This window comes from Sciurus carolinensis, chromosome 13 (assembly GCF_902686445.1).
Source record: "Sciurus carolinensis chromosome 13, mSciCar1.2, whole genome shotgun sequence".
Taxonomy (NCBI): Eukaryota; Metazoa; Chordata; class Mammalia; order Rodentia; family Sciuridae; genus Sciurus; species Sciurus carolinensis.
Genome location: NC_062225.1, coordinates 75,046,794 through 75,507,871, shown reverse-complemented (window position 1 = coordinate 75,507,871; position 461,078 = coordinate 75,046,794). Strand labels below are relative to the sequence as shown.

The window sequence follows — 461,078 nt, the reverse complement described above, 5'->3', positions numbered from 1 at the left end:
TACTTTTGGAAGTAGCACTTCCATTATAGAATAAGAAGAGAAGATAGAAAAGAAGAAAGGTGTGGGCCCCCTCGAGGGAAAAGATCTGTGAATGACAGGTATTTTGGGTAATTCATGCAATTGCAGATCCAGACGTGTCAGTCAGATCTTTTCATCTGTAAAATGAAGGGGGTAGATGATCTTTCTTTTCCCTTGTCTAATAGTCTGTGAAATCATCTAGACAACCACCTCCCAATTTTGCAGAATAAAAAACGAGGCCCGCGGGATGTGTCTCACTCAAACTAATACAACACATTAGTGGAGAGACAGGCACAGAGCCTACTCCTCCCTTGTCCACAGGGCCTCTGGCCGCTCTACAGGCTTCTCTGAAAGATAAAAGAGCAGCGGGAAGGTGCAGGCCGGGCGGCCCGGGCTGGGGCACCCTGGGGTTGGAGGCCGCTTCCCGGCAGCGGGCAGAGGACCGCCCCGAGGGGAGGGCCCGGCAGGGAAGAGTTCGGGCCTCCTTTCCCACACTTCGTTAGGACCCGGGCCGGGGCGGACCTGCAGCCGGCAGAGGGCGCGGGGCGGCTTCTCGCTCCGCAGGTCGGGCGGGTAGGTGAGGGCGCGCTGCCCCGGGCGCACCGTCGGAGCTCGCGGGCACCGTGGCGCCCTGGCCCGGCGGGCGGGAGCCGGCAGGGGCTGGCGGCGGGCGGGAGGGCGGGGCGGGGCGGGGCGGCCCGGAGCGGGCGGGGCGGGGCGGGGCGGGGCGCGGAGGGGGCGGGGCCGCGAGCGGGGGGCGGTGGCGGCGGCGGCGGCCGAGGAGGAGGAGAACATGGCGGCCGCGGAGAGCGGCTGAAATGCCTGTTCTTCAGGCCAGGCGAGCAGGAGACTGACGCTATTTGCCGAGCCCTGTCCTCCGACGGCTGGACCGCGGCCTCGAGCGCCTCGGTCGCCTGCTCACCGCTGCTCCTTCGGGCAGAGCCTGCGCTGGGGTCGTTCTGCATCCCCCTGCGAGGGGATCCGTGCTCCCGAGGAGGGGGCCGGAGAGCCGCGGCGGCAGCCGCCTGGGCCCCGGGGGCCGGGCGCCGGGCGGAGGAGCGGCGGAGGCCGCGGCGGCGCTGCTACGGTCGCGGACGAGCGCGGCGCCCGTGAGCGCGGCCCAGAGGCGGCAGCGACGGCGGCAGGTGAGTGGCGGCGGGCGCGGAGCCTCGCGGTGGGTGCAGCTGTCACGAGCCGCGCGGCCGCCGAGGCCCTAGGGGGCGGGGAGCAGCTGGCGCCCTCCGCCCCTGCTCGCCTTTCTCTCGGTTCCATCTCCCCCTCCCACTTTCCCCGAGTTCCCCTCCTGGCCTGGCGCTGCTGGAGGGGCCGAGGTCGCAGCTGTCACCGGCACCAGCTGGGGGCTGCTCCCGGCGAGGGAGCTCGCTGCAGAGCGCCTTCCCTGCGCCTCTCTCCCAGTTGCCCTAGTTAGCCGAGGGCGAGCATCCGCGGAGGACGCGCGAGGCTGCGCCGCGCGGGCCGGGTGGGGAGCGGGCGCCCCGAGCCGCCGCGGAGAGGGGGAGCCGGAAGTCAGCGCGGGCGCCCCTCGGCCCCGACGAGCACCGTGACCTTGGCCAGCCCGCCAACCTCTCCCAGTCTCGTTCGCCTGCACCGCGAAATGGGGGCGACCGTGGCATGCCTCTGCGTGGGCCCAGCCTTCGACGGCACTTCTGCTTAGCCCCAGCGCTCTCGCCTTTCTCTGCCCGGGACCAGGGACTTCGGAGGTAGAAAAGGGTGGATAAGCCAATTTTCCTGGGGTTGGAAATCCCTTTCTTGGGATTCTGCCCGAAAGGACCTAGGAAGGGAAGCAAACGTGTTGACTAGATGATTGGGAGGTGGGGTTGGTTAGTGGTCAGCGACAGAACTCGAGCTCTCTGGTCTCTTGGAAGAGACATGGAGAAATTGGACACCAGGGTCTTACTACCTGGCTATGGTGGCTTTTTTTCTTTCTTTCTTTCTTTCCTTTTTTTTTTTTTTTTTTTTTTTTAAGATAAACCAGTCACTCCCATGGGCCAGACACTGCCTAGTCTAACGATGTTGGAGGAGAACGGAGGGGTTGACAGTACAGCCTGTGTGACAAGGACAGGCCGCGGTGCTGTGGTCGTAGAGTTTGGTGGGGAGGAAAACTTTAAACAGGAGAGACTGTCAGCCTTTCTTGCCCTGTTCTCTTCTCGTTCGTTGTAGAGGCGTTGAAGAGGCAGGTGTCCTTGCGGAGAAGGTGACACTTTTTCTTTTGAGATAGTGAATTTTTAATGTCGAATACGATGTTGGACCTCGAGTGAATTGCGGCCCCAGCACCCTCAGTGGATGCCAAGAGGAATCTCTTTGGCCGTGATTTGTGAGGCATGATGCTTAGACATAAATGATGAAGAAAATTCAAGTGTTCGTGTAAGGCATTACTGCCTTGAAGCTTAGGTATTGGACAGTTGCAGGGGGGATTTTAAGGGTTAAATTTGAGGTTCGTCTCCACTTTGCTTCGGGAATTGGTTGGAGGTTAGTCTTTAAAAAAAAAGTTGGCCAAAGGGGCCTCTCTGCTAGTTTCACAGAAGCTGTGATGTAGGAAGGGGGTCGAATTTCTTCACGTTGGGAATAATGTGAAAAAAAAAAAAAAAAAAGGATTTGCGTATTTGCTCGGTTTTTTTGGCTCTTGAACTTGAAGTAGTTTTGGGTTAAAGGTAGCAGTGGGGTTTGATTCAGCTTACTAGATAGGCATTCTTTGAGCAATTTGTCGTAAACTGTAAAATGGAAGTGTTTCTACTTTATCTCCTGTACTTTGTGGAAAGGTTTAAGTTGGTTTTGTGAACAAATATCTGCTGTTTTCTTTCCATTTCTTATTCAGGCTTTATACTTAGGGAGTAGTGGGTCAAAAAAGGGGCCTGAATAGGGAATGTTTGGAGAGAAAATAGAGGGCTACTGCTTATAAGAACAGGTATTTGGTTTGATTTTTGTAGACATTTTGCACTACTTATTTATCCCCCAATGAACTTTGGTTTATAAGGTGCAAATTTGAATTTTATATATTATAGTTGATCGTTTCCTTATTTCTGAGAAAATTTTTAAGATTGTGTATACTAAATTGCTTTTTGGTGTGTTTTAAGTCAAAGGAGTGTTTTAGATCTGCATTTTTGGGTAAGTGGTTTTATTGAAAAACAGTGCTTGATGGAACTAATGGTGATTGTTCCACTTAAACTGGGATTATATAGACAATGCACTTTCCTCCCTCTTTCTGCCAGCATTTGTTTTTCTTTCTCCCTCAATTCCAGGGTTTCATTTCTAGAAATCTGGAATGGAAACAGAAGCAGCAGTTTGTATAATCCCAAGAACTTGCTTATGCCAGGAAGCTGTAAGGGTAACATGAAGTGGGTGTGATATGAAGATACTGCTACTACTTCAGACATTTAACTGTTAGGGAGTCTTGGGTCACACTGTATATTTTGCTGAATTTTCTGTTTTCTGTATATGTATTAATCTTTTGGTGGGCAGAGGATTTGGTTGCTATGGTGCTGACTGATTATATTGTGAAAGTGTTGGCAAATTTCATGCATTTACTCTATAAAGAAAGGTGGTCAACAAGTCTAAATTATTTAAAGATGTTCCTAGGATGAAGTATTTTCTGCTTGTCCTCTTGACCCTGCTAATTTAGTGAGTGGTCTTCACTAGAACTAAATGTCTAGTAAGTGATAAGGGTGGTATGGAAGTGCTGAAAGGTAGAGTAGGAGAGAGTATTTTAGACATCCCTTGAAAATCTTTTTTTTTTCTATTTATCAGACTGTGATATATATATATATTTTTTTTTAATTTTTTTATTTTTTAGGACATTATAGCTCTCCTTGCTCAGTTGTCATCAATTTTATATTCCTTCTCTTAGATACTGTCTCTGTTTCTTATTTTAGTTTGTGTTTTTTTGGCCCCATCTCTCAAGGACTTAACATTATTTGAATGTAATGTTGCATATCTTATGGAGTTTTTGGCCTTAAGCCACATGGCCTAATTTAACTTTCATTTTAGGGCAGGGATGGGAGGTCAATACAAGTACACAACACTGAGTAGAATCCCCTAAGTCATGGAGTGTAGGAGATCCCCAGGATGCTCATTATTGTCTTGGCAATGATTTTGCCTTCTAAATATGATAATCACAGGAATTCTCAGAGGGCCATCCTTTACTTTACTGGCAGATGTCCAAAAATGTCATGGTGGGCACTTTTCTGTATTACCTGCAAATATTGGATGCCGAGGTGGGTGTGGGTTTGGATAAAAGACTTGTGTTTCAGGAGTTTGATGGCACAGCCCTGTATCTAGTCTGGGTTGCAGAACCATAAAGAATTCTCCCCACCTTATATAATGTTCCTGTCTATTTGGACAGATTAGATTATAGGAAAGAACTTGATTGTTTCTCCCTCATGTTAACCAGTAGCTTATACTTTGGTCATTGGCCATGGAGAATAGACTTCATGGTCTTAGGCCTTTTTCTTACCTCTTGAAGGTGATATCTAGGTATTTCAAATCTTCCTTCTCTCTCCTTTATGTTTTAGTTAGACTGTACCTTTCCCTCAACATATGGTGTCAGAAGTCATACAGTGGCCTAGTGGCAACTGGGTACTATTATTATTAATTTAAGGATGTACGGATTATTTTTTATAGCCTAATTCTGGAAAATAGTTTGTAAGTATATAGTACTTGGATTAGCATACAGCGTAGAAATGATATTTTGTATTTCTGCTGGCTAGATGTATAGCTGAATAAGGGAAGTTATCATAAAACACTGACACTAACATGCAAGACCAGTTCCATAAGTGCAAGCACAGGGTTGTATCCTTGTTCCCTCCCTGATAACCCATCCACAATGTGGTATTTTTGAGATTCTTTGAAGTAATAGGCTTTTAGAAAAGCTTAGTAAAGTCATCATATTTAAAAGATAAGTAGCTTACACCAAAATAGAAGCTGTAGTCCCTTCAGGAGTTATTGAAGACTTGAAATTAACCAGTCTAGTCACCTCATTTTAGGTAATATTTTATTCTCATCTCTACCCTGCCCTGGGTATGTTTCAGTGTGGAGGGTGGGGACTTTTGGTTTTATTGAGTGGCCCTGAACCAGACCATTAGGAAGAGAGAGGACAAACTGATAAAAAATAGGTGCAAGCACAGACTGAAATCTCATCATTAGGATAAGCATTCTAATAACACTGGATTATCCAATTTTCCCAGAGTGACACTTCATTTTTACCCTTTTGGCTTATAATTTCGAGGCAATTTTTAATCTGCTTTTAGAAATGGAGCTTTGACTTCTTGGCTCTTCCAGATACTTAATTGATAAATCTTGGGTATTTAAACCTGAGGTTTTCATTTATAAAATTGGAATAATGTATTTCATATTATTGGATTTAAAAAAATTAGCTTACATGAAATAATAAGATGTTTATCATACAACTAGCACATAGTGAGGCATTAATAAATTACTAACAAGTGGGCATTTCACTAGTGAATCAATCACCACATCCTCTGATTCTTTTCTTTCTAATTATTCAGATTTCTCCCCTTATTTCTGGTTCTGTAATCTGGTCCTCTTGTCACTTTAAATGTGGAGTAATAAGAGTCACATTAACTCTGGGGGCCCGAGTTTCTTTATCATTAAACGAGTATGTTGATCTGATGTCACGTTTCTTTTTGTGCTAAAATTATGTGATTTGTAAGTATAGCTGTTTGTCTGCATACATTACCCTCTCTAATTCATCTAAATATAAATGCTGAAAAAAATCCCTTTCTAAAATGTTATTTGATGTTATTGTTTTTAGTGAAGAACTCTGCAAATTTATCCAGTTGTAAATCATTTAAACAGCTTCTATTTCCCATTTCAGAAAATTTGCTGTAGATGGCATATGCTTTGTAAACAGTAAAGTGTTCCAAGTGAAGACAGTAGTATAATCATCAATAGTTATCTTGTGTCTTTGTGTTTGCATGTTTCGTTTTCTTAAATTGTATTTTCTTTTCCTTTTGTTTTTTGACCTTCAAAAACAGAGGCAAAGCAGGTATATTCTCCAGGAAGTTTGATTTTTATCACTCCTTTAGCATTACTTACTCAGGTTTGTTTTACATAATAAACCTACCTATCTCCCTCTGTCCCCTTCTTCTTAACTTTCTCATTTTTTTCTGATACCCAGGGTGCTCTATCACTGAGATACATCATCAACACTTTTTATTTTTTTATTTTGAGACGGGTCTTGCTGAGTTGCCCAGGTTGACCTCAGGCTTCCTATTCTTCTACCTCAGCCTCTAGAGTCACTGGAATTATAGGCATGAGACACCAACCTCTTTTTTCATTCTCCTTTTCTTTCTCCCTCCTTCCTTTCCTTTTTCCCTCCCTTCCTTCCCTTCTTCCCTCTTTTTTTCTCTTTTTTTCATGTTGACTTTTCTAATTAGACTGGAAAATCCTTTAGATTGTATGAGCCATAACATTTAGAATAAAGGAGACTTAGGGGTCATTTAGAACAACAATCTTAATATTATAGATGAGAAAACTAAATCTAGCAAATTATATTTGATTTTAAATATTCAGAATTCTACTAAATGTTTGAGTAATCTTTGAGCTAGGAGGAAAGTAGCCAGTCTAATGTCCTCAGGTTAAAACAACTGCTTCTTAAAAACATTTGGAAAAAAATTCGGTGAGTACTGAACATGGACTGGCTTTTTTCCTTGTCATTATTCCCTAAACAATATATTGCAACAGCCGTTTACATAGCATTTCCATTGTAGTAGGTACTGTAAGTAGTCTAGAGATGATTTAAAGTATACAGGAGGATGCATATATGTTATGTGCAAATACTGTGCCATTTTATATAAGGAGCTTGAGCATTCACAGATTTTGGTATACACAGGGGTTTCTGGAACCAATTCCCCACAGATACTGAAAGGCAACTGTATTTTTAATTTTTGATCAAAGATTGATTTTTAAATATTATAAAAGTATTAACTAGGAATTAATTAAGAACATTCTCTCAAAAACTACAAAAATGTCTAGAGAGAAATGTCTGCTTTTCTTGTGTGGCTCCTATTCAGAATCAGCGAATATTTATTGAGTCTTGCTCTGAGCCAGTTACTAAGCTAGCTCTACATACTGTATTTTATAAATGAGGAAACAAGACTCAGGGAAGTTAAGTGACTTGTGTAAGATTGCACAGCTTGTAGGTGATAGGAATATTGTTTGAATCCAAGTCTTATAACAAGAAATCACATTCACACCTTTAAGTTGGCTTCTCTCCAAGTGTGTCTGCCATACCTGGCCACGTTAGGACACTCTTTTTTTGTTTCTGGACTTGCTTTCTGTTCCATACATGTTTTATGGAAACGCCTGCCATCTTGTTCCATTCTGATGAACTGGGAGTCATATATACTAGTTACTTAATGAAAATGTCACTTTAAGATTCTTGTGCTGTTTCTGGGCTCACCTTTGTACTTTAGTAATGTTGATTCTTTAGTGCTTCAGTCCAGGTAAGCTTATCTTTGAATGGTTGGTTTTGGATTCTTAGCCATAAAATTCAGCCTCTCAAGTTTTGTTAGTATTTAAAACCTAAGGCTTAGTGTGTTTCCTTCCTTTTGGAACAAATAGGTCATTCTCTGTACTTCCACTTGTATGTTGAATGGTTTATCATATTTTGATAGTACTAATATATCTTAAATTTTGTTCTGCCTATATGGTTAAAATCCTTACGTACTTTTATTATCAAACCTAGATTTGACTGTTTAATAGTAGAAGATGTTCTGTTGTGGGTGTATGTCTGTATATAAAGATGTCACACTATATTTTACCAGATAGCTAAAGGGTGAAATGTCCTTGATTTTTGAAAGCATCTGTATGTGTAATACTGGCTTTACTTTGATGAGTCTGCTTGTAGAAAACCAGGGAAAAGTTATTTGTTCCACAGAGTCTTAAGTCATACCTCCCTCTCTGTTCTAGGTGGTACAGGAAGTTTGTAATTGAATTTCTAAGTAACCACTCAATCATTCATTGACGTTGTGGTTATAGGAGTACATACTTTGTTCAAGGTGCTATGCTATTAAAAGATAAGGAAGTAAAACAATAAGATATAGATTCTATTCTTAAAGAGATTATGACCTGAGAGAGGTGATAAGACAAACACACAAATACCTGTAGTAGTAATTAAATGTGATGAGTGCTGTGAGAGACATACTACAATAGTAGTGTACTTTGAGGATTCAGGGACAGAGAGCTAATATTTTCACTTGAGAGAGATGAGGGCACCTTTCACAAGGTCTTGGTGGTGGACAAGAGCATTGAAGGACAGAAACCTTTCTATAAGGGTCAGTGAGGAGAACGGTATATTCAGGAAGATTAAACAGCAAAGAAGAAAGGACAGGAATGCTTGGGGTTACTCAGGAAGAAGTGAAGGGGAAAGTGCAAGGAGGAGTGTGGCATTAGATGAAGGGAGAGAGAAGCAGATGTTCTGGGTGCGGTCACAAGACACTGAAGGATTTTTATGTGGGGAGGTGGTGGGAGCAGTATGTAGTAAGTATGTAGATCTGGACGAAAATGAGAAATGTCAGTTTCCAAATTTATGTGGATCTTTTCTTGGCAGGTTTTACTCCCCAAATTTTATATTTTCATACTTTTTGAAATGATTCCATGTGTAAAGCTTATCACACTGGGAACTTATTCACTCATTTTTATGTATATATAAAAACAGATTATGTGTTTTTTTTTTAATAGAAGTTAGTATAAAATCTTTTTCACTGCCTTATACTTTTTTCTTTTAATTTAAAGCAGTAGCTGTTCTTTTAAATAGTGTATTATCATTTGACATTCTTAAGATGAGGCATTGGGCTTGTTATTTCAGTGTACAAATGTCATCTCCTTTGTATAAATATAAGTGTAACTGACTGTATAAGTGAGATTGGTCATACAAGTTGGAAGCCCTGGCTCTCAATATAGTTCATGATTTATTTTCTGATGTATTTATGCCCTGTCATGTTCCAAAAAAGGATTTAAGGCAGGATATGTCATGAAGAGTCTTGGACCTTGTTCCAGCCCTATTATTTGACTGATGCCCATAGCCAACAATACACTGAGGGAACGCTGGGGAAAACAACTGGTGTCACAGAATGTGCTGCAGTTTGTCTTTTGTCAAACTGGTGGTAATTCAGAGACGGTTACAATATAATTGGAATACCTTTAAAGATAAGCCCTTTAAACTCTGATAGCATACAAGGGAAATTGATTGGAAGGCAAAGAGAGAGAGTCTTGACTTTGGGAGCCCAGGTACAGTTAGAGCAGTGGTGCCTAAAGTAGGGTTTACATTACATTATCTGGTAAGTGGCAGAAATATGAGAGGTGTGTGAGGAAGTTTCTTCACTATCAGTCTCTGGTGATGTTTTCCAGTTTACTGAAGTTTGGGTAATTGGATTTTTAAATTTATTATTTTATGTTTTAAAGAGAGAGAGAGAGAGGGAGAGAGGGAGAGAGGGAGAGAGAATGTGTGTTTATGCCTTTATTTTATTTACTTATTTTTACTTGGTGCTGAGGATTGAACCCAGTGCCTTACACATGCTAGGCAAGTGCTCTGCCAGTGAGCCACAGCCCCAGCCCCAAAATTTACTATTTTAAGTGGTTGATTTAAAAAAAAAAAAACAAACTTTTTTTGTTGTAGATGGACAGCATACTTTTATTTATTTATTTTTATGTGGTGCTGAGGATTGAACCCAGTGCCTCACACATGCCAGGCTAGCGCTCTGCCACTGAGCTACAGCCCCAGCCCCTAAATGGTTGATTCTTAACACTAATTTGTATTGCAGTAGGGAGCCACCATGCAGCTTTTTTTTGATATAATATTTCATTGAGGTTAACTGGTCATTGTGAGGCAAAGGACTTAAGAATTCTTTAACTTAAAGATGACTTACTCATTCTTTCACAAAAGACAGATGTCCCCAATTTGCTAACATTTGCTGGGAGACATGGATGTGAGTTGTATGCTACTTAGCAAATAAATACTTTTAATCTGCCCCTTTAAGATAATGGTACATTCCTAACAGTGACTCAGAAAGTAATTACCTTTCACAACAAAACAAATTTCAGTGTTGTGGGGAGAAGATATATGAAATCCAAATGTGTTATTTGGATTTAGTTGCTGACAAGGATGCTTGTTAACTATAGGAATTTTTAGATATGTACACTTAAATTTGGAAACAAAGTATTTTTTGTTTGTTCAAACCTTGTTAAAAGGTTTAACACCTTGTTAAAAGAGGTGTTTTGTTGTTTTGAGCCCATCTGCTGAAAATATAAAAAGGCAACGCAATGCCATCTGATCATTTTGTACAATGACTGATTGCCATCAGGAAATATAGAAATGAAGTAGCTGCATTTTAGCCAAAATTGTTACATAAATAGTGAATGGGATTGCCATTGAATATCATGTTTTATTCAGTGCAGCCTGTAATGCAGTTCTATTGATCTTACTCATCTTTGTAAAGTATGTTTTTCAGCTGTGCTAACCATTAAAAGTAAAATAGTTATTATAAAAATGAGCTAAATTTAGAACCAGACCCACAAGTTGCAGTATTACAAAGTATGAAAGTGACAAACCATGTTCAATCATAAGCTAGGGAGGCTGAGGCAGGAGGATCGAGAGTTCAAAGCCAACCTCTGCAAAAGCGAGGGGCTAAGCAACTCAGTGAGACCCTGTCTCTAAATAAAATACAAAATAGGGCTGGGGATGTAGCTCAGTGGTTGAGTAACCCTGGGTTCAGTTCCCCCAGTACCAAAAATGCAAAACAACTAAAAAACAAACAAGCAAACAAACAAAAAAACAGTACTATTGCCAAAAGTAGTAGAATTAATAACAGTGTTAGAAAGGATACAAGACCTTTATATCATCAATAAGTAAAATAAGTGTTTAAAAATTGGTTTATTTTGTCATATATCATTTTTTTAGTTTTCATTTTTGTGTATGCTTTACACAGTACATAATTTATTGGTTTGGTGTGCAATGTATATAAATTATAAATAAATACATATGACCTCCTATGTAAGACCTTTTGAGCTGTTGGGTATGTGGTAAAAATAGTTATCACTATTCCACAGCAAGAAATCTTGACCTGGAGTTCATGGACTAAGACTCTAGTTTGACTTTAGGGGAGGTCTATAAACACTTTGAAATTACGCGTAAAATTTAGTGAATCTCTGCGTTTCTCAGAGAGGTTCTGTAGATTTCACCAAATTCCAAAAGGGATCCATGACCTCCCCCAGAGGTTAAGAATCTCTGTTGTTGAGGTTTTGGACCTCAGTAACTTCATTGATGCAGTCTTGCCCTCTTGCCAAATTTAATGGATGTATCTGATGTCATAACTGAAGCCCGCAGTATGACTGGATTTGCAGTCTGTTTTTCCATTTTGCAATAGATGTGATTGCAGTGTGTTTGGCCTGTATAGGTGTTTGAGCTCTTTTTGTTGCACAATTACCTGGCCCTTTATACTTGGTTACTTTTATATATCATTTCCTCCCTCAAGCTCCCTAGCCCCAATAAAAAGGAGTGGATGGACGTACTGTATGAGTGTAATGTCTGTATGTGTAGAAGAGCCCAGTGTCATATGTGGGGTGGGATTCACAGATGCCGTGCTTTTAACACTTCTTTAGCATCTGAATCTCTGCTTTCTAGATTCCTTGGGGTCTGACTTGACATATGCTAAATATATTTTGCAACTTCTATAGCTCCTTAGATTGGTTTCCTTTTCTCTTGACTGACATCTTTCTAATTCAGGCCTGTTTATTAAGGTAGTATCTAAAGTTGTCCCATAGTCCCCAGTGCATTTCTTCTTCAGTCTGTGCGAAATTTTATTTTAGAATGATCTTCCTAATTTTTACTTTTGTTTTGTTACTTTGCTAAAAACCTTCAATATTTCCTCATTTCTGTCAAGATAAAGTTGTTCCTTAATCTGCCATTTAAAGCTTTCCAGTATTTGGCATCAGTTTGCTTTTCTGGCCTCATTGTCCATTAGTGTCCCCCAGTAGACTGTTTAAAATCGTCAGTTTATTGTCCCCTGAATATCACTAGGGTTTATATACCCTGTTACATATTCTTTTCCCTGGAATGTTCTCCCTTATTCTAGTTTCTACCTCTAGATATTCTGCCTATTCTTGAAGGCTCAAGTTAGATATCACCTTGCTTGTTAAGTGTTCAGAATATAAGATTTAAAAGTATTCTGTTCCTTCTGTGAATGCTCAGTATTTATTTTCCTTATTATTCATTTGCTATTAAATAATATAGCCTTGTACTGTGTATAACTTTTTGTTTTTCTGTGTCCCATACCCACATTAGGGTATAAGCATGGCAGAAAGAGATCTTGATTTACATTGTGTCCTCTGCAGTGTCTCACACACATATTTGGCAAGTCATGTTGATTAAAATAATGCTACTTATGAATATACTTAGAGAAATAGTGTGTGTGTGTGCATGTGTGTGTGTGTGTGTGTGTGTGTGTGTGTGTGTCTGTGTCTGGAATACTCACTGATAATCTAGGGATTCTCTTTAGTGGTTGCAGGATATTTGGGGAATTGAATAGGAAATCAGATTTTGCTTGGAGAATGTTTTGTTCTACAACATAAAGAGTTGGTTTTGAAGGGCTGTGTTCAGGTGTCTGGGATAGCCTAGTGAGTCATTGTTCTGTGGTGTAGAACTCTACCTGTCATGGGTAAAAGAGCTTGTGTTCCTTCCTTTCTCTTCTTATTTGTGCAGGAGAGATGAATTTCTAATATTATAAGTATTACTACATTTCTGTTTTAATTTATCAGCATATTCTTCATACTAGAAGATATGTTTTTATGAAATACTTGGTGTTTGGTAATATGGTTCACCATGAAGTTGTATTTTATGGTTCCTGCCCTTCAAGAAGATTATAATTGGCTGGACCCTGGAGGCAAAGGCAGGAGGATAACATGTTCAAAGTCAGCCTCAGCAAAAAGCAAGATGCTAAGCAATTCAGTGAGACCCTGCCTCTAAACAAAATACAAAATAGGGCTGGGAATGTGTCTCAGTGGTTAAGTGCCCCTGAGTTCAATCCCCAGTACCCACCCCCCAAAAATTATAATCCCTGTAGGGAATCTTATTTACTTTAAATCATATATGCATTTAAAAAATATGAAACAGTACAAAAGATGTCACATGGGATGTATGACTTAATTGCTGAGATATATGGAAACTCCTATAGCACTATTTTTAGCACTTGTTTGAAATTTATTGTTATGAATACTTGTTTCTGTTTTTACCTGTTTCCCTGCACTCCAGTCAGAATGTAGATTATAGAGGGTAGAGATTATTTCATACTAGTTTGTACTGCATTGCTTTCATAGTGCTCCACTCACATTGTATGTCCATAAGTTACTGATGATGCTAGGAGCCTATCGTGGTCGGGTTGTCTTCCTGAAAGAAGTGGATTTGGATTAGATTTGTAGAATTTAGAATGATGCTTATGACATAGTCCCATAGTACATGAAGAAAGGATTCTGTAGTTAATAAAGTAGGCTTGGTGTATGTTCTACAATAGAAAGTACATTTCTATTCACAGAAGTGAATAGAAAGTGACCCACATCATTTCTTCTTACAGCCCATTGGCCAGAAGTAGTCATAGAGCACTATTTAAAGGCTAGGAAATGTGGATATGAACATGAATTTTGGTGAGCAGTAAAGTTTTTACCTCACCATAGAAGAATTGATTTTCTGTAGAGAGACGAATAGCAAAATTGGTAGGCCCCAAAGTCACTGAAAAGCAGAGGAATTGCTTTTTATGTTGGTATAAGTGGAATTATTATTATTAAATTTGTGAAAAGAACTTATAAGTGCTGAGGGTAACCCTTGGACAAGTAGAGGAGGAATTTTACTTTAAACACCAACCCCTCTACTTTAGAAGTAGGTATTAATATTTGTTTTAGTTTGACACTCATTAGAATTGATATTTGAAACACATAGTAGGTACTTGGCTTCAGGGTAACAGAGCCAGAACTTTCCTATGTATACTGTTTGGTGAAATTATAGGGTGAGAAAAGAGAGTGAGTGAGTAAAGGGCTCTCGGATACAAGTATAGAGTTTTTGCTGTCAGAGACTTTCAAGTAAAATTCTCCATATTGCCTCTGGAGGTCTTTTCCCCATCACTTTCAACATTGCTAATTAATTAAAATCTGTGTTCTCCTTTAAACAAATTTTATTCATTTATTTTGTGGTACTGGGGATTGAACACTGATGTTCATTCCATTAAGCTACATCCCCAGCCCTTTTTATTTTTTTATTTTAAGGCACTCTCACTAAGTTGTCTGGGCTGACCTTGAACTTGAAATCCTCCTGCTTCAGCCTCCTAGATTGCTGGAATTTCAGGTGCGAATTACTTTACCTGACTCTATTCTCCATTTTTTTGTTTGCTTTTCTGATGCTTGGCTTGGTAAGGACTGTTGGGTAGTTGTTAACATATTGGCCAAGTATGCAGAACTAGGAAACCTAGATCCTTATTTATCCATGAGGCTCCCTTCCACCCCAGTTTCATTTGTAAATTCATCAACTCTGAACTTTTTAGACTTTGGTATTTCTTTTTTAATGCATTCCAGTATTTTTTCCTTTTTTCAAATTCAAAAGTAAACCATGTGTATATATATATACATACATACATATATATATATATGTATATATTCTAATAAGGAATGCAAGTATATATAGTTGGAAGGTGAAAGTCAAAAGTGAACAATATAGTACTTATTAATTTAGGCTGTTTAGTAATCCTTTTCACCCATTTAAAAAAATTTTAGTTTACAGTGTCCTTCCCTTTGACCAAGGGACAGGCATGCATTTAGGCTTGGTCTGTCATGATACCCCATTTCCTTAGACATTGTGATTGTTACAGGATGACCATGTGACCAAAGCAGGTTCAGACCCCTTCCCAGACAGTGAAAAACATTTAGGATGAGGGACAGGCTCATCTCATTGGAGTTGCTAAACTGAATGGAGAAGGTAACCCATCTGCTATGGGAAAGAACGAGGCCAACATGCACAGCCTGACTGAGACAGACTCATTTTCTCTCTCACACTCACACTCTTACATGCTTGCATACATGAGCATGGGGAGCCATCCACTCCTTTGGGTCCAGTTGTACCTGAAATTAGATCTGTCCTATACTTTTCAGTTAAATGAACAGATCAGTTGCCTAACTTGCTTGTGCTAGTTTGAATTGGTTTTGGAACAGAGTCTTGACTAATCCAGATCCCTGTTGGCACATCTCTATCCCTCTCACATATACACATACATACGTGCACACATCAAGGATTCTTACCTTAACTGTTATTGACTTTTTAAACTTAAGGGGCCATTTTATTTTTTTAATGGCTGCTTAGCATTACATTAGATGTGTATTCTATAATTTATTTGACCATCTGTCTTTTGATGGACATTTTGATATCTAGTTTTTTGTTGTTGGAAAATATGTTTCATAAACATCCTATTTTTATTTGTTGCACATATATGGGTATATACCTATGGAATTATTGAGTATACACTTATAAAAATTGATGTCCTTTTAAATTGTCACCCCCTAAAGCGATAGCAATTTACATTTTCACCAATAGTATATAACAGTTCTGCTTTCCCCCCCATCTCTGTCAGCTCTTTATATTCTCAGTCATTTCTGGTTTAATCTATCTGATAAGTAGAAATAATACAACTTTGTAATTTCCAGGTCCCTATCAGTGGAGTTATCAAATACCAAATATTTGCTATATATTGAATTCCCCCTGCTAAGTTTCTCCTGTTCATATTTGTTGATTTTCCTATTGGGGTTGCTTGTTTTTTTCCTTGTTCTGATTACTTCCTGTCTGTTATATGATTATGCTGTGGTTGTATTTATGCTAATTAGAAATGATTTTGGTAGACAGCTGACTCCATTACTTATTTCAGAAAGATATGAAATCTACTACTTCAAAACTCATATTCTACATATATTTTTTTACATATATCCCTGGACATTTAATTGCCTTATATTAAAGCTCTGTAGAGCTGCCCTAGTCATTAGTGAGCTGGGTGGTCATGGCTCAGTTGAATTCTCTTTGGGTGCTTAATTGAGGTAATTTTATAACTGAACTTAATTTTGGGAAACCCTTGCTTTGAAAATTTTTCTGGATCAAAATTTTGTGACCACATTGCATGGTATAGAATATTGGGTCTTAGTTGACTGCTTGTTAGTTGGTTAACTACTCAGAAATATTTTCAGAGGAAAATTTTGGACTTTTACTTTCTTGACTTACCTCCATAGAGAAGAGGGTTGGCTGCCTATTGAGACCTTTTTATTGGTTAAGTTTTTAAATTTTCACAAGAGAATTTTGACCTGATTCTGCACTTGACTGACTGAAAAAGAATATATGGATAGTGCTAGTAATTGGCAGGATGTAATAACTTCACTTTAGCAAGTATGTATTCCTTTACTCTGATGTTCAATTTTTTGAGTGTTGCTTAATATACACTCAATGCCTTGCTTTAAAAACAATCAGTTTTTACTTGGATCAAGCCAGAACACCAGAGAGCTATGTATGTCGATTGCTCTTTTAGAGTAGGTAGAATTGCTTTTATAGAATTGTTCTTTGGTATAATGCAATTGATGTTTATTGAGGGCCATTAAAACAAACAGTGTTATGAAATTTACTGCTCTTATGTAGAATTTTTGTGAGGGCATTATCTCCTTTATCTCAGTGCCCTTGTTGATGTTACTACTATTACCACTGATACTGTTAGCAACTAATCTGGAGGACCAAGACTGAATACAAGATGAGCTAATATTTGATGAACAAATACTGCTTTTAGCTATTGGCAAATGCTTATGTTCAAAGGGAGATGCCCTTATGGATGAGGGCTTTTGTAATGGTTGGGTCATGGGATCTGGAGTTAGATTTCCTGAACTTGACTTTTGACTTTGCTACTTTCTAGTTGTGTGTTACTTGACCTCTCAATGCCTCAGCATTTTCATTTATAAAATGGGGATGATAATGTTACCTACTTCCACAAGGTTGTGAGAATTTTGTGAGTTTACACAGGTTAAATGCTTAGAACATGTGTGGGCAAGACACATGTAATGATGATGAGCTATTATTTTATTTTATTTATTTTTAAATCAGCGTCATTATTATTAGAACCCATGTAGTAATTGTCTCCTCTGCCCCTCATCTCAGTACCAGGAAAGCTGTTTTTCCTTTGACCAACTGGTTTACTTATGTTACAGAGTTGTCATGACCCTTGCAACTGATGGTATTTCTCTTCTTTGGAAGGGAATTCAGTCAAATGAGTGGGCTTTCCCTTGCACCTGTATAGGACCTTGTGACTTACAGTGTGTGTGGTATACTTGTCTCTGACTAGTTTCCTCCCTCATTTTCTCTTTGCCCAGCTTTTTTGCTTTTTCCATTTAAATTGTAATATGCCCTGTGAGCTGTCTCAGTCCTTTTTTGGAATAATCAGAAATAAGTAATATTCATTATAGCATGTGCCCATATTGAAATTTCAGATTAGTTTATCTTAAGCTAGCTACTTCTTGAAGACAGGGAGGTCTGTAATATTCATTAAAATATTTTAAATCATATCATAGATGGGTTACTACTGGAAGGTTCCAGTTACAGCTAATCCTGTTGATGGTGTGGGTATTCTTTTAGGCTTCAATTATATTATTGTTCCTTCCTGGCTTTTCTTCTTCTTTTCTTTTCTTTTCTCTTTTCTTTTCCTTCCTCCCTCCCTCCCTTCCTTCCTTCCTTCCTTCCTTTCCTTCCTTTTTTTCAGTTTCTGTTGAAATGTCTTTAAAAAAAATACACACACACACACGCACACACACACACACACACATATATATATATACATTTAATTTGTAGATTTCTTTTTTCCTTGTAATTTGTTTTTTGATGAAGCCGAGTGGTTTGTTTTTGTAAAATATCCTACAGTCTGGATTTCAGTTTAGTTTAACCTGTTACTTGTCCTCTGTGTGCCCTGTAATTTGATAGTTTGATGTAGAAGTTGATTAAGGTTTAATTTGGGGGGAAAGAAGCACAAGACAACTTTATACATGGTATTTGAGACATCTATAATGTCTTGTCGCCCTTTTGTGATGTTAGCAGTTGTTAGTATTGCTACTGGCTTTTTATACTTAAAATTCTAAAGTGATCCCATAGTGTTTAGATGAGAAAGGGGAGGCATTGTCTGGAAATGGCAGAGAATACTCTGTATAGATAAGATTTCTGGGGACTGATTGAGAAGGAAGCAATATTGTGTGGAATCAAAGAATACCTAGGTTTCAGTCTTGGCTTCTGCACAGGAGCTGTTTGATCTTGCATAATTAACAACAAAAACAAGGACAACAGCAGCTGCTATTCACTTGGTGCTTATTTTACACCAGTTTCTGTGCAGAGTGCTTTATATACATTGTGTAATCTAATCCTCATAAATGCCTCCTAAGTCAGATATTATCATCTTTATTTTGCAGTTCAGAAAGGTTAGTGTTCAAGGCCACTTTTGCTGAGAAGTAATGTTAACAATGATTAAAGTCCTCCTTGACACCAATTTTGTGCTCTTAATCACTTTGTTCTTTTATATCCATATAAATAGATGTAAATATAGCTGGTGGATCTACTTTGTGGGCTAATGAGATGTTATTTGTAAAAATGCCTTGAAAAATAGGGTGGATATTACAATAACAAGTATGCTGGGTGGAAAGTGGAGGTTTGCGCCTCTAAGAGGCAGTGAAAAATTTGGATGTAAGGAACCTGCTAGTCATTTTCAAACCTCTTTTTCGATTGGTTTTACTGTTGAAACGTGGGAAAGTTTCCTTCTCTTGTTAAAATTGAGAGCAACAGAGATTTTATAGGTGGTAAATATCACATGTCAGAGGTCACTTAAGAGGCCTGGGGTGAACAGTGATGTCACTTTTGCTTCGTGGACTAATTGTGTAGGCTTAGTGCAGATATATTTAACTGAAGAAGCAGGACTATAGTCAATTTTTTTTTCCTAAAAGGACAAAAATTTATTAAGAGTAGAGGAAGTTAACTGAATCTGTAATATTTTACCTCTTAAGCTGGATAGTAGGTGTATCATATTTCTGAAAGTTATTTTCAATACTTTTGTATGTCTGAAATATAATCAATAAAACTATTAAAGTATTGACCACTGATATTTACATGTGTAATAGATTAAGGCAGAAAGAAATAACAGTGAATTATCAATTATGATAAAAAGGCAGTAAGTTCATGGAGAACTATCCAGGCTTAGTGGCAGAGGAATATTTGCTTGGGACAGTTACGCAGAGTGTAGGAATACGTGCTTTTTTGGGGGACAGGTATTGGAGATTGAACCTATGAATGTTTTACCACTGAGCTGCATACCCAGCCTGTCCTCTTTTTAAAATCTTTTATTTTATTTTTACACTAGGTTTTACTAAGTTGCCCAGGCTGACCTCAAACTTGGGATCCTCCTGACTCAGCCTCCTGAGTCACTGGGTTACAGGCACTGAGTTACTGTCTTCTGCTTTGTTTTTGATAAACTTTGGTAATGTTTGACCTGGATGCATTTTCTTGGTACTTTGCTTCTTACAATTCTTCTGTTACTCTGAGAATCGTATTGCCATAATCTGCTTCCTCTGGTGAGATATCTAATATTTCATTCTGATAGTCCCAAGAAAGGTTTCCTATTTATTTTTATTGAGATATAATTCTTATATCATTAATAACATTAAAAAAATTTTTTTTAGTTGTAGATGGGAACAATATATTTATTTATTTATTTTTATGTGGTGCTGAGGATCGAATCAAGTGCTCACACATGCCAGGCAAGTGCTGTATATTGAGCTCCAGCTCCAGCCCATAAATAACTCTTTTAAGGCCTATAATTTGGTGGTATTTAGTATATTCACTGAGCTCTGCAACCATCATCGCTATCTAGTAGTACCAGACTGTTTCATTACCCCCACAAGCAATTCCATGCCCAGGAGCCGTCATTTCCTATTTCTTCCTTCCTCAGTCCCTGGCAACTACAAATATATACTTACTGTTTCTATGGATTTACCTGTTTTGGACATGTCATATAATTGGTAGCATACAATATGTGACCTTTTGGATCTGGTTACTTTACTTAGCCTGTTTTCAAGGTTGGTCTATGTTACAACCTATGTAGTAGTTTCTTTTAATGGTTTGCATAATATTCTATTTTATTCCATTTCAGCTATTATGAATAATGCTGCTATGAACTTTCATGTACAAGTTTTCACATAAACATATGTTTTCACTTCTCTTGGATATATATATATAGGAGTGGAATTGTAGGGTCATACGGTTGTGCTATGTTTAACATTTTGAGGAACCGCAAAACTTTTCGAAAATGGCTGTACAGTTTTACATTCCCATCACCAGTGTATGAAGGTTATGATTTTTTCAGCACCCTCAAAGTACAAATTATCTTTCTTTCGTTCTTTTTTTTTTTTTTCTTGACACAGGATCTTGCTAAGTTGCCTAGATTGGCCTCAAACTTGGAATTTTTCTGCCTTAGTCCCTTGAGTAGCAGGCTTGTACCACAACACCTGGCTTTTATTTTTTTGATTCTAGCTATTTTATTGAGTGTGAAGTGGCATCTTGTTATAATTTTGATTCACATTTCTCTAATGACTATGCTGAATAGCTTTTCGTGTGCTTATTGTCCACTTGTACATCATTCCTAAAGACATATTCATTCAAATCTTCTGCCCATTTTTAAATTGGATTTTTAATTATTGAACCATAAGAAGTCTTTATATATTCTGGATGCAACTCCCTTATCAGAGATATGATTTGCAAATATATTTTCCCATCTTATGATTTGTTTTTTATTTTCTTGGTGGTATCCTTTGAGGAATAAAAGTTGCAAATTTTGAAGTCCAATTTATTGATTTTTACTTCTTGTGCTTTTGGTGTCATATCTAAGAAACCATTGCCTAATCCAAGATCACAAAATTTATACCTATGTTTTCTTCTAAGAATTTTACAGTCTTAGTGTTTCTACATAGATCTTTGATCCATTTTGAGTTAATTTTTCTATTATTATTTTCCATATGGTATGAGGTTAGTCTCAATTCTATTTGTGGTAAAGATAAAGTGTCTTTCAAATATATAGTTCAGTAGCACTTTGTGATTCACCTCACTTGGAGATATTTTAATTACTTTATGATTCTGCCACTTCATTAGTTTCACTTCTGACTTTCTGCTGAGTATTTTGTTAATCTTAAATGGAGTTTCTTTTCCATGACCATATTAACCTTTGAACTTATAGAATGTAAGAATTAGGAGGAAGTTTATTGTTCTTGTAATCCAACCTTTTATCGGAGTAGAACCGTCTACATTTGTGACAGAGGGCTTTCAACTCCTTGGACACTTCAGGGGTGGTTTGTTCACTCAAGTTATACTATAATATAGTAGGTACATTAAGAGAGATATTACCTATTCACACATAATTTCACAAATAAGATGTTTCAGAGGGAACAGGTTAGGAGCTCAAGTGTGTCCAGTTCTAATGTTATTTTTCTTGTAGCAATTTAAATTAAGAGGAGTTGATGAGTGCATCATAACCCACAATATTTTATAATTAAATGAGAGCATTTTATCTACCAGTATAGTAGGAGAAAATACTTGTATTACTGAAGCAATTCAGTTCAGTTTTTTAAAACACAAATGCTTAGCCAGGCATTAGTGGTACACACCTGTAATCCCTGGGCTGGCAAGGAGGAGGCAAGAGGATCATGAGTTCAAAGCCAGCTTCAGCAACTTAGCAAGACCCTGTCTCAAGATAAAAATAAAAAAGGTACTGAGGTTGTGGCTCAGTGGTAGAGTGCTTGCCTAGCATGTGTAAGGCCCTGGGTTTGATCCTCAGCACCACATAATAAATAAATAAATGAGTGAATTGAATGAATGAATGAATGCAACAAAAACTTAAAAAATAATAACTAAAAATATTAAAAATAAAATAAAAAAGGGCTGGGGATGTGGCTCAGTGGTTGTGCCCCTGGGTTCAATCCCTGGTAGCAAAACAAATAGACAAGCAAACAAAAAACCTCAAATGGTTAGAAAGTTTATTCTTTTATCCAGTGGAATTGGCCCTTGTAATGACTACACATTTTATCAATGTTCTCTTAAATCTAAGTCCAAAATTAAACTTGGTACTTCTCTGCAGAGTAGTACAAAGTATGGTCAGCTGATAGTTTTTTTTCCTTTTTATATAACAAAATCTGTTATTTTCTTTTGAACCATTTACAGAGAACTTATGTTGACTTTGTAATTGAAACCCCTTTTGAATAAGCATTTGTATCTCCCCATTTCTTTGAAACACCAGAGTTGCACCTATAGGTTTTTTGGACTCTGGTTTATTGACCATGTGACCTGAACCAAAACACCCAATTAAAAAAAGAAATCTCAGTTTTTTTTTAACTGAATGGGGATTATGCCTCCATTTTTGCACCATTGTTGGATGATTGAGATATGTGCCTATGCATGCATATGATTCAAGCACACAGAAATGTGGTCAGATAGTACCTATTTGTTAGGTAGAGTCCACCTAGTTCATAACTATATGCTGGATTAATAGGAAGTATTTCAAACTTGCAAAAAAGCATAAAGAATAGTATAAAAATCATTCCATGTACCTTCCTCCAGGTTGGTTGGATTTTGACATTTTGTCCTATTTGCTTCAGATTTTTTTTTTTAAAGGAGTGAAACATTGTAGTCTGAACCGACTGTATATCCCATACCCCCCTTTTCCCAGAGGAAACACTATCCTGAATATATTTGTTTCCATAAATAACATCATTGTTTTGCATGTTTAAAGCTTTAGATACAGACTGTACAGCAATGTGCTCTTGCAATACACTATTTTTCTCTCATTTTTTCCTATAATTTCTATTTCATGGCTATAACCTACTTTACTTCTCCATATTCCTTAGGTAGTTTTTAGTGTTTTACTTGACAGTGCTGCAGTGACAACATTCCTGAGCATGCTGGTTGTAAACATGGGTATCTTTCTGTAAAGAGCATACAAGGAGTGTGTTTGAAAAGGTTGAAAAGTAACTGCTTCTACTTTGAAAAATAATTTAGCATTATTTAATAAAACATATCAATTTAGATGTTACTTTCAGAGTGTAAGAGTTTTGCTTTCCTTACATTTCCACTATCAATTTTTAGCATTCTTTAAAATGAGATTCACAAGGTTCTAGATGATGAAAAGTTTTTAGGTTTGGCAGTTTCTTTGGCCAACTGTAGAAGCACTTGGTGCGTGGTAAGAAAACATACTATCAGATAAACAGGTTTCTGGAACTCTGTGGTCCTGGATCTGTGACTGATATGTTCTGCCACAGGGGCAACCAGAATTCATTTGACCAGTTTAGTTGAAGTTAGCAAATTTTTGTTTCTTGGCCATCATACAGTCTCATCAATTGGCAATAGTTTCCATTGCCTTTATCTTACTTGATTAAGCTCAATGTGGGGCAAATAATGGAGAAAGATTCTAGTTCCTGGTAATTAGGACTTCAAGTGAATATTAACAAAATAAAATACTAAATAATATAAAAATGGAAACAGAAAGTTATATTTATATGACTTAATATTTTGACTTTGAAAGACATCTAAGGTAATTTAATACAAAATAAACATAGTTAAGTATCACATAATGAGAGTCACGAGAATCAGAACTAATTCCATCCACAGCTTAAAAGCAGAGATGGTACCTGTTGTTTAGATTAAAAAACAAATGTGTGAACCAGAAGTAAGGGTGCTTATCACATCTTGACCTTTGCTTGGACTCTGGGCATCAGACAAAGAGTTATCATAGCTGTGTAGTTTAGCATTGAGAAAGAGCTTATTATTAACTTTGGAAAATTTACTGTTGAGGACTGGGATGTAGCTCAGTGGTAGAGTATTTGCCTAGTATGTGTGAGGTCCTGGATTGGATCCCCAGTACAGTGAGAAAAAGAAAAGAAAAGAAAAAAATTTACTATTGAAAACACACTTCCTGTGAAGTTCCTGAATTATTAGGGTGCATTTAGGAACAGCTTATTTTGGGGGCATTTTTTTTGGGTGCTGGGGATCGAACCCAGGGCCTTGTGCTTACAAAGCAAGCACTCTATCAACTGAGCTATCTCCCCAGCCCCAGGGGCATTTGTTTTGACACCTTGTTTAAAATTCATCCCTACATTGGTAGTTTGAGAGATTGAAGTGATTTATGCTATATTGCTTGGAGAAAGGTTGTCTTTCCTGCTTTTGCCCAAATTTTGAAAAGAATATAGAAACATTGTAGAGATTAAGGGAAAAAAATCCAGAGCAAGTAAAGTTAACAAGTAACTAACCATTTGTGGTACCATCCATTGACAAAACTATTTTGGTGGCTTTCCAGGAGTTGTGGTCAAGATTTATAATTTTATTCAACTTTTTAAATTTTATTTTTCAAAGCAAATATTCCTCTGTAGTACATTGGACCAGTTATTAAAAACAGACAAAACCCGGAAACTCAGTGAAACACCTTCATGAAAGAAACTGATCCTTAGAGTTCTGCCTTATAATCCATAGCAGCTCAGCTAGCTAGTGTGTACTCTCAATCCCAGTTAGATACAAGCCCCAGTTTTCCTTTTGACTTTAATGTGCTTATTTTCACTGTGTGTGTGTGTGTGTTGTTAACTTTGGCTCTTGTAGGGATTTAAATCCATACTTTTTATACTGTGCTGTCTGGGATAGCTTTTCATATTCTTTGGCATCTCTTCTGCTTTTTACTATGCCTTTCTCAACTACCTACCCTCTTCCAGGCCAATTGGGTACCAAACTTCTGAGTGTGTGGAGTCTTTGTGCATGGGGCTACACTTTACATCTCGTCTCAGGCTGGTCTTTCTTTGACTTTCTTCATCAGAGCTCAGGTCTCTCTCATTGGGTTTATATCTGTGAGTTTTTTTTTTTTCTCCCCACTAAGAAGGTGTTGCTACTCTGAGAAATGAAAGATGACCTAAGTAAATGGAGAGAGATGTTAAACATCAGAATATTGATAAGATGTCCAAAGATGTCTTCAACAGAATGAATTGGGCATAATGTTCCTATGTTCATGTATGAATACATGACCAGTGTAACTCTGCATCCTGTGCAACCACAAAAATGGGAATTTTACTCCACATGTGTATGATGTCAAAATACATTCTACTGTCAAGTATAATAACTAAAAAAACAAATAAAAATATTAGTAAAAGAACACCTACTTCTTCATGGACTGAGTCCTTTCATCATCTCCTCAGTAGCCTTCTTTTTTTTTTTTTTAATATTTTTTAGTTGTCAGTGGATCTTTTACTTTATTTATGTATGTATGTTTGTATGTATGTATGTATGTATGTATGTATGTATGTATGTATGTGTGTGTGGCGCTGAAGATCAAGCCCAGGCCTCACACATGCCAGGCAAGCGCTTTACCACTGAGCCACAACTCTAGCCCATCCTCAGCCTTCTCTCAGTTTTTACCAAACTTGACAGCTTTATTAAAATCATGATTTATGCCTATTTATAAAACTACAGTTAGTCCCTTGTATCCAAAAAGAAAAAAAAAAAAAAAAGCCAATCTGTTACAATACCATTAGAATCTATTTTTCCTAGTCCCATTTATTTTCAGAGATTCCCATTCCCTCATATCCCAGATTTACAATGTTAGGAATGAGGTTTTTCAAAGGATTTGGAAGCTCAGAATTAGAGAAAGGAGAAAAGTTATGAAATAGTTGACTTATGGGAGCTGATTTTGGAGAAGGCCTAAGATGGACTTTACACAAAAATATCTTCACCTACATTGATGATTTTTGTACTGGGGATGGAACCCAGGGCTTCTTGCATGCGTGGTGAATACTCTACCACTGAACCACCCCCAGCCCTGATGATTTTTTAAAATTTCACTTTATGTGCCTGAAATTTAGTTTATTAAGCATTAATTTGAAGAGACAGATTCCTGCTTTTTCGATGCCTTTGGTTAGGCTAAGTAGTTATATTCATTTTTATTATTTGTGTTTGGCTCAATTGCCTTTTCACCCATACTGGACGATTTTTAAGTCTTCAGTGTGGGAGCTGCAATTAGAAGGGTGAAGTGTAATTTTGGAAATCAGAATACTGGGGTAAATTGGGGCAGCCAGAGTATAGCTAGAGTTGGCACTGTGCTACGAGCACCCTTAGAAAATGTGAGGGCACTGAAATTAGGGGAGTAGAGCCTGGGAATGCTGGGTACAGAGGTGGAATATTGCAAAAGACATTGTATTAAAAATGACTAGGAATGGTACTTTACAAAGCAGCCATTTTAGAGGATATAAAAACCATTTTTTCCCCCTTTTATTCTGATGACTCCTGTTCACTTGGCCCAGAGCGTAAGTTGATTCTTCAGTGAAATCTCTTTTTCCACATTTGGGAGACTTCTTATAGGGGTGAAGATTAGGTTGAATTTGAGAAAGATAAAAGCAAATAAAGTATGACTCAACTAGTAATGTTGTAGTAGAGCTTTATAAAATAGGTTTTTGTGGAGTAGCCTGCCAATTGAACCATAATTTTTGGCATTTGTTTTATGGGAAGATGCATATAAAATGCTAATAAAATGGGCTGGGTTGTGGCTCAGTGGTAGAGCATTTGCCTAGCATGTGTGAGGCACTGAGTTCGATTCTCAGCACCACATAAAAATAAATAAATAAAATAAATGTTCATCAGCAACTTAAAAATATTTAAAATTGCTAATAAACGACTAACATACAGTTAAAATCAAACATATAATTTGTTCTAGAGAACAAATAAGGATAAAGATTAAGGAGGTATGGGATTGTAGCTCAGTGGTAGAGTGCTTGCCTAGCATGTGTGAGGCACTGGGTTTGATCCTCAGCACCACACATAAATAAATAAAGGTGTTGTGTCCATCTACTAAAAATATTTTTAAAAATTAAGGAAACAATCAGATTTGTATGGGAATTTTGGTTATTTAGTCTGTCTCACTTTGCTTAATTATCTCTAATAAAATGGAAATTGGCTGCTTCAAATTATAGTCTTCCTGATGTACAAAAATTCCAGTAATGATTCTGATGTCTACTTCTTTATGGTGTCTACTTATTGGCCTTAGATCTACTCTCTGAAATTGTATAGGACAAATTTGTGTCCATTCCAGTATATATCAAGCTTTCAGATATTTGATGATGACTTTGATGTCCCTATTTGAAGATAGCTATTCTCTGCTCCCATATACTTCCTTTTCCAGGCTAAATTTCCCTAGCATAATTGTTTCTTGTGTATCATCGTTTTGGAAATCTTTCTGGATATTCTCTAATTTGTAACTCCTCTAAATTGTAGAATTTAAAATCTCACACAATGGTTCAGATATGAGTCTGATTGTTCAGATTAGAATGAGTCTGTTTAATCAGTGACTAAGGTAGTCTGTTTGTAATTAGTTTATTTATTATATTTTTAAAAAATATTTTTTAGTTGTAGATGAACACAATGCTTTTATGTCGTTTTTTATATTTATGTGGTGCTGAGGATTGAACCCAGCGCCTCATACGTGCTAGGCAAGCTCTCTACCACTGGGCCACAACCCCAGGCCATTAGTCTATTTTTTAATGGCCATATCCCATATTTTGTTTCCATTAACTGATACTTTTGTCATATAAACCTGTAAATAAATCAGTCAATCAACAGACCAATCTGTCTACTTATTTTCATAAATGACTGCTAAGCTTGACTTCATTTTAAACTATGAATAGGGAAGAGGATGTTGTAGTAAAATTAGCCATGGACTTCAAGAAAAAAAAGATTGGTTTCCACCATTTATTGGTTATACTTATTAATCTTACATATATTGCTATTTTGTATTCTTTGACCTACATCTCCCCTCATAACCACTTTTTATTTTCTATTTATGTTTGACTTTAAAAAATTATATAAATGAGTTCATTTAATATTTTTCTTTCTACTTTTGGCTTATTTCACTTAATATAATGTCCTCCAGGATTATCCATGTATGGCAAATGGCAGGATTGCCTTTTTGAAGACTAAATCATATTCCATTTAATACCTGTGCCACAGTTTCTTTATCCATTTGCCTGTTGTTTTCATATCTTGGTTATTGTCAATATGAGAGTGCAGATATCTTTATGATATGGTGATTTCATTTCCTTTCAGTATATACCCAGAGGAAGAGGAATTGCTGGGTCTTGTGGTACAGTAGTGCCCACTTATCAGCAGGGGTGCTTTCCATGACCCCCAGTGGAGACCTGAAATTACATATAGTATTGAATGCTATATATACTATATTTTTTCCTAAACATACACATCTAATGATAAAATATAATTTATAATTTATAAGTTAGGCATAGTAAGAGAGTAACAGTCATAACTAATAATATAGTAGAAAATTTATAATAAATATAATAGAAGTTATGTGAATGTGGTCTGTCTTGAAAAAGGACAAATATTGGTGTTTTTCAATTGCAGTTCCTATAGGTAAGTGAAACCATGGAAAGGGAAACAGGGAGGACTTCTGTAATTCTCTGCTAAATCTTTTTCTTTAGGAACCTCCATCCTATTTTCCATAATGACTTTCTCCATCCTACATTCCCAGCAACAGTGTACAGGGTTCCCTTTTATCTCCACCCCCACCAATATTTATTTCTGGTCTTTTGATGATATCTAATGGGTGTGAGGTGATAAGTGGTTTTGATTTACATTTTCCTGATGATTAATGATGTTGAACATATTTTCATGTATTTTATGGCCTTTTTAATGTCTTCTTTGGAGAAATGTCTGTTGAGCTCCTTTGCCTGTTTTTAAATTCAAGTTCTGTGTTTTCTTGCTTTTGAGTTTTATAAGTTTTTATGTAAATGTAAATGGTAAACATTAACCCCTTATCAGGTACATGGTTTGCAAATATTCTTTACCAGTCAGTCTGTTGCCTTTTCATTTTGTTGATTGTCTCCTTTGCTGTGCAGAAGCTTCTTAAATTAATGTAGTATTATTTATTTTTGCTTTTATAGCCTCAACTTTGGGTGTGATATTCAAGAAGTCATTGCCAAGCCTAATGTGAAGGAGCTTTTCCCCTGCATTTTATTCTAAGTTTTATGGGTTTAGGGTCTTATGTTAATGCCTTTTATCCATTTTTGAGTTGATTTTTTTTGTGTGTCAGATAAGAGTCCAGTTCCATACTTTTGCATGTAAAAATCATAAAAAAAAATTGCTTTATCCAAGTGTGGTTGCACACATTTATAATCCTAGTGACTAAAACGACTGAGATAGGAGGATTGCAAGTTTGAGGCAAGACTCAGCAACCTAATGATTCCCTAAGCAACTTAATGAGACCCTGTCTCAAAATCAAAAATAAAATGTGCTGGGGATTTAGCTGTGTGTAAAGCACCCCTGGGTTCAATTCCTAGTACATAAACAAATGAATTTCTACATAAATATTGGATAGATGTAAAATAATATGTAAATATATTAATATAATGACAGATCCATTATATTAACATATATTGACACAGCACTCATTTATTATCTTGAATAAATGCTTGGTTTGTTTTTAACCCAGTGTTCTACCCTTAGATCATTTACTGTTTAAAGCTTTAATTTGTTATTTTGTCTGGCCTACTCAGCTGTATATTGTTAACAGATATAGTTAACAAGTTTTAAAAAAATATTTAGCAGGGTAGACTGGGACTAAGCACTAAGACAGACCACACAGTCCTGCTCACTCCTTGGTACTGTGTTGTTAATCAGCCCTTTCCAGGGCAGAGGTTTTATAGTCACCTTCAGCTTTACATAAAGGTACCTTTAACCACTTACTTTTCTGCCTCTTTTTTTCTCTTTTTTGAGAGGTGGCAGTCAGATATACATTAATTATCATTAGTATTGTCCTAATTTACTCACCTAATTTTTTCTTGATTGTTATGTGATAGAAACTCATATTTGCTAATTTTATATTTAGCATAACTATAACAAACGTGTTTTAGCTCTCATCATTTCAGAGACAAAATGATTAGGTTATGATATATATACTTCAGTTAGCATATTTCAGATTTTTTGGTTTTGAATAGACACATAATAAATTTTAGTTCTCAGTGCAACACACCACAAACTATTAAATTCTCTGCTGCTTCTCAGATATAGTGTTTTATTAGTTTCAGACTAAAACACATTTGAGTTGCAACAGATTTTTCAGTTTTAAAGTTAATAATGGTTTATTTTCCTGGTACTACATTTGAAATTCTTTTAGCTATCAGTGAGCAGAGTACCTGTAGGCATTTCAGAAAATGATATTCATTACTGTTTTGATTTAAGCAAAAAAAAAAAAAACCAAAAAAACAAAAAATCAATTTGTTCACCCTTCAGAGCTGGAGAAGGATCACTGGTTTAATAATTACATTCACCATCTTATTTGTTTATATTGGAATGTTCCATTCATCAGATGTGAGGAAAAACCTGATTTCATACCTTGGCTATTGTGAATAGTGCTGCAATAAACATGGGAGTGCAGATGTCTCTTTGATATACTAATTTAATTTCATTTGTGTATCTACTCAATGATGAGATAGTTGGATAATATGGTATTTCCATTTTTAGTTTTTTGAGGAACCTCCATCCTGTTTTCCATAATGGCTGTGCTAATTTACAGTGTGCAAAGGATCCCTTTTCTCTACATCCTTACGAGTACATGTTATTTTATGTCCTTTTGATTATAGCCATTCTTACATGGGAGAGATGATATGTGTGTAGTTTTTATTTGCATTTTCCTGATGATTAGTGATATTGAACAATTTTTCTGTACTTGTTGGTCATTTGTATATTTTCTTTTGAGAAATGTCTTCAGATCATGTGCCCGTTTTAAATTGGATTATTTGATTTTTTTTGCTGTTGGTTGTTTTGAGTTCTTTATGTAGTCTAGATATTAATCCCTTGTTGGGTGATTATTTTTCAAATATTTTCTCCCATTTTGGGACTTGTCTTTTCATTCGGTTAGATTGTTTCCTTTGCTGTGCAGGCGTTTCTTAGTTTGATATTGTTATGGTTTGGATATAAGGTGTTCCCAAAAGCTCCTATGTTAATGTAGTAATATTCAGAGGTGAAATGATTAGATTATGTTAGCTGTAACCTAATCAGTCCATCATAGTTTGAATGGACTAACTAGGTGGTAACTAGGCAGGTGGGCGTGGCTGGAGGGGGTGGCTCACTGGGGGCATACCCTGAAAGTGTTCATCTTCCCTGAGGGACCCCTTCCCCTCCCTGTCTTTACTTCCTGGCTGCCATGAAGGGAACAGCTTTCCCTTGCTTGGCCCTTTTGCCATGATGTTCTGCCTCACCTTGGGTGCAGAGCAATGGAGTTGGCCAACCATTGGCTGGCCCTCTGAAACCAAGAGCCAAAATAAACTTTTCCTCCTATAAGTTGTCTTTGTCATGTATTTTTGTCACAACAATGAAAAGATGACTAACAGTTATATTACAGTTTGTTTATTTTTGCTTTTGGGGTCTTAACCAACATATTATTGCCTATACCAATATCTTGAAGTGTTTCTCCTATATTTTCTTCTTGTAGTTTTATTGTTATAGATCTTATTTTTAGGACTGGGGGATACTGCTGTGCAGCAGAGCACTTGCTTAACATGCACAAGGCCCTGGGTTTAGTCCCCAGCATGACAAATAGAGAAAACAAAAAAACCCCACAGATCTTATGTTTAGGTCTTTGGTTCATTTTGACTTGATTTTTAAATTTGGTGAGAAATAGCAGTCTAGTGTCAAATGTATATGGATATCCAGTTTTCCCAGCACCATTTATCAAAGAGATTGTCACTTCTCCAATGTATATGTGATTATATTGTTGAAGATCATTTGAGCATAGGTTTGTGAATATATTTCTGTGTTCTTAGTTTGTTGCATTGTCTACATGTCGGTTTTTATGCCAGTGTCATGCAGTTTTTGTTACTGCAACTATGTAGTATATTTTGTGATCAGATATTGTGATGCCTCTAGCTTTACAATTGCTTTGGTTATTTAGAGTCTCTTGTGGTTCTATATGACTTTTTAAAAAAAATATTTTTAGTTGCAGAAATCTGTAAATTTCTTTGGGCAGTATGGACATTTTAGCATTATTAATTCTTCCAGTCCATGAACATTGTATGTCTTCCCAATTTTCCATCTTCACTTTCTTTTCATGAGTATTTTTATAATTTTCATTGTACAGATCATTCATTTCTTGATTAAAATTATTCCTAGGTATGTCATTTTCTTGTTTTGTGACTAGAATGAATGGGATCACTTTCTTATTTATCAGAAATTTTGTTACTGGTTCATAAAAAGCTACTGATTTTTATGTGTTGATTTTGTTTCCCATAACTTTTGTGTGTATGTGTATGGGGTGGTGGTGGTGGTGGTGGTACTGGAGCTCTTTACCACTGACCTACATCCCCAGCCCTTTTTATTTTGAAACAAGGTCTCACTAAGTTTCCAGGGCTGGCCTTGAACTTGTAATCCTCCTGTGTCAACTTTGAGTCACTGAGGTTACAGGTATGTGCCACCACACCCAAATGTATCCTGTAACTTCACTAACTTTGTTTATCAGTTCTAAGTTTGTTTGGTGAAGTCTTTTGGTTTTTCTATGTAAAATCATGTCTTCTGCAAATGAATAATTTGACTTTCTCTTTTCCTGTTTGGATGCCCTTTATTTCTTTCCTATCTGTTGCTCTGGCTAAGACTTCCAATTCTATATTAAATAGGAGTCATAAAAGTGGACATTGTTATCTTGTTCCAGATCTTAGAGGAAACACTTTCAGCTTTTCCCAAAGTGATATTGACTATAGGTTTATTATTATATAGCCTTTATTGTGTTGAGGTATGTTCCTTCTGCAGCTAATTTTTGAGTGTTTTTATTGTGAAGGGATACTAAATTTTATTGAATGCTTTTTTATATCTGTTGAGATGATCACATGATTTTTGTCCTTTTCTGTTGATATGATGTATTATTTATTGATTTGCATATATTGAACCATCTTTGTATCCCTGACATAAATCCCACTTGATCTTGATGTATAATGTTTTTTATGTTATTGGATTCAGTTTGCTAGTATTTTGTTGAAAATTTTTGCATCTGTATTCATCAGAGATATTAGTCTGTAGTTACTATCTTTGTGCGACTTTGATATCAGGTGCTGGGGTCATGGAATGAATTTGAAAGAGATTTCTCCCTTTCAAAAAAATTTTTTTTGTAACAGTTTGAGAAGAATTGGTATTAGTTCTTTAAAACTTGGTAAAATTCAGCAGTGAAGCCATCTAGGTTTTCCTCTGGAGATTTAAAAAAATTATATTATTACTGATTTGATTGCATTATTCATTATTGGTCTATTTAAGTTTTTATTTCTTCTTTGTTCAGTTTTGATAGGTTTGTCCATAAGTTCATCAACGACTTTTAGGTTTTCTGATTTGTTGGCATATAGTTCTTTATAATAGTTCCTAATGATTCTTTGTATTTCCATGATATTTGTCATAATTTCTTCTTTTAACTTCTGATTTTTTTTTTTTTTTTTTGGGTCATCTCTTTTCTTGGTTAGTCTAGCTAAAGATTCATTAATTTTATCTTTTAAATAAACCAACTCTTGATTTTGTTGATGTTTTATAAATTTTTTGTTTCCGTTTACCACCCCCCACCCCCCGCTTTTTGCAGTACTAGGGATTGAACCCAGGGCCTTGTGCTTATGAGGCAAGCACTCTACCAACTGAGCCATCTCCCCAGCCCCTTCCATTTTATTTCTACTCTACTCTTTGTTATCTTTGACCAGTTTTGGGTTTGATTTGTTCTTGCTTTTCTGGTTCCTTGAGTTGCATCATTAGGAGATTTATTTGAGATATCTTTTTTGATGTATGCACTTATTGTTATAAATTTTCCTCTTAAGACTATTTTTGTTGTGTCTTATTTGTTTTGGTATGTTGTATTTCCATTTTTATTTGTTTCAAGAGTATCTTTAATTTCTTTTTTCACTGACCCATTGGTTGTTCAAGCGCTCGTTGTTTAATTTCCATGTATTTGTACAATTTCTTAAGTTTCTCTGGTTGATTTTTAGTTTTATTCCAATGTGGTCTGAGAAGATACATGGTATAATTTCAATATTTTTGAAATTTTTGAACCTTATTTTATGGCCTAATATATGGTCTTGTCCTGGAGAGTGCTCCATGTGCTGTTGAGAAAAATGTATATTCTGCAGCTGTTGGATGAGACGTTTTGTAAATGTGTGTCACATCCATTTGCCCTGTAGTATGGTTTAGCTTCAGTGTTTCTTGGTTGATTTTTTTTTTTTCTTTTTTTTGGTTTGGATGATCTGCCCATTGGTGAAAGTATGTGTTAAAGTCCTCAACTGTTACTGTGTCATAGTCTGTCTCTCCGTTTAGAGATAAAAATATTTGTGGTACACAATTGGATACTCGGCACTGGGTGCCTAAGTATTTACAACTGTTATTTCCTCTTGTTGAAGTCACGTCTGTATCATCATATAGGGAACTTCTTTGTCCTTTATGTAACTTTGAACTTAATGTCTATTTTATCTAATATAAATATAGCTTCTGGGGCTTGCTTTTGATATGTTTGCATAGAATATCTCGTCTAACCCTTCACTATGTGTGCTTGACTGGTGAAGTGAGTTTCTTGTAAATAGCATATTAGGTCTTGGTATTTTTAGCCCATTTGGTCAGTCTAAATATTTTGATTGGAGAGTTTAAGCTATTTATGCTGAAGGTTATTATTGATAGTTAATGGACTTTTCTTTTGTCATTTTATTTTTATTTTTCCTTGTTTTGTATCTTTTGGTCTTTCTGTCATGTTCATCTTTGTGATTTGGTGGTTTTCTATATTGAGATGGTTTGATTATTTTTCTTTGCTGTATTGGTAAGTTGTGTACTTGTTTTCATGATAGTAGTTGTCCTTCTGCTTCTAAATATAGAACTCTCAGTCATGTCTTTAAGGTCACTGTGGTAGTGCTGAATTCCCTTTGTTTTTATTTGTATTGTAAAATCTTTTTTCCTACTTTATTTCTGAAGGATAGCTTTCCGGGAATAGTATTCTTGGTTGACTGGGTTTTTTTCTTTAAAACTTTGAACCAATCTCTTCTGGCCTATAAGGTTTCTGTTGAGAAATCTGTTGTTAGTCTAATGGGGATTTCCTTATGTTTGACTTGATGGTTTTCTCTTGTTTTCAGAGTTCTTTTTTTCCCATTTTAAATTAGTGCATTATAATTATACAAAATACTAGGATTTATTGTTACATACTCATATAATATAATTTGGTTTGTATCATTCCCCCAGGATCTCCCCTTTCCCACCCCTTTTTCCTCTCCCTGATACCTTTTCTGGTCTTCCATTTTCATAAAATCTTCCTCCCATATTTTGGTCCTCTTTCCTCTCTAGTTTCCACATATTAGAGAAAACACAGGATCCTTGACTTCCTCTAAGTTTCACTTAGTTTGCTTAACATAATGCTGTCAAATTCCACCCATTTTCCTGCAAATGACATAATTTCATTTTTCTTAATGACTAAATAAAGCTCCATTGTGTATATATACCATATTCTCTTTATCCATTCATCTCTTGAGAGACGCTGAGGTTGTTCCATAATTTGGCTATTGTGAATTGCGATATTATAAACATAGGTATCCATGTATTACTCTATAGTATATTGACTTTAATTCTTTAGACTAAATACCGAGGCATAGTATAACTGGGTCATTTAATGCTTTCTTTCCTAGCCTTTTTTTTTTTTTTTTTTAATTTAAATTAAAAAAATTTTTTTCAGACTGCATTTTGATTCATTGTACACAAATGGGGTACAACTTTTTTTGTTTCTGTGGTTGTACATGATGTAGATTTATACCATTCATGTAATCATACATGTACATAGAGTAATAATGTCTGTCTCTCCACCATGTTTCATACCTCCACCCCCTCTCATTTCCTTCTAGGTAATCTAAAGTTCCTCCATTCGTCTCTTACTTCCCACTCCCCACCCCCATTCTGTATTGTCATCCACTTATCAGAAAACATTTGGCCTTTGGTTTTTTGGACTTGACTTATTTCATTTACATAATGTTCTCCAATTCCACCTATTACCTGCAAATGCCATAATTTTTTTATTCTTTAATAATATTAAATATTAAATATTAAATTCCATTGTGTACATATACCACAGTTTCTTTATCCATTCATCTGTTGAAGGACATCTTGGTTGGTTCCACATTCCAGCTATTGTGAACTGAGCAGCTATGAACATTGATGTGGCTGCATCACTGTAGTATGCTGATTTTAAGTCCTTTGGGTATATGCCAAGGAGTGGGATAACTAGGTCAAAAGGTGGTTCCATTCCAAGTTTTCTGAGGAATCTCCACACTACTTTCCAAAGTATCTGCACCAATCTGCAACTTCACCAGCGATGTATGAGTGTGCCTTTTTCTCCACATCCATGCCAACACCTGTTACTGCTTGTGTTCTTGATAATATATGCTGGAGTGTTGAATCAACATTTTCTTCTAGCTGTTGCATGGTTTCTCATCCAGTTCCCTAGGTGTTTGATTGATTTTGAGTTGATTTATGTACAGGGTGACGAGTAGGGATCTGTGTCACCTGTGGTCTGTGTGGGAAGGGAATAAGTAACCCTCAGAGGTATGGGCCTGCTGGAAAAGTAGTGTCAAGAAATAAAACAAAGGATGCAGAAATATATATATATATATTTATATAGAAAGAAATATATTTATATAGAAAGCAGGGACTTGATGGGTGGAAAAGATCTGATGGGTCTGATCCTAACAAAAAAGCCCACAAATGCTTTATTTATTTATTTAAACAATTGGTTTTATTTATTTTTTTTCAGATGTCGACCTTTATTTTATTCATTTATTTACATGTGGTGCTGAGAATTGAACCCAGTGCCTCACATAGGCTAGGCAAGTGCTCTACCACTGAGCCACAACCCCAGACTCAGGGATGCTTTATTAATGGTGAAACATACCAAAGGAATTTATGGTGAGGAAGGGTTCTTCAAGGTAAACCAGAAACTAGAGGCTGTGGGGAAGTTGGCCTGATTGGGGACTTGCCACCTGAGCAGTATTTCTTCCTCCTCCAGGCAGCTGGCGCCTCAAGGCTGTTTAGGTGCACTGGTATCTTTTTTACCCAAGGCTGGAGTGCATCTAAATTAAAAGCTATCGAACTCATAAATTCCACACCAGGCGTGAAATCTGCCTCATTAACAGTGGTCACCCTGGCAAGTGTGCATGTCTTTCAGCACTGCTGTTCAGAGAGAAAACCAAAAGGGTAGCCTAGCTGTCCAAGGCTATGGAGTTCAAAGCAATGATTTATTTGCCAATTCAGACAGATCTAGTCCTGTTTTTTTTTTTTGTCCTTTCCTATGTACAACTAGTTTCCCCACCACCATTTGTTAAAAAGGCTGTCTTTTCTCCAAAGTATGTTTTTGGCACCTTTGTCAAGGATTAGATGACTGTATCTGTGTGGTTTTGTCTCTGTCTTCTGTTCCATTGGTCTGTGGGTCTGTTTTTATGCCAGTACCATGCAGTTTTTGTTACTATGGCTCTGTAGTATAATTTGAAGTCAGGTATTATAATGCCCTCAGCACTGCTATTTATTTTTGCTTTGTCTATTCTGGGTCTTTTATTTGAAATGAATTTTAGGACTATTTTCTCCCCCATTGTTCTGTGAAGAATGCTACTGGTATTTTGATGGGAATTGCATTGAATCGGTATTTCACTTTTGGTAATATGGCCATTTTAACAATATTAATTCTGCTTATCCATGAACATGGGAGATGTTTCTATCTTCTACAGTTTTGTTCCACATTCTCTAATTTTCTTTTCTTTTTTTTAATGTATCAGTTATTTAATTAGGTTCTTGGTAAGAAATTCAGAACACTATTTTGTGAGGATAAATTCCATTTATTAGAGCAAAAACAGGTTGCATGTAGCCCTGAGCTGGGGAATATCTTTGATTTTGGATAAAATGTGTGAATCCACAGCTTTCTGATCAATCTTGTGCTGCTCTGTAATCTTTTTTTTTGGTCCCTCTGAGGGGCCGGGGATTGAACCATGGCCCTTGCCCATGCTAGGCGAGCGCTGTCCAAAACGAGCTGTTTCTTCATTTCCTGCTCTGTAATCTTGTATTTCTCTTTCTCTGTGTTGAAGTTTTCACCTTTCTGGTGTCTGGGCTTCTGCAACTTCTTGAAGTAAGCATCAGTGGTGTTTTGGAATTTTCACGTTGCTGTTATCAATCTTTGTGGAGGTGGTAATACATTTCTGGTATGTTCTATGCAGAGGAACTCAATGGAGGGAAAAAGGTCCCATCACAAGTAGCAAGCTGCTGCTCAGCTGCTTCAGGAAAACCACTCTTTTGCCTCTCTGGCGCCCAGTGAGGATGATCAAGTTGGACTCAGGAGTGAGGCTGGCTCTCAGTTTTCTCACATGCTGACTAAAGGTTTTTTTTGCTATGGCTCAACAGCTTTCATGGCATATCGTCAGTTGGATAGTATCTAGGCATTTTGCGAAGCTTAACCACCCCTAGTACCACCGTTCTTGTCACCACCCACTGGTTTTATGACAACAGCAAGAACCTTCTCCTCCTCCTCCTCCTCCTCCTCCTTTTCAGCCTTGGATTTAGCAGCTGAGTACTTCCTCTTGCATGTGGCCTTTTGGGAATACATAGCAGATGAGGAGGATCTGCTAATTCCTCTAACCAGGACAGGGTTTCCACTGCCCTGGGGCTTCCCTTTCTTGGGTTTCTTATCCTTAGGGTCTTTCTTTTTAACCTTCCCAAAAGCATCAGCTTTCTTGGCTCCAGGTTTCTTCTCTTTAGTGTCAGGCTTCTCAGCCTGTTCATCTGCCATCTTGCAAGATGGGAAAGAGCCACATTCTATAATTTTCATTGTAGAGGTCTTTCACCTCCTTAGTTAGACTTATTTGTAGATATGTTATTTTATTTTTTTGAAGCTATTGTTGAGTGGGATGGTTTTCTTGATTTCTGAGTGAAGAATTCTCTTTGTATTGGACTCATGACAGTTTGCCTATAGTATGCCTTGGAGAGGACCTTTCTTGGTCAAATCTAATTGGAGTTCTTTGAGCTTCCTGATCTCTGATGCCTGTATCTTAAGATTTTAGAATGTTTACAGCATTGTTTCATTGAATAGATTTTGAAAATGCCTATTTCTTTTCTCCTTCTAGAACATTGACAGTGTGAATATTTGGTTGGTTAATGATATCTCATGAGTCTCATAGGCTTTTTTCATTTTTTTTTCCTTTTTCCTTTTTCTTTTTCTTTTTTTTTTTTTAAGTCTGATTGGGTTATTTAAAAAGACCTGAATTCAAGTTCAGAAATTCTTTCTTCTGCTTAATTTGGTCTGTTGTTGAGGCAAGGCATTTGTGAGTGTGTGTATAATTTTTTGGGGGTGGTGGAGATTGAACCCATGCCCTTATGCATGCTAAACATGTGCTCTGTCACTGAACTGCATCCCCAGCCCCAAGCTCCAGAATTTTTTTTTTTGGTGGTGGTGGCAGGGTATTTTTTTTTTTTTTTTATCTGTATTTCTACTGAATTTCTTATTTAGACCATGAATAGTTTTTCAAATTTCATTGAATAGTCTTTCTGTAATTTCTTATATTTTGTTGAGTTTTGTTAAAATCACTAGTTTGAATTTTTTTTTCAGGAATTTCATCTGTTAACTTTTCTTTTGGGTCTTTTACTAGAGTTATTATTTTCCTTTGGAGGCGTTCTTTCCTGGCCTTTTCATACTTCCTGGGTTCCAACAGTGATACTTGCACATCAGGTGAATCAATTGCCTCTCACAATTTTACAGGGTGACTTTTGTTGTAAAAGACTTTCTCCTGACTGAGTCCTAGGCTGTTGATTTAGTAGGCTGTGCTGTTTTTAGTTCCAGGTGAATGCAGTGGTGTACTCTCTGTGTAGGTTTTTCAATTGCTATCAACAGTGATGTTTCCTGTGGGTGTGTCGGTGGCCAAGGCTTCAGAGATTTATTTATAGGATTGCTCTGTCAGTTGTGGTGTAGCTCTTTTAGATGGGGAGAGTTCATCAGGTTCTTGCATGATGTGGCTTATGCTGTTGGTGGGTCCCTTTGTCTGTGTCTGAGTGGTTCATGGGAGTTGGACCACTCTGGTAGGCCTGGGTGGGTTTGGTGTGGCTCTCCATGGAGTGGAGATGGGGTGGGGTGGTTGTCAATGTCTGAAGGCTGCATTGGGGCCATGTTGCATCAGTGGCCTTGGATGGGTTCCAGGGTGGGTTGGATGCCTTTGCAGGGCATCAAGCTAGTTGGGTAATTCTGAATGGGCCACTTGACTGCTTCTCTGTGCTGTGAGTGGGTGTGTGGGACCACGTGGCTGCTTTGCTGGGTTTCAGAAGTCAGATTTCTTTATAGACTCATTAGCAGTGTTATAACCTCATAATAAAAAATGATCTTATTCAGCAGTGTTATAGCCTCATAATAAAAAAATGATCATATAGCATCCTGTTACAGTGTAAGACTACTTTGAGTGACTAGGCTGTACTTCTCAATTGAAAATTACCATAGTGCACATTCTATTTTAATTATAACTCTGTACCTTTGCTTTTTATTTCCAAGATGAGGGAAGGGGATAATACATTACCAAAAACAAACTGAAAAAAAATCAATCAATTTCTTTATCAGCTCACAAATATTCAGATTTACATTACTTTTGTGTTAAGGGATACCTTTTAAATGTTTATTGTTTTTTGGACATCTTATGAAACTAGATTATATTCATGAAAAGAGCAAGTCTCTTTTTCTCATTTTTATTTATTTTTTCTTTTTTTAAAACAATGTTCTGATTAGTTATACATGACAGTAGATTGCATTTTGACACATTGTACACAAATAGATCATAACTTCTCATGTCTGGTTGTGCATGTTGTAGAGTTTTACAGGTCATGCACATAGGGTAATAATGACTGATTCATTCTACTATTATTCCTACCCCCATGCTCCCTCCCCTCCCTTTACTTCTGAACCCTGTTTAGTCCAAAATACCACTATTCCCCTCCCATTGTGAATTAGCATCTGCATAGCAGAGAAAACATTTGGCTTTTGGTTTTTTGGGATTGACTTATTTCACTTAGTGTGATATTCTCCATCTCCATCTGTTTACCAGCAAATGCCATAATTTCATTCTTCTCTAATGCTGAGTAATATTCCATTGTGTATGTGTACCACATTTTCTTTAACCTTTCATCTGTTGAAGGGCATCTAGGTTGGTTTCATAGTTTAGCTATTGTGAGTTGAGCTGCTATAAATATTAATATGGTTGCATCACTATAGTATGCTGATTTAAAATCCTTTGGGTATAAACCTAGGAGTGGGATAGCTGGGTCAAATGGTGGTTCCATTCCAGGTTTTCTTAGGAATCTCTTTACTGCTTTCCATAATAGTTCCACCAATTTGGAGTCCTACCGGCAATGTATGAGTGTACCTTTTCCCCCACATCCTCACCAACATTATTGTTACTTATATTGATGGTTGCCATTCTGACTGGAGTGAGATGGAATCTCAATATAGTTTTGATTTGCATTTCTCTAATTGCTAGAGATATTGAACATTTTTTCATATATTTGTTGATCTATTATATGTCTTCTGTGAAGTGTCTGTTCAGTTCCTTTGCCCATTTATTGATTGGGCTATTTGTGTGTGTGTGTGTGTGTGTGTGTGTGTGTGTGTGTGTGTGTGTGTTAATGTTTTTTGAGTTCTTTATATATCCTGGAGATTAATACTGTGTCCGAGGTGCGTATGGTAAAGATTTTTTTCCCATTCTGTAGGCTCTCTCTTCATGTTATTGTTTCCTTTGCTGTGAAGAAGCTTTTTAGTTCGATTCCTTCCCATTTATTGAGTATTGATTTTACTTCTTGCACTTTAGGAGTCTTGTTAAGGAAGTCAGTTCCTAAGCCCACTTGGTGGAGATTTGGATCTATGAAAAAAGCAAGTCTTACATCTGTGTTTATTATTTGATCATTTGACAAAATCCCTAGTTTAAGAACTAGTATCTGTCTTCAAGAGACATCTTATCCAAAGGCAAGCTCTGGCAGAATGCTCATAGACTTTAAAACCAGGTGATAGTGCATGTTGGGAGAACTTTTGTTTTCAGGCAACAGTGTTTCAAAAGATGTGAACAGTAGTAGAGGTAAGTTAATGAAGTTTCAAGCTTTGAAATGGGAATCAGAAGACCTCAATTGCAATCCATATGCTGTTGGATATTTTGATGCCCGAGCAGGTCAGATTCTTTCCTTGGTATGCAGTTCTTTAATCTGTAACATAGGACTTGAATGTGATGGTCTCTTAAATTTTTTTTTCAGCTTAAACATCTACAACTGCATACTTATTGTATCTTTCTCATACCTCTAAATATCTGTGTATAGTTACTTCTGTCAAAGAAAAATTAAATGACTTTCCAGGAGCAGTTCATGTAAACTTGAACCTGTCTCTTCTTAACTCCTACAGTTGATCTCCACCCCCATCCCCATTTATCTAGCATTCATTTGGCATGTACAAGATTTCAGATTCTTTTAGGACCTAGGAAGAGAAAAATGAAGATGACATAGACTGTTCTCAAGATTATGGTCTAGTAGTGTTAGAAAAAATTCAAAGTAGTATAATAAAAAAGGGGTGTAACATGGCAACATAGCGGCACAAGGAGGAAATAGATCTTTTTTGACTAGTCAAGTAAGTTTACAGAGGAAGGGACACTAAACAGTTTTAAAATTTAAAAAAGAATTTTTTTCTCCCTAATAAAAGAAGTGTTATTAATTTATAAAAATTAGTAGATATAGGTAAGCAAAAATCAGGAAAACAACCATTGTTTTTACTTTGATTTGCATCCCTTCCCACCCTTTTGAACCTGAGTTTTAAAGGATGCTTAGAGAACTAGAAAGAGTAGGGCTGGGGAAGGAAACATTAGAGACCAAAAGAGTGATGAATGCAGAGGCACAGAGGTCTGAAAAAGCGTGTTGTGTGTGGTCAGCCATAGTTCTGGCTGGACCATGAGGAACAGCATGTGGATAATGGGCAGGCGTGGGAAGCCATCAGAATATGGAGGACTTTGAATGTGCTACTCAGGAAGGCAAAAGTTAAGGGTCTGTACAAATCAGGAGCTCTGAGAAAGGGACAGATTCATGATATGATTTGCATTTTATGAAAGTTATTCTGGCCAATATCAAGAAGGCCTACTGAATGAATATTCACTACCTTTTTTGCTTTTCTTCACGACCCTACAGAAATAATAGGGGGGAAATGTAGCCATGTGTAAATACAAGAAGGGGAACTCTTGGTAAATCAGAAACTGAAGAATTTCTGAAAACAGGAGCTTCTGTGGATAATATTCATGTCTAGAGGCAGAATATAAGTGGAAGCAGAAAGGGTTCCAGAGTGTTGAATAGGGTGATTTGTTAACATTGCTGGTTCATTAGCAACTAGTCAGCTCTGACTGTACCTTCTAACACCAATTAGGTCCAAGCAGAAGGTCTGTTTCCATGTGAGAAATGCATGTAGAAGCCTGGGTCTACTGTCCTGGGAAGCACTCAGGGTAACTGGCTATACTTATGCCTAGAAAATCAGGTAGTGAGAACCTTGTCTGGTGGCATGTTCTATTCCTTCTCCACTCCTACTGAATGCAATGTGAGATGACTGTTACTTTCTGAGAGAGTTGTCTCAAAAGCCAGCAGAGTGTAACAGAATCCCAGTGTAAAGGTAAGACTCTCCAAATGTTTCAGGAAAGCCAATACCATAAAAGAAAATCAACAAACAGAAGAATTCAGGTTCTAGTAAAAAGTTACTAGAACAGAGTTTTGGAGTAAGTATAGCTAATAATTTTAGACAGGGAATTTATTATTTCCTTAACAGATAAGTAGTTATAAAATAAGAATAGGCATTTATTAAAAAAAAGTCAGAAATGGGGGAATGAAAACATAGTTGATGAAGTGGAACAATCTTTTGGTGTCAAGATGCGTGGATTTTAACTGTATTATTGGTGTCAGGAAGGGTCTAACTCTTTTTGGTGATCCAGTGATGTAATGAGATCCTGAACTGAAATAGTAGCAGTATGGATAGAGCTGAGGAACCAAATGCTAGAAATGTTAAACATGTGCAATTAAGAAGACAGATTTGATGTGAGAAAGAGAAGAGGGGAGGAAGATCTTAAAATATTCCTAGTTTTCTTGATTGATTGGATAGATTATATTGCCTAAAATCATAGAGGCAAATTCAAGAGTAAAAGCACTATTACAGTAAGAAAGGATACTGTTATCTCATTGGGCATGTTGAGATCCATGTGCCTATGAGATAATCACATAGAAAAGTGTTGTCTGTTAGACTTGTGGATCTATGGATTTGGAATGCAAATGTTTGAGCTTGAGCAAGATTTGAGCATCATATGAGTGATAATGGAGTTGATTTTATGTTCATAGGTGAGGTAGCTTAGAAAATATGTATAGACTGAAATAAAATGACTGTTACCATTGGAGAGGTATGTGGAAGAAGAGGAGCCAGTATGGGTTAGAGAGGGAAGAGTACTTGCAAGACTGGAAGGTTAACCAAGAGTAATGCCATATAAACCACAGAAGTAGGGAAATGGTCAACAATGCAAGATTACCAAAGAGTAAATAAAGGCTGAGTAGTGATTTAGCAATTAAGAGATGACCAAGGACTGGGAATGTGGCTCAGGGGTAGAGCACTTGCCTAGCACACGTGAGTCACTGGGTTCAATCCTCTGCACTACTGTCCATTAGTCCTATTTTCTTTAGCCTTTGTCCTTCTCTAACAGTTTCTTATACTTTTCATACAAACATTGTCAGGTTTTTTTTTTTTTTTCTTCTCTTAACTTTTTGTCTCCGTCTGTTTTCACACTTAATCAAATATGTGGTATGAACAAATGCTTCATTTTTTTAGTTCTTATTTTCTGTTTTCTTTATCTGGAAAGTTTCATGTAATACATTTATAAATGCTTATTTATTTATTTATTTATTTAAGTACTGGGAATTGAACTTAGGAGCACTAGACCACTGCACTGAGCCGCATCCCCAGCCCTATTTTGTATTTTATTTAGAGAAATGGTCTCAGTGAGTTGCTTAGATTTTGCTGAGATTGGCTTGAACTCTCGATCCTCCTGCCTTAGCCTCCTGAGATGCTGAGATTACAGGCGTGTGCCACTGTGCTCTTCTCCGCCATCTATTTATAAATGCTCTCTCTATTTAGCTACTTGATACCACAAGTCTTTCAAAGTCTAGGACTGTATCTTTTTGTATCTCTGACTTGACAAAAATGTCATACTAAAAATGCTTGATTAAGAGTCCTTGAAAATCAATTTTATAAACATAGGATGGATAAATCCTCTTTTGGAACAATTCTTTTTTTTTTATTAGAAGTTTTATTTTTTTTTAACTTCATTTTTTAAAATTTATTTTTTATGTAGTGCTGAGGATCCAACCCAGTGCCTTACATTTCCTAGGCAAGCACTTTACCACTGAGCCACAACCCCAGCCCATAAAATAATTCTCGAACCAGAAAAGTGTGATGACTGAGCAAGGGGAAGGCTAGAATAACCCATGTGGTATTGGATTAGAATTAGAGATGTCAGTCTGAACTCACGTTTAGTTTAGTAGTTACATATACAGAAATAATTATTGATAAACATGTGTACATACCTATACTTAATTCCCAGTTCTGCACTTAGAGGGCATTGGAAGCAGAGGAACCCAGTAGTTTAAGTATATCAGGCACTCAGATTTTGGTTGCTAATACTTTCTCCAGTAAAAAGAATTAAAGCTCCTTGTAAAATGACTGATTCTGGGAGAGGGAATACCAAGATGGTCCTGGAATCTTTAATAGTGTGAGAAAGTAAGAAAATAATCAAAATCCAAGGGGACAGGAACTTGAAAGGATAAAGGAGCCAATGCAAAAAAGTACCAATAATCAAAGGTGGAACAATTTGAGCAACAAAACAAATAACATAGTATTAGATTATAACCCAAGCAAAAAGTAAACATTCCTGAGTCTGTGCTGATTAAAATAAATTATTATAGAAATAGATAATGTCACTTATTTATCTTGTACAGAAGAATTCCAAATAATTCACATAGGTACTTTTTTTTCCACATGGAGGTAGAACTTAAGTCCCACCGCTTGAATGTGTGCTATATTCATTGACTGAAAGGGAATGGCTAATTGAATAGATGCTATTTAAGATCAAATAAGTCAATGACCAAGATATTTTCATGGAATATAGCACTAGAGAATATTGGTGATCTAAGTGGGAACAGTTTTAGGAGATAGGTAGACTTTTGGGCGCTTAATGTATATGCCTTTAACTTTAACCAACTTGATAGAATATTTATTCTGTGTTCTTGTTAGATATATTCAGAAATTGATAGCTACTTAGTGTCTATCAAAAACTCACTTAAAACGTCAGATATGAGGAAGACAGTCTAATGAATATTAATTATGCATTCATCTAGTTTTTTATTCTAAGTCTTTAGAGAACAAAAATATCAAGATCATGTCATTTTAGTCTCCCCAACATGAAAATGCCTGAGCTCAGTTCTGATTTAATGATATGTCATCTGTCTGTATAGAATCAGTCTGTAAGAAACATCATTTGAATGATGTACTTTTTCTAAAATTATATTTGAAACTATGTTTCACCAAGTTCATTGTTCTCTCATGCAGTTCAGATGCAAAATTTACATTTTTTAAATCAAGAAATGAAAACTTAAAACCTGAAAAATAGACTCAAATTTGACTCAGTGTTTGTAATTTACTGGTATCATGAGCTTGATAATATCTATTTCAGTTACCTATTGACACCTAAAACTTAGTAGCTTAAAACAGTGATTTAGTTTATAATTCTGTGAATCAGGTGGTTGGGCAAGGTTTGGCTAGGGGATTCTGCTCATTGTGGCATCAGTTGGTAGCTGGTCTTAACTGGTCAGTCTATGGCTTCCCTCTTAAGTCTCATACTTCAGTATGCCTGTGTATGACCTGTCCACAGCAGGTACCAGGATATTTGAATTTCTTACATGATTTCTGGTTTACAAGAGGGAGAAAGGGGAACTGCCAGTTTTGCTAGTCTCTGCGGTTAAAGAATGTCACTTCCACACATCCTGCTGGTCAGAGCTCACAAGGCCAGCCAGGATTCAAGGGGCTGGGAAATAAAGTTTTATCTCTTGGTAGGTGGCCTGGTGTGTACACACAGAGAAGGAAGGAATCAGTGGAAATCATCTTTGGAAGATAATATGTGACCATACCATTTGACCACAGTACCTGATCTTTTCATTTTACTTACATGGTTTTGTTAAATCCTCTTTGCTTATATTTTAACATGTAACCAAATCAAGTACTCTTAGAAATTAGATTATAATTATTAAATAAAAAGTGTTACTTTATTTATAAGAAAAGATTTTAGGATAATGGGAGACCCTCTGAAAACTTTTTTTGTTGACACTCACTATACATTTATCTTGGATTAATAAGTATCTTGGACTGCTTAGTTGAAAGTCTTCCAAAACATCCTTACTAGTAATTGTGACTATAGCATGAGAATTTTCTGCTTCATCTTAGTTTTCCCTGATCTGGAATGTTTACGGATTCATTTTGTTTTTACACACACACACACACACACACACACACACACACAGTTTATATGTGGAACACAGCCTAGCAAAGGCTATCATATCTTAAAACTCAGATATTCCTTGACCTAGTAATTCTATTTCATGAGTACACAGGTGCGGCATTGATAAATACCAAAATATTGGAAACAGCATTATCAGTGAAAAACTGATTACATGGCAGTATATTCATATAATATCACGAATTGTTTAAAATATGAGGGAATTCTATAAGGAATGATAAGAAATGAGATCTGAGATACATTAAGTAAAAAGACAATGCAAAACTGTCTACAGTATACTGTCCTTTTCATTGAAAAATATACCTGTATGCTTTTATATGCATAAAATACCTAGAAATACAAAGTAAATGAGGAAAAGGAGCTGGATCATTGGCATAAATTTCTATTTATTGTACCTCTTTTGTACAGCTTGTTTTTGTATCAAGTACTTACATTACCTACTTTAAAAATTATCTTTTAAAAAAATGCTTTGATAGTTTTATAATAATCATGCCTTATCCACAGGGAATATGTTCCAAAGAGCTACCAGTGGATGCCTGAAACCACAGATAGTACTGCACCCTACATTGCTATGTTTTTCATATATATATATATATATATATTATATGAACTTTATCATATATATGATACATATATATGTGAACTATCATATATATTATATATATTATATATATATATATATATATATGAGTGATAAAGTTCAATTTAGGGGCTGGGGTTGTGGCTCAGTGGTAGAGTTCTTGCCTGGCACGTGCAAGGCACTGAATCCTCAGCACCACATAAAAATAAATAAATAAAGATAGTGTGTCTGCCTACAACTAAAAAATATTTTTAAAAAAGTTTAATTTATAGATTAGTACACTATAAAATAATAATAAAATAGAACAATTATAATAATATAGTGTAGTAAAAGTTATGTGAATATTGTCTGTGATCTCTCAAAACATACTGTAGTCATTGTTCTTGTGATGGTATGAAATGATACAGTTTACTTATGTAATGAGGTGAAGTGGAATGAATTACTTAGGTATTATAACATAGGGTTAGGCCACTGTTGACTTTCTGAGGATACCTGAGGAGGATCATGTGTTTCATTTTTGGAATGGAATGGCACAAGATTTTATTGCACTACTCAGAATGGTGTGAAATTTAAAGCTTATGAATTTTTTAGTTTTGGAATTTTTCATTTAATATTTTTGAACTGTGGTTGACTGCAGGTAACTAAAACCATAGAAAGTGAAACTGTAGCTATCGGGAGACTATTGTATTTCTTTTCTGGATGCCTTTTTGTATAAGGCAGACATTGAATGCTCCATTTACATAGGAGTGGGCCAGCTTCAGGAAGCCAGAAGACCAATCAGTAGGGAAGATTAAACACATGTATACTATATGACTAAACTGCTTATTAGGATTGTCATTTTTGTAGGGTCCAAATATTTTGCACATTATTTTTATTGAATTGCTTGATTTCTTTTGTGTTGAATAATTCTTTATATTCTGGAAACAAGTTCTTTATCAGGTATTTGTTTTGCAAATATTTTCTCCTAAATTTGTGGTTCACCTTTATATTTTCATAACACTATCTTTTGAAGAGTAGAAGTTTAAATTTTTGATAAAGTGTTAGTTATAATTTCTTTTATGATTTGTGGGTTTTGTACCTTATCGAAAAACTCTTTGCTTAACCCAGAGATTGGCAAAGTAGGACCTGAACCAGTCCACTACTTGTTTTTGTAAATAAAGTATTATGTGAACATAGCTGAAGTTTTTACATATTGTCTGTGACTGCTCTCATGCTGCAATGGCAGAGTTGAGTACTTGCCACATCTCGAGACCATATGTCCCACAAAACCTGAAGTATTTACTTTGTGGCACATCTTAGAGTAAGTTTTCCAATACCTGGGCTAAGGGTTCCAAAGTTTTTCTCCCCTGTGTTTTCCTCTAGAAGTTTTATACTTTTGCATTTGCTATAATTAAGTCTAGAGTTGAGGATTAAGAGGTTGGTTGGTTTGTTTTCTAAGCAAATGGATTGCCAGTTGTTCTAACACCATTTGTTGTAAAGACAGTTCTTTTTCTGTGAATTAACCTGGTAGTTTTGTTGAAAATCAATTGACCATAAATATGTAGATTTATTTCTGGACTATCCCTTCTGTTCCATTGATCTTTGTTTATCTATTGCCAGGATCCCAATGTCTTTGTTATTATTACTTTATACAAAGTCTTGCCATCAGGTCCAACTTTGTTCTTCTTTTTCAAAATTGTTCAGACCATTCTAGGTTCTTAGCATTTCAGTGTAAATTAGAATCAGATTGTTAGTTGTTATTAAAGAGCCTGCTGGGATTTTAATTGGAATTTACATTAACTCAGTAAATTAATTTAATATTGATTGATCTTATCTTTGAAAACAGTGTATTTCCATATATTGAGGTCTCTGATTTCCCACTGGATGTTTTGTATTTTTGAGCACATAAATATTTTATTTTTTGTTATTTTTATCCTATATTTCTTTATTAGTGCTAACATAATTGCTACTTTTTGTTAACTTGTTTCTAATTATTAATTGCTTCCATATAGAAATATAATTGAATTTTGGGTGTTGGCTTTGTATCTGTATTTTTTCTAAGTTATTTACTGTTAGTAGTAAATTTGGGGGATTTTCTATTAGACAATACTATCATTTGTGAATAAGAAAAGTTTTGTTTTGCCTTTTATTCTGTCCGTAGCCTCTTTTTCTTTCATCATGGTTCGGGCAATACAGTACAAACACAGAATAGTGTTGAAGAGGAGTGGTGAGAGTTGATGTCCTGCCTTATTCCTCATCATCTTAATGCTTAGAAAAGCATTCACTCTTTCATGGTTACGTATGATGTTAGCTGTAGATTTCTTGTAGATTCATGTGCTAGGTTGAGGATGTTCCCTTTTGTTCCTTGTTTCCTGAGTTTTGAATCATGAATGACTATGGGATTTTTTTCAGATGCGTTTATTTTGCATCAGTTAAAATTATCATTTGTTTTTCAGTCTGTTAATATGTTGAAATATGTTTTTTCATATATTGGATCAACATTGTATTCCTAGAATAAATGCTATGTGATTATGATACACTTTTTAAGATATTGCTAGATTTATTTAGTTATGGTATTTTTTAATCTGTTCATGAAAGAATAATGATCTATAGTTTATTTTTCTTGTGTTTTTTTTTTTTTTTAATCTGATTTTTGTTTCAGGGTAATTCATTTCAAAATGAATTGGAAAGTGTTTTCTTGTTATTTTTAACAAGAGTTTATGTAATATTAGTATGATATCTTCCTTAAATGTTTTGGTTGAATTCATCAAGGAATGTTCTTTATGGAATATTCTTTATGGGAAAGTTTTACATTATGAACTAAATTTCCTTAACAAATCAAGAGCTAGTCTTTTTTTAAAAAAATTGTTTTTAGGTGTTGATAGACCTTTATTTTATTCATTTATTTATATGTGGTGCTGAAAATTGAACCCAGTGCCTCACACATGTTAGGCAAGCTTTCTACCACTGAGCCACAACCCCAGCCCCTCAAGAGCTTTTCTTGTTATCTAATTTCTTCTTGAGAGAACTTGGTAGTTTGTCTTCAGAGTTTCATGGAATTTGGTATATTTTGTCTAAGTTCTAGAACTTATAAAGTTGTTCATGATATTCTCTTGTCTTTTAAATATATAAGTCCCCTATTAACTACGGCTTTGTTTTCTGTGATTTTGGTTACTCAGAGTGAATCACAGTTTGGAAATATCAAATGGAAAATTCCAGAAAATAAATGTCATAAGTTTACTGTTTTCAGTACAGAGTTCTGAGTAGCATAGTGAAATCTCATGTCACCCTGCTCCATTCCCCCAGGGACATGCATCATCTCTTTGTCTAGCCTATCTGTACTATATCTGTTACTCTCCTGTAGTTACATAGTAAGTATCTTGGTTATCAGATTGGTTGTCACTGTATTGCCGTGTTTGTGTCCATAAAACCGTTATTTTACCAGTAATCCCCCAAAACACAGGAGTAATGATTCTGGCAATTTCGATGTATCTGAGAAGCCATAAAGTATTTGCAGAACTGATTACCACCATGTGTGATAAGTTCTTAGTTAAGATGGAAAAGGCTTTAAATTTGTGTATGTATGTATTGAAAAAATAGTACATACAGAGTTTGGTACTATCTATAGTTTCAGATGTCTGTCTACTGGGGAGTCTTGAAACATCCTCCATGGATACCAGGGGGACTGCTTTATCTATAAGATTTCTATCAGTAGCCCCTTTCTGGTATAGGTTATTTGTGGCTTCTTTTTTTTTAATTGATAACTTTAGCAAGAAGTTTATTATTCAATTTCATTGAACTTTTTAAAGAATTCAATTTTGGTCTCAGATTTTGTCTATTTTGAAAAAAATTCAATTTTATTCCTTTCTTCTAATGGCCTTTGGACATTTTACTGTTCTTTTTATTCTTCAAGATGGAAGCTTAGATTATTGATTTAAGCTCTTACTTGTTTTCTTATTTAATGCTATATGTTTCTTTGTAAGAATTACTTTATCTCAGAAACTTTGATATGTTCTGTTTCAATTCCATTCTGTTTTTTAATTTTTCTTATTGTTTGATTCATGGGGTATTCGGAAGTATAGTATTTCATTTCCAACTGTTTGGTAATTCTTGATCTATCTTTCAGTTTTTGATGCTAATTTAATTGTTTTAGTCAGAGAAAATACATTGTTTTTAATATCTTCAGGTTTGTTTTATGGTCTAGAATATAGACTGACTTGGTAAATGTTCTATGTGCCTTTGAAAATAATGTGTTTTCCAGAGAAACAACATGTATCCCATTTGTTTATAATAAAAAAAAAGAAGAAAAAAATAAAACTTCAGAATATTAAAAAAAAAATAAAAGAATGTGTTTTCTATTCTTCTTGTGTAGTATGTTTTACAAATGTGAAATTTGGTCAAGTCAGTTGATAGTGTTTTCAAGTCTTCTATATCTTAGTGATTTTCTTTCCTTTTTTTCTATTGATTAATTCTCATCCTTTTACTTTTTTTTTATGGAAAAGTAGCTCTTTTTAATATGTTTTTTGGTTGGAAGTGGACAAAATGCCTTTATTTTATTTTTTATGTGGTGGTGAGGATCGAACCCAGGGCCTCACTTATGCTAGGCAAGTGCTCTACCACTGAGCCACAACCCCAGCTCCCTCATCCTTTCACTTTTAACTTTTCTAGGCCTGTGTATCTAAGGTAGGTTTTATGTGGGCAGGATGTAGTTGGATCTGGTTTTCTAAATTTGCTCTGATAATCTAGCCTTTTTTATTTTTAGTTGTAGATGGACCCAATACCTTTATTTTATTTATTTATATTTTTATGTGGTGCTAAGGATTGAACCCAGTGCCTCACATGTACTAGGCAAGAGCTCTACTACTGAGCCACAGATGTGGTCCTAATCTAGTCTTTTAATTAGGCTGTTTAAATAGTTTCTATGCCATCATCGTTAAGTGTGGATTTAAATATATCATCTTGCTAGTCCTTCTTAATCTTCATTTTTTTTCCCTTGACTTCTATTGAATTAATCATTTTCCATGGTTCTGTTTTATATCTCCTCTTGACTTATTAGATGCTTGTATTTTTAGTGTTTGCTCTGGTTAGATCATGGCTTTTCAGACTAGGCACTGTTGATATTTTGTACAAGTTACTTTGTTGTTGGGAAGGTGGCTCTCCTGTATGCATTGTAGGATCCATCCTGACCTCAATCAGGTGGGAGAGAGTGGTAGCCATTTCCCACTCTCAATTGTGACAACCAAAAAATGTCTCCAGACTGATAAAAGTTCACGTTTTTTCTTTTTCTTCTTCTTCTTCTTCTTTGTGTGTGTGTGTGTGTGTGTGTGTGTGTGTGTGTGTGTGGAGGAGGAGGAGAAGGAGGAGGATTCTCCTTGGTTGAGAACCAGTACTCTGGGGTTTAAAAGATGTATCTTTAATTTAACCACATACCTCCTTTAATAATATTATGTCACATAATAACCTTATGACAGCATAATTTAATTTTATATCCCATTTTTATGGTGTATCACACATTTTATTTATATATTTTAACTCTATAGTTTGTTACCATTTTTTGCTCAGTTTGCAAATGACCTAAAGTGAACAAAATAAAGTAATTCTTTATATTTACCTTCTCTTTCCAGTACTCCTCGTTTTTTTGTTTTGTTTTTTTTAATAGGTTTTTAAATTCTGGGTGGACACAATACCTTTAATTTTTATGTGGTGCCGAGAATCGAACCCAGGGTCCTCACCGGTGGTAGGGAGCATTCTACCACTGAGCCCCAGCCTCAGCCCCAGTCCCTCCTCATTTATTTTTTGCAGATCCAGATTTTCCCTTGGCATTAATGTACCTGCCTGAAGAACATCCTTTAACATTTCTAGTGTGTACAAATTGCTTAACGTATTTGAAAGCACATGGTGCACAAATGACGGAGGATGGGAGCAGACCTCGATCAGCAAGCTCTTATGTATTCAGCAGTGGGGTCGATCAGTCAAACACCTGATGTGGCTCATTTTCAGGGGTAAAAAGGCTACTTGCCATCCCGAAGTTCTGGGCTTCATAGGCAGCCTTAGCAGAGCCAGACCTTAGGAGGAATTAGTTCCTTTTGACGGGCAGGGGGCAGGGCCAGGTCATGGGAGGAGTTTTGGTGGGCGATCATTTAGGGCGGAGTGGGAGGACAGGTAGGTAACCATATCCTTCAGTATTATTTTTAGTTGTTTTAAAATCATTTCAACAACTGAATCATCTCTGATTTTATTGATGGCTTTTTCTTTTGGCAGCGGGTTTTTTGTTTTTGTGCATGCCTCCTGATTTTTGATTTACTGCTTGTAGTCCTATGCAGAGGAATAGGAGGGGACTAAGGTGATCCTCTTCTGCTGCTTCCCTCAGGCTATGTATATTGGAGGTTGAGTCGAGTCTCAGGGGCCGAGTTCTGTCATCATTACATTAAGTGCACCATAGGCCTCAAATTTCTCCAGCAGTTGGTCATTGTTCCTTTGTGTCTAGTGTGGCATGTGGTTTCCTATGTTCCTGTACCACTTTCGTCTTTCAACAGTCTTCACACCTTTGTCCCACAAGGAGTTTTTCTTTGTGCTGTTGTTCTTTTCCCAGAGATAGACTGTGCTCTGGGGCAGGGTGGGCTTCCTTTTTGTTCTGGTCCATACCAAATGATAGTCATTTTGTTCCTGGACATTGGTGTTGGGGCTTTCTCAGCATTCATGCCCTCTCTTCCTGTGGCAAACTGTGCTCTGTATTAGCGGTTGGTCCTGGACAGGAATACCCCCCGCCACCCAGAGGGTAGGTATTTCCTTGGGATTGGTACAGGATCCTTCCCCCAGTACCTTTTCCTGTTCCTCTCCCCCTTGCTTGTGTCCCATTGCTGAGTGTTTTTCTGCACTCCTTTCCTCCCTTCCCCATAGGCAGAGAGGCATTTTGCTTCTATTATCTGCTGAAGCAGTGGATTTTTGTCTGGAGCTTGAGGTGAGAGTTTTCTGTTTTTTTCCCCCTAGTTATGTGAAGGGGCCTATTTCTGTTGGCAGGGCTTTAGTCCTATCCTGGGCTCCTCCTGCACACTTGTCCTAAAGATGCAGGACTCTCTGCTTCATGTCCTACTTCTACTCTGTCTTGTGAGCACTCAGTTGAGGCATTTCCTTGTACCTGAGGTTCTTAGCTATTCCACACTGACACACTAGTTTATCCTTGATCTTTAAGAATTTGTTAAAATTGTAACCAATTTCTTCTTATACTCATATATGTCAACCACTACTTTTTCTGTGACTTGCTTAAAGTGAAAGTTTGTATGTACTGTCTTTTCCTTGGAGGAGTTTATCCTTCCAAGGAGAGGAATTTTATTAGAGTTCCTTGGTAAGAATTAAATTTACTTGGTTGCCTTGTAACCTCAATTTTTTGTTATACCAGAAGAAGTTTTGATTATTTATACACATGCATGTGTGCGTGTGTGCACACACACACTTTTTTTTCTCCTTAGGGTGGGAATGACATTCTTTTATGACTTTTTTGCATTCTAAGTTTAAAAAAGGAACTATTTAGAGTTCTTGACGAACTATGCTCTTTGAAACATGTGCTGATACTTTTTAAAAATGTTTTCCCATCTCCTTCATCTGCCTCTTGAGCTCATCTTCATTTAAGATTGAACCCAAGGGGCTACTTCCTCCACGAAGCCTTTTTTGATTCTACTAAGTAAAATGCAGTGTTTCTGTACTGGGTCTCATGTTCAACGTGTTACATTTTTTGTGGGCCTGTTGAAATTGACTGTCAGTGAAGCTGGGCAGCTTTTAGATTTTGAGACCTGTCACCCTGAGAACTATTCTTCTGTTTTCAGAGTTCACAACTGTAGAGTTGATAAGTTTTAAATAGGATCATAGAGTAAACTTGAAATAGTAGATACAGTATCGTTATCAGTAGCCATCCTACCATGCAGTAGAACACTGGAACTTCTTTCTTCTATCTAATTATCACTTAGTACCCATTGATTAGTCTCTCCATATCCCTCCCTCTCCTGTATTCTCCTCAGCCTCTGGAAACCACCATTTTACTCCCAAATTCTATGAGATCATGCTATTCTTATCTTTTTGTAGGTGGCTTATTGTAATTAACATAATGATCTCCAGTTCCATATATGTTGTTGCAAATGACAGAACTTCATTCATTTTTATGACTGAATAATATTCCATTGTGTATTTATATTTACCACATTATCTATTCATTGATCAGTTGATGGGTACTTCAGTTGTTTCCATTGGTTATTGTGCACAGTGCTGCAGTAAACATGGGAGTGCAGATGTTTCTTTGATACACTGATTTTATTTCCTTTGGATATATACTCAGAAGTAGGATTGTTGAATCACATGATAGTTCTGTTTTTAATTTTTTTGAGGGTCCTCTTTACTCTTTCCTATAATGGTTATACTAATTTATACCTCTGTCCCCCCACAGTGTGTAAATGTTCTCAGCTTCTCTGCTTCATTGCCAGCACTTTTGTCTTTTTTTAAATATTTTTTTTTTAGTTGTTGATGGATCTTTATTTTATTCATTTATTTATATGTGGTGCTGAGAATCGAACCCAGTGCCTCACACATGCTAGGTAAGCGCTCTACCACCGAGCTACAACCCCAGCCCTCTCTTGTCATTTTTTTTTGTTTTTGTTTTTTCTCTTTTGTCTTTTTGATAATAGCTATTCTTATCAAAGTGAGATGATATCTCATTATGGCTTTGCATTTTCCTCTTATTAGTTATGTTAAACATTTTTCCATATAGTTGGATGTTTGCATCTCTTCTTTTGAGGAATGTCTATTTAGGTCTGTTGCCCATTTTTAAATTAGGTTGTTTTACTTTGTTTTGTTATTGAGCTTTTTGAATTCTGAATATTAACCCTTTGTCTGAATATTAACCTCTTATATGTTAGACTGGCCAATATTTTCTCCCATTATTTGGGTTTTCTCTTCACTCTTTTTGTTTACTTTGCTAGAAAAAGCTTTAATTTGATGTAATCTATTAATGATAAAATAAAAATTGGTGAAATTACACCATAAGTTCTGTGCTGTTTGGTTTATACTTTTGTTACTCCTGAACTCAATTATTTTCAGAAACAAGATTTAAATTCATAGAATATAATTTTAGAAAGACAAGATTGTTTATACTAACTGGCATATATTTACAGCGAAGTATAGAACTATAAAAACAATGAAGAAACATACCCTGTCGTGGAAAAATATCTAGGATGTACTGGGTTAAAAAAAAAAAGTAATGTGAAAAACTGTAAAAACGCTATGTTCTCACTTAAGTTTATTTGCATAAAAAATTGCTAGAAGGATATACAAGAAACTAAAGTGGTGACCTATAGTAAGCAGGGACAAAGCGGGCTACTTGTGGATGATGTTGCAATGAGACTCCTCAAATATATGTTTCTTTTTATATCATTTTGATTTTTGAATCAGGAATTTAAGTATGTATTCAAAAAATTAAAAAGAATAAGCATTACTATATGGACACTGAAAGATAACAGGAAAATCTGCAAAAATATTTCAGAATTGATTAAAAAATGATGGCCTTTGAAATAAAAGCTGTGTGTGAGACACCTTTATTTTACATTAGCCAGAATTAACCAACAAGAAAGCATGGAAAATTGCAAAGGACAAGGTTTTATGACTCTGGCTCCAGATAAAGAAATAAATAAAAAGGGCAGCTTTTAAACATAATTAGAAACTGGGTACTGAGGTCTCTTCTGCTGGGTGACTTCAACAGCTCTGATGAGTAAGACTCAGTTATAGGCTCCTTGACATACTCCAGTTTGCTGAATACCTCCTTGGGGATCTGAATTTTTTCTTTTCTTTCCCTTTCTTTCTTTCTTTCTTTTTTTTTTTTTTTTAAAGAAAAAGCCAGTTTCTACCTCTTGTCAAGTATGTATTTGTCTATTAATACTTTTTAGTTTTTGATTCAAAAATTTTTCACCTGTAGTAGTGATAATACTAGAAATTGGCATTTCCTTTTTTTACAATTATATATGTATATGTATATACATATTATATATATAAAAGATGTTGATAGACCTTTTATTTTATTCATTTATTTATATGTGGTACTGGGTATCAAGTCCAGTACCTCATACATGCCAGGCAAGTACTCTACCACTGAGCCACAACCCCATCCCAGAAATTGGCATTTCTTAATCAACTAAAACATTTATGTGATACTCTTCATGTGTTTGCCGGGAACAGTGATGGGTTGTAGTATCTAAGATCTGTAATGATTTCAGTGGCCTAAATGTGTCTTCTTTCTCTTAATGTAGGTCTATCCTTGCTAATGGAAATGTAACTGCAACTGACTGATGATAAAATCAAGGACCATCAGACAAGATCATGCAGTAGGAAACTTTGCTTCCAAATGAAGGCACCAACATTTAGAATTTCTGCTTATTCTAAGGTATCTGAGGTACAATTTTACTTTTATTTGACTCCTTGGCAGTCATTTTATAATGTTGGTTTCTATGTATTGTTTTTGCAAGTTTAAGAGTTCTTAGAGTGGCTAGCTTTTAGAGAAGAGTTCATCTCTTCCCATGCCCCGCCACCCCCACAAAAGAGAAAAATCCATATTTTAAAGAGTGATATTCTTTATTATTAGAAAAGTATATCAATTATACACAAAAATACATTGAGTGAAGATTAAGACTCAGTAAATTATGCTAGAAAACTTGGAATAAACAACTATCAATTTAATACTTATTTTATTTATGTTATGATCTCTGAGATTAGCAGCAAAATTCAGCATTCTGACATTCTGCCTACATGTTATCAGGGACCTTAGTGTTTGACCTTTAGTTTTAGGGTTTTTTTTTTTTTTTTTTTGTGGATGGACAAAATAACTTCATTCATTCATTCATTCATTCATTTATTATGTGGTGCTGAGAATTGAACCCACTGCCTCACACGTGCTAGGCAGACACTCTACCACTGAGCCACAATCCCAGCCCTATCCTTTAGTTTTGTTTGAAACATTTCTCTCCTTTTTTCCTAAAGGTTTATTGTTAGGGTTTTTTATTCACCAAGAAGTGTCCCTGTTACTCCCCATTGGCTATCCCTGTAGAACCTTTGAGATCTGATGGAGTAATTTCACTTGGACCAGAAAAGCAAGATACATAAATGGCAAGTGATTTTTCCAAAACATGGGGTGGATCTCTACTTTAAAGACTACATAAGACAACTGAAAACAAAAAGAAAATGTAGTATCAACAGAAAGCAAAAATAATTCTCTTTATTTTTCTAACACACATAAATTCTAAACAGGGTGGAATGAGTTATTTTATTTAAAAGTAAGATCATTTTTGTTTTCACTATATTTTTCCACATGGGTAGAAATCATGGAAAGTAGATTGGGGGCAGGTCAAAGTTGTTTGGTTTCTCTGTGTTTGTAAATCAGTTGCTTGCTAGACATTTGATTCTCTTTAGAAAGGAAAATATATAAAGCAATAAATTTCAGAATAATAAGAATTCATGACATGTAAATCCTAAGGACCGCCTCAGTTAAAATAAATGAATTGCTTCCTAATAGGGGATGGTACAATTAAAAAAAATTTTTTTTTTTAGTTGTCAGATCTTTATTTTAATTTATATGTTTATTTGTATGTGGTGCTGAGAATTGAACCCAGGACCTCACACATGCCAGGCAAGTGCTCCACCACTGAGCCCACAGCCCCAGAACCACACCCCCCACTTTGTTTTTGTACTGAGGATTGAACTCAGGGGCATTTAACCACTGAGGCACATCCCTAGCTCTTTTTCGTATTTTTATTTATTTATTTATTTAAATTTAGAGACAGGGTCTCACTGAGTTGCTAAGTGCCTTGCTAAGTTGCTGAGGTTGGCTTTGAACTTGTGATACTCATGCCTCAGGCTCCCAAGCTGCTGGTTGCAGGCTTGCGCTGCCCTGATTTGTGTAGAAGAAAGTTATCTTGTATCAAGTAACAAATGAAAAGAGTAGTTTGCTTTGATGGCAAGTTTGAAGTCATCTCTGGCAGCCAGTAGATGCATTGCACTTTTCTAGGTGTTTTTTTTTTTTGGGGGGGGGGTTTGGGGTGTAATTTTGAATAGTATATTACTATTTTATAAATAGTAATATAATTTGAATCAATAGTAATATAATGTCTTATTACCAGAACCATTTTACTTATTTTTTCAGATATGTCATTCCTTCTTTCATTTAAGAACATTAATTGAATGCCCAAGCTTTGCAAACAATGATTCTAGATTTGTGGAAGGATATAAATTATTTTACATCTTCATTATGAATGAAGTTGAAAACATCTTTTACTCAGAATGTTTACTCTGGAGCTAGAGAGACTAAATACACCCATCTGAAATCAGTTATGTGCAATCATAAAATGAGCACATAAAATCATAATTTAGATTCCCTTTTTATTTTTTATTTATTTATTTATTTATTTGCGGTACTGGGGATTGAACTCAGGGCCTTGTGCTTGCAAGGCAAGCACTCTATCAGCTGAGCTATCTCCCCAGCCCAGATTCCTTTTTTAAATAATATAGTTAAACACTATATTCAGACCTTAAGGAAGGTAAAGATTAGGGAATAGGAAATTCGGATCAATTGAATTTGCTGACTAATTGGTGGTTCTTGTTAACTATTTGTGGTTCTACTTATAAAAAGTGTAATGTAGCCTAAATTAGGTTATTTAAATCTTAAGATAGGTATTTTTAATTGATAATTTTTCATCCTCTTTATTCTTTTGCCAACTTTTACAGAGTGATATTTCCATACATGTGTTATTTTCCTTTTGAAAATTAAGAAAATAGAAAATGTCACAACTTGTTATTGAAAGCTTTACGTAATACATTTCAGCAATATTTTCTTGTAATTTTTTGAGAGAATTTTAGATTTTGAGATTATGGAATTGTGTTGTTTTGGGAAGATTCTAATAAAACAAGCCCTAGAACACTTGCAGGTTTCTACATCCTGCATTATAGGATGTAATTATGTTAAATTGTCAGTTTTTAAAATATTTTGTCTGGAGTTGATAAAACATTTGAACACAAATTTCAGCAAGGTATGTTAAGGAAATGAGTATCCCTTTGCTACAGTTTTCTTTGTGATATGATGGAAAGAGCACAAGCTTTAACTTTTACTTATTGCTACCTTGAGGGAATTGAATTAGTATTTCTTAGTTTCTTCTTTTATAACAAATGATGTCTAGTTTTGTGATGAAAAATGAAACAGCGTATAAAACTATAAAATAATGCTTTCGGTGTGAAATTAATGACTGTTATGGCTAAAAACAGAATAGACTGTAGTAATGAAGTATCATTCAGAGGTTTCCTTCTCATAGCAAAAAACAGGTCAGCTCACACTGCTACTGAGAACCTTGTAAAACCAGTTTCAAAGTTAATGACAAATATTATGCTTGGAGAGAAAGTAAAAATGAGCTTTTGGCAGAAATCCCTTATCAAAGGCATACCATCTGGAAAAGCAATTGCTGTCATGGGTATGCTAGTGGTTATTTTGTTTTTCAGCTGGAGGAAAGCACTGATGTATTGAGAACATACCAGCACTTCATATAGGTGTGTTACTGTTTATCACTGAAAAATCACTACAGCATAAGAGTTTTTTGTTTTTATATTGTTTCGTTGGTGGTGGTTGTTTTTTTTTTTTTTTTTAACCATTATGGCTTGGCAAAGTTGCATTGGTTCCTTCTGATCAAAGCACCAACAACTTGAGCTACAGAAAAGGGTATACAGACTCTTTTGAGTAAGGGATTACACCAGGCTATCCATTCATCTCCTGCTTTTTTTCAGAGAGAACAAATGCCATTTAGTAATCTGACTTCTTTTTGTGGCAGGGGATGGGGGAGTACAGGGGATTGAACTGAGGGCCACTTAACCACTGAACCACATCCCCAGCCCTTTTCTTGTATTTTATTTAGAGGCAGAGTTTCACTGAGTTGTTTAGGGCCTTGTTAAATTGCTGAGACTGACTTTGAACTGAAATCTTCCTGCCTCAGCCTCCTGAGCTGCTGGGATTATAGGCAGGGGATTATCACCACACTTACTTTGCCCCCCCTTTTTTTCGCGGTGCTGGGGATTGAACCCAGGGCCTTGTGCATGCAAGGCAAGCAGTCTACCAATTGAGCTATCTCCCCAGTTCCCTGTCCTGACTTTTGATCATGATTTAGTATTGACAAAAAGAGTAAAATTGTGAATATAAGCAATTTTGGGTCACAAACTCCATGCCTTTTCAGCATGTAGTCAACAAATGGTCAGCAATGATATGTTCTGCTTTTGTCCAATAATGTGTGCTATGTAGATGAAAAGTGTTTGCATGTTGGTTGTTTTTTTAGTAAAAAAAAAAAAAAATATTTATTACTAATAATATCATTTCTATTATTTCAAGGGCATAACAATATTTTAAGTAGTCTGAACTTCTCACTTCAAGTCACAGTATCATGAGTTTTAGTTTAGGATGAGATGAGGATTTTGCAAAAGTCTGATTTATGTGATAAAATAATTCAATCTAAGAATTTAATCATTGCCCACACTTAATGATTTTATTATTGCAGAAAAAAATAGCAAATTTTTATGCATGTTTAAAAATTATATACATATTTTGAAATATAATACAAAAAAAAATTACTTTCCAGAACCAAAAAGCAAAGAGGAGAAGCAAAGTAGATTAGGATTTTTCTTTTCATTTCTTTCAAGTTAAAGAATTTAACTTCCTAGCTTTCAATGGGATACTGAAAGTAGACTTCAGAGAGAAATCTTGTTATAATTTCTGTATTAATTTTCCTACATAATATCCAGACTGTAAAATTTTAATTTATATTTAAGAGTTTTAAATTCAGTAGAAATGAGGAATAAGAAAGAAATCAGCTGAATATGAAAATTGGTTTATGGTTCAATCTGATTCCAAACCTGGGGACCTAAACATCTTTCAGTAAAGTTATCAAACAGTAATAGGGTTGTGAGATGCATGATTGGATGGCTGTGACTGGCCAAAGATGAGACAGTTTGAGTATTAGAAAGCATTGCTGTAGTATAATGAATGGCATCAAATATGTTTAAATATGAGCTCATAACAATGCTTTTTTTTAACTTATTAATTTTTTGGTGCTGCAGATTGAACCCAGGGCACTTTACCACTGTGCTACATCTCCAGTCCTGTTTATTTTTTGAGACAGATGTCACTAAGTTGCTGAGGGTGTTGTTAAATTACTGTGGCTGGTGTCAAACTTGTAGTCCTCCTGCCTTATCCTCCTGAGTTGCTGTATTATAGCACTACACCCAGCTCATAATGATACTTTTTTTTGGTACCCGGGATTGAACCCAGGGCCACATTACCACTGAGTTATATCCCCAACCCTTTTATTTATTTATTTATTTTTATTTTTATTTGTTTTAGACAGGGGCTTGCTAAGTTACTTAAAGCCTTACTAAATTGCTGAGGCTGGCCTTGATCTTGCAATCCTCCTGCCTCAGCCTCCTGCATTGCTGGGATTACAGGCTTGCACCACTGCACCTGGCTTTGTAATGACATTTTTTAAAAAACTCATTGACTTTCTTTGGAGTATATTTAGGAACCAACTACTTCAGGTAGCCAAATAATGGATGAGAGAAAGTTTTTTTTTTTTTTTCTTAGAAACATTCTAGTTAATAAATGAAGAAGTAATGATACATTAGACCATCATTTGTAATGAATTCCTGGACCTACGCAAAGGTTATTTGGGGCTACCAGCATTACAGGATGACAAATATCCAGACATTAGATTTCTTTTGGTGAAAGTTCACAACACTGCCTATGAAATAGTCTTGACAAAAAATTGAACTTTGAACCTGAATCTGATCAAATGTCCAATGCTTACTACTGGTTTATGAAAAACACAGAAGATACATGAAATATATGAAATGATACCATGGGAGTATTATTGGTGAAATAGAGGTTATGGGGAACTCTTTAACTTGGTGTTTTAGTAAATAAATTGTAGGGAGAAAAAAGAGGCAACTAGGTTGATACCAGTGTTTGGACTTTATATGGTCCAGATTTTGGGGGAGGGGGATAGGGTACTGAGGATTGAACTCAGGGGCACTTGATCACTGAGCCACATCCCCAGCCCTATTTTGTATTTTATTTAGAGGCAGGGTCTCATTGAGTTGCTTAACACCTCTCTTTTGCTGAGCCTGGATTTGAACTCACAACTCTCCTGCCTGAGACTCGTGAGCCACTGGAATTACAGGCGTGTGCCACCAGACCCAGCCAGGGTCCAGATTTTAATAAACATTTCTGACATAATCAGGAATATTTTAACCCTGACTGGATATTTGATATTAAAGAATTATTATGTTAGGTATAATGAAATATTAATGGATGTAAGGAAATGCCTCAAATCTGCTTCACTATTATCTGGAGTCCAAGGGAGGATTAAATAAGATTGACTCTGAGGTTGTTGATTATTGTTTAAGTTACATATTTGTGATTTTGCTGTAGTGGGTAGGAGGTGGGAAGAGGGATAGTTCTTTATCGTTTTCTCTAAGCTTCCTGGGTTAATTCCATAAGAAAAAGTTCCAAAATTGTACATTCTCTTTGTTGGCTTATAAGAATACAATTGAATTACATCTATTTAGTAATCTGCTGAATTTTTATTTCTAATAATTCCTTGAGTCTGTTGAGTGTCATATATAGAAAAACTCTGCCCACAAAGGGCAATTTTACTCAATAGTGCTTACTATTTACCAGGCTCTATTCTAAGTACTTTACATTTTAACTCATTAGATCCTTATAAGAACTCTGATGAAGTAGATGTTAACTTGCCAAAAGTTACTTAACTGGCATGTGATAGAGCTGGGATTCATATCCAGGCTCTCTAACCCTACAGTCTATGCTTTGCTAGTTTTTAGTATCTCTTTTTATGACTTTTTATTTATTTTTAATATTTTTTTGGTGCTGTGGATTGAATTTATGGGTGCTCTATCACTGAACTATATCCCCAGTCCCTTTTTAGTTTGGGTCATGGTCTCAGTAAGTTGCCTAGGATGGCCTTGAACTTGCAGTCCTCCTGCCTCAACCTCCAAATTGCTGGAATTATAGGCATGCACCACTGTGCTTGACAATAAACTTATTTATGATCCCTCTATTCTAATCCTTATACCTTTTGTTTCTTTTGTCTGTCTTGATGTGCTGGCCAAGAAGTTAAAATTTTTTATATGTAAAATCTTTATTTTTAGGTGTTAATGACATTGATACCTTGCAGAACTTGTCTATCTGTGTATACATATAAATGAATACTTTAAGGCACATCAAACGTAAAGAAAAATCAGCATTGCAAAAATTGTATTATACACAGTAGAACCTTACTGTGCCATTTTCAGTTTGTGTTTTATTTAAATATTGACACATGCATTTTTATTTTCATTAGGCTAGAGCTATTTGCCTCTTTTACATATTTGAAACTCAGAAAGACTGATTAACTAGACCATGGCCACACAGCTAAAAGTATTGTTACAGAGACTCAATCAATCTTAGCTGACTTTACAACTTATGCTGTTCTCTCTTTATTGCACTCTAAGGTTATAGACTCTTAATTATTACATGTCTACAAAATATGTGAAGAGTGCTAGTAGAAGCACAGTAGGAAGTGCAGTTTGTGACCTGGTTCACTTAAACCAGAGGCTGTTTTCTCTCATGTTGTATGTTGGGGCTAAAACAAATGATCCTACTTTGAGATAGTATCATTTTTCTCAACAACTGTTAGAGTTTTAGCTTTCTACCTCTGTATGCTCCAGTATAATAAATGAGTTAGATGAGAAAGATGAGTCCATTTGGAGGCAACCATACAAACCTATTTCTGACTTTATCTCCAAATAACAAATGTTTTCACTTTGCTTTAGACTGTTGAAATGAACACATACACAAATAATGTGTATCATCTTAAATACCTGTCTTCATGGTTAGATCTCAGAAATGAATGAGTGGTAAAATGGTACAAAAGCAGAAACTCTGAAAAACTGCCAGGGACTGCCTAGCATGTTGAAGGGATGGAGAAGAACCCACACGATTGGTATGTGTTGGCTCCAGGGAGGCATTAAAAATGCTTTCAGATCTCCAAATGACTGTCATGTGGATAAGAAAATAGCATGTGTCATGTCATCCCATAAATCAAGGAATCCAATTTTAAAAAAAAAATTTATTTTAATGTTTTAGTTCTCAGTGGACCTTTATTTTATTTATATGTGGTGCTGAGAATCAAACCCAGTGCCTCACACATGCTAGGCAAGTGCTCTACCACTGAGCTACAACCCCAGCCTAGAATCCAATTTTTAAAGACCATTTTCACTTGTAATTTTGGAAATTGTGTTAATACTTAGGGAACCAGAGTCCAGTTGAGTTTACTTCCTTTACAAATACAAGGTATTCAAGAGACCAAAGAATAAAGTATATTATATAATAGCAGCTGTTTTTTTAAAAAAAATTATTATTATATTTCCCTGCTGATATGTAAGCGGCCTTTTCATGGCTCATTTTACTTTCAATTACTTGTTGATTTTATTGGTCCTATTTGGTGAATTTCTTTGTGAGTCTTAGATAAAATTACTCCTTCCTTCCCTTACCCCCCCACATCTATTATATAATTACCTCCTACTTGACTTTATATAGGCCACTTGAGATAAAATTAGGCAATGCCTTTAGTACCCTGTTTAGCACATAATACTTATCTAGTAAATATACCTTTTTTTTTTTATTAAATGACTTCATTCTTTTGTTTAAAAATTGTTCTTTATTCTTCAACTTTTAAATGAGGAGAGAATATGGCCTAGTTACTTTAGCAAGTCCTAGGCCTGGGACAGGTGGGAAAAATTATTGATAATGTGTTATGATAGTTTAATGAGTAACCTCTATGTTCTCTGTAGAGAAGTTTTTAATACTGGTCTCTGAGTTTGAGACTAATTGGTTTCTAAGAGTACTTGGTTATGGGGAATTGGGGTGGAAATAATGTAGAGAAAAATGTGGCTTATCCAACTCCATGGGTTTTTGTTTTTCTTTAAACAACTGCAAAGGGCATTTTGATGTAGTAAGATAGCTAAACTTCCTGACAGGTGGCCCATAGGCTCTAGTAAGAAAGAAAACTGATGAGTTACAGCTACAGACAACCTGTGGAAGGTTTTAACAGCTAGTTAAAAGTTGTGGTATTTTTGTTTCACCATCCTCATCCCTCCCTAGCAGCTGCACCTGTTCTTTTGTATAGCAGTACACTGAAGCAATCTTTTAATGTATCCTTTAGTGGCATTTTTGAAAATGATATGAAAGTGTTTTGAAAACTGAAGACTGTAGAGGCACAAAAGATTCTTTCAGTTTCCAAAGGACAGTTATAATTATTGAGTGATGGCATAGCTATTGAAATTGTAAAATCAAGGGGGAAGGAGAAATGGAGGGAAATGGGAAATACTCTGGTCAAAATTATATTGTTATATCATGTGAATACATGAATACGTAACAATGAATCCCAACATTGTGTATAATTATAATGCACCAATAAAAATAAGGAAAAATAATAGAGAAAAATACTGATTATATTAAATTCTGTTTAAGAATCAAAAGAAGACAAGTCAGCAAATTATTAAAATAATCTTTAAAGTGACAGAAAAAAATTGTATAACCAGTTACTTGATAGTGTTAAAGAGGAGGATTTGCTTTTAGAGGACAATAGGCTATTGGTAAGAGATTTTTTTGAAGAACAAAATAAATGTGTGTGGACAGAAAGTCACTCTCCTATCTGAGCATGACAACTTTGAGAGGAGAAATGAAATGCTCTTCAGACTTAATCTGGATGCTGTGGAAGTCAGAAGGTAATATGCAAGAATAAGCATAATTAAGAGGTTCTCAGTTTGACTTCTGTCATCAGTTAGTTGGTGAAGGCGTTGACATGGTTATTGTTCTGAAGATGATCATAACTGTGGAGGCATAACTAATGTGGTCTGTAGAAAGTGTGGAATCAAGTGAATTGAAGAAAAAGAAAGCTGATAGGAGGAAGACAAAATATGATAAGGGTAAATAATAGCTAACATTTAATGGTTCCTGTGTCAGACACTGTGATAAGACAGTATGTTGTATGTGTGTATATATGTATATATGTGTATATATGTATATGTACACGTACACACACACACACACACACACACGAATGAAATGGTGTCTCCACATATTTCCTAGACTGGCCCAGAACTCCTATGCTCAAGTGATCTTTCTGCCTCAGCCTCAAAAGTAACATGGAATACAGGCATGTGCTACAACTTTGGATGACACTTTACATGTGTGTTCATACTGTCCCAGTTACCATGTGAGGTGTAAGTTATTATTGCATCTATTTTATATGTAAGGAAACAGTTATAATAAGATTTACCCATAGGTTAAATAATTCACAGTAAAGTCAGCATTCATCCATCTCTTTCTCTTGGGTTAAAACCAGGTTTGCAGTTGGGATCAATGATATTTGATTTGGAGTGAATGTTCAAGTATTTTATTACTTTATTTTTATTTTTAATTAATTTATTATTTGGTAGTACTGGGGATTTAACCCAGGTTTTGTGCTTACTAGGTAAGCACTGTCCTACTGAGCCATATCTCCATTCCCTTATTATTTTAAATTCAATTAAAAATGAACATGGAGGCCTGGGGTGTAGGTCAGTGGTTGAACATTTGCCTAGCATGTGCGAGGCCCTAGGTTCAATCCCCATCACCACATAAATCACATACATACACACACACACACAAAAATAAAATAAATGAACATGGAGATGTTTAATGTGGGAATGAATTTAATTAGCTATTAAATTTTTGAGATTTTTTTGAACATTTTTGAAATTAGAACTTATATTTTTAAGAAATAATCTTTGCCGATTACACGTCTAGCATAGTAAACATAAAGTTAAATTAGGTCCAAAATTGAGAATCTCTGTCCTATTCTTAATATAATATAGATGGATTTAATCCTAGTGAAGACTGCAAACCCAAAGAACAGTTTAACACCTGCATTGCTGATAATGGGGTTTATTTAGTTACCTAGGAAACTTTCATTTAAATTTGAGGTTAAATATACTTTTCCAGTTGAGCATGGAGCATTTAAAAATTCAATTTTAGATTAAGCCACAAGAAAAACCTCCGTAAAGTCCAGAAAAAACTGAAGTTACACACACACACACACACACACACACACACATGCACACACACGCACACTCATTCCTTGTCTACAGTAGAACTTGAAAATGTACAACTCCAACCACTTGGAAAAATCAAACAGAAATCTTTCTTAAATAAATATTGAACAGTAGATAAAATACACACTAGTTATTTAGCAAGCTGGAATGAGACTCAGGCTAAGAATAACAGTACATTTTGAAGTAAATTCATAATCTTAATTAACTTTATTTTTGATAAAAAATGTACAGATTACTCAACTTCACAATACAGTAAAAAGAGCAAACAAAACCCAACAAAATGAATGCCAAGGAGAAAGGGAGGACATTAAGAAAGATAAAAGAAGGAATAGATGGATGAAAACACAGAAACCACAGAAATAATCTAAAAGCTATTTCTTAGGGTTAAAAAACAAAGGGTCAAAAACTAAAATTGAAAGAATAAAATGGATAAAAAATAGTAAGGAGATTTTTTTAAAAAGTTGTAAGAGAGCACATCTGTGCCAATTTATTTGAAATCTCTCTGAAATGAATTAGGCAATACCCAAACTGAATTAAGAAAAAGAAAATCTGAGTAAACTGAAAATCATGAAAGGAAGTTCAAAGGAATTTTCTCCAAAAACTGACTCTGGGGCCAGATTGTTTGCCAGTGAATTCTTTTTAGCTTTCAAGGAATACATAATCCCTATGATGAGAAATATTCTACAGTTTATACATATTTCAATGTTTGCAAGTTAACTATCCAATCTGTTTTCAATCTTATCCATTTCAGAGATTGTATTTTTAATTTCCAGAAGTTTCATTTGGGCCTTAAGAAGTCTTGCTCTTCTCTTCAACATTTCCCTGCATACTGAGTATATTTATAGTAGTTTCTTTAATATGTCTATCAAATTCTCTCTCAGTTCTGTCAATTCTGTGTCTGTTGTTTCTATCACTTGTTATTCTCTTGATTGTAGGTGATGCTTTCCTTCTTTTGTACCTGTTAAATTTTGATCTGATGTCAGAAATTATAATTATCTATTTGGTGCTAGATATTCTTGTATTTTTAAAAATAATTTTTGTCCAAGTTTTGGTGTGCAGTTGAATATTTTGAGATTAGTTTGATGATTTTGAGACCTGCCTTATTTTTTGATTTGTTCTAATTAGTTATACATGACAGTAGAATGCATTTTGACACAGTGTGCACAAATGGAATATAACTTCTCATTCCTCTGTACATGGTGCAGTCACTCAGGTAGTGTAATCGTACATGTGTATAGAATAATAATGTCTGTCTCATTCCACTGTCCTTTTCCACCCCCACATCTCCTTCCCTTATTCCTTTCTGCCCAAAACAAGGTTCCTTCCTTCTTCCCTACCCACCCCCCGATTATGGATCAGCATGCACATATCAGAAAACATTTGGCCTGTGGGTTTTTGGGTTTGGCCTATTTCACTTAGTGTGATAGTCTCCATCTCCATCTATTTACCAGCAAATGCCATAATTTCATTCTTCTTAAAGGCTGAGAAATATTTCATTGTGTATATATACCACAGTTTCTTTATCCATTCATCTGTTGAAGGGTATCTAGGTTGGTTCTATACCTTAGCTATTGTGAATTGAGCTGCTATAAGCATTGATGTGGCTGTGTCACTGTAGTATGCTGATTTTAAATCCTTTGGGTATAAACTAGGGAGTGGGATAGCTGGGTCAAATGGTGGTTCCATTCTAAGTTTTCTGAGGAATCTCCACACTGCTTTCCATAATGGTTGCACCAATTTGCATTCCTACCAGCAACGTTTGAGTGTACCTTTTCCCCCTCATCCTTGCCAACACTTGTTATTGCTTGTATTCTTGATAATTGTCATTCTGACTAGAGTGAGATGAAATCTGAGTAGTGTATATATATATATATATATATATATATATATACACTATATATATATATATATATATAGTTTTTAGTTGTAGGTGGACACAGTACCTTTATTTTATTGTTTTTTTATGTGGTGCTGAGGATCAAATCCAGGGCCTCATGTGTTCTAGGCCAACATGCTACCACTGAGCCACAACCCCAACCCTAGAGTAGTTTTGACTTGCATTTCTCTAATTGCTAGAGATGAGGAACATTTTGTCATGTTTTTTGATCAGTTGCATTTCTTCTGTGAAGTGTCTGTTCAGCTCCTTAGTCCATTTATTGATTTTCTTTTCTTGAGAACTTTATATATTCTGGAGATTAGAGATCTATCTGGGGTGCATGTAGTAAAGATTTTCTCCCACTCTGTAGTCTCTCTCTCTGTGCTATTGATTTGTTTCCTTTGCTGAGAAGAAACTTTTTGATTTGAATCCATCCCATTTATTGAGTCTTGATTTTACTTCTTGGCTTTAGGAGTCTTGTTGAGGAAGTCAGATCCAAAGCCATCATGATGAAGATTTGAACCTACTTTTTCTTCTATTAGGTGCAGGATCTCTGTTCTAGTGCCTAAGTCTTTGACCTACTTTGAGTTGATTTTTGTGCCATATCAGAGATAGGCATTTAATTTCATTTTGTTGCATATGAATTTCTAGTTTTCCCAGTACCATTTGTTGAATAGGCTATCTTTTCTCCATTGTATGTTTTCAGTGCTTTTATCCAGTGTGAGATTTCATGTGGGTTTGAGATCTGCTTTATTTTGAGGAAGATTTGTTAGTGTGGGTTCAGAGCAGAGAGCATCTTTTGCCCCTAGACCCAATTTAGAAGTTGATTTTCTACTGAATACCTTTACATAATATCTCACATATGGTGAGGTCCTTTCATTCTGTCCTTTTTCTTGCGGGGGAAGTTGCTGAAGACTGAACCTAGAGCCTTGTGCATGGTAGGCAAATGTTCTACCACTGAGCGATCTCTCTACCCCCCTGTCACTCTTACCAAGTGAGAATATAAACTCCTTTTAGCTTTTTATGAGTTTCAGAAATTCTTTTGCCAATGTTTTTTAAGTGTGCCTTTCCCCAAACTCAGGTGTTTACTTGACAAATCAGTACTCTGCTTTACCTTTCTTCCTCTTCTCAGGAATTTCACTGCTTCTCTGACTGTTGTCCAATGTCTGAAAACTGTTTTTTCATCTGTTTTAATCCAGTTTTCTATTGTGTAACCTGGGAGGATGAATCTAATTCCTGTTACTACATCATGCCTGTTTGTGGAAATTCTTATCTTTTTCATCTTCTTTTTCTGTGAGTTAAGTTATGGGCCCAAGTAAAAGAAGCCATGACACTAGTTGGCAAGTTCTCAGTGTTTCAAGTATGTGTATTTGGCTTACCTATAACTGAGGTAGAGGAGTCCCTACTTGCCTGTGGTCCAAACCCTTTGATAATAAGAAGTGTTTTTTGACTGACATACCCCTTTCCTTTTTACTCTCTTGAACCTATTAAAGTGGTAGGGTGGTTGGCCAAGAACTATGATATTTTGGAGGAAGGGTTGTAACTCAGTGGTAGAGTGAATGAATAGCGTATGCAAGGCTCTGTATGACCAAAATAAATAAATAAATAAGAAAAGAAAGAATGAATGAATGAATGAATGAATTATGGTTTTTTGAGTCTTGGTTAAGTACTGCATAGCCTTGATAAGTTCTTAGTACTCTTACTTTTAATTGAATTAAGACCTTTATTTATTTGCTTTCCCCTAGCTATTTCTATTTGTTATTCACCTCTAATTTTATGAGGGGTTTTAAGTTATATTATTAGCTAGTTATCTCACCAGTTGTCCTTTTTCAACTGAGTTGGTTTTCTTTACATGCATTGTATGTTTCTCTTCACAATAACCTAGAATCTTGCAAAGATTTTTTAAAAATAAATATCTTTTAGATGTTGATAGACTGTTATATTTTATTCATTTATTTATATGTGATGCTGAGATGTCTCACACATACTAGGCAAGTGCTCTATCACTGAGCCACAACTCCAGCCCCTCTTGCAAAGATTCAATCTGATGTATTATATCTTTAATTTTGTTACTTACTTCTCTGACTTAGTAGTCTGTACTTAGAAATCAATGAGTGAATAAATGAGTAACTGAATAGATACAAATATATTCATGTGTGTATAGAATGAATGTTCTTGAATCTAAGACTATTAATGATCTATGCCATACAATTACTATTTTCTTGGGATAAAAGGATATATACTGTTTATTTTTATAAAGTGTCTTAAAGTACATATTTATCCATATAACCATCTTCCTTGGTATCATGAGATTGAATTGAATCCTTTTCCACATTCTGGCATACTGCTTTTCCTCACCTGTGTTTTCTTTCTTAATCTTTATATGTTATAATTGTCAGTATAATTTTGACTGCTTTTCTATTTTGTCTAAACTTATAGTTTCAGTTTTTCTATAGATAAACCATGAATTAAATAACTTCCTCTTTGAGTCAGCTGGAAACTTTTGACAGATTGATATCCAGCACTTGGGTGACAGTACTTCGTAAAATGCAAATTGGTCACACCAATATCTTCCAGCTCTGATAATTCCGTGATCTATTTTGAGAGACTGCAATTTCTGCTGCCTTCAATTGCCCTTGCTTGGTTTGAAACGGACAACTTTTGCATCATAATAGCTTTTTATTTCAGTGCTTTATCATAGTTCAGTCTTTCTGGAAACATTTTCAAGCAAGTTAGGCTTTCAAATTTAAGTTAAAATTCAACTGCATGTGAGTTTACCTGTGCCGTTAAGTCAGCTATTATCATAGATAACAGATAACATATAAGGGAAGGTGTTTCCCATAGGTTAACACACAGGCAAGCAGTGTCAGACATTACAACTTAGTCTTGCTTAGCTGCTGGTCAATTTCAATTATGATACCTGTCTGAGTTTCAGAAACTTAAATATATTATTTTAAGAAAAACAAGTGTCTTTAGAATCGAGAAGACACAACTTAGGAATTTAATATATAATAAGCAAACAAAATCTATTAGTGGTAGAATTGTTTAGTAAATTTTGGGATGATTAAATAGTGGTTAGAAAAGCTTGTGTTGAACCTACCCATATGCAAATGTTATGGTTAATTTTTTTAAAAAAAGAAAAACTAGCGAAACTATGCAAAGAATAGTAATCTTCTAAAGTAAAAGGCTAAAAAAGTTGATTGTAAAAAAATTAAGCACATTTATGGAAGAAAGTCAACTTGATTAAAACTAAAAGGAGAATCAAGTTCAAGGTCAGCCTGGGCAACCAAGCCAGACCCTGTCTCCAAAAAAAGAGAGAGAAAGAGACGGATTGGGATATAGCTCAGTAGCAGAGTGCCCTGGGTGCCCAGTACTATGAAACATTTATAAATATGATCTTAATGATTACTGTATTATAAAAATATTTATAGCACTAGGAGTCCAGTAAGTACATTGATAAAGGGCATGCTAATAATTCATAGGGCAGCATAAAGTAAACACACATAAGGAAAAAAGTTCAACCTAATTGGTAATGGAAACAGTAGTGAATAACTTTTTCTTGCTTATTGATAATAAAGAAGTCCATAAGGAATCAAGTACTCATGCATTTCTTTTGGAATTGGGACAGCTCATTTGGAATTAGTGTATATCTTAAAAGCTGTAAAAAAATTCAAGGCCATTGATTTAATGATCTTACTCTTTACCCTAAGTAAAATATTCCAAGTAATAAAGAAGCTGTGTTTGAGCTGTGTTCACAATAGTATTACTCTTAATAGTAAAAGCTGAAAATAATCTAATTGGTCAGCACTGGGAAATGTGATGCATTATGCTAAATTAATACCCAAATAATTCGTATCCATTACCTGTAAGTGTAAGCACTGTGACAGCAGGGACTATATCTTTTTTGTTCTCTACTGTGAAACCCAATGCCTAGAAGAGCTTGTTATATAGTGAGTACTCAAGAAGTATTAATCATATTTTTAATGATATTATTTGAAATAGATACATTGATAACATTAAAAAAATTTTAAAAACACAAGTACAAAACCTGTTCTTAAGAGCATTAATAAGTAAAGGAGATGGAGAGCAACTCGATTGGTGGAATTTGGTTTGAAAGTTTAGTAGATCTATATTCTCTTGGGGGCCAGGAGTTGTGAACGTGTGAACGGTACTCCAGGAGGGATCAATTTGAGGAAAGACCTGGCAGTAGGAATTACCTGGAGGAGGGTTAGGTAGGAAATGAGTTTTTGATAAGGGCAAGATTCTGAGTAGACTTCTAATTCAGGTTAATTGGTGGGACTTCATTATTCTGCAATATGGGAAGTCAGGATGGTTTTTCAACAGAGATTAACATTGAAAGAGGTACTGGAGTTAATCTGGCTTTGGCATATAAGACAGACATAGGGGAGATCACTGCAGACCGGAACTTCATATGACAAGTTGTTTCAGTAGTTGTTATAAATCTATCATGTTTTTCATTGTAAACTTTAGATAGAAATCTAATAATTTGCTTGTTTGCACAAGTTCACTATGTAAAAGGATAATGTTTTTAGAAGAGTGAATAAAAATTTAAGTATAATACAGAAAAATATTGTGGATATCTTATTTAAAGTTATTTACAAAAATGTTTAAATTTAAAATAGAACTGTTTTAAGAAGCATCTGTTGGGGCTAGGGATATATTGCTGAGTGGAAGAATGCTTGTGTGGTATGCACAAAGAGCTGGGTTTGATCTCAGGTACTGCAAAAAGAGAGGTACATCTGTTGAATTTGCCCCACAAATATGTAATTCTTTTAGCCTTCTGTTTTTTAAAATCTCTCCTTTCTTCACAGAACACAGAAGAAAAGTATGTCAATTATCATTGTTCTGTCAGAAATTTTGCTAGAATATGTTTTCAAAATCATAATCTAATGATTATGATTAAAAGAATCAGACTTTTAAAAATTGTAAGACTATTTTTTTTTCCCTAGCTTTTAACATGTTAGCAACATTTGGGTACTCTCTGTTGACATTTATGAAGCAGGCTTTTATGCTAAATTAAGATCCTGAAATTTATTTGGGATAATCTGAGAGATTTTCAAAGAAAGACCAATTTGTTGTTAATTTTTTGTACAAAACGAATTGTGCGTGGTTTATTTGATAGAAAAACATAAGTTCTCCTTAGATAAATGTGTACAGATTCTTTTATAAATGTTTTATCAAGCAGTGTTTTTGAGCATTAATGTTTAAAATTCAGAATTAAAAATTTAAATGACAGTTTTGGACCACCAAATGATTAATTTTTAATTCAACTGACAATTCACTTGGATTATTTGAATAGTAGTTTAAAAGGATATACCCAAGTGACTAATTAAATTATTTTATTTTCAGGGTTAGAGTTTCAGTTGGAAAGAGTTTTGCAAAGTAGGAGATGCTCTACCCAAATCCTGAGATTTAATAATTATTTGTCAAGTATGATTGTTTGCCCTGCATGCCAGATACTGAGTCTGTACACAAGCATAGGACATGGCCCTTTATGGACTAATAATTATTTATAAACTGTGTAACAAATATTGAGATAAAGATTAATATGCTATGGGAATATACAGGTTAACTTGAAGGAAGTATAGGAAGAGAGTGTTATTAACTTGCAGAGACGGTATCAAAAGCCACCCGAGTGATGGATAGCACACACCCCCCAGGAAAGGGGAGAAAGGGATGTTCAGAACACAGCATGAGGAGGTGCAGAAAGATTTTCTTTCTTTTCACTTAGTTTAAATACATAAGCATCTTGATCCTTCCAGTTGCTGGGTATAGAAAAAAGCTGTGTTATAGGTCAGACCATTTCTCATAGGATTCATTTAGCTGACCTTTTTAGATTAAAGCAAAAATCATGTGGATAGCAATTATGAAGAAACCTTTGGTGGTACAATGGAAATGTTTGTATGACTACATAGGTGCTTTCATTTGTCAAAACTCATTTCCCTATACATTTAAATTGGGTGCATTTCATTGTATGTAAACTTTATCTCAGTAATATTGATTTAAAAATGATCCATGAAATCACACTTCTTCCAAATTTTTATCTAGTATTTTAAAAACTGAATTTTTAAGGAAGAGATTTTCAGCTACCCATTCTCAAATGACATGTTCTTCATAAGAATAAATATAAATTGTATATCAGAGAGCAGACTATATAAGGCATGTCTTTTCATAGAACTGACTCTTTAGTGGAGAAAGAAGATAAAGAAGAAATATAATATATAAGATAATTAAGTGTGATAAAAAAAATAAAACAGTGTGCTGGGACATACAGCTGTTGAGGAGTTGTCATTTTTCTAAAGTCTGTTAAAACTCAAATGAGTCAGCTGTATTGCCATCTTCTTAATTGTATTCTTCAAATCTGATGAACACTGAACTCAATTATAGAACTAAGACTGAATACCTGTGGGAATTATAATTATGATTATAACATAGAATATAAATATTAGAAATTAGCACAAAATAAAACAAATTTGGATGAGTACAGTTAATTTTTAATCATTTTAAAAATGTTTTTATTACTGCATTATAGTTATACATAATAGTGGGGTTCATTTTGACATATTCATAAATGCATATAGCATAGTTTGCTCCACTTCAGTCCCTAGTACTTCCCTTTCCCTCTTCACTACTCCTATCCCATCCCCTTCCTTTACTCTGTTGGTTTTTCTTCTACTTATTAATTTATTTTTAATTGGTGCATTATTGATATGTAAAAGTGTAGTGCCTTGTGATGTAGTCATACATGCACATAGTTTTGTTTTGTTTTATTTTTGCAGTACTGGGGATTGAACCTGGGGTCGTTTACCACTGAGTTACATTCTAAACTCTTAATTCTTTACTTTGAGATATGGTCTCATTAAGTTGCTGAGATTGACCTCAAACTTGTGAACCTCCTGTCTCAGCCTTCTAAGTAGCTGGGATTACAGGCATGCACCACCACACCTGGCTATAATTAGGTTAATATTTGGTCTGAGTACACTTAATTTTTGTAGAAGAGTCAGTAAATGCAGTCCTTACTCTTTCTCCTGTTCTTGTAGAATTTTGATAACAGAAATGTTCGATCTTCTGTAATTGTTCCACAGTTCCCTGAGGCTTCATTTATTATTATTATTATTATTGTTTTCCATATATTATTTTCAGTTATTCAGATTGGATCATTTCCTGTGATCTGTTTTCAAGTTCATGTATTCTGTTCATTCTACTAATGAGTCCATCTAGTGAGTTTAATTTTGGCTATTGTAGTTTTCAGTTCTAAAATTTCCATTTGGTTCTTTATATCTTCTGTTTCTTTGCTGAAACTTTTTTTTTCCATTTGTTTCAGTAGTTTTCATAATTACTTGTTGGAACATTTTACTGATAGTTGCTTTGAAATCTTTGCCAGATAATTCAATTATCTGTGTCTTCTTGGTATTGGTATTTGTGAATTTTCTCAGTTGAGATTTTCCATATATTGCTCTATTTTTTCATAATGAGAATAATTATTATTAAAGCAAATTAGGAAAATAGGAATAGAGAAGAAAATAGTACCAGTGTAACTATGGAAGCTCAGTGTTCTCCATAAAGTAGAAATAATAATATCTACTTCATAGACTTTTCATAAAGACTATATAAGAACCCACATGTAAAGTATCCAGCCCTGTCCCAGGTTCATGACACACACCAAGAAAATACTAGTTCACTTTCTTTTTCTGATCATAGCATTTTGAAATCATTACTGTCAACAACATAGTATTTTAAGGAAGTGTTCTTTAAAAGAACACTTAATCCTCCCACCCCCACACCAGTTTTTTAAATCGTGATTACCTAATACAAAGATCAGCCTGTTTAATAATGGCTTAGCTTTTTTGTTGGGGGATGAACCTTCTTGTTGTTAAACCTAGGTGTTTCCTTCTTGTCATTCATTCGCCTAAGAAATTTCTCCGTTTTATTCTGTTCCTATAAAGAATCTTCTCTTTCAACACCTATCTAGGGCAGAAGTGGAAGAGGTATTGTTAGTAGCCGACCTTACATGCCACTGAGGATGACAAGTACACTTTTCCTTTTTTGCTTTTAGGATTTTGTAGCTAAGCATCAGATAAGATAGGAGGAAGAGGTAGGGAAGGTGTGGTGGTGATGGTGAATAAACACAGGGGAGTGAAAAAGCTTGGGAGTGTCTAACAGTGTCTTAAATCCATAGTTGTCCCCTGACTCACTGAGTTGGTAATTGAAAGGCTTTTGACTTTGGTGATGGAAAGATTTTCCTGAGGAAGTGACATAAGCTGAACGATGAGTTAGAAGTTACTAGATGAAGGAGGAAGACTGTACTAGCTAGACAGAACCAGCATATCTAAAGTTATATTTAAGGTAGTAAAGGACTGTCAGAGAAATTAAGATAGTGCAGCACCAGCAAAGGCATAGACAATAGATCTTTGGAATAGAATAGAAAGTCTAAAAGTAAGACTCACCTAAATACAGACAATTGGTTTATTGACAGAGGTACAAAAACAATTCAGTGGAGAAAGTATAGCCTTTTTAGTAAATAGAGTTGACTTTGCATTCATATGTGAAGAAAATAAACTATGATTTATATTTCACATCTTATATAATGATTAATTGAAAATGAATCACAGATTAAAATGTGAAATGTGAAATTATAAAGCAGAGGAAAGTAGAGGAGAAAAATTTCTGTGACCTAATGTTAGGAAAAGCATTCTTAGATGTGACACCCAAAGCATAATCCATTAAAGGAAAAAATGGTAAACCAGGCTTCATTGAAAGTAAAAACTTTTACTCTGTGAAATCAATTAAGAGAATGAAAATGCAAGCTACAAGCTGAGAGTATTTGCAAATGACACATCCAATAAAGGATTTGTTTTAGGTATATATGAAGAACTCTCAAAATTCAACAGTAAGGGAACAATTAAAAACAAACTAAAGACAAACAGACTTTTTATTAAAGAAGGTGTAAAATTGGTAAATAAGCACATGAAAAGATGTTTAAAGTCCTTGGTCTTAGGGAAGTATGAATTAAAATCATGATGAATAAATAAAATAAAGTAAAATAAAATCATGATGAGATACCACCATATACCTGTTTGAATAATTAAAATAGGAAGTCATGACCATAACATGTGTGGGCAGAATGCAGAATGCTGTAGCTCTCACTCATTACTTGGAACAATGAAAAATGGTACATACATTTTTTTTTTCTTTTTTGTTTTGTTTTGTGGTGTTGGGGACTGAACACTGGGTCTCTCATGTGCTAGCAAGCAGCTCTACCGCTGAGCTACACCTGCAGCCCCATACATTTCTTTTTAAAAAAGATGATGGAATGAATTTATATTTGAAGAAAGTTACAAAGATAGATTTCACATACTTCAGTTTCTTGTAATATCTTATAAAACATGGTATCTATTCAAAACTAAGAAACCAATACTGGAACATGATTTTTAACTAAATTCTATCCTTTATTTGGATTTTTCATTTTTTCCACTAATGTCCTTTTTTCTATTCCATAATTCATCAAAATCCTACCTGTGTGTGCATACATAAATTTTTTAAAAAATGAAAAAAGAAAGCATTTCTTGCATCTTTATCACAAATTTTTGATAACACTCTATTCCCCAAATCTAATTTTTAATATTAAGATCATTGTGATAACAGGAATAATCTTTCATTGTTTTGGTGTTACTGTCTACCACTAAGCTACATCCCTAGGCCATTTTTATTTTTTGCTTTGAGACAGGGTCTTGCTAAGTTGCCCAGGCTGGCCTCTAATTTGCAGTCCTCCCTCCTTAACCTCCCAAGTAGCAGGGATTACAGACATGTGCCACTGTACCCAACTGACAAGAATGATTATAATTACAGTAATTCTTTGTTTCCGTATTTTTTAACTTAAAATGATACAATGTGGGTTGGGTTTTATTTTATTTTATTTTTTGTTCTTTATACTCCTGCTTTTTAAAAAAAATTTATTTGTAGATGGATATAGTGTCTTTATTTTATTTATGTAGTGCTGAGGATTGAACCCAGTGCCCCATGCATGCAAGGCAAGTGTTCCACCACTGAGCCATGACCCCAGCCCTATACTTTTGCTTTTTTAAATGAAAAAAAAAAAAAAAAAAAAGAGATTCAGTAACCAAATAACATGTCATCTAGATGTGTCTAGTCATTATTTTATTTTCACAAGTGTCATCTTTTAAGATAGTGTGTACATAGTTCTTAGAATATTATTACACTTGTTCTTATTTTGTAAAAGTGAGTGGAAGTTAAAAAAGCTGATACTGATAAGTATAAAGCTTTATCAATTGAATATCTGTTAAGACTGAGATGAAAATGATGAGTTTTTGTTTCAGTCAGGTAATTATTAAAGCATATTACCTATGTTCAGGAGATATTTTATTATTGTTGTTATTTGCAGTGCTGGGATTGAACCCAGGACCTCAGACATCTAGACAAGTGCTCTACAACTGAGCTACACCCAGCCCTTATCTTTGTTCAATGTGTGAAGGAAGGGGACACAATTTGAAGAAAATGTAGAAAAGATGGAATTATATTGTTGACAACTGGTCAGGTGAAATTAGGACATACAGTATATAGTCTAATCTTCTAATACTATCTGTGATAAATTTTCATGTTTTTTATGTTTTTGTTTATTTCTTAATTTTTTCTCATTAGTTATACATGGCAGTAGAATGCATTTTGACACAGTGTGCACAAATGGAATACAACTTCTCATTCCTCTGTTCATGGTGCAGAGTCACACAGGTAGTGCAAGTAGTGTAATCATACATGTGTATAGTTAATGATGTCTGTCTCATTCCACTGTCCTTTTCCACCCCCACATCTCCTCCCCTCCCCCCTCCCCTCACTCCCCTCTGCCCAAACCAAAGGTTCCTTCCTTCTTCCCTACCCACCCCTTATGGATCAGCATGTGCATATCAGAAAACATTCACCTTTGGTTCTTTGGGTTTGGCTTATTTCACTTAGTGTGATAGTTTCCATCTCCATCCATTTACCAGCAAATGCCATAATTTCATTCTTCTTAAAGTCTGAGTAATATTCCATTGTGTATATATACCACAGTTTCTTTATCCATTCATCTGTTGAAGGGCATCTAGGTTGGTTCCTTAGTTTAACTATTTTGAATTGAGCTGCTATAAACATTGATGTGGCTGTGTCACTGTAGTATGCTGATTTTAAGTCCTTTGGGTATAAACTGAAGAATTCTAAAGTAAAGAATTTTCAGCAGTAATAGTATGACTATCAGAAAATCTTTTAGTCAAACTTCATGAAGTTACCATTTTTCTGAAAGCAAAAATGATGGAATATTGGCAATTTCATGTGGTTCGACTTAGTAACTGACCCCCACCCCCTTGGTTACATTTATGACTACAAGTTCTTGATTTTTAATACAGAGAAGTGGATGTTGTATGCTTAATTTTATAGGAGATGGTTCTTGGTTCTATTTCCATACACAATTTAAAACAAAAACAAGAGAGGTATATTAATTTTCAGAGAAAGCAAAAATGTGAATTAATTTTGTGTGAAAATAGTTTGTCCTATAGAAGTAATTCTCCTTTTTGAAATAAGAAAAAGATAAGCTAAAGTCCATTTTGGGCTTTCCCACAGTCCTGCTCCTTTACCATTCTCTGCATTGGTAACCAATCCTGAATATTTGGTGTCTACCTTTTCAGGTATTTTCCATCTATTTATAGATGGGTATATAGATATGTATATGTACATGTATTCATACATACACACATAATACGAATATACATATATACTTGTAGGAAACATATAGTATTGGGTGGGTTATTATTTATAAATGTTATATAGTTTGGTAATGTTTTTTCTCTATAACATTTGGAGTTAGTATGTGCAGATCAGTTTTTTGTTGTTGCTTTCAGTTTCTGCATTGTATTTACTACTGAACCTGTACTATAGTTATTGTTGATAATTTATAATTTTTAAAAATTGCAGTGAAGAAAGTAGTACTTTGCTTGCTTCTTCTCATGCAAGAGTTTCTTTAGGGTAGATAAAGATAAGTGAAAGATAAGTGAATTGAGTCATATGGTGTATGCATTTTAAATAGATTTTATTGTGGAAAATTTCAAACATATGCCAAAGTAGACAAAATAATGAACTACTTTAGCTTCAACAATTATCAATCCGTTACCAATCTTGTTTTTATCTGTATTCCTACCCACTTTCTACCCTCTCATATTTTGAAACAAACCAAGTCATCAAGCCATTTGATCTGTAAATATTTCACTCTAGGTTTAGAAAGATAGATTCTTCTCCTTTTTTTAGATAGAGCAGAATTGCAATATTGTTTTCACACTTAGAATTAACAGTAATTATTTCATATCACTAAATATTCATTGTTCAAGTTTTCAATTGTTTTAATGTCAGGACACTTTTGGTCTATGTTTTTATCATTTTATTTGTTTGAACTGAGGTCCAAATAAAGTTCACATTGTGATTAGTTGATGTGTTTTTTCTGTTTTTTAATTCTTGCAGTGCATCATTGAAGAGACAGGCTTATGTGCACCCTGTAGCCCTGTTTACTGTATCCCCATAGAATTGTTTGGCATGTTTTCTGTTCTTTGTAATTTTCTGTATGTGTGCAGTTTGCATATAGAGCTTGATGAGATTTAGGTTTGATTTTTTTTTTTTCTTCTTGTCAAAAGTGTTTTATTGGAAGTGTTGTCATCATCTGTATGGAGGCACATAGTTATGTGTGCCTTTTTAATCTGGAAGTATTGACATTCTTTCTTCCAGAACTGTTGTATCAATTTACATTGTAAACTTTTGTCATCCAGCTTTCACAAATTGTTTTTAAAATCTGACTAGTAGAAAATATCTTTTATCTTTAATCTTAATTCCCATAATTATTAGTTAATTATTTTGCCTATTTATTTATTTTTTAGGATCATTTGCATTTTTCTCTAATGGGAATTGCCTGTTCACACATATCCTTTGTCCTATTTCCTGTTGGATATTGAACATTTTTCTTATAATTTGTGTGATTTATTTAGATCTTTTGATTATTCATCCTTTTTTGTATATATCAAATATTTTCTCTTAGGTTATGGCCTTTCATTTTGATTATATTATTTTGATATATGTATAGAAATTTTTAAAAAGTCAAATTCATCCATCTTTTATATCATATGTGTAACTTTTTAGTTTGAGAAAGACTTCTTTACTCAGACACATGAACATATTCACTTACAGATATTCATTTTATTATGCAACAAAATCTCCAGCACTTTATCTTGCAAAACTGATACTTTGTCCTTATTGAAACAATTTCCATCCCCTCACTTCTGGAAACTTTTTTCCTAATTACAAGATTTAATTTTCATGTTGAAGTATCTTGGCTTTTTTTTCCTTTTTGATAGTGTGGATTATAATCTCCTTCACTTTTATTCAGATAGCTTGCTAGTTGTCCCAGCATCATTTATTGACTAGTCTCTCTTCCCTCTAGTATCATTAAGTTCCCATACTTATGGTTGTCTGTTTCTACAATTTCTTTTCCATTAATCTGCTTTTATATTAGTATGCTATTACTACCTACTTTCATTTACTGTAGCATTCAATAATTTTGATAGTACCAATAACTCTACTTTGTTCTTTTAAATTATTAAAATGTTTTTTTAGTTGTAGATGAACACAATATCTTTATTTATTTATTTTTATGTGGTGCTGAGTATCAAACCCAGTGCCTCACCTGTACTAGGCAAGTGCTCTACCACTGAGCTACACCCCCAGTCCCAAAATGTTCTTTTATATTATTTACATTTATATGTATATGCATATATGTGTCTTTTCTCTATATTTCTAACCTTCTTAAGTTTTATAAGAAATGAATTCTATTAAGATATTATTTAGTTGTATATATTAATTTGGGGCGACTTAATTTTCTTATTATGTATATTGACTTTTTCTCCATTAATTTTGGAGAATTTTATTCTGGAGACTTTTTTTTAAAGTACTAAAAATTGAACCCAGGGCCTCACATAATACTAAGCAAGTTATCTACCACTGCACTACACTCCCAGTCCTGTTTACTTATTATTTGTTTATTTATTTATTTTTTGAGATAGAGTCTTGCTAACATTGTCCACACTGGCCTCCATCTTGAGATCCTCCTACCTTGGACTCCCATGTGGCTGACAGTATTGGTGTGCACTACTATGTTCAGCTCTTCTGTAAATTTTTGTGCTTGAAAGCTGCAAAAAGTTTATTATTCCTAGATGATTTTTATTTTTGTGTATTCTGGGAAGGGGTGATTCTCATGTAAACAGAGCATTGTAGTGTATACCTTTTTAGTACTGATTTCTCCTTATTCTGCTTTTTTTGATATTTTCATGGCATTTATGATATATATGAGACCAAATAATGTATTTATTATGCTCATTATTACCTTTCTCACCCCTTCCCCTAACCTAGAAGTACTGAGATCTTTTATTTCTTGACATCATATTGAATACTCATATTAATTTTACTAGTGTTTTACCTGATTTTCTCTATTTGTAGGGATAGATGTTTATATTAAAAATTTTGGAAATCTTTCCCTTTTCAGGATTAGTATTTTTTATTTTGTTTTTCTTGATTTATTGCATTGGTTAGGGCTTCTAATGCTATGTCAAATAGTACAAATGATTTTCTTCATTATCGTTCTTAATATACACAAGAATACATCTGTATTATTACTGAGTATAGTGTTTACCATGGGTTTCTGATCATTTTAACAAAATAGTAGGGAAGATCTTTTTTGTATATAACTGCTATTTTTATCAATGGGAAAGTCGTATCAATTGTCTCTGGGGGAGTTTTCACTTTTAGATGATATCACCAAGAGGTGGGGAAGTTGAACAGGGAAACTGGTTGTGGATGAGGACTCTTGGAGTCTAGGGCTTACCAAGGCATCTAGAACTGGAGTGACCAAGGTCCCAAAGGGAAAACAGAGATTTGAACCCCAGATGCTGAGCCATGTTTCCCCTACAAGCTTTCAGAGTTTTTTTTTTTTTTTTTTTTTTTTTTTTTTTTTTTTTTTGGTGCTGGGGATCGAACCCAGGGCCTTAGTGCTTACAAGGCAAGCACTCTACCAACTGAGCTATCTCCCCAGCCCCGCTTTCAGAGTTTAATAAGCAGTACGAGTCAGTAGGTTGAAAGTTGAGCAGAGAGTGACTGCCTGGAGGCTGATAACTAAGCAGAGCTTTTAGCCATCTCATTGAGCTAGAGGCAGAGGAGTCCTGGTAAATACTTTAGGCTCTCAGGGAGAAATCTCTTAACAACTAAAGCCTACTAATAAGGAAGTGGACCAGGTTTTAAGAAGTAGAACAGGATTTAAGAAGATTGAAATGAGCTTCACATTAACCTCTGGATTAGCTCTTACTGCTAACAGAAACTAAAACTCTTCTCTGGAAGATAATATTCACATCCTCTATCTCTTTTGAGAATATCTTACATTCAATCCCCAAATTCCAGGCATGCCAAAAGTCAGGAAAAAAGGAAGGGAAAAAACCACATAACGAAACAGAGAGAGATACTCAGCTGTGAACTTCATTAGAAAACGGTGTGCCACTTCCTGCATTCCCCACCTGGTTTCTGATGAGAATTGTGCTGTCATGTGAATTGTTTTTCTCCTGTAGGTATAGCAGTGTTTCTCCTTATTACATTTTTCTGTCTTCAGTTTTTAGAAATGTAACTGAGTTAATTGCTTTGGGTGTATCCTGTTTACAGTTCACTTGACTTTTTGAACCTGTAAATTTATGTATTTTACCCAATTTGGAAACTATCAGCATTTATTTCTTAGAGTACTTAGACTACTTTCTTTCAGCCCTGGCTTATTTCTTCTGGAAGACAGATCTTTTGTTGTAGTCATACAGGTGCTGAAGCTCTGTTTGTTTTCAGTCTATTTTCTCTATGTTGTTCAAATTTGGTACTTTTTATTGTTATATTCCAGTTCAGATATTCACATTTTTGTTCCCTCCATTCTACTATTACATTTATCCAAGGAGTCTTTATTTTAGCTATTGTATTTTTCAGTTCTGAAATATCTATTTGATGGTTCTTTATATCTTTTCTTTCTTTGCTCTATCTTTCATTTTGAGACTTTTTAAAATTTTTATTCTTTTTGTTTCAAGTATGTATGTAATTACTCTTTGAGCCATTTTTGTTGTGACTGCTTAAAAAATCTTTTTAAGTTTTCCCATCATCTTGGTATTGGTATCTGCAGATTGTTTTTTTTTTTTTTTTTTTTTTTCCATTCAGTTTGAGATATTCTTGGTTCTTGGTATGAGTGATTTTCATTTGATACCTGGACATTTTGGGTGTTACATTCTGAGAGTCTGTAATTTATTTAAATGTCCTGATAGAGCTGGCTTCCTCTGGCACTACTCCAGCATGGGAAGGTGGGAAGTGTTGGGCCTCATGGATAGAAGTCTAGATTCTCTGCTTTGTCTTTCTTGACACTTCAAGTTGAGGGTTGATTCCTCCTTACTGCTAATCAGAGGTGGGAGTTCTGGCCTTCAGTGACTCCTCCCTGGCTGAAAGGGCAGCAGTACCTCATTTTACACCCCACATGGCTTCCATGGGGGCATGGTCTATTTATTGTCAGATAGTGAATGGCCTAACTTGGAGCCGAGCCACCTCTGAATCCAAACCCTGGCAGAACGAGGAAGGGGCACCTTGGTACTTCCAGGTGGAAGTCCAAGTCTGCTCATGATCTTTATTGAAAGCATGGGGAAGGTGGTCTCATTATCAGCTGTCAGGAACTGTTTCCTGCTGGTCTTCTCTGACCCCTGCACTAGGGAGATTTGGATGCCTCTTGCAGCTTGCTAAAGGGTGCTTCAAGCTAGGTTTGCCCTTTACCTTTGTTTTTAGGAGAGGGCCATGGTTCTGTTTTGTTCTTTTGTGGTGTTTGGTTGAGTATTACAACTTTTGTCTAGATCATCTCTTTCCTGATCCTCCCACAAGAGAGAGAAGGGTTTGTTTTTCTATGTTTGTTGTTGTTTTTTGGTTGGGGAAGGGGGCTTTTGGTGTTTCCAGACTATCAGCTTCTTCAACTCCAAGTCTAATGTATATAAGGTACAAAAGAAAACTCAGAACTTACTTACTACCTTGCTGTTTTCTTGAATCCTGAGGTCCATACTTCTCTCTCCTTTACTTTTCGTATGTATGTTATATATAATGTCCAGGTTTTTTAGTTTTACTTAGGGAAAAGTACATCTATTTACCTTTTCAGAAGTAGAGGTTATCAAGTACGTTTAATTTTTAATTGCTTTGTTTTCATTATAATTAAAGTTAAAATTCCCTGTTAGTCTGTTTGCATATGCTTAATTGGGTAGCATTTTTGTCACTGTGGCTCATTTTTAGGACTTAAAATTTTTTTAATGAAAATGTGACTCATCATCTAGAAATGGAAGTTTTGAAATTAATGTTAAAACTTTTTATAGAAAGAATGATAATTTTCTATTTTCCATTTTATTAAAAGTATATGTAAAATCTTTAATTTTTGTTTGCTTCAAGAGAAATGTCCCAAGGTGTTTATATATATATTACATATTTTTTGTTTGTTTGTTTTGTGGTGATGGGGATTGAACTAGTTATATACATTGTAATGAATTAAGAATAGCACTTTAAATATATTAAACTTGTTTACTTCCTCTTTTCATTTTCTAAATTATATTATATTAGTTTCATATGACTGATCCACGTATGTCCAACTGACCGTCATATTGTTTTTCTAATTCAGATTCTCTTTACAACTATGTCAGAGAATGAATTAATCCCCCAAGAAATCACTAGGTATTCTGAGGGGTATAGAAATAAACAGGGTAAGTTTAATCATCTTAAATGCTACCTGGATTTTATAGTAAACACCTAATTTGGGCCTGTACTGTGCGAGGCAACAAGATAGACACTGGAAAGAACAGCTTCACTTTTAATTTGCTCTATGCCTGTGGTAGCTTTCAATTTTCTTTTGAATCTAGTACCTCTTTAGGGTGTACTAAAAACTGTTGATCTTTTTACAGTCATTCACACATGTCCAGTTACAGACCTAAAACATTTGAAATCCTTCCTCTAGAGTTCACAGGTTTTGGGTCAAACCTCTACACTGCAGTTTTTAAGATATTTTTACATGCTTTGTTACTTCTTAAAATATCACAGCAACTCTGAATTAGTAGCTGGTGCCTATACTTTGTGCAGTGAAGAAACTGCTGTTCAAAATGAATCTTGTTAGTAACACAGCAGTCAAATGTAAGGCTAGAATTGAAGTATTTTCCAAATTGTAATAATTTCCTCAGAGGGCATTGACTTTTTTTAAGGTTCTTACTCCTTAACGTCAAATTGCTCTGTAATGTCGTGGTTTCAGCTTTTCTTCACTGTCACCAAGTGAACCTGCTTGTCCCCACATTATCACATTTTGGTTTCTTTATTGTATTTAGGGTCCTCTCTCTGCTTAACAATGAGACCCTTACCAATTTTTATATCATTTATGAATTTTAAATATATTTGGGTTAATTTTCTCATGTTTTTAAAAATGTATTTACCCTTCCTATGTGCCTTTTTTATGTATAGACATTTTGAATTTTTTTTCCCCCCGATGGGGCTGGGGATTAAACCCAGGACCTGTGCATTCGAGGCAAACACTTTACCAACTGAGCTCTATCCTCAGCCCTGAAATGTTTAATATTCAGATTTATTATTTCCTCTTATATTTCCCCTCTTTTTTAGTGTAAAAATAGTCAAACAATGAATGCAGACAGACACATACATTTTTTAACATAATGGGAATCTAAAAGATTTTAAAAGGAAAGTCATTTAAGTTGTAGTCATTTTTTTTTTGTCATATGTTAAATTAGTCATTTGACTTTTTTGTCAGTCAGTAACTGTTTCATCCTTTTGAATCTTTTTAAATGAATAGTTTATAATTTTTTAAAATTATTTATTTTGATTCATTGTAAACAAATGGGGTACAACTTGTTTCTCTGGTTGTACATGAAGTAGAGTCATATTTGTGTAATCATACATATATATAGGGTAATGATGTTTGTCTCATTCTGTTATTTTTCCTTCCCTATAATTTTTATAATTGATGTTATGTAGAAATCTTATTTCTTCTAAAATAAATAATTATTTCTGATAGCATTTATTGAATGTTCCTTTTACTCCCTAATTTCAAAGTCTACTTTTATCATAGATAAGATTACACTAAAAACCTTTATTTATTTGTCTATACTAATGTTCCTTTGATCTAAGTCTCTATCACTGCATGATTATCATACTGCTTTAATGTTGTTATAACTTGAAAGGCTTATTGGTCTTTCAAAAGTGTTTTCTTATTCTTTGGTATTAATTCTTGCAACTTAACTTGAGAATGTATTCATCAAGTTAAAAATTAAACGTCTGAACACCAGGCACAGTGGTGCATGCGTGTAAATTCAGCCATTCAGGAGGGTGAAGTAGGCAGATTGCAAGTTCAAGGCCAGACTGGGCAACTTCATGAGATCCTGTCTCCTAAATTAAAATGACTGGGAATGTAACTTAGTGGTAAAGTGCTGGCCTAGCATGAAAGAGACCCTGGGTTCAATCCTCAGTACCAACTACCAAAGTAAATAAATAGACATATGAAGAATTTTAAGTATTGAGTTACAGATTTGTTTGGGGCAGGATTAACATTTGTACAGTTACATCTCACTTGATGTTTTACACTGTTGTTCATGTCCTCCAGCCTTTGCTGTACTTCCTTGTGTTTCTGCGGCTCACGTGCAACTTGGAATTAGATTTATGGTTCTCTGGATTGATGTATCTGCTCTTCCCTGTCATGCTTTGCTTGTTTACCACATAATTATCTTTCAGTTCTCTTCTTATTTTCTTTATTTTTAAACTTATTTTGAGAATTTCTAAACATACAGAAAAGACTATGATGAATCCTATGTATCCTTTACATCAACGGCTGTCAGCATTAGTCTTCATTTATCAAAGAAGCTTGCCTTTTCTTCCCTGTCGCCCATCCTCCTTCCTCCCTCCCTCCCTCCCTTTCTTCCTTGGTACTGGTGATTGAACCCTAGGGTTCTCATACTGAACTGCATCCCCAGCTCATTTTTTATTTTATTTTGAGAAAGGTTCCAAGTTGCCCTGACTGGCCTGGAACTTGTGATCCTCCTGTCTTGGCCTCCAAGTAGCTGATAATTATAGTCATGCACTACTGTACCTGGTTCAAAGAAGCTTTTCTTGATATACTAGTAAACACTTTTTACTTTTTCTTTGTAGCCCATTAACACAATTTTTAATTGTGTATTTAATGTCTCCCTTCTGTATTAGATTGTATGTTCTGTATGAGGATGAGTTTTGTCTGTTTTCTTTGTTGTGGTATATCCAGTGTCTTATACGGTACCTAAAATGTGATAGGCTCTCAGATATCAAATGGATGAATTATTAATAACTCAAAGATTGCAGTATGTTTGAAAAGAGGAACATTTGATGAAAACCTTTTGAAAAATAGAGTTTTTAGAATAACTTGGACAGCTTTCTATTAAAATTATAGGTACCACTCAAATTTGTACAGTACTTACTAAGCAACATGGTGCTCTGAATTTCTCTTTTCCAAGTATGCTTCTTTGTTAGGAAGCAAATTCAGTGATCTCCTAACAAGAATATTATTGAGTTCATAAAATATTGTCCATTATAAGTGACTAAATTGGGTCTTGAGGATCACTCCTGGGTGAAGAAAAGTCATTAAGGCACTAGACCTGTGAGGCTGAGATCAAGCACTCTGATGACTGTAGAAAATCATAATCTTGAAATCGCTGCCCAGCCATCACACTATCTTGTTCCTATAGCTTCATTTGATAAAATTCAAGAAAATTTTTTTTCTCAAATTGTTATTCACTTTTTTTGGGTATTGTTTTGAAGTAGTAACCATGGTTACTGGAAGAAGCTCCTTGGGAATTTCAAAAACATCAGTCACTTGCACAGGTGGAAACAGAGTGATCAGATAAAAGCATCAGAATAAAGCTTGCTGAAGTTTTTTTCCTGAGTACTTTCATTAGGGAGCACTTTGCATAAAATGACATGTTCTTTTCTTTGTTCCCACTAAAGTAGACAACATTTTAATTTAAATTAATAGTAAGTCAGCACCTGTCTCCTTTTTAGAGTCTGGAAAAAAGAAGTAATACTACCTGTCTTCCCCCTGAACCTTCTCTGTCTCTAGTCTCTTCTTTCTTGTCTATATTCCTTACCATCTTTTCCTGGGCACAGGATAGTAGTGCTGACATTTGGAGTTCAGGTTGGTTGGATAAAGTTGTGAAATTCTAGCTTCAGGTTAATGCAGGAAAAATGAAATGAAATAGCACTAAAAGCTTGATACAGTGGTACCAGGAGATATTTGCCAAGATCAAGAACAGTCAAGGACTAGCTTTTGTCAGAGGACCAGAGTAAGTGATGTCTGGCAGCAAGGATTGACTTAATGGATGGCATTGTTGGCAAGGGAAAGGAAACCTGTATTTTATTAAGCACCTTGTATGTATTGAAAACCTATGTAGGTACTTTCTGTTATATCATACTCTTTCTTATACTCAGCTATTTTTTCTCATTATTCTGAGAAATTTAAGAAGATGGATAATTTTTTTTTCTTTTTAATACTTTTCTCTTCTGAAACTATGCCTCCTTATATTTTATCTGGTTTATACTATCTTGTTTCTTCATGTGATCTAGACTTGGAGTCGGCACACTACAGCCTATGTGCCAAACCTGTCCTGCAGTCTGTTTTTTGTAGTTTTTATTAGAACAGAGCCACAATGCCCATTAGCATGTGCATAGTCTACAACACTTTCATACTTAGACAGCAAAGCTGATTTATTGTGTCAGAGACTGTATAGCGTTGTAAAATCTAAAATATTTACTGACTGACTCTTTAATAAAAAATATGCCATATGATCTAGATTGACTGGATCAATCTTGGATTGGATCAGTGACTGATGTGATTTGTAGGAGCACGTGCTTAGGTTATACTGCTTGTGGATATTATAATAGTGGCAGCATAAAAGGAGGGTGCTAAGGAATTGAATGAGACTAGTGGGTCTTCTGACCTTTCTTTATTCTAAGTTTAAACCTAGTCTATGGAAGGAGACTTTTTATTTTTATTTTTTAAATTTTTTTTAGTTGTTGATGGACATTTGTTTATTTATATATGGTGCTGAGAATCGAACCCAGTGCTTCACATGTGCTAGGCGAGTACTCTACCACTGAACTACAATCCCAGCCTGAAAGCAAACTCTTAGTTGTAAGCATTACCTTTTTTCCCCCCATTTTCTTCTTTTGTTTTGTGTTTTTGTAGTGCTGGAAATCGAACTCAGGGCCTCTCACATGCCAAGAAAGCACTGTACCACTGAGCTGTGACCCCAAGCTGCCTCCCCATTTTCTATTTCTATATGCATACCTATATCTGTACTCTTGGATGGACTTCTCTGTTACTCATTCATCTGCTTACATAAATGTCAATTTACACGTAAGTATTTAATTGGAAGTGACCTTGGTGCTCCTGTGCTCTGGCATCCTTATTTTACACATGACAAAAACTGAGTCTTTTAGAAATTGTCATATCTGGTGTAACAAAAACAGGTTAGTGGCAAGTCCTGGAAATAAAACCCTGTTTTAAAAAAATTCCTGTTGTCATGCATACAGTCGTTCACATATGAAGTCTGCCCTGTAGGCCTTGACCAATGTATTTCTAGCTGTAAGGAGTACTTCTTAGAAAACTAAAGAAATAACTGAAGAAGAGAGAAGCATTGAATCTAGATTCTAAGTGCACCACTCTTTGATAAACAGTAGTAAGAATCTAGAAGATACAGTAGAATTATCAGGATTATGTGGATTAAGATCCAGGTATTTGCTGCATTCCGTGGTCCCTTTTCGCAGTATAATTCATGTGAGGGGAATGTGCAATTATTCAAGTAAACAAAGAGCTGTATTCACAATCCCTAAGTAATTTGTAAGTGGAACATTATAGAATCCAGAGTTCATGTTGCTATTACTAGGTTTACATAAGGTTATTTAATTTTTTTTCCTTATGAACTGAACAAACTGTAATTTGTAGTTTACAATAAAATGCTTAGTTTATGATTTCATGACATTGGAAAAAAAACTTCATTTGGAAAATTAGATGTAGAGTAACTAAAAAGACAAAAGAATTACATCAGAAATTGTAAACAATTTACTTTTATGTTCCTGAAAGGGATATTGCTATCAAAATTGGGGCAAAACCTTTTTTTCCTCAAATTCAGTATTTGATAGGCCTCTCCCCTTATTGCTTCAGAACATAATCACAGAATTTCTTCTTGTTTCCCTATGGACCCATTGTAAACAAGAGAAGTCCTAAGAGGAGTTCGCATGTAGTATATACATTGAAACTTGTCTGTAAGAGCAGTTACTGGCATCTTTTCACTTTTTCTGCAGATAATTGAGAAGACTATAATGCTGTTATTATTTGCCTTTTTAAAATTAACCTCTAAAGAATTCTGTAATTGTTCCTTTCCCTTTCTGGATGACTCGGGCCCTTCTACTTTCTTTCCTTTCACATTTGAACTGTGTTTTGAATTATTTTCTTAGCAATATAAACAATAAAAGAATTTATGTTGTAGCTCAACGTACTTAACTAATCTTTTTATTTGTAGATGAACATAATAACTTTATTTTATTTATTTATGTGGTGCCGACTATTAAACCCAGTACCTCTCATGTGCTAGGCAGGTACTCTACCAATGAGCCACAACCCCAGCCCTTAACTAATCTTAATTGTACATTAGGATGTGATGAAAACATATTCTATTTTTAACATACATGACTGGTGAAAATCGATGGGACAACAGTAGAGTAGAAGAAAGGGAGCAGGGAGGAAGGAAGGGAAAGGGAAATTGGGGAATGATACTGTTTAAAATATATTGTTCTCCAGGAGTTAAGAAGGGGAGGCATTGAGAGACTCAGACTGAAATAGAGCCACAGGTGAGTCTGCCCACTGGGTAAAGCTCGGCCCGGGTGGCAGGCCCAGATAGAGGTGGCTTATCGGAGCCGGGCAGGGCAGCTAGAGACTTCCCAAGATAGCCTTCCACACTCCGGCAGTGGGCTCCTCCCACAGGGCCAGCTGCACGGTGCAGGCCCACAGTGAGAGCCTTTCCGCACAGAGCCAGCTCCAAACCGTGGAACCAGTAGGGGGCTAGGGGCAGTTTTCTTCAGATGGGCTGCATTATCAGATTCCTCCAAGACATCAGGCTACTGAAGGCTGGGAGGTGATACACTGGAAATCTACCGGGACACTATAAGCCAATAGCGGAAAACTGCAATATCTCAGGGTCCCACTGACAGCTGACCAATATGAGAAAACAAGGGAAGAAAATGCCCCAAACAAACCTAGATACTACATCAGTAAAACCCAATGACAGCACAGCAGAAGAAATGTCAGAAAGGGAGTTCAGAATGTACGTAATTAAAACGATCAGGGAAGCTAATGAAGAGATGAAAGAGCAAATGCAGGCATTGAAGGAGGAGATGAAAGAGCAAATGCAGGCATTAAATGATCGCACCAATCAACAGTTAAAAGACCAAATACGGGAAGCAAGAGATCATTTCAATAAAGAGTTAGAGATACTGAAAAAAAAAAAAAAAAAAAAAAAAAAGAAATCCTTGAAATGAAGGAAACAATAAACCAAGTTAAAAACTCCATAGAAAGCATAACCAATAGAAGACATAACCTGGAAGACAGAACCTCAGACATTGAAGACAAATTATTTAATCTTGAAAACAAAGTTGGCCAAACAGAAAAGATGGTAAGAAATCATGAACAGAATCTACAAGAATTATGGGATATCATGAAAAGACCAAATTTAAGAATTATTGGGATTGAGGAAGGCTTAGAGAAACAAACCAAAGGAATGAACAATCTATTCAATGAAATAATATCAGAAAATTTCCCAAATCTGAAGAATGAAATGGAAAACCAAGTACAAGAGGCTTATAGAACTCCAAACATACAAAATTACAACAGACCCACACCAAGGCACATTATTATGAAAATAACTAACATACAAAATAAAGACAGAATTTTAAAGGCCGTGAGAGAAAAGAATCAAATTACATTCAGGGGGAAACCAATAAGAATATCAGCAGATTTTTCAATCCAGACCCTAAAAGCTAGAAGGGCCTGGAACAACATATACCAAGCCCTGAAAGAAAATGGATGCCAACCAAGAATCTTATACCCAGCAAAACTTGCCTTCAAATTTGACGATGAAATAAGATCCTTCCATGATAAACAAAAGCTAAAGGAATTTACAAAAAGAAAGCCAGCATTACAGAACATTCTCAGCAAAATATTCCATGAGGAAGAGATGAAAAACAACGATGCAAATCAGCAACAGGAGGCGCTAGCCTAAAGGAATAGCCAAATAAAGGAGAAACCAAATCATGTCAAAAACAAATATGAGTCAATTGACTGGGAATACAAATCATATCTCAATAATAACCCTGAATGTTAATGGCCTGAATTCATCAATCAAAAGACACAGACTGGCAGATTGGATTAAAAAGAAAAATCCAACAATATGCAGCCTGCAAGAGACTCATCTCATAGAAAGAGACACCCATAGACTAAAGGTGAAAGGATGGGGAAAAACATACCATGCACACGGACACAGCAAAAAAGCTGGAGTATCCATCCTCATCTCAGATAATGTGGACTTCAAACCAAAACTAGTCAGAAGGGATAAAGAAGGACATTACATGCTGCTTAAGGGAAGCATAAATCAGCAAGACATAACAATCATAAATATCTATGCCCCGAACATTGGCTCATCCACGTACGTCAAACAAATCCTTCTCAATTCCAGAAATCAAATAGACCACAACACAGTAATACTAGGTGATTTTAACACACCTCTCTCACCACTGGATAGATCGTCCAAACAAAAATTGAATAAAGAAACTATAGATCTCAATAACACAATCAGCAATTTAGACTTAACGGACATATATAGAATATACCATCCAACAAAGAACGAATACACTTTCTTCTCAGCAGCACATGGATCCTTCTCTAAAATAGACCATATTTTATGCCACAAAGCTACTGTTAGCAAATACAAGAAGATAGAGATACTACCTTGTATTCTATCAGATCATAATGGATTGAAATTAGAAATAAATGTCAGAATAAAAAACAGAAACTTCTCCAATACCTGGAGATTAAATAATACACTATTATATGATGAATGGATAACAGAAGACATCAGGAGGGAAATAAAAAAATTCTTAGAAGTAAACGAGAACAAAGACACATCATATCAAAATCTCTGGGACACTATGAAAGCAGTACTTAGAGGAAGATTTATTTCATGGGGCGCATTCAAAAAAAGAAGTAGAAATCAACAAATAAACGACTTAACACTACAGATCAAAGCGCTAGAAAAAGAAGAGCAGACCAATACCAAAAGTAGTAGAAGACAGGAAATAGTTAAAATCAGAGCCGAAATCAACGAAATCGAAACAAAAGAAACAATTGGAAAAATTAACAAAATAAATAGTTGGTTCTTTGAAAAAATAAATAAAATTGATAAACCCTTAGCCACACTAACAAAGAGAAAGAGGGAGAAAACTCAAATTACTAAAATTCGGAATGAACAAGGAAACATCACAACAGACACGAGTGAAATACAAAACATAATTAGAAGCTATTTTGAAAATCTATACTCCAACAAAACAGAAAACCTCGAAGACATCAACAAATTTCTAGAGACATATGAATTACCTAAACTGAACGAGGAGGACATACACAACTTAAATAAACCAATTTCAAGCAATGAAATAGAAGAGGTCATCAAAAGCCTACCAACAAAGAAAAGTCCAGGACCAGATGGGTTCTCAGCCGAGTTCTACAAAACCTTTAAAGAAGAGCTCATTCCAATACTCCTCAAACTATTCCATGAAATAGAAGAGGAGGGAACCCTCCCAAACTCATTCTATGAAGCCAATATTACCCTGATACCTAAACCAGACAGAGACACATCGAGGAAAGAAAATTTCAGACCAATATCCTTAATGAACATCGACGCAAAAATTCTCAACAAAATTTTAGCAAATCGCATACAAATATATATTAAAAAGATAGTGCACCACGATCAAGTGGGTTTTATCCCAGGGATGCAAGGTTGGTTCAACATTCGGAAATCAATAAATGTAATTCACCATATCAACAGACTTAAAGTTAAGAATCACATGATTATTTCGATAGATGCAGAAAAAGCATTTGATAAAATACAGCATCCCTTCATGCTCAAAACACTAGAAAAAATTGGGGTAGTGGGAACATTCCTTAACATTATAAAGGCAATCTACGCTAAGCCCATGGCTAATATCATTCTAAATGGTGAAAAACTGAAAGCGTTCCCCCTAAAAACTGGAACAAGGCAGGGATGCCCTCTTTCACCACTTCTATTCAACATCATCCTTGAGACTCTAGCCAGAGCAATCAGACAAACCAAAGAAATTAAAGGGATACAAATAGGAAAAGAAGAACTCAAACTATCCCTGTTCGCTGATGACATGATTATATATTTAGAGGAACCAGGAAATTCCACCAGAAAACTTTTAGAACTCATAAGTGAATTCAGTAAAGTAGCAGGTTACAAGATCAATGCTCATAAATCCAATGCATTTTTATACATAAGTGATGAATCTTCAGAAAGAGAAATTAGGAAAACTACCCCATTCACAATAGCTTCGAAAAAAATAAAATACTTGGGAATCAATCTCACAAAAGAGGTGAAAGACCTCTACAATGAGAACTACAGAACACTAAAGAAAGAAATTAAAGAAAACCTTAGAAGATGGAAAGATCTCCCATGTTCCTGGATAGGCAGAATTAATATTGTCAAAATGGCTATACTACCTAAAGTGCTATACAGATTCAATGCAATTCCAATTAAAATCCCAATGATGTACCTTACAGAAATAGAGCAAGAAATTATGAAATTCATCTGGAAGAATAAAAAACCTAGAATAGCTAAAGCAATCCTCAGTAGCAAGAGCGAAGCAGGGGGTATTGCAATACCAGATCTTCAACTCTACTACAAAGCAATAGTAACAAAGACGGCATGGTATTGGTACCAAAATAGACAGGTAGATCAATGGTACAGAATAGAGGACATGGACACAAACCCAAATAAATACAATTTTCTCATACTAGACAAAGGTTCCAAAAATATGCAATGGAGAAAAGATAGCCTCTTCAACAAATGGTGCTGGGAGAATTGGAAATCCATATGCAATACAATGAAATTAAACCCCTTCTCTCACCCTACACAAAACTCAACTCAAAATGGATCAAGGACCTCGGAATCAGACCAGAGACCCTGCATCTTATAGAAGAAAAAGTAGGTCCAAATCTTCAACTTGTTGGCTTAGGATCAGACTTCCTTAACAGGACTCCCATAGCACAAGAAATAAAAGCAAGAATCAACAACTGGGATAGATTCAAACTAAAAAGCTTTCTCTCAGCAAAGGAAACTATCAGAAATGTGAAGAGAGAGCCTACAGAGTGGGAGAATATCTTTGCCAACCATACCTCAGATAGAGCGCTAATTTCCAGATTCTATAAAGAACTCAAAAAACTCTACACGAAGAATACAAATAATCCAATCAACAAATGGACTAAGGAAATGAACAGACACTTCACAGAAGAAGATGTACAAGTAATCAACAGATATATGAAAAAATGTTCAACATCCCTAGTAATAAGGGAAATGCAAATCAAAACTACCCTAAGATTTCATCTCACCCCAATTAGAATGGCGATTATCAAGAATACAAGCAACAATAGGTGTTGGCGAGGATGTGGTGAAAAAGGAACACTCATACATTGCTGGTGGGGTTGCAAATTAGTGCAGCCACTCTGGAAAGCAGTGTGGAGATTCCTCAGAAAGCTTGGAATGGAACCACCATTTGACCCAGCTATCCCACTCCTTGGCCTATACCCAAAGGATTTAAAATCAGCATATTACAGACATACAGCCACATCAATGTTCATTGCTGCTCAATTCACCATAGCCAGATTGTGGAACCAACCTAGATGTCCTTCAATTGATGAATGGATAAAGAAACTGTGGCATATATATACAATGGAATATTACTCCACAATGAAGAATGATAAAATTATGGCATTTGTAGGCAAATGGACGAAATTGGAGAATATCATGCTAAGTGAGATAAGCCAATCTCAAAAAACTAAAGGACGAATGATCTCGCTGATAAGCGGATGAGGACATATAATGGGGGGTGGGAGGAGTTAGCATTAGGTTTAGGGTTAGGTTTAGGGTTAGGGATAAGGAGGGTGGTAAGAATGAAGGAAAGAAGGACTGTATAGAGGGAAAAGAGGGGTGGGAGGGGTGGGGGGGAAGGAAAAAAATAAACATCATTTCCCTATGTAAACGTTAAAAAAAAAAGAATAATTAGAGGAGTAAAAGTTTATTTTGGAAAAAAAACAATAATAATTTGCTACTGGTTATATTTAAAAAAAATAAAAAAATAAAATATATTGTTCTGTTGTGAGTGTGTATGAATATGTAACAGTGAATCCCACCATTACATATCACTATAATGCAATAATAAAAATAAGGGTAAAGCAATAAAATACGTGATTTATATCTTTCAGAAATTGAAGCCATTGTAATTAAAAAAATTTTTTATCAATACTAGGATTTAACCCAGAGATCTTCTATCTCTAAGCCACATCCTCAGCTCTTTTTATTTTTTGAAACAGTCTCACTTAGTTGCTGAAGGTTTCATAAAACTGCTGAGGCTGGCTTTGAACCTGGCTATCCTCCTGCCTCAGCCTCCCAAGTTGCTGGGATTGTAGGTGTGCAACACCACACCTGGCTAAGACATTGTAATTTAATCACACATATTTAGTTTTGTATTTTTATTGACAGCTTATTGTCAAATAAATTGTCCATATGAAGAAAATTGAGTGGTTCAAATGTTTGCTTAGTTTGGAATTCTAAGTAAATACTTTTATTGTAATTAATCATTAGAACTGAAATTGAAATTGACATTATACAATCATAATGGTTTTGTTATCAGCTCTCTGGAACTCTGATTTACTAGCATAGTTTTTCAGTTATCTAAGCTACAAGTTATGTGTCCTTATCCACAATACATAAGACAGAAATGTGCTGGATTTCCCCCCCCCCCCCAAATTTTAGAATATTTGAATATACATAATGAAATATCTTGGAAATGGGGCCCCAGTCCCCATTCACCAAATTCATTTGTGATATATATTTATATATTTCTTACATTCATAGCCTGAAGATCATTTAATTTATTTTTTAAGATTCTTTTTAGATTTACATGACAGTAGAATATATTTTGGCAAATTTTACATACAAAGAGTATGACTTATTCTATTAGGATTCCACTTTTGTGGTTATACATGATGTGGACTTACTCTGTTCATGTATTCAAATACAAGGCTAGGAAAGTTCCTATTCCTCTCCTCACTCCCTTCCCTTTATCTAATCCAATGGATTTCTATTATGCCCCTCCCCAACCTCTCTTGTTTTGGGTTAGCATCCATAAATCAGAACATTTGGCCTTTGGTTTTTTGGAATTGGCTTATTTCACTTAGCATGATAATCTCCAGTTATATCCATTTACTGGCAAATGCCCTTATTTCATTCTTCTTTCTCGGTGAATAATTTTCCATTGTGTATGTATACCACATTTTCTTTATCCATTCATCCATTGAAGGACACCGTTTCTATAGCTTGGATATTGTGAGCTGAACTGCTGTAAACATCAATGTGGCTGTGTCACTGTACTATGCTGATTTTAAGTCCTTTGGGTATTGACCAAGGAGTGAGATAACTGGGTCATATGGTGGTTCCATTTCAGGTTTTCTGGGGAATCTCCATACCGCTTTCCAAAGTGGTTGCACCAATCTGTAACCCCACCAGCAATGTATGAGAGTTCTTTTCTCCCCCCACACTTGTCAACATTTATTGTTACTTATATTCTTTATAATTGCCTTTCTAACTGGAGTGAGATGGAATCTCAGTGTAGTTTTAATTTGCATTTCTCTAATTGCTAGAGATATTGAACATTTTTTCATATTTTTTGACTATTCATATTTCTTCTTTATTGATAAGATTATTTGTTTTTCTGGTGTTACTTTTTTTGAGTTCTTTTATATCCTGGAAATTAATGTCTTAATCTGAGGTACCGGTGATAAAGACTTTCTCCCCTTGTATAGGATCTCTGTTCACATTCTTGATTATTTCCTTTGCTGTGAAGAAGCCTTTTCAGTTTGATACTGCCCCATTTATTGAATCTTAATTTTACTTCTTGCACTTTAGGAGTCTTATTGAGGAAGTTGGGTTCTTTTTTTCTTTTCTTTTCTTTTTTTTGGCGGTACTGGGGATTGAACACAGGGCCTTGTGCTTGGGAGGCAAGCACTCTACCTACTGAGCTATATCCCCAACCTGAGGAAGTTGGTTCTTAAGCCAACATGATGGAGAGTTGGACCTGCTTTTTCTCCTGAAGATCATTTTGTATACTATCTTAATATGTCTGCATTTTGACTGAGACCTGTCACATGTGGAGTCAGGTGTGAAATTGTCTGCTTGTGGTGTTACATTGGTAGTCACAAAGTTTCAGGTTTTATACATTTAAGAATTCAGATTTGCACCTTACAGATGCTCCAATTTATGATACTTTTCAGTTCTTCAAAATTATGTTTCTGTTTGATAGTGATAATAATTTCTTCCTCTTTACTGTAGTTTGAAATATAAATAAGTTTAATTTATTTTTAAAAAGAAATTGGGTACAAAGTACAGCTTTATTTTGAAACTTATTAATGTACCTCCAATTTATTGCATTCTACTTAAATTTACTGAGGTTTCTAATTTGGTTCTATGTACTACTTCAGAGAGTTATTAAACTTTCCTAATATTTTATATAAAATTTTCTCCATGTGGGAATTGTTCTGAAATGAAATTGGCATCACAAAGCTGTCCTTCACTACACAAGGTTAAAAAGCCTTTTTTTTTTTTAAGATTTCTTTTTTTTTATTATTTTTTTTTTATTATTGTACACAAATGTGATACATGTTGTTTCTCTGTTTGTACATGGTGTAAAGGCATACCATTTGTGTAATCATAAATTTACATAGGGTAATGTTGTTTGATTCATTCTGTTATTTTTTCCCTTCCCCCCACCCTCCCACCCCTCTTTTCCCTCTATACAGTCCTTCCTTCCTCCATTCTTGCCCCCCTCCCCAAACCTAACTCTAACCCTAACACTAACTCTTCCCACCCCCCATTATGTGTCCTCATCCACTTATTAGCGATATCATTCTTCCTTTGGTTTTTTGAGATTGGCTTATCTCACTTAGCATGATATTCTCCAGTTTCATCCATTTGCCTGCAAATGCCATAATTTTATCATTCTTTATGGCAGAGTAATATTCCATTGTATATATATACCACAGTTTCTTTATCCATTCATCAATTGAAGGACATCTAGGTTGGTTCCACAATCTGGCTATTGTGAACTGAGCAGCTATGAACATTGATGTGGCTGTATGTCTGTAATATGCTGATTTTAAATCCTTTGGGTATAGGCCAAGGAGTGGGATAGCTGGGTCAAATGGTGGTTCCATTCCAAGTTTTCTAAGGAGTCTCCATACTGCTTTCCAGAGTGGCTGCACTAATTTGCAGCCCCACCAGCAATGTATGAGTGTACCTTTCTCCCCACATCCTCGCCAACACCTGTTGTTGCTTGTATTCTTGATAATCGCCATTCTAATTGGGGTGAGATGGAATCTTAGGGTGGTTTTGATTTGCATTTCTCTTATTACTAGAGATGTTGAACATTTTTCCATATGTTTGTTGATTGCTTGTAGATCTTCTTCTGTGAAGTGTCTATTCATTTCCTTAGCCCATTTGTCGATTGGATTATTTGCATTCTTGTTGTAGAGTTTTTTGAGTTCTTTATAGATTCTGGAGATTAGTGCTCTATCTGAAGTATGATTGGCAAAGATTTTCTCCCACTCTGTAGGCTCTTTCTTCGCATTGCTGATAGTTTCCTTTGCTGAGAGAAAGCTTTTTAGTTTGAATCTATCCCAGTTATTAATTCTTCCTTTTATTTCTTATGCTATTGGAGTCCTGTTGAGGACGTCTGGTCCTAGGCCGACATGTTGAAGCTCTGGACCTACTTTTTCTTCTATAAGATGCAAGGTCTCTGGTCTGATTCCGAGATCCTTAATCCATTTTGAGTTTAGTTTCATGCATGGTGAGAGATATGGGTTTAGTTTCATTCTGTTGCATATGGATTTCCAATTCTCCCAGCACCATTTGTTGAAGAGGCTATCTTTTCTCCATTGCACATTTTTGGAACCTTTGTCTAGTATGAGAAAATTGTATTTATTTGGGTTTGTGTCCATGTCCTCTATTCTGTACCATTGATCCACTTTTCTATTTTGGTACCAATACCATGCCGTTTTTGTTACTATTGCTTTGTAGTAGAGTTGAAGATCTGGTATTGCAATACCCCCTGCTTCACTCTTTCTGCCAAGGATTGCTTTAGCTATTCTAGGTTTTTTATTCTTCCAGATGAATTTCATAATTGCTTGCTCTATTTCTGTAAGGTACATCATTGGGATTTTAATTGGAATTGCATTGAATCTGTATAGCACTTTTGGTAGTATGGCCATTTTGACAATATTAATTCTTCCTATCCAAGAACCTGGGAGATCTTTCCATCTTCTAAGGTTTTCTTTAATTTCTTTCTTTAGTGTTCTATAGTTCTCATTGTAGAGGTCTTTCACCTCTTTTGTGAGATTGATTCCCAAGTATTTTATTTTTTTCGAAGCTATTGTGAATGGGGTAGTTTTCCTAATTTCTCTTTCTGAAGATTCATCACTTATGTATAGAAATGCCTTAGATTTATGTGCATTGATCTTATATCCTGCTACTTTATTGAATTCACTTATGAGATCTAAAAGTTTTCTGGTGGAATTTCCTGGTTCCTCTAAGTATACAATCATATCATCAGCAAATAGGGATAGTTTGAGTTCTTCTTTTCCTATTCGTATCCCTTTAATTTCTTTGGTCTGTCTAATTGATCTGGCTAGAGTTTCAAGGACGATATTGAATAGAAGTGGTGAAAGAGGGCATCCCTGTCTTGTTCCAGTTTTTAGAGGGAATGCTTTCAGTTTTTCACCATTTAGAATAATATTAGCCATGGGCTTAGCGTAGATGGCCTTTACAATGTTAAGGAATGTTCCCACTATTCCTATTTTTTCTAGTGTTTTGAGCATGAAGGGATGCTGTATTTTATCAAATGCTTTTTCTGCATCTATCGAAATAATCATGTGATTCTTGACTTTAAGTCTATTGATATGGTGAATTACATTTATTGATTTCCTGATGTTGAACCAACCTTGCATCCCTGGGATGAAACCCACTTGATCATGGTGCACTATCTTTTTAATATGTTTTTGTATGCGATTTGCTAGAATTTTGTTGAGAATTTTTGCGTCGATGTTCATTAAGGATATTGGTCTGAAATTTTCTTTCCTCGATGTGTCTCTGTCTGGTTTAGGTATCAGGGTAATATTGGCTTCATAGAACGAGTTTGGGAGGGTTCCCTCCTCTTCTATTTTATGGAATACTTTGAGAAGTATTGGAATGAGCTCTTCTTTAAAAGTTTTGTAGAACTCGGCTGAGAACCCATCTGGTCCTGGACTTTTCTTTGTTGGTAGGCTTTTGATGACTTCTTCTATTTCATTACTTGAAATTGGTTTATTTAAATTGTGTATGTCTTCCTCGTTCAGTTTAGGCAATTCATATGTCTCTAGAAATTTGTTGATGTCTTCGAGGTTTTCTGTTTTGTTGGAGTATAGATTTTCAAAATAGCTTCTAATTATGTTTTGTATTTCACTCGTGTCTGTTGTGATATTTCCTTGTTCATTCCGAATTTTAGTGATTTGGTTTTTCTCTCGTCTTCTCTTTGTTAGTGTGGCTAAAAGTTTATCAATTTTGTTTATTTTTTCGAAGAACCAACTATTTATTTTGTCAATTTTTTGTATTGTTTCTTTTGTTTCAGTTTCATTGATTTCAGCTCTGAGTTTGACTATTTCCTGTCTTCTACTACTTTTGGTGTTGGTCTGTTCTTCTTTTTCTACGGCTTTGAGCTGTAGTGTTAGGTCGTTTATTTTTTGAGTTTTACTTCTTTTATTAAATGCGCTCCATGAAATAAATCTTCCTCTAAGTACTGCTTTCATAGTGTCCCAGAGATTTTGATATGATGTGTCTTTGTTCTCGTTTACCTCTAAGAATTTTTTCATTTCCTTCCTAATATCTTTTGTTATCCGTTCATCATATAATAGCATATTGTTTAATCTCCAGGTGTTGGAGTAGTTTCTGTTTTTTACTCTTTCATTTATTTCTAACTTCAATCCATTATGATCTGATAGAATACAAGGTAGTGTCTCTATCTTCTTGTATTTGCTGACATTAGGTTTGTGGCATAAGATATGGTCTATTTTAGAGAAGGATCCATGTGCTGCTGAAAAGAAAGTGTATTCGCTCTTGGTTGGATGGTATATTCTATAAATGTCTGTTAAGTCTAAATTATTGATTGTGTTATTGAGATCTATGGTCTCTTTGTTCAATTTTTGTTTGGAAGATCTGTCCAGTGGTGAGAGAGGCGTGTTAAAATCACCTAGTATTATTGTGTTATGGTCTATTTGGTTTCTAAAATTGAGAAGGATTTGTTTAACATACATGGATGAGCCACTGTTTGGGGCATAGATGTTTATGATTGTTATATCTTGCTGATTTATGCTTCCCTTAAGCAGTATGAAATGTCCTTCCTTATCCCTTCTGACTGACATTGGCTTGAAGTCCACATTATCTGAAATGAGGATGGATACTCCAGCTTTTTTGCTGAGTCCATGTGCATGGTATGTTTTTCCCCATCCTTTCACCTTTGGTCTGTGGGTATCTCTTTCTGTGAGGTGAGTCTCTTGCAGGCAACATATTGTTGGATCTTTCTTTTTAATCCAATCCACCAGTCTATGTCTTTTGATTGATGAATTCAGGCCATTAATATTCAGGGTTATTATTGAGATATGATTTGTATTCCTGGTCATTTGGTTCATATTTAAAATTTTATTTATTTATTTATTTATTTTTTGACACATCTTGGTTCCTCCTTTATTTGACAGTTCCTTTAGGATAATTCCTCCCTTTTCTGATTTGCTTCTTTGTTTTTTATTTCTTCCTCATGAAATATTTTGCTGAGAATATTCTGTAATGCTGGCTTTGTTTTTGTAAATTCTTTTAGCTTTTGTTTATCATGGAAAGATTTTATTTCATTGTCAAATTTGAAGGTAAGCTTTGCTTGGTATAAGATTCTTGGTTGGCATCCATTTTCTTTCAGAGCTTGAAAAATGTTGTTCCAGGCCCTTCTAGCTTTTAGGGTCTGGATTGAAAAATCTGCTGATATCCGTATTGGTTTCCCCCTGAATGTAATTTGGTTCTTTTCTCTCACGGCCTTTAAAGTTCTGTCTTTATTTTGTATGTTAGTTATTTTCATTATAATGTGCCTTGGTGTGGGTCTGTTGTAATTTTGTGTATTTGGAGTCCTATAAGCCTCTTGAACTTGATTTTCCATTTCATTCTTCAGATTTGGGAAATTTTCTGATATTATTTCATTGAATAGATTGTTCATTCCTTTGGTTTGTTTCCCTAAGCCTTCCTCAATCCCAATAATTCTCAAATTTGGCCTTTTCATGATATCCCATAGTTCTTGCAGATTCTGTTCATGATTTCTTACCATCTTCTCTGTTTGTTCAACTTTGTTTTTGAGGTTAAATATTTTGTCTTCAATATCTGAAGTTCTGTCTTCCAGGTGTTCTATCCTATTGGTTATGCTTTCTATGGAGTTCTTAATTTGGTTTATTGTTTCCTTCATTTCAAGGATTTCTGTTTGGTTTTTTTTCCAATATCTCTAACTCTTTATTGAAATGATCTTTTGCTTCCTGAATTTGCTCTGTTAACTGTCTATTGGTGCGATCATTCAATGCCTGCATTTGCTCTTTCATCTCATCATTCAATGCCTGCATTTGCTCTTTTCATCTCATCGTTTGCTTCCCTAATCATTTTAATTATGTACATTCTGAACTCCCTTTCTGTCATTTCTTCCGCCATGCTGTCGTTGGATTCTATTGATGTAACATCTAGATTTGTTTGGGGCATTTTCTTCCCTTGTTTTCTCATATTGTTCAGGAATCAGTGCGTCATTAAGATAATGCAGATTTCCTCTATCGACTTATAATGTCCCTGAAGATTGCTAGTATATCCCCTCTTATCCTTCAGTAGCCTGAAGTCTTGGAGGAAGTTGATAATGCGGAGCTCCACGAAGAAGCTGCCTCTCTAGGGTGGTGACCCTCAGGTGGGTATATTCCCTGCTAGTGATCAGAGGTGTCTCCACTTGTTGACCAATGGTCATCCAACAGGGAGCTAGGCTGCGGGCTGAGGCAAGGCCTATTTGTGCCTGTGTCTCTGGTTTAACAGTCCCTGTGGGAAAACCTCTTCCAGTAGGGAAGACTCACTCAGTGGGAACATCTCGCTTGTCAGTTCCCCTCCTAGAGGTTCTCCTCAATCTCCAACTACCGCCTGGGCTGGGCTGTCTTCCTCTGCAACATTCCCAGGGGCCCGGACCTACCTCCTGGGCCTGGGAGCCTCACCCTCGCAGGCGAGTCTCCTTAGGCTGCCTCTCCCAGATAACCTGCCCGCAGTCCTGGAAACTTCGCTCCGCCCCTAGGCGTGTCTCTGTGCGGCTCTTCCAGCAAGAAGCCACCTAGCTCCTGGGACCCTACTCTGCACCTAATTGCCTGGCTATGCGGCCCCTCCTCTGAGCCGCCACCTGGAGCCCTGTACAATAGCTCTGATACCCAGAGACCCGCCACACACCTCCTCCACCGGACAACAGCCTGGTTTCCAACGCAGTCACTAGGAGTCCAAGCAACTCACTTTGCGTCTCCTCCTCCCGCCAACCTCCCGTAGCCCTAGGCAGTCACTCCAAGCCCAAGTGACCCGCCCTCTTCCTCCTCCTCCTCCTCCTCGGGGTAGCCCCCCGGGTGTTCAGGGGCGGTAGCTCCGAGACCAAGTGACCCACCGTGCTCCTCCTCCAGGCAGGCCACCGGTGTTCAGGAGCGGTCGCTTTGAGTGCAATCAACTCACCACTCGCCTCCTCCTCTGGCAACCGCCTGTGGCTCTGATGCAGTCACTCCTAGACCAAGCGACCCGCCGTGCTTCTCCTCTCCTCCGGACAACCCCCCGGTGTTCTGAAGCGGTCGTTCTGAGTCCAAACAGCTCGCCACGCAGCTCCTCCTCTCAAAAAGCCTTTTTTATAGGGCCTCTCAAGCATCATATCTTCCAAAATATGTATAAGGTTGATTTGTTTTGCTTTCCAAAAGAATATATATAAAGTGGGCTGGGGTTGTGGCTTAGTGGTAGAGTGCTTGCCTGGAACATGTGAGGCACTGGGTTCGATTCTCAGCACCACATAAAAAATAAATAAAATAAAGGTATTGTGTTCCCCCCCAAAAATGTAGATTTGTTTTGCTTTCTAGAATGACTTAATCAGAATCTTGGAGTGGCCAGCCTCCTTTTTTACAGATGAGGAAATGGAAACTCCTAGATACTGCTTTACCAAATAATATTGTGGTTCAATTTTTGTTAAATTATCAGGGTGCACAGTAGGGCTCCTGTGGTATCTTGATTGATTTCTTAGGACATCTTTGGTCTTCTCGCCTCTGCAGAGATTGCTGAGCTTTTAACTTGGCAATAGAGTTTGTTTGAATATAAAACTTCTGTGGACACAAGAGATATCTAATAATTTGCTTCAATTATTTCATGAAGCATTAGTGTAATGCTGTGTAGTCTTTTAGAGTGAGTGTATGTGGAGGCTCCTGTGGTCCCAGAAGAAAAATCTCTTAGTCTTCATAATTTTTTTTTTTTTTAAATTTTTGATAGTGTCCATTTTGAAGTAGACTTTTAGGAACAGGGTCATGAGATTTCAAACTATAGGAATTCAGGCCTGTGAACTTTTAATTTATTTATTTAATAAATATTTATTGCATGCCTACATATTGAAAGTGTATGGAGGTGTAGAATTTACTGGTTGTTAAAGAATACTTGTGAAAAACTATGAGTCTGTGTTCGTGTAATATCACCAGTTTAATTAATGTTGGAAAACTATTTTTCTTTCTAATCACTAACCCATAGAAGAAAATGTTGTACAGTAATATTGACAGCAATTCTTATAAAATAGTTCTTAGAGTGCTAGTCTCATAGTTATAAAATATTATAAATATTCAGATTACTGGAAATTAAGGAAATCTCCTTAATTAAATATCTGACCAAAGCTCCACCCAATGTTTTTTAAGTACCATTTTTTATTTTTAATGATTTTTTTTTTAACATTTCAGTTTAGAGGTTATATTTCACATTGCAAACATAAATCCTAAATTTTTATGTTTGGTAATATATTCTATCATAGTTATGTGTATAAAAGGTACAGAAAAATTGAGAGTATTCTTAAATGAAATTAAATTTGATCACTTTTCATATATACTTAAGATGATTTCCAAGTAAGATTTTGTGATTTAATGTCCTATTACATTTCAAAGAACTAAAGACGGATTGGGGATATAGCTCAGTTGGTAGTGTGCTTGCCTTACATGCATAAAGCCCTGGGTTCAATCCCCAGCACCACAAAGAAAAAAAAAAAAAAAGAACTGAAGACTATTGCCATTTTACAATAGTCATTTTATATGGTATGCTTGCAATTGATGAACTGAAAGATTTGTGTGTATCTTTCCAATCCATGTTAATCCCTTTAGCTTCTCAAACTGGAACAAGATTCTTCCATTTAAGTCATGTCTTAAGATTCCTTAGTCACTTCAGCTCATGAAAAGAAATATTAATAATGTAACATTTATATTGCGTTTGTCTTTACATACAATGCTTTTCTTTGTGTTTTTGCTTTATATGTTTAGGGTATGTAATTGGTTTTCAAGACTCAATATAGGATGAACAGTGTTTGGCTATAAAAGGTAGGGTTTAACTGCTGCAGGGACTTCAGCTACACGTCCCTTGTCTCTGCTTCTTTGAATGGAAGCCTGAGCTCATAACCTTAGTGTTACTTATCACATAATATTGTCTCTTATCTCAGTTAAACCTCTTGTAAGTCCTGAGGACAGCAACATTAGCTAGATCAATTTGAATCTTTGGAATGTAGCACACAGCAGACTTTCAGATATTTTTTAAATGACTGTATTGAGGGACATGAGAACCTATATTTGGATCCTCAGTAGTCACTATAAAAAAGATTTTTATACTGTGAAATACTGTGTCATGGTACTCCAGAAAAGCAGAGTCTCGTGTGTGTGTGTGTGTGTGTGTGTGTGTGTGTGTGTGTGTAAAGAGGAGAGACTTGAAATTGACTCATGTGATTGTGGGAGCTAGCAAATATGAGATCTTTAGAGCAACCATCAGGCTGAAGACCTGGAGATGAGTTGATGTGACACCGTAAGCCTGGTTATGAACTTGAGGCATATTCCCCCTTCCTTGGGAGACCTCAGTCTTTCTCAAAGCCTTCAAATAAGTGGATAAGTCCCACCTACATTATGGAGAATAATATGCTTTACTGATGAAAATGTGATTCTCATGTAAAAAAAAAATAAAACAATAAACCTTCACAGTGACTTTTTGACTGGTGTTTGATCAAGTATCTGGGTATAGTGGCATAGTTAGGTTGACATGTAAAATTAGGCTCCAAATAAGTGATTAAGGAGGAAAAAAAAAAAGATTTCTCAGCATTCTCATAAATGAAATAAGCTTTAAAAATTGATATTAAGACTGGAGTTGTTGCTCAGTGTTAAAGCACTTGCCTGGCATGTGTGAGTCCCTGGGTTCAATACTCAGCACCACATATAGATAAATAAAATTAAAAAAGATCCATTGACAACAAAAAATATATATATAAAATTGAAATTAAAATTAATATGAAAAGAAACATGCATGGCTATCACCAGAATATATTGGTATGCTAGAACCTTGTATTTAAGTACAGAATGGGAAAAAAATAAGCAAACGAACAAGTTGTCCATAATATATTATTTGGGAAATTTTCAAGGAACAGTGATTAGAATGAAATGAACTTAAATAATTCTTAAAGGAAATGAATTTTGATCAAAGTGTGAAGAAAGTGTACGTGCTGTTCTATGCATGTATATCTGCTGGATAACCCTGATAAGTAAAATACCAAAGGTCTTATGAGAGACTTAGGGAAGGAAGGACAGGGAAAAGACTGAAGAAAGGATTTGAATATTTGTTTTAAATTTGTTTCGCTAGGCAGTTTTAAAATGATAGTTAATTAGAAGGGAAGTGATTAAATGAAAATATTTCTTTATTTTTATTTTAAGTACTTCTGAAAATAACAATTTTGCATATTGATGGATTAGAGTAGTGGCTAAGCCTAAGCACAGGAGATGCAGACTTGGGACAAAGATTTATAACTAGAAAACGGAGGCCCCACATCTCTCAGACATTTGGAGGGAATTGACTGAACTTTGTGATTTATGATGAAAACAAGTATGAGAGAAGATACACAAATTTGCCTAAATTGGCCATCTGATTTTATAAGAATGATGTTGTTCATTTTGAGAGTAATGTGGAAATTGGCAGTGTAGGTAAATGGAATATGATGAATGATGTACCCATATGACTCATTAGATATTCCATAGAGTAAAAGTCATTATATCATTAGATTCCAATTTACTGGGCACTATGTGGCATGAAATATGGTACCTTATTATGAAGAAATTTTATTCTACTTGTGAAACTAGCATACTTTTATTATAAACTTTATAGTATAAATTTAGTAAGTGAAGATACCAGATGTATCAAGTAAGATATATCTGGTATTACCTTTTTATTTGTATGATTAGTCATTCTTATATGCCTTGGCTTTAGTTCTGTTATTTAAATTAGAGCCTTGATGACCTGAAATGGTGGTTTCAGTTTTAAACCACCTCTTATTCCTCATTCCTTTCACTTATCTATTAATTTTTTCTCTTTTTTTTCTCTTATTCCTCATTCCTTTCACTTATCTATTAATCTCAAAAATTCATGAAAGTACTGGGCAGTTCTTGAGGATGGCATTGAGCTTATCTGTATTTTTCCTTTTGGTCATTACATTGTACAGGCCTTTGTTGTCATTACTTTGCCTTGCCATTGTCCTAACAGTGACATTAACTGGAATGTTCTTTGGTTCAGAGCCACATATCCCTCTCTACTGCTGTCCCTGTGCCTCAACCTGCTTCCTCTTTCTTTTCAGACAGGAGCTTCTTTCAGTGATAGTATTTCTCAAACCCCATTCACATTTTCGCTGTCCAAACCTCATTACCTCTTACAGTTATTACTTCCATGGTAAATCTCTTCTTTGGATTGCATTTGTAGCCATTTTAATGATAGGAATAGAACTTGAATCACTGAAGTAAAACTGCATTTATTTTGTGTGTCTCAGGTAATATTCTATACCTTAGTTTCTTTCAAATCAAACAAATTTTATCTCCAAGTATTCTGTGTTTTCAAGGTTTCAGTACCTAATATTCTCTTGTAGTATGGAAGTAATATGTGGCATTGTTAGGGTTTATCACTTATAAAATGACTACAGAATGGAATGTTTAAAGTATTCATGCAATTTACATGAATGACTTCATAATTCCATGGTGTCAGTGTTTTAAAAAATGCCGTTCACTTATAGTAGTTTACCAGTCAATGAAGCTACATTTTTTAAAAATATATTTTTTAGTTGTGGGTGGACACAATACCTTTATTTTTATTTTTATGTGGTGCTCAACATCGAACCCAGTGCCTCACCTGTGCTAAGCGAGTGCTCTACACTGAGCCATAACCCCAGCCCCCTGAAGCTACATCTTTAATGCTGCTGGGAGAAAAGGATTTGATATATCCTAGAGATCATAATTCCATTCTTTTCCTGAAAGTTTATTAATTGGGCTTCCTCTAGAGATTATCCTTGGGAAGCAACTCCTCCTCCTGCCCTCCTTTACCCAATAGGTCAATATACAAGTATTCCTTACTTACCATGTATTTTTATCTTGGTTAGAATTATTATGCCTTCATCCTTTAATTGTTCCTTGTTATACTTCTGTAGTTTCAAACAATGTCCATTAAATTTCAGGAAAGAAAACTGAAATTTAAGTGTATCTTTCAGTTGTATTAATTACAATTTACTGAATGATTATATGATTGAGGAAGAATAGCAACAAGTAATTGGATTGTTAGATAGTAAAGGCTTTTTCTAAATAAATTCTAAATTTACGTAATTGCTAGCAGTTTCTTGAATGGGTAATCAAGACAATAAATGCATTTTGGTTAAAAAATTAAAAATAAGTAAGTTTAATTAAAAATTTAAGTTATTCATAAAATATTGTTCTCTAATATCCTTAATCATTTTATAAAAATATATTGTCTTTCATTAAAAAGCAGATAAGAGCTGGGGATTTGGCTCAGTGGTAGAAAGCTTGCCTAGCATGCAAAAAAGTCCTGGATTCAGTCCCTAGCACCTCATGAACACACACACACTCTCGCGCGTGCACACACACACACACACACACACACACATTAATTAATTAAATGAAAAGTGCATATAAAAACAGGACAGCATGGAGTTTAGTGTGGGAACCAGTTGGTTCCTAAGTTTTGAAGAAGGAATACTTACAATAAGGGTACTGCATAGTTTTATTTTAACAAGGTTGATACAGAACCACTGATACAGAAAAAGCTAACCGCTTCTTTATGTAAACTTATATAATCAAATAATAATACCTATTGTTTATTGAAGATAAGGTAGCATGCACATAATAAACATGTGGTGATCATAGTTGTTGTTATTTGCTAGGCTTGATTCTAAGACCTTCACATATTTTGCCATTTATTCCTCAAAACAACCCCACCTGCCTTTTATAGATTAGCACACACATAAAATAAAATAAATAAATTTTCTAAGTTTACATAGCTAATGGATGGCAGCATTGATATTTGATGGCTGGGTGTGGAGGCACATGCCTGTAATTCCAGCGACTGGGGAGGCTGAGGCAGGATGATTGCAAGTTCAAAGCCAACCTCAGCAACTTAGTGAAACTCTAAGCAATTTTGTGAGACTCTGTTTAAAAAAAAAAAAAAAAAAAAAAAAAAGGGAGATCTGGGGATGTTGCTCAGTGTTTAAACAGTCCTGGGTTCAGTCCCTGATATCAAGAAGGGGGAAAAAAAATTCATATCTGAATCTAAGTGGTCAGTCTGATTCCAGAGTAATAATCCTAACACATAATTTTTAGTCATCCAGGTAATTAGCAAATTGATTTTATTGGTTCACAGAGGACATTGCAGAATGTAGCAAGAAAAATAATTTTTGTAAGCAAGAAAGAAACTTTATTCAGTGTAACTATACCAAAAGGACAAGGAGACCCATGTCCTTAGCCCTTTCTTTGAGGGACTGACTGTGACTTTAAGGTTTTATAGAAAAGGAGAATTAGAGCAAGGGTTAGGGGTTTGCATAGGTGTAGGCTTTTCAAAGTTGCCAAAGCAGGTGATCTTGATCAGGTGTAGTCTGGTCCATCATTGTCTTAGGATTGGTCAGGTAGGACCTTATCATGGATAAGAAAATTATTGCTGCCTAGAGAGTAGCTTTGACTCATCACGAGATGTTTATCCTTCAAATCTATTGTTCCTGGTCCAAGGAAACTCACGGCAAAGGAAATGGATACAAAGTGGAAGCAGAGATGCCCAAGATGCCAAGCCTTTAATCCTACTTTTAGTCACCCGTTGGACATTTGCAGGCAAAAGTGAAGAGTCTAAGTCCTTGTTATAATTGCCACTGTTCTTTTTGTTCATTCCTCAATATTGAGGGGATTAAGGTGTCAGCCAATCTGGCTTTCAGGTTTCTTGGCCAGATACTTCAGTTTAAAAGTAGAAGTAACATTACAAATTATGAAGTAGAATACAAAAGGGAATCAAAGTCTGAAGATATCCAACTAAATAAATCCTGTAGGGAGTTCGCTCTTTCTTTTTAAATAGCTCCATAAGTATGGACTATTAACACACACACACACACACACACACATATTTGGGGTCAAAAATTAAAAGTCATTTTTGTTTCTATCCAAATAAAGGGTCCTTGTGTAAGGTATGAGTTCTGCCTTCTTTGAGGAGGTGCCTGGTGAAAGGTTTTAGTGTCAGGCAATCATGCATAAGAACCCCTTCTCCATAACTTCTCAGATTTACTTACTTTTGGTAGGGCTGACACCATATCTCAAGTTACATTTAAAAGAGCTATTGTCTTTCCCTTTTAAATGTTCATGCACGACTGTTCTTTGACTTTTATTCTACCCTCATATTAGGACATTTGTCTTTGGTTATATTTCTCTGCTGGTGTTCAAAACCAAGTGGGTGACCCCTATGTTAACCCAAAATTAACCTCTTTCCTTCATACCGATAAGGTCAGCTGAGATTCCTCTGGCATTATGGTTAGGAGTCTCTTTGTTCCTTCATTCTTTTACCTATACTAGTTGTGTCATCTGTAAGGATGGATCAGAATCTTGCTGACTAAATATGACTTTCTTTGGAAGCACTGGCGACAATTCCTTCTCCAAATAACTTCCTCTTTCCAAAATACACACTGGTTGGCTTCCTATACACTAGGATCCTCCAGATCCCCCTGATAGGGAGGTCCAGTGACTCACTAAAGTTGCAGGCTCCTAGAAGGGTCCTTTTGTTCCCTGAGTCCTCCCTGATCTTAGAGGGCAAGGGCCAAAATATTTGCTTTTTCTTTTTGTCCTTTGCCCTTTTGTTTTCTGATTTTGACCTTGAGTCTCAGTTGTTGAGAAAAATAAATTTGAATCATTACATATTCATGTTGATTCAGTATAAATACTAGGAAAGAAGAATAACAAAAGGGAAATGGCTCCAATTTAAAGTTGTATAGATTTAACCCTGAATCTCTTTTCACATGCTACTGTGTAACCATGGGAAAGTAATCTATTTTTTCTGAGCTTGGATTCTGTCTTTGATAAAGGAGGATAATTACTTTGGCTTCATAGAATTTTTGAAGAAATGAAATTAAGTAGGACCTGTAATTATTGCTTTGGCCCTCATGGTATCCTCTAAGGAGGTTATCTTGGCTTCCACACAGGAGAGCATTGTGAGCCTAAGGATGGTCATTAGTGAAGCAGTGATGGGTGCTGGTTGGTGTGCTGGTGGAAGGTAAGAGTGACTGTCTCTGTTGAGAGTCTGCTTGATGTCAAGCAGTATCCTAAACTTTGGAGATAAAACAATGAGTAAGACTGAGTTTTCTTGCTTGCCAAGAAACTTACAGTCTACTAGTGTATGTATCCAGAGAAATACGGGGGTGGGGCTTTGCTAGAAACTGTGCTGGGGTAAACCTTGGCTGCTATGAGAACTCAGAGGACCTCCATGGACCAACCAAACCACCATGGACCAGGATTGGTTTTCAGGGGAGGAGGATAAGAACAAGAATGGAAAGGATTAGAGTAGTAAGCCCAGAAAGGAGGCAGAGCAAAAGCTGGGAGAAGTTTGTCCTTACTACAGAGGTGTTCCATTCACCCAACATTAATGAAAACACCAGGGTCACTGGGAAAGTGTGCTTTATCAGGTCAGTGTTGTAATATTATGAGCCTACTTTCAGGTTTAGGCTTTACTGAAGCAGACAGTTTCTAGAGGGAAATAAAAATGACACTATTTATATGTAATACTGAATTTCCTGTTAACACTTTTGGAGGTCTAATTGTTATTTGGTACTTTTGTGTCATTAGGTTATGTGTATCTGGGGGGAGGGGAGAGAGACAGACAGAGACAGAGAGAGAGAGAGAGAGAGGGAGAGACAGAGAAAAAGAGAGAGAGAGGAGAAAAAGAAACAAGAAACAGTGATCTTCAGAGAATGGAAGTGGTGATTTAGCCTTGGGGGTGTTTCACTTATGCTGTCTGCAGCTTATACATGTCTCATCTCTCATCGTCCTTCATAGGTTGTTGAGTGGCTCCTTCATAGTACGTGGCAGTAATTTGGTATGGTGTGTTACTCTTGTATGTGTTTCATTCATACAAGGTTGTAGGTGTAGGAGTTGAGGTTTTTTTCCCATCTTTCTCTAGTGCCCTTTCCCAAGAAAATAACATATTAAAAATGCAAGAAAAGGCCACTTCTTTTGGAAAAATTGGAATAGGAAAAGGAGAAAATGAACAAAGAATTTCTTAGAAGGGAAGTAACATAGGTCTGGGGAAAGAAGAGGATGTTGAAATAGGTGGTTGTAATGGTTAAAATGATAATCAGGGATTATAGAAATAATGAATGAAGTTGGTCTTTAAAAATACCCCCAAAGCAAGCAGTAGCTCTGCATGTTCCACTGCAGCTAGATGCATGTGACTTGATGTAAGAGTATACTTATGATCTTCTGTAACCAATTTGCATATCCATATGAAACTCACCCATAAGTACTGTGGTTTTTTGCATGACTAGTCCTTAATTAGACAGGGACACTGGAAAAAGCAGAAGAGTTTCTGTGAGCATTTGAAGAGATTAGAAAACAGTTTTGGGGGGATGAAAGCTCTTAATCCCTGAGGGGTTAGAGAAGGGAAAAGCAAAATCAAGTTCAAAAATAATTTGGAAAAGGTACTTAAGAAAGTTTGAAAAAAAGAGGTTGAAATTGTCAACATACACATGATAACAAATCTTATTGTACCAGAACTACCCAAATTCTTGAGAGGAATGAAATAGTTTTAGATGCCCCTCCCCCCCCCCCCAAAAAAAAGATACTTTGATCTTTAGAGGTTGAAGTTGGAGAGGGTGGGAGAAATATTAAGCAGAAATAAACATGTTACTTCAGTAATTGTGGTGGTGTTGGGATGTTGACTTCCAGGTGCCTTGGGGATAAATACTCACGCCTCATTGGGGTTTATATTAGCAAGAACTTTTGACTGCCTTTGTATACTTTCCTAAGAATTTGTTGATTGCTTTGGCATACCCAAAAATAAGTTTTGAAAGTGGACAGTGTGATCTCTCTACCTGTAACTTCTGCTGGCTGGTCTTTTACCTTTTTCCATTTTTGTCTTTTTTGTTTTCCTGGTTTTACCTGCTCCCCACCTAAATATTGCAGTATTTCCATAGTACAGGAAATCTGCTCTCTCTTTCTTCACACTTTCTCTTGGTCATCTCATATACTACAGTACCATTCATATGTTAGTAATTATAAAAATTTCTGTATATCACCTCTTTGAAAATAAGCTGGACATAACCACTTCAATATTCTGATGCCACCTCATAGTAGAGTTATCTACCATAAGACCAGGCGTGGCTAAATAACACTAATGGTTCCCCGCATGCCAGGAACTTAGGTGTTCTAGTCAGATGTTTCATCACAGTATTGTTTTAGTAGCAGAAAAAGAAAGAAAAGGAAAAAAACTAATCTAAAGTCTTGTGCCACTGCATTGCCTAAAAACTGATACACACACACATAGATTCATTTTACAGACAATAAAAACTATGTAGAATAACATTGAATATAAGAAGTTACATATATAAATTTGTTGAAAAGATGTTTTTAGTCAATGTGTGCATTATGATTCCATAATCATTAAAAGTATATATGGACTTATATTTGTAGAAGAATGCCTATGCAGGTATTTACCTTAATTAATTCTAGATAGTGCATTTATGGGCAATTTTAATTTTATTATTTTTATTTATCTGTATTCTCTAATGTATAATAAACAATTTTTTTTTTTTTTTTTGTAATTGACACATGCAGACAGTTAATGTGGCCTCTCTTTGTCACTCCTAGTTCTTGTTCATTTAGTTCAGCATCTCATTCACTCCAACTATTGCTAGTTAGTGCAACTGCTCATTGTATCTGGGTAATTCTATCATAGCAGCACTTTTGCCTCCTTTGCTCAGCTGCCAGAGTCATCTTCTCAATCTTAGCCGAAGAAGTTCTTCCCTTTCTTAACCTTTCCAATTAAGGGTCTATATATTAAATCTCCAAAACCATCAAGAGGAAGTTTTGGATGTTTTTCCTTGTTACAAGTTTACAGTCTGGTCTGAAGACCTTCAGCCAACTGGAATTTAGCCAACTCAAGCTTTAGTTTAATATAGTTTTTCTAACCTGACCAAATAACGTTTTAACAGAGCACAGACAGTTGTGCCTTGGGTGGAGTAGGGAATGTGTGAAGGAAGGAATGAAGAGTGGGGAGAAATTATGACTTGAATTCAGGCCTTTGCAAAGTTTTTTTTTTTTAATTTTTAGTATACCTCAATTGCATTTGGGAACAGGAAAAATGTGACCATTTCAGAAGAATCTTAGTAAAGTAATATGTGGTATTGAAAATGTTTTCGTTATCTTTTTTTTTGACAGTTGTGAATATATTTTTTAAATTTATTTTTCATACATGTATATAAGGTAATAATGTCTATCTCATTATATTATCATTTTCATCTCCAACACTCCACCCCTCCTCTCACTCCCCTCTACACAATCCAAAGTTCCTTCATTCTTCCCTACTTACTCCCCACTATGGATCACTTATCAGAGAAAATATTCAGCCTTTGGTTTTTGGAATAGGCTTATTTCACTTAGCATGATATTCTCCATCTCATTATTGACCTGCAAATGCCATAATTTCATTTTTTAAAGACAGTAATATTCCATTGTGTATATATACCACAGTTTCTTTATCCATTCATCTGTTGAAGGGCATCTAGGTTGGTTCCATACCTTAGCTATTGTGAATTGAGCTGCTATAAACATTGATGTGACTATGTCACTGTGGTATGCTGATTTTAAGTCCTTTGGGTATAAACCAAGGAAATGGAATAACTGGGTCAAATGGCAGTTCCATTCCAGGTTTTCTGAGGAATCTCCATACTGCTTTCCAAAGTGGTCGCACCAATCTGTAACCCCACCAGCAATGTATGAATGTACCTTTTCCCCCACATCCTCATCAGCACTTATTATTACTTATATTCTTGATAATTGCCATTCTGACTGAAGAGAGATGAAATCTTAGAGTAGTTGTTTTTGTGGTGCTGAGGATGGAACCCAGGACCTTGTCCTTGCACACCAAACACTCCACCAACTGAGCTATCTCCCCAACCCAAGAGTAGTTTTGATTGCCTTTGCAAAATTTTGTTCATGCCTTCCATTCTGCCTGTACAACCTGCCATACTTTGCTCTCACTGGGTGTTTGTGTTTTTTTCTTTTGCTTCCTCTGTGTTATAGACAACTTATTGAGGTTTTCTTTTTCTTTTTCTTTTTTTACTGTTTAGTAAGTACAACTAGTCAAATAATGAAAATCTATCAGTTTTAATGCTAGTTATTATAACAGCAGATTCTATTAGGAGTATTTATTGAAGCATATCTTGCTAATAGTCCCAGAGTGTAATTATACTTGCTGATTTTTCTTGCTTTCCGGGAGTTCATAATATGTTCCAGATGGTTAAATAGAAAGAGTAGACATTTTGTACTGTCTGTTCATTTATGATTAAGAATTTGATGTTACCTGCAATCTATGTTAAAATTATTATGTTTGTTAGATTTGAACCTGAGAAGAATTTAAATAAAACATGTCGTTCTTAAAACTGTTCTACTGTAGTCAGCAATTTACAGGATCTTTCATAGATTCTTTCCCCTATTAATTGCTTAATTGTTTCAATTTAAGCAGCATTCCAATAAGCTAATTACATCTTAAGTAGTAATTCTTTGTGAATGTAGTTCTTAATTTATTTTTGGAAAGTGTTCACTTGTGTTTGTTTTAGGCTTAAAACTAAATGATAAACATTCTTGAAAAAAATGACATGAGGGGGTAGGGTGCTTGCCTAGCATAGTTGAAGTACTGGGTTCGCTTCTCAGCGCCACCCAAAAAAAAAAAAAGTATATATATATATATATATATATATATATATATATATATATAAAGATTAAATTCTTTAAAAATATGACATGAAGGGTTCTTGGATTTTTTTATCCACAGACTAATATGGCCTTAAACTCTAAATTAGTGAAACATAAACATCAGTTTTGCCAGTGGTGGTGATGATGACCTTTCATTGATCCATTCAATTAGAAGCTGGCAGTGGGGGATGAATACTATTTATGGTTGAAGGCTTAAGGATGACTGTCATGTTGCTTTCAGACAAGGTTGAAGGAAAAGTAAAACTGTGATAATGGACATTCCAACTGAGGAGTTATAAATTTTGTTGATATTTTCAAGGAATTATCTTTTGATTTGTCAGTTTTCTGTATTGTTTTACTCTTTATTGATTTGAGCTTTTAGGTTGTTTTCTTCCTTTACTTCCATTTGGTTTACTGTACTTTTGTCTCTATCTTCTTAAAATGGAAATTTGGAAAATCTGTTTTCTTTTAAAATAAGCATTTACTGTTTTATTTTTTTCTGCCCTGTGTACACTACTTTGTGTGTACACAAAGTTTGTATGCTTCTTTATTTATGTTTTTCCTTATTGTTTTATTGAAACTTTTTCAGATTCTTTTTTCTTCATGAATTATCACGAAGTGAGTTAATTTTAAACATTTTGAATGGGGATTTTTTTTTCCTAAATGTCTTATTGTTACTGCTGTTTAACTTCAGTTGTATTTAGCACATTCTGGGATGAGTTTAATCCTTTTAAATTTGACTCATCAGCATATAGTCTTCCTTGGTGAAAGTACCATTACATGCACTTGTAAAAACTGTTCTGTAGTCATTGGGCATAGTGTTCTGAATATGTCAATTGAGTCAAGGTGATTGATAATATTATTAAGTTCTTTTAAGTCATTAGCGATTTTTGTTTCTGAGGGGTCTAATTCTTCTATCAATTGCTAAAACAAACTTTACAGTCTCCAACTATAATGGTATATTTATTTTTCTCCACTTAATTTGGTTATTTTTATCTCATGTGTATTTAAGGTCTGTGATGAGAGGATGTGTTAGTAGGAGACCTTGAATGTTAGGTAGCAGGAGTATGGATTTTATGTAAAGCTATGGGAAAGCATGCTTGAGTGATGACTAGGGATATGACATTATGAAGGCAGACCAGGAACAGGGGTAAGACACACAGCTGAATTGCTTCAAACTTGCAGTTCAAGATTGGTGAAAGAGTATTAGAGTTTCTGCTGCATTTTTATTACACATGCATTATGAAGTAATTTCTGAAATAATTTTGGAATTAAGATTTTATTTTAGAGTTGGGGGTAAGACTCAACCATAGAACACTTGTGTAAAATGTGCAAGGCCCAGGGTTCAATCCCCAGCACAACGAAGAAAAAAAAAAATTGTATATGGTGTCAGTTCAAATATTACTCTTACCTATCAACTGCTGTTACACACACAGGAGTTATGTTATTATATGTGGTACTGAGGATTGAACCCTGTGCCTCACCCATGCTAGGCAAGCACTCTACCACTGAGCCACAACCTCAGCTCCCTGTCAACTCCTCTTAATAATGTAATCAAATTTAGCTCTCTTACTCATTCTCTACCTAAAATTACCCAATTTTGTTTTCCTTAGGGGGAAGAAAAAGTTTAAGGAGGGTAGGGACTTCATCTCTCATTTTTTGCTATATCCCCAGTATTTGATAAAGTGCTTACCACATATTGGGTTCTTAAATATTTGAGGATTGAATGACTCTGTCTGTTATAAAAAATGATAAATATCAAACAAAATAAATAAAAAGCATAATTTTATATATAGTTTTATAATTTGATTTTAAAATACCTCCCTAGTGTTTGCCACCTGTTTTTTGAAGTCATGGGGCCAGGCCTTTGTTTATCATTCCTCTTACCACCACTGGGAGATTGTGAGTGTCACCGTATAGAAAGTAATAACTGAGACCATGAATTGGCACATCTTATTACATGATCATAATTTTGCATTTCAAAAAAATAGAATTACTCATTAAAATCTCTAAGCACTTATACTGGTCACTACTCTATTTTAAAAGATAATTTGTGATTTAGAAATATAAAGTGAAATAGAATTACCCAAATAAGCCAGTGTTGGTGGTACACCCCTATAATTCCAGCAGCTTGAGAGCCTGAGACAGGATACAAGTTTGAGGTCAGCATGGGCAATTTAGTGAGACTGTCTGAAAATAAAAAATAAAAAGGGCTGGGGATGTACCTCAGTTATGGAGTGCCCCCAAACCTAGTTCAATCCCCAGTCCCCCTCCCCCCAAAAAAGATGCAGATAATTTAAAATTACCTTTAGTGAGTATTCTTTGCTTCTCTTAAGAGTACAGAAAGATCCTTCTTTGTAAGTCAGATAAGGTAGGTGAGACTGCCCATCAATTGGGGGGAATAGATAGAACCTACATGTAGAAAAAAAATGGTAGGACACTCATCTGATACAGTACATGTCAGTACCTAAAGTCATGTGATCTTTGCTTTGTTTTAGCTTTTAATGGAGTCCTGTCTTCTAACAAAAATAAACTGAATTGGGAAGTAAGATACTATTGAACATTCTGCTGTAGTGTTTCGAAGACTTAGCATGGTTTTGATAGTCCTCAACAGCTGCTGTCTGATTTAGTAGAATTGTTCTTCGGGAAAAAATGAAATACTTAAGGTTTAGATAGTAGGTTTAATTCTTAGCTCTTGCATATGGACTGTTTAGCACCCCATGTTTTCTTTTACCTTATAGGGAAAACTGAAAGATTATATTGCAGAATGATGCTTCAGAAATGATCTTTCTTCAAGTTTTGACTAACTTGTTTCAGTGTTCCTTCCTCTTTTGTTCTCATCTCAAAATTTTTGTCTACTTCCTTTTATTAATAATCTAATATATCCTCCTCCGCCCCATGCCATTGATATTATTCTTTAATTTGCACTGTCCTTTGACCTCTTTAGTGATCCTTATTCTCTTTAAACTTTCAACTACAGCATTGTTGAATTAGAGTAAATTCATTAATTCCACAAATAAATTTTTTAAAATGTGTACCTGCTCTGTGCCGAATTAAAAATGTCCATATGGGATCTTACAGTTGAGTAAGGAAAATAGGCAGTAAACACATGATCACATAACAAACATGCACATAGTAAACAATGAAGAAAAGGTAGAAAGTCCTATGAAAGTATAATAGAGAACTAATTTAGATTACTGTGATAAGAGAGGCACAGTTTGTAGGAACTGAACTGAATGAAAGGTAAGTAATGAATAGTTGAAGATATGAGGGAATATTCACAACAGAGAATATAACATAATTGAAGGCCTTGGAATGAGGGAAAAAAGATTGGGCAATAGGAGGAACTGAAGAAAGACCAGTGTGGCTAAATCATAATACACTTTAGGGATAGTGTCTTTGTAGTAAATTTTGAATTTTATAGAAAGTGAGATAAAACCCCATAGAAGGGGGGGCGGTAAGCAGGAGTTGGATATCAGATTTATGTTCCTGTGTATTATTTATTTTTTAGGAAATAGATGTGTTTGGTGTTTGAAGATATAAGGTGTGAGAGTGGAAAGGATTTTAAGGTGGCAGCAGTTAAGTGGGTATGAAGGTGCTTTTTGGATGTGGAAAAGCAGAGGAAAAGGGGAATGGAAAATGGGAGAGTTTCATTTGAAATGTAATAAAAAGTCATATACATGCAGGTATGGAGCTTAAATAGTATAAAAATAGTAGGAATAGTCTTGAGAATAATTTGTCTTCAAAATATATGTATGTACAGTACTGGGGATGTAGCTCATTAGTGGCGTGCTTGTCTAGCATGCATGATGCCCTGGGTTCTGTCTCCAGCACTGCAAAAAATAAAAGTAAACTCAAATAAACTAAAATAAAATAAATGTGCTTTTACTCCATCCAGAATTAGTAATATTGAAATTCATTAGACTTTTCAGGGTTTATCTCTTTTAACATAAATGTCATGGTGAGTGCAAGAATCATTAGTATTTTACTTTTAGTAGTTGATACACAGTAAATACACAGTATTAAATATAAGCTCACAACCTGTTTTTACAAAATATTTGTTTATTTATTTATTATGGTCCTGGCAATTGAACCCAGGCACACTTTGCCACTGATATACAACCCCAGCCCCCCACTCCCCTTTTTTACATTTTGAGGCAGAGTTTTGCTAAGTTGCAGTGAGACTGGCCTTGAACTTGCAGTCCTCCTTTCTCAATGTCTTCAGTCATTGGGATTTACAAGGTGGTACCACCACATCTGACCCCCACATCCTAGTACTGGGGATCAAACCCAGAACCTCGTGCATGCTAGGTAAGAACTCTACCACTGAGCTCCATCCCCAGCCTCCTTGCAACCTGTTTTCTCTAAACATTAAGATACATCAAAGTATTCTGGATAGGTTTCTTACTGTACATTTTTTTTTCTTTAAAACTTAGAATTTAAGCATCAGTATCTTTCTAGAAGCAGGATGAGAATTAAAAGAAAAAAACCATATGTGAAGGTACATAAAGTCTCCTAAATATGTGCTACCTAAACCAGGAGGATATAATAGGTAATATAAGTGATACTCAAGTCATGCAAAAATTAAGGGGAAAATGTGATGACTTCCATCATTTATTAGAATGGTGGCTGCCAAGTACAAGAAAAATTAAACTTAGTTGATTGAAGTTTATTAATCAAATACTTCCACAGTGTTCACCATGTGTCAGACACTGTTTTAAGTTGCTTGAAAATATTGTTTGTTTTCCTAACAATTCGTGACTGGATACAAATAAGGTCAAAAAGTTACTAGTGGAGTTGAACTCTAGAATCCATACCTGCCTATTTCATGATACTAGGGATTGAACCCAGTACCTTGCACATGCTAGGCAAGCACTCCACCACTGAGTTACATCTCCAGCCCTTTTTATTTTGTTTAGAAACAAGGTCTCACTAAGTTGCTGAAGCTGTCCTGGAATTTGGGATCCTCCTACTTCAGTTTTTAGCTAGGACTAAAAACTGTGGGTACCATGCCCAACCAGAATGTATCCTTTTAGCCATAATATTGTACTCTCTCAGTTCTAAGAAGGGAATTTGGTTACCTATAGGCATATGTTCATAGCTGAAACTAATGTATTTCACTGGTGTGAGGTTTTTATGGTATTAATATATCGAAATTTACTAATCCATTTTACTGTCCATGTATATTTGGGGTTTTTCTTCTATAAATATTACTCGTATGAGTAATATCATCATATATATTATTGCACGTATGTCAGAGTTTGTCCGGGGTAGAGATTCTGTTTGTTACTGGTTCACCGGTAGAATTCTTACTGCCTTCTAAAGGGTACCCAGATTTATTTCTGAGCCAGATTTCCCTTGGAGCTCATTCTTTGGCCATGGAACAACAATTTTCATATTTTCACAGTTATGTTCTTCTAAAATCACACATGAATTTACCCATATTTTTTTAAAGCACCCAAAAAATTTGTATGAAGACTGAGCTGGGGATGTAACTCAGTGTAGAGCACTCGCCTAGCATGGGTGAGGCCCTCAGTTCAATCCTTAGTGCTGGAGGGCAGACTATGGAGAACTGAGGTTTGGTGGTTTTTTTTGGGGGGGGAGGGGAGGAGATTCTGTGAACTTTTCATAAAAGCATTTCATAATCGTAAAATCAATGAAATCGGCCACTTAAAAATAAGAGCTTAACAAGGAAAAGTAAGTAAATATAACCTTTCTGATATAAAGAGTAAATAACTATTTTTAAAGTTTTTTTTTTTTTTCAGGTCTCTTCACAGATGTGTTAATAAGGCAAGTAACTATATACTATGGAGAGGTCAAATAAATAAGCTTTACACATATTTCTAAATTACATTTTTTAACATTAATATGAATGATGATCCTAAATTTTATTTAAATTGTTTTAATTTTGATTTGGAGAAAACAACTCTTGTGTTGTCATTTAATAAGAAAATCAGTACCATCATTCTTTCCTGAAAATTTTGAAAATTCTCCAAAACTACCTTATTTCTTCACACAATTTTTCAGGTGCCTTCTTTCTTAAATTTTATTTGGAAAAAAATTAACAAGAACACAGAAAGCACTATGGAACCATATTTTGTTATTAAAGTAATTTATGATTTCCACTACTAATAATGGCTTATTTATAATGATTACTCATGGGATAATAGCCTAGCTAGTCTAAGCTATTAGTCCTGATACTCTGGGGATTCTGATTTACTTTAAAATTTCATTGCTCTGCACCCGAGAGGAGTTAGAACATCATGGCAGAAGGACATAGAGGAGGGCTTGGAATTTAACTCAGTGGTAGAGCACTGAGTTCAGTCCTCAGCACTGCATAAAAATAAGTAAAATAAAGGTATTGTATCCTTCTACACCTAAAAAAAAAAAAAAAAACTAAAAAAATTTTAAAAGGTTGGTACATAGAGGAATAAGACTGATCACCTCCTGGTAGCCAGGAAGTAGAGAGAGTAGGAGCAGCCAGGGGCAAAATATGTAATCCCCAAGCATGACTCCAGTGACCCACTTTGTCCAACCACACCCCAGGTGGCTACAGTTACCATCCAGCAGTCCTTTCAAATTATTATTCCATCAAACGGACCAATTTACTGATTAACTTGTAGTTCTAATAATTTGATCATTTTACCTCCTGCTTTAACACTGGAGCTCTTGGGGGACACCTTATATTCGAACCCTAACAATTGGAGTTTTAAGTATTAATAGTAACAAGTTACTTTCATCACACTTCACAATTAATAGAGATGCGTAAGAGTATCTACTGTCCTTAAAGACTTGGGACTTTTTTAAACTTCCTTACAGAGAAAACATCAGACTGGTTTCTTTTGACAGGTATCTCAATAAGACAAGAGTTACTAATGGAAGAATTACTTTTTTGTCCTTACAAAAGTCAAAATCCATGCTGTCAGCATGTGTTCAGAGAAGCATTGCCTTGAGTCAAGGCTGATCCTTTTTCTCAGCTTTCCCTATGAACTATTCCACAGGCCTTGCTGTCTCTTATTAATGTTAAATATTTTATATTGAGTAATTTCACTTTCTGATGAGTGTTTAAGAATGTTAGAATGAGGAATTTAAAATATTTTTCAAAAGATTAAGGTTGCAAAAACAGATGTGAAACAGAAGTTTTAAATGATTATAAAATAACAAAGACTTAAATAAAATTAGAAGTAATAGCATATAATATTTTGATACTGGTAAATATGATAAATTGAGCACATAGCTAATACCATTCTGTCCCAAAATCATAGTTTAGTATAAAATCAGTAAGGATTTTTAATAATTTAATGAGGATTTTAAAATATTTTTAATATTTTAATAATTCAATGAGAATTTTTAAAGCTCATATATCCAGAGAAAAGAGAATGGAAGCAACTGTAACAAACTTTTTGAGTTGCAAAACAGCTAGAAAATTAGTGACAATCTTACAAACATGAGAAAACCCAATTTTAAGGAAAGTTAAGAACGAGTTGAATTGTACTGGTGAAAATTCAGAGGACTCAGACTGTAGTAGAATTGTGTAAACCGTGAAAGTAGAAGTGAAGAGAGGAAGGGGGACTAAGTAAGAAGGGGCATCTGAAAGCTATTTGTAAAGCAATTGATGCCCACATCTCCCTTTTCATCTTTGCCACTGTGCTAATGCACACTTCTCTCACCTGATAGTTGGGAGACTTGAGGTTCGTTCTGTGGGTCAAAGCAAAGGGTCACCAGCCTAGTGGACATGAGGAACAGTGTAGGTGGAGGGGCATTAAATGAGCATTGTTATTTTTAATATTGAGAACCCCCACCCCCTTCTCCATTATTGGCATCAAAACTGTTAACTAGGCCTTGGCCATCTAGGCAGGAAATAGGAGGAATCTTCTGTGGGACCCTCATCAAACCAAGGAGAAAACCTCAAAGACAAAAAGTACTGTCCTAAATATTGTACTCTAGTTGGTAAACTTGTTTCTTTTAAGGATGTAGGTTAACAATTCTGAAACTACTCTTCTTTTATACAAGTGTTAAATAAATGTTAGAAAATAAGAGCCTTGTTTCTTACCTTGATAGTTATGTCCTGACTAAGGTCCCGAACAGGTTGTCCTATAGTGAAGGTTAGAGTTAGTAAACCCCATGTTCAGGATTAGCACTTTCAATCACCTTTTATACCCAAACAACTAAATACCATCTGAGGAAAGTAATATGAATAACCAAAATGAGCAAATAGAAAAGATCAAAAAATCATATTAGGTAGCTGAGAAAACTCGTGTGTGTGTGTGTGTGTATACTATATCTACATATAGAGCTATATTAAAGTATGTGTGTGCATAAAATATTCCAGAAGGATGAGATGCTGTATCCATAAAGTAGGAAACTGAGTATTTTTGAAAAAATTCAGAGAACAAAAAAGAATTTCTTACAAATCAAAAACAGCAGAAAAGAAAAAGTCGATATAAAAGTGTAAGTTGAAGAAAATATTCTAGGAAGTAGAGCAAAGACAAAGAAATGATAAGCATAATATAAAAGGATATATGTAAAAACTAGTCCAAGAGGGCCAACTTCCTAGTGTTTAGGCTTTCCAAAAAGAAAACAGAGTAAATAAAATGAAAGAAAAGAATGAATAATATAATTAAGAAAAGTTCCTATAATTAAAGGCTCAGTACCTGTTGAATGCCCAGAAAAATGAATGAAAGAGGGCATTACCAGTTCAGAGAATAAAATATCCCAATAGCCAAGTAAGATGCCCAGTCTCCATAATATTCAGGGAAGTGCAAATTGAAATGATACACAACTTTTCATGTGTTAGACTGGTTAAAAATAAAAAGTGGAATATTCTTTCCTAATGATGGGAAAAAAAGAGAGGAAAATGTTTTCCGACATACTCCAGTGAAAGTGTGAAACAATTATTTTGGTGAGTAATGTGACAAATGGCAAGTAGAGTTGAAGATGTGTAAATACTACAACCCAGAAGTTCCACTTATGTATATTACCATGAGAAATTCTCTACTTGTAAATATAAAGATATGAACAAGAACATTCATTGAGGCATTACTTATGTTTGCAATAATGAAAAATTTACAACCTGAATACAAGAATGGCTAAGATAAGCTATATTCACATACGCATATGAACAAAACACAACACATACACACACGCCTCAGCGTGGATAGATCTCTAAAATGTGTGAAATCAGCAAAATTTTTAAAACAAACTATTAACGTGTATTATTTACAAATTAGATATGTCTAAAAATGATATAAAACGTTGACCAGAAAGACTTACATCAAAGTATGATTACCTCTCTCAGGGGGAGTGGGAAGAACAAGGTGGGGCTTTGTGTTTGTAGGGACTTTAACTTTCCCAGTGATACTTCATTTCTTAAAAACAGGAAGTAAATGTATCGAAATGTTTAGGATAATTCTGGATAGTTGATCCATAGGTATTTGTTTATTCAATTTTTCTTTATATTTAAAAATTCTGGTCCTCACCTTTGTCTGACTTCAAAGCCAGAGTGTTCATAATTTCCTTTTTACTTGTATTTGGTGATTTGTAGGTGCTCTATCACCTTGCCTCCTCATCTGATTTTTAAGCAAGAAACCAGGTGCTGCATTAGCCAGCAAATATGCCAGAGTCCAGCATCGGAAGCAGATAATGAAGATAGAAAGGCTTTACCCTTAAAATAAATAATTAGAACTAGGAATGGGAAGCCTCCAGGCAGCCTAGTAACTATGGAGGTCTATTAGAGGTTTATTCCATCTTGATCAGGTCTCATACTCTGAATTTACTGAAGAAAAGAGTGAGAAAAAACTTAAAACATTGTACTCTGCATAGTGCAGGTACTTAAATAATAATTGCTACAGAGATATATATTTGGAATAATCAGCTTACTGATTTAATTTTTAAAACATCAGATGGTCAGCATTATTCTTTCTTTCCTTTCATATTCTTCTGTCTTCTTTGATTCTGTGTGTCACTATCTTGATTTCCTGTTTTTCATATCTCATTGTCTACGGATCATTTTTTTTTTTTTTTTTTGCGGTGCTGGGGATCGAACCCAGGGCCTTGTGCATGCAAAGCATGCACTCTACCGACTGAGCTATCTCCCAGCCCCTACGGGATCATTTTTGAATATGAATTTGTCTTATACTTTTCTGCTCTCGTGTAATCCCTAAATGAATGTGCTTAGCCTTCTCGTCAGCATGGTTTCCTTGTTCCCTTGCATGTTTGTCCATTAGTCCATTAGCATGAGCAAGCTGTTCTGGAGATGCTGAATCATTAGGAAGAATCCATCTGGCTTCAGTTTTTGCTTGGTTTTGAAAAACTATCCATAAAAACGCTCAGGTTTTATACAAAAGACATTATTTGTCAAGGGAGAATACATGCAGGATAAACATGTAATTTTGGGGGTGCTCTTCCTTGGAAATCAAACAATGTTAGAACCTGGGTTTGCGAACAACTAGATGAACAATGCTATCTTTGCCATAGTTAATTACTCATTATCAATTTTTATATAGATATACCTAGGGATAATTCAAAAATAAAATTCTTCACAGATGAAAGAAAATACATAGTAGCAATCAGAGGGAATATTAGCCCCCAAGAAATACCTTAGGGCACTAAGTTTATTGCAAATGCAAATAAATTAAACATAAATGGTAAGAACATTGCAGTTAAATACAGTGTAGGTTGAGCTAACTTGTCAATTCCTTTCTGGGCCAATAGGAAGAGCAACAAATCCAAGCTTGAGTTTTGGAAGTGTAAAAGTCAAGGCAAGAAAAAACTTGTGTTTGTGTGTGGAAATTATACATACAATTTACATAAAAATAAACTCAGTTTAAGGCTTACATGGTGGTAGACCCTTTTAATCCCAGTGCTTGGGAGGCTGGGGTAGGAGGATCTCAGGTTTGAAGCCAGCCTGGGAAATTTAGCAAAACCCTGTCTCAAAATAAAAAGTAAAATATAAAAGGACTGGGGTTGTATCTTAGTGCTTACCCAGCACACTTGGTTTAATTTAGAGGGACAATAAGAGGTAAGTACTTTGGGGTCCAGGTGACAGAATCCTTCAGTTTTCCAACATTAACTAATTCACTTTAATATGGAATTCTTCACTGGGGAAAGTCATTATGATTTAGAAAAAACAGTCTATATCAAAAGCAAGAACCACATTTAAAAACCCATTACAAATATATTGTGAAACAAAATAATTTTGTACTTAGTGATAGGTAAATACATTATAGTTATAGAATAAGTCTTTAATTTTGTTTTTGAGTATGTGAATTAATTTGGGGAAAAATTGACATCTTAACACTATTCAGTCCTTTTTTTTTTTTTTTTTTTTCAGTGCTAGGGATTAAACCTAGAACCTTGTACATGCTAGACAAGCACTGTACCACTGAGCTAAATCCCTGCCCACTATTCAGTCTTCTTTTTAATACCCTGGATAGATTAAAAACCACTCTTCTTTTTTTTTGTCTTTTAGTTTCTTTCAGCAAAGTTTTATCATGTAAAGTGTATTGGCCTATTATGTCTCTTGTTAAATTCTTTGGTATTTATATTTTTGATACTATTATAAATTAAATTAATTTATTTTCCAGTTGTTTGCTGCAATTGTCTATTAACAATAGGTTTTTTTCATATTCATGTTGTGAATTCACCTTGCCAAATTTACTTGTTGTGTTCACCTTACCAAATTCACTTCTTAATTCTGATTGTTTTTCATATTCCTTAAAATTATGTATAAAAATCATTTTTTTTGAATTAATAAAGACAATTTTAGTTCTTACTTTCTGAAGTTTGTTTTCTTGCCTTAGTACTGATTAGGACCTCCAGTACATCTAATATAGTGATGAGTAGATGTAGTGAGAGTGAATATTCTAGCCAAGTCCTCAATCTTAGGAGAACTTGCAATATTTCATTATATATAACATTAGCCATAGGTTTTTCTTTAATCATCCTTATCAAATTGAAAAAAATACTTTAAATTCTTAGCTTACTGTAAGTTTTATCATGAGTGGGTGCTGAATTTTGTCAGGTGTTTCTTCTGTATCTATTGATACATATAACAAAATGATGGATCTCAAGGATATTGAGTGAAAAGAGCCAATCTGAAAATGTTCCATACTGTATGACTCAATTTATGTAACATTCTTAAAGTGACAAAATTATAAACATAAAGTACAGATAAGTGGTTGCTAGGGGTTAAAGAAATTTGGAGGAAAGATGTGATTATAAACATTGAGAGGAAATTTCTATGGTGACTGAACAGTTCTGATTGTGGTGTAGTTACAGCCATGTGTTGCTTAACAGTAAGGATAAATTCCAAGAATTGCATCATTAGGCAATCCTGTCCTTTTGTGAACGCCTTCAGGTGATATTATGGTCCCACCATCATATATGCAGCCCATCATGGACCAAAATGTTGTCATGTGGCACATGACTGTATATGAATCTGTACATGTGTTAAAATGTCATAGAATGTAAACAAAGACAAAAAGTGAATGCATGCAAAAATTGGCAAAATTCAGGTAAGGTCTGCAATCTGGATAATCCTGCCAATCAATTTCCAGCTTCTGTTAGCCCTGATCTATGTTTGCTAATGCCTAAAGCCAATTAGACCATGATTTTCTTCTTTAGGTCAAGCCTCCCAGCACTTAAGAGAAGTACTGGAAAGAGTTCCCTTGGGAAAAGTCTTATATATGTGTATCTCATCCAGTATGATTTCTTTCAGTCATCAGATCCCCTACATTTTGTGCCTATTTTGATCACTTTCTCTTGTTTCCAGTTTTATATTTGTACAGCATTTATAGTTGTTATCTGTGGAAAGTTGACCCAATACAAGGGAGTGTGTCATTAATAGAACCAATGCTCAACTAACTTTAAGTACCATGAATATAAAAGTATGTAAGCTTTTTTCAATACATTTCTCTCCCTCCCTTTCTCCCTCCCCTCCCCTCTCCTTCCCTCCCCTCCCCTCTCCTTCCCTCCCCTCCCCTCCTCTCCCTTTACCTCCTCTTCTCTCCACGCCCCCCCACACCTTTCAATTTGAAATTGAGCTTAGGGCCTTGTACATGCTAGGTAAGCACTCCACCCCAGAGCTACATTTTTAAAAATTTTGAGATAGGGTCTAAGTTGCTCAGACTGACCTCAAACTTGCAATCCCACATATGCCACCATGCCTGGCCTCAATAAAAAATGTGAAGGTAAAATATTATGGTAACTCTAATACATAAGAATAGTATTATATAAATGAATTAAATAACTGAAAACTTGAAAAAATCAAAATTTATATGTAATAAGGGCTAGGGATGTGGCTCAGTTTTACAGTGTCTGCCTAACATGTAACAAGGCCCTGGGTTCCATCCCCCTTTCTGCAAAAAGGAAAAAAATACATATAATAAGAAGGATAAACATATAAATAAATGCAGCCAGAAACAATTTTTAAAAGACATATAAATAGACCTTTCAGAAGTTGAAGGGCAGAATGTAATTATGCATTACTTAAGCAGCAAGCAGTCTCAAATAGGAATCATAAAAAAGGATATAAAGTAAGATCTTCATTCATTGGGATTTATTTTTGGGTTTGTTTTTTTTGGGGGGGGTGGGGGTACCTGGAATTGAACCCAGGGACCCTTAACCACTGAGCCACATCCCCAGCCCAATCTTTAATTTTATTTAGTGTAGAGACATGTTTACGGCTGTTTAAGGAAGTAGCTCTAAGATGGTGGTTGGCGTTGGGCCAAGAGGTGGTGCATAATTAGTGTTAACATGGCGTGATCTCTCATGACCTTTTGCCTGATTGGTTGATGTCTCTTCAGTGCTGGTGGTCAAGAGATGTTCCTCATTCTTGCTTGATTGGTTCCGTGGCGCGTGCTTCAGTCGTGCTACTTAATCCTAAGCTGATTGGCTGCCTTAGTGTATATAAGACATTCTCTTCACCTGGGAGGAGGACGCACCTTTAAGAAGGACATACCTCAAGGACACACCTCTAAGAAGTAGCCTCTCTGAAAGCGTAGCCTCTCTGAAAGCGTAGCCTCTCTAAAAGCAAGCAAGCCTCTCTTCCTCTATAAACTAGTGAGCAAGCAAGCAAGCATAAAAAGCAAGCAAGGAAGCAGCACAAAACAGATAAAGAAGTAGTTCATTCCAGTCCACCTCCGATAAATTCCTGCAGTCTCAGGCGGCAACAATTTAGAGACAGGGTCTTACTGAGTTGCTTAGTTCCCTGCTTTTGCTGAGGTTGACTTTGAACTCTTGATCCTCCTGAGTCGCCGGGATTACAGGCATGCATCAAACTCAGCCATTGGGTTTTAGAAATTTTTTCAATTTGACCTTAAAAGTTGCATCTTCTTTCATTTCCTAGTGTTTCTATTATCATTTCTTGGAGAATAAAATGTCAATCTAACCTCTCATTACTTTGTTTTATTCTCATTTGTTTTAGTTGTTTATGTAAATGTTTTTAAGTGAGGTGTGAGTGAGGAGAGCCATCCCTGAAAACATGGTTTATCCCATTTCCCTGGAAGCTACCCTCTGGAGCTTGAGTTGACTTTACCTGTTTTGGGTGCTCATTATGAACAAAGAAGTCTCCTGGTAGGAATTGTAGCTCTGTTTTTAAAGAACATTGTCTCTACAAACAGGGAAAATTATTTACCTATTGTCTATTTTTTTTAGTGGAATTATGTGTTTGATTTGGGAAGCTTCAAGTTTATTGTAAAACAAGTGTAGACATTCCTAAATGCGTTTTAGAAAAGTTCCAGGTTATACTGTATGAACTCTTTTATTGAAACCACTAGAGACTTCAGATTTTAGATCTTATGATATCTTCAAGTCCTTACTGCTTTGAAAATGGCACGAAAACTTTTTTAAGCCATCCCCACATTTGATTTATATTCTAACATAGTCTAGTTATTAATTCTTCATATATCCTAGTGTGTATTTGGGCATTTTTATGTTGTTGCTATTTTCTTAGAATTTGTGAACCACTTAGGAATAGAACCAGTGTACCCATGAACATGATAGAGCAATAGTAGCCTGTCGTCACCAACACAACTGTTAATTCAGAAACCTACAAGGGGTGATGGGGAATTAAGAAAAGACAAAGACAGAGAAAAAGCTGGGGCTGAGTGGGACATTACCCTCTGATGGAGGAATACTGACCCAGAGCTAGCTCAGCACATTTATTATATAGGTTTTATCATCAAAAGGATTTTTTGTGAGAAAGCTGCTTCAAGGTGTGCAGGAAGAAGGTAAAGGTAGGGCACCACCAATGATAATTATCTTCTTTTGCTCATAATTCTGTACCCCTGGCAGCTGGTGTCTGAACTCAGGGTCAAGAGTGATAGTCTGGTGCCATGTACAGAACCTCCTGTAAGCAGGGTGTCACCATAGCAACTGGGCAGTCTTGACCTGCACCTTTGCACAGGAAATTCCCAGTGCAGGCTCGCAGCTCCTACTGTAGGACAATCAGAGACCGCGATTCAAATCATGCTCCATAGCAGCATATAAGTAGAAAAATGAATATGCTCCAAGCCAAGACAGTAGGTGAAGAGTTGAATGAGTAATCAGAAACCATAAATCAGTAAGGGGAAGAATTCCAGGGAGAAAATTTAAAATTAATAGACTTTTAATTGAATCATACCATTCAGATAAAAATTATAAATTTTAAGTTAAAATTATAAATTTTGAGATAAAAATTATAACTTTTGAGTTATCATGTACTAAACATATTCGGTGAATACTACTGAGATTAAGAAGTAGAACAAAAACAGCACTCAGAAACTTCCTTCATCCTGTTACCTTTTCTGCATACTCTTTTAAAGGAATAGAGATGGCTGTTGCCATGGAGAGTGATACCTGTCAACTTGGAGAATGGGGTTTAACAGTTGTGAAAGTTAAAGGCAGTTTGCCTGGTGGGCAAAGCCTGTGTTTGCAGTGAACAATGAGTTTGGGAGATGGAAGCAAAATTATCACTTGGCAGAGAGTTTTAAAATAAAGATTGGAAGTAAAAAATTACTTGAGAAGATCTTCATTTAATCCTTTACCTCTTTCTTTAAAATTTCATCTTTCTAGAACAAACACATCTAGGTTTTTGGTTTTTATTGACTATTGATAAAATTTTATTTATTAACTCGTGTTTCCTTTGAAATCAGAGTGTTGGGTCTTGTAAAGAGAGAGAGAAAGGAGTTAAACATTCTGATTATAAAAAGATGGTTTTGCAGAGAAGGATGTATTTTAATAGAAGTTTTAATCAAGTTAGGAGAGTCCTTCCTATAAGAGTTTTCAGGAAGAGAAAGTTAGTACCCTGACTGTGAAAGATAAAGGGGGAGAGAATAGAATAATCTAGTGACTACACACTAGCTTGGGTATCTTTTTCTTTACTAATTGTTCACTGAGTGGCTCAGAGAACATCACTATTTTCTTCACTATAATGAATTGTTTTTTGTTTCCCCTTGACATTTATCAAAAAGGATATCAAACCTGCCTAATAGTTGCAAGGTTGGTGCACTGAATACACCTGTACACCCATTGTCCTGTTTTACCTATTGTAAACATTGTTTTATCTCTCCCTATTTATTATACCCTTCCTCTTCCACTAATATGATAATGATGATGAACCTTTTGAAATTTATAGACAATTATGATCCTTAGGATATTCAATATGTATCTCTAACTTAACCACAATATGATAATTTAATTCAGGAAACTTAACATTTTTATTACTAATATCTAATGTGTAATCCATTACACATTAAAATTTTACCAGGATCATCGCTGCATAGCTGTCACATCCATTTTTGTCTTTTTTAACCTGGAATAGTTTACCAGCTTTTCTTTGTCTTTCATAATAAATAGTGCCTTCCATGACAGTGGCATTATGGAAGAGACTGACTGTTTGACTGTTTTATACAGTTTTATACAAGACCCTCACTTGGGTCTTGTTGGTTTCTACCTGATTTTCTTCCTAAAGAGATTATATGATGGGACCTTGGAGATCCATGAATTTGTTACCTCGAACTTTATTTGGTGATAGAAAACCTATAAAAATGGTTTTCAGGACAAAGTCTATTGGAACATGGCAAGAGCCTAAAATTCTGGGAAAGTAGATTCATAAAGATAATTTGGATATTAAAGGAAACACATGCACACACCCATGTACACATACTACACACACAAATGTAAAACTTTAGAACTCAGGAATTACAAGTTTATAAACTTTGGAGCAAAAATTAGCATTTATAAAGGCAGAATTTTTGCTTTCAATGAAACACTGCATTTATATTTTAAAGTAATTCACATAGGGAATAACTGGTTTTATATTATAATGTACCTTAAAAGATAGGTCAGGATTAAGTATATGCTTAACTTTATTTCTATGTTATTTTGGACTAAACATTGAAAAAATTCTATATTTATGTTTGAGAACCTTGTACATCTCACCCACTGTTTTAAGATACGGAATGTCCAGTTTTTTAAAAGACTCCTGGATCTGTTGACAAAGTATATGGATAAAGAGCCAAAAGCAAAAAAAAAAAAAAAAAAAAAAAAAAAGAATATATTACTATTTTTTTTTTAATCTTTTAGATATGTGACTTTGGTTTAGTTACGTAACTTAAAGCACATTCAAATTCTGAAACCAGATTACCTAAGGCTGACTTCCGCCTTTGCCACATAAGATGTGGGCAGATTTAGCAACCTTTCTGTGGCTCATATTCCTTATCTCTAAAATGGATTTTAATGCCAACTCTGTCATATTTTGTGAGTGAATAAGTTAGTAAAGTTTATGATTAAATGAATTAATGTATGTTAAGTGTTTAGAATAACAGTTGTTACATGATAAATCCTGTGTGGTGGAATTGTCATCATCATCAGATTAGAGTTTATTAGTAACATGAAACTGTTGAAATGGAATGAAATACTTCATAGGGCAGTTGTGAATAATAGGTTAATTAATATATATAAAAAACAAAGTAAATGCTCAGTATATATTATATTATCATATCCTTTAGTTAAATGAATATTAACAGTTCTGCATATACACTTGTGACCTTTTCTTATTTTGTTCCTCTCATATTCTTTATTACTACTGCCTTTATACTGCAGAAATAAGATATGGTAGGATAGACATGTTTGTACAACCTAAGTGGCCTACAGTCAGAAATGTTTGAGGAATTTGTCACTATACGAGGTGACAATTACTGGGGTCCTTATTCTGAAACTTTATAGTCTAAGTCTGCAGTTGTAAATTTATAAGCAGCCAGATGTTATGCATGCCTGTAATCGTAGTACTCAGGAGACTGAGGCAGAAGATTCAAAGTTTGAGGCCAGTCTGGGCAACTTAGGGAGACCCTGTCTCAAAATAAAGGGCTGGGAACGTAGCTCAGCGGTGGAGCTCATCCTGAGTATACATACATACATACATACATACATTTTATAAGCATTATTTTTATAGTTTTCCTGTTTAGTTTTATAGTTCTGTTGAGAACACTGAGTTTTACTAGTTCAGAGTTAGACTTTAGTTGGTCATTGCATTGGAAGGAGTGTAGCTAGCTAGATTGGTATTGGCATTAAGGAGATGATTATGGTGTTTAACTAGTGATTACATGAAGTTCTTGGGGAATTTTTTCTTTTCACTTTCCAATGGCTATGTAATAAAGTTTTACCAAATAATTGAAGCAGATGAGGTTATCTGTGCCTTATGGTGTCTATTAAAAATATATATCCTTTCTATAAATGGTGAGCAAGGAAGAATTCTGAGTAGATTTCTACTGTGATTTTTATTCATTCTCTTTTGATTTCAGGTTTGGAAGAATGACCCTGAAATTAATTGGAGGTTTATGTGATTTGACCATTTTCTAGTGCCTTCAAAATATAATTGCATTGTTTTGGCAAGGTTTTTTGGACCCATTTAGCCCTATTACTTTGATACTTCTGCTACCTTATAACATTGAAATTCAAATTTCCATATATTTGTGGGGTTTTTTAAAATTGGTATAACTATATGTATTTAACCATACTGTTTTGCAATAGGTTTCTAAAATATTTGAGGGAAATTGGACAAATTTTGATCTGGGCTTACTGTAATTTTTTATCTTAGATACTGGAGTAATTTTATGTAAAAAATACGGTTATTTCATTTTGGGTAATCATCTGTGGGTTATCTCTGTCTAATGATGATCTTAATTTTCTTCTGGCCTACCTTATAGCTGTTTTTCTGCTTGTTTTCTGAGTCTGTGAAAGAGATTGGTGAAAAGTGACAGACATTGGAATTTTTATCAGTCAGTTTTGTCTCTGCAAATTATGAAGCAAATTGATCATTTGCATTTTAAAAATATGTCGCTTCTTTGCTGAATGATTATAAACTGCTCTGTACACATACAAATGAATATCAAATATTTATTTTGTTGTTTATACCAACTGAAGATAGCTATGGTCAGGAAGGCTGATTTCTCATCTTTTATATATTTTTTTAAAGAAATGCCAAACCAAGTTAGAGTGATTTTTGGAAAACAGGTATATGTGCAATAACCCTATGTCATTTTAAGATAACTAGAATCTCATAGTTTTATAGTTTTGTAAGGAAACGTTGAGGTTATTTAGCTGACAGTAATATTTACTGCATATGCTGACTTTTTCTCAGCCAAAAATTTATACACTAGAAACATTTCAACAAATCAAATGCATGTACATTTTTTTTAATCTTAAAAAGTAAATTTTAAATGAAGCCAGTATAAGAACCTTAAAATATTGGGACTTAAAACAAATTTAACTTTATAATAAAAAACAAAATAGTAAACTTTTACATTATTCTTTACATTTAGAAAAAATTAAGGACTGTGGGAATAACTCAGTAATAGAGCCCTTGCCTAGCATGCAGGAAACCCTGAGTTTGATGCCCAGCACCACCAAGAAAAAAAGAAAAGAAAAAACAGTTAATGCAAAGAAAAAATACATTGTCTTTTAATCTGTGGAATAAGCTTTAAGTGGTGAATGCTAAGCATATGTCTACCAGTAAGCTCAACCCTGCCTGTGTGCTTTTTATCTTTATGGCCTTGTCGGCAGCCATTTGTGGCAGAGGCTTATGGGACAGCGCTCTTCTCTGGGTCAGGGTTAACCACCATCTGAATTTTGGTTCCTGTCTTTGTGGATTTAGAGAGAATTTTTGTTTCTAGGTATTTAAGGAAATTCCTTTCTAGTCATTAGCTTAAAAATATCCAGCTTTCAACAAAAATTAGGACACACGTGAAGAAACAGAATCTGACCTATATACAGAAAAAAAATAGCAATCAGTAGAAACTGTCCTTGAGGAAGGTGAAGCATGTAAGTAAGAAAAAATGAATTAAGTTGAATTTCATCAAAATCGAAAACCTTTGTTCATCAAAGGGCACTATAAAAAAAGTAAAAAGACAGTCTACAGAAAGGGAGAAAATATTTTTAAGGCATATATCTGATAGTGGCCTATTACCCAAATATAAAGAGCTTTTATGACTAAACAGTAAAAACACATAACCTAATTCAGAAACATAGAACTCAGTAACAAGAAAACATGTAACCCAACTTAACAGATGGGCAAACGAGCTGAACAGACATTTTCCCCCAAACATTAAAAAGGCCAACAGGTATATGAAAAGGTGCTTAACATCACTCTAATCATCAAGGAAATGTAAATAAAAACCACTATGAAATATAACCTCATGCCTGTTAGGATAGCTAGTATCAAAAAGACGAGATAAATAGCTGTTGGTGAAGGTATGGGGAAAAGGGAACCCTGGTACACTGTTAATAGTAATACATATTGGTGCTGCTGTTATGGAAAACAGCCATTGGGGGGTTTGTAAATAATTTAAAATCAAAATTACTTTGTGACACAGCAATCCTCCTTCTGGCTATATACCCAAAGGAAACAAAATCACCCTCATAAAGATACCTGCACTCCTTTGTTCATTGCAGTAATTATTCTCAGTAATCAAGATTTGCAAACAACCTAGTGTCTGTCAGTAGATACTTAGATTAAAAAAAGAAAAAAAAAAAACTGGTATTTAGATGATGAAATAGTATTCAGCCCTAAAAAGGAGGAGATGCTGCCATTTGCCACAACCTGGATGGTCCTGGAGTTCTTGTTAAGTGAAATAAGTCAAACACAGGAAAATATGGCTTGATCTATATGTAAAATCTGAAAAAAATATAAAAGGTCTAATACACAAAGGTTGAAAATAAAATAGGAGTTACTAAGAGAAGTGGCAGGAAAGGGGGAGAGGTAGGCCCAGTGATCCAAAGATGCTAGATCTTTGGATAAGAAGTCTAAAGATCTAATATGCAACATGAGGAATATAGTTAATAATAGGGTATTGTATTTGGGACTAAATGACTACATGATAATTGCTATTGTGGGGGGCGGGGGGAATGGGTAACTATGTAAGATGATGGATATGTTAATTTGCTTCACTGTAGTCACCTTTTTTTTTTTAACTATTTGTGCCTTCTAACATGTTGAATGCCTTAAATATATGGAATAAACTTTATTTAAAAAAATTCTAAATACCTGAATTGACATTTCTCCAAATATGTTATACAGGTGGCCAATAAGTCTAAGATACTCAGTTTCATTCAGCTATTAAGGAAATATAAATCAACATTATGAGATACCATTTCATATCCACTAGGATGGCTATAATTTTTTTTAACAAGAGGGAAATAACTATTTTGGCAAAGATGTAGAAAATTAAAACCCCCATGTATTGTTGGTGAGAATTTAGGTGGTGTAGCCACTATGGAAAACAGTTTGACAGTTTCTCAAAAAATTAGAGTTAGGCCAGACATTTGCCTATAATCCCAGTGGCTCAGGAAGCTGAGGCAGAAGGATTGTGAGTTCAAAGCCAGCCTCAGCAAAAGTGAGGTGCTAAGCAACTCAGTGAGACCTTGTCTGTAAATAAAATACAAAATAGGGCTGGGGATGTGGCTCAGTGGTTGAGTGCCCCTGAGTTCAATCCCTAGTACCAAAAAGAGAAAAAATAAAATTAGGGTTAGATATGACCTAACAGTTCCTCTCCTAGTTATATACCCAAGAGAATTAAAAACTATTCACACAAAAATGTATGTATAAATGTCCATAGTAACATTATTGATAATACCCCCAAAGAAACAACTTAAATGTCCCATTAGTTGGATAAACAAAATATGGTCTCTGTAAACAGTGAAATGTTATTCAACCCCAAAAAGAATGATGAATATCCTAAAGTCCCTTTCTTGTCTTACCACATGAGAAAGATTTTAGTCATCATTGAAAATTTCTTGTAGAGAATCCTGCATGTCTTATCTGGGCGTGGTAGCACACACACTAGTATTTCCAGTGGCTCTGGAGACTGAGGCAGGGAGATTGAGAGTTCAAAGCCAGCCTCAGCAAAAGCGAGGTGCTAAGCTGCTCAGTGAGACCCTGTCTCTAAATAAAATACAAAATAGGGCTGGGCATGTGGCTCAGTGGTCGAGTACCCTGGATTTCAATCGCTGGTGCCCCCCACCCCCAAAGAAAGAATCCTAGGTGTCTTTATAGAAATGACCTAGTGCAGGAGCTTTTTATTTATTATGACTTTTTCACACAACCCATCAATATTGAGCTCTTAATGCTCTCTCTCATCATAAGATGATATATAGCCAGCTAAACATTTTAAAGTATATTATTAGAGTTATTTATTAACTAAATGGTACTGATTTTTTCAAATTCAGCCGTTCTCAGTTAAATCTAAGAGATGAATGACAAATTTCTTATGTAGATTCCCCCTCCCCCCAGTACTGAGAATTGAATCCAGGGCCTTGTGCATCTAGGAAAGTGCTCTGCCAATAAGCTACATCCCAGCCCTTTTTCATTTTTTATTTTGAAACAGGGTCTTGCTAAATTTCCCAGACTGCCCACAAATTTGTGATCCTTAGGTCTCACCTTCCAGAGTAGCTGGAATTGCAGGTGTGTGCTACTGTGCCCAGCTAGAATTTTTTAACTCAACCTAATTAAAAAGCACTGTTCTATTTCTTCACCCCTTTCAGTTTGGTTTAGCCTGGTACATTTGAACAGAGGTATATGTGATTTCTAGTTCCTAAAACTACTCTCTAGAGATTATATGAGATTGGGTATAATTTTTAAATCAGTAGGTTCTTTTACTTAGAAACCTTACCTCTTTTTAAAAGATGATATACACATTGATTTCCTGTAATCAGTATTTACTTTAATTATCCTTATTTAAGTATCCTATTTGCCAAATATAAAGCTATTCCACATTAAGTATAACAGCTCTAATAGTTTTTCTTCATCAGAGGTTTTGCATTGCCCTATTTATTGTGTTTTGTAAATAGAAAGCAGTTAATACTGGAATCATACTGTCAGCTTATTGTTGGTTACTCTCCCGTGGCCCTTGACTATTGACTCTTATTTTGGTAACCCAGCCCATCTGGCTGCTGTTAAATTATTGGTCTATTCTCTCCTTAGCCTCAGAATCTCAGGTAAATTTAGCAGATGTGAAACTCCAGCAAGTAACCCTTGGGTAGCGAATATGGGAATCTTGTTTTAGATCAAGATTTATGCTACTCAGAATTATACAGTCTGTGAGATTGGATTATTTTGATTATATAACTGCAACATGGTTTTGTATTTCTGTAATATTGTAAAATATTGCAGATTTTTTCTCCAAAACAGTAGATACCTAGGTTTTCAAAATTAGAAGAGATTTTTTCCAATTTCTAGATCAAGAAGGTAGTTTTGTTTTGCTTTTTGTTTTTCTTTATTCTGTTGAAAGTAGGGGATAACTGCTTCTCAATTACAGGAAAGAATTTCAAAGCCTTTGTTAAAGAGTCTAGGAAATATTTAACCATAAAATCCTTAAATATTCTTTAAAAACTTTAAAAAGTAGCTGGGCATAGTAGCATGAGCCTGTAATCCCAGTGACTCCAGAAGCTGAGGCAGGAGGATCAAGGCCAGCCTCTGCAAGTTAGTGAGACCTGGTCTCTAAAAGAAGGGAAGAGAGGCGCTAGAGATGTAGCCTAGTGGTAGAGCACCCCTGGGTTCAGTACCCACTACTAGGGGGAAGAAAGCAAGGGACTGGAGAAAGTTCAGTGGTAGAGTACCCTGGGTTCAATCCTCAGTACTGAAAAAAAATTTTTTTTAAATATTAGTAAAATGCCTTAATCACTTTTAATTTATCCCTTATTTATTTAACTTCTATACATTTTAGGAATTATGTTATTAGATATATAGTGAGAAGACCTAGTAATTGCCTTTGAGTTCACAATCTAGAAGAGGGATCAAAGGATTTATAGCTTATAAGCACATTGTAATGTGAAATATATGTCCAGGTGTTCTGTTTCATTGGTACTGGGGATTGAACACAGGGGTGTTTTACTGCAGAGCTACATTTCCCATGCATTTTTCAGTTTTTGATTTGAGACCGGGTCTCATTAGGCGGCCTAGGCTGGTTTCGGATTTGGGGTCCTCCTGCCTCAGTCTCCCAGATCACCAGGATTATAGGCACGTACCATTTTTCCTGGTCCAGGAAGTTTTTGAGAATAAGTAGAATTCTAGATGGGGTATGGCAATTTCCTTGGAGACAGAAAAGATGGGTAGTTATGGAAACAGGTTATGGCACCTGAGCATGAAAACAGGAGTTAGCAAACTCTTTTCTTTGGGATTTATGCAAGCTGTGAAGTTATATCTTTCATCTTTCTTATTTATCATTTTCTTCTCTCTTATTTCTACCTTTGTTGAACATTTTGGCATTGATACTTCCTTATGAAAATGCAGCATAATTTCATTTTTTATTAATAAGTTTTAAAATATTTACATTTTATTCATATGTGAAAATGAAGTTAATTGTCATCTTCTGTGATATTTAGTTCATCTTGCTTATATATACTTCTGTGAATCTTCACAGGAAAAATGGTGTCTACTTTAGTAGTTCCAGTAACACATTGCTTAGCTGATCATTTTTATTTTGTGTTTGTGTTTCAGAATGGAGGCTAACATGATCGTTGTCAGGTCTTTTCACATCTTTTCTGTAGCATTACCCTGCTGACCCCATCTCCTACTCTCCCCTTCCCCAGTCCTAGGCACTCTCTCCTCTCCGAAGTTTCTCAAAGGCAGTTGTTCTTCCTTAAGGCTCTTTTTCTTTCCCTGCCAGGAGCGCCCTTTATAATTTTCATTCTTATGGTGCTGTGCTTTATCTCCTTCAAATCTTTCTTACATCTCACCTTTTCAGTGAGATCTTTTCTAATTACCTTATTAGCTACCCTTCACTTCCACTCAAGCCTCTATTTTTGCCTTGTTTTTCTGCATAGAATTATCACCTTCTAATATTTTAAATGTTATTTATTGTTTATCCCTTTCATGATAGAATGAAACTCTGTAAGACAGTGATTTTGTAATTTTACTCACAGATGTGTCTGTAGGACCTAGAGTAGAAATTGGCATACAGTATGAAATCAACAATGGTAGGACACTTACCTAGCATGTGTGAGGCACTGGGTTCAATCCTCAGCACCACACTTAAATAAATTAGTAAAATAAAGATCTGTCAACATCTAAATATATATTTTAAAAAAATCAACAAATATTTGTTGCTAACTTAAATTGTTGTTCTTTACACTGAGGTCAAGTTAAAGATTTTGTCTATCTGGGCACAGTGGCGCATGCTTATAATCCCAGTGACTCTGCAGGCTGAGGCAGGAGTATTGCAAGTTCAAGGCCACTTAGTGAGACCTTGTCTCAAAATAAAAGGTGAAAAGGACTAGGGTTCAATTCCCAGTAGCGCCCCACCCCACAAAAAGACGTAAGAATGACTATAATTGAAAACAAGATAAAAGGATCTTACATTGATCTTAGAAAGAAATAATTTGGTCCCAAAGTAGGGTCAAAACTATGTCTGAGACTTAAGAAGGAGATTATCTTAAAAATCTCTTGTTAAGGAAGAATTGACAGGACTTGGGTACTGATTAGAAATGAGGAGTAAAAGAGAAAGAAGAACAAAAAATTATAAGATTATAATCCTCAGAGTTGTACATTTTTACAAACTGTACTTTTAATGTGGAGAAATTGGAAATGTACCTTTGGGTTGCACAAAATAATGATTTCATGTTTAAAATTTCAGGAATCATTTGTATACCAAGAAATATATGACAGTCTGTGATCTCTAAAAAAGAGTTAGAAGTAGAGTGCATTTTAGGACTACAGAAAGGATTCCCTCAGATAAATTAATTAAAGCCATGTGAGAGATCCTCATAGGTTTCAACATTCTTCATAATAAACATTCCCAGCATTACTGCCAACATACAGTGCTGTCGTTATTTCATAACTTATAATTTAAGGAAAAGCTTAGAGGTTTTTCCATTTAACAAGAATTTTCTGCTTTTATGAAGGTGGATGGAGTTAAAAAGAATAGTAGGGTGTGTTGTTTGGCACTCATGAAATACAAAATATGATGATTGTAAGGCCAGAGATAGGGTGAGTTTCATTAGGAATACTATAGAGAGCAGTGGTTGATGAGGGACAGGTCAGAGGGGATGTTTAAGCAGTCACTAACTGGCACAATATGTAAGAGACCTGGGTGGCATGCTGGGGGAATGACTTTGTGTTCTCTGGCATCTATACCAAGATCCTAACATAGACTAAACATTTGATCTTCGTCACCTAACTACGTAAACACAAGGTTTGGAGTATGGAATTCAAAGTGGAAAGTACAATCAAAATCCAGACCTCACTTATCACTTTAACTTTAATTATATATATATTATTTATTTTTCTATCAATATAAAATCTTAAACAAATAAAGTTGTTTTCAATTCTTTTGCAAGGTAGGGGAGTCTGATTAAGAAAACATAATTTCTCTAACTCTGAACATTACTATTTGGTTTTTACATTGACACATGAAAGTGATTTTTTTTGCTTTGTAAGAAAATGCTCAGTTCTACTTATTCTAACAATATTTTAATTCTATTTAACCACAGTAATTTCATAAGGGATTATTAATTTTATTTTATAGATTTAGAAAAGAAGTACAGGCATGATGAGTAGCTGATGGCCCTTGTGGTTATGTATAGGTGTGATGTACTCATCTATTCATTGAGAGACTACACATTTAGCCATGCCAGAATGTTCAGAAACACAGGGACTTCCCCTCCCATTATGTGCCTGGAAGGTCGTAAGGTGGATTTATTACCTTTTCCTTCCTTTTTAGGTGTGAAGTTTTTCAACATGAGTGGCCTTGGGGACAGTTCATCCGACCCTGCTAACCCAGACTCACATAAGAGAAAAGGATCGCCATGTGACACGCTGGCGTCAAGGTAGGAGCACTCTTTTTTTTTTTTTTTTTCTATTTTTGGCAGAGTGTCTTTACTACTTTCACTGCCTCTTTGGAGCTTTTGTTTTGTCCACTCTAAGTACAGTGGCCTTCTTCAAGTCCTACGTACTCATCACATTTTCTTCCTTCCACCAGGGTTTTTGCACATGCAATCCACTTTCCTTCCTCTTTATTTCCTAGAATTAATACTTAGGCATCATTCAAATGCCAGGTCAGTTATTACTTCCCTTAGAGATAGCCTTCTATTCTCTTTCTTTTCATTCAAATGCTGCTTTTAATTTCCATTTTATAGAAAAATGTGGTTTATTTATAAAAGGTAAGCAAATTACCAAAGGCCATATACTTTTTTTTTCCCTTATAGTGGTAGTTTTCTTTTTTTTTTTTTCTTTTTTCTTTTTACAGACTGCATTTTGATTCATTGTACATAGGGTAATCATGTCTGTTTCAGTCTACTATCTTCCTTTCCCTACCTGTTCCCACCCCATTTTCCTCTACACCATCCAAAGTTCCTCCTATTCTTCTCTTGCCCCTGCCCTGCCACCGCACACTTTATTATGATGTATCATCATCGACTTATCTAAGAAAACATTTGGCCTTTGGTTTTGGGGGCTTGGCTTATTTTACTCAACATGATATTCTCCAGCTCCATCCATTTACCAGCAAATGTCATAATTTTATTCTTCTTTATGACTAATATTCCATTTTGCATATATAACAACGGTTTCTTCATCCATTCATCAATTGAAGGGCATATAAGTTGGTTCCATAATCTAGCTATTGTGAATTGAGCAGCTGTGAACTTTGATGTGACTGTGTCACCATAGTATGCTGATTTTAGGTCCTTTGGTTATGAAGTGAGGAGTGGGATAGCTGGGTCAAATGGTGGTTCCATTCCAAGTTTTCTGAGGAATCTCCATACTACTTTCCAGAGTGGCTGCACCAATTTGCAACTCCATCAGCAATGTGTGAGTGTGCCTTTCCCCCCACATCCAGGCCAACATTTATTATTGCTTGTGTTCTTGATTCTAAGTGGAGTTAGATGAAATCTTAGGGTGGTTTTGATTTGCATTTCTCTAATTACTAGAGATAATGAGCACTTTTTTTATATATTTGTTGATCACCTATATATCTTCTGTGAAGTGTCTGCGCAGTTCCTTAGCCCATTTATTGATTGGGTTCTTTATGTTTTTGGTATAAAGTTTTTTAAGTTCTTTATAAATTTTGGCGATTATTGCTCTGTCTGAAGTGTGTGTGGAAGATTTTTCTCCCACTCTGTAGGCTTTCTTTTCACATTATTGATTGTTTCCTTTGCTGAGAAAAAACTTTTCAGTTTGAATCTATGCTATTGATTCTTGCTTTTATTTCTTGCACTGTGGGTCTTGTTAAGAAAGTCTAGTCCTAAGCCAACGTGATGAAGATTTGGGCCTACTTTTTCTTCTATTGGATGAAGGGTCTCAGGTCTCATTCTTAGATCCTTGATCCATTTTGAGTTGAGTTTTGTTCAAGGTGAGAGGGGTTTAATTTCATTTTACTGCATATGAATTTCAAGTTTTGCCAATACCATTTGTTGAAAAGACTATCTTTTCTCCATTGTATGTTTTTCGCACCTTTGTCTAGTATGAGATAACTGTACTTATGTGGGTTTGTCTCTGTGTCTTCTGTTCTGTACTGTTGATCTACCTGTCTATTTTGGTGCCCAAAACCATGCCATTTTTGTTACTATTGCTTTATAGTAGAGCTTAAGTTCTGATATTGTGATACCTCCTGCATCACTCTTCCTGCCCAGGTTTGCTTTGGCTATTCTGGGTCTTTTGTTCTTCCATATGAATTTCATGATTGCTTTCTCTATTTCTATGAGGAATGTCATTGGGATTTTAATTTGAATTGTGTTAAATCTATATGTCGCCTTTAGATGTATGGCCCTATTACTTTTGCCTATCCAAGAACACAGTAGATCTTTCCATCTTCTGAGGTTTTCTTTAATTTCTTTATTTAGTGTTCTGTAGTTTTCATTGTAGAGGTCTTTTACCTCTTTTGTTATATTGATTCCCAATTATTTTTTTTTTTTTTTGAGAATATTGTGAACAGAGTTGTTTTCCTAATTTCACTTTGAGGGATCATCACTTATGAATAGAAATGCATTAGATTTTTCTGTGTTGATTTTATATCCTGCTATTTTGCTAAATTCATTTAATAGGTCTAGAAGTTTTCTGGTGGAGTTTTTTGAATCCTCTAAATACAGAATCATGTCATCGGCAAATAGCGATAACTTGGGTTCTTCTTTTCCTATTCGTATTCCTTTAATTTCTTTGATCTAATTGCTCTGGCTAGAATTTCAAGGACGATGTTGAATAGAAGTGGTGAAAGACAGCCTCCCTACCTTGTTCCAGTTTTTAGAGGGAATACTTTCAGTTTTTCTACATTAAGAATGATGTTGGCTGTGGGCTTAGCATAAATAGCCTTTATAGTGTTGAGATATGTTCCTACTATCCCTATTTTTTCTCGTATTTGAGCACGAAGGAGTGTTGTATTTTGTCAAATGCTTTCTCTGCATCTATTGAAATAGTCATATGATTCTTAATCTTAAGTCTATTGGTGTGATGAATTAAATTTATTGATTTCCAGATGTTGAAACAACGTTGCATCCCTGGGATGAACCCCACTTGATCTTGGTTCACTATCTTCTTAATAAGTTTTTGTAAGTGATTTGCCAGAATTTTGTTTGGCATGTATGTTCATCAGAGATATTGGTCTAAAGTTTTCTTTCCTTGATGCATCTTTGTCTGGTTTTGGTATCAGAGTGATACTAGCTTCATAGAATGAATTTGAAGGATTCCCTCTTTTTCTATTTCATGGAGTACTTTGAGGAGTATTGGTTTTGTATAAGTTCTTCTTTGAAGGTCTTGTAAAACTCAACTGAGAATCTGTCTAGTCCCAGGCTTTTCTTAGTTGATAGATTTTTGATGGTTTCTTCTATTTCATTGCTTGAAATTGATCTGTTTAAATTGTGTACGTCCTCCTGGTTCAGTTTGGGAGGATCATATGTCTCTAGAAATTTGTCGATGTCTTTGAGAATTTCTATTTTGTTGGAGTATAGATTTTCAAAGTAGCTTCTAATTATGTTATGTATTTCAACAGTGTCTGTCTTGATATTTCCTTTTTCATCATGAATTTTAACAATTTGAGTTTTATCTCTTTTCTTTTTTAGTGTGACTAAGGGTTTATCTATTTTGTTTACTTTTTCAAAGAACCAGCTTTTTGTTTTGTCAATTTTTTGAATTGTTTCAATTTCATTGATTTCAGCTCTGATTTTTAAATTATTTCCCGTCTCCTATTACTTTTGGTGATGTTCTGTTCTTCTTTTTCTAGGATTTTGAGATGTAATGTTAGGTCATTTAGTTGTTGACTTTTATTCTTTTCTTGAATGCGCTCCATGCAATGAATTTTCCTTTTAATACTGCTTTCATAGTATCCCAGATATTTTGATGTTGTGCCATTCTCATTTACCTCTAAGAATTTTTTTTTCTCTCCTCCCTGATGTTTTCTATTACCCATGCTTCATTCAATAGCATATTATTTAGTCTCCAGGTGTTAGAGTAGTTTCTGTTTTTTATTTTATCATTGATTTCTAATTTCATTCTATTATGATCTGAGAGAATACAGGGTAGTACCTATATTTTTGCGTTTAATCAGGGCTGCTTTGTGGCATAACATATGGTCTATTTTAGAGAAGGATCCTTGTGCTACTGAGAAGAAAGTATATTTGCTTGTTGATGTATGGAATATTCTATATATGTCTGTTAAATCTAAATTATTGACTGTGTTAATGAATTCTATGGTTTCTTTGTTTAGTTTTTGTTTGGAAGACCTATCCAGTAGTGACAGCAGTGTGTTAAAGTCACCCAGAATTATAGTGTTGTGGTCTGTTTGATTCCTGGAATTGAGAAGGTTTTGTTTGACGTACATTGATGCACCGTTGTTTGGGGCATAAATATTTACAATTGTTATGTTGTCCTGATTTATGGTTCCCTTAAGCAGTATGAAATGTCCTTCTTTATCTCTTCTGACTAACTTTGGCTTGAAGTCCACTTTATCTGAAATAAGGATGGAAACCCCCACTTTTTTACTGAGTACATGTGCGTAGTATGTTTTTTTCCCCATCCTTTCACCTTTAGTGTGTGGATGTCTTTTTCTATGAGATGAGTCTCTTGAAGGCAGTGTATTGTTGGGTCTTTCTTTTTAATCCATTCTGCCAGCCTGTGTCTTTTGATTGATGAGTTTAGGCCATTAACGTTCAGGGTTATTATTGAGATATGATTTGTATTCCCAGTCATTTGGACTTATTTTTGGTTTTTAACTTGGCTTGGTTTCTCCTTTGATTGACTTTTCCTTTAGGGTAGTTCCTCCCTTTGCTGACGTACGTTGTTGTTTTTCATTTCCTGCTCGTGGAATATTTTACTGAGCATATTCTGTAGCACAGGCTTTCTATTTGTAAATTCTTTTAACTTCTGTTTATCATGGAAGGATTTTATTTCATCTTCAAATCTAAAGGGTAGTTTTGCTGGGTTATAGGATTCTTGGTTGGCAACCTTGTTCTTCCAGAGTTTGAAATATGTTGTTCCAGGCCCAGTCTCCAGCAAGCACCTCAGGATGGGATTCACCCCACCTATAAGGTGGCAACTTCCACTTCCATGGATAATCCAAGATGGCTGTACTGGCTTCCAAACGTGTTGGCAAATGGGTAGCTGCAGCATGTGGCATGGGTGCCAAGTTAGTGTTGGGTGCGGTCAGTCGGGCTGAGGGGTCCTGGAGGCAGGATGCAGTCAGTCAGGTTGGGGATCCTGCAGTTCCTGGCTGTTGTCCCAAAATGGCAGCAGCCATATGTAACCAAACCTGCAGGTACTGTGACAGTTAACTTCCAGGCAACTGCAGCCAGCTGGCAATTCGCGGTGGTCCGCAGATGGTCTGCAGACAGACTACCAGCGGATCAGCAGGTGGACCTCAGGTGGTGGTGATGGCTAGCTGAAAGGCAGGCAACAGGCAGGCAAGAGACCTCTTCCCTCTTTCATGTGTCTGTCTCACACATTTTTTTTATGACTGTGGTTTGTTGTATTTACAGGTTTTTTACTAGTGATGTGATTACTTCATGAATTGTCTTCTCCATTAGACTTTTAACTACTATTTAGTTAAGTATCTTACTTCTTGTTTCCCCCACCCCAGTACTGGTGACCAAACCCAAGGGCTCTCTGCAACTGAGACAGCTCCCTGCCCTTTTTATTTTTATTTTGAAACAGTATCTCACAATGTTGCCAAGGCTGTCCTTGAACTCAAGATCCTTCTGCTTCAGTCTTCCAAGTTGCTGCAAATACAGGTGTGCGCCACCATGCCCAACTAGTACTTACCTGTTCTTGCTCACCATTGAATGCTCAATTCCTAGAATAATGTGTGGCTTATATATGTAGTAAGGACCAGTAAATATTTGTCAAGTGAATAAATAAATGATATCTTGGGAACCAACAAATATATTATGATGATATCAGGAATTTAGAAATGATTATTTATGGAGTTATTTGTGAGTTAAGTATTTGGTATATGACCACCTTAAAATGACTAATAGAAACTTACTGCTAAGGAGCTCCTAACATATACCAGATAAAGAAGAAATCTCAGATTAAAAGAGCCATTTCCCACCTGAGAAGAGTGAGGATTTTATTGCATTCATCTTCTAGAACCTAGAGTAAATGTTTTCAACCTCACCCTATTGACATTTTGAGCCAGAAAATTCTTTTTTTGAGGCGTAGGGATGTTACCCTATATACTGTAGGACACTTAACAGTATCTCTACATATATACACTAAATGCCAGTAGCAGCTTATTTGTGATAAAATGTCTGGACACATTGCCAGATATCCCCTGGATGCACAGTCTCCCTTAGTTGAAAGCCATTTGATCTGGAGGCTACATTTCCAGAGACATCATTGGTTACTACTTTTTTCTTGTGGGTGGAAAAAGAAAGTGTTTTGTAAGAGAATGCCAAGGCTGAAGGATAGTAAAAGAAAAGTAACCATTTCTCTTAATCTCTTGAGAGAGCTCTTACAGAAAGACAATAACCTAAGTACTCTTTTTTTTTTTTTTGCGGTGCTGGGGATTGAACCCAGGGCCTTGTGCATGGGAGGCAGGCACTCTACCAACTGAGCCATATCCCCAGCCCCCTAAGTACTCTTAACACAAATAAATCTCCAGGTACTATGAAGAAGATTAACAACAAGTTACCGTCCAGATATGTGTTGTCTAATTAATGCTGTTCTTTATGTTTATGTATAAAGTCAGTTCTTCATAAAGAGAAACCTAAGAATAATGCATTTCTATTATCTTTTAATTTGTTATTTGAAGAAATATTTTAAAAAAATAAAAGAATAGAGTAAGAAACTGTGTAGCTACATAGTTTATACTGTTATGTCATTAATATTTTGTTAATATGTCATCACATTTGTATAATTTTGTTTAAATAAAATAGTAAAATATTTACAATGAAATTGATTTGTCTATAATTAATTCCTCCATTCTGTTTAATCATTATATATACAGTTATCTGTAAACATAATAGGATGTTTTTAAATTTTATATAAGTTGTATAATACTGTACATAATTTTCCATAATATGATTTTTTCAATATGGATCTTGAGATTTAAATATACATAGATTTATTGAACCCTAGTTTTTTTTAATTGGTTTGTATTGCATGAATACATCACATTTGAAAAAATCCATTTCTCTACAGATAGACATTCCTGAGACATAAGTAAATTGTTTGTTACCAATTTTTGCTATTACAGCCAACACTGAGGCAAATAGCCTCATACAGGCATCCAGTTTTATACATAAGTGTTTCTTTTTTTTTTTTTAATTAGTCATTCTAGTAATACTTAGTATTAGGGTTCATTTTAGCATAATTATACAAACATGGAATATAATTTGCTGTAATTCAGTCCTAAGTACTTCCCCCTTTCCCTTCCCTTGACACTTTGCCTATTCACTTTTCTCTACTGATCTTTCTTTTGTTTAAAGTTTTTTAAAATTAGTACCTTGCAAGTATACATAAAGGTGAGATTCACTGTGGTATATTCATATATGTACCTAGGAAAATTTGATTGGATTCATTCCACTGATTTTCCCTTTTCCCATCCCTCCTCCTTCTCCCTCATCCCACTACCTCTGTCTCTACTTATCTGTCTTCTGTTTGTGTGGAATTTCCTCTATGGTAAAATTCACATGTCCTCAAAACTTTATCAGATTGCAGAACTAAAACCTTGTACATATCACAATGTATGGTTCTTATTTTATTTATGCTTTGCTTTCAAGGCCGTGGTGTGAAATTTTTCAAAATATCTTGTGTGCCAATGGTTATTTATTAGTTTGATTGAGTTATAAAATTAATTGATAGAGTATTAGTAAACAAACTGGGAATAATTCCTCAATAGTGAAAGATTCAAAAGACACAGAATACATGATTTGGTATAGTTTTAAAATTTGAATTTGTTTTGGGATATGTACCATTTTTTAATATGTAGGCAAATACAGTAGATAGTGGATTTGGTTCTTTTTAACTCACTATGTTATATAAGTACTGTTGCTTTTAAAATCCCTTAAATTATGTTAAGTAAATGATAATTTACTTAATTATTATTACTTAATTATTAATATTACTTAATTTATTACTTATTGCCAATTATGAGGTTGTTAGCAACTGATCTTTCCCTTTTCTTTTTTCTACCACTTTTATATGCAACCAAATGATTTTGATTATTGCAGGTTGTCTGATGACTTTGCTAAATAAACCAGTAAAGTCTGGAAAACACAGAAGAACAACAACCCTTCAGTAGATTCAGTATACTTTTTCGCAAAGTGTTGACTGTATACACATTATCTCTTTTACTTATTATTTTGCTTTAAGATGAGTTTGAGTCTGCTTGTTACATTGATGAGAACATATAAGTTGATGATATTTTTCAATTTTCTTAGGACAAAACTGTATACCAAAGACATTATTCTGTATACTTTTATCTGTATTTTTAAAAATTTTACTTGGGAATAGATGCCTTTTTCTTTTGGATGAGGACCAACTAATGGTCTAATCAGAATGAAAATCAATAATTTTTCAGATTTCTAATTATAGCTCTTTTGAGTTCTAGCATAGTCTAGAAGTTATCTAGAATATGAAATAGTTCCAAGTGCAACTAGTAAATTTACTGTCTGGTTCCTCCTAATATCTAGTAATCATTTGTTATGTATAGATATTCATTGAAGAATTACATCTGTTATAGTTTTCATTCACTTTATGTATTTTATTGATTCATTTTCTGCCTTATAGTGTTTTGTGTTGTCTTTTTAAGAGGTGAATTTAAATTGCCTTCTAAAGCTGGTTTTATATTTTCAATGAAAAGGATTTCTTAAATATGTAAACATTAAATACTTGATCAGAGAAGGAAATAACATGATATAAACAAGTGCTAAGTGGCTTACTTTGTGTTACAGCACTGAAAAGAGGCGCAGGGAGCAAGAAAATAAGTATCTAGAAGAACTAGCTGAGTTACTGTCTGCCAATATCAGTGACATTGACAGCTTGAGTGTGAAACCAGACAAATGCAAGATTTTGAAGAAGACAGTCGATCAGATACAGCTAATGAAGAGAATGGAACAAGGTAAAAACTAAAATGGCTAAGTCCTTAGTTTTTAAGACATTTATAATAAGTGATTCTACTCTCTAATTACTAAGAAACTGACTTTTGTGATTTTATTAAAGAAATGTTTCTGTTTAGAAGCTATTTATTTTATTGAATCTGAGTGCTTTCTTGTTATAACATAATGGTTTACTGAGTTAACTTGAAATCTAGTTGCCTGGGGAGGTTATAGGACCCGTTCCACAGCAGATTGAGATAGAAGATGCAAGTCAAGTATGTGATCTGAGGCCACAGCGACTTCATAAAGGGAAACCAGCCTGCCTGAGGAAGTTTGCCTCTGCCTGAACCCTGAGAGTGGGGCACAGAGGTGGGGGACAGTCTCTGAAAAACTCCAACTTACTATTGAGGTTCATATTCATACCACCGGTACTTTCTGGAAACCTCACATCACTAAACCCCTGGGTTGCCTACCAGCCACAAAGGCAAAGCACTTTGAAGGAGCACTCCCACACCTAGCCCCATGAAAGTGCCACAGACAAGTGCTTCTGAGGGTGATTTTACACTGAAAGTTTATACAACATACAAGCAAATAATCTATGGTGAGTACAAGCACAAATAACAAATAGGAATAGTGAACCCCAGATTAGTAGCAACAGAATGATTAGACTATAGACAGAAAACTTAAGGTGATTAGTTCTGTGATATAAAGATTTAAAGATTTTAGAAGCTAAAAGCGGTCTACTGACAACTGCTTTAGCAAACAGAGAAACTACCCTGGAAGCCTGCAGACCTCCAGCCTGGCTCACACACTCCTCAACTGACGATGGTGGGATTCTTCTGGGTACACTGAGCAGTCCAAGGGAAAAGAAATAGGGGTTGGTTCTCAAATGAAAAAATTAGCTCCTTAACTTGGCCCCACCCCTCACCCATTTTCCAGTCAGTATTTTAGAATTTCACCCTTTAACATGAACAAAACCTCATATATTTTAGGAAAACCTATAATGTAAAAGAACAAACCACGCAAACAAACAGAAGAAAAAGGGAACTCAGAGGAAACAGAGAATGCAGGAAGCAGAAGAAATCTTAACAGCCCCTCAGAGGCACAGTGAAGACGTTTTACCCATGAAAAAGAATAACATTTGGAACTTAAAAACAGGGTATCTGGAAAAATCCTTTCCTCTCTACCATGTTTCTCCTCTTTGCCTCCTTATACCATCTGCCCAACCACCCAGACACACTCACCCCAAGGTATTTAAACTCGTTGTTCTGTCTGAAATCTTCTTTCCTAGACATCCACATGGCTTACTCCCTCACTTCTTTCATGTCTTGGCTCAAATACATCTTAGTGAAATTGCTCCCAACTACCCTATTTAAAATTAAGGAAAAGCTGTACATCTTTGTACCTTTAGTCCTCTAAATTTTTCTTGATTTATTTTCCCCACAGTTCTTTTTATGTCTGACATATAATTTGATGAAATCCCTCAGAAAGTAAAATAAACAGATAAGGAATGGAAAGCAAGAGAAAAGACAAGAAATTTATAGGATTGGTTCAAAAGGTGTAACATAATGATTAATCTCAGAGGAAAAGAACAGACTAGATAGAGGTGAAGAAATGATGAGGATTGTTTTCCTTAGCAAGAAAAGTGAAGCAGGAGGCATCACAATATGAGGCCTTAAACTACACTACGGAGCTGTAGTAACAAAAATGGCATGGTATTGGCACCAAAATAGACAGGTAGACCAATGATACAGAATAGAAGACACAGAGACAAACCCACATAAATACAGTTATCACATACTAGACAAAGGTGCCAAAAACATACATTGTAGAAAAGATAGCCTATTCAACAAGTGATGTTGAAAACTGGAAATCTGTATGCAGCAAAATGAAATTAAATCCCTTTCTCTCACCCTACACAAAAATCAATTCAAACTGGATCAAGGACCTAGGAATTAGGCCAGAGACCCTGTGCCTAATAGAAGAAAAAGTAGACCTAAATCTTCTTCAGGTCCTAAGTCGACATCATGTTGACTTAGGACCTGACTTCCTTCACGGAAACTCCTAAAGCGCAAGAAATAAAATCTAGAATCAATAAATGGAATGGATTCAAACTAAAAAGCTTCTTCTCAGCAAAGGAAACGATCAGCAATGTGAACAGAGAACCTACAGAGTGGGAGAACATCTTTACCACATGAACATCAGATTGAACTCTAATCTCCACGATATATAAAGAATTCAAAAAACCAAAAAAAACCAAATAACCCAATCAAAATTGGGCTAAGAAAATGAATAGACATTTCAGAGAAGAAGAAATAATCGATCAGCAAATATATGAAAAAATGTTCAACATCTCTAGTAATTAAGAGAAATGCAAATCAAAACTAAGATTTCATCTCATTCCAGTCAGAATGGCAATTATCAAAAATACAAGCAGCAATAAGTGTTGGCAAGGATGTGGGGTAAAAGGTACACTCATACATTGCTGATGAGACTACATTTGTGCAACCACTATGGAAAGCAGTATGGAGATTCCTTTGGAAACTTGGAATGAAACCACCATTTGATCCAACTCTCCTACTCCTTGGTCTATACCCAAAGAACTTAAAATCAGCGACTATAGTGATGCAACCACATCAATGTTTGTAGCAGCTCAGTTCAAAAGTAGCTAAACTGTGGAACGAACCTAGATGCCCTTCAGTAGATGAATGGGTAAAGAAACTATGGGATATATACACAAGGAAATATTACTCAGCCTTAAAGGAGAATGAAATTATGGCATTTACAGGTAAATGGATGGAACTGGAGAATATCATGTTAAGTGAAATAAGCCAATCCTCAAAACACTAAAGGCCAAATGTTTTCTCTGATATGCGGATGCTGATTCATGATGGTGGGGCGGGGGTGGGGGTGGGGGCAAGGGAAGAATGGAGAAACTTTAGATTGGGCAGAGGGGAATGGGGGAGGGGATATGGGAATGGAAAGATGGTGGAATGAGATGGACATTATTACCCTATATACATGTAAGATTACCTGAATGGTGTGACTGCATCATGTAGAACCAGAGAAATGAAAAGTTGTGCTCCATTCATGTACAATGAATCGAAATGCTTTCTGCTCTCATGTCTAACTAATTAGAACTAAATGAAAAATAATAAGATTTTTTAAAAATTTTCTATAACTCAAAGGATATGTTTCTAGATTGAAACCACTTGTGTAATACCCAGCACAATTAATGAAAAAACTCACTTGATATACAATTTAGTGATATTTTAGAGCACCAGGAAGAGAAAAAAATAGAGAAGAAAAAACAGGTCTTAAACACACTAGATTCTTTGGAAGGGATTCTAAATAACTTTGAAAACTAGGCTTATTTGACCTAGAATTCTGTATTCATCCAAATTTTTATAAGTGGAAAATAGATATTTTCAGACATCTAGCCTCAAAAATGTTATCTCCTAATGTACCTTTTTCAGAAATTTCTATCAAAACAGGTAGTAAAGAAACAAAGCTTAGGATCTTAACCCAGAGAAGCTGTGAAATCTTATTGCTGAAGAAAACTAAAAGGAGGTCCAAGATTACAGTTGTGCCACACCCGAAAAAATATCCAGCTGCAGTGGAGCAGGTGGATAGAAGACTCCATAAAAAAAAAAAAAAAAAAAAAAAAAAAGGAAGACATAGGAATTCCTGATAACTGACAAATTAAGATAGATTTTTAAACTTGGGAGGATGATTTAAACTATACTGAAAATTTGGAAATTTGAAACTACATACAACATAAAAGAAATGTAAATGCTAACACATACCTTGGCTTACTTATATTTATTTAGCCACAGTAACACAGATACTAAGTATTGATTGCTATAGGAATTGTTTTAACTACACACATTGAGAGGAGGGGAAATGTGTTATAGCAGGTTGATGTAAGTTAAATTCTTACCTTTCATGATTGTTGTCAATAAAGTATGTCTATCAAGGGCACAAACATGAGCTGAGTACAGCAAATAAGCTTGTTATTGAGAAGTACAGAGTACATTAAATAGAATATCATCCAGGCTACTGTAGGAAGATACCCAAAATGCAGTGGCTTTAACAAGACAGTCTGAGTAGGTATCAAGGATTCACACTCCTTCTGTTGTTTTTGCTCTGCCATTCCTAGGGCATTGCCAGTATCCATGTGGTGAACAAGGCTCACCTGCCCATGTCCCAGCTGATAAGAATTCCAAGGTCTGCCTCTTTTGTGTTACACACAAGACTGAGAAATTGTACATTGCTTCTGTTCATGTACCTTAGGTCAGAAACTAGTCATAATGTTTCCTGTCTTAGGTTTTCTCTAAAATTTTAAATGTTTTGCCTTTCATATACTCTGATTTATTCAACATTAATTTGATGGGTTTTGAATTTTAGAACTTACCTTTACGGAAATGAACTCTTTTTGGATGTGTGATTTTTAAAGTTTCTTTATTGCAGAAAAATCAACAACTGATGATGATGTACAGAAATCAGATATCTCATCGAGTAGTCAAGGAGTAATAGAAAAGGAATCCTTGGGACCTCTTCTTTTGGAGGTAAATGTCCTCATTGACCCAGAAATTAAAATATTCATTCTTGTCAGTTTGGTTTTTTCTTCATCTTCTTTTATATCTCACATCCAATTAATAAATTGTGAAACACAGTCACATTTTTAATAAATTTTTATAATGACTTTATTATGAACCATATGATAGTTGCTACTATTTCAGAGTTAAATGTAAATAATGATCATGAGAAATTTTCATAGTTGTTTCAGGTTGTCAGACGAAACCTACTACACAACTCTGCCTTTTATTTCTGGGATGGTTAGAACTAGCTGGGAAAATAAAACATTAGCATTGTTTAGCTAGCTAGTGCTATCTTAATATACTATAGAATTTCACTTTTAAGTGAAGGTTGCCTCACTTTATTGGAGTTGATATTGTCATGGAAGGTTTTCTGAATAAAATTTTTAAAATGCTTGTGTAAACATTCTAAGAGAATTAATATCAAACTCTGTAAAGTGAAAATTTTTAAACTTGAATGACCTTGTAATTATTATGTAATTTTCACCACTGTCTCTCCTGATTTACACCTTCTGTATTTTCAGCAATTAAATTTTGTTTCCAGGCAGGCTCATCACTTTAAATGCTTTCTCTCATACATGAATGTTTAGAAACACATATAAAAAAAATTCTCAAAATTCAGTTCTTGCTTTTTCAGCCCCAGAATATATTGTATTCACGTTGCTTCTCTCTTCATTCTACAGAGCTAGCATCCAAATATGTCCTCCTTGCCTTTACTTCTCCCTGTACTCCATTCCTGTACTTCAAACAGGTGGCTTTCCTCTTAGCAACTTCCTCCTCAAACGTCTAAATTCTCAATTTCTCATCCACATTATAAATGCGTTTTGTTACTTTAGACTTGATTTTAATTATTTTTATTAGGGAACAGCACCCAATTTTGTAAAATGTAAAAGACATTTGCCATTGAAACTGGTATGGAAACTACTGTGAGCAATTCATACCCGTGAATCAGAGGGGCAGGGAAAGATACTACATGTAATTGAGGCTGATTTGTAAAATTATGTTTTTTCTACAACATGTCAGACTGATTGCATGACACATGACTGCACCTTAGAAAACAGTGTTTTAATAGTGTAGTACAAATGTTAATGGTAGACTCTAGGTGGTGGATATACACATATTCACTACAAATTCTTTCAACTTTGCTATATTTTGAAATTTTTAATTTAAGGTGGAGGAGATTAGATGAAAAAAAAATCCCACTTCCACCCTCATCTCTGCTCCTGTTCACCACTTGCCACATCCTACTACTCAGTTGCAACTGGGCCTCTTCTAGAAATCTGACCTGACCTTTCCTAGCACGTCTTGCTACTACTCTGCAGAAGTTATAAACTTGTCTTTTCACCCCTTCTCGTTTTTCTGAAGGAATTATGTATCTTAGCCTAAGTTATTAAACTGGTCCAGAACTTTATATCTCCTTTCAACTAATTAAATCATATATATCTTCATATATTGTCATTTGAGACATTGAAGAAGTATTAGGTATGCAGGTCCTCGAGAGTTCCTGTCGGGAAACAATGATCATTTGGATCTGAGTCTTTCCACACAGTCCTCAGTAAACAGATTAACAAGGAGTGCAAATAGAATATTCATAACTGAATAAAGCACAACTGGAAACAGAATGGTACTACTTTTACTTTAATTTATTAAAATTTTTTTGTTATTTCTGTATCAGGAAAGTTCAAATACTTTCAAGTCAGCAGACAATGATAGGAAAACATTCACTTAAAACTAACTATAAGAAGACAAAACAAGTATAGTAGACTCAAAGAAGAAAAAGCGGGTGGGGGAGTGTGGGAGGAAAAAGGGAAATCATGAACTGAAATTGATTTCTGTGCATGAGTATGTAGAGATGAACCCAACTACTATGTATAACCTTAAAGCTCTAATTAGAAAAATAAAAGACAGAATTTTTTTCAGCTATTGCAGTGATTACCCTAAAAATCACTATGAATCAAAGGAAAACTAACACACATGAATTAAATGTTGTTAGATGAACATTTTCAAACATAAAAAAGCACATCAAATTAGAAATTTGAAAATAGTATAGAAATTTATGTTGTTGACCTCAAGAAGTTAGTGATATTTTTATTGATGAGCTATAGATATGTGAAATAGAAACTTTAGAATTACTGAATTTTTTAGACTTCAAAGTTGCTTTCATTGACAACTAATCTTTTCTATCCCATCTTTATATCCCCCAACTTTGTTCCTATTGACTTAAACTTTATGGAGTCTAATTCAGAGCAGCTAGCACAGGAAGTGGTAGAATAATTGCCAAGAGATTTTCTATTACATTATTCAGGCTGCAGTCTAGAGCTGCACTGTTTAACATGATAGCCACTAGCCACACATGGATATTTAAATTTAAGTTAAAAGAATTAAAAATGCAATGCCCAAGTCTCACCATCCACATTTGAAGTGTTCTGTTATCTACTTGTATGTAGTGACTCCTCTATTGGGAAACCGAAATACAGAGATTTCCATTACTGTAGAAAGTTCATTTGCACAGCTTGTGCAGATGGAATGTCTCCACTCCTGAAAAGTGACCTGGTGTCCACCATAGTTTATTCCTCTTTTTACTTTAAACTTAAAATAAATGCAGCATGAATTAAGAAGGAAAGAATTAGAGGAAATTTCACAACGAAGAGAGAGTTGTGTTAGAATTTATTTATTCAACAGATCTTTGGTGAACACCTACTGCATGTAAATCTACTAAATGGTTTCATGATCCCATCGTGGACTCTTTATTAAAATTAACTTGTTATTAAAATTAAAATTGAAAATTTATTAGCAGTTTTTTTTAAGCTCCTCATTTCTACTGTTGTTTCCTGCTAAATTCTTCTGCCTCCTTCCTACTCAAAATTTACCATTATTTACCCCAACCCTTCTTATTTTTCATTCCAAGGAAAATTCTGTTTCAGTTAATGAGGTCTCCCTGTACTTTGCATGTACATTCAAGCTTCTTAGACTTTTGTAACACCATTCTTTACATTTCTGTGTGGCTTTGGACACCTGGCCACTTACTCCCTCTTCCTTGAAATATTCCATGACCTCTTGAATGGTACACTTGTCTTTGACTTTCTGGCTATTCTTTACCCTCTTTTTCAGATTTTTCCTTCTTCAACTTCCTCATAAATGTTCTTATCCCTCAGGATTCTAACCTTGGCTCTTTTCCTTTTGTTGTTCTGTGCTTATTTCCTAGGAAGTTTTATCTAAGTCTGTATCTATGTCTGTGAAGCATATTTGTGTGTGTGTGTGTGTGTACATGTGCATATATGAATGTGTGTAATATCAGTTCTCTGATTTCAGAGAGACACCAGTTTTGACTAGATTACCCAAATGTGAGTTTATGGGAGTGGTTGGAAACAGGATGAAACAAAAGCATCCTGAGGAAGCTAGAAAGAACCATCCAGGTGGTGTCCTGCTGCTAGAATGAACCCAGGTCAATAGTTCAGTCTTTTTATAATTCTCTTCAAGGTTCACACTTGGGGAGGAATTCTCTCAATAGTCTGATTCAAAGAATCACACGAGACTTTATTTAATAGGGAAGAAGTAATTCCCTGTGGAAATCAGAGTATTCTTTGAAAGGGTAAAAGATTGTATTTTGAAATGAACAAAGAAAAAACCCAAATGATGATTTTGTGTATCTTTGAATGGAAGAGTCTGTCTCTAACCCAGATCTCTCTTTTTTGTGGGGGTGGAGGGGGCATGTAACAGGGATTGGACTCAGGGGCACTTGACCACTGAACCACATCCCCAGCCCTGTTTTGTATTTTATTTAGAGGCAAGGTCTCACTGAATTGCTTAGCACCTCTTTTTTGCCGAGGCTGTCTTTGAACTCGTGATCCTCCTGCCTCAGCCTCTTGAGCTGCTGGGATTATAGGCGTGCACCATCACTCCCAGCCTATATCTCTTTTCTGTCTCATTATTGTATCCTGCTGCCATTTGTACATCTCCAGTTGTCTGTTCTGCAGTCATTCCAAATATAACATTTCTAAACATAAATTTATAATCCTCCTTTATTTCCTATCTTAAGAAGGGCAAGGATAGAAGATTATATTTTTCCCCTTTCTAAGGAATAGGCACTTTTCAACAGAGCCCTGAAGTCATTAATGAAAGAGTTGCTCCAAATAATGAAGTCTTTTATGAAGGATTGCTCCCACAGCTGCCAGAGGCCATCGGATGCTATTTGTTCTGCCCCCTGTCAGGTTCTCTTCTGTCACTTCCACTGTCATTGCCTCAGTGGAGGCACTTATTTGAACAAATGACATGATAGCATTGTACCTGGTCTTCCTTGGATCTGCACACCACAGCTACTGCTTGTGGATCTTTGTAAAAGCAGATCGTGTCACTCATTGTCTTAGGGATAATTCCCATTGCCTTCAGTATAAATTCCTTACTTTTTGCTTTGTCTTGAAACTTAAAACAAAACTCTTTTCTCTTAAATGTAACATAAAAGAACACTTTTTAAAAATTCTCTGAACTGTTTGCTCTGTCTTCAGTGTCCTTTCCTTCCCTGGTCCACCTGCATTGCTCCTCTGTCCTTCAGGCCTCAGATCAGGTGTAATGTCACTTCCTTCAAGAAACCTCATCCAAGGGATGTTTATTTCTTCCCTGGTGTGGGAGCCTGACTCTGTTTTTTAACTTTTGTGAATTCCTTTCTTGTACTTATAACTGTGTGTAGTTATCTTTTTCCTCTCAGAGACTACCAAGATATTGACAATTAGGTGTTTTATCCCCAGAATTTTGTCCAGTAACTAACTCTTAAGTGATAGTCTTATTTAAAGTCAGGCCTCTGTGAAAATCCTTGGCCATTGTGAGCCCTGCTATGAGATACAAGCTGTTTCTCTTTAAAGGGCAACATCCTAAGCAGAGGGAAAAGCTCTCAGATTGATTTTGTTGTACTGAGTGGACAGGCATTTGTTACCTTCTCTGTGTGCAGCACAACGTAAGACTAGCTATCAGGAGATGGAGGAACGGGAAGATTCCTCCCCAAGAGCACAAATGGAAATTCATTATATGTACAACATGAGGGAAACTTTTAAAACAGGAACAAGTAATAGCTGATTACATTAATCAGACATACTTTTAGAAAGTTCAGATCTTTGTATACTCATAGGAATAGTTTCAAACAGTATTCCCTAAAATGTTACCAATCTCTTTGGGGTGAGATTTTGGCAGATCTACTATTTGCTTCATTTTCATATTTAAAAATTTTGTTTAAGTATATATTACATTTAAAATTTAAAAAATTGAGGAAGTTGTTATATTTACATGGATTCAATTATTATCCAAGAATATATATATATATATATATATATATTTTTTTTTTTTTTTTTTTTTTTTTGGGTGCTGGGGATCAACCCAGGGCCTTGTGCTTACAAGGCAAGCACTCTACCGACTGAGCTATCTCACCAGCACCCCCAAGAATATTTTAAAAGAATTTTTAGATATACTTAAAAAATGTGTATTTTAATTATTTCTATTTTCATATAAATTGCAATGCAAACAAGTATCTATTGATCACCAACTATGAAACTTATAGCCAAAAACATTAGTTGGATATGATGGTGCTTTCCTAACTAGTTTATAGAAGATGTGTCTAGTATTGAGGTTTACAGATTACTGATCATCATATTCCTTTCCCCTTTGTATTATGAATTAAATGAGAAATAGTCATAGCAGTCAGGTGGAATAAAGATTAACTTTTTTTTTTCTTGCTGAAGAAAATATTGATGCTTTTAATAAGAAGATGGAATTGTGCTTTATTGCTTTTTAACATCTTGATCATATGCCTTACAATGAGTAATTTGGAGATGTAGTTCCAAATTCAGCTTATTTAATATTTGGTTTGAATGATTTAAACAATAATCTCAGGCATTCATCCATTGATGAACTCTTAGGTTGATGCTGTCTTGGCTCTTGTGAATACTGTTACAATAAGCATGAGTGTACTGGTATCTCTTCAAGATGCTGATTTTATTTCTCACGGATGTCGACCCAGGGATGGAAGTGCTGGTTATCTGATAGTTCTATTTTTAATTTTTGAGAATCCTTCAGACTGTTTTCCATAATAGTTGTACCAATTTACATCCCAAAGGGTACAAGGGTTCCCTTTTCTCCACATCCTCATCTATATTTGTTATCGTTTGTCATTAATAATTGCCATTTTAGGAAGTGTGAGGTGGTTTCTCATAGTGATTGTAATTCACATTTCAACCTTAGCTTTCTGTCAGCAGATGAATGGATAAGGTATATATTGACAATCAAATGCTATTAAGGTTTTAAGGGGGGAAAAAAGAAAGTCTAGTTGGGACAACACAGATGAACCTGGAAAACATTATACTAAGTGAAATAAGCCAGTCACAGAAGGACAGGTACCACATGATCAAAGAAGGCAAACTCATAGAAGTAGAGAGTAGAACAGTGGTCACTAGAGGTTGGGAGATAGGGACTGGGTGGAGACTGGGTATGTTGTTCAAAGGATAAAAAATTTCATTTAGGGCTGGGGTATAGTATAGTGCCTCAGTGGTAGAACATGTGCTTAGTATTCTCAAGGCACTGGGTTCAACCCCGGTCCCAGCCAGTACCAAAAAAAAAAAAAAAAAAAATCAGGTAGACAGGAGGAATAAGACCTATTGCACACCATTGTGTTGACAGTCATTACAATAATTATATCCTTAAAATTGCTGAGAGAGTAGATTTTAAGTGTTTTCATCACCAAGAAGATAAGTATGTGAAGTAATGCACATGCTAATGAGTTTGATTTAGCCATTCCATAATGTATACATATTTCAAAACATTGTACCATAAATATATCATTGTCAATAAAAAATTAATAATCTTAGCTGAAAAAAATACCTCAGAAAAATAAGGTAGTTTCAAATGGAAAAGTATTACATTGAAGCATATACTAAATCACAATATTCATTTTAAAATCCTATCCACTCATTATAGAGAGATTTTTATTGACATTCCGTCTTCCTTGATCTCAGAGAGTGATTCTTCTAAATTAATGAGACCAAGTTATGTTTTCAGATTTTAAAAAATGAGTTCAAGCCCATTGAAACTCTGATTGGAAGGTTTTTCAGCATGTCAAAGGTTCAAAGATTTTACACTGAGGAGATACATTCTATGTGCCTTTTAAATTGTTTTCAGCAACAAAATCATAACTTAGGTAACATTTCTAAACTTCCATTTTCACATGCTGTCTTTGTAGCATAATTTTTTTTGAAAAGCAGTTTACTTTTCATTTATGGTTAGAGTATCATCTTAATCATTTTGGGGGTTTGGGTACTAGGGATTGAATTCAGGGTCACTCAACCACTGAGCTATGATCCCCAGCCCTATTTTATATTTTATTTAGAGACAGGGTCTCACTGAGTTGCTTAGCACCTTGCCATTGCTGAGGCTGGCTTTGAAATCAAGATCCTCCTGTCTCAGCCTCCTGAGCTGCTGGGATTACAGGCGTGGGTCACTGACCCAGCTGAAACTTATCTTTTTTAAAAAGAAAAATGAGTATACCTCAGTATTGTTAGGCAACTATTTTAAGTATTTTGCCACAAATAACAATAGACTCCTGTGTAATACAAAGGATTTTAATGGTCATTTTCCATCCAAAATTTGGTAAATGTTTCTGTTCTTTAAAGATTATTATTGTTTGTACATTCCGTAGCAAGTAAGCTGCAACATGTTGCAAATAAATGGGAAGATTCCACATAAGTAAAGTACCCTTGTCAACCTCAGGATTCCAGGGTTGTGGCCATCTGGACTGAGTGAGGCACCAGTGTTTTTGTATGTTTAGTAAGCTTGATTTCTTCTGTGTGTATTAGATTACAATACAAGTAGAGGTTCTAGCTTTTCCCCTGTACCCCCTGGTCATAATATGCCTGTTGGGGCACTTATGTCTCTTTTGGAGACCCCTGGCTCCATCTCAGTGCTTAGAAGGCCCTTGGGATTTGGCTCCTGTCCATTCTGCTGACTCTTCCTGTCACAGGCTTGCGATGTGCCATCTACTGCCACAGCTCCACACTACTTATGTCTTCCTTTTCTGTGCCACGCTCTCCCCTGTCTATAGTGTCCTTCCCTCAGTCCTCTTCCCCTCCCCACTGCCTTTTGTAAGTTGGGTAGTGCTCTGTAAGGAACCTTTCATTGCAAATTAGGTATCCTTCTATGTGCTCATAGAATATTTTGTGTGTATCGCGGCTACTTCATTTTTCACTGATGTAATGTTTAATGCTTCTGTCTCTCTCTGTACCATGACCCCTGAGGGCAGAGAACAGGTATTCACTAACACAGTTTAGAAATTTTTATGACTGAATGAATGGGATAATCACTTCACATCTACCATCTTAAAATTTCTTTCTTTTGGGGGAGGGTTTCTGTTTTTGAGGTAAGGTCTAAGTTGCCCAGGCTGATCTCAAACTCATGATCTTCCTGCTTAGCCTCCCAAGTAGCTGGGATTATAGACTTGTGCCACCCAACTTGTCTCATAAAATTTATTTCTAGGGAAGAAAGTTGACTTATTCTACTTGTAACATTCATGTCTACTTGAAACATTAGCATACAGTCTGTTTAAAAATCCTGGCCCCTTGATAGAGGGGAAACCCTATAGGAAAGAAAAAATATGTTTATTTTTAGGGAAATATCTGCTAGGTAGCATACTATCATCAATAACTTACTGTAGAAAAGGCTACACTTGGGAAACTTGCCTTTTCTATAAAGAAAAATGAGTAGACCTCAATATTGTTAGGCAGCTGTTTTAAGTATTTTGCCACAAACAATAACAGACTCCTGTGTAATACAAGGGATATCTTCAGCAGTTCCCCTTTTTAACTTGACACATATAGAGAGAAAAATATATGTTTACTTCTCTGTTATCTTTTAACCTCCTTGTCTCTTAATTCTTTTTTTTTTCCCCCCTTTTTTGGCTTTGCAGGCTTTGGATGGATTTTTCTTTGTTGTGAACTGTGAAGGGAGAATTGTATTTGTGTCAGAGAATGTGACCAGCTACTTGGGTTACAATCAGGAGGAATTAATGAATACCAGCGTCTACAGCATACTGCACGTGGGAGATCATGCAGAATTTGTCAAGAATCTGCTACCAAAATCACTAGGTAGAAAGAAATTCATTTTTAAAGAATACTAACTCTTCATGGCTTCTTCCTTCATAATATATATGATAATATGTGATTATTAAATCTATAACAATATTACATATACACTTATAGTATAAAATAGTATGTATTCAAAATATTGTAATATAGCTTCAGCTTTGGATATGTTGGATAGCTGATAAGAGAGCATGCATTGTCTTCTATTATTATTGTCTGTGTTCTTGTGATCTTGGACAGTAGTGGGAGGCAGAGCAGTTAGTTGCCTTCCCACAAGAAAATTCACTTTGTTTTTAGTTTTGATTATGTCCAAGAAGGGACATATGGCCCTTTCTCACTATCCTGCTTAAAGAAAAAGAAGAGGGGGGAGGGATATATTGCCATATTAATATCTGTTAAAATTAACATTTTCAGATGTAAGTGCTTTCAATTTAGCAGTACCAGGAGTGATTGAATGGCTTGTCCACTGCCAAGACTCCAGCTGAGAGGATGGATGGGATTGGTTTCCAGTTGGTGTTCCATTCATTAAACTGTGAATTTGGGGCAGGGCTGTATCCTTAGGAGTTAAGTGACTCTTACTGAATCTCAGAAGGCATGGATGGACGAACAACAGCCATTTGTTTACTTAACATTTCAGGTTCCTACTAAAGCTTTCCAGTGCTCAAGTTGCATTTACTTCTAGTGATTGGATTCCTGTGTTTCTATATGAGTGTTTCCAGTAGTCAGTATACATTTTGTTGACAAATGGGAAGTGTATGATATTTCCCATCGTTTATTTGTTTAATGAGCTCTGAAATAAGACCAATTTGTTACACAGATAAATTAATCACCCATCACATCTTCACACTGACACTACATGATGAAGCACCTGAGTAGCAGAGTTAGGGTTGTAGCCAACATTTAGAATGGAAACTGACGCAGTCAATCAGGGAGTCAGACCATTTAATGTTCCCCTGACATCACTGTGGGTAATACTTAGATTTCTTTCCCTGGCCCTGGACTCTAGATTTCTTTTGTTCTGTATTTTCACAGATTTGAAGGACTACTTACATGTGGATTTAACTTAGATACAGCATTTTATTTTTACTTTAAAAAAAATTCATTTTTTATCTATGGTAACAAGGTATTGGTTGGGATTAAGAACTTGCCTGGTTAGGAGAACTGAGATCATGGAAAACAAAGCTGAACTATCTTCTGCCTCCTGAGGAAGGGGCATATTGTTTGTGAAAGGGCCAAACATTGCTTTTCCCACCATGGTTACTGCAGATCTGTGACTATTCAGGTTGCTCCCAACCACTGACAGGGGACAAATATGGAGGGCACATTATCTAAAAGCTGACATGTTGGTAATACTGCTCCTGACCACTTACAGGACTGTGATTCTAAGCTGACGTTGGTAATGCTGCTCCTGACCACTTACAGGACTGTGATTCTAAGCTGACCTAATGGTCCTTGCCTTCTCGGAGCAGCCTCCTTCCACAATAGGGTGGGATGTGAGACTTTGCTGCCCAGGTGCTTTTTTCTTATTCCCCCAGAGAATGAAAGAATGGGAATGTGATAAATAATACAGTTTGACTGCCTCTGCTGCCTAGCAGAGTAGAATAGACAAGCATCGTAGGGCAAACTCAGTGTAGAGAGTAAATCACCATTTGTTATCAAGGGAAAATTTTGAAGAAAAAAGTTAAAAACAAAATCGTTTTAAAAGTGTTCCTGAATTTGCTATCTAAAAGATTTCAGTATCTAAAATCTACACCTTTTGAGCCAAGTGTGGTGGTGCGTACCTGTAATCCCAGTGACTCAGGAAGCTAATGGAAGAGGATTGCAAGTTTGAGGCTAGCCTCAGCAACTTAGCAAGACTCTGTCTCAAACAACACAACAAAAACAAAAAAGATGTGGGGATGTAGTTTAATGGTAGAGTGCCCCTGGGTTCAGTCCCCAGTGCTGGGAAGGAAAATAATGAAATAAAATCCCTGCTTTTTAAGCATAATTTTTTTTAAAGGAAGAAATAAAATCTGAGTTCTGTGAGGCGAGCTTAGTGAGATTTTGTCCTAAAGCACAAATATGCACAGATGTACTTGCACAGATGAGTATAAAAAGATTACATTGTGAAAGGCTAAGATGTTAGTGAACATAGACATACCTGCAAAATTCTAATAAAGTGAAAATTGAAGTTTGGAAAAAAATTTAAATAGTTCTACTCATAAATACATGGCATTTGTGTCTCAAGTGATGCCACATCATAGTGGCTAAGAAAACAGGCTTTTTGGTGTTAACAGGCATGTATAATGCATTCCTCCTCTACCACCTACTAGCTATGTGACCTTGGAGCAAATACCTGACCCCACTCCCTTATTCCCAGATCTCATCTTTCATAGAAAGGTTGAGGAATAAATGATGCTTAACATATTCCCTGGCTGAATTTCCTTTAAAGTGTCACCTGTTATTACTATTATGGCTTCATCTAAATGTTTGGCACTTTTAATTTTATGAATGATAGATATAGTAGATCTATAATGATACATTATTCAAAACAACCTGGTGTTTTAGATTAAGTTTTTAGCTTAGAAATTGATGTCACAGAAGGAAAGTCTTGTCCTTTCATAATACTTCCCTTAGTCTGTTCCATAAAAATTGAGGGCTTTTTTTTTTTTTTTTTAAACAGATCATATTTAGTAGGAGAGTTTAGTGCTCAGCTCTTCTTAAAAATTGTAGCTGCTACTTCTGCCTTTTTAAAAGGTGTTTGTTATTTATTTTGTAACACTTTGGTTTTATTTACATTTCCAGTTTTCAGTGCTTTTTAACTTTAGCCTTGGCATGTATCCTTTTTAACAAAGAATCATGATAAGAAAAAGAAAGCAGCAATTCTATAAAGATTAGGTAAAATGCTTTCCAGCTGGATAATTTAAACTGAGTTTTGTCAGAGTCTAGATCTGTTCTTTTGATTCCATTCCACAGAGAACACAGAGCCTTGTGTTGTGATGCTAATTTTCTTTTTCAAAAAAAGTGTAGCCCAATACTTACTGTTTAAGAGATTTAGGTTCAAAAAAATTATAAGCTATGTCAGGGTAAATTAATTTGGACAACTTAAAAGAAATGTAATTTATATTATAAAATACAGGGGATCTATTTTTTATTTTATTTTATTTATGGTTTTTGTTTGTTTTTTGGTACTGAGGAATTAACCCAAGGGCACTTTACAACTGAGCTCATCTCTAGCGGTTTTTATTTTTTATTTTGAGACAGGGTCTTGCTAAGGCTGACTTTGAATTTGCAGTCCTTGTACCTCCACCTCCCAAATTGCTGGGATTGTTGATGTGTGCCACTGTACCTGGCTTTTAAAATACAGGGGATCTAGAAAAGTCACCTAAAATATTTACCACCATATATTGGAGGGGGTCTATATGTTTGGAAGTGTTTGCTATTTATTATTATAATTATTATTGCTTTAGGAAGATATGAGACAGGCTTAGTGGTACACCCTGTAATCCCAGTGACTTGAGGTAGGAGGATCACAAGTTTGAGACCAGCCTCAGTAACTTAGTGAGGGCCTAAGTAACTTAGTGAGACCCTGTCTCAAAAATAAATAAATACTGGTATGTAGCTCAGAAGTGAAGTGTCCCGGGGTTAAATTCTCAGTACCAAAAATTAGAAATTAAAAAAAAGAAAAAGATATGATAGTTGATGTTTTAGTCAGCTTTTTTGATGCTGTGACTAACAGACCCAACCAGAACAATTGTAGAAGAGGAATTTTTTATTTAGGGGCTCACAGTTTCAGAGGTCTTAGTCCAGAGAAGGCTGGCTTCATTCCTCAGAGCTCGAGATGAGGCAGAACATCATGGAGGAAGAGTGTGGCAGAGGGAAGCAGCTCACATGATTATCAGGAAGCAGAGAGAGGTCTCCACTTGCCAGATACAAATATATACCCCAAAGCCATGCGCCCAGTTCCCACCTCCTCCAACCACACCCTACAACTTCAGTTACCACTCAGTTAATCCTTATCAGGAGATTAATTCACTGATTGAGTTAAGACTTTCACAACCCAATCATTTCTCCTCTGAACCTTCTTGCATTGTCTCACATGTGAGCTTTTGGGGGGACACCTCACATCCAAACCATACAGTTGACATATAAATTGTTACCAACATTACTTTAGTTGTGATCATTTCTCTCAAAAAGTCTTACACTTTTGTTATAATAGGTTATGAGAGTAAACATCAAGGAAGTGCATTCTCCTCCTCGATACTATCCGTTCTTCTCTTGGCTCCTTATGTTCCCCTTACTGTGAGCTTCCCCTCCACTCTTTGTTTTTTTTTCTCTACCTTCTTTCTTTTTACCGGAACTAAGTGGAATTTGATGTTTAACTTAATTTCTTCTAGCAACATTTAGCAAGTAGCTTTCTTTGCAAATACCATTATTAAATTGAAACATTCCCTGTGACTAAATAGATATGGGCAAATATCATTCAAAGCAAGTGACAAAAACTTAAAATTGTTTTTTATCACTGGGTCTTATTTACTTGAGTTGGAGAATTTTCCTAAGAATTAGAGTGCTTAGTCAGTTTATTCCATTGCATGAGGGCTCTAACAAATAAATGAGTATGTTGATTTTTACATTAATTTTTAACCCCCGTCCCTTTAGCCTATTTGTTCTTCAGAAGTGGAAGTAAAAAGGACCTTACCATAAATCCTATACAAGTAAATCAGACATGCATGTGAAATGGCATCCATAGTGCTTTATTTTTCACCATTGTTCCCTCAATAGAATAGAAACCTTTCTTTTTTACATGAGGTAGTATATGTTTATGGTAAATGGGAACCTGAAATGATTATTTCTATAAAAATAACTAGTTTGATATTTGACTTATAGTATCAAATGGTCTCAGGTGTTTTATTATAGAGTTTTAGTGTGTAAATGAGAGAGAATGTGATGGATCCTTTATTTTCAAAGATGAAGCAACTGGAAATCAAAGATTAATTAACCCAAACCTCACTGCTAGCAGAACTCAAGTTCCTTACTCCAATACGGGTTTCTTTCCATGCTTTCCTCTAATAGTTGTAAAGTGATGAGACAGAAGAAAGAGAGTGGGTCAATGGAGAGTGTAGGGTAAGAAAACAGGCAGGGATGGTGAGAGAGCAGCCTTACAGACCCTCCCACCTCCTCATGACCTCCATGACTGTGACGCTATGACTGCAAATCATGGCAATTCACACGGTGATTCCTACTTGAAATGCACAGGCACTTTTTCTATAACTGAATTCAATTTTCTTATTTTGAGTCAGGTACCATGTCTTTTTTTTTTTTTTTTTTTTTTTTAGTTTTTTTGTATACTTTATTGTCTACTGTAGGCAAACCATTGTAGCCTATGAACTGTGCTAGTTAAAAAAATAAAATACAAGAAAAAGGGTTTTAAGAAACCAACATGCTTTCTACCTATTCTGGTTCTTTGTTGCTGTTGTTGTTGTTGTTGTTGTTTCCTTGAGCAACAGACTCTTTGAAGAAACTTTGAATCATCTCCCCAAAAAGGTACACATAAAACCTGTCCTTAAGGATCCATGATAGCCTGGTGAAGACTCCCTCCTTAACAGTGGAGTTCTAGTTTTGAATCATTCACTCATCTGGAAACAAACAGAAAGTCCATTAATTAGGTGCTATAAAAGTCTGAGCAAAATATCAATTTTGAATTTTCATCTTAATATTTTAGAATATTTGCAAGAGGGAGAACCTACACATTTTCTTGGGAAATGTTATGATTTCTAACTGGTAGGTATTTAGGTTTGCTGAGAAAGATAAGTACCCTGTTGCCTTAGGATATCGTTAGATCTGAAGTGGTCTTTTAATCTAAGTTATCTAATTGACCAAATGGCTTGAAGTATATCTTTTGTATCTTTCAAGTTTGTACATTTTCATATTATTCACAAGCACATATATCAATTTTCCTTCCCCAGTAAATGGAGTTCCTTGGCCTCAGGAGGCAACACGCCGAAATAGCCATACTTTTAACTGCAGAATGCTAATTCACCCTCCAGATGAGCCAGGTACTGAGAACCAAGAAGCCTGCCAGCGGTATGAAGTAATGCAGTGTTTCACTGTGTCTCAGCCAAAATCAATTCAAGAAGATGGAGAAGGTAAAGAACAGAGTAATTTTAAAGTGTTTCCTTTTTCTGTGACTTGAAGGAACAGGGAGGGAATTAATTATAAATTGCCTTCTTCAGATATCATTTTTGTTTACTGTATTATATATTGCAGCAATTCACTTTGCTCCCTCCCTCCCTCCCTCCCTTCCTCCCTTCCTCCCTTCCTTCCTTCCTTATTTCTCTCATTCTTTTTTTTTTAAATTGGTACCAGGGAGTGCCTAACGACTAAGCCACATCCCCAGCCCTTTTTCAAATATTTTATTTAGAGAGAGGGTCTTAAGTTGCTTCGGGCATCACTAAGTTGTTGAGTCTGGCTTTGACCTTGAGATCCTCCTGAGCTACTGGGTTTATAGGCATGCACCATCATGCTCAGCTGCTGTGTACTTGTTAATGCTTAAAAAAATTACTAACATCTAGAATCACCTCTTTAACATCTAGAATCACCCCTTTAACATGCCCCCAAATTCTCAACTTTAAGCTGATCCACTAAAATGTCAAATAAATTCAAACCAACTTGCTCTCTAGAAATAAGAGATGTAACTACTGTCAGTTTGAAATGTACCAGATCCAGCAGGCTGTTGAACAGCTCAGATTTTTAGAAAGTTTCAAGTTTAGAATGTGGGGGACCTCAAAGGATAGAATAGATATTTTTCAGGCCTTGCAAGGTAATTTATAAGGAGAAGGCTTATGATTAGATGAAAATATTGCTGAAGCTGTAACATGAACGTGGTATTGGCATGTACTTAAATATGTGAAAGTGGATAAGTCTTCCAGTACACTTAGAGTGAGCTAAGTTTAAGATCCACAAATTGGAACTGGAGTAAGGACCAAGGATGGGAGCAAAATTTAAGAATGGGACTTTAAAAAAAATTTTATGTCCTAAAAAGATAAAGTCATCTGTCAGGGAAAACAGTACTTCTTCAGAAGTAAAATTTGCTTTTCACATGTGATAATTATCTGCATAGTGGTTATCAGAATACTTTTGTGTAACCTTGAAGTACTAATAGGTATAGGTATAGGAAATTGACGAAAAAACTATACTTTAAAAAACAGTGTGAGAAAAACAATGTGGATGTAGCTCAGTGGTAGAGCAACTGCTTAGCATGTGCAAGGTCCTGGGTTTAATCCTTATCACCAAAAACAGGACAACCGTATAACATGGTGCTGCTTAAATCTAACCAAAACTAGCACTTCCAGTTGTTATCATCTGAGTACATCAGATAGATGTATTTGTCTCTACTTTTTGTAAGAGTATTCCGTGGAAAAGAATATTTTATTTTAAGTTTCCGTCTACCTAGAGCTGCCGGTTTCTGGTGGGTAGGAACTTTAATATTCTATTAGACCAAAGTGATTTCAAACATTATGTCAAATCCTATAATATGTATTGTTTTTATAAAAATCTTTAACAGCAAGTGATAATTACAAACCATTTTCTGTACCTTCTTTCCTCAATTTTTCCCCTTTTTGGACAGATTTCCAGTCATGTTTGATTTGTATTGCACGGCGATTACCTCGGCCTCCAACTGTTACGGGTGTAGAATCGTTTATGACCAAGCAAGATACTACAGGTACTTACTATAAAATTCAGAATATTCCATAGATACTCATCATGTGACTGTGCCCTTAAAACTAATTATATTCAAAATGTTATATCCTCCTGTTCTGTGATATTCAGCCTTTGCTTTCTATGTCTTATACAGAAAATATTTTAAATAGTTGATATTGTGCATTTTAGATGTTATCATTGTCATGGGAAGGGTGCTGGGGAGAACAATATTTATTTAATGACTCACATGCCTATAAATTATTTGATTATAAATTTTTTATAATTATGGAAAAATGTTTAAAGAAATTTTGAAACTCTAGATACGTAAATATATATAGATATTGATAAATATATTTACAAAGGAACTAGAGTAAGGAGTTGTAGCTCAGTGTAGAGCACTTGCCTAGCATGCGTGAGGCACTGGGTTCGATCCTCAGCACCACATAAAAATAAAGGCAATGTGTTCAAATACAACTAAAATTATACATTTTTTTTAAATAGAGGTAGATAGTGGGAGATATGTATTTTAATAAATGTGATCTTTTTAAATGAATGAAAACTCACTGGAAGGGGTGCAGAATAAATGCCAGAAATGAAGCAGCCTAAAATTTAGGAGGATAATTTAGGAGCAGTCCACTTTAGCTTTACCTCATATTACATTTCCAATAAATTGGATCCTAAATTGGATCATTTTAAAGAAGAATGTATTTTCCCTTGAGAACAATGTTAATAATACTTACAGTTTTGTTTCTGATTAAAGACCCAACAGTAAGGTTTCAGCTGTATCTAACAGTCTGCATAAATATATAAAAATAACAATGATCATTTAAGGTAAAAATATTAACCTCTAGGCCATAAATAATTTTGATCTAGAGGGAACCTCAAAGACTACAGAATCTAGCTTACTCATTTTTTGAATGAAGAAATGATAACTGATTACTGGAATTAGAAATCTATACCCCAAATATAGAATTCTTCTTTTATATTATATTGCCTTCTACTACAGCATGGTTGTACTGCACACACTTGTACAAATACATCAGAGAAATTTAAAATAAAGTGTAAAACTAATATTTTATCATATAATTGACTTAGCCAAAAATAATAACAAGTCATAATAAATATTCAACATTTACTTTTTTAAGTTTTAGTAATACTTTTTTAACTCTGCATGGGGTGGTCCATGTCCCTTAAAAAAAAAGAAAAAGAGAAAATGTTGGAAGAGTTTGTTTTTTTTTTTTTTTTTTTTTTTTTTTTTGGTTGGTTGTTGATTGGTTAAACTTTGCTCTGACAAGTAGAAGTATTGTAAACCAAGCTATGCATGATTCTCCTCTAAGGTAGTCATTGCATTACCTCATCATTTAGTACCATTGTTGACAACTTAATCACTTCCTCCCCTGTAGTCACACAATTCCAGACTCTCTTCCTGTCTTGTGGCCCAACACTGACATGGAAACATAGACACAAGGCTGGGGTTGTGGCTCAGTGGTGGAGTGCTTGCCTAGCATGTATGAGGCATTGGCTTTGATCCTTAGCATCACATAAATAAAGAAAGAATGAAAGAAAGTATTATGTCCATCTACAACTAAAAATTTTTAAAAAGACACACACACATCTCCCGTAATCACTGCCTATGAGCAGCATTGTTGTATTTGAAGGTTATATAGCAGTAGAATCCTTGCTATCACCAACTCTTCATACCTCACATAACAAGAGATAAAGTTTGAATAATTAAAAATCCAAAGTTATACTTACAGTCACAGTGTTCAACTAGGCTTTCTCCAAACTGTTCTCAAGCAACAAAAATCTCTTACCTGAATTTCAGTTGATTTTCTTTCTATCATCAACATTTATGCCAACATTTGAGTGATAAACCTGATCAAGTAGGATTGAGTAAATCAGATTCAAGACCCTAAGACAAACAGGTCTGATGCTTTATTCCTAAGAAAACAAAATGGAATATATAAAAAAGAAAATAGGGACTGGAGTTGTAACTCAGTGGTAGAGGGCTTGCCTAGTACATGTGAGGCACTGGGTTCAGTCCTCAGCACCACATATAGATATACAAAATAAAGGTATTGTGTACACCTACAACTAAAATAGCGTTTTAAAAAAGGAATTAGTTAAATGGGAAGGCACACACAGTATGATAAATCTGAGTTGATTATATGGGGAAAAGGAAGATGGGTAAAACACAATCAGGCATTCACAGAGAAAGTATTAATGATGAATAAACATGAAAAAATACTTAACCTCATTAGTAATTAATGAAATTCAAACTTAGATCACAATGAGATACCATTTTGAAAAATACTAAGTTGAGATACTAATTTGAAAAATAAAAATGCCTGACAATTTAGCTGTAAATTTTTTGGTGATGAGGATTAAACCCAGAAATCATACATGCTAATAAGCACATGCTCTGCCAATGAGCTACATCCCAGCCCAACAATAACTCATGGCTGGTAGGTGCATAGGGTGGTACAGATTTCTGAAAAGCAGTTTTAAGTTAGTGTTATAAAGTTGAACATTCGCATAACCTGCAATCCAGTTCTAGTCCTACATATATACCCTAGAGAAATTCTCACACATATGTACCGGGTACATGTGAAAGATGTTCACAGCAACATTGATTGAAATGGGAAAAAAAAAAAAAAAAAAAAAAAAACTGGGAGCAGTCTAGATGTCCATTCTTAGGAGAACATAAAAGACAGGGGAATATGACAAGGGAAGAGTGTGCATATAATGGAATGATATTGGTAACATCAAGTTCTGAAGTTGGGTAGTAGGTTTACATATTAGACGATGCAATACAGTTCCTAATTTACATTTATCTAACCTATATATTTTGTTTGCATAAAATATATAATAAAACCGGTCTGAAGAATCAGAAATGAGATTAATTGGCCCCTGATGAGGAACAACTAAGAAATTTTCTTACTTGGGAAATTCGATCACGTATGGTAACAAGAGCAGATTACCACTGGCTTTTATAAAGCAGTATGCCCTGTGTGTATAATGCCTAGCACATCTTAATGTTTTCATTTATTTTCTTTTTCTGATTAAACTTCTGTTGCCTCAGTCTTTGTTTAGATCAGTGTTGCCTGTAGCTCAAAAAAAAAAAAAAAGGTAGAAAAGGGAAGACTTGCTTACTCTCTCATATTCTTTTCATTTACTTATTGGAAAATAATCTAAGTGAAAACATTGTAACTCATCACTGCCTCTCTGTCCCATATTAGTGTATAAAAAGCAGAATCAAAGAGCAAGCCAGAGAAGTTTGAACTGCATTAGTCTCAGCAGCTTCACGTCATTATAGTATAACTGTAATATTCGGCTGGAACTGAATTTTAGAATATGATGTACTAGTGCATAACATGCTCCAAGACCAAAATAATTCTTTATCATTCTCTAATATATTCCATTACCATATATAATAAAAATTAATAGTGGTTTTAAAGTTTTTGTCTATCAAGCATTGGAGAGTATTCCTTAGATATAGTTTTTAGTTTTGAAATATGGATGATTTGTATCAAGAGGCTATCATAAATGTAAAATTTTATTCTTTGTACAGGTAAAATCATCTCTATCGATACTAGTTCTCTGAGAGCTGCTGGCAGAACTGGCTGGGAAGATTTAGTAAGAAAATGCATTTATGCTTTTTTCCAACCTCAGGGCAGAGAGCCATCTTATGCCAGACAACTGTTTCAAGAAGGTAAAGTTTTCTCTCAATTATTTTCAGTAACCTTGCTCTTTATTAATATTGAATAGTTTGTGTAGAACTTATGGCTTGATAAGTATTTTCTCCAAATTACAGTTTTTGTAACAGTCAGTTGTAGGAAAGGAAGAAATGGGTAAGCAAAGTAATTCATGAGTGGATCCTGAAATTCAGGATGCACATTCTAAGAACAGGATGTCATGTGGTGGTCACTCACTCATTCATTTGTTCATTCATTCAGCAGACATTTATCAAGTTCCTAACATGCATAGAACATGAAGTAATAAGGCACCAGGGATATAGTGGTGACTTAGAAGCAGGGTTTTGCCTTTAAAGAACTCATAATGTATTAGGAAAATATGTGACAGCTCTAAAAATTGATGTGACATATAATAGAGGTATAACCAAAACAGAAAAAATTATACTGACTTAGAGAATCAAGGATGAATTCAGAGAGGAAGTGATGTTTTTATCTGGCTCTTAAAGATTATTCCCAGTAGAGAAGCATATCAGAGAACTGGGTACAGAGATCAGTATCAACTTCATGACTGTTGAAGCACCTGTATCTCCTGTCTCAGGGTGAAGTTCCAAGTGAAAAACTATGTCATGTAAAATTACTAACTGTTGAATAGCTACTATGTCTTAGTGAATTCTTGAGAGTATAAAACAAGTATATTCCCTACCCTTAAGAAATTAAATAGTACTATAAGATAGGTAGGGAAATTATTTGAGGATTAAGGTCAGAAAGTTCACAGAGATTCAGAATTAAGGAATTCTGATGTGCTTCTAAAATATTGCCATGTAATTATGGCAGCCTAATTAATATTCCTTTTCTAATATAATTTATTCTGTAACCTTGAATTAGCCTCTTTCTATGGCTATCTAATTCAAGATTACAGAATAAATTAGTCTGTAGCTTTCCTGAAGAAAAATTAATTTTTTTCATTATTGTTATCCTTTTTAATTTTAACATTTCCCTCATAACATTAGATTTGTTCAGTTTACAGATAATTTTTCTATTCATTACATTTTAGATCAGTTGCTTCCTAGTAAAATATGGAAGTAACTTGATTTTTTTCCTGGAGCCATCTGTATAAATCTCACAGTCCTGGTTACTTCTTCCTCCTGATTCGTGGTCTCTTGTGGACATTACTAAAGTCATGCAACCCCACAAGGTTGTATTTCACCAGGTAAATCGAAGAATCTACACTTTGTAAAAGTTCCCTAGGCAATCTCAAAGTGCAGCCAGGCTTGGAAACCATTATAATAAGTAAGTGAAACTATCCACTAGTTGCAAACTTTGTGATTTTCTCTACCTAGAGTGGCATTTGACTTTTACGTAGATTTGGCACTCAGAGCATGTCTCCACTCACTGTGTAAAGTACTGGTGTAGTATGTATGACTTTTGCTTTAAATTAGGCCATCCAAGGCTTTTCTTAAAGGACTGCAATTTTTTTTGCCTATAATTTATATACATTTCTTATGAGGAAAAGCAGTTCAGATTATTATTTTATTGTCCAAATGACTAGACTTCCCACAGATAAAATTAAGCCATAGTTTAAGATGTATATTTCTAAACCATTAGAATTCTCTATAAAATAGATTGATTAAAGTATTGTAAGGAACTAATCTGTCATTAACATATGAAATGAAACAATTTAGAGGAAAGTGTAAAGAATATAAACATAATCCAATACCACTTCCCCTGTAGTTAGTTGTTTGAGTCTTCTCCTTTGACTTTTTTAAAAAATGAATTTTTTGATAGAAATGACTTGTATTTTTCTTAGAGTTAAGATATCCAGAGTACACATGATTCTGATTGTAGTGTTTTGGAGATTTTGACAGTTTGCCAAACAACCTTTGTGGATGGAGCACGTCCTTTTCTGTTATTTTATGTTCAGCAGTATACAGACTGGTTAAGAGAATTGTGGCCCATGAAACACTTATGTGAGAACCACCTATTAAGTATATTTACCTGTTGAATTAAAATCTCAGATGAGGGCTCAGTTATCTTAGCCAGACTCAAATACAATGCTTAAGTTTAAGAACCATTGATCTGTTAAGAATGAAGAGAGGTGTTATTTGCTTTTGCAAGTTCTTTTCTGCCTCCTTGGCTTAGGACAGTGTGAAATGAGTGAGAGTACTCCTCTTAGAATGTCTGTTACCAAAAAGACAAAAGAAGCTGGGCATGATGGCACATAAGCCTATAATCTCAGTGGCTTGGGAGGTTGAGGCAGGAGGATTACAAGTTCAAAAGCCAGCTTCAACAATTTAGTGAGACTCTGAGCAACTTAGCAAAACTCTGTCTCAAAATAAGAGGAGGATAGGGGATGTGGCTCAGGTTTAACACCCCTGGGTTTATTCCCTCATACCAAAAAAAAAAGCGGGGAGAGGAATGAAAGATAACAAGTGCTAGTGAGAATGTAGAAAAAAGAGAATGCTTGCTTGCTCTTGGTCAGAATGTAAATTAGTTAGAGCTGTTATAGAAAGACAATATGGCAGTTTCTTAAAGAATTAAAAATACAACTACCAGATGACTACCAGCAATCCCACCCCTGTGTATACAAAGGAGATTTTGAATCAGATGTCAAGAGACATCTGCACTCCCATGTTTATTATAGTACTGTTCAGTATAATAGCCAAGATATGGAAATAGCCTCAGTGTTCCGCAGATGAATGAATGGAAATGAAGAAAATGTGATATATATTCACAATGGAATACTGTTCAGCCATTAAAAAAGGAGAAAATACTGTCATTTGTGACATGAATGAACCTGGAGATCATTATGTTAAGTGCTATAATTGAGGCTCAGAAGTTATCTCACTCATATGTGAAATCTAAAATACTTTATCCCCCCAAAATAGAGAGTAGAATGGTAGTTACCAGAGGTTGGGTGTTTGACAGAGGCAAGAGGAGTTGTTAAGGTGATGTTGATCAAAGGGTATAGTTAGATAGGAGGAATAAGTTTAAAAAATATATTGTGCAGCATGGTGACTATAATTAATGACAGTGTATTCTCTGTCTTTTTTTTTTATTTTAACTTTTACCTGTATTCTATTTTAGTTGTCAGTGGACAGTTATTTATACGTGGTGCTGAGAATCAAACCCAGTGCCTCACACATGCTAGGCAAGCGTTCTACCACTGAGCCACAACCCCAGCCTTGACAGTGTGTTCTGAGGACTACTGGGAGAGTAGATGTTAGACCTTCCTATCACGAAAATGATAGTTGTGTCAGGTATTGCACCTGTGAATTAGCTAGATTTAACCATCCATGATGTATATGTACTCAAGGTATCATATTGTACAGAGTAGATAAACAATATCATCTGTCAATTTAAATAAATAAATAGGGAAAAGAGTGAAACAAATCATGACACTATATCCTTGATTTCATGTAAAACTTTATAGTGATTGATAATTCAGGCAAGAAATACTTGTCCTCCACCTGTCATCTTTTTTCTTGCCTCATTAACTTACTCTTTGAAAGCAACAACTGGTATAAAATCCTAATATGCATTAAAAATTTTAGTTCTTAGCTTAGTTTTTCAGCTGCTTTTGGCAGAGACAACTCATGAAGTATTTTTAAATGCCATTCACTATTTTCCTGAGTCAAATTTGAAAATGCATTGTAGTTGAAGAATATTTGGGAGCACTTACATAAACTAGATTATAGCGGTGGTTCTCCATCGAGACTGGGGGAAGTGGATATTAGGAGCACTTGAGGAACTGTGTAAACAAGGCAAATTTTCATGCAAGTGAAGTTAATGCAGAAAAGGTTCCTAGGTTCTGTTCGGTTCAGAACCATTACTTTAATAGAAGGTCTAGGTTAGAATGCTTCTTACGGTACCTGGCCCCCCTCCCATGCTACTAAATAAACTTCGTTACTTAGACTTATTTTCCACAGAATACTTTTTCCTGTAGCCCATCTGTCTGCAGTTTTTATAGAGGACTGGTCATGGGAAATAATGGGCAAGATAACCTACAAATTAGTTTTATGAAAGTTTTGTTTACCTACTTATAGTGATGTAATGGAACATCATTTCTTATCTTCAAAGTGTTCATGACATATGAAAAAGTACACTAAGAAAGTACAGCTTATATAGTATAATCTCTTTCTTGTATATTTTTCTATTTATCCAATCCTAGAAGATTAATAAAATGTTAACAATGGTTATCTCCGAGTGATGGAGTTACAAATGACTTTATTTGTTCTTTGATCATCTATTACCTTAACTTTATAATTGCAAAATAAAAAAGGTATCTTCATTTTTTAAAAGATATCACACCTAGACTTGGAAAGGGTTGATAGCATCAAGAAGTTTGAAAATATTTCTATAAAGCATAAGTACCCATATAATGATTAATCAGAATGTTCTTTTAATTTAGTTAATTCCATGGTATACATGATAGAATGAACTGAAAATCTTTTTTTTTTTTTTTTTTTTTTTTTTTTTGCAGTGCTGGGGATTAAACCCAGGGCCTTGTTCATGCAAGGCAAGCACTCTACCAACTGAGCTATATCCCCAGCCCTGAAAATCTTTTTATGTCAAACTTTGTTGAAAATATTTGTTTACTTTCCTGAATAGAGTGTATTCATGGCACTTGAAAATCTTAGAACTGCCAGGAGTAATCCTTTTTTCATTAATGAGTAATATCTTTTAGAAATGGCATTCTTTTCTGGATATGTCTAGGGAAATACCAAAAAGAAAAAAAATTGATACCAATATTGACCTGTAGTATCCTGCCACACATTTTGTACCCCATCATAAATTTTGTACCCTGCCACACATTTTATACCTGCCCATTTATTTAACATCAGTAAGGAATGATTGTTTGAGGTTATATCATCACCAAATTAAGAGGAATCAAAATTCCAAATAACTCTACTTCTATAGCTGGCGTTACCAGGGAAAATTTAATGTTTCTTTGGCTGGTAGCTCAGTTGAGGCCTTTTCTGGGAAAGAAAAAACAAAACAAGAAGTTTTCCCGATAAAGATTTTTGGAAGACTTTTAGTATATCATTACAACCCATTCAATTATATCCCTCCATGGTAAATGTTCCCAAAACATTAAAAGTCAGAGATCAAAATGCAGCTAGCTGTATAGCTAGAAATCCTAGATAAGAAGTGAGGCCAACGCCTATTATCAAAATAAACATTAAAGCTCACTTAAAAAGGAAATTTGGTGTGCAGAGTAAATGCTTGTCCAACCAAGCCTGTAAATAGTTGTGGGTAACCTTACTCATGTCTCAATTCAAAATGTTTTTGATGATTATACATAATTGAAGCTCTTTGTGTAAATGGGGTTTAGGGATTGACTAAATGTGTATGGCTGAGGACATTTGTACTTTGTAAGCTGCTTATTTGTTATTTGATCTTTGGTGATTATTCAGGAAAATTCAAAACCTGCTATGTCCAAGACTCCATGCTTAGATGTTATCTCACAATCCTACTGGTTCCATTTTAGTAATGATAAATTGAGATGGACTAATGTTAATTTGCACTAAATCCTAAAGTTATAAATGACACAGTGAGAAATCGGGCCTAAATCTGAACTCTTGGCTTCTTTTTCATCTCTCTATGCTGCCTTGCTGTTTACTATCTCTTCATCTGAACAATTAAGCACCAGAATTTTAGTTAACTGTAAAAACTTATTGGGTTCTAATTAATTGGCATTTTAAGAGCTGTGTATCTGGCTTAGTGGGTAGGTTACTTGCCTAGCATGCACCAGACCTTGGGTTCATTCGCTAGCAGTGCAGAAAAAGAAAAGAAAAAAAAGTTTTAACATATTAAATGTTGTCTTTTTCTTTTTTTAAGTATAACTTTGTGAATTTTAATATGCTGAGTCTTATTCCTTACAATATAATCCAAAATGAATAACCTAACTTCACCCATGTGAGGCCTTGGGTTCAATTCCCAAAACTGATTTAAAAACCTAACTAAAAAACTCAAAGTATGATAATTTCATTGCATTAAATTGAGTTCCCAAATTTCAAAAATTTTACAAGTCTGGATATAGTCCTACAAGTTTTTAATGTATGCTGAAAGACTATTGATTTTCTGTAATCCATATTAAATATCTTAAGATTCTCAGAGAATCCTTTTATAGGGCTTGTCAGTAGAGAAATTTCTTGTCATTAATTTTTATTACAAAATCTAGATTCTTACAAGAATAAAAACATAAATTGAAATATACACATATTTGAGAACTAAGATTGAAAATAACATCCTTTAAAGAAAAGTTAATGCTACTCAGGAAGCCAAGGCAGGAGGATTGCAAGTTCAAGGCCACTGATCCTTGAACTGAGCCTTGAGATCCTGTCTCTAAAATAAATGAAAAAAAGAAGAAAAAGAAAAAAAAAGGAGAGTTGGGAAGATAGCTTAGTGATAAGAGCACTTGCCTTGCATTTATGAGGCCCTGGGTTCAAATCCCAGTACTTAAAAAAAAAAAAATTATGGCTGTTGATCATACGTCAGCATTAGCCTAATTAGATGAGATTCAAATCAAAGATCAATTAGCATTTACTGGGTGATTTTTATAGCAAAGCATAGTACAAGATTCCATGGAGAGTAGAAAACAAGGATGGGATGTAGTACCAGACCTTATGCTTATTGTAGCTAATGAAGAAAAATACATAAAAGGGATATGGGAGAAATGTTTAAGGAGTAATAAGAGGTAAGGTTGAAAATGCATTTGAAGGTCAGATTGTTTAGAGCCGTGCTATCCAGTATACTATCCAATAGTCACCTGTGACTCTAACCACTTAAAATGTGACTGGCGTGACTAAGAAACTGGATTTCAGTTTTACTTCATTTTAAGAAACCACATGTGGCTATTGGCTACTGTAATAAACAGTGCAACTCTGTAGACGAGCCAGTGAGTATTTTCCAACAGATGGACATCCTGAAGAGAAATAAAGATCAGAAAATGAATAAAATGGTATAAGTAAAATAACATAAAACACATTGTCTGTCCTTTCTGTCCCTTTATTTATCTTTAGCTTTTTCATCTTATGCTAATAATTTATTTTAAAATGTCACTTTTTTGTTATAGTTGGATTTTTTTGCAAAATAGATTGTTAAAAAGACAATAGTTGGAATTGTTGATGTGATTTTAAGATTTTCTACAACAAACATTTACTTATATCCTTCCACAGAAATTATCAGTGTCCATTAAAAACTTTTTTATCATTTATTATTTTATCAGATAGTAAATTTCTTCATTATTATATTTGGTAAATGTACCAGTGCTTTAGCTGAAATTGCCAGATGGGTAAGGAATGTGGTTGATTAGCCATAAGTCTTAATCATTTCAATTAAGTTCATAACCTAGTTTTGGTACTTGGGAGATATATTATAGTATAGATTTTCTATAGACTCTACCTTCTTCAGTTAATTTGGATACCCAAGACAATAAAATAAAGTGTATTTTCTCTTAAAGTAATAGGTAGCTTCAAACACTATTTGCTAATTGATCATTTTAAGTCTCTTTCACATGTCATTTAATTTGTAATTGAAGCCCCTCACAAAATATCTTTGAAAAATAGCACTAATATTTATTACTGGATAAACTGTAATAACCATTTGTGGTAGTAATTTTTGTGTTCCAGTAGATATGATTTTTCACCTCGGTATGGCTGAATCTAGCCAATCACTCTTAAAATAAAATTCTATTGTATTACTAAAACATCAGTGACATTTTATTAGTTTGGAATAGTCTTTATGTATAGCCTTTATCTGTGTGGTTAGAATTTTGTCTACTGTTAGTAAAGTTTTAAGACAGAAATAAATGATGTTATTTATAAAGTAATTTTTTAAAATAAAGTGACTTGACTGCCTTCCTTAATCTAGTTTTTTTCCTTGTGTTAGCAATCATTGACTTTATCTTAATTTGCTTATTACTAAACTTCAAAAATTCAAACATTAAAAATAGTACATATATGCATCTAATAATTTGTTAATGAGACCTTAATAATTCAAATTTTCAAGTGAAAAATTAAATTTGAACAGTAGTTAATAAATGCTGCAAACCAATCAAAACATAGGGTGAATTTTATAGTATTTGAATTATATTTGAATAGACCTGTTATTTAAAAATCAGTTAGCGAAAAACAAAACATAACTTGTTAAAGATGACACAGAAAGTGAAGGGGGGAGAAAAGCACTTCCTGGTATTTTTAGTAGAGAGAGTAAATTTGAAGAGCTGACCCCTTATCGGGAACAATTAAGGTTAATATTTTCATGATTGGGGTTTCTTCATAATCCTAACTTATGTGAGGAGGCACCCATTCGAGTAGGACTAAATTAGTGGTATATTTCAAATGGAATCATTTCCCCACTCTGATTTCTGCTTTGTCCGAACTTTCTTTTGATTCTGAGCAGGCAGCAATTGGGAAGACATTTAAAATGAAGTCTGAGGTAGAAATAAGGCCTGGTAATTTTCCATTGCCCAAAGTTCAAGTATCAGAATTTTAACTAGGTTTCTCTTTTGTTTGAAACAGTGATGACTCGTGGCACTGCCTCCAGCCCATCCTATAGATTCATATTGAATGATGGGACAATGCTTAGCGCCCACACCAAGTGTAAACTTTGCTACCCTCAAAGTCCAGACATGCAGCCTTTCATCATGGGAATTCATATCATCGACAGGTACTACTTATTTGGAGAGCTACATATGAAATAAATCAGTTCACATATCTCTTCTTAAAGAAAATTTTTATATTCTTGGTAGCTAGAAAACAGAAATTCTACGTTAGGCATAAAGCTAGTATGATGAGTATATAATCAATTTATCTGTGTTGGGTTTTAGAGTTTTGTTGCCAGATAGCTTTCTTGTTCATAAAGGCACACAGGAAAAGTGAGGCTGAAAGTATGTGTTTTAGGGGGTACAAACAAAAAGGTGCCTAAAAATGTTCAACTTTCCATATATGAACTTATTATAGTCTTATAAGAGATTTTAGAGTTTGTTAACATTGCTATTTTAACTTTATGGTCCTTGAGTCCAGGTTAATAGTTTCTCACAGAAACTACAAATTATTACTCTCAACTTGAGATTTTTGAATGTTATTGCCACTACTTTATTCCCTCTCTAAATATCTTTTTTTATTATGGCAAAACTTTTCTTTTGTCCCTTGATTTATTCAAAATCCTACATTTACAACTATTTAAAATGTAGCATTAAAAAAAAAAGACATTTCCCCTCACTTCATCTTTTCCTCATCTGATGTTTTTGCTTATTGAAACATGGTAATGCCAGTCACAAATCTGTTGTTGTCATAATTATGAAGTTAAGTAAAGAACTCAGTAAAAACCTGAATTCAGCATTCTGTTTTATTCTAGTTTTATTTGAAATTATTCTTATGAGTAGAATTAGCACAGTTCTTTTTTCATATTGTGATTTCTCTTTCAAAACATCTGCTATGTCTACATGTCACCCTTTTTAATTTTCACATCAGTGACACAGTATTTTCCTTACCCAGTCTTCCTCTTTGGAGTTGAAATACTTAAAAGCTGTAATAGGGAAATCATGAATAAGTGCTTTATAAACAAAGGTGTGGGAAGTTTCATTTCAACCAGAAGTGTTATCATAGTGTTAATTATTTGTACTAAAGTTAGAAAATTTTTATATGTACATCTGTTGGATTTTTTCCAATGCCAAGAATAATTTCTTTTTCATATAACTGAGACCATTTTCAAATTTAAGGGTCATAAACACTCTTTTCTAGGAAGTGGTGCTGATTATTTCACAGTAGTGCTGACAGTCTATTGTTTTTCATTAATTTAAGGTGATACAGAAGCTCTTTATTTATAGTATTAACTTGTAACATTAATGTTTAATGGTATTGTCTTAATTAACATTAATGTTTAATGGTATTGTTTAATGGTATCATAAAAATATTTTAATAGAAATAAATGAAGATGTTTGAATAATAATGTCTTTTTCCCCCTAGGGAACACAGTGGGCTTTCTCCTCAAGATGACACTAATTCTGGAATGTCAATTCCCCGAGTAAACCCCTCAGTCAATCCTAGTATCTCTCCAGCTCATGCTGTGGCCCGTTCATCCACATTGCCACCATCCAACAGCAGCATGGTATCCACCAGAGTAAACCGCCATCAGAGCTCAGACCTTCATAGCAGCAGCAGTCATAGTAATTCTAGCAACAGCCAAGGGAGTTTTGGATGCTCACCTGGAAATCAGATTGTAGCCAATGTTGCCTTAAATCAGGGACAGGCCAGTTCCCAGAGCAGTAATCCCTCTTTAAACCTCAATAATTCTCCTATGGAAGGTACAGGAATTTCCTTAGCACAGTTCATGTCTCCAAGGAGACAGGTTGCTTCTGGCTTGGCAACAAGGGCCAGGATGCCAAACAATTCATTTCCTCCAAATATTCCAACATTAAACTCCCCAGTTGGCATGACAAGTAGTGCCTGTAATAATAGTAATCGATCTTATTCAAATATCCCCGTAACATCTTTACAGGGCATGAATGAAGGACCCAATAACTCTGTTGGCTTCTCTGCCAGTTCTCCAGTCCTCAGGCAGATGAGCTCACAGAATTCACCTAGCAGATTAAATATACAACCAGCAAAAGCTGAGTCCAAAGATAACAAAGAGATTGCATCCATTTTAAATGAAATGATACAGTCTGACAACAGTGCTAGTGATGGCAAGCCCCTGGATTCAGGGCTTCTGCATAACAATGACAGACTCTCAGATGGAGATAGTAAATACTCTCAGACCAGTCACAAACTAGTGCAGCTTTTGACAACAACTGCAGAACAGCAGTTACGGCATGCTGATATAGACACAAGCTGCAAAGAAGTACTGTCTTGCTCGGGCACTTCAAGCTCTGCCTCTGCTAACTCTTCAGGAGGTACTTGCCCTTCCTCTCATAGCTCACTGACCGAGCGGCACAAAATTCTGCACCGGCTCTTACAAGAGGGCAGCCCCTCAGATATTACCACTTTATCCGTGGAGCCCGATAAAAAGGACAGTGCATCTACTTCTGTGTCAGTGACTGGACAGGCCCAAGGAAACTCCACTATAAAACTAGAACTGGATACTTCAAAGAAAAAAGAATCAAAAGACCATCAGCTCCTGCGCTACCTTTTAGACAAAGACGAGAAAGATTTAAGATCAACTCCAAATCTGAGCCTGGATGATGTAAAGGTGAAAGTGGAAAAGAAAGAACAGATGGATCCTTGTAACACAAACCCGACCCCAATGACCAAACCCACTTCTGAGGAGATTAAATTGGAGTCCCAGAACCAGGTGGGTGATTCCTTACTGCACAGAAAGGCCATTTATAGTTATTTTTTTCTTTTTCATTTGTTCTACTATAGCCATAGACCAGGCTTGGATTCTGCTGTGTTTTGTCCTATCCATTGGGCATATATTAAGAGATTAGTATCAAAGGTTGAAAAATACTGTGATGCCCTCAGAAATTCTTTAGAACTTAGGGAGCTACAGTATTAACATGGCATTCTTTGAAAAGTAGATTTTTCGTTCATTCTATAAAATTAGAGTTTACATCTCTGCTCGACATTTTTCAAAAATACCTTACCTACTCCCTCCTCTCGGCCCCACATATTGAATCCAATTCTGGGCTAGATGCTAGGGATCTGAATTTTAAAGACATGCTTCAGATAACTCCAATATGTAGCCAAATTTGGAAACCTCCAATACAAACAAGGTGGGAGAGAAATGTGAGGAGTTAGATAGGGAGTTCCATAGGTTTCAGACATTTTCTCAGGCTGCTTTTATTCTCATCTAATTCTAACCACCTTCAACCCTGTCAGAGATAGGGACTTGAATATCCTGGGTAGCAGAATATTGCCCTTCTATCACATACCCTGAAATAGAAGTAAATTAAAAAAAAAAAGCAACTTTCTATGAATTGTTATAGATTAGGAGCCCCTCTGTTTAGAATGGGGTGGGGCTAACATGAAAATAAAAAGGTAGCTTCATGTATGGAATAATTACTTGTGAACTTTATAAGAGCTCTTACATTATTTTGAGACAGAATAGAGACCCTCATAAAATAGCTGAACGGGTATTTATAAAACAATTTACCAACAAGACTCTCCTTTGTGAAACAAGATTCACACTTACCTGGGTCCTTCAGTTTACTGAACCAGCTTGATTTTCTGCCCTCATCTCATAAAAGTCTGTCTCTTCCCTAGGCATACTAGAAGTCCTTACCATTCTCAGGCTCAGCCTTATCCCACTAAGCCTTGCCCTTCTCTCTGTGTTGCTGAACTTCTCCTGATCCTTCACACACCAGCTTGTATCTGATAGCATCTCTCTAAAGCTTTCCCCAAATAACCTTTCTCTATTCTCATAGGGTTTTGTATTGTCTCTGTTTACCATTTGTAGTAACACTATTTTGACTACTTCCTTATATGTGTGCTCTTTGAGGATAAGATTGTGTCTCATGTTTCTTGGTATAATGAAACTAATATTGTTTTTCTTTTAAAGCAGAAAAACAGCTTTAAATAATAAGTATATTAAAACACCTACTCTTTAAAATTAACTTTAAAAGTAACATTTTAATAATACAGTGCCATTGTATAAATCCCATGTGCTGGTACATCTGTTTTGGTTCCCCTGTGCATGCTTTGCTGCCGAGTTCATACCTAGGAGTAGAATTGCATAATCATAAGATATGCAGACACTCACCTCTATTAGGTAATTGTGCATTTTCTAGTATGTGAGAATTCATTCTAGTTGTTCTTTGTCATCGTCAGTGTTTGGTATTGTCAATCTTTTTTTAAATTGAATTGCATTTCCCTGATAAATATTTATTGGTTATTTGGATATCTTTTTTTTCCCCCATAAATTGCCCATGGTTTCTAGTCTGTTATCTTTCTTTATTGACTCTTATATGTGTTCCTTATGTATTTTGGATATGAGTCATTTTGGTTATATGTTTTCAGATAACCTCCATTCTGTGGCTTGTCTTTTCATTTTCCTCATGGTGCTTTTTGATAAAGTTCTTCATTTTAATACAGTTGAATATGTCATTCTTTTTCTTTATAGGTAGGACTTTTTGCACATGTATAACGAAGACATATTCAAAAATGTTCATAGCAGGGCTGGGGAGATAGCTCAGTTGGTAGAGTGCTCGCCTTGCAAGCACAAGGCCCTGAGTTCAATCCCCAGCACCACAAAAAAAAAAAAAAAAAAAATGTTCATAGCAGTTTTACTTGTATTAGCCAAAAGCTGGAAACAACTCAAAAATTCATCACAGAAGAGTGGTTAATTATATTGTGACATAGTCAGACAATGGGATATTATTTAGCAATGACAATGAGTGAACTGCCACATATGACAATATGTCTGAATTTTAGAAATGTAATTTAGAAAGAAGACATTAAAAAATACAGACAATTCTAGAATCTAGAAAGAAAATTTTTAATTGAATTAAATAATGAAACGCAAACAGAAAGACATTTTATTTTAATTAATTATCTCAGAGTAACCATGGTATAATTATTTTATAAAATAAAGGTCAGTGTTCTTCTATATATTATCTCAGGTTGATATAGGGACTCCCTATTTATTCTAAAAGGTGTTTGTTAAGCTATTAAATCCTTAAGTGGGAAGTAACTTTTCTGAGATCTTTAAAATTGATACACCATTTATTTTAAAAAGTTTCCTCAAACTTCTTAAATTATAAAAAGTTATAATAGTCTAAAAGTAAGTTACGTCATTTTGCAAAATTTTGAGAACTATGACAGAAAAAAACAACCCACAATTCCATTACAACATAGTACTCTTGACATTTCTTTTCAGTTCTATTCTTTTCTTACAAATTCTATGCTAAAATATATTAAATGAACACTACATGTATATTATCTTATATACTGCAGTATATTAATATTATAAGCACCCAGTGTTTTTTTCCTCCCAGTGGAATATATAGAGCATATGTAATTTCAAGGAAGCCCCACTCATTCTAATTATCCCTTCATTCTTACATAGTCACATTTTATAGAGTTTAAAAGAGCAACTTTATTTCTACATTGTTTCAGATGAAAGTGTGAAGTATATTTTCTCTAACTTCAGTTAACTTTTGGTTCCCTTCTTAGTTTACAGCTGATCTTGAGCAGTTTGATCAGTTACTGCCCACTCTGGAGAAGGCAGCCCAGTTGCCAGGCCTGTGTGAGACAGACAGGATGGATGGTACAGTCCCCAGTGTAACTGTCAAATCGGAGATCCTGCCAGCTTCACTTCAGTCCACCACTGCCAGACCCACTTCCAGGCTGAATAGTATGTGTTGGGGACAACTATTCACTTTAAATATTTAGCCATAATGTGGATTAGTACTTTGTCTCTTACCATTGTTGCGGAAACTTTTTTTGGGGGGGTTGGGGATCAAGAATGAAGTATCTATAAACAATAAACAGTTATCTTTCAACATGTGAACTTAATTCATGTATATTTTAAATAACAGCATAATCTCTACCCTCTTGTAATTGATGTTAGGGTGAGCAGTTGTTAAGGAGAGCAATTTTGTGTTCTTATCCAAAGCATTCCATAACAGAACATTCAGAAACATAATCGTGGGTCAGATCGTGTTTTCCAGAATATCCTCCTTGAACACTAGTCTTATGAGTTGCAAGGGGGAAAAAGAAAGGATCTGTGCTAAAATACCCCAGGCAAAAACTGATGTCCTATATATTCCCCTATTGAAGTTTTACTTACCTATTAAAAGTTTTGAGAGGGTCCTGGATTAAACCAGTTTATATTTCTTTAACCTAGGATTGCCTAAGCTTTCTTGGTTATGGCATTTCTTTTCTCAAGTAGTACATGTTACCCAACAGAAGTTTACTACGGAATATTATCTAGGAGACATCTGTGTAAAAGTATGTCACTGTTGTTCTAACCCAGGTTAGCATTCTCCTAATTAAGAGATATTTTGATAGTATACCTGTCGATTTTTTTTCACTCATCAAATTTCAAAGTTGAAGAAAACTACTGTGCAAGCTTGAAACTGAAGGAAACTAATCAGCTAACTTTCAAAATGTGTTAGGTTTCCTAACTTTAGTCTTGCACTCTGATGGGATCAGATGTGGATCTTCCTTTATTTAAATCTTACTGGAGCTTTTAGTTATCATGATCCAATTTCTGAAAATTTATCAAGATTTCCAGGCAGCTGCGAAGAATTTCAAGTCATCTATGACATTTTTGAAAGCGTGCTTTAGCTGACCAGAACAGCCTAGATTCAAGTCTCACATTCTCCATTTATTAACAATGTCACATCAATAAAATGAATTTCTGGTTCTTATTCTCTTTATCCACAAAATAAAAATTAGATGAAATGATCAAAAATTTCTTCTAATTGAAACAGAAGCTACAGACTCTGGGATACCAGGTACAATTGGGGAACCAGAGGAAGTACTGAAAGTAGATAAAATGGAAGACTGCATATTGATTGACTTGGAGTCCTTGCTCCCATTCAATGTAAGAGACTTGTTTTAGTCAGCTTTTTCACTGCTGTAAATTAAAGACCTGACCACAACAGTTATAGAGGAGAAAAAGTTCATTTAAGGGCTCACAGTTTCAGAGGTCTGTCTGTATACAGCCAGCTCCATCATGGTGGAAGAGTATGGCAGAGGAAAGCAGCTCACGTGTTGATCAGAAAGCAGAGAGATTCCACTCACCAGATTCAAATCCCCAAAGTCACATCCCAATTCCCACCTCAAGTCACACCCTACCACTTCAGTTACCACTCAATTAATCCCTATCAAGGGATTAATTCACTGATTGGATTAAGGCTCTCACAACCCAATCATTTCTCCTCTGAACCTTCTTGCATTGTCTCACACATGAGCTTTTGGGGGATACCTCACTTCCAAACCATAACAAGACTGAAGGAGTTTTCTCAGGAGATACTACATAGCCACTAAATGTCTGAATATGAATATGTAAGGGGAGATCCCTTTTGCACTATATGCAAAAACCATCTTGCCATCTAATTATCTAAAAGTGAAGGCTACCAGAAGAGACCAGCCGGCACCAATCCCTCCCAGGCAGTTATAGAGCACTGTAGGAACAACACAGCCAAGGATCATTAGGACTTTGAGGAAAGTCCACAACTTAAAAGAGAACAAAAGAAACAAAGTATGCTGTGGAAGTGTACAATGAGTGCATGAACTAAAAAACAACAACAAAACTCTACTAAAATTTTTGAAAAGATTAAGATATATTATCCATGAGTAACATGGGAAGGGGAAAAAAAGAACAAAGGAATTAGATGTCCATAATAAAAACTTATGAGGAAAATGTGAGACAGTAAAACTGAGAAAAACTCTGTAGAGAAAGAGTTGCAGAAATCTGTATCAGGGTCCCTTTGAATCTTTGGCTAAATTGTACACTATGCATGTTTTGGGTGTATACTCCATCAGATGAGGCAGAAAACAGTTTCTGACGAAAGAACAACTGTTAGAACTTACACAGGATTGGAGGAAGTTACACTTCTGAGTAGGAGGACCCTTCTGAACATCTGGGGCATTTGGAAGAAAAATTTAAAAGGTCTCATCTTAAGAATAAGTTTTCTCTAGACCTACCCTTACAAATCTTAAAGACAATCCTCAAAAGAATCAAGCCAATGTACCAATGACATACCTGACAGTGATATTCAGTGACCTTTAAAGAGGACACCAAATTTCACTCTCAATAATGTAATGTTCCTAATCTCCAGAATCAAATAAAAAATTAATAGAACCATGAAGTAGCGAGAACCTGACCCAAAACCAGGAGGAAAAATAAGTTAATAGAAACAGACCCAGAGAAGACAGATGTTAGAATTAACAGAAATATTAAAATGATATTTTAACATTAGAATAATATTTTATGAACATAATGAGGAAAGGTAAACTACAAAGAAAGCACAATAGAAGTGGTAGAGCTGAAAATTACTGTATGTGAAATGAAATATTATTGGGTGGGCTTAATAACAATTGGATTAGACATTGCAGGGGAAAAATGGCAGTTTTTGAAGACACAGTAATAAAAACTTTTCAAATTGATGGATAGAAAATACCAAAAAAAATAGAGAGAACCTCAGTTGTCTGTTGAACAATAAACAAGCACTCTGACACTTATCATATAATACACATAATCAAAGAAGAGAAGGAGAAAAGAACTTAAAAAAAATCATGGTCAAAATGCTTATTACAAATGTGTTAAAAACTATAAACCAGAAGATCCAAGAAGTTCAAGGAACCCATGTAGAATAAATAGAACTATCATAAGGTATAACCTAATCAGACCACCTAACCAGAAATTTTAGACCAATGATAAAACAAAAAATTATAAAAATAACCAAAGAAAACTGACACATCATGATACATAAACAACAATAGAAAACTACTGACTTCTATACCTATTATCATTTTAAATAAAACAAAGATGAAAAAAGAGATAAAAATGAAAGTCAGGCAGTGCATACTTATAATCTCAGAGACATGGTAGGCTGAAGCAGGAAGATCACAAATTCAAGACCAACCTAGGCAACTGAATGAGACCCAGTCTCAAATAAAAGCCCAATGGCAGAGTGCCCTAGGATCAATACTTGGTACTGCAAAATTTTATTTTGAAACTTTAAAAAGATGTAAAAATAATATAAGATGAATAAAGATAAGGAAACAACTGACTTCCTATATCCAGTATCATTCAGAAATACAGGTAAATTAAGATGTGTTCAAACTAAACTGAGGAAATTTGTCACCAGCAGACCATACTAGTCTTCAGGCTGAAAGGAAATAAACCTTGTGGAAACTCACCTACATAAAGTTGTGAAAAGATTCAGATGTAGTAAAGTAAAAGTGTAATTAAGTGAAAAATTCTTTTTTAAAAAATTTGTTAGTCTCCTTAAATGAAAAAGATAAATATTTAAAGCAAAAATAAGTAAAATCTGACAGTAATCGCAGAACGTATGGTATAGAAGAAATGAGAATGTTCTGTTTTATATAGCACAGTATAATATTTGAAGCTAGGCTGCTAAAAGTTAAAGATGCATGTTGTCAATAGAAAAGTGTTCTGTGAGAGTCATGATTCTAAATGGAGAAAAATCTTTTAAAAAGAGCTACTTGAACTACTTGGGGAAGTTAACAGTGTCAAAAGTTATACATTCAACTTAAAAAAAAATCATCTACTATGTACCAGCTGCATACAGTTGGATAATGATAAAGAAAAAAACAATTTACAAAAAAAATTAAGGCATAAATTTTAGAAAGAATAGTATGTGCAATCCTCTCCACTGACAGTGGATAAGTAAATGGAGAGAGATATCATATTCATGGAATTAAGACAATATTGCTAAGATGTCAATTATTCCAAAATTGACCCATATAATCTTAATGTAATACCAATAAAAATAGGCATTTTAGTAGAAATCAATAGGCTTTTTCCAAATTTTATATGGGAATGCAGAGGTCTTGGAATAACTAAGACAACTTAAGAAACAAACAAAAAACTTTGAGTATTTATACTACTTATAAGTATAGTCTGTAAGACAGAATGATTGTAGACTAAGAATAGGCTTCAAGGAGGTAAGTGTGGGAGATCTAAGGCCTTGTCTATCGTGATGGGAAGTCAGTCCATCTAAATGGAGCTATCTAAAAGTAATATCATATACATATTTAGAAATAAGTAAGCAAATGCCAAAGAAAACAGGCACAAGCTGTGAGTGGTTGCCTCAGTTGAGAGGTAGGTAACTGAAGGATTGGAAGGTGGAAGGCAGAAAACTGGTTTTATTTTTTATGGGCCTTTTTGTTCTGACTTATAACATCATATATGTGTGTTAATTTGCTTTTTAAAAAGTTAATAAAAATAGAAAATGTCTACTAGCCCTGAGGGGTATTTTTTCTTCATACTCTATATTGAGGCAAGTGGTCCTTTTCTCTCTTGAGATTTACCTCTTGAACACAGCTCCATACATAAAAGATGCGAGTAGTCTAGAATCTCTTATACTTTAACTGATAAGTGTGCAAAGGCTAAAAGCAGAGGGGAAGATACTGAGGTAGGTGAAGGGGAAGACAACAGATGCAGACAGCAAATCAACAATGTTTAGCTAGAGATTGGAAAGAAAAAAGTAATTCAAGAGGCATAAGGCTAAGGAAGGAAGTTTAGGTGCAAGAAAGGATAAATGAATTAAGTACTGGAGAAGAAAAAAAAAAAAGGGAGACAAGGACAAAAAAATGTGCTAGCATATAAAGGAGAGAAAAAGAGTCACTTCTAACTCTGTTCGCCTCTAACCCCCAAACTGTGTGCATCACTACCTGTTACTGGAACCAGGGTCTGTTATCAGTTGGCCCACATCTTGACCTTGTGTCCACTCAAGAAAATCAAACATCTTTCCTTGCTTTAGTCTTCACTTCAGAAGTTGGACTGTGCCAAGTGCAAATGTCCTGCAAGATGAACCACCATTGTACCTCAAAACCTGATATACACCAGTTAAAACTCCTGGCTGTCTCTGTAGTACCTTTCTTATACATTTCTTTTCCTTCCCATTTTGTGCTATATTTTGAGAGAAACTGTGGGCCAGAGTTTCCCAGATCAAAACTGAATCTTTAACCCTATCAGTTCTGCTCTTCCATCTATCTGTTGAGTTCTTTTAACCATGACTCTCATGCTTTTGCTTTCTAGAAATTCTTTTTCTTAGAAGTTAGTACTTTTAATGAATATAATAGACATTTTAATGTGTGTAATGATATTTATTATATTTACTAAGGTTCATTCATCTTCTCTATCGTTCCTTTTTTCTTCAGTTTCTTTGTTAAATTTACTGTTTCCTGCTGTTTCCTTCTTGAAAGTTTATTGAATTTTGACATCTCTCCATATATACTGAAAAACATTTAGAATGAAAAAATACTGGTAGCTAGCACATTTCTTTAGCTAAAGTGAGAAGCCCTTTTCCCTTGGCAGGAAATGGAAGTTCTGATCATAGAAGCCCATTTCTCAGTCTTTGAAAGTGAATAGGGCTTAGTGGTAGGGAATCCCTCAGGGCAACCCTAGTGGGAGACTCCCTGGGCAGAACTTCCACCAAAAGTCACAAACTCACCAGTTTTGATAGAAAAAAAAAACAGTATTACTCTTTTTGGATCAATAAAACTGGTTCTAAATAACCAAAAATTTTCAAAAATCAAATCTGCCCTCGAAGAACAAGGACTTGGAGACAGTCAAAAGAACACTGCAGAGATTTTGAAGGTACTGCCAAAGAGGCATACTGTACACATTTTGATCAACAATATTCTCATAAGATGTCGATGCTAAAGAAGCAATATTGATTGGGCTAGACACCAGAGTCAGCTGCACTCTGAGCAGAGTCTTGATGGCAGCTCTTTTGTTGCCCTTTAATTACCCCAGCTATCACCCATGACCTTTTCCTTCACTCACTTGAGTTTGGAATTGTTATGGTACTTCTCGGGAAAACCATCTTGAAAAATCCTCTCTTTTTACTGTTTTATAGTTCAGCTGAAATTTTCCCCTTAGTTTGTTTCTACCTAATTCTTCACTATTCTAGTCTACTGCCATGATATTTCTTAAGCCTTTCTTTTAGCTGTGGATTTTTTTCCCTTTCTTTTTTCTTTTGTTTATTGCTGTGATATTTTTGGAGGAAAAATATAGGTGATAAATCTGTAACATTGAACTAGAAAATTTCCTTAGGTCTCTTTACATATGAGAAAACTGATTCAGAGAATGAAAAGGAACACACACACACACACACACACACACACACACACACGGTCACACTGCATGAGTATGTATATGCACATATTAATCCTAGGCAGACTGAGATCAGCCAAATCAATATTGCTTCTTCAAAACTAAAATTAAACTTGTGAGGAGATTTATTTTTTTGAAGGACTTGTAGACTAGTTAAGATAGTTCCTGAAGAGTCTAAAAATATTTGAGGATTAACATTACTGGAGCAAGTGAAAAACCTCCTGAGTTGGTATTTTTTGTTCTTTGAACACACACATTCTGGGATGATTTTTTAAAAAATCCTATTAGTTTGTAGTGTGTTAAAAATGTTGTGTAGCTATAATAATAATGAGTTTCATGTGTAATATTTACAGTACTTGAAAAAATATCCATTTTAATTCCTGGGTTTTGAGGTTACATTGTGTGTGTGTGTTAAGTAATTAAGATACAGACTTCTGCATTCAAAGCAACACCAAAGAAATGTGTAATGAAAAGTCTCTTTATTCTAAGAGAAATATTATTTGTTTCTTCTGTACCTCCAAAAAATATGTAACATGCACAGAATTCCCTTTTCTATACTGATAGTATCAAGCAATATACATTTGCTGTTCTGTATCTTAAACCCTTTCACTTGGATGCCATTCTATATCCGCCCAAAAAGAACTTCTGTATTCTTTTTATAGCTTGTCTTTATTACCTATACCAGAAGGTAACTTAACCTTACTCAACTAGTTGCCTAATGATAAACATCTTTTGATATTACAAAAACATAATGAGGGGCTGGGGTTGTGGCTCAGTCATAGTGGGCTTACCTAGCATATGTGAGGCACTGGGTTTTATCTTCAGCACCACATAAAAATAAATAAATAAAATGAAGGTATTGTGTCCATCTACAACTAAAAAAATTTTTTTAAAGACATAATGATTTATTTTATAATAATTTACCACTCCTTAGTGTATATCTCAAAATGAAATTCTTAATAGAATATGTGGGTCAAAGATAGATACATACATACATACATTCATACATATATACATACATACTGCACAGTGGCCCTTCTCAGAGATCATACTAGTTAATGTTCCTATTTCCATATAATCTTCTCAGTACTTCTAATTGTGTATTTTCTCAACTTTATCAGTTGATGTTTTTTCAGGTATCTCGGTATATTTAAATGATGTTTCTTTTATTATGAATTAGGTTGTTTTATGTGACTTCTTCACCATTTATCAATTATGTTATTGGGTTTTTATCTTGCTGACTTATAGAATTTTTATTAGAAAAATTAGTTCTTTGTCTACATGAAATCTTTAAAAAATAAAACACTGTAAATACTGTGCACAGAGAGCCAGAAACTGAGCCAGAAACTTCCTTTCCAACAGCTGAAGAAAATTAACTGAACATAAGAATCAGTAGATGCTACATCAACAGTTGGAAGTGTAGAATGTGCAAAAGCCACCCTCCTAGTTAAGATAATGCCCTCTACTTCGTGAACAGAAAATTTTAAACTATTAACAAGATAATTTTTCTGGGTTCAGTATGGCTAATGGGGATATAAAATTTTCCTTTTAACCAGATTTTAAATGGAGAAAATATAATGTTGAACCTTTTACAACTATAACAGATAATACCAGGTGTAATAGCATGCTTCTATAGTCCCAGCTACTTGGGAGGCTAAGGCAAGAAGATTGCTTGAGCCCAGGAGTTTGAGGCCAGCCTGGGAACATAAGTGAGACCTCAACTCAAAAAATAATAATAGCAACAATAAATATTAATGACTCCATCAGAGATCCCTAAGGGCTTATTTTCTCTCTCTCAGCAGCCACTCTCACAAAAATGACTGTACTTTTCTTACATGTATATGTACTTACTCATTCATGTTTGTGGTAGGAACACAACCATGACCAAAACTAGGAGGTATATTCCGTGGAGAAGAGAGAACTTGTGTATTTCCTCAGCAATGCCATCAAACCCTCAAATTTTTTTTTATAGAAGGCATTTTCTTAAAGGCAATCCAGAAGGTTGAAATTAATGCAAGAATAAAAACCAATTTCTTTTAAGCAGTCTATGCAAAAACAAAAACAAAACTTTTAATTAAAGCTTAATGAGTTTGGTTTATTTATTTGGTTTGTTGGTTGGTTTTAGTTTTTGTTTTTTATTATTTGTTTGCCTAGACATCAAATTTAGCACATGGATCTTATTTTGGGAACATTTTATCTAACATTTTCTTAACATTTTCCCATCAAGACTAGTAAAATGCCCTCTGATTAAGTCAAACTATCTGTACTACTTAGTATTATTTGTTTGTTTGCTTTGCAATACTGATTCGTGAACCTGCAACTTCATGCATCCTAGGCAAGTGCTCTACCAGTGACCTACTTCCCCAGCCCTATAAAATTTATATTTGATAGTACACAGACATGTAAATTTTCTTAGACTCTTATATATAATTAATTTTGTGTAGGTTAGGCTTCTTTTTATTTTTTTCTTTTTCCTTAATTTTTTTGAGAGTTGGCCAATTTATTTTTGAAATTTTTATTGGTGCATTATAATTATTCATAATAGTCAGTTGTTACATATGTGTACGTGCAATCAATATAAGTTAGATTTCTTAAGGAGATTAGGAAGCTTGAGGAGTTAATGTGTAGAACAGAGCAAAGGGACAACTTTAGATAATTTTTGACCAACTGCCGAATTAAAATAATGATAGGAATTAAGTGATTTAATTTCCATCACCATTGTCATTGTTTTAGTTTATTTTTGTTTGTTGTATAGTTCAGAATCCTTACAGAATTTGATTTCTCTATTATTTATCATCATAGAGAGCAGTTTAATTGAAAGCTATAATTATGTTCACTTAAAAGTGAATGTAGGGTTTTTTAAATTTATACTAAATATTAATTGTATTTTACATAAAAGTGAACCTAACATGTTTTGTATAATTTTTTCAGCTGTCCTTAAATCTACTTATCTTTTAATTCACTAGAATGAGAAATTCTACCCAACTGTTGTCTTAAAACTCCAAGCTAGACTGGGGATGTAACTCAGCAATAGAGCACTTGCCAGTCTTGGTTTAGCCCTGCGTTGGATCCTTTGCACCTCAACAACAGCAAAATCAAAACGCTTTTAACTTTAAAAAAAAAAAAAAAAAAAAAAAGTATTATTTACCTTGGACTGCTATAAAGAAATACACAGATTGGGGAACTTAAACAACAGAAGTTTATTTTACATTTCTGGAGACTGGGAGTCTAAGATTGTTTTTAACATGTTTGGTTTCTTCTGAAGCCTCTCCTTGGCCTGGAGATGACTGCTTTTTCTCTGTGCTGTGTCCTGATCTTCTTATAAAGAGACTAGTCATGGATTGGGGCTGTAATGATCCGTTTTAAATGAATTATTTCCTTAAATGCCCTGTCTCCAAATGGTCACATTTTGAAGAGGTACAAGATATTAGGACTTCCACATATGAATTTAGGGGGAACACAGTTTAGCCCATAACAATGATCAATTAACATAGATTCATTTTAGAAATTATAAATAACTGCTATAAAAAGAAAAATAATCCTCACTCTTATTACCTGAAATGAACCAAGGAGAAATATAGAAAGAGCCTCCTAGAATTTTTTGTTAATATATATGAAGTAATTTCTATAAAAACAGAATCATCCTGAACATAATATCTTAGAACTTTAGAATTTGCTTTTTTCTTTTAACATATATTATCATCAGGTATACCATAATTCTCTAATCAGTTTCTGAATTTCTAAATTCAGGTTATGATTTTTGCCAGTATTAATAGTTAAAAGGTAATCATAAATCATTACAAAAATTTCTTAAGAAAAACTTCCCAAAATATATATACTGTTTTCTTCAGTTACAAAACATAATCCAACCTTTCTTCATGTGAGTATCATTATAAGCCTGAGTTATTATACCATAATTATACGACTATCTTCTCAAGGTAACAATTAGAGCATTGTTCATTTGCTGAAAAGCCTCAGACTGCAATGCTCTTAAGTTTCTATTTCTACCTTTTGTTGAATGCATTTTATCTTTTACTCATAGCTCTCATTTCATAGTGATGACACTTTCTCTACATACAGTTCAGTCTAATGTGCAATAGACTGAAAAAGTAGTTAACCGAAGTTATTAAATTTACTTTTAAAATGCATGATTTCTGACAAAGTCTTTGAGTCTCCTATGGTAATGTCAACCTATGTACAAACTTAATACTATATTTTCTTTTACTAAGAAACCTTTTCTTACTTTCTCATTTGCCTTTTAAGATATGTATAGCTACATTCTGGATAGTTTACATTTCTGAGTAAGTAAGCTGTCCTTGAAGTAATATTTTATAGGAAAAGAAATCTCACTATTACACAATGTATTCTGAAAATATTATCATTTTTATCTTCTATTGTGACAATGACTTTTTCTTTTTCAATCAGGATTGCCTGAACTGGAATTGGAAGCAATTGATAACCAGTTTGGACAAACAGGAACAGGTGATCAGATTCCGTGGGGAAATAATGCTGTGACAGCTATAAATCAGAATAAAGCTGAAGAGTAAGTAATATATTTTATAAGGTATCAGATACCAACTACTACACCAAGAACTACTATTCCCAAATTGGATTCCAGTCTACGGTGGGATTTTGTGAGATATATATTGATACAAATATTTAAGGGAGAAAAAACAGGGTGAGGAAATAGAGTCAAACAGATTAGTTTACTACATGACCAGAAGGCTGGTGTACATTGTAATCACCAAGAGTTTGATATGGTATGCATCTGTTGTTTTGTATTTCATCTGTACTACTTTGCTTTGATTATCATAATTTTCTTGGGACCTGTGGATGAATTGGCATCAGCACAAGTATATTGCCCTTAAGCTTTTAGTCATGTAATTGTTTTGTCAGAATGTCTCTTTGTTTGAAAGCATTAGGAAGGAAAGGACTTTCTAAATCTATTTAGTGCTCTGATTAGAATTTAATTTCTTAATTCACATAGGCAGCTGTATTCCATAGCACAGAGTATATCTCATACATGGCAACCAAAGGGAGACTCAATAGTATTGAGTGTGGTTTAGAATTTTAACTTGGACTGTATTCCTATTTACCTCCCAGGGAAAGAGTTCCTATATTATTGTATAAGTGTATTTAGAACTAGTATTATTTTCTATATTTTTCTAAGTTTTATCTTTTCTATAGTTCTATGTATTTTATATTTTCTATATATTTCTAAGTTGATATCTCTTTGGATTAAACTACATATTTTCTACAAATCAATAATTTATTTTGCTGCTTCATGCCTACCATGTTTGATTTTTCCAGTTTGACTTCTTTTATTTGTTAATTGTGCCATGCTGCCAATATGATTTGATTATCTTTGAAAGTAAAATAATGTTTTGATTATACTTCAGTTATCAATAATTGATAATATCCATAGACTAGAATAAGTTGAATAAATCTGAATAGAGACCAAATGAGTTTTCTGAGTTTTTATCTGATTTTTATTTTTTCACTTTTATTGAAAATTCCTTTCCCTTAATTATATTTGTTCACTTTTTCAGAATATTTCTGTAAACTAAAATGAAGAATATAGAAACAAAATTTGATAATTGACAAAAGAATGAAATGTATTCAAGCTATATATACTGAATATTCTTTTAATATTCTGTACATTAACCTATACATGTGTATTTGCATTCTTAAGATTGAATTATTTTTGCTGTTTCATTCTGAAACTTTCTTAAATTTTTTTTTTTTTTTTTCGGCAGCCAGTGTATCAGTTCACAATTAGATGAGCTTCTCTGTCCACCAACAACAGTAGAAGGAAGAAATGATGAGAAGGCGCTTCTGGAACAACTGGTATCCTTCCTCAGTGGCAAAGATGAAACTGAGCTTGCTGAACTAGACAGAGCACTGGGAATTGACAAACTTGTTCAGGTATTTATTACAGTTGGCATCATTTAAACAGTGCAGCCCTGAGAAACCAGAAAGTGATTTTCAATATTGTTCCCACTCTGCTTTAGCTGTTTTGTAATTTACCCTGTGTTGAATTTATCAAAATACACAGTAAAGGGGTTGAGGATTTAGCTCAGTGGCAGAGCACTTGTTTAGCATCAAGGCCCTGAGTTCTATCCTCCACCCTGGGAGGGGCGGGGAACACAATTTTAAGTAATGGGCTTTTAAACAAAAAAGTTTCATGATCATTACAGTTAGAATGCCTTAGCTTTTCACTGTGGATCAGAATCTTATAAGCTCTAGCTAGAATAGAATCCAGATTTATATCATCACTTCTTGTTTTAGAACTATATTTATCCTTCATTCATGCTTTTTTTTTAACAAGATGACTTTTATTGGTGCATTATAATTGTACCTACTGGTGGGCTTAATTGTTATATATTCTATTCGTACATGCACATAACATAGTTTGGTCCAGTACTTGTACTTTCCCTCGCCCCACTCCACCCCTTTCCTGTATCCTTGACCCTCTTCAGCCCTGTTTTTTCTTTTCTTCTCTCTTCTTTCTTTCTTTCTTACTTTTTTTTTTTCTTCCTTTTTTACTCTCTAGCTTCCACAGAGGAGAGAAAAACATATAACCCTTGATTTTCTGAGTCTGACTTCTTTCATTTAACATAATGCTTTTAAGACCCAATCATTTTCCTGCAAATGACACAGTTTTGTTCTTTTTTATGGATCAGTAAAATTCCATTGTATATATATATATCACATTTTCTTTATCCATTCACCTGTTGACCAACACATAGGCTGATTCCATGATTGGCTATTGGGAATTGTGGTCTTTAACCTATATATTCCATGATATTCCAACATCCTGTTTAACATTTTTCAGGTTGTAAGGTGATAAAATGAATTTAGTGCATTTTTTCTTTATTGGTACTAGGAATTGAACTGAGGGCCTTGTTCATGTGAGGCAAGCACTGACCTATATCCCCATCCATTTTTAAAATTTTATTTGACATAAGGTCTTTCTGAGTTTCCCAACTGCCCTTGAATTTGTGATCCAACTGCCTCAGACTCTCAAGAAGCTGGGACTAAAATTTGGTGGTATGTGGCCATACCTAGCTCATGACCAGCATTTTTAGTGGAGATGGGTGTAGAATACAAAGTGTCAGAATGCATAGCCCATAAAAAGGGGAAATTATGTTTCATGAAACTCTCCTTTCAGTTACACACACACACACATACACACATACACACTCTCACATTCATACTCTTACTCTCACTCCCTCACTCCATCTCTGTCTTTTTGTCTCTCTCTCTCCCACACTCACACACTAGACCACAATTTAAATTACATTTCTTAGGCTGGGGATAGAGCTCAGTTGGTAGAGTGCTTGCTTTGCAAGCACAAGGTCCTGGGTTCGATCCCCAGCATCGCAAAAAATAAATAAATAACATTTCTTGCAATGGGTAATAGTTAAAACATTTGAAAACCATAACTCTGTGATCTTATGTTACTTCAGCTATGGATTTTTGTCAAATAAGGTGAAAGCATGGATTCTATTTGAGGTAGAAAAATACCTGATTGCTCCTTTTTTTTTTCTTTTTTTTTTTTTTTTAGGTCTCTACTTTTTATGGTAACCTATTAAATGTAAAGTTTGTTTCTTCTTAGACTTTCATTGAAGTTCTTTTCAAATTCAGCTTCATTTCATTGGTTTAGGTCCTTTATTTTAGTCATATTTCATCTCTGCTGATATTTAAAACATCTCAGTTGATCTGTTATTCCATTTCAAAAACCACTTTCGTAAATGATTTCTTTAGGTGACAGACTTCTAGAGAGCATGACTTCAGAATGAACACATTGTGATGACACTTTCTAGAGATAACCTGCTCACAGATCCAAAATGACATAGCAGTACATGTATTTATTGGCAGAAATGTATTTGCAAAGTGTTCTGGCTTCTTTTTTAACAGGGTGGTGGATTGGATGTATTATCAGAGAGATTTCCACCACAGCAAGCAACACCACCTCTGATGATGGAAGAGAGACCCAACCTCTATTCACAGCCTTACTCTTCTCCTTCTCCTACTGCCAATCTCCCTAGCCCATTTCAAGGCATGGTCAGGCAGAAACCTTCACTGGGGACTATGCCTGTTCAAGTAACACCTCCCAGAGGTGCTTTTTCACCTGGCATGGGTATGCAGCCCAGGCAAACTCTAAACAGACCTCCAGCTGCACCTAACCAACTTAGACTTCAATTACAGCAGCGGTTACAGGGACAGCAGCAGGTGAGTGCTCTCCTATAACACTTTATACTTTTCAAAGGTTTGTGCCAAATATTCTTATAATAAGACATACTCATTGCTACAACAAAAGTGTCAGCTCTACTCTTAGACCTGAATGAAAGACTCAAAGAACCAAACTTGGTCTGCTAAGATGAAGATGAAAGACCCTTTTATTCAGTTAAAAATGGCTTACTCATAGCAAAGTACTTTGAGTCCTACAACTTAAAAGCAATCTGATTTTTGTTTTTTTGAGATACAAATTGTTTAGATTGGGCATCATGCAATTACTAAATGAATAAAGAGAAACATCTTAGTATACAAAATAGAACAACGAGATTCTACTTAGACGATTGTTGTAACTGAAAATAAAGTCTGTTTATGTTGTTTTGAAGTTGGTGAGATTGATGTCTAATGATATCATTACATTAGGAGAATGAAGAAAGGATACAAGTTTGGGGGCCTGGAAGTTGCAGTGGGTTTAAATCTCCTCATAACATAAAACAAATAGATATAGTGGTATAAATATTTAAGATTGTATAAGCAGCATACACGTAGATAATCATTAGAGACTACAGAAGCAAGTAGTTAAAAATGCATTTGTGGGAAGTGGGATTAAGGCTGTGAATTTTTGCTCTTGTATTCAGTCCTTCTATATTCTTTTTAACCATATGTGTGTATTGCTTTGGGTTTGCAGAAAAGTGTTTAAAGAAATTCTCTGGAGCCTTACTAATTTAGGAAGCAAGAGAAATAAGGAATAAGTTATATTAGAGAGGCATTATGGTATAATGGTTATGAGAGTTAGCTGTGGGCATCCTACAAGGTGCTGCAAAGCTCACAGGTATTAATGACTTCCAGCAGAGTCACTGCAAGCACTGCCAGCTCAGCAAACGAAGTCCCCCAAATTCTTGGCAAAGTAGGAGACTGGCTCTGGGGACTCTACCAGTTTGCCACTGGTAGGAATGATTTCTAAAGGAACTTGATCCTCAGTTTGGGGCTCTTTGCTGTGGGAGTTTGGCTGACCAGGAACTTGAGCAACATTGACCTAATGGCACCTCAGCCAGGGGTCTAGCCCAGTAGACAAATGTGCTATCCCCACACCTTCTAAAAACATCCTACAAAAATCCTAAAAAACCTTCTGAAGACATCCTGCAGAAATCTGTGACCACCATAAGATGTGCCCTGATGGCAACCGAAGTCCGAGTGCCGGACCACATTCCATTTTCTGCTCAGCTGTCAGCTTTTGCCAAAGTGTTGCCTCTGTTCTGTGAAGTTCTGTACATAGTCAAGTGTAGTGGCATACACCTGTAATCCCAGCAACTCGGGAGGCTGAGACAGAAGGATCACAAGTTCAAGGCTAGCCTCAGCAAATTAGCAAGACCCTAAGCAACTTAGTGAGACCCTGTCTCAAAATAAAAAGGACTGGGGATATGGATCAGTGGTTAAGTTCCCCTGGATTCAATCCTTGGTACCCACCCCTACCCCCCAAAAATATAAACTTCTGTACATAGTTCCTAAATTTCTGTAAGGGTGATCTTTGCTCTTGTTCCAAGGAATAATAATAGTATTTTAACAAATATTTGAAATAAAGACCACACCCACAAAAGTTTTATTTCTGATTTCAAGCCCCAGTTCTAAACTTAGGTGGTTAACTTTAATCAAATTATTTGTCCTTTTAAAGGCTCTGATTCCTTATCTAATAGCGTCTTTCTCATAGTAGTTACATGGATTAAATGGAATAAACAGTGTGAAGCTCTTGGTATAATGCCTGGCATATCAGAGTACTTCATAAACACTATTATAAAAATATATTCAACAAATACAATAGATGATGTAAATGTGCTTCTACTTCATCTAAAAAGAAGGAAGATGATGGAAGAGATAGGAGAAAAGGAGAACTGAGATAGGGGAAAAATTCTTAAATGATCGAATAGCAAAGAATTTTCAAAATGCTGGGCTGGGATAAAGCACTCAAAGAAAAATTAAGGGAAGAAAAGAAATAAAGAGGTGGAATCATAATATTTGAGGAATTAGTTGAAGATATACCACTTCTTGTTACAGTTTGCAATTCATTTTTTGATAGAGAACATAAGAATAAGAAATGCTTAATAGCTTCTCCATATTTAATTTTTTACTAGATATATTTAGGAGGTCTATACTAGATACATTGAGGAATACAAAGAGTAAAAGATACAGGCAACTTTGGGTACTCAAAACATACCTATCTAAAAAGTCAGATCACACTGCAATTTGTGATTAAGTGCTAAATTTACAAAGGAGAGGAAAGTGTAGATATGCTGATTTCCTCATTTTACAAGCTGAAGTTCAGTATATACTGATTAAAGTTAATGGTTCAGCAAACAAGCCAGGCCAAAGATTGAGGTCAGATTCATGAATGAATAAAATGATGATTTATACCCTGTTAAGGGGGGGAAAAGTTATTTTTGCTTCCATTCATTTGTAAAGGAGCTGATCAGCAGAGTGACCTCCAAAGGATATACCTGAGATAAGGACACAAAGAGGAGATTACTCCTGCTCTTTGCTTTATTTAAATCTCCTGGAGGTTTGTTCAAAGTTTGGTGGCCGTGGTAGTCCAAGAGAGTGAAGTATCCACTAAGTTGAAGAAACAGAATTTTGGCTCATTATGTTTAGTTCCCTAGAAATGTCAGTATAACAAAAACAACTTAATTGTGCTAAATAATACAATAACTCTGCTGCCTAACAAACCACATCATTCAGGCCTCCTCTTTGGGTTCTAGGCCTTAATTTCTTGCTCTCTCAGCTCCACTTGTACTACACATGTTAGGGGTTTGCATATGTGTCTCTTATGTGCTGACCGTGAGCAGGTCTGACCAAGGCTTATCTCAGTCATTGTCTCAGTTAAGATGCTTTCAGCAACAACTAAAGGTAAAAGATCAATTCAAAGTAGTGAAACAATAAAAAATATTCTGACTCAAATATTAGATAATTCACAATAGAGGCAGGTTCAGGTATCATTAGTGTAGAGGTTAAGGGATGTTATCAGGGACCCAAGTTCTTTTTGTCCTTTGCTCTAGAACCCTTGACATCTCATGGTTACAGACATCACATGTAATCAAAATTATATCTAACAGGAGAAAACAGATTGTTTCTTTCCTATCTATAACTTTTCAAAAGCCTCTCTGTTTTCAAAAGACTCTTTTCCCAACCCATCTCATACCTCTCCCCCACTAAAAAAGGAAAGGGGATAAATAAAAGACTTCACATTCCTGGTAAACCAGAACTGAATCACACATACATCCTTAATCAACTGCTGGGAAGAACTAACGTAAGAGTATTCATGGATTGCCCCTTGAGTCATGTGATATAGATGATCAGATAATAAAAAGAATCCTATTCTGTCATCAAGGAAGAAAGGGAGAGTAACAGCTATGGGTCAGTAATTATAGTACCTGACAAAAATCAGTAAAACGAGGTTTAAATATATTATTTAAAGTTATTTAGTTATTCCTAGTTAGAATTAAGTAATGAACTTAGGTGGTCCATCTGCCCTTTCTCCTGCCATATTTTCAGTGAATAAAAGACTTCACACCAGGGTAGACAAAAAAGAGAGAGAGAATATACCATTAGCACACTAAAAGTAGTGTATCCCATTTGTATACAATAAAAAAAAAAAAAAAGAAAGACCATGAGTTTCTAATTAAATTCTTTCCAATCCCTTTCAAAATACACATTAATTCATAAAAGCAAAATGTGGAAGCTGGGTAATCTTTGTGTTGTATTTTAAATAATAAAATGACAGAGTATTTCTTGGTAACCATAAAGTCACAGTGTAACAATCATGAGTTTTTCTGGTACTTATGGAGAACAAATTTAATGGGTTGAATGGAGTGCCTGTCAAGCTGTACTGGGAAAAGTAGCTTCATGAGTCAGGTGTGTGAGTTTCTGAAAAAATATTTTATCAAAATCTTCCCTAATTTCCACACATTCTCCATCCTTCTCCTCATAATCATCATGGCAAACTTTTATTGAATTATTCCAATGTTCCAGACACTGTTATAGGAGTTTTTTACACTAAATCTCACTCAGGCATCTCAACAACCCTATAAGGTGAGCGCTAGTATTAGTCCCATTTCACAACTGTGGCACAAGGAGGTTTAGTAATTTGCCAGAGTAAGGATTTGAAAGGGGCAGGGAGATTGCCTCCAAAGCCTGCGCTTCTCATAAATGTACAAGCCTTCCCACACTCAGCACCAAATTCGTATTTCTCACTTGGACCTTGGGATCTCCCAGCAATTTACCTTAGTCCCAATTGCTCCAATTATCCGCCTCCAAGAGAAGAATCCAGGCCCCCCTCTCTGACGCTCTTAACCTAACATCCACTTCTTGGCACAAGCTTTTCTGTCTTGCCCACCTCAGTTGGAAATAATCTCATTCTTTGCTTCCTACCCTAATTAAGGGAAGAGAGCAGAATGATCTGCATTTTAATCCCACGTATAATACTTGCTCTTGATATGAAATTTTAAACTTGGTGTTCTCATCTGACACATGAATAGCATAACATATAATTCATAAGGTTCTGTGAAGATTTGAACAATGTGTTAATTATTATAGTACACAACAGACCTTAGAAATAAAAAAAAATAAAATAAAAAAATAAAAAAAAATAAAAGTAGTCATCTGGAAATATAAATAGCAAAACTGAGAAATAAAATTATGTGCAAATAATGACTGCTGATGTAGAAAATCTAAGAGAATCTTCAGGGAACTTAGAATAAATAGAGAAATTCAGCAAAGTGTTTAGATAAAAGAACAAGAAACAAAAATTAATGGCAATGCTCTTTACTAGCTGCAACCAATTAGAAAATATAATTTTAAAATATTCACAATGTGCAAAACTTAGAAAATTATAAGTCACAATTTAAAATTAAGATACAAATAAAAGTCATGAATTGGAAAACTGTCATGAAGATGGCAGTCATTCCAATATTAATTAGTAAATTCAGTGGCTGTACAAAAATCTCAGCATGGAATTTGACAAATAAATGCTAAATTTATTTTAGAAACATCAATACAATCTTGAAGAAAAATGAAGGTAAACTTTTCCCACCAGATATCAAGGTGTAAAACAACACTTTACAAGTAAAACAATGTGGAACTGGCATAAGGATAGAAAATTCTATAAATCGAAACATATAGAGAGCCCAGAAGCATACCCAGACTTATATAGAGAGAGACTCACTAAGAGGCAGGGGAGATGGAAGTCAGTGGGAAGAGAGTAGCATGTGTAATATATGCAATAAATGTAGTAAATTAGATTTTTATCACATAAGATACACAAAAATAAACTCTAGGTGTTTTAATGACCTAAATGGGAATATTAGGGTATCTCTGTGGCCTCTTTAAAAAAAAAAAAAAAAGACATAAGAAAAAGTTAATGGTTGCAATAAAATTTATAAGACAAAACACCATAAACAAAGTTAAAAGACAAACCACAGACTTAAGATATTTGAAACCCCACATAACTGACCAAGGATTAGCATACAGAATGTATCAGGTTCATAATATACTTACTTTGTTGGATTGATGTCATTTCTTTACTTGCTGGTCATAACTTCTCCTCCTTTTCCTAGACACAAGAGACTATAAGCATCTCTTAGGCAAGAACTTAGCATTAGCTTTAGTACCTAAAAGAAAAGAAAAGGGGAATACTCACATCTATCATAGTTTGTTTCTTTTTAGTGGATTTTAAGAAGATCAGTTTTAAAATAGATATGGAAGATTTTTTAGTAGAGGCTGGGGTTGTGGCTCATAGGTAGAGCACTTGCCTAGCATGTGTGAGGCAGTGGGTTTGATTCTCAGCACCACATTAAAATAAAATAAAGATATTGTGTTTGCCTACAACTAAAGATATTAAGGAAAAAAAAAATATATATATGGGGCTGGTTGTAGCTCAGTGGTAGAATACTTGCCTCACATACATGAGGCACTGGGTTCATTCTCCAGCACCACATAATAAATAAACAAACAAATAAATAAATAAATAAAATAAAGGTTATGTGTGTGTGTGTGCCAGGCACAGTGGTACATACCTATAATCACAGCTACTCAGGAGATTAAGGCAAGAGGATCACAAGATCACAAGATTCCAAGTTCAAGGTCAGCCTCGACAACTTGGGACAACCTTGTCTCAAAAAGTAAAAGAGTTTAGCTCAGTGCTAGCATGTCCTGGATTCAATCCCCAGGACTGCAAAACAATAAATGAATAAATAATATATAAATAACTGATTTCTTGGTCCTAAGTGTATCTCATTGACTAGAACCTGGTACACAGGGGTTAAAAAAAATGTTCTGATATTTTAAATGTGATTATACAATTATGAATAATCCCTAGTTGAGGGGAGAGGAATGAAAAACATCCTAGGAAACCAGTTGAGCTGTGTTTGTTGAGACTTAGAAAACATCAAAAAATGAAGAAAGGAACTAGTGATTAAGAAGTAATACACATTTGTAAACCTTAGGTGTAGGTACTGCTTCTACCTCCAATGCGCAAAGACCCAAGAAATAGGTCCCTAATACCAATTAAAGGACAGCAGCAAAGGTGGGTAGACTTTCTACTTGCAGAAAACAGCATGATACTGGCCTACACACACATACAAAAAGTATTTTTCTGCTCCAGTTTTGTTTTATCATTCTCTGTCAAAGGCCGTGGTCTTTATACTACCAAGAGAAGAAAAATATAAAGAGGGAGTAACAGTTAAAACACATTTTTAAAAATATGGTATTTTTAACCATCTTAAAACAAGTCTGGTCCTAATGAGTTGGGTGTTAGGGTACTGAAGAAAGGCATGGATCTGATAAGAGAACCATCACTGATAATCCTTTACATATTGTAAAGAATAGAAGAAAATAAAGTGACCAGAAAATAGAAATAGGACCAAAGGCAGAAAATGTAGGGAAGCAGATTTCGCTTCCAGACTTCTGATAATAAAAACTGCCTAGGAGAATAGGCTACTTACTGACACATGCCTATAACCCAGCAGTTGGGGAGGCTGAGGTGAGGATCACAAGTTTGAGGTGACTTACCAACTTTGCAAGACCTTGTCTCAAAAAGGGAAGGATGTAGCTCAGTGATAAAGTGCCCCTGGTCTAATCTCCAGTACCAAAAAGAAAATAGGTTACTTCTCTCCCTTCTTCCTCCCCTCCCCCCCCCCCCCCCCCCCCCCGCCGCTTTTTTTTTTCCCCTCTTTTTTCTTAAGATGAGGTCTTGCTATGTTGCCCAGGCCGGTCCCGAACTCCTGAACTCAAGGTGCTCTTCTTGCTTCAGCTTCTCCTGTAGCTGGGACTATAGGCATGTGTCACTGTGTCCAGGTAGAAAATATGCTTCATTAAGGAACACTTTGTCTTGGCAAGAATTTGTGCCATGGCTGGATCGGGGTTTTTAACATCTTGCGCTGGATAATTCTTATTTGTTTGTTTGTTTGTTTTGGGGGGTTGTCCTGTGCGTTGATGGTTGTTTAGCAGCATCCCAGGCCTTTACCACTAGAAATCAACCACAAATGTCTTCAGACATGGCCAAATGGCTGAATGGGGCAGAATCATCCCTGGTTGAAAACCTCTGGACTAGAGAGTTGTCCTTCATTGTTGCTGCAGAAGGATGACTTGGGGTGCTCCTTCTGTGCTGCTGTAGATAACTTCACATGTACAGGTATCACACCCGTGCATCACAGTGTTGTGTGCTGGCCTCTGCCACTCAGCAGGGAGTCCCCAGAAGACAGGGAATTCGCTTACTTTGGTAGCCTCCAAGCTTTATACAGTATCCAGAATACAATGAATGTTTCATTAAATCTTTATAAACTTAATTGGTTTGTTTAAACTTAAATCGATGATCTTTTGAGTTTAGGAAATGTAAGTTTTAGTACATAAAAGTCCCTTTGACCTTTTTTGTTAACATCTTAACTTTTGAAGTGATTATGAATGTTTTATACTATTCTACAATACCTGAAAATGGTAATTTTAATATTTACATTATGTGAGCTTTCTTCCCAAAGTGGGTTTGGTTTCTGATTTAATGAGAGTCAGAAAATAAATGAAAACAGAATTAAGAGTTGATCTATTTGGCAATGAGAAATTTAATCACTGTTCATAGCTCTTTGGATTCTTTAATAAAACTTTCATAGGCTTTTAAGTTTATTTATAGTGTAACAAAATACATCTTGTATAATCAATCTATAAGTTGTAAAGTACCTATAAACATAAAAACAGTATTGAGCCAGATACAGTGGTATATGCCTATTGTACCAGCTATTTGGCAGGCTGAAGCAGGAAGATCACTTGAGCCCAGTACTAATAATGTTGTTACTATTATCTTTCTAGATTATTCTCTTTTTCTTCTTTTTTGGGGGAATGGGTGGGTATTAGGGGTTTAACCTAGGGGTACTCTATCACTGAACTACATCCCAGCCCTTTATATATTTTTTTTTTAATTTAAGACAGGGTCTCACTAAGTTGCTTGGGGCCTTGCTAATTTGCTGAGGCTGGTCTTGAACTTGTTTCCTCCTGCCTCAGCCTCCCAAATCAGTGGGATTGCAGGCTTGCACCACCATGCCTGTATTCTTGTCAAATTATTGAGGAAGAAATTTTTTAATTTATAGGTGGCTTACAGTGAAATCTCACTTCAAAGGACACTTCTTTTGTTATCAAATAAAGACATAACTACAACCTGAAACCCTAGCCTGATCTAGACTGAACTTCCAAACCAGTGTTCCATAGAAGATTGTTCTGGGATATAGATGTTGATAATTATAAGTCAAAAAAAAAAAGGTTTATGATAAATAAGTTGCATTGTATATCCCCTTCTTGGAAATGCACAATGTGCTTTAGCCAATTAAAGGCTTGTAAAATTGCTGCAGTAAATAAATCTGTTTCACCTTGTGTAACTCACCATTTCCAATACTCATACAGCACAGCATGCTATTTTCCTGGCACATCTATTAATATCCTGCAGAACAATGTTCTTTAGAACACCAATTTGGGAAATGTTAGTAATTACTTCTTCTAGTTAAATAAATAATCTTTTTTCTCAGACCATTTGTTTCTTACATAATTCTCTCTAACTAATAATATCATACTGGATTTTCCCCAAATATGTGCCCAGCAGGCATGGTTCCTCTAAGGGAGAATACCCCTCAAGTACATCAACTTTCAGTGTATTTTCCAGACCTTTGCAGAACTTGCCCTTATTGCATACTTGCTTTTTTAGTCACAATATTTTAACATCTAAGGCTGATTTTTCTTTTTCTCCATTGCACTTATCTGAAACAACTATTAATATGCTTCAAAAAGTACAATAAATGTGTTTATTCGTGTGTGTGTGTGTTCTACTTCTAAATGCTTTGCCATATTTAGAGTTCCGAGATAAATATTTATTAGCCTTTTGGCAAAGAAACGGAAATAATGTTACTAAACCTGTAACACTAAAACTTTTTAGTTATCAATAAAAAGTTTTTGTTATTCTATAAAGATATACAGTATTGTGTATAGAAATATGATTTCTCTTTATTTCATTTTTCTTAGTTGATACACCAAAACCGACAAGCTATCTTGAACCAGTTTGCAGCCACTGCTCCTGTTGGCATTAACATGAGATCAGGCATGCAGCAACAAATCACACCTCAGGTAATGCCATGAAGCCAGACCTTAGTAATACTTCTCTGGCCCAGGCAGTATTGAAGCGTCAACTTGAGTGTTTTCAAAATGGCTCATCTTTTAATGACATTTGTAGTAGTTTTCTTCTAGAATGAATTAGTAAACCACTGGTGGTACTTACTGATATTTGATCCAAAGCCAAAGATTATGTGTTTTGTTGTGTTGTTATTATCATTGTTAGGGGATACCAGATGACCAGGGAGAAAATTTATTGCTGCACCAAGTGGCACTAATAGTAAGAAGCCTCTAATATGAGACTGTGTAAATGGGACCTGAAACCTGATAAAAACCCACTCACATTTCTTAGCTGTATTAACTGCCTTGTATGCTGTGTTCAGTCAGAACACCAGCATTTCTAGATTTTATTTTAAAGATCCTCATATATAAACTCAGAGCCATTAGAATTTTAAACTTAACTGGGCCGGGCACGATGGTGCATACCAGTAATCTCAGTGACTTGGGAGGCTGAGGCAGGAGGCTCTGAAGTTCAAAACCAGCTCCAGCAAAAGCAGCACTAAGCAACTCAGTGAGACTGTTTCTAAATAAAATACAAAATAGGACTGGGGATGTGACTCAGTGGTCAAATACCCCTAAGTTCAATTCCTGATACCCACCCCCAAAAAAACCTGAATGGCCTTCTGAATGGTATCTAGTGTTCACTCCTATTGATTTCCATATGTATTTTAATATTTTTGCTCCAAATACTAACTAACGTTTTTAAATGATGTTTTTGTTCCTTTATAGCCACCTCTGAATGCACAAATGTTGGCTCAACGCCAGCGGGAGTTGTACAGTCAGCAGCACCGACAGAGGCAGCTCATACAGCAGCAGAGGGCCATGCTCATGAGGCAACAAAGCTTTGGGAACAACCTCCCTCCCTCATCTGGACTGCCAGTTCAAATGGGGAACCCCCGTCTTCCTCAGGGTGCTCCACAGCAATTCCCCTACCCACCCAACTATGGTACAAATCCAGGAACCCCACCTGCTTCTACCAGCCCGTTTTCTCAACTGGCAGCAAATCCTGATGCAGCCTTGGCCACCCGCAACAGCATGGTGAACAGAGGCATGGCAGGAAACATGGGAGGACAGTTTGGCACTGGAATCAATCCTCAGATGCAGCAGAATGTCTTCCAGTATCCAGGATCAGGTATGAGGAGCACAGCTGTATGTTGCTTTTCTAAGTAAGACACCTCTGTTAGTACTCCGCAGGTCTGCTTCATGTGCATTTCCACTCATAGACCCTGAGGCAGTGTGCTGCAGAGAAAAGATGCTGGCAGTGGAGTCAGGAGGTTCAGACTCTCACCACTAAATGGTTGAATGGTTTGAGCCTTCTCTCCCTTTGATCATCCTGAGATGATTAAATTAGAGGATTTGTAAGGGATTAGCTGACTGTAAAGTATTTGATATTTTGTGTACAAAGCACTTTCTCTTACTTTTTTACTTTTTCTCATGGATTCCAGTGAAAGCTAATTGACAGTCCTCCCTAGACAATGGGTTTTAGTACATTAACTCAAAATTTGCATAGTTTCTTATTGTGTGATTTTGTCTTTGATAGTTTAGGTAAGGATAATGGATCTCTACAGAGTATCTTAGACTTCTTATTGGTGTCATTGCCATTAGTTTCTTAAGTTTTAGCTTCCTCTCAGTGAACATTCTTGTTGCCAAAGTTTTGGGTTTTTTTATTCTCTTATTTGTGCTACCTTCTATTCTCTTTGTCCCAGGTGATGATGTATGTTTTTCAATTTCTTTTCTATCACTTTGAGATCCTAATAGGTAGTGGCAATGATGCATATTTGATTGATCCACCATGTTTAGTCAAACTTGTATGCAAAATTAATGGCCAGTTCCTGAAAAAAATGAAAATAAACCCCCTGATTATATAAATGAAAAGGGAAGTGAAATTTTTAAAGCAACTTACAAACAAATTTCAATGAGAAAGCTGCTATTTGATTTGCCTATGCAGCATGTTACCACCCATCATCAGTACTATCTGGTACCTAGATTTTTCTTCCAGACCAACTTTTTTGATTGACAAAAAATACTTTTCACAAAATATGAATTTTTCTTAGACAAAGTCAGCATTCATGCTACAAACAAAACCCAGATGTTGGTACAGTAAAGAAAGTAGTAGTTTTATCCATTTACAGGAAATGAAATGGCAGAGCTGTCAATTCTTCCATAAACTCCTTCAAAATAATACTAGAAAAAAAGCTGTTAGTTTTTCTGGAGAGAACAGTAACATTTAAAGATGTAGTGTTTTTAACTTCCACTTTAAATTATAAATTTGTTCCAACATGATCAGTGGTCTGGTTAGAGGGCTTTAAGACCAGATTTTGAATTGGTACAAATTCAAGTTCTAGAAAATTTCTAACATTTTCACAAAAACTCTTTCTCCAAAAAAGTATTTTTGAATACCAGCTTAAGGTAATCTAGCTGTAAGGGCTCTTTGGCCTTTGTAATTTTATACTTTTATTGCCAATGAATTTGCCACACTGGAGTACTAAAATATATGTCCCAATGTGTTTCAGTGTTTGGTAAACTCAGATCCATGGGCCTAATCCAGCCCATGCATTTTTGTAAAGTTTCATTGGAACATAGCCATGGTCACATTCATACTAGTTTATCTACAGCTGGTTTCACACAGCAGACTTGAGTAGTTGTTACAGAAACCTTATGGCCTACAAAAACAAAAGTATTCACTATCCAGCCCTTAGTAGTAAAAGTTTGCTGATCCCTGTGTTAATTGATGACTGGCATCTTTCAACTTTCTATAGACCCAAATTAAATGAAGGGACATATAGATAAGACTAATGGCAAAGTAAGTTTTCTTATATTTCTGAAAATAAAACTTTTCTAGCTATCTTTCCATGATGATGAATGTACAAGGACAGAATTATACACTTACAAATTGTTTTATATAAGGGTAATATTGGAAATAAGCATGAGAGAATTTTTTTTTAATGTTGTAATACTTCATGGCTTCCTTGCAGCCCATCCAGAGACCTCTCTTCTGTGGACTGCAGTGAACATGCTGCTGTATCTACTCCTCATCATTAATCCTGGGACTCTAGGGCCCTCTACATGCTAATGACTCCATTCTCTATGTCTAAATCAGATCTCAGCTCATGTGAGCAGGTGTCCACTGGACAGATATTCCTGTATTTTCCACCAGCACCCAAAACTTGTCCAAAGCCAAAATCATCAGTCCCATTTCTCCTTTACTCTATATCTCAATGTTCCAGCTATAATAAATTTCTCAGATTCTAAAAAAAGAGCACGTACCTTATTCTCTTTTACTTCGAGGCCTGTGTACTTCCTGTACCTTGCCTGAAATACCTTTCCCTTACCTGTCTCATTCCTTTTCTTCCCTCCTTTCATATACATCTCTTAGAAGTCTTTCCCTGATACTTTCAATCATAAAACGCTCACCATCCTGTATAATCACGTTATCCTAACTGTCTTTTCTTTTAAATAGCAAGTTCCTTCCATGAGCAAAGTGTGACTTTTATATCGTTGCTTCTCTAGTGCTTAGCACAGTGCTCTGGCAGTGAATATAGATGCTTGATGCAACTTTAAAGAAATGAGTGAATGGAAGTATGACTTCTAATTCTAGTTGCTGCTATCAAATGGTTGCAGTGCCATTTGATGGCATAGTCTAGACAAAAATAGAATTGTAGAATTTTTTAAGTAGTAGTAACTAGATTATCTGGTCCAATGACACCAAAGTTCAATGTAGTGGCAGAACTGGGACCAGAACTCTTAACTGTCTTCTAATTTATTATCCACAGGCTATTTCTTTCTATTAAAACCATATCATCTCACAAAGGATTTTTAGGACAATGAAACTATTCTGTATGTTACTGCAATGGTGTGTAAGTCATTACACATTTATTCAAACCCATAGAATGTCTAAAACCAGGAGTGAACCTTAATATAAACTATGGGCTCTGGATGATAATCGGTGCATTAATTGTACATCACTTTTCATAAATTTTGACAAATGTCCCAATGGGAGAAGCTATACATGTGATGGAGAAGGGGATACATGGGAAATCTCTGTATCTTCCACTCAATATTGCTTTGAACTTAAAATTTCTCTTAAAAGGTCTTTTAAGAAATAAAATTGGGAGTGGGCAAGTGCTGGGTAATGATATTGGCCAATTTATGTTGTTATATTGTGTGTATGTATGAATTCATGTAACAACAAATCCCATCAATATGTACAACTATAATGTACCAATGAAAAATGTGGAAAAATAATAAAATTAAATTAAAAGACCAACACTAAAAACAAAAACAATGAAAATACAGGTCATGTAATAAGGAAGACTATCCATTCTAACATGGACATTTAGATGAAATAGGCCAGAAAGAAATATCAAAAAGCATCCTGGTATACTTGGAATCTCTCATTTATTGGTTAACTTTGATTCCACAGAATAATATCCAAAATATGATAAGTATTTTCTCCTCCCCACATCCATTTTTTGCCAAAGAAATTATTTCATCATAAATAAGATTAAAAGCACATTAACTACAAAACAAGTAATTCTTAAAGGACCAGAACCACAATAGAAAATTTAAAACAGAATTAATGCAAGGGTAATCTCCATAGAAGTGAAGATGATTAAAAAAACCAAAACCCCACCCTTGAGAGTCATTAGATGAAAGAAAATTTTCTTATATTCTAAGTCAAAATCATTTACCAGAGATTACATTATATATGGAGAGAGCAGCAGGAAGAAAATACAAACACATAGCAGTATTTATACCATCTTTACCAAAAAAAAAAGGAGTTAAGCATTTAGTGAAGGGAAAAAGCTATAGAAAATCTATGTGAATCACAACATTCACAGAATTTTTTAAAACTATAGCCTGTAAAACAATAAAAAATGAGTAAGTTAATACATCTCTGGCTAGATTAACCAAACAAAAAGAGAGAAAAGTCATCATATTAACAATGACAGAATGTAGCAAAATATGTACAGGCATATATGCTTATTCTTACAAAGACATTAAGGACATAGAATCATGCTTGTGGTATAATGACAAGAGAAAGAATCAGGTCAAAATTATGCACAGTTTTCAGGAGATTCGAAGAAATTATGCTAAATTATCAGCAATCAAATTATGGCATTCTTTTTTCTGTGCCTTTATAGCTTTCTCTGACTTAAAAGTATTTAACTGAGTTTCATTTTGTTGGACAAAAAAGAGAAAGAGAATACAGAGTGCTAGCATAACAAAGCATGAAAAGAAACCCCTATTATATAAGAACTTCTGCTTTTGACCAGAATGTACTAACAGAGACTAGATTTATTCTCCTATTCAAAACTAACAAAACATGAGACAGAATAAATTAAACAAACAGTTCTGGACATTGTCCGGATCAGGTAGCAGAGAGGAAGAATCCAACAGGAGCCAGGTGGTGTCCCTGGGTTGAGGCAGTAGGGCTGGGAGACTGAGAAAGCCAAGGCAGCTGGAGGTCATAGGACACAATACCAGGGAGAACAGAGTCACACACAGAAGAAGGGTGACAAGCAGAGGGTCCCACTCAAGGTTTTAGCTGAGAAATGTCAACATGTATGCATGCATGCATATATGTATGCCAAGCAAACCAGAGAAAAACACCTGAAAAGATTAAAGGAAATGGTCTTCAAAATTTGCACAGGGCCAGCTCCTCTTCCTACCAGCCCACATTTTAAAAACTCAAAATTCATGGGGTATCAGAGGTGTTTGCCTTGGTAGTGGGGCAAAATGAGCCCTAACCTAAACCCTGCTCTTGTCTCACTAAGCACAAGATCCAAAAGAGTTATCCTGTTTCCATGTAGCCTAACCACAGCCCAGATAAAGGTCAGAAATATATATATATTTATATTATATATATTTAAATATAAATATATATATATATTATATATTTAAATCCAGCTCCTAACAAGGTATAAAATTCAGTCTGAAATTTAGCTTTAAAAACTTACCAGCTATGCAAAGAAGCAGACAAATGCAACATGTAATGATGAGAAAAATTAGTCAATCGAAAACCAACCCAGAAATTACACAGATAGTAGAATTAGTAGACTTTAAGGTAATTATAAACTATAAATTTATTCTGTATATTCAAGAACTAGAAGTATGCTTTACCAGGTTAAGTAGAAGTATGGAAGATATTTATTTAAAAAAAAAATTCAACTTGTAGGAAAGAATACTGGAGAATACCATAGTGAAAAACATACTAGATGAGATGGACAGCAGATTAAAAATTACAGAAGAAAAAAAATTAGGGTACTTGAAAACATATAATAATGAAAATTGTTGAAGATATATAAAATGAAGATATATAAAAATGAAATCCTAAAAAAGACTGAAAAACTGGCAATTCACTTCAGATTGACCCTGTAATGCAACAGAATTTCTGTCAAAATTTTAGCGTGCTTTTTAGAGAAATTGATAAGCTTATAATACGATATAAATGAGAATACAAAGGACCTAGATTAGCCAAAATAATTTTGTAAATGAAAAAAGTTATATAGTAATTATCTAATTTCAAAAATCACCCTAAAGTTACAGCAATGAAGAAAATATGGTACTGGTACAAATGTAGACATATAGATCACTAGAAAAGAATTAAGAAGTCCAGATGTAAACTCTTTTAATTTATTTTCAACAGTTATGTCAATGGCTGCTAATAAGCATTTTCCTAAATAAAAAAGGAATGAACTACTGATAAAAGCTACAGAATGATTGAATCTCAAAAATACTTTGCTAAGTGAAAGAAGCCAGATGCAAAAGACCACATATGATAATATTCATATGAGTTTTCAGAATAAGGCAAATCTGTATGGAGAGACAAAAGCAGATCAGGTTGCCTGGGTCAAAAGGAGGAACTGGATTGCCTGCAAATAGGCACAAGGGAATTTGGGGTATAATGAAAATGCCGAAACTGGATTGTGTTGATAGTTGCACAGCTCTATACAGTTACTAAAAATCATTAAATTGTGTAGTTGCAATGGGTGAATTTCATGTTTTATAAATTATCTCTCAATCAAAAGGGCTGGGGGGGGAGATAAGAGTCCACAAAGAAATGAAGGATTGTCCAATGAAACTTTCTATTTCATTTTTACACATGGAGTTTTCTTACCTAATTTTTTTCAAGTTCCTCTTTTTTTTTTTTTTTTTTTTTTTTTTGCGGTACTAGGGATTTGAACCCAGGGCCTTGTGCTTGCAAGGCAAGCACTCAATCAACTGAGCTATATCCCCAGCCCTCAAGTTCCTTTTGTTATATAAGTAATCCACCATCTGTGTTCATGTTTTTTTTTTTGCACTTAAAAATTCATGTTAGCAAAAAAGTAACAGAAAACAATATCAGATATAGTTGTGCTATGCAGTCTCAATGAATGGAAAGCATTCTTCCAAACATGTTTACTTATCTTTTTATTAAGATTTCCTGCCTTATTTTAAGAGAATAATTTTCCCTACTCTGTGAAGAAAATATATCTGAATGTATTGTGACAGATTCTTTTAGGTTTTTTCTTTTATGGTTTTAATTAATTTATAATGTGTTCACATAAATTAATTTTTATTTTCAGGAATGGTTCCCCAAGGTGAGGCCAACTTTGCTCCATCTCTAAGTCCTGGGAGCTCCATGGTGCCAATGCCAATCCCTCCTCCTCAGAGCTCTCTGCTCCAGCAAACTCCACCTGCTTCTGGGTACCAGTCACCAGACATGAAGGCTTGGCAGCAAGGAGCCATAGGAAACAACAAGTAAGGGGTTATTTTTGTATACAAACATCCGTGATACTCTGTAGCACATCAGAGCAATCATGGGCTGATTCTGTTTTTCACAGTCTAAGTAGAAGGTTATTGGTTACTGCTATTCATATATAATGGAAGAAACTGAATTTTATGTTATCAGCAAAGAAAATTAAGAATTTTTAAAGTTTAAAGTGTCAAATCATTGTTAAGCCAAATTTGTGTATTTTTAATACAGAAAAGTGGTCTAGTGGTCTCCAACCTTGTCCTCCTGCTCCCAGCACACCTGAAGAATGTGGTCACCTCCCATCAGTAACAGTTTCCCTGGCGCAGATATAGAAATGGATAATTTTTTAAAAGTCTCTCTTATTAAGAACATTCTTAAATCTTACAAATATAAACCAAGACTATCATAATGTTTGAATTCAGAGAGCTGAGTAGTGGGCACAGATCTTACTCTTCCCAGTGTGTTTAAAAGATCGCGTGACAACCACAAAAGGTCCGAAGGCTTCCAGATTCACTCTGCCTTACCCCTTCCTTAAAATCTGTATTTTCAGTGGCCTTATCTTACCCATTTTGTTCAGAATTATCTCACTAATGTAATGTCTTTTTTTCTAAATCCTGGCTGCTGAACTTTTCACACATCGCTTGAGTTTTATAAGGATTTTAATTTGGTTGTGTCTTGGTTCTAATGACAGGGAAGCCGTTTAATCTGACAACATAATAAGTAAGACAGTTAAAGTTGAAAATATAAGACCATATTCTCTTAAAGTTCATTGAAAGGTGAGTGAGGAAATCTTTTTGTCAGAGAACTGCAGAACTCTCAGTGAGGACTATGTATAAGTTAGGTATGGAAGGAACCATCTCTGTAACATGCAAGAGGAATGTATTCTAATCCCAACTTCCTAAACTCCCTGTTGATTCCATGTCCATCACTCTACTCCCTTTACAGGCACACTCAGCTCCCTTACCCTGCTCTCCTTCTAATGCTCCTGTACCTGGCAACTCTCCTTAATTGAGATCCACCTAAGCATTTAAATTCAGCTTGAAGAGTGAGGGCAAGGGTGCAGCTCAGTGGTAGAGTGCTTGTGTAACATGCATGAGGCCCTGAATTCCATCTCCAGCACCAAAAAAAGAGAAAAGAATGGTTTGGGAAAAAGAACAGTTGTGCTGATGGCTCTCACCCACCTTTTTTACTGCTCCCATTTATAGTTAAGTTCCTTAAAAGACTATACTCTATCCACCTCCTCTCCTCCCACTCCTTGTCAGGAGTCAGGCTTTCATCCATACCATTCTACCTAAAGTGTTCTTGTCAAGGTGGGTTAATGTCCTCTACGATGCCAAGTGCAATGCTTGTCAATAGCATTTGACATATTTGAGCATTTAGCATCTTGAAGTTCTTTTCATTTCGTTCATTTAGTTTCTGGAACAACTTTCACTCTTAAGAAAGGCAGCTGTCCTCCTCACCTTAAGTCTCTTCTGTTGGAGACCATCTTTTGCTGAGAGGTCATCTCCAGTGTTCATTCTAAGACCTCTTCCCCATATCTACTCATTTACTTGATTACTTCATCAGTTTTGTCACTGTGTCTATCTATATGCTTATTACTACCTCTATTTCAGAGGCAAAGCACTTGACTAGCACATACTAGACCTTGGTTAAATCCCAATACCAAAACCAAAAACACTAAGGTGATATTCTCCCTAAAACCTACTCCTCTTCTACTTTTCCCCACCTCAGTAAATGACAACCGAATTCTTCTAATCATTCAAAAGAAAACCTTCTCTCTTTCTCTTATATCCCACATCAAACAAATAAGCAAGTCATAAGCACTTCTTAGCAGCTCTCCCTTCTTAAACTATTCTACTTAACACACTATAATGCAAGACACCAACACCTTTTTTCTGGACCAATTCAGTAGTCTCCTGTCCCTCCCTCTACCCTTGCTCTACCATGGCTTAATCTCTACATGGTAGCCAGAGCAGTGCTTTTAAATTATGAGGCAGTATGTCATACCTTCACTCAGGACTCTCCAGTGGCCCCCAGCTTACTCAAAATACAAAATAGGGCCTGTGAAGCCCTGCATTATCTTGCTCCTGGATACTTCTCTGACTTCATCTTATATTCTCATCACTCACTCAGTTACTCAAATTTCTGTGTATTCTTTTGTGGCTTAGATGTGCCAAGTCCGTGCAAACTCAATAACTTTGCATTTTTTTAATCCCTCTGCTAGAATTTTTTTCCCTTTAGTAGATACATGGTTTGCTGGCTCTAACTGCAAGTCTTTCCTTAAATATCATCTTATTAGACACAGACATTACATGTCACTTTATCACACTTTCTTGGCCATCATTTCTAGTTTGGTGTTTGTTTGTTTGGGGTGGGTTTTTTTTTTTTTTTTCCATTTTGGATTTGGTTTTTGAGACAGGGTTTTGCATGCTACCATACCTAGCTCATCATATCTTAAACAATACCATTTGCCACAATTGGTCCCTCCTTTCTATTCTGTACTTATTCATCATAATTAACACCTATATATGATAGTTGATTTTTTTATGATCAGTCTCCAACTAAAATATAAGGATCCTAAGAGCAAGGTCTTTGTTTTCATTTACTTCAGTATCTCCATCCTGTCGAACAGGTGGCACTTCACATGTGTTGTAGAAATGAGTGCCAAAACTCCTGCTCCCAAGTTATTACTTAAATTCAGATTAAAATGCGTATGAGAGTTTTTATTGTATTTCAGTAGTTTCTATGAACTCTGATTTTCCCAAATAATTTGGGAAAGAAAATAATCCCATTCGTACTTGCTTATTTGGTTCATGTGTAGATTATTAGTCAATATAGGCAGTAAATCTTAGCATATTTACTAATAGAAATAGTGGCTACTCGTTATCTCTACCACATGGGACAGAGTATCTCAAGGAAGATGACAAACAGCTCTTGCTGCCACATGACCTCAAGTGTCTAGTTGGTAACAGAGTAGGTCAGAGATAATTAAAACATGAAAGAATCAGATAACCGTTAAGTAGAATGATGTAATGTTAAGAGACAGTATAATGTGATTCTTTTCCATTATCTGGTGGCAAGAGTTAAAAAGGGTTAATCTAGCCTGTGTGTCCTGGAACTGGACTGTTTGTATGCGACACTCATCTGAAGGGAGATTCCTAATGCTTATTAGCATTTTAAAGGCCAAAAAGTCCTATTGTTGATCCTTTTGTTCCTCAGGCTTTTTCGACCAGACACTCCTTCTTGCTTGTTGATATGTGTAATATCTGTGGAACCCATTCTGGGTCAGGGTCTTCATCTTTCTCTATCTCCCCCATATATCTGGCACTACCCTGAAAAAACTGTGATCACTTCCACCAGGCAGATAGGAACACAGAGTGAGGGAGAGATCCTGTGAGCATTGGGCTTGTGAGCCCAGCTGTTCTTTCCAGGACCTGGGACAGCAACTCAGGCTGCCCACAGACTTCTTGTTCTTCCCTTGGTGGGATAAACTAAAATGGAACTATTGGCAGTACTTTGAATGAAGTTAAGCTAACCTATAGTCCCAAATATAAAAATAGATAAATAAATGTGTGTGTGTGTATGTGTGTGTTTTGTACCAGGGATTAAACCCAGAGGTGCTAAACCCCTGAACCACACAACCCCAGTCCTTTTTTTTTTTTTTTTTTTTTTAATTTGAGACAGTCTTGCTAGTTGCTTACGGCCACACTAAGTTGTTGAGACTGGCTTTGAATTTGCAGTCCTCCTGCCTCAGCCTCCAGAGTCACTGGGATTACAGGCATGTGCCATCACACCTGGGCCAAATATAAATTTGAAAGGAAATTAAGCCCTAAATATTTTTTCAATAAATATAATATCACTGTTCTTGAAGTTTCTGCATGCATTGACTTAGATAGCCTTGCGCCTTCATAGTGATGATTTGTGTATCAATTGACAAATGAGCATTGTCTAAGGCAGAAGTGTTCTCATTAGAAAATAAGCATAGATTAATAGAATTTTTTCTTACTTCTAGTTGTAGGAACTCTGCTCCACAAGCATAGTTGTTCAGCCATTAATGGTCCACACATGAATTATTGAGCATTTCCTAAGAATATCATTTTCTGTGGGCATTTGTATTTTATGATTGCTTGGGGGGAGAATTTGCTACTTTTCTTCAGACAATAATATACTGCTTCTTGGTCTGTTAATTTCAGTATGATTACCTAATGTACTGGAAGCTGTAAATGTCAGTACCTCCTGCTTACCACTTGAGAGCTAACAAGGAAAAAAGAAGCCATTATGGGGGAAAGTCACTTTTGGAATCATTCTCCAGAATTAACAATTCATTTATAATCATAAAATATTTGATATTTTATAGATCTTATGAATGACAAAATTCATATTATTTTCTATTAGATGTATGTATTTGTATCTCTGAGAATTTTCAGGGTTCAGTTGTAAAGTTTCAAGTTGGATTTACATGGGGTTTATTCCACACTATTCTGCTTACTAATAAAACTGACTTCACTTTTGAGATCTTTGGTATAACAACAATCCAGAACTTGACCATGAAGAAGAAGTCAGTAAAACAAGCCATCTGAAAAAATAATTGCCATTGTATTTTGCTTACTAGAAAAGACATGAAGTTGTCTATGTTCAGTCCTGAAGAAATAATTGCAACTTAAAATGAGCTCTTTTCAGTTATTAAACCCATTGAGCAGAGTTCAAAATGTATCTGAATTAGATTCAAACTTGATATATTTTAACAAGATACAGCTTTACTTGTAATTTAAGAATATAAAATATTTTCTTTGGAATTATTTTGTCTAATAAAAACAGAATCTAGTTACATTATTCCCATGTTTATGATCAGTGGATGTAATCTGGATTGTTTTTGAGTTAACAGTGTGTTCAATCAAGCTGTCCAGAACCAGCCCACACCTGCACAGCCAGGAGTGTACAACAATATGAGCATCACCGTGTCCATGGCAGGTGGAAACACAAATGTTCAGAACATGAACCCAATGATGGGCCAGATGCAGATGAGCTCGTTGCAGATGCCAGGAATGAATGCTGTGTGCCCTGAGCAGGTAAGTGGCACAGCTGGCACACTTGCCACACACATACCACACTATACCACAGCTCACTGTCCATCAGATATGCTGACAATTACCAGAAATAATCGTGCTTCTTTATTCTTTCTTGTCATCTTTTGATCATTACTGGCCCTTAAGATACACAATGGAAATTTTGAGAGACTTTATAAATAAGACATTAGTTTCATGAAATTTTAGTGTTATAAAATGGTGTACACATTAACTTGGAATATCCTATTATATTCTAACACATTTTCTTCATTTTAATTACCCTTTTAATTCAAAAAGCATTTATTCAGCTTACTATGTATAAAGAAACCTCTGTGAAACATACATATTAACATATAGGAGACACGTTGAATAATAGGACCAAACAGTTGTGGAGGAGGTGAACCCCCAGAGGACCATACATATTTGTATCTGATGAGAGCCACAGTTGACTACTGAGTGGTTAAAAAGAAAAAGACCTGGTCAGGAAAAGCAGTGGGGAAAAGTTGCCTACAAAGAGACAACTCAGGGCTGGAGGTGGTAGGGTGCTTGCCTACCATGCATGAGGCCCAGGGTTTAATCCCCAGCACCACGAAAGAGAGAAAAAGAGAGGGGATTGAAAAAGAAACATCAGTGTTGGTTATTACAGCATAGTCTAGGCAGAAAGAGAGGTTGAAAAGCCCAATGAATGTGAAAGAGATATTTATATTATATTTAGAATAGAATTTATGTGGTAAGGTTCTTGTGGATATTGTATAACTTTTGTGTTTGGAGTTTGTCCTGGAACCTCCTGCAGGTTTTTAGAATGATTAAATTCAAAATGATATTTAAGAAGATTGTTAGAGTAACTCCCAGTTAGAGTTCTCATTATTCATATAAGCAACCAGAAAGTAAACTGTGGTAACTAGGCTACTACCCTGTAGCTATCATGTATGTAAACACTGATTATTTTTTGTATAAAATTTCTTTTTGAGGGCTGGGGTTGTGGCTCAGTGGTAGAGTGCTTGCCTAGCATGTGTGAGGCACATGTGAGGTTCGATTTTCAGCACCACATATAAATAAATGAATAAAATAAAGGTCTATCAACATCTAAAAAATTTTTTTTAAATTTCTTTTTGATTGATTATTTTAAATTCCCTATTTTCCAGGAATTATATAGTAAGCCTAAGGAGGTTAGTAGGGACAAAACCAGTAAATTAGTGATCCATATCTTACGGCAAATTAAAGGAACTAAATAAGATTGTTTCTTGTCCTTGTTATCTTGTTGTTTTCAGTTATTATAATTATTCCTGATCTCCACTAGATTAAAAAATAATAATGAAAACACAAATTGGGTAAAACTATTATATTTAAAGTGAGTTTCTTATATAGTTGGTCTTGCTTTTTTATTCAACTCAACCATTTCTGCTTTTTAATTGGAGTGGTTGATCTGTTTACATTTAATTGCTTATTGGTATAGTGTATCACAGCTTGTTTTCTTTGTCCTTTCTTTTGATTTTTGTGTGTGTGATTAAATATTTTTATTCATCTTATCTCTTTTTTGGCTTATTAAGTGTATTTAACTGTTTTATTATTGTAGTAGTTGCTTTTGAATCTCTATTCCTTTTTTTTAATGTACCAGTCTGCCTTCAAGTGACACTAATTGACCTCATATATAATATTAAGAACCTCACAATAGTATATTTCCATTTCTCCTCTCCTGTGCTATGTTGCATTCTTATGATATATACCCCATAATACATGTAATTATTTCTTCTTTAAATGATCAGCTATATTTTTTCAAATTTAAATAAGAAGTTTTTGTGTGTTTACCCTTGTAGTCATTACCTCCAGTTTTCTTCATTCCTTTGTGTAGTTTTAGACTTCCATATGGTCTCATTTTTCTTTTGTTTGACGGTCTTCCTTGCATGTTTATAGTACACATTTGCTGCTGCTGATTCTTTAAGCTTTTGTGTATCTAAAACAAAGTCTTTGTTTTACCTTATTTTTGAAAGTTCTTTCCCCTGAATCCTAAGTTGGCAGTTTTTGCTTTCAGTACTTTAAAGATTAAAGATGTTACTCTACTACGACCTTCTGATGAGATATCTGCTGTCATTTTTCTTTGTCCCTCTCTATATTATTTTTTTCCCTCTCTGATTTAAAATTTTATCTTCTTATAAGGCATTTAAGCAATTTCATTATGATATGTTTTCATAGGATTTTCTTTGTTTCTCATTTTTGGAGTTCGTTGATTCATGGTGTATAATTTTCATCAAATTTGGGACAGTATTGGTCATTCCTTCTTCATTGTTTTGTCAGCTCCCCTCTTCTTCTTCAAAACCTCATTTCACATGTAGATCTCTTGAAGTTGCCCATAGTCCCCTGGGTTTTGTGGGGGAGGGTGTTCAAATGAAGTTTAGTCATTCTTTCCTCTGCATGTTTCATATTAGATAGTTCTATTGCTATAGCTTTAGGTTCACTCTTTTTTTTTTCCTTTGGCAATGTCTGTTCTGTTAATTTAGTCCAATGTATTGTATCTCTCACACACTGCAGGTATTATTTTTTGTTGTTATTTTGTTGTTTTGTTTTGTTGTTGGGGGTTGAATGCAGGGGTACTCTATATCCTCAGCCCTTTTATTTTTTTATTTTGAGACAGGGTCTCACTAAATTGCCCAGGTTGGCCTCAAACTTGCAATCCTCCAGCCCCAGCCTCCCAAGTAGCTAGAATTATAGGTGTTTTGTCAAGTTTTTTCATGGATTCAGATAGGAAGAATAAATATGATCCCTGTTACTGAATCTTGACTGAAGTGGAAGTCTGTTGCCAATAGACGTGTGTGCATTGAAAAAGAATTAACTTTTTTTGAAGTATAATCTATAAAAACATACAGAAGAGTATATACAACTCAGTGAATTTTTACAAACTGAACACACCTGAGTGACTACCACCAGATCAAGAAACAGAACGTCACCAACACCCAGGAGGTTCTTCTCGTGTTCCCTTGCACACATTCTACCCGCACAAGGAAAACTATCTGGATTTAAAACAATGCTGTTGGGGCTGGGGTTGTGGCTCAGTGCTAGAGCACTTGCCTAGCATGCATGAGGCACTGGGTTCGATTCTCAGCACCAAATATAAATAAATGAAATAATGGTCCATTGACAACTGAAGAGAAAAAAATTTTTTAAAACGCAGTAAAAATAAAATTGCTAAACTTTTATTTTTCCTGGCTTCCTATTAGGTTTTTTGTCAGGAGATTTTTTTTCATTGTTTTGTTTTGTTTGCTTTAATTTTTTCTTATTGTACATAACAGTAGACTATATTTTGATACATTATACATATGTGGAGTTCAATGTCCCATCCTTTTAGTTGTTCGTGATGTGGAATTACACTGGTTGTGTATTCTTATAAGCACATAGGAAAGTAATGTCCCATTCATTCTACTGTCTTTCCTTTTCCCATTTCCTCCTTTCCCTTCATTCCTTTTGTCTAATCCAAAGTATTTCTGTTCTTCCCTACCCACACCACTGTGAGTTGGCATTTGCATATCAGAGAGAACATTTGACCTTTGGTTTTTTGGGGATTGGCTTATTTTACTTAGCATGATAGTCTCCAGTTCCATCCATTTACCAGCAAATGCCATAATTTCATTCTTCTTTATGGCTGAGTAATATTCCATTGTGTATATATACCGTATCTTCTTTATCCATTCATCTGTTGAAGGGCACTTAGGTTGGTTCCATAGTTTAACTATTGTGAATTGAGCTGCTATAAATATTGATGTGACTGAGTCACTGTAGTATGCTGATTTTAAGTCCTTTGGGTATAAACCAAGGAGCAGGATAGCTGGGTCAAATGGTGGTTCCATTCCAAATTTTCTAAGGAATTTCCATATTGCTTTCCATAGTGTTTGCACCAATTTGCAGTCCCACCACCAATGTATGAGTGCACCTTTTTCCCCACATCCTTGCCAACATTTATTGTTGTTTGAATTCTTGATAATTGCTCTTCTGACTGGAGTGAGATGAAATCTCAGAGTAGTTTAAATTTGCAATTCTCCAGTTGCCACAGATGTTGAACATTTCTTCATGTACTTGTTGATCAATTATTTCTTCTTCTCTGAAGTGTCTGTTCATTTCCTTAGCCCATTTATTGATTGGGTTGTTTGTTTTTTTTGTTTGTTTGTTTGTTTGTTTTGGTGCTAAGTTTTTTGAGCTCTTTATATATCCTGGAGATTAATGCTCTATCTGAGGTGCATGTGGTAAAGATATTCTGTCATTTGTAGGCTGATGACATGATTCTTTATTTAGAAGAGCCAAAAAACTCCACCAGAAAACTTCTAGAAGTAATAAATAAATTCAGCAAAGTAGCAGGATATAAAATCAACACCCATAATTTGAATGCATTCCTATACATCAGTGATGAATCCACTGAAAAAAATTAGGAAAACTACCCCATTCACAATAGCCTCACAAAAGTAAAATATTTGGGAATGAATCTAAAAAAGAGGTGAAAGATTTCTACAAGGAAAACTACAGAACACAAAAGAAAGAAATTGAAGAAGACCTTAGAAGATGGAAAGATCTCTCATTAACAGAATAGGCAGAATTAACATTATCAAAATGGCCATACTACCAAAAGTCCTATACAGATTCAATGCAATACCTATTAAAATGCCAGTGACAGTCTTCATAGAAATAGAAAAAGCAGTCATGAAATTCTTTTGGAAAAATAAGAGACCCAGAATAACCTTAGCAATCCTTTGCAAGAAAAGCAAAGGAGGCATCACAATAACCAGACCTTAAATTATACTACAGAGCTATAGTCACAAAAACAGCATGATATTGGCACTAAAACAGACATGTAGACCAATGGTACATAATAGAAGTCACAGAGACAAACCCACATAAATACAGTTATTTTAGATCTCGCTGATAAGTGGATGAGGACATATAATGGGGGGTGGGAGGGGTTAGCGTTAGGGTTAGGGTTAGGGTTAGGGTTAAGGAGGGTGGTAAGAATGGAGGAAGGAAGGACTATATAGAGGAAAAAGAGGGGTGGGGGGAGGGGAAAAATAACAGAATGAATCGAACAACATTACCCTATGTAAATTTATGATTACACAAATGGTATGCCTTGACTTCATATACAAACAGAGAAACAACATGTATCCCATTTGTTTACAATAAAAAACAAAACAAAACAAAAAGGTAATAAATGATCAAAATTAAATAAGCTATATAAAATTAAAAGGTAAAAAAGTCATATTACACATTAAAGGACTAAATTAATTTGGAACAGAATTCTTTAAAATTCTCCAGTGTCACACTAATTCAGATATAATATTCTGTCCATGATACCTAAGAACAGATGCAGCAGAACAAAATGTGGGAAAATAAAGTATTTCCAAAGGGGGAAAAAAAAATACAGTTATCTTATACTAGAAAAGGTGCCAAAAATATACATTGGAGAAAAGATAGCCAAATTCAACAAATGGTTCTGGGACAATTGGAAATCCATGTGTACCGAAATGAAATTAAACCCCTATCTCTCACCCTGCACAAAAATCAACTCAAAGTGGATCAAGGACATAGGCAATAGACCAGAGACCCTGCACCTAATAGAAGAAAAAATAGGCCCAAATCTACATCATGTCAGTCTAGGAACCAACTTCCTTCACAAGACTCCTAAAACACAAGAAGTAAAATCAAGAATCAACAAATGGAATGGAATCAAACTAAAAAGCTTCTTCACAACAAAGGAGATTATTTTTCATTGAAGAATTTGTTCTTCAACTTAAACAACTAGCTTGTAATTTGTTCTTATATTTGTCTTTAATAGATCAACGATCCAGCACTGAGACACACAGGCCTCTACTGCAACCAGCTTTCATCCACTGACCTTCTCAAAACAGAAGCAGATGGAACCCAGGTCAGTAAGAAAATACTAAGCCCAGAGCTGTCATATGTACTCTAGGTACACAGAGGACACTGCGTAGCATCGTGGTTTAAGAGCCTGACCTTGGAAGTCAGACCTGGGTGTGAGTCCTGGCCATACTTTTCTTACCTGTGTCATTGTGGGCATGTTAGAGAACTTTCCTAAGCTGCTGTATGATCACTAACAAGATGCTGTATGAGAACTAACAAGATACCTGCTTATAGGATTGTTGAGAGGGTTAAATGAGATAAACTTTCATGGGATTTAACTAAGTGCTTAGAAAGGGTAGGGGAATCACACAGGTGGCCAATCATTGTTATTTTTTCAATAACAATGCTAAAACTCATCTGTAATCAGAATACTCAAAAGACTTCAGTAAGTTCAGACAAAACAGTGCCTGTCGTGTGCTCTGCCTCTTTAGAAGTGTTTCTGAACAACACAAACAAGGTGGTCAAACTTCCTATATTAACCAAAACTTTGAAATTTTGGAGGTTTTAATTTACTTTGGTAATTTTGGTTTAGTCTTTAGTTTCTTTTAACATAGGTATTATGCTACAGATGGAGGTAGGAAACACATATCTTCCTTGCCCTTTGAAATGTGGGAAGAAGAGAAGAAAAAGTTCCATTATAAAATTTATGATTTTCCAGGCACTGTAGTGGGCACTGTATGCTGTATCTCATTTAAGCCTCACTGTAACCCTACAAAGGATATAGTATTCCTTTTCTTCACAGATGAAGAAACTGAACCTAAGAAGGTTTAACTACATGCACTGCTTACAAAACTACAGTGAGGAGGAGCTGAGGTTCAGACCTAGGTCTTTCTAACACCAAAGTCCATGCTGCATCTGTCATATCAAGCAGAGCCTGTTGAAAGATAAAACATATAGGTACATGCACATAACTTGTCACACAATCAAAAAAGGCAAACTATCAAATTCATGTCACAAGTTAACAAGAGCATAAGCATTCAAAGAGAGAAGAAATAGGACTGAGGAAGAGCTCTTGCCTAGCATACACAAGGCCCTGGTTCAATCCCCATCAGTGCAAAAAGTAAAGAATATACAAAGAAAAGAGAAATGACTGAGATGGTCAGAGAGAATTTACACAGGAGTAGGCTGAACTGCACTTGAAGGACAGTTCTCAGGCCAGAAGAAAGAGAAAGGTCTATGTAGTGGTTGTTGGAGGCCAGAATAGGGGGTAGATTTAGGTAGAGGACATGAAGACAGGGAAACAAATATCTTAGCATAGTCCTGGAAAACAGAATCCACTGAAGGTAAAGTATTTGTTATATAAATTTGTAGGAAACAAAATTAGTTCAGTAGATGGGGACAAATTTCCAGATTCCTTGAATACTAAACTGAGTGATCTAGACTTACTCCTGAATAGAGTCATCCCTGAAGGCGAACACTGATAAAGCATGCTGATCTAGGCTTTATCTTGGGGTGGAAGAGATAAAGGAAGGCATGCTGGGCAGCTGGCTTAGCAGGAGAAAGCCCAGGTAGGAGGCTACATCCGGAGTCCGAGCTTTATGAAACAGGACTTCAGTCCTTGGATGGTATAGAGAGGGTATTTTGTAATTCAGAAATGAAGACAGTCTTCATTTACTAGAAGTGTTTGAAAGTCTCATGCTCACAGAGACATGTACTGTGCAGCATGACAAATTAGTTAAAGCAAAACAACCAAGTTTTAAGTTCCAGAAACTTGGGATAGTATTTGAATTGAAGGAAAAACTATGCTGGAAAATCTTCAGAGACTGACATTCAGCTCTCACCCGATTCTTCTCCCCTAGCAGATCTTCAGCTTCTGTGTCAGGCTTTGCCTATCTGTGAAAGCATGACAACCTAAGTAGTCCTTGAGTCTGGTCTGAGGCATCCTTTTTTTTTTAAGTAAATGTTTGAAATGGATGAAATGTGCTTTAGAATCTGGTTTTGTTATTTTAGGTTTTTTATTTCAAAAATAGACTATCTAAAAATATTCTTTTACCTCTTTCTAAAGAAGCAGAATTCCTCTCTAGTCTATTTTATCATGCCTTTCAAGAGTATTTTTCAATATTTGGGGACAAAAACACATTAGACTTTGCCCTATTATTTCCTATTTAGAAATATATGAACATGAAAGTTATATTGATTTAAAAATAATTGCCTATGCCAAGTACAGTGGTGCATGTCTGTAATCCCAGTGACTCAAGGCTGAGGCAGGAGGATTGCAAAATTCAAGGCCAGCCTTAGCAACTTAGCAAGGCCCTGAGCAACTTAGTGAGACCTTGTCTCAAAATAAGAATAAAAAAGGACTAGGGGTATGGCTTAGTGGTAAAGTGTCCCTGGATTCAATCCTCAGTATCCCCACCCCCATTTTTTTTAATTGCCTAAACACTATAGTTCGTACTCACATGAAGTTTCAGTGGCAGAATCTTCTTTGTTATAGCCTATCATGACACCTCTATTTGTTCCTGTGTTTTTGTTGTATTTGCCAAACAGAAGGTAGGAGTGAGTTAGGTAGAAATATAGAGACAGACGTACAGGAAAAGAGAAGAAAAACACAAGGAGAGGAGGACTGGGGGACCAGGGGCCAGCTGTGTTGGGGAGGGGGCTAAACAGAGGAAAGAAGAAGAAAAGAACGTAGTGAACAGAGAAGCAGGAAGAGGCTAGTCAGAGGATTGTTCATGGGGGAGAGAGGAATGCCCAGGTCAAGCCCCAGGAGAATAGGAATGGGCAGTTAAGACAGCAGTTTATTGAGGGCACAGAGGCAGCTAGAGATTAGACTTAGCAGTTGGTGTTTTTTAGATACACGAGAAAAAACTCTAAGAAGAAAACTAATGGGAGCAAATAGGGGCAAGAAACAAAATCTGGCAAACTAGGGAAAGAGGAAGATGAGGAGAGAAACAGTGCTAATCTAATCTAACTAGGGATTTAATTCATTTGGCTCTACAAAAACTGTAATCAGGGACTGTCTGCCTTGTCTGAGAGCAAATGGAGTGGGGATATATATGGATTAGACATTACGGGCTACACTGATACAGAAAGTTGGTAGGACATGAAGGTTGATGGAAAACAACTTTTATTCTATTTAAGATAGAAGGATTTTCAGAGGAATTGAATGTAATTGGCATATATTAGTGTTAAATGACAAAAAAAAAAAAACCCACACCATTAATCTAATACCTTATGAACCTATTAAACATAAAGCACCAAGTTGCCAAAAGTTGGAGAAACTTAGATGTACTTAGATGCCTTAGAAGGCATTTCCTTTCCTGCTCTGGAGCATTCAGAAGTGTGACATTGGCCTTAATCGGTTCTATAAACAACTTTTTAATAAGGCTGGTTGGTAAGTCTAACTTCTGGCTTTATTTTCCCAAAAGAAAATACTAGAACTATGAAAATTTAGACATTTTTAAGGAATATATGTATTACTACTGAAAGTAATTAAAGGGAAAATTCACACTATCCTCAGCTAGTAGATTTACTGTTATTTTTAGCTCATGTGTTTAAGGGATTATCTATCAGGAAAAAAGTAAAATATAAAATTGTTCAACTGATAATTTCATTGTAATTCTAAAGCTGATATGTGAGAAGCTATGTAATTATATATTTAGATATCATACAAATCTTCTGGACATTAACTTTAGTAGTGCTGATGTCCTGTTAGTTGTGGTGGTTTATTTTGCTGATACTGGGTTAAAGCCCTTAATTTCTCAGTGACATCATAAAGATTTTTTTTATCCTACTAAAGTCATCTGTACAATGCTTTTGAACTAGTTTTCCAAATAGCATGCCATTTTTCAAAAAATCCACCACAGGGTACCATACTCTGAAAGTAGGTTCTTCCCAACCTTGGCAAGATTAACAATGACACTCACTTTCAGTATTGATGGCAACCCTGTAGGGGTTGACATGACCCTTCCAATTTTTATTTTATTTTTAAAGTGTGAACTTTCCAGAACCCTGAGCAAAATGAGTGCAGCGATTTTCTTTTTGTAGGACAAGAAGACAGAAGAGTTCTTCTCTGTGGTGACTACAGACTAGAGGAATGCTCTAGTGAGTTTCCACTTCAAGTAGTACCCACTCATAAGCCGGGGGGGCAGACCCTTCTGTCTAAACACATCTTTTATTTGTGTTCCAGCAGGTGCAACAGGTTCAGGTGTTTGCTGACGTCCAGTGTACAGTGAATCTGGTAGGCGGGGACCCTTACCTGAACCAGCCTGGTCCACTGGGAACTCAAAAACCCACGTCAGGACCACAGACCCCCCAGGCCCAGCAGAAGAGCCTCCTTCAGCAGCTACTGACTGAATAACCACTTTTAAAGGAATGTGAAATTTAAATAATAGACATACAGAGATATACAAATATATTATATATTTTTCTGAGATTTTTGATATCTCAATCTGCAGCCATTCTTCAGGTCGTAGCATTTGGAGCAAAAAAAAAAAAAAAAAAAAAAAAAAAAGAGAGAGAGAGAGAGAAAAGTTCACTTTTGTTGGGAGATTGAGAGATGCTTTCGTTTCTTTCTTTGTAAAGGCCTTGGATATTAAAAACAAGGCAGAACAGTTGGACAATCTATTTCTTGAGCCAAATTTAATTATTCTTATTTTTGTAATCAGTCATTGGCTTCTTATCTGGATGAAGGCTTTTGAAGGAGAACCAAAACAACAAGTTCCAAGGGGAAGATGAAGCTCCACCTCGCTGGCTCAGTCCTGACCCTGCCCAGGAAGATGGGCCCGTGGGGCTTTGCCTGTGTCCGTCCACCAAAGGCTGTCACGTTCCTCAAATCCAACAGCCCTCCCCTACCCCAGCCCCAGGCAGCTTGTATGTACAATCAGCTTCTTCAAGCAACTCTTTATCTGTTGGCTTCAAGAGAATATTTTGCCTCCACATATGTACCCTTTCTCCTTTTTTAAAAGATGGATTTAAACCAAGATGCCTCCAGGAAAGAGGATGATGAAAAGAGTATATTCACAGAGGAATCCAAAAAATACAGTTTGGGAGAAAATGCAATAATTTTTGATGAGATGGGTGAAGGACAAGAAGTGAGTTCTGTCAATTATTGTAGATACAATTTTCTGATTAAATCTGGGGGGAAAAGGCAGCCTGTTCTTTCTGCTTTTATTGTATTAACAGCTGAGGTAGCTAAAGTTATTTAAAATAAAATTAAATTTATGATCCAAGTAGCTTATTTTTCCCTTAAATCTCACTGTAAATATATTTGATTTCTTGTAGAAATTGATTTCCTTCTGTTTAATTTTATGCTTTTATTATCATATTTTTGATTTTTCTAAATTTGTGTGAAATATAACATTGATTGAATTGCAGTTACATTTGGCTAGTAATATTTCATTATTTTAGCAATCGTGATGCTATGTGGATTTACTTTGGGGCTTATATCAAAGTGGCACTGCCAGAAAGAGCCATTCCAGCTGAGCTAGCACAGACTACCCCAGAGTGTCCAGGATCACCCAGCCAGAAATGCACATGCTGCTTGTACAGAGGGAAATTAGTACTCAAAGAAAATCTGCTTTTTTTCTTAGATTGACTTTGGGAATTTGAATTTCCATCCGTGCAAATATAAATTTCTCTATCCTGCTCTGAGGCTAATTGGTACCATGTTTTCCCTTTGTGTCCCGTCATTCTGCCACGTTCCATCTCATCCTGGTCTCTGAGAAAGGAGCCAGTGAACTGACTTTCTAGTTCCACCACAGGCCAGGAAAGCTTGAGAAAGGCATTGTGGAAGAAGCAAAGTAGACCCCCATCACTCACCGTCACCTGCACCCCTGGGCCTGTGAACGACGACAACACTGACCTTCTGCACCAGCTACCTCTGCTTGTGTGGCAGAGAAAAGGCCATAAGAAACAACATGGACGAGGAGCATGGACTCAGACTTCAAGGAAGAAGCCATTTCCCCAGGTCCTTCTTTCTGCATCTCACCACCCCTAGTTACAGATAACTCCATTGAACAGCATCTATTCAGAAACTATACCGAATAGAAAAATTGACGGAAGGGCTCACATGGGTAGCAACTATGAAACAAATAGGACACTCAGTAAAAACATTATCTCTTTTAGTTTTTCAGAAAATGCATCCTTGATTTCATTAATTTCCAGCTTGAAAGCCCAGCCATATTACTCTAGTCCCTACCAAACTGCTCTAGGAGCCATTTCCATTGTTTGTGATATTTAGATGTGCAGATTTCAGGAAGTTCACCCTTAACTTCAGCATTCCAGATGAAGTTTCCTGACTCAGTGCTTTTGCATAAGGAACTAGAAAAGAAAAGCAGTAAGGAAAATTGGAGATGCTAGCATCCTTCCCCATCCCAACTGCACCTTAAAGTATGCATGTCACCTTCAAGGTTTTATAATTGCACTGTTTGTTTTATGTATGTACAGATTAAAATTATTGCTACATTTGAGGAAAATAAAATTGCTTGCTTCTATGTAATTCCTGTCATTCCACAGGAAATTTACTTTTCCAGCTACTGAATAGAATTTGTTTAACAACCTCATGGGTTGCCTCTTCATTTACAGGAAAGAAGTGAAACCTACAGTCTGCAGTAAAATGCCAAAACCCAGAATGACTATCGATTAATTAAAGGATAAGAAAAGAAATGATCTCTGAAACCTCAGATCCCTAAAGCCTAAGATCCTCGAAGTAACCCTAATTGGTTTTACCAGCCCAGTGAAATCTGAGAAGGTCAAGGTGAAGTTGTGATAGGGGTCCTTGAGGAAAGACTAACTTGGTCATTTATCTGATGAGTAAACACTCTGGCACCGCGTCTTGGCCAGGTCTGCTCCAGGCAACAATGCTTCAGGGTCACAAAGTACCTTGTCTCTGTATTCTTGGTCTTTTATATACCAACATTTATTGATTGACAGAGATATTGGATTTTACTTGAGTGATAACACATTTTATAAAAGCTAGGCCCTGTTTCTTTCTTGTGTGTTTTTAAGGCAGCTGAAATCAACCAATACTTAACGAAGCGGGGCCAGAGAAAGGGAGGTAAGCACGTGTGATTCCCGAGGGCAGGGGCAGTCGTACTTCTCATGCACATTCCCACACAAAATCCGCACAGACTTAGTAGCTGTTGTCTGACATTGTATTAATGGAGGAGCACACCTTTTTTCCTACAGTTGGAATAAGATTAAAATGCTATTTCTCTTAGATGAGGCTGAAAACTCATCGAAAGTTATCCTGAGGCAGGAATGAAGAACAAAAGAAATCAATTGAGGAAAAATTGAGGTGAGGGTAGAACAAGGAAACTTCACCTTCTTGGTGATTTTTGCCTAAATAGTTTCCATTCCTTAAAAAAAGATCTTAGAAACTATTAGGCTCTGCAAAGAAAAAGAAAGGACATTTGTCTGCTTATACAGGCAGTTGTGCTGACTTACATGTTGACCCTAACTGCGCCTCTGAGAAGAGTGTCTCCCCTCGAATGCTGTGAAAAATGCAGAGCATGCTTGATCCTTGACATTCCTGTGCCTCTGAAGATCGTGATGATTTAATTAAACCCATTAATTCTTTTTATTGATAAAACTGCCAAAGGAAGCGTTTCTCCATCCATAACCCTTTCTGCCAGCATTAGTTTTTTGTTTTTTATTTTTTTAATTTGGTATCAGGGATTGAATTCAGGGGCATTTGACCACTGAGCCACATCCTCAGCCCTGTTTTGTATTTTATTTAGAGACACGGTCTCCCTGAGTTGCTTAGCACCTCACTGTTGCTAAGGCTGATTTTGAACTCGAGATCCTCCTGCCTCAGCCTTCCAAGCCACTGGGATTACATGTGTGTGACACCACACCTGGCTACTAAATTAGTTTTCTTTGTATATTTTATCTTTATTGCCACCAGAACTCATTTAACAAGACTGAGAGAAACAATGATTTATTCTTGTGCACTCATTCAACACATTTTATTCTTTATTCAGGGCTCCATGGATATGAAAGGATCCAGACACAAATGAACCCTGTCATCATGAAATTTATATTCACATTTGCAGGGGTGTGAAGATAATTGTAATCATGATTGAGTTAAGTGGTGCAGAGGAGAGTTGTAAGTCACATTGTGAGGGAGATCATGTCCCAGGACAAAGCAGGTTTCCCTGTGGAAGAGATGGTATTTGAGGTGACATCTGCAGGGTAGTGAAGAGCAGAGTGAGGATAATTCTGAAAAAGCATTATGAAGGCCCAGAGGCAGAAAGGAGCCCCAGAGAGCCGACTTTTAAGTTGTTAACTAGTGTTCTGAGCTCTCTCTAATGTCTACGATTATGTCAGCTGAAAGGCTAGAAAGGAATTGAAATCAGCCTTTGGCTGCAGGAGGAACACACTAGGCTTTGGGATCCTCATTTGGAAATTGTACTAGCTGATAGCTACGGCCTCTTCCGAAACTGGTCCTATCCAACCAGAAGTAGAGGCTTCTGTTTCTTCACAATTAACTGTAGCTGATAACTTAAAAAATTCAGAGAAAATTAATTTTTTACTGTAACAATTTCTGAAATACTTTTAGGAACATCGTTCTCAATCCTCCAGACTTTGAGAGTTGTAAAGACAACAATTTCCACAAGGTTATGATAACAGCAGCACTGCTGATCAGTGGAATTGGGACTTTACGCCACATCTTCTAATTCCAAATTCTGGATTCACTATCCTAGATTATGTGATTTAGGAATAATTTGGAGTCTGCAGAGTTTAATCTTATCGTGTGACCTTAGGCAGTGCTTTCTTAGGTGAGGTAACTTTTTTTAAAAAATATTTTTTTAGTTGTTGATGAACCTTTATTTATTTGTATGTGGTGTTGAGAATTGAACTCAGTGCCTCACATGTGCTAGGCAAGCGCTCTACAACAAAGCCACAATCCCAGCCCCATGAGGTGACTTTTAAATACATCTTTGAAAAGAGGGGATCCAATCCTTCTCTGGAAGTAGTCAGAGCCTGCCCTTCGGGGGCCTCAATATGTGGTCATCAGGATATCCCAATATAATTTGGGAGAGGAATTCTATCTTTCTATACCTAAACAGAATGAAAAGGGGCCTCCAATGAGATCAGTGTCAACCCTTTAGTTTAAAATAATTTTAGAAGATAAGGGTTCTCTGTGGGGCAGGTGTAAGAACAGCTAACAGGTATGGGGATGTAGCTCAGTGCTAGAGAGCTTGCCTTGCATGTGCCATGCACAAGACCCTGGGTTCAAGCCTCAGCAACACACACACATACATACAGGATGCTTTTCATGAGACAGAGTAATTGTAGCATCTGCAGTTCTTCCCAGGATAATAGATTTCTTGGATCACACTTAGAGGTATTCACTTTTCTCTGGTTCTTGATCTGCAAAGAACCTTTCTCCTGTGCCGTGAGTCTGACTCTGGTATAACCATATGTGCTTGTCTCCAAGCTCTAGTCGTTTGTACAACGAGCAGAAGCAAGCAGTGCCTACAGGTATCCATAGCAACCTGGAAGCATTGATTTGAGAATAGAAAAAATAAAATGTTAAAAGGAATAACTCCTTTTCCATGAGGTTTACCTCATTCTACCTAAGGTGCAGAATAAAGAAAAAAAAAATACTCCAGGCCAGAATTATCCATTTTTTTGTCAGTTGATACAATACAGATGGTGACAGACAGTGTAAGCAGCGTAGAGACAATGGCCTGTGCTTCTCTCCTACAATGGAGATTCCACATCAAATGAAACATTTTCTCATTTCTATTCTACCAGGCAGTGTACTAGGCAAATACCTACTCATATGCTAAAAGTTTCTTGTATTTGTCCAGCACTTTCACAAACATTTGATCTACAAAGTCTTATAAATCAATAAGAGTAAGTCACTTTACAGATGATGAAATGGAAGCTCAGGTTTGTGGTGAGGTGGCTGGGAAATGCTGGCCGCAAGAGTCAATTCTTGGGCTTTGGGATGAAACCTACCACTGTTTCTACTGCACAATACAACTACTGGAGATGAAAGCACCATTAGTAACCCATAAAACTAGAAATCCAAGTCCAGTGCAGCACATACTTTTAACCCCAGCAACTCACAAGGCTGAGGCAGGAGGATTGCAGGTTTGAGACCAGCCTGGACAACTTAGGGAGACCCTATCTCAGAAAAAAAGAGATGGGGGTGTAGATAGAGATGTAGCTCAGGAGAGTACCTGGTTTCAATCCTGGGGTGGGGTTGGGGGAGTGAAAGACCAGGAATCCTGTTGAGTTAAAAATTAGTCCCTGGGATTGAACTCAGAGGCACTTAACCACCAAGCCACATCCCCAGCCCCTTTTTCCATGTTTTATTTTAAAGACAGGATCTTGCTGAATTGCTTAGGGCCTCGCTAAGTTGCTGAGGCTGACTTTGAACTTGCCATCCTCCTACCTCTGCCTCCAGAACTACCAGGATTATAGGTATGTGCCACCACACCTGGTCAGGATTTCCATTTTGAAAATAAAAGTGGGCACAAAATTTTGAGTTTGTTTAGGTTTGAATGTTGTATATGTGTGTGTATATGCATTGTAAGTCCACTCTTCTAGCCAAGACATCTTCCAAGATCTGGTCCTAAATTTCCAACTGGTGAACACTACTATGTGGATTCCATCCTTTCAACTCCAGCACCTCAAAATTAAAGCCCAAACCAATTATGTACTTGTGTCCCTACCTGTTAGCAGTCATTTTCAACGACTTCCTTTCACTCATTTCACTCACCAAGCTGCAAGAAGTTGTCCTTTGTAATGCCTCATGGGCACCTTCTTTCCAGCCCTATTAATCACAGACCAAATCCAAGACTTAATTATTTCTATGTATGACTGCAATGACCACCAGATCTAAAGTATTAATAGGAAGACCTTTCACTTACAGGAATAAATATCATACCTGGGATTTCTATCCTTAAATCTGGAAAGCAGTCCAGCCCTGCTCAATTGTACTTTGTTTTCAAATCTAAAGTAATTACCATATACCTGCCTGAACTCAATTTTAAGCTGCATACTGCATATTCATTTTCTTTTTTAATTTGCAAACTTACACAAAAATAAGCATTTTAATTAGTTTTCATTTTAACATTCTTTGATGTTAGCAATTATATTTTAAATGATAATTAGTAAGCTATAATTTAAAGTTCAACCAAATCAAACTGGAAAAAAGTCTCCCTACAGAACATGTGCTTAAGACTCATCACCTCAAAGCTTAGGCTTTCCATTATCACCCTTCCCTGGAGAATTTTCATTAAAGAAATGTTCAAGTAGACATGAAAATAGAATAGTGTAAATAACCAGTTCTAGACTGTTAAATTAGTCTTTTGGGGGGCGGTGGGAGGCGTTCTAGAAATTGAACTCAGGGCACTTTGTCACTGAGCCACATTCCCAGCTTTTTATTTTTGATTTTGAGACAGAGTCTCAATAAGTTTCCTGGACTGGACTCAAACTTGGAACTCTCCTGCCTTAGCCTCTTGAGACGCTGGGATTACAGGTGTGTACCACTGTTAAATCAGTGTTTAATATTTTATTTTTATAACCTCAAAGAGATGATCAGTCATTTTGTCAATTTCTAGCTCAAAAATAAGTGGTTAGCCTTCTTGGGAATCTTCAGATTTAAGAATGTCCCTTGTAAAAGTAGTATGATACTTATTTTAAATAATTTTTAGGTACGCCTTTATTCCACATGCAAACAGAGAAATAACATGTATCCCATTTGTTTACAATAAAAAAAAACCCTGCAAAAAAAAATTAATTTTTAAAGTAATTTAATAGCAGCGACAGAACATATATTTTCAGTCAACATATATTAACTGAACACCTGCTATTTGCCAGGTATTGTTCTAAGCACTGGGGCTACATCAACAAAGAAAAGAAAAATCCCTGTCCTGTGGTACTTGCATTCTAATGAAGGTTGGTTGACAGGCATATAATGTGTATCAGATGGCAAGTGTTGTGGAGAAAAATTAAGTAGGGAAGGAGGAACAGGAGGACTCGAGAGGAGTTGTCACAGTTTAAAACAGGAAAGTCAAGAAAGGCCTTCTGAGAAGTGACAGCCTATAGGAGGCCAAACGGTAAGGCATGGCAATATGGAGAAGAGCTTTCTGGGCAGAGGTGCAAAGGTCTTGAGGCTGCAGCAGAGTAAAGAAGGAGAATAATAGGTGATGAAGTCACAGGTCAATGAGGGCCAAGGATCAGAAAGGACCTTGTAGACAATATAAGTTTTGACTTTTACTCTGGGATAGAGAGCTAATAGGAGATTTTTAAGGGGGATGACGACTTTTACCTGGGTTCTGACAAGATCACTCTGGCTTTTGTGTTGAGCGCAGCTGCAGAGAAGGCAATGCAGAAGCACCGAAACCTGCTAGGAAGCAGGTGAGAGATAATGGCTTGGGGCAAGGTGGTAGCAGTGAGATCAGATTCTGGATATGTTCTGAAGGTACAAACAACAGTATTTGCTGACATACTAGTATTTTCCTCATTGCTGTGAGGAAAGAATAAAGAATGACTCCTAGGTTTTGGACCTGAGGAACTGAGGATGGAATTGCCATTCACAGAAAAGGGAAAGAAAAGCAGGTTTTATTCATTTTCGGTCCTAAGTTTGCAATTCCTATGGCATCCAAGTGATGTCAGATCTGAAAGTTCAAAAAATTATTGTGGCTGAAGATATACATTTGGGAAGTCATCCACATGCAGTTGGTCCCAGACGAAAGAGAACGAGAGCCAGAGTCTCAACTAGGCCATCTCTCTCCACATTAAATAATGACCTCAAGTAGGGCTTATTCCTGAACAAAGATGACCCAATATTTGAGGTCTAGCAGTGCCACTCACCACAATCATAACAGAGCAAAAACCACATGATTATTTCAGTAGATGCAGAAAAGCTATTTGATTTTTTTAAAATACCCATTTATGAATTTTCTTTTAAATTTGGGGAAATTTTGGTAGAAAGGAGCCTTCTTAATCTGATGAAGAGTATTTGCTGACACTCTGAATAAATAATACACCTAACACTGAAGGTCCCTAAGCATTCTGAATGAAGTCAACAGCTAGGCAAGGGTTTCGCAGGACTTCTGTTACTGTACCCGAGGTCCTAGTCAACGAAGTGAGAAGAATGAGGAGTGCACTGAAAGAAGACGCCAAGTTGTCTGTAGCACTTCCACAGGGTATTTGAATTATTCCCATGATAATCCTGTTAGGAATTAGTCACAGGTAAGGAATCTGAGGCAAACTTGCACAGTCATTAAGTAACAGAGTTGAGCCTTGCCTCAGGTCTTCTGGGGTTGTCATCTGCTTTGCTCTTTCTTTGTACCTAAAGTAACACATTTCTTATGGTTCGCTTTCCATTCCTGCAGCCACTTCATCAGTCTTGTGCCTTGATTCCTTCAAGTAGCCTCCCTACTGCAGTCCCAGCTTTCCTCCCATTCCCAGCAAACGCACCTTGCACATGTTGCCAGACCAGTCCTCCTGTCCTGTGCACTTCTTCAGAGTTCCTGGCAGAGTGTTGCAGAGGAGGTACAATGCTTCATCCCCACTGTTGATGGTGTGTTCTTTTGCAGAGGGAGCTTAATTAACATAATGCTTCCGTTTGTTGCTCCACCTAACTCTTCCTCATGGAGGGTAAAAGGATAACCTGGTTAGTGGATGATTACTTTTGATTCATATTTCTCAACTGAGTGGAACCAGTCTACCAAAGCTTAATGGGTTGAATGTAGGGAATCTCTTCTTTTTATCCATACTTCTTCCACATGACCAGTAGGAAGCAACAACTCTAGTGAGAGTACCTGCTCTGTGTACTAACGCTTCCCCTAGGACAGGGAATTAGCAAGCCCCTTCAGGCCATCACATAAAACTGTATCTTCTAGTTGATGATAAAAGTGATGTTTTGTGTCTGCTTTTTGTCTCATTTCTCAAAAACCCGGGTTCAGCCAGGCACGGTGGCACATGCATGTAATCCCAGTGACTCGGAAGGCTGAGGTAGGAGGATGGCAAGTTCAAAGCCAGCCTCAGCAATTTAGCGAGACCCTGTCTCAAAAGGAGGGATGTAGCACCTAAAGTTCAATCCCTGGTACCAAAATATCAAAGAAAAACAACCCTTGGTTCAAAACTTGGGTGCCACTTATCTGGCCCTTGCAAAACCCCCACAGCTACAATCCAGCCTTAGGCCAGAATTTAAAACCTACCACATCTGGATCCTAGAGGAGAATCTGGGGCTGTGCTGAGCTTGACCTCAGAGGACAGCTTAAACTTGTGACATGATTGTAGCCATGGGTGGTGATTCTCAGCCATTTTTAATCACCAGCACCTTCCCATCAGTAACAATAGCTCCATATTGCTAAAACTCTCACCCAGGAAGCAGAAAGGAGTGCACACCCCAGGACACCATCTCAGAGTTGGTGGGAAAGTTGTCAATTAAACATTTACAGAGGCAGCTTTTCACATGTTCCTCTAGAGGAGATCTCTGCATTCCATCAGCACTGTGAGCAGTGACCTAAGTTTGGATCCTGACTTTGGAAGTTCAGAACCTGAATTCTGTCAGCTCATCCAGTGATAATGGGGCTCTAGTCACACAACTCACAGTCATAGGAGGCTGATTTATAATCCAGAATGTCAATTAACCAATTTCAAATGACAGCTACAGCTTTCCTGTGCTTGAACTACCTGTGACCCCTTCCCAAACCACCCTCTAACTAGTATCTGTGTGGGGGAAAGACCAAATTAGTAACCAGCTATGAGAAGCTAAGAAAACTGAACTGATAGAAGACCTAGTTTTCAATCCCAGTTTTGCCACTGACTTTGATCTTGGGCAACTCAAAGTTTTTCCAAATCTGTAAACTCTGAGACAAGACTGCCTGCATCATACAATTCTCAGAATTGAGTAGTATGGAAGCACTTTATTAATTATAAACTGTTTTTCCAATATAAGAAACTTACCAGAGCGTTGGAGATTCTTTTCAAGGATATATCATCTACCCTGTGGCTTGCAGCATCATCTTTGCTCTGTTAGAGAATATATCACTTTTTGTGACCTTAGCCTATGTGGCAGATGTATAGTATACTTAGATCCAGATTTCTGATCTTGACTCCTAATGAGCAAGGTATACACACTTATTGTTTACCTTTTAGGTTGGTTATTTTGGGGGGCCCAGCTGCTTCTAGGTAGTAGCAGAGTTTCTGATTCAGTGGGTCTTCTGTAGGACCTGAGAGGTGGCATTTCTAAGATTAATGATGCTAATCTACAGGACCACACCACCATTTGAGAACCAATGGTCTAGTTTACAGTCTAAGCAGATACTAGTAAGAAAACCTGTCACTCCCTACTTCTTCCTCTCATTCACCTGCCTACCTGTCCTTTCCCCACTTAGGAAGAAGTTCATGCCATGTGTGGATACTCGCCTCTCTCTCTCTTTATCACTGTTTTACTGTAGAATTCAGAATTAACAAATTTAAAACAAAAAAATTTTAAATGCAGTGTCATTTGGAAATTTTCCTAATTGGCTTGAATGGAAATATCAGGGACTGCTTGATGATCTGTGGATGGCATCACTCCCAGATGGCAGAAGGGGAATTGGACAACTGGCTTAGTTGACCGAGAGCTCTTTGAGGGCAGCTCTTTGAGGGTGGTGTCTCCTGTAACTTCCTATGCTTAGGTTGCAGCACCAAGAACCCTGACACTGTCACAGGATTTGCATAAACAAATATGCATTTAATCCACGCAGTTCTATAAATTCCTATTTTGCAGATGAGGAAATGGGGCTCAGGGAAGTTGAGTGGCTTGCCCACACTCACAGAGCTTGAAAGCGTGAGAGCCAGATCTGGACTTAGGCAGTTTGATAAGCCATTTAATACGGTGCGCAGTAAGTACATTCAGTGTCATCAAGGATTACATGCCTCCTTTTTCATAGGAAAAAAATCAGTAGGTGAGGTCAATGTCAACTTTATTCCTCCTCCATTCTATGAATTTGTGGACAGCTATACCTTCCGCCACTGTCTTCCTTGCAGACTCAAAAAAGTTTTCCCCATCTCTCAATTCAAGTCCAGTTCTTCCCTATGTCCTTGACCCCACCTCTTGCCATTTTCTCTGGATTTTATTTATTTATTTTGGTACCAAGGATTGAAGCCAGAAATGCTTAATCACTGAGCCACATTTTGAGATAGGGTCTTGCCAGGTTGCTTAAAGCCTAACTAAGTTGCCATGGATAGCCTGGAACTTGCAAGCCTCAGCCTCTCAAGTTGCTGGGAGTATAGGAGTGTGCCACTAAGCCCAGCATCTCTGAACTTCTTTTATCAGTTATTCTATTTAGTAACATTAATCTCTCCTCTTGTTTTAGTCAACTTTTCCATCATTGTGACCAAAATATCTGACAAGAACAACTTAGAGGAGGAAGTTTATTTGGGACTCGCAATTTCAGATGGCTGACACCAATTCACTGAGCCCAAAGTGAGGCACCACATCATAGGGGAAAAGACCCAGCAGAGGAAAATAGCTCAACTCATGGCAGGGTCAGGAGAGGGTAGGGGGAAGGGGTTATAAGGAAGATATACCCTCTGGGGCATGCCTCAGTGACCAGCCATGCCCCACCTGCCTACAGTTACCAGTCAGCTCATTCAAACTAAAGATGAACTGATTAGGTCATAGCTATCTTAATCTAATAGTTGTACCTCTGAATGTTCCTACACTAACAGGAGCTTTTAGGAGACACCTCATAACCAAACCATAACACCTTTGTTTAACCCCCTTCTCTTTACCTACCAACTGGCTCAAGCATCTAAAAAAATTTCCCAATGGGACCTAGCATTCACCTTTCCAGTCCCCAATCAATATCCTCTTTTCTGTATCAAACTTCTTAAAAGGACAGTTCGCAGCTCATACCTCCCCACCCATTCTTGTCTCAGTAGACTACAATCAGATTTCCATCCTCATTATGCTATTTAAACTGCCTTCACTGAATTTCTCATTCAGTGCCTTCATTCCTAATTGTTAAATGTTTTCAGTTCCTATTTACTGAAATCTTATTCCAGTTTTAGTACTCTCTCCTGGAAATGGTTCTACCTTCAGCACAGTTCTCCCTGGGAGGCCTTATTTACTCAAGTGACTACCTCTTTTAAAGGAAAATCTTAGTATCTAATATCTTTCTACAATGTTATCTAAGAGATATATAATTCTATAATAATTATGTCTTCTTATTAGATGCTCAGCTATCTGATGGCAAAAACTCTTTTATTCATGCTATGGTTTGGATAAGTCCCTAGGGTGGCCCTACTGGGAGGTGGGGCAACCTTTCAGAGATGGGACCTAGTGGGAGGTCTTTACAGCATTGGGGGTGTGCCCTCAAAGGGGCATTGTGGGACCCCAGCCTCTTCCTCATTCTCTTGCTTCCTGACCCTGAGGCAACCAGTTTGCTTTACCACTTGTTCCCCACCTTTGCATCCAGTACCCCCACCAGAATTCCAAAGCAATGAGTTCAACCAATCTTGGACTGGAACTTCCAAAACTGTAAGCCAAAATAAGCCTTTTCTCTTTATAAGTTAACTATCTCAGGTATTTCATTACAGTGAGGGGGAGCAGTTCAAACACTCATTTTAATATTTTTAGCTCTTAGTATAGCTGCCACAGCAGACATGCAACAGGTGTCTGTTTAACAAATTATCCTCTGAACTTTGCTTCACAGGTGTTCAAGCAATTTCTATAGATGTGTCCAAATGTTTATATCAGTATTTTCAACACTGTACAGTTATAGGTATTCAGAGAGAAGAACAACCATTTTTGGCTGGATAAGACTTTAAGAAGGTGATAGCATTTGAGGTGCAAATAATTTAAGTGGAATCCAGAGGCAGAAAAGGGAGGGAAAGAACAGTAACTCCCAGGCCACAGATGAGAAGAGCAACTGGAATGACTGTTGAAACACCGAGTATAAATAGGGGAAAAGAATATTCAACTAAAAAGATAGGTATGGAATATAAATGGGGAGAGCCTGGAGGCTAAGCTAAGGCATTCCAGCATTATTACATGGACAAGTAGTAGCTCTACTGAGCAGGGAGTTCAGTGCTCCCATCTACATACACCAGGCAGCAGAACATCTGCTGCATTGGTACTGCATACACCAGAGGTAGATCAGTGGGCCACTCTGAGAAGCAAAACAGAGGGTAGCAGCACACGGATTATAAGAAAACAGCTATAGAACAGGACAAATTTCATCAAATGTAATACATATGTGTGTATAAATATTTAAATTTTTTTTATATTAAAATACATCTTAGAATCAGTTTCTTGTCTTGCTTTATTGGAGTTGGGGCAGTACTGGGGATTGAAACCAAGAGTGCTCTACCACTGAGCTACATCTCCAGCCTTTTTAAAAATATTTTTTAAATTTTGAGAAAAGGTCTTGCTAAGTTCCTGAGGTTGGCCTAGAACTTCAATCCTCCTGCCTCAACCTCCCAAGTTGCTGGGATTACAAGTTATGTGCCAAGTAGTATTTCTTAACAATACATAAAACAACACTTCATCTTAAAGTTGATGTTGTCTTAGACTCAATGAAATATGATAACTAGATATGAGTAAGAAATAAGGAATTCATTCGCCTGTGGGATTACCTTTCTCACTCTAGCATCACGCTCCAGACAACACCACTTTAAACAGTTTCTCAGAAAAGAAACTGAGAATCTTTTGATCTCCAATGGATTCTTTAACTTTTCATCAAGATTTTTTTTTTAAGATTCTTTTTCTCTGTTTAATTGTGACCTTAATAGTACAAGGACACTTATACATATTCACATTTTTTTCTCATTTCTAGCATTTTGAAGCCAGTTATTTTTCATGGATTAGTATTTTGTGAATTATGATGTTTGATTAGTATATTTTAGTTTTGATTTTTTTAATTTTTATATTATATATTTTCTCCTGTCTTCTTTGATTCTCTTTTCTTTAGCTAACAGCCAGTCTCTATTGTTCTCTTTCACTCTTCCATTTAATTTTTTACTTCTTCTTCTCTCTTCCTCCCTCATAATCTTCACATTCTATATCACTTGTATTCTCTCTCTGTCCACCATTTGAAATTATATAAACCCTTTTGCAAACTTGCTGTTTTTATTGTAGGTAATAACTGATCATATCATTTCTGTTTATTGTGATAATTAACATTGCAGACATCATAGTAGGAACTATTTGGTTTAATGCTGTATATTGTTTGCATTGTGTGTTGTTATTATTTTTTTCCCCTTAAAGAAGGAGGTACTGAAAACCTTCAGGAACACTGTAAGTCCACAGGGTAGAAACTCTACTGCTTCAGATCCATACTATTAGATGGGTAGACACAAAAACTATGAAAAAGAAAGGGAACAAATTGCCCCCAAAAAACCAAGATACTCCAATAACAGAATCTATCCACAGTGGAAGAAATATTAGAGAAGGAGTTTAGAAAGTACATAGTTAAACTGATTTGCAAAGTAAAGGATGATGTAAGACAGCAAATAAAGGTAGCAAAAGATCACTTCAATAAAGAGATAGAGATCCTGAAAAGAAAAAAAAAAAAAAAAACTAAACACAAATCCTTGAAATGAAGGAAACAATAAACCAAATTAAAAATTCAATAGAAAGCATCACCAACAGACTAGTCCACTTGGATAACAGAACCTCAGGCAATGAAGACAAAATATATAATCTTGAAAATAGAGTTGACCATGGAGAGAAGATGTTAAGAAACCATAAACAGAACTATGGGATAACATGAAAACACCAAATTTAAGATTTACTGGGATAAATGAAGGTGTGAAGATACAACCAAAGGAATGCACAATCTTTTCAATGTAATACTATCAGAAAATTTCCCAAACTTAAAGAATGAAATGGAAAATCAAACACAAGAGGCTTACAGTACCTCCAAATGTACAAAATTACAATAGACCCACGCCAAGGCACATTATAATAAAAATGCCTAACATAAAGAATAAGGATAGAATTTTAAAGGCTGCAAGAGAAATATCAGATTACATACAGGGGGAAACCAATTCGGATCTAAGATGATTTCTCAAACCAGGCCCTCGAAGCTAGGAGGTCCTGGAATAACATATACCAAGCTCTCAAAGAAAATGGACAGAAACCAAGAATCCTATATCTGGCAAAATTAAGCTTCAGATTTGAAGGTGAAATAAAAGCCTTCCATGATAAACAAAAGTTAAAAGAATTTGCAACTAGAAAGCCTGCACTACAGAATATTCTCAGCAAAATATTCCATGAGGAGTAAACAGAAAAAAAAAAAAAAAAAGTGAAAACCAGAAAAGGGAGGAACTACACTACAGGAATAGTCAATCAAAGGAGAAACTATTTCAAATTAAAAACTAGAAATAAACCCGAATGACTGGAAACACAAATCATATCTCAATAATAACCCTGAACATTAATGGCCTAAACTCATCAATCAAAAGACACAGACTGTGTAGCTCAGTGTTAGAGTGCCACTGGATTCAATCCCCTGCTGTGAGGGGGAAAAAAACTCCATTATTCATAACAAAATGTGAGTTTCCTCAATTCCTCATACCAGAGTTAAAGTAAATCTTCTATTTGGGTTAATGGCCCATAGATAATATTGCTGTTCACCTACTTTCCTCATTTGAACTAATTAATAATAGGAGGAAGTATTTATTTATGACAACTTTAATTTGAACATGTGTGGGATTCTCAGGAAACCACAACTGAAAGAGTAAACTGACACTGAAAGGAGTACATCATGCTTAGGGATGGATGGAATTCTACTTCTGGACCCAGCTGATATTCAACTATACCAAAGCAGTAGTCATTTGAACAATCGGAATTTTTTCAAATACTGGTTCACTTCTTCTTTAGGGTATGGCCGGAGTGCGATGCAAGTGGCGATATTCTCTGGCTGCTCAAGCCATAGCATGTGGTCAATGTTCTTCTGCTGCAGGGTCTCAGCCAGCTCCTTTAGGGTAGTCTCATCTGGGGCCTATAACAAACAGAACACATAGCACAGACTGAGTAGCCCATTTAGAAAATGTCAAAAGCCCACAAATACAAGGGTATGTGTGTATTTCTCTTAACTGAAACTGAAGAAACCATTTAACCAAAGGAACTGCAGAGCAACAGTTTCATTCTCTGGGCTGCCATCCACTCTCTGCAGGATCTCACATAAGTGACTGGGGAGGTGAGGAGCAGGAGAAGCCTAATAGTCCCGTTATAAAATCCTAGGATGCTGTAATTATGCCCCTTACATTTTCTAGTTCTCCTACAGCTGGTGTTCATAACAGCTATCCCTATTTCTTCGGCCAGCGAGAACTTTAAGAGCTGATTACTGAAAGGATTTCTAAAATGACATGCACCTTCCTCCTCCCCTCCAATCCCCCCAGGCCCCAAACCTAGAAGTTTTCCTTCTGCTGGGATAGCTCCTGCTTTTTATTATGAAAGGGAGAACAAACTATTCTCTGACATCTTTCTGAAATTATTTCTGGGTCATCCTTATCACCCACTTCAGAAAGCGCAGGCTGAATCCCATTGCAGGAAGTATTAAAACTATAACTCAGAAAATGAAGAAAATGAGTGTGTGATTTTACTTAAGATACATTTTTTTGCCTATGAAGGCAGAGGCCACTAAGATAACTGGAGGCTTCCCTTATCAAGTTGGTGAATGCTAGGACTGTCACTCATCAGGCTAAGTCCCTCAGGTAAAGTCATGCTAGAGGCATCAATGCCACATCCCCCTCCCCACCTTGCTGCTCTGGGCAGCAGCACAGTACAATGGGGTAAGTCTCTGGAGACAGACAGCTGAACTTCAAACTCTTGCTTAATCACCTATTGGTTGTGTGACCTTGAATAAGTTATGTGATTTAGCAGGGCCTCCATTTCTACTTTGTGAAAAAGGATGATAATGCCTCCTAGCAGTAATGAGAATTCAATGAAATAAGGCTTAGACCTGTGACTGGCACATAATAAACACTAATAGATGTACTTAATCTTGACACTGGCTTATATTTTATTCAACCTTATAGCTATGGAGCACAATAATTTAATCAGCAATGACTCCTAAGTCCGAATCTTACTCATGGCCAACAACTATCAGATAGATGTCCATTAGTTTCCTGTGGGCTTCAGATGTCTTGCCCGAGGAATGAGTCTTGAGCCAGATTTTTGGAAGTCCTGTTTGTATAAAAAAGAATCTAAATGCAAAGCTATCTGACTCCTGCTTTTCTGCTTACTCAGATTCCCAAGACATTTTCTTAAAGACTACTGCTTACTGTTTCACTACCCAAGGCTATTTCTCTCTCTCTCTCTCCCTTTTTTTTTTTCCTTGAAAGATCCTCTGTCAGTCATCCATGAAGGAACTGTCCCACTCCTCCACTCCAGGGTTCTGTTGTTTTCTATTTTTAAGCCTTTTTTTTTTTTTTCTCATTACAAAACATGTGACTGATGTGGAAATTTTAAAAATATAGAGAAACATAAGGAAATAACAAAAATACCACCATCTAGTAAATATTTAGATGTATTTCTGTAACACTGGTCCACTTCACCTTTTGAATATAGCTCAGGTTTATTTTTAAAAGGGACATGTCTTCCTTTTCCTCTTCTCCCTCTTCTCCTCCCTAACCAGGGCGGGGGTGAGTGGAGGTGGGGTGGGGTAGGGGGGTGAAGATTATCTTGAGTTATTTGTGCACCACAGGAAGGAGATATCTGCCAGAAGATCAAGGAAGTGAATAACTTCCAAATTAACAAGTGAATGTTAACACACCACCAGGGTACCCTGGGCGCCCCCAGTCAGGGCATACCTGGAACGCAGCCTTTGAAGAGTTCCTTTAAAAGGACAGAATCACAGCCTCTGGGACATGATTCCCTGTGTTTCTCCTTAGCTAGCAAAGCAATAAAACTTTTTCCTTTTTCTCAAAATTGTGTCCTTGATCAAGGACCGAGCTTTCGGTTACATGTCCTTTCAAAATTTAAATCATTCTGTATATATAATACAGCTCACCTAGTTTCATGTCATGAGCACTCATATGCCACTAAATATGCTTCAAAACATGATTTCAGCTAATTACATAATAATACTTTATAAGGGCACAAATTAACCAATTCTCGGACTGGAAATTTAATATTTCTACATTATTTTTACAGTACAAATCACTGCACAAAGGTCTTTGGTTGCATCTGATTTTTAGGAGGTACAGGACTTCCAGCTGCAGAACTGCAAGTCAAAGAGTAAGAAAGATCTGTTTGGTCCTCTACCAAAGGAACCTTATCGCTATTTTAAAAGGTGTACACCCTTGGTGTCTGGTATTTCCGATAGTAGGTTCGATTTATATTTAAATACCTATTTACAAATAATGTGGCGTCATACCTAGGTAAATGCATATTTCACTTTACTTCTCACTGCCTCAAAGGCGAAAAGGAAATTTTGTATCCACATCCCTTCTGAGTTGGTTTCCCCAGGCGGCAGGACATCTGAGCACAGCTATACAGGGCCGGTCAGTGCGGAGGCAGAAAGGCTAGAGGAAAAGTAGGAGGGGAAGGACACGCTCCCCCATTCTCCTCCCTTAGAAAGGTACGTAGGCGCCACCAGTTTCCGGTGAGCCCAAAAGGGTGCCGACCCGTTCTTACTAACGAGCCCGAAGTCCATTCTTCACAAACCAGAGTGTGTGAAGGTCCAAGAAAGGGATCCTCGGTTAAACAACCCAAGACCCAGAACCCTTCCCAAAGTCTAAAAGTTAGTAATTCCTGCCCACTCAGACCACACCCACCCCACCAAGTTAGGTCACACCCACTTCCGGTCTCGGCGTCCTCAAAGTCCCTCCCCTTAGCATGGGGGCCTCACCTCGAGAACCACCTTACGCATGCGCCCCAGGTCCCCGAGGTAAGCCGAGGTGTGCGGGTGGTCGCGGTGAAGGTGCAAGGCTGCAGTGGCTGCATGACAAGCCTGGGCTACCAATGCGCCCGCCGGCCAGGAGAACGGAGCCTGCGATAGATCTTTTCGTAACACCAAGTATTGTACCAGGATCTGCGGCTCCGCCCCAGAAGACGCCATCTTTCTGACAACCTGAAAGGCCAGGCCTGCTCCCCGGTGCATCCTGGGATTAGGGAGGGGCCCTGAGCGCTGCCATGTTTTTGTACGGCAGGAGCGCAAAGCACGCTGGGACTGACGCTGGTGTTTGAAGGTAGGGACGGCGGGAATTCTTACCCCAGACTTGTGTGAGAAGAGAGGAAAGGGAAAGGAAGACCCGCCGACCTGCCAGCCGGTGACTGGGGTGCGAGCTACTTCTTTGTGTAGGGAAACCCGGTTGGACCTGGCCGCGTAGTGGGGAGCGGGAGGTAGATAGACCGCCGGCTGGTCGGGAAGGCGAGTCCCGCGGGGACTCCTGGGTTATCTCGGAGTCCAGGGGCGTGTCGGAACGGGAATAGGTCTGACAGTGCTGTTTTTCTTTTATCGTTCAGGACATGTAGGTCTCTAGTAGACTTGACAACTTCATAGGAAGACGGGACCTTGAGGAGGAGATGGAGCGCGCACACACCATATGTCAAGACGGCGTGTCCTCAGGAGGTATTAAAAAGCCTCCTTTGTTCCCTTAGCGCTGCTGCCCCAGGCGACCCGCACGCCGAAAGCCCTTTCTTCCTGTAACTGATGCGTGACCAGTACTGTGTAGGGTCAGAATGGTGAAAGCCGCTGACGGTCAAGGCGCGAAGGAACAGCGGCCGAGAACATGAAACCCGGAGAAACAAGGACTGGCTGTTCCTAGGCTCCTTGTTTTGAAACGGATAGGTTGCGTTAATATATACCCAGTGTTCACGTACAGAGTCGCAGTTCTAGCCAGGGAGATCTCTTTCCGGATTTGTTTTGTTTTGTTTTTAGTATGTTACTTCCGAGGGGGAATCAACATGGGGCCGTGAGTTGATATTGCTTAGACTTGTGTTTGATTCCTGGCTCTTCTCTTGTAGAGATTGTGGCCTTGGGTGAGTTACTTTATAGTTTTCTACCTCAAATTTCTTCATCTGGAACACGGAGAAGAATAATAGCATTGTTATGTTGGTTGTGGATGTTTTTGTGCATACTTTATTACATGCTTTATAAGTAAAGCATTTAGCACAAGTGTCTTAATATGTAAATGTTCAACAAGGTTGATTGCCATTATGAAACAATGAACATGGGTGCTTAGTCCTTAGGATACTGAAACTTGCTTCTGTTTCTGTGCAGAACTGAGGATGCTTAAACTTTCCTCTTTAATACCCAGCAGTATTTGTTAGCAGTTCTTGTTAGTTTGTGTGAGTTTTGAAGTACTTATTCAATTCTGGTGTCTTAACTCTTAAGGAGTTTGTGATTTCTGAGAAAGGCAATGAATTTAGTGTTCTTGTTTTCCTCTCAGTCCTTATGATCATGGATTACTGACAATTAGTGAGAAAACTTAAGCTGAGACAATCTCTGGGTTAAGATTTATTGTTATTTCAAAACTAAAACTAAGTTTGCTGACACATGCTACAGTGAAGTGTCTAGTCTAGGCCTAGTTTTGTTTCTTTTAAAATAAATGATGATATGGAAGTTCTGGATCATCACCTAGACCAGTCAAAGGGTAATTCTACAACTTCTTTATTGTCTGCCCCAAATAATATTTAAACATTTAGCTATTACCCATACTGGTTTGGGCCCTCTGCTTGGTAATTTCACCTGTCTGCTTATGGTGTGTGCATCTGTGGAAGGATTCAATTAAGAGGAAATGGATATAGCAGAGAAAAGGGATAATATATCTAAGGCTCATGAGAAAACAAGAGGAGATAGGAGTCAACGAGTAATGGTAAGAAAAACAAATGAAATAGGGTTATTCTGTGTATTGTATGTCTACTTCTCTCTCATGCTAGCTTTTCTCTTCAATGGGATATACACCAACCATAAGAGAGTTCAGATGTCTAGTCTTTGGGGGAGATGGAGGGGGGTTCTGGGGACCAAATTCAGGGCCTTGCAGATACCAGGCAAGTGTGCTACCACTGACTACATTCCAAGCCCTTTTTATTTTTTTATTTTGAAACAGACTCTTGATAAGTTGCTGAGGTTGACCTTGAACTTGTGGTCCTCCTGCCTCAGCTTCTCAAGTAGCTGGGATTATAGGCATGTGCCACCAAGCCTAGGCAGATGTCTGTTATTGGATAGATGAGTAAGTTTTTGGACTCTCTCCCGCAGTGATTTTCATGTATGTATATGTTTATGAACCCTATAGCATAGATGTTGAATCTACTTAAGAAACCTAATTAACTGAAGGGTGGTGGTTAAAAAGTATAGAATTTGTGTAAGGGAGATTTCATCTAATCAGGTAAAGCTATTGAAGCATCCTTTTCAACAGAGATGTGCTTTTGTGACGTTATGTAAGCATAGATAAAATACTGCTGGCTCAAAAACATGAAATAGATAAATCAGATTCTCTCTCTTGTTCTCTTTGAATAGTAACCTGGTCAGGAACTATTTTTATATCAGTGTCCAACCTAAAAGGTTGATAATCTTTGATTTTAGTTGTCAGATCCTCTAGTTTTATAAATCGTAGCAAATATCTAACAATTCAGCTGGCCACAAAGTTCTGGGAAAAAGAGACACTCTGTTCCTTCTTGAAGTGCTTGCTGTTGCCAGAATTAGAAGCCCTTGTCTTTTCTTGTGAAATTTCCTTTTTATTTTCCTTAGGTGTTTTAGCTCACTTGGAAAGATTAGAGGCTCAAGTGAACAAATCTCATAAAAAATCTGAAGAACTGCAGAGTGCTCAGGCAGAGGAAAGTGCTCTTGAAACGAAGATTCACCAACTGAGGCACATTCGGGATAAACTGAGGGCTGAAGTGAAGCAACGGCAAGCTAGAGTGAGTAGGAGGGTGATGTTGGCAGACTTTTCTAGGGTGTAGAGGACAATAATACTCCAGTTATTGACAAATCTGTATAATATGTTTTACTTGTGATCTTACTATATTGTTTTCAGTCTTTAATGCTTCAAATGATCAAACCTGTAGAGTTGCAGCTGATTATCAACTAACATTCGTCAGGCACTTGTGATGGGTCAGGCAAATTCTTTATAACGTTCCCCCAGCCTGCCCTTACTAACATCTAAGCCTCTTAACTCAATCTCAGCAGACTTGAGTCATTTGTATTTTTGTCAATAGTGCCATCTTTCCATCACCCAGACTCAAAAACCTCACAGTAAACATCAACCCTTCCCTTCCTTCTTGTCAGTTTCTTTTGTAGCCAAGGTCCAGTCAGCAAGGCCTGTCATATTTTCCTTTATTGTCTTTGCCTTTATTCCCTCCATTGCCATAGCTCAAGTATTTTCCATATATGTAGTAAATATTTATCAGGAATTGGATACTAGGATTACTATGGTAGCCTGGTAGTTGGAGGTCTCTTCGAGTATTTCTACTTTTCTAATCCTACAGGTGTCATAAAACACCAAATTGTTCCTTGCCCAAATCCACCAATAACCATTTATTGCCCACAGGACGACATCAGCTTTCCATCCTTTTCTCTCCATTTCTCTTTCCCTCCTTTCCCTCTCTTTTCCTTAACTCCCTTCTCATTTTCCTTCTTAACTCCTTTCTCTCCTTTCTTTGCTTTATTGAAATAAACTATATAAAGTGCACAAATAGGGTGAATACTTTTTACAGAGTGAACACACCCAGTTATCTACCATACAGATCAAAAGTATAGAATGTTATCAGTACCCCAGAATTCTCCCTTTTGCCTCCTAGTCATTTCTTCAAAGTAACCACTATTCTGATTTGGGTCACCAAGATTGGTTTTACCTGTTTTTGAACTGTATATAAACATAAAAAGTATCAACTCTTTTATGTCTGATTTTTTTTGCTAAATGTTATATCTGTGAGATTCATCCATTCTGTTTGCATGTAGTGATGATTCTTTTTATTGCCATATAATTCTGTTTTATGAATGTATGACAGTTCACCCATTCTGTCGATACCGTGTGGGTCATTTGGGTTGCTTCATTTTGGGATGATTATGAATATTGCTGCCACAAACATTCTCACTCCTTTCTTTTAGTATATAAATATGCACTTTTCTATTAGGTTCACACCTAATAGAACTGCTGAGACATAGGGCATGTATACTGCCAGTATTTGAAAGCACTTGTGGCATTTTACATTCCCAAGTGTGTTATAAGATTTCTATTATTTTGTGTCTTTACCTTTACCATACTTTGTTATATCAGTTTTAAAAGTTTGTCATTTTGGTAGGGGTGTAATAGTATCTCACTGTGGATTTAATTTGTATTTGCTTCATCACTAATGATGTTAAATACAGACAGCCCTTTGTATCCATGTATTCCATGTTTGTGGATTCAGCCAACCATGATGGATCAGAAATATTCAAGAAAAAGAAATGCATCTGTACTGAACATGTCCACATTTTTTGGTGGGGGTGTGTGTGCTGGGTATTGAACCCAGGGACATTTTACCACTGAGCTATGTCCCCAACCCTATTTGTTTTTTTTATTTTGAGACAGGGTCTTACTAAGCTACTGAGGTCCTCACTGAGTTGCTGAGGCTGGCCTCAAACTTGTGAACCTCCTGCCTCAGCCTTCTAAGTCACTGGGACTATAGGCATGTGCTACTGTGACCAGTCAGACTTTTCTTGCTATGGTGGTATTCTCTAAATGATACAATATAACAACTGTTTATATAATACTGCATGTTTGTCATATTAAGTATTATAAGTAATCTAGAGGTGAGTTAAAGTATGGGAGGTTGTTTGTACATTATATGCAAATACTATGACATTTTATGTAAGGGACCAGTCCCCCTTGGATACTAAAATCTCTGTTGTGAAGTATGCTTTTTCAGGCTTTTGCACAATTTTTATTTGTTGTCTTTTGAATGTGGGATTCTTTACATATTTTGGATATGAGTTCTTTGAGTATTTGTGTTAGAATCTTCCCTTACTCTGTCATGGTGTTTCATGATGAAAAGACATTCTCTGTTTAATGAAATTCCGTTTAGGAATTTAGCTGTATGTTTTGTGCTCTTTGTTTACCGTTTAATGAATCTTTTTCTAACTTGTGATCATGATGTATTCTTTGTTGTTTTCTTTATTTTAAGCTTTGCTGTTTCAAACTTTAGAATTTCAGTCCATTTAATTTGTGTGTCATGTGATAGAAGTCATGCTGCTTTTCTTTTGTTTGTTTGTTTTCCATATGGATATCCAGTTCATCCAGCACTTCTTGAAAAGACCACTCTTTGCCTGTTATATTCTAGGGGATCTGCTTCTGGATTCTTTTCTGCTCCATTGTTCTATTTATCCATCTTTGCCTCAGCCAGAAGTTTATTTACTATAAGTCTTGGTACCCATAGTACATGTCCTCTTGAGAATTATCTTGACTCTTCTTGACCTCTTGAATTCCCCATAAATTTTTTTTCTTTTTTTCCCCCCACCCCTCTTTTCCCTCTATACAGTCCCTCATTCCTCCATTCTTGCCCCCCTCCCACCCCCCATTATGTGTCATCATCCGCTTATCAGCGAGATCATTTGTCCTTTTGTTTTTTGAAATTGGCTTATCTCACTTAGCATGATATTCTCCAATTTCATCCGTTTGCCTGCAAATGCCATAATTTTATTATTCTTTATAGCTGAGTAATATTCATATATATATATATATATATATATATATATATATCACAGTTTCTTTATCCATTCATCAATTGAAGGACATCTAGGTTGGTTCCACAGTCTGGCTATTGTGAATTGAGCAGCTATGAACATTGATGTGGCAGTATTACTGTAGTATGCTGATTTTAAGTCCTTTGGGTATAGGCAGAGGAGTGGGATAGCTGGGTCAAATGGTGGGTCCATCCCAAGTTTTCTAAGGAATCTCCACACTGCTTTCCAGAGTGGCTGCACTAATTTGCAGCCCCACCAGCAATGTATGAGTGTACCTTTTTCCCCACATCCTCTCCAACACCTATTGTTGATTGTATTCTTGATAGTTGCCATTCTAATTGGGGTGAGATGGAATCTTAGTGTAGTTTTGATTTGCATTTCTCTTATTACTAAAGATGGTGAACATTTTTTCATATGTTTGTTGATTGCTTGTAGATCTTCTGTGAAGCGTCTGTCCATATTCCTAGCCCATTTGTTGATTGGGTTATTTGATTCTTGGTGTAGAGTTTTTTGAGTTCTTTATATATTCTGGAAATGAGTGCTCTACTGAAGTATGAGTGGCAAAGATATTCTCCCAGTCTGTAGGCTCTCTCTTTGCATTGCTGATAGTTTCCTTTGCTGAGAGAAAGCTATTTAGTTTGAATCTATCCCAGTTATTGATTCTTGCTTTTATTTCTTGTGCTATGGGAGTCCTGTTTAGGAAGTCTGATCCTAAACCAACAAGTTGAAGATTTGGACCTACTTTTTTTTCCATAAGATGCAGGGTTTCTGGTCTGATTTCAAGGTCCTTGATCCATTGTGAGTTGATTTTTGTGCAGGGTGAGAGATAGGGGTCTAGTTTCATTCTGTTGCATGTGGATTTCCAGTTTTCCCAGCACCATTTGTTAAGAGGCTATCTTTTCTCCATTGCATATTTTTGGCACCTTTGTCTAGTATGAGAAAATTGTATTTATTTGGGTTTGTGTCCGTGTCCTCTATTCTGTACCATTGATCTTCCTGTCTATTTTGGTGCTAATACCATGCCGTTGTTGTTACTATTGTTTTGTAGTATAGTTGAAGGTCTGGTATTGGGATATCCCCTGTTTCATTCTTCCTGCTAAGGAAGCTATTCTGGGTTTCTTATTCTTCCAGATGGAATTCCCCATAAATTTAGGAATTGGCTGCCACTTTCAAAAATGAACCTCTTCATTTTTATTGGAATGATACTGAATTTATAGATCAATTTGGGGAGAGCTTGCCTCTTTACAGTACTTCATCTTCCAGTCAGTGTACATGGTATATCTTTCGATTTAATTTTGGTTGACTTCTCAGTAATGTATATGGTTTTATATGTAGAGGTTTTAAACCTTATGTATTTAATCTGGATGTTACTGTACATGGCAGGGATCAGCAGATTTCTATAGAGGGCCATGTATTTTAGGATTTGTGAACCATATGATCTCCATGGCAGTTGCTCAGTTCTGCTGTTACAGCATGAAAGACAGTATGTAAAACAGGTGTGGTGTTAGCCAGTGAACCCTTCTTTACAAAACGAGCAACTAGCTGGGTTTGACCCATAAAATGCGATTTGATGACCCCTGATATATGGCATTATCATTTGGAAGTTTTATTCCTAATGTATTATATAGAAATACATCTGATCTTGTATATGACAACTTCACTAAATCCACATAGCCTAATAGTTTATCTATTTTAGAGAATTTTTACTTTTGGAATTATGTCACATGCAAACAGTAAGTCTTATTTCTTCCTTTCCAATCCTTGAAACTTTTGTTTTTCGTACTTAATTCACTGACTAAGATCTCTTCTATGTTGAATAGAGTCATAGGGTCAGTCTTTTTGCTTTAAATTTGTACCCTTTATCAAATTAAAGAAATATTCTTGTATTTCTAATTTTCTATGAGTTTTAATCTTGATCAAGTCTTGAATTTTATTACTATTTTACTGTACATAATAAGGTGATCCTATGAGTTTGCCCTTTATTAATGTGTAAAATACATTAACTGATATTTGAGAAATCACCTGTACTTTCTTGGAATAAACCTAACTGGTTTGATGTATTATCCTTTTATATAGTACTGAATCTGATATTTGCTAATAGAACTTTTACATCTAAATTCATGACAGAGATTGCCCTCGTTTTTTTCATCAGTTTTTCTGTGATTGTTATCACAGAGCAGGTGGAGACATTTTTCTTCTTTTTCTATTCTCTAGAAGAGTTTATATAAAATTGGTGTTATTTTCCCTTAAAATTTTGTAAAGAATTCCCTGGTGAAGCCCGTTGGGCCTTCTCTGTGGGAAGGCTTTGAATTTCTGATTCAGTTTCACTGATCAGCATACTACTATTGAGATTTCTATTTCTTCTTAGGTCACTTTTGGTAAGTTGTATTTTTCAAAGAATTTGTCCGTTTCATGTAAACTCTCAGATTTGCACAAAACTTTTTTTTTTTTTTTTAACAATTTACTGTCTTGTGAATAAGAAGATCTAATTTTTTACTCTGATATTAGTAATTTGGGCTCATTCTTACTCTCTTTTTCCTTACCCCTGTTATGTTTAATCACTTGTGTGCCTTTTCAGAGAACCAACTTTGTGCTTTGTTAATGTTCTGTGTTTGTTTTTTGTTTTTTGTTTTGTTTTGTTTTTTGTTTTTGCAGTGCTGGGGATCAAACCCAGGGCCTTGTGCTTGCAAGGCAAGCACTCTACCAACTGAGCTATCTCCCCAGCCCTCTGTGTTTTTTTTAGTTTCGTTGACTTATGTGCTCTGCTTCCTCTGGATTTAAATTACTTTATTTTAGCTTCTTAGGATGCATACTTATTGCCTTCTTTTATGTGTATTTAAGATTATAAAGTTTCCTGTTAAACACGACCTTCACTATATACCACAAGTTCTCCTATTTTCATTGTCATTTCAATTCAAGACATTTTTAGTTTTCTATTGTGATATTTTCTTTGGCCTATAAGTTTTAGAAGCATATTGCTTAATTTCCAAAACTTTGGGTATTTGTTAGTTATTTGTTTTAGTTACTGATTTACAGCTTAATTCCACTATGGTGAGAGAATATGACCCATCATATGATCAGTTTTGGTAAATATTTCATGAGCATTAAATATGGATTTTACATTTGTTGGGTACTGTATTTGATATATATCAAATAGATCAAATGTGTTCATCATGTTTAGTTTTTCATTTTTTAAATTATTTTTGTTTTTTTAGATATGATAGTATAGTTTGACATATAATATGTACATGGAGTATAACTTATTCTAATTAGGATCCTGTTTTTGTGTTGAACATGATATGTGGAGTTTCACTTGTGGTATAGTCATATGTGAGCATAGGAAAGGTATATCTAATTCATCCTACTGTCTTTCCTATTCCCACCCCCTCTCCCTTCCCTTCATTCTCCTTTGTCTAATTCAATGAATTTCTATTATTCCCTTCCCCTCTTATTGTGTGTTAGCATCTGCATATCAGAGAGAACTTTCAGTCTTTGTATTTTTGGGATTGACTTATTTCACTTAGCATTATAGTCTCCAGTTCCATCCATTTACAGGCAAATGCCATAATTTCATCCTTCTTTATGACTGAGTAATATTACATTGTGTATATATACCACATTTTCTTTATCCATTCATATCTTGAAGGGTATCTAGTTTGGTTCTATAGTTTGGCTCTTATGAATTGAGCTGCTATACACATTGATGTGGCTGTGTCACTGTAGTATGCTGATTTTAAGCCCTTTGGGTATGTACCAAAGAGTGGGTCAAATGGTGGTTCCATTCCAAGTTTTGTGAGGAATCTCCACATTGCTTTCCAGAATAGTTGCACCAATTTGCATTCCCACCAGCAGTGTATGAATGTGCCTTTTCCCCCACATCCTCACCAACATTTAATGTTACTTATATTTTTTCTTTAATATTTTTAGCTGTAGATGGACACAATATCTTTATTTATTTTTTTATGTGGTGCTGAGAATCAAACCCAGTGCCTCACACATGCTAGGCGAGTGCTCTACCACTGAGCCCAAACCAGCCCATTACTTGTATTCTTGATAATTGCCATTCTGACTGGAGTGATATGAAATCTCAGTGGTTTCAATTTGCATTTCCATAGAGCTAGAGAAGTTGAACATTTTTTCATACATTTGTTGACCATTCGTATTTCTTCTGTCATCATGTTTAAATATTTTACATCCTTACTGATTTACCTATTTTATCAGTTACTGAGATTAGATTTGTTAAAATCTCCCCCTGTGGTTATGGATCTTTTAAATCTTTTTCTTTCTTTTTCTGTATGTTTTAGGTACAAATTTAGGATTGTTATATCTTCCTGATTGAGTTAATCTTTTATTATGAAATGTTCTTATTGTTTTGTTAAATTTTTTGTCTTTAGGTCTTTATAAAATGTTAGTACAACTTTTTTCTTTTTTCACAGGGCTGGGGCTAGAACTCAGGGCCTTATGCAAGCTAGGCGAGCCCTTTACCACCACACCACACCCCCATACAAATAACTTTTTTGGTTAGAGTTTCATCATAAACATGTCTTTCTACTCTCAGTCTTTCAGTGCTCTTATATTTGAAGTATTCCTTTTGGTGGGGGGCAGATAAGAGAAGAATGGAGGAACTTTGTTTTGTGTAGAGGGAAATGAGGGGAGGGGTTGAGGTGGGGGAAGGAAAGAGTGGAATGAGACAGACATTATTACCCTGTGTACATGTATGATTACATGAGTGGTGTGAATCTACATCATGTACAACCATAGAAATGAAATGATGTACCCCATTTGTGTACAATGAATCAAAATGCAGTTTGTAACAATAAAAATAAATAAATTTAGAAAATTGGTTAATTGCAAAAAAAGTATTCCTTATATAATAGTAGCATATAAATATTTTTAATTTAGCCTGTCTTTGTCCTTTTTTTTTTTTTTTTTTTTTTGGTCCAGTATTGGGGATTGAACCCCAGTGCATTCTACCTCTGAGCTACATCCTCAGTCCTTTTTATTTATATTTTATGACAGTATCGCACTGAATTACCCAGGTCAGCCTTCCAAGTAGTTGAGATTACAGACATGCACTACCACACCTGGCCCAGTCTTGTGTCTTTTAATTGGAGTATTTAGTTCATGAACTTTTAATGTAATTACCTACATCTCAGTGTATCAGGTTATTATAATTTTTTGTGCTATTTGTTTTATATAGTCAGTATTCCTTTAGAGTTATACACATAGTTAACCTTTTCAGTACTCTATTACTTCCTGCATTTTCATGTGGGATTATTTTCTTTCACACAAATAGCTCATTTTGGTGCTTTTAGTATAAAATCTGCTGGTATTACATTTTCTATTTTTGTCTGAAATCATCTTTCATTGTATTTTAAAACTTCAAGCATTTTTTTGCTGTGTATAGAGTTAAAGATTGGAAGTTATTTTTGTTAATACTTCAAATATATCACTGTTTCTAGGTCTGATTAGTCTTATTGTTTGAATATATGTCTTTTTATTTCCCTCAGACTTCAAGATTTTCGTTGGTTTTCAGCAGTTTTATATTATAATGTGATGTTAGACATTGTTTTCTTTCTTTATTCTGCTTGATGTTTGTAGAACTTAAATCATTAGTGGACATTTTTCATCTGTTTTGGAAAATTTGGCTATTACCTCATTCTTTTTCTTCTTGGACTTCCATGGTATGGTTGGTTGGTTTTGTTGTTTTCTATGACCTATATGTTTACTGATTTTCCAATCCATTTTTTCTTCATATTTGTTTTAATCAGGTTATGAACATACATCTGTTTCACTTCCCTTATCACTTTTTCTTACTATTTAGTTGGCTTTTACCTCTATTAAATCGCTAATTTTTGTTACTAAACTTTTTGATTCTAGGATTGCCATCTGATTTATATGTAAAATTTTAAAAATTTTGTACACACACACAGATTCTAACTCTTTGGTATGAGTTCTCCATCTTTTAACCTATTTTAATCGCATACCTGATAACTCAGATAGCAGAATTCCTTGAATCTGTTTCTGTTGTCTTTTTCTTATGATTTTCAGTCATCTCTTTCTCTTTTTGGGTATGCCTGGTAATTTTCTTGATTGAGTAAGGAGTATTATATATGGAAAAAATATAGCAGTCTAAGAAGTATTATATTCCTTCAGAGAAAATTTAAGTTTTTTTTTCTTGGCAGGCAGATAACATGTGAATAGATCACCTTGATTTTGTTGAGGTGGTCTAGTTCCCATTTGCCCTCACTCCCAAGATATAGACTTTTTCTAGGGCCCTCAGTTGAAAGTTTGAGAGTGTTTTGGGGACAGGTGTATCAAAACCTCTTTTCCTTGGCAGGGCCTGAACTCCAAACTTTATTCTGTCAAAATCTCTGCTTAACAACTTTTTTTGTGTGTGTAGTTTCTTAGTTCCGAGTCACACATGCACTGATTAGGAATTAGCAAATGCCAGGAGGGCAAATTACACGCAGAATATTGGGTTCCCTTCTCTGTGAAATTTTGACCCGTAGAAAGACCACTTTGGTGACAGTGGTTTCCAATCTTTGCTCTCCCTATACTGAAACTGCTACTCTAGCTTCCTGTCAGGCCATGCACCTTGAGATACAAATAAGCCAGTTGTCTGAAGGGAAAAGCTGCAAGGGAGAGCCAGCTAACTTCAGAGCATTTATCTTTACTCTTCAATCTTGGTTGTTTGGCTTGTTCTCTAATGCCTTCAGTTCATCTTTCAGTTTGCTTGCTTGCTTATTTATATTTGCTATTTTATTCAGCTTGCATAGTTCTCAGAGGGAATTTTAGCCTTATTCCATCTGCTGGGCTATAGCTAGAAGTGCAAGTGTTGGAATCCTGGCATTTGAAATCCTGCAGCCTCACTCAGAACAGCTTTCCTGGCTTTGCCTCTTCATAGCTATCTGTTGTGCCCACCCAGTGCTCATCCTAGATGTTCCTCACACCCTCCCCTGCCCCCCACAGTCTTCTTCATTTCCACCCAAACTCGAATTGTTCTTTGGCTTGTAGTTTCTACTCTTCTAGGACACCATGACCCACAGATTCTACTTCTGTGAATTCACAGCACCAACTGAATGGCCACAAGCAGTATTTAGGTCTTGATGCTTTACATAATAGAAACTACTCTGCATTTTGCTTTTATCCAGTCAGGTCAGGGCAGGGACTTTGTGATAATACCCCTTAGTATCCAGTTTGATTTGCTGCATATCTTGCAGGCTAAAGCATCTTCTGCCAACGTAGAACCTGACCAAACAGTGGAGATCAGTGAGCAAGATGTTTTGGAAAGAAAACAGGAAAACATGAAAGCCATTCTGCAAGCTTATCATTTTACAGGTATAATTTGTCCTGGCCTGATTCATCCTGGGCCCCTGTCGCTCGTGAGTTAGTATGCTACCTGTGTTTTTTGTCCTGGACTACTTCCTGAGAATTTATTTTGTAGTCCCTTCCTGCCATCATAAACACACATACAAAGTTGGCATATTGTTCATAGGCATGTTTACCTGTAAGATAGGTTTCTTTGTGCAGACTGAGCCCGTTCATTTTAGCAGGCATCATGTGCCAGACCCTACATTTGAACTTTTTTTTTTTTCACTTTTGGCCTGCTTTGTGCTATTGGTCATACAATAATTTGAATTCCTCATCTCTCTATTTTAGCATAGATGGGGATTTATTCTTCCAACTATGCTACAAGAGGATTGTGGGAAGTACGGGATTAACATGAATTATTTGACACTGGGGGAAAAGAAAGGTAAAGGGTAGGGATATAGCTCAGTGGCAGAGCTCTTGCCTAGCATGTTCAGGGTCCTGGGTTCTTTTCCTAGTATCATTAAAAAAAAAATTTTTTTTTTTTTAAATTTAAAAAAATTTTCCTGAATAGTTTGGTATTTAGTGTGTCTTTTTCTTTCTTTCTTTCTTTCTTTTTTTTTTTTTTTTGTGGTACAGGAGATTTAACTTGGGGCACTGAGTGCCCAGGCTGGCCTTGAACTTACAATTCTCCTGCCTGAGTCTTCCCAGTTGCTGGGATTATAGGCATGAACCCTCACACCTGGCTCAGGTGTCTTTTCCTTCCCACTCTCTTTTTTTTTTTTAAATATTTTTTTAGATGATGAATATTTTATTCATTTATTTATATGTAGTGCTGAGAATTAAACCCAGTGCCTTGCACATGCTAGGCAAGTTCTTTACTACTGAGCCACAACTCCAGCCCCTCCTTCCCAGTCTTCTGTGGTTTTAACAGTTCAGTCTTAATAATGATCTAGAATCAAGGGGAGGAGCCGTTGATACTCAAGAAGCATTCAGGCACATATGCCAGGCTATGCAAGCTACCAGTGTGCTTATATGAATAAGGTACTACCTTTGCCAGCATTTGTTGATTGGTATCATCTTACTGTTTGTTTCAGGGCTCAGTGGAAAAGTAACCAGCCGCGGAGTCTGTGTCTGTATCAGCACTGCTTTTGAGGGGAACCTACTGGATTCCTATTTTGTGGACCTTGTCATACAGAAGCCGCTCCAAATCCATCACCATTCCATTCCAGGCTTCATTCCTCTTGAAAAAATTGCTGCAAAATACTTACAGACTGATATTCAGCACTTCCTGTTCAGTCTCTGTGAATACCTAAATGCTTATTCTGGGAGGAAGTACCAGGCAGATCAACTTCAGGTATTTTCTAGGATCTTATATACTTTATTTTGTGGACCTGAGATAAAATTAAAAGGAAAACAAAAGGACAACTTCTCTTTTGTATTTTAAATATTTCTTAACTCTGAGCCAGAAGTTTATTCATTATCTTTCTGATACTTCTTAAAAATTTACAATCTATTTTCCACTCCTTTTTTCTTACTCTTTGAAAACTTGGATGATGAAGTGTGAGTCCTGGTTAAGGCACTCTCCTGGTGGTCCTCAAACTTTTATCACAAGGTAGTGAAGCATGCTTGCTGTACTTTTAATTCAACCAGAATTTTCAGAGTACATGACTGAGCCTTGAATATAGATGCCTAATACCATAGAGGACTGCAATCCATCTTCCCCTTGCAAGCTTTCAAGGCTGTCACAGTCTCAGTGAGTTTTTTTGTTTGTTTGTTTTTTAATGACAGGCAACTTACTATTTCTTAGGCTGGTCTCAAACTGTGGGTCTTAAGTGATATTCCTGCCACAGCCTCCTGAGTAGCTGGGACTAACTGTACTTGGCTTCTTTATCTTATATATGTTTTTCATTAGTCTTTTATTTTTTAGGCATTTTTCTGTTCATTTCTTTCTCCGAAATTTAATGAATGGGCTCTCTTTTGGTAGGCATGCTTAAAGCATCACAACCATTGCCTGTGAAGCAGCAATCCTCATACACTTGCTTTGTTCCTCACCTTCATAGAGTGACTTCGCAGCCCTTCTCACTGGGCCCTTGCAGAGAAACCCCCTGTGCAACTTGCTGTCATTTACTTACAAAGTGGATCTGGGGGATCGGTCATTCCCATTTTGTGCCAGATTGCTATATAAAGACCTCACAAGAACTCTTCCAACTGATGTCACCGTTACATATCAAGGTATGAGGAAAGACACCTCATTGAAGAAATATAATATGCTCTGGTTTATTCACATTGAAGCAGGTAAATCAGGTAGACTACATTAAGTGAACCCCTTGAGAATTTTCTTCTGTTTTCATACTATAAATTTACTCAGTAAGACACAAAGAATATTGTTTTTATCATTTTTTCCTTTCTTCTTTGAAAATGGCATATATAATTATCCTAGTTTTCCCCCTCCTTGCCACACCCAACTCAGCCCATGTTCTTATCTTTTCGTTGGAGACCCTCTTGAAGAAAGACTGAATCATAGGGTCATCTATGGTGAATGGAGCCAAAAGACTCCATTCAGTTAAATGTACCATAACAAGTGCATGTGTGCACGAGCGAGCTTCTCTCAGTTAAGTGTGCCATAACAATGTGACATTGACAATGATGAAAAGTTGAGTAAAACGTATTTAGGAGGCAGAAATTGTGAAGGTGCCACAAGTTTCACACCATAGGTGTTATTTCCCTGGGCAGAGTCTGTTTCAAATCCTGGTCTCAATTACATTGGCTTAATAAGGGGCAGACTCTCAGCTCCAAACCAAAAAAAGGTGTCCAGAATAGTGGTAATCCAGGTTGTGATTCCCCTAGTTGCACTCAAATGAGACTGAGAAAATCTCTGTTTTTTAGGAATGGAAACATTGTCCACTGCATGGGAAAAGCAGAGAGCATCTCATGAAACATTGTTCTGTACAGTGCCACTGCATCGAGTGTTTGCTTCATTTTCAAGAGAAGGAGAAAAGCTGGATTTGAGTCTGGCCTCCTAAAATAATGTTTCCATTGGGAGCACATCTGAAGTGAGTGCACTAGTACTGTCCCCAGTCCTGGGTGTGGTCCTAGAACTGAAAACTGAAAGGCTCTGACTCCTTGCTTGGGGACCATCCTTGCCCTAAGAATAGATACCTGCTTCTTCATCAGAATGACAAGAAGCAAATTTGACTCCCATAGGCACTGGAATTTTTAGACAATTCTCCATGGTTGATCACTTGTTATCAGTGCTCAGGATCATCTCTTCTTCTGAGGCATTAATTGATTTAATCTTGTTTTAGTTCCAAATCAGAACTTTTTGTGGGGTAGTAGGACTTATTTTATGAAAGACTAAGGAACATTTCTACCTTTTATGAAACCTTTGAGTAATTTTGCCTCATTTTCCTAAGACTTTGAAAAGAAAAGTATTTTTTTAAACAAGTATCTTTTTTTTACATTTTGGCGGACCTACATGTAAATGTACATTATATGTGGTGCTGAGAATCGAACCCAGTGCCTCACAAATGTTAGGCAAGCACTCTACCACTGAGCCACAACCCCAGGCCCACTAAAAGAAAGTTCTTAGGACACTCCAGATATGGGATAGATCATAGGAAGGGAAGTGTGTTTACTTTGATTTGGAACAGTGGCCACTGTTTTATAATATGATGTGCCAGAGAACTAAAGATAAAATAATTAGGGTTTTGTGCCTAATATCTTGTTTCCTAAAGCATTTTAGTAGAGAGCTTAGTGCATATAGTCATTTTGAGGAAAAATTGTTGGAATCTTACAAATGGAAATGGACCCTCTTTTTTTCATGTCTTCCTTTCCCCTCCTAGAACCTCCAGGCCATGGCTGCACAATCTCACACTCCATCTTCAGGGCCTTTCAGTGTGTTGTTTCTCCCTGTAACCATGTGCTGGTACTTACTTTTCCCTGGCTTAGGGTAGGTGGACAGCTGTGAAAACCCAAGTCTAGCTGATCAGCTTCCTCCTTTCAATTCCTGTCCCTCCTTTGCCCATTTACAGATAATAGGGGTTACTTCCTGAGGCCCACAGTTATATTCATGCTTCGCTCTGAAATGGCCACTTCCTGGATCTCACGAACGTGAGGCACATCCATGTGTGGGAGCTCCAGTGAACACTTGGAAGAGCGCAGCCTGGGCCGACCTTAAAGCAGTTTAAGAATAAAAGGGGCTCAGGTTGTGGCTTGGTGGGAGAGCACTTGCCTAGCCCATGTGAGGCACTGGGCTTAATCCTCAGCACCACATAATAAATAAATAAAGGTATTATGTCCATCTACACTAAAAATTTAAAAAAGAAGAATAAAAGATGTCTCAGTTCAAGTTCTTCTAAGCATTTGGTTGGGCTGCTGAAGCACTTAGTAGGGTGCATTAACAGAATCTCCTCAATGATTCCATTCAAGTTGAGTAAAGCTTTTAATAAAACAGTCTTGTTCTTTATCAATACCTGTAAATTCTCTTAAAGCAGTAGCAAAGGCGACCGTAGCAAGAGCTCAAAAGGCAAGGCAATATTGGAAAGTTTTTAACAGGTTAAAAATATAAATGTAGAAGATCTGTTTATATATTTTTCTTTCAGAAATAACCCCCCTCCCCCTACCAGGTGAAAGGAAATATTGCACTTTCTGCTCTCATGACTAAGGTGATTGGGGGTTCCAGAAGAACCTTTCAAGATTACCAGGCACATCAGGACAAGGACCATTTAACCTAACTGGGACCCTGCGGAGACAATCAGGTCCCACTGGAGCTCTCTTCACAACGAAAGCACTGCCGTCAGGTTCCAACCAGGAGTGGAGCATTCTCCAGCAGTGTCTAGCTCTGCCACGCTCTACTCTTTTTAGCAAAGCTCCTGTACCTGTGCTCCCAGCCCGGGGCAAAGGCAGCTTCGTTCCACCTCTGCTGAATTCTTACTCACAGTGGCCATGGCCTCTCTGGGGGAAGAAGGGCTGAGTTGTAACTGGGGCTCTGGAAGGACTGTTCAGTACTACGCCTAAGACCCCCTACACTGGGGAAGCTACAGGCACACTGAAGAATAGTATGGCCACCCTCAGAGCTGACATATCCACAAACAAATGAAGGCTTAAGATTTTTAAACCTAAAGTCTACGGGAGTGTGCACTTCAACAATTCAGGAACATCAAGATGTGGTCATTGCCCTTTCTGAAGGCCTTTCTTCAGTTCCAAAAAGAAAAAAACCTCTCCCTTCCCATGTGGGCCGTTGTGGGATCAGAGGCCATTCAGGAGTTGTCCACCACCTGATGGGGCAGTGTAACAGAGGAGCCATTGGGGAAGGCAGCTGGCTTATCCTTCCCCTTTAAGAAAAAGGTCAGAAGCTCGCCCTTCCCTTTCACAAAGATGGGACCTCGTCTCACAAAGCGAAAGCCGTACTCTCGGAGGATGACCTGCGTTTCTTCTACGACCTGCATGTGAAGGAGAGAGTAAGAGAGCTTAGGGTTAGGGAGGGAGCCTAGACTGTGCTGGGCTGAGGGACTTGGGTGTTTGGGCTGAAAATGGATCCACACAGTACTATATTTATGTGACCATCAGGTCCCCGTCAGTGCCGAACTTCAATGCTCTACCCCAGACACCCAAGAGGGCCTGAGGTGAGAACCATGGAACTCAGGGTGACTGGTCCAAAGCCCTTCTCCCTCTCAAAGACAGCCTTAGTCCTCTCTCCCAGTAGGACAGCCTCAGGTCACCCATGCAGAAGACTGCAGTCTGGGAACTTTAACTCCCTACTCTACTCCCTGGGCTCCCATTTCATGGGGCTTTTCTGGCAGACTCAGATGACATACCACGAGTGTTGCAGGGGGAGCTGCTTTCAGCACCAGACATCAGTTCACACCGAAGGGTAAGCGCTTCTCAACTTAAACTCAAACCTAAGTGGGGTGAGCACTTTCCTCCCTCTCTTCCCATGCATGATCTTCACCTCACAGCTCTGCCAGCTTCGTGTTCTGGGCCAGTGACTGGAGGCAGTGGTGCAAAGCAGAGCACTCACTGTCCTGCTTTTGTCCTGTTCCCTGCATCTGAGCATGCTGAACATACCTGAATGTTGCCCATGACCCCTGTGGACTCCATCCTGCTGGCCACATTGACTGTGTTGCCCCATATATCGTAGTGTGGTTTCCGGGCTCCAATGACCCCAGCCAGAACCCCTCCTTTGTTCATGCCTGGAGCAGGAGACATAAAGTTCAGCACAGCCACATGCCAAGCTTGGCATTATCCTCCCTCAGAAGCTACCAACTCCTCTTTTATAAAAATTTTCACCTGACCCCCACCACAAAGCTCCTGATTTTGTAATACTTTGTATTTATTGAAGTCATCCCTGAGCTACTTGAAGGCAGAAACTATGTCTCCTATTCATCCTGTCCTCACTAAGTCTATGCAGATATTGGCTACCCCAGTACACTGATTTAATCAGTGCAATACTGTCCAGCTTTTAACATACCTAGTACTTCAGGCTTTGCAACTTCATCCAGGAGACCCCCTCTAGGGAATTGGCAAGTGACATTAACCCCTTTCAAAAGGCAATCTGCTCTGAGGAGGAAAGTCCTTAGCAGGCCCAGAAATACCTTCAAAGTTCAGACAACAGACCCACTTCCTGGCTAGGTCATAAGGAATGCTAGATTATGAGAGTGTGCCATGAGGCCAGGTCTAGCTCAGCCATTTCATCATTCGGTTTTCAGTTTGGAGACTGGACTAAAGATGCTCCAAATCCTCTCCAGGTCTGTGAGTGTGTGACCTCCCCACCCTAACTGCCTTTCATTTTCCTGAGCCTCTGATCTTTTCCTGCTGATGTCCCTAGCACCAGACGGCCAAGGCAGGTGGCCCAGACCCCTTACCTATGCGCAGCATGAAGTTGTTGAAGGACTGGTTGTTGATGTTTGTAAGTGTATCCTTCATGGCTAGTGCAAAGTCAGCCAGGTCAGCCAGGTGCTGCCAGCGCTCCTTGTCTGACTTTTCCTCCTGTGTCAAGCAGTGGTGAAAGAATTAGGAGCCACCCAGGCACTCACCAGAGCAGCCTGCTCTCCTGCTTCCTTCCTGTAGCGGCATTTGCAGGGGAAGGGGTCTCTACATCTACTTGGTGGTCTTTCCTTCCTCCTGGAGTCTGCTGCAGCATATTGCTGTAATAAGAGTTCACATAGGTCCCTCTAGCAGGTTTAGGACAAAGACTGGCCATGGTGATGGGGAAGACAGGCTCTACCCAACTCAGCTACTTCCTGTCTGTCAGGTACTTGATCACGATGCAGGTCTCCATGCCCTAAGCCTGGTCTTCAGGTTTTTGTGTAGTTACTTTTGTTTGGATTCCTCAACTAGATTTTAAGCACTTGAGGGTGATGACCCACCTTCAACCTGCTTCATCAGACTTATCCAGAAATTGAGTACTGACATAGTTGTAAAGGTAGAACAGGACCATGTTTTAAGAACAGTGTTTGACACCTGGGTTCCACAAGTCTGTATTAACTTAGCAGAGAGCAGATAGCAGCCAATGAGTTCTCAGGTCTTCCTCTTTAAGTTTTCATTGTTACAGAATTGCATAGAAGGCTCCTGCTCCCCACTTATAAAAGTATGAATCCTGAAGGGGGCATGGTCACAGTGTGCACAAACCACCTCAGGCCTACACTGGAACAGTAGGGAAGATTGTGTATGTTGTTTCTTGGCTTTCTCAATAAATTTTCTTTTATATCTGCACTGCACGTGCAATGTGTGTCTGGGAGCCCTTTGTACAACACTACTCAGTAACTTCTTATTTCCCACATGCTGGGTCTCCTTTCCCCAGGTAGAAGCCTTTGTCTCCTCTCTACATAGTTACCTACCTAACAAGTTTAGTTACCTTATTGGAGCTGGAAAAGCCATTAGTGTTGACATCTGGGGTGACTCCTGAAGCTGCCATATACGTGCTGCCAATGGTTTTGATCTTGGTGATGACCCGGAATTTGGGATTGTCGAGGAGCTGAGGCCAGGGTTAAGGAAAAAGAATTATCAGTAAAGTCAAGGGAGATGAATGAGCCAACTAACAGACTTTCCCATTTACAAGGAACCACAAAGCATCCAGGAGATGCCAACCTGCTCCATGGTCCTTAGCAAACTACCTAACTTTCTGAGCCCCAGTTTCCACAACCTTAACACTGAGAGAAAATTACCAGTCTCCTGGGGTATTTGAACATGTATATAAAAGCAACTTCCCTGGTATACAAGTTACTCAATAAATGTTTACCGAATCTGAGTGTGAGGGTAGGGGGGATTGGGGCCTCAGGATCTTTGGGTAGTCCTTATTTTTTGAACTTGCAGGTGATTTCTCAGGCTCCCACCTTACCCCTCAGACCCAGCAATTCCAGACAGCTGCAGAAGTTCTTATGGGGCTTGTCTGGGAAAATGTAGCCAGGCTAGGGTAAATCACTTCTCATTGATTTCTGTCCTGGGATGGGTTAGCTCTGACTGAAGGGGGCAGGAAGGAACTCACTGAGTCGAAATCGGAGATGATCTCGTTGAGGAAGCGCAGACACTCAATGCCACCATTATTGATGCTCTCTTCAGTGTAGAAGTCAGCAAAGTTGGGTAGGGAGGCGAACATGACTCCAATCTCATCATAAGACTGGCTGTATAACTCCTAAAAGGAGGCAGGGCCCATGAGCTCAAAGGATGGCTGCTCAATGGGGTGATGTGCTGGGGAACTGAATCTGTCTTCCCACACAGTGCACACTCAACTTTTGAACTCAGATATCTCTCTTGATTATCCCAGCTTGGTTGGAAAATAGCTCATCACAACTTTGAATAAATGAAAAATAACTTTCCTGGCTCCTGTAACAGCCCAGCTTTGAGAAAGAGGGTTTCGTGGAAATGGGAACCACTCTGTTTTCAGATCACATCAACAGAAAGCAGGACTCTGGCCAGGCCTCGTCTTCTCAAATGGGGCCTCAGAGATGTGATCTAAAGGAGCGGTGTCTATAGCAGTGCCCTTTAAAAGAGACCTAGGGAATTCTTTTCTGCTAATATTGTTGCTGAGCCCCAAACCATCATGAGAAGACCTGGACCCAGAGGAGCTCCCTGGAAGGAAGAGCAGATGAAGGTAAATGCCTCATGGGTCCAGCCTCCAGACCATGCCCTCACCTCATCTCTCTTCTTGGAACCCAGGAAATGGCGTGCAACATGCTCAGGCAACATGTTGGTGACCAAGGCTTCGTTCCAGCGTCGCATCTCATAGACACGTTCCTTTTGGTCATGGACTTCAATCTTCCACAGGAACAGCGTCCTCGCCAGCTTTTCCACCTACAGACACAGACACAGGCAAGGTATGTGCTCTGAAAGCTACCTAGGTGATGGAAAGATAAAGAATGGGGACCTTGGTGGAGGGGATCCTCTTAGAAAAATGAAGGAAGATGGCTAAGTGGCAAAGGAAGTAGATCCTGAGAGGATTCACATAATCAAAAAGACTGTCCCACAGCTGAAGCATGGATCCTGGCCTCTGATTACAGCTGAGAGCCAAGAAGCCTTCTGTATGTGCGGGGCCTCCTGGGACCTAATTTTAGCTGCTGGTCTATATTGGGTAGGTAGAGTGGGGCATTGCAGGGAATCTTCCAGCTCAGGGTGGAGTCCCCACTTCCAATAGGTTCATTTGGCTGAGATGTAACTTGGAAAGTAGTTCTTTTCCTGGCAAACTACTGGCAGCACCTGAGCTAACGTGCATTCCTTGTATGGATATTTCCCTGCCCTCTCTGTCTCCCTTCTTTTTTTTTTTTTCTTCCTATTAACCTAAAACTTCATCAGATCCCTTCTCTTCTGGCTGTGGACAAGTACATTAGTGACACCCTCCTCCCCCACCACATGCCAGGTGAATAGAGAGACTGAGTCCAGGCCTAGGGAATAGACATTATCCAGGCCTTTGTGTCAGCACCTCCCCCCTCCCCCAACCCTCATGCTTCCTTTAACCTCCTGGAGGAGGTCAGAAGGGGAGGTGAAGAACAGATCTCCTTTATTACTGAGGAAGAAACCAGAACATGGAGAATGCAGTGGCCTGCAAGGGCCACAGGTAATGTTGGATCTAGGAATCTGGGTTCTAGGATCCTGGAACTGCTTTTTGGGAGGCTCTGGTGGGCTTGGGCCAAGAGGACAGGAGGGTGTGTAGGCACTCACGTGGCGGGAGAAGTAGTAAAAGCTCAGCATCATGATGAACATCATCACTGTCATTGAGTACTTAGAAGGCACCAGCGGCAGCCTGCCAGGCATACAGAATACAACTGAAAGAGCGCCCATGCTGCCCTCCTGGAAGGAACTTTTAATTCCCTCCAACTGGGTTTTGTTGTTTCTTGTCACCCTGGGCCTTGGAAGTTTTCCCCACGCCTATGTTCCTTCACATGAAGTCCTTACCTCCTGAAAGCAGAACTTTCCTAGGCCATTGGGCTTCTATCTAACAGCCAGCCAGGGCCTGGCCACACAGGGTATTTACATCAGCGCTGCTTCCAAGATGCTTAACTGCTACAACACCTTACTGATCACAGAAGGCCTTACAACATGTAGTAGTCCACAGAAGGAACTCCTATAGGACTTCACAGCAATGGGACCAGGGCACAATCTTACCATGGCTTTTTCTAACTTTCACCCATGTTTTTGTGTGGAGCTATGTAGTTAATTTCTATTACTGTATGATATTTTACTGTATGAAGATACACCACAATTTATGTGCCTTTGAAAGGGTGAAATTCAGGGTACTAGCTTCGTGTATTCCCTGTCTCTAGAAGGGCCATAGATGCAGAGACCAAGTGGGGAAACACAGTAGCACTTACCTGTCAGTGCCATTAAGCCCAGGTGTAGAAAATACCTGCATTTTCTCTAAGGCCACCATAGGAAAGCTGTGGGACAGATAATAGCACATTCAGGCTGCATCTGGGTACAAGAGACTGATGTCCAACTAAACACTGAGGTATCCCAGTCTTCACTCAAGATGGAAAGGACCTGTCCCCAGATCATAGCCAGCCAGTGACATGTCTGAGAAACCACAAACCCTGGTTCCCATAAGTCTCTGATGGGCCCCAGAGGCAGAATGCCACCTCCATGCAGGCCCATGACCTTGGAATGTAGACAGGGTAGAAGGAGACCATGCAGATCCCTAATCAGGCTTCATCTTACTCATGTTCCTGAAAGCGTTTGTGGTCGTATTCATCAAAGATGGGGCACCAGGCATAGAGGTTGATGGCGGCCACCGCACCCGTGACGAGCAGCATGAGTGTGAGCTTCACCATATGGCTGACCTGCACCAGCATGATGGTGGCGATGAGGGATAGCACGGCGATGTAGTTGTAATACTTGGGGTTCTCCAGGCAGCCTCCCTCCAGCTCCGTCCCTGCAGTTCCATTGTAGGGTCCGGTGTAGTACTGGAGACAGCTGAGCTAGAGGCCAGGACGGAAGGGAACAGCAGACACTGTTAGAGAGGCTGTGCCATGGCAATGACCACTCAGCTGCCTCCTGCACTTCCCTCAGAAACACTGAGAAGGATGGGGGAGCCATACAGGGACTAATACAAAAGCAGTGTTTGCTGAGAGCCTTACCATTATCTCATTTGATGTTCAGAAAAATTCATTTGTGTTTTTAGTACTGTCCCTATTGAGCAGAAGGCTTAAGGGCTGGACTGGGCCAGAGCTGCATAATTAGCAAGCAATAAAGTGAACCAGGAGCCAGGTCCTTAGGTTTCCAATCCAGCATGTTCTTCAGATCACACTGCCACTGCAGGAAGGACTATGGGCCAGTCAGCCTCCACTACTGCTTCCTACGGTGGCAGCAAATCTGCCCAAACTGCCCTCTGGGAGCTCACTACCTTCACTGGATCCATTGCTGTGCAGATGTGATCAATAGAAAGTATATCAATCAACTGGAGTGAAAAAAAAAAAAAAAAAAAAGATTGTGTGTATAACTTCCAGCTCGTCTGGCTTTGGCAAGGTCTTGGCATATAATTCTAGCACATGCAGAATTATCACCACTAACCCATTTTTTTACCCCTCCAAGGGGTGAACTCCAGATGTTCTGCAGGGCATTCATAACCCTGTTAAAACCAGCCTCAGGTGTGTTCTGACATGTAAGAGGTCAAGTCAAGGGCTTTTCCCTGTGTGGTAGGCACTGCAGCTCATGGGCATGGTCAGCTCTGCATGTAACTAACCAGACTTCTGATTGACGGTTTCAGCCCTAGAGCTGTTTCACTTACACTACTGCCAGAATAAGTCTCCATGCTGATTTCATTCCTATACTTAAAGTTGTTAAAATCCAGCAAATAATATGACAGCATGATACTTGAAGAAAGGACTTTTTTAAGAGAGTGCATATGGTACTACCACAAATGGAGGAAACTGTGACGACTGACGAGAGAACATCATGATAGCTCTAAGCACTCAATGCTCAATAAATGCCTAGTGGCTCTAAATCAATAGATCTGAGTTTCCAACTCTGTCCCTTCTTCCTAGGAAAGCATCTGGCTGCCTGCTCACAGAACCTCCAGCTTCTCTATGAACTGAGGAGAACAGAAGATGTTTTGTCTTCTAGCCATCTGGGCCCTGTGAAGCTTGCTGTTCCTACTGTCCCACCTTTCTAGGAAGTTCTGGCCATGTTCAGAAAGTAAACAGGAGCTCCTTTGGTGAAACAGGTTTACCTCCCTGGCCCAGATGGATACTTGACACTAGCCACAATGTAAGGAATGCTTCAGGTGTACAGAAGGCATGTGTGTCTGCACTCCCTAAACAAAGAGACATGAAGGAAGGAAACTTGGAAGTGGGATTTAAAACTGCTTTAATTCTTGGACTCTTGACTATGTCACTGACTGGCTGTGGATGAAAGTCAGTGAATCTTTCTGAGCCTTAGTACTTTCATATGAAACTGTAGATACTGATGTTCTTAACTCAGGACTAGATTCATGGAACTGGGCTCAGACTCTGAGAGAGAAGATCTGCAAGGAAACACGTTAGTCTCAGGTTCCCTGGGCAACAGCAGAGGACCCATTCATCTGGCTGGAGTAATCAGTTTAGGAACTTAAATGCCACTCTGAATCTATGTCTGCTTGCAGAGGAATGGACCAACAGACTGCTTGTGCAGCTAGTACAGAAGCCCTTCTCCACTGGGAACTGATTTCCCCTTCAACAAGGACAGAGGAGCTCACCATGTCTACAACGTTTGCCATAACCAGAATGAAGATGGCTAACATGGCCCAGGTGTTCCTGGCCCAGCGGGTCCGGTCGATCCAAGTTGAGAAGGCCACAAGCTTCTTAGGAAAGGCCTAGAAGGAATGGAATTTCAAGGGTCATGAGCCTTTGACAGCCCTTTGTCCAGCAGACATGACTGCTGATGACTCTGATTGCTCCCATACTTTGCCCCTAGGAACCTAAAAAGTGCCTTGCCACTGTGTCACCCAAAAACTGACAGAGTAAGGCCACGCTGAGGAGACAGTGCAGGAGTCTAGCCGATCTGTCAGTCCTCCAGGTGTGTGTGCAACTCTATGGCCTCCAGTTGCAGCCCTTGGCAGAACAGAAATGCTGACCATCAAGGAGGCTTGGACAACACTGACAGCACTGTTCATTCTCCGTCTCCAAGAGGACAAAACAGGGCAGGGGACAACTTTCAGGACCAGCCTTCTGCCTAACCATCTACCCAGCCTTTCCTAGGTCAATACACCTAAATCCCTCAGGTTACCTGTCAAGCCATCTGTCAGATTTCTATAAAACACTACTTTTCTCTTGTCATTCTGATCAAACACTGCCTAGCACCCCTGTACCTGTAGGAGAAAGTCTTAATCCCTTTAGTCTGGCTCCTAAAGTTCTTCATAGTCAAAGCCAACCCACCTTCGAGCTGGGCCTGCATTGCTTTTCTACCCAGGTTCCCCTTTATCCAGACTGCCTTACTGGGGTGCTGTCACATATAGCACCATGGCCCATCGGAGTCCAGCCCAGAGGGTATGTTCAGCCAACAGTGACGGATGAATGAGTAAGGGAGTGAGTGGATAAATGCCAGAACCATCCCAACAAAAGACAATTAAAATTTGACAGGAAACATAGATCCTTAATATGCAGTTTCATAGGGAGTGCACTCACTTCCAGAAGCTTCCAAGTCCAACAGACAATGCCTCTTACCCGGGGGAAGATGGCAGCCATTGAGCAGATGGTCAAGATCAGGAGCAGAATCTCCCCAACCACAAAGGTCACATAGTTTGTCATCAGCCTACAGCAGAGAAATGATGATTAGAATAGGGTGAGATTGGGTGAGGAGCTCAAGAGTACAGAGAAAAGCATGGTACAAGTTAAATGTGACACCAGAGAATTGCTGCTGCTGCTGCTGCTGCTACTACTCTACTGAACAAAACGAGAGGCCCTGGGTAGTGCAGTACCAACTGAGTACAGGGCCTGGGAACATGCCACCTCCCCAGTTGTCCCCTGGACATTTCCCAGAGAGAGGGGAGAGTCACAGATACCCTGGACATAGCCCAATAAAAACTTGGGAAGGGATTCTTAGGAATGAGCGTCTGCCATGTAACTATGATACACAGTTCAGAACTGCTGAGGGTGGCAACGTCTGGCAGATCCCTTGACTCCTCAGAGCCTCAGTGGACAAGTTCCTTCCACATCCACTTCATCCCATTCACTCTGAGAAATCTGCTGTCTCTCAATCCTTCACACCCATTCCCATTTCACCCCTTCACAGAGAGTGGAGAGCCTCAGAAACTTCATGTAGCTAAATCCAGTGGCCAGTTTGAGGTCATCTCATAACTCCTCCTCGAAACATTCTCACTTGGTTTGCAGGATCTTTTCACTTTCTGCTGGTTCTTTATGTCTTCCTACCTCTACACGCAGTTACGCCACCTGACTCGGACTTTGACCCACTTCTCTTTCCACCTACACTCTCCCTTGGTGATTTCGTCAAGTCTCATGCTCTCAATGCGCCCTGTGTGGAGTTGACTCCCAAGTTGGCATCTCCACCAGTATCTCCCAGTTCCCAGATTACAACTCCGCTGCCTATGGATACCTATGTTTGAGATATCTGTATGCATCTCAAACTTAACATGGCCAAAACCAAATTCCTGATCTTTGCCTGTCCAGTGTTCCTTTTCCTATGTTGTCCATCTTGGTTAATGGCAACTCCATTCTGCCAGGTGCTGGTCAGCAACCTTGGAGGCATCATTCACTGTTTCATACCTCACAACCAGTGTCAGCAAATGCTGCCAGCATTGTCTCCAAAATATACCTAGTAGCCATCTCTCCATCAGTAAAAGTCATCCTCTAACTTCAGCCTGGCCTAAGGTGTCATCACATGGCTGAGAGGCTTGCTTGGCCACCACTGCCCTCCCGTACCAGGGGTCGATGAGTATCTCGACCAGGGCAGTGCAGAGGAGGACCACGCAGGAGCAGCTGAAGGCAGCCCCACTCTGCTTTTCCTTCTCCACAGAGTAGCGGATTTCCATCTCCGGGTCCATGAACCGCATGGATAGAAGAAAGGTGTTTCTCTTCTTTACCCTGCAGTGGAAACAAGCCCCGTGAGCCACAATTGCCACATGTGCCACAGCCTACTGGAGTGGGGCTGTATTTCAGATGCCTGGGCTCCTGTACCCACTGAGGGCCTCTTCAGTGGCCACTTACACCTGGGCAGACTCTCGCTCCAGCAGGGCCTCGTTGAGTAGCTGGTTGAGCTCATGCTCATCCTCAGAGGCATCCACCACGCGGTCAGCCAGGTCCTGGAGGCGCAGCCTCCGGCGGGGGTTGGGAAATGAGGGGTTGTCTGCCTGTAAGCCAGAGAGGCAGCATCAGCACAGTGGGAAGATTTGGGAAGGATGAAGGTGGAGGGGGAAGGGAACCAAAGAGGTGGCACTCCTGAGGACCAGTCCCATTAGCTCTAAGCACCATTTTCACAGGAAGTCCCAATGCTGCCATGTTGCTTCATCCTGTTGAACCAAACCCTGTCTGGTCTCTCTAGGCCCCTAGTCTGCTGATGGCAGTGTCGGGGAGCAGCCCCTTGGCACCTATGCAGAGGCCTGGAATTCAAGACAGCACTGTGGGGTGTAGTTCTGGCACATCCTACTGCTGGAAAAGGGGTCACATGAAGCCCTATATGTTGACATCTTTGGGGGCACAAGTGACCTCCAACCCCAGGGCTTAAGAGAGTAGCTAAAGCTCACTTCTGGCTCGTTTGGGAGAGGAGGATGAAAAGGGAACGATGGAAGGGTAAAGAATGTGCTTGTCGCCTGGGGCATCTGCTGCCACCTCATTCCCAGTCACAGAGGAAAGCTATCAACTCCAAAAATACTACTCCAGCTGTGATACACAGCTCAGTCCAAATGACAAGAGTTGGGACAGGTCCGAGAGTGCACCAGGGAGCCAGGGCAAGGACTGTGCTGAGTTTGAACCCACCCTGGGTAATTCCTGGTTCCCCAGTCCCATTTTTCTCCTCTGTAAAAATGACGTGGATGGGTTCTTCAGGTACCATATGCTGGAGCTGAGTGACAATGGCTAATAGTTAGGACATGAAGAGTCACAGGCTGCTAAAGCCATCTCTGTGTGCGCGTCATTGAGTTATATCAATTCTATAAGTCCACTTTTCATCAAGAAAATCACCAATCAGGAAAAGCTGCTGAATATTGGTGCTCAAGGGAAAGCTAGTTATGTGAAGCTTCTCTGATGTTGGACCCAAAGGCCTTGGGAACAACTCTCCTATCTCCTTGCACAGGGAGATCAGCAAACCCACTCAAGAGTCACCTGGGCAAGGCAGATAACCCACCTCCAGTTCACCTTTGTCAGTAGATCTACTCAAGAGACTCTTAGTGCTAAGTATGTTTTTTGGTGCTTTGCAGTACTAGAGATGGACCCCAGGACCCCAGGTGTGCTCAGCAGATGCTGTACCACTGAGCCACATCACCAACCCCTGAGAAGCACCTTGGCAGTGGGCAGTTCTGGATCATCTCCCAAGACATGCCCATCCTCTGGGTTAACACACTAGTCCTTACTTGTGTGGCTTTGGAAATGTCCATCTATGCACGGCATTTGTGGGTCTGACCTAGTCAGAGGGGTAAGTCAGGCCTACAAGTCTCATTCCAAAACAGTCTCAGATCCTGTAGAACCTTCCATGGATGTCTTTGCTGATCTCAAACCTATAGGATTCTGGGCTTTCTGACTACACAAGGTCTCACAGGCACATGCCTCTTTGGAACTTACCACCTCTGCCTCATGTAACTGATGAGGAGACAGTTACATTGTCTGAATGGTGACTGCTAAAAAGGAGCTGCATCCAGGCTGGTGACAAAGCCTCCCACTTCAGCATGTGCCTCCCTCCGGCTGCAGCAACCTACTGCTCCCCAGTTCCCACCCACAAGTTGGCCCTCAGTGAGCCCTCCCTGCCCTGAGCCTACCTGGGCCTCCTGCTCCTCAGCTTCCTCCGACGTGGAGCCACCGGCCTGGGCACTCCCATTGGGTTCCTTCGTCTCAATAAGGGTTGGAGAGCTGGGCATTGAGACCGGAGCTCCATTTGGCAGGGCCTGCAATGGAGAGACGCAGCCATCTAGGATCCCAGCTACTGCCTACTGCACATTCCAGTCTGTAGGCGGTCTCCTGTTACTCTAGAATCTTCCCATTAGAGCTGTCAAAGCCTCGCTGACCTAGAAATTCAACTACTCAGTTTTACCTCTAGAACATTAATTTCAAAATGCTGTCATTTTCTAATATCGATTTTTATCAAAAGTTTTCTAAACAGAACAAGACCCAATTGGTCCGACTCCCTTTTCAAAACAGTAACTCAGTGACAGTGATCAACTGGGATCTGTTTTGGTAGAGGACTCTGCAGCTGCTGCTTAGTCTTAATAACCTCCAGAAACCACTGAATTTTTCAGAGTGAGTAAAACTCACTGAATTTACTCACTGAATTTTTACAGAGTGAGTAAAACTCGGTAATGCAGGGAAAGAGTTCCTTCATTCAATTGGTAAGTGTCTGCTGAGTACAGACAAACGGCCTGAAGGAAGACGGACAGTGGCACAATAGATAAGGAAAAGGTGCGGTCCATGGAAAGACGGGAGGGAGAGCAGGAGGGCAGGCGTAGGGGCTGCTGGGGAGTCCTGCAGTGAAGGCAGTGTCGCTGTCAAGATGACAGCTCAGTAATAAATGAAGGATTAAGTCAAAAAGGGAGGGGAATTCCAGGAAAAAAAGAGGAGCCAGTGCAAAAGCCCTGGAGCAGGCTCTGTCCTGAGGACAGTTGGTGGCCAGGAGGCCACGGCTGCTGGAGGAGGTGAGCAGAAAGGGACTGTGGGAAGTTCCATGCAGAGACCAGGCAGAGGGCAGGACCACAGAGGGCCCTGTTGTTTCAGTCCCTCTCCTTTTGTTCCCTCCCCTTCCCAGTACTGGGGCTTGAACCCAGGAACATTTTACCTCTGGGCTACATTCCCAGGCCTTTTTATGTTTGGAGAAGGGTCTAAGTTGCAGAGGCTCAAACTTTTGATCCCCCGCCTCAGCCTTCCCTGTCACTGGGTGTGCAGATGTGTGCCACTGCAGAGCAGGACCCATTCCTTCTTCCTTTCCCACCCAGGAAACCCGCCCTGGCTTTAGTTTCCTCCTCCTCTATGGCTGCCCACCTGGCTCTGCATATTTCCCGCTGGCGCTCAAGACACTGATGTGACTTCAACTACTTACACAACTTCAGTGGCCTCCCTCTGGATTTGTGTCAGGAATTCCAACTTACCATGAAAGATACCCACGGCCTCCCCCATACTCTTTCCCTCTGAAGGACTCTCCCACTGGACTCCTGCGCCACTGGACTCGGAATAATTCTTCACCTCAGCCTGCCTCACCTCTCATGGTCAGCCATCTTCAAGTCCCACCAACATCTCTTCTACAACTGTCTTCAGAAAAATTGTTTTAACCCCTTCCTTTACAAATCTCTACTCCACAGGTGGGGTGAGGAACTTACCGAGCCATTGAGGCCATTTTGGGTGGCTGTTTTCTTCACCTCGGGCTTGGAGGCAATGATGAGGTAGGTTTCGATGCCCTTCTCCTCTAGGTAATCACAGCGGCTGCCCCCTTCACCTGGCTCCACGTCGAACTCTCCTTTCAGGCAGTCCATGGTGCTCTGGGAGATGTGCACACGCCTGGATTGCAGCAGGGGACCTTGAGCATGTGCCAGAGGCAGCCTTTGCCCATACTGGGAATGGTCAGTGCATTGCAGGCACCGGGTGCTGCTCTGGTCTGTGTCCCAGGAATGTGGGGCAGAGGCCAAGGAGGGAGAGTCTTGTGGCTAACTAGCTACGTGGGCAGAGTGGCATCCACTTCCCTGAGCCCCAATATTGGGTCCTTAAAACAGGAACACAATTTTTCCTCATGGACTACTGAGAGCGCCAGATGAGATAAGCTCTGAACTCTAATGTCATGAGCTGATCTTGCCTCACCCTGCATGATTCTCAGTTGCAAGTCTGATGCCAACAGGTGGTAAAACCCACTCTGAGTCACCAGAGGACAGAAATGGAACTGCCTCTGAGGAAGCTCCCTGGCTTGGTGGGAAGGCTGAGCTTGGACGGTCCACTCTAAGGGCAGGGCCTGCCAGGATGGCTGGTTCTGCTTCCGTAGAAGAGCTCAAGGGGGATGTGCAAGTGAGCTGTAAGCCATCAAGTATGGCCTCCGGGCTGCTACCTGATTACCAGTCATGAGACCTCTCAGGAGACCTGGAGCGTAACATCAGTGAGCACAACGACAGACAACTGTAGAGGCCCGAGCAGGAGGCCCAAAAGAGACAGGCCCCAGAGGAACGTCTCAGAACGGCCTTAGTAGGAGGGGAAGAACACTGCTACTGGGTGGGAAGGGACCCTCAAGACCTCTTATCCCTAGGGCTATGGCCTTGAGGGTAGATGGGATGTCCCTCCACAGGTCCTCACACCTGCCCACATCGAAGGAACACTCACCCGGGAATGCCACCAGCCTCCATCTTGTTGGCCACAGTGACATCGGTGGACCACACATCGTACTGCCAGCGCTTCTGGCCCAGGACGCCACCCAGCACAGTGCCTGTGTGTACCCCCACACGCATGTCCACCCCGGTCTTGGTCTTCTCCCGCACATACCTGCCAGGCACAGAGATGTCAGGGTGCAGCTCTGTGTGAGACAGTCTCCCTCTCCTTGCAAGAGGAATTCTGCACGAGCTGCCCTCCCCTCCAGGCTGAGGGGCCTAGCACATGCCCTGAGGCTTCCTGCTGCAGCCGAGTAGCTGCAACTGGGGTCAAGGTAGGCCAGGGCCTAGCACAGATCCAACAGTCACAGGTCAGTGGGACTTGGGGCAAGGTGTATGGGGGACACAGTACTCTCTTCCCCTGAGGGACCTCTAATTTCTCTCTTCTGATTGTTTGCTTATTTTTCATCATGCAATTACTGTTCCATTGAGAATCTAGAATATGCCCAGCATCCTGTATGCTGCAGACACAGAGGTGAACAAACCTCTGTGAATAGCAACTTGCTGAACAACTCCAGAAAGATACTAATACAAAAATTCAAAAATTGGCCTGCTAGGGAGGGAGTGGGGGTTAAAGTTTCTAATCCTGAATTAATGTCCCCCGAACCCCGGGATGAGTAGGTTGTGATTCTTTCTTTCCAGGTCAGTGGGAGAGGGGTTTAACCTGGGAGACTAAGAATGCAAAGCTGCTCCCAGAGGCCATGGGGAAGAGCAAACCAGATTTTTGGCTCCATTAGAGGGAAGAAGCCTCCTAAGAGCTTCCTTTGCCACCTCTTCCCTGGGCCACCAGAAAAACCAGGTCCATGTGGAGCACCGCAAGGGGAAGGCACAAGGAGAAGAGGGTCCACCTCCCTCAGCCCTTGCGGGTGCTAGAGCAAAAGGCAGGTTCCAGTCCTACCCTACCGCCTCCGCGAGTGACCTCAGCAGTCACTTCATATTGACATGGGGAGGGCAATCCCTGAACTGATTTGTCTCGGAGGGTCATGGTGAGAAAACAGAAAAAGGGGAGAATCCCCGGGGAGGGGGACCTTGGTAAAACATGAAGCAGTGTGACGGATTTCACAAAGGTGACTCTGGTAGAATGTTGTGGCCAAAGGCTGGGAGGCATGGCCAGAGTCTGTGAAGAAGCCACCTCCTGACTTCCCAAGGCTGAGGACTGTGCCTTATCCCACGCCTCAAGCAGATCCCTGGCATCTGGTCAGACCAGTGAGGGGCCTGCTTCTCCACAGCCAAGGTCAAGAGTCATGACCCAGGAGCCCCTCCCTGCCAGAGGCGCCCACTCACGAGATGGCCTCCACCATGGCGAGCCCCATGAGGATGGAGCAGACCGCGTGGTCCTCCCGGTAGTCAGGCAGCCCACAGATGCAGTAGTAACAGTCACCCAGGATCTTGATCCGCAGCTGGTGGTATTTCTGAAAGGGCAGGCATGTGTGTGCTCCCAGTCCCTCCTGGGCACGGAGGAGTGAAGGACCAATGGGAAAGTCACTGAGCCAGGGAATGACCCAGGGTAGTGGGTGGGGTGGTACTTACAGCTGCCAGCTTGTCAAAGCGGGCAAAGAGCTCATTGAGCAGCTTCACAAGCTCCTGGGCACTACATGCAGACGACAGCTGGGTGAAGCCCACGATGTCTGCAAAGAGGATGCTGCAGGAGAGGGGACCCCAGGCAGTGAGCCCCAGATGCCCAGCCAACTCCACTGCCAGCTCCTGCCAACTCGCAGGCCAGCCAGGCTGACAGTGGAAGAAGGTGTTGCTCACCCCCAGCACAGTGAGACTTTGGTGCTTCCAGGCAAATTCAGGACTCCAACACCGCAACTGATCCTTGCTGAAGTCCACTCTGCACGCCTCCCCCTCCAGCTGTACCTGGGGACCACCCCCCTCTGGTCAAACCCTACCCCTGGCTGAACACATCCTTCTTTTTAGAATCAGGGGTCATGTTTCTATACCCTCAGAGCTGCCCCTAAATGGTGAGTGACCTCATAGGAACCCTTCCCTTCTCTTGAGTGACATTCATGTAATAATGGAGAATAGGCTGCATGAGGCCCATGGTAACTGATGTCCTCCACAGGACTGAGAAGTTCAGTGGAGCTGAGGTCCATGCAGTGGATGACCTTGAGGTTTGGTCCCCAGGAAACCAAACCCGCAGTACTCAGCAAACCCCAGGAGGGCACATTCTTTTGGCCATTCCGGGGATGGGCCTCAGCCAGCGCACCTGACGTTCTCGTGTCGGTACATGTACATGGTGTTAAACTGCTGCTGGTCCTTCTGGCTCTCGTCTTTCTTCATGTCCTTCAGCATCTCATCAGCTACGTGCTTGGGCAGGATGGAGAGCATAAGGTTTTCCTGGGAGGAGGACGGGGTTGGAGAGGAAATTCAGTCTCTCTGGAAAGAAACCCCAACTCTGGTGAGAGGTGTTAGCCAGGAACAAAGACCTCCCTCCCACAGAGGCCCACACGCCGGCACTGGGGAGGTGGGGAGGACAGGCAGCTTGCCCAAGAGGGCCCAGTGTCACAACAGCCCCTTCCCAGCACTGATGCAGGTCAGAAACCCAGCTTAGCGTCACCCTCTGTCCACAAGTGCAGTCATTCCCATGTCAGCCACTGCACCGAGTCCTAAGTCCCCCTCCTGTCACTCACCAGGTTTCACAGAGCAATCACTCACAAAGTTCAGATTCAATTGGATCTAAGATTGACAACATTCCCAGTGCCAGCAATACCACAGGCAGCAAGAGCTCTACCTCAGAGAACATAGGGTCTCACAGGGACACAGACCAGGACACCAGTGCGGTGTGGTATGATACTGTCAGAGGGGACAGCTGTGTAACACAGGAGGAGGTTGGGGCACCTTGAAGTTCTTCCTAGAAGTGAGCGCGGTCAAGTCTTGAGAATAAAGAGGGCGCTATATACTCAAAGGTACAGACACATAAGTGGCACCAGGTTCAGGGACCTGCAAGCATTTCCGTGGAAACAGAAACCCCTCAAGAGCTAGGTGTGGACCAAGGGTCAGCAAACTGTGGTCTGTGGGCCAAATCTGGCTGCTGCCTGTTTTCATAATATCGAATGGGCGCCCAGTCACACCCATTTATTTACATATTGCTGCTGGCTGTTTTCACGCTCCAACAACAGAGCTGGTAGTTGTGATGGAGACCATATGGCCCACAAAGCCAAAAATATTTACTATCTTTCTCTTTCCAGAAGTCTGTGGCTTGGCATCCAGGTGGATGGTGCCAGTCTCTGTAATACAGAACCAGGGAGGAGAAACATGTGAGGGGTAAGTCAGGAGTGTGGCTGAGGACGTGCTATCTGAGGAGTCACTAGGTCTCGGGAGCTCAGGCCAAGCCAGCAAGCCTGGAAGCTATGGCTGGGTGCGTGGTCCTAGGGAATCATGGGTTAGACTGAGAAGGGAAAGAGAAGACACTGTTGTCAGGAGTCAGAGGTAGGAGAGGAGTCAGAACAGCCAGCCCCCTGCACCCTGGGAGGACAGTGATGATGGCTGTTGGTGAAGGACAATGGAGTTAAGAGACAGCCTCAAGCTGAGGTTTTGCAGGATAAAGACTATTAACGTTCAAAGGGCAAGAGAACTGTGGCTAATGGCGAGGAAGTGACTAAACCAAGATGTGTAGGCCAGGCAGCAAAGAAAGGGGGGCCAGTCTGGGAGAAGCTGAGGCTGCCACCAAGGGTCAGAGACCATGAAGTAGCAGGGCAGGGAGGCAGTGCCCCTGTAGTGAAGTAGCTCCTAGTGACAGATCAGAGTGCAGGCATGTGGTCCGTTGCTTAAAGGTGAGAAGGGAGCGGGCTCAGGGCTGGTGAAGTGCTGGGGTGCGGCTGGAGGAGGTGGGGATCGACGCGTGGCTTTGGGGTATACATCTGCATCTGGCAAGTGGAGTCTCTCTCTGCTTCCTGATGACCTGAGCTGCTTCCCTCCACACGCTCTTCCACCATGATGTTCAGCCTCATCTGGAGCCCCTGGGGAATGGAGCTGGCCTTCTGTGGACTAGAACCTCTGAAACTGTGAGCCCTCAAATAAACCCTTCCTCCTCTACAATTGTTCTGGTCGGGTCTTTTAGTCACAGCAGCATAAGAGCTGACTAGAACAGATGGCTAGAGGCTCTGGGTCCACGGTGTAGCTCCCTGGGTCCAGAAAAACAAGAGCTAAAGGGCTTAGTTTTCCTCTTCTTCCATTTCCTCTACCATCGTTTAAAACCTCGTGAATGGCATCGTACAAGTCAGGAAGGAGCAGCCAAAACAGCCCCATTGTGCCCTGCCTGGCACCATTTGAGCCTGGGAAGCAGTAGCAGAGCCTCCTGGGACCACACTGCCCAAGAAGAGCAAGCCTGGCCCTCAGCACCCGAGTCCTCTGCCAGTGGGGTGGGGACAGAGAAGAGCCAGTGCGCAGGGCTGGGTGGGACCCTCTTGGGAGACCTGAGGTCCTCTCCTGGGACCTAACAAAGCAGGCACCAGGGAGAAGGCTCTTGGCTTGAGGAAAAGCTGAACCTCTGGGAAGGTTCTCAGACAAAGCCAGAGCCCAGGCCCAGCCAGCTTGTGAGAGCAGCCAAGGGTGAGCGCTCAGCAGCAAGCGCTGGGGCTGGGTTTCTGAAGTCGGTTGTCCGGGCTCCCGGCCCACAGGAAGCGTGCTGCCGGCACACATGGGCTCAGAAGGGCAGGAGGAGGCAGGCTTAGGAGTACATCCCTGGGCTCCATGGCCAGGCCAGACCCCAGCCTGCCAACACTCCCTGTGTGACACTGGGAAGTCACTAAACTCTCCTGTGCCTTGTTTCCTCAATGGTAAAACAGGACTAGGTAACTCATTACTGTAAAGTGTGACACGCCGGAAGTGCTCAGTGTACCTCAGCCTTTCTCATGTCACTTGAGCAAAGTGTGACTGAGGATGTCAAGATGGCAGGTGTCTCACAAAGAAGAGGCCTAGTCTTCCTGGGCATCCAGGTGGGCCACAGGTGTTCAAGTTATGAGTCCCAGAGGGTGTCCCAAGGTCAGCAGAAACCCCCTGATCACTCAGCTAGGCCTTGTGAGCTGACTAGTGCTGGTGGGATGGTTAAGGGGACACAAAAGAAGGATCCCACCTTCCACTCAAGTCTCAGCCCCCCACTCCTCCCCGCCTCTCCCCATCTCCCCCACATGTTCACACAGGGAGCTGCTGAGGTAAGAAAGGCCCAGAGGCGCCAGGAGTGTGGTGGCCCACCCAGGCTGAGCAAGGAGGGATGTGGAACACAGGTCTTAGAAGGGCTCTGCCATCCTCCAGCCACCTGTGTGCTGCAACCCAGAAGCCAGGGCCCACGTGGTCAGGCCTTTCCTGCCCCCTCTCAGAGTCCTGTCCCTCCAGTAAAGCCCCTCTGGCTCCCTGTAGAACCTCAGGGATACCAGAGCCCAATCTGGTCCCCTGACCACAATCCCAATTCCCCTCTAAACACTGCCAAGCTCCTCAGGGGTAGCCCACACCTGCCTCTTCCTAAAGGAGTCTGGGCTCCAGGACTATCAACCAATCGAGAATAAAAGGCAGGAGCACAAAATCAGGGCAGTCCTGGAGCCCAAATACAGTGACAGGCTGTGAGCTTCTCTCTGGGGTGGGATGATAGGAACTTTCACTTTTGCATGATAGATTTCCATAACAATTTTCAAGAGCAATATATGAAGGTTAAGAGGTTATATCAACCTTAAAGATATAAGAAAGAAGCTGAGGTTGTAACGTAAGGTCATCAATTTACTTCTTCTTTTTATTTTTTTGGCGGTGCAGGGGATTGAACCCAGGGCCTTGTGCATGCGAGGCAAGCACTCTACCAACTGAGCTGTATCCCCAGCCCACCAATTTACTTCTATGGTTATGGAAACCTCACAGTCAACCTCAGAAGGTTAAGTACAAACAATCCACCGTAAGTCATACTGATAACAAGATGGGTTTTAATAAGAAGTAGGTGCACCCAGGGGACAGGACAAACGGAAATAGGTGAGAAATGGGAGAAGCAGGTGGCTGCGGGTGTAGGGGCAGGAAAAGACAACAGGCAAGTGGAGATGAGAGGGCAGGACAAGGCCAAGTGGCAGCAAGGAGCTGGGATTCTTCTTCATTTTCCGAGGCGCTGGGGATGGAACCCGGGCCTCATGCCTACTAGGCCAGTGCTCCACATCCGTGCTATGCTCCCTCCCCGGCCACGGGGACTCCTGTGACGGCCCATAACCAGGCCTCCCTGGCACCAGGCCTGTGGTTCCTCTCCTGTAATCCACCTGCAACCTGGCATCTGAACTTCCTCTGTGCCTTTGACCCCCATGCACGGCTCCCTCCCTGGCCCCGCTGCTGCTTCTCCAGGGGCCCTGGGCCTGGCTCCTTGCCCGCCAGGGTCCACTGCTTTCCCCAGCAGCTCTTGGTGTTGATAAACCACTCGGCTTTCCTCTGTACCTCCCCGTCTAGCTCTGCTTCTGCATCGTTTTGTTTGCTTGTTTGTTTGTTTTGTATTTTTTTTAGGGCTGGGGATTGAACCCAGGGCCACTTTACCACTGAGTTACATCCCTAGTCCTTTTTATGTTTTATTCTGAGACAGGGTCTCACTAAGTTGCCCAGGCCGGCCTCAAACTTGTGATCCCCTGCCTCGGCCTCTCTGGGATTACGGGTGTGTGCCGCCACAGCCCGCTCTGATGTTACTCTCTGGAACACCCTTCCCTACTCACGCCTTTCAACACCCCCTCACATTCCACCTCTCTAGAAAGCCCCTAACCCCTACCCATATGCGCCTGTTCCTTCCTCCTCTTTTATACTGACTTTGTTGGTGTCTTTCTGCTGGTGCCAGACATTGTCTGCCTGTATGTTTCAGAGTCTGAACTCGTCCCTAATCTTAGCCATTCTGAAGGGTGTGTAATACTAGCTGTAGATCTTCTAGAAAAACACTCTTACACAGGTAGAGGATTCCTGATAACCATTCTTGGGGCCTATGTTAAAGACTCCCAAACCCTATCACCTGTGTTCCTGGGGAAGGAAGGAGGCTGGGGTCCAAGTACGCTTGCTGGTGGGTCCCACAGAGGGGTGTAGAGCGGAGGGGAGAGGGGTCACCCAGAGTGACCTAGGATTGCTCTGGGGCCCAGAGCTAATGAATGGGACTTGGGTCTCCCCAGAATAGAGGTTAAATAGACCCTAAAATAGAAGTTAAATGCTATATGTTTCAGGAATCACAAGAATGTTCTAAGCCTTTGACCCATTAATGGCTCTCCTGGGAATTTATCCAGAGGAAATAATCAAAAAGAAGTAAAAAGATATATGCGCAAGAAGGTCTGCACTGCAGCATGACAACACTCGTGGGAAAATCTAAGTAGCCCAGTGCTCAGTAAACAGCCGGTCCGACAGTGACACACTTCCAGACATAAGATTATACAGCCTTAAAAATAATCATCATGGTCCTTTTCATCAAGATGGTGCCAAAAGCAAAGAAGGAAGCTCCTGCCCTTCCCGAAACTGAAGCCAAAGCACAGGCTTTGAAAGCTGAGAAGACAATGCTGAAGGTGATCACAGCCACAAGATGACCTGCCTGGACCTATCCTCCAGTGCCCCAAGACACTGGAGGCAACCTGAACCTCTTTGGAAGAGTACCCTCAAGGGAAGCAAACTTGACCACCACGCTCTCATCAAGTCCCCCTGACCACCGAGTCTGCCACGAGGAAGACAGAAGGCAACACGCTCGTGTTTACTGTGGAAGTCAAGGCCAAGAACACCAGAGCAGACAGGCCGCAGAGAAGCTCCATGGCAGGGCGTGGCCCAGGTCTGGTGGCGAGAAGTTGTGTTCAGCTAACTCCTGATGATGATGTTTTGGATATTGCCAACAAAATTGGTATCATCTAAACTGAACCCAGATGACTAATTCTAAATATTAAAAAAAATAATAATCATGACGAAAACCATTATAATAAGAAAATCATAAGAGAGAAGAACAGGACACAAGACTGTATTCTGTGAAGATGGGCTGGAATGGTGGTGGTTGTTCTTTTCAAAATCATTTTTAAACTAGAAATAAACACAAAACTTCCTCTTGCCTCTAGCTGTGATCCTAACCTAACCTCAGCTTCTCTGTAACTGCCACAGACTTCTAGGGAAATCTTCAGGGTCCTTGTGTCAGCTCCAGTCTTCCAAGTCGGCTTGGACATAATCTGAGAAAGGAGATCTATCCAGTTAGGAAGCAAGGGGACCCACAGCCCACAGCCAAGATGGGGAAGGGGAAGCAATGGCCTTGTAAGGAGCCAAATGACAGAACAATCACCCTGGTCTGGCTTCTTTCTGTAGTTCTCATGAAACAGCAACTCCATGCAAATGGACACTACTGACCAATAATCAAAACTGTCCCTCTTCTTTGCTAAAACCTTTGCCTCTGCCTTATGCTTTCATATATGTGCAATACTGCCTCTATTTTGCAGGTGACCAACCAGGCAGAGGAGATGTTTGTTCCAGGTTCCAAAGCTAGTGGCAGACTCATGACTCAAATCCAGGACTCTCTGAATCCTGGAATAGGTGAGTTTGTGTGTGGATGCACTTTTCACATCACTGGATAATATTTTGTCATGGATGTGCAGGTCCGGGAAGTGCCCAAACCTTACCTAGTAAGGATCTGACAATGCTACTGGAGAAAACCTCACAGGCCTTTTTTCTGGGGCTGAAGCCACTGGAAAATTCTATGGGCCCACAGTCCTTGATAGATCTGGCCAGCTGTTTAGAGGAGGGTCCGCCCTGCTGAAGAGGACCGCTACAGCAGATCACTCTGCACTAGGGCTGCCATAGTCCTCTGGGTGGCCACCCCTGAGCAGAGGTGAGGGAGACACAGGTGCTGCTCCAGTGTATTCTACATCCTAAGAAGAATGGCAGTCACCCATCCTTCATCACCCATCCTCCCTGAACCCCTGCTCTCATCCCTCCTCACAGACTGAGAAAAGGACAGGCCACTCACAGCAAATACCTGTGGCTGACCGTGACCTCTGCAAGTAACCAATACCACCAAACAAGCACAGCCTGGGGCACTGACCCCTGCCCCACCTCCAAAGCACCAAGAGACCAAGAGTCCTGGGCAGTAGCTACACTCCCAACTCAGGAGGTGCGGGCAGGAAGATAGGAAGTTCCAGGCTAGTCTGGGCAATTTAGCAAGTTCTTGTCTCAAACTCTAAAAATGTGGTGTAGCTTGAGTGTGTCCCCAGTACTGGGGGTAAAAAACAAAACTGAATTTAAAACTTTAATCTCAATTCTTTAAAATTCTTAGTAATTTAAATTCTAATGCTGAGAATTCATTGAATATCATTATTCCTATGTGTTTTTGCATATTAATATATATTAAATATACATTCAATGAATATATCAATTGAACATTTATATATAACTGAATAATGATATTTGTCATTAGGTGAATTTTTTTGACCAATTTCAGATATTTTCATCTTGTCTCTCCTTTATCAAAATTACTCATATATACCGAGAAGTTACCTTTCCCAGCTGCTGCTTTTTAAGGTTTGCAGTGCCCTTTTAAAATTTTGGCATGTGGGAGCTTCACTCTTAGCCCATGACTTTTGGAGGGCAGTAGAAATTTTCCAGAGAACTGGACTGTGGAAAAATGGTATTTCCTTAAGGTGAAGCTAATTTTATCTAATGGTCTAGACCAAGAGAGGGCATATCTGCTGGAGGTTGAGGAGGCTGATGTGGAGACAGTAATGGCTAACTCCAAAGGCAGCGCTGCTGAAGAGACAAAGCATTTTAGAAATTAAAAAATCTTGTCAGAGAAGAGCGATGGCCTCATGATCCAAGGCAGAGCCAAGTTCACTGAGGCTGGGGTTAGGCTGCTAAGACCCCCTCAAGTGTGGGGAAAGCGCTTCACCCCTCTGGACTTCATTGCTCATCTATATAATGCATGACCTCTTAGGCCTCTTTCGTTGTTCAAAATGTAAAATGTTCTAGAAGGAAAACTTCAGAAGACACAGAGGATGAATTTATAAAATGTGAGGATGGCATGTCACTAGGACAGCTGGTTGATACAGATTTTACTCCAAAGTGATCTGGTGAGTCGTACAGGATGGCATTCAAAAGGGATAAATTAATCTCCACGTGAGTCCCCAAAGCCAACTGCAGGAGAACAGAATGAGGGAGGCAAGGTGTATCAATGTTGGAGGGGGAAAGTCTACCATACAGATGTCATTACATTTAAAATGAATTCACAGCATAAAATGGCGACCTAAACTAGCCCCTTGGTCCTGAGCTGGGTAGACAGAAAGTAAAGGCCCAGAAAGTAAGACTTACTCCAGTAGGCTGTCTTCAGGCCCAGGTACCTGCTATTCCATTAAGAAAATGAGCACCTCGGCCTTCACCACGGAGTGCCATGAGGTAAGGGAGCTGAGGCTGGGATTCAGGGGGTGCTGAGGGGCAGGGGTGCACCTGGAAAAGAACGGGCTCTATAAAATAAGGATCACGCAGCCGGCCTTGGTCCCAAGGCTGAGGAAAGCTGTGTGTGGAAAAGGGAAGAGGTTAGCTTCAGGGCCTCACAAGAGAAGGCCAACGAGGAAAGGCTGCCGGGAACAGACTCTTGCTTTCAGAAGGGGAAGGATTTTTAGTCACACAGTCAAAGAACACGCTGGCCTGAGACATGTGAATGCTTGTCCCTGGACACCGGGTGAGAGGCCGACAGGAGGGAATCAGGCCAGCATGGAAGGCTGGCCAGTGGAGGGGGATCCAGTCACATTCCAGGAGCTGAGGCCTGAGGTACTGAGAGGGGCTCTGCACGGAGGGAGGCCTTCTCGGTTCCTCCTGAGCCCGGCAGTGCCTGAGGTGACCCTAAAAATATAGTATGGTAACAAAATCAAGGCTCTGCCCCTTTCTGGGCGGGGGGGAGATAAAAGCCTGGAGAGAGAACAAACCCTCAACATCCCTGGTAGGAGTTCTGGGTAAAGCAAAAGCACCACCAGATCTGGTGGAAGACGAGCACCCGTCAGTGATGTGCAGCCCTGGGTAGAGGGTTGGTAGGGTGATCCTGGTTCCTGGGAGAAGAGGCCAGAGGTCCAGGGCAGGATGCCTGGCCTCCTGACCTCCTAGACCTGGATCCCCTCATCTGAAGTCAGGTTTAGAGAGCTGCTCAGGTGGGCTGTGAGCCCTGCCAGAGTCTATCAGCATGGCCTCTGCCAGGCTGTGAGAAGCAACCAGTCAAGTGCCTTCATCCCAGCAGTGACTCGTGCCAGGCTTCACCTTGTGCTAGCTCAGGACTGAGGTGGAGGAAGGAGGCCAGCATTGCTCCCAGGGGCCCAGAGCTGTTCCCGCTGATGCTCTGATGAGGCACTCAGGAGTTAATTACAGCAAGGCAGCCAGGAGGGATTTGGGTAAATGAACTTGGCTGGTGAGAAGCCAGGTATCTACAACATCCTTGTAAGAGAGCAGGAGAGATTCAAGTGGAGAAAGAGACCATCAGAGTCCAGTGGCTGGGTGGCTGTGCATGTCTGCACAGGGCCTGCATGAGGTGTGTGTGAAGTCTTCCTGTCTGAAGGGTGAGTGACCAAGCACACACCCATGGACATCCTGTGTATGTGTGGTGTGCTTCTGAACAAACACGTGTCACTGTGAACCATTTCAGCTGTGAGCAAAACCACAACTGTTCAGTAAATAGAGGGTTGTTCTGTTTCCAATTTATCCAGATTCTTGGAGCTTTCAGGCCATTTGGAAGGTAAAAGGTCACTGGGCCCTCCAGGTGCTCATCCTGATCTGACTACCTAAGCAGAGGGGGCTGTGGGAAACAGGAAATGAAGAGCAGGAGGAACAGGCCTGTAACTGGAAGAGCTCAGAGCCGAGAGCTCACCCCATACTGTGGAAAGAACGAAGGACCACAATGGGTGAACTCGAAACTCCAATGTCACCACCAAAAGATGCCTCTCTCCAAAAGATGTTATGACAACCTCAGTCACTCAAAGAACATCTATGCAATCCCTGAGCTAAGGGCAGGGAAGGTCAAAGATAAATAGTACTCCAAAGAACATCATGGATGGGCAAGGTGGTCCAGTCACATGTGGATATGACTGGCCTCCCAGGGCAGGGGTGGTTCCCCATCTTCAGTGCTGAGCATGTGCCTGGACATGCTCAGGCATGGAGTCCCGTTGGCCTGGACTCCTAAGCAGTCTTCAGTGACAGGGTCACTGTGCAGGCCAAGATGACTACAGTCTCAGGTGACAGCCCATTGGGCCCAAAGATAGCCACATGTGTGGTACCAGCAGCCTTTGCCAAAAGTATCTGCACAGAGCAGGTGCTCCTTAGAGGTTTGGTAAGTTAATGAGCTGTCAACTAGGAGACATGGCCCAAGGGGCAAGCCATCACCCTCTAGAGTGGCACTAAGAGAACTTTCTGTAATCATGGAAATGCGGTTTCTGTGCTTCCAAGATGGCAGCTCCTAGCCACATGCGGTTATTGAGTGCATGGAATGTGGAATGTGGCTAGTAAGACTGAGGGACTGGCTGGGTGCGGTGGTGCATGCCTGTAATCCCAGTGGCTCTGCAGGCTGAAGTAGGAGGATTCCAAGTTCAAAGTCAGCCTCAGCAAAAAGTGAGGTGCTGAGCAACTCAGTGAGACCCTGTCTCTAAATAAAATACAAAATAGGGCTGGAGATGTGGCTCAGTGGTCGAGTGCCCCTGGTTCATCCCTGGTACCCACCCCCCCAAAAAAAACCCCAAAGAACTGAGGGTCTAACTTTTAAATTTAATTAATTTAAACAACTACATATGGCTAGTGGCTACCATATTGGACAGTGCAGCTCTAAAACACTGTAGCAACCAAGGAAACCATGTACCAACTCTGAGAGGAGGAGAGCAGCTGCCTGGAGCCAGGTGTTGAGAAGGGTGCTAAGGTCACATCTGTGAGTGGTAGGAGAGAGCACTTGCATATCTGCTGTGAAGCACTCACTACCTATTGTCACTGACCCAGAAAAAGCACCTTGGTGCCATCCTGGGCATGAAGGCCCAAGCAAATTAAGCAGACAAGAATTTCCACCTGTACTGGGTTAGTCATGGTTTGGCCTTCCTCCTTTTGCCACCAGCTAATGAAGGATTAAACCCCGCCAGTGCTGGACCCCCACCTTCGGTGACTCACTATATACCCTCAACTGCCCCTCCAGCCCAGGCCCCAGATAAGTTTCTGACTGGTCTTCTCACACCAGTCCCTTCCACAGTGGGAGCGAACAGTCCCCCAGTGAGGGCCTGTTCTCCATCACTCACCACCTACACACACACCTGTGGGCGAACGCACTCACCCCCATTCTGCCCTATCACTGGGATCAAGACTCCTCTGGGCACACCACATATTCACCAGTGCCCCTCCCTTTTCTCAAAAAGCCACCAGGGAATCCACACCTATCTGGTTCTTTAAATCCAACTCCAAACACTTGCAAGAACCTCCAGGGCAGGCCCACCGATCCCTTCCTTCCCCCACCTTCCTCGCCCTTTCGCCTTCGCCCACAGCGCCATCCGGTTTGTTTCCCGCTCACTGGCTTCTTTTTTGGTGTATATTTAACAAGTCACATGACTGTGTTTTCCCCAGGCATGGCCCCAGCCTGATCTTCTGGGTTCTTTTGTCTCACAATGCTTTTGTCAAACTGGGTACATCAGGCCATATTCTGAACTGGGCCGGCCAGGAGGCAAGGTGCACCCTGGCTGATACATACGCCCTCCTCGAGCCCTGCGCAGGCTTGGCTAGAACCTCGAGTGGCTCTGGGGCAGAGGAAAAGGCGGAGGCAGCCCTCAAACTCACCTGTGGTGCCTGGTAGCAAAAGCACCCGTCTCGTTACCCTCAGGTAGAAGCGGCTTCCTCCGAGCTCACCAGCACACACAGGCACTGTCCCATGTCCTCGCCCTGGCGCGGCCCAAGCACAAGTCTGCAAACGAGGGCCCAGAGCCTCAAACCTGCCAGGCATGGGGTTAACGCGAGCGCCCTGTGCTGGCAGCGCCTGGCGAGCGCCGTCCCGCGCTCCACTTGGAGTCTAAACCTCAGCCTCAGCACAGCCAGTCCCACCCGACCTCCACCCCAGCCAAGACCTGCCCCACCTTCCTCCCATCTCTAACCGGCAGCTCTGCTTCAGGTCTAGATCGTCTCACTCTCCAGTCTCCCGTTCCGCCCGGCAGTTCAGACCCGTGGGCTCTGCCATCCGAGCATATCCGGAAGAGCCGCCCCCAGCGCTGCGTCACCTGTTCTGATCTGAACCAAGGTCTTCCCCCCTGAAATTACTGCATAGCTTCTCACCCACCTCCCTGCTTCCATGCTCTCTCCTCCACCGGCAGCCACACTGCTCCGTTGAAGACCTAAGACCCTCCCGCGGCCGCCATCTCCCTCAAGGAAGAGCCAAGGCCCCTGTGGGGCCCCATCGACCTGGCTCACACCCTCTCGCCTGGCCTCCTGCCTCTCTTCCCCTCACTCCTGCTCCAGCTGCAGTGGCCTCGCTGGTGTCCCACAGACACACCTCAGGGCCTGGCACTCACTGCCCCCCCACACCTGCGGCTCGAGCCCTCCCTGCCTTCAGTTCTCTGCTCCCATCTCATTGTGGAAAGCCTTCCCAGACCGAGATCACCAGCTGCCACCTCCACTGCCAGGCTCCCCCTGAGCTGTCCCTCACCTCTCAGAGCTCACCTGTTTATTTCATGTCTGCCACCCCCACTCAATCTGTTCTGCTCACAGCTGTGTCCCTAGGGGCCAGCACAGTGCCTGAAATGCTTGTGGTGACTGTTCTTATAGACCTCTTAACATCCTATTCTGTTCCCATTTCCCAGACAAACTGGGCTCAGAGGGCATGAGTACCTGGCCCGAGGTCATGTGGTTAAGTGGCCTAGCTAGGAGCCCATGTTGCCAGACACTGCCACTTTCAATGGCAGTCAGTCAAAAACCCAAGTTGTTATGTAGAATGGGCAAATAAAGCTTTTTTTGGTTTTACTTTTGTTTTGTTTTTCAGTACTAGGGATTGAACCAGGGGCTGAGCTACACCTCTAGTTCTTTTTATTTTTTATTTTGAGACAGGGTCTCACTAAGTTGCTGATGCTGGCCTCAAACCTCCTGCCTCGGCCTCCTGAGTCACTGGGATTACAGGTATACACCACCACTCCTGGCTGGGCAGTCTTTAGTATTAGAAAACTGTAAACTCTGGAAAAGTCAAATGGAACAAACACCCATGGGCCCAAGGACAACTTAGCGAATTCTCCTAGGTCTCCCAAATAGAGCCTCTGCAGGAGGGGTCGGCTATTAGATGACTTACCTCATTATTAAATGAGATAATCCAGTAAAAATGAAGATCAGCAGGTGTTCAGTGAACTACCTGTATTACCAAATGCAACTCCATTCCCACAGCAAGGTAAGGGCAGGGACGCAGCACAACAGCAGCCACTGCAGCCAGGGATCCGACCCGCAACGTGCTGCTGGAGGGACTGGGCAGGGCTAGGGACTGACCCAACCCGACAGCTCCAAGGTCAGGAGGCACACAGCCAGCAGTGCCATCCTCATCGCCACTGCCACCAGGAGCCACCACATCTTCAGGACAACCTGTTCTCTATGGGCTTAGCACCTGCATTATCTAAAAAGTGCACGTGATTTGGCAGATCCTGCAACATTGGTGTGGAGAACATTCTGTGAAATCCAAGAGGTGGGAATAGGAACCAACTGAAGCAAATCTCAACTTCATCCCCTGAGGAAGGCACCTCTGGCTCTTCTTATAGCAAGAGTCATTCCAGGCTAAAAGAAAAGCTAAGGACGGTAGACATGTTCACGAATGGTCCTGTGGAGAAGCTAAGGTCTCAGGCATATTTCAAGGCTGATGCAGGGGGAGGATCTCTGGTTCCCGTCAGGCAGGTGATGGTTTGACCCACCTGCCTTTGATGCTGGTGACCCTGGGACACTGCCACAGTGAGGAAGATGCAGGGCTTCGCAGAGATGAAGCACACTCCTTCCTTGCTACACCAACCCCTCCTCTCCTGGCTCTCAGAGGCTCCCCAAGGAGGCAGGTCCCTACCCCCACCCCCACTGCCAGGTCAACAGCTGGCGCCTAAGCATAGCCCCAGGACAAGAGGTAACAGGCCTCTCTGTTCCGACTCCCCTCTCCCCCACCAACCTCCTGTAAGAACAGGGCTCAAGGTTGCGGCTACTCTACGGACACCCTGTCCTCTGAGCCAAAGGTCTTGAGGGGAACAGTGAAGCCTGGGCAAAGGTCAGAGAGGGGACAGAAAAACTAGCAGCAGAAGCCAAGCTGATGAAACAGCAGTGTCCCAGGGCTCAAGGGCAGGGCTCCCAGGAGAGAAGCCTGACGCTCCTGGCTAATGGGCAGCTCTCCCCTTGACTGCCCGAGGTCGCCCACCTAGGAAGACACCAGGGCTCAAAGTAGCATCCTAGTCACAGGTTCCTGGAGCCAGGTTAAAGCAGAGGGGCAGAGCAGGGCAGCTGTCTGTCCCTGCTCATCCCTGTAGGAGCCACATGGAAATCCAACCTGTGTCCCCCAGGGTGCCCCGGATGAAGACAGTGGACAGCACAGTCAGCCCTGGGCTCTCCTCATAGGTGCCTGGGCCAGTGTGGACTGAGGGCAGTCTTATCCTCTGGAGCAGGACAAAGTGCAGAGGAGGCTTGCTTAAGAGGGCATGAGCTGCAGGAAGTCCAGGCCCGCGTGACCACCACCCTTGTCACCCTCCATCTCCCTCATCCTCCCAAGCACCCCTACTGCCTGGGGAGCGATTCTGAGTGTGGAATTCAGAGAGGTCTGCAGTGTGTGTCTGGAAACAGGTGTGTGTTGCACGGATTTTCTGGATGCCTGCTGTTGCCAGGAGGCAGTTGGGGTGCTAAGTAACACTCAAGGTCCCAGCTAAGCCCTGCTATGAGGTCACATGGGAATCACAACAAACAACTCCAGATCTTTGCTCTGGGCCTCGGCTCTACCCTAAGATGCCCAGGGAGACAAGAGGAAACTGGAGAGAGGCCTAACGTGTACCTGAGCAGCCCCATTCCACAGGTAGCTGCCACCAGACTGCTCACAGTCAGATCTGTGCCTTTGAGATGCGAAGAGAGCCCCTCTGCATTCCAGGTCCATACTCAGAGAGCGTCACATCCACAAGGCCTCTGAGTGGGCCAAGTCCCTGCTCTGCAGAGGAGGCTTGGGCCGGGATGGGGGGCCGATTCAGTGTGGCAAAGTTGCAGGGTTCCAGACCCCTCCCTCTTGTTACCCATAAGCTATCTGTCCTGACCTACCTGTTGAGACATCTGCCCTGGTGAAGAGGCAGAGGGGGCAACGGTGTGCAAAGAGCCTGGGCTGCCTCGCGCCCTGGAGAGGGGCGGGTGGGCATGGCTGTCGGCCCAGCCCTCACAAGCAAGAAGCTGGTCCTCTCCATAAAGGAGGGACAGGCTCCCTGGGGCAACGACAGAGACCAGAGCCACAGAATCCTGGGCAGGAAGCCTGCACCCAGCTCATCCTCCACTTCATTTCATGGCAGAGGAAGATGAGTCCAGAGACGACTCCACAGCCGTGGCAGCCGGGTGCATCCCTCCACCGCAAAGTAAGACTGGAAGGAGGCCCTTCTCCAAGGAGGAGATCACGGCACTCAGAACTGGGGCTGAGAATTTTAAAAACTGTTAGCACAGGGACGGCCTGGTGTGGCACTAGCCTCTGCTGTTCCTCCACGGGAGCCGTGTGCAAACCAGCTTCAGTGCCTGCGCCTCCGCAGAACTGTCCCGAAGTGTTTCCCCATCTACTTCTCCTGTTCATTCTCACCATGGGCTTTGATAGGAGGAAAGTGAACCAGGATTGTGTGACCTCCATTACTGGCCTGCACTCAGGGCCCAAGGCGGGCTGGCTGACGCTCCTGGGACGTTAAACCAGCCAGAGCCCAGGCTGCTCACAGCACCATTCACGTCAGCCCTGCTGCCCGGGGAGGGAGCAACCTCTGTTCCCACTGGAACGGAGGCGGCGGGTGCGTGGCCCAGCCAGCTCCCATCTACTGCCCCCTGCCTCCTTCAGCCAGCACATCCCCAAGGGCTGGCGCCACGTCACAAGGCTAACAGCACTACAGGCCTTCATGGTTTCAGACTCACTCTGCCTTCTTACTTCATGTGATTCCCAGACAACTCCGCGCCAACAGGTTTTTGTTTGTTTGTTTGTGTTAGGGAAGAACCCAGGGGCATGCTTTTTAATCTCAGTTTTTCAGAAGACTAAACTGAAGATAGGGAAACAGAAGACTAATGTCACACAGGGAGAAGGCGGGAAAATCAGTGCTTCCTGTCCCCCAGAAAACACTGGCAGAAGCAGTAGATGCAAATCCCATGTCCCAGTTTGCCTGTGGGTCCTCCCACCCACTCTGGCGCAGACTCCAGTGCCTGTCACAGAGAGAGGAGGCTCAGGGCTGTGGGAGTGTGTGATGGTTCCTGTCTTCTGTCTTCAAAGGAAAGGACTGTCCCAAGGCATCAAGGGTTCCCAAAGCAAAGAAGCAGCTTCTAGATAAACAAGGAAATTCTAAGCACCTAAGTACACTCTCATCCATTGCCAGGAGGAATATAAATCATTTAAGACTGTGTGTGGGACAATCTGCAGTATTTATCAACATTAAAAATGCACATGGCTGGCCCCTCAAGAAGTTAAACACAGAGCTACCCTATGACCTGGGTATGTTCCCCAGAGAAGGGAAAGCAGGGGCTCAGAGAGACAGTGTACACCCATGTTCACCGCAGCACATCCAGAATGGACAAAAGGACAAACAACAAAGAGAAGGCGACGGATAAACAACTGGAACGTCCTCATGGATAAACAAACTGCAGGTACACATAGTGGTCTGGAGGGGAAGTTCTGACAACACGCCACAACAGAGATGCGCCTGGGAGACTCCACTGAGTCGAAAGAGGACGGTGGGCGCATGACGCCCCGTACAGGTCACACCTAGAACTGGGCACGGCAGAGACAGGCAGTACAGCGTGGCCACCAGAGCCTGCGGGATGAGGAACTCCTGCTTAACAGGCAGTTTCTGTTTGGGACGAAGAAAAGTTCCAGAAATGGACAGTGGTGATGGCCGCATAGCCCTGTGAATCTGCGTAATGCCTCTGAATTGTTCACTTAAAAATGGTTAAAATGGCAAATTTTATACTATGTGTGCTTTACCACAATTTATATATACATATATAAGGTTTTGTAAAATCACAAGTCCTGTGATGCGGCGGTTCCTTTCCTAGGTTCCCATTCCTCAGACACGCGCGCACAAGCATGACTGGTGTCCCTCGGGAGGATATTTAGTACAGTGACGTCTGCAGTAGCAAAAGATCGCAATTCACCTAAGTGTCTTCCTAGATGATCCCAGAGAAATGAATTACGTCATTTCTGTAGAACAGAATGTGACACAGTCATTAAGAAGGACAAAGTAATATGAACCTAGAATGCTCTGAGATCCAGTGCTGAAGAGCGCTAGGCCACCAATGCGTGTGTGTGCTGTGTGTGTGTTTTCTGCATTCGCACATTTGGAAGTAAGTGGAATACCTGCATAATACACACAATTATCTCTAATACAAAAAAAAGTAAGAGCGCTCGCCTGATGGATGGCGATCGCGAAGGTGAGGGAAGTAGGAGGGGACATTTACTTCTTCCTGGTACACTCTTTTCATACCTTCATAACATTTTACCTTGTACATTTTTAACAATTTTAAAACAATAGCTTTTGATTCTTGCTATTACAGAGGAGCTTGTATCAGACTGAACACTTCATCCAAGAGCAACTCTAAAATCCGGGTAAAATACAAAAAGACCCTAGGTCTTCAACAGCAATAGGAAACAACTGAGGTAGCCAAGACTTGGGGGACCAAGATCTCAGAAGGAAGAGGAACAGGTTTAGGTGAACCGGGCATGCTCCACACCCTTGCCTGAGACCAGCACAGAGAGGCTGAGCAGAGGGCAACGGAGACCTTCTCAGGGCTGGAAAGTCAGGACTGATGAGAAGAGAGTCCAAGGCAGCTAGACTAGAAAATCTGAGATGCCAGAGAAAAGGGACCCGCAGAACAGAGAGCCTGGCTTCCGCGTCTCTAGTCTGCACGTGCTTGGGGTGAGAGAATGAGAATCCAAGCAGAAAGTGACAGCAAGAAGCGATAGCGAAGGGTAGTTTCAGCAGTGGTACAGTGCTGGGGACTCTCCGAGAGGGGGACCAGCCTTTTAATTAAGACCACTGAAGGGCTATTTCCTGAGAGCAGGCATAGAACAGAAGCGGACCAGCTCCCAGGCCGGCCCAGCCTTCGGTCTCTCCACCTCACACTGGATCGATGTGATCTGCTCGCACGCTGGCCATCTGCTTTAGAGAAAGCTCCCTGAAGACACAGCACCGTTCAGAAATGCTACTATCTTCCATATACGATATCCACCACTTAATAAAAACCTGTCCGAGAGGCAGGACCAGAAATACAGAAAGATGCAGGGCCATCACATTTCAGAAACTCCGTCAGTCAAGGACTCCAAGCAACTGTTTAATAAGTTCCCCCAAATAGATGACAGAAGGGTCTGCCTAACCAGAGCACTGGAGTCCGATTTTAAAAATTAAATGGAAATTCTAAAATTGAAGAAAACACAATAATTGAAATTAAGGATTTAATAAATGAGCAGAGGATAGGACAGATTGATTCAACTACACCGAGGAAGGAAGGATTAGAAAACTGGAATTTAGGTCAGTAAAAATAATCAATCTGAAAGCACAGAAATTAAAAAAAGAAGAAGAAGAAGAAGAAAGAGACAATGACTTATGGGGATATTTAGAGTCCTAGAAGTAAAAGACAGAATGGGGCAGAAGCAATAAAAACATACTGGCTGAAAATTTTCAAGCCATCAATTCAAGAAGCTCTTTGAATACCAAGCAGTATAACTACAAAGAAAATCCCCAGGTGCATCACTGAAAACTGAAGCCTAAGGGAAGGTTGTAAAAGCTACCAGAGGGAAAAAGAAGCATTACTATACCCGGAGCAACAGTGCATCTAATAACCGGCACTTCTACAGCAACGATGAGGGTGGAGGACAATGGAACGGCACCTTCAAGGGGCCACAAATAAAAGACGAGCAACCTAAAATCCTTTATCTGCAAAAAATGTTGCTCTGGTTTGAATATGTCCCCTCCAAAATTCAGGTGTTGGCAGTGTGACAGTGTTAAGAGACCAGGCCTGGAGAGGTGTCAGACCACGAGGGTGGCTCCTCACCCAGCGCTCGGTGGCTCCCCGCTCTGCCCTGTGCAGACGCAGCCAGGAGGCCCTCACCAGAGCAGAGGACGGCACCCTCGTCTAGGACTTCCCGCCACCAGCACGGTAAAAAAGACATTTCTGTTCTTCATAAAGTTATCCAGTTTCACATATTCTGTTGAGGCAGCACAAAATGGATTAAGAAAGGTATCTTTCAAAAAGGAAAGCAAAAGAAACACATCTCCAGGCAATTAGAAATGGAGAGAAGGGCTGGGGAGATGGCTCAGTGGGTAGAGGGCTTGCCTCGCAAGCGCAAGGCGCTGGGTTCGATCCCAGCACCCAAAAAAAACAATAGAAATGGAGAGAATTCGCTGCCAACAGATTTCTGTGAAAAACAACACTAAAGGGAATTCTTCAAGAAAACGAGGCACAGAATGAAGATGGGGGAGCGACTGAGGTGAATGTAAGTCAGGAGTATTAACAGTTTAAGAAATCATCCTAATGTCTTTAAATATATGTTGAATTAAAATACATCACAACAGAGCCAGGAAGGGGGAGCAGGGGATTGTTACAGGAAATGAAAGTGCTGCAAGGTCTTTGTATTATAACAAAGAGGCAAGAGTATTAACGTGGGTCGATGGAAATATAAAATAACTGCTATTTATTGATGATATTTCAGTTTTCAAAGACATTTGGACACATTTTGAAGAATACGCTTTTTTCTTAAGTGCATCAACATCGACCACATGTTTTCTAACCACAGAATTGAGCTAAAAATTAATAACAAAAATATAATTTTGAACAAACTCCCAAATGTTCAGATATTAATCAATGTAATTCTAAACAGCCCATGGATCAAATACATTTCAATTAAAATCAGAAAACATTTTGAATTAAAATGGCCATACGGGGGGCTGGGGAGGTAGCTCAGTCAGTAGAGTGCTTGCCTTGTAAGCACAAGGCCCTGGGTTCGATCCCCAGCACCCAAAAATAAATAAATAAAATAAAATAAAATGGTCATACTACCAAAACACTATACATATTTAATACAATTCCTATTAAAATTCAGTGATGTCCTTCATAGAAATAGGAAAAGCAATCATGAAATTCATTTGGAAAAATAAGAGAACCAGAATAGCTCACGCAATCCTTAAAAGCAAAAAAGGAGGCATCACAATACCAAAGCTTAAATTATACCACAGAGCTAGAGTAATAAAAACAGCATAGTATTGGCACAAAAAGACCATGAACATGAAGACCAATGGAACAGAATAGAAGATAAACAAACAAACCAACATAAATACAGTTATCTCATACTAGACAAAGGCACCATAAACATACATTGGAGAGAAGATAGCGTCTTCAACAAATGGAGCTGGGAAAACTGGAAATCCATATGTAGCAGAATGAAATTGAACCCCCATCTCTCACCTGCACAAAACTCAACTCAAAGTGGATCAAGGACCTAGGCATTAGACCAGAGACGCTGTGCCTACTAGAAGAAAAGATAGGCCCAGCTCCTCTTCATGCCAGCGTAGAAACTGAATTCCTCAACAAGATTCCTAAAGCGGGGGTTGGGGCTGTAGCTCAGTGGCAGAGCCTCCCTAGCATGTGTCAGGCACTGGGTTCAATCCTTAGCACCACATAGAAATAATAAATTAGATAAATGCATGCTGTCCATCTACAACTACAAAAAATAAAAATAAAAAATTAAAAAAATTAAGATTCCTAAAACATAAGAAGTAAAATTAAGAATCAATAAATGCAATGATTTCAAGCTAAAAAGCTTCTTTAAAGCAAAGAAAACAATCAAGAACACGAAGAGAGAGCCTACAGAATGGGAGAAAAATCTTTGCCACCTGCACCTCAGATAGAGCATTAATCTTCAGGACATAAAAAGAACTCAAAAAACTTAACACCAAAAAAAATCACCCAATCAATAAATGGGCAAAGGAACTGAACAGGAACTTCACAGAAGAAATACTGTCAACAAATATACAAGAAAATGTTCAACATCCCTAGCAATTAGAGAAATGTGAATTAAAACTACACTGAGATTCCATCTCACTCCAGTCAGACTGACAATTATCAAGAATACAAGTAACAATACATGTTGGTGAGGATGTGGGGAAAAACACTCATACATTGCTGGTGGGAATGCAAATTGGTGCAACCATTCTGGAAAGCAGTATGGGTATTCCTCAGAAAACTTAGAATGGAACCACCATTTGACCTAGTTATCCCACTTTAGTATATACCCAAAGGGCTTAAAATCAGCATTCTATAGTGACGCGGCCACATCAATGTTTATAGCAGCTCAATGCACAAGAGCCAAACTATGAAATCAAACTAGGTGCCCTTCAAGAGATGAATGGATAAAGGAAATGTAGTATATATACACAATGGAATATTACTCAGCCATAAAGAAGAATGATATTATGGCATTTGCCCATAAATGCATGGAACTGGAGGCTATCATGCTAAGTGAAATAAGTCAATCCCAAAAAACCAAAGGCCAAAAGTTCTCTCTGGTATGTGGATGCTAACACACAATAAGCAGGGGGGACAATAGAAGTTCAGTGGATTAGACAAAGGGAATGAAGAGAAGGGACGGGGAATGGGAATAGGAAACACAGTAGCATGAATTGGACATGACTTCCCTATGTTCACATATGAAGACATGAACAGTGTAACTCCACATCAAGTTCAACCACAAGAATGGGATCCTAATCAGAATAAGTAATACTCCACGCATGCATATAAGGCAAAATATACTCTATTGTCACAGATATCTAAAAAGAACAAAAAATGTTTTGAACTAAACAAAACAAAAATATGACATATCAAAATTTGTATTGTAAGCTAAAGCAAGTAATGAGGAAAATGTGTAGCATTAAATGCATGCTTTAGAAAAGAAAGGCTGAAAATTACTGATCTGGGCTGGGGAGATAGCTCAGTTGGTAGCGTGCTTGCCTTACAAGCACAAGGCCCTGGGTTCAATCCCCAGCACCGCAAAAAAAAAAAAAAAAAAAAAGAAAAGAAAATTACTGATCTAAGTTCCATCTCAAGAAGGTAAAAAGGACACTAAGACGAGCCAAAGAAAATGAGAAAGTTAAAAGCATAAATTATGACAGTGTGGGATTATGCCTATAATCCAGCAAACTCGGGGGACTGAGGCAGAAGGATCACAAGTTCAAGGCCAGTCCCAGCAACTTAGCAAGACCCTGTCTCAAAATAAAAAATAAAAATAAAAAGTGCTGGCAATGGAGCTCAGTGGTAGAGCACCCCTGGGATCAAGCACCAGTACCACACACAAAAAGCATAAATTAATGAATTATAGTCAAAAAATGTACAGTGAAAGAAGCAGCAAAGATATAAGGTAGTTAGTTCACCAAAGAGGATAAAACATTACTAAACCTCAGCAAAACACATGAAGAAGAAAATTAAAAACTGAAGGCACAAATTATCGGAAACAAAAAAAGGGAACATTACTACGAATCCTATAGACAGCAAAGATAAAGTAGTATGAATGTCATGACAAAACTGAAATTTCAATGAGCTGGACAAGTTTCTAGAGAAAATAGAACCTGAAGGGTTATTCAAAACAACTTTCATCTATGACCAAAGCAGCCTCTTCCCACACTCCAGACCCAGGGAAGCTCACGAATGAGTCCTCTAAACACTTAAGGAATAACCCAGATCACCCTCCGACTCTCCCAGGAATCAGAGGGAAAGCACGCTCAACTTACTTCATGCGTCTGGCATAACCAGGACACCAAAACCTGTCAAGAACATGGACAGAAAGTAAAATGACGGGCAGGTCCCTCTTTTTGGCCACAGTCACAAAAGTCCTAAGGAAAACAGGAGCACATAGAAACTCATGGCCGGGCAGCAGGATCCCAACCATCCCCATGGTAACAAAGCTGACAGCCCCACAGGGGTCACGCAGAGCCCACCTTACCCTGCAGCCGTCTCTGAAAGGCTTCACAAGGAGAAACCGAGTCCTAAAGAGGCCACGGAACTAGCCCAGGATCACACTGAGGAAAGCCAGGATGAACAAATTCATGCCACTTGATGGACATTTAGAGGCACCTGCTGTGCCCGGCCAGGCCTGGGACATGTGTCAGTGCCCCCTCCCCTCCCTGCTGCTTCACGTGGACCTCTCAGTCATGAGCGCAATGTCTGCTCTGCTGGTGCGGGTGAGCTGCATGGCCAGGGCGGGCCGCACCACAGTGATCCAGAGTTCTGGGGTACCAATGCCATTCCCAGGGCTCCCTGAACTGACCCTGCCCAGAGGAAGCATGTGGTCCTACGGTCCTGAGCATTAGAATGCAGCCTCATGGCCCCCTGAACTTCAGCCAGCCTGTGACTGTTGCCAGGCTCTACGGGTTACAAAGCATCTCATATGACCCTGAAGAAACTCTGCAAGACAAATGTCAATAATGCCACTTTGCAGATGAGAAAAGTGGGACACTGATGGAGTCAAAGAACTCCCTGGCTTAGCTAAGTGGTGACATGCATTAAAAAAAACAAACAAACAAACGTATAGAACCCAAAGGGATGCCACCATGGTATAAGAGATCAGATGCGCGGGCCCTTTATAAAACCAGTAAAGGTTTTTATTTGTTTGTTTTGCAGTACTAAAAACTGAACCCAGGGCCTTGAACATGCTACATATGACTGAGCTACGTCTCCAGCCCCAAAGGAGTGTTTTTAAAATACACTCAGCCATGGCAAGCTCTCAGGAATGCCAGGCAGGGTTCAAGGTTCAGGTTACAGAGACAGATATGGTGAACAGAGGTGAGGGAACTTCCCCTTCCAAAGCCTGCCTTCTGAAACAGACGAGTCTGAGACCCAGCTCAGAAGTTTTGAGACTTCATGGGTAAATAAAGGAAAAACATTCAGAGGAATGTTGGGGCCCTGCAGCTAAATGACTTCATGTGTACCTTCAAATACCACTGTCTAAAGAATGTGAGGCCCAATGATGGGGTTCCAGCGTGGCCCCCAAACTAAAGCCCCATCTGTCTCAGTGGCAAGAGCTATGAAAACAATTTCAGTAAATCCAGGGCACAGAGAACCTCCAGAGCACAAAATGACATGGTTCTCAGAGCACAGACTCTTATGGTTTCAGGAGAGGGAGATAAACCTATGGAAAACAGGAAATTGGTGGACGTAATCTCTGGAGACCTTTAAAAAGCATTTGAGATGAATCCAGACCAAAACCCATTTCAAAGGCAGAGTGAGTCACATGAGAACCAGGAGGACCGTTCTGTCATGGATTAGACTGGAGCACAGCCAGTAAACAAAGAACAGGGACAGCAGGCCCTCTCCAGATGCAAAGAGGTAAACAGCGGGGGTCTCCACAGACTGAGCTGGTTTTCCTTCTCATAAGGGACTTGGAATGGAAGTAAGTGGAAAGTGGGTCCCAGGGGAGGTTGATAGGTAATAGGTAGACAGGGGCCGTGGGAACATGGAAATGAAAGGTCAGCCTTGCAGATTGAGCCTCCTTGCTAACTCACAACATGTTTTTAAAGAGAAGTTGTCATGATCACAGCCCATAACAAACTATCTTATTCCCAGGGCTGAGGAGTGTTTGCCCAAAGCTTCTCCTCAAATAAGAGAAAGAAAGACTACCCTGACCAGAGTCTGGACAGCTCAACGGTCTCAAGGTCTGTGAAAACAAATTCCAAATAAAATTGGCCAAGATGACCGAAAGTCGCCTTAGGTCCTTGACATGTCACTTTAAAAAAAAAAAAAAAAAAAAAAAAAAAAAAAAAATATATATATATATATATATATATATATAAATACTTTTAAAATATATATATATATATATATATAAATACTTTTTTTTTTTTTTTGGTTGTTGATGGACCTTGATTTTATTGATTTATTTTTATGTGGTGCTGAGAACTGAACCCAGGGCCTCACACATGCCAGGCAAGCACTCTAACACTGAGCCACAACCCCAGCTCTTGACATGTCATCTTTTTTTTTTTTTTTTCAATATTTTGTTTTAGTTGTAAGTGGACACAATATCTTTATTTTATTTCTATGTGGTGCTGAGGATCAAACCCAGGGCCTCACACATGCTAGGCAAGCGCTCTACCACGGAGCCACAACCCCAGCCCTTGACATGTCATCTTAATCTTATTGTAATTACCTACTTTCTCACTTCTGTGTGTTTCACTTCAGCCCTGAAGGGTAATAACATATGCAACAGGGATTTAGGAATCTGATACAATCCAACTGTCAATCAAGAGCTAGGAGTAGTGCTTGGGCATGATTCTCCAAAAACTGTCCCTTAACTGCAATAAAAACTGGGACACAAAGAAGAGAGTTGCCACTCTCCTCCTTGAGAGAGACCCCTTTCTCCCTTAAAGGTGTCTTTTTCCCTTTCTTCTCTAATAAGCTTTACTATACTTTTTCTATGCCTCCTCATGTCTTGTGCATTGCCCAGCAGAGGCCCCAGCTCTTCTCTGAGCACACAGCAGGTGTACAGTGCAAATCTGCAGTTGAACAGGTAGAGCAGGGGATGGGCAAGAGAGGAATAACAAAGAGGTGCCCATGGAGAAAAAGAATTCAAAATAAAACCATCAAAGCTTTTCACCTGAGAAAAGAATGGCACCAAGTCCCTGCTAGCTGCCTAGGCAATGCATTTCTTTAAAAAGAAAGTCTTACATTATAGGGAAACAAAACAAAAAACAAAAACACACAGCAAGAGGGGAAGTCAAGGAGAGAAGATTTGAGAATGAGAAGCTCCCGGTGGTCCAGAAACAGCCCTCTGATGACAAGGAACCCATAGTCCAAGTAAGGAAGCAAAACTGGACCTTGTTCAAGGCCAAGCCCTGCAGAGCCCCAGGTGCTCTGGCCCTGTTGAGAACAAGGTGACATCTGTGTAGCCACGTTGTCTGAACAAGCCATTTTGGGAACTGACCCTTAAAACCCCCCCAGGAAAGGGCACGCAAACACTAAAGAATGAGGAACTATCAGGATACGGGCTGGTGCTACCCTCAAGAGCCAATACAGGACAAACAGGACGTGCTGGGCCCCCAGGGTTTATCAAGGCTGTTAAGAGATATCTGTCCAAGAAATGGACAGCAGCTGCCCGGAAACCTTATCTATCAAGGACGGGGCGGGGGGCACCTAGCCCCGACTCATCTTCTGCATAGTTCACCCCCTCCCTCCTCCCTTCTTCCTCCAGGACCGTACAATTTTGGCGGGACCCAATGAGATTCAAAAAAATTGGCGGGACTCAACCAAAAGAGAACAAATGTTTAGCTGTTCGAATGTTAACCAATAATGCACAGGTCTTTGTATGTGAGTGACTGAGAGTGCTTTCTCACCCCTCGGGGCCGCTCCCCACTCAGCCATTATAGTGGTCTGAGAGGCTGGTCGCAGTCCAGGCTCGAGCTTGCTTTGAATAAAACCTCGTCGTATTACCGTGTGTGCACTTTGACTTTCTGGGGATCAGCTGATATTGAACCCCAACAGCCCCTCTCCTCCTGTGGGCCCCTCTTCCCAGGCCCCAGGTCCTGAACCCAAGCCTCAGGCCCAAGCCACCCCACCAGAGCCTCACCTGCTGCTGGCTCTGCTCCTCCAGGTTCATCTTCACCTCCAGCGACTGGCGGGCCTCCAGAAAGGCCTTGCGGTGCTTGCGGTCTGCCATGTAGTAGGACATGATGCCCACGATGATGGCGCACAGGTAGAGGAAGACGTTGGCCAGGATCTGCACCCCAGGGAGGAGAGAAGGGGACAGTGGTGAAAACATGCCTTCAGGAAAAAGGGACGGGGGTGGTGCGGTGGGCAGTGGCCACGATCAGCCTGGACTGGCCCAGTGTCCAGGGAGCCCAGCAGAGCTCTGACTTGACTGGAGAGAGATGGGCAAGGCCCTTCCAAGGGCATGGCTCGGACCTGGAAGGCACGGGGTCCACAGGCTTGGGTGCCGCTGCTCCCCCTCCTGCTTCACACGTAGCCACTCCCCTCCACCTGTGCAGCCTGAGCCGTCCCTCAGCCACCCTCTTATTCAGTCGCTCACTGGTTCCAATAATGAGCCCTCACTAATTAGATGCTCCTAGGTGTTGCGCCAACTCACTGGAGAAGGGGGTGTACAAATCCCAGAGCCCAGCAGAAGAGTGTAATCCTGGATGTTACAGATGTCAGGGACGTCACAGGAGACCTGAAGAGGTCCTGGGCTGGCCCAGCTACCATGTGCCACCTTAAGTGTATGCCTCAGGTTTGTTTTCTGGGCATCCTGGGCATCCTGTCACCAGGGCATAAGAGGGCAGCCAGTACCAGTCCTCATGTCTCATGAGGAACTGAAGCTATGGACAGGGAGGACCTCACATCCGCCCCACAGCCTGCACGGGACCTCACATCCGCCCCACAGCCTGCATACCCACCACTGGCACAAAGGGCTCCTTGGGCCTTGAGAGTCCGTTCCCATCCCCGGCACCTTGAAGGCTTCCCTAGGTGTCCTGGTCCCTGACCATTCCCATAGGCTGTGGGAACTGCAGACCCAAAAGCCTCCTGCTGAAGGCAACCTTGGATATGGACCTGAACATCCACTCCACTCCTGTCTCCTGGCATTGGTGGCTGCTGGCTTTGACCTTTAGTCTTGACTGGACCCCCAAGAGCTGGACCAGGGCCAATTCTTCCAGTGTCTCCAAGTCCACTGGCCTTGATTCACTGCTTCCTGGCACAGGTCCACACCCTCCCCCTAAGGCTGTACCCACCCTCCACACCCTGATTCCTGAGGTCCTGCCCAGTGGGAACAGATGCCTCCCATGTGGGTGTGGCTTCTCAGACACAGATTGGAGCAGAAAAGCAGAATGGGAAGGCTGAAGAATTTAATTTCTGGCCCTGTGGGGAAAAGAATTGGCCCAGCAGGTACAATGGATTCTGGGATCAGCAAAAAATGGGGGAAGTCAAATTAAGATTTTTAAATAAGATGGTTTTTGATTCTGATGTTAATTTTCTAGGGTCTCCTGGTTACGCCACATCCCCTCTGAACTGATTTGGTGCATTATCAGGGCTGATGAGTAGCACCCTGAAGATCCACCACCTCCACATCAGGCAGAATGCTCCTGTAGTAGCTGCATGTGGTCACCAGTGCTGAGTCCCAGGGATACTCACTGCGGGCCGCTGAATAATAAGTAATTAGGTGAGGTACCTTAGTGCCAGTCCATAAGCCACCAGATATAGGTTCCCAAGCTCACTGATGGCTGGCTCCAACATCTAATGACCCAGTGACTTACACCATGGAGGGCGGGGGCAGCGGTTACGCATTTCAATATCCTGTACAACACCCCTGAACCTTCTGCTTCCATGACGGTTCCCACTGTCTGAGTGGTCAGTATAGTAAACACCTAGTCATCTAAAAAGCTGCCAAGTGTGTCCAGTGACCTGAAGTAAATCACACAGACCACGCAGGATTTCAAAACCAGTCTCTGCAACCTCGACCAGCCCAGAAGCTGCCCTCCTATATGACCACCTGACCTTGGAAACCTGTCAGCCCCCAAGCTCACAGTGCCACAAGTTTGGAGGGCTGGTTCAAGGTCAGACTGGTGTCCTGTTTTTTCCTCACTGTCCAGTACAGCAGGCACTAGGGCTGAGGCTCTTCTGGGCTTACCAGGAAGCCAAGGGAGAGGCTGCACATGGAGGTGGAAGCCAACTAGGACCTGTACATCTGGGTCCCTGCCCAGTGGGTCCTCAAGGCACTGCTGATCAGCCCTGATGAAGCACAAAACCAGTTCGGAGGGGATGTGGTGCGACCAGGAGTCCCCGGAAAGGCCCCAAGCTAAGGACTTCAGAAAGGGGCCAAAGACCTGCCTCTGCATCCAGCCCTGGCCGCAACCAGCTTGGATGTCTCTCTGGGCTGAGGAAAGAGCTCTGCACTCTGGTATCCTCCCACCACTGCTGACGGGCCTTGGCCGGTCCCATGGGAACAACGGGACAGGCTCTGTGCAGTGTCTACAGCTGTTACTCCCCAGGGTGGCTACCTAAGAGAAACAGACCTACTGTGCAGAGCACCCAAGGACAACTACTGCCACCAAAGATCAGAACCCAAAGAATATGTAAGGACTGTTATGATTTGGATATGAGGCGTCCCCCCAAAGCTCCTGCGTCAACGCAGGCATGTGCGCAGGTGAAATGATTGGACTGCAAGCTGTAACCTAATCATTTCATCCGGGTTTGAATGGACTGGGTGGTCACTGTAGGCAGGTGAGGTGTGGCGGAAGAAGGTGGGGCCCTGGGGAAAAGTCCTGGAAGGGTGCATCTTCCTGTGGCCCCTTTCCCCTTCCCCTGCCTCTCCGCTTCCTGGTCACCATGTCCTGAGCAGCTTCCCTCCTGCCATGATTTGCTGCCTCACTTTAGGCCCAAAGCAGTGGACTGAGCTGACCAAGGACTAGCCCTCTGGAATAGTGAGTCTCAGGGATGCTGTTGTTCTGCTCCACCCCGCACCCTGCCTTTGTCTCATGCACAGTCACGGCTCTGAGGCCCACAAGAAGTTCTGCAGTCCCCAGTCCAGGTAACAAGTGGTGGACGGCTCAGCAAAGGCCCCACAGGCCAGCTCTCAGCCCCCAAGTCCAGGCTGTGAATCCAATAGGAAGAGGCCACCAAGCCAAGGAATACTCAGGCAACCCCAGGGAGGAGTCTGCTGGGGGAGGAAGGTTCACCGGAGCAGGTGGGGCCACACTGGTGGCAGAAGAGGGCTCCCAGCACACAGCAACAGTCACCCAAGAGACTGGGCACCCCCCAGAGGTACTGGTACAGCTGGAAGGTGGGCCAGGTGTGCAAACACTCCAGGTAACTATGATGTGCAGCCAGGGCAAGGAACCCCTTCTGCTGGTCTCAGTTTACTTGTCTAGGACATCACCTCAACATCAGGACATTCATGTCTGAGACACGGGCACACAGTTCCTCAGCCTCATCCCATGTACAACCACCACTGAGGTGACAGTCTTCCAGTTTTATAAAAGAAGACACTGCAATGAAGCAAGGTCTCGAAACCACACTCCCACACCCGCGGCTTATTCTCTGGTTCAAAATCCCCTCCGAAAGCACTCAGCTCATTTACATATTTATAAACCACCTTTTCCCAGAAAGAACATTAGACATTTTTTTAAACTAAAAATTGTCAGGAAAAGATCAGCCCTAAAGCACTTAGGTGTGAGCTGCAGACATTTTAATCGGAAACAAAGAAGCACGTCTGCAGATTTTCCACAGCTGCTTCCCACGGTGGGAAGTGTCCTGTCTAAGCTGTTAACACTCAGGCACCTCCCCCTTCATATTTATAAATGGATGTGTGTCTCACTCAGAAATGAACGTGCCCGTCAAAGTACACTTGAGAAACACTGACCTTTACTCTTTTGACATCGGGCCAGCACTGGTTGCTGGCATTGGGGAACAGTGACCATTAAGTGTCCCTGTCTCCCCGGAGCCACTGCAGGGCAGGAGAAGGCCCAGGGCCAGGGAGGTGTGGCCTTGGGGCAAGACCTGGTGATGGGGAAGCAGGGCGCTTCTCCCTTCAAAACACACATCGGAACTGACGCTCCTGTGGTTTACGAACGAGAGCCCCAGTGGGGAAAATCGGCCTCCAGGGAAAACTTAAACCCCTGTGAGAATCCAAAATGGATCTCTCACGTCACTATGACAAACGGATGTTCTCCAAATTGGGCCTTGAGCTCCGCTGGTCTGGGATTAACTTTCCTGTGCTCCCACCCCAGGGTAAGGGGAGCTTCCTTCCCAGAACTCGTCTCTTCTCCCCCCAGGGCTGCCTGCCCTGCCTCCGAGCACCCTCCTAACCCACCCAGGCCCAGCTGGCCCAGCTGGCAGGCTCCTGGTCCCCTGGAGAGGGCTGCTCAGGCATCCTGTCCACTCTGAACACTTCCCTGTCTGTGCCAAAGGCACCCCTCCCACCTCTCGCAGGGTCCCTCACTGTCTGCGGACAGACCTGTCTCTTACACCAGAGGGGGCGCCTCGGAAGGTGGACACTGCTGTCCTCCTCCCTGTCGTGTCCCCAGGTCCCATCTTGGCCCATCCAGCACCAGGTACCCAGGAAGTCCTGAGATGTCAGACTGGACTGACCTGGGTGGTGACACCACACTGAGACTCCTCGTCGGGTCAGCAGAGCAGAAGTCATCAGTAAACACAATCGGCCATCCCCCATGGTCTCCCCAGGACCCTGCTTCTGCGGCTTGGGACTCTTCATTAATACCCCAACCATCTCCTACCCCAACCCATCCTGAAAGCAAAGAGGAAAGAGGCCCAGTCAACCACACAGGCTAGGAGAGCAGAGAGGGGGCAGTTCACAATCCACCAGGAGGGGACCATCACCTTATGGGAAAGAGGAGGCATACAGGGAGGCGCAGAGAGGCCCACATGGCCGGGGAACCAGTCAGGGAAGTGCTGAGGACGGCTTCCTGAGGCACTGGCATTAAAGAAAGATGGGGTCTCTGGAACATAGGATGAGCATGCGCACCCTCTGGGAGGGCCAGCCAGGAAGTCTCTCCCCTCTGGGACCATTAAAGTCAGTTGTGACAGGACTCCAGCAGTGAGCATTCCACATATGCACCACCTGACCAGGAGACCAGAGGATGAGGAGGCCAGGCCAGGGCGGCCGTGAGGGCCGGCACTGGCCCCTCACTGCTCCCTGTCGCCCTTGGACCTGCACAGCAGCAACCCCAGGATTTGCTAGGTGCTGTACCCTGAGGCCCGCACCAGATTGAGACCCCAGAGCGGTTTCCTCCGAGGCACAGGACTAAGAAGCCTGCTCCAGAGCACCACTGAAGTCACCTTTGCTCACCCAGGGTCCCCTTCAGACTGTGCAGCATGACAAGGCTCCATGTGACAGCTGCCCAGTCCCTGGGGTCTCGTATAAAAAGTTTTCCTGGGCTAGGGGTGGAGCTCTGCAGACGAGTGCTCGCCCTCAAATGGATTCCCAGGAAAGGAAAAAAAAAAAAAAAAAATCTCTTAATCCTAAAGTTATTTTCTGGAAATAACTTATTTCAAAGAATTATTCTTAGAAAAAATTCTAAAAAAATAATAAATAAAATAAAATGAATGATCTCCCAAGTGGGTAAACTTCCAGACTAAAGCTTCATTTAGCTCACAACAGCCTAATAAAGTGTTCCCAGTACCCCAGCACAGCAGGCAAGCGTGAGAACATTCCCGCAGGAAACCCCCCGGATCTGGATCTCCGCATGGAGCATGGCCACGGCTCACACATTCCCAACAGCCCCGGGGACATGTCTGCTCTGAGACAGCTTTAAGTAGAAGCTGCCTGCTGGGGGTGGCTCCCTGGTCTAGGCCAGTCTTTTCCTGTAAGCTCATTCTAGCCTGAAGATCACAGAACGTTCCAGAAGCAGAGGGAGAGTTGCTGGGGGTGCACTGGTGTATCAGCACCACGTGGGCTGCCTGTGGAGACCTGTGACGCTCTGCAGCCTCTCTTCATTAAAATGTACTCAGATGTTTTGGAAAACAAAGTCTCCAAGGAGCTGGGGCAGGAAAGAGCAGGGGAGAGGAGACAACCAGCCTTCTCCAACCCAAGGACGCTGCCCAGAGCCCGTTCCACAGGTGTGGGTGGGAGAAGCACCTTCCGGCTCCTTCTCTCACTCAGGTCCTGCTGGAATATTCCACCATGCTAAGGCCTTCCCCCACACCGACTGCTCTGCAGCTCACCTGTCCTCAGGCCCAGAACAGAGTTTTCTGCATTTCCCCGTCTGTCCTCCTTTGCTTGTTTACACATTCGTCTGTTTTCCCACCTAGAAAGTGAGCTCTGAGGGATGGGGGCTTTGGTTTTGTTTCTCTGCTTTTTACTAGCACCCAGGACCAGGGCACATGGGAAGCCACCAAGGCCAGAATGAGCTGCTGCTGAAGGAATGAACACAAGGAGGAGGCCAGGCTTTGTAGACACATAGGTCACATCAGTCTTGCCTTGCATGCGGCAGGCTGTGTGACCCAGGGCAAGTCACTTGACCTCTCTGACCCCTGGCTCCCCATCTTCACAAAAATCACAAGGCAGTTCCAATGAGACTGAAATAAAGCCCTATCTTACTCAGGGCTTAGTGCAAAATAGGTTCTCAATGTTTTCCTTATTTTCTTCCAGGAGAGAGAAGGCAAATTAGTACTTATTAATAATACTCATATAGTCTTATAAGAGCCTTCACACTCATCTTCTCTGTTTCTCACACAAATCTCACAAGAGGGAGGCAGGGCAGAGTTTTCTTAAGCTCATTTTGTGGAAGAAGTGACTTGAAGTCAAAGAAATGGGCTTCAAAGGCTTTGGTCCCCTGGCTGTGCTAGAACCCAGGTCTCCCTCCTTCAAGGGCAGGGCTTCCCCCCTATATCACTGTCACCTTGACTGACCTGTGAAGAGAGTCTGCCGAGTCTGGGTGAAGGCCAGAGCGGTGGGGGTCCCCAGGAGCTCGGGGCCCAGGAAAGGCCTGGAGCCTTCAGGAGGGTGGGAGAATCTGTAAGTCTGCAGACAGTGGCCTTCAGATGTCCCAGGGCCTCTCTAACCACCCTCCTGAACAAACACGGCACGGTGCTCAAGCCCCGGGCATGGCACTTCTCAAGTTTCTACCATATGCCTCAAAAAAAAGAGACCGTCAGAAACTTTTTTGTTTATTTTCTATCTTATGCACACCTCTGCTAAAAGACATTCAGTCTTCCAAAACTATTCAGAAGACTTCTGGGACAAGCATCTGGACAATGTGACGTTTTACACACGACCCTCATGACCGGCTGGGTGCCAGGCTTCTCAGGTTGTGGGCTGCACAGCCCCAGGGGCACCACGCCACAGCTCTGATCGATGGCTCCTCCAGAGAGGCGGGGCCCCAGCAGCGCGGTCCAGAGAGGAGGCGGGGCCCTGGCAGCGCCGTCCAGAGAGGAGGCGGGGCCCCGGCAGCGCCGTCCAGAGAGGAGGCGGGGCCCCGGCAGCGCCGTCCAGAGAGGAGGCGGGGCCCCGCAGCACCGTCCAGAGGGGAGGGGCTCGGCATCACTGGCTTTCAGGCTCTTCTGTCTTTTATCTGGCTGTCCCCACAAGCTCCTTCACCCCAGCCACAAAGGTCTCTCTCTGTTCCTCTATAAAGATGTGCTGCTTGTGGGCTCTGTGGCTCCGGCTGGAACGTCCTGCCCCTCCCGTCGCAGAGGTCCACAGAGTGTGGCAATTCTGGGATTCTGGTCTTTCCAAGCATTTAACAAATGCCAAGTCCCCGCCGCCAGGAAATGATAGTTATTAGAACTATCAAGACCCCGCTCGGACACTCCTCCCCGATCCCCAGAACTACTCACTCATCGCTCATTCATGCATCAGAGATTTAATGAAACCACCGTGCCTGGTGCCTGCTCAGCACTTAGCACTGAACAAGGCAGGAAAAAAAAATCCCTGCTAATGTTCCTCTATCGGCCAACAAATAATAACTAATTCAACCTTAAGCATATCTATCAAAGCTCCGAAGATAATAAAAATGACAGCAAGTGCCAGGGAGCTGCCTTAGATTGGGTATGAGGGGACTGGGGGCCCCAGTTCCTCACTCCCCTGTAGAAGAGTTGACAGCCACATGCTTGCCGTAGCCTCATGGAGGGCAAGGCGTTCTTCCTTCCTGCTGACTTTGACGTACGATTTGCTGTGGCCAAACAGCCACTGGGAGATTTTTTGAAGTGTACGTGCAAGGCTGGCTCTACCTCTCATGCCGTCCCATGAGAACAGCAGGCACCAAAGAGCTCGTTGCACAGGAGAGACCTGTGCAGCCAGGGCAAGCCCAGCCTGCAGCCCGAGCAAGCACCACTGAGCACAGCCCAGGCCAGCCAAGCCCCTGCCAACCCATAGACGTTTGTACACTTGACAAGGGTGTGGTGTGGGTCACTGAGCGTGGGGTTGTTACGCAGCACCAGGCAAAAACGACTGACAGATATGGATATTAGGACAAGTGTCACTTCAACTGAGATAGGAAAGACAAAAGAGACCCAGCCAGGGAAGGATCAGAAGGCAGAGTGTCAGACTGAACACGTACTAGCATTCTGGTCCTGGACTCGGGCCTCTTGGGGGAGGACCCCACACAGCAGGCAAGCCCTGCCCTCCTGCAAGGCGGCTGCAAAGGCAGCTTGGGCACCTTCCCCCAGCATGCAGGAGGTGGGGAGTGCCTCACACTGGGCGCCCACCCCCATCTCCCAGGGGAAGCACAGGTCAGCTGCAGGAAGCTGAGTGGTACATCGCAAACAAAAAAAAAGAAGAAGAAGGCCAAAGGACGGTCTCCTGGGCGCCCAGGTGTTGCCCTTGGTAAGCCAGGGCACAGAGCAGCAGGGCTTGCTCCCTGGGACATGACCCACCCCCCACCCAGGGTCATTCAGCAATGTGCCTGGGGACACGTTTGGCTGTTATAACCGGGGGACAGTACTCTGGCAGCTAGCGGGCAGAGGCCAAGGACACCCCTGGACAGAGCACTCACCACAGCACAGGATCATCCAGCCCAAACCATCACTAGAGTTAAGGCAGAGAAGCCCGGCCTTGATTCCTGAGGAGGAGCCCCGAGCTCGCCTCAGCTTTGGCGCTGAAGGGTAACCCGCTCTGAAGCAAGAAGTGAGCACGGGGGCTTATCTTTAAATCAACCGTAGAGCTGGAGGGCTAATAGAATGCCACTGACATCGAGACCCAGGACATGGAGACCCAGCAGAGCCCCATACGCACACCACAGGGAGGGCCCCAATCTCAGGGCTGGAGAGAGCAAGTCTGGAGAAGGTCTTCCGGTCTCCTTCCCCCTTTCCAAGCAGGAAAGAACAGCTTGTGTTCAGCACCACATACTAACCCAGGGATTGGTCACTGGAGTTTATAGATTAGGTTTTGGGAAAACGGGTGAACCCCTAAAACTAGTGGGTAAAGTCGCCAGGTGGGGTTCTGCATGCCTGTAATCCAAGCTGCTTGGGAGGCTGAGGCAGGAGGATAGTGAGCTCAAAGCCAGCCGCAGCAAAAAAGAAGCACTAAGCAACTCAGTGAGAACCTGTCTCTAAATAAAACGCAAAATCAGGCTGGGGATGTGGCTCAGAGGTCGAGTGCCTCTGAGTTCCATCACTAGTGTCTAAAAATTAAAAAATGAAAAACTAGGGGGAAGTCACATCCAGCCATTTATAGAGAAGCGTTACTTTTACCAGATTCTCCAGAAGTCTGTTCCCTAAAGCGACTAAGAACCACAAAACCAATCAAAAGTGCCCACCTGTGCCTGTTGCTTCAATAAAGAAACACCTGGCCACAGCATTTTGTTTTCTTATTGATGCGACCTCATTATTGAGTCATCTAGGTCTCTTTCTCCAGGCCAGATAATTCCAACTCCACTTAAAGAGTCTATTTTCAAGCCCTTTAATCATGTTCTGGCTTCAGGTCTTTCTTAAAACAAGGTCCAATTGATCCTACTGAGCTGTCTAGGGGGTGGCAGACCTCATGAGGTCCTGGAGATTAAAAAATGACCTCAAAGCTACGGGGGGTGACCAAAACTCTGGGCAAGAAGAGGCTACTGTAAACAGAGGAAGAAGAGTTTGATTCTGAGGAAGAAAAGGGTAATCAGCAAAGGCCCCCGGGAGGAGGAAAGCTAGGGCTGGGCACACACGTCTCAATAGCAGATCTGAACGATAAAGAAATTCAAACCCATCTCTAACTGATGACCAATACAAAATGGAAAAAAAAGCAAAAGATAATAAACTGCATATTCATGATGGCAATCCAAATAACAGGGTCCCACCTCCTGCTCACTTGTCTTAGCTCTAAGCCACACAAGGTGGATTTATGACACAGATCCCTGACTTTCTGCAACTGACTGTGAATGAACTTGAAAACAAATACACCAGCTGGGAGAAAGAGGAACACACAATCTGGAGGCAGAAGAATATACCCAGAATTCCAGAAATATTATCATCACATAGTATGTGGAAATTGAGGGGGAAAAGGTCACTCACACACAAACACACCAAAGCCTTCTTCCCTTCCATCTGTGCTGATGGAACAGAGCAGTCTGTGGATTCCAGGATTCCCTACCTTTCGGTCTGGAAAGACTCAGATCTTGGGAGTTAAACTTTTTGCAAACTCTCAGCTTCAGAAACCAGCACTGTTGTGCTGGGGTTGTGGCTCAGTGGTTAGAACACCTGCAGGACACACCCCGCCCCCCCACCCCTCAGTGTTCCTAGGGACATCTGCCGTTCTTTAATCCAGAGCCTGGTTGTGTGGCAACTCTTCAGTGCTGTTTCTTGCTTGCTATTTCTCTGATTCAGTGTTTTTGAGATGGGTGCATTCTGAGGGGAACTGATTAAGAACAGGGGATCCTGGGTCCCCCCACCACTGAGTTGCGGGAATTCACATCACTGCCTCCTCCAAGGATTCACTTCTGGATTGCTACACAACGTGGAGTGATAAATATTAAAACAAGGCAAAGGTCTCCGGATCTTCCTGTTTCTTTAAGCCAAATTCTCATGCAGTTGGTTGCTTCAGGTCATCCCCCTGTGCCTAGAATGCTTTTCTTCTGTCCATTTATTCGCTTTCATTTCCTAACCATCTTCTGATCTTCACCCTCACCTCCTTATCACCTTATCACCCTTTTCTTTTTTTCTTTTCTTTTTCTTTTTTTTTTTTTTTCCAGAACTGGGGCACTGTACCACTGAGCTACATCCCTCAGCTCTTTTAATTATTTTTGAGACAGGGTCTCCCTGAGTTGCTGAGTTTTGAGACATGGTCTCTGACTTATGCTCCTCCTGCCTCAGCCTCCTGAGTCCCTGGGATTACTGGCATGAGACACAGCTCCTGGCTCACCCTTTCTCTCTCTGACCAGCTTCTCTTCCATACACTCAAAGCTACATCCACTTAGATGGATGCATTTGTTACTGTTTTCATGTCTCCTGCACTTAATTCAGTCCTCTGGTTTTATTTTCTGGGTTTTTTTTTTATATGTTTGTTTTGTGGTGCTGGGGATTGAACCCAGGGCCTAGTGCATGCAAGGCAAACACTCTACCAACTGAGCCATATCCCCAGCCTTCTGTTTTTTAATTCAAACTTTAAGTCACCTCCTGGGTGGACCAGTTCTCTCAAAGTGCTACCTTAGTCACATGACTAAGACTCAAATTCCAAAATGCAAAACCACGGCCCTGGCAGACTGTCACCTCTCCCACTAGTTCTTCAGCCTCAACTGCATGTTCTCCACTCCCCCTCCCTTCCAGATCCCAACCCTAGTGACATCCTAGCACCATGTGCGGAGTTAGGCCAGGGTCGCACCCCAAAACAGAAACTGGAGGTTCAGACACTGGTATTGTTAGAAAGTTCCCAGGGGCCTCAAAGGTACAGCCAGGGCTGGGAAACACTTCCTAAAGTCGATGAGAATACCGAAGCTTGTCCCAGAGGCTCCCCCAACCAACCCTGATCTGAAGGTTCCATTTTTGCCAGCTGGGGTTGAGACCCCAGGTCTTCCATTGTGCCCCAGCAAATCACACACAGCACTCAAAACAGCATAGGTCTCAGTAAACCTCGGCTGAATGCCAAACCAACTGTCTGTTCTTCCAGCCTCAGTCAGGCTCCTCTCCTGGCACCTCTCACCAGGGGCTCGTCAAGTGCAGGACTCAGAGATGATCGACTGATTTTCCCTCCCCTGGTGGAGCTGATGCTGTAAAGGAAAGACATCTGTTTTTCTGAAGGCGAGTTTTTTAAAACATTCAAACACAAAACATGGATATGATGGAATAGGATGCAAAATCTACACTAAACAGCAAGGTAAAATGAGATAACTTTCGTTTCCTTTTTTCTCATAATCTTTCTGGAATGAATATTCCCTTTGTGAAGACACAAGAACAAGGAGCGCTACTTGACTTGTCCTAGGGTTTTGCTCCTGTGGAACACCCTGATGGGGTGGGGTGTTCATGCCGCCTCGCCTTGCCAGGTCCACGCCTCCGGATCTCCTTCCCCATGGATCCTCCTGTCACCTCTCAGGCAAAGCCTCACTTCCTGTAGGGCTGGGGACAGACTCATCTCTCTGCCTCCTCTCTGGTCCTGCCAATCCATCCCCAGCTCACATTAATCCTCCAAAACTACCTTTCTGCCAGTGCCACCTCCTCAAAACCTCTCAATAGCTGCCAATCATCCCAAAGTAAAGACCTTCATTCTGACACTCAGAGTCCTGCAGACCTCAGGCCCTGGGAACTCCTCTAAATACCTCCAAAATGCCTGATATAAACCATCTGCTTGAACCAAGCTCATGTCCTCAATGTGTCACCCACCAAAGTACTTTTCCACCAAAGTACTTGGGGAAGCAGCCTCACCTTCTAACTCGCTCATGAATGTGGATGTTATTCTATTCCATCAAATCTATTTCATTCTATTCCATCAAATCCATGTTTGTATTACTATTTTTGAATGTTTTAAAATGTCTGCCTTTGAGTAAAACAGATGTCTTTTTTTGCGGTACTGGGGATCGAACTCAGGGCCTTGTGCTTGCAAGACAAGCACGCTACCAGCTAAGCTATCTCCCCAGCCCAAAACAGATGTCTTTCCTTTACAGCATCAGTTCCACCGAGGGAGGGAAAATCAGCCCATCACCACTGAGTTCCCAGCCCTTGAGGAACACCTGGCGAGATGACTCCCGGGTAACACAGTGAAGGGAGGGAGGAGGAGGGGTGGGAAGGACAGGCCGAGCCTGTGACTGCCCTGTGGCTTCATGCACACCAGCAAACATGCTTCTACACCCCAGGGTCAGGGGCACTGTTGGAAATGCACCCCAGCCTGCCAGGGTCACCCTCTCCTCCAAATCCAGCTGAACCCAGAGCCTCCTTGACAGCCCCACCCCATGCAAACCCACTCTGTCCTTCCTTTGCCTGGTGAAGCAGAAATACACGCAGGACACAAATCACCATGAGGAGGGAAGGTCTGCACACACAGCCACGCTGACTGCACTCCTGTGCAAATGACATGCAGCTCAGGAGCAGAACCCCCCGCCCCCCATTCACTGAGGTCATCATGGGGAGGAGGGCACTTTGGGACAATTTTTGTTTCCTTCTTTTTGCTTTATAATCTTTCTGGAATGAATATTCCCTTTGTGAAGAGACAATAATGAACATGGAGTATTATTTGAAGTTTCCTATGGTTTTACTCCTGTGGAACACCCTGGCGGTCGGCAGGCCCACAGACCCACCAGGACTGACTCCACTCTGTAGAAACGTCCCCCTCACACTCCAGACACCCCCATGGGGAGAACCTGGAGGGTGCTGCTGTCCACCTTGAGCCCCTCCCAGCTCTTGGCAGTGCCCCCACCACAGCCTTCATGTCTACTCCATCTGACATTCTGAGAACTCTCCACAAAGCCACTGTCACTGAAGGCAACTCACTTCCAACTACACACTGTGAGGGGCCAGCAGGGAGTGGGACCCTTTCTAAGATCTCCAGGCGAGGCCCGGACACGGGACTCAATCCTTGGTCTGCCCTGCTGCTCTGTTTTGTGCAACGCAGGCATTTGGAAGCTCAGGGTCACAGCCACCAGGCGGGAAGAGAGAAGACCCTGCCCACCCTGCCAGGCCAAGCATTTGTCACTCACTGTTCAGCCCGAGAGTTGCAAAGGGTTTATTCTTTAGAAGGCAGAGCTGACTCAGGGATATCCCAGGGAATAATCTCGTCACCCATCCTGTCGCCATCTCCTCCTCGGAGATGCCACCTACCTCAGTGGCTCCCTGCAGGGTGCAGCTGTGGCCAGGAGCCACCTACCTGGGGCCTGTGGTATGAACGGGGTCTCTGCTGGCACAGAGGTCCTCTCACCATCAATGCGACAGTCCCTGCCCACAGCCAATGGCTCACTGTCTGGTCTCGCGTCTGGGCAGCGCGGCCTTCCTCTCTGCTGATGCTTTTACCTGGAACGCCCACGGCTACTTTCCCTCTGCCTCTGGACACTGCAGGAATCTGCTCAGCCTGGGAACATCCACTTGGGCTTCCACAATGGTATTAAAACCAGTCACGGAATGCCCACGGGGCAGGTTCCTGCTTTTTAAAACATTTCCTTTTGGTTTTTGTCTAATTTGTCTACTTGTTGGCATGTCTTTTTTTTTTTTTTTTTAATAAATGCACAGCAGCCCTGCTCTGGGTTTCTCAGCTCTTGCCCTTGGGTGAGGGTGGGATTTAACCACATCACCAGCCTCCTGAAGCAGCTGCCCACGATGGCTCCCATCAGCCTTCATCTAGGGGTCCCAGATGTGACAAGGAAACTGCCATGAGAAGCACATCTTCAAACTCAGGCTCCAGTGGGGGAAACTCCAACTCACTACCCCCCAGCCGTGGCCTTGGAAGTCTCACTTTCAGCTCGTCCCTGCTCTGTGACATGGTGAGTAACAAGGGAACCAGCTCAGGGTGGGCAGTCAGAAGTCAGTACCATGATGTGCGGGAAGCGCTCAGCACATACAGTCGGTCTCAATAACTCTTACTAAAGCATCTTCCAAATCCCAGAGACGGCTACTGGACTTAATCCACCGTTCCAGCTTTCCTGTCTCCTTGAATGTGGCAACTCCATTTTGGTCACCTGAGAGGAGGATGCATGTCAATGGTTCCCAGACCCGACTGCGCTTATGTGCCAAGGCTCCACCCTCAAGTACTGCTTTGGTGCATTTGAATTGGGCCCAGGAGTTTATTAAGCAAACAGAGTGTCTCCCTGCAGGGTAAGGGAGAAAATGAGAGGAAAAGAGAAAGGAAAGAGAAAGGGTGCGCGCTAGAGAGAGTAGATAGCGAGGGGAGAAAGAAAGCAAGTCAGGGGGAGAGAAAGGCAAGAGAGCCAGAATTTTGTTCTATTCTTTTAAAGAGTGTTGGGTATTTTCCTGTTAGACAGCTAAGTTGGTTGTTGATTAATTTGATGATTTCATATTTATTTTTAAACTGCTTTAGGGTAAGCCCTTGTATGTCCCCGCTGCTGATGCTTGATCCTTCTAGGTTTCTGTCGAGTGCCCCCATTGACTCAGTGAAGTCTCCGCTTCAGCGAGAGAGGATGCACACAAAGCCTGGCCCTGTGGTGGCTGCTATTTGTCTCTCAGTTTCCCTCAGTAGTTCCTGTCTGGTCAAAAAGGTTTTTAACCTGTGCATGAGCAAACTGATATTAAGCCAAAGATTTAAGAAGGCCTCTATACAGATTCTGGAGTTCTTTCTCATCATAGCTTCTTCCTTTACGGTATTCTGCTCTATAAATTCTAGGAATATTGGCTTTCCCAAGCTCTGCTCTCTGTCTCAACTTAGTGAGTGCCAGTCAGGCTCTGGGCTCTTCTTCCCTGTGGCCCAATTATCTCCAGAAGAAAGCCTCGGTGATGACAGGGCTCAGACAGTTAAGTTTTCTTTTTCCAAGAAATCACCATTGCCTATGATTCAAAAACGGGGGCAGACTTCCCTGCACTTTGTCCAGTTCCTAGCTGTTTACAGGGGAAGGTAATTCCAGAATGTCTTGACTGGAGGCCACAGTTTCATGCTATATTTCTGCTGCACACCATCACTGAGAGCTCAGAGAAAGAGAGCAACTGCCCTCTTTCAACTGTATGCCTCTTTCCCTACCGGACCCGCACCCCACCTTTCCCTAACTGCCAGTCCTGGTCCCGAATCCAGCCACATGCATCCCCATCCTCTCCCTGTCCCTCTCCCTCAGACTGCTCACAGAATGTGCTGCCTCCCTCCACTGCCTACCACTAACCTCAAAGCCTGAGTCCAAGGCCCCTGCCCGCGGCACGAAGAACCCAAACTGGATCTGGACAGAGCAGAAGCTGAACACCAGCCCCACCTTCCAATGGCCTGTGTGTCCCTAGGGAAGCACCTTGGTCTGTCTCTGCAGGGCTGGGGTGAGGATCAGGGTTCCAGGCGTGACAGGTGCTCGATGAGCGTCATTTCCCGTCTCTGAGCCACTGCTGCACTGCGTGTGGTGGTCTGTTGTTCACTTTCGCCTTCTCAGTGGCGGTTTCAAAATCACCTCTCACCATTTATGGGAGTGAGGGAAAGTCTTCACAATCACCAAAGGCAACAACTAACACATTTCAGCTTCTGGTACACTAAATACAGGAGCAGGCCTCCCTATATTCTGACCAAATAAATCACTGTCCTGCACGTCCCTTGATTGCTCAGGTAAGGTAGGCTGCTGTATTCCACCACATTCAGGCAGGTTCTCACAAGCTGTCAGTCACAGGTCTCAGTTTGTCACCAGAATGCTCTTCCTGAAGGATAGCTTAGCTTGGTTCTCCTGCCTGCTCCAAAACCTTCCATGACTCCTTGGTATCTACAGAATATTGTCAAAACTACCTCATCTAACTTTTTCTGATCTTACATTTTGAATCTCACATTGCCTTCTGGATTTCTCTCTTATCATCACACACCCAATTCTGCAGTCAAAGCTTCTCTGTTACCACGTTTGTGTTTGTCTTGAGACCTTCATTCACAAGCAGACACCTCTGTCCCTCTCCTGCCAACGGACGGTTTGATACCCACTGTGACCTTCAGTGTCGACTCCTCCCTGAGGCTTCCTTTCTGAACTCTTGCAATTTGTGTTACAGACACTTGGGAACACTTTCAGTCACCTTGAGGTAAGCCCCATTCTTAGATCCACAAGACAGGGAATGGGCCTGTTGTGTCTGGGACGGGAGAAGTAATAATTCAACCAGGTCACACCCCTGCAGGACCTCCTCAGACCCAGCGGCCGGGCGCACAGTACAATGTGAAGGAGAGAGTCAGGCACCACCTCTCCTCTCTCCCAAGGGAAAAAAATGAGCCACACAGCAGATTAAGTCCATCACCTGTGGCCAGAGGAAGCATCCTCTAAGGACTTCACTCTCAGGTCAATGTCTCAAGAGGTAGGGGAAAACTTTCTAGCCTCTGAACTCACTTTTATAAAGCCAGAGGGGCAGGACCAGGTAAACATGTCCCAGGAAGCCACACAGCTCCTGGCTCCAGGTCTCTGGGGAGAGGATCCTGAGACCAGAGAGATCTCAAGAAAACAAAAAGAATTCCTGAGACTGGGAAAACAAAAGCAGAATTTACCCTGTGACCAACAGCTGCTCCCCAGCAAAGCTCTGCAGCCTGAACATCCCTGAGCTGTCCCCTCCGGGCACAAGCAGCAGGTCACCTGCTCACCCCCACACACAACCACCCACTCTCAGCCTCCTGCTGGATGAACTCTTAACACTCCACTGCTTACTGACCCATCACCCACGTCGCAATGTCACTTGCCTCGGTCCCTTCCACCCCTTCTCCACCTCAGCAACCTCAGCAGAGCCACAGGACACTCATGAATGAAGACTGGCAACATAAACGGGAAGCTCTGTGGGTTTCCCATCTGCTTCGATGTCTTGGACCGGTGGCAGGTCTCTGTCCCACCACACAAGCTGCTGTGCCAATGGTCACCAGCTCCCTGACTGATGGAGGAGCCTGGACTGGGAGCCAGGAGCTAGAGCCCACAGACCCAAGCCCTGATACTGCCCCTCCGTGTGACCTCAGGCAAGTCACTTCTCCACTGGCCTCTTCTCCGGAAAGCTCCGGAATGTCCCTGGATGCCCAGGTTCTCATGTAGTCCAGGCTATCCCCAGCCATCAGGGAAGAATGGGCAGGAACAACCTGGTCCCTGGGGTGCAAATCCCAACTCCTCCCTGTTTATAAGTTCTGCCCACACAAAGTGCACTCTGGCACTTCCCCGAAGGGACACGGTTTTGACTTTATATAGTGATAGATATAAACGTAATAATAGTAACACTCGCACCTGAAGAGGCTTTGTGGCTTACAAAGTGCTTTCGCTCATGGGTTCATATATCCTTACACAGCTCCAGAGGGCTGGTATCTTCAACACAGTCAGCAAACTCAGAAGGCCGGCGGATTCCAAGAGCTTAGTGACTTAGTAAATCTAAGGGTGCAGGGAAGATTAAGCCACTTGAGCAAGATCACAGAGCAGGCAAACAGAAGCCCACCAATCTGGCTCTTTGCTTTACTTATAGTGTCCCTGTTCTTCTACCCTCCTCATGCACAGGGAATGGGGAGTACCCAGGAACCAAGGCTCAGCAAGATCAATGATCTGCCCAAGACCCAGCACCCACAGAGGGGCAGCTTCAACTCAACTCCTGAAAAACATCTATGAAACAGACAAAAGGAGAAACACAGCATGTCAGTCCTTAGTGGGACACAGAGACTCGGGCCCCACACCTTCCACAGAGGTCTCCCTCTTTCTCCTGACAATGTGCCACCTCCTCTACAACCTCTGCCTTCCCACTGCCCACAGCTTGATGGCTGTATAGATCTGGATGATTTTTTTAGGATTTTTTTAGATATTGATAGACCTTTATTTTATTCATTTATTTATATGTGGTGCTAAGAATCTAATTAAGTGCCTCACACATGCCAGGCAAGCACTCCACCACTGAGCCACAACTCCAGCCTCCTGGGTGATTTTTTGAGTCCCAATGAATAAACCATTCTCTTAGGACCTGAGCCCAAAGAAGGCGCCATGTCTAACAGCAGGACCTGGCTCTCAACTACAATGCTACTGCCCCACCTCCAACCCTGGGTCACCTCTGCCACTGGCCTGCTAGGCCACATAGACCCTGGGTTTCCTGCTCCAGAGGACCATAAAAGACTCCTTGCAGCTACAAATGGAAGGAGAAAGGGCAGCTTACCAGCCTGGCTCTTCCCCAGCTAAAGGAGAGGCTGCAGCCCCCTGAAGGAGGCCCTGAAGGAGGTCACCTGTGTGCACCTCCAAGGGACCACCTGGCTGAAGAGGGAAAGGGTCTTAGACTACAGGTGCCCCCATCCCCTGGAGAAGAAGACTATCATCACACAGAGGGGGACAGAGGTGTTAGTGCTAAGGATTCTGCCTCACTGATTTGTATAAATTTAAATCAATAACATACAATCCTAAATGTGCACATAGTCACATAAACATGCATATTAGAAAGATCTCTGGAAGAATCAACACCAAACACTTGGCAGTGATAACCTATGGGAAGGAGACTGGGGAAGGGAAGGAGGACTTTCACATTTATTCTTTATATTCCCGACTAGGTTGAATTAGTTTCTTACGAGAAGTACTTTCAACTATAGAAGAAAATCAATGTCCAAATCTATCTTCAAAAGGGAGGCCAATGCTATAGAAGCTATCCTTGAGGAATAACACTATGGGTAATATTTGTCCATACCATATAGGATTTTTCAGGCTTTCCAAAGCGAACATGTTTGTTACTGTTATACTAGTTTACCCCATAAGCAATGAAATTGCCATTTTTGATAGGTTGAAAGTGATTGGATTTGATAATTTCACATAGTTCCTCGACTCATGGATAAATACCCAACCAATATTTATGGAATGACTTCTCAGAACCAGTACCACATCCAGAAAGTAATAAACTTGTTTTTGTTTTTAAAGGAAGCAAATAAACAGAGCAGGGTTTCCCTCATAGCCAGGGACCCTGGGCTACTCATCTCTAGATTCCCAGCACCCAGCAGCTTGAGCAAAACTGCATCTAGACTCACATGAGTTTGGCAAATGAAAAAGATACATAAGCAGACAGAGAGAAAATAAACATCCATCACTAGGCACACAAATGAAATTATACATACTAAATTCAACAACAAATAAGGCATCTCAGTAAGAAAAGAAGAGGGTAGACAAAGAGGGATGTGTCAGGCTCTGGCTAACTTGATAATTGTGCTGATCTTCGCTGATCTGGTAGGAGACAGGGACAGAGAAGCAATGGGGAAGGAAGCAGTCAAAGGGCATGCAGACTGCAGCGGGCACAGCTGCGTGGCAGAGCCCAGGGAGACAAAGACACTCGCCAACTCTAGGAAGCAACTTGAGCTGAACATCCCTGGGAGGCTTCCCCTACCTCTCCCAGCCTAAATAGCACATCCTGCCAGAAGGGGAACATCCCAGAAGTCTTGACAGAGCTGCCCTGGCTCTCTAAATTAACTTATATTTTTATGGAGATGATCGATCTTAAGGCCTGATGTCTACATCTCCAGGAGCAGGGAACCCCTCCCTCTGAAGTTTATCATTGTAGAACTGATGAATCTAGCATGTGTGTCCTGCAACAGGCAGGAGGGCAGGGCTTCGAGCAGCTTGGGAAACGTCTAACACAGTAGAAGGTGCTCCTGGGCACCGTGATATAGTTTGCTGCTAGAGAAGCGGCCTGGGGTGATGTATGGTCCAGAAACCATCTCACCGAAAGGCTTCTAAAAAGTGAGATGGGACTGGCAGACAGAGACCAAGGGGGAGCACGACGGCTGAACCCCAGGACTGGGAGGACTGCTGGGTAGAAAACAAGAGGCAAATGCACGTCACTTCCCGTGGCTCAGGAGGACAACGGGGCTCAGCAAGAAGGGCAGTAACACCGATGGCACTGAAATTCAAGGGACCCGCAGGCCAGACTGGTCAGGAAGTCCACCCCTCTGTACAACCTCCTGCTCTCACACGCACAGCCCATGGGCGCCTCTCTGGAAGGCACATGCATTTATTTCTGCTCCAAATTTTGGAGTGTTTCCCAAAAGTCAGTTGTATTTAGTCCCAAACCTGTTTATGCCAGTTGTTTTTTGGCATTATATTTACATAACTGAATTAAACATAACCTAAACAGATAAAATACGAATATGAAAGAAAGACGTGTCTAAGAAAAGAAAAGTGAATATTTCATAAATGTTTGGTAAATCTAAGTAACCGAAAAAAATGTTGTTGAATTAGAGGCAAGCAAAACAACAATACAAATTTGTCCAAAAAGAAGGAAAGAAAGAAAATCATAAAAATCTAGAAGGATTCTGTGTCCTAATTATTTCCAAGTGACTTTTAATTCTCTCACTTCAAGGAAATTGAAAATCATACACGCATACCAACTGCAAAAGAAGGTCACGAGAGATAATAACTATAGTACATGTTAAGCATCTCTAACCTGATGATCCAAATCCAAAGTGCTCCAAAATCTGAAACTTTCTGATGCCACAGTGAAAAATTCTAGATCGTGAAACAAAATTACTCAAAATGTTGTACAGAATGATCTTCAGGTTATATGTACAAGGAATATGTGAATCATAAGTGAATTTTACACTTAGACTTGGGTGCCATCTCCAGGATATCTCATTATGTGTAGCAAATATCCACAAACCTGAAACAATTCTGGTCCCAAGCATTTCAGGTAAGGGATATGCAACCTGTGCCAATATGCAAAGGAAAGGAAAGAACTTTACCTGCAACAAAAGATTAGCAAATGAACTGTACAGCTAAATGTTTTCAATTATTTAAAATACACAGAAGTTGGGCTGGGGTGGCTCAGTGGTAGAGAGCTTTCCTAGCACGCGTGAGGCACTGGGTTTGATCCTCAGCACCACATAAAAATAAATACAGATAAGTATACACATGGGTATATATATATATGTGTGTGTGTACACATATATGTATATATGTATATGTATGTATACACACACAAGCTTGTGGGGGGTTGTGCTTTTCTGAGGTTCCTGGATTTTACTTATATTTTATAAAACTTAATGAGCTGTATTTATTAGACACTACCCATCTCAAACGTATAATCTCATGGGTATTGATAAATATATTGCTATATGACTACATCAAGATACAAAACTCTGCATGCCTGTATTCCCAGTGACTTGGGAGGCAGAGGCAGGAGGATCACAAGTTCAAGGCCAGTCTCTGCAACTTAGTGAGAGCCTTGGCAATTTAGTGAGACCCTGTCTCAAAATAAAAAACAAAAAGGACTGTGGGTGTAGCTCAGGGGTAAAGCACTCCTGGGTTCAATCCCCAGTAATAAAAAACAAAAAACAAAAAACGATACTCTGCCCTCACCCCCAGTGTTCCCTTGTGCCCATCCAAATCAATGCCTCCAGTCCCTCAGAGTTCTGTGAAGGTGCCACAGGTCTTCCAGCACCACGCTGGGATCATCTGATGGCCTGTGCTTACCACCACCCATCTTTTGCCATTATTTCCTTTCTTCAAACATAATAAAGGCCACATCTTTGGTGAACGGCTCTATGCAGACCCACAGCTGTGCAACCACCACCACAATTATCTAACCTTTTACATTAACCCTTAGGTCCTATCACCCTATATGTAGGACACTGATAAAAACTCAAAGTGTACAACAAATACACCACTTATGATCACTTTGAAGAGAAGACTATATTTTTAGAACTTTTATGTTTTTTGAGAAAACAGGTGAATAATTAGAATGTCTGAAAAATCTACATTTTATATTTATGTAACAGGATATTCACATACTTCATACGAAATACATAAAGAATATATAAGGTCTAGATTATTATTTCTCAACCTATTTTAACGCACCTTTGTCAATTTTGTTGAAATACTCACAGAACTGAAAACCTGAGACTTAGTGGGTTTAATCAACCAACTACGTGTCTCGGTCCCCTCAAGGAAGCCTCCTTTGGGCTGAGTTTGATCTAGAACACTTGGCCTTAAGACCACACGGCTCTGCATTTCCCTGTGAGCTATCCTTCACCTCACTGTCCTCCTCCACTGTCTCAGCTACAAAATGCCAGTGGCAAGGATAGCCGGGTCACAGAGGGGGTGTGAGGACAAACCGATAGATACACTGGAAGTAAAACATACTTTAAAGACCTGTGTAAATGTTATTCATAAGCCTTGGGTTTATCTGCCAGCCTTTTGAACAGTCTTCAGACCAACTAGGTTTCAGTGAAGGACATGGAGCCCCGTCACTGCAGACATGGAAGCAAAGGCTAGGTCTGCTAGGGACACCCCTGCCAGCAAGTTCCACAGCGAGTCTAAGATCTTCTCCTTCCCTGCATCCAAGCAGCAGGAAGGACTCTCAGGCACAGAGGAACAAAGTGAGGCCACCAAGATCCACGGAACTTCCCACAACCCCATGATCCCAAGATGATGCCATCAGTTTGTGACCAGGCCAACCAACCTCCTGCGGCGAGAGTGATTTGGCCTAATGGAAGATGACATTGGCCTTCCTCCACTCCAGATCCTTCCAGGGACCGGCTCCACTGCATCTCCCACCGCCGCTACTCTCAATCCATTCCTCAACAAACAGGTGGAGAGAAAAAAGATAGTGAGAGGCCAATGCCATAAGGAAATAAAAGGAACTCTGTCACAAAAGTACAGCATCCTGCGGCTGGGGCTGGGGCTGAGCGATAGAACGCTCGCCCGCACATGTGAGGCACTGGGTTCCATCCTCAGCACCACAGAAAAATAAATAAATAAAAATGTAAATAAATAAATAAATAAAAATGGAAAGGCATTGTGTCTTCACAAAAAAAAAACACAGCATCCTCTGTCCTCAGAGAGCCCGTCACAAGGCAACCAAACGGGGGCTGGCTTCCAAACCTCTCCCTCTTGCTTCCTATGTCTCCCACTGTGCTGCTGTTTTGCATTTCCCCCTGATTATTAGTTATCAGAAACTGCCCAGCAAGCAAACAAGTAAAGTCATGAGCACTTTAGTGAGAAGTGGAGTTAGTTTTTTGGGTTTTTTTCCTTAATTACATGGGGAAATGGTCAATAATTCAGAAGACATATGTTTGGGTTTTTTTTTTTTTTTTTAAATACATTCATTTAGGAAATGAGGTTATTTATTAAGCAGGCAATGAAGCCGGTACCCTAGTCAGGGGCTGGGAAATGACAGACAATAGGGCAGAGGGAGGTATTATTCTCACCTCCACCCCGCTGCTCTCCCTAGGGCACCTAACATGAGCAGCTTGGTGACTGCTATGGTTTGAATATGATTTGTTCCTCCAAAGCTCATACTGAAATTTGATTCCCTGTTTAACAGTGTTAAGAGGCGCTGGGGCCTTTGAGAGAGAGTAAGGCCTTTCTTGTGGGAGTAATGGTGTTATAAACTCATGGGTTGTCTACCCCCATGCACCTGCTTGTCCTTCCACTTTCTGGGATGGGTTGAAGCAGCACAGGAACCTTGCCAGAAACTGATCCAACCTCCAGAACCATAAGCAAGCTATAAAAACCTCTATTCTTTACAAAGTACTAGGCCTCAGGTATTTTGTTATAGCAACAGAAAATGAACTAAGATGGTTGAGAAGCCTTGAGCTTATCTGTCAGCCTTTTAAGAATTTAGCCCATGGGGCTTTATCCCTTGGAGTATGGTCCCCTCAGGTGGAAAACTCAGCCCTAAAGGGCAGCCCACCTAGAGTCAGTCATGAAGCTGGAACAGGAAGCAACTGCAGCTGTCACTGCCAGGTCTAACTCAGCTGCCTCCAAACTACACTTCACAGAGACCAGTTTTGGTGATGTGTGAACCAACCACAACCATGGAGACCCTGCAGAAGTTCGAGTCCAGTTAGGTTATGCTGGGGTTTTGAAGGGAGGTAAAGGGAGGGGTAGGAGCTCTTCTGAAACATGCCATTTATTTCTCTGTTTACAAGAAAGACAGTTCTTGAGCAGAGGAAGGGAAAAGAACAGCTTCGTTTCTAATCAAGTGAATTCCTCAGGAACCACAAAGAGGAATTTTGCTGGGAGAAACAGTTAAAATATGATCAGAGGAAGGAAGAAATACTGGATATAAAGTGTCCAGGAGGGGAAAGAAGAGAGGCAGCAGGGCTGCTGGGGTGACATGTGAATGACAATAATCTGAAAAAAAGGCATAAAAGATAAAATTAATACATGAAGAGTAACCAAATGTCCTACAGAAAAATATGTCCTGCAACATCACACAGAAGTTTATGGTTTAAAACATTCTTAATAATCCTTCACAAAGAAGAAAAAATGGCCAGCTGTGGTGGCACTTGCCTGTAATCCCAGCTACCTGGGAGGCTGGGACAGGTGGATGGTGAGTTCCAGGCCAGCCTGGGAAACCGAGAGAGAACCCGCCTCCAGAGGAAGTTCAGAGGGGGAGAGATGGCTTGCCAAGAATTAATGCAGTAAATAACCAGCACCTGCATGGTGCTCTGTAGTTTGTAAGGTGCCTCTATATACGTGGTCCCCTTCCCCTACTAGGTAACCAAATAACACCCCAGGGAGAACAGTGAGAAGCCCTCGCCTGGCACCATGGGCCACTTGCCTGGGCCTATCTTAACTTTCCACAACACAAGAGAGTCAAGGGCACAAAATACCATCAGACAGGAGCTGCCTCCTGCTCCTGAAAGGTCCTTCTACCCATCAGAAGCCACCTGGGACATGCAGGAGCCCAGACAGCAAGCAGAGGCAGATTATGGATGCTTCATGTTGAGGACCCAACACACCAGGCTGTTCCCAGTACTGGGGCCTAAGCCCCCTTCCCTCCTGGCTGTACCCACTCTCCCTGGGCAACCCTTCATGCTCCCTACAGTTTTAGGTACCACTAAATACTGGCTAATCTCAAATCCAGAATGTTAGACCCCTCTTCTTAGCTCCAGATCTTGAGTACAGGGTCTGGGTATACAGGAAGTGTTCAATAATTATCCATGGAATAATTTGACAATTGGGTTTGGATGTCCCACAGGCACCTCAAACTAAACTCCTCTTCCCTATCCCTGCTTCCATCTTGCTGGATGATCCTTGAGGTTTCATGCCTAGACAACTTTCATGACCTCCTAAACTCTCTTGGTTTCACTCAAGTCTATCAGGATGATCTTTCTATATGCATATCAGATCCTATCTGTTCCCTGCTTAGAATCCTTAAAGAGAATTCTACCATCCTATGAATAGAACCCTTTCGCTATTTGGCTTCTCTGCACCTGTCCCTCCAGCTCCTGCCACCCACCCATGTTCCTATTAATAATCCTCACCAGTCCCAAGCAAGTGAGAACTTCCTATGACTGACCAGAAAGCCCTATACTCACTGTTCCACCTGACAAACTCCTACTCATCCTTCAAGGCCCAATTCAACAGTACCCTTCAGAAGCCTTCCTCGGTTTCCCTGAGCAGTCTCTCTCCTACCAACAGGGTTTATACCTGCTGGAGGGCAGGAGCTGAGTATTACCCACATTGCACAGCCTGCCTAGAACAGCGTTTGCTGCCCTGATGAAATCTTTGATAAGCAGTAGAAGAAGGAAGGGAGGAACAACCAGGGGAGGCAGCAGAGGGGGCTCCAATTCTATGCAGCTACTTTTCTGCAAATCATTTTTGCCTGAGGACAAGAACAGGGCAAAAAGGATGTCAATGACTCATTTTCTGGGCTCTTAAAATCCTCCTTCCATTCCTGCTTTTTACCTGGACCAGAAAGGAGAGTGTGAGTGAGTGTGAGTGTGAGTATGTGTGTGTATTACTGGGGGTTAAACAGAGGCACTTTACCACTGAGCTCCAGCCCCAGCCCTTTTTAATTATTTTATTTTATTTTGAGACAGGGTTTCACTAAGTTACTAAGACTGGCCTTGAACTTGGGATCCTCCCGCCTCCACCTTCCAAGTTGCTGGGATAATAGGCGTGCACCACCATGCCAGCACCAGAAAGAATCTTTATTAACAAGCGATGGAGTATTATTGATCAGCACCCTTGAAGAGCTAAATAAATCTGGCTTTAAGAAATCATCCTCGAATCACTTGGATTCATGCCAGAACACTTGCCCTGGCCTAGCTCTAGCCAAAAACGTATCGAACGAGTTCTCAACGAAAGGCAGTGAGGAAGGAAATGAAGGTAAAAGCAAAGCCAAAACGTAGGCATTCAACCAACATCCACGGAGCAGTTGTGGTGACCACAGCACCGTGAGGACCAAGAGGTGGCTCCACCATCAGGTGAATGACAACATGTAAAGACAGACACATGCCACGTCTCTGAGGGATACGCACAAGCAAATCCCCGCCTTTGGGGAAATGGGCAGGCTGCCCACGGTGCTACATGGAGAGAAAGGGACAAGACTGGTGCTGGGGTCTGGTCTCAGCAGGCTCCTGGGGCAGGCATGGCTCCCCAGCAACCTAGCACGGCGTCCTGGACACACTGTGTGTTCGACAAGGTAGAACAAACACTTCCCATGCACGGAGGGCAAGGCAGAGCCCACGCAGAAGGACCACGAAACACCTGCTCTCCGAGTGCAAGGTGGTTTCTGAAAGATTCGGAAAATCTGGGAAATGATCTATTGGGTCAGATGGTGAATCAATACCTCAATGAGGCTAAACACATCTTGCTCTGGACCACACTTCTAACTTTGAAGCAGCTCGTGGTCAGCACATCTTGTACTCCACCCAGACTTAAGGTTTTAGTCCCTTCACCCCGGCATCCTTCACGTGCCTCCTGGCTTGGTAGACAGTCTCAGAAGAGGGGCCGTCAATTCATTCCCGCCCCGGTCACATGTCACTCTCACAGCAAGTGGTCGGAACAATTTCGTCTCACACCTAAGTCAGCCCTGTGACTTGCGGTACAGGCCTAGCCCCCAAAACTCCAGTAGCTCCCACTTTCTCTCCTCTCCACTGTGCTGGGAAGAAGCCCAAGTGGGCCTCGTGGAGAGGTCAGGCAGCGGAGCTCTGGGGCTCCAGACCTGGACGAAAGCCTTCTTAGAACCTGCCAGCACAGCCCTCAGCAAACGCTGACTGCTGAGTGAAACGGGCCGGCAGCCAAGTGCGTGACCCCAGCCAGGGCCACGGAAGCAGAGAAACCACCGGCAGCCAGAGTCAACCCACAGACTCCCGAGAAATAATAAACTGTTCTTTTAAACCCGTAAATTTTGGGACTGTTGTATACCAGTGGATAACTGAAACATGGTAAACAAATGGACGTTATCTGCAGTGAGACCACAGAGAGTAGGCCATCCCACGTTATGTCTGACCTGCAATGTTATGTCTGGATCTGGAATGTTCCCCAAAGGCTCATGTGTTGAAGGTCCCCAATGGAGCAATGCTCAGAGGCGAGGCTATTGGAAGTGACTGGATTATGAGGACTCTGATCTCATCAGTGGATTAATCCACTGAGGGATTCACTGCTGAATGGCCTTCTGGGAGGTGGTGGAAACTGTAGGTGGGACCCCGTTGAAGGGAGTGAGTTCTGGGGGACTATCTTGTTCCAGACTCCTTCCTCTCTCTCTCCTCCTGCTTTCTGGCCACCATGAGGCAAGCAGCTCTGCTCTGCCACGTTCTCCTAGGAAGCCGAGATATAATTCTTATTCATCTAACCTTGTATTTATTTCTGAAGAAAAATGCTTTTAGAATACAATACGAGGCTCTCACTGGACTGCAGTGAGTGGAGCTAATGCCATCTGATGAGCTGGTCACCATGACAGACACCAGTGTACGAGGGCTGTGGACTGCGGCACTCAGCACCCCAACAGCTATGCTCCCTCACGAGCACACGCTCCTCAGTGAGGCCCCTAGAAATGCCTCCTCATCCCCAACTTGCTCCTTCAAATGCTTGGGGGTTGAGAAACCAAGACCTCGCCCTGCTGGAAGCCAAGAGAAGGTCTGAGGGCCTCTTTCATGAGGCAGAAGGGGCTCTAAGAGCCCACTGGCCTGGGTTTGAATCTTACTTGCCCACTCACTAGTTATGTGGCCCTGGACAAGTCACTCCAGTAAACACATTTCAGTTTCCTCATCTGCAGGATGACAGTATCTGCCTCTTGCTGGAAGATGCTGGCTGGAACAGAGTGGAGCTCAGCAATCGTGGCCACCGGGTCTACCTGGGACTACACAGGGGAGCCTCTCAGCCTGCGTGCTGGGGAGGGCTGGAGGGCACGTACCCACGGAAGCTGTCATCAAGAATGTGTGACCTGGGAGGGACGGCTGGGGGGAGGGTGGGTGTTTATTCAGGGTCAGGCCACCCTAATGGGATCTGCTGCTGTTTAAGAAGAAACTGAAAAGTGAGGACAACCGTGGAGTCCTGGCCACTCCATCCACCAGAGAACTTACCAGGACTGCTGTGCTGGGCACCTCAGGAGGGCATGAGAGTGCGTGTGTCTGTGTGTGCAACACGCTTGAGCATGTGCACGTTCAGGTACACACAAGCACCCAGTAACCCAGTGCTCCCAGCCTGGGCGTCAGTTTCCTCTCCACAAAAACCCAGCCGACTGTGAAGTGCTGACTTACAATCTCCAGCTCGAGGACTCTGATGTTCAAAGCGAAATGTCAGTGAAAAAATGTGGGTGAAAGGTGGGCCCTAAATGGCATAGGAACCACAATGACACACTGGGAAAGCTCTGTTTACACAGATAATGATCAGAAAAGGCCACAGAGAAACGACCCGGCGAAGGGAGCCGGGTGATTTCCTGCAAAACCATTTACAAGTTCAATAATCCACTACTCCTCATCCTGTGCAGCGGACACCACAGCCCTGCGGCTCCCTGCTCTGCATTTCTCCATACTCCGGTTCCTCCACGGAGGGCCATCTGTGTGCTCCTCCCGAGAGACCATCACCTTGCTCCAGCCCTGGGACAGTGGCAGAACCCAAGGGCCAAGACTGGGGGTGAGTCTGCCTCCTCCTCCCCGGGAGCTGCTGCCTCACTGCCCTCCCGCCCAGCTCCTGCCCCCTCTTCCCTCTGTACTTGCCACATGCTCCTGGCCAAGGTCCCACCAGGAACTCTGTCCTGGGCCTCTCCCTCCCCTGCATCCAAGTCCCAGGAGGAGAGGGGGCGCTTCCCACTTTCTTTTAGGGCTTCCCATCTCCTGGCACTGTGCTTCAACATTGCTTAGCAAAAACATTTAGAGCAACCAAAGCAGGAAGGAGGCCCAGATGCTGGGGTTGCAGAGAAAGAGGGGCTTTCAGGAAAGTGCCCCATTCCACCTTTCAGTCACCAGACACCCTTCCCCAGTTATCTGGCCCCTCTACCTCCTCTCAACCTCCCTGGGCCTCAGTTTCCTCCTCTGTGAAAAGGCTCGTCACAGCTCAGATTGAAGGACATTTGACTCCAGCAGCAGACGGGGATGTCTCTGGAAGCAGTGTCCCTGTGCCTTCCTACTGCACCCGCACACGCTGCCAGAGCCAAATGCTCCTTCACTTGGGTGAATGGCTTGCTGTGGAATCTTAAGTGTGAAAGAAACCACACATTCATGGCCTGGTCCTGCCTGCCTTTGTGAATAAGGCCTGGATGGGCCGCACATCCCACGAGAGAACTGCTCCCAAATAGCCTTTCTGCCAGAAAATAAGTCTACGAACTATTTTCCAGAGGTTCCTTAGCTCCTGAGTTGCCATGGACTTTCCTGAATGATACGCTCAGAAGATAACAGGGACATGTGTGCGTGTGTGAGGGTCTCAAAGCAGTCACTAATCCAAGGAGTGCTCCCCGCATCTTGGCATGTTCCTGCCCCACCTCTTCCCTTCATCCTCACCCGTCAGCTCCTGGCCCCTCCTCGTGCCTCCTCACCTCATGCCAGGGGCACTGTGGGGTGGGGAAGGGCAAACCATACGGTAAGAGGTGCTGATGCTGGGACTGGGCCAGCTGCGGCTCCTCCTGACCCTTCCACCCTGCCCACCACAGCCTGTCGGACGGCTGACCCTCCGTCTGCAGACCCTGCCCTGGAGAAATCATGAGCTAACGGGCGAAGCCCCAGCCCCACCCCAACCACACCCCCAGCCTCCACCAGCTCCTCCATCGGAACCCCACCACTGGCCTCCGGAGAAGAGCCCAGGATGGGCGCAGGCCACCCTGAGTCTCATGTATACCTTCTGTCCTTCCCATGGAACCCAGTAGGTCTGGATTGGGGGCGTGAGGGTTGCAAAAGAAGACTTTTGACACTGGAAGTGTTTTCTTGGTGCTGCTGGTCAGGGAAGCACCAAAACCACAAAACTCACAACTGCCCAGAACCCAGGGGTTAACTGTGAAAACGAGTCCACCCCACACAGCCCAGGAGGGCATCCCTGCCACAGCCAACAGATGAGGCAGGAAGAGGAAGAAAAGGGAAACGCACAGGCTGGAGAAAGAGGAAAGGTGGGAGGGGAATGGGGTGTGAGACGCTTCCTAAGAGCCGGGGGGCCTGGCCACCTGGTTCTAATGCCCCTGCCCCTCTTGTCCTCCAAGGAGCCCCCATTCCAGGAGGCAACCCAGGCTGGAGAAGCAGCAGGGCAGAAGAACGCTTCTTTACCCACTCCCTGGGTGAAGGTGGGTCCCGGTGTCCCTCCCCACAGCAGCGCCACTGCCCTCGGCTTGTCCAGGGTACTCAGAAGGGAAACTGTGAGTTATGGAAGACTTTGGTGGGCAAGCCTGGGAATCAGCACCTTTTAAAAAGTCATACTGGTCCCAAATGAGTGACTCATAAACTTCTGGAATTTGGCCCAATGTAAGCCAGGCCTCTAGCCTCCTATCTCAGGCTCCCAAGTGGACCTTGGGAGCCCCTTTCCCTAACCTCTATATCCCCCAAGCCGAGCTCCAGCACGGCTTCATGTCAAGGTCATGCTCCCCTGGGATGCTAATATTTTTATTCTTTTTTTAGAGCTGGGGATTGAACCCAGAGCCTTGTGGATGCCAGGCACACATAATACAGCAAACTATACCCCCAGCTCCTAATATTTTTGTTCTTGATTTACTTATTTTTCTTTTTTTTTCTCTTCTAAATTTAGGGGGTTTAGTTTCTTTGCAATGCCCAAGGGAGAGACACAATCACGAGTTCCTAAGTGATCTCCAGCAGGGGACAGTGGCCTGCCCTATGGTATGCCGTGTTTGGATCAAGGCCCACCTGAAAGCTTCGGCAGCCTCCAGGTAAGTTCCTTGCTGACCTGAGATAAGGCCCAGAGTGTCACCGGCTTGAAGGGCCATCCCAAACCTCCTCAGAACAAAAGGTTAAAAAAGGACTTGGGACCAGTTAAGGCAGTTACAGCAGGGCCCAAACAGGTGTTCCCATCTGGCAGGTGAAGAGAGACCAGGGATCCCTACGAGCTGTGCCTTCTACTGAAATTTAGATAGGGACTGCAAAGCAACAGACAGTCCCTGTCCCCAGGAGGTGGGAGAAGGGCTCTCGGCCTCACAGGAAAAGCACCCTGTGGAACACACAAATGTTCCTCCAACAGTGCAGCAGCCTTGGGCTGGGAGTCAGTCCACCTGACTGTCACCAAAGATTGTCCATCTCTGTTTCCTCCTCTGCAAAATGGGGGGTTTGGAGTAGCTGCTCTCCAGGCCCTCCTGCACTAACATCCTCTGATTGTTTCTAGAACACATCAGAAGGCTGAAGCATGAATGGGGAAACTGGCAAAGTTGTGAAATGCCATGTCTGTTCACTCAGAGACTGCTTCTGGAACCCAGCAGGTCACCTCTTCAAGCTGACACCATCTCAGCCCCACCCGCCACAGAACTGAGTGACAGCAGGAATCAGACCCTCTCTACAGACCAGAGAACCTCAGGCCAGGCGGCGGGGAAGCCTTCCTGACCATCAGTCAGCAACAAGGCTGGCAGGCCCGACACTACGCCCACGGTAATAGCTCTGCCTTGTTCTCTAGTCACTGGTTTGCTGGGCCCCCAGGGACAGACACTGTCTCCTGTCCCTCCTGTCTGCTCCCTGCTAAAACCCAGAATCTGACAGTTTGATAGGACCCCTCTGTGCCCCTATCTCAAAACTGCCCAGACCTGGCAATGACTCGGGGGATGACTAGTGAAGGTAACAGTTCAGAACTCGATCCCAGACCCCAAATGCTGCCAAGCCCTCCTGCCTATCTGCCTCTGACCAATTCCAATAGGAATGGCAGTGGCCATTTTTCCAACAGAGCCCTCCACAGGCGGAGACATAGGCTGAAGCCGCCAACCCTGGAAGCCATGACAGCAACGGCAGGAGCTCACATGAGAACAGGAACCAGGAGAGACACAAAGGGACGTGTCGGCCTGCCCACACGAATCCACAGACACTGTCCCTGGCTGGGCTCTGCAGACTGCAGAGGCACGGAGCTTCAGTGAGACAGGTCACTGCAAGCCAGAATGGAAAACAAGAAGCACCTTGGTCCAAGAACTAGGAAAAAGTTAAAACTGAGCAAAAGCCATGTTTTCCGCTAACTAGTGGGAGGCAATGGAACAGTCCCACCTAGTTTTTCATCAACCACCAAAGGTACTACAAGGCCCCTGCAAACTCAGGGTGTCAATTCAGGGTGACAGGGCTAACAGGTAGGGTGAGATGGAGGCAATGGACACAGTAGGAAGAGCGCTGGAAGCAGATGCAAGAAATGGGCACTCCAGCCTTATGACTACCATCACTAGCTGTGTGGTCTTGAGAAGGTTGCTTTCCAGCTCTGAGCTCATGTATAAAGTAAGGAGGTAGAAGGTAGGCTGTAAGACTGTGGAATGTGTTGACTCTAAGCTCCATGGAGTCCCCCAGTGAATTACCAGATAATAAGCAGAAAAGGCTAGAATCCAGTCCCTGACTCCTGCAATCCCTCAGAGACTGGCCCAGGTCCTAGACCTTGGAGAGCACAATACATTAAGTTAAGGTGAGGCCAAAATTCCACCCCTTCTAGCAGAAACCATCTACCAGGACTAGTAGACTCCAGGATGCACAGTTCCAGATGTGTCCCCACACCACTCCTTCTATGGGGAGACTGCCATTTCCCACATCATGTAACTGCTTGAGGCACCCCAAGCAGAAGCAGGATATATAATAATCACATCTTCCCTCGCTGCAGCCCTTCACGTATCCTAAGGAGTTCTCACCCACGTTTCCTTTGATCCTGACAACAGTCATGTTCTGCAGGCAGAGCAGACAGTATCCCCATTTGACAGAGGAGCACAAAGCCCACACAAGTCAAGTCACACGCTGGAGCTAGGCAGTGATAGCTGGGGATCAGAATTCCTTGTAAGAGATGCTTCTGGCCAGGGTCACTGACAGGGAACGGCCAGGATGATGCTACCTTGCTATCAGGCCTATGAGGCCTTCCTGTCATTCACTCAGGCTGGCACAGGTGGTAGAGTGGCCCTGGGGTCCAATGTCCTGCCATCCTCCTTTCCCTAGGGGCAAACACCAGTTGACACGGAGGTGTGGAGCTAGGGGTGGAGAGAGAGAGGTGGTCTTCCTACACCGGATGCCAGAATGCATTCTGACTCAAGAGCAAAGAAAACAATCCCCATCACCACCACACAGGTCCCACCTAGGCTGAGAGCCGACGGAAAGGAAAGGGACTGGGAGTGGAAGAAGGAAGGACTCACCTCCCTCAGCAGCTGTATGCCCTGCAGCTCGTCCTGCTGCTGCTGGGCCACGGTGACTCCCAGGACAAGCGTGTGCACAACACAGGAGATCACAGAGATGATCACGATGGGGCTGAGGCTGAGGGGCAGCGTGATGAAGAAGGAGAAGATGAAAAAGGCCTGCCAGCCCACTGTGTCACTGGCGGCATGGGCACGGGCGAAGTTCAGGCCCAGGTAGGAGAAGATCTGGGCTGTTATCAGCAACCACAGCAGGTAGGGTACCGCCTTTCGGGTAACCCGGTCGGGGAGCAGCCCCTTTTTGCAGAGCACGAAGAGGATGATGTCCAATACCAGCCCAATCCCAGCCACAATGAGGGGAGCCAGCTTGTCACTGGAGAAGACCACAGCGCACATGACCACCACGTAGCAGTCAAAGAGGGCTGCGAAGACCACCAGCACCTGCAGGGTCTCATGGCGCTGCCTTTTGAAGTAAGTCTGGTAGAGGTTCTCCAAGGACTCAGGCACAAAGGTCAGCCGCATGAAGCGAGGCAGGCACAGGCAAGAGCCCGAGTTCCTGACGGAGATTTCATGGGTCCGGCCTACCCCACGTTCAGGGTCAGAGGGCAGGCTGACGGAGTATTCTGCCGAGTACTCAGCTGAGTACTCAGGCTCAGAGAAGCCCTGATTCCTCGGCATCCTGGCTGGCCCTGGTGAAGTGGACTGGACAGGAAGCTCTCAAACAGGCCACCTACCAGGGCTTTCTGAGACCTGGAGAGGGCCGAAAGCCTCTTCCTGGCTGGGGTTGAAAGGTGGCCACCTGGGGCAGGAACAGAGAATGGATTTCCAGGGCACAGGTGGCACGAATCATCTGGAACTTAAAAGGACACTGCTAAGTAGGAGCACCTCTCCTTACCACTCGGTGGTTTCCCCATGACCCACCCCACCTCTCACGAAAGGATCTCTGCTGCAAGATCCTTCCCCCTGCAGCCCTGCACACATACCCAGTCCTGTCCACGCCAGACACCCGATTTCCTGTCTCTGGTTTATGGAGGGGCCTAACCACCTCTCCAGCTCTCACACCCTCGTCTCTGTGTCATCTCTCTGGGTCCCTGACTTCCTCACCTAAATTCCCTGCAGGCCCAATCCTGAGAAGCGGAAAATAAAACGTGCCAGGAAGAAGCCAGAGCCATCCTGGGGATTCCTGCATCTTCCTTCTGTTTACTTCCTTTTTCCACCCAGCCCCGGGAGACTCTGGCTGCTCTCTGCTACCGGCCCCCTTCCCAACCGCCGGGCACAGTCTGCCTTGCGGAAGCCCGGCCCGGGTCCTGCGCTTACCTGTGCGGGAACTCGGGAGCCGCGTGCGCCGGGACGGTCCCCGCGCTTGGCTGCAGGACCGGGTCACGCGAACCGCGGGCCGGGGCGGAAAGGCTCAGCTCGCCCAGAGGCTGCTCCCCGCCGAGCCCCGCCGCCCCTCCAGCGCCACGGCCCCCGGCCCCGGCCGGGGCGCTACTCCCCTGCCGTCAGGCCCGGGATTCCGCCGGCAGAGGCGCAGGGCTGCCCCTCAGCATCCACCGGCGCCCGGCCGCAGGAGGAAGGAGGAGGCGGCGACGGGCGCTGGAAAATCCGGGGGCGCGGGCCAAGCGCGCCCGCCCCCGGGGCTGCGGCTGAGGGGCCGGGGTCGGGGCCGCGGCAGCTGGCGCGGGCGGCGGCGCGCGCGGCGCCCGGAGCCCCTCTCTCTGGCGCGCGCGGTGGTCGCGGCGGCGGCTAGGGGCGCGCGCCGGGCCCTCCCCGGCGGGAGCGCGGGCCGAGGCCGGGGAAGTCCGCCAGCATCCTCTCGCCCGCCCGCGCCGAGCGAGTCAGCCGAGTCCGGGCGAGGCGCGCTGCACAGTGAGTCCCCGCGCGGCGCCCGCGGCTCCGGGCCACGCGCGCTCCGGGCCCTGGGAGGCAGGCGGGGGCGGCGGCGGCCCCTCCCCAGTCACCGCCTCCTCGGCGAGCGCGTCCCGGAGCGGGAGCGGGGGTCGCGCGCGCTCAGACGGGGCCCAGCGAGGGCGAGGTCGGAGGGCCCGTCCCGGTCCCCGCGCTCCTACTCCCGCGGCGGGCTGGCGGCGACCGCCGTGTGGAAGCGCCGGGTGGAGGGCGGGCAGGAAGGATGGAGCGAATCCACGCCTTCCGCGGCAGGCGGGTCCCGGAGGAGCGAAAGCCCGGGCGCGCCCTCCCGCAGGTGAGGCGTGCTCGGGGCACCCCAGCCGCTCCCCGTCTGGTCCGCGGCGGCTTCCTTCCGGGCCGAGAGGCCGCGACTGCGGTGGAGGGACCACTCCTGCGCCGGCCGCGCTGGCCTCAGTGTCACTGCCCGCCCCGGGAGCTCCGGCCTGAGCTTTCCGCGGAGGGGACCCGCCGCTGAGTCTTGTCCTTTCAGGCAGCTGATAGGAGTGACCCCTACCCAGTAGACATCTGGCACGTGGAACTGGAAGAGGCTTGCTTCACGAAGATCCCCAGCACATCCTACCCATTTGAGATGTGGTTACATTCACAAACTCCCTTAAAGTCGCAAATGCTCCTTTTGAATGGAGACCTAAAGTCGCAAATGCTCCTTTTGAATGGAGACCTATCAGTCTCCTGCACTGTAGTTTAAGTTATTTTCCTTCCTTGAATCTGACAGAACACCTTGATAACGAAGGAAGGTTGTTTTGTAAAAAGCATGTGTTGAGGGGAGGTGGGTGCTGAGGAGAAGCGACAGCATTAAGGGATCAGCTCCCCAGGGTGGGGAGAGTTGAAGATGGAACCGGGGAGAAATACAGACAATCAGGGCTGCATGCGGGATCCCTCCTCATGCCCTTGGGCGTCTCTGTGGGTGCCCTTTTCAGGACCTCAGGCATCTGTTTGCATCCCGCAGGGAATTGATCTGGTTACTGCCCTTTGTACCAGTCCCCTATCTAAGCCTGAAAAGCAGCCAGCCTCAGCCCAGGCTTCTCAGGGCTTTGATTCCAAAGGTGGGAGCATAACTCAGCTATAGGAGGAGGGTAATTTGAGTAAAGCGGCATTTTTCCCCATTGTTTTGATTTGTTGGGGTCCAAAATTTTATTTTGAATTGTTATATGATGGTAAAGAAGGGCAGGATTTTTATGTTTAATAAAGGGACATGTCTTAAAAGAAAAAGCTGATAAATACCATGTTAGGGCCTGCTTTGGCAAGAGGGACACCCCCAGTGCACCCTCTGTGAGTTCCCCACTTTCCTGGCACACATGCCAACCCTTACAGTTCTCCGTGGGCAAGACTAGGCCCAGCTCCTAGGCCCTGGGGTTCTCTATGGCCTTCTGCCATCATCTATGCCCCAGCCTCTCCTCCCTGCCCAGTTTTATGAGGGAGAGGGTTTCACCCAGAGACTCTCTTGGCAAGAACTCACTCTCCTGTCCCTCTGACCTCTGACCCCAGCCTCCTCCCGCACACCCAGTTCTTCCACAGTCCTCCTCTCTGCTCGGCAGGCATGCATGGAGAGCCAGGCCAAGAGAGGAGCCACCCAGTGCCACCCTCAGGACACTGCCCACTCTGTCAGGTGACCACATCCATTGATAAGGCAAGCCCTCAGGTAGACACAGGTGAAGATGGCTTCTGGCCAACAGACCCGAGACAGGGCCTTTCAGGATAGGAGACAAGGATCTGATTGGGCCTGAAAGTGGCACCTTCCAGGTGGCCAAATCTTCCTCACCAAGACCCAGCAACAGGAAAGCCCCACAGCACATTCCCATCCCTGCTCTGCAGTCTGAGTCATGGGCATGGCCCTTCCCTGTGGGGGAGGCACTCAGGGGGACAGCTGTAGCCCCTTACTGTGCCTCCCTAGAAGCCAGAGGCATCTGGGTGAATATTCCAGAGCTGGAGATCTGCTCAAGGTCGTGCCCGTGAAGGTTGGAGAACCTCATCTGGTTGGTTCATAGCAACCTGCCTCACTTCTGGCTTCTAGTACATACTCAACTCATGGTCTCTGAAGAAATGGATCATCTCCCTAAGAAGAAATGGTACTTTAAAAGGGCCCTGGCTGCCACTAAGGGAACCAACCAGCCTCTCCCTGATGCTGAAAATGTCCTGGTCCAAGGATAATTAAAAACAACCACCCTCAGAGATGTGGCTCAGTGGTACAGTACTTACCTGGCAAGTGACATGGGCAAGGCCCTGGGTTCAGTCCCCAGCGCTGCCAAACTGGGGATAAACACCCCTGAGATGAAAAGAGTGGGATTGTGGAGCTGGTGGTTTCAGCTGCCAAGCTATACGTTGTGTATGCTTATAACTCAATTGGCAGTAAATCTATCTTTAAAACACACACTCGCAGACGCAACCTGACCCTGAATGGCTGCATGGGTGACTTGCTCGTGTGGTGCATATCATAAAGGAAAAACAGGCTGGTGGACCGGGGCAGAAGCTGGGAGAGCATCCTGACCCTCACCCTGTCCCTGCATCTGCAGGGTGGGATGTGGCTTTGCTGAAGGTACCCTTTTTGTTTGTACAGTTCGAGACTAGAGATGATTGCTGAAAATTAAGTGTTAATGGATAAACAAGAGTGGTTTGGCCCCTCAGGGAAGGAGTGGCTCCTGAATCCAGCAAACAATAGATCAGAGCTGAACTCTGGTGTCCTGGGGGAAAGAGAAGTGGGAGGAGAGAAGATCATTAGTTCCCTTGGTGCTGCGCACCAGGAGGGCCCTGTTGGGACCTGAGAGCAGAGCCTGAAGCCAGGTCCTGTGGGGTAGTTTACTTCGGGGAGTGAGGGCCTGGCCAGTATAAAACCAAGAAAGGGGAAAGTGGCAAATGCTAGGGTTTGTGACCAGCTGGTCTCTGCTGAGCAGGCAGAGGGGCTCCATCTGAAGGGCCATGCCCAAGACACCTCAGAACTTCCCCGGAGGGCTAGGAGAGGGGCATATTTTTCACCTGCTGCCTCTGCTGGTCATGTGTTTGTTGGGTGGTCACTCCCTAGTTCTTTGAGGTTGTGCAAGGGAGGCTGGGTGGTCGGTGCCTGGAAGGAAATGAGAGGTCCCCCTGTAGATACAGACAGGGTGCTCCCAGGGTGGAGGAGGAAGGTGGCCCGGGAGGGCTTGGCACCTGACACTGGAGTGCTGCATGCTGGACACAGTTGTGGTCACTTGTAGTTCCAACTAATTCAGGGGGCTGCGGCAGGAAGGTCACATGGGCCCAGGTCAGCCTCGGCAACATAAGGAAAACCTGTCTCAGGAAAATAAAAGGACACAGTGGTTGGTGAATTTGCACAGGACAGTCAATGGATAACTCCATCTCACAGCGGGATGGCTGGGCAGCCCTGCCACTTCTGTCCTTGATGGCTACATCTGGGACCCTCTTGATTGGATTGCACTTCTCCTCTGACAGTGTTGGCCTGTCAGTCGTGTGTTCTCACTTGTTAGTCTCTCACCGTTTCTTGGTATTTCTGCCTCTGTGTTGGGACTCTCTGACTCTGTCACTCATTGGGCCGCTGTGAATGTGCGAGTGGGTGGGCACCCCAGGGTGTGGAAGAATGTGAGAGGGGAGTGTGAGTAGATGTGTGCATGTCCGTGGGAACGGGTGTGAAGTGTGTGTGTGAGCGTGCACACTTGCACCTTCCTTGTCCTTCCTGACTGGGTGCAGGCCTCTCCCCAGGCTTCTTCGGTGCTATGACACAACCCTGCTTGCTGCCTTGGGCACTGTTTCTAGGCCTCTTGGGTGGGCAGAGAGGCAGAACTGAGAAAGTACAGCCTCCACATACTGGTCTTCCACAGGCTAAGTGTGTTTCCGGAACCGTCCCCGCTTGGGTGCGGGTGCCTCCACAGGAGCAAGCCCCAGATCCTCTGGTCCCTCAAACTCAATCTTTGAACCAGAGTAGCTATTTCATAACCTGTTGTTGAAATGATGTCAAACTCTACTCATCGTGTCAGCTGACTCCCATTGGCCCCATCCCCCTAGTTCCCTTCCTTCTGGGCACTGTTCATTGTGTTCTCCACTTTGATTTATGATGTAAGTACTACTAACATCCCTGTTTCATAGCTGAGGGAACTGAGGCTCAAAAGCATGAGGTAACTTGCTCTTGACAGTGAGGAAGGGCCAGGACCTCATGTGCTAGACCATTCACAAACTGGGCCCCAGTAGGGATCCTCAGGAGCTTCCTGTGGATTCCCTTGGTTCTCTGTAAACAAGGTGCCCTGTGGTCTCATGGACAGCCAGGAAGCCTGGAGATTCATCTCCCTGATGCTCGGACAGTAAAAGACTTCAAAATGTCGTTCTCTAGCTCAGGTTGGGAAATTGAGGCACAGCGAGGTTAAATTCGGGCGGAGGAAGACACACCTGTGAGCATGGAGCAGCCTGTGAATGCTGAGTAATCCTGAGGTCTCTGTAGGAATGTCACATTTTCAAAAGTGCTCAAGCCAGGGCCCTCGGGAAAGAGGTGCCATAGAAATGTGTGCTAACAAGCCTCTCTGGACTACTGGGGAGCAGAGAAAGAGTTTAGAACAGCAAAGTTGGCCAGCAAAGGCCTGGGCTGGGAGCAGATGAGGGCCTGGCCCTCCCAGCAGTGATGCATAGAGAGCTGAGCCTGGGGAGGTCAGGCCCAAGGAGCCTTGAAGAGGGCTGGCTGCGCCTTCATCTCCAAGTGAAAAGAATCGAACTGGTCCCCACTCCTACCCCATTTCAGGAATCAGGAATTATCCTTCAGCCCTGCACTTCCTCCCCCAGCCCCCTTCTCTAGACCTCAACAAGAATGATCATTCCAAATCCACATCTGATACTGTCACCATTTTCTTTAAACATCATCCTGGGTTACCTGGGTGGACACTTGTGCAATGACCAGGCATCCTTACAAGAGACAGAGAAGACAGGCACAGAGGAAGGCAGAGGTTGGAGGAAACCCAGGAACACTTGGAGCCACCAAAGGCAAGAAAAGGCAAGACGGAGTCTCTCCTCAAGCCTCCAGAGGGAGCAAGACTCTGCCGCCCACCCTGATTTCAGACTTCTGGCTCCCAGCTGTGAGAGAGCACATTTCTGTTGTTCGAAACCACCCAGGTCCTGTTAAACACTATTTCAGCCGCAGGAAACTAAGACAGGAGCTAATGGCATATTTTCCACACCTTTGTTTTAACTCATGCCCAATTTTAACACATGCATTTGTTCATGAAGGTCACCCCACACCCAGTGGACTTTGAACCTAGGGGTAAGGTCTCTATTCACCTCTGCCTGGAGTGACTGCCCCTGGTAGACTGTCAATAAACATTTGTCAAGTTTTTTAAAAAACAGCACTGTCAGATCCTCTGCTGCCACCATGAAGCTTCTTCGTTAGAGAACATGTACCCCCAGGGCATCCTGAGGCGAGCCAGGAGGTAGGAAAAAACCACAGACTGAGAGGTAGTTACTCCCGGACGTCCATTTTATCTGAAGTGATTCTTTTTTCTTGGTGAGAAGTTGAGCAAATAATTCTTATCACTTTTTATTGTGAAACTATCGGGAATTTATTGTGGAATGGAATACACAAATTCATGTTCATTTTTTTTTCCCCTTTGGTACTGGAGATTGAACCCAAGGGCACTTTACCACGGTGCCACATCCACAGCCCTTTTTATTTTTTATTTTGAGACAGGGTCTTGCTAAGTTGCTTAGGGCCTTGCTGAGTTTCTAAGGCTGGCTTTGAACTTATGATCCTCCTGCCTCAGCCTCCCAAGGATTACAGGTGTGTGCCATCACGCCTGGCTTTGTGTTCATTTTTAAGGTACAATATTGTTTGTAAGGAAGCAGAGACACAGCAGGGATTTCTGCTGATCACGATCCTGGCTCTCCTGTAGGGCTCTTCTGAAGAAACCTTGAAGGCGGCTGAGTTCTAAGTTATTTCATGGGCATTCAAGGATTCTCCTGCTTCTCCTGCCAGGCCACACGGATCTCCTCGTACCTCAACATGCCACTTTCCTCATACCCTGTGACTTTGCTTATGCTGTCCCCTTGACCCAGATGTCCCTCCCCATCCCACAATCTCCACCTGAAGTAGTGTTTCTCTTCCTCAATGACCTTCCATGTCACCTGCTATGTGAGGTCTTCTCTGGTCCCCAGGCAGGTTCCCCACACCCAGGGTCCCACTCCCTTGGGCACACCTGCTGAGATAGTACCCCACTCCTTGGCTTGCTTGCTTCCACTCCAGCTGAGCCCTCTAAGATGGAAAATGCCAGCACCAGCCCAGTTTTGTTGTGGCTTTTGTCTGCAGATTCCCTGTGCTTGGCACCCAGTCGGCCCACAGTAAGTATGTTTTATTTCTGCAGCTGCTATAACAAGTGTCACCTGACTTAGCAACCAAACAGTACAAATCTACTGTTTTACCATTCTGGAGGTCAGAAGTCCAAATGGGTCTCCCTGGCTTAACAGCAAGGTGTTGCCAGTCGCCTTTCTGTCTTCCCTGGACCCTCCATTTTCTTACTCTTTCCATCTTCTGGAGGCCACCCATGTTCCCTGATTCATGGCCTCTCTTCTTTTTTTTTTTTTTTTTTTTTTTTTTTGCGGTGCTGGGGATTGAACCCAGGGCCTCGTGCTTGCAAGGCAAGCACTCTACCAACTGAGCAATCTCCCCAGCCCACTCATGGCCTCTCTTCTGTCTTTGGAGCCAACAATGTTGCGTCTCGCTTGCCCCGGGCTGGGAGGTCTCCCACTGTAAGTGAAAAGTGAAAAGTGAAAAGGCGCCCGGACAAACCACTCCGGACCGGAACTCACACAAGACATTTTATTCAGCAGACCAAGAGTGTCTGCCCTGAAGAGAGAGGTAGGGGAGCTTCGCTTAAATAGTTGAATTTCCCGGGCTAAGTACCATCTAGCCAATCACTGAACAGTTAAAATTCGTGGGCTACGGGTTAAGCCAATGGCTGCCCGAGCACACGCTGAGAGGTGGACCAATGACTGGCTAGGATGGCAGACTGACAGCTGAAGTTGCTGTCATGTCTCCTGGCCTTTCCCCGTAGGCGTGTCCTGCACCGACCGTCCAGGAAGGAGCCCCACTAGGTTGTAGGGTTTTCTGGTTGTAGGGTTTTCTGGTCGTAGGCAGCCCGGGCGAGAGCCAGACTGCAGGGCAAACCCAGCGCCCGCCTGCTGCCTGCCTGGGCAAGCCGACACCTGGCCAGTTCACGTGGACAGAGCGCTGTGTTGGCAACTTCCGACCTGCTGTGCCACATCTGCCCTCCGGGCAGCCCACTGAGCAGCCCACTGAGCACTACAGTAAGGATCTGCGTGACTAGATTGGACCCCCCACATACTCAGGATAACTCCCCATCACTAGGTCCTGAGTCTAAGCACACTTGCCAAATATCTTTGCCATGTAAGGCAACATAGTCACAGTTTCTAGGATTAGGGTGATAACACTTTGGGGGATATTATTCTGCTTATTACGGTAGGCTACTGATATGATATCTAGACAGTATGGAGTAGAACAAAGACTTATCTTTAATTCCTTCCATTAAAATCTTCCCCAAACGACTCAAATCTCTGTACTATAATACGTGAACACCAGTACATTAAACCCAGGACATTAAAGCATCTTATGAAAGACACTTTTTTGAAATGAAAGAAACCCTAGAGATCTTTGATGGAAGAGAAAGCTGTAGAAGGAACTCCCCCCACCTATGGCTCCCCCAACTCCCTTCCACCTTGAATTCACAGGACAGATCCATTATTCCATGAAGGCTGGTTGGAAACAAGCGACTGCACAGAACCAGCAGCTAGATGGATGCTTGAGGTTCACAGGATTCTTTCCCAGACTCTTCTCCAAACCCCTTTTGGCCGCCATTATTGGACTGGTCTTCCAGAAGCATAGTTCAGATGACTGCACTTCCTCAAAAATGTTCATAATGTCCCACTTCCTTTAAATCAGATTCTAAGATCTTTAGTGTGCAGAATAGTACTTGATTAGGTACCAACCTACTTATCATCTTTTATAATCTTCATAATGGTCATATGAGTTAAGTACAATTGCCATGTCCATTTTATAGATGAAAAACCAGCCCATCACTTGCCCAAGATTCCATGGGAGGCAAGGGCACTGCCCAAGTTACACCTGACTCCAGAGCCTGACACTTAGGCCTGTGGCCTGCTTAGCATCATCAGTCATTGCTAGAGGAACAAGGGACTTGATACTTTCCCCTCTGTTTGACAGATGACTCTGCTTAGGGGGGTGGATCATGGGAAAGGCCAAGCAGGCAGAATTTACAGGAATAGAGGGGAGACTGGACCTTTACCTCAACAGTCCTGTCTGCTCAAATCCAGAGTCATCCTCTTTACCCCGGGAGGTGGGAGAGCAGCCCAGGCAGAGGACTAGAGACCTAGACAGCATATCCATAGCAAAGTAACACCCAATCCTGGCCCAGGGGACCTTGTACCTGGCCAGAGGTGCATTAGCCCAACTGATTTATTTATTGCTGACCATGTTGTATCTTAAAATAAGAAACACTATTGTAAATGCTGGCGATTATATTTATCAAGTCAGAGCAGTGCAAGGCACAGGTTTGTGGAAGCTGAGGCTTATCTGCCCACCTTGGGCTTTTCAGGTACCTTCCCTTTCTCCCAGAGTCCAGATCACCCCAGTTTTTTTCCTTCTCTCTGTCCTCAAAACATGGTGTCAAGGCAGGATCCCAGAGAGTGGCCTCCTGGGGATGAAAATGACCTGAATGTTACGGCTGAGGTCTTGCCACGTGAGTTCTATGTCAGCTGCTCCTGCTTTGAACCACTTAGGAAGTGAATTCTGGAACCAGAGGAGCTGAAAAGGTGCCGAGGGGGTGGGGCTCGGGTGTGTGACCACAATCTGCAGTAGTGATGCCCTCCAGACTTTAGCCCCTCACCCAGTCATGGGCATATGGGGTTGCCAGCGCCCTCCCTGCAGGGACAGAACCTGACCTCCGACCTGGGGACCATGGAGTGGTAGGAAGGGGCCAGGCCACAGAAACCTTGAATGCTGAGCTAAAACTCCTGTGTTTCACCAGAATAGCTGAATATGCTTTTGAGCAGATGGCATGTCCTGACCAGCTACATTCTTTCAGAGGATTAATTTTGGATAAAAGATGGTTTGGAAAGGGAAGAGACTATCAAGAGAAAACCGGGGAGAAGGCACAAAATAATGACGACCAGAAGACAAGGGTCCACATTTAAGCAACGCTAAGATTCATTCCACAAAGCTCTCAAAGCTCTCATGCGAGATCCCTTGCTGACTTGTACTCAAGTTGGACACACTCAAGTTTTGGGTGTTTTAGTGGAGAGTAATTTTTATAACTATCAATTCACGCCAGCATTGCTTTCCCTCCCCTGTTCTTGAAAAAGGCGCTGTGCATGGCACAGGTGGTGGTGAACTAAGTGAGCTCCGGCTTCCCCCCTCTTCCAGTCTGGCTGTGGTACTCAGAGGCTGCCAGGCACGGCCAGGCACCTTTTGGAAAGTGTTATATTCAGCAGAATATGTTCTAGGCTTTTTCAAAACCAGACCTAAAAAAAAATAAAAATAAAAAGCTTTATCTTAATGTTTAAAAAAAAATAGTCCCTTTTCACCCCATTAAAACTCATCTCAGCGAAGTGGATTCAGAGTGGGTTTGGGGATTCTGTCTCTCAGCCATTCTCCTCTCCAGGATGAAGCGGCTGTGCAGGCACCAACCCTGCCAGTGGGGTGCAGATCCAAGTCGGGGCTCCCTGATCGGCATGGCGCCAGCTCTTTCATTCATTCCCAGCCCCTGCAGAGCCCAGCTACCTGCCAGTTTTAAATCCATTTGGACAGGAAAGTGAGCGGTGCCTCTGCTAATTTTAGGAACTGCTAGTGTTGAGTCAGCCTGTCCTTCTGTGCCCCCTGCTCACTCTTCCTCATGCTGACCACCCTTTCAGCAGGCGGCTCCGAGCCGATGGTTGAACCCCCCTCCCTTCCCCTTGCCTGCTCAGTTTTGCCCTGCATTCCCCTCTGTCACCTGTGTAGGACAGGGACAGGTTTTCAGGGGTTCTTATTCCCTTATTTTTCTCTATAGAAGCCTCCCCATAAGTCTGCCCATGAACATGGATGGGGCTGAGACTCTGCCTCTTGTTCACAGTTTTGCATTAATGTAGCGCTAAGTGGGAATTGTTTTTTTCAAAAATCACAAGTTCAAATATACCTTAAAACTAAAAATAATTACACTTAAATAACTTTAAAGAGAATGATATAGAGGAGGATTTAAATGTTAACTATAAATTGATACTCACACTTTCTCAATTTTTTTTTTTTCATTCCAGAGTATAACAGAAGTGGCTAGCATAGAAAAGGCACTTAATGCTTGATGGAAGAAAGGATTTGTGGATATATTCTTTCTTTCTTTCTTTCTTTCTTTCTTTCTTTCTTTCTTTTTTTTTTTTTTTTTTTTTTGTACTGGGGATTGAACCTGGGGCACTTCCCACCGAGCTACATCCGCAGACCTTTTTATTTTTTATTTTGAGGCAGGGTCTTGCTAAGTTGCTTAGAGTCTCACTAAATTGCTGAAACTGGTCTCAAACTTGTGATCCTCTAGCCTCAACTTCCTGAGTTGCCAGGAATAAATTAATAAATTATAAGGTATTCAGAGTTTGATGATTTATCCCTCCTAAGGGTAAAACTTGTAATTTAACACATATAACTTTTCTTTAATAAATTACACAGGGTGGTGTCTTTATGCCTTTGTCCTGGGGTTGCACCTGGGTTGCAATGCTTTTAAGTTGCCCAATCTCAGATTAAAATGGATTATGCAGGAGAGAAAATATATTAACTCTGCAACAAGCACTTTTTAGATGGATCAGGTCTAAGGTTAGTTACGTTAGTGGCTACTTTGCATTTTCTTCCTTTTTACCCTCAGTGGCTTTGTTTGCCACTTTTGCCCACAGGCTCATTCTCCTCAGAGTTGCAAGCAGCTGCCACAATTGCAGAATCATGTGCAGATGTGACATCATTCAGCAGAAGAGGAGAAACACTTTCTTTGCATGCCTCCCTTTCAGGAGTACAGAATCCTGGAAGCTCCCTAGGAGAATGCCCATTATACCTTTTTGGCTAGAGTTAAAAGAGACTGCTGGTGCTAAGATTCCAACTGATTTCCTTAGTTCCTGCTGTGTGTTTGGAAATAATAGGTGCTCAGTAAGTCCTTGTTGCAACGAATCCAAAGCCATCTAAAACAAAGCTTGTCTCTCTGGGTTGTAAATAGTACCAAAGACTTAGTATCGACTGATAATATCAATTAGAGGCTGATAGTGAGCTGCTGGGTCTTCTTGTCTAGTGCTTTACATTTCGATAAGATTAATATGATTTCATCCACATCCATTCCACTAAGTACATTTTACAAAACTCCAAAACCTTGTTGTATCAAACATTTCCTGACAATATGGTGGGTATACTCTCAGGTATAGGGCTGAGGAGCTTTGGGCATGGGATTGATTTCATCTGCTTATAGGGTCACAAGAAATGCGTTTTGAAAAGTCATTAGAGGCAATATTTTAAAAGACTAACCAGTGAACATAATGGGTGCCTCCAGTAAGGACACTGTGTGAAGCACTAGAAGAGAGTGACTTTGAGGCAATCCTGATGCAAGAGCTAAGGGTAGAGGAGACCAAATTTCGCCGGGAGGAGGGAGCCGAGAGTCCTGCCCACCCCCTGGTCTCCTTGGGAAACACAGAATCATGCTGGAATTTGCCCTCACAGCTCGTGACACCGACTGGCAGGCGTATGTCTTCCCAGCTTGAAGTTGACCATGGTGAGAGTATTTATACCTTGGAAATCCAACAAACTGGGACTTCGCCACCCTTTCATGGATGCCCAGATCGCCATCACACCTGTAACTACTAGGACCTGAAAGGAAACATTGAGATGGCTGGGCATTGGTGGTGTCTGCCTCTAACCCCAGCCTCCTAGGAGGCTGAGGCAGGAGGATTCAAAGTTTGAACCAGCCTCTGCAACTAAACCAGGTCCTGTCTGAAAACAGAAGGAAGACCTGGGGATATAACTCAGTGGTGGAGTGCTCCTGGGTTCAATGCCCATTTCTGGAAAAATGTATAATAAAAAGGAAACATCAAGATGCCTTTTCAGGTAGCACTTAGTGGGTACCATTTCCAAGGGAAGCCTGGAAATGGGTTGGGTCTGGAGTCACACTTGAGCCTTAGAGAGGCAAAGGCTGAAAGAGGGGCCTGAGGGCACCGGCCTCCAGGCCAACTGGGAGAAAGGGGCCCATTGTTTTCAACCCTCCAGGTGGGCAGGTTGCAGAGGGGCTGGGAGGACCAGGGAGCAGAGGAGAGGCCTCTGGTCAGTTTGGACAACCAGGAGGACAGGTGCTTGGACCTGGAGCCTGGAGGACAAGGAAGGACCAATAACAATAGCAGCAGATTACACAGCAGGTGGGGCCAGCCGGGAGGCAGCCAAGGACACTAGGGTAGGGGATAGCAATGGACAGCACCCCAAAGCCCAGCCTGGTGTTTTGAGCTGCAAATGCTGGCACTACATAAGGGGTGACTCTTATGTTCACCACACAACAATGAGTTTGATCCCTGTTTCAATCCCAAACACTGCAATAATAATTATTATTTCTCTTTGTTCTTGACTCTTTTTAAGTCTGTTCTTTCTTCCTTCCTTCCTTTCTTTCTTTCTTCTATGGAGTGTATTTTTTATTTGTTCTAATTAGTTGTACACCACAGTAGAATACACTCTGACACATCATACATAAATGGAGTATAAGTTCTCATTCTTCTGGTTATACATGATATAGGATCACACTGGTCGTGTAGTCATATGTGCACATAGGGTAATAATGTCTGATTCATTCTACTATCCTTTCTACCCCTGTAACTCCTCCCCTCTGCCTAATCCAAAGTACCTCTATTCTTCCCTAGCTTCTGATTGGTCCCCTTATTGTGAAGTAGCATCCCTATATCAGAGAAAACATTCAGCCTTTGGTTTTTGGAGATTGACTTGTATCACTTAGCATGTTATTCTCCGACTCCATCCATTCACTGGCAAATGCCATAATTTCATTCTTCTTTAAGGCTGGGTAATATTCCATTGTGCCTATGTACCACATTTTCTTCATCCATTCATCTGTTGAAGGGCACCTAGTTTGGTTCCACAGTTTAGCTATTGTGAATTGAGCTGCTGTAAACATTGATGTGGCTATGTCACTGTAGTATGCTGATTTTAAGTCCTTTGGATATAAACCAAGGAGTGGGATAGCTGGATCAAATGGTGGTTCCATTCCAAGTTTTCTGAGGAATCTTCATATTGCTTTCCATAGTGTTTGCACCAATTTGCAGTCCCAGCAGCAATGTATGAGTGCACATTTTTCCCCACATCCTGGCCAATGCTTATTGTTGTTTGAATTCTTGATAATTGCTCTTCTGACTGGAGTGAGATGAAATCTTAGTTTTAATTTTCATTTCTCCAGTTGCCACAGATGTTGAACACTTTTTCACATATTTGTTGACCGATTATTTCTTCTCTGAAGTGTCTGTTCATTTCCTTAGCCCATTTATTGATTGGGTTATTTGTTTTTTGAGCTCTTTATATATCCTGGAGATTAATGCTCTATCTGAGGTGTATGTGGTAAAGATAATCTCCCATTCTGTAGGCTGATGACATGATTCTTTATTTCGAAGATCCAAAAAACTCCATCAGAAAACTTCTAGAACTAATAAATAAATTCAGCAAAGTGGCAGGATATAGAATCAACCCCCATAATTCAAATGCATTCCTATACATCAGTGATGAATCCACTGAAAGAAAGTAGGAAAACTAACCCATTCACAATAGTCTCAAAAAAAGAAACAACACTTGGGAGTCAATCTAACAAAAGAGGTGAAAGACTTCAATAATGAAAACTACAGAACACTAAAGAAAGAAATTAAAGAAGATCTTAGAAGATGGAAAGATCTCCCATGCTCTTGGATAGGCAGAATTAATATTGTCAAAATGACCATACTACCAAAAGTGTTACACAGATTCAAGGCCATTCCTATTAGAATCCCAATGATATTCTTCATAGAACTAGAAAAAGCGATCATGAAATCCATTTGGAAAACTAAGAGATCCAGAATAGCCAAAGCAATCCTTAGGAAGAAGAGTGAAGCAGGAAGCATCACAATACCAGACCTCAAACTATACTACAGAGCCATAGTCACAAAAAAGGCATGGTATTAGCACCAAAACAGACATGTAAACCAATGGTAGAGAATAGAATACAGAGACAAACCCACATCAATACAGTTACCTCATACTAGACAAAGGCACCAAAAACATTCATGGGAGAAAAGATAGCCTATTCAACAAATGGTGCTGGGAAAAATGGAAATCCGAATATAGTGAAATGAAATTAAATCCCTATCTCTCACCCTGAGTAAAACTCAACTCAAAGTGGATCAAAGACTTAGGCACTAGAACAGAGATCCTGTGCCTACTAGAAGAAAAAGTAGGCCCAAATCTTACCATGTTGACTTAGGAACTGACTTCCTTAATAAGACTCCTGAAGCCCAAGAAGTAAAATCAAGAATCAATAAATGGGATGGATTCAAACTAAAAAACCGCTTCTCAACAAGACAACAATCAATAACATGAAGAGAGAGCCTACAGAAAGGGAGAAAACCTTATTTATTTATTTTAGTTTAAGATGGACACAATCCTGTTATTTATCTTTACACAGTGCTGAGTACCACGTGTGCCAGGCAAGCACTCTACCACTGAGCTATCTCTCCAGCCCCTCTCTTCTTTTTTTAAGGAAGGGGTATTGCTATAGAATTACATGCAAGGCCTGGGGGACCTAGTGTTTTGGCTTTGTAAGATTTCATAAAATAGCAGTCTTTAGAAAGGACCCATGGTGTTATCTAACCAAATGTCCCTCCTTTTTCTTTCATAATGGAGGAAACCTGACTTCCCAGGAAGTCACTTGCCCAGGAATACTCCATTGACTCCCAGGAGAAGAATCTCTACCCCCAGCCTTCTGACTTCATCTCTGCTGCTTCTGTGTTACACCAGAATTCAGGGATGTGTAACTGCGTTAAGTGAACTTGAACTTCCAGCCAGATTCCCCCACGCTTCTGAGTGCTCAACGTTTTCCCCTCTTCAGTCTGAAGTTTCTACTGATGTAAGAAGTAATATTTAACCACAGCCTAGGGACACCTGGCTGCAGTTGTCCCTCACAGAGCCTCAGAGTGAAGTTTATTTTTCTTTTTAATCGGTGCTATGTTTAGTTTTTGGTTTCGTAAAGCTTTTTAGATGATCAAAGTAGTGGGTATTCATTGGGAAAACTCAATAGATCAGAGTAGGACGTAGTGAAGCTGCACACCCCATTCCCTAAATCGCACTTCGCAGGAAGGCCCTCCTTATAGCTGGGGAAGTATAAGCCACCTGTTCCTTACGTAGTGAAAGCACTCAAATACAAAATGTCAGACTGAGTTTTGGGAGGGGGTTGGAAGGAGAAACAGCCCTTTTACACCTTCTTGGGTTCTGTAACCAACCAACCAAACAAACAAACAAAAAACATTAGGAACAGGGGAATCACCCAGAAACAAAATCCTTAGGATTGGTCTCTCCCTGTGTCCCCCATTAGTTCTTATATTATTTAACCCTCAGTTTCTGGCTTGGATGAAATGTCCCTTAAGACATAAATCTTCTAACCTTTCAGGAAACATCAAATGTTCTGCTTTTAAAGGAATTTTTTTTTGGTCCTGGAGATTGAACCCAGGGGTGCTCTACCACTGAACCACGTGCCCAGCCCCACCCCCCCCACACACACTTTTTTTTCCAGTTTTGAGTAGGGTCTTGCTAAGTTGCCAGACTGGTTTCAAACTTGCAATCCTCCTGCCTCAGCCTTCCAAGTCACTGGGATTATAGGCGTGCACCACCACACCCATCTATTTTTCAATTTTTCATTAAATATTTTAATAAATAAAAGCCATCCAAATGTATTACATTCCATACTGTAACATGATTAATGTAAGCCATCACCTAACCGCCTTCTTGGCTGGGGCACCTCCCAAGTTTTGAAGCCAAGGGAAAACCTGAATGAATGCCCTAGACATCACCTGCTCTTAGTTATTTGCTTTTCATTGACTGACAAGTGGGCCACGACAGTGGCAGCTGATGAATTTTGATCCAGTCACCTTTCCCCACACCTGGATTATAAATTTTCCCAAGTCCAATCCTGGGGGAGGTGGTTTGAGACTTGCACTCTTGTCCCCACATGTTTGGCCATAGCTGTGGTTGGGATATGAAGTGTCCCCCCAAAAAGCTCAAGTGTTAATGCAGAAATGTTCAGAGCTGAAACAATTAGACTGTGGGAGCTCATCAGTGGATAGACCCATTTGTATTAGCCACTTGAATGGATTAACTGGGTGCTAACTGTAGGCCGGTGGGTGTGGCTGGAGGAAGTGGATCCCTGGGGTGAGGCTTGGGGAGTTTATATTTTGTCCCTGGCTCCTTGCACGTGCTGTCAGCTTCCTGGCTGCCATGGGCTGAGCAGCTGTCCTGTGCTGGCCCTTCCGCCATTATGTTCTGCCTCATCTTGGTCCCAGAGCAATGGAGCTGACCAGCCATGGACCAAATCTCTGAATCTGCAAGCCCCAAATAAATATTTTGTCCTCTAGATTGTTTTTGTCTGGCATTTGGTCACAGCAATGAAAAGCTGACTAACACAGTTGCCTCATGAATGAATTTTCTCTTGCACAGTTTATCATCGGTGATTGGCACACGGTGTGGCGGCTGGAACGAGCCTGCTGTGGTAGCAGTTTCTGCCTCTGCAGCCATGCGGGGTTCATCCTTGGATGCTTGATGTGGAGAATGGTACTCTGTGGTGGTCTTTAAAAAAATACAGGCCTCTTTATGCCCATGTAAGTCACCGGGTCAAGGTGTGATATTATTTATGTGTATGAAACAGAACACAAGGCAGTCCCCACCTTAGCAGTGTTTTCTATTATGAGTTCAAACTTACAATGGTGCAAAAGGGACAGGCATTGGGTGGGAACCATACTTCAAGTTTTGGAGCTTGAACTTCCCCAGGCCAGCGGCACGCTGCACCTTCTTCTCTGGTGATGCTGGGTGGAGGCAGCCAGCCGAAGCTCCTGGTTGGTCCACACCAGCACCACGAGGGGAAACCAGGGCAGGGTGCTGTGCTGCTAGGCTGTGACGTGTCACAGGCTAGGTGTGGCCAATGCATTGAAGAGGTTTTCCACTTATGATGTGTTTGTGGGGACATAATCTCATAATTTGAGGGGCATCTGAATTTAGAAATTTGGATCCTTAGACTGATTATACAGATTGGGAGCTGGGGTTCTGAAGTTGAACATCTTGGATTTGAATAGCTCCCTGTGTGGCCTTTGGCAAATCACTTAACCACTCTGAACCTCTGTTGTCTCATCTGTAAACTGGAAAAAACACGAGACATTTGTTTTTACTTTAAAAATTTTTTATTTTAGTTGTCAATGGGTATTTATTTATTTATTTATTTATATGCGGTGCTGAGGATTGAACCCAGGGCCTGACACATGCCAGGCAAGTGCTCTAGCCCTGAGCCACAAAAGACATGTTCTTGAATGTTGTTTGGTCATTTCGTCACTGGGAATTTCTCTTGGCTGTCTTTCTGCAGTTACCCAATATCTAACGATATTTCTACTATCCTGTTTTTTGCTTTTGTTTTGGTGCAGGGGGTCGAACCTGGGGGTGCTTCATCACATGGCAGCCCTTTCTATTTTTTCTTTTGAGAAAGGGTCTTGCTAAGTGGCATAGGGCCTCACTGAGGTGCTAAGGCTGGCCTTCAACTAGAGATCCTCCTGCCTCAGTCTCCAGAGTTCCTGGGATTACAGGTGTATGCCACTGCACACAGCAATACTTTCTGCTGTCTGATATCTACCTATCCTTCCCAGGACCCCAGCCCTCTACCCCATCCAGTCAAGTCTCTTTCTCTTCCTTTAGGCAGCCTCCTGCTTCTAGAAAGCTTATTCATCTCTTAGGAAGAGCAGCTCAGCTCCTTACTTCACAACAGGACAACATCACACTCTTACCTAAAATCTCATCAGGATGCCCTCTCAGAGACTCTGAGGATGCATCCTCAGGTAGGAGCCCCAGCAGGAGCACCTAACAACAGTTTCTGCTTTCTTGGGCAAGGCACTCTGCTTGGCCAGCATCTGTGAGCAGGAGGGTCTAGTTTGGGTTTTCGGATGCAAACCCTACCATCTCCCACAGGAAGCAGAACTACCTAAGAGGTTACAGTTATAAGAAGTGATGTTACAAATGAGAACTTGTAAATTAATCCTAACACAATGTTGCTCTGAACTGTTTTGTATTTAGGGTCCCCATGTTGGAATTCACTGAAAATAGAGAGTCTGCCACCGGAACATTTGACAGCCACTCCTTGGGCTTTTCTCCTTACTCTCTGCTGGTTAGAATAGAGAGTTTCTTCTTCCTCTCTGGTTTTCCTCTTGAGTCACTAAGATGCCTTCTTTCTTCTGTATTTATTTCAGGTAACATTTCACCCTCCCAGACTCAAACAAGCAGACATCCTGACATCTGAGGACACAGGAGTCTCTCACCTTCATTTCTCTCAATCATAGCAGCTTTTATTTTCTCTTCCCTAAGACAATGAGCTGCAACTGCTAATTTTATAATTATCACTAACAACTAGTGGTTTGGAATGCAGGGAAGCATTTTCTTGGGGTAATAGCATCCTTTAGGATAGTCAACTGATCAGAATTTGGGAAGTGACAGATAAATACATACTGTTCATAGAATTTAAATAACAAACTTAGATTTCAGATACTTTCCCTAAAAATGAATGCAATTTATCAACTTCTCTGGGAGAATATATTGATATTTTCATTATAAATATAAAAATTTTATATAAAGAAACTCTAGCTGGGTACAGTAGCACAAAACTGGAATCCCAGCTACTTAGGAGGCTGAGGCAAAAGGATTGAAAGTTCAAGGCCAGTCTGGGAAATCTTGCAAGATCTTTTCTCAAAGTAAAAACAGGGCTGGGGTAGCCTAGCGTGAGCAAGACCCTGCGCTCAATCCCCAGCACCCCCATCCCGCCCAGCCCGCCCACCACACACACAAAGAAACTCTCGAAGACTGCAGTAATTTCCTTCAGATCAACATGAAGAACTGAGTTTTGCATGATAATGGCTAAGTTCTCAAATCCATTAATACACCATATTCACATGATCTAGATAGTAGCAATGAATATTAATTGCAAAATTTGCATATCTTGATATTTTCAAACATGCAAACTTGCTTTTTCAGAAATAAACCTATAGGAAATGAACCTATAGAAAAAAAGGAACTCTCTTCAAGGTTTTGCAATTTTAAAAAAAAATGACACTACAATGTAATCTCCATAAGGCAGGGATTTCTGTTTGTTCTGTATCCCCAGTGCCTAGAATAAGGCTTAGCCTGTGGTAGGTGCTTAATAAATACATGTTGAATGAATATATTTCTGATGATGCTGGGATTGACCCCTGGGGTGCTTTACCATTGAGCCACATGCCCAGTCCTTTTTATTTTTATTTTTTTAATTTTATTTTTTTTTAGTTGTAGTGGACACAATACCTTTATTTTACTTTTATGTGGTGCTGAGGATGGAACCCAGGGCCTCACACGTGCTAGGCAAGTGCTCTACCTCTGAGCTACAACCCCAACCCCAAGTCCTTTTTATTTTTGACACAGGATCTCACTAAGGTGCTTAGGGCCATGCTTAGTTGCTGAGGCTGGCCTCAAATCTGTGATCCTCCTGCCTCAGCCTCCCAAGTCACTGGGATTACTGGTGTGTGCCATCATGCCCAGGCTTTAATGAATATTTTAACAATACCATTTGATTAGAAATTTAAGAAACTATAAGTTACCTTGACAGGCCATGGATCAGGTGGAAACTAAAAAGCCAGATGCAATTTTGCATCAAATTGACACCGAAACAAGCCAAATAAGACTAATTTTTCTTTTCCACTTACAACTATTGGCTTAAAGCATAGGTAATGAGTCCAGTTGAGAAACACCAGGTAATCAGATATACTTCAATATATAAAATGTTACTATGTAGTTATGCTACTCTCCAGACCACAGCCCGCTTGTCTCTGCTTATGATCCTTGGTGGTTATTATTTCTAATACTCTTTTATCCTGGGGCGACTGGTGGACTTGATGAACAAACCAACCAGTTCAGGGGCCCTCAAGGGCTAGAAGGAAAGGCCTCAAGCGAGCAGGCTCTGAGTGTCTACTTCCTTCTCCCCAGATTTCCCCATGAAGTTGGAACCAGTGTTGCCAGCACCAGCCGCCCTTCTCTCTTCTTCCCCTGAGAAGAAACCATCTTCAAGCTCCAGTGAGAAAGTTCCCAGAGAGCGACACTGACGGGCTGAGCTTGGGTCACCCTCCTGTCCCTTGGACTAATCTCTGTGGCCAGGGAGGAAAGATGGGCTATGTGAGAACTGACACATTCCAACAGGTTGCCAGGAAGGGGAGGATGGGGTGGTTCCTCAAGAGAGAGGCAGGCTGTTCCCAGGAGAGAAGAGCACCCGCACCATTGTCTGTCATGGAAGTGGAAGGCAAAGCGCATTCGCAGCCTTCAGAGCTGGGCGGCTTCCTGAGGTGTGGCTCTGCAAGACTCAGATTCTAGGCAGACCAAAGTCCCTCGGCTTAAAGGTTCTGGGGGTCCAAGGATCGGTTAAGCACACTGGTAGTCTGCACTGTTCTGTCACTGCTGCTGGGGACTGAACCCAGGGCCTCGAGCGTGCTAAGCACTGAGCCACATCCCCAGCCTCTAGTCAGCCTTTTAAAATGAGTTAACAAGTTACATCTGCTTACAAAGACAAATATGGTCTCAGTAGCTTTCTTTACAGGATCAAAACATTTTCACCACAAATTCATCAGATCAGAATAGCCTGATGGGCAAACGAATAAAAATTTTCTCTATTTTGCCTATTGGAAACGAAAGCAAGATGTCCTGTGAAGGTCAGAACTGAGGAGGAGCTGGATTAGCTTCTAGCCCAGTAGGTTTTGTACCAAAGACCAGTGTCTCAACAAAAAGTGCAGCCCACAGACTCGTGTTTGATACTTCACTTTACTTTATAAAAATACACAACTTAAATACATATGACACTCTGTATACAAGACATAAACAACCAGATTTAACATTTTCAGTTATTTCAACAGAAAGAAAATATGTAAATTACCTTCTAAGAGTAAAGGGTTTATTGTTTATTGACAGACTCTGCATTCACAGTCAAAGGGGAAGAACGCCCAGGGAGCCACCAACGCGGGGGGCAAACCCACGCCGTCCAGTTTTCCAATGGTCCATTTCAGCAAGGCGGCCTTTATTGCACAGCTCAATATTGCACTGCTTTTTAGACACAATCGAACTTACCTGTATCACAATCAAAAGCTTTTGTCTCCTCTAGAAATGTTTAATGGAAAAACCACTATCTAGACAGCACTAGCTGTGACCTAAAATTGTGCTCCATACATGAGAATTATGAACGGCTCCTCACTCTGCAAAACTTGCAATGGAAGCTGGTTAGCTCTCTTTTGCAGCTAAATTCATTTCCTAAAGTTTTACAAAAATGTTTTGGCAGGCTTAGCGTGAGCTTGATGGCATACAGTGGCGAGGGGAGCGCCAAGCTTACCTGTAAGAGGGGCACTGTCACCATCTGAGGCAAGTGCTCACCACACCCTTTCTAACCCAGCTGGAAATCCCTCCCTCCCCCTGGCGACTGTCGCTCTGGAGCAGCGACTTAACTGATCCAAGCCTACAGGGGCTGCTTGTTGACTCTGGTGGTCAGACACTTAACTGCATTACCTATGGCTCATTTAACTAATAGTGAAATAGGTACCGATCTATAGGTGTAAGGAGATGTTTACCTCTTGAGAATTCAACACGTGAGAATATCCTAGAGTGTTTCCTGAGGTAAATGTTAGCCTTAAAGAATGGTGTGCAATCTATGGACCTACAGTGATTTATCTTGGGTAGTCCCCCATGTCTGGGCTTCTAAATTAACAAGCTAGTAAAACCAAGGGTTCATTTATATGAGGAATAAAATTACAGTGCTGAAGTCAAAAAAATATTGACAGTTGAGAATATCAATTCAAAAGGAGGCACGAAAGGCAAACTGAGAAACAAAAGGAGAACTGAGAAACAAAAGGAGTGTATTCTAAAGTGCTTAGGTAGGTTGGAAGATTCATTTGAAATGCCTCCAGAGATTTCTAACAAGTTTAAAAAGTGTTACTTCTTGGTGACTCAGATGTGGAAGACATGGCTTTTCTTTAATAATAGCTTCTCAACTTTTATTCTTTTTTTGAAAAACAAGATTCTTCATAAAAACTTTTTGGCCATTGAAATTATCCTGGTAGCTGTGACTCTCACTGGTGTATTTTGAAATCCTAACTGGCTGAAGAATTTTTAATAAGGTTGCGCTAGACAGCACACATCTGCACCAAGGCTCTAAATGAATGCATAGAGGTCTGTGAAGTTTTGCATGAAGTTAGTTACCAAACACTTTTCATTGCAAAACATGCTTTGTTATTTCTTAATGTCCTGCTGAAGCATTATGAAAATCAGAAAAATTCTTGGACCCTGAGGCTTAACTTTTTCATTTTATTCCTACTATATAAATAGCATGTGGCCATCCTGAATGTTAATAATGAAGGTGTTGGAAATTGAGTCCCAGGACCTAAGAACCAAGCCCAGGCTACATTTCAACAAGTCACTCCTAAGGATATGACTGGAAGTACTACAGAATTTTCTCTGCTATAATTACTCATCTACACAATGTAGTTGAATGAGGTGACTGATTTGAGTCACCAGGATGAAAACTGGCACCAGCTGTTTTGTAGGGCCACATACTCAGTGAGCTGTCCTGTTGACTTGGGCTGGTCCCCCATTCATATGACTCCCACATTCTGTTGAGAACAGATCGATGTTGGAATACTTGAGGCATGAGGAAGGCCTCAAGCAAAACTTAGGCCCAGAAGAGCTTCGGGTTGGAGTTCTGCAGTCCCAGAAGCTGGTTTAAAGGCCAGAGGAAAATCCCATAAGGGATCATATACCAGATCTTGATTCATTAAAAAAAGCATATTTGATTATCACCCAGATGAAAACTCATATTATAAAACAATGCTCTGGTTTCCAATGACAAGCTCAATGTAGCCTGAGTACATCTGTACAAAGTGAAGCTACTTTGGCAGAGATGAAAGATCCAGAAGACTGCAGTGGCCGGGAAGATGGTAGATGCTATCTGGCAGTCAATATGGGAGCGGTGTTTAAAATTCACACTATAGTAATGCTTGATATACGTCAAAGCTCCAATTAGTACAGTGGTTACAGCTAAAAATATGAGTGAGACAGTGAGCGATGTGGAATGAGTCAAGCGGAGAGACTGGCTCTGTAAGGCTAGAACAGAGGCCGGGCCTAATACTCGCTCTCCACCCTCCCTGGCAGACCAAGGAGACTGTGGCATGAGAATGTATTTCTCTATGTGAAATTAATTTTCATAATCTGTAGTTTAAAAATATTACTATTCAGAAATTTGCAGCCCAAGCAGAAATCACAGATTTTGCCCCGCACAGATATCTTCCCAATTGCTCCCATGGGATCAATTTCTCTGGCCAACCAGGCCCAGGTGAAGGTTTGGAAGGGGGCATGGAAGGCCAGGGTTTTGAGAAGAAAGACCTCATGGCAGATGTGGAGTGTTAAAAAAAAAAAAGGTGGAGGAGGAGAAACACAACAATACTGGAGAGGAAGCAAAGAAGCGGCAGGCTCCTCAAGGGGCGCCTGCCTCTCCCACCTGCCCGTGGGAAGCTATGAGGAATGCGAAGGAGACAAGCATCACACCGGACTTTGCAGGTGCACCAAACATGCCTCAGCTGGGCTGGCCTCTCCTCCGCGCATGTGTGCATAATCTCCAGGTGCGACCTGCAAGTACTTCTGACTCCTCACTCCCAGGTGCACAGTACTCCCTACTGCTGTTAGTAACCATTTCTTTTCAGGGAAGGCCTGAGATCCAGGAAGGGCAGGATGAGCAGGGTACCAGAATCTGGCTGCCACTGCTGTTCTCTTTTAGGACTGGCTCCTCTCTCCCCCTGGTGGCTGGAGACGGGAACAGAGTGAATGTCGCAGAAGCGCTGCTCAATTCAGAACTGTCTGCCTCACTCACAAGCTTCCAAAGGGTTGCCCAGAGTTCACCAAGGAGGGCTGGATGGTCCAGACATCCCCAAGGAACTCATGGTAGAAGGAGCGACTTGCTTGTAAGGTCACAGTAAACTCTCAGGGACTTGGATGTTGTTTGCTTGTTTTGTTTTGTTTTTCTCCTTCGGTTTGTTTCCTTCTTTGATGATAAATTGAAAAAAAAGAAAAGAGAGGAAGAAAAAGCAAAGGGTCCTACTGTCCTCTTCCCTCCCTCTAGAAACCTTGCCGACTTTCCCAAGTGAGCGCCTAAGGGATGCTCTGTCCAGAGATTTCAGCACCCCCTCAGGCCGCCAGGCAGCAGGAAATGGAGCACAGTGAGCAGGGCCACGGGGCTCTCTGGCGAATGCGGTCGTCTCGCTGTGAAGTGCCCACGAGACGGCAACAGGCACCTGAACTACTGATATATAGATGACAGCCATAAGTGAACAGAGCAGTGATGTTGTGAAGGGAAAGTCCACGCTGGGTCTTCCACCTCGAGGGGAAGTCTTCAGCCCCAGCTTGTCGCCTGTCTTTTCCTCTGCCTCTACTTGATGTTTTTCAGGAGGGCTGTCCGGGCATTCACCACCGTTTTGAAGGCATCTTCACTACCAGGCGCTACACATTTGTCAGGGTGAAGAAGCACAGCGAGCTTCCGGTAGGCTTTATTGACCTCCTCCCTGTGGAAAGCAGCCAGCTCGGTTAGCAACAGGGTCAGTCCCACCGCCTGCACTTCGGCTGCTTGGATACACCTAATATCCCTGCAGTAAGCATCTCCCAAGCAATTATTACTTTTTCTCAAAGGCAGGACTAGAAAACTAAAAGACAAACAAGCAAGTAGATAACAGGTAACATACAAGTAGAAAAAACACAATGCAAAATGAGTATATATGTAAAGGAAACAGTAAAAGAATTATCGGGTAAAAACAGGCAGAACTGGGCACCTCGAAGAAATGGGCTGGGGCACCAGGGAAGGTCCCCTAAGAAGCCTGTGGAAGAAGGAGAGCTCGGAATTAGCCCAGGGTGAGGGACCTGGAGCACCTGGAAGGGCGCTGACACGCCAGGAGCAGAGCACAGACGCTGCCCTGGGGCAGACCCCGGGGAATGCAATTGGCCAGGGATGAGGGGCTGTCAAAGAAGGGCCTGAAAGCACGACAACCAAAGCCCCTGGATGTGGCCAACAATAACAACAGGAGGTGTCTGATGAGAAAGTGGTGCTGGGAAAGCTGTTTCTCAAAGTTGGGAGACAGGCAGGAGGTGGTTATGACAACCTGGGTCGAGTATAACAGTTTGGGGTGATTGGGGAAGTGAATGAGGCATAAAAGAGACTGCAGAGAGCAAGAACCGGCAGGAGCAGGTGAAGAGCTGAACATCCAGGTGAGGAGACAGCAGGAGCTGAAGAGCAGGGACAGCTGGGGAAGGTCTGGAGATGACCAGTCCCTTCCTGTCCCTGCTCTTCATCATCCTCAGGCATCAGGCTCCTAGATAGTCCCAAGTTCAGCCACTGACCTGGTCTGGCTCTACCAGGTTTTATTTTCCACCTTCCTCCTGTCATTCAGGCTCCCAGTTATCCTGTGAGCATGGACATGGTGCTGTGCCAGGGGTCTAGTCTTCTTTATTTTACAGCGGAAGGCTTTCTAGTCTGACTCTCCAAATTAGGGAGATGGTCTTTGACACCCTGGAATGATGGAGTTTTTGGTGTCAAACTGGAAAGACTGAGGTTTTAGGGTCCATGTTAACAGTTCCCCATCCCTGGCAAGCATGCTAGGGCTTTTTCTGCTTTTAAAGCAATTCTGAATGTGCTGGTTTTAACCTCACATGTAGTACTTCTACACATATAATTTTGATACTAGTTAACAAGAATAACATTCTCCATCTTTCGGGAAAATTGAATAGCCAGAATTTGTATTTCTCCAAAGACCTTCTGTCCTTGAGGCAGGTAGAGACGCCCCTTCCCTTTTCCCCAAGTGTGTCTTGGGTAGGGCCCCACAAGCCACTGTTTCCTGAAAGAGTATGTCCACAGTGGGTTAGAGAGTGCCTGTCAAGATTTCTAGGTACTGGAGGGACTCTCAAGGGAGACTTTTAGAGAAACAAGACTGACGCAGGTGTGTAACCTGAATCAATTCTGTGAAGTGAAGATGGTTTTAAAGTTAAAGAACAGTAAATAAACACTGTTGGTACTGAACAAATATCAAAATTCTCTGTAATTTAAGAAATAACTGTTTTAAAATTTTTCCCAAATGTGCTCAATACCATATAATAATAGACCCAGTGGAACAGAGGAAAAAGGAATTCATGTTTATATTGGTTAAGGACATGGAAATCACAGTGTCCTGGAAGCTCTGGTAGATTCCAGTTAACTAAAGTGAATAAGTAAGGAGACAAAAGTTTCTTTTTATTTCAAAATACTGTTCTAAGTTCATTTTAAGTAGATAAAGAAATTATTTCTCAATATTAGAGCTAACATCTCTTGGTGATGACATGGGAGAATTTAGAATAAGACTATGGAGGTCTGAAAGGATGTTTTTAAGAGACCACTAAGCCAGAAACAGTGGTTCATGCCTGCCTGGGTGAGTTAGAAAGACCTTATCTCAAAATAAAAATTTTTAAAAGACTTGGATTTGGCTCAGTGGTAGAGCACTTGCCCATCATGCACAAGACCCTGGGTTCAACACCAGCACTGAACCAAAAAAGAAAAAATAAGAAAAGACATCAATAAGCTTTGTGCTCTATTCATAAGGTCATCTGGATTCCTTATAAGTTCAAAATATCTTCAGTACTCCTGGTGAGTTAAGGGTGACCAATAACAGCTTCCCTTCCCTTCTCCTCTTCCATTTTGGACTTGAAAAAAGAGATGCTTGATGCTTTTGGTGTTGACAAGGCAATTTTAAGATACAGTGTTTCTTTTGTGGCACTCAAGGTAAAAAAGAAAGTAAGAAGGGGGAATTATGGGGAAGAGTGATGAAGCAAATAAGACCCTCATATTTATGTGTAGTAACAGTAGTAGTATATCCTTAAGAATTATATTACCATACTGAGTAATAATTTATTTTTACATAAGTAATGAAGAACAGCAATGTTATTTCTTTTCTTCCCGAATAATTCTTTTGGCTAAAATAGAATGGCTTAACATACATACACTCACAGAGGAGGGACTAGCAAGGTTTTTGAGAAAGGCAGACATACAGTGTTCCAGGGTCAAGAATCAATAATGCCACTGTCTCCTGGGGCTCTGTACCAGGGTTAATCTCACTGAACCCGTTTTCCCAGATGAAAATTCTGGACAAGTTGATTGCTAATATTCTTTCCTCCCCTAAAATTCTAAGATTTAAGAAATTTCTTTTGTAAAAACTTTTAGGATACATTAGCTCTAGGATTCTTGTTGAACATAGACCAAAGAAAGCATACTTGTTTATGAAGGGCTTACACAGACACATGACACAGCTCCCTTAGCAGGCAACTGTGTCTTCTGATTTGATGTTCTGATTTATTTCTTTGATATTCAGTTAATGTAATGAAGCAGAGTCACTGTATGATCTATTAGCACATATCCTCATGTTTCCAGCCAATTAAAAGACAGATCACACCAATAAGCTTTGGGCGGCCGAGTCTTTTTCTCTGATGGCACTCAGCACTAGGTACCCTAAGCACCACTTACCTGGAGGCCCCGGGTTTGACTCCCAGCATGTCCCAACTATCTTTACTATTTCGAATTCTGCGAATGGTGTCTGCTTGTTCTTTGGTGAAACTAGCACTGCTATTTGTGGTAGGGCGTTTTCCACCATTTTCACATAAATCAACTATGGACACATAAAAGGTCTGCAAGAAGAAAACACGTGCCAGAGTAGAAGTGATTTGTGAAGATAGGAATTCCTTTTAAACATCAACTTAATGACTTTTAACACAATGCAGTAAGTCATGAATAAAGCAAATATGTACTTTGGAAGACTTTTTCCTCTTCTACTATTTAAATATATGTATATGTGTGTGTATGTATATATATATATATATATATATATATATATATATATATTTTTTTTTTTTTTTTTTTTGTACCAGGGATTGAACTCAGGGGCTGAGCCACATCCACAGCCCTACTTTGTATTTTGTTTAGAGACACGGTCTCATGGAGTTGTTTAGTGCTTCACTTTTGCTGAGGCTAGCTTTGAATTTGTAATCCTCCTGCCGCAGCCTCCCAAGCTGCTAGGATTACAGGTGTGCACCATCCCACCTAGCTGTACTCATATATCTTCTTTTTTTTTTAGTTTTAGGCAGACACAATACCTTTATTTGATTTTTATGTGGTGCTGAGGATTGAACCCAGGGCCTCATGCATGCTAGGCAAGTGCTCCACCAGTGAGCCACAACCCCAGCCCCTCATATATCTTAATACAGAAAAAGTATAAGGAATAACATTAAAATGGCTCATAATCCTATTCTCAGATAACCACACTTTGGGGTTAAAAAGTAATAGAAACCCTGTAATCCCAGCAATTTGGGAGGCTGAACGAGAAGCATGGCAAGTTTGAGGGCAGCCTATCTCAGATTAAAAAATAAAAAAAGGTTGGGGATGTAGGTCAGTTGTAGAGCATCCCTGGGTTCAATTACCAGTATCAAAAATATAAAATAAAATAAAATAAATAAAATAACAAAAAGTAATAGATGAACACTGTTAAAAATATTCAAATTGTACTGTATAAAATTAAAATTGTGTCTCCCTTTCCTTCAAGTTCTTCTTCTCCAGATAACCATTGTTAATATATTTCAAGTATTCTTCTAGAAAAATTTGCTACCACTGCCCTGTCACATACGCACACCCATACTCTATAAACCATTACATAAGAGAGATCAAGCACATTGCTAAGCAGTTGGCATTTTTTCATATAATAATACACCTCGGACTCTTTCTATAGCTACATTTAGAGACCTCTGTTCTTTTTACGTGACTGTTCAGTATTTTACTGTGTGGTTACACAATCATTTACTTAACCAACCCTCTTCTTGTGGGCACGGCCATTGTTCCCAGTCTTTTGACTATAATAAAAAAAACTTTAGTGAATATTTTTGAGTGTCTACATCTCTGAACACTTGTAAAGATACTGCTTTAGGATAAATTCCCAAAAGCAGAACTGCTGAATAAGAGCACGTGTGCATTTTAATTTTTTATTTTGACAACTGTTGTCTAGAGAGACTGACCAGTTCACATTCCCATCACTGTGTGAGTGCCCATTTCCCTACACCCTCATTTACACTGGGCATTATCTTAATCTTTGACAATCTGAGGTGTATGATACAGCTTTGGTTTGCATCTCTTTCATTACAAGTGAAAGTGAGAATCTTTTCATGCTTATGGCCTTTTCTTCTGCAAACTTGATATTCTTTACCCACTTTTATGATTTTTTAAGTGAAAACTATTTTTTGATCCTGTTCATGTTTCATGCTCTGTGCACTGTTATTATTATTGAATAACTTTACTAAAATATATTAATATACTATAGCTGTTTTTAATCACAATATCTCATTTTCCCTCAGTTTCTTTTAAAATTTCTTCCTCCTCTTTTCATATTCTCCTATAGTTCCATATTACCTTCTAAAAATGTATATTTCTTTTAAACTTCTGTCATATTTCCAGTAATAGTTAATCAACATGGTAGCCTAACAAGAGGCCTTGACATCTGAAGAAGGTGTCAAAGGAAAAGCTGGCCAAGACAAAAGAAGGTTGCTAGGTTTCAGTGAACTTTTATATTATTCTCCGTTAACAATGTCAATCAGACAAACTAAAAGACTTCCTAACACAAAGAAGATAGGAGATTAAAGAAAATATTAAACTGAACCAGCAGGAAAGCATTTCTGTGTGCTTACTTACAGAACAGTGTTATTATACTCTTGCTAGCCTTTTTTATTTTTTGAAACAGACTAATTCATCCATGAGTTCTACCCAAGATTTATCTAAAAGGGTTCACAGTGCTCAGATGTTCACTAGTGGTATGCATCAGTAACATTTTCTTCTAGTCTATGAGTTGACCTGAAATATACAGACTTCTGCGGGCACAATACTCATTCATAACACTTAGATTCAGAAGACAAGCTGCGGTGTGATAAATAGAGTGCTAGAGGTGAAGTCAAAGCCTGCTTAATTTCATGTGTAAGTTCCAACCATGACAGAGAGATGGGTCCTGGACTAGGCCTCCTGTCCAACTACTATCAAACTGGACAAAAATATGAGGCAACTATTTGTAGGCAGCGGACAACATCAAGTGTGAGACTACGTCCTGGGAGGTAAGCCCCACAATCACTGTGCTTCTCCACTTGGGAGGCCATTTTCTGACCACGTTGCCAAGAGTATGTCTGAGCAGACACTGAGTGCTATTGAGAGAAGGGAGAGATCAGAGTTTGAGGGCAGAAGTGGCTATTGTCTACAGAGCAGGACATTAGAGAGGAGGGAGATATGCAGAACTGGGCCCCAAGTCCATGAAGGGGATCCCCATGAGTTTGTAGCACAAGGTTAGGCTGTATTCACATAGGGAAAGAACACTTCAGTCTTAACCAGACAACAGGTGGTATGGAGTTAAGAACAAAACCAAAATGCTAGAGGTCCAGGGGTGCTAGGGGAAGATATGTCCTGGCAACACTTGAGTTTGGCCTTACCAGGGTGAATAGATGGTAATATCAGGGTAACACCTCATCCATACCCCTGGCATCTAGCTGAGGCACCATAGGAGGGCTGTGCCTTAGGAGTTAGACTCAGAATAACAAGAACCAAGAAGATCTACAAGAGAGACAGAATATGAAGAGAAGTCTTGTCAAATGAGAGGGGTTTGGGAAATGCTTTGGACTTCCTTCAGATCCTTGCTATTAAAGCAAAACAAACAAACAAACCTACACAAGTTCATTGTGATCTTCTAGTAACTGAATTGTCTCCTAAAAAAAAAGAATCAACATCCTTGAGAAACATTAAAAAAAAAATTTGGTCTCTGTAATGTATTAGCTATAGTCAAAAATTTACTACTCATATAAAGAACCAAGAAAATGTGATCAATAGAAAAAAAGTAGTTAATAGAAACTGAACCTCAAGTGGTTAAATGTTGACCTTAACAAAGACTTTAAAACAGTTCTTATAAATATTTAAAAGATGTAAAGGAAAATATGTTCAAATAATTAAAGGAAAATATACTCGTAGGAGTGAGCAAATAAAGAACCTCAGTAGGGAACTATACAAAAGAACTAAATGCAAATTCTAAAATTGAAACATAGAGTTGAAAAAGTCGCTCTGTGTTTAACAGCTGATTGTCAATGCACTTTAAATCAACAGAGAGTATAGACCCAGGAACTGTGGGACAAAATCAGACGGCCTAATCCGCATGTAACTGGAGCATAAGGAGAACGGGACGAAAAACATATCTGAAGAAGTAATGGTGAAAACAGAAATAAACAAAACATTTCCCAAATTTGATGAAAAACACCTACCTATCAATCCTAGAAACTCAACAGATCCCCAAACGGGATCAATAGGAAGAGAACACACTTCAGCACTTCAGAGTCCAACTGCGGAAAACCATGGAGAAACTCTTAGCCAGAGGGGAAAAGGCAGAACGGGCGGAGAGGAGTAAGAGTGAGGATGAATGCTTGCATCTCACGGGACACAGCAGAGGCCAGAAGAGGATGAACCAACATCTTTAAAGTGCTGGAAAAATTTTAATCTGTGGAAATGCTAACTACACTGATTTGATCCTTACACATTGTATATGTGTATCAAATTATCACACCATGCTCCATGGTAATGTACAACTAAAACAATAATTAAAAAAAATTTAAAAGTAATCTACAACTCATTATTTATATGCCTTAGACAAGTCACTTTACTATCCTATCCTTAGATTTTCTTATATACAAAATGAAAATAATACCTGCCATACATTATTGTTACATGTCTCAAATGAGATGAAACATGTAAACGTCTCCAGACTGTAAAATACCGTTGAAGTGGTTAAGTATCATATTTTCATATTCTGCACACATAGGTACAGCCTCACATAGTTCTATGTACTGAAAAGAACAGAAAGCATGGCAACCAACATCAACCTGATCCTGAAATAGAAGCTCCAGACGCCCAATTCAGCCTGTCAGCCAAAGATGAAACCTGTCTTCTAGGAGAAGAGGTGACATCTTGTGAGAAGGAAATTCAGCATAAAAGATTAAATATAATCCCACTCAATAATTAAGAACAACTCTTTATAGTATTAACTACACTATTAAAAATGCTAAAAGTATTGGATATATTCATAAAAAGAAAAATACATTATTCATACCATCATGTCCAAATATGTAATTAAGAGTTGACTTATAACATTGTTTTAGTAGCCTCCTTCCCTTAAAATGATTCAAGATTAGTGGGTTTGAAGAAGTATCATTTATTCAGGTTCTATGTGAGCACATCCTTCTAGTGTCTGCTTGATTGGTGAGGCCTTATTTTTAAGTGTGGCTGGCTGGGTTTTGTAATAATAGTCTCCTTTATTTGCCCCCTGTGGACCACAATATAGGATTATATTAGCTGTGGCAAAGCAGTTTTGTCACAGTAGTGCTTCCGTTTGATTCTGGATACGAATGTAACACCATTTACCAAAGAAAATTTTCTTTTAAAGAAAATCTTCTTACTTAACTCACTATGTCCCACTGTCCTACACATAGGACACCTATAAAAACTAAATGGCAATTATACAGGTGTCCTAAAATTTTTATTGGTTTTCGTGGGTGTCCTATAAAAAGGACAATGGGACATAATGGGTTAAGTGGTACAATAACTTACTAAACTTGATGATCATTAGAATTACCTGGAGAGCTTTTTAAAAATACAGATTCTTGACTCCATCACAACAGTAAGCTTCCTGTAGGTATGAGCCCAGAAATCTATATTTTGGAGAATTTTCCCAGGTAGTTCTGCTGCTGCAAGTCTGAGCTATACCAACCTCAGACAGATCACTCACGTGCTCCCGCTCTCTCACCACCCACAGAGAAAGAGCTTATTCTAATGAGAAATTCCTGTTCCTTTTCTGGGTCTCAAATTTCAATTAGAAGTTGGCATGGCTGGCCTTGACCACCACCCCTAGAACAACAAAGAGATTGGTTACCTGGAACATCTCATTGATCCCTTCTCCAGTCTGTGCTGAAGTTTCAAAGTACAGGAACCCTTTGCTTTCTGCCCAGAGTCGCCCCTCACTTTCATCTACGCAGCGGTGCTTGGTGCAGTCGATCTGAAATAAAAAGTGGGGGCCGAGAGAAGATTACAACCTTGTCCAGAATGGACTCAGTGAGGTCTCTGTCAATCCTGTCTGAGGCAAAAACTATTTTTAATGAGCCCCAGGCACTAGTATGTAAAATTATCAGGACAAAAAGAGCAAAACAAATGAAGAACAAAAAACCTGCCCATAGGCTGATTTTCTGTCTCCCACTTTCTCCCTTGGGAAGGCAGCTGCTACTCACCTCTGTGAAAGCTGCTTCAATTACCTGCCATTCCCAGGGGCCCAAGCCTGTTTTCCACATATCACCTAGTGAATGTCCCTCCTCCCATCAGGGCAGAGTGTGATTATTAGGGAGGTCCATCTCTCCTGCTCAGTCACCAACATCCTTCCTTAAGTAGGACACCAGGGAAAAAAACTGATACCGGGTTTGGATTTTTTTTTGTTATGTTCTGTTTTTAGATGAGGATGTATGTTTTGAAAGGCTGCCAATTTCTATACTTTTTTTTTTTTTTTTTTTTTTTTTTTTTTTTTGCGGTGCTGGGGATTGAACCCAGGGCCGTGTGCTTGCGAGGCAAGCACTCTACCAACTAAGCTATATCCCCAGCCCTCTATACTTATTCTTAAGAAATTTCTTTTTATCAGTATCCCCAAACTCAGATCTGTACTCTTCTCTAGAAAGTTGAGCATACCAGTTCCAAAGCAGTTACCTTGTTGGCACACACTACAAATACAATATTGTCCATGTTCCCGTGAGGCCCGAGCTCCTGCTTCATTTCTGCCAGCCACGCATCCAGGGCATCAAAGGAGTCTTTCTGCCCCACGTCATAGACCAGTATCACACCCTGTGTGTCCTTGTAAAACTCATTACGGACCTTGGGATGGAAGAAGAGGTGTACGAGATGTAGGTTTTGTGATTTTATAAGAATATATTTCACAATCATTAACTAGGCAAAGTGTGTTCTTTTATGTAGTCATGTTATTTGCTGTTGTTTCTCAGTATTTACTGGTTCTTAGAGGACTTTTTTATAAAATCAAAGTAACAATTTAAAAAAATCTATTACCATACAAGGACTTATAGCAGAAAAAAATGTCTTCCTGCCCCACCCCTCCCCACCTCCAATTCCACTCCCCAAAGGTATTCACTTTTTAACTGTTAGTAGACCTTAAAAAAGAACGCCAATTATGTAAAGTTCTGAGGAAGGTGAGTGAACAACTAAAAAGAACCTAAAGCAAAAATGACACAGGTAAATGCAATGGGTTCATCCTTTTATATACTGCATCCCAAAGTGGCTTTCCCCAATGCTAGGCACAGCTTCTCTGACTCTTGGGGTCTGTATAACAACTTTCAAATTTCAAGTTCAGAGCCTTAGTGTAATGTAATGGCAAAAGCACAGGCTCTGGAGGCAGACAGATCTGGGTTCACACTTACTTACTAGTTGTGTGATCTTGGGCAAGTCACTTAACCTCTCTGCGTCTCAGTTTCCTCATCTGTAAAATGGGGATAATACTCTTACTTCACAGGGTTATTATGAGGATTAAACGAGATAATGAAGGCAGAGTACTTAACAGGGTGCCTGGAAAACAATGAGTATCTGCACCTTCTTCCTTTCTTCCCTGCATTCATTATTGGATTTTTCTGTGGTGTTTCATTAGAAATGTCAACTTGCCTCTGTAGCATAGCTACAACTCTAGGAAAAGGTGGCATGAAGTATAGGGCACACTAACATGGCAGAGGCAATGAGAGGCTAGGTGAGCAAGGAGGGGGTTTCAGGCTAAAATTCCAGGAAGCACCATGTCAGAGGCTATAGTTAAGCACTCTTTTCACAAAACCAATACATACCCAGCCCACACTGGATATGGAGTAAGACATGAAGGCATCTTACACATATCAGGTATGGGTGTCCAAACATAGACAGATGCCTGGATCAAGAATATACATCTATAAATCTACCGAAACCTAAGAAGCTATCCTCTACAGTGAAGACCAGCAAAAGCAAAAAGATTTTGAAACAACAAGCAATGAACAGTCTTCTCCCCTCAGCACGTGTGGTCCTGAGTCCTTCCGTAGTAACCAACAATGGACTCTTCCTTCTTTCCAGGAGCTCTTGCTGCCTTGGTCCCCATGCTCTACATTCTCCAGGTTCTTAAAGCCTCTTTCACCAATTCATCTTCTCCCCTTTGGTCCCACTCCAGCTCATCACCAAACCCCTCCAAAGCCCATCCTGGGCCTCTTCCTTTTTTCTTAATCCTTCCTCCTCAGCAATATCAAATGCTTATACAGGTTCAACTGTGAGAATCTCCAAAATGAGCCTTCTCAAATTGTCTTTCAGACCTGCATTTCTAATTAGTACCAGACTATTCTAGCTGAATATGCTGTTGGAATCTCTAATTCAATATGCACAAAAGGGACAACTTATTTCTTCATCTCACTCCTTCTTAAGCTTTTCCTTCTCTTGGACATCAGTGATAAAGTCATGCATCATTCTCTGGGTCATGTGAGTTGAAAGTTTGGTGTCGACCTTTGGTGCTTTCTTTTCTCCTTTTTCAGCAGATTCGGACAATACAGTAGAAGTCAACTCTGCCATGTTTATTCGCCTGTCACTTCCCTTCCATTCTTGTTCCAACATTCTCTCTTGACTGGACCACTGTAAGACTCTTCTAAGTCATTTTTCTAGCAGTATAATATATTGTGTATATCTTTATAAGCCCTAGCTCAAAATTTCCTTAGTATTTCCCCGCTGTTACCAACTCTCCAAAGTTCAAACTCATTTAAATGAAGTTAAAAGTTTCTGGTCAATCCTCCCCAACCTTCTCAGTCTTATCCTCTTACTATCCCCTGACCTTCATGCAAGATGACCTAATTCTGCAACCACGCCCTAGGCCTTGTGAACTCTGTCAGGAAACAGACCCCTCTGTGTCTTTAATCTTTCAAGGTCTAGCTATAATGCCATATCTTGTATATAGGATTTTCTGCCCCATTCCTCACCAGCTACCCCTGCCCCTCCTCTCTATGTCCCCTGGAATACCACAGCTATTTGTACTTCTAACGGTGCACCATTCACTTTCTGCCATTTTCACAGATGGTAGCTCATCTAGCTGTCTTCCCCACTATGCTGTAGCAATTGGAAGGCTTGCATCCTAAGGCATCCATCCTTGGGTCACCCACAGAGCCTACTGGATATGTGTTTGAAACACTATTTTAATTGAATGGCTGGATGTGCCTCAGTAGAGAACAAAGATAGAAGCCAAAGGGAAAAAGAAAGAATTTCAAATGCAGGTCATGCTCTCCTGAGAAAGGTGTGTGTGTAAAAATAGACTGAAGCAAGTGCAATGGATTTCTGTTTCGAGGGACTCAAGTTCAAGTCTGAGCTCAGCAGCAAGCCACCTACATAGTCTTGAGTAAGTTTTATTATCTTCGCCTAGTTTCTTCATCTGTAAAATGAAAAGATCAAAGCAGATATCTCAATGGTCCCATACAGTTCTGTTATTCTAGTCTCCCAAAATAGCTCCTACTGTTATTCCTGGCAGACTCACTATATCCAACGTTTAAATAGGATGCTAAGGGAATAGGAATTTGTTCTTAAAAGCAGAGATGGCAAACTGGCTGGTAGGCCTGAGAAAGCTGTTGGTCTAGTATCACTGAGGCCTCAGAATGCTCTTGAGATACCCTATAACCAGACCTCAGTGTGGGCTCAGTGGAAGCACTGCTGGTGGTAAGAGGCAGGCCCACCATGCCCTCAGAGTCCTCCCTCTGACTTTTCTCTGAGGTGGCTATCTCACACATTAAGCAGATTGTCCTGTCTAAGCAGGCACTTTGGGAAACCTGTCAAGAGGACTAGTGCCTTCCATGGAGGACAGGCAGCAAGGATTTGAGGAAGCCAGGAACCGTGGGCATTGCTGTGGTACTTCACTAGGTGTGTGCTGAGCAAGGGTATACTTTGTTCAGCTTGGAATTTAGAAAGAAAATGACTGCTTGTCTAAAAGGAGGATCTGAGTGACAGCAACTATTGGTCAAAAAATTGGAGATTATGGTTATTTTGGTGAAAAGGTATTTCAGAACTGGTTATATAAGGGAGTTTCTATTAATTGTACTTCTATTTTTATAAACTGCTAGGAAAAATATTGCAATTTCAGGTTATATTACTAAGAGCCTAGTGTATAATGATGGAAAGTAACAAAAACAGTGTGTTTCACTAGTTAGAAAATATCTGGAATGTTATCTTAGTTCTCAGTTCCACATCAGCTAACAAGGGATCATCTGCAAGGGATGCTCACTAGGAATGCTGATCGATCTAGCTGTGGCAGGACTAAAAATATTTTACCTGAAGAGAAACAGACTCACAAATATTAGAAAGGCTCTGTTGTAGAACTACAGATTCAGTCTACATTTCTTCAAAGAAAGGTCAGGATCACGGTGAGTCAAGGAGAAATTGCCGATCTAGGGTTTTTAACTGTGTAGGATTAGTTCACAAAGCGTTAAGACTCTGAAAATAGAGATATTCATTCTCCAAACCACCTTCACCACTCAAAACTGGGCTGGGTATTATACTGTCCCCAAAATGTCCACCTATACAACTTAAGCATCCACTAGCTCTTGGTTTAAATGTGGTGTCCTTCAGCAGAACTTTCTGACCGCCAGAACGAGTTCAGTCCAGGTTTTAAGTGCTCCCGAGCACTCTGTCATTTGTTTAACAAGTGTCTTCTCTAACATATTTACATTCCATGAGGACAAGGGACTGTGTGTCTCCAGTAACCAGCATGGAAACTGGCATACAGGTATCTGTGACTAAATGGTGGCCACTGATCAGGAATACCAGAAACAAAACAAAACAAAACAAAATCCTACAATGGGCAGGAGTACAAACCACAGTACTTCTTAGGCATTTTCTAACTCTCCATTGACATGACTTTGGTGTAATCTAAGATTTAAATTAGCGTTCTGATAATTAGAATCTTTGTCAAACTTACGGTCAATGAGAGCTCTGATGAAATTTTATACTTGTGTAATTGACATAACCTGCTGTGAGTCTTTACACCTAAGTAATTTTACCTCAACATTTGGCAATATTCACAAATTGGAAGATTACACAGCCATTAAAAATTCTGTTTCCTCTTGCAAAATGGAGTAGACATATATTTCTCTATTCCCTGCTAAGTACAGGTAAAATGGACATTATATATAAAGCATATATTTAAAAACCTCTGAAAGATAGAGAGAAAGCAGCAGACAAGCTAGAGGCCTTGGGACCCAAAGAATTATGTGGTGGAAGATTTTCTGGGTTTTCTTTTGCCTCATATATTTAAGTCTTTGAACAGAAGTACCACATGAAAATGCTAAGAGGTACAGATAAATAAAAGCCCAGTCAAAAACCTGATCTCTCTGACCAAAGGACCAGGAAAGTGGCAGTTTGGCAAGATAAAAAAGACTTTACTACTCTACTTCAGCCAAATGCCTTGGAAGGAAACTGTCTTCCACCCATCACCCCAGGAAAAACTAAGTGGAAATTTTAAAACAAAAAATTAATGCAAGTAAAAAGCTTAGAGATTGGGCTTGGGGCTGGAGTTGTAGCTCAGCGGTAGAGCACTTGCCTGGCATGTGTGAGGCCCTGGGTTCGATACTCAGCACCACATATAAGTAAATTAAAGATCCACTGACAATTAAATAAATGTTAAAAAAAAAAAAAAAGAGATCGGGCTTAACAGCTGATAGGCAGGGACAAGGAATAATAATAATGAGGTGAAATAATAAAAATTACCAAATCTGAATATCAGAGAGAAAAAAAGTTAAAAAAGGCAAAAAATGAACAGCACCTCAGGAACCTGTTGGACTAAAACAAAAGATCAGAATCCAGGGAGGAGAGGAGAAGCAGGAGGCTACATAATACTCAAAGAAAGAATGGCCAGGCTGGTGTGGGGGCTATGATCCCAACTTACAGGAAGTTGAGGCAGGAGGGTTTCGGGCTCAGAGCGAGACCCCATCTCTAAAAATAATTTTTTTTTCATGCTGGGGATTAAACCTATGGGTGCTCTACCACTGGGCCACATCCCCAGCCCTTTTAATTTTTTATTTTGAGACAGGGTCTTGGTAAATTGTCGGGGCCGGCCTTGAACTTGTGATCCTCCTGCTCAACCTCCATGCCTGGGATCACAAGCATGCCTACACCATCATGCCTGCCTTAAAAACAATTTTTAAACAGAAGGAAAGTGGCTGAGAATGTTCTAAATGTGGCAAAAGACAAACCTACAGGCTCAAGAAGCTTTGAAAACCTCAAACAGAATAAACACAAAGAACCAACAAATTAAATGAAAATGAAAATACAATATCTCAAAATTTGTGGACACAGTTAAGGTGGTGCTGAGAGGGCAATCTGTAGGCACATAAAGAAAAGAAGAAAGTCTCAAATCAATCATCTTTCTTCCCTAAGAACTCAGAACAAAAAGAGCAAAGTAAAACCAAAGCAAGCAGAAGAAAAGAAAGAATAAAGAGAACAGCAGAAGTGAAATGGCCAAACCAGACAAGAGCAAAGAGTCTCCTTAGGATAATGAAATGGCCCACCAAAAGGGAATGGCCAGGAAGCTCCCTTGGGGCCTCTTGGGACTGACAGACAGATGAAAGTGAACCAAGTGGGGTTCTTCTGGGGGAAAATGCAATGACTAGGAGATACAGGGACCACGCTAAAGCCCACTGTGAGAGAAGTGACATCGCAGTCACAAAGTCCCATTGTGAATGTCATTAACACTCTCACATTCTGGATTTAGGTATAAAGTAAAAAGCAAAAGTCCTTTGAGGTTGAAATATCTTAGTTATCTAAATGTCTGAAACATTAGCAATGAAATTTCCTCCCCCTATTTAAGAGCATAGCATAAAAAATCAACGGGTAAAAGGATCAGGCCACAAGTATAAGCAAAATTTATCCAGATTATATACAATTCAAATATTGGTTGTTTTAAATAATTCAGGATCTTTCCCCAAGCCCACTGACAATACTGGATAGTTCTCTCAAAAAGGCTTTCTTACCTCATAGAAGAAGGGATGTCCAGCCATATCAAAGATGTTGACTTTGATCTCTCTGTCTCTAACTTGTACTCTAAAATGATCAAATGAAACAATTCCAAAAAAGGTCATGATTTCTGCATTCACATTAGTATCATTTATATCATTTGTAAATTTCAAAAGAATATTTGTGTAAAATTTAAAAGAGGTTTTCTTTGACCCCTTCCTAATTCTAGATCATTTTTATAACAGGAGCCAGGAACCTGGCAGATGATCCTGCCTCCTGAGTCCACCTGGAGCAAATACCCACACTTTCACCTTCACCTCAAGACACAGCCCTGAACCAACAAATATTGGCTACTGCTGTGGTTTTAACAAAAATCAGTTTGGGGCCAACCCCATCAGGGTTCCTCTTTCTCCTGCAAGAGTACTGTTTCTGTTCACACTTGAATAAATCCCACTCCCTTCACTCTTTTTTTTTTTTTTTTTGTGGTACTGGGGATTGAACCCAGGGCCTTCCTTTCTACCAACTGAGCTGTATCCCCAGCCCTCCCTTCACTCTTAAAAAAAAAAAAAAATCAATTTGGGATAAGTGGGACCAAGATGAAGGAAAACAAGGAGTTTTATTTCACTTAGCAAGAGACATCTTACTTGGTTGACATGCAGCAGAGTTGCAAGGAATAATGATGTCTTTAATTTTTGTATGATCTTCATTTGAGCAAGAGCAATAGTTAATTTGTTTTCAGAAACAAATTTGAAAACACAGAATAAAATGGGAAACAATAAACATTCAAAATAGAATTAATTAGTTAACATCATAGTATATTCTAGTCTTTTTTTTAATTCTAGTTTTTTTTTAAAGAAAAACCACTATTGGAAAATCATGAATGGATATTATAAATAATTCAAACACTAAGGAAAAATACAAAGATAAACATTAAAAGTCATTCCAAACCCTATCACCTAGAATAACCTTCACATAGAAACACAACAACCTGGACTTCTTTTTATGCACAGATAAGATTGATAAACATAAATACCCTTATAAAAATGAAATTATGTGGGGCTGGGGTTATAGCTCAGTGGTAGAGCACTTGCCTAGCACGTGTGAGGTACTGGGTTCCATCCTCAGCACCACATACAATGAATAAATAAATAAAGGTATAAAAAATGAAATTATGCTATTATAAAATAGTATAAAATTTACTTTGTAATTGAATAAACATAAACAAAAGAAACTTAAATGAACTGAAAGTAATTACTGAACTTTAAACATAAATGTTTTGACACAAAATTTCCTAAGCTAAGAATAGAGATTAACAACAGTAAATAAACAGATTAGAGTCATTTCCACTCTACTCCAGTCAGACATCTTAGGAAAAAACTGTCTTCCACCCCAGTAAAGTAACACATTTCAGGGTTAGAATTTTGACAAAACTGCTAGGGAACACGGGGTCCTCAGCACTTACTTTCATTGTCTCTACACTACCTCTGAGTTTATTTATTTATTATTATTCCCTAGTCCAAGTTTACAGTGTTCACTTTCTGTTCTGAAACCATAATCTACAGTTGTTTCATATTTTATATTACCTGTATATCTAAATCAAACTAGTCATTAAACATCTTATCGTGGTTTCTTCACTCCTGAATTCTCATAGCTTTTCATCAGTTCTAAGGTGTCTGTTTTCACTTTAACATCTGTGAAATCAGGATCCATCTTGCAAAAGAGAGCACGAGGGAAGAAAATAATAATAGGGCTGGGGAAGTAGCTCAGAGGCAGAGTGCAAAACAGTAGTAGAACTTAAAGCATCTGGGGAAGATCTGGAATAGTTTACATTTTAAAAATTGTTACTGGGATACAACCTATAAAGTCAAGAAGTAACAAAAAAGTTTTTATACACTGAAACCCCAAATTTGGAAGCCAGAAGGAGGAAATTACTTTAGAAAAATGGTAATTTATTATCTCAAGGCAGTGCTTGCCTCAGTGTGGTCTGAAGAACACCTGTTTCAAAATTATGGTGGCGGGGAGCGTGTGTTAAAAATGCAGATTTCTGCATCCAACCTCAGACCCAGTGAATCAGAATCTTAGCGGTGGCCCCAGGAATCTGCTCTTTCACCAAAGGCTACAAGTAAATCTTAAGTACATCAAACTTTAAGCTTCAAAACTGAAAACTGAAAAGGAATGGATATCTACAGCATCTGGCTTTCTTCTCCCAGTTGTGGTGCCTATGGGCTCTGCTATCTTCTTACGGCTTCCACTCTGCTGACCACAGCTAAGATGCCTTTCCACTGAGCTGGGGGAAGGTACCTACCCCACTTGGGCCAATCAAATCCTTCCCTGAGTCTTTTCCCGCCATGGTAGTGGGGACAGAACCCAGGGAGTCATCATGTCTTTTCAGTAACATACTAGGTGTCGTGCATGCTAGGTAAGCGCTCCACCACTAAGTTACACCAACAGCCCTCTTCCTGGAATTTTTAAACTTGGGAATTAATTTTAGTTCTTCTCTAGCAGTAAAGTTAAATATGTGAGCTTGAGAGCTGCTGGCAGCTGTGTAGAAGAAGCCCACTTAAAAGACTAAAGCAACAGAGAGAGAAAGATGTAGTAAAATGATCTGTCTACATTTTGTCTCTGGTTCCAGCCATCCCTGAGGTCTCACTGTGTCATCTTCATAATTGGAATTTGTGAATTGATTAACATCCTTTTCTTTCAGGTTTTGCTTGAGTTGGTTTCCATCGATTTTATCTGTCTGATTCATCATGGACAACCATCTTTTCCAAAAAAAATTCAGCAAAAAACAGAAGTTTGTCAAATAAACCACAGTTCTCTGGCATAATATGGTAATTTCCATGATAAATAAACTAGTAATTTATGTGGATTCAAAACAAAGCTGCCAGCCAGGCATGGTAGCATACGCCTGTAATCCCAGCAGCTTGGAAGGCTGAGGCAGGAACATCACAAGTTCAAAGCCAGCCTCAAAAACTTAGCAAGGCCCTCAACAAAAATCAAAACAAAGTTGCCTTAAACAGGGTATCTTATATCACTGATGAAATCCTGTGCCCTGAAGTAGGGAAGGGAAAAGGTAAACTAGGGGAAAAAAATGTGGATTTCAAATGAAAAGCTTCATACATTTCATAACTAAGCACTATGACTTTCATTCTTTAAACTTGCAGAACTACCCTCTCTGCTTCCAGTTGAAAAACAGTGATATAATAACCTTACAGAGCTCTTGAGTTTTACTTTACCACTTACTTGAGCCACTGTAATTACAGACATGAAGGTGTGTAATTACACACATAAACTCGACTCTCATTCACATAATCGACATTCTGCTCTACAGATACCTCACCGTTTTCTTTGTCTACCTTCTTGAACATTGCCTTCATATTCTAATCTGGCCAATTTTCCCTTTAGATGCATCCTTTACCTACAATAAACACTGAGCACCTACTAGGCATAAACACTGCACCAGGCACTTGGAGAAAACTTGCACTAATAGTCCCTCCCTTCCTCAGGGCATTTATAATTTAGCAGGAGGCTTTAAAAATGTACAGATAATAACACAAGGCAATCTATGGCAAGTACCATAAATAGTACAGAGAACTTTAAGATGTCTGTCATTTGTAAAAAGATCCTGACTGATAAAGGAGTGTTCAGAGGCCTCATGGGAACAGGGGCTTTTTTTTTTTTATATCACTCAACCACTGAGCCATATCCCCAGCCCTATTTTGTATTTTATTTACAGACAGGGTTGCATTGAGTTGCTCAGTGCCTCACGCTTTCGCTGAGGCTGGCTTTGAACTCACCATCCTCCTGCCTCAGACTCCCAAGTTGCTGGGATTACAGGTAAGCGCCACCACACCTGGTAACAGGGACCTTTTAAACTTAGAAGAAATTAGCAGGTGGAGAGATGAGGGGACAGTATAGTAATGCCACTGAGGCAGGAAAGCATGAGGACCGCACTTGAGACAGGTGGAGAGGAAGTGCGTGAAGGGACACCTGGCACTGAGGACCTGTGCTTTCTGCCCCATTCTGTTCTTGGGCACTGTGACTCCTGCTAACATAAGCCTTTCTCCTCAAGCTCAGCCTGCTCTTGATTTACCTCCAAATAAATCCTCACTTGCACATCATTTTCCACATAATATTTAGAATATTTCAAAACACTTGGAAACACACTGGCTGATAGGACCTGCTTATGTAGAGACAGGTTTACTGAAAAGCCCCACCGGCCCGTTGGGCTCTGCTTTGACTTGCTGGTCACTGTCCCCTCCCCCTGCTGCAAGGCTGTGGGATGCAGTGTGCTCCGCATGGTGGCTGGATGAAGGAATGATGTGATTGCTACGTGGCTGTAAAGATCTTAGTGCTCTCTTTCCCCATGTATCTTCAACACCTCTACTGCAAGTGTGTTCATGCAAATAGAGACCATTTTAGGAAGAGTTCCAAATTTCTAATGACAAGTCCAGGGAAACAATGTACTTACTTGGTAACTCCATAGTCAATTCCAATAGTTGCAAGGTATTTAGACACAAATCTTTTCTCACAGTATCGCTTTATAATACAGCTCTAAAAAGGAAAAAAAAAAAGATATATATATATACACATGTTGTAAATACACACTGGGAAAATATACAAAGTAAGCACATTTCTTCATTATAGTTTCTTTATTTGCCACTATGAAAAAGTGTTTTCAAAAGCCAAAATGATACCTGAAATATGCCAAAATCAAAGATTTTAAAGAAAATTTATTTTTAAACTCTTGTCTTATTACTAAATGTGGGTATGTTTTCAGTTTTGTTCTCACTCCTTATGTTCTTTTCTTTTGAAGATCTTTTCAAGTCTTATACTTTAACACCACCAAAATATCTATGTCTTGCCTCAACTTCCCTCTCAAGACCAGATCCATATCTCCAATTTCTATAAAACTGGTTTCTACTTAGATGTCCTGCTGTTACTTCAAATTCAACGTGTCCCAAATTCAGCAAGCTCACATGAAAGCAGCTCATCCTGCTGACATCTTAGTCCTGTTTTAATAATGCCCCTATTCTCCCAGTCACAAAGAACCAAACATTAAAGTCAGATTTGATTCTGGCCTTTCTTAATCTTTTGAATGGATCTTCCATCTTGCTTTTCATTCCAATTCCCCTTGGTAACACTTTGGTTTTGGTCCACATCATGTGCAAGCAGACGACTATAGGAAATTCATTACTGGTCTCTCTGCCTCCTTTCCCTCCCAACTTCAGTCAATACTGCACACTACTGACACCATTTCACTTCTCTAATTCAAAAACCTTCAGTGACTTCTCACTGTGAAAAGAGTTTGACTCCACATTCTTTTGTCCTTTATTCAAGGTCCTCTAGAATCTGGCTCTATTCTGTCTTCTCTGTTTAAAACCTTCCATATAAACTCTATATTTCTGCAAAACTCCCAGGACCCAACTTCCTGACTTTTGTTAGTCACTTGTAATGAGCTTTCTTTCCTTCATCCCAAATCTTCCTCATCCTTTCCTTTAAGGCTCAGATCAGATTCTGAGCACCCAGGGTGATTGAACTCCTCTTTGTACATGTATACCTAACTCCTCTGCTCTTTACATTTGTTAACACAGATGCCTCTCACATCTGCCAGCAGCCATACGTGGCCTTGTACTGTTAGCTACCTTCTCAGCTGTGTCTATTTACCTACCTCTTCAGCTAGGCACCGAACTACTTGAGGGCAGGCATCAGCATTAGACTTCCTTCTATCTTTTGCAGTAACTGGCTCGTGCCTTTCATAGAGTGGAGGCTTAAAAACCACCAAATGAATTTAAGTAAGCATCCATTATACTAGAAAAGCACGGACAATTTCTGATTACGAATGGCTAATTTGCAATGTATTTAATAAGCTCCTTGTGAACTGAAGGAAAAACTTCTTTGAAGGGGCTACTGCTAAGAAGCTATACTCTTTTTCTTTTGCAGTGCTGGGAATGGAGCTCTGGGCTTCATGCACGCTAGGAAAGTGCTCTGCGCTGAGTCACGTTCCCAGCCCCAGGGATCCACCTATTTAAAACACTATATAGTGTGCAAGTACTTCTCATATGTTTCTCACTAGAGCCTATAAAAATAAATAAAGTCTTAAAAAATTACTCACAAGCTTCAGAGATCAGAAAATCTTTTAACTCTACCCAGTTAACTAAATGGTTTATAAAGTTATACATTTTTATAATAATATTAATAACCATTCCCTATAACACAAGGAGACAGGGTGCTGTTCCTTAGGATCTTATAAGCTGAGTTAGATAACATAAATACAAGGGGAACAGATAAAATTAAATGAATACAAAACTAAACTAACTTAATATTAATTGGTAAGCAAACTGATTTATTTAAATAAGTTTCCCAAAAATTGCATGTTGATACTAAATAGTGACAGAATTCAAATGTTAACATATGGTATTAATCAACACAATTAAAGCATAAATAAGACTTTTATGCTGATAACACAGTGATTTGATAGAATTAAAAAACAATCTTCCTAATCTGTACCAAAATGTATATATTTACTCATTAGACAAATAATGAGTTTATGGCCCCTGTGCTGGATGTGGAGTTAGGTGCTGGGCTGTGAAGACAGGATCAAGCTTCTGCCTGCAAGGAGCCCACAGTGTACTGTAAACAGGCAGCAGTAATTGTAGTTGTGTTAAGTGAATTCTGGAATGTTATGAGATAATATAATAAAAACCTAAGATTTTACTTTTTAATGTACTAAAAATGGCACTTTATCTGAATAAGATTCAAAACATTTCCCCTCTCACATAAAAGTTTGTAATATAAACTTGAACATTCACATTATCAATATTCATAGTACCTGAAAAGTAAAAAAAAAAAAAAAAACACCCGAAGGGAGAAATAAATTGTGTTATATCCACACAGGGACTACTTCTCTGCAATATGGAGATAGGAAGTACTGATACATGCTACGACAGAGATGAGCCTTGTCAACGTTATGCTGAGTGAAGTCTGTCATAAAGGACCATACAGCGTTTGATTCCATTTACGTGAAAGTTCAGATAAATGGATTTATAGGCAAATCCATATAAGCTGAAAGTACATTAGTGATGGCCTCAGCTTGGGAGACAGGGATAATGAGGACAGACTGTTAATTGCTATGTGGTTTTTATAGGGAATGATGAAAATGTTCTGCAATTGATTGTAGTAATGGCTGCATAACTCTGTGAATGTACACTTTGTCTTTTAATTAAAAAAAAATTTTTTTTCTTGGTACTGGGAAATGAACCCAGGGGTGCTCTACCACCAAGTTACATCCCAGCTCTTTTAATTTTTTATTTTGAGACAGGGTCCCACTAAATTGCTCAGGCTGGCCTCGAAATTGCGATCTTCCTGCTTTAGCCTCTGGAGTCGCTGAAATGTATAAGGGATGTGTAAGGAAGATTATTTAAAGCTTTCAAAACCCACTATTCTGAGATAATGATCAAAAACGTGTTGGTTAACTGCCTTTTCCGACATTTCTTTTTGTTTTGTTTTGAGATAGGGTCTTTCTCTGTCACCCAGGTTGGCCTTAAACTCCTGGGCTCAAGTGATCCTCCTGCCTCAGCTTCCTAAGTAGCTGGGACTACAGGTGTGCGCTACACACCTGGCTCAGCCACTTTTTGTGTTTAAACCATATTGAATTGCCATTTTTAAGGTTAAAAAAATCAAATATCCACAATTTCATGAGTCAACCATTGCAGGTGTCCATATTTTTTAACACAGGCAGGAACCTATCACATAAACTGTTTCATGGACACCCTTCACTCTCCCTCCAGTCTTTTGTTTATTTCTTCTCAACTTCTCTATTCTACTTCCCAAGATAAAAAACCTTCAAATCTTTCTCCTTGGTCTTAAAACCTTGGTCCACTCAGGACTTCTGGAAAGGAAAGTCACTGTTATTCACATGGAATAGGAAAACATAGTAAGCTGCCCCAGTTGCTGTGGGATGTCACTTTTGACTGCTGGGAAATCAGCAGGAAGAAAGTTAACAATGCTGTTGGCCGGAGGAATGAAAATGGCCTGGGCTCCTAAAGATACTGTGTAGCAACCAACTCTGAAGCTTGCCCTACTTTTACATTTCCATTTATGATAAGTAAATATTTGCCTTGGGTTTCTCCTACTTGGAGTCAAAAATACCCACATTATACAGTACTGCATATACTCCAGAGTTGGTTTTTCTGTCTTAAGAATAAATTATGGTGATCTCTCCATGTTAACTGACATGGTTCCACTCACTTTTTTCATGATTGCATAATAATCCGTGATATACAAGTATTTAGTTAAAAAATTCACTTAGTTTTCAGTCTTTTTCTCTGCTATAATATTACAATAAATGCTTTATGTATATATATGCTTTAAAAAGGGCACTTTAATTTTTATGGAATAGATTTGCAGAGATAGAACTGCTGGGTTGAAGAGCACATCTTTTATTTTAGTAGCTACTGCCAGTTGCTCTTCAAAAGGTTTCTTTTTTTTAATATTTTTAGTTGTACATGGACACAATACCTTTATTTATTTATTTTCATGTGGTGCTGAGGATCAAACCCAGTGCCTCACACATGGCAGGCAAGCGCTCTACCACTGAGCCACAACCCCAGCCCTAAAAGGTTAATTTCTAATAGTAGTATACAGGTACCTTGCCAGTATAGATGTTATTATCCTTTAATGACAGCCAAATTGGTTAGTGAGAAGTAATGTCATTGTTACTTTAATGTGCATTTTGCTGACTACAAATGAAGCTGTGTATCTTCCATGTACTTGTACTTACTAGATATTTGGAGTTTCTCTTCTGGGTATTGTCCAATTCATATACCCTTTCTATGTTTCTATAGGGTTATCAATTTTTCTGGTTTGGAGACATCATATATATTTAACTTTTTGTCTGATATGTGGGTTACAAATATATGCCCTGGGATATTATTTGTCTTAACTTTTTATAGATATTATTATTTATATTTAATACTATATCATTATTTATATTAATAGTACTAAATATAAAAAATTATACTAAATTTATGTACTATTTTCTAATCATTCTTTTAATCTCTCTCTCTTTTTTTTTTGGTAGTGGGGGTTGAACCCAGAGGTACTTTACCACTGAGCTACATTCCCAGCCCTTTTTGTTTTTAATTTGGAGATAGGTCTCACTAAGATGCTTAGGGCATCACTAAATTGCTGAGGCTGGCCTTGAACCTGCAATCTTTCTGCCTCAGTCTCCCATGTTCACTAGGGTTACAGGTACACACCATAGTGTCTCTTTCCATTTTTTTTTTTTTTTTAATGATTTCTGACTTTACTTTCTTGGCTGTAAAGATTTCCATGAAGTTATACATATTTGCACATTTTCTAAAAATTTTATTGTTTTAAAATATTTGAACCATAAGTTTATCTGTAATTTACTTTTGTATTTAGGGAAGATAACACTTTTAACATTTTCCCTCTATTTCTGGGCTCTCTGTGTGGTTCTACTCTTTGTCATTCTTATGCCAAAGCAATGCTCTCTTTAGACTATATTATATCAACTGTCTAGGAAATTCCCCTCTTTCTACTGTCTTGTCCCATTTTTTTCTTTCTCGTATTTTGATTAGTTCTTTCATATGAATTTTAGGATAAGTCTACCTTAAAAAGAATCCCTTTTTTAAAGAAAGCTCCAAACTTGCTAAGATTTTAATTGGAAATGCATTAAATTTGTATATTAATTTTAGAAGAACTGGCATTATAATATTGTCTTCCCATTAAAGAACATGGTTTCTCATGGTTCAGATCTTGTTTTTTTTTTCATGTAACTACTGTATATTTCTTGTTACATATCTTGCTGTTTTATAAATTTTATTATTGTAAACAGAACATATTTTTCTACTTCCACTTTCAGATTTAATTGCTAGTATGGATAACTTTTTTAAGAAATATTTTTAGTTGTAGATGGACACAACCCAGTGCCTCACATGTGCTAGGCAAGTGCTCTACCACTGAGTCCAACCCCAGTCCAGATAACTTACTTTTGTGTATTTATTTAGACCTAGTCACCTGAGTTGAAGAAATAGCTTGTGTTGGAGAGTGTTCGCCTGGCATGCACAAGGACCCCGATTTGAATCCCCAACCCCTCAGAGGGGAGGGAAAAAAAAAAGCAACCTAGTCACCTTACCACACTCTCTAATTAATTAAATCAGGTTACAGGCTCTTTTGAATAGTCTAAATATAAAATATAAGCAGCAAAAGATTATTTATTTATTTATATTTATCTATCCCCCTGCCAGTACTGGGGAAAGAGCCCAGGACCTTGTGCCTGCTCAGTGAATGCTCTACCACTCAGCTACACCCCAGCTCTCTCTTTGAATATTTATACTGCTTATTTCATTTTCTTATTATATCTCTAGAAACTCTAAAACAGTGTTCAATAATAAGATAATAGCAAGTATTCTTTTTTCCTATCTATTTAATGGAAATTGCCTTAGTATTTTACTAATTGGCATGGTGTTTGTGGTGGTTAATAACAAATATTCTTTATCGTATCTAAGAAGGTTTCATTTTATTCTGATTTTTTCTTTTTAAGGATTGTTTATCAGTATCAACTACTGGTTATATAAAATGTTTTTGCAGTACTGAAAGTATCATTCACTGTATGAAAGTATCATACATACTGATTAGTTGATGTAGCAAACTATATTAAATTCTTGATATTGAACCATGTTTGCACTCTTGGGATAAACCTTATTTGTCAATAGTGAATGATTTTTGATATATTGGTGAATTCTATTTGTGGATATTTAGAAATATTGCATTTCTATGTGCATGTGATACAATATCAAGTTTTGCAATTTAAATTACTATAACTTCATATAATACATTGGGTGCTAATTATCTTTTTATTTGCTCTGGAATTACTTAAATAATTAATGTTATATGTTTTTTAAAGCTTAAATAAAGCTCATCTATGAAACCATCTGATCTTGACACTTTTTTGGATGGTAAATCTTTCATTTTTAATTTTCTTCTGAAAAGAGATTGGATTTTCTACTTTGTTGATTTTTGTAATTTGTACCTTGCCAGGAAATCCTCCATTTCCTCCACATTTTCAAATGCTTTCACATAAAATTGTATATAGTATTCTCTAATCATTCTTTCAATCTCTTCCAATATGTGATTGTCTTCTTCCAGTATTTTGCATTTTTTTGCTTTCTCTATTTTAAGTAGATTTTAAAGCATTTTTCATTTTCATTAATCTTTCTAAATAATTCTCTTTCAGTTAATTTTGTATCTTTTCCCCCTGATGTCGTAGGTATTAAGTTCTAGTTTTAATTGAGCACTAATTCACAAACTATAAAATTCCATCTTTTTAATGTATACAGTTAGCCTACTTACAAAGTTGTGCAACCCTTCAGTTCCCTCAGTTTTTTCTTCCTTAGAAATGAGTAAGACGATGTAGTGCTTTGACTTTTGATTTAATTTTATTCTTTAGGTTTTGATTTGGGGTCTCTCGCTTTCATTGCTTTTCAGTCACTTTGTCATTTGTTTTGATTTGCTCTCTGATCAAAGTATTATTTACTAGGATATGTCTTGATTTTTTTTAACTTTAAAATTATTTATCTGTTTATATTTCTCTATTTTCCTAATTTTCTTTTTAAATATATTTTTAAGATGTTGATAGATGTTTATTTTATTCATTTATTTATATGTGACGCTGAGGATCAAACGCAGTGCCTCACACATGCTAGGCAAGCACTTTATCACTGAGCCACAACCCCAGCCCCTGTTTTCCAAATTCTTAAAAGCAGGTATGTGCTACTTTTATAACTAAGACAAAATAATAAATTTTTAAAGTTATACCTAAATCTTCAATCCATTTAAAATTTATTCTTGAGAAAGAAATGCAATAGAAATCACCCCACCCCAAATAATAGTCAGTTATTCCATCAGTGTTTATTAAATGGTCTCTACTTTTTCATGATTGTACAATGTAGTAAGTGTTATAAACCGAATTTCCTTATGTGTTTGAATTTATTTGTGGACTCTATTCTGTTCCACTTATGTATCAATATTTCTTTTCCAGTGCCAACAGGAAAAGTTTGGCAACTTTGAAACATTTAAAAATATCTGGTAGAGTTATTCTCTTTTTTCACAATTTTCTTGGTTATTCTCATGTTTAATTTTTCATAAGAGCTTTGGTAACTTTTATGATGTTCTGAAACTTCACTGATTTAATTGGAATTGAATGACATTTGTAGATTATTTTAAATAACTAGTATCTCTATATATTGAGTTTCCTATCTGAGGGAAAAGTGTATCTTTCCATTTACCAAAGTAATTTTATGTCCCTTTGTTGAATCTGGAAGTTCTTCATGTAGGTCCTACCTATTCTTAAGTTTAAACCTAGGCACTTTATTTCAGTTGTTATTGCAAATTGATACTTTATTTCTCTTGTCTAGTTGCATCTAGGAAAACGTTAAATAAATGTTGTGACACTTGGGCATTTTAGGATGCTTCTAATGTTGCACCATTAGGCAGAGTAAAATTACCAAAGTGACACATGCTCACTTAGGCAGTTTAATACATACCCTAGAGGCTTTTTCTCTTCCTTACATCTGGCACATGGTTAGCATTCAATAAATGCTGATTTTCAGTGAATGTTGTTAACACTTATGTACACAGAGATATATAAGTAGTACAGGATCATGCTAAATGGTGGTGGGGGGGGGGTAACCAAAAAACTAATAAACATTCCCTGAACATCTCCTGCATGCAGGACTCTGGCCTAAATTTCACCCCCATGAGTAGTAGTTCTTTTGCATTTAGGCCCTAGTCTGCCAGTTGATTTTGACAACATTCAGTCATGGAAAGAGCACTTCAGTGGGAAAGTGAGACTTAGGTTCCAATCCCACGCCACTGATTTGATGATCCTGGTTCTTAACCAACAGCTTCCACTTACCCAGGAGAGACAATTTGGGTGAAGAGGGACAGAATTCATTTGGGGAAAGGCGCGTTGTCACCACTGTTTCTCTCTCTTCTATACTAAGGGTGAGTTTATATCTGACACTCAGCAGACGGGGCAGACAGAAAAGCGGTGAAACTAAGGCCTCTTTGGGAGTATGAACTTGGTGCTCGGAAATTAAAAACAACTCAGGATCCTCACCAACCAGTGCACCTTCCCCGTGAAAATCGGTGGGTTCGATTATGCTCGCTTATGATGGGGAAGTAGGTTCCGGGCTGCCAAGCAACATCTTACTAACCCCATATCTTCACATGCACCCCATTATGTTCCATCGGCTCCCAAGAACTTTTATTCGAGGTGCTGGAGCGGTCACCTTAGAATACTGGTCTGGCATCTGGGCAGATGATCCGACATTAACACTTAAGCCTCCTTATTCTTTGGGGTGCACTTAAGGGTTAGAGGCCATCCCAGACACCTTTAGGGAAAGTGACGTTGGTGGAGGAGGGGACAACCTAAAGGTCAAAAAGGTCACAATAGTTTTCCTCGCTGGGCCGCCGCCTCTGCGAGAGTACTGGGCCTGCTCGGGGCGGGGAAGAGGATGGGCCGCAGGCTGTTGAGTGGCCGCTCTCCCAGCCAATGAGCACGTCGCCGCGCTCGCGGCGGTCCCGCCCCTCCCAGCGCGCGGTACTCACTTTCCCCACTTCAGCGTTGCCCATGGAGATGACTTTGATGCGGAGGGACTTGCCAGGCTCCTTCCGCTTCGGCATATTGGCCTCCATTGCCTTCGCTCTCTCGGGGCCACCTCGGTCTCTCCTTGTGCACCAACCTGGCCCGTCCCTCAGGCCTCGTCGCCCAATGGCGGAGCCGCTGCTCTCGTCACCGCTCCGGCTCTGCGGCTCGCCATCCCTGCCGCTACCTGGCAGCAGGCGCGGGCGGTTGAGAGGCAGGGAGCCGGGGGAGGGAGAAGGGAGTCTCGCGATGCTAGACGGGGCGACTGACGTCATCGCCGGGCCCCGGGGACGCGGCTCCGGTTTCCCGGTTTCTGGCTCCCGCGGCAGGGCGGAGCCGGGTCCCTTGATGGGAAGGCGGCGTCGCTGGGCATCTGGGTTTACGCTGCGTGGAGAGCGCGGCCTCGTTTTCAGGGCATCGGGACTGGAGGCATTTGTCGCATTCGCACCTAGCTGTAGAAATCTTGGATGTTTAGGGGAGATGCTCAAGCGGGAGTATCAGAAAATACGTGTTGGTTCAAGACCCGCCATGCTATAAATTCCAAGCAGACCACGGCTTTTTGGGGGGCTGGGGGGGGGGTCTTTCCAGGGTTGTTCTGTTCGTGAGTCCTGCTATTCCCTGCCCTCCTCCAATACAGTTGTTCCTCGGTATCTGCAGGGGATTAATTCCAGGACCTATTTGGATACCGCAGGTGCTCCAGTTCCTTATGTAAATGACATAGTATTTGCACATAACCTGCACAGCCTCACGTATACTTTAAAATGTCTCTAGATTACCTGTAATACCTAATACAAGGTAAATACGAAGTAAATAGTTGTCATGTTTGGGGAATAGGAATAAGAAAATTTCTGTACATGTTCAGTAAAGTGTTTTTTTTTTCCCCCCTGAATATTTTTGATGGACTGTTAGTTGAATCCACAGACACAGAAACTGCAGATACACAGGGTCTACTGTGTTATGTTTCCCATGCTCCAACACCCTGAGAGGCAGGGGTCAGGAGTTGGGCAGCTGGGGAAGTCAGAGACCAGATTCTGGAAGAAGGACTCAGCAAGACAGGATTCTGAATCTGAATTTTCAAAAAATGGAGTTGTCCATTTGGAGCCAAGGCGAGGGGTTTTGTGTATTCTTTGCTCCTCTGTTGTATAACTCTGTGGCCCTATTAGTTGACTCATCTGCAAGAAGAAATCTCAGACTAGATGCTTCTTAGATTCTTGTCCAACTCCAGCAAGCTGTGCGATTGTTGCTGTAAATTCCTTCATGTTCCCCTCTGCCTACGCTCACATCCAAACAACCTCGCATTGCTTTCTCTCCTTTCCCTTAGGCTCATGAGCTAAGGTAGAAGAAAAATGAATTCTAAGATAACCACTCTTCTCAGTTCCTGGGATGAGAAAAGCAACTATTTGAATAAAAGCCAGTTTGACAAGGAATAGCAATTTTTTCTTTTTGAGTTAGTAGTTTCAGTTACAAAAGACAAATAGAACTTAGTGCTCTGGATAAGCATGGTTGCCAATTTTCCCACAAATTACCAAGGCAAAGGTGGCATTGCTCTTGTTCTCACATAGCTTTCAACATGTCATATTTGCAGGAGACAGTGAATAAAGGCTCAAATATCATAGTAGTTACTTTAAGTAAGATTTTCAAACATTTCAATTTTAAATATTAAATACTTTTCCTAAGGAAAAAAAAAAGTTTATTCTGGATTGTTTGCATAATCAAATCATATGAATTCATTCAATGAAACATCTAGAACTCTTTACACATATGCAATATAAGTCGTGGTTTGAATTTTGATAATTTAAAGCTTAAAAGAATGATTCTTCACAAGTCCAAGATGGTGATCTATCATTACTTAATAAATCAATGTTTGATTTCTGTGATAGTTAACCTTTGACCCTGTAATAGAACTGGTATTGAGGAAGAATACTTTCAAAATGTCAAATGTTCAACTATTAAAGATTGCCTTACTTATGATACTTTTGAGAATAAGATTACTAAAACATAGTGAAGATCATTCATATTGATGTTATTTCATATTGAAGCTTTAATATGTATGACCACTTGTTCTGCATGCATTCAGTTGGTTGGAAAAAACAAGAAAGTTAGCTTTCTTTTACAGCCTTTGGATACAAAAAGAAGGAAGAGTATCAGGAATTATTTGTGTATATTATGGACTAGGAAGGTACTGTACAAATCTGAGTCAGCCCTGTTACCTCTTATGTCAGGATGACAGAGGCATGTGGTGGTGGTAAGGATCGTAGGAGATAATGCATGTGAAGTACAGTCAGTCCTCAAAGGATTGATTCCAGGAACCCCCGCAGATAACAAAATCTGCAGGATAGTCAAGTCTCTGATATAAAATGATGTATGCAATATTTGCATATAACTATGCATATCCTTCCATATATTTTAAATCACCTCTCGATTACTTATAAAATAACTAGCATTAACAGCAAATGAATGCTTTGTAAGTAGTTGTTATATTGCTTAGGGAATAGTGATAATATGAGAAAAATATCTGTACATGTTCAGTACAGACAAATCTTTTTTCTTGAGTATTTTTGACTCATGGTTGAATCTATGGATGTGGAACCTGCAGATATGGAGGTAATCATCCTATAAACAGTAAATATATGCTTTTGTTTACTCATTTTTATGTATTAGGAAATAGTCTACACATTTAAAATATGTACTTTAAAAAGTAAATTATGAGAGGCTGGGGTTGTGGCTCGGTGGTACAGTGCTTGCCTAGCATGTACGAGGCACTGGGTTCAGTCCTCAGCCCCACATAAAAACAAATAACTAAAATAAAGGTATTTTTTTAAAAGTCTCTTTGGGACAGCATTATTTTTAAAAAGCAAATTATGAAATATTTTGGACATACCTAAATGTATATATAATACTATAATGAATACTTGTGTATCTACTACCCAACTTAAGAAATAAAACATCACCAAGGCTGTGTGTACCCTTTTCCAAAACATCCCTCCTCCCTCTCACAAAAGGTGGCAGATATATGAATTAGTGCTTTTCATCTCCAGGCATTTAAAGTTGTTTTACTACATTAAAATGTCGTATTGCATTTCATCTTTTAAAACATCATTATTTTGGAATAATTTCACACAAAAAAATTTAAGAACAGTACAAAAAAAATCTTGTCTACATTTACAGACTCATCAATTTTTAACATTTTGTCCCATTTATCATATCAGTTTTGCCCACTAGTTCTCTGCATGTATATATGTACATAATTTTTTGGAATAATTTGAGATTAATTTGAGACATGTTTCTTTATCCACATTTATTTCTATATGTATTGTCTAAGAACAAGGACTTTCTCCTACACTGGAGGAGTTTATCAAAATCAGGAGATGCAAAATTTATACAGCACTATTATATAATCTTGTGGTATTCAAGCTGCACTGAGTTCACAACCCCACAGTGAATTCACAAGGGGATATCTAACTTTTCAAGACGAAATGACTGCAAAACTGCTCTCTTGAAGTTGTTTACAATACCAACAATAGATGGCGCCATATTCCTTATATATGTATCATCTCGGGGAAACTGGATTTCCTCTAGTTGTGATTAAAAAACAGATATAGTAATCCCCAGCACCACAAACAAAACAAACAAATAAGTATAGTGTAAAATCAATATAGAACCAGAAATGAGGGTGGCCTTGTCCAATCTGAAAAGTGCAGTGACTAATATGTGTGTGTATTCCATTGCTAATTGCTGATTAAAAATGAAATAAAAACATTTTTGCTTTCAATTTACATTTTTTAAAACATGGCTACTAAATTGGTAGGGTTATAATTGTCTAATAAGTTGTTTGGACCTAGGTATGTCTTTTGACCAGTGGGCAATGTGAAACAAAAATTTAGACATTAAAGACTTAATGAACAAAGAAAATTGATAAATTTTGAACTAATCCATAGTTCATTACAAATTTCATCAATTGTCCCCCAAATGTATAGCAGTGTTTTACTCCAGGGTCTTATCTATGATCATTTTGTTGTCATATACTTTTAGTCTTTTTTAATCTGGAGTGATTCCTCAGCTTCTATTTGTCTTTCAAAATCACATTTATTTTTAGCACATCCTGCAATTTGTGTTTATTTGGTGTGTTCCTGTAATTAAATTCAGTTACATTTGCCTGGAATGCCACGGAAAAGTGTTATGTCCTTTTTGAGACAGATTATCAAAAAAAAATTGTGATGCTGTTTGTCCCATTTATTAATGTTTAATTAGTAGGTTAAGGTGGTGTTCATGAGGTTAATCCACACTAAAGTGACTTTATTCCCTGTATAATAAGTAACTTGTAATGAGATGCTTCAAAATTTCATAACTATCCTTTCTTCATTGAACTCTCACCCACAAATGTTTAAAATCCAATTGTTGAGGAGATCATACCATGATGGAATCAAAATGGTGGTTTTCTAACTCCACTAACCCACTTCTAATCCACTTATTACTTTCATTCTATTCATTACTTTTCTACATAAAGGAGAGCTTTTCTTTCTTTTTTTAAAATAACTTTTGTTTATTTTTTTATGTGTTGATACGGATCAAACTCAGTGCCTCACTCGTATGAGGCATGCGCTCTACCACTGAGCCACATCCCCAGCCCTGAGCTTTTTTTTCTTATTCATTCATTTATTTACACCAGTGTGGCCTCATTTGTGCTTATTTTACTGCATGAATATTCTGTTATTATTATTTTGTTTTATGCTTAAATTAGTTCCTGATTTTTTTTTTTTTTTAAGCTGGGGATTGAATCCAGGGCCTCCAAGCATGCTAGGCAAACACTTCACCACAGAACTACATGCCTGGCCCTCCTATGTCCCTTTTGATATGCCTCCACCATTTTTTGAGTATTTTTCTTGGGTTCTGGAACAACAACAAGCCCAGCTGCCCTTGGATCCTTTTCGTGGAGAATAGCATTTAGATCCAGGTGCTCATTGGTACCAGCATGTGTTTGGTTTTGTTTTGACTGAAAAAAAATACATACATATGTACATACGTACATCTAAATCTGCATATTAAACTGCAGTTCATGCTGATAATCCAAATGGGTTTCAGCAAAGAGGATTCGTTCCAGTCTTTCCCCTTTCCATAAGTTTAACTTCCTTCTTCATCAGTGAAGGAAGTTCACTGTTATCCTCAGTATATTTACTCACTTTCTCAGTCCTACAGTACATAAGAAGTAACTTCAGAATTACTAACCCATAACCTTTTCAAAAGTTAAAACCTTTTGAACTAGAATTCAATATTTGTTTAAAGAAATCATTTTGTCCAAAATCGGCCAATACAGTTTGCCTCATAGTTTCCAATAAGCGTTGTGTTCCTATGTTAGTTGGGTTAGTCCTTTTTTCTTTCCTTCAGTGTGGTTATGGTTTTATTTGAAATACAATTCAGTTTGTTTCTGTTGTGCTTTAGTTTTTTTTCCCCACCTCATTATTGTTGACTTTATTATTTTTTGAGTATGTAAAATGTTAACATAGTTTCAAAGTTAAAAAGACACAAATCGGTACACTCAGAAAAGTGTCACTTTGAATCCTCTTCCCCTTCCCACCTACCTCCTATGGGCAACCAATTACATTAGACTCTGGCTTTTTCCTCCCAATGTTTCTTTTTCAAAGTAAGCAATCATACATATAATTCCTTATTTCTCCTTTCTTTCACAAAAAGGTGTGTGTGTGTGTGTGTGTGTGTGTGTGTACTTCTAAACTTTGCTTTTGTACTTAATAATACATTCTAGAGGGAGTCTTGTAATCCTTGTGTGTGTGTGAAAAATGTACTGAAAAAATTCTTTCATATGTATGTATGTATATCTAGGAATGATTTTTTTTTCAGTTCACTAGTATGTGCAAAGGTCATACTCATTCTTTTTCACAGCTACATAGTATAGACTGTGTAGATAACCCCAGACCCCATGTTTTTTACAACCATGAAAATGGTTGACTTATTTCACTTAATATGATGGCCTCTAGTTCCATCCATTATGAGAATGTTTTATGGGTATTTATGTATTTTCATATTATTATAAATGTGTCTTCAAGGTAAATGTCTAAAATGTGGAATTATTAGGCTAAAGGTAAATGTTTATTTACTTTTGTTATATATCTGTAAGATAACATTGAGAATTTTTGCATCCATATTCTTGAGTAATATTGTAATTAAATAATATTCTTAAATAATATGATGCTGTTAAGTGATTTTTATGCTACTGTTGCCTACTTTAAATATTAATGTTATATTTGCTTCATAAAAAACATTTGGAAGTTTTGTTTAATTTTCTATGCTCTGGAATAATTTGTGTGACAAAATTCATACATTTGCAGAAATAGAGAGAATAATGTAGTGAACATTCCATGTGCTCATTTCCTGGCTTCAGCAATATCAATGGATGGCCAATCTTGATTTATCTATACTCATCATTCCCCAGAGTATTTTGAGGCAAATATCTATAACCATATGCATTTGATTATGTGTCTTTAAAAGATAAACCTCTTAAATACAAACCTAACAATTCCACTGGCACCTATGGCAAGCAGAATTCTAAGCTGGCTTCCAGATTCCTGACCCCTGATATGTACATGATTCTTCCAGTTTATTAATCAAACACGAATTTAGGTGCTGCTATGAAGGGATTATGTAAGTGCAATTAAGGTCCCAAATCAGTTGTTTTTGAAAGGGATTATCCAAGGTTCTGAAATAAGCAGGTGGGTCCTTAAATAGGATGGAACTTGATAGGATGACAAAGGAGATTTTAAGTTTTTCTCTCTGGTGCTGGGGTTTGGAACCAGGGCCTCAGGCAAGCCAAGCATGTACTGTAGGACTGAGCAACATCCCCAGCACAACAAGAGAGATTAAAAGAGTGAGAAGCATCCAGTATGACAGAGGTTCTGTGGATGGAAGGCTGTGGCTATGGGTGGGTAAACATCTAGCAAGAAAATAGGCACCTCAGTTTTACAACTCCAAGTGACTCAATCCTGCCAAAAACCTAAATGAGCTTGCAAGGAGATCCAGATGAGAACATGACTGTCTCATACCTTGACTAATTGCCTGGCAAGCTTTCTGATTTAGAGAACCCAGCTACTCCATGCCTGAACTTCTGACCTACAGAACTGCAAGGTATTATATGTCTGGGTTTTGAAGATATTAACTTTGTGGTGATTTGTTATACAGCGGTGGAAAAATGAAAAGTTAACAAGAATTCCTTGTTAACCTAGTATTTTTTTGTGTGGGGGAAAGTTTTTACTACAATTCAGTTTCTTGAGATCTTCTTCCAGAGTGGCAGTGTAAGCTCCTTTAAACCAACTTTACCACTGACAGCTATAAACTCTGGAAAAAATGCAAACAACTACCCAGGGATTCTAAAAAGTACTAGAAGTCAGACAGAAGTACAGAGTACTTGCCTAAAAATCTGGCTGATGGTGGAAGGGAGTAAAAATCTCAGAAGTAGCTCGCACAGGGATGAGTTTCTCCTCGGCAATACAGGTGCCTACCTGTACTGATTCTGACTAGCACCTTTGGTCTTATTAGTGTATAGGATTTGTGTATTTAGTATGCACTGCACCATATCAAAGGGCATGGCTATTATGCTTCCATCTAGACATCTATGTATGCATCTTACTACTAACCACCCAAGGAGTATGTAGTAGTGTGTTTTTCCAAAGATGGTTGTAACAATATCTCCTCCAACATGACCTTTATTTTTTTTATTGTAGCAAAGTTTAACATTTACCATTTTCACTTTTTTTGTAACTTACAAACAACAGAGATTTAGTTCATACAAAGGCTGAGAAGTCCAAGATCAAGGCACTGGCAGATTTGGTGTCTGGTGAGGGCTGTTCATCATAGATGGAAACTTCCAGCTATATCCTTACATGGTGGAAAGGTGAAAGATCTCTCATGGATCTCATTTAGAAGTTCACTAACCCCATTCCTAATTTGGTTTCAGAGGTTCAGTCCCATGGTTCATTCTTTGTTCTGGGAAGGAGGTGAGGCAGAACAACATGGTGGAAGGATGTGGCAGTGGAAAGCTTCTCAGTTCATGGCAGCCAGAAAGCAATGGGGGCTAGGGACAATATATAGCCCCCAAGGGCAGTCCCCCAATGACCTGTATCTTCCAACCATGTCCCACCTGCCTACAGTTTCCACCTCCTCCCAGTAGTCCACTCAATCCCTGAAATGGCTAATCCGTTGATGAGGTTGGATCCCTCATGATCCAATCACTTCCCAAAAGGCCCACCTATGAAGATTACTGCATTGGGGGGCCAAGTCTTCAACACATGAGGTTTTAGGGTACATTCAAGATCCAAACCATAACACCATTTAACACCATCTCCTCATTCTCCCCTCTCCCAGTCCTCTGGCAAATATCATTCTACTTCTGTCTCTATGAATTTGACTACTCTAGGCACCTCATATGAGTGGAATCCTACATTTATCCTTTTCTTGCTGGTTTATTTCACATAGCATGTCTTCCTGCATGACATTCTTATGAGACTGACACTTGTTGAGAGATGGAGAATCTATTCCCTCTTCTTTGAATCTGGGTGGTCTTATGACTATAGTGTAAATGACATTATGTCATCTCCACCATGGGGTCATAAAAGGCAATGCAATTCCTTCTGGTTCTCTCGGAATATCACTTTTGGAACCCAGCCACCAAACTGTAAAGGAAGTCCCAGCAGGTCATGGAAAGGGACATGTAAAGAGGAGCTGGAGCTTCCCACCCAAACCCACAATCGAAACTGAGCTCCCACATGATAAGCAGTACCACCTTGCCAACCATGGGGTTGAACCATCTTGAAAGTGCCAAGGCAATTAAACAAGGATGCCAACAAGAAGTGTAATCCAGCATTAAGGAATGCATGACAAGTGTAATGTATAAAGCTACTCCGCCTGACCTTTCCGGTGCAGCCATTTTCCCCGCCTCCCAACCACTTGTCAATCTGTGAACATCCTAGCTAGCTATTGGTTCATCAGTCAGCTTGCAAGTATCCTTCTCCAATATTGGTCCCCTGTTAGCCTGGTGGAATTCAACTGTTTACTATAGCTTCCCCGCCATCTTTTCCCTTCCTTCTGTCTGTCCTCCTCGCTTTTCTCTATCCTCCTGGCTTTCCATTCTCTCTAGCGCGCCCTTTCTCTTTCCTTTCTCTTTTCCTCTCATTTTCTCTCTTTCCCTGCAGGGAGACACTCTGTTTGCTTAATAAACTCCCTTATGTGATTTCCCGTGTCCGGTGTGGTTCCGTGGGATTTCCTTACAACAAGCAATAGTAATAACAACAGGGACAAATTGCCATTAACTGCATCAGGGTATTTGAGCTTAGAGCAAGGCATGTATTCCTCGAGGGGCATTATTAGAAGAGTTCAAATGCCATCTTTCTTCCATTCTTTGAATTCCAAGTTCATTGTTATCTCATGGCCTTTTACATAATTTCCTCTTCCTAAAAATCACTGTTCTTTAGATCTCCATGTGCTCCAGTCATAATAGTCTGTTGCCCCATGGACACTCTTGTCTGTGCACAAACCAGTGCTTCTACCAACATGTTCACTTGCAGTTAATGGTACCCAATTGCCTAATGAAAATTAGAAAAAGAAGTAAAAAGGAGGGGAATCTTTAAGAGCTATGCCATGGAGCTCTGTTTTTTTCGGCTCTTTTGACAATATAGGTAAAGATCTGGCACAGATATTGACAAAAGTTTTAGCTAACTATACAAATTTGAGAACTGTGTTGATTATAATAGATAATTGAAAGATTTTAAATGATTTTTCTGTGGGTAATTAGTTATGCACATTAATAGTTTGATGCAACCTTCACATTTTGCAGTTGAGATCCCTCAAAATTACTTATATTCACATTTCCATGGGGTAGACACCTAGGCATTGGATTGCTCTGTTATAGGGCATATGTGTGTCCAGCTTTGGTAGATACTGCCGAATAGTTTTCCAGAGTGATTTTTATCAATCTACACTCCAATGAACAGAGAATGAGAGTCCTGGTTGTTCCAAATTCTCATCGATCCTCAATTTTGTCAGTCTCTCATTTTGGCCTTCCTTATACATTTATCTCTAAATTATTATTCAAATTTCCCTGATGACTAATGTGATTGTCTTTTCATATTTTAAAGATCATTTCCTCTTACACGAAATACTTTCAGTTATCTTGTTCAATGTTTTATTTTTTTTTGTTATTGATTTGCAAAAAATATTTATATATCCTAGATATATGTTCTTTACTTTTGTGTGTGTGTGTGTAGGGAGTACTGAGGATTGAACTCAGGGGCATTCAACCACTGAGTCACATTCCCAGTCCTTTTTGTATTTTATTTAGAGGCAGTGTCTCACTGAGTTGCTTAGCATCTTGCTTTTACTGAGGCTGACTTTGAACTCTCAATCCTCCTGCCTCAGCCTCCCAAGTCACTGGGATTACAGGCGTGCACCATTAAACCATCACGCCAGACTCTTTTTATATGTGTGCGTGTGTGTGCGTGTGTGTGTGTGTGTGTGTGTGTGTGTTTAGTTGTAGATGGACGCAATACCTTTATTTATTTATTTTTATTTGGTGCTAAGGATTGAACCGAGTGCCACACACGTGCTAGGCAAGCACTCTACCACTGAGCTACTGAGCTACAGTACCAACCCCCATTCTTTATATTCTTTATCAGATATATACACTGTGCAGAAGTGCTTGTAACAGCACTTTGAGTAATGGTGAAAAACCGGAAACAATCCATTTTCTCCAACAGTGACAGAATGGACAAACGGTAATATACAGGTTGAGTAATCTTTGTCTGAAATGGTTGGGGCCAGAAGTATTTTGGATTTTAGACTTTTTGATTTAGGAATTTGTACATACATAATGAGACATTAATCTAAACAGAAAATTCATTTATGTTTCACATATAATTTGTATACATAATCTGAAGGTAATTTTATGCAATATTTTTAATCATTTTGTACTTGAAACAAAGTTTCATGGCATTAAATTTTCTACTTGTGGCATCATGTCAGTGCCCAACAAAATTTAGGTCTTGGAGAATTTTGGATTTTTAGAAGAAGTGTTCAACCAGTATTCTTACAATGGAATTCTTACTTTTGCTACACACACTATACTACTGCTATGAATCTCAGAAATATAACATTGAATCAAAGAAGCTAGACACAAAAGAATTTCTATTGTATGTGTCCAAATATATAATGTTCAAACCAAATTAAGCTGGACCACGGTATGAGGAGTCAGGATACTTGTTATCTTTGGGACCAAGGATGAAGGGGGATGTGGGCGCAGGTCATGTTCTGTATCTTGATCTGAGTGGGGTTACTTGGGTATATTCACTTTGTAAAACTTTAGTGGGCTGCACACTAATGATTGTGAACCGTCCTACAGCATGTCACACACTTCAATATAAAAAAGTTGACAAAACAATTCCTACCTTATTTTCACAAGGAGCCTAAGAGAGAAAGAAGCAGACTTGGCCTGATAGTTTTCCCTGCTCAGAGTTTCTCTAGCTGTTCCTGTGACAGATCTTGGTGTCCATGTAGTTTCCATGGACAGAGGATGCAATGAGGACACAAGGGAGAAAGGATTGGAGCCTGGGAGGACAGCCCATGTGATAAAGGAACAGATGCTCAGCTGCAGCCAGTTCCCTGCTGATGTGACTGTCCACCTATGACACTCTGCCAACTATTGCTTGTCAACTTTTACATCCCACAACTGGTTCCAGCCCACCTTCCTGTTAGTGGTTTCCATTTAATTCAACCCAGCAGGAAAGTTGGCCTGGCAGGGATCTGACATGGAAACAAACAAACAAACAAACAAAAAACCCTCCATATTGACTTCCTCAGTAAGACTCTAGAGCTCAGGAAATAAAACCAAGAATTTGGGATGGCATCAAATTAAAAAGCTCTGTACGGCAAGGAAAGAGGAGTGTGAAGAGAGAACCTACAGAATGGGGGAAGAAATCTTTGTCAGCTACTCTTCTGACAGAGGATTAATAACCCGAACATACAAAGAACTCAAAACACAATGCTGAAAAAAAACCCCAATTTAAATGGACAAATGAACTAAATAGACATTTCTCAAAAGAATAAATACAAATGGCCAATAAACACATTAAAAAATGTTCAACATTTTTAGCAATCAAGGAAATGCAACTGAGATTTCATCTCCACTTAGAACAGCAATTATCAAGAATACAAATAATAATAAAGGCTAGTCTGGATGTAAGGGAAAAGGAACACTTATAAACTGTTGGTGGGATTGTAAATTAGTATACCATGATGGAAATCAGTCTTCCTCCGAAGGCTCTTTAATATTTATCCAAAAGAATTAAAGTCAACCTACTAAAGCAATACATGCGTACCCCTGTTTATATCAGTCAAGTTTTGAAACCAGTCTAGAAGTCTGTCAGTAGATGCATGGATAAAGAAAATGTGGCCCATATACACAGTGGAATTTTATTCAGCCATAAAGGCAAACAAAAATTGTCATTTGTAGGAAAATGAATGTAACTGGAGATCATAATGCAAAGTGAAATAAGCCAGACTCAGAAAGTCAAGAGTTGTTATGTTTTCTTTCATATGTGGAAGCTTGAGAGGTAAAGGAGAAAAAAGAATCTCATGAAAATAAAAGGGACACTAGTAAAGTAGAAGATGGAATCAGGGGAGGGAGGAGAGGAGGGAAAGGAAGGTAGAGGATAATGAAAGAGACCAAATATGTCAAAATGAAGCCTACCTACTCTTAGGTAATTATAATTCACCAATAAAAATTTTAAAAGAAAAGGAAAAAGGCCTTTTCTGGATCAGGGATGCTAACCAGAGGTCACTTGATGGTAACCCCAGCTCTAAAGTGGAACCTTACTGAAGGCATAAACCTAAAAGTTCTTTGAGTAGCCACTGTGAACATTACGGAATCCATATATTAAAGCATAAACAATCAACTCGGAGTGCTTCAGACCTTGCTCAGAGCCTACTGAATCTTATTTGAAACACAGTTTTACACCTTGTTATTTGATTTTTTAGGTTGACAGGTAAGTGGGTTGGTGAAATTCTGCCCCAAGGGTGTACATGTGTCTGGTTTTGTGATGTTTCAGATTATTCTGAATATATCTGGGCATGAATGTGTTCATGCAAGCGTATGTGTGGGTATCTGTGTAGACCAGTGTGTTATGATGAACGTGTGTGAAACAGCCTGTATACATCTGCTTCTGTTGGTTTTGGGTGTGCATGTGGGCTGTATGATATGCGAGGACATTTGTGAATGAGTTCGTCATTTTGTGGGTCTATACATGTATGTGTGATCAGATGTAAAATATGTAAATGAAAATTTACACTTGTGACTAGAGGATATATGACAGAGCAGTTGTGGGCTGCCTCTAAGTTTATTTCTTTAAGCTAAACTGTAAGTTTATATGCGGATTTATATAGAAAAGCTCTAGGCAAAGTTTTCAAGTCATATGGTCCAGCCATATGGAGTTGCCATTTTTGCAGGTTTAAAATGGTTAAATATTCAGTGATTTTTGTATGATTTAACCTAATCTGCATGTGCATGTACATGTGTATACTCACATACATCTATTGGAGCTAGCATAGACTCAGTGCCACATTAGTATTCTTATCAGAATTAAGAAGGAGATGCCCCCTGTGGGTTTGAGACCTGGGAAGAAACTTAACATGGATCTTGAAGGAAAGTTAAGATGTAGAAAGAATTACAGAATAGAAAGTCACAATGGGGGAATAGTGGGAAATGAGGGTGAAAGTCCTTTACTCTGGGAAGCCTTTTTGGACACCTGGTTTGTACCCATGCTCCCCAAGTTTGCCTCTGCCATGAGTTTCAACAACCTTTGGGAGCTTCCTATCTGATAACTCTGGTCACGCTGGATTGTAGGTGTAATTTTAATTGACCGTCTTCCTTTCTAGGCAGTCAGCTTCCTTAGGACAAGTGCACTGTGTCTTTCTTATGTTATTTTTGTGGTGCTGAGGACTGAACCCAGGGGTGCTCTACCACTGAACTGCATCCCTCATCCTTTTATTTTTTGTTTTGATAGGGTTTCACTAAATTGCCAAGTCTCGCCTCAAACTTGTGATCCCCTGCCTCAGCCTCCCAAGTTGCTGGGATTACAGGCATGCACCACCCTGTGTCTCACTAATTCATCCACATCCCAAACACTTAGCACAAAGCTTGGTGCAGAATAGAAGCTCAGTTAGTATTTGTTGAGTAAAACCTGTAAGAGAAAATAAACTTTATTGAGAGATGCTATAGAATACCCAAGTAAATGAAGAGATATACTATATTTATTGTTAGAAAAAAATTAAAAGTGTAAGACATCGATGCTTGAGGTCCTGAGTTCAATCACAAGCCCCCAAATAAATATAAAGACATCATGTCCTCTTAAATTGGTCTATAGAACCAATGCTGTTACAAGTGCGATCCCCAAAAAAATCTTAAAAAGATGGTTCTAAATTATATAAGGAAGAAGAAAGGATTGATAATAACTTCAGATACTCCTGAAGAAGAACGAGTTGGGGAAACTCACTGTACTGTACCAGATAAGAAGACTTATTTTGACTCTCCAAGAGCAAATATAAGCCTCCACTATCAGATTCCACCTTACCTGTCTTCCTCCTATACCACAGTTCCTCAGCATGAGACATTTGTCCCAGGCTCTGACTTTCTCACACTAGTTGAGGTTTGTGCTGTTGTCCTTCTCTCTTTGCCTTTTCTGTTTTCCTTGTTTAAGTCCCCAGCTCCTCCTTTACGTTAACGCCGGCCTGGCCCTGCCCAAATATTAACTTCAAAACATACATATTGTTTATTCTACAGCTTACATTGACCTCCTCCCTCCAAATTCATATGTATTTTTTGTTCCTGTCATTTATTTTGGCATTTTATCATCTATAGCATGGAGAAAGAGAGGAGAAAAAGGAGAGGGGGACATAGAAAAGGGGATTCAGGATCAGCCATATGTGGACCTGGCAGCCCTCAACGGGAGCTGCAGTTTCCCCGGGCATGTCTCCAAGATCTGACAGAAAGCCTGCCAACAGCCATTCAGCACTCACCAACTGATGTGTATGGGACATGTCTTACGGTCTGATAAAATCTCGCAGAATTGGTGGTGACCTTGAAGTGAGTACACAGGAGCTGCTTTCACCTCTTTTTATGTGGTTAACAATTTGTTCATGTACACAAAAAGACTGAAAGATCAGGAACAACCTACATGTCCATGAGGAGAGGTTTTGGTGGTGTTACGGCACTAGACTTGAGGAGAGGATGAGAGAGAGAGAGAGAAAGAGACAGAGAGAGAGGACACTCCATTTTACTGATCGGAACTATCTCTGACATAGATAAGAAAGAAAAACAAGGTGCAGAACAACATCACCATGTGTGATTTTCCTTGTTTGTTCTAAGAATATATGTGTGCATTTTTTTGTTTGTTTGGTACCCAAGATTGGATCCGGGGCACCTAACCACTGAGCTACATTCCCAGCCCTTTTTTAAAATTTTATTTAGAGACAGGGTCTCTCTGAGTTGCTTAGGGTCTCACAGTTGCTGAGGCTGGCTTTGAACTTGTGATCAGCCTCAGCCTCCAAAGCTGCTGGGATTATAGGCATGCGCCACTGTGCCTGGGCTTTTGCGCCTGGTTTTGAACACACAGAGAGACTCTGGGGATTATGGACAGGGACTAAGAATTTGGAGATAAGAATGAGAGGCACACTTTTCACTGAATAACTTTTGTATTTTGTACCTCAAGTAGCTATTAACTATTGAAAAATAAATGTTTAAGAGAAAATACCAAGAAACAAAGATTGGAAATAAGCAGTAAATCGAATAGTGTCAAAGGTCAGAATTTTGATTTCTGTACTGTATCTTAGAAAGTCAAAAGGAACGCTAGCAAGGGACCGCCTGCTCCTCATTAAGGCTAAGATGAATGTGTTTCCATTCTGACTTTCTAACCTGAGCAGGAAGACTTTCAACTAAAGTGTGAAACAGAGGAGGCATACAGCCAAGCTACAGCTGCAAAATGAAATACCTCTAAAAAGACAGTAACATCAGAATTACATTTGGAAAAGAACAGATTGCTTAGCACTGGTTATTCCAGAAAGAGAACCAAATTAATAAACACAGAAAATTGAGGAAGCCAAAAAATCCCCCCTGTGTGGTTGCAAACCACACACCAGTTTTTAACCTGCCTTCTGCCGGATTAGCCTATAAAGACCTGATAGCCCTGCCGGAAGGAAGAGGAGGTCTGTGACTTCTGCCCAGCTCCCCTGAAGAGACGAGATCAAACAGGCCTTGAACTGCTGCTCCAGGCAGAAACCAGAGAAATGTGCAAAGAGGGCCAGCGATGCCAGCATCACGGTGTGCTGGAATCATGAGGAAGACATGACACGTAATGGTGCAGGAACGGAAAGCCCTGGAGACAGAAACGCCACTAAAAACTCTCTCCCCCCACTCAGCCTGTAGAAGGCACCAATCTACTTTCTGTCCTTATAGATTTGCATGAACATTTCATATAAATAGAATCATTAAATATGCATTCTTTTATGTCTGCCTTGTTTCACTGAGCATAATGTTTTCAAGGCTTATCCTATAAAATGTATCAGTATTTCTTTTTATGGTTCTGTGGCTGTTTTTCAAAAAACATTCTTAGTTGTAAATGGGCACAATACCTTTATTTCACTTACTTATTTTTATGGGGTGCTGAGAATTGAACCCAGTTCCTCACATGTGCAAGGCAAGCACTCTACCACTGAGCTACAAGCCCAGCCCATCTGTGACTTTTTGCAACATACAGGTAGTTACACTGTTGTATCAGAGACTACACTGCAGCAACGCCTAAACCATTTACTTTTATTTATTACACATTACCAGAAATGCTTGTGACCCATGCTGTAAGAGGAAGAAAAGACAGCTCGGAATCTTGGAGTTGGAGAAAAGTTTATAAGTCAGCAAGTTCAATATCTCACTTAATTTCAAAGTCTCTTTGTTAGCATCTCTGCTGGGGGCTTACTCATCTGAAAAGTCCTCTGGTAAATTCTTTTCTTCCTTCCTTCCTTCTATCTTCCTTCCTTCCTTCCTTCCTTCCTTCCTTCCTTCCTTCCTTCCTTCCTTTCTCTCTCTCTCTCTCTCTCTCTCTCTCCCTCTCTCTCTCTCTCTCTCTCTCTCTCTCTCCCTCTCTCTCTCCCTCTCTCTCTCCCTCTCTCTCTCTCTCTTTGTTTTTTTGTTTTGGTACTGGAGATTGAACCAGGGGCATTCAACCACTTAACCACATCCCCAGTCCCTTTTTATATTTCATTTAGAGACAGGGTCTGGTTGACTTTCTTAGGGTTACTTTGAATTTGCAATCCTCCTGCCTCAGCCTCCCAAGCTGTTGGGATTACAGATGTGTGCTATCCTGCCCAGCTGAAAATTCTTAACTTGACTTGCCAACACTATATCAGAAAATCTTAAGAAATAACTGATCCCTAATGTAGGAGTGATAAGAATGTGGAGGGAAAGTGTGAGAATTTGGGATATAGTCAGACCAGTTCCTTAGATTTTAGAAAAGTAGATTTTTATAAAGAAAAGAAAATTTGATGTAATAGTTAAAAATTAGAAAAGGATATGGGATAAATAAATGGAAAGACATCTCTGTGTTCTTAGATTGGAATACTTAATATTATTAAGATGTCAATACTATCCAAATGTGATCTGAAGATTCTGTCTATAACAAAGTCTTGCAGGAAAATCCATCCTAACATTCATATAGAATCTTAAGGGACTCTGAATAACTATTAAAAAAAAAAAAAAAGGAAAAAAAAGAACAAAGTGGGAAGACTCACACTTCTTTATTTCAAAAAAAGTACAAAGCTACAGTAACCAAAACAATGTGGTACTGGCATAAAGACAGATTTGAGACAAATAGTAACAGGAGAGCTTGGAAATAAACTCTCACATTTATGGAAAAATGATCTTCAACAAGGGGCTCTAAGACAATCATGGAGAGAGAACAGTCTCTTTGCAAGTGGTGCTGGAGAGACTGGCTGTCTTCCTACAAAAGAATGAAGTTGGATCTTTACCTTACATCATGCACAAAAATCAATTCAAATGTACCAAAGACATAAAGGTAAGAGCCAAAATTATAAAATGGAAGAAAGCATAGAATAAAAGCTTTATGTGATTGGATCTGGCAGTGATTTCTTAGACATGATACTAAAAGCACAGGCAACAAAAGAAAAAAAAAGTTGAATTTCATCAAAATTTGAAACTTTTGTACATCAAAGGGTACTATCAACAAAGTGAAAGGCAACCCACAGAATGGGAGAGAATATTTAAAAGTCATATGTCTGCTAAGCAATTGATATCCAAAATACATAAAGAACTTCTACAACTCGAGCTGAAAGATGGGCAAAAGATGTATTAGACTTTTCTCCAAAGAAGACATACAAATGGTTGATAAGCACATGAAGAAGATGCTCAACATCACTAGCTATTAGAACAATGCCAATCAAAAACACTGATATCACTTCACACCTGTTAGGAAGGCTATGATGAAAAAAAAAAAGGAGAAATTAAGTCGTTGTCAAGGATGTGGTGAAATTGGAACTCTGCATTACTGGTGGGAATGCAAAATGGTTTAGCTGCTGTGGAATATTACATGGTGATTCTTCAAAAAACTAAAAATGGAATTATCATATAATCCAGTAATTCCACTTCAGAGTCCATAACCCAAAGAATTGAAAGAATAGACTTAAACAGGTATTTGTCCACTCATATTTATAGAAGCACTATTCACAATTGCCAAAAGGTAGAAGGAAGCTACATGTTGACTGAGAGATAAGTGGACAAACAGTATGTGATATATACATACAAAGGAATATTATTCAGTCTTAAAAGGGGAAATTTTGACATATGTTACAACGTGGATGAGCTTGGAAGGTGTTACACTAAGTGAAATCAGCCAGTAACAAAAGGACAAAGGCTGTGTGACTCCCCTCAGGTGAGGGTGGGAGTCAAATCCAAAGAGACAGAAAGGAAAATGGTGGTCTCCAGGGATGGGGAAGGGAAAGTAGTGTGTGTGGGGGGGGCGGGAATCAGGCACAGAACTCTAAAAAGTACTTTTAAATTTATCCCCCAAATTGTTTAATGACATTTATATTTGCTGCCTTGAGTAGAGTTTCAACAAACTTTGTGGAGTATATTTAACATGGTCTGTCTTAAAATAAAGGCCATATGGCAAAGGGACTTCACTTTGGGAGGTACCACAAAATGTGGACAGGCAGTCTCCAGAGCAGCTGGATTCCCTAAGATATGGTGAAAGGATTGAGCCCTGACGTGCCTGGGCCAGAGGAAGGAACAGCAGTTTTTTAACGTCAGAACCAGTCAGAATCTAGGGGCGAATACTCTTGCCCTGGGGCTGCCTTTCATTCGGGCAACTTTGGTACTGGGGTGAGAAGCCCCAGAGACGTCTGCATTTAGTAATTATTGATGATTTCCCAAGCAGAGAAAGAAACAGGAAGGAAAGATTTACATTAGTTTTCTATTGCCACTATAATAAATTACCATAAATTTTGTGCTTAAACAGCACACATTTATTATCTTACAGCTCTGGAAGTTGAAGGGTCTAGGGAAGAACTTGTTTTCTTGATTTCCCAGTTTCCTGGCTGGTGTCCCTGCCTCACGATGACTTCTGCTTCAGTTGTCACCTCTCCTTCACTGTCTCTGAACCTCTTGCCTCACTCTTATAAGGATCCTTGTGATTACATGGGCCCATTTCAAGCTAATCACATATACAAATTTCCTATTACTATGTGACATAGCCTATGTTAGGGTATGGAAAATCGTTATTCTGCCAACCACGTCTAAAGAAAACATTGTCACAGCACAGGATTGCTGTGTGTGGTTGTTTCTTTTTCTTTATTCTTTTGTATCAGGGATTGGACCCAGGGGTACTTAACCACTGAGTAACATCCCCAGTCCTTTTTGTGTTTTATTTTGAGACAGGGTCTCAACAAATTGCTTGGGGCCTCAATAAGTTTGCCGAGGCTGGCTTTGACCTTGTGATCCTCCTGTCTAAGCCTCCTGAGCCGCTGGGATTACAGGTATGCACCACCGGGCCTGGCTGCATTTTGTTTTGTTGAGACCTTTACCAAGAGTTGCTCAAAGTTTCAGAAAAATCATCTCACTGATGATAATGTTGCTGGTGGCATGAGGGTCAATATCCCTGCATTACCCTGTGTTTGTGACTGCCCAATTCATGGTTATTTGATGCATATATAGAAGTATGCTTTATTTACCTTTTTTTTTTTTTTTTTTGTGATGCTGGGGATTGAACCTAGGGTCTTGTGCTTGCAAGGCAAGTACTCTACCAACTGAGCTATATCCCCAGCCCCTTTATTTACCTTTTTAAGTGATAAATACAAAGATAAAATGTCAACAATAGTCACATGAACATTGTTTAACCTTTCTAGAATATAAACTTATTTATTACAGGTAGGTACAAACAACTGTCTGCTTTATTATTTCTTCCAGTTTAGCTGTACTGGAGCATTTATGTATCAAAATATAAATAATTTCATTATAAATTCCCTTTATTTCTCCTTTATATCACAGGTAGATATGAATTTTAGGGAATAATGTGTTAGGCAATATCTCTTATGAATTTCATTTCAGTAAGTTTCATTTTTTAAAAGGTAAAGGAAGGTTTTATAGGATTAGAACAACTGTCCTAGAATATTAAATGATACTTTAAATCTATCTGTAGCTCTATAGTCACACACAAACACACTCCCTAGATGTCTACAGATACTGCACATTCAAAGCAAATCCCCTCTTCTGACATAGTTTATTATTATACTAAATTAGCTATAACATATGTTGAATCACATATCCCAGGACATAATGACATCCTATGGAAAGACTGAACGTAACTTTTCTTTTATAACCTTCATTGCCAGATCCAGATTCTTGGAACAGGACCAAACTAAGACACTTTGAGGGTATACGATCACTTCTCTAGTTTTAAAGGAACCATGCTTGTTGTCTTTAGGATTTCAGAGTCTATAGAAATCTGGGTTCATGTATGCAGTATGCATGATATTACACTGTAAGTCACAGTAGTTGCAATTATTATAACATCTTTTTATAATTTTAGTTCTTTTCCAAAGTAATATCAAACTGGCTGGCTGGACTGTTGTGTGAAAATATTTATCTTGTCATTTGGTACTTTGGTGACTGCAGAGACCACAGAGGAGAGCATATTTATGGATGTAAAGTTCAGAGGCTCTTCCTCCTTTGGTCTCTCCCTCCTTTCTTTCTCCTTCCTCCCCATCTTTGTTTTCCTCTGCGTTCCTCTTCTCCCTCCCACTCTTTCTTCCATTTGCTGTGCCTCCACAGTTTGAGTCACAGGCTACATCTGTCTTGAAGGCGTGATCATTAGTCAGGGATGCAGGTTCAGCCTTCCTCTGGCTTGCTGGGGACATCTGGGGAACCTGCAAGGAGATTTCTGGTAGCTGGCACAGCCTGTGTGCCTTTGGAGTTGCTGCTGAGATGAAAGGCAGTGAATGGCCACAGCCACGGTGACAGCGGTGACCACAGGAGAATCAGCCTGGGGTGCAGATGCAGGCTGTGCAGAGGAAGCCCCGCCCACCCCTAGAGACCCGGCAGGTGCCCAGGAGGAGGGGCAGGCCAGGGCTCCAGGGCCTGTCTAGTCTCAGGGGCGGGGGAACTCTGGCCCAGGAGAACCTGTGTGCAGATACTACGTTGGTCCTCTCTCTGGGTGTCACCAGGGACAGGGAGGACATGGAGTCAGAGTTCCTCCCTGGCTGTACCTGCACCAAACTTCAACCTCCTTCCTCCCTCTGCTGTGCCTCTGTTCTCAGCCCTGCTCCCAACCTCAGGGAAGAGTGCTCTGGTCCTTCTTAACATCGGTTGTGAAGTAATGCCCTGGAATCCCCGGTATTCAGATTATATAAAGCAGGGCTCTCAAAACGCAGTATTGCAGCAAGAAGGAAGCAGCAGCACTCTTCCTTCTGGTCTCCAGGCCTTTCCTCCCTCCCTCCCTCCCTTCCTTCCTTCCTTCCTTCAACTGGGACTGTTCTGTATCGTCACCCCCTTTTCATATCTTCTTCAACTTCGAGTCCACGTGACAACTAGGACTGCTGTTGTGTTGAGTAAAGGAGAACACGACAAGGTGTGTCTTCCAGCAGCTGCAGGAAAGAGCTGTAGCTCCAGAGCATGGAGTGGACCTCAGAAGTAGACTTGAAGAAATAAACTCACTTCTTCCCCATCTCTCTTCATTGCCCTGAGCCGGGTTTCTGCCTCTTTCCTAGGGATGAAATTTGGTAGTAAGGGCCAGAAAAATTAAAGGCCAAGATAGGCACAGGATCTGGGAGATAAAGCTGGGAACAGCAGGCTCCCTTTTTTTTCCAAATTCAGAGACTTAAAATGATGAATTCTGACCATTTTCACCCTAGATCTCCAACAAGGACAAATCTAGGGGAAGAACAGAAGCTCTATCCTCCAGCAAAATTGCCAAGTAATTATCGTTAATCTTTCTTCTGTCTCTCCCCAATCCCTTTGGATTGTTCTTCTTTTCTTCCAATTCACTTCTGCCCAGGCAAGTGTGCTCCACACTGCTCTCTCCAGAAATGCTCCTGCCAGACCGTGGGTAGGAGCTCTTATTATAAAATTACTTCTCCTTCTCCTTCTGTACTTCATTGCAACTCTGGTTCTCTTGGGTAGTTTATCTTAGATAATAGTTAGAAGAAAAGCATCTAATTAAGCAAGTTCAAATTAAATCTGTAAAAATCTTTCTTCTGAAAGAACTTGGCTATTTCCCTTTACTCCTAAAAATAACCCCACAGGATACTCAATTGGACTGACATGAGGAATCTTCTTTAAACTAAGACTCTCCTCTCTCCCCTAACATCCCCCCACTTTTTTTTTGTCTATAAGCTCTGAAGGCCACTTTACAGAAGGCTGAGTTTACTTACTTCTCATGCTTCCAGAAATTTAAAGCAAAAACTGAAAAATATCTCCAGTAATGGCTCTCTGAAATGCACTTGACATTAACTCAGAGGGTCTTTGAGTGGATATTCACATCTCTGTTTCCTGAGGTAGCCCTGCTCCTTCCCACTCCACCCCCAGCCTCCTCATCTTCCCAGAAATCAGGAGCTGCCAAATGCAAAGTAGTTTGTTGTTGACCTCAGAAGAAAATAGATGCAACCGGCCATTTGTGATGAGGAGGGATTCGATAAACTCCTGGCACAGAGATATTGAGGCTGCTGGCCTGTCTGTACCACTCTGACATGTCTCCTGGGCCAGCCTTGCTCCTTTGGAGGATGAGAAGGGGGACCCAAATAGCCTGTTTCTTCTGCAGCAGGTGAGAGGCAGCCTAGATCAAGCTGCCTTCCTGCTGGACATCAGAGGCCAGGGTGTGGTGCAGGAAAGTCTTAGAGATGAGTTTGGGGGACCTCAGAGAGGGTGCTGATACATTAGTCTGCATCATTCTCAAAAAGTCACAATGAGCTAAATGGTTGTAAAATTCTGATTCCCCCAACTCCATTTACTTGCTTCCAAATGTAGAATGTTGTGGAATGCTGATCTTGACTATTAGTCAGGATTCTGTCAGCTCAAAAAGCAACAAGGGAAGGATTTGTTGTTTCATGTACCAGGGAGTCTAAAATATGACTCTGTAGATGTGACTAGGTTTAGGGGTTTAAACAATGTCATTAGCTTCATCTCTCACCTTTGGTGGGTTTCATTCCCAGGTGAACTGTCTCTATTAAGTGGCAAAAATAGCCTCAGGCAATGAAGACTATTGCATTGTTTCTGCATGTCTTTCTGTCTGGCTCCCGCAAAAGCCCCAGAGAAGATTCTGACAGGCCTGGCCTGGACCAAGTGACCTTATCTGACCAATCACTGCAGTCAGGAGGATGAAGTTTTCTGATTATGATCTCAGCATGTGTGGGGAAGTCTAGGCAAGAGATTGTCCACACTGTTATGTAGAGGAGGAGAAATTGTCTCAGAAGGAAAATATACTGGGTATATCCAAAATTATATATCCATATAATTTTCTAAGTATCAACTTATTTGTTGGTAATGCAAATTAATAAGTAATAGGATGGGAGATCTGGGCAATACAAACACTCACAAGACATGGCTTCTGTCCTTAAAAAGCATATCATCTAATTGTTCTGGAAACTGGTTACATTCTTTATTTAATAATATGAGAATATATTAATCATTGCACAATAGTTGCTGAGTGACTACCTCATGCCATAGATTGCACCAATTTCTATTACACACAGATGAAAATTTTAGAATCTTATGATCTTACAATCAAGTGAGAGAGATAAGCCACCAAATATTTACAGTGCCCGGCAATAAGTGCAATGGCAGAAATGTGCACAGGTGTCATGAGAGTCCCTAAAAGGTACCTGTTCAACTTTGGACTCAGAGGAGGTGATGTGAGAGCCAAAGATTGAAAACCAACTGGGATCAGATGAGGTGGGAGGGTAGGGGAGAGTCTTGCAGGCCGAGAGACTAGTTTGTGTAGAGGTTCAGGAGTGGAGTAGGGGTAGTGTGTTTGGAGAACTGTAAATAGTGTGAGTGGAGTATGTGGGGGGTGAGGGGTGCAGAGAGAGGTGAACCTGAACAGGCGGGAAGAGGCCAGATCACAAGGAGCCCTGTGCTGGGCTCAATGATGCCAGCATGTCCCTGAAGGATTTTCAGCAGGGCATGGACATGTCCAGATTTGCGGTTGAGAATGCTCACTCTGGCAGCAGACAGAGATGAGCGAGCCACACTGGAGTCAGGAAGAAGAGTCACAAGTCCCCATGAGAGGATTTCTTTACAGGGAATTCCAGCTAAGAAAATAGGGCTGGGGTATGGCCAGTGGTAGGGAGCTCACCTAGCATGTGCAAGACCCTGAGCTGAATCCCTAGCACTGAAAAGAAAAGAAAAGAAAAGAAAAGAAAAGAAAAGAAAAGAAAAGAAAAGAAAAGAAAAGAATCAACTAGAAAAATTATCATTTTGCAACCCCAGTTCAGGCAAAGATTATCAACAAATGCTAAGATATTCACATGGTCTCAAAGTATCACTCCACAGATTATTAACTTCAAAGGGGAAACCAATAACCCAATAACCACACCAAGCATGTAGGCTTTAGATGATCCACGATCAAAAGCTGAAGAGAGTTATAAGAGACGATTTGGGGACAACTGAGTATGAAGTATATATTAGTTTCCTTAGGTGCGATGATGTCATAGTTAGGTAGCTCTTTTTTCTAAGGTGGTGCTGGAGGCTCAAGGAGTGAAGTAATATGATGTCTTTAACACACTTCCGAAAATTTCAGGAAAATGTATAATGATATGTGTGGCTGATTTTACATATATGTGCTCTGCGTGTGTTTTAGTCAGCTTTTTGGCCACTGCAACTGAAAGACCCAACCAGCACAATTGTAGAGGAGGAAAAGTTTATTTGAGGGCTCACGGTTTCAGAGGTCTTAGTCCATAGAAGGCTGGCTCCATTCCTCGGGGCTCCAGGTAAGGCTGAACATCATGGTAGTTACATCAGTATGCAGAGGGAAGCAGCTCACTCAGTGATCAGGAAACAGAGAGAGAGCCTCCACTCTCCAGATACAAAATATATACCCCATAACCACTCCCCCAATGAACTACTTCCTCCAGCCACACCCTACTTGCCTCCAGTTACCACTAAGTTAATCCCCTCTCTGATTAGATTAAGGCTATAACCCAATCATTTCTTGCCTTGTCTCACATGTGAGCTTTTGGGGGACTCCACATCTAAACCATAACAACGTGTAGAGCACATATAAGTACATACAACATGTATGAATGCTCCTAGAAATGGGGCACAATGATTTTTGTGTTTGGGTAAAGGATACAAGGGGCTTCCTTCCTTCCTTCCTTCTTTCCTTCCTTCCTTCCTTCCTTCCTTCCTTCCTTCCTTCCTTCCTTCCTTCCTTCCTTCCTTTTCTTTCTTTTTTTGTAGGCTTAAACATCATGAAAAAGAATGGAAAAGGAAAGAAAAACAAATGAGAGCTCAACCCAGACAGCAGCAGTATGTTTGAGGAATGTTGAGTCAATCCTGGCTGCTGTAACAAAATACCATAGGTCGGGTGACTGATAGACACCACAGATTTATCTCTCATGGTTCTGGAGTCTAGGGGCCTGAGGTCAGAATGCCAGCAGAGTTAGGGTCTGGCGAGAGCCCTCTTCTGAGTTGCAGACTGTTGTCTTCTTGCGGTGTTCTCACATGGCAGAAAGAGGGCAAGAGAGCTCCCTGGTCTCTCTTTTTATAAGGGCACCAATACCATTGGTATCAGTGACTCAATTACCTCCCATAGGCCCTACCTTCTAATACCACATCGGGAGGGGCAGGATTCCAACATATGGATTTGGGGGCAAACACAAACATTTAGTTCATTGTAGGGAGGAGGATTAGAGTCAAGAGAAATACTGGAATATTGGAAATCTGTCCCAATTTGGAATAATGCTTGGGAATCCACCTGGAGTAAAGGTAAAGTTTCCAGTCCTGGACAAAGATTATATAGTGTACTTTAAAAAAAATTTTTTTTTTTTTGCTGTAGTTGTGGATGGACGGCATGCTTTTATTTTATTTGTTTTATTTTTATGTGGTGCTAAGGATCGAATGAACCCAGTGCCTCACACATGCCAGGCAAGCGCTCTGCCACTGAGCCCCAGCCCCTGCCCTGGTGCACTTTCTTAGTGCAAACAGTGGCAGAGATCACAATAACACCACCATGCTTAACTTACCACAGGGAGAGCGCCCAGAGTACTGGCCTGGGAATCAGGATGCTTGGCCTGGATCCACGGCCGAGCCGCTGTGACAGCAGGAAGTTAGCTCTTCTGGGGCTCCTTCTTTGAAAATGAGAGGACTGGACCAGACACTCTCTGAAGTCCTGTTTAACCTTTTGCAAGTCACAGCTGTAGTCTCCCTTCCTTACTCAAGTTACTGAGAGTCATCCGAGCCAAGTGCTAACGAGAGTTTGTCACGTCTGCCATTTCATTCTCTTGGGCTCAATTTATTTCTCCAACTCTTCCTGGCCGCCCTCCCTGGAGAGGCTGTTCTCAACTGAACAGAGTCTTCACTGGGCATCGCTCTTTACAGTGCAGCTATAATATAATGGCTGCCAATTCCTGATCCTGGCTGCCCTTGACTTAACAACACAGCGTCTTCCCAGACTCTTTCTATTAATAACTCCTCTGATTTTCTCTTTGTTATAAAGCTAGCACATACTTATGGTAGAAAAATCTAGAAATTTTGGAAAATTATATAGAAGAAAATTTAAATTACCCATCATTCCATCATTTTTCTAATACCACTATGAACATTTTTCCTGAATGGATTTGGGTGTATATGTGTGTGTGGGGGGAGGTGTTTCATAATTGATCTCTTATTATACACATAACTGTATTGTGATTTTTTTCATTTAATAGTATGTCTTCAGCGCTTTTTTGTTGGAGAATAGGACAGATTGCCATTTTGTCATTTTTTCCATAATTTTACCAACTCGATGTCATTTTAATACCTAATTTTTAACAACCCTTAATACATGAAAACGTTATATACTCAAGAAATGCAATATTAAAATGGTTGTTTCTCCCTATATACTTGAAAGATTTGACATTTTTTTATGAGAAATTTTCTAAATAATGGTAATTCTTTGTCCTCACCTTCTTGTTCTGATGTAAGGCTAGACTGTTCCATCCTCAACACTATCGAGAAAGGACAAGGGGAAGAAATATATTTAGAATTTCTTAGTTTATGATACCATATTGTTAATGGTGGAGTCTGTAGGGGTATAGGTGGGTGGAGGGGAGAGTCAAGTGGAGAGAAATCGGTTAAATCTGACAGGCATTGAGGCACACGCAACAGCTACTTTGGAGATTTCATCTCTTCGTCTCTTACTAATGCTTAATAATAATAAAGTCTAACTTTAGTGTACCGTGTGTGAGAGAGAGAGATGGAGAAGGACAGACAAGCATCGTAGGGGTATATATTATAGAATTTTTAAAAACAAAACAGCACTAACTATGAGCATTTTTAATGTTATTAAATTAATTTTACAACATCATAACACTCAACAGATGGATATTCTTAAAAGTCTCCAAGGACAAACTTAAGTCATCCACTCATTCTATCTTCTAATATCTTGATCCAAGAAGTTCAAACCACTTAATTCATTCTCATGACTCCCCTGGGAAGCCAGGAGAAGGAAGAAATTACTCTCTACCACCTCTTCGGTATGATGTATGTCCACATACACTTACATTTTTATTGCACAGTTCACTTTACAGACAAGGATATCCCTCACACTAAATGCACTTCTCTGAAATCATTTCTAACCCTCATCAGCACGTGCACTCACTTGAAATTGTTGCTTAGATATTCCTCGTCTTTCTGTGTTTTTTCAACTATAGATTTCAGTGACCATCACACTTACTATTTTAGTGGCTGTATGGTATTCCATTTTATCAGCAGGCCAAAGTTTACTCCATCATGTCTTTATTGTGAGAGTTTTGGAGGTTGTTTCTAAATCATTTTAAAATCATAAGTAACACTATGACTACATCATCATGAAAATAATATCCTTTCCTTTGGATTCTTTTCTTGAGTCCCACTGATACTGGCTTTTGTTACAATATTTCACTTTTGTTGGACTTGTAGAAAGATAATGGAATCTCTAAGCTGTTTGATTTGTAGTTATCTAATTTCTATTGATTCCTATTTATTTGTGTCTCTATAGATTTGTATTTTATATTTTTCTGTGTATGAGATTTTCTATACTTATTCTTTTATACTCCATTTGCAAAGTAGAAACTAAGGATTAGCCACATATAATTATATTAAGTCTAGATTTTTTTTTTTTTTTAGAAATGTAAGCTTTTGAGTTATATTTGTCATGAATCATTTTCACATTCTGTGGCCTTCTTTTTCTAAACTTTATTCAGTTACATTATTTTCTATGATATATTTTTAGATGTTAAAGGATTGTAACAGGATTCATTCTTGTACTCTTTTCCAGTGATTTCTATTGCCCTCAGAAAACTCCATTTTAACTTTAGAGTTCCTAGCTTCTAGATCTTTGGTCTCCAAAGTAAGAGAAGAAAATCTCATTGGCTCTTGGTCAAAGTGGTCCTGAGACAGCCTAGCAAAGCGACCTCCTCCACGGGGAAGGAGGGGAGAGCTGGGCGTCAGTGACCAGGAGGTGGCTGGCAGCATCCTGGTTTTCCATTTCACTCTTTGTTCCAAAATGGTCATTCGGATATCTCAGAATTACGTCTCCGGTGGCTAGGGACTGATAAGTCCCAGAGCTGCCCAAGGGTCACAGGGACAGGGAGACAAGGACAGGATATCTCCTTGGCCCCGACGTGCCTGCTCTAGGCCACTGCAATGACACAGTGTGCCCCTTTCCCATCATGCTGGGTGTGACCCAGGAACCATACACTTCCCTGGGCCCAGATGCTAGAGGTGCCAGAAAGATCCTGGTTCCAAGTAGAAGGTCATGTTCATGGTCATTTCCAGTGTGACTCTGTGTGCGTGTGTGTGTACGCCCTTCCTACCTCTCTGTGTACCCTGTAGGGTTGTGCTTGTTATATGCCTACAGCAGCCCCTTGTTGAAACAAAGAGTGGCCATGTCCCGGTGGCTGTGGCAAGGGCTGGGCTTGGATGCTGCTGAGCCCCACTCAGACTCTGGTCGTTCTGTGTGCGGTTGGAACTCCGTCGGGCACTGCCACTGAAACTGAGCTCCCACTCAAATTCCACTGAGGCGTAAGTAATGTGACCTGGAATGAGAACTGGCAGTGATGCTGGAGAGACCTGCAGGCTTGAGAGATGGGAGAGAGTTCTCAGACGACTGTCTACCGCTGGGTTTCAAAGAAGGCACATGCTCAAGTTTTTAGACATAAGGATTTTGTTGTTGTTGTTTTTGTTATCAGAGATTGAACTCAGGGGCACTTAACCACTGAGCCACATCCCCAGCCCTTTTTTTTTTTTTTGTATTTTATTTTGAGACACGGTCTCACTGAGTTGCTTAGCACCTTGCTAGGTTGCTGAGGCTGGCTTTGAACTCGAGATCCTCCTGCCTCAGCCTCCGGAGCTGCTGGTATTACAGGCGTGTGCCATTGCACCCAACCAAGGATGTGTGTACTTTTAAAAAAATAAAAAATAAAATGCCATTAAGAACTCTGAATCTTATATTAAGCAAAAGACTGCGAAAGGATTGAGGAGATGGTGAGAGAAAACTGTTCACACGTAGGAAAACTGAAAAATTTAAGAAGACAAAGGAGGATGAAACTCGGTGCAAACACTGCAAAGAAAGAGTGGAAAGGGGGCAGGTAAAGTGGAGAGAGGATCTGCCTGTTGCTGGGAGGACTGATGGGGTGAACCCAGCAACCTTCCAGCTGGGTCCCCATCAACAGTTCTCGAAGTACACTGCCACCAGTACAAAAGTTACTTAATACTTTCAATTGACTTTTAAAAACTCAAGTAGCTATTTGAGTTTCGACTTTGAAAAACTTTCTGGGAAATCCCAAGTTTGATATGCTAGCTGTATATTTTTGTAACACAAAATATAAACGCATAAGTAGTAAAAAATATAGAGATAATCTATCTATCTACCTATCTAATCCATATATTTGTGAAGCACCAAAAATAACCTCAGGTGCTGAGCAGTAGAGTGTACACCATTCTTTGAAAAATCCATCCTCTCTACCCCATCATCCACACCTTGGCCATCATCATCTCTTTCTGGAACTCTTTGAATAGCCTTCTGCGGATCTCCCAGCCTACAACATTGGCCTAACTCCAAACCTAATTATACACTAAGTCCACAGTGATGAATTCTGAAATGAAAATTAGATTGAAAATGGAATACATGTATTCTGTACTGCTCTCTCCTAATACCCTTACACCATTAAAAAAAAAAAAAAAGAATTTTCTCTAGGTATATGTCCACAAGAACAAAGAGAACAGGAGAAGCAAGAACATGTTTTAGAAGTTAGAAAGCAGATGGACAAGGATTCCAGGACAGTGTGAGCCATCAAAAGTAGGATGTGGGCTGGGGCTGTAGCTCAGTGGTAGAGCGCTTGCTTAGCATGTGTGAGGCACTGGGTTCAATTCTCAGCACCACATATGAAAAAAAAAAAAAAAAGATCCATTGACAAATACAAAAATATTTTTAAAAAAGGAGGCTGCAAACCAAGGAAGGAAGACACAGCAATCAGGAAACAAGAACCCAACTCAAGAGAGAACATGAGTGGAAAGAGGGATCCCAAGAGGATAGCTACACAGCAGCCCAGCAGGACCCTGCCTGCCAGACCATGGAGATTTCTCCAAAGGAAAAAACTGAGCAAATGCCCAAGGTGTCTGAACAGCTAGTGAGAGTTACATTTATGATAGATACGCAGAAAATTGAACAACCAATAAAGTATATGTCATGAACTCCAGACAAAAATGTACAGGAAAAAAAAAGATGATAATGCATACATGACTAGGTCCCATGGAATGTGGGCACTAAGTAGCTATGCAGATCAGAGTGGAAGAAGCAGGGGACAGGAAGTGCTATTAAATGCAGTTTTCTTCTGTTACCTGCATGGTCTCTACTTCCTACAAGTCAAAGTTTTTTTACTTTGTGTTTGTTTTCTCTTTCATGTTAGGTGTTTCTCCCAGATGTCTTTGGCTATCTGTTCATATTAAAATTCAGTAAGATGATTATCAGAAGTTTGCATGGAGAGGGCTTGTATCCAGTTCTCCTGTCTTCAGCTCTGCTTCTTGCTTCTGAGGTTCTCGGTACCTTTCCTTCCTGAGCCCTCTCGGGGGTCTGCTGTCCTAATCGTCCTGTGGTGACATCTTCTGCAGTCACTTGCTATCAGCTTTCTTTGTTCTGCCAGTTATCATTTATTCATTTATTTTTCATCTTCTAAAAAAATGTGTTGTCATCTCTGGTCCTGTCTCCTCACCTAATCTCTTAGCCCCTGTAGATTTTTATCTTTTTTCTTCCCTTAATATAATTGTGTTTTTTAGTGAGAAGAAAGTAGAGCTAATAGTTTGGGTTCATTTCACCAGAAATTACTATCTACCTTTTTCCATAATGATCATGCTTTATTTTTATTTTAAAAGAAAATCAAGGTATTTTAAACTTTCTAAAGACAGAGTACTGTAACATTCTCGTGCTGTCTACCCATAGTCTGTAAGTCTATTAGTTGAATTAAAAAGGAAGTGAGGATGGGATGCTATGATTTGTTCTTAACAAATTTTTACTGATGCCACACTGTTCATCTAATTATTTTCAAGTGTTCACAACAAGCAAACCCGTTTAAACAGGTAATTCTATTCATTGTCAATATTCGACATCAGGTGATTAGCTGGTTATAAGCAGCACGCACTGTTTTCCTTTGTATAAGGAAAGTTTGATTCCCAGCTAGTGTCTCGTGAATTTTTAAATTTATTGATGGTTACTTTATAATCTTTTTTCCAAGTTCTCTTAACACCTTAGAAAGAAATTTGTCTAGACATAGAGGTTTTTATTTATTAAAATAATTGTAATAAATTACTTTGCCTACTTCTGCCTTTCACTTTCTTTTTGTGATGTTTGTCCTTACCTACTACAACCATAGTAGACTTTTTCTGGGAGGAATAGAGGAATAGCCTAGCATCCAAACACCCTTCTCATCTAGAGGAATCCAAAAATACATGGAGACAGCTCAGCACCAAGTGTAGACATTTTCTCGCTTGTTCCCTAGCAAGTGTGAGCATGTGATCTGGGCTCTGTGGCTCAGATGCTACTATACAGGGTTTTGAATATTGAGGAAGTAATGCAAAGACACAGAAGGTGGCAGTTCTTCTGAGGCAGTAGTAGAGGAACCAAGAGTCCAGGAGTGTGAAAGTGGGCATCCTTGGTCAGTGAGATAGAGAGTGAAAGCAGCAAGTGGTCAGTGGTGGCAGTGGCAGTGGGGATGGCCTTGTTCTGGTGGCATGATCTTGATGGTCTTTGGATGCCCAAACTTTCTCGGTTCCTAGCTGGGGTTTGATCTTGGTGCTTTGCATGTCCCATTGCTTCTGTGAGCTACCCTACATCACTCCAGGAGATTATTTTTTCTGCTCAAGTTAGCTAGAGTTGGTTTATGTTACCTGGACCAAGAATCTTGACTGGCACAGAGCAATTGGCATAGGGAGGCAGTTGCAGGCAATACAACCTTAAAGAAATAGATGAGAAGAAGGAATTTGGGATTGACTGGCTGGTTACTTAGGACCAAGAACAGTAAAAAATCTGTTAGTATATAGAGACGATATGCCCATGACATACAATGGCAAAAATTAAAAAGATATTACTCTGGATTACTGCTTATTAAAAGCAATTATCTGCTCTTGCAAACTTTAGGAAAATCAAAGATGTCTTTTATGACAAGTTCAGGTCCTCAGATTCTCAGATCACAACACAGATTGACACCCAAGCACCTTCTAAGATTGTAATAAAAAGAATCTCATTTCTTACAGACATAAGACGGAACTGAAAGCCAAATCCCATGAGTTGCCAAATTACAAAGTCAACCGAATTCACAGCCTCACCCCGTCTGTTGTGTGAAAGTTAGGGCCTCAATGAAGAAAGTGTTGTATGTCAAGAGCTGGGATGGAAATATATGCAAATATCTGAAGAACTCGGGGACCTCTGTACCCCTAAATGTCACTAGGCCTCTGTTGCCAGCCAAAACAGAACCTCTGCCTACGTCTAATGAGGCTATTATTGCTTTACGTGAAGATGCACCTAAGGGAACTAGTGTGTTACCTTGCAAAAGGAAGCCAATTATCCTCAGACTCCTCTCCCCTTACTCCTCATTATCCCCAAACAAGTAACTAGGATTAGGGACCAGCATGCCCAGGGGGGCCAATTTTCAAGTATAATCCAAGAGGTAAAGGTTAGCACACAGTGTGGACAAGGTGTACACACACACACACACACCAGGATTTGCTAGTTTATATTGATGTGGGAGAACACACATGGGAATGAATTTTCTAAAGAGAAAAACAACAAAATTTTAGATTCAGACTGGATTTATGTACATGGATGTCTTTTCTAGAAATCTGAATTTAACGTGCTGACTGGAATAGCTGCAAGTGTTTCTAAATATTTTCTTGGTTGGTTGCCTAAAACCAAGTCATAATAGAAGACAATGCAAATGAAGCTGACATGCAATGTTGAGGAAGGAATTCAAAGATGTTGGAAGATAGAAATATTAGAAGGCATTCACTTGTCTTCTTTTTATGCTCCCAAGGTAGCCCAGAAAATGCTGGTGAAGGAAATTACCAAAATCTTTGAGGATGCTTAGTGACAAGTAGGCTGGAATGCTTATGGGAGATGCAGCAGATGAAATGTTCCCTCTTATTTCAGTGGCAACAGATAGATCCCAGCAGCAGCCAAATGGTAGCTCTGAACTGCCAGCATTATAAGGACCTGATTTTCATCTTAAGGAGCAAGTCCAGTATGATCATTAAAAACTTCCAGCCTTCAAGGGTTTTTGGTCATGGGAACCTAGTACTGAGATAAATGATTAACCACTCAAATCCTATTTGATTTAAAAATATATTTTACAAAAACAAATGACTAAGAAAAAAAAAATACTGAACTAAACTAATTTCAGGTCTTTTGAAAAAGCCCTGACTGGCTCAAGTAACTCTAATAGGGTCCCAGCTTCACACCTGATTATTAGCCCCAGATTCCATGAAGAACAGGAAGGCCTGGTTACTTGCAAGAGATAGAGTACATGGAGTTTACTGTCTGAAGACCGGACATCCTTAGGGAGCAGTCAGTAATAGACAGAGGTGGCCAGACCCTTGGGGAGGTATCATCTCAGCAGATTCTCAAGGAACGGATGTTTCCAGAGTGCCCGTGTACAGTTAGAAATGTTAGCACACAGAACTGGAATGCTCAGGTTGGCTGGTTTGCCAAACATAGGGATACCAAAACAGCCAGGAGATTACGGTGAGGGAGAAGAACAACAGGGCAATCAGCAGGTTTATCTAAAGGCTTTAAACTATGACAGTCTGATGCAGCCATCTTCTTTATGAACACACCTGCCTGAAATTGCTGGGCCTGCTGGTCATGGGTACCCATCTTCTGGAGATGTTGTTTGTTTTGGGTCCACTGACAAAGTCAGATTTTAATCTACATTTTTTCTGTGCACACCTTCTTTCTTTCTTTTTTCTTTTTTGGTACTGAGGATTGAACCTAGGGATGCTTTATCACTGAGTTACATCCATGGCCCCCCCCTTTTTTTTTCTTTTTTTGAGATAGGGTTGCTGAGGCTGGGCTTGGATTTGTAATCCTCCTGCCTCAGCCTCCCGAGTGCCTGGGATTATAGATGTGTGCCACCACCCTGGCATGTGTGTGTACTCCTTCTGAGTGGGTACAGCAGAGTAAGAAGAGTGGATGTGTTAATCTGGTCCTCTGAGCCTGTGAGAGCACCACACCCCTGTTCCTAGCATTCCCCAGTGCCTGACCGTAGGAAGGATCTGTTCCCTCAGTTGTGGTACTAGCACTCTATAATTCAGGTGAGCACTATTATAAAAAAAACTGACAATAATATTTAACAAGTATCACAGTAAGCCATCCCTTACAGGTACCCTTTATTCCAAAGCAACTTTTTTAGTTTGCTCCAAAGTTCAAATTATTAACTCGCTTAGCATTATGATTCTACGATCTGAAAACCATGGCAACCTTCGTTTTCCTCTTCACTGTATGGCCGCCTTTTCACATTTCTTCTAATCTTGGCTTGATCTGCCCTGAGTACCTTAGGATGAGGTAAAGCAGATGGCAACGAGTGTGGGCATTTTACTGCACACTTGCACACCAGTGTGCATAGTTTAACGTGGTCCTTTTGTGAAGCCTAGAACTCAGAGGGTTGCTGGTTTTGTTTGTTTCTTGTGGGTCTATTCTGAATAATGGCAGTGCTTTCTTAGGGAAATGACAGGGCAAAGCTATTTTTCTGTTGCCTTTGGGCTGTATTTATGCACTAAATCTTTATTCTAAAACAATAAATGGAAACTTGCTTTAATTTTTTAAAATAAGAATTTCAGCCAGGTGTGGCGGCACAAGTTTGTAATCCTAGCGACTCGGGAGGCTGAGGCAGGAGCACTGCAAGTTCAAAGCCAGCCTCAGGGGCTGGGGAGATAGCTCAGTTGGCAGAGTGCTTGCCTTGCAAGCACAAGGCTCCGGGTTCAATCCCCAGTACTGTGCAAAAAAAAAAAAAAAAAAAAAAGTTAAAGTGCTAATAAGCACCTCACGGCTGGGGATGTGGCTCAGTGGTCAAGTGCCCCCTGAGTTCAGTCCCCAGTAGCCCCCACACCAAAATTTCATCTATACCTACATCCAAATTTTAATGAGGAAAAAAAAAAAAAAAAGGACAGTTCCCTCCTCAAATGGCTTCTCTCCCTTATTACCTATCAGTCAAGGCTGTCAACTGTTTTGCTCTTAATCACACTTACGTGAACCATCATATTCAGTTGTGCTAAATCTCATGTCTTCCTTAGGAAAACATCCAGCAGGCCCTTGTCTAGACTCCTAGGTTATACCCACTTCTTTTCCCTCCTAGCAGTGTCCCCATCCCCACCACTAATGAAGGCTTTCCATGGTGGCCTCCTCCTTGCTCCCTGGTCTTGGGCTCCTCCTCTGCCTGTTCCCATGGGCTTCCAGGTGGGTCCTTCCACCTGCAGAGCTCAGCCTTCCCCTTCAGGGACTGAGGTGGCAATCAGGCATCTGGTTTTTAACAAACATCCCAGCAAGGGGGATGCTGGTAAGAATTGAATGGAAATGCTTTGTGAAAGTCCTGCAGTTGCCAGTTGATTCTTAGCCACATTGGCCATCCTTTCTTCCTACCTCATCTGTTGCCATGCACAATCCTGCAGCTTAACTGGTTGCAATCTGGTGAGAATAGGAAGAAAGAGAACAGAACACAGAAGAAGGCAGACCTGGACTGGAATCCTGCTTCTACCATTTACTGTGTGATTCTGAAGCTGTCTCTTTGAAAGAACCAATCTCCTGCCGGGCTTGAGATTGATGGCTCTTGGCTGTTGTCACAGTTACTCAGGAGGATCCCTTGAGCCCAGGACTTTGGGCAACCTAGTGAGACCCCATCTCCAAGAAAAAAGGAAAGAAAAAACAAATGAGTCTCCTAATTTCAGTCTAGTTCACAGGGCTGTTTTGGGGTTTAGAGATGGAGTCAGAGGCTTCATTCAGCGAGTATGCTTTGAACACCTACTATGTGCTAGACACTGGGTAGTTCACTAGGTGAGTTCCTAACACTTAGTGGGAACTCAGAAAATAACGATTTCCTTCTCTTGCCCTCACCCTTCCACAGTCCTTAAACCTGAAGGTCACCACTTGAGTTCTCCCTTCTCTTGGCTGCCTTGTACCTAGTCCAGCTGCCTCCTGCCACTCTTAGATTCCTGAGAGATGACACAGGACACCTTGCAGATGAATTCTTCCTCCAATCCCTGATTAAGTCTTCTGCTTCCAATCTCTGGGTAAGAAAACTCAGTGTCCCAAGCTAGGCAATGAAGAAACCAGAGCAGGGGCCTTTCCCCTTGCCCATGACACTGGAAACCAGAGACAGACCTAAGTAGACAGTATGTCATTTCTTGTTCCCTGGGTCCTATTGAGACCTCTAAAATCAAAGGAGCCTTCCAATAGAAAGTATGTATGACCCATTTCTTGCCATGCTAAGGGTCACTTACTAAGCAGAGAAAGAGAATGCAGAGGGATGCAGGTGACTTTTATAATCCCTTCCCATTCTATTCTGGAAAGATTAGGAGGGGGAGAGATATTGTTTTGTACAGTCCTGTTGTGGGTCTTAAATGCTTTTGATCCAAATAGCTATCTTTATGAAAGAGGGAGGAAGTGTGTGTGGTCATCAGTGACCTAGCTCCACATTCATCCTCCCTTCCAGGTCCTTCCCCTTTTCCTTTTTGCAGCAGTTGACACTATCGATGCCCCCATTCAACATATAGCTGCCAGAAGAATTCTCCTCACTGAATAAAGACCGCACTCTTGAGGGTCCTCAAGGCCCTCTGTGACCGAGTGGCAGAAATGTCCTTTTTTCTCTTTCCTCACTATGCCTAACAAAGTGTTTTTCATGGACACTTAGCAAATGGCTTCAATAAGTGCATGTTCCATAATTTAGAGCACTAAATTGTGGAGTCCTACCCTACCAGCTCCTAGTGGTTTAGAATTTCAAATGGACTTTCTTTGTTATATGCGTGCTGGTATAGAGATGTCTGAGCTTCTCCAGTATTTTTGCTCAAAAATTTCCAAGCATTCTTTTCCTTGGGCCATGTTGTGAGCCTGAATTGAACAGTCACCCCATAATCCAGAAAAACAAACTAGACTGAAGATTTAGAAGCTGAATATTGGGACTGAGTTATTAAAAAAGAGTTCTGTGGCCTGGCAGAGTCCAGGAGAGGAGTGGGCATGACCAGGGATGTCTGACTGCAGAACTGTCAAGGACTGAGCTGGTGAGGATCAGAGTTAGCATCCTCTAGAGGAAGAGGAGGTATTTCTGAGCCTAAGACTAACACGAGGCAGTAAACAGACCAGGCTTGGGAGCGGGTTGGCTCAGGTGAACCAGGGTAACTTCCTTGCAGGGTTGACATCTGACCCCTTTGAGGTCTTATGGCACTTTCTCCACTACTACCAGTGTTCTGGTCTCTGGGTTCAACACCTCACATGTCATCTCTCTGTTATTCTTGGAGCAGGTTTACAATATCCAGGAGGCATTTGTCTCCCTCTCCTTCAGTTTCATCTGAACCATCCTTGGATGAGTTGGAGAGTCTCTGACCAAGCCCATCTCTCAAAAGCCAGATCTGACTTTCTAAGATCACCTGTCTGAGTAGCTACTCACTTCCCTTGGTTCCTTTTCTCTTCCAAGCCATCTCTATCAGAGATGAAATGGAAATGGCACTATGGATCTTTTAGTCCTTCTGAGTGAGGGCAGGCTTGGGTCTCCTGGTGGGAGCAGGCATTACACAAGCTGGAGAGAGGGGAACAGGTGTCTCCTGACGGAGGGCAGCAAGAGGAGAGTGAGAAGATGGCATTTGCTAGGTCTAGGCCTGAGGCTGGGAAATGGGCATACTGATGCCAACACTTTTTATCAGAAGCAGGTAGACATGGATTTGAGTTTCGGGTGGGAAAGGAGACTCGGGGATCCGAGGTAATAATGGTAGCAGCAGAAGGTGACCTGGTGTTGCCCAGACGTGGAACACAGGGGAACCCAAGGTGGTGAGGGTGACCCGGCAGGGCTTCTGTGGCGCTGTTAAACCTCGCCCGTGCCAGTAGTCAGTATCTCACACTCCTCTCAGACCAGTCAACTCTGATTGTAAAATCTGGTCTGAGGCAGCCTTCCCCGACCCAGACACTTGCCTGCTCTCCTGGCAGCAGGCAGCTCTGCCTACTGTGTCCCTCCTGCAGCCGAAAGCTACTGGCAGCAACCTTGGTGACAAGAGCACACCCCACTGACCTGGCAGCCAAGTTGCACGGTGAAGACACAAGGCTCAGCTCTCACTGACCCTCCCACTTCAGATACTTGCGCATTGTTTTCACAGGCTGTTCTTTCCCTGTGGCCTTGGAGAAGTAGGTCAAGGTAGTTAACCTGCTTTTAGGGAGAAGTGCCAGGGTTCAAGGCAGCTCGCCTGAAGTCGGGACTCCTGGATTCTATTTCTATTTCTGACTTCGCAGCTAACAGCTGCGAGACCATCCTTACAGGCTCACTCTCCCCTCTGGGTCTCCCTGGGCCCTTCACCAGGGCTCCTGGCTTTTCTTCCTGAAGCTGTATCCCCCGGGGCTGTCATCTTCTTCCCTCTTCCCTCCCTCCTCAAGGTGCTTTAAAGCCGTTGGCTGTTCAAAGCTGGAGCCCTGAGCAAGAGCGGCTGCAGTGGCTGCGGCTGATGAGGAGATGAGAGGCTTTCGGGTGGACACAGTGAGCGACCGGGCTGTGTGAGACTGGGCGCCAGGAAACCAGACTCCTGGCCCTGGTGATGTGATGTGAATACTGATGCCTGGAGGCCAGCGAGGGTTCCTGGGATTATGTGATGGTTGTCGTTTGCCCCCTACTTCTAAGCCTTCCTTCTCTAGAACACAGAAATTCAACCTCTGGTTCATTTAGAAACTCTGAACCTTCCCACGAAGCTTGCCTGTGGCAGAGGGGATCATCTGAGGTGTCACTGCAAAGGTCATCTTTCAGGGCAAACACACTGACCAGGGTTCACTTTGGCTGGGGAATAATAACCTTTTCTAAGGGTTAGTTCCTTTGGCTGGTCAAACAAGTCCCAGGAGGACCCTGGGCTCTAGCCAATGCCACAGGGGCCACCACTGATGAGATCTGGGAAGGGGGTGCAAATTAGAGGACCTGGTTTAGTCTAGAAGGCTTGAGATCCTCCCACTCCCCTCCTTCCAAACCCAGGTAATGGGGAGGGGAGTGAATACAGATGAGGCAGGATGAGCGCAGGCGCAGGGCTTTAGACTTCCAGGAAGATCCACCAGCGTGCAGTCATCTATGTACAGCAGAGCACAGCATCTTGCAGCGATGGAATCACATCTTAGGCAGAGTATTCTGGCCTGAGTCCCTGCTTGACCATTTACTAGAGAATTGTCTGATCTCTGTGGGTCTCCATCTCCTAGCTATAAAATGGGAATAACAATACAGATGGTCTTCTACTGACAATGGGGTTACCTCCCAGTAAACCCATAGTAAGTGGAAAATGCATTTAATGCCCCTAACCTACATCATAACCTGGCAACATGGCATGCTGTAGAGTACCCCTGTTTTTCCTGGAGACCACGTGGTTGACTGGGAGCTGTCGCCTCCTGCCACTGCCCAGCATCAAGACAGTCTACCACATGTTTCCAGGCAGAGAAAAGATCAAAACTCCAAATTCCAAGTATGGCTTATACTGAAAGTGTATCACTTTATGCCATTATAAACTTGAGCCATGGCAAGTCACAAAGTGGACTGAAACCTGCATAAAGTATCTAGTCCCCAGCTGTTGAGGCATTTCATAGGTGTGATTTCCTTTTCACTTTCTTTTTTATGTCATACCTATCACCTTATTTTGGATATCTTTGCGTATGCTAGGTGAGTGCCCTCCAAGAGGAGTCACCGCTTCAGTTTTTATTTTGGATATCTACAGAGAAAGTAAGAACTTATTTAAGATAGGAATCCCAATTCTGACTTTCCCTCCTTTCCATACTTCACCTACATAGCAGATTTCTGCTTCATGTCCCTTCATGGATGAGCACACTGCTCTGGAAGCTAGGACTCTTAAATTCTGCTCTTTGGTTGTACACTGTGAGCCAGCGATTATGTTCCCTCCAGGTCTGTTTCCATGTATGTAACCCCACTACCAGAGACATTTACAGTACCATTTCCTGCACATGTTTTATCTGAACACCTCGGCTAGACCTCTGAGAAGCTGGACAAGGGCCAGATTCCTTCACCACTGAATACACAGGGCCCAGAGGGCCATGGTAGCTGCTGAGCCCAGGGGACAGCAGAAACTAGAGACCACTTCTCATGGTTCTTGCAGGTATTATGGTGAGTTGCAGAACCTTCTTCCTGGAGGGACTCCCAGTGCCCCACACAAGGCCTTAGCCTCAGGCCAATGTTCCTGTGTCTAAAAGTACAGACTGGCCCTAGTGGTCCCGTTTCTGTCCCCTTAGGAAGCTCATGCCAGTAGGATTTATTTGGGAATACAGATGGGGAGAGTGGCTGACTTCAGGCCTGCTCGAGTATCAGGGCTCCAAGAACATCTCCAGAGTATGGCACTAACTGAAGTTGCCAGATGAAACAGGTTAAATCTGAGCTGCAGAAAACAACAAAAAAGTTTTAGTATAAGTATGTCCCAAATATAGTATGCAGCACGTAAATGATTCCTTATTTATTTGCAATTCAAATTTCTTGGGACATCTTGTACTTTTATTTGCTCAACTGGCACTCCAGGAGTTGACACAAAGGCCTTCGGGTCGGGCACTCAAGGTCCTCCCAACAGGGCCCAGACTACCTTCCCAGCCACACTGTCTACTTCTGTTCCCCTTCCTCAACCCTGCACCAGCCAGACAGGACTGCATTCCACCCTTCACATCTGTTCTACCAGCTATCATTGACCTTTGCAAATATCAGTTCCCCTGGCTGGTACTGTTTACATGATCTCCACATTTAGAAATACTGCCTGTTCTTCAGAGCCCATCTGGAGTGGTTTGCCTTCAGGCGACTCTCCTTTGTTCCTTGTATATGCCTCCATGGTCATAAGATTTTATTATAATTTTTGTGTATCTCCGATCTCCTAAGCAATCCTAAGGGTCTAGCAAATAATACGGAGTGATCAATACATATTTGATAGAAACAATGAATTAACTTATCGTCTCTCTGAATAGCTAAACAGAGGTCTGCCCCTCTCACCAGAATTGACCATGTTTTTTCCTTGTCATGTAAAATTTCCATCAGTATGCCTGTGGTGCCCCCCTTTTCCACACTCGACTCCTTGGAGCCAGACCCCTCACCTCCTTCTATGCTGTGGACACCAGTGCTTCCTGAGTATACTTTGTGTTGAACAGAAGAGAGGGAGGGAGCATGTCCAGGTGCCCAAGTGGAGCTAGACCTAAGTTTTCCCTCCTGCCCTGGTTCAAGTCTGACTCTCAGCAGACCTCAAAGTCACCTAGCTTGGTCCTGGAGCTGGGGAGCAGAGACAGGGCTTCTCTGTGAGTAACTGGAGGATCTGGACTAAATGTGAGCTCCAGGAACCTTCTTGGAGCTTCCAGGGGTTTTCTGGCACTAACTTAGCTTGTATGCTGCTAAGAGACCTAAAGATATAAAGGAAAAGGAGTAAAATTTGAAAACATGAAGGGAGGGTGTATGGGGGAGACACTGGGGAATGAAGCCAGAGAGAAATAGGAAACTTGGTTGGGATGCAGAGGAGAGAGCAGTTTCAAGGATTGGGCAACGTGGATTCTCTCTGGTTCTGTCCCTGCCTTGGGGCAGAAAGGAATAAAAGAAAATAAATATGTGAGTGTCCACTGTGTCAGATTTCCCAATAGTACCGCAGGAAACTGAGATTCAGAGAGAGTAAATGACTGGCTACAGACACAGCCCGGTGCATCTAAGAATTAGAATGCAAATTAACCTCTCAAGGTTAAATGAAGTATCTTTAAGGTTCTTCCTTCTCTAACTTCTACTTCCTATTTCTATTAATAGGAAATAAAATAAAATCTCAACCATGGGGCAAGAGGAGAAAGTAAGAAATAGATATGGAGAGGTCAGGGAAAGATGGTGCATTTCCGTAATTCCAGCGATTTGGGAGACTGAGGCAGGAAGATTACAAGTTTGATGCCAGTCTCAGCATCTTGGGCGGGGGGGGGGGTGTCTGTCCCAAAATAAAAAATAAAAAGGGCTGGGAATGTGTGGGGGATATGGTTCAGTGGTTAAACAGCCCTGGGTTCAATCCCTAGCACCTAACAAAGCAAAACAAACAAACAAAAAGAAACGTGAAATGGAAAGTTCGATCTAGGCTAGGAGAGCTCTCCAGGATACTAGGTGCTAGCCTGAGACTTCTGCCTCTGTTTCGCACAGGGTCAAGTCAGGTAGAGAGACGAAATTCAAGTGGGCCCTGGGTCACAGAATCCTTTGAAAGGCAAAGCTTGCAAATTACTCGTATAAATCTTGGAGAGGAAAAGCAAGCAGACTTCCGCAGCACTTGGGGACTGGGAGAGCGATGCGTTTCCTGCGTACCTGGCGCAGGAAGGACGCTCTTTTGCAGCAAACATCTGTCAGAGAGTATCTGGGAGGGCCGCCTTGAGGGCTTCCTTAGAGAATGGGTTTAGCTACCGGAGCCAAAGAAGGGCGGAGGGTTATTTCCCAATGCCTCCACTTTGCTGTCCCTGGCACAGTCTACGCAGCCCGGACAAAGCTGGGGGAGGGGACACCTGCAGCTTGAAGCTCCCTGTGGACCTCCCGGCCTGTGGGAATCAGCA

General features: G+C 39.7%; 5 protein-coding genes and 2 pseudogenes across 21 annotated transcripts; 3 read left to right on the top strand and 4 right to left on the bottom strand.

The window, feature by feature from the left end:
* Positions 1 to 788: 788 nt before the first annotated feature.
* On the top strand, positions 789 to 247,500 carry Ncoa1 (nuclear receptor coactivator 1). 7 transcript variants are annotated; one of them, XR_007104622.1, is made up of 22 exons: positions 789 to 1,163; positions 58,603 to 58,736; positions 149,715 to 149,820; positions 158,374 to 158,540; positions 162,988 to 163,085; positions 172,057 to 172,234; positions 178,177 to 178,356; positions 179,838 to 179,933; positions 183,483 to 183,623; positions 192,129 to 192,276; positions 193,578 to 194,901; positions 197,721 to 197,901; positions 208,789 to 208,906; positions 210,120 to 210,288; positions 212,284 to 212,598; positions 222,148 to 222,249; positions 223,024 to 223,426; positions 229,863 to 230,037; positions 234,918 to 235,101; positions 240,914 to 241,003; positions 245,129 to 246,032; positions 246,668 to 247,500. XR_007104622.1 is itself a non-coding variant. In XM_047522265.1 (22 exons), exons 3-21 carry the CDS (start codon positions 149,732 to 149,734, stop codon positions 245,029 to 245,031), a joined length of 4,203 nt encoding a protein of 1,400 aa, XP_047378221.1. In that variant the 5' UTR covers positions 789 to 1,163; positions 58,603 to 58,736; positions 149,715 to 149,731; the 3' UTR covers positions 245,032 to 245,043; positions 245,129 to 245,273. The 7 variants fall into 7 exon arrangements, 6 of the variants coding, with proteins under 6 accessions (XP_047378221.1, XP_047378222.1, XP_047378220.1 ...); XM_047522265.1 differs by lacking the exon at positions 246,668 to 247,500 and adding an exon at positions 244,987 to 245,043 and having other exon boundaries at positions 245,129 to 245,273; XM_047522266.1 differs by lacking the exon at positions 246,668 to 247,500 and adding an exon at positions 244,987 to 245,043 and having other exon boundaries at positions 245,132 to 245,272.
* LOC124962974 (60S ribosomal protein L6-like) lies at positions 37,964 to 38,939 on the bottom strand (annotated as a pseudogene).
* LOC124962976 (mitochondrial import receptor subunit TOM6 homolog) lies at positions 213,440 to 213,664 on the top strand (annotated as a pseudogene).
* Positions 247,501 to 261,343: 13,843 nt separating the features above from the next.
* Positions 261,344 to 265,010, bottom strand: Ptrhd1 (peptidyl-tRNA hydrolase domain containing 1). 2 transcript variants are annotated; one of them, XM_047522156.1, is made up of 2 exons: positions 264,759 to 265,010; positions 261,344 to 261,905 (listed from the first exon to the last, which is right to left on the bottom strand). In XM_047522156.1, the coding sequence occupies exons 1-2, from the start codon at positions 265,008 to 265,010 to the stop codon at positions 261,735 to 261,737; spliced, it is 423 nt and encodes a 140-aa protein (XP_047378112.1). In that variant the 3' UTR covers positions 261,344 to 261,734. The 2 variants fall into 2 exon arrangements, 1 of the variants encoding a protein (XP_047378112.1); XR_007104613.1 differs by lacking the exon at positions 264,759 to 265,010 and adding an exon at positions 264,285 to 264,656 and having other exon boundaries at positions 261,768 to 261,905.
* On the top strand, positions 264,749 to 298,180 carry Cenpo (centromere protein O). 6 transcript variants are annotated; one of them, XR_007104609.1, is made up of 11 exons: positions 264,749 to 265,098; positions 265,376 to 265,481; positions 267,603 to 267,772; positions 277,799 to 277,916; positions 278,984 to 279,243; positions 279,950 to 280,121; positions 280,776 to 280,942; positions 282,491 to 283,761; positions 287,046 to 287,203; positions 296,812 to 296,892; positions 297,780 to 298,180. XR_007104609.1 is itself a non-coding variant. In XM_047522154.1 (8 exons), the coding sequence occupies exons 2-7, from the start codon at positions 265,436 to 265,438 to the stop codon at positions 280,910 to 280,912; spliced, it is 903 nt and encodes a 300-aa protein (XP_047378110.1). In that variant the 5' UTR covers positions 264,749 to 265,098; positions 265,376 to 265,435; the 3' UTR covers positions 280,913 to 280,942; positions 282,491 to 285,607. The 6 variants fall into 6 exon arrangements, 1 of the variants encoding a protein (XP_047378110.1); XR_007104608.1 differs by lacking the exons at positions 296,812 to 296,892; positions 297,780 to 298,180 and adding an exon at positions 290,363 to 293,367; XR_007104610.1 differs by lacking the exons at positions 296,812 to 296,892; positions 297,780 to 298,180 and adding an exon at positions 290,959 to 293,366.
* Adcy3 (adenylate cyclase 3) lies at positions 279,849 to 363,056 on the bottom strand. Of its 3 annotated transcripts, none has more exons than XM_047522151.1 (22): positions 362,305 to 363,056; positions 360,991 to 361,843; positions 326,591 to 326,740; positions 300,068 to 300,198; positions 299,389 to 299,500; positions 299,143 to 299,270; positions 297,815 to 297,973; positions 296,830 to 297,007; positions 295,282 to 295,407; positions 293,519 to 293,661; positions 293,234 to 293,395; positions 292,019 to 292,106; positions 291,052 to 291,168; positions 289,038 to 289,297; positions 288,695 to 288,760; positions 288,045 to 288,126; positions 287,022 to 287,180; positions 286,375 to 286,521; positions 285,745 to 285,864; positions 284,753 to 284,876; positions 283,956 to 284,080; positions 279,849 to 283,330 (listed from the first exon to the last, which is right to left on the bottom strand). In XM_047522151.1, exons 2-22 carry the CDS (start codon positions 361,663 to 361,665, stop codon positions 283,148 to 283,150), a joined length of 3,435 nt encoding a protein of 1,144 aa, XP_047378107.1. In that variant the 5' UTR covers positions 361,666 to 361,843; positions 362,305 to 363,056; the 3' UTR covers positions 279,849 to 283,147. The 3 variants fall into 3 exon arrangements, with proteins under 3 accessions (XP_047378107.1, XP_047378108.1, XP_047378109.1); XM_047522152.1 differs by having other exon boundaries at positions 360,991 to 361,786; XM_047522153.1 differs by lacking the exons at positions 360,991 to 361,843; positions 362,305 to 363,056 and adding an exon at positions 332,154 to 332,262 and having other exon boundaries at positions 279,851 to 283,330.
* A 23,822-nt stretch (positions 363,057 to 386,878) lies between these two features.
* Positions 386,879 to 417,250, bottom strand: Dnajc27 (DnaJ heat shock protein family (Hsp40) member C27). Of its 3 annotated transcripts, XM_047522216.1 has the most exons (7): positions 416,988 to 417,250; positions 407,824 to 407,906; positions 403,370 to 403,439; positions 397,059 to 397,223; positions 396,241 to 396,363; positions 390,771 to 390,931; positions 386,879 to 387,792 (listed from the first exon to the last, which is right to left on the bottom strand). In XM_047522216.1, exons 1-7 carry the CDS (start codon positions 417,072 to 417,074, stop codon positions 387,660 to 387,662), a joined length of 822 nt encoding a protein of 273 aa, XP_047378172.1. In that variant the 5' UTR covers positions 417,075 to 417,250; the 3' UTR covers positions 386,879 to 387,659. The 3 variants fall into 3 exon arrangements, with proteins under 3 accessions (XP_047378172.1, XP_047378174.1, XP_047378173.1); XM_047522218.1 differs by lacking the exon at positions 390,771 to 390,931; XM_047522217.1 differs by lacking the exons at positions 386,879 to 387,792; positions 390,771 to 390,931 and adding an exon at positions 394,952 to 395,634.
* Positions 417,251 to 461,078: the final 43,828 nt, after the last annotated feature.

What these genes read in the sequence shown, in the direction of transcription:
- Ncoa1 (XM_047522261.1), top strand. Translation starts at nt 149,732, where the DNA reads ATGAGTGGCCTTGGGGACAGTTCATCCGACCCTGCTAACCCAGACTCA. An exon ending in TGTGACACGCTGGCGTCAAG is followed by an intron (nt 149,821 to 158,373) that starts GTAGGAGCACTC and finishes TTTGTGTTACAG; the next exon opens with CACTGAAAAGAGGCGCAGGG. An exon ending in GGAGCCATAGGAAACAACAA is followed by an intron (nt 230,038 to 234,917) that starts GTAAGGGGTTAT and finishes TTGAGTTAACAG; the next exon opens with TGTGTTCAATCAAGCTGTCC.
- Ptrhd1 (XM_047522156.1), bottom strand. Translation starts at nt 265,010, where the DNA reads ATGCACCGGGGAGCAGGCCTGGCCTTTCAGGTTGTCAGAAAGATGGCG. An exon ending in TGCGTAAGGTGGTTCTCGAG is followed by an intron (nt 261,906 to 264,758) that starts GTGAGGCCCCCA and finishes TGTTTGTTATAG; the next exon opens with GCCCCAGATGAGACTACCCT.
- Cenpo (XM_047522154.1), top strand. Translation starts at nt 265,436, where the DNA reads ATGGAGCGCGCACACACCATATGTCAAGACGGCGTGTCCTCAGGAG. An exon ending in ACCAGGCAGATCAACTTCAG is followed by an intron (nt 279,244 to 279,949) that starts GTATTTTCTAGG and finishes TCACCTTCATAG; the next exon opens with AGTGACTTCGCAGCCCTTCT. An exon ending in TGTCACCGTTACATATCAAG is followed by an intron (nt 280,122 to 280,775) that starts GTATGAGGAAAG and finishes TCTGTTTTTTAG; the next exon opens with GAATGGAAACATTGTCCACT.
- Adcy3 (XM_047522151.1), bottom strand. Translation starts at nt 361,665, where the DNA reads ATGCCGAGGAATCAGGGCTTCTCTGAGCCTGAGTACTCAGCTGAGTAC. An exon ending in AAACGCTTTCAGGAACATGA is followed by an intron (nt 288,761 to 289,037) that starts GTAAGATGAAGC and finishes TCTGTCCCACAG; the next exon opens with CTTTCCTATGGTGGCCTTAG. An exon ending in GGGTCATGGGCAACATTCAG is followed by an intron (nt 283,331 to 283,955) that starts GTATGTTCAGCA and finishes CTTCACATGCAG; the next exon opens with GTCGTAGAAGAAACGCAGGT.
- Dnajc27 (XM_047522216.1), bottom strand. Translation starts at nt 417,074, where the DNA reads ATGGAGGCCAATATGCCGAAGCGGAAGGAGCCTGGCAAGTCCCTCCGC. An exon ending in GACATCCCTTCTTCTATGAG is followed by an intron (nt 397,224 to 403,369) that starts GTAAGAAAGCCT and finishes TTCCATCCCAAG; the next exon opens with GTCCGTAATGAGTTTTACAA. An exon ending in GGATCAATGAGATGTTCCAG is followed by an intron (nt 390,932 to 396,240) that starts GTAACCAATCTC and finishes TTCTTCTTGCAG; the next exon opens with ACCTTTTATGTGTCCATAGT.